This window comes from Anas platyrhynchos, chromosome 5 (genome assembly GCF_047663525.1).
Source record: "Anas platyrhynchos isolate ZD024472 breed Pekin duck chromosome 5, IASCAAS_PekinDuck_T2T, whole genome shotgun sequence".
Lineage (NCBI taxonomy): Eukaryota > Metazoa > Chordata > Aves > Anseriformes > Anatidae > Anas > Anas platyrhynchos.
In genome coordinates, this window is record NC_092591.1 from 27756848 (window position 1) to 28238387 (window position 481540).

General features: G+C 48.7%; 12 protein-coding genes and 4 long non-coding RNA genes across 33 annotated transcripts; 7 read left to right on the forward strand and 9 right to left on the reverse strand.

The window, feature by feature from the left end:
* Positions 1-13581: 13581 nt before the first annotated feature.
* On the reverse strand, positions 13582-125243 carry MOB2 (MOB kinase activator 2). 7 transcript variants are annotated; one of them, XM_027458880.3, is made up of 5 exons: positions 125009-125243; positions 24283-24443; positions 22964-23057; positions 16552-16676; positions 13582-14895 (listed from the first exon to the last, which is right to left on the reverse strand). In XM_027458880.3, exons 1-5 carry the CDS (start codon positions 125023-125025, stop codon positions 14585-14587), a joined length of 708 nt encoding a protein of 235 aa, XP_027314681.1. In that variant the 5' UTR covers positions 125026-125243; the 3' UTR covers positions 13582-14584. The 7 variants fall into 7 exon arrangements, with proteins under 7 accessions (XP_027314681.1, XP_012955180.1, XP_005019791.1 ...); XM_013099726.5 differs by lacking the exon at positions 125009-125243 and adding an exon at positions 114424-114443; XM_005019734.4 differs by lacking the exon at positions 125009-125243 and adding an exon at positions 86280-86329.
* Positions 14840-18191, forward strand: LOC140002613 (uncharacterized). The gene is made up of 3 exons (XR_011809613.1): positions 14840-14978; positions 16276-16739; positions 17987-18191. It is a non-coding gene; the product is annotated as an uncharacterized lncRNA (long non-coding RNA).
* A 3907-nt stretch (positions 125244-129150) lies between the features above and the next one.
* On the reverse strand, positions 129151-136381 carry LOC119717234 (uncharacterized). The gene is made up of 3 exons (XR_005266444.2): positions 136236-136381; positions 134720-135003; positions 129151-133382 (listed from the first exon to the last, which is right to left on the reverse strand). It is a non-coding gene; the product is annotated as an uncharacterized lncRNA (long non-coding RNA).
* Positions 136382-138618: 2237 nt separating this feature from the next.
* Positions 138619-178685, reverse strand: DUSP8 (dual specificity phosphatase 8). Of its 3 annotated transcripts, none has more exons than XM_038179910.2 (7): positions 178529-178685; positions 166589-166991; positions 160926-161064; positions 147438-147604; positions 145414-145573; positions 145091-145214; positions 138619-144685 (listed from the first exon to the last, which is right to left on the reverse strand). In XM_038179910.2, the coding sequence occupies exons 2-7, from the start codon at positions 166817-166819 to the stop codon at positions 143590-143592; spliced, it is 1917 nt and encodes a 638-aa protein (XP_038035838.2). In that variant the 5' UTR covers positions 166820-166991; positions 178529-178685; the 3' UTR covers positions 138619-143589. The 3 variants fall into 3 exon arrangements, with proteins under 3 accessions (XP_038035838.2, XP_038035839.2, XP_038035840.2); XM_038179911.2 differs by lacking the exon at positions 178529-178685 and adding an exon at positions 177876-177979; XM_038179912.2 differs by lacking the exons at positions 160926-161064; positions 166589-166991; positions 178529-178685 and adding an exon at positions 153324-153828.
* A 6100-nt stretch (positions 178686-184785) lies between these two features.
* Positions 184786-190613, reverse strand: IFITM10 (interferon induced transmembrane protein 10). Its single transcript, NM_001310795.1, is given in 3 exon segments — positions 184786-184946; positions 189288-189705; positions 190576-190613. Coding segments are annotated over 3 exon segments (594 nt in total). The 5' UTR covers positions 190602-190613; the 3' UTR covers positions 184786-184796.
* Positions 190614-194031: 3418 nt separating this feature from the next.
* On the reverse strand, positions 194032-208505 carry CTSD (cathepsin D). The gene is made up of 9 exons (XM_027457884.3): positions 208347-208505; positions 207910-208066; positions 205886-206009; positions 204345-204463; positions 200441-200640; positions 199439-199561; positions 198405-198549; positions 197565-197663; positions 194032-197015 (listed from the first exon to the last, which is right to left on the reverse strand). Exons 1-9 carry the CDS (start codon positions 208409-208411, stop codon positions 196854-196856), a joined length of 1194 nt encoding a protein of 397 aa, XP_027313685.1. The 5' UTR covers positions 208412-208505; the 3' UTR covers positions 194032-196853.
* Positions 208506-213331: 4826 nt separating this feature from the next.
* On the reverse strand, positions 213332-220408 carry LOC101792766 (cytosolic 5'-nucleotidase 1A). 2 transcript variants are annotated; one of them, XM_027457885.3, is made up of 7 exons: positions 220063-220219; positions 218319-218372; positions 217572-217739; positions 217089-217218; positions 216779-216901; positions 215535-215713; positions 213332-215006 (listed from the first exon to the last, which is right to left on the reverse strand). In XM_027457885.3, the coding sequence occupies exons 2-7, from the start codon at positions 218361-218363 to the stop codon at positions 214704-214706; spliced, it is 948 nt and encodes a 315-aa protein (XP_027313686.1). In that variant the 5' UTR covers positions 218364-218372; positions 220063-220219; the 3' UTR covers positions 213332-214703. The 2 variants fall into 2 exon arrangements, with proteins under 2 accessions (XP_027313686.1, XP_071894618.1); XM_072038517.1 differs by lacking the exon at positions 216779-216901 and having other exon boundaries at positions 220063-220408.
* Positions 220409-221369: 961 nt separating this feature from the next.
* SYT8 (synaptotagmin 8) lies at positions 221370-225719 on the forward strand. The gene is made up of 9 exons (XM_027459394.3): positions 221370-221617; positions 222950-223078; positions 223443-223600; positions 223923-224018; positions 224214-224381; positions 224513-224680; positions 224820-224937; positions 225050-225183; positions 225269-225719. The coding sequence occupies exons 2-9, from the start codon at positions 222967-222969 to the stop codon at positions 225500-225502; spliced, it is 1188 nt and encodes a 395-aa protein (XP_027315195.1). The 5' UTR covers positions 221370-221617; positions 222950-222966; the 3' UTR covers positions 225503-225719.
* A 938-nt stretch (positions 225720-226657) lies between these two features.
* LOC113843797 (uncharacterized) lies at positions 226658-236363 on the forward strand. Of its 3 annotated transcripts, XM_072038519.1 has the most exons (8): positions 226658-227192; positions 228176-228338; positions 229269-229366; positions 229449-229538; positions 230326-230495; positions 230673-233383; positions 235085-235114; positions 235288-236363. In XM_072038519.1, the coding sequence occupies exons 2-6, from the start codon at positions 228232-228234 to the stop codon at positions 231522-231524; spliced, it is 1317 nt and encodes a 438-aa protein (XP_071894620.1). In that variant the 5' UTR covers positions 226658-227192; positions 228176-228231; the 3' UTR covers positions 231525-233383; positions 235085-235114; positions 235288-236363. The 3 variants fall into 3 exon arrangements, with proteins under 3 accessions (XP_071894620.1, XP_038036263.2, XP_027314508.3); XM_038180335.2 differs by lacking the exon at positions 235288-236363 and having other exon boundaries at positions 235085-235119; XM_027458707.3 differs by lacking the exons at positions 228176-228338; positions 235288-236363 and having other exon boundaries at positions 226659-227192; positions 235085-235119.
* TNNI2 (troponin I2, fast skeletal type) lies at positions 236325-238170 on the forward strand. The gene is made up of 5 exons (XM_005019741.6): positions 236325-236498; positions 236807-236935; positions 237145-237234; positions 237369-237545; positions 237873-238170. Exons 1-5 carry the CDS (start codon positions 236340-236342, stop codon positions 237969-237971), a joined length of 654 nt encoding a protein of 217 aa, XP_005019798.2. The 5' UTR covers positions 236325-236339; the 3' UTR covers positions 237972-238170.
* A 922-nt stretch (positions 238171-239092) lies between these two features.
* Positions 239093-278942, forward strand: LSP1 (lymphocyte specific protein 1). Of its 2 annotated transcripts, none has more exons than XM_005019743.6 (11): positions 239093-239318; positions 257936-258088; positions 260328-260417; positions 262665-262860; positions 263469-263594; positions 266572-266615; positions 266762-266843; positions 267210-267350; positions 268006-268086; positions 268788-268902; positions 277626-278942. In XM_005019743.6, exons 1-10 carry the CDS (start codon positions 239239-239241, stop codon positions 268875-268877), a joined length of 1083 nt encoding a protein of 360 aa, XP_005019800.3. In that variant the 5' UTR covers positions 239093-239238; the 3' UTR covers positions 268878-268902; positions 277626-278942. The 2 variants fall into 2 exon arrangements, with proteins under 2 accessions (XP_005019800.3, XP_071894621.1); XM_072038520.1 differs by lacking the exon at positions 239093-239318 and adding an exon at positions 248343-248662.
* LOC140002615 (uncharacterized) lies at positions 240748-247082 on the reverse strand. Its single transcript, XR_011809614.1, has 3 exons — positions 246648-247082; positions 246320-246476; positions 240748-244146 (listed from the first exon to the last, which is right to left on the reverse strand). It is a non-coding gene; the product is annotated as an uncharacterized lncRNA (long non-coding RNA).
* PRR33 (proline rich 33) lies at positions 272758-287061 on the reverse strand. The gene is made up of 3 exons (XM_072038518.1): positions 286839-287061; positions 281411-281538; positions 272758-274519 (listed from the first exon to the last, which is right to left on the reverse strand). Exons 2-3 carry the CDS (start codon positions 281429-281431, stop codon positions 272906-272908), a joined length of 1635 nt encoding a protein of 544 aa, XP_071894619.1. The 5' UTR covers positions 281432-281538; positions 286839-287061; the 3' UTR covers positions 272758-272905.
* Positions 287062-287952: 891 nt separating this feature from the next.
* Positions 287953-318647, forward strand: TNNT3 (troponin T3, fast skeletal type). 5 transcript variants are annotated; one of them, XM_072038522.1, is made up of 16 exons: positions 287953-288084; positions 292394-292428; positions 293495-293508; positions 294284-294301; positions 296619-296636; positions 300482-300496; positions 304200-304217; positions 309310-309328; positions 310084-310129; positions 310988-311104; positions 311433-311510; positions 311736-311849; positions 312055-312164; positions 313022-313112; positions 313803-313843; positions 318248-318647. In XM_072038522.1, the coding sequence occupies exons 2-16, from the start codon at positions 292409-292411 to the stop codon at positions 318294-318296; spliced, it is 768 nt and encodes a 255-aa protein (XP_071894623.1). In that variant the 5' UTR covers positions 287953-288084; positions 292394-292408; the 3' UTR covers positions 318297-318647. The 5 variants fall into 5 exon arrangements, with proteins under 5 accessions (XP_071894623.1, XP_071894622.1, XP_071894625.1 ...); XM_072038521.1 differs by lacking the exon at positions 313803-313843 and adding an exon at positions 316090-316130 and having other exon boundaries at positions 287956-288084; XM_072038524.1 differs by lacking the exons at positions 304200-304217; positions 313803-313843 and adding an exon at positions 316090-316130 and having other exon boundaries at positions 287956-288084.
* Positions 318648-319648: 1001 nt separating this feature from the next.
* MRPL23 (mitochondrial ribosomal protein L23) lies at positions 319649-330752 on the forward strand. Of its 2 annotated transcripts, XM_027458708.3 has the most exons (6): positions 319649-319804; positions 319889-320011; positions 320329-320439; positions 320704-320786; positions 322605-322678; positions 330366-330752. In XM_027458708.3, exons 1-6 carry the CDS (start codon positions 319746-319748, stop codon positions 330528-330530), a joined length of 615 nt encoding a protein of 204 aa, XP_027314509.1. In that variant the 5' UTR covers positions 319649-319745; the 3' UTR covers positions 330531-330752. The 2 variants fall into 2 exon arrangements, with proteins under 2 accessions (XP_027314509.1, XP_027314510.1); XM_027458709.3 differs by lacking the exon at positions 320329-320439.
* Positions 330753-370617: 39865 nt separating this feature from the next.
* Positions 370618-372317, reverse strand: LOC119717120 (uncharacterized). The gene is made up of 2 exons (XR_005266136.2): positions 371921-372317; positions 370618-371437 (listed from the first exon to the last, which is right to left on the reverse strand). It is a non-coding gene; the product is annotated as an uncharacterized lncRNA (long non-coding RNA).
* Positions 372318-481540: the final 109223 nt, after the last annotated feature.

Below are 481540 nucleotides of genomic sequence, written 5' to 3' on the forward strand. Positions count from 1 at the left end.
GGGACCTTTTTTTGTGTTTCAGTTACTAGGTCTTGGTTATTTATATATACATATATATATATTTAAAAAAATAAGCTGTTAGATATATCTTCTGTTTAATAACTGTGTAGAGGCAACATTGATTCTTATTTATTTTGTGGAGGAGGGGGAAAAAAGGCACAGAAACCCCGTAAGTGTTCATCTTGTGACTTTGAGAAAGAAGAATTGCTGCCTTTTTTCCTCCTCCTCAAGAGTTACGTGACCAAGTGTAACTTATTCTGGCCCAAGCTCAAAGGTTAAACAAACAAAAAAACGTGGTTTTACGCGTGGAAGACAAAACACAGTGAGAAATACTTCTTGACTGAGATTTTAAGAATGTAGGCTTAGCATTAGTGTTCAGCTCTTTTATGACCTTCGATTGCTGCTCGTTGGGTTCCTATGGGTGTATGTTGTATCGCAAGATTATTTTTTTTTAATGATAATGTTGGATGAGTTCTTTTTTGTTGTTGTTGTCGTTGTTGTTTTTTTTTCATCATTTTTCCCCTTCTTGGACCAGTTTTACTTGTACATAGGTTTGAAGATTAAAAAGAATTTTTAAAGACACAAGTGGGGCAAAGACCTTTGACTTTGGCCCCGTTTCCCCATTCCCCCAAATGGGAGGGATTTATTTTATTTTTTGTTTTTATTTATTTATTTATTTTCCCTATTCTGAACCTTTTCTCTCGTATTGCTGTGTGCATGTCAGACACCAGGGGGTGATGGCTGGGGAGGGGGGGAGGCAAGGGTGCAGGAGAGGGGGGCAGTTTTAATTGCATGACATTGCTGTAAATTAGTCTCTTTTGCTTTCGTTGTCTTTCCTGCCTCCACCCTCTCTCTACTTCTCCTCCAAGCTCCCCTCCCATCACCCCCGTCCTTCTTTTCCCTCTTTTCTCTTCCCTTGTGTATAGATTTTGATGCTTCTGTTACATTGTACCTCTACAAAAGGCTGGGATTTCAATACAAAATAATAATAATAATTTAAAAATACCTATATCAGCAAAACCCATGTGGTACAAGCAGGAAGGGGATTACTTACACAAGATATAAGAATAAATGAAAGCAATACCTCTTGTTATCCTTCCTATTTTGTACTTTGAAGACACACACGCGCGCACACACACATATACAGACACAAACTGACATTATTTAATGGTTTAAAATGGACAAAAAAATCTGATGTATCCCTTGTTAAATAACTGTGAGCAACTTTAGTTCAAAAACCAATAAATTCATTCAGTAAAGATACTAGCTGTTGAGTGTCTTGTTTATGTCCATGAAAAAGAACCTCCTCACACCAACGTCGAACCCGGTAAGTACCATGTCCCTGCTTTCTATGCCGAAGCAGAAGCAGATGTCCCATGTGCGAGGCAGCATCCTCCTGACTGTGGAATTAACATCACCCTGTTAGCATTTTGGGGTCTGCACGTGCTGCACCCAGCGTGCCCTAGTGTCCCTGCCCAGCACACTGTGCACGGGCAGAGTTCAGCCCCATTGGTCTGGTTTTCACAGCAGTGTACTGAAAAAGGTGAATCCAAATTAAGGGAAAATGAAAACCCCCAGATCTGGTCCGGAAGAAAACCTCTGCACCAAAAACTGTTGCTGCTGGTGATTGTTCTCATCTCTAACCTGAGCTTCTCACATTGCTTCCAGATTTAGCATAGGAAGGATTTCTCCACCCTCCCTGCCTGAAACACTCTCTCAGTCAGACACATTTGAAAAAGCTTTGCAGGTACGTCCCTGGGTCGCCTTGGGCTGTGTTGCTGGTCGGTTTGGGCATCTGCTGGCTTGTGCCCTCTCACAGCCTCAGGGTATTCTCATTAATGCTGGATTTGTATCTGCTGGGTTCCCCCCAGCCTGGCCACTCGCCTTGCGGGCTCAGAGGTCGGCTGGCACACGCCTGAGAGAACAAAACCTCTTTGGATCTCTGGCCACAGCCAGCCCCAGCACCTCGTGTTCCCCCATCACTGCGCTGGCAGCACTGCTCCAGAACAGCTCCAGGCTCTGAGGGCTCACAGGATGGGGTGCTGGGGAGGGAAGGGGGCACCCACACAGCACGGCTGCTGCTGGGCATCAGCACACGGCCGTGAGGTGAGGTGAGGCGGTGCTGGGCCTGGGCTGCCGCCATGCCTCTGAGGGCTGGGTTCCGGAAGGTTCCGGCTGCTGCGGAAGGCTGAGGAACTGAGGAACCACCGCCACCTCGGCCTGCTCAGCACGGGGTGGACAAGCACCTCCTCCAGGTCGTCCTGTGCACACGTGGCAGCAAGAAGAGGGTGCCTGGGTGAGGTGAGTGTGGTGAGGTGAGGTGAGGGTCTCGGCCCTTTGCAACTCCCGGGGTGCCGTGAGGGGGCTCACAGGAGCGCGGGAGGCCCCTGAGGCATTTGCGCCGGTGGGGAGCGGCAGGGCTGGGAGTGTGCCCGTCAGGGCAGTGTTATTCACAAAAAAAATAAGCTCTTGCCTTGAAAAAAGCCACAGTGTTTATGTAGCGTGTGGGATTTATGGGTCTGCTGAAACCTGAGGGGAGGGGGCCCACTGCAGCAGTGGAGAAGGTGGCCGCAATCCAAAAATGAAGGGAATCACAAATGCTGCAGGGTTTGGGCTGTGTGGTACCAGAAACCCAGAACTGGGCTCTAGCTGTGGCATTCGCAGCTCTGGAGCAGGAAGGAGCTGCTGGCCTAGGGCACCATACAGGCCAGTGGGATTTAACAGCAATGTGGCAGCAGATCCATGCTGCTTTTAAACGTTTCTCTCACTTTTCCCATGTTTTCAGAAATATACACAAATTTGTATAATCTTTTTGTGTCTCCAGAAGTAATTATGGTCCCTTTTATTGCTAATGATGGTCTCTGAAAGCGATAAATAGAGAGCAATGAGTTTGTAAAGCGAAGGGCCTCCTGCTTAGGGCCTACCCACGTTCACTCTGCCTTCTTATTTGGTCACATTTAACCTGCTCTCTAGCTGCCTGATGTTTTATTGTCATCCTTAGTGCACAGGAGAGAGCATGCTTTAGAGTGAAAGGCATTTATATTTAACCTCTTCTTTGCAAAAGACCCTTTTCTGTTGTAGCTTAAGCCAGAAAGCAAGCAGTAAAGGCAGCAGAGGATTTTGGAATGCCTCTGTGGCAGAGGTCTGCTGCCAGGGCTGGCAGTTGTCTTCATCCAGCCCCCCAGGTGCTGCCTGCTAAGATGCGTGCAGCCATGACACATGTCCCTCATTTGCTGTGGTTGTGAGCTCTGCACCTCTCCAGTTCTCTTTGAGAGCTCAGGCCTGGTACCTAAAACACTTGTTACATTTAACCTTCATCTCTCTAATTTTCTATGTAGAACAGCACAACAAACAACCTTCTGAGTGTAAGCTGAAGGCAGGGGAAGTGTGTAAGACAGCAGTTGACAAGTTCTATTTGTCTGCGCACACTTGCATATGAAGTTTGTTTAGGTAACGCATACATGAAAAATGCATTTATGCTCAAGGTGAACTGTTATTAATTGAACCAGTACATGACATGTGCTATATAAGCAATAAATTGTGTATATGCAACGAATGAGCAGCTGAGGCTGTAGTTGTGAGGGTAATTCACATCGCCACATGTCAGTGTACAGTCTGTTTGGGGGCTGAGAAAGAAGTCAGTGGTGTTTGACAGCATTAATGCAAATTGTCCAAGCCGTGCAAGTGATGCATGAAAATTTCCTTACTACTCAGGCTGGCTTTAATGAAAGTGATCTGATACAACTGGCTGAGCTTTAATCTTTCATGCTAGGTAGAGGCCAAGGGCAGTGTTTGTTGAACAGCAACACCTGTGTAAGGCCTCCAGGCATGCTAATCCTGGTGTCTACTGTTAGGAGGTGTGCCTTTCTTCCTGATGGTTCAGACAGCGACTTAACCCAACAGGCTTGGATGTTTTCTTGCGTGCTGCAGCAGAATGACCACATGGATCGTCTGTTGTTTGCAAGTCTGCAGGACTCCGTTGTTCAGCGTCATTTTATGCTAACGATTGTACCTGAGCTCAGGAAAGAAGAGCAGAGTGATTGGTAAGGAATCAGATTTAGTTCTGAGTTTCTTATTGTAGAAAACAACAGGGAGGGGAGGGAGACACTTGTTTCAAACCTGGGAAGTATCTTAGCTCTTTGTTGTACCCCTTAATCTCCTTATTTTGTTTAAAACCACTTCAACAGCTGCAGCTCCTGCTTAATTTGGAGAACAAAACCCTAGCAGTTCAACTGGCTGGGGACACTTGAGGCCACAAGTGGAAGGGAAACCCACATCGAGGGCTAGTCCTTTCTTCTCCTTAATGCACGACTTATTGTGTGGGTTATTTTTAGTGCTGTAATCTTGCTGAGTGCTGCTGAGAGAAACAGTGCCAGGCAGGCTGGCAGGCTTTGAAGGGCTTGAGAAATGGGATTTCCTGTTCCACCGGCTCAGAGCTGACTCTTGCCATTGTTGGGAGCTATTATCGCCTTCTCCCAGCCAAAGCAGATAACACAGCTTCAAGGTCAGGGAAGACACAAGCTCTCATCAACAGCATTAGTGGGAGAAAGAGCTTGCTTGCAGTCGGGGTGCGTGTTTCTCTAGCTGCTGTGCAGCTGGGTCTGCGTGTGGATGGCAGAAGCACATAACAGCTGAGGTTGGAAGGGTTCACTGGGGACCGTGTGGTCTCACCCCTGCTCAAAACCTCTCAGGGCAGCCTGTTCCAGACACACCTGCTGGGGACAGGAGGGAAATCTTGTTTCCCCATGCTTCAGCTTCTCACTGACCTGCTCTTTGCAGTGGCTTTTGCACCCCTGCTGAGTGTCATCTCTTATAGGGACATAGGTGGGACTAGAAGGCAGCCCTGGTCTAGTCCTGCTATGGCTGTGGACTTTGCTCCGTGCTGTCTGGAACAGCAGGAGGGAGGACAATCTAGGGAAGCAGCAAGCCTTGAGTCAGGGAGCACTTTTAGATTAGAAAATAAATAAATAAAGTCAGAAAAAAAATGTATTTACAGTAAAGTCTTATATACGATTGAAAATCTATTCAGATTGAGACAGTGACCTCAAATTGCAGAGTCCATTCTGTCTGGATAATTCCTCTGAGAGCACCTTTACTTCACGCAGCCAGTTTACAGAACAGATGAAACAAGGCTCTCCTGACTCAATACAGGGCATGCTGGAGTTACCTGAAATTAAATTTCAGGGTAACCCTGTTCATGACAATTGGCTCAGTCAGGCCTGTTATTTTTATAAAATGGTATAATGAAATAGTGATTTCTCTGCTGTCTGAAGCAAATTACTTCCATGCTTCTGCTACAGTTTATCGAATGCATCAGGGGATCTGTTGAAGCTACATTAGTTAGGGATGTTCTGAAGCTATGCAAAAAATCATTTTTTAGCAATATTTCAGATGATGTCCTGACTGAGACCGCACATCACCTTATGGGAGCACTCTGCCCCAGTTCGTACAGGGTTCCTGATGCTTTCTTTTGTGCATAAATGCTGGAGTTGTGGGCTCCCAGTGGAGACATCTTGATGGGAGCTGTTTGGATGTTGCTGTGCTCAATGTGGGACTTCGGCACGTCCTTTTGCTTACACTGAAATAACTCAGAAATGCTTCGAGGGGGACTGGGCCCAGCAGAGACACCTGTGGCACATGACATGGCTTGCTGGCATCCTGGTCTTAAACTGCTAAACTTTATTCTTCTGTCAAAACACAGATTCAAAAAAAACAACTGATCTTACTCACTGAGTTTGGAGGTGTTTGTTTGCCAGTACTCCGGTGGCACAGCAGGTATCTCAGAGCAAGACAGCACAACTCTCTTCCCTGCCCCTAGCCTTGTGTTAAATGCATGAGATGATGGTGAGGTGTCAGAGGCTGAACAGTTCATAACTTAACATAAAACTGACCGTGCTGGTGGTTTTCCTGGTGCTAGCAGTGTTATGCCTGGGTATAACCATGGGGGTGGCCCAGCAGCCCCACAGGGCAGAGAAGGGGCTCGGGGAAGGCAGCAGCATGGGCTTTTCCCTTTGCTGCTGCCCAGAGCCACAGGTGTCCTTTGGGCAACCCAGGTGCAAATGGACCTTGAGGGAAGGAGGCGGTAAGGTTGTTGTACTGCTTGGTGCTTAAAAAGGACTGGCAATTTCCATGGTTTATGCATTTAAAAAAACTGAGTAGGCTGATCAAATCAATGTGGCGAAGTTAATGGCAGTAAGACACAGAAAGGGAACTTAATAAGAAATATTTGAAGAGAGACAGACTGATAGTTGCTTCAGCCGATGGGCATCTGCACAAGGCCGTTGGCCTCACGGGGTTAAGCGAGCTTTAGTTCAGGCTCCAGACAAACTAATTCTGGCTCCAGGTCTCACTTCTGTTTCATTCTTCTTTGCTGTTCTGTGTGCTCAGCTCAGAGCGCAGCAGCTGATACAGCTGCTGGAGGATTCCACAGTTTCAGGGAAACCGTCTGGGCTTTGCTGACAAAGCTGTGAGCTATGGGGAACAAAATGGTGCTGCTGAGGGCAAAGCTTGGCGGCAGTGTCAGGGTCCTGTTGGGCTGTTCCTGTGGCTTGTGGTACACGGGAGTTCAAAGACGTGTCTTGAGCGTTCCCTGCTGAGTTTTAAATGAAGGGTCTCATAATGCAAGTGAGCTTGCTTTATTAAGCCGTACCCCACAGCTCAGTTTGTGTGATGGTCCACCCTGTGCATTTTACGATTGAGAAGAATGAAAATCTAAGAAATTTTCTTAGTTTAAGTGGAGCAATTTTGTTTGATACACTAGCTCTAGCTTTTAATCTTGTTGCTGGCATGTAGGGGCTTGCTTTTGCTTATCCACCCAACCAGGGGCCAGCTACAGGCATTTAAGAAACAAACAAACAAAAATTTTTTTATATATGTATTATATCTATCTATCTATCTATCTATCTATATATATATATATATGTAGCAGTTCTAAAAGTAGTTCTGCTAGGTAAGGAGTGTGTGGACTGCTGTGTCTCATGGTTGATTCAGAGCTCTGACTCGTCCCTTTGTGTTTGGAGGTTTCCATGAGTGCATCCTTGAGGGGGCTCAGTGGCATCTAGGAACATGGGAGCCTAGGTTGCAATCATTTCCCTGCGCAGGAAATGTAAAGGTTCATTTGCAGGCTCTTTCTCCCCTTCCAGTGGTTGCTTGTTTCTGTAAAACATGTAGAAACTTTTAAATAGCTTTGAGACACCGGACTTTCAGGGTTGGTTGAAAGGAGCCGACAGTTCAGAAGTTCAGGGTAGGCAAAAAAAATTATAATAATTAAAAAATAGCTGGGCAAATGGAGTGCATGCTTCAGCTTTCTTCGGTTTGAATACCGGACTTTGGAAAAAAAAAATCCTGCTTTTGTTTCATGGGCCAGAAGCCTTTCACCAGCAAAATAAAACAATGCTCTTATAAACCACCTGAGCTATTTATTTGAGGAGCACCTGGATCAGCAATGAATGTTAATCCAATAATAACAGATAATTAAACTGTTATAATAGGTTTTTTAATCTCTCTCCTCCAGCTGTAGTTTCGCTTTTTGCCTTCATCAGGGAGACTATAATGAAGCGCAGAGGGCTCCTAATCCACTCAGGATTCCTTGATGGATTGCAGTACTTGTCCTGCTCTCGCCTTTAAGCAGTGGTTACACCACGAGACTGACTTTACTCAGGGGTTGCCATCTTGTCACCAACCTCAGCCCAGGTCCATGCCGGTGTCCAGCCACCTCCTGGCCAGGCCAGAGCCCACGGGCCCAGTCCTGAAAGCACACAGGGGACCCGCAGCCTGTCATGGTGGGGACTTTGGGGTGGGAGTGCAGGACATAAACCTGCTGCCTGTTGCCATGCCCCACAGCTATGGCAGAATAGCTTGTGATTGCAAGGGGCTGAACTTTGTTGTTCAGGTGGTGCTGTGCAGTCTTCTGGTGCTTCAGGCTCGAACTTTGTGTATCTCAAACTGAAATGGGTGCGAGGTGAAAATGTCATGAGGAAGGAGCCTTATCTGTCCAGCTGGGAGCTGCTGGCCTGGCTCTCCTTTACCCTACACGTGCCATCTGGTTCTTCCCAAGCGTTTGGGCTTCACACAGCCAGTTGTGTTTGGCAGCAGGGTGCCTGCCAGTGTCAGCTTGCAGCGCCTGGCTACCCTGCCTGGTACCTGCTTCCTAGGGTCAGCCTTCGGGGAGTGGAACAAGGGGCCTGCTCAAACCCTTTTGGGTCAGTTTGGTTCTTTGCAGTTCTGCAGACCGTGAGTGTCGCTGGTGTACCAACAAATGAGTTCGCAGTGATGAAGAGCAGCACTCACTGGGGTCTCGATGCACACTGTGCTGAGGCTCACACAGCCCTACCTGTCCGAGCCGCAGCCCTTCTCGCATGCCAGGACCGATCACTGCACAGCACCCGTTCCGTAGATTTAGGCCAGTTTAAAAGTGTTTTTAAAACAGGTTATTTAAAGACATTTGTTATTATTTTTTGGGCTGTCTTGAAAATATCCTTAGATTAGCCAAAGCTTTCCCAGTTCTGCTCCAGCAGGTACAGCTGGTCCTTAAGCACAATTTATCTTCTGCTTCTGATTTAAACTCCTGTCAAAATGTTTTTTTGTAGCCACAACGATTCAAGCCTACTTTTCAGAGTTGTCGAGTGTCATTAAACCTTGTTGAAAAGGACAGAATACGACTTTCTGTTACAGGTTTTCTGTAGATTTTGTGTAACTGTAAGAAACGCGGATTATACGGTATCAGTTTCCCATTCTGTTCTGCATTATCCTTTGCAAGTAGAGTGAAGCACAGGGCTCTCCTTGTTAATAAAAATAAATGTTTTTAGGAAGCAGATGTAAGTACTCTGTCTACCTGTGGTACCAGTGTCCCTGAATTTGTTACAAAAGAGTAGATTTCCTTTACTTCCAGTCATTGAAATCCAGACGTGCTGTAGGCCTCTGTACTCCGTCCTGACACAGACAGTAAAGGATCTAGTACTAGCATGTGATGAGAGCAAAATGAAAATCCCAGGTTGGCCAAGGCAGAGAATGGGGATGAATTTCTGTATTTTGTTTACCCATGTTTACATGAGAGTCAGGCCTTCTACCTGAGGTGCTCCGCAAGCTTTGATGCTTGGGAACAGATGATTCCTTGAGTTGATTTAGGGCATAAATCCCGTGGATATCAGGTTTTTGTGTTTGATGCTTAGTTGAGTGCAATTAGGAGGGGAAAGGAAAGCTCATGTGCTTGGAAATGGAGCTTTCAAGTACAAGAAACAGCACCGGCCTTTCCTTAAGGCCCTGAGAAGGAAGCAGAAGGGGACTCCTCGCTGCTGTGTGGCTTGTTGGGGCTGTTCATATCCGTAGGTGTGTGGTGCAGGAGAGCTGTGCAGCACGTCCAAATCAGCCTGATGCCTGCTGGGTCCCTGGGTCACTTCACTGGGCTGCTGCGGTGGTTAAATATGTGTCTGGTGCCAAACATTGGTCTGTTTTCCCTGCGTAGGTTTCCTTTGGCAGTCCTTGAGGCAGTGCTTGGTTCGAGCAAGTGTCCTTTAGGCCTTAGTGCTGGCAGGTGAAGCAGCGGTTTCACAGAGGCCAAAGTCCCTCATGAGATGGTGTCTGGCCTGCCTGTGCCCAAGCCGCTGCTGGGGAGGGTTGCTCTGCTCTGAGCAGGAAGGCCTCTAGCCCGGGCTCGTTGTGCCTGTGGGTTTCAGTTATGCCGGGGACCAGAAAAAGGAGGAGTTTTATGTTAAGGGGCCTCACGCCACTTTGCGAGGGAAAGGTTACTGTTGGAGCTGGTGTGCAGGGAAATGCTGGGGTGTGCTGATGGCTGCCTTTCGGCTGCAAGGCAAACAATCAGCGGAAGCCAAACCTTTGGTGGAGCAGTGAGGGTGGGATACCGCTGCTGTCAGGTTCCATCCCAAATCCTTTCTAGTGAGCTAGAGAAAGCCCTGGGTACTCTCACCTGAGTGCTCAGCCACGTCAATTCCTGTTTCCTCTCAGCCACGCGCTGACCTCCCTTGGGAAAGCCCGACTGTTCTCCTGGGCTCACAGCCAGGGGGTTCTGCTGCTCCGAAAAGATTGGGGACCCCCAGCAGCACACTGAGGGGGGATGGCCAGCTGGTTGCTGCTGTTCTCATTTCACCAGCTCCACCTGGAGTACCAGCAGCTGTCTGTGCCACATACAGCTACAGCATGAGTAGCTCTGAGCTGGGTGATGGTGCACATGCTGCAGGCAGGAACGTTGGCCTCCTGTAGTAAGTTTGGTCAGGTGAACCAACAACCTAGGTCTCTGGCCTCAGTTCAGGTGGTGGAAGGGTGTCTGTGGCTTCCAGCCCTTCTGTTTCCGGAGGAGACAGAGAGCCAAGGGCTGCCTTAGAGGTTAGAGGATGACGTGAGCTTGTTTGACAAAGCGTGGCTGTGTGAGGTCGGCATGCTGGGTAAGCTCCCATAATGTCCGATCGTTCCTTTGTGGGCGTGCTGGTTTCTTTGGGCATCTCTTGGTCTCCCGTTTGTTACCTGACAGAGTTCCCCCATCAGGCCCAGATCCCTTCCAGCAGCTCCTTGCTCTGGCTGTATCTGGCCGGCACCAGCGGTCCTGCAGAGCCAGTGCCTGGCTCTCACCATTTGGCTGCGCTCTGTACGCACAGAGCAGTCCCTAAGATGTGAGGTCAATTTTTATTTAAGTTCCTGGTTAAAAGGTGCGTGGTCATGCATAAAATGAGAGTGCTCTGTAGGATCTCGGGCTTGATAACTTCCTGCAATTCTCAGGCAAGAGAGCAGGGTGTGGAGAGGCTTTTGCTGGGTTGCGGTGGATGAGGCCTAATTCAATTTCTACTTCTTCACTTCTGGGGCTTTCTTTGGGTTGGGGTGAAGCTGTTTCCACGATACCCATGGCTTACTACCTTGAGGTCAGTGCTGCAGGTGGCTGTTTCTCTCTGTGAGACTTGTGGCTCTGTTCTCATGTCCCGTTGCTGCCAGAGGCCAGAGTTAGCTGATGTTATGGCACTGAGGTGTTGACCTTAGAATCATAGAATCATAGAATATCCTGAGTTGGAAGGGACTTGCTTACCTGCTGCTGGTATTTGTTCCAGGTGTTGTGTGCAAAGCAGCTGTTGTCCTGCTTTTACTTACAGGTACTCATGCTTGGATTTGTTAAGGACACATCAGCCTCAATGAAAGACTGATCACAACACAAAATAGCTGTGTGACTGTCAAAAAGAAAAAAGAAGTTTCAGCTTGCTGGTGTTTTGTGCTTTACTTTATGCAGCCTTAACTCTTCAGCATCTCACTCTTGTGTCTAGCACACCGAACGGGGAATGTAACCCTACATAACATAGATGGAGATATTGTTTTTAAGAAAAAAACTTTATCCTGTGATGGCTTGAGCTCACATCACCATGGTTTTAGGCCTGAAAATGGGTTGGGGACTGCAGAGGCAGGTGTAAAGATCAGTTTGTCTGATGAGGCAAGGCCTGCAAAAGGCATGTGCTGGGGGTAAGGGGATAGCTGGAAAGGTTTCTTCTGGCAGGACGTGTAACGGTTTGGTTTGTGTGCTTGGTTTACGTAGCAGCCGTGCTGCAATGGCACTGTACTTCATTGAGCACTAGGGGAGGGGAAGAAGGGTGGGCTGAACACGGACTAATTAGGTGCCTGTGTTGTAGCAGCTTTGATCAATTTACAAAGCACGTGTAAGCAGACGTGTGCCAATTCTGTTAGGAGACCTACACCCCCTCTTCTAGATGCCAAGGAATTTGGGCTCAGTCTGGCCACAGGGCAAACTGCGACACACACAGACTGTCACCGACAGGCTGCACTTTGCAGGCTTGGTGGCACTTGTGTATCAATGATGTTATATTACACCATAATTCAGTAACCTCTGAAATATGCTTGGACACCTCGAGGCTGATCTTTACAGTAATATTTACTCCTGGCAGGAAGATTGTTAGTGTTGGCGCTTATTTCAGTGTTTTCCTTATTCCCACTGCTAAAATCAACAGGATAGGCCTCACTAAAATAGGATTTGTTATTTGCTTTCTCTTAAGCTGGTTGTAAAATATAAAAAAGATCGCTCTGTTAGATGAAGCTTCTGTACTTTCAGGAGTATCGAATGTCTGCAGATGCAACTCAGGACAGCTGCCATGACCAACCGCTGTCTCTCCTGGAAGAAATGTACTTTGCTGTGCTGGTAGCTGAACCAATGCGCGCTGCTTTGCATCCAAGCAAGGTCCTGTCGGGTCCCCTAGGGGAAGGTAAGGCACAGCCAAGCATCTGATACCTTCCACACTGAAGTCTGAGACCACAACACAAAGCCAAGTCAGTCTTTCCAGAGCGCGGAACTGCCTCTTGTTCAACTCAAACCTTTCTCAGGTATGTCATTTCTATCTGGCCTTTTATTAAGACAGTGAGTGCATTTTTACAAGTAGATAATGAATGACCAGAAATACTCGGATTTGGGTTGATGGCCTTGCTATTACTTTCTTACCTTTATCTCTACTGTATGCTGTCCCTGCAAGTAGCACAGGGGCCTTACAAATGGCATTGTTCTGATAACTTCTGCTCACTTCTGATAAACCAGGTGATGCTAGACTTGTCCCTTGATGTAGGAAATCGTTATGGGAAGGCTCAGGTCAGTGTGAATGGAGAATGCATGGGACTTTTCATCAGGATTTGACAGCATCAGCAGGAGGATGTGGTGAGGAAGCCGTGCCCTCAAACACTTCTGTAATCTGGAAACAAGCAGAATCCGGGCCCACGAAGCTGGGGATGTTTTCTCTCACATGCTCCTCCACTTCCCTTTTTCTGTACTTGTGCTTTTTCTGCTTTTTTTCCCCTCATGTTTATAATGTCTTGCTCTTTTTTCTCACTTGCACCTTTTTCTTCCTTTACCTATGGTTGCTTTTGTGTACTTCTTCACACTTTTTTTCTTAGCTTTTTTTCTTCCCTTCTTGCTTGTGCTTTTTTGTACTTTTTTTGTGTTTTTCCTTGTCTGTTCTCTTTGCAGTTTTTCTCATTGCTCTTGAGCTTGCTCTCCTTTTCCCATTTCTACTGACTCCCGGTGCACTTAGAGCTCATTCAGGAACCCTTGCTAGGATTCATGCCATGTCAGTTATTAATAATGTATATACCTCAGGCTAATGATTTAAAAGCAGTAACAAACAGTTCCCAAAGAGTGTTTGCTGCAGATTGGGTAGAAGCACAACTGCAAGCAAAATTTGGCATTTTCCCAACTGGAAACCTGGAATGCCAGAATTCAGTGGACATGGTAAGAAAAAGAGTAATATTGCTGTCCAGATACAATATTGATCCAGATACTGTGATACACGATTTGCTGCAAGTGTCCAGGAGCCTGCTAGATTTACAGTATTTAACTATGTAAAGACAGGAAATTTGCTCCTTTCCATGTGTCCCTTATCCTTGGGTCTGCAAGTTCACCTGGGGAGAAGGTTCTTAGCAATACCAGAAAGGGCAAGACATTGATTGTAAATGGTAGATTACAGGGTGGAAGACTCAGAGCTGTTCATAAAGGTGGCTGACACCAAGGTTAATTGCACCAGCGGCGAAAGGGAAGCTTTGGGTGGATTCCAGTGACTTTTGACGCTGCAAACACAAAACCAAAACTTATGGCTGATAGATTTGTTTTTATTATTATAGAACAGATGAACTAAAATAAGCCAACAATATAATTTTATGCCAACAGCCATCTTTCTAGCACAGGCAGTGACGGACTCAGTATACCCTTCTCCTCCCTCCCCGGCCTCCATTCAACAGGAAGCAAATGGTGGTGGCTCTGCACGTGGTAAGTTTTAAACTCCAGTGATCTCACGCTTGTTATTCATAGAGATGTGCCTGGGAAAAGAGGAGGTGGGGGGAGCAGAGAAGAGAGCATATATTTTGTAGGAGCGATAAGCAGAAAGGCTTGTGGATCCTCTTGCATGTTCACGCGTTGTGACCAGGTAGACGGGACAACTGGAGAATCATGCCCACTCTCAGCACGTAGCAAGCCCCTAGTTGCTACTCTAGTCAAGCCAGGAGTTTCTTCCCATTCCAAGCTAGCAAAGGGCAAGATGCACTCAACGGGGGAGTTTTTGGCAGGGGGTAAGGGGCAGTCTATGGAAAACCAAACAAAAAATCCACCCCACCCCCCAAAAAAAAACCAAACAAATCTGCATTTTAAGCCACTTCAAAGTAAAAGTCACTTCTCATAATATAATAGATAATTTTAAAATGGCAGGACCACCATCCTAGAAGGACAAAGGGCTTGCACTCAAGACCAAAGAAAGAAAAACCAAAACAACCAAACCAAAACAAAAAAAGCCAGGAGTGGCCCCACTCTCAAGCTTGGCTCTTCTCTAAAAACAGCACTCATCATCCATCTGAATAGGTAAGAGGAGGAGTGGACAGAAAATAAAATAAAATAAAATTGGTGCAACTTCTCGCCAGGTGGCGCATTAAACCAAAGCTCCATACAGTCCCGTATGACTACACGTCCTGTGGTGGCAGCATAATTTCTTTCAGCTTTCGTTGCTGTATATGTCTGTATGTATATCTGAACATATACATACACATACACACATAATATATAATATTGTTTTTAATGTTAGTTTAGATCCTGTAGGAGGGCTCATCTCTCTTTCACGTGGTTCTGTGCTCCTGCGCTGTTGCTGCTCCCGTTGCCGCTCCCGTTACTGCTGCTCCCACTGCTGCTGCAGAGGACCTCTGTGAGGTCGTCCATGATGGTGGTCTCTTTAGGGTCCACCAGGTTGAACTCCCTGATGAATAGGATAAAGTGTGTGTAGAGCGTGTTTAAGTGTCCGTGCAGCTCCAGTGCCAAAGTCTCCTTAAAGTGTGAGGAGTAGATATGGGCCAGCACGTGGAACAGGTACTTGCAGATCTTCTTCACTAAGGACTCAAACGAGTTTGGGAATTCCTTGCCTGAAAGGAAGAGAGAAACACTGTGTCAGTTCCAGCTGCTCACCTTGAGCTCCACATCAGCATTTGTTCTGGCCAGGCCGTGGGTAAGTGCAACCAGCCTACCTTAAAGGCAACTCAGGGGCAATAAAGCCAGTAACTTCACAGGCAACTCACGGGCCCTGTATCATCTTCCCAACATGTTTTTTTTTTTTTACAAGACTTAAGGGGAAGAGTCTAAGGTTTTAAGTGTTTTCATTTAAAGTTAAGCTTTTAAACCCTAAGGTTCAAAAATCAGGAAGAAAATGTAATCATTCTTTAAACCATATGTTTTTTGATACTGGCTGTAAAAATAATGAGAGGTTCTTCTGGGTTCTTATCTAGTTTGTCCAGGAGGAACAGATTTTTCCACTGAAAGTGCGTAATAGTTATGAGACCATTTAACAGATCACAAAATGGAACTTGGCAGACTTCCCTCATTTCATTATTGAAATTCTATCAAATGGGCGAAGAAATAGAAGGAAATACTGGCTGCCTTCTCTCAGGTGCAATCTAAATGATGCTTGCCTACAAATTGCTCTAGGGAACCTGCTCTGGCAGGGAGGTTGGACCCGATGATCTCTTGAGGTCCCTTCTAACCCCTACAATTCTGTGATTCTGTCATTCTTGCTGGAGCATTACTCTGCCCTCATTGTAAAAGACAACTGTTAGACATCCACTGCTGGTGATGCTGACAGTGAAACTGAGGCAAGCAGAAAACAAAAACATGCCATCCTATGCGTGATGCACGACAGGAAGTATGTTAGCGGTCTACAGTACAACCTGGCCACAGTGACTCACATGAAAGACCTTGTTGCCTTTTGAATTAGCATATTTAAAGCAATAACAAAAACAATATCAAAATACTCAAACTGCAACTGGCTTACTGGGCATTGCCTCCTTCCAGATGCTTATAGGTAAGTGCTGTTGGCTGAACATGCATGACACTGTAACATCCTAGTTCCCCAGCTATTTGGTGAAGGGACTCAAGAAGCCAGCTGCTTTTAGTCCGGACTAAGCCCATCTACAGTAACTTCTGCTCAATAAGTCTCTATTTTTTTCCCCCTTAATCAAAGGCATTGCAAATAGCTGTCTTGTTAAGATACAAATTGAGTTAAAATTACTTTTGTTTCTCTTCAGTCCTTAAAAATCATGTTCTTATTTAATTTCTGGAGGAGAAAGGAGATTCAAAACAATCTGTTAGGCAAGGAAGACTAGCCACATTTCTGGCAATACAATTTATTTCCCTCTTAATACATCAGGGCTCTAAAGGGTATAATAAAAAACCAACAAGGCTAATTTTTACTAGCAATGCACTGTGTTAAATACCCACACACTGACAGTTTTTCTCCTCTCTGAATAAAGGCTTTTTCCTAGAAGATCTTGAAACACTTAAAGAAAAAGATGTCCTGATGAAATGTAAGCCAAGGGGACAGGATGGGGAGTCTTTCACCCCAGGTCCTACGCCAGCAGCACAAGTCTTTGTTACTGTACAAATGAACCAAAATTAAAATCTCCCTTCAAAAAAGTGTGAAGTTATCTGGTATGAATAAATATGCTGAATGCATATATGCCAACTTCCACTTTACTTATAGCATCTGCAAAAAGCCACAGGAAGCACCTGCCCCAAGGTAAACATACCGTATTTTGTCGGAAAGACGTCCTCATCTGTCACTAGTTTCTGCACAGAACTCATGACGAAGTCAACATACTGAGGAGCAGTGCACTTGATCTTCTTTCCCCGCTCATCATACCAGTAGTACTGTCTGTGGAGAGAATCGACAGTGTCACCGTGCTGTACCTCGGATCCTCAGCTCAACTCCTAAGAGGTTAGTGTCTAACTAATATAAAACAGCAACTGCAACATTACCAAAATATATCATCACTGCCACAGAAGAGATTCACTTCAGGGTATTTTTCTGTCTACATCAAAAGCCCTGAATTTCTGGGAGCCAGTTTTGTTTCTGCCCATCAATATAGTCCAGAGCACAGGAAGTAATCCCAAGCACAGAAAGGCTGCTGAAGTTTCCAGGAGGGGCAGTGATAGCTACTTATCCACAACAGACTGAGGGTTTACAGTCCATAAAACTGTACAGGAAGGCATTATATAACTATTGTAACATGCTGCCTTTTAAAAAGTGATAAAACTTCTGATGTTTAACATCACCAAAGATCAAGTCTTTTAGTGTAGTATTATTAAATAGACAGAAGGTGGCTCCAAAACACCAGCTTTTTCAAAGGTGGTGCTCTGAAATACTTGCAGTGTTTTTTAACAGTACAAATCCTGTTCCAAATTCCAGTCTGGGATTTCACGGCCTTTTTGAATATCCTTACCTATACATGCCTCAAAAGCCTGCTCCTTTGTTTCCAAACACCCTAAACCAATGGAATTTACATTTTACACTGCCACCAGGGAACAATCCTGTTGGATTTTAAAGGAACAGGAAAAGTTAGCATATTGTGAGGCTTTTCAAAAGCAACTGTAATTATCTTGATCAGCTGCAGCCACTGAAATACAACAGAAACATTCTCTAATAACTCTTGCAGTTGCTTGAGAGAGAAATCTGAAGGCTGCAAAAGAACTCAAAGTTTTGTTCCTTCTTTTTTTGTTTCTTTAAATCATGCGTTAATTAAAGGGTAGTTAATTTGAGGGTGGTGAGGCACTAGAATAGGCTGCCAGAGAAGCTGTGGATGTCCTAAGCCATTCTGTGATTCGCTGAAAGTACACTGCTGTTACCAGGAGCAGCTATCCACTGTAAGAAATGTTTTTCAGATAAGGAAATCAGCAAAAATTTTTTTTTTGTCTATGTCACATTAGTTACCTGAGTTCCAATTCCTGAACTCTTCCTTCAAACAGTGTAAGCTCCAGGTGCTAGCCATTATGAGACTGATAAGAAAGCCGTTGTATTGGACTTCTCAGTTGCTTGATAACGTTTTTCTTTCTTCAGTGGGAAGTTTAGCCACTTTTGGACACTTTTTTTTTTTTTTCCAAGGAGATAAGGATTCAATGTTGTGGGTTTTGTTTGTTTGTTTGTTTGTTTTTTGTTTGTTTGTTTTGTTTTTCTGTACCTAACAGGACTAGACTGTGTTAAACTAGAAGGACCTATAGGTGCCACTTGGGAAGCAGAGTTTTACATATACTGACCAGCAGAATAGTCCTGAAGCAACTGAAGAAAAACGGTATGTAGCAACTGAAAAGTTCTAACTGACAGCGTGTTTTCATTGCCCAGAAAGATTCTTCAGGGGCCTGAGGGTAAGGAACAGTTCATGCCCCAAGCCGTATGAATACAAGAGGAAACAGCACAGAACTCAGCTCAGACTTTACAGAGAGGAAAGACAATTGAAAACTAGTTCTGCAGACACCTAAGGTTTAGAATTTGTCTTTCAGTGCATTTTCAGCATGTGGTGCTCAGTCACTCCCTTGTTTACTGGAGATAGCAGGATGGCCTGCAAAAGGGCACAAAAAGGTAAGTGAATGGGAACAGCAGGGGATAAAAGGTCTTTGCAGAGCTATGCCTGGCATCAACACTAGTATTTGGGGCCTTAGGGGTGGGCTCTGCTCATCACTGCTCACTTCCCTTATACAATCCACATGTAGGGAATTGCACAATGTAGTGTGCAAACCCAAGCCATGTCCCCCTCCTTTGTCTAGCCCTGTGTTCAGCTGGAGGAAGGCAGTTCTAGGCAACTCTTGACTTATTTTGGGTCTTAAGACCAGAGCAGCAGCAGACCGGACTGTCTGCTCCTCAGCAATTCTTCATGCTGCAGAAATCCTCAGCTACAAAACAGAACAGTTTGGAGTTGCCCTTAGGCACAAACCCAAATCTGGATAATTGGATTTTAGTTAAAAGAAACAGTTTGGCAACTGTGCAAGTTCACTTACACAAAAATGTAAGTGAATAAATCTGCTACAACATCCCACTGTACATCCCTCTTGCCTTTCCTTAACAGTTAAGCTGATTATGCAAAATGGGAATTCAGAAAAATCATTAAGAGTAAGGGGATAACTACAGGGGTTGTCCTGTTTGATAAGAATCATTTGTCTTCCCTCTGTTTCAAGCTCTGTGAACAAAGTCTTCACGTGTCTTGCAGAGAGAAAGGAAGGAGCCCCTGGCATGCCATGAACATTTCAGGCAGGGAGCAGCTCCCACCGCGCTGGAGTAATCTCCAGGTTGGGGCCATTGAGGGGCTCAGCTGGGCACAGAAGCCTGTGTGCATTCCACCACTGGCTCTGTGACAGCACAGCCCCATATTAGGCAAGGGTTGGGGAGCAAAAAGGACATGAAGACAGACACTTAAAGGCACTTTTCAAGAAGTGCTTACATGATACAGATTTTGATTTCATTCCACATGTAAAATTTTGGCAACTTAAACTTTCCCAGTATGGAGAGCACAAGGAGTTTGCAGCTCCCTTCTAAATCCCAGGGAACAATTACTGATGGGTTTAACATAGAAAAGCCTGTTATACAAATAACAGAGTAAAACAAATACAGAGTAAGTCACAGTGCCATGTCTTAATACGTGTACATGTTTTATCCCTTTCCCTACAAAACCTCCTGGTTTTGTGCTGGTGAGTTTAAGGAGGGCCATGCAGCTGTTACTGTACACAGGGAAGCCGTGGCAGAACAGAGGCTATGTCAGTATATAGGAAAAGCTGTAAGGAGGGGGAGGCAAATGCTCTAGAGGTACGATGTCTGGAAAGGAGGGTGAGACAGTCCTGCTACAAATGCCAGAAGACAGGTTATGAAGAAAGAGGGATAGCAACTTGTATAAAGTACAAGAGCTGTAATACAGTGCTTGGCAGCAACTTGGACTAGCTTTGATGGTTTGACAGAGGCAAAGCAACGTTTAGATGGGGAAAAAAAAAAAGGAAAAAAGAGCTACTGTGTAGAAGCTCAGGGAACCAAAGAGTAAGACACTACAAAACACTCAAGTTTGAGTTGCGAAGAGCTTCTGTGGTCAGGGACACTAAGGATAACAGACAGGAGATAAATTGCAAGATTAGGGAAAAAAATGAGTAATAAGGAATTTATTCCTTAAGGGATTTTAATGGACCAAAGTAAGACTTTTCACTCTTATCTGTAGGCTGCTTAGAAAGTTGTATAATTTCTTAATTTCTGCCTGGAGAGTTTTGTAATCTCAACCTTGTGAACAGCACTCACAAAGGCTCTTAGTTATCCACGCCATCATTTTTGAGAAGTTTTGCCCCAATGTCAGCTACAGAGAACCAGTTTACAGGCCATGGTGGGGAACCTTAGCTTGCCTAATAACAGCAATAAACTATAACATATATAGTACCTGCTTTACAGCAAGCAATGAATGTATTAATGAGCAAAAATTTCCCAAGTTACATTCAGGCCACCCTCACTAAATTTCAAAGATAACTGGCCATTCCCCTATTTTTCTTGGCATTATCCCACATTGCCAGCGAATGCTTCCATCTGTCCTACAAGGAGCCTAAGCTTTGGTCAGATGTCTCTTTGTGACCCTAAGCAGAAATTCTCTCTCTCTCACTGTGTGCAGATGGCTGCGTTATCTCGTGTATCTGACAGAGCTGAGAGCTGCATCTGTCTGCAGTTTGTCACTTGGCTGGAACTTCTCTGAGATGTTAAAACCTTACCTCAAATGTTTAACTGCAACTTGTGTTTATTTTGCCAGTAAGCCCTCTAGTCTTAGGACTGGGTATTTGCAGTGAGTTTGAATGCAAAGGAACTAGACAAGCAACCTGTTCGCCATAGTTAGTGCAACACCCCGGCCATAAATACAAAAAGCCTTCCTTAGGTATGACCAGAAGGGTGCGAACCAAACCATGCCTCGGGGAAATGGGCAGGGAAAGCACATAGGAGGAACGAATACAGAACTTCACAATGAAATAGAGAAATCAACACTACAAAAAACAGCCAACAGTACCCTTATTCCAAAATACTGGCACGCTGTGGCACCCTAACCCAGGTAGCTGCTTCTGCTGAATGCGCACATCAGTCACAAAAGGTCAGACCAGGGCTGTCTCATCGGGTTAATCACCAACTGACTCTAATGCTTAGGTGATGTTATCCATGTACTACAGACAGGTCAGAGGCAGGACAAATCATATCAACTGGTGTTTCTCCAACACAAGAAGCACCTGCTTAACCTTACTTCATTAGGGCAAGATTTTAAAATAAAAAGTCAGAGGGAGCATATAGCTTTGTATTAGTCACAGCTGGACATGAACAAACTTGTGTCTTTGAGGCAGTTCTCTGTGTTTAGGCATCTCTCTTCCAAAAGAGAAGAATGAGGAATGGCAGAACATAAAGGTAAGGAATATCCAGAATTGTCATTGGAGATATTTGGAGAACACAATTATGAACAGGGCCTTCAAAACTGAACTGCACCGAGGCATAGAGCTAGGTGAACCTGCACACTTCACAGCAAAATGAAATATGCAACATGAATCAGTCATCAGCCCCCAAGTACAGGAAGATGACTGAAGTTGTTCTGATTTAGCTAAACACAAACCATTTCAAGCGTTTCACACAAGTGTAGCCATGCTTCCTGTTATTCCCAAGTAGTGCAATTTTCATTTTTCAAAAACAAAGGATAGGAACATTCAGCTATTGGTCCTCACCACTAAAAATACAGACTGCAGCTGGAGCCACCTACAGACACTTCCTTTCTTTATTCTGCAGCGTAAGCTGCTTACAGAGAACCCTTGTTTAGGAGTCCCTACAGCAGAATGGAGCAACGCTGACTAGCCTCTCACCACCATCTCCTTTTAGTCACCGTTTCCCATCAGACAAGCTGATCAACAGTTAAGCTCAGTCCTTTGGACAGGCAGTGCTACATCAGGAATTAAAACATGAGAAGGCTTGGGAGCAAGAGTCAACAAAACACTCATTTTACTGATCACCATTTCTCATTTAGAGACACACTGTCTACTTTTGATAAAATCTGAGTCCAGCAGAGATTTATTACTTTCTGTTCCAGCCTGCTTTCAAAGCCCCTAGCACAGCCTTTAATTCTCTACTGACAGTTATCTTTCCAACTTTTACATGCAAAAATATCCTCTGTACACTTTGTATTCTTCAGAGCATTCTCAAAGAAGGCCCCTGATATTAATTTCCAGTGTACAAGATAGCCTAGTATATTAAGCAAGGATTCCTTTTAAGCACTAAGCAATTATCGTTAGAGATACAATACAGAGCTCTGGTTCTGTTCCATACATTTCCTAGGATGCCTGTTTGATGCCTGTTTGATGTACTATAACATTAACAGCTCGCTCTTCTGTTTTAAAATCCATCTTAACTAAATTAATCCCAGGAAATGCAAGAGGAGGGAAGAATGGGACTATCAACACATGTGCTGGAGAAAAAAAACACAACAGGCTTATTCATACTCAAGTGGATCTCATTTTCCATCATGTTGGACTGTGCTAATCAAGAGCAGGAGTTTATGGTAACTTTTTCTTATATTCACCATGTAGAGCAGAACTACAAAGCCTTCTTTCATAAGTGACAGTTAGTCAATGTTTAAAAAGTCCACTAAGCCCTACACAGGGAGAGCGCCAAACCAAAACGTTTTCTGTGCTTTTTGCAAAGCTGCCACTTGTGCCCTCTGTGCCCAGGGGCTCAGGCAGAAAGCCAGCGGCTCACGTCAGGCTCGAGGTTATCCATCAGCAGCCTGGTGCTCTGTCAGTACACTGGATATCAAAAGCACCCGCTGAGGTTTTCACCATTCATTTATCCTTCCCTGCCTCCTCTGGAATCCCAGCAGTGGTACCAGGAAGGACAGTTTTGCCTTTTTTCTGCTTCTCCTCCCCTCGAGCTAAACACACAGCAATTTGCCTCTCTGATCTGACCTTATAAAACCAGCTCAGAACAGTCAAAGATCTGCTCCTTCACAAAAACACATTGCCACCACACTTCACTGCTGAGAGGAGGGCAAAGGACACACAGCTTCCACGTCCTCACTGAGTGAAGAGATGTGCTTGCCCAGAGCCAACCAACACCAATACCCTCCCACAGGCCACACTCAAGACTTCATGGAAAGCCCGTAAGAGTAAATACCGACTTACGTATTGCACACTGCCATGGTCTGACACGACTCTCCTGTACAGAATTCTGAGATTGTACTATATTGTAAGTTGATGTGATGAAAGAAAGTTGTTGCTGAAAAATAAACACAAAGGAAAAGAAATTCAGAAGTAAAGTACTTTCAAACACTGCTTGTCCTCCAGACAATTATTTAAATAGATCAAGTGAAGTGACCTCAGTGTCTTGGAGCTTGCGTATATATTTAAACATGATTTAGTTAAACGAGTCTAATGATGAACTGCAAAACAAAGAGGTACAAAGAATGAAAGCTCTTGTTTTGATTTAAGATGAAAGCACCATGATGCATCAGCTCTTATTACTCACTAAGCAGCAAGACTGGAAAGTGTCTCTGTCATCATCAGCCTTACCTTTACGGCAGAATACTCTACTCCAAGCTGAAGGCAAACAATTTGCTACATTATTTTGAAGTCAGACTTAAAATGCACAGTGGCTACAAAATGATATTAACAATCCTAATGATATATCTTAAAAAACAAAACAAAACAAAACATGAAAACTAGTACACTTCTACTTTTTAAAAATCTCCTGAGATATTTAACATTTTACTACTCCTCTGGGGCACTTCAGTTTTCTTAATGAGCCTCTATAAACTTTCTGGTGCAGTTTAAAGAACTTTCTTGCTACTACCACATACTATTGAAAATACAAAGAAGACTGGGTTGAGGCTGCAGGTTAGAACTGGCAGACAAAGCAGCAGCACATAAAAGTATTGTACATCAGAGCTGAGATGCACAGATACAGCATTTAGTCACGGTACTCAGTCAGCTTTGAGTTCCAGCCTGACTACGGTTTAAATTCACAGTAATTCCTCCAAAGCTTGGAAGGAATGGAGAACAGAAATCTAACCAAAAGATGTCAAAACGTAGGGTTTTAAGCATAACTGCCTTGCATACAACTCTTACTAAACTAGCATTTTTATAGTGTTTCTGGAAAACCGATAGCTTGAGTCAGAAACCTGCTGAACCAGCAGGTTTAGCAGAGCAGTCAAATGCGAAGTGATGGTCCTCAAAAGAGCATCAGCAGCCCTACTGCCCTCAGTGCCACTGTGGGTGAGTTAGAAGGAAGAAACGCATCACGCCTCCCCTGCTGCTGAGCACAGCTGGTTTGGATGTTAAGACAGCTTAATTACTATGCAAGGTGTAATGGCATGCATTATGCAGTACGCATAAATAGTCATTGCGTGTTTTTCTAAGCACTGAAATCAGTAAAAAGAACCAGTGAACGAGTGCCTTCTTGGGTGTGGGCAGCAATCTCAGAGCTGTACGATCGCAATACTCACTGTTGCTGGCTAGCCACTCGTTGAGGTCTATTTCTCGTGGTAACATCACTAGCTCCTTAAATTCGAAGTCAGTAATTCTGGATTTTGTGTATTCTGGCTCTAGGTAAAGCTTCTTCTCTTCCGGTGCTGGCTTTTTACCATTTGGCTTTCCCTTGGACTTCCTGCAAGAGATTGAAAAGAAAAGAAGGGTTACCTCTACTGCTGATGAACAGCTATAGAAACCTGGAAGAAGTTGGTTTATACAAACTCCTGTATTTATATTTATAAAATTTATAATACACTTGTATTTATAGTATATTTATTCCTCTTTATAGCACCCCTCCTGCCTTCCCTCCCATCAACCTAACCTTTGTTGTTGTTGTTTATTAAAGTAAAAGATTGATTTTTAGAAAGTGCATTTGATTCAGTCACTTCTTTCACGTTACTGGGAAGGTTTTGAATGGTGTAAGAAATGTGAGACCGAGCCATTCCATCTCCATTGTCCTTTTGTCAGTTTAGACTGCAAATTACTCGGGAGAGTGACAGTCGCTCTGTACACCTGCGAACAGTCGTGACAGCAGTGTGGCACTGTGCCCAAAGAAGCTGCTCTGCTGTGAGCATACCAACAACCTGCTGCATCACAGGTAGCTGTCACCTGCAGAACGGGAGCTTGAGGGACAGTACAAGCAGACCGCTGCAAGAAGATAGCTCTCCTTTGGAAAAACGCTCTTTCCACACGATGTGCTGGCACTGCTTACTCAGAGCCACAGCATTCCTCGGGGCTGTGGCACTACGTTCTCTGGTATTCCACAAGTCTTCTGGATGAGCACATTTGTGACTTCAGCTAGAAGCACTGACAACCACAAAAACACCTCCTTTCTCAACTCCCATTATATCTGATCCTAGTTCAGTGTTTTTTTTTTCCCCCTGAAAATCCTGTAAAATCCAATGCAAAAAGCTATTGGCAGAGCTGCATCATGAAATAACCCTCTGCTTGTACTCATAAAAGCAGACAAAGGGCATTCCAGAATCCCATAAACCTCCATGCCATACTGTGACATTTCTTGTCCATTTTCTAAAGTGTTTCTTGTACTCAACCGATATTCCTAGGGTGGGGGCTCAGTACAGACATTTGAGGAAGGACGGTGGGTCAGCACTTTGGCTTTTTTAGGCTGTGTGGTCAAACAGCTGCAAATCCATGCGTTTCTCATTAAAAATTCCAGCTAACCAGAAACAGAAGATGTGTTTCATGGTGAGGGACACGTGCAGTAAGCAATACTCACTGTGCATTATCACATACACACAGGGAGATGCTGTTTTCTTTAATGCCAGATTTTCTTGGTTAAAGAGCAGGTTTTTAAGAATCTGTGAAATCAAGACACGCCCAACTTTGCAGATGAGTGTGTTAAGTTTGCTGCTGAAACTCATCTGGATCCCATCCAAAGGAAATTGACCTCACATTATGGCTCTTAGCACACTTAAAAAATCCACCTGTGCCCCTAAGATAAGTGCTTGATTTTTGCTATGAGGTTGGGGTGCACATTTTTTCCTGGAATGGTGCTTTACGCGTCAGTGCTTTCCCCAAAAAAAGTATAATTCTTTGTATTGCTCTCTTTATGGGCTCCTTACTGATCTGTACATTAAACCCATCTTCAGAATGACTCACGGTCCACATCTTCAGCACTGCCGTAGCAGGGAGAGACCTTGACTTGCCTTCTACTAGAAAGGAACACCTGCCATCGCTTACTACAGCTGTTATCGGGACCACCACTGGTTACTGCCTAGAACTTGGGTTGAGACTTGTCATACTTCCCTCTAAGCAGTAACCTAAGACTGGAGGGACTTTATGATGAGGAAGGAAAGCTGCCTGCAAGGAGCAATCAAGGAAAGCTTCATGACAGCAGTAGGACACACACTTACACCCACGCAACGTATTCACAAGCCACAGACGCACAGGAACCATCACAAAGAGTTCTCCAGCAGGGAAAAGACAGTCCTGCTGCATTTCCACACGTTCATGAGAACGTCACCATTAGAGAGGGGTGCCTGTGACAGGAATATCCTTTAAAAGGCTACATTTACAGTGGGAGAATAAGCTAAAACCAGTATTTACAAAGACCAGTCACTTTACTGTGTAGCTACTTCTCTTGCACACTTCCCTGCCATCTCCTTTTTCCACTGCAATGCCCTTCAATTCAAAGGAAGCCTGCAAGATACGTCCCTTGGGATGATTTAATGAGGCAACCTGGACTAATTCTCACAGCTGGTGCCCAAAGGGACGTCTTAGATCCCGGTTCTTAGCTAAGTATTCTTGTCTTCAAACCCTTACATCTGCAAGATAGCTTTTGAACCTCACCATGTAAAAATGACCTGTAGATAAGAAAGAAACGTCCATGAAAGAATTGCAGGAAGGCCTTGAAGGTATTTAAAGGTATGATTCTGTGCCCTTCATTTCTGCTTGGGCGTGAGGCTGCAGGTTTTCACAGAACTTGATAATACCCAAAGGAAACAGAATGGCATGAAGGAACAGTCTCGCTGGCTAGCCTGTAACCCGACTTTATAATAGGTGAAGCAATATGTTTGTCCTCTTCCTTCAGCAGGAATGCCATGTTAAGACTTGAAACCACCTTACCCTGACAGCAAACACCATAAATCCAGTTGATACCATGCGCTTGGCTCTGAGCTAGTCAAAAATACCCGAGGGCACTGATTTGCTTAATTCCAAGCACAGGCTGCCTTACTCCTAGGCTGGTACAGCCAGGCCTGGCACGCTCCCTGCCGTGCCTTCGCTGGGCCTTTGACAGGCAATGCTACAGGCAACCCAGGAGATACTCCTAGGCTGTGGGTTTTTTCTGCTGGGTGGTTTCCCATTTTGTTTGTTTATCTAGGGGGAGGAGCAGGATTCTGACACCGAAGGATAGGTTCATCTTTTAAGAAGCTAAGGAGAGTTATAGGTCAGTAACACTGAGGCGGAAAATACCTTCAGTGTGAGAGGCTGGTTTTGACAAACTGCGTTCACCACCCGGGGAGGACAGCCATCGGTGCGAAGCAGCACAGACAGAGCAGAGTTTGTATCGTTGCTTTACTCCAGGACACACCAAGGTCCCCGGGTCAGGGCTGACCCACGTCAGCTTAGAGCAGCTCCTGAGAGGAGGGGGAGAGGGGACGGGGGTCATAGACGGAGGGACGGGGAGGTGACGGAGCCAGGCCACTGAGGGAATGCACGCAGGGCAGGCACGGGAGGCCGAGGCAGACCTTCCAGTGAGAGCACGTGCATTGCCTTTACCCTGTCCTCCCTTCAGCACCTTCTCTCCAAGAAACCCAACAAACATTCAGCGCTAGATGGAGTTCACAAACGTGCTGATTACACGCGGTCCTTTTACAAAACCAACTCATTCCCACACGTTAGTACCTGCAGGCGCTTCTCAACAGGCTGCAAGTCTGTCCACAACGGCCTCAGTCAGAAGCGGATGGCCTCAAACAGAAGCTTCCCAGGGCTCTGCCTGGGTTTAAGAAAGAGCTGGGCTCGTGACTTCCATCACTGAGCCTGCAACGAGGCCCCTAAGCACAGGTGTCACCGATACCCAGGGGGTTCTACTCACACCACTGAAACCCGAATGTCCAAGCACCATCTGCAGCACAAACTTCTGTTTAACCTTTTGCAGCTGCTGAGGACTAACACAAGACCCCAGAAAATCGTTTCTACCAGCAGATCTTCCTGACCTGCTTGGGGTGTTACACGGCTCAAGTGTTTTAAGTACAAACAAAAGAAACTCCAGTCTTAACATCGCCAGGTTTTAAATCAGACCACACATCTTCCCTCAGACACAACTCAGGTTGTAAAATCAGACTTTGTAGTATTAATTTAATCATGCTCAGCCTGGGTTGCAAAACTGTAGGTTTAGGTTAGAAACTGTCAATAGTGGTCAATACTAAAGCATTTTTACAGACTTACAAAGCTGGAGCATACAGCAGTACGGAGAAAACAGTTTAAGAAACACGTTTCTCTGTGACGAAGAGTCAACAAGTAACAGCTCTGTGTTCCAGATAAACCAAGGCTCAGACATTCACAATTACCAGAAGTACCAGAAGAAAAGCCCAGAGGTCTGCTTCCTTGCTTCTGCTCTCCCCCCCCTCCAAACTGCTGTTTCAGAGGCCTCTAAGAAAACACCACCTACCTGGAGCCAACTCCCGGTGTGCAAAGAGAACCACCCGTTATTCCCTTTGTGCTGCCGGGCTTACATGCAAGAGGCCTTCCTCAGTTTTTCACTTTGAAGCACACAAATATCAGAAATTACGTGTTGCCATTTCTGAGGTGTCCCAGAACACCCTTGTAAGTGAAGACTACAGCAGCAAGCATAAAGCAGCACGTTCAGCCTGCTTTCAGAGAAAGGAAAAGTGTCAAGCGCTGTGGAGACTACTGCTCTGCCCAGGGAACACCACAATCCATCACCTACAGAGATTATTTACTGGAAAACATAACTAAATGTCATGCAAGACCACAAAAAGGGCAGTGCCTTTCAAAACATTACTGAAGCCAACAGAAGTCCTGTTTTCTGTTTATCTGTGTTTTTCTTTAAAAAAATAAATAAATAAAAAAGAAAAGAAAAAGAGAGAATTCTGCTCAACGTATCTTAGCACTTACATGTCAGATCAATGCAACCCCAAACAGCCGCAGGAAGAGCTGCCATGCAGCACCATGGTGGAGGTCTGCCAAGGTTAGCCCAAAGCCTGCCTATCTGTGCGTGGCTACTAGTTCAGGAAAGAGACATCTTCCGGGAGCTAAGGAGACAGCACTGAGCAGCTTTCATTGGCAGGTAAACCAGAGAACAAACTAATCCTTCAGCTAAGTCCCAGGCTAGGTTTGTGTGTGGTTGGTGTTAGGCACTTGGTCGGGTACGATGCCACAGGCCGAGTCACACCCAGGAAGAAGATTCAGAGAGGGAGAAGGGCTGGGAGATGGCACAAGAGAGGTCGCTCACGTGAAGCGCCGTAACAGCAGCTTCCACGAACCGGCTCCAGCCAGAGGGAACATTCCTTGCTGCTCCTGCCGGGTCCCATCCTCAGCCTCATGTTCACCTGAGAAAACACAGCGGCTGGAAGCTTGCCTGGTTCTCACTGGAGAAAGAGACGTGTAAGGCAACACCACCGAGTCATGGGCCCGCTGGGCCACGATGATCTTTTTCCTGGACTAACTGCCTCGTTAAGATCGAGCACAAATGCCAATTTCCCAGGTTGCTCTGTTAGCCTGTCTCAGTTAATCAAGATCCTCCTGTAAGCTCTCTCTCATTTCCTTCTTGATCAGATGCCTGGTAGTTTCTTGGTCTAACAAACCTTCTTTGGAGCATCTTCAAAGCACCATCCAGGTATTTAGTTTTAAAACCATAGGAGGAAAGTATTATTCCCCTTTCATACCAGAAACTGGCTGCAAGGTTCAAAGTTTATTCACTGTACAAACACTAAGGACGTGCTTCCATTTCAACTGATACGGCTTGTTTCAAAAGAAGCACAGGGGCAGCAATCTGATTCAGCTGAAGACGTGTCGGGGACACAGTGTCCACAGCAGGGACACGCTCCTTAACCCGATTTGGTTCACACTGCTTGGAATCGTACCAGGCATCCACGGTTTTGGTATGTGAGCCGCATTTAGTACAAGTTTGATCACACAGGGGATGCCCGTGGTTTAGGAAATGCCAAACTTCACTAAACTGATCAGGCATTTTAAGATCATCTTTACCAACTCAGGATTCCTTTTTCCCAGAGGCAACCAGCTGCCCAGCACTGCTCTAACCCCATCCTGCCACCTCCAGCAGGCTGGGCAGTTTCTGACACCAGTTTGAAAACTGCAGCCTGCTCAGGGTCAAACCATGGCTTCAGTCACCATCCCCTACACCTTTCACACCCAGCTCTCTACACCCTGTGGTGAACGGCCATTTAGTTTTTCTTTTTAAAATACAAGTCACCAGTGTCTTTTTTTCTTCTTAATGTGGCAAATCCAAGGTTATTTTGTTTGTTTGTTTCCAGAAACAAACACCATATGGGAGAGTGACTTGAGAAAGACTTTAAAGTCACTTTGAAGTGACTTTAAAAGAGTGAAGTAATATATATATATTCTACCAAAAACATAATGGCAAGGAACCAGAGCTGTAGGCAAAACTTTGTGCCCTCTGGATCCTGCGCCAGTTTCAGGTCCCAGCCAGGTCTCCGGGATGCTGGTTTCTCTTTGAAAATCGACAGAGCAGGTCCAGCAGGCCTCAAGTGGCGAATTTCTCCCTGCTTGCAAACTTCAAAACTCACAAGGCACCTCAGGTCTGCGGGGATGAAAAAATTGCCACAGATGATGAACCTTGCAACACAAAGACGCTTACTTTGCGGTTAATATTTTTTTAATAACTGCTCTTATTTATTACCCAAGGTTAACTGGTATAATTCCAGGAATCACCAGCAAATTCAGAAAAGAACATTTCTCAGGTGTGACGATCTAGCTGATGTATTCAGTGCTGGTGAGAGGAGAGTGAGAGCCCGAGGCTCACAGCACTGCGTACAGAAGCAGCACAAAAGGACAAATCTGTTTTAAGGAAGATCAAAAACAAGAAGCCCACAGAATGTTACAAAATATAAAGAACATATACCTAAGGTTTTAGGGGACTATTTTTAAGTAATTTAGCTTATGCTTTACGATTTATATGGTTCGCAAGCAGGAACATTTTAGGGTTGAAATGCTGCATTCCTGACCAAAACACCACTATGGGAAACAGCCTCCTGAGAGTGAGTCCCAACAGCGACACCGCATCACAGCTCGCCTAGGTGTTCCTCCAGACTGCCACATCACGGCGTGTATCAAACTAGCTCTGCCTTTGATTTTCATCCTGTCATTTTTTCCTTTCCTTCTGAAACACCATGTTTTAAAATATCCTCCACAGATGAAGCATTACCAAGTACTCTTGCCAAAACCCACTTTCTCGGTAATCCGAGGATGGGGGTTAGCTTCTTACAACACCAGCCAACGCAGAGTTAGAGAGGCAGCGAGCCAACACCTCAGCGGCGTCCCTTAGGCCAATCCTTACGACCACTTTCACGTTTTTACATCTCGCAGTGAACAGGGGGCTGTAATTCAAAATGAAAAGCATGCTGGAGGTTTTCGCTGCAGTTTCTCTCCCCTTCCCTTCTTGGGGCAAGGAATCAGAGGCAGTGGGTAGGAGCAGGAGAGCAAACAAAACATCTGAAAGTAAAAACTCTGAACCCTCACACCCTTTCCCTCTAACGCGCTCCCCTGTGCAGAAAGGAAAGCACCAAAGCTCTCAGCCACCCTGAGGGCTGTGGCTTTGCAAGGAAAAGCAGGCTGACTGCTCCCAGCTTGCCTTATCTGCTATTTTTTCCATAGCACTTTACCGGAAAGAAGTTATCAGTAAATTTCTGGTCAGAAACGCTCTGCGCAACTATGGGACTCCAGAACCTATTCATGGCAGGAAGGAAACAGTTTTATGAGCTAAAATGTCATTCCCAGCAGCAGCCTCCCAGCACGAGCAGCGAAGCAGCAGGTCACTCCAGCCACAAACTCTCAGACGCTGTTTTCCCACCCCAGCCACCCCATCTCCCACAGCAGGACACAGTCTTTTGCCCTCTGAGAGGCACAAGGGCTGGCAGCTTAAAGGCTGCAGTCACCTGAAGGTCACCTTCTGGGAACGCAGCTCCTTGATTTCTCTGTATGGCAGGCACGAAAGGTGGAATTAAAAGCCTTGTTTGAACTTCACTGCAGCTGGAAGTGAGGGATGGTGTTTGTATTTCCCTCTTCTTTTAAAACCATGCAGATCTAGTCCCCCTGCGGAGAGCTTTCTGCAGTCACAGCTCCTGTTTTAGCCAAGACCCGCGCTAAGCCTTCAGCTGAAAACGCCATGAGACAGCCCGCCCAGACCACGAACCCTGGACGTCCACGTCCAGGGCTGGGAAAGAAAAGACTGTCAGCGGGGGAAGGGAGACTGCAAGGTATTAGGACGAAAGCCCAAACCCACTGCATCCTGCTAGACAATTGCTCACGGATTGCTGTGGTCAGGCTGTTTCTCCAGGGCCTGGGGATGGGAAGGAGACTGTGCACTTCCAGGCCGTCTCCGCTCCCATTTCCTCTCGCCCCAGGTCCCCGACAGACCCCAGGACCCCAGCTCCGTTCCTCCCAGCTCCCGCCCTAGGTCAGCCCCGGGGCCAGGTTACGGCATGGCTCTAAGGGGGCCGCGCCGAATAAAATGCCTTCGGCAGCATTTCTGGCCCTGCTCCTTCATTTTTGTTCTGTTTTTCAACGTTACTAATAGTTTACTTAAGGGGAGGAGGGAAGAAGAATGTACCCTCCATGCCAGGGAAACTTTTTCCCTGGGATTCTCAGAGTGGCTCTTTGCCTTAAAAGGGAATCTGTGCTCGGCCTCCGGATGCTGCGCGGTGCAGCCGGTGCCAAGGCATGGCAGGCATGTTAAGGACGACAAGTGCCATAACCTCATTTCATAATGCTGCTTTTCAGCACAAAGCCCAAAACGCTTCGGCAGGGCCAAACCCAGCTCCAGCTGGTGCTGCTGGCAAAGCGAGGGGCACACGGGGCACCTGCCCACGCCCTGCCTCCAGCTTCCCTTCCCTTCCCCGGGTCTCTCTCCTCTGCCTGCCCCCTGCCGTGGCAGCTGCGTGTCATTTGCCTCCTGAAGGCCACCAACTCCCCAGGAGGTGGCCGCAGGACCCTCCTTTTTCTCCATAGTGCAGCTCTGGGAAGAGCAGCTCTGGAGGCAAGGCTGGGCTTGCGAAGGGCTCAGTGAGGGCTGCAGGAAGGCGCAGTGTGCATTCCTGTGGTGAGGCACGCTGCGCTGGGGCTCCCTTTCTTCTCTGGTACCTGCCAGAACTCCTCCCCGAGCAGCAGAGTGCGCCTCTGACCTCCCCCTGCCTCCGCGGGGGCCTTGGGGTGGGCACTGCCCCCCAGGCAGCAAGCGAAGGGGCAGAGCCCCAGCGAGCCGTGGCAGCAGAGCACAGCATTTACTGGTGACGCAAGTGAGAGGGAACCATTCGCCAGCAGGAACGCAGAAAATTGTCCTACCCAAGCAACCACCCTGCACAGGCTCAGTTTTTGGTAATCTAAGGCTTAGGAAAGTAAAAGGACACATCTTCCCTCATGTTTATTCTCAGGACCTCCATGTGGAGCCAGATGGGGGCTGTGGTGAGAGATGCAGCAGGTCACAGTTGGCATGTCGCAACAATTCCTTCACCCAGCGCCCAGCACAAGCTGCAGAGCACAACGCTGTGCCAGAGGCCCGAGCGTGTGACAGGCTCGGGGGGTGTTTCTCCTTGTTGTGGCAGTGTTTTTAGCTCTCCAGCTGTGGGCGAGCTCTGAAGGCAAAGCAAAACCTGAGCAGGAGGAAGCAATGGGCTGCTGGAGAAGGCAGCACTCTGGGCGCTCTGCCCCATGCGATGCCTACTGCCCCGAGCAGGGCCCAGCACAGGGCACGAAGGGACAGGAGAGGCTCTGCTGCCGTGGCTCTCTCCAGCAGCATCTCCACCCGGCCCTTTCACAACTTTTTCCACAGGCTTTCCAGCTGAAAACAGGGGCCGGAGTGCTGGGCTCTGGGGTTTGTCTGGTTACCATGCAGCTCATTTGAGTTCCCAGGCACACGCTCCAAAGCTGTCAGCCCCAAGATAAGGATGCTCCTGCGTCCTCGCCTCCCTCAGAGGAAAACACCATTTGTGTTATAGCAACACAAACACTTCCTTGCCCTCCTCGATGGGCGTGCCAAATATACCCCGCATTGCAGCTGGGCAGCAGGACCAGGACTCATCTCACCAAACAGCTCCACATGTAAATGTTTACACGTGAGCCGGTTCTCTCAAACCCTTTTAAAGTCAGCGGAGATTAATAGCTTTTTCTGTATGCTGGAAAACATCTCAATCCAAGGCAGGGATCCATGGCACGGCTTGAAGTTCTTTAATTAAAACACACGGGGGAAGGAGGAGGACCAAGCTCAGAGCAGAGAAGAGCTGAGATGCAGAGCCTACTGCTGCCCAGGGGTTGTGTACTGCAGGGGGAAAGCTCTCACAGCAGGAGCTGTGAGGAGGAACCACAAGGTGACCAGCACCAAGATTTGAACACAAGCAAAGTTTTATACACCTTTTACACTACGGAGAAAGCAAATACAGGCCTACCAGGCTTGTTGTTGTGTTTATTCAACATGACTTGGAATTCTGGAGGCCAGCACAAGCATTTGCGAGAACAAGGAAAAAGTAAAAGCAGCCCAATTACCAACAACAAGGAAAAAACCCATACCTCTCAAGGTTTTACATTTTCTTTCAACTTGCAGAATGTAAGAGGTACTGAAGTAAAACCGTGGAAACATAATTAACATATCTATTACCCGTGTGCTTTCAGACATGTCTATTAACTTAGGCAGGTTTTTTGTTGTTGTTACTTTCTCTCCTGCAATCTTCCACTGGAATACACTTAAGGAAGAGCTGTTTTGACTTCTGCGTTATGGTTAAATTCAAGTTCTGGCAGCAGCCGCTCCTCCCAGCCATTCCGAGGCAGCCCTGCTATCTCTCCAGGGGAGCACACGCAGTACACTCGGGTTCACCTTTGCAGGGAGGGAGTTCACCACCAGCGCACAGGAGCCACTGAAGACGCCGCTTGTTATCTTCCGAGCCAAAGGCAGTTTGTAGAGCTGGCAGATTGCAAAGCTATCTTTTTATTTCCAAACTGAGCAAATTTGATTTGGAAACCTCATGGCCTCGTAAACGTGGGATTTCACAATGAAGCTCGCACAGAGTTGCTTTTCAGGGTAAAACCGTGCTTTAAGAGCAAGGAATTATTTCTCCATGGCAACCTGGCTTTAGCACGCAGACTTCTTGCTATACAGCCCAAGACACACAACTGCAGACAGCCTACTCTGCTCACAGCACCAGGGTGCAGACAGGTTTGGCTTTGTATGGTTTTACTTTCGTCGCTGCCCTTTTCCCACACCAATACTCACCTACCAGTACTAACTAGCTTTAGGTACCACCACCGCCTAAAGAAAACCTACAAAGGAGGTACGTCAGAGGGGCGAGCCTAGCTCACCACCTCACCTGTCCCGCAAAGCATGGTAACGTCTGATGTGCTTGGAATCTGAAATATTTCTCAATTCTTACCAGTACAAAGTGCTTTATGGTATGTTTGGTAACTACAGTACGGAGGGCAGCAATATGGGCTGTGTGACGCAGTCCCCAAACAGTTAATGGGAATACTTGCTCCCAGTCGGTGCTCTCCACAGATAAATCCTTCTCACCGTGCTGCAGCACGGCAGCTGGCAGCTGAGCGCGGTCCCAGAGGCGAGGAACACTGAAGGGCTGTCTTTATTTCCGGCACAACAGGGCAAGTTGCGATTATTTAGGCATAAAACGTGACTTGCATTGGAAGGCTACATTGGCTACTTTGGTTGGGAAGAGCGCAATCAAGTTCTGCCCTTTGTTTTGCTACTTCCTTACAGATACAGTTCCACCTTTGAAAACATCATCTCTGTGTAATCACACAGTAGGCAGGATTTCAGCAGCTGAATCCTTCAGATAAACAGTGTTTCACATCTGAAAGAATGTAGAAGGATTTACTAGGCCGGAAGAGCACTAGTGCACCACAAGTGGGAGCATACATAGAAACACAGCTGGAAACCTATCTATTACTTCTAATATCTTAGTCTTTGTGTAGGATCTTGAGTAAACAATATAAAGTCTATTGATATAGAGCAGGGGGAAAATTATAGGTTGTCCTCAGGATTCACAAGCAATTTTGCATGCCTGCACTCATGAACTTATTTGCAAGGCATTTGTACTGGCACACAGCTGTGAGTTCATTTACCTACAGAGCCATTACTGAACAGGTTGGCACAGAAATACCGATGTGAAGAAGCCCCACGTGAAATTCAGATCCACTGTTTGGCAATCTTGACAAATTCATCTCTTACACTTGAAGTGAACTACAGCATTTTTATTAGAAAGAACATTTGATTGCTAGAAGTTACCACAGGTCATGGTCACTCAATGGTAGCTTTCCAAAAAAAAAAAAAATAAAATAAACAAACAAACCTATTCTTTTTTCCTCACTATTTTTTCTTGGAATGTAAATCAAAGTTAGTTCAGGGAAATCCCACCTGTCCTGATGAGATTTTTGCGATAAGAAACAGTACCTTTCAGTCTTAATATGAATTTTCTTTGATTTTTTTTAGTAAGACGACACAAACTGTCTCCCCTCACAAGGTAAGAGAGAGTTGAAGGTAAAAGGAATTAAAGCATTATCGTAATTGGATAGCTTTCATTAACGAATAATATGTACAAAGCATTCACTAATCTAGCCATTAGTTAATTTTTAAACTGCTTTGCAAAAGAATGATGCAATGCTGTTTGGTTTTGTCATCAATAATACAGCCCTTTCGATAGTTCCTAGAAGATCAAAATTTTGCTTTATGTACAACAGAGGAACACTGATCTATTTAAAATATATTCTACAGAATTATGGGTCAAAGAAAATTATATTTGAATGAATGATTGAAAAAATAGTAGGGTGGATAATAGTTTAATTACTGGTACAGTTAGATCAACCACTGTTAATTAGCTTATGAGACAGTAGTGATTCCTGACTAATTTATTACTTTTCAGGATACTCCAAGGGAGACTGAAAAGCTTCAGCAGAGGCACTTCTATAGACACTTACTGATCCATTAGTGACCAGAAAAAAAACACAAGAATATAGATGCATTCAAACTTGTAGCATTACCTTTAAGAGCTTGCTTGCTTGTTCTTTTAATTAAACACTGAAAGCAGAGGCAAGGAATTGGTTAAGGAAGACTAGTAATTTTCCAAGCCAAATATTAGAATTAGATGAGCGGTTGTGTGCTGAATTAGCTTCGTTCCCTTGGCTGCACGTGCAAATGGCAAGCAATACCTTTAGCTGCTCGCAGGGACTTACAATTAATCACTTCACACAAGCAGGGACTGGTATTTAAGCTTCTTGCTCAAAACACAACGTGAAGTCATGCTTTACAGCAGCTTTTCCAACCCAGCATCACACCTCAAAACAAGGGGTGGTCATGACTAACCCTTTTCAACCAAGGCTGTGTGCTTGCCTGAGAAGCCCCGTTTCAATTCCTGGCAGCAAGGGGCAGATATCACAGTGGTTTCGCAGGGATGTAGCCGTGCCTACTGGTGCACAGCTGCGTTAGCCATCTCACCGTGAAGAAATGAAAGATGATCTCCTACGAAGGAAGTCTCTCTCAAGAGAGCGGCTAAATATCACTGCTGGGTGATCCAGTCTCAACACTTAAATCCCTTCTTCAAAAATCAATATGAATCCCTTTCAGAAAGCTTGTAACTCAAGTCAGTTAACAGATATAGTTAGCTCACCTGTTAAATAAGATGTGGAGAAAAAAAACACTCATTTTGATGCATTTGAATGATGTAACAAGACAGGTTTTGTACGTTGAAAAACAACAGAAAAGAAAGTATTCCAACTGAGACAATGCAATTTCCCCTCTGTCCCATACAGATGGTCAAGACCCTATCTATTCCCTGAGCAGGTCAGTTCTGAAGAAAATAAAAAAGGCAGTCACGTTGTAACCGAGGACTTTGTATAACGAGGAGTCAGGAAGACCTAGTTCAGCACAAATTTCCTTTCTCCAGTCTTGCCAAATGCATCCTGCTGATCGTCAGCATATGTCCCTGTAAACCTCTGCTGTTCTGGATCTGGGATACATGGCCACGTCAGCCTGAACAGCAAATTTGGGTAAGTGGCTAGTGTGAGAGGAGCTACCAAGGACACCTAACATCTTTTCTGGCATTGAACTTACTGTGAAGAAGCCCAAGGTACCTTTCTTCATTAATTCTATCAGCTTTGTATGGCACGATGGGATTTTTTTTTTTTTTTTTGTGGGGGGGGGGGGGGGTATTTTAGCTGTTTTTCAGGTATTTCAGCTGTTTTAAGAGTTATGTTCTGTCACTACCTGTCTTTCTGAGCACAGCCAGCTGCACTCACTGACAATTCTTTTTTTTTCTACTTAAAAAAAAAAAAAAATTAAAAGGAATTAGAGACATCTACAATGTTCTTCTCACCCAGGGAGCATCTGCTATAACCAATCCCCATTGTCTCCTACACTTTTGTTATTGAAAGAAGTGTAGGAGCACTAAACAGAAACAAACTTGGAAAACAAACGTTTTCAGACAAGTTCAAACAGCCTAGCTTCGGTGTTAATGGGCTCCACTAACTTAGACTAGCTCTGGAGACACCTTAGAGGGTTATTTCAACACACAGAGGAATGTCAGCAGTCATCTCCCTCTGGCTATCTGCTCACCGGATGTAGAACACAACCAAAATACAGCTCGATGTTGTAAAATACCTCTGAATGAACACAGGCTGGCTTCTCCATTAAGCCAGTACACCCTACACGGCTCACCAAGCTTCATAAACACAGCGGGATTGTGACACTCCTGCAGTAAACACCAGTGACAACGATTCCAAAGAAATGGAGGAGTGCCTGGCACACCGGCCTAACGAGGCACAGCCTCCTCCCAGAGCACAGCTTCAAGTCCCACACTCCAGAAGGAGCCAAAGCTGTTAGGTGCCTTGTACAGGGGTACCTACAGCTTGTAGCAGGCACATTTTCAAGCAGACCTTGATGAATTTTGCAGCGACTTCGCTCCCTGCACATGGGGCTGAGGGACTCTGAAGGGCCTGGTGAGGCTGCAGGGCCTACCTCCATCAGGACGCGCTCTGTCACCATGGCAGGACACTTGTGTCAAAGAACCATCTCCACAAGCCCCTCTGTGCTTTCCTGTGCACAGCAGAGCTGCCACAAGGCCCCCAGTGCCCAGCCTTGCTTTGCCAGAGCACGAGATGCTCTTTTGCCCTTTCCGAGCCTCTCAGTGCAGCGCAGTGGCTGCTGCTGACAGGAAGCCATCCCCTGCTACAGAAATATTCGGTGAGGCACAGCAGGTCAGTTTCTGATGTCAGTTGCCCTGAACCATAAACATTTTGAACTATTTTGGTACAATGGAAAGTTGTGGGAGGGAGAAAGGACAAGAACAGGATAAAAATAGCTGACGTGGTTCTGAAGTTTTGCCTGCGAGCCCCTTCCCTGCACTCTGCCTTCCCCTCCCTCTCTACCCCCTCCCCTGCTCAGATCCGTGCATTAATCAGAGCAGTAACACGAAACACGGCCCTCACTAATTACTTGTTAATAGCGTAGGCCAGACTAAACTGTTGGAAGACATTTCAACCTTAAAAAGGATAAAACAGGATTTATTTTTAAAATATTTGCCTCAGCCCTGCCGATACACCTAAGTGTCGCTGACAACCAGCTGCAGCTGTCCTGGGCCATGCGAGCCAGTGGGAAAGAGGCAGCCACAGCAAATCCACTCTGCTTCTGTCCACACGTGTCCTGTTTCATGAACATGCTTAACACGTTTGTTTGTTTGTTTTTCGTTTTTTTCGAAGTGTTGGATGTAAAAATGTATAGCACCTTCCAGAGTGCCAACACAAACATGTCCTCTTATCTGTGATGGAAGCAATCTTATCACACTATCACTGAAGACAAATTCTTGAAAAGTGACTGTAAAAATTCCACTTAATTAGTACTGCCCACAGCAGGCACATCTACACAGGCAGGGTGCCTTGATTCTGGTTTGGTTTCCAAATCAATCCCTGCACATTGCTCTAAAAAGGGAAGCTCTCTCATGAGAAGGAGTTGAGGTTACCTATTCCCACACTCGTCCTGGACTATGTACACATGTAAAATGTCCTGTACTTCATCAGAAGTCATTAGACCATGACATCACAACTCTGCAGCCCTCATCATTCCTCTTCCATGACACCGTATCACTGATGGTTAGTCAGCTATCCCACAGAGACTAGGTTCCACTGGAGGCTTAAAGGGATGAGCACTGACAATGAAGCTGCACGATGAGGATTTCCTGAAAATCATCCGTGCAGGACCTGCAGTGCCATGGCACAAATGCTGCAGTTCTGAGCTGCACTTGAGCATCTGAACCAGGACTCAAGCTCAGACATGGGCAGTGAAAACCACGTCCACATGTCACCAGCACGCAGCTCTGAGGAGTTGTGAGTGTACACAGCCAGGGACCAAAAAGGGGAGATTTCCCACATAGCTGAATTTTGAGTTTTCCTTCCACTGCTGCTGTTCAAAGCCAGTAAAAAGCACACCACTGCAAGGAGGCTAACAATAATCAGCCACTTTACAAAAAGCTGGAACAATTATTTTTTTTAAATAGAATATATATATATATTTTTTGCATTGTTCTTTTTCACTTTACCCCTTCCGCCTCTCTAGAACCACCAACTTTCAGAAAACAAAAAACAGAACAATTGCATCCATTTTGTCACGTTTTTTCTTCCTCCCCAACCACAGGGTGAATAATTACATATAATTCATTACAGGAGAAGGAAAAAATGAGATCAACGTATTTCAAAAACATCTGAAGTGAAACGAAAGCCCTAATTAAGCACTGGGCTGAGGAACACACATAACTTCATCTCAGCTATGCTATTAATTTAAAAGGGGAGATGACACTTTTCTAATGGTATTTTAATTTCTTAAAATCATTAGAAGTGTGTAGTCTCAGTCCCATCCCTTAAAAGTTAAATACAGTTTGCTAGCTCGTGTGATGAAAGATACTAACATCTCCAGAGTTCTTCACAGTTGAATCACTAATAATTTAAAAGAGTATTAAACCTAACAGTAGCTTTCATAAAAAATTAATTAGAAAGGCTGAGAGCACATCTGTTGCTTTTGTTACATTTTTTGCCCTTTCTGGTTCAGCTGTCTTGCCCTGCGCTCTTTTCAACACTTCCCAGGTGCTCAAGTCTGCTGCTGCTTCTCGTGAATCCCTTTGTTTCCCTCCTTGCTTCCTCCCAGTGCCAATTTCTCCTTTGGCAACTGTTACTCTCTGCCTGCGACACACACATGATTTGGCATCAGCAGCTAGGAGGGCCTGGACCTACACCACCAGCTAGTGAAAGCAACAGGAATGTCGAAAGTTTCCAGAGAACTTACTTACAGGCACACACAACTCACTTAACTACTGTGCAATGGGTTTGCTATGGAGGAAAGTCATCCTGGCTAAGCATCTCACTGGAACAAGTGAGCTTTGTAAGTCTGTACAACCAGTAAACTCCTAAGAGACAGAAATAAGGGACAAGTTAGAGAAAAAAGACAGGCACTCTATTCCTTGTCCACTGTGAAGTTCTACGAGTTCTTGGTGGCCTGTGGAGGAGCAGCAAGGAGTGGTGAAGATTCACAGTTTCACCCATGAAACAAGACCAAAATGTAGTTGTGCACTACATCAACTGCGAGATTCATCTGACTTCACGGCTACAGCATCCACACCAACAAGTGCACACCAGTCACACTCTTTACCAGGCTAGCAATGCACCTCTGCATTCAGCCACGTCGTCAAGCTCCCTGCTCTTCTCCACTAGAAACAAAGTGCACAAAGCTCAGCTGTGGATGTCTGCCTTCAGAAATCCCTCCACAGCTGTCCTGAGCCAGGCACCACTTGTTTTTTTTTTCACCATTGCTAGGCTCCCCTTTTCTTAAGCACCTGATTTCTGCAATAGGGAAGCTTTGATTAGGCTCACTATTTACCTGGGCTCCTAGCCAATACCTGCGCTCTTATGCTGTCTGAGCTCTTTGCAAAATATGATGAGTTTTTATTTTACAGAACAAAAACCAAAGAAAAGCAAAATTAAGCAACACACACCAGGTCAGATGAGGCAGCTGAAGTATATTCTGGAAGAGAAATAAGAGAACCAGTCTGGCATCTAAAGAAAGTTTTTGTGAGTTCACATTTCTAACTCGAGAACTCCCTAAATGGAGATAATCCAGAATGAAAAGACATGAAAGTAAACAAAACTCCAAAATACCAATCACTACCATCTCGTAACAGCTTCAGCAAGACAAAGGTTCGCTACGGATTCCCGAGGCCAAAATAGGTCACGTCCAACAGCAACTTTTCCTCGCTTTCACAAGTTTTATAGCACGCATGGAAAAGAAACCTTGGGGGAAAAAAAAGCAAATAAATTCTGCACAATTTCTGCACATACTCGAGTTGGAAGAGACGGGAAGAGCTTTTGTGAAGGAATTGAAGGAACGCGCACTGAACAAACCGGGGCGATGCCTGCTGCTGAGCCGCAGGAGGCTCCCTGCACTCAGGCGGCCTGGCAGCACTCCCCAGCGGAGGCACCCCCCTATTCCCCTCTATTCCCCTCCGGGAGCGCTGCCAGCAGGGCAGCCACCAAAAACTTCAGAAGGCTCCCGGCGTGAACAGCAAGCTGCCGGCCCAGGGGGGTTACGAGGCGGCCAGCTGAGCCCCACCGCACCGAATGGTGCCATCCCCCAAAAAAAAACAGAGCGAGGAGGGGCGTTCAACTTGTTAAAAGCCGAGGAGCCAGAAACCCCAGTTCCTTATGGTGAATTCCTTACCGCAGCACCTTGCCCACCGCCTGCAGCACCATCTTGCAGCTCAGCCCGGCCTTGGGGCTCGGGGCTCGGACGGGCCGCTCGCCGGGGAGGCTGCACTGATCCCCGACCATGGTCCGGCGCCGGGGCTGGGCTGGGCTGGGCTCTGCGCGGCTCGGCTCGGCTCGGCCCGGCCTCCCCGCCCCGCTCCCCGGCCCGGCCCTCGCCCGGGAGCCGCCAATGGGAGCCGGGGGCGGGCGGCAGCGGCTGCGGAGGCGGCGGCGAGGGGCAGGGCTCGGGGCCGGCCCCTCGGGGCCAGCCCCTGAGGAAGCGGGGCCCGCGGGTGCCCGGGTCCGGCAGCGCAGCGCGAAGCCGCCTCAGCCGCGGGCACGCGGCCTCGAAGGGCGCCACGCGGCTCCCGGGCAGCGCAGAAATTTCGAGAAGGCGGCCGGCTGTGCCCGCTGCTGGCCAGCGCGGCGTTTAGAGCCAAATGGTGACAAAAACACCAGAGACGTGGCGTGAGGCCGCCTGCAACGCAAAGCCCTGAGGGTGCCGCTCGTTCTGACACGCCAAGACCACGCGTTAAGACAGGGTCCTAATGACTCCACCGACGGCACACAGGATGCCCGCAGCTGAACACAGCTCAGCTTTCCAACTTGGCGGTCCTGTGCCTCACGCAGAAGGTTTCCCAATCCCCCCAAAAATCCAGTGCCCACTCGGGCTTCTCCCCCAGGAACACCGACTTGTCACGGCCCCGCTGGCGGGCAGCAGTCCTGGCAAACCCAGGAAGGACACCTGCCAAGAGGGAAGCTGCCCTCTGTCTGTTTGTTCACCAGTGAGATCTGCACAGAGAGAATTTTGTTTGTTAGAAAACCACCCTAAAAACAACAAGCCTGGGACATAAAGCAGCTAAAGTTCTAATGAAAGTCTGTCTATCCAAAGTAAATTCAAGAAAAATCCAGGGGTCAAACCAAAATAAACACAGCCCTGCGCTGTACGGCTGCTAGGAGAGCTGGCCTCCCCGTGACTCTGAGGGCTGCACATCTCTCCAGACGCGGAGCTTCAATGACCTTGCGTGGGGGCCCAAGTTTAGGGACTGGTGCTGTGCCATCAGGACCAATAGATCAGCTGAAATTAAGTTTTTAAAGCTGTTAATCTTGTCACTTTGACCTAGATAAGTGACCCACTTCTCTGCTCTGTTAGCTCCTGCATCAAGCCAACGCTTACTTTGCTCACCAGTACAGCCCCGCTGCACCCCTTTAGAGCCTTTCCTCCACCTCTCAGGATCCCTCCTTTCTAGCAGCACCCCCTTTTGGGATCAACTGCATGCCGCTTCACCTGTATCACTAGATTTTAAGCAAGTTGTGGGACAATTCAGTATCTCAAAGTCAACTTTAAGTGCTCCAAAACAATAAAGCTGAAACAAGTTTATTATAGGAAGCACAACTTAAGCACGTATGCTTTATTTATAGGGCATCAACACACAGTAATTTAAAACACGTGCAGCGCGGATTCTCACATTTTAAAAGGATTTAGAGCATATGTGCAGACACAGACGGGTTTACTTGAAAGCTGCTGCAGCCAGAAAGAGCAGCACTCTATCTAAAAGCAATGCATTTATTTGAACACAACCACTGGTATGATCTCTATGCATGCATATTCTGACGGGAGCATATCTGCATTTCCTCAAGGGTGTGTCTTACAGCTACCCGATAGTCGGGCTATTTACAGCCATCACTAGCTTCTTTCTCACTTGCTTCCTCAACACCCCTGCACGTAGCGACTGCTGGGTCCAACCTTAGAAACAAGTGGGTTTCAACAGCAGCAAAGTATTTCTTACACATCCTGGCCAGGCTTGAAAGATCACGGGGCCACGTACTGAAGTCATCAAGGAAACCCTACTGCAAGTACCTGTGAGTGGACCTGCAGCTGCTTTAGGTGCAGCAGAACAGCACCATCACCCTGGTGAATCAATGGCACAACGCAATTTGGTGGGAAGAGCAGACCCCATTCCCACCCCATTCCCCACCGCTTACACAATACATACGCTTATTGCACACGCCTGGAAAGTTTTCTACACCAATCCTAACACTATCAGGACAGGAAAGAGAGAAAGAGCTTTGTGGTCAACGCCACTCAAACTTCTTGTTAAAGCTTAATCCAAGCCAAGGAATGGTATTTAGAAATTTTATGAATAATGCTTTGTATATATAACGATTTTATAAGCAGCAGTTGCACAATTATATATTTATTTGCCTCTTTTAGGCTTCCATAAAAATTAAGTGTAAAGCAGCCACCGCAGGGCCGTGTGCTAGCATCCAGAGGTTTGGCAAAGAAAGCAAGTTGTATCAACCCAGACAAGCCAACAATGTCAAGGGCAAAAAAAATCGCAGCCATTATTTTGATTAAAGTGCTCAGCATCTATATGTAAGAAATGAGGCCTTGTAACATCAGACTGTAAAGTTCTGTTTTAAATTAAACCACAATTTATTGCGTGTCCCTGCCTGACATACAACATTTCAGTTTTGCTAGCTCATTAGCCTTCTGTTCAACTTCAGTGCCCCTGCCACTACCTGGCCAAGCACCCTTTCCACTTACTCAAAGTGCATCCCCAGTCCTCTGGAACCACTCAATCAGTATTAGCCATGAAAACGCGTTATCCTCTAGCTAAGCAATATTTAAACCAAGAACACATCTGCTCTCCATTCTGTAACCCTCCCACAGCAGCAAAGATGGCACAAGCAGCTCTGCTCTGTACAGGCGGCAAAGACACAGATTTTTGGACAGAAGACAGACTGAAATCAGTCCACTCAGTTTCAAAAAGTGTTTTGGAGGTGGTCACAGCAGAGGGGAAAATAAAAGATTTCAAGGGTATGCCTTCAGCTCCACTCTTGAGATGATAGCAGGAGAAATTGCTCTTCCGGACCACACAGAGTGCTGTGATAAAAGCCTTATCAGCAGTGGCCACACACGTGTCAGAAAGTTCGTGCATAAAAGAGTGAGCTTAAGAGAAGCACATTTATAAGCGACAAGATGCCTACATCTGGTGCTTTGTTGAAAGCTCTGGTAATGTGACAGGTCAGCGATCATCATCCTGCAAAAAAAAACACCTTCAGCCTCATCAGTGCTGTGTTTTTTTTTTCTCTGCAAGAAAAATGGTATGTGATATTCTCACCTAATTGATAACCTGAGAAACAAGCAGTCAGTCAAAGCAAGAACACCAAATACCTCAAAGCATCAGTAAAACCTCACCAGGAACTCCTACAAGTTTATACAATGGCATTTTGGAAAGGATGCACAAAATGAGAAGAATGGAGGGTTCGGACCAACAGAAGTACGACTCTTAAAAGAGAGAGAAGAAAAAGGAAAGTGAATGCTGCTGTATGCACTAAACAGAGAAATCGTGATCTCAAAGGTATTGTATCTCTGGCATGTGCGTAGGCACATCTATTGTTCTGAAATCCCCTCAAATGTCAAGTTAACCCAGGTTCATCAAGAAGTGTACAAAGATGAGATGTGAAGAACATGAAAGTGTTGAAGGAAGCAGCATTAACAGCAGCTCAGCAGGAGATATTAAACTCTGCCTGCACTGAACACGTACCCAAGAGCTATGAAGTAAGGACGCTTGCACTCAGACTCCCCAGGGAAGAGATGTGAAACAGAGGGCAGAGCGGGTTTTTATCACCTGCAGTCCAGTCAGCCCTCCTGAGTTGGCCTGCCCCGAGTGACAAGTGACAGAGGCCACTCTGCACAACCCGCAGTCAGGACACTTGTTTCCTGAGCAGCTCTTCCAGGCACGTCTGAAGCAAGGGGACTCCGAGTCAGTGAACTGTCATGGAGCTGGGGACACGCAGCAGGTCCAGGCCTTAGCAGGGAGCATCGCTGAACACTTAGCACTGCTATAACAAAAAATTGTTTTAAAAAGGGAATAACCCAAACCCTGGGCAAATCCCAAGATCACTGCATTCTGCTTAAAGTTTCCCTGCTTTCAGCAGAAAGTGTTCTTTGCTTTCTGTGCTGAGCTGAGGTACCCCGCTGCACAGCACCCCATTTCAGGGACAGGTGAGGCAGCTCCTACCTTTGTTAGGCAGTTCCTTCCAAAACAGCAAACACCACAGTGACGGGGCCTCATGAGGCAGAGTTTTCCTCTTGCTAGTTTGCAAAGCAATATGCTTGGCACTACTCAATAGAGGAACAATAAGCTGGAAAATGCTTGCAGATTAGCAGCTCAAACCTTGCAAAACTATCTGCCAGAGATGAAGTTTGCTAGGCAAAAAAGCCTAACAATAGCTCCAGGTGACACTGAGGCTCAAAGAACAGGGCAAAGTCTGTCGCTGAGGATGAAAACCTTTTCTTTTTCTTTCAGAGGGGTAGGAGGAGAGAAGAAAACGCAAACAAGTGGATATGTGCCACTGGAGTTGGGAAGCTAATGCATTTATCATTACAAGTGCCCAAAAGGATGCCTTTTGACACACACAGCTCAGTCAGAGGCAGAAGTCGTGTCAGAGTACCTGCGGGTAGGCTTCATGGGGGGCTCACAGCACACTGTAAAGCGTGAGATGCTCAAGTTATGCCACAGTAGCCACTGTTGCTTCCTTGTTACAGATAAGAAGGGAGAATTTCATCCTGGATTTTACTCTTCCTTCTATTTTCTTTCCCCATATTTGAAGTTTGAATAGGCTGCACTCCAGGGAAGCATTAGTGCAATACGCATTTTATACAGCAAAGCTAAAATGAAAGACTCCTGTTCTTCTCCTTCCCTCCCCCAAATATGCTGGACCTCCAGCTTCACGTAAAGAGGCAAAACTTCTAAAACTTGGCTAACAAATTCTCCCTGGGGATTGTTTAACATATTCAGACCTACTTGCTACCCATACACAGAAGTCTCCCTGTAAGTGTTACAACACAACGACTGTTTTCACGGACTTATGTAAATATGGCATGGAAAACAAAACCCTAATTGCAAATTGGCACGGAACTCTGGGCTAAGGAGTAAAAGTTGCAATCAGCACAGGAAAGGAGGCTATCTGTGTGAGCACGGTTATTGGTCAGGACTATCTGTGCTTGGGTGGGAAAGGCATCGAAGGAAAAAGGGGAGATGCTGGGAGTGAACTTGCAGAGTTTTCCCAGACAGACGGAGAGCCGCAAAGGAAATACAAGTTTCTCTCCATCTTGGTGCTAAGAATGGCCTCTTTTCAATGCAGCAAATGATTTTATCTGGTAATGTCACATTTAGATGACAGCATAGGGGGAAAAACAATTCAGGAAATAAGCGTGAAATTTATTCTAGGAGGTTTTTCTCCAGGCATGCATTATAAAATATGAAGCACACAGCCTACATTATGTAAGATTAAACAGGGGAAACTATTCATTGTAATTCCTGGCACTTACAAAATAATCCCTTAGCTACTACTTCTAAAGAGCAGGGCCACAAAATCCAGAAGTCACCAAACTGACTTGGTTCACACCCACACCAGCGCACGTTTGCATTCCACGTACGATTCAAGACACACACACTGCAATTGGCTTTCCTAACACCCAGCACAGACCAGAGCCTCAGGAGCCCAGCACCAGCTTCTGGCACACAAACCACACCATGAAGCGCCCAACTTACAACCTGAAATAGTTCAGATTTAGAAAACAAATGAAAGCTTTCCAGCAGCAGCCCAGCTGTGCAAGTGCTGCTGGCGTTGCTCAGCCCCAAAGAGAGGCCACTTCCCAGCTTCGAAGCCGGACCTGTTGGGTTGGTGTGTGTGCACCCACGTGCCTCCCAGATGGACACAGGGCTGCTGTAATGACAGACTCACCTCTGCTGAAGTGACAAGGCTGCATTTCAAACAATCCGGAGAGCAAAGGCAGGGACATCCTTCCCTTTGAGGATTCAAACTGAGTGGACTGCTGATTAAGCTTTTTCAGACACTCAAAAACATTATCAGCTCTTTCTCGGCATGCAAAAAGAGAGATTTTTTGGAGAAAAAAAAAATGAAGCTTTGCATACCAGCTCTTGATACTTCATTACAGTCTAGGTGCTGCACACGAGATGTGCTCACACAGTGCTCTGGGATCTTAGCTGTGCCCGAGAGCTCAGCTGTACCTGCAAAGTCCTCCTAGAGAGGCATGGCCACAGCATGCTGCCTAGCAGGGATAACCTGCCTGTCATTTTTGTAAAACTTGCTACAAAAATAGAGTCAGCTTTCATGCTTTTACTTTCTGATCAGTTGGCTTAAGTGCATTCACTTACCCATTTGATCTGAACCTCGCACTCGGCAGGTATAAAACCTCAAGCACTTTGCAAAACCCCATGTGATCTGATGACCTTGTGATCAAGCCCCTTGTAGAAATTCAGGACAGGTCTGGACAAAAAGCAGTGGGATAGCACACTAGGATTAGCTTCAACCCCCAATGCTGAGGCGCTGCACTACCACATGCTGGAAGCTCACCAGTTCAATGCGGAACTGGGGAATTAAACACGGTACGCACAGGTTGTCACTTTTGTATCACGTTTGTTGGTTTTGAACATTTCTCCAAAATCAAGTTAAACTAGCCACTGAGCAAAAGCATGCTGGTAGTAAAAGAAAGAACGTTAAAAAAAAATCTAAGGAAAATAATCACTTTTCCACCCAAAAATAATAAAGCACTCAACTACTTGAATTACTGCAAACTATCAAAAATATCCTTTTCTGGATCAGAATATTTGAAAGTAATCTCAAAAGAAAGAAAATCCTCCTGGAAACTTACAGAGGTCACAAAAAGGTCTACTTATGACAGATTGCCTTCTGAATTATGGCTGAATTATCACACGGGACACGTTATTAGGACACATTTTATTATGGTGGCATGTGCTTGCACTGCTGTAAGCCTTGGTTAAGAGGTAAGCATGGATTATATCAAGAGAGAAACACCACAAAATAAAGGAAGCTCCTATGAACCCAAATTTCACCTGATCAAGGAAAAAGAAGAGAAATGGTAGAACACGCATCAGATGAGCCCTGAATTTCAAAACTATATTAAGCCAAGCATGGAGAGGAAAAAAAATGTGGGCTTAAAAATAACACCATTAAGTACAGATGAATTCTTTAACAGCTGTGCTGTATAAAAAGCTGTGCAGTCTTGCCCAAAAATCTTCAAATTGCCTAAAGTTTGTTCTATACAAAAATTTTTTACACCTTTTTTCCCCTCACAATCCCTTACAGCTCTTGAATGGATGTTTATTTACTAGGAAGCAAAGGAAAGCAATGGCTGACAGAAGAGCTTGGCTGTTCTGGTTAGACGAGATTGTCATTTGTCATGTTTTAGTAATGCAATAAGAAAACGAGCCGTGCCTGCTCTCAGGAGCACGAGGTACATTTAAGGAGCAAGAAGGTACAAGAAGGAGCATTTAAGGTACAGGACCAAAGTTAAGGACAGTAAACTACTGCGTCTGCCAAGACTGTTCTGTATGAACTTCACTAAATCTGTCTCCATCCCAGCTCCACTGCCCCACCCCACAAAAAAGAAATTACTATAAACTACTTGTTGGATGCCTCGTTTTACATACTTTATCTAAAAATTGCTTTCAGGACTTTGTTTGTAAGTACAGAGATTGCAATAAATGAGTGGTAATGTCACATACAATGATTCCTACTTCACTTCAGTGAAATACCATTACCACAAACATGGCAAAGCCACTTTTTTTTTTTTAAGGTTTGTTGAAAAATGCTTTATGACTAGGAAAAGGCCCTCAAATAGAAGCATTACTGCTAGGATACACGGGCAGGCAAGTGACCAAAGAGACAGAAGCACTTTGCAACAAGAGAAGAGGGAAAGGAGAACTCCAGAGGAATTAGTGGATGTTTGAGAAGCCCGAGGTGGGAGTGAAAGCAAGAAAGCCTAAAGCAGAGATAAATGAACACAGATGAAGTTTGACATGCAAGTGATACACATTACCTGAAGTATTTCAGTACTTTTGTAGGTCTCTTATCAGGGAGCTGAAAGCAAATAAACGTATTCATCCTGCACCTTGAGCTACTTCTGCATTCTGAAGGTGCGTTTCATGTACATGCACCTGACAAGCGCGCCAGTGCAGTACGTCAACCTTTCTCCTTTGACATTCTGTTCTAGAAAATATTGGAAACTAGGGAAAATACATTGTGTTCCACTATGCAAATAGCAACTTCCCTGTGTAATTATAGTACATCTTGCTGAGAATTGCATCATGACTAGGATGCAGCTAAGAGGACAAACATTTAACCACTATTCTTAGTTTGGTACAAATTTTTTCCCACGTTACATAAACACGTACACACCCGCACATGGGCAGCACCATCAGTTGCCTCATTGTTTTCACTTCAGAAAAGGAACAGTTATCTTCCATTTCAATAGCTCTATTTTTGCTAGTGCTTTAAAACAGGTAGTAACTTTTCTAATTAGCTTCTTGCACAATTATTCTTCCCTTGTCTTTACCACCATCGCCTTAACTTTCCATAAGGCGAGACTATAGAACAGGAATGAAAAACAGGCATCAATTCCAAAACATCCTTAAAACTTCAGGAAAATAATTCACTTCTAAATGTGTCCTCACAAAAGGGGACTGTCCAGGAATTTCTCCTGTTTTTATAAAATGGATAGCTGCACACCTGACGAAGGAAGAAACAGGATGGATTTCCAGTTTACACAAGTTCCCCAGAAGCACCGGGAACAAAAGGTAACAGATTTTTGAAGATACTATCTACGCTTTGCAAGCTTTTCCATACTTTGGCCAGAAGTATGAAACACACAAAGTTCTTCTGAACACATGCAGCCCTCTATCATTTTCCTTCCACACACCTCTGTCAAGTCAGCCAGCTTGGGGTAACCACACCTGAGCAGCAGCACATTAAAAGATGACACAGAACAGCTAAGAAGAAATTACGCCCTCATAAGCTGACCTTGATATATTGATTTGCACTCCACATTCAAGCTTTTGGTAAAACTTCAAAATCCAGTTTTTCATTTTTCTGGCTGGAAAATGGTAAAATATAAAATGTAGATTCTGCTCACTATTGCTCTCCTACACATTCAGTGTTAGATCTAAAAAAGCGTATGACTGCTGCTAAGGATCCAGTTCCAGTCTTCCCCATCCATCCAGGCTGTTAGATACGCATATAAAACTATCAGCTTCAAAAGAACTTCCCTTTGTGTTCCAGTGGTAGATTAAACTGCAAATTAAAAGTGGGGATCTTAACCTAATTGAAAAATCACAGTCAACAAACATGGTGCAGCTTCTTCAAAGGGCCAGGGAGGAGTGAGGAGAAGGACAAGGCATTTTAACTCTCCAGGGTGGAACAAAACCTTCATTTGCTTCCCAATTCCTGTTCTACGTTTATACAAAGAACACACGGAGACCTAAATTCAAGTTTTGTAAAGAAGCCTCCTTTTACCGTAAAAAAGTACAGTTGTGGCTTTTAATGAGAAAACAGAACATGTTGCTGCTGCTCCTTTGGAAAGCAATAAAGTTGTTTTACTCCACAAATTAAGCTTTGCTTTGTTTGCACATGTAAGCAGTCATGGATGTTAGGGGCCTGGCCATGGCTACGCTGCTCCACTGCCTGCACACCTCTGAGCAGCAGTTCTTGTACACGGTATCTTCCTGCTTGCTTGTCCCCGTGGCCAAGTTTATAAAGAGTGAATAAAAGGCCACCTAACTGAAGCACTATCTGCATCCATCACGCCTTGGGTGCATGGCAAAATACAGTGCAGAACCTGAAATAATGCCACTGGGCAGTGAAGCACTGCCATTTATCTGCTGAACTGTGATGGATGCCCATTGTCCCCTGCTCCCAGAGCTCCCAAATGTGCTCAGTGCTGCAGACCGTGAAATCCTTCTGCTCTGCCCAACACAGGAGGCAAGGCACAGGGGAGGGAGACCACTAAACGAGGATGGTTAACTTCCTACACTGAAAGAAAAGCAACAAGGAGTGGTGCTTTGCTGTTTGAGGATTCAGTAAGTCCTTTCAGAGCCCAACCTCCTCAGATAAAATATTAACCTTTTCAAGAGACAGCTGAAGAAGGAATAAATTGGCACGGATGCAACACACAGACAACAAGCAGCTCCTTTCATCTTTTGCTTCATCTTCACTGGTAATGGTTTGTAAAGTGGCTTTAAAGAGAAGTTGAAATACACAATACTTATCACAGCTTAAAATGTAATAGTGACCAGAGCTGGGAGGTAGGTACAATCAGCTTTGCGCATCCATTCCTGGGGTTGACTTCAACTGTTTTCATCTTGCAGACAAACTAAGTAGTTAAGTCCCCACGATGGTTTTTGTAGCTTACATATTCCAATTGTTTCACACTGAAAATTGTTTCTAATTCTAATTGTTTCACACTGAAAACGTGCTTTTTGGATTCGAGCAGATATTCTGCCTATACAAACAGAGCACGCCAGCAAAGAGTGGCTGTTACTGTAGGCAGCACTTCCTATGAAATCTGTGCTTTGCACATGGCTTTTGAAAGTCACCCTTCACCCATGCCTCTGAGCTGTCCAAGTAAAACAAGCTATACTGGTTAAAAAATACATTTTGCCTGTAACTACGCTTGACTTTCTTCCAGTGCAGGTGTACGCTCAGAAGTCTTCCCGGCCCAGCCAACAGCCGCCAGCAGCCATTTGGAGCACAGACAAGATGCAGGCAGGTAACGCCCAGCTTTTCCCTGGATGACTCACGCATTTCCTCCAGCAGCACACCGGGCACCTGCCGGGCGCTTCCCCGAAAAGCCTGATTTACTGGGGTTGCGCAAGTCGCACGCGCTGCACGTGCAGGGGGTGATGCAGCCACCTACCTCCTGCCTGGGAGCCCGCAGAAGATAGCAGCCGAGACAGGGCGGCTGCCCCAGACAGGACATCTTCTGTCCATAACTCATTTCCAGGGGCCCTTGGAGAAGCAGGGACGATTCAGAGTGGGTCATTGAATGAGCTCCCAGATGCTCGGGTACACCATGGTCACCAGATCAGTAAGCCTCAGGGCCAGGACAAGCCTCCAGTTCTTCTCTGCCTTCCATCTCCTTACCTCTGTAGTAAACCTAAGGCTTAGCTGAAGCACACCTTCCAGAAAGACACCTGGGCTCAACTTCTACTCTGACAACAAGGAAAAATCAGTTTTGTTCCATGATTTGTTTGAATAGCTGTTAGCATCCATTGTTAAAATGCACACCCTTTGAATATTTGAAGCATCCCACCTTTAGCATCCTTTTGTTTCCAATTATAAATGTTATCCTTTCTGCTAGATTATAGCTTTTTTGTTTTTTTTTACTTTATTAGCTAGATATCACATTCACCTCTTAACCTTCTTTTTTTTTTTTTTTTTTAAATCTCCTTCTGCCTCATTATTAGAAATCTTTTTTTTCCAATCTTTAAATACTGCAGCTCCTTTCTGCCTTTCTAACTTAGAAGGGATCCAAGTGCCTACTCAAGGCAACGTAAGCATGACTGATCAAAAGATTTGGAGCTATTCTTTGAATCTTAATAGGGATGAACAAGCACACAGAACTTTATCTGGATCTTCATTCCTCAACAGATTAAAAGAACATTACTTCATTTAATAATGCTGCAAGGTTAAAACGTTTAAGTTCCTAACATTTACAAATTCAGAAAATACTTACATCCTAAGGCACCAGGAAGAATGCTAGTACTCATTATTTGAGCAAGGAAAGAAAAATCAATTTATTTTCATTCTCTAGACAAAAGAGCTCTAAATGTAAGACAGTCCTTGTTTTATAAATATTTAATCAGCTTAGTAACAATTAAGACCATCTCTCCCCACATGGGTTGTGCTACCTTTGATTAAAAAACTTAAGGAGAAAAAAAAATGTTTTTTCTTATAAATCCATTTTCTTCGCTCTCATTCAGAGTCATAGAAGGGGAAAAAAGCTGCAGTGTGATCACTGGAAACCAGGTTGCAAGAAACGCAGAGAGAGCACATTGCAAAAATGTTCTGCCCTCTTCCAGGTAGAAATGGCTCTTTATCAGTGCTTGGTTCCGCTGCAGTCCTTGAATACCCTCGAGCAACGAGCAGTATTGATCCAAGGCAAACTATCTGACCCGAGGGACTCTGCAGAAGGGAGAGGGGAAGATGATCCAGCCTGGAACTTGAATGAGTGCATCTTATCATCTGCTGATACGGCCATTAGCATGGAAAGCTGCTTAGTTCCACTTTCCTGCCTGCTGTCCCAACGCCTTCCTCATCCTCCCCTTGTGCTCAAAGAGGAGATGGGTTCTGCCACCCTTTACAAGGAACACACTCGAGCAGCAGCAAGAGAACCTCCAAAACAAGCTGTGCCCCCAGCTCCCTCGATACCATCCTTGTCACACTTGCCCAAGGCTACTCTGAACCAGCAGAACTTGGGAGAAAAACCCATCCATCCCTGAGCTCGCTGGAAAGCATTACCCACACCAGGCTGCCGTCGTGCGAGTCAGGACGTGCAGAGGTTTCCAGCTTCCACACCTCTAGCCTCTACCATGAGCAAAAGCTGCAGCTTCCCCCCCTTCCTTTATTGCTCATTTCCACTCCAGACAACCACCTGCCAACAGAACTTGACGGCCCACGCTGTCTCACCGTGCAACAAAGGGAACCAGATCATCCTCCTGTCCAGCACACATCTGCTTTTGTACCACAACTCCTGTTAGCAGACTGTTGATTAAGAAAAACATATTGGCAATGAGAAACAGATCAGCAGCTTGGCATTTGTTCTACTTGTGCAACCTTTCAGAAACAGCCCAGCATTGCAATGAAAGCAACAAACATCTGCTCTGTACAAGTGTACATATTAGAGACTCCAAAAGCTGCAATGTTGTTCAAAATTTGGCTGAATGGATACAGAGAAACCTTACCAGACCATCATTCAGACACTTAAATGAAACTTTTTAATTTCTAAAACCACAGTTATGGTAAACTAATATTTCAAAAGGGCTTACGTAGTCAATAAAAGCATCACCGATCCCTCTCTTAAGAGTGTTCTTCAGCAGTCTACCAGCACAAAATGCTCGTTAGGATCTCTGAAACCCAGTGAGGTACCTTTTGGTGCTAGAGCCAAACCTCTTCCCGTTCTTTCCTCCCTGCTCAACCCTCCTGGAAGCCGCATTTTCACAGCAACGGCTTCCTGCGAGCCCAGGAACCAGCTCACCGCGGGGTGACTGCAGTTGCTTGGTCTATAGACAAACAGCAGAAACACACCTCGGGATAGGAAGTCAAGTCGGGAGGTTTGCTGCTGTGCTGTCAAACTGCATGCGTGTGCTAACGGCTCCACACACACGCTTGTGAACAAAACAAAGAACAATTCCCAATGTGTACAACTGCATCAGTTCCTATAAACGAGAGTGGGGAGACTGTAAACAGAGAAAAATCACACGCAGCTCCTTGATCCATTGTTCCATGCTGCAAGGATGTTGTGTTAAATATCACTGTAGGAGGAAGTCAAAGCTGCTCTGGAACACAGGAAAATACTTGGAGAAACAGGAGACTTGGACTTGAGAGGGGCAATCCAGAGGAGCTGCTCAGCAGGCTGTGTCAGAGCAGCTGGAGAAGCACAGCAGGTTCCCAGAAGACACTCATCTCCTCCCAGTCTTGCAGTTTTCTGACAAAAAGTGTCACCACCCTTGATGTAAGCCAGAAACTAAAGGATCGCTCCAAGTGGTAACAATAAGAGAAAAAGAGTCAAGCACGAGCATTCTGTCTGAGCCTAATTCTGAACAGAGCGTTACTCTCCTAAGGACAAGATGAAACATGCTGAAAGAAACAAATAGTTCATAAACTTTTTTCAAGCCTCCCTCAGATACAGATGGATCTATGTTGAAATTACAGTGCTGTATTCTGATGTGCTTACTGGCAAACAGCAACTGCAATTATTTTTCAAGACAATGACAATATTTTACCTGCACTGTAATATAGCTCGAATCCATTTATGTTAGAGACATTACCATACTACAGAGCAGACTTGTGACAAGCTATGCGATGCACACAGGAGACTCTTTTTACCTCCTATCAAGAAAGTCACAGTAACGAGGCTGAAACCTTATTAACCTAATCTAGACTTTCAATGCATGTAAAATATCAAAAGTTCAAATTATTTATCCAGTCTGCTAATTCCTTTGCAACAGTAAGGAACTCTCCCTCAATCCTATTCCCTACAGAACCGCTACAGTCGGGCTGCAAGCTGATGGACAGAGCAGAAACAGCAAATACGCACACAGATCCTTGTAGCAGCACCACAGAGGAAAGGGGACTGCTAAGTCCACAACTGCCCTCTAAAAAAGCCCCAAACCTCGCTTTTAGTCCTCGAGCAATATTGAGGGGAGCTGTTACTAATTCATAGACCTTTCTGATACCCAGTGACGTGCTACTCTATAAATCAACGTGTCTGAGCACCGCAATGCCTCTGTTACTCATGTTTGCTCAGAACTGACTGCAGAATTCTCCCAAAGAGAGCAAATGTTAAGTATGATTTTTTCCTTACATGGAGAACATAAAGACGAGACGCGGCCAGTGCTCTAAGTCAGAAGAAAACTCATTCTGCTCTTCTTATCCTGTCCATTTTATTGCTGTTGATTAGCGCTGCACTTGGAAAGGGCCACGACTGTTTTGTGAGTGGCTTTAGCACGCACTCCTCCCTGCTGCTATCTTCTCTGGGCCTTGCAAAAGTCAAACCTTCAAAGTTCAATAATCTGTGACAAAACCCAGCCCGTAAAACTGCAAACAGCAGGGTTAGGATGACATCTCACAAAAAAAAAAAAAAAAAAAAAAAAAAGGGAAGATTAAGAATTTCTTTTATGCTCTGGAGATTAGGTCAAAGTGCCATAATAAAAAGATGCTTCCAGCTCTTTATCACCTTTCGTAGAGTCTCTATCCCATAAAACTCTCAGGGTGAGCCCCCACGAGCCAGACAGACTGCCTGCCACCTTGCCAAGGGTTGAGCCGAGGACCTGGCCGCAGCCTTCCGCTGTTTGCACGCTCGCTTTCAGGCTGCCACAGCAGCAGCTGATGCAGGCGTGGAGTCACTGCCTGCCTTTTGTTTTTCAGAACAAGGAGAAAACACATTTTTTCCCCTCCCTCGTCTGGGAAACAGGAAATAGATTCTTATAAAGGCTCTCCCACATACAGACAGGGCAGGAAAAAGGTGGAGTTTGGCAACATTGAGATTTGTTCTTCAAATGCAGACCAGTAATTATTCTAAGGTAAGCGACAGGATGGCTGGGCTTACCGCTGTTTACCCACTCTGGTGCTGCTGTTTTCATATGTATTTATATTTCAAGCAGACTTGCTTGTAAGCGTACAAAATCATTTATTTTTACCCAAGTTTTCAGGTGGTTAGACTCTTGCAGAGACTTTATGTACCTATACATAAAGGCAACAAAAGCAAAGAAATACGCCTGCCTAAATAACTGTACAAGTTAATTAGTTCACAAGCTCCTTATAAAGTGGCTAGACATTTTATCCCCATTTTATAAATGAGGCCATGCTGTTTCAAGTGCAGAATATCGCTCCCCAGAGCACGCAGAAAGCTCCACACCTCCACTTCAGCAGCCATAAATGAGCAGCAATATTGTCTTTAGCTCAGGGGGGGAAAAAATCATTAGGACAGAAAAGCATGCAGATTTTCTAGGAATGTCAGTTACTTGATAGCTGTTAACTTCTGGTGGCTGGAAGGTCTCAGAGAGATCTTCCCATGGTCGGATGTATTCCAGGGTCTTACGTTAAACACCAGTAACAGGAGGGGAGCTGGCAGGATCAGACAGAAGGCGCTCCACTGAAAGATCCTGAGATGCTGAGTTGACACCGTGTGTGCATGAGATACCCAAAACATTCCTGCAGGTACCAAGAACACAGCTCAGTTTGCCTTTGGTTCTACATGGGATGTCCTACCCTACTTTTAAACACAGAAGTTTGTATGAGATCGCTTCTCGTAACATACTCTGAATTAGTTGTAGGTTTAGAACCTTTTAAAAGCTTTTCATCTGGGGGAGGGCACAATTTGGATTAAAAAAAAAAAAGTTTTATATAATTGCTACCTCGAACCAGATATCTTGCAAACTGAAGAAAATGAGTTTAAGTGTGCTCAGTCTCCAGCTCTTTCAGTTTACCCTGCCTATATTGAGAACAGCTCCACTGTGCACAGCCTGCAATTAATCAGCAGTTCTCAAAGCGGTTTAAATCACGTTTTTCTTCCCTAGCATATGCCTCCAAGACAAATTTACCTATGTCCAAGTCATAAATTCCTCCATCACAGCATGCCTACCACGAGCTCCAGCTTACACCAGTGTGGTCCATGCGTCCATCCCCTCCATTAGGTTGTCCCCCTTCCCTCACACCCAAATCCCCAGCTCCCCACCTGTTCCAGGCAGCTCTAGGCCCCCAAAGAAGACCCAGCTAGCTCTCCAGCTTCTACATGTAGTCTCCAGCCAACAAGCTCTCCTGCCTTGCCCTTTGCCGTCACTGCCTACCTTTTCTTCTCTATCTCCTGGTCTCTGCAGAGACAGCGGGCAGGAGCATGCCACGCCGTCGGCTCACCCAAGAAAGGGACCGTCAGGAGCTTGGGGCAGACAAGCTCAGCAAGAAACAAACCACTCCCAGCACAGGCAGCCTCCTCCGGCACCACAGCACAGGGTCCTGCGTGGAATGGCTCTGCCTACACTGCTCTTGGCTCCCAGGTCACCTCCGGAAGGCACCAGCATTGGTTTCAGAGTTCAAGGCGTTCCACAGAAGGCATTTCATACCTGAAGCTACTAAGACATAGTTTTCAGATCATGAAGACTTCTCTAAAACAACAGCCAGCTGACAGGTAAATCTGTCCAGTCCCTGCCATGACAGATGACAGGAGGGAAACAAACGAAGCCAGTAAATAGTACTCTTCTGTTAAAGGGATGCTACAGACCCAGAAAAATCACAGTTTTTGAACAGCGCTTTTTAAAACCTTACTCTGCAACGCCAAGAGACAGGTCCCTCATGAAATGAGGGGTCACTACAACCAGCACCAACCAAGGGCAACGCTCCTCTGGAAGCACGGTTAACGTAAAAGTGCAGTACGTGCTCGGGTACCTCCGGAGAGCTCAGTAATTTTGGAGCCCTGTGAGCTGAGGTAGGGCTCACACCTCCAGCTGGCCCCCTCTGAAGCCACGGCTCCCTGCTCCATCGCCCCACGCAGCAGGGTGGCTGCGTTATCTACCTGCACACAAGGCTTCCTGTGTTCAGACTGCTCACAGCGCTAACCCGGAGGGGAGTTGGTCTCAGAAAGCCATACTCCAACCACTGAGAAATCAATTTGCGTTTGACAAAGATGGAATGAGCCTGTAAAAAACATCCAACTTGTTCCAGCTGCTGAATAGCTACCTCATTTTTTGTTTGCTGAGGTCCAAATACCTTTTAGAGCTGAAAAAAGACTTTTTCATAAACTTAAGTATAGTGAGAATATTACTACAGAGCCCATCATTTAACCCCTATAAAAATATTTAAATGTCATCAATATAGTTCCTCTTCAAAGTGTTCTCTGAGCATCAACCACTACAAAAATCCCTCAAAGCAAGCTCTACAAAACCAAATTATAACAAAAAAAATATTAGATTCCCCTCAGAAAACTACAGCATTACTGTGCCAAGAATATACTCGTAACGAGAACAGGGTAGGAAAGCAAAGACTTGTCTGCAGAAAGAACAGGTTCAGCCCTTTGGAGTACTGCAGTAGCTTTATGATGGCCATGAAATAAAGCTGCAAGCCAATAAACCTGACACAGAAAGCCAGCGTGGAGCTGTCAGCCACCTAACATTTAGCATTAGGATCCCTCCTGCCAATGCAGATACTTCGTTATCTTTAGCATCCTTCAGCATCGCTGCTCTTCTCTCCCACACATCGTAAAGCAGCCTCATTTTCTTTTTGCTGAGTTAGCAGCAAAATGAAATGGTGATGTTTCGACTTACATACTTGGCAGGACAGAGCTTTGTTAATGATTTTTATCTTCCATTCGCAAGTTCTGCTTTATTTTTCTTTTTTTGGCTTTAGAGTGGACCATACTCAAGAATCCCCTTCCTACAGCTACGAGGGAAGAAACCTCACCTTACATCATCATTACTGTAGGTACAGGCTGACAGCTGCTAAAGGAAGAAAACAAGTTCCCATTGTATCGTAATGGAAAGCCTGAATTCACTGAAAAAGCAATTAAAATGGCTATATTTAATGCATTTGTCCATTACGATCTCACCTAACTGTATTCCAGTTAAAAGCTCTAGTTCTCAGCATCTCGGACAGCAGCAGAAACAAAGTGCCTGCCGCGGCTCAAGCTGCGGACCCTGCGATTCACAGCAACTGGTGTAAAAGTTTAGAGTTCATTTACAGCCCCTAATTATTATTAAGGGGCTATAAATGGGGGCCTTAATAGTTCTGGTGTAGAAGAGATTAATTACATGGCTACTTTTAGTAGGCACTTCTTGCCCTGCGTGTATACTGCCTTCATTATAAGCCCTGACCACACTGCACGCTCCATGAGGCTGAGTAAGGGAGGGCAGAAAAACACGGAAGGTGCCAAAAACCAAACCAAACAAAGAAGTCAAGTGTCAGTTACGTGTTTTGTTGTTCCTCATCCTGGCCCAAGGCTGTAACAAGCCCTTTGTAGCACTCAGATCCTAATACGAGCGTTTATCACCGCGTGAGATTCTGTGTAAGAGATGACAGCTCCTCTGAATTCGTGCCACAGCATTGTTTCGTATCAAAAGGCGAGATGTTTCCAGTTAGTGAGCGCTCACACCACAGGGGAAAAAAAAAATCAGGAATACACACACGCCACAACACATCCTGGAGAGGTTTCTGCTTCTTCGGAGGTGTTGCTGTTAGCTGCACAGAGATAAGCTATGGGAACGGACACATACTCCTAGAGGCTGATGTCTGATTTAACTGCTTCAAGCTGCAGGAAGCTAACTGAAGAGGCCAGAGTTAAGGGTAAGTATTGAAACGAGCATCTTCATATGTTACAGCCTGAGATTTTTTATTTCTAAATCACTTTTCCACGTAAAAGCAACAAAGATTTTTCCAGCTGTAATACCATCTGGCAAGTGCTTCAGCTTCAGGATTACATTACAATATCAATCTAGGCTCTATGCTCCGCTGATCCGAGTAACTGGTTGATTGAGAGGCTACCTAAAAACTGTTTTATAGTTAAATGTATATTTTCCCCAGTCATCTGCAGCATTCGCCATGAAGAAGGCTCAGTTCCAAACCCTTATTTGGAAATAGCTCTATTAATATAACAACAATGACTCACAGGGCAACTTCTAATGAAATCTCCTATTTAGAAGCATGGAGTTTATAATACTTTCCCCATATAAGGCCTAAAGTCGAAATCTTTACACATACATCGTTAATGAAAATAAAAGCACTTAAACTACTTTTGCCTGCTCAAACACGCAAGAAAAAAATCCCCAAAGAAAACACATGTGAGATCATAAATCTTGTGCTGTAGGACAAATGCTACCGGAGCAGCCAGAGGACAGCTGCCACAAAACTAGTGCCCACAGTCCTTGCAAAAGCTCTCCCGTCGCTGAAGGTGGGGAATACTCCATCGTCTCAGCGTTACGGTTTGAGAAGAACCACTGCCAGCTTCAGAGAGTGGAAGGACAAACCTGGAGCTCCTCGACAAGGGAGCATGAAGAGTTGTGGCTGACCGAGAGAGGACGAGGTCCCCTCGAGTCACCGGTGCTGGCGTGACATCTCGGCTTACGCTTCTTTGACACCAGAAAGCATTTTAAGGAAGACTCTCCAAAAACGGATTGCCAGTGCAACAAAAACCAAAGTGGATAATCCACATTTTTTGGCCTTAGGCTGACAAACGTTTGCTACGCTTTCCAAGGATAACAGCCTGCATTACTGCCCTTACATTTTCCCTTTTTTAAGGGTAGGAACTGTGGTAATTTGGGAGGATTGTAAAACAGTTCAAACAGCTGCTTCTCCTCAGATAAGATATTTGGGTGTTCATATTACTCCTGTCTGCCAGATGAACTATTTTAACAGGCTTTCACGAGCTGCTTGTCACATCCTTTAATACCGTTTTTCCTGCAGTTGCAATGACCCTTAAAAAAAAAGCTGTCTGAAATAGACTTACTTCGCTCTTTCTTGTTTCTACATTTTTGGGCAAAAGAAATGCAAGACGCTACTTTTTCTCCCTGGCTCGTTTTGCGTCAGTACAAGAAGGAAACATACAAAAAAAATAAATTCCTTTTCAATTTCAGTGCTTGGCCCAAAATCAAGAGTCATTAGTTTAAATCAGTGTCTCAGAGCAGAGGAAACAGATCTTGAGGCCAACAATATTTTATCAGAGTTGGTTGAACATCCATTAATCTTCAAGATATTCCTAAATATTTCTTCCCTGTCCAACCAGGAGTTGTTTCAAGACATCGCGTACTTCTGTCTTTGATTATATAAAATCACCTTCAAGTACACACAGTCCTGAGATGAAGGTGGCAAAAAGCATCTCCACTGCTCTCTTGTTCTGTTCCAGGTCTGCTTTTTTTGGAGACCAGGACTCAGCGAGCATTTTCAGAAAGACCCAGGACAGCACAGGGCAGGGAGATGTCAAGCTATTTGACTTCTCAGTTAGATCCTGGTATCACAAGCTGAACACAAACTTCCCAGAAAGCTGAGCAAGTGTTCCTCAGCAGCGGCAGCACTGAAGCTAGCTGCAAACACGGCATTTTGAAGCCTCTCCCTGCAGATTTCTGAACGCACCATCTAGCTACGTTCCCTTTGCACCCAAAGCATCCCAGGTAAACATGCCACACAGGCAACATTCAGCAGCGCAGAATCTGGTAATGGAAAGGAGAGAGGGTCAAATAATTCAATTAACATTTAAACATTTTACTTTTTGCTTTTGTTTGTTTGAGTGAATAACCTCTTTTACATGCTGTTTGGTATCCATTGCCATCTGTTTGGGACGGCCGCTATGCATGAGTTGCAGAGATAATTGCTCACAGTCTTAACAGTCATCTTCAGGCTGTCTTCAAGTCTCTAAATCTTCAGTGATTTAGAAAATATTGCAGACCAAGTGCCCCCAAGTGCCAAAATAACTGGGCCAATCAGCAGAGTGACGAGGCATCGCAGAGCAGTGCCCCCAGAAATCCCAATTTGGGTGCAATTGCACTTAGCAGACCGTTTCTCAGGGTATCCTGGGATGTTTAAAGCAAGGTCAGCAAGCTGCCAGCTGCCCAAAGGAGCTCTGCATTTCTGTAATTGCAGAAAATTGTGAGCAGAGTCAAAGTACACTGGCATGGACACAGCTCTGTCCCCACCTGTGAAGGAAGGCCCATAGGTAATGCTTTTGAAAGGCACACTAAACTTAGGTCTCCCCACCGATGTTCAAGCTGCATACTTGCTTTGGGTGGGTTGAGGTCATGTCTTGTAAGATGCATGTTGGATTTACACCCTTCCTTAAGTCATTAGGGGGGAAGATAGTGGAAGCAGATGGGCAATAACCAGCACTCCCTATCTGACACCTTACCAGTGTGCAAAGACTTTGGCTGCCACCAATTCCAAATGCTAAAGGGACAGGACAGAAGTTTAAAAAAACACCAAAACACAGCATTTGCCAGGAGAAAACATACTGAAATAGTTACAGCACCACCGCGCTTTCCACTGCCAATAAACACAGCACCGAGCAAATTAAGGGATATCATCCAACTTAAGATGACCTTCAAAAGAAATTGTTTAAGAAGAGATTTTGCAACGCTAAGAAATAGAACTAGCACACTGCAGGCTAGCTTGTAACAGCAAAGCTGACTTAACATTGCCAGAAAGAAGGGGGCAGGTAAGGTTCCTACTTCAGCCTCAGCAAGATGGTGTAGGTGGTCTCACCCAACAAAGGTCTGTCTCCTCAAACACACATAACCATCACCTGCTGAAAAAAGCAAAAGCAAACATGTCCATGTCCAGTGACCAACACAAAGAAAACTTACAAATCACTGCCCCTAAGTGAAAGTCTGGACTTTGTATGAGTTTCCAATTCGCACACGTACAGCTCTGTGAGTGAGGCAGGGGGAGCTTTTGGCTGGCATTGGGTCTGAAAACATTTTCAAATATCTTCATCCCTTTTGTGAGTTCACAAAGTGCAATCAGTGCCTGACCGAATTATACCCAAAGAAAAAACTGATTATTGTGATGACTCTTACTCATCTACAAGAAAAATTAAGAGTTGTGTTTTTCTGAAAACTGGACCAAGTGTCTGCAGTTTTGGGGCCTATGACGTCTTATGATGTCCTTATGACATCTAAGACAGTACTAGTAAACAGAAAAGCAAGCCACCTTTACAGAAGTAACAAACCAGTGCAAACCACCTGCCCTCCTCTCTTCTAGCTACCAGAAGCTGGCGGTTCTCATGCTGGGTATTGCCAACAGTCTCCCTGCTGCATCTGTGCCCCTTCGGGTCCCTGGGGCAGCCGCTGTGTGCGGGCCCTGCAGCATTCCTAAACCCTGAGCTCCCCACGCCCGGCATGACCTGCACTGCAGGGTGCCGCTCCACCTGGCAAGAGGAACACGCTGTCCCAAACAAAAACCCTAAAGATCAAAACAAGCCTTTCTGCTGACGTGCCAAAAGTCGAGGCTGAGCAGGAAAACAGATTTGAAGCTCTTTTTTTCCATTACCTTGCATTATTAAACTATCTAGGCAAGAGATAAACATAAAAGGAATTTCTTTAATTAGAGAAATTCACTCCTCAGCATCTGCTGTTTAACAGAGCAAAGTACATCAGCATGTTAGGATCAGATAATATTGCAGTATCCCACAAACTCACGGTTGAAGCTTTTTTTTCATGCAAACATTTGGGTGCCACTGGTTTTCACTCACTGTAATACAACGCTTCCAGTTAAATGATTGCCATAAAATGTAATGCCAGGTATGCACCGGGCCACAAGTGAAATTCCTTAAAACTATTATACAGCATCTTGCAAGTTAGAACAAGGCCCATCTGCAAGACGCACAGGGTGATCTTACACAACATATTTCCCATAAGTTCTATACCATGCATGCATCCATTTTTAATAAACTTCAAATCAATTAAAGACTGTGCTTCCCGTGTGCAACTAAAACCTAAAAAATGCCTTGAACAAACACTACATACCCTAAATTTTGCATTTCAGCAACTTTAATTAAATAACTCTCTAAATTAAGATAATCTCTCTGAGGGTCAAAAACCTACACCAAAACAGAACACAAACAAATACCAGTATATTCTTAACCTTATCTACTGCAAACTCAGCCCCACTGAGTGACAAGCTCAGCTTACAGCTTAAAACCAAAGACTTCAAGACAGTAACTTTCAATTATGTTTGACTTTGTATACAGATGATAGGATTATTACAGTTATAAAAAATGTTACGGATAAGTCAGGAAAATGTTAGTGTCCATCTACTTTGCTATTAAAAAACTATCAGGCTTCTATTTTCTTAAAAATCAAATTTAAGCAGGTATCAGCAAAGGTCCTTTATAAGTGGCCTTCTGCAAGCCAGTGCTGGCAAAAACAGGCCAGACTAGCTGAACAGTGCTACCAAATATTTCTGTCCTGATCTACTTGCACACCTACATCTCCTGTGCAGAGGCTGCCAACCTGCCATGCGAGAGGCGATGAGTTTCCAGCCAGCAGGCACTTGTGTGCTTGGCTCCACGCTGTGCTGGAGGATACCTGGGCTCCTCAGGGATGAAGCACTAAGCTGGTTGCACTGTGAAGCATTTATCACAGTGCTTACTCATTACGGGTGGTTAAAAGCAGCGAAGTGAAACGCCACTCGAGGACTAACACCGTTCTTCATGTGTCAGGTCACCAGGCAGACAGTTAACACAGCGGTGTGGAGTACGAGTCCTCTTCGGTTCAGGTATGCTGTGCTGAGGAATAAAGCCTGCACCATCTGAACACATACCGTGCTTCTGCACCGGTAACTGCCTCGGTAGCATCAAATGCAATTATAAAAAATATTTTCACCTAAAAATTCCAATTTCAATTATTACAAAAATGTTAAGATTCTTCCAATAAGAAATGCCTAATTCGTTGTGTTCTTTACAAGAAAGGTATATTCTCTGTTACTGAAGGGATTTAACAGCAGAGAAAAAGCAGGATTTTTGAAACTACAAAACTGATAAGGTTATCTCAGAGTGTTTTTGAGTACTTGAAGCTACTTAAACTGATTTCTAGACAGACTAAATTTAAAGTCACCTGTGCTCACTATCAAGGGAGCATCACATTTAATGAACGCAGCCCTTGTTTGTATCAAGAGCCTGGGCTGCTTGCTGGCAAGCACTTAAACTAATTACCACGGGCATCTCTTCAGGAATTGCACAGTTCCTACTGCTTTGGTGCTTTTACCGAGCAGGAGCTTCTCCCGCTCTCAGATCAGGTCCCCCTCATGTCATCACCACACAGGCAGCCCCAGCCCCCCTCCCAACACACACTTTAACAGCAAATCTCACCAAAAGCTACAAAAAGCAAGCTAAACAAGCTGCACGTTTCATACACTGCGATCCTCTGTCGTTCCTGAAGCGGAACACTTGGTTGCTATTTCACAGACCCCATCACTAGAAAGAAAAATAAAAGGCTTCCGTTTTCGTGCAGCTTTAATGAGGACGATTCAAAAAGAGGATGCAGGCTTTTTCTTACCCGTTCAGCGTGTATGAACCATTCCTCTTGAGCCTCATACTTGCAGATAAGAATCTTAGGAAAAAATCCAGACTGAGGAGGTTTGTCCTTTGCTGGAGCAGAATACAGGCACCTGTTTGGTGGCTGTGCCTTTTGCTAATCAGGGGATCTCTTTCCTGTTTCTCTGAGTCATCAGCAAGGAACAATGAGAAACTGCCACTGGAGCCAATTAGCAGGAAGCCCAGAGGAAACTGCCCGCAGCCCATCGAGGGTCTGGAGGTGTAAAGCAGCCCCAGCCCACCTCCCACAGCACCTTCGAACCCACCAGGAAAAAGCAGCAGAGACACGGAGAAAGGTGTTTGTTTTTTTTTAAATACAAAGTACATATCCACCCTGCTTTTGCAAGAATAAACCTCGTAAAAACTGTTTTATCGGTGAGCTGCTCCTCCAATTAGCCTGAGAGCAGCTTCAGACAAGCTCCCTCCTCTTCACGAGCCCTGCTGCGACGATAGCTCCAGTATTCATCACTGCCTTCACAGCACAACGCAACCAAGCCAGCCCTAAATAACAAACATGCAGCCTTCTGCTCCCCCCCCAACACCAAGTTGGAAGCTACACGCGTGGAAACAGACACACCACCCGTGGTTAAAAGCTCATTTTTTTTTCCCCCATAGAAAGGTAAAACCAGCACATCTAAAGTCACACTCGAACGCCGCAGAGAAAAATATCCTCTAGCAGCCCAGTGTAGTCCTGGGCAGGCTGCCCTGCATAAATCACCCGCTCACGCTGTCTCCGATCGGGCTGTTTTGCTCCCTTTTCTGTTCCACCTACCGCTCCCTGATAGCTGGGCACAAGGCAGCTCCACGCAGCTCCACGCCTGGGCCAGAGGTATGGACCTACCCCACGGGGCACAACCTCATCCAGGTCATTAGTGATCAGGTGCTGCGAGCAAATCGACACGGTCTCGAGTAATAAATTGCAAGAAAAACATTTTTAAAAATGAATATTGAGATGACTTACTTGTGGCCTGGTTGAAACTACTCTAGGATAGTGGGCAAACGACATGCTAGCCAAATGTAAAGATTGAATATTTTCTACCTACACAGGGGGAAGCAATGCGTAGGGTCCCACAAAACTCCAGCCTGGGTACAACGGTACTTGATTTTGCCCAAATGACTCAAGACACCACGTTTATTGAATTGTGAATTTTCATCCTGATCCTGTCTTTGCGCTGTCCTTTCAGAGCTGTCGTTTGAAAACACAAGTTTGTAAAAAAGGCAGCCTAAAAAGTAGAAGTGCTCCATTTCTTTCGAGACGCCAGATACCATACAGGCAGGTGTGTTGATCCGTAGCAATATAGGGACTGATTAGATCACAAATACTGACAGAAAACAAGGTTACAAGGGATTACGGGCTTGGAGAAGAAATCAACATCATACCTTGCCAACAAGACAATGAGACTGAGCTGTACAAGCATGCTAATTCTGCAAGACAGAAAGCAATTCTTCTCAGCATCTATTTGGCCTCATCTCGAGCACCACGTCCAACCCTTGGCACCCTAGTTGAAGACAGATGTAGAATTAGCTGGAGCCCAGGGGCACCAATATGGAATGTATCTACCCCAAAGACCAGAAAACCAATGGAGGAAAACAATGTAACTCCTCCTCCCGGGAATGCAAAACAATAAGAGAAAGGAAACAAAATGTTCTTCCTGCTCTATCCATCATACAGGGACTTGAATTAAGCAAGAAACAAACCAGGTTAGTGTTACAATTTTGTTTGTCTTTTAAGTACAGGAATAGATCCAGAGTTTCCATTATTGCAGGCCCTTGAGATGATCTCTCTCCAGAGCTGGGGATTAACCAGGTGACCTCTCCGGGTCTCACTCAGCCCCAGCTTTCTATGATTTGCTCCTATTACTGGATGGAAGAAAGAAAATTGTGCTGTGTAACCACGAGGCAAACTGGCTCAAGTCAAAGCAGACTACAGCACGCTTCAGACTTTTTTTTTCCCCGCAAAAAAAAAATTATACTGTCCAGGACTGCCAAGACGTGCAGTGCATTACCACCACAGCAGCAGCAGCTCTCTGCTTTTACCATACATCATGGGAAAGAGTTCCACTTCACATCCTTCCCAACCAGCAGCTTTGCAGAGCTCCTGCCCACGTCTCAGCTGGAGCCAAGACCTGGTTCCTCATGTCGTGGTGGCCAGGCCCTGCTGTCCCTCACCCAGAAGTGAAGATGCAGCGTGGCTGCAGAGGACCGAGAAGTTCAACGCCTGCAGGCAGCTACCTACCTCGCAGTGCTGGATGAAGGGGAGACATGTTCTGGGAAGCATATCAAAGAGAACTAGTATGATTCACTTCATTAGTAATTTGGACAAGACAAAAATAGTTAAAGTTATAAAGTCAAAATAATTATGTTAAAATCTTTTCTAAATTCTAAAAGTCAACCCAAAACTTCAACTTCAGTTTTCTTTTTGGAAGCAAAGATTCCTGGGAAAGCCCTTTGGAGAGGGGCTTTTAAACCCAGGCTCAGATCAGGGTCTTTGGGTTTTGATGGAAAAGATCGTGCCCTGCTCAGAAGGTGCATCTAGCAGTACAATTACAGCTTATATGCCACTGATTTTTGGATGCACGCTAATTTGCATTGGAAGTGCTCTAGCAATACAGAACACAGGAGTTAACAGGAGGGGGTATCCGATGACTATTAAGTAATTGCAATTGAGTACTACTTGTAAACTGGAAGATCACAACTTTTGTAATTAAAAAGGGACCTTTCCCCAGTGTTACTTCTTTTTAAGCCCCTGTCCGGATGCACAATGCAAATGATTTACCCACTGATTTTATGAGCGTTTTTACTGGCTACCCGATTTCTTAAAAATAAATTTCAGCGTACTGTTGCTGCAAGCAGCTGCTGTTTTTTCCAAAGTCTGCTTCTGCCCAAACACATAAATGCTTTTTCCTTTTTCACTCCCCCATGCTCTTTCAAGGATTACAGCAGCACAAGGGTATGTGTTCTTTAACATCTCCATCTGAAAACTATTATAAGAAACCAGCAACTAAATATAAACCCTCCAATCAAAGCCTGAGCCAGCCACGCTGATGCTGGGATCCCAAAACGCTATCATGGACAAAAGCACTTACCACAGAAACACTGCAAAAGTTTACTTGCCAACAGTACAGCTTTAGAAACAATGAATTCCTGCTTCAGAGAGGTCTTCTGAAGAAATGCAGTTGGTTAACAAAGATGAAAAAAACTTATTTTTGGTCACCATAAAAAATCAGGACAATAAACTTGCTGAAGTTGGCCACTCTACGGTGAAGCAATATGCTACACACATTATCTCCTACAGTATTTTCAATTAGCTGCACCTAAAGTAATACTTTTCTCCCCTCTCTCTACACGTACACATTCCAGAGAACACACACGAGGGAAAGTACCTTTACATCTCCTCAAGGTCCCTTCTGACAAATAAAGCATTCTTAACTGTCCACTTCCTTTTTATTCCTTTCCCTGAGCAGCAACTATCAACCTTATCATGCATTATTTGCTCCCATGCTAAACATTCATCCCATTACTGCTCTGCTTCTGCGGGGAATGTCAACAGGACTGTTTGGCCCAGTTGTTCTAGAAGTTAGCTCAAATACAGTTCTTTAGATAAGAGAAATTAGTATGGATGATTTACCGTGTTCAGCCGTCTCCCAGCCACTTGCTACTCTGCAAACAGTGTTGAAAGAGCTCTATTTCAATTACTATGAAAAAATTCTCCATTTAATAAGGAAATGTACATGTCAAATAAAAAGCTGGGTACAGAAGAGAATAGCTAGCCCTCTACTACTTGGAAAGGATTACAGTACATTCAGAGCTTAATTATTCATCTGGGGGACGTTTTGCATATGAATGAAACATCTTTCTACATCTAAAGAAGAAACACTCAGTAGCAACCTCAGTTACCCACATCTGGTCAGGAAAGAGAGGAGACAGTGTGCCCATACGTACCCTGTTTTCCAGGGTCATGGCTTTTTCACGTGTGTTAAAGTTACATGCATAGCATGGAGTGTTATTTTATACACGTATCCTTGACCCACCCCACCCAATGTTTTTGAGGAATTCCATTTGAATTCCGCATACAGCCCGCTATTAAAGAGAATCACTTACCCCAGCTGGAAAAAACCTACCAACCTAATATTTAGCCTTTATCTCCTGCTGTCCTGCATCATAATTTGCACCTAGGGGCTGGCCAAATCAATTCCTGAGAAAAACAGTAAAACGCTGAATTGTTAAAAGAAGCAGGTTTGAGTCTACATTTCTGGTCTGACTGTATACTTGCAACACTTTGTATTAATTCACATATCATACAGGGCACCAAACAGAGGGTCAGTTAGGCTCATTTTACTTGTACCTCACTACTGAGCTGATTAAGGCTTAATTTAAACGCTATTATTGGAGAAGCAAGAAAGCATCAATTGCTGTTAGATAAGGAATGAAGAAGTAAGCAACCTTTACTAGGAGAAGAAGAACAAGAAAGTTGACTCTAAGACATAGCTGGAAACATTTTTCCCAAATTCTGCTAACTCATTCTGCACATGCAGATAGTGCTGCCTCAGCTTCAGAGCTGAAGGTATTCCATTGCCAAAGCTGTTAAGAAATCTGATTTCAGTGAGGGTTTTGGTTTAGTATTGAAGAAGAAGCCCAGTGTGAGGATATTACAATGGTCAATGAACAAATGAAAGCCACATCACGTTCCCTGCATGCAAACAGAAAGCCATAACAGGAGGAATCTTCAATTTACTTTTAAGAGGAGATTTCCATTTTATTTTTGTGAATACATCAGCCAGTCCTGAATTAAGGCAAAGATAGCAGTGGCACTGAAAGGGTTATTGCAAGCCCTTCATAATATGCCAAACAGGACAGTGTTGGAGAAAGTTACAGAACTGAAATAACAGAAAAGCAATCCGCCTGGAAACGGAAAAGGGTGGGTGAGCAGTCTCTACCGGACAAGGGCAAAAGCCAGGGTTTATAAATTTAGAAAAAATACACGCCCACACAAAACCTCTCAAGTAAGAGGATAAAAAAAAAAAAGACATTTTACAAGGCTTTTATATAAATTTTGCCTAATCATTCTTAATGGACATCTGCCCATGGCTTAATACAGGAAAGAACAAGCTTTCAGCGTGTGCCAAACTGTCTGAAACACAAACCTTTGGCACGCCGCCTGCTTTGATCCCCCCTTTGGGCAGTTTCCTGGAGGCAGGTTTGGAGCAAATGAACATGGACAGAGCGCTCTTTGGAGGGGCTGTCCAGAAGAGTTAATGTTATGCAAGTTTGGTATCAGACTGCACAGTGCTTAATTGCAGTTTTTAACCTTTTAAATGATACCTGGTTTTTAAAAACGGATGCAGCTTGATAGAATTTAATAATAAGTTTGTGTTAATGAGAGGTCCTTGCACACAGTTAACAAAAAACACCGTGGCCAAATGAATTTCTGAGTGAAAGTTGCCCTGCTTTGTGCAGATGGGCATGAAGACCAGCCACAGGGACAAGAGCCATTCATACAACTGTGGCAAATGGCTGGAGATCATGAAGACCCCCATTCAGATCAGTCCCCAGACCTCGTCCATCTCAAAGGAAGGCTCATGGAGCAAAATAAATAGCACGAGAAGATTGATGTTCTTGGCAAAAGCCGCGAGCAGGTAATTTAGAGCAGGCACTGCCCCTTCAGCCCAAGAACAGGAAACAACTGTGTGACTTACCAAACGCCCCACCCAAGAAGTCCCAGCCGGTATAAAAGCCTCTGCTGCAAAATTTAGCTAATGATACAATCCAGGAGAAGTCTGGAAGCACCACAGAGGGAGAACAGGAGAGAAATTTCTGAGAAAGAGGCTTTAGCTAAAATTAACTACACCAGATCAGACACGTACGAATCCCTGAAGCCTATAAAACAAGCAGAAAGAAAAATAGTAAGTTTTCTACTCATTCCTCACCTCTTTCCTTTTCTTTTTCTCTTTAATTTAGCTAAGTGGTCTCACACTAAGGTGCTAAAATCTGCAAGCAATTTTTCTACTAGAAGTTTAACACTGGATTGGTTTTGTTAATAATGAAACTACCCAGATTCCAATACAAACGGCTGCCATTTCACAGGTAACACTGTTAGTACATAGAACATTTAACAAAGGAAAGGAGGTAAAATTCTTTATATATTAGGGAAGGGCTACAATTTTGGTCAAAACTAGAACAATTATAAGCAAGAGTTATCAGGAACTACAATCAAGTAACAGGGACAAAATTTATTAGAGAAACTACATGCTATACATGGATTAGTGAATACAACAGGTATGTACACAGTTCTATGCTCAAGTGCTGAAAAGTTTATTTGAAACAAATCAAAAATATCAGGCCCTTTCTCTCTGAATCTCATTTTAAATTTGATTATGAACTTGCTTTGCACATCCTCCCCAGAGTCCTCAAAGACTCATTCATCTCTTTTATTACTGTCCTTGCTGCTTCGTGGACTAATGAGATCTACAATGGCATTAGAGCTGCATCAAATACCAAAGACAATGGCCATAGCTGTTCCACATTGTGTGCTGGAGGTAGGCTCCTGCAGGGAAGGTGCTTCTACCAGCACCAGCAGAGCGTTAATCACATTGTCATCACTGACATCTCATGCTTAGCTATTATTTAAGTGAATCCAACAGTCTAGCTCTGAGTTTGTGCTTACTCACAAACTTGCAGTAAACTCATTTAAACCTGAAAACACTGGAAGCATTATTTTAGAACTCACAGAGATTAGAATTTGTGTCTTTCTCAGGAAAAACAGGTCCTCGAGCACAAACCTAAACAAATGAAAATCTCTGAAACCATGCGATATACTCAGCCTTGACCAAACATGAGTCTGTGCTCCCCCAAAACAGGGAACCAAAGGTAAACCACAAAAAGTGCGAAGCAAACACATAGCACAGGAGACAACTATAACCAGAAGCTTTAAGCTAATCCTTCCATTACTGCCTAGTATGGAAAGAAAAGAGAAGTGGAAAACCAAGCACTGCAGAATATAATTCTGGTCATAAAAAATATCATCCTGCATTACCAGAGTCACTTATCAGACACAGATGACATACTTTCAGAGAGAAGAGAATTAATCAACCACCTCAGAACAAATAAAAGCAGCTTTGTGTTCAGATTCTTCTGTACTTCTAAAATAATGCACGCACTGAAACGGCCTCTCTGAAATTACATGCACAGCGAAAAAATACCCTGCGTGTCAATGGTGAAGTCAGCAACATAAATCACTTAAACACTGGCTTTTTAGGCAATTCTAGCAAAGTCCTGGCCAAAATGGACTTCAGCTGCTATTATTCATACTTTCACAAGATCCTAAATGTTCAACAAAAAGAGTCCTTGTAGACATACGCATAACCTTAGTCATCCATCCGTCAGGGAAAGGAAAGACTATTTCACTCAAGTCAGTCTGTACCTCATAGTGGAGGATATCTGAGCATTAAGTAAGATCTACACAGCACATTGGAAAAAAGTGTTTAATCCCTGTGACCTGGGTCCTCTCAGTGATTGTTACGGCCGTAAGATCAGACAAAAACAGGAGGAAATGGCTAAAAAGTGGAGCAAATAAAAGGGAACAGTTTGGAAAGGGAATGAAAATCTCATTGCTGTTTCTGTCCTGCATTACCAAGGACAAGACACGCAGGGTACCATCTGTACTGTGCATTTTCATCGTATTAGCTAAGGCACAGCACTGAATGTGAAATAAAACTGGTATAAGCAGGACACAATACTGGAGTTTCAGCTTCAGAAGCCTGGGAGCTTTAAATGCTATGCTCCCTAACATACAAGTCAAGACCACGAATGAAGAGTCTGCTTGCATCTAAATCAGGTCAAAGCTGCTTCATCTTCCATGTGAGGTTAGATTCCAGGGGGACAACATTTTACAGAAGATTGCAGTGAAAGACGGTCTTCAGCTTTGGTATTGCAGATTCCCAATGTATAAAACAGCAATAACTGTGCTTTGGGAACCCCTCTGACAGCCAGGAACTGAAAAGACACAAAGTTTTACTAGTGGAAGCGATTCATGGACAGCCAAGCACCAAGTGAAAGAATAACATAATTCAGAAGACCTCAGCTCCTGATTCAAACCTCACTGCTTAGGCCTGGTGCCTTTCAAAACACCTCGTACATGGCAGAAGCTACACGTCAGTTCTGAGCAGCCGCCCTGCTCTCATCTGTGCACATGCACGTACGTTCTTGATAGACTTCATTGACCAAGTTGCTCAGCTGGGGACACAAATTCATAGCCTCATCACTAGATTCTTGCTTTTTATTTTCAGACATGAGAATAGTTTGTCACCACTAAATTCCATCCAAAATTTGCACAGTTGCTGCCTGGTCACATTTCTGGTTTTATAGACTTCCCCTGAGAAGTAACCCTGAGAAGTAACCCACCTATTTTATGCAGCGCAAACACCTGTAACACGAAGCAATCCCTCAGTCTTGAGTGATACAGCATCACATCCCTACACACATCTTATGTCTCAGAATCTAGACCTTACGTGTCTTTGAAGATATGACAGCACGCTACTTCAGTAGCCAACAGCTGATCTGGGAGAACAAAGCAAAGTAATCCTATTTGGCGAATAAAATATCTTCTTCCCAGCAAAAGATAAAGCAACTCTAATGGGAAAACCAGAAATTCTGAACTACCACCAGAATTTTTATCCTTTTACTGCACCATTGCCCAGAAGGACAACAGCCGTCAGCAACTTAAGAGTGGCTGAGCTTCCTGCAAACACCCAGGTTAGATGAGAGAACCGTTTTTTGGAAAAAAAAAAAAAAAGAAAAAAGAACTAAAACACAACTATAACACAGCTTGATTTATGACTGCGGGTGACACACAGACCTGACCAGGCACATACTTTGAAGATGAGGACCAGTACCTGGGTGAGCAGTTCCTGCCATGCACGTGCCCTTTTATAAGGATTTCAGCTTGCACACTGGAGAATTAACCTAGATCTTGGCTTTATAAAGCACACTGTTAGGGTCACAGGAACAGAGCTATTAGTTTGCATTTGTAGTTTAGCAGAAGAATGAATTCAAAAGCCAGTCATTAAACCTATTTTAAACAGAATTTCTTGATATGGTCAAAAAAGGGCAAAATAAAGCCTAGCCAGCAAATTGAGAGAAGGTAAGAGGGCAAAAATTATCCTTATATGCTATTCTGGAATATCTACCACTTATCTGGCATTTTTTGCTATTATTTGTTAAGCTTTTTTTTTTTAATTTAATTTTTTGTAATTAAAGTTACTAAACTACAGTAATAAGCACAGCCTTGCCTATACTGCTGTGAACAGGATACAAGCAAAAGCTACACTAATTAGCAAACGATTTTCAAAGGTCAATTATCTCATCATTAGCAAAGCCATTTACATCTCTGCAATGTGGAATATCCTCCAATTTTAGAAAGTGAAAAGGGATAAAAATGGATTAAATTGCTTGAGGCCACATAGCACAGTGTCTTGTTGAATAAGAGTTTAGTTGGGCAGAAGCCTGAGCAGCTCCTAATGGAGCATTTCCACACTGTGCCCTTGCCCAGCTTGTACTTAACTTCTGTCAGATGTTTAAGGCAACAGAACAAGCTTCTCTACCAAGAAATACCAGCATTTACATATACTGTGATTACATCTCCTCTCTTTACCTTAAAAAAAAAAGTATAAGACCAATTAACAGAATGTATATGGCTGGATCTTGGCATTCACATCATTTAAAAATAAGCAAAAGCATAATCACCAGCTATACCTGTCATGTCTGGAAGCAAAACCAAAAAACACAAACAGAAGCTGTCCTAATACCCTTCTAGTTCAATTCTCAAAACCTTAAACAGTATGTTTACTGTAGCAGTAAGAGCAACTTTTAAGGGGTATCACCAGTGTAATAACCAAGACTTTTCCCTGCATTTTCACCCATGTTATACATCCAAAAAGATGTAAGTTAAAGACATTTTGAGCAAGCACCATCAAGCAGCTCAAGTTCCAAACTGCAACAGACCGCAGCCTTTAAGTCAGCCTTGTTGAACACACAGATTGTGAGCCAGTTTTTCCATGCTACATTATCATACCATTTTCTTCCCTCCAAAAGAGAGATGTGGTATATTTCCTGTGAGTCACAATGAAAAGTAACCTCTGCATAGTGAAATCCTAATGTCCACATATCCTGGGAGCACATACAATTTAGTCATGCATGATGGATCCCTGCCACCTGAGCTGGCACTGCTACTGTGCTGTTTCAGTGTTAAATGCCAGCATCTCTGCCATGGCATTTGCTCTGCTAGCCTCAACAAGCAAGCTAGGCAAAGAGGAGTGCTGGGTTCAGCTCCAGATAATGAAAGGAGGAATGCTCTAAGTGGAAATCTGTCTCCAACAGAGTACGTACAGATCTTCATCTCTTTTTCCAGCTTCTCCAAACATCTTAAGAAAAATCTTGAAAAAGTTCAGCACAGCCCTCTATTTCTGATTCATTTCAGACCCCAAAGAGTCACCATAGCAGTGACCACTGCATTCCCAGCACAACTATTCACATTTGTACTGAGAGCATCTATGAGCATCGTGCTTTAACCCCACACACCATTTACAAATCACTTTGCACACCAACAGCCCCAAACCCCATTTCTTATTTTAAAACTCCATCTAGATTGTCATTCAGATCATTCCTGTTTTATTTCTTTTCCTTCTGATAACTAGTTCAATGGAAAAATTATACTCTGTTGATAAATACCACTGGACTCCCCACATCCTAGTACAGCATTGAATTATCTGCTTGTTTTAGAAACAAAAAACCTCAACACATTGCTATAATATATGATAAAGCTCAGCTCTGAGCAGTGAAAGCTAGAGAAGGGTATTATTGCACATTTGCTATTGACGTTTATAAACACTCATTTCAAATTTAAATGACAAAAAAATTCTGTGTTGCAAAACTGAGGATTTTCAGTTATTTGTAAATCATTACCAGAGCACTAGCCAGTTTTCATCCGATACCAGAGGTAAGGAGTTGGACTTTTTCAACTTGAAGTTGTTGCACTTCACTCTCCTCATGCACGACCCTTATGCAGCACTATATAGCAAAGAATTTGGATAATCATGTGCAAGTTGCCTTATTGCTACCTCTGAAGCTGCAAATGCACAACGAACGATTATGCAAGCACCTACACACAGCACAAAGCCAGGGCCAGAGTCCTTGCCCCATCCCTTCAATCGCTTTCAGCTTCCCCCATCTCCTAAAGGGTGATATTTTATATTCACAGCTGCATTTAGAGAATGTCACTACAACACTTGGACATTTGTTAATATGGGTCACCATTTCTGACTACATTATTGACCAAGATTACTTAAAGTTTACATATCACAAGTTTTCTCCCACAAACACAAGCTTACTTCAAAGGCCATCTTTTCCACTCTCAGTGCACGTCGACCACAATCCCACACAAAAGAATTGCTTCCCTTATCTGTAGTTACTGAGCAGCAACCCTGCTTATCGCAGAGCCTGTGACAAAGATGGTTCATGCTAGGAGTGAACACAAAGCAACCACATGCCACAAGGAGAGCACATGCATGTATTTCTACATGAATCTTTTAATACAAAATTCCATCCTTCACCTGCAGCTATCTTAAAATCCCACGGTTCTGCTCCACAAGAAATTTGTGACAAATTTCACAAACTCCATGAAAAAACAACAGCAAATGTTCAAAGAGGAAAAGAGACCGGCTAAGTGTATTAGAAACAATTGTCATCATCTCTTTAAGCTTTGGTTTGTTCCTCTCTGTAGACAGTGCAAAGACATTCAATTTAAAAGGTCTTTTCCATGTTTTTTGTCATGACAGAAAAGCGAAAACAACTGCCATGAATTCAACAATCTCCTTAAGACAGGCTATTTTCCAAGCCTAGCTCAAAATTATACTAAACTACTTCCATGCTATTTCGTCATATGCAAAGAGAGATTTGCCTGGTCCTTGCTGTCACGCTGCACTGTGCTCCAATTACACACACCACAAGCCAAGAGAGATTACAGAACTTCTGAAGTTACTGCTGCAGAAGTGACAGCAATCTAAAATGCTGGTAATTTACAGCAACAGCAGCCAAAAAAAATGGTCACAATACAAAAAAAAATGAAGACTTGCAGCAAAGAGTCAGTGATGACTCATTTAAACACCAACAAATTAGTGAAATTTCTCTACTGGCAAGCTAATGCTCTAATAAAGGACTAATGAAATTCAGGAAAAAGCTTGGAAGAAAGAAAAACATGAGACACTCCCCTTAACGTTATCGATTAATTCAGCTTACTGCTGTTCAATCCTAAAACATTTAAAGATCCTCATTCCAAACTCATGCCTTCTACTCTTATATATCATGCCCTTATTACCACATTTAGTTACAGTCAAACCATAAACAATCCTTGGTGATTTCACTGAAAAGGCTGCGACTACAATGTATGTGCCTGATAAAATAATTGCTCTGGAAATGTTTTTTCTCACACCAAAACCACCTTCTGTTGCTGCTCAATTCAAGTAGGCAAGTGTTACTGCCTCTTAATGCACACTCCAATTTCAAGGTCAGGAATTAAGAAATGTGCCACCAACTTCACATGGGATATACAGTAACTATTTGAGAACACTTTTTTTTTTTTTTTTTTTTTGTCAGAAGTGTTAAGTGGAGGAAAAGAGCTCTGTTTTTCACAGTCTAACTTTCTCAAGAATCAATGTCTTGGCTTTCTAAGAGCTAGTTACCTCCATTCCCTAGATGACAATGGCCCACAAGTCTTGTGCAGGATTGCTTATGGCAGGCACTGAGAAGCCTACTAGTAGAACAGGAGCTGTTTCATGACCACATTCTTTGAAATAGCTTGAGAAATGAACTTACCTTATTTCCACTTGATATTTACAGGACAGCCCACAGAGCAAAAACATTCATCATTATTCATCTAGTTCTCCTTCAAAATGTACAACAGGTGATGCAAAAAAGAAGCTCAATGTAAGGTTTCTCTGGACATATAAGGAGCTCTTATAGGAAGAAAAGATGGGGGATGTGATAAGCTGACATTTCCACTCCAAGAGGAGTACAAAGACTGTTCCACCTTCATAACCCACAAAGGAAGGCTATTGTTCTCCAGTATTATAACACTTATTAAGGAACATCAAAGGAATAAAATACCCCTGCTCATTAGCTTTTCCAGGTGAGAGAAATTACCAAGAGCAGCATAGTCTGCTCAGAACATCACCCGCCTCAACCCCACCACACAGCCTCGTGACAGGCATGGCAGCACTGCGAGAAAACTGCTCTCCGAGTTGGTACCTTTCTATCTTAAAACACCTGGTATGCCAAGGGCTACCAACATAACCATCCCTTCCTTCAAGGGAAAAGCCCAAATCACTCGGATGAGCTTCTGTAGCAAACAAAACGCCCTCAAGCAGAGCGCTGAGCGGAGGGCAGGTTTAGGCCTCGGAGGGAGGCCTGCGCACAGAGGCTTTACTCACCCCTCTCCTCCTTGCCACCACTGTGACCCACGGAGCAGTCATGCTAAGCAGCTCCCCTCCTCCAACCCCATGTCTCAGACACTTCCTGTCTCCACTGGCATTTATTTTCAGCCCTCAAGATTCCTTTCTATACGTTCCAGGAACCCTCTAGCCATCCCCTGTCCAGATGGCAGACTTCAGATGAAGGGAATGGGGTCTTGGAGAGTCTTTTCTTGGCCTGCTTCTCAGCAGCCTGCTGGAACTTAGAGGCAGGCTGAGTCTTGCACAGACAAGGCTCTGTTGCGCTGCTGAAGCCCTGCAATCTCTCTCTCAAGTTCTCCTCAATGCCCTCTTTGTCCCCAAACAAATTTGCCTTAAACCTTTTAGCGGCCTCTGCTTTCCAGGGGCATGCTTTATACAATCTACTCCCTACAAAGCTGCAGAAAGCCAATAAAAGGGCAATGGAAGGGGGCCTTAAACAACACTATAATGGACAACCAGAGCCTCAGCTTTTACTACACACAAAGCAGGCGCTATTCTGACAAGCAGACGCAGAATACGAAGGTAGGTGAGAGGTTTCTGTCCTCTTCATCCCTGTCATCTGCAGGAGATGTTCTGAAACAGGACAGGAATGCAGCAGTTTGCAGTTGGATTCAGCAAGGCCCGAATCATCATCCCCCTGCCATGGACTGCCCTGGTCCTCGTTACCACTGACAGAGATGCCCCCAGTTACGACTGACACTATACATTCACATACAAGCTTCAGGGAATGACTTCTATATAAATCTTGTTTGAAAGTATCCAAATTCTCACCAAAAAAAAATCCTTTAGGTACAGCAAATCTCCACTGAACAATGGTTGAAAAGAAAAAAAAAAAAAAGGTTTAGTAAGATTTATTCAAGATTCTTTTAACTGTTCAAATCAAAGGCTGTGACTTTATCTGACTTATTATAGATATAAATGAAACAAAGCTTCTAAGATCTAAGAAGGTTTAAACCCCAAATAAACAAAGCTGGATGCTACAGAGTAGAATACATTTAAATAAACTATTCTAAAATCAAATGCAGTAAGCAAAGCCAATTCCCTATTTAAAGACTAGAGTCATCAGAGGACTCTGATGTAGCTCTTGGCTAGAAAAATTAATTTAGGAAAAAAAACTGCAAGGGAAAGAACAAGCTGCAGAACAAAACCCACCTAAGGCTGGAGTAGTAAAGGAGACATCACAGAAGCTGCCCCAGCACTGAAAATTTCCCAGTTTCACATAGAACCTTAAAAACCCAGCATTTCAAATAAATTGACAAAAACAGTGAAGCAACAGGAAAATTAGGCAAAACATGGCCTTCTCCTTTGAAGGTTAAAGAAAACAAAACCAAAAACAGCTGTTTTCCCCTACAGAAAAAATCAATACAACCTAGAGGCAGTATTATGTACTGCAATGCCACTATTACACTTGTTTTTCTTCAGACATTGACTACCTCTTAAAAATCAATGACAAGTCTAAGGAACAAGATTTTGGCTAAAAAACACTACCTCCTTCTATCTCTTACCATTTATATTTATCATAACACAGGGAGGATATCTTCAGACTCATTTTGACTAAAAATCATACAAGGAATAACCTGAAGAAAATGTATCACTTGGGACAGCTTGAAAAACAGATGCTATTAATGCTATTAAAAACTCTGGCCTTTTTTTTTTTTTTTAAATCATGTATACCACTTTATCTTCCTTAAAATTTGTACATTGTTAGAAAGCAATCTTTATCATTCAGTCCTCTCTGACACAGAGATATCAGAGAGACGCATAAAAGACTCGTAACTAATTTCAGATAGTTCAAACTCAAACACTTCTCAGATAACTCCTTCATTTAAGGGGTGTGATCTATTTGCTGATTAGGGTAATATGCTAACTACATGATAGCATCCATAGCTCCTCCCAAAAACATTTGGGATCGTCTAATTGGGATTTATCTGCTCTTATGAAATGTCTACTGTGTGATTTACAGTCATTTACTGTCTAATAGCTGTAGCTGATAAACTGGTTTTAAGTTCCTGTTTTATCTCCTCCCTTTTTAAGTTTCTCAAGCGATTATAAGAGGTGTAGCATCATCAGAAATGATTTCTCAGTCTATACATCCACAACCAATGGCTGACTCCTATTAAAACAATACCTAATATCAAAAACAGAAAATTCAATACAGAAGTTATGATATTTGAAACTGAAATCAGTTACAGACCACTTACAAACCTTAGTTAATAGGAGCTATCTAATAAAAAATAGGTGGAGTGCGCCAGGTACTAAAATAATAGAAAATTAAGTCCATCAGCTACAGAGTACCACAGCATAAACGGAGTAAACCGTCCCTTTGTGATTTGAGACATCATCCCCTTACTACAGGAAAGACGGCTCTCTTAAGTTAACAGTTTGCTACCCAGACACGTAGATGAAAGCTAGAGATTTCCCAGTGCTGTTCATGGAAAGAAAACTGACAAACCCAGCAAGTATGGCATGAGAAGTTTGGTCTCTGATCCAAACCCATGCCATCTGATAATGCCCATGCTGCTGAGCTTTCATAGAGACCTTTCACTTGCTGGCTACCTAGCCAGGAGGTGTTTGAAAAACTTGCTATGATTATAGAAGAGATGAATGGTAAAAGAGAGATAATAATCATTTTAAAACTTCTGCAGTTAGACATGCTTTGAAAAAAATGCTTGAAAAAAAAATAGAGTTAAGTACATAAAGAAGGCCAAGCAAAACGACTGAGGGAAAGTAGGTGCAAAAAGACTGCAAGTAATACCTGAAAAGACGCTTAATCATATATCAGGATACATCAACAGAGAGAAAGAACAAATATGAATGAACACATATTATGATTAATGGAAGTGACAACTGTTTTATCTTTAAATTCTACATGGTGCTGCTTTAAAGTTGGGAGGAAAGTGCACATGCTGGGTCAAGCAATTACAGCTAGGCTGTAATAGCCTTAGCAGTGAGTGAATAGACCAATAATTTTGCAGCAACTATTTTTGGCATGGCAGCAGCAGAGACAAGAGTTTGCTGCATTGGAATTTAAGCATTACTTCCACATACCTGTATTCGGCTCTGGTTTTAAGGCTAAGATCAACCCAGAAATGGGTGTTCCCACTTCATGAGTAAAGGCCACTCTCCTTGCATCACTTCAACAAATTATCTTTGCGTTCAACACATACAGCTTTAACAGCAGCTGTTTCACTGGCCAGGACAAGAACACACAAGAGCAGGAACAGAAGTGTAAAATTTACATAGTCGCTGAGTTTTACGAGCATCTAGGTCTACCAGTGACACGAGAAATAAGGCAACAATCATCCAGACGATGGGGCAGTAATGCTATAGACTGGAATTCTTGAAAAAAAGCAGATGCTGAAGGCACCGGTGGCTTTATTATGGCCAGCATCTATCTTCCCAATCACATCTTCCAGTATTATTCTAAAAACTTACTATGTCACCCTTCTCCCTTTGTAATCTGCAGAGGGATTTTCACACTGATTTGAAGCTAAATACGTGACTACACAGTGTTTCTTTCACCTTCTATTCTGAATATGGGTCTTGCAAAGAAAAGGGACAATAAAGAAATCCAGCTAAATGGTCACCAATTGCCTATTCAAATCCAAAGGCTGGGTATGCTGTGCTTAGCCCCTCTCTACACACAGTCTGTGGAGGCATGTTTTAGGGTTGCTATTTTGATATCTTCATACCAAAGTTTGTTTAAATTAAGCTTGGCTAAGAAGTGCTAAGAACGTTTGCTCCAAGACAACTGTATTCTATTACCAACAGAGGAATGCCTCCAAACTGTCTGCTGAAAGCATTTTTGTCAATAGTGCACTGGCCTGAGTAATAGAAAAAATAAATATTTATCCCTAGAAAATATACCTTCAGTATCCTTAGCTTCAGTATCTCCAGTCACCACAAAGCTTCCTGCCAAAATCACCCAGCTTCTGTAAGTCTGTGTGAAAAATGAGTAATGCTTTATCCAACTCTGTAAACAGCCACTGCAATTTGGAATGGACTGTGATAGAACCACTCACTGTTACAAAACTTCAGAATCATGCAAAAGGTTGGAATATATCTGGAATATTTTTTAGGTACTTGATATTACTATTGCTTTCAAAAAAGAACAGAATTTGCTGTTAGTGCTAGAAATCAAGAGGGGTGGAGTACCCTGAGAGTACGGGACATCCACGTTGGCAGCAGCAGTGGGAGGGAAGGGCAAAAATTCTTGCCCATACACAACCACACTTCCCATAAAAAAAAAAAATATCATAATTTCAAGCTCACTCCACCACTCTGCTTATATTATTTTTTTTTTTCTACACATGCTAAATTTCTATTCTGAGGTTGTGGTTCAGAAATCTAACCTAACATTATATTACAGGGCAGGGCTCTTCATAAAGCTGTCCAAATTGCCTACCACATCTTCCATACCAACAGATACATCTCATCAGCTAGCAATGGACTGGCATTTAAACAAATCTGCATGACAAGGATGTGTCAAAGAAATAAGAGGTGGAATTAAAAGAAAAAAAAATTATAGTTTTAAACATGGTGTCTGAAAGGAACTGAATTTTAAGGAGTTCTTATCTTGGATCTGCAGCAGATCCAGCAGCATTACAAACTGGTCCAGCCATCGGACTCAACAAAGCCTAAATCAGTAGTAGTCCGTCTGTCTGGAGAGCCTCTCAACTCACTGTAATTAGGCATAAGAACCCCTGCTTTTCATTGCATTTGCCATATGCTATTTCCTGTGCTTAAAATTGGAGATGGAAGGGTCATCAAGTAGGGGGTAGCAATTTTCGAAAAGGAGAAAGTGAATTTCTGACATGCAGTTCCTGTTCCAAGTTCTTTGTGGTTCTACTTGTTAACCTAGGCAGTCTCTTTGAAACACCAAATGAAGTCAGAACCAATTTCTTATCTCTTGCTCACTAGCTTGCCACCTGCAAAGGATAAAGAAACAACACAAATAATTTACTTTGAGAAAAAGTTTTTCAACCTTCAACTGCAATGCCTCAGGTCAAGCATGAAGCGACAGCAGAGACCCTGCAGAAAACACTAATCAATTGGTTCAAACATATTGAATAACAGAGGAATTTACTGAATAAAGTTGACAGGGAAAGAGTATTTGTAGAGCACTCCGTAAATTGCTTCAAGTTTGTGTCATATAGAGAGGTATGGCAGAGGTACATTATTAGCCTTTTCTGAGCCTTTTCTCAAGCATTAGCTTGAGGCAGAAAAGCCAAGCAGGAGACACACAGGACTTGGGTTTCTCCCTCCCTGCTGCTACCCATCCAGTGCTTCTTCCCCCTCACCAGTAAGTTCTCTTCCAGCTTTTGCTTGCTCAGAGTACCACCTCATGTCCACACATGCCTGCACTAGCTAATGTACAAAATTGTCTTACCAACAGCAGCACAATGAGCAGATGATGAATTCCATTCCAGCAAAATTAACAGCAGGGGATTTCCAACAAGATGGCAGAGTAAAGCACAGTTAGGATACTCAGAGAAATACGGGATGCACAAGATAGCTGATTACTGAAGTACAGCCTGAAATGCTGGGAGCACTTCTCCAGAATTCAGCAAGATGCAACTTCTAGCAAGTACAGTGGGGAAGAAAAAAGGTTCTCCTCCAGAGAAAGTGTATACACGGCTCATTCTCAAAAAGAGCTGTCTGAAAGAAAGTGTTTTCCGCCTTTCTTTTATCTGTCAGAATAGCTGTTATCTAAAGTTTCCTCCTCTTCTTTTAGGGTAGGACTGTTAAAAAAAAAAAAAAGAAAAACACTCCTCCCAATAAAGGAAGATTTAGCAAGTCTTTTGCGAGTGCTTTTCTCTATCTAGTTCTGCTACTTCTTAAATCAGCTTGGAATAAAAGAGTAATTCCAAAAGAATAAATAAGTAATGAGAGCTATTTTTTCCAGTCCTTCCTATCCTCTTTTACAACATTAATTTCAGAGACTCATGTTACAAGCCCAAAATATCTTTTGAGTCTGTTTTTTTTCTTTTTTTTTTTTTTCCCTCCTAAAACCCACCCACTTTCTTGAAAAGCAATGAAATGGTCACTTTATACCTGCTCTAAAAAAGATTTCATAAACTCCATTCATCCTGTTGTTTATTAGTCAAAAGAGAAAAATACCCAGCTGCAGAGCTTTAAAGCTCCACCTTGTGGAAGATGCTTATAATAGATACACCAGCAAGCTCCAGAGGAAAAACAGGACTTGCAATTAATAACGTGTTTGACACTTACTTTGGCATCAGTCAAGCAATACCATAGTCTCTTAAATGCATTCTACCCCAGCAGGAAAAGAAGCAGTGGAGGATTACTAATAAAATGAAAAGCTCTCTGTGGACATAGAGCAGCCAGGCTGTATGTGACCAGCAGATAGCACACGCAGCAGTCCAGAGCAGGTCTTGCTTTCACCACGTACGCTGGCTCTGGACCTACCTGCCTGTGAGCAGGAAAGCAGGCAGTCACAGACAGATCTGTTGCAGTTACCTGGCTGATGGGTCGATGACCAAAGAACGGAGCAACCCTGCTGTTAAGAACACACAAATGATTAACAGAGCTTAATCTGGTACTGCGTTGGCCCTGGTTTTACATAGCTATTCCGAAAGCTATTTCCAAGCCTTCTCCAGCCAACTACTAGGAACAAACTTAAATTATAACATCCACATCTACCTATTCCTAAAGGCCGGTGTTTGCCCACGACTGCATCTCCTGGACTTGGAAAGAAACTGAACCAGTACTGCCCTCTGCTGAAAAAGGACCCTGCATGTGAAAACTACAGCAACTCTCATACCATTCTAGTTTTATTTCATGTACATAGCTTGTTGTTTTTTTTTTTTTCTTCTCTCTAAGCCTTTACATTACTCAGCATTCTGTTTTATTTCTTTATTTATTTATTTACCCTGCTTTTTCCTCTCCATGAGGGCTGTGAAGGCTACAAATAGGTTTACAAGCTTACATAGTACAATACCATGTCAGCACGTACAGACTCTGGAGATCAAAGAGCTGATGTACTAAAGCACTGCACATGCAGTTCCTGTTTTCAAACAGTGTAAGACCAAATAAAGAAAACCAAATTGGGGTGTAGAAAAATAACCCCAGAAAAACTAATTTAGACTTTTCCTTTATCTTCTGCAATACAACAGTCATGACAGTCTTTTTTTGTGTGTGTGTGTGTGTAGTAAAACCAAGACACTTAAAGAACATATATCCATATTGATTTAATAGTTTGAGTTAATAAGTATGTCATAATTAGTAACTGAATATTAGCAGTAACTACATTGTCCTGCCCAGCGACAGGACAAGAGGCAAGGGGCACAAACTGAAACACAAGATGTTCCAAGCTGAATATGAGAACACGCTTCTTTACTGAGAGGGTGATAAAGTGCTGGAAATTTATGATTAATTAAAAAAAAAAAAAAAAAACACAATTGGAGATTAAATATATCCTAGCACATAAAGTGAAGCAATTTACCTTCCCACACTATAGTTTTTAATATGAAACTACAAAGTCTTTATTCAAAACAAAGCAAAGCAAACCACACACACACAAAACACCCTACCTCAGTCTTTACTGCAAAGTATAAAAGCTTGTCTTAGCTTTTATAGTTCACAGAGCAGGACCAAAATCATCGACAATATAAAAACTGTATGGATGGAGGTCAAAAGCCTCTTTGTGTCTTAACACTGACACAGTAAAGACTTTAAAAAATGGCATGCCAAAGTAAAAGTATCAGTCATCCCTAGAATGTGAAAATCCCTTGTTTAAACCACACTTTGATAATTCCTTGTCATGAAATCAAAGCTTCAGTCCAAAAATGACATCTAATCCATGAGTTTCAAAGCCACTGTTCTCTCTGACCCCCATATGAACCCAATAAAAAGGCCACTCAAACTATTGGTGTTAAAAGGATCAACTCCTTTTGCCCCCTGCTTTACTCCGGCTATGCTCATATGCACACAATTATTATTTTTTTTGCCTTAGTTTACTTGCAGCACAAATCACCTCACTCAAAACTAGATGGACCATGTCATCCATGGAAAGGTTTGTCTCACAACGAAACTGAAGGAACGTACAAAAGCTGAAAAAGAAAGAAGCAACTTTTGTAGTATTTCTTACAAGGGAGGGATGGAGGTATGTAAATTGCACTTCTAAAAACAGATGCAGCCAAATTGTTCCTGCAGCAGTAGGAGCACCAACATACCTAGCTAGTCCTAGCAAGTCCATATTGCTGAGACAGAGCAGAGTAAGGAACGTTTTAGCAATTTTCTCCTCAGAAATTAGAAGTGCTGTAGCTAGATTATGTATCTGAAAGGCCTGAGTGCTGCCACGTGCTTTGTCTGTATAGCACTATCTTTCTGCTTGGCAGCCTCACCATGCTTTATCACTCTTACTTCAGCTGCCAGATGCTTCGTCTCTTCAGCCAGGAGATATTATGCCTGCTGAACCACTTAGTCTGCACACGTAAGGAAAGCACCCATCACGTGAAAGGGCTAGCAGGAACCGATGCGTGATTTTTAAACCTACAGCTTCTCAATGTTGTATTAGATTTACTATCCAAAGGAAAAAGAATTCATTAAATTCCCAAGATCCTTCTGAGGAACCTGCAGGAGAGAGCTGTTTGTGAACAGAGGCAGATTCTAAATCCACTTTAGAGCATGTCCCTTCCATCATGAAAAGTTAAAGAGCAAAACTTTATAAATAGAAGGTTGAACTCGGACTGCTGGGCTGCACAGAGTGCCGCATGCAGACGGTATTATTACAAGAACAGCCAGATAATTCACTCAAACTACAAGAACTGGGCAGAAAGCTGGGAACCACAGAAAACTCATGCTTGTTTCACCCTACAATAACAAAAAGAAACATATATTCGTCTCCAGCTTTTATACAAATTACAACCTATAGCGACTGAGGGCACAGAGCAAAATGCCTCAGTTTGCCATAATGATGCTCTCTGACAGCAATACGTACCGTGACCTTTAATCCATGTAAGCCTCTCCTCTATGTTTAAAACGGAGTCAGGTTAGAAGTGTGGACTGCAATGCCAGATTACATGGCTCACTGACTAGCTCTCCTACATATTCCCCTATGTATTTTTCTTCTATTTAATAACCAAGATGCTTCACTATTCTATTGCCAGCATCCTGAAACTTGCCTGAAACTTCACGCAAAGTGCAGTTATGCTTATTGTGCCTGCAGCCCCCAGCTATAAAAAAAGGATGAAGATGTGAACCAAACACCACTCTGGCAGAAGAGGTTAAGCAGTTAAAAAGAACAGACCCTTGTGTGCAATACTGTGACAACATCTGAGCACTACAGTTTAAAATATCCTACCAGCATAAGGTTCCTCATAAGGGAAAAAAAAAACTGCAGAAAATACTAAATAATTTCAGCCACTTTCTTGGAAAGTTGCATTGGTGCAATAAATAGAAATGACAATAAAAGTGATGGAAATTTTAAAATGCACTGGGGATATATGAATTTATCTGCCTAATTTGCACATTCACTCCACCTGACCATAGAGATACTGTTTTCTGAAGCCTGAAAAGACCAACGTTTTCTGAAACACTGTCTTCTCCCAATGCTACCAAAAATTATAACACTTGCAGTTGAGCTGGCAGACAGGTTTGAATTTCCACACCTTTACAGATAAAATAACTAAAACTCAAAACCCATTCGAAGAAGAACCAATAGCAAACTTAGTTGTCCCATCTGATATAATCTGTGGGGAAGGGTCAACTCCTGAATGAGCCCCTTAAGAGAAAAATCTGTGTTTTGGTTCTCTGCATTAAACTGTTGAGAAGGACATTAACAGGGAAAAAATAAACATGTGCCCTGCAAAGCATGTAGAGAAGTTAAAATGTCCAGCCTTTATATGGACCTGGAAATTTAAGCATCATTTTGAACACACATTTATATTAATTATCTCCTGCACTGGCTACAGAATTGCACATGGGGAAGCAGTTGGACTCCACAAATTCAGCTTCTCCTGCTGGTTTTCAGCTTATGTTTCTTCATAATGGATGAGCATTTCTAGTGCAACTGCCATCCTTGTCTTTAGTCTCCACTTTAATATTTTTTTATTACAATAATCTAAAACACTAGATCATTATCTCATCATAAAATCTTTAATGTCTAGCTAATTGGCAATGTCAGCATTACATCCTTAACAGAGAATGACCAAATCCAGCCAGTCTGCAGTGAAAGCAGAGGACCCCCTCCCAGTTATCTTGGGCCATGTGATGTTAAGCTGCTGTTACTGCAGGGAAACACACAGCCCTTGGGTTTGGGGAAGACAGCAACCTGTCCTATTCTGCTTTGCCCGGTTTAATCTGGGATATCCACAGAACACAATGACAGGAAAATCTAGTCCATTTGTAAAAGGTATGAAAAAAACACCCACAGGAACAAGCCATTTTCCCCCACATTTTTTTCCTACTATGACTACACAATATTTGATTCTGTGAATTATTTCATTTGAGTGACCATTATGAACACTCAACAACAACAACAACAAAATCAATGTCAGACAGCGAGGCTAAGCTAATTATGTCTGGCATGCTTTGCTGTTTCTGCAAAGCTCTCACTGACCAGCAGTGTACTTCTCATCCACATACATAAAAAAGCACTTTCCAAAACCTGCAAGCACTTCCCCTGCTCTGTATGTGCTACAAAAGCACACCCCCACAAAAGCACCGAGGTGTCAAAAGCAGAAGAGAAATAGTCTCAATTTCTCCTTGCACCTTAAATAAACGTCTCGCACGCTGGCCTCAAAATCACCCTTCAGCCCTAGAGTGAAGTTTGTCAAGGTCCTAGGCCTTTTTAAAGGAGAGTCACACAGACAAACTTGTAAGTGCACAAAGAAATTCATAACACTATGTTGCTATGTTGAGTAAATAGAAAGATATCCATGAAAGCCACTGCAAAGATATTGTAAAACCAAATATTGAACAAACACAATTAACACTTTAACAGTTGTCTAATCTTTTTGGTAGTGACATTTACTAACATTTCATCAGCTCAGTTTATAAACCCATAGTGTACAAGTCAAATGCAATCATTATTCAGGAAATCCAACCTAGCACAGCATTGCACAAGTGCAACCTAAAATGTAGAAATCAGATCCATGAAAGGAGCTTGGGTGTTTCAGGGATAGGAAGTAACCGAGATTCTCCCTAGCACACATCACATCACATCCATCCTGAGCTTCTCCCAAAACCCATGAATCCTTTCCTATTTAGTGCTTATCTCTTTCTTATTCAGAGACTTGTAAGGGGAATAGGTCACCATTTTAAAGGTTCCCCATTAATCCCTTCTTTCTCCCACCTTACACAGACCTACTTGCATTCTTGTACTTAGTTTAAACAGGAAGCTTTTCCCAACCGGGCGAGTCATATTTTAAGGACATAGCCTAGCATGAACACATTTGTGGGAAAGTAATGTACATCTCAAAAAAACACAAAAAAGACGACAGACAGCATACTCAGCCAGTATAACTGCTCTTCTGACTTCCATTTTAACCACTTCCAAATTTAACCACGATGCATGCAGCATGACAAGGTATATTAGCTCACATCTCAAGACTTATCTCAGTCCAACAAAACTTTTATCGGTTGTGTAACTCAGCTGCAGTTTACAGAGCCCCTTCGCGCAACCACAAAAACTAATGCAGGAAGTCCTCCACTTCCTCTCCTTCTCGTTACACTTCCAGAATTACACTAGCGATAGAAGCAGCAACATCCTGCGTGTAAACATGCATCTTCTTCGTGTGCTTGAGGCTGCATAATACTCCTTTGGAAATATGCACTAAGGTTACATTTCTGATTTACAAAACCAAAGCTGACACCTACCCACCCACCTACCCACCAGGAGATGAAAGCACACCACTTTCCATCTCTCGGTGCATATCCAGGAACCACCACATTCACCCCCCCCAGGGCTGTTAGGAGGAATACCATTTATAACTCGGTAAGCTTAAGTAGCTGTACAGCTCTGCGTGGCTATTAATTTAGGGCAGCGGCTTAAAGACAGGGCAGCAGCAAAGCAAAAGGCAAGAGAAGAGTTTCCACTCCGTAAAGGTCTCAGGTCTCACAGAAATCTCACTTTCTAATGAGATGCACCTTGTACATCAGGTGCTGCTCTCACACGGCACGCAGAAATGTGGCTCTAAGTTCGAAAAGCAAAGTACAATTAACCTAAAGTAAGGCAGAGACGGATTAATATTTCAGATCCTTCCTGTCAGTAGCAATATTTCATGTAAAGAAAGTTCCCAGTGTGAAACTGTTTTCTTTCTGAAAAACTCTTTACATACTAGAATCTTTCAAAGAAATACCTTCTCAGGGACTGCAAAAAAGCTTTGTGAAGATTCAGCAGTCCACAGCAGAGGGAAATCTGCCTTTTTAAATCATGTGTTATCTAACAGGCTAATGTGCATTGCAGATTTAGAAGTTGATAGAGAAGATGCATCTTTTTTTTTAAAAATGAAAACCAACCTACTAATAATGAAAGTTTTTTGAAGATAACTAAATACAAGCAACTTCAAACTAACTTTTAAAGAAGGTGTTTGCTGTTATGCTCTTGTCAGAGAGCCATCAGCCACACCATGGTGGAAAAATTATTAGTGAAAAATGTGTTCATTGTTATTGTGTTACCAGCAAAGCAGCGATAAGATACTCAAAGCCTGAGTAACAACTTAGATGGAAATCTAAACTGAAGCCACAGAACCTGGGAGTGTCACATTTCCTTCCCTCTGCCTCAGGCCTGGAGATATTGTAGGCAAAAAAAAAAAAGGTAAAGTATACTTCCTTCACAAACCTGCTGCATCACTGCCTTTTCCGAGGCTCCCTTGAAAATGTGGTGCAAAGAGGAGGAGATTTATCCACCCTGAAAAGCAGGGTCCTCAAAACACTGCTTTCAACTGTAAATGCTGCCAGAACTCATTCAGCTTATTGTAATGCCAGATGTATCTTAAATTCCTGGTAGTGTTTCACAGATAACTTAGAAACAAAATACAACAGTACCTCTATTGCCAACTCTTACTTACTTTTTTAGTGAATAAACAAGCCAAGCTGAATTGAAATCATTATGTTTCAAAACATCTTCCTCACTATCAGTTATTCCGTGGGCTACAACAGAACAGTTATTTCTCATTACTCAGTTAATCAAAATAAGCATTTTTGACAGGGTGGCTTACAAGAAAGTCAATTTCATGATTGCAGGGAAAAGATTCCATTTGTACAAGTCCAGTTTTCCAGAAACCCACTCAGAGACATCTGTAGAGCATACAAATTTCAGCTTGTTTCTTCTAATGGTTTGCTGATTTTTTTTTTTCTTAGGTGGAATCAAAGAGTGTTTGGATTCTTCACTGCTACGTACAGTATTGCTTCTGCAAATTAAACTATTACCTTAGCGAAATGATCTGTTAGACTGAAGAGTACAAGACGTAGACAGAGTAGCCACCTTTTCAATACCCCTTTCATTCTACTTGCAAGATCCTAGCAGGTGAGAAGTTCTGGCTGCTGACTTCTGCTCCTTCTTTGGAAGTGCTGCTGGAAAGGTAACTGCAGGTTAATGCCCATCGCTCAGGTGTTCTGCTAGCAGTCACTGGGAGATTTGAGTTCATTGCTCCTCTATTAAACCAGAAGAACGAAAGAACACCTTTCTTCCTCTACAGGCAGTGTTTGCACAAAATAAACTTCAGGCTTTGTTTTCCCTCCCCTGTTTAAATACAGACCGGAATTATCTCAACACATTATGCTGATTAATGTTTTGTTTTTTTTTAACCAAACTCCATCTGTGAGAAATAGGCTCTAAGTATTTCTGTGAAGCCCAGATGCTAGAGAGGGAATGAATACACACGCTGAGTAGGTACCTGTGACCATCCTCAGTAAATAGGTATTTGGTGGATGGTCATCGAACAAGCTTGCTGGAGAAGCATGGGGCCAATTTCAGCATACTTCGGAGCCTTGGTTCTCCTTCCAGGACCATTTTGCCTGAAGTTTCTCTAGATCTACCATTAACCGATGGGTGGAATGGATCAGTAGAACACAGAGCAGGTGGATAGCAAGCTAATTCAGTACAAATGAAAAGCAACACAAATGTTGATATAAACAAAGTGCTGATAGGAAGTAATTTTTGTCTTCTGCTTGTTCTCAAGCATATCTTGCAGATGTAAACAAGTTGTGCCTACTGAACAAATATTTAAAGTGAAGCACTAAGGAACAACTTGCAAATAAATCTTTTCAGGAACTGAGTGAGAGCTTCACAGGCCAATAGAAAGACATCAACCACAAAGCCCATCTAAATTAGATTCATCATCACCATTAAAAAACAGCTTGCACTAAGTAGGAGGAGACAAGGCTAAATACAAAATGACCTCATACATGAAATATCAAAAGCCAAAAGTTACTACTCCTGAACCTGAGTCCAGTTCTAGCTTTGGAAGAAGGCAAATTAGTTTCAGTCTTGTGGTGCACAGGTCTGTATGTCCATACAGGTCAGTGTAGATTGCGTGCTCCTCAATATTAGTAGAATGAAGGTCACAGCCCCACCAGCATGAAAGGGAAGAGGGGAGGGAAAGCTGTCTTTCAGTGATATAGTAAACAAGATTTGAAGAAACCAGGGCCCACAAAGTTCCTTCAAAATCAATAGGTAAGAGCAAAGTTCATATAGATAACTATACCCACACCGACCCTTTGTAAATAAATTGCAACCCAAGTAGCCTGGTCTTGAGCTGGGCAGGGAAGATGCACAGTATGAAATTTAACATGCAGAGGACAGAATTATGCCTGTTCCTTGGTGTCATTTTCAACACAAGACCACTTATTTGCTGTAAGACTGCCATTTGGTAAAGGTCTTCTTGAGCCTGCAAATCACTTTCAGCCTGTTCTGTGTTCATTCCACCACAGGCTGGGCTGACTTGTGCCATCACTTCCCCAACAGGAAAGGAATACTGCATTTATTGGTACCATGGTCCATGTTAATCTAAATGTCATCCTGCGAGGAAAAAAAGCTCATCTGTCCCTCTCCTTATCTAGATTTATCATAGCCACTAGTGCTCCAGCCTTCTTATCAGCTTAATAAAATGCAGACTAAATATTTCAAGGACATAGTCATTTCCAAGTCTTGCATTAGTAATTTTACTGAAGATCTCTAAGGCTTACACGGGAGGTCATCTGGAGCTCAATCTGGCTACTGCTGTTAAAGATAACAAAAAACATTTTTATAAATACATAAACACAAAAAGGACTAAGGAGAATCTCCATCCTTTACTGGATGTGGGGGGAAACTTAGTGATGAGAGATGAGGAAAAGGCTGAGGTGCTTAATGCCTTCTTTGCCTCAGTCTTTAGCAGCAAGACCAGTTGTTCTCTGGATACCCAGTACCCTGAGCCGGTGGAAGGGGATGGGGAGCAGGATGTGGCCCTCGCTATCAATGAAGAAATGGTTGGCGACCTGCTACAGCACTTGGGTGTATGCAAGGTGATGGGGCCGGATGGGATCCACCCGAGGATACTGAGAGAACTGGCAGAGGAGCTGGCCAAGCCGCTTTCCATCAGTTATCAGCAGTCCTTGCTATCAGGGGAGGTCCCAGTCAACTGATGGCTAGCAAACATGACACCCATCTACAAGAAGGGCTGGAGGGTAGACCCTGGAAACTACAGGCCTGTCAGTTTGACCTCAGTGCCAGGGAAGCTCATGGAGCAGATCCTCTTGAGAGTCATCACGCAGCACTTGCAAGGCAAGCAGGCGATCAGGCCCAGTCAGCATGGGTTTATGAAAGGCAGGTCCTGCTTGATGAACCTGATCTCCTTCTATGACAAAGTGATGTGCTTGGGGGATGATGGAAAGGCTGTGGATGTGGTCTACCTTGACTTCAGCAAGGCTTTTGACACCGTTTCCCACAGCATTCTCCTCAAGAAACTGGCTGCTCGTGGCTTGGACTGGTGTACGCTTCGTTGGGTTAGAAACTGGCTGGATAGCCAGGCCCAAAGAGTCGTGGTGAATGGGGTCAAATCCAGCTGGAGGCCAGTCATTAGTGGCATTCCCCAGGGCTCGGTGCTGGGGCCGATCCTCTTTAATATCTTCATCGATGATCTGGATGAGGGCATTGAGTGCACCCTCAGTAAGTTCGCAGATGACACCAAGTTAGGTGTGTGTGCCGATCTGCTCGAGGATAGGAAGGCTCTGCAGGAGGATCTGGATAGGCTGCACTGATGGGCTGAGGTCAACCACATGAAGTTCAACAAGGCCAAGTGCCGGGTCCTGCATCTGGGGCGCAATAACCCCAAGCAGTGCTACAGGCTGGGAGATGAGTGGTTGGAAAGCTGACCCAGCTGACCCCCTTCTCTCTCAACTCTTGCAGACCATGGTTTCGGAAATCTTCTTCGCGTTGACTTTCCTGGGCTTAATTCAGAGTCCACAGAAAGTCGGCGATGAACTCGACGCGCCTACAACCGCGCGTATGCAGCAGCGTGCAGAGGAGCTGCAGGCTCGCATGATGCAGCTGCTGCTGGAAATCGAGCAGAGGGACCAGGAGCACGGCTGGGCGCGTGTGGGAACCCTGCTCCTGTCAGTGCTGCAGCACTGGCAGTTCTGGGTCCTGACCAGAGAGATCGTCCTGTTCTTTGTGCTCTGCCGCATGCTCATGAAATTCTGCCATGAGCGGCGCAGCAGAACCAAGAAAGGCGTCTCTGGAAGGAAGGACGACGACTCCGAGGAAGACCCCAGTGACATTCTGGATGCCCGGAGATTCGTCAGCGAGTACCTGCAGCGGCCGGTGAGGAACCTGGGAGGAACGTGCAAGGTCATGGAGGAACTGGTGAACAACCTGCTCGCCGCCTGCCAGTGTCTTTGTCTGTATCCTGGTAGGCACCAACTTTGCCACCCGTGCCTCAATGACCGCTGTCACCCACCTCCTGACCTGACCACCATCCTCGTGGCAAGCACGCACATTTCACCAGTGATGATTTCGGTGGCTGCAAAGCTGAAGGAGTGACACCCTGCTTGCCACATGCCCCAGAGCTGAGCACGCTGCCCATGGAGAAGATGCTGCTCAGCTGGGAATTGCTCCTCCATGTCATCTCTGCAGCAAAACCACCCCTGGGGGAGGCACACCCCATGCAGCTGAAGACACTGCTGCAGGGAAGCTTGAAGCAGAGACTCCTCTTTCCACCTGGACAGTGACCATCTGGGCTCCTGGGGAGCATCCACTCACTCCAGGAGCTCTGAGCTCTGCAAAAATCAGAAAATATATTGTTTATTTGAACAAACGCTTTGTCTGTGAGTGTCTGTACCACACCGGGTCAGGAAATGCCACAGCCCTGGGGAGCATTTAGCTGAGGAGCTGATTCCATGGGCTCCAATTGCACTCCTTCTGGAGCTGCAGTTCTGCTGCCTGTCCTGGCTCCTCTAGCAGGGCAAGGAGAACAGCTCAGCAGCCTCCTCAGTGCCACGTGTTGCTGGTGTTCTGCGTGGAGTCTGAAGAGGGGACTTGTGCAACACGAGGCGAACCACGCCCTGGGAGCCTGACAGCTCCCATCACATCCAAACGCTTCTTAAACTCCTGTCCCAGTGTGTGACCACCCTCTCAGTGAGGAACCTCTTCCTGATGTCCAGCCAGAACATCCCCTGCCTCAGCTTGACCCCATTCCCTTGGGTCTTGTCACTGGTCACTAAAGAGAAGAGATCTCACTAAAGAGAAGAGATCTGCCCCTCCGCTCCCCATCATGAGGAAGCTGTAGGTCACAATGAGGCCTCCCCTCAGCCTCCTCCAGGATGAACAGGCCCAGTGCCCTCAGCCTCTTCTCGTACATCTTCCCCTCTGGGCCCTTCACCATCCTGTAGCCCTCCTCTAGACACTCTCCGACAGTTTCACGTCCTTTTTGTGCTGTGGTGCCCAGAACCGCACACAGTGCTCGAGGTGAGGCCGCACAGCACATAGCAGGGCGGAATCCCTTGACTTCTCTTGATGGACTGGACGGGTGATCTTATCAAAAAAATGAAACCAAGTTTGTTAAACAGGACCCACCCCTCCTGAACCCATGTTGGTTGGGACCTATGACTGCACTGTCCCCCAGCTGTGCACCATATAACTCCCAGGATAATGTTCTCTATAACTTGACCTGGCACTGGTGAGACTGACAGGCCTGTAGTTGCCAGGGTCTTCGTTCTTGCCCTCCTAGAAAAATGGCACAACATTTGCCAGCTTCCAGTCAACTGGGACCTCTCCAGATTCCCAAGACTGTTGAAAAATAATTGCGGGAGGTCCCGCAAATAGGGAACACAAGGTTATGACAGACTTGCTGGGTGCTCCTGCATGCAGGACACTCAACATTGCAATCGCAAATAAAACAGCTTCACAGAAGATTCTGTCTGAAAAGTCGATGGGGCCAGATGGGATCCACCTGAGAATACTGAGAGAACTGGCAGAGGAGCTGGCCAAGCCGCTTTCCATCAGTTATCAGCAGTCCTGGCTATCGGGGGAGGTCCCAGTCAACTGGCGGCTAGCAAATGTGACACCCAGCTACAAGAAGGGCCGGAGGGCAGACCCGGGGAACTATAGGCCTGTCAGTTTGACCTCAGTGCCAGGGAAACTCATGGAGCAGATTATCTTGAGTATCATCACACGGCACTTACAGGGCAACCAGGTGATCAGGCCCAGAAGCAGTGTGGCCAGCAGGGCTAGGGAAGAGATTTGTCCCCCTGTACTGTGTTCAGTTTTGGGCCCCTCGCTACAAGGACATGGAGGTGCTTGAGTGGGTCCAGAGAAGGGCAACAAAGCTGGTGAGCGGTCTGGAGAACAAGTCCTATGAGGAGGGGCTGAGGGAGCTGGGCTTGTTCAGCCTGTAGGAGTCTCAGGGACGACCTTATTGCATGCTGTATGTACCTTAAAGGAGGCTGTAGTGAGGTGAGGGTTGGTCTATTTTCCCACATACCTGGTGACAGGACGAGGGGGCATAGGCTGAAGTTGCACCAGGAAGGTTTAGGTTGGATATTAGGTAAAACTTCTTTACTGAAAAGGTTGTTAGGCAGTGGAAGGGGCTGCCCAGGGAAGTAGTTGAGTCACCATCCCTGGAAGTCTTTAAAAGACGTTTAGATGTAGAGCTCAGTGATATGGTTCAGTGGAGGACTTATTAGCGTTAGCATGTGTGGCATGTTCGTACATGTGGCATTTTTTGCCACCTACATGGTACCTGCTTTATACCTGATTTAGGCTTTAAGAATTTCCAGGAACAAAGTTTGTTCAGTACAATTAAAATAGCAATAACAAAGTATTTAAATTCTATCCAATATTATACAAAATACTTTATTACCTTCATTACCTTCTCTTATTCAATTGTTCCCCCCAGCAGACATGCCACAGATTACTGGAGTGCTACCTTCACAAATTTGCTACTCTACAAACTCTATGCTTAGCTATTTAAGAAGAGGGCTGAATGAAGAAACCTACACTTCAGAAGTAAAATAGGGAAGATTTGGTTTGGCTTTTTTATGTTACTACTCATTTTACAGATTTTTATAACACAACCCTAATGAAAATAGTCTTTTGGAATACCCTCCACTTTTTTAATTCACAGAGAGGTGCTGCTTCAAGAACTCAGACCCTTCATTTGTCAGGAAAATGAAATGTTAAATTTTGTAAGAGAAGACTATTGAAAACTAAGACATATTTTGAAGCAAGCTATGCCCTTTCAAATACACATGCACACATGCTCTCCACTGGCCAGCCTGAAGCTGGGGGATGGAGCATCCTTCACCCAGCATGTATCAGGTCTGGAAAGGAGGACGCTGGTTTGTACTGGCGGGCCTTGAAGGCGTAGGGGCACAGATGTTCCTCCAAGCCATGCAGGCAGACTCATCATCAAGAAGAATAGCTAAACTCAAGATATTAAATCTCACCGTTAAATAGATTCAGCGCACCGTGACTGCGGATCCTGGGAAGAAGGCTGGCAAACAAAGACACAGTGACTCACGACACAACGTGCAGTGTGCTTTTAGGTTTCCTTCACTGAGCAGGATGCTGAGAGCAGTGGAAAAAGCTACATAGCTTGCTAAACACAACGATTGCTGCCCTTTTCAAGTGATTAATCTTTTTCTTTTAACTGTAGTTAGCAGGAAGGTGATATTAGGATAAGAGGCTCCAGGCAATACATTTCTCTTATAATTATCCAGCATTGATTTCTTTTTGGTAATTGCATCTTGGACACTTTTAAACACCACATTATGAAATATATACAAAAGAAAAATGTGAAAAATACAGCTTTTCATCAGGCAGCCAAATACACGTTTATCTGGCAATGCAAGTTATCCTCCTGTCTGCATCTGAAAGCAATGTTCAACTGATGAAAATACATTTCATCTTAAATTAGAAACCTAGCATAGTCATAGCCAACACCAGCACAAAACTTGTGCAATTAAAAACATGTCTATGCAAAAGCAAAGCAAACAGATCTATGCAACAGTCCCTCTTGTGAAGGTTTGTAAAAGGCCATCAAAACTAACTTCATAACTTCAGGTTGTAGTGAGACTATGGGAAAAGCAACCACATCCATGTCTTACATACTGCTGGTTTTGGAGACTTTTTCTTCATTTTCATCTTCAGCATGACAGTAACGCAGCTGTAATTGCAAGGCACTCATCTGCAACCTGGAAATATCCCAGTACAACGCTGAGATTGCCAAGTAGTCCATGCTGTGATGCTCAAATTTGGATCAAGCTCAGGAAGGGACACTGAAGGGAGAGGTTCAACAGTTGCTGGCTTTTTTTTTTTTAAATCGCGAGGAAATGCTTCCAGCTCATAGGTATATTCTTTCAAATCTGCAGTCCCCACAAACATCAGGCCACTGTGCAGTCTTGCAAGCCAAAGAATACCGGAGAGTTTAACCTTTCCCTCCGCATCCCTGCTTCACAAGGCTTTCTTTGGCTGTCTAGGTAGCATTAGCCTTAAGCTGCCATTGACCTCTAGCAAAACAAACTGATTTGTGCTTTGTTATTCTAACATACAGATTTGCATAGCATTCTTGACATATTTTACAAGAAACAGACTTGAACTTAGTTTTCTAAACAGCCCTGTCTTCCCAGCTGTTAAGCTGTGGGGGGAAGCCCTGCCCCAACTTTATATTTCCGCCAGTTGTGAGGAACAGCTTCTTGTCAGGAAGCACGAAACTACCAGCCAGCAGTTCACAGCGTAAAGAATGCACTGTAGAATTGGGTGATGTCATTTTCCACCTTCTTCCTAAAATTATTTAATTCCACAAACACATGATGTATGCCTTCGCCAGATTCTGAAACAATACGTGACTCTAATCACAGATTTTGCCTATTAAACATCTACACAGCATCATTAGCATATCCCTCAATTAAGGGCAGGGTATTCTACTTCCTTAATGGCATCAGATTTTGGCTGCTAAATAACTACAGAGCGCCATTATTGCATCCTTTAATTAAGGTTACGGTGCTTTAGCTTCCTTCATGGTGACTGACCGAACAATACGTAGGCTACAGGAAGGGAGCCGCTCCTCCCGTGCTACCTGCAGATGTGATTAATGATACGAAGCTGTTGTTGAAGTCAGTGATATTGAGAGCCATGTGCAAGCCACGCTCGGACGAGAAGCTGCTCTTGCACAAATCAGCACCTTCCTTCTGCCGTCCATCTTCACACACAGCACAGAAGTGAAGGCAGCTGGCAGTACTCTTGCAGAAACTTGCAGGCACAAACTCTGAACTGGGATCTGAGTGTTTTATACCAGCAGTGAGTATTGATATCATAGCTATCAACACAAATCCACCTGGAAGTACAATCAGCTGTCCTGAATGCTCCCAAGGAACAGAGCTGGTATCTGCCACAAGGGAAGCATCATTTCATCATCCCTGAAAACAGGTCAACACTCAGCTGAGAGCCAGAAGAGGTGACTGCAGAATTACTCTGTCTGTGCTCCATTCAGATGGCGATACTGAGCCTTTCTTAGAAGGTTCCCCGAAGAGGAAAGGTGTTAAGATAACTAAGGCTTGTCTGGCAGAAAAATTCACCTTCTCCCAACCAAGCACCAGGTTGGAGCCAATCCTCAGGAGACCGAACCCACTGTATAAAGTTTGGAAACACAGTGTGAATTTATGGTGCGCTACCCTTCAAAGTCCACTTGGCTTCCAATTAAATCACGAGTGGCCTAGCTGAGATGAGAGCGTGGTGCTGGCTGCTCCGCTGGGGTGGCCGGGTTCCAGGCCAGCTGTGAGGCATGGCCAGCAGGACATCCCTTCCCTCCCTTCCCTCCGCAGCACGGCCAGCGGTGCCAGCCACGCCGTGCAGCCTGCGAAGGGACTGGGAGGGAGCTGCTGTTGTTGTCCGTATTTTGTTTGCTTTCCTCTGGCAGCAGGCAAAGGGCTCTCCCCTTGCCAAGTTCATTACCATTATAAAATGTTCCCAATTACAGCAGGCAGAGCGCAGTACAGCGAGGAGGAGGAGGAAGAAAGCAAAGTTTGCAATCAAGCTACAGGACTTTGAAAGCCTTGGTTTTAGGAAGCAGGTGAGACAGCTGAATAGAGCACATGGCTCCTAAGAGCTCAAATCCACACAGATCAGTTCAAAATATTTCTTCCAAGTTTTTCAATGACTTCTTTGTTAAATGAAAGAAATCATCAAAATGTCATTGACCTCCTCATTAGCAATGACCTTCAATCCCATTTCGAGCAGCTTCTAAAACTCTACAGTTTGTTTACATCCGGGACTGCTCAGTCATAGCTGATTTATTATTAATTATCAGCATCTACAAATGATGGCTGTTGGTTACCATGAACATTGGAAGGCATGCCGGGATCTCTGTCCCCATCAACTCTTCTCTCCCTCACCCCACAGCACCCTTGTCCCCCAGCCACCTCCTGCAGTCACACAAATGATTGGTGTGGCATCTCTCAGCCTCCTGCAGACGATAATCTGACCGAGCAGCAGCACTCTGCTGGTGGCAGAGCTGATTCAGAAAAACGCTATCCTCCTTTCCCTCGGCGCTGTCACAGCCTAAGTCAACCTTTTTCTGACTGTGCTCTAAGGGGGTGGCAGGTCGTGCTTAAAAACAGTTCCTACAAGCAGTAGGAACAGTAGTTCCTACAAATAGTTCCAAGCAGGCGCCCGTTGTGTTTCAGAGACGAGATGAAGAGCTCCAGTTTTAACACCTGCACAACTCCGGACACAATGCTGACTGGCACAGCCACACAGCGTATTGCAAACAGGTTCTTACTCATTTGCAACGCACACTCTACATCTTCCGAGCAATTCAAGCATTGCATGCTTTCCTCTGCAGAGATCATCTTTGCTGAATTGCCACGTATGTCTAACCTAAAGTCCCGAGGAATATCTATGGTTCCCCCACCTCTCAGAGCAGCCTGTGCTGTATCAGCAGGGTCTAAACTGCAAGAGGCAGGAGACCTCCCTCCCCGGGAAAGAGGCATCCATCCTCTGAACGAAGGATCCTCATCCAGCAGCTGAACAAAGGCCGAGTGCCAGCCCTTAGCACCAGCTTAGGAAAAATGATGAGTGGAGAGGCAGGAGTGGGAACAGCAGCAGAAGGGAGCACTCCCCCACCACAACCGAAGTTAACTAACAGGTGAAGATGTTAGCCAAGCTGTTGGAGGCCCCCTGCCCACCTCACACCTGCCACAGCCTCTGCCCACAAAAAACCCCAACGCCCACCATGACCATTTCATGCTGCCCTCTTGTGAAGGATCCCACCATTTCTCGGCAGAAAAGCCACGATACAAACGGACTGTCGTCTAAATCAGTTCACCTAAAATAAGCCATCCCTTCTACGGCACTCCCTGCCTACCCAAGGGATTTAAGCAGCACGCATGGCCATGATCTGACAAGAGGTAATCCAATAAACCAGACAGCCTCCCTCTCGCCGCCACGAGGGCGCAGCTGCTCCGACTCCTCATCCAGGCCTTCCACATCCAAAGGGCTGTAACAGCTCAGCCAGATCTTTACAGCAGTAGGAAGTGTTAGGCACTCCTCTAATCAAGGCTGCAATTAGACCCACACGCAGATAACCAAATCCTGAAGGCTTCTTCTGACACAAAGATTAGCAGAGCTCCTGTTTTTCGCACCCGTCCCTTTCCCCCTCCTATCTCTGTTGCAGCAGCTCTGCTGCCACTTGGTACACTTCCCAGGCAAAACTGTCACCAGCTAATCTCCGAAAGCCACCCGCTCTCTCCCCCCACCTGAGATGGATCCGTCCAGAGCACAAAAGCAGCTGCTGCTGATAAACCTCCACACTTCGCAGGGACCTTAAAGCGCTGGGGCCGGGCGCTGCATGGCTGCTCCTGCAGCGAGGGTATCGGCACGCCACCTCTCACACCCTGCAAGAGCAAATATTACTGAAAACAGCACGCAAAAACAGTTTTAAGAGTGAATCGAGTCACTGAGTCACAGGAGTGAACATGCTCTGAATAGCAGCTAGGTAACTCCAGGCTGAACGAAGTGATAGTCATCCTCCGTGAGTCACACGCAACCCGAAGTGTAACTGGCAAAGAAAGCAAATTGGGAACTTTCTGGTATAATTGGTTTTAGTCAAGAACTTGGTGTCTTTTTCTATCAGTAAAGGGCATTTTTGGTTTGTAAGTTCCGTGCTGGATTTTCACATCACAAAACACCTGGCTGGGAGCATGTGGTAATAGAAAGTGATGCCCATCCTACTTTACAACTTCTCTTTGGTGACCAGCACAGATTTGCCATCTGTGGCTCAGAGAGGGAGGACATTTAGCATTATTCTTCTACAATCACATATTCAATAAACCAAATTTTGTGCATAACAGCTGCATCCAGCAACAGGCTGTGCGCATTGTTTATCACAGTCCTTTACCAAAAGATAGCATCTGACTGCCCCCAAAGGGAGCCCACTCCTGTCCGCTCCCAGGATACACACATCCCAGTTCGGAAATGTTATGCCAGCAGAAAAATTAACACAAGACTTAACTTGAAGTTGAGCTCTTTGCTGGCTATTACCACACAGGGTGACAGAACACAAAAGATGCGATACAGAATGAGTCTGATTTGCATTCATTTTACTGTAGCAAGGCAACTTGAACATAAAAGAGAGCTAGTCTAATTTTAGCAGAAAGTAAGCTGACATACAAACGACAGCTCCAACAATGACAATCAGGTTAGAAAGGCCAGATCTCAGCTAAAAACTACGTTTATGGAAAATGTGCTATAGCATCTGTTAAAACATATTAACCTAATTAGCAGTTCCGGAAAAAAATTTCACACAACGTACGTACAAATCACCACCACAAACCCTCACGGGACCTGCAGCAATTAACGGGATACCTGGCAAGCTGAAAGGCAGCTTTGCTTCTGGAATTACCCCAGCACTTTTACTCTATTTACCTGAATAAGGTGGCCACATTAACAAAAAAGGAAAATTGTAACCCACCCAACCATCGGGTGAGCCCCCTCTGTGCACCACCCCGGTCACTCGGTCTCCCCGACACCATCCCCTGTGCCAGGCAGAAGGGTTTGTGCAGCACCACCATGAACTGGATGAGGAACACATCCCAGTTAAACCTCAATGCTATTTTCAGTCATGAAGAATAGCAATGGATCAGTTATATTACTTTTTTTTTTTGCCCAGTTGCATGGATACTATGAGAGGAATAGCCATGTAGGAGACAGGTTTTTATTGATGTTGACTCGATGCCATAATTTTATAGCTTTCATAATTCAGCATGCTAATGTTTTGTTCAATATAAATCCAAATGATACAGAATGACGAGCTAAACCTAGCATTTAATTTTCCAAATAAGTACTTGAACATCCTGCATTTTGATACATATGCTAATACCTACTAATTAGAACCATAACAAAGGCTTTAAAGATGGGAATTAGGGAGAGGAACTTTCCAAAGCAGATTTATTCATTATGTGACAAAACAAACATTAGCACCACTTCTCCCGTGTAATGACAGAAAATATTCTCAATAGGATCTTCTAATAGGAAAAAAATAAGGAAGTTAAGCAAAAAAAAATAGGCAACATTATAAATTCGCAATATAATTCAGTACATCCAACCTCAAGCACTGTTGAAGGAAAAAGAATACTATCTAAATAATTTCAGGGTATCTCAGCCAGAAGAGAGACCGCAGCTTCCAGGCGATACAGAACAAGTTTGAGGTACAGTATTAAAAATGTGCAGCACAAACACCATGGAAGGGCCAAATGATGAAATCCATGCTTCACTGCAGTATTGCAGCTAGATTCAGCAAAAAATAACCTTATTGTTTTAGACCACTTTAGGGCCAGGAAAGCTTCTATGCTCACATGCTTTTTCCACAGATGAAAGCATTTTTTACTTTTTATCAGCACTGGAACTACACTAGGCTAACAGGTTGTTTTACAGTAGTCTACAAAAGAAGATGAAGCAATACTGTTTTGCTGAAAAGGAAGATCCTAATCAGTAGCTTGTATTAGCAATTTACTACCAGATACCACTGAGACCGGGCTAGATGTTGATTCCAGTCATCTTCCTAGTAAAACACCTTCAATACAGCCTAAAAGCTCCTTCTTTTGTAATACTTTATTTCCATTCTTTTGTAATACTTCATTTCCATCAATCATTCCACTTTCATATTGAACCCATAAGCAAAACCATGAATATATTTTTAGCGAACAGATGTTGAAATACTTAAAACCTCTTTCAGCATGTCAGCAAAGGGCTGCTACGCTATTACAATCGCAAAGTACGCCCCTGTTTTAGCAGGTGACCAGGCAGAGGCTGCTCAGCAGCACTCCCTCGGTGCTGGAAGGCACCTTGCCTTCGCATGAGGAGCGCTGAGTAGCACAGCCACCCCTTGTCAGCTCGGCCGGCTGCACATTTCAAATACTGAAGCAAAGCAGGAGGAAGGGAGAAATTTAAATTTCTATTCCAGGCTGCTGCTTGCTGTCTGTGTTTGTGCAAATTGATCAGTGGTTGCAGTTTTTCATAATGACAACTTGAATATTCAAGCCACTTTCGGACTGCTTTTCTCTAAATATGCATCCAGGGGGGGAATGACAGGACACAGACTCACAACTGAGATAACTTAGATATAGCACAAAACACTACTGGAGAGCTACACATTCACAGCTGAGATGGAATTATCATGCTGGTTGGTAACCTCTCTTGCCATTTCTGAAGATGCACAGGTCTACCCTTAGCATCCTCCAACTCCATCAGGTGAGCAAAAGCAAAGCAAGCAACACCCGTTGCAACCAGGACATGCACAGGAGGTGTTTGGCATGATCACTCCCAACTTCCATCTTCAAGGAAGATTTGAGAAAGGGGAGAGCAGGCACAAGCCTGGAGCTTCACATAAGCACCAAACCAAACAACCAGCAGCAAGAGGGAGAATGACACCAGTATGCTCCCGATGCTGTTGTCTAACTGGAAGGCAAAGCCAAGAAGCCCCGCAGGAAACACGGGCTAGAAGCAGACTGCCGTGTTTCCTATTGCTTCTCTGTTTAAAAACATCCCCAGTATGCATAAATCAAGATGTCATTGGCAGTGAAAACAGAAGCCCAGCTTAACTCCATAGCTACAAGGCTCTGCTAATCCCTCTCTAGCATTCTCACTAGGGTCCCCTAGCTTTCTTTTGTTCCCCTAATATCAAGCTCTGACAAAGAAGCTATAACAATGACACAAAATAAATTTGTATTCGCTTGTCAGACACGGGGTAAAAATATCTCCCTCACAGGTAGAGTAATGAGAACCGAAGGAACCAGAGCCTACTGTGGCATACGCACAATCATACCAACTTTACCCACAAAAAAAATAATTATTGCAGTGCCTAAAACACTGAGAATACTCAACTATGATTTAAGAGCATCAGCCTTTAGGAAGGCTCACAGCCCATGGAAACATCAGCTATACTTTTTAAATATTGCAAATGTGTAGAGAGAAAAGTGTTGTTCTCAGTAAGCTTACTGGAGGAAGGAACTGGAGCAGTAGAAATCTATAGTTCTCCCCGATGAAAATCACATCCCCTTCTTTGACATAGCTATGCTAAAAATCCAGATAATCTTATTTTTCTTTTAACAGAACGTATCACACTGAAATCTGTCGTGGAGGTTACAACCATGTTGCTGCCACAGTGCATCTGAGGAAGCAGGCACTGTTTCCAACTTGATTTTTTCCTTCCATTCCCATACGTAAACAGTTTTCCAAATTATCCAAAGAATTCATCAGCAACTTCTTCATTGACTTGTTCTGGTAGAAGTTAAACTTGCTAGAAGAAAAAGGATGAAGGCAAGGCAGCACTTATAAAAGCCGTGCAGCTTTTCATAATAAAGGCTCGTACGAGCTGCCACAGCCTCATTTGCTCCCGTGGCATACGATGAGGTCATTCTTTAGAAGAATCTAATTGCAAGATAAAGCGCTTAATCTTCTCCAGGAGATTTTGGAGAATATAATACCTAAACTAGTCAAGGTCTGCTGTATTTTTAAGAAAAAGGGACCCCACCAGACAGAGCTGCAGTGTAAGATGAGTGTTGGTCACTGTCATACTTTGCAGTTACATTTTGAACAGTCAGCTAATCCGATGCAAATTCTCCTAAAACCTATGCATACACTGATGTGTACACAACGGTTTTGCAACATTTTGATTTAAAACTAAAGAATGAAGCCCAGGAAGAGCAGTGGGTTTTCAAAAGCCTAGAGTGAGAACGGTTCCAAGGAACACAAAAAGGTCATTTCCAGCCACTAAACAAACCTGATTTATCCTCCGCGTGGTACCAACAAATCAGAGGTAACATTCGGCTGATCAGCTGTTTGAACTGGCTTTGTTATCAATCACTCCTTGCAGTACCCAGCAGAATCGTATTTTCTTCATCTCTATTTACATCTCCCAAACAAGACTTTTCTCCTGCATTAATGCCACATAAATAAAATAAAGCTGGAATTACTAAACCAGCATGTTACTAGCCATTAAGCTTTTAAAACACAAGGTATACTTAGATCACATGCTTACGTTTCTCTTGCACATACACACAGAAAAAAAAGTAAAACATGCACCTAATAAGACAAAAAAACAGCAATTATGATTCTTTTCTACCATGGATCCTCCTCTTCTGTGGGGAAGAAAATTCACTTTATTGTTTAAAAGTGAATTTTAAGTGGCAATTATATTTAGGAAAAGCACCTTCAATCTGCGACCTTTTTGTTCCATGTTTCCAGATGCTAAAGTAATTCCTCCTGAAGGATTAAAATTAGAAACCCTGCTTAAACATTGATGTTATATTGAAATCTTAAAGAAAAAAATCACAGAAAATTACCATAGACTGAATTCAACCCTTCAAATTCTGACAGAAGTTTATTAAAGCTTGGGAAGCTTCAGCTCAGAATACCCAAGAGGAACATACAGGCTTTAAGTATTTCAACTGTTCAGGAAGCACTACAGATTCAAGTGGGGAAGACGAAGGTCAATGTACCATCTGGCATCTCTGAAAACAACCCCAATCCAAGCAGCCGTGCTTTTCATAAAGAGTTATAATAAAAAAGCATGCAGCTACAGATTAGAAAAAACACAGCAGATCGATAATGTAGCTCATATATATATGTGTGTGTGTATATATATAAAACTAAGTGGTCTTGTTTCTGTGTTTACATTCTATCCTTGCCAATGTTAAAAACAGACTCTGCCTTAATTCTTTCTTCTTTCTCTGGCAGGAGGAAAAAAGCTGGTGTGTTTTCACCTCCAAAAAGCTAGTAATAAAGGGAGAGCACCACAGCGATTCCAATGTTAGCATCCTGGGATGCTTCTCATTCTGTAGAATTTCACATCTTTTCCCAAGAACCAATTTTGTCTTTTTTCCTTCATTATCACTGCATTATCAATATCATTGTAAGTAAGTCAGTACAACAATTAACATATGTCTAATGACAGCCAAGGTCCCAAAGGTGACATTTCAATAATAGGGAACAGTAAATACCAGAAAGAGAGCGACTTCAGCATCCTTAGGAACCAGATGCTGCAAGCCAGGGCCTCTAAATAAACCCAAGGATGAAACAAGCTGAAGAGATGGTTGACTTCATGAAAAATAAATTGGACAACCTTCACTTTAGCCCAAAGAGTATTCACTAAAAAGAGAGATCAATTTCTTCATCTTTCTGCAAGAGGTAGCGTGGAAGTACAAATGCAAACTAAAAAAGACTGAAAAAGGAGGAGCAAAAGCATTCCACTTGTACCTCCTGCAGTTTTTCAAACTTAAAATCAAATCACCAATTAACATATTTAGTATTTCTCTAGAAGAAACAGGTATTAGAAATGAGTGTTAGAGAAGTTATCGTAAAAGCAAGTTGCATTTTTTGTCCCTTTGTAATGATCAGATTTTTATGAAGCATTTCAACCTTCTGTTGAAGCTGAAGGGAGGTGTTTGCAAACAGAAGAACAGATTAATCTTTACCATGCGGTGGTGTCAATATGCTCTGGTTATCCACCTCTGCATCACAGCACCATACATAATGCAAAACAACCGCCTCGCAAGCCCAATATTCCATTTCTGACAACGGCCAACACTGGAGTGATTCAGAAGAGTCTATAAATCTCTCAAAACAAAGCTAATTGCCCAACACCATATCCCAAGAGAAATTTCTTCCCAGCTCTTGACTGCTCAGCTTTGATGCATGGACTAAAAACCAGTATTGTCCTAGCTCGTACAACTCCTGATACCCTTGCTAACGTCGTTAATCTTTACAGAGCTGTACTACTTACCTCAATCTCATAATTTAAATCCCACAGCATAACAAGGCACTGTGCACAACAATTCCTCTTAGCATTAGTATTCCAACCTTCTATTGTTATGCAAGACATCAAAATTGTTCTTTATTGTACAAAGTACGCTGCCAAGTCAATTGCCTTGTAAAGTCACTTCTGCCTTGATGCTCCCCCCATTTTTGAACTTGCTTTTCCACATGATGAAGCAGAACAAGTATTTATTTGGAACCTAGTTAAACTGAAGTTCTTCTGGATTTGATTTTGTAACCAGAGCATATTGGAGAATTCAGTCTTTCTTTGGAGGTCTGAGACAGTGCCTGCTGTGATACTCACACAGTCATTCTTCTCCTAGACTCCAAGATCATGGCACAGAGAAACAAATCCAAAATGAGATTAAAAAGGAAAGTAACAGCTTCGAGTCTGTGGCTGGCTGTCACCTTAGAATAATATTTGTTTTAGCAACCCCCAGTTAATGAGTAGCCTGTGACTCTATGATAACCATTGTCTTCCTTGGAGATTAAGCTTCTTTTTGGACAGGTTTATCTTACAATATTTTTGCTGTGTCCTGTGCACTCCACCCACTTTGCTACTCTCCAGGGATTGTAGAGAAACGAGCCAGGGGATAGTTCCTGTAAGCAGCCACATTATTATTTCAGTGGAAACATGGACACAGCTTGGATTGCTTGTTCCCACCTTTTTTTTTTTTTTTTTTGATATAAGAAGTGTATATACTTGGGCATGTGCTAGCAAAAGAACAAGGGGACAGTCAGCCTCAGACACTCAGAAACTTTATCTTGGCAACGTCCTTTTGCAACAATGCACTAGTTTGCATCCAACACCAAAGCAAAAATGCATTATCCCTTGTATTTTATCTAATACAGAATCCGCTTTGTTTGTTCCGAAACCAAGCAGGCAAAGTTAACTACCCCACCCATCTAGCTAGTAACATTGCATGCACCATTTTTTAAAAGTACAGTATTTAGAATAGTGGATAGAAGAATTAAGGATTAAGAGGATTAGGGAGAAAGAATTGCACCTTCACATTTCCCTCTGCTAGGAGCAGAAAGCTGCAGGTGGTTTGGGTTGCACACGCAGCCTGGTTCCTCCACTACAAGAGCCTCTGACCTCCCTCAAGCCTCACGTACTATTCCATAGCCCGTTTAACAGACACATAGCTTGATTTCTAGAGTACTTGACCTGATTTAGATTGGATATTAGGAGGAAGTTCTTCACTCAGAGGGTGGTGAGGCCCTGGCACAGATTGCCCAGGGCAGCTGTGGGTGTCCCATGCCTGGAGGTGCCCAAGGCCAGGCTGGATGGGGCTGGGGGAAGCCTGGGCTGGAATTAGATGGGCAGTAAGGTACCCTCCAACCCAAACCATTCTACAATTCTACGATTAACATAACAACAAGAGCAAGTGTGGAGCAGAAAATGGAAGAGTACAATTCAGCACAAGGTTGCACACTTCAGCTCAATCACATTTACTTTTCCATCACACTATCAAACCAAGCCCTCCAGGGAAAAAAAAAAAAGTTGTATTCCCCTCTCACATATTATGCAGTCCACAAAGGGCACGTAGACTGACTTGGTGGCTGGGTGTCCTCAGGTTCAAACCTCACATTTACGAGACACCTGTGTTTCTCCATCTTCCTTAGCTCTTGAGACTGATCAGCAATCTCTCTCAGCCTGACTTGTGATACCATCAAATTACATATATTGATTTTTGGCACAGCTAGGACTAGAACCTTTGTCTGTAAAGCGACAGGCTGAAACCATATCCACATGTTAAAATAAAAGCACGCTAAGCCCATGATTAGACAAACGCATTATATACAAACCATGGGATGGGAGCTATTGGCATTGGGATTAAAGGGAAGGTAATAAAGTTCACCGCCACGGGCAACTGAGGAGCCACACCAGACACCAATCCAGACAGCACTCTGTGAAACTCAGGTAGCATGCTGCAAGCATCGATTCTAAAATGGGCACCTGTGACAAATCTGGACACAGACATTTACCTGGAGGAACGATAAATTGCTCCTTAGGTCAGCGATCCAGGCATGTATGAATTCCCAGGATCCAAGTCCTGTGCTACAGCTCAATTACAGGTAATGATTCTGTACAACACTACTAGACACAGCATTTCTACAAAACTATCAAGGTCTTTGTGATAATAAAAAAATCATTACTGTTCCTTTATTATATCCATCTAAGAAGTGATGATGTGCGTGCTAGCAAAGCCTAATACACACAAGCACTTTTCTTCCCGTATTTGCTTCCTCTTTACTCAAATACTACATATTTGCTCTAAAAGCAAGTGCTGTTGTTCTTCACACCGCGAGCCATTACTCTGGTGATATCCCTCATGCACTCTCAGGTTTGTTTCCTTTTTACTGTTTCTGATTGTACAAATGCTCTTCTATGCAGAAAGTCAATTTAAGTTGAAAGAATGAACTTGCATTGTAGCTGTTAAAACACATTAAAACCTTCACGGAAGTTGTAATTCAAAAGTTAAGCAACCTCCATGCTAGCTTAATTTGCTATGCCCAAAGAAATATTTAACATCCTTTTATTTGACTTTTCTGACTTGGCTCAGAAACACACAGGATAGCCACCACACCCTTAACAAGTAGAACCAACGTGTTGCATTGAGGCTGGTTTTGTTATAAAGATGCTTCCTTCCCAAGGCATTTTTGTCAACTGGAAAATAAGAGACTATTTTCCAGAACACAATGTATGAAAATAGGAATTTAACACATCTAAAAAAGAATGTTTCTTATTCCATTTATTTAAAAAAAGACTACTCACATTTCTGCTGAAAAAGCAAACCAGCAAGTGACTTCATCCTGCAAGGCAGTGGTTTTACTGCCTGTGTTTCAAGAACTGCAGAAATAAGCCTCCCTTAACAAGATGATTAATTAATTTCAAGTATTCCTAACCAGCCAACCTAATAAGCTTTCACTCCACCTGAAACCAAGATGAACTTGATTTAAACAAGAGCCTTGATTCTCTTAACAACAAGGAGAAAAAGCAAGTCTGTGCACATGTGAGTAATATTGTGCCCACCTGGAAGGTCATACCTCATACAGCAGCTGTGTTCATTTCAGTGGATGACTAGGCACATCCTGCCTGAAACAAACACTTTAACAACAACAAAAATACCCTTACAGAGCAATGCGAAAACCAGAAGGCCACCCTTCTAAGTAGTAAGCCAACCACACTGCCTGTAAGCTTGAAGCCAAATACCTAGCAGAGCGTTACAGGCTCTAACAGAGCATCTCCCCTTTCAAGGAGGAGTTTCCATCGCAGCTCACAGCACCTGCTCAAGCCTCAACAGGCTCAAGCGACTCGTGCCACACTCAGCAGGGTGGGGCAGGAGAGAAACCCACAGTGCAGCCACTGTGGGGCTATCAGAACGCAAACCCAAAGCAGCATTCTGAATAGCACCCAGGAACCTAAGCAAAAGCCTCTGCTCTGCCAGACTTTGCAGTAAAAGCCCATCTATCGTATACCTACAGAGAAACATTAATGAATATATCAGAAGTAACTGAAGTGTCAGGGAGGCCTTCAAAAATTGCTCAAAATCAACAGCATCATGATAAACAAAGGGGAAAGGAACAGAATAAGAACTACTGCTACATGCCCATCCATGAGAGGAACACTGCAGAAAGAAACAATACTTCATGCCTGAAAAGCCAGCAGCATGGGGGCACCCAACAAACCCTCCGCCTTGCAAGATTAAGCCTACAATTGGGCACAATCCAGCGAGTGTAATTAGGCTTTCCTATCATTTTTGCTGCTTCTTTTCATCTTTTACCCGCCAGACTTCTTTCAAACCTTCAAGATCAGCTCGATGCTGGTTTGAGAAAACGTCACCGCCTTGCCAAACAAAAAGGAGACGCAGCGAGAGCAGTAAGTGTGCCAGGGCTGCAGGTTAGCACACGCACCCCAGCCAGAGATTACAAATAAACCACGAAAGGGTGGCTCACAGAACAAAAACTAAGACATGGGAGGGATAAGGCATATCTGAGGATTCTAGATAACAAACCAGAATGTGCAAATACTCCCATTTCTAATCTTGTTGCTATCCTAGAAGAGATTTACATGACCTTAGCAGTGGCAAGGGCAGAGCCCACCTGCAGCTTTCTGACTGGAGACTGGTCAGCTCCTTAAAAAAAGATACCAGTCCTTGCCACATCAGCAGGCAAGGCTTCCCCAGCCAACACAGAGCTTAGCATTAACCTGGTTTTGCTCAAGACAGTCGATTTACATACAGAAGCAATACAAGCATACCCCGGTGCTACTTCTTCCTTCCCCCAGGACATCTGCTGGTCTAACAGAAGTTCCTAACCCTCGATAGGGGTTGTTCCTCTTATAAACCATGGGAAGCAGTCGCACGCTAGTACTCTGTATGCCACAGCAGTCATGAAGGCTACAGCCCAGGGTCCCAGCAACACCTGCATATCATCAGAGACAAGATTGACTGGAAAGAGAGCTGCTTATTTATCATACCTGACACAAACTTGAAACCGTGGAGTCAACCCTGCAACCTGAGCCCAAGTAGTCTCATCCGGAAAGCAGACACAAAACACCTTGTTGCAAAAAAACCAACTCTCTCCAGTTTTATATAGCCTGCTAAGATACACTCTGTGAAACAAAGTCTCTCCTGAACAACTCCCTGCTGGTTTAGGAAGCACCACACAAAAGGAATTCTATACTGGAGGATTAAAAGGGTGAAATTATGGAGTTCAAAAAAAAAAAAGCACACAAAACCTTAAAATCAATCTCAAGTCTGCCTCCACTCAGCCTGCTTCCCACACAATCTGTGCTTTATGTATAAATAACCAGGAAACTTCCCAGGTGAAAGTGCCAGCTATCTACACATCTCAGCACAGAGAAGGAACAGCAGCGATCCACCGAAGCCAGCAATACTCAGCACACACCTTTCTACCCTGCACAGTGGAAATATGCAGCAGAACTCCTAAAGAGCTTGAGCTCAGGCACCTGGCTCCCTCTGCCCTACCCCCAAAGCCGTAGGACAGTAGTTAAAAACACACTCTTCTGCATGCTTGCCTTTTAGCTTAATGGATGTACTCGGTGTTCAGAGGAAGAATTTGATCTATGAGACTCATCCCTGTCTTGATTCCAGCTGAATGGCTGACATTCTTCAGGTCCTTGACAAATTATAGCCATCAGAATTTATACATTTCATATTTTTCAGTGTGCCCAATGCTTATGTAGTCCCTCTTTTTCCACAGTCACGAACAGTTTTGTGAATTGGATGAAGAACTCACACCCTGACTGGCTTCTCTTGGTTGACAGAATAAAAAAGTGATTTCAGACAGAACTTCCGTTTTTTTCCTGCAAATGCTAAAATAATAGCACTGCTGTTCAGCCATTTACAGTTACACTCATCATTCTAACTCCAAAATTAAATTACTTTAAATTATCGCACGTAGCCTCAGGAGCAGGAAAGCTCCTAGAGTGCAACTTTCTGAAGCAGCCAGCGATGAAACAACAGCTCTTCCTTAAGTAGCCCCATTGATCTAGCAGCCTTCAGTAATGCTATCAACAACGTGGTTGTAAAAACAAATAATTCATTATAAAGTTTCCTACGTTGAAGGAGACAGGTGAAATTTCATTTTTATTGCAGAGTAAGATTGGTGGAAAAACCACAAAGGCAGGCATTTCGCAACTGAACCCAGTAAGCAGATTTTGCAGCCTCATCCCTGTTTTTAGAAGGCAGAACATGGGTTAAAAGCGATGCACGAGATTCCTTCAACAGCATTCCACGAGCAGAGACCCGCATTAAAGCTCTTTAATAGGTCAGCAGTGACTGCAGAATATGTAGATCTGACAAGACCGAGTTCAAACTTGCATACACAGCTATCTAAAAACTGCAGCCCCTTATTATTACTCTTTCAAGTATGCTTGCTGCGGGCCCACATCCAGTAGATGTAACAGATGGAAGCTGCCAGCGAAATATGGCAAAGCTACATGGGCCTGTGTGCGAGAACCAGGCTTCCTGAAACTGCCTTGAAGCAGACTGCTGGATTCAGCCCGGCACCCAAACTTCCACTACCTTCGCCCCATGGGAGAGCCAGCGCCCTTCAAATTGGGGTTCTTCCACCTGAGGAGTAGATAATAAATGCTAAGTTATAAATAACTATCCAGTTCACTGTCTTTATAATTTAGCCATAAAGTGAATGTGCCAAAGTAGGACTGCCACTCCGATGGAGCTCTGTGCCTGCTCCAAGGCACCAGCCTAGGCAGAGCATCTCATTTTCACATGTTCTGCAGTTCCTCCATACAGTTCAAGCAGAAGGATACATCAGAAAATCACTACTTATTTAGAGTAATTACCACTAATAATCACATTGCTTCATGATTACATTCCATTAATTTAAAGCCTTGCTGCCACCAAAAGTGTCCCTCGTCTTCCCAAAGGTTTGTGCTCCCACCAGCTCCCTAGTGCCATTAACGTTACTCACATGGCTACACAAACAGGCTACAGGAACTCATTTAGCTGAAAACTAACCTGGAGAGGAAAAAAACAAAACACAGATTAGTTTTCAGCTAAACGAGCATCTTACCCTACCAGCCTTCATGAATAATGATGCCAGCATAAAATCAGTGAAAGTATCATGCAGATATATTCAAGGAAGAACTACTGCTACCCTTTGTGAACACTCAACTCTTTTTCCAAGGAAATCAATTGTTCATTTTACTTCAGGAACCTTGAGACTGATTTATTCTTCTTCCCCCTAAATAAAACCCTTGCTGGAAAAAGGATGCTCACAAAATCAAACCAGGATTTATGTGCATTGTACTAACCAAAGGCAAGTAACTGCTTAAGTGATGCAAGCTCTGTGGTTTGCTAAAGTAACACAGGTTCCAAAATGCAGGATTTCTTTGGCATTTTCTCCAACAAATGCAAGATTTCAATAATCAATTATGCTAGGACACTTCCACAATTAGGGCTCTGCAGCATAAAACAAATACCAAAAGATAACCATGGCAGGAAAGCAACGCTCTTGGTAATACACCAGTGCCCTTTCAGAACCAGAGACCCATAATGGTGCAACAGATGTGAGCGGTTTTAATGGCTCTTGGCCAGTACTGATGCCTCTTCCACAACTGCAGAATACAAATCTCCAGGGATATCAAACAAACAGCACCTTTCCACTGCTATACATACACTGTATGAATCTGACAGGTTAATATTTAACGGAGGAACTCTTTTACCTGTGGACTATGTTATGCTGGTTGTTGTGACAGGTAACTACTGGCTTAGCAGACGTATGGCTCACGGCTGATAAGAGGGCATGAAATAATATTGAAGTCTCGTTGGCAAACAGCGAGTTGAGCAGGAGCTGCTCACAGACAGACCTGACTTATCTAGGGAAAACAACCTGGAATCCCACAGGTAACGAGGTTACACCTATAAATAGGAGTAAATAAGGAACATGTGAACATTTCCTGCCCAATGGGACTGGATGTGTCTGTTTTACTGGTTCCGAACTACTTTCAGCTCTTTCAAAGCAGGGAAAACAGCCCACAAAGCCAGGAATTTGCAGGGCATGCAAAGCAGGGGAAACACCTGTCGTGAGGTCAGTGGAACAGGAGAATGGCTTTACAGGGTGCAGCTGGGCTAGGTGGGAGGTTGCAGCAGTTCCTAGGGGAAAAGACTGCCTTATAAAGGCAGGAGACTTTCGTACTGGAGAGGACCGAAGCGGGAAGCATTCCTCGTGGTTGCAGCAGCTGAAGAACTTCCAGCATTCTTCCTTTTTATAGCAACATTTGCTATAATTAGGAAGTTTCAAGCAGTACCTAAAATGAAAGTGATCAGCTACCTTCATGTATGAAGGTCTGCCAGGCACAGACAGCAGCACTCTTCTTGCTTCCAGCATTGCTAGCTGGCAGCTAAGCAAACAGCCTAAGAATTCCTCACTGCTCCCACTACAAGATTCATTCCTTACAATTAATACATCCCGTTCAAAACCAACAAAGATTTAGCCTAACAGCTGTAAATTAGCATATGGGATTTTTTTTTTTTCTGTCTCAGAACTACAACACTAGTGTGTATTTTCTCCTCTAGTCCTCAGCTGTTTCAGCTCGGTGCTAGGACATCTCTGCATAACAATATCACTCATATTTCACCAGCATGTGTTTTGAACTGGACAGCATCCTAATGCCTTATGAGGAAGTTTCTTAAAGACCCTGCCATAAAAGCAGTATGGAAGACAGCAAAACAGCAGTGTTGGTGTTGTCTTCTATCCTTCAAAATCGTTGTTGGGATAATGCTACAATACCTGTATCCAAAAAAAGAGTGGAAAATCTGCTAGTTTTATTTTAGGGACCTGACAATTACACCTAAATGAAATAAATGCAATGACACGGGCCTTCTGTAAGAGAAGAATCTGCCAGTGTGCAGACCTATGGAAGTTCTCCTGTGTTGTTAGAAATCTTTAGCACAGCACATACTCTAAAAGATTCGATTTGCATAGCTACGGTGCAGTCTCTGCACAACACACTTCCCAATTACCTGTCCTGGTGAGGCGAAGACTATACTAGGTAGCACATCTGCGGTGTTTGCAATGGATTGACTGACGTGACAACATAAATTTGCAAGTGTCAAGGCTGTTACCATATTGGATTAGACATTTTTCAGTAAACAGCTGCATCCATTCACTGGACAGAGCACCTGAGCAGCGTGGAGATGCCTGTGCTGTCTTCAGGCACAAATATCCCCACCAGGAGTTTGCTTCTATCTTCTTCCATCTTCATTTTTCTGATCTTCCTAGGCCATTGCGTTTCTTACTGTGCTCAAAGCTGAAGATATGGGAGCAGTTTGGCCGGGACATGAGAAAAAGATAGCCCTCAATCATTTTTAAGCCCTCCTTTCCAAGTCACCAGGACAACATATGGAGGAAGAGATAACTGAGCAGTGAATGGTACAACAGTATGGGTAGCTGACAGCATGGGTAGCAAGGGCTACAGCTTAAAAACCAAAGACGGCAAACCCCCATTGCAGACAGCCCCTTCCCTTCGACTCCACTCCCCACTAAGTAAGGGAGAAGGAGCTGTGGGTCTTTGTCAAGTCACCCTAAAGCACAGAAAGGCAGAGAGATAATGCACTGAAATAAAGTTAGCATGCTCACACAATTTATTTTCTTAGTATCTTAAATCTCCTTCCCTCAGAGCTAGACACCCTCCTGTCCAAAACAAGTTTTATTGTTAAAATAGTTGTTATACAATAGAAGTTCAGCTATTTTTAAACAAGCTGCTAGGTGCTGCAGCTACCTCAGAAAGTCCTGAGTACCACAGTGAAACCAAGCCACGCAGATGAGGGTGGCATTTACTGGTACCAGAACCACCTGTGAAAGCGCTGGACACTGCAGCCCGTGAGTACAAGGCATCTAACTCCAATCCCGGAATAACACAGTCCTCTGATGCAGATGCATTGATGATATACCAACAACAAAAAATAACCTTCACTGAAGAGTTGGGAGGCAACATTTTGCTTCCTGAGGACACACAGGTTTCCTTGTGCTCAGAGGCGTTCAGGCAAGGATTGAGAAGGAATGCTGTCAGCTTTTTGAAACAGAAGCTGGCTTCCAAAGCAAAAAATGCAAGGTTGTTCTCCCCTCTACGTTTCCTTCACCAACAGTCCCTTTCCATAGGGCTAGTCTAAATGCTGAAGGCTCTTCCAGTAGCCTAAACTGGAAGAGAACTTCTTCTGCAGTATAAGATGCATCTATTGAAGTCTTTTGCCATCACAACTACATCGACCTCTTACAGTCCGCATGGTTGCAGTTATAGTACAGATATAGCCCCAAAACGTCTCGTGTTTAACAGGCAATTGTTAGTAAAATACTTTGTCTCTCTCCCTTTCTATAGAAGTTCACAAAAAAAAGGCTGCAGTATACAATCCTTTGATTAGGAAAAGCATGTTACAGCGTCAGACATCTCAGTTGAAGATTAACTGAGGCCACATCAGGTTTATTACTACCACTAATATACTTCTCCTTTGTAATTGTTAATTTTAAAGCCATATTATGAGATTTCAGTTTCATAACTGAAGGAACAATGCCTGTCTTTGTTGCTCCAGTGAACTCCAAGAGCAGATCAATGCTATTTGCAACACAGAGTTTGGAATCTCAAAGCCTAAGGCAGACCTGTCAGATGCTGCTGCACAAAACAACTAAGCAACAGTGATTTCCAGGCTAAATTGCATTAGAAAAATATTTCTAATATTTTTATATTAGTAGAAAAACAGTAGAAAAAAAGTAGAAAAAACAAAAGTGAAAAAAAAACAAAAAGGGAATCTTTTTATTTTTCAATTGAGAATGCACTGAAAAGACCGTGGGCTTTCCTCAGTAGCAGTATTAAGGCCATGCTCAGGAGAAGGGTAAAAGACACGAACTACAGAGAAGACTTGAGGTTTATTTTGATGCTAAGCTGAGGACATCCTGTGACTTGCCAACGGCTCGGTTTGTTCAGCTTCCTTCCCTACAACTTGACTGGATTTTGAAGCACTTGGCCGAGCAGAAGACAGCACTCAGAGAAGTTTTGCTGTGTGACCACGTAAGCCTATAGCTGTTTGTTAATCCCCAAGAAATTCACCATTGTTCCTAAGCTCCAGCTTCTGTTTTTGTGTATTAAGCACTCGGAGGCGATCAGAGACACTTGGGCTGCTGCCCTTAGTGGTATGATTAGGACTTACCCTTCCCCCTCCCCAGGAGGGCACAAGCGAAGGGGAGGACCAGCAAGGACTAAAGCAGATCGCACTCTAAATCTTCTATAGGATAAATGCGACAGGAGCTTGAAGAGTAGAGATCTAGAACAGAAGCAACTGTTACTGTCGCCTAATTTAACGCACTTGCACTTGGAGGTTAACCTCTCAGTGATACGAAGTTAAAATACAGAGGGTGTTTCTCATATTGAATGCTAGGAAAGCCCAGCTGATAACATGAGGCATTCAAGGAGGGTTCCTGTGAGCAAGCACCCCTGAAGCTGTAATCACAAAGCAGCACGTTACCAGAGCAGCGCAAAACAATACAGATCAAGGCACTTTGTTAGTGACAAAACTCATCCAGGAAAGAGTGACAAGTCCAAGGAGCAGACCAATGCAATTTGCTCTCCGGAGGAGCAGCAAGAAATGGCCACAGGCTGAGAGGTTCCTGGGAGCAACCTGTTTTCCTGCCGTCCCTGCAGGTTTTTCTGCAGCCCTTCCCTTCCCACAAAGGGGCTGGGAAGCGCTGAAGTTTTCGCTGAAGGAAGGCTGAGCAAGCAACACGACCCAAGCTTCAGCTGGGACAGAGGAATGCCCTCGGTTTTCCTCCACGAACAACAAAAGGATGTTTGCATTTAGACACACGTGCTACCAGCAGCACTAATTCGGGCAGGGTAAGAAAAGGTCTGTCAGGCCTCCCTCCCCTCTCCCCTTCAAAATATCGAGGCTTCGCCTTCCTGCCGTGTCCCTCCCCAAAAAATCCCCACAAACACGTCTCAGATTTAAAGGAGAAAACCTCAAGCACTGCACTTGCTTTGCTCAGGCAAGAAACATACCAGGAAATAGCTGAGAACAAGCGTGTAACGTACAAGTGACTCAGGATCCATTCCCATTACAATGGGGAAAACAGGCGAGCCTTTTTCCACACGTGGATGGATCCACCCACTCCGGGTAAAAAAACAACAGCATGAATGCCAATTTTTTCACAGCAGCTTCAAGAAGCTCACAGTATTTCTCAGAAGGAAACAGATCTTTTATTGACAGTGTGGCTCATCTCAGGTTTGATTCTTTTCTGCTTACCAATGTCATTGACACCGAGCACACAGACGAGGTGGTTTGAGCCACCCAACGTCTTGCACCAGCGCCGCATCCAGCTTCTCCGTAACTGCAGCGGACCTTTAGCACCTCAGCTTTTACTTTTACAAAGTAAATGAAACAGACCACCTGTGCTGTGTGGTAGTTATCAAAAATATAAGACAAGCTGGTTGTTTACACGTGTGTTTTCACTAAGACCATGTAAAAAACATCACAGGGCAGAGGGCCATGACACCAGCACTCTGAGCCTCTCACACGCTGCATTTCTGCCATCAACACCTGTCCTGCTGACACCGAGCACTCACCCCGTTAAACTGGGGGAACGCACTTCCAGTGAAGCCTCGAGAGCCGGCCACATCTCGCTGGGAGGTAATTAGCAAGTGCCGTACTTTCACTGGTGTTCAGCTGCAGGCAAGAGGCAACACACACCATCCTCCTAACACACCAGGCCTAGCGACTGTGACAAAACAGGTTTTTACCTCATATTGCAGGCACATCATACAACCTAGGCGATAAAGATCACTTTTGGGCACAGGATCAAACTGCCATGAAGAACGAAGGGCAGCGAAATCCTAGTTTTGCTGAAGCATAAACTTGCTGCTCACGCGATTTCGAAGCGGAATTATTCACAGTTCACCCGAGCACAGGTCACCAGCACTGCTCATGGAAGCAGCAACCAAGTTTATCCTCCCTCACACACCAACTGCACATCAGGTCACCCATCAGCTGCACCACCCTCTCCCGGACTGAGGCTTTCAATCCCAAAACCGGCAGCAGAGTGCTTTCTACCTCCTGTCTCTAAGCAATTAGCACCATTAATCCCAGGCCATCCGAGCCCCCTGGCGTGGCTCTGAGTTGGCTTTAATCTCTGCTGAGGTCTCCTCTTCCTCCCCACAGAAAGCCACTTAAATCTTGGCAAGCCTCAAGCCTGAAAACATCCTCACGCTGCGGCAGCCGCCGAACCGGGAGGAAGCGGGGAGACCCGCGACGTCTGGCCTTCCTGCTCCCCAAAAAAAGGGATGGAAAGTCACTTTTTCAGCCAGCAACCGCTCGAGACGAGGCGAGGTCTCCTCCACACCTCCTCCTCCCCTCCAGCTCTGCGGGGCTACCCCGGAGAAGCTCCAGGAGGCAGCCCCGGCCGGCACCGCTGCCCGCAGCCCGTTAGGCAGCCGCCCTGCTAGGTGCAGGGTGAGGGTGGCCCCAAAGGGGGACCCCAAATGGGGGAGCCCCAAAAGGGGGTCCCAAAAGGGGGGAGCACCAAAGGAGGGTGCCCCAAAAGAGGGTCCCATATGGAGGGGGGTGCCCCAAAGGGGGCTGTCCCCCAAGGGGTCCCAAATGCAGGGAGCCCCAGAAGGGGGGTCCCCAAAGGGGTTCCCAAATGGGGTGCCCCCAAAAAGCGGTCCCAAGTAGTGGGTGTCCCAAAAGCGGGCTTCCCCAAAGAGGGTCCCAAAAGGGGGTGCCCAAAGGGAGTGCCCCCCCCAAAAAAAAACCACCCATAGGGGTGCACCCCAAAAAGGAGGGGGCGCCCCCGCCGCCCTGGCGCCTCGCCCCCGCGCCACTCACCCCATGAGCCAGTCCATGGCTGGGTCCCGCCGCCCCGGGAGGCTCCCCTGGGCCGCCTCCTCCCTCTCAGCGCCGGCTCATGAGGTCCCCGCGGGGCCTGGCGGCGGCTCGGTGCCGCTGGGGGCCGCCCCGCTGCTGGCTGCCGGCTCCCGGCCGCGCTGCGGCTCCGTCCCCGTCCCGCGGCGGCCGCGTCCCCTCCGCGCCGCCACTCGCGCACCGGGGCGGCCGGAAGTAAACACACGGCGCTGGCACCGCCCCGCAGCCGCCAACCCGGAAGCGGCCCCCTCCTCCATTTGTTGCCCCCGGGGGCACGCTGGGAAATGTAGTCCCGCCCCCCTCCCCCTCCCTCCAAGCCATGTGCCTCCTCTGGGGGAGATCGCGCAATTTGGGCGCCTGTCCCCAAAAATCTGCGCTGTGGGTGGTTGATAGATGCATCCTAGGGCTCCCTGTGAGCTCCTTTTTGCCTGAGGTCGCCAGGTTTCTGAGGGAAGCACCACCTTTTGCAGGCTGCTTGAGGAGCAGCAGCAGTGAAATACGCTGTGGGATCCCTTTTCACAGCGCACAAGTGTTTTATTTTGCTACTCTCCTATAATAAAACTTCACGCTGAGAATTATTTGGGTATCCACTAATGTAATATAAAAAAAAATGGAAGACCAGAACTTAAAAATGCACATTGTGTGTGTTCAAGCTGAATCACAGAATCACAGAATCACAGAATTTCTAGGTTGGAAGAGACCTCAAGATCATCGAGTCCAACCTCTGACCTAACACTAACAAGTCCTCCACTAAACCATATCACTAAGCTCTACACTTTTTAACCCTTTATCCTTTTATCTACCCTTGCACATACAGAACGTACCAGAGAGCAGGAAAGAGGTCTGACCCTAGCAAAACCCCACATATTTCATGGAATTTTGGGGACAAAGATTTTTTACAATGTTTAAAACACCAGATCAAACCATCTGCAGAAAATAATTATCCTTTATGCGGACACTTGATCCAGTCATTATCTGCAAACATTAGAGAACAGATGTCCCTCATTTGAATTATGTTTTCTTGTTGCCCTTTGTTAGGAGCACTTTTGGCAGGGCATTTAAGGATGAGCTCTATCCAATTTTACTGTGGGGTGCATTGTACCCAGAGTAGGGTGTTCAGTCATATGACACACGTTTTAAAGCAGAGATGACTTCTAATACAATGAGTTTGTCATGTCACATTAGCTGTTTTCCTCCTGATTGTATCAAGGAAAACATACAGCAACTGGCACTGGGAGAATTACTGGTGCAAAAGCAACTCAGGAAGCTGACAGCTATTTTATTAATATTTTGTAACACACTTTGCAGTGTCACAAGGCATTTATGTATGTCTCTCTTCAGATGATTATTTTATAATTTCTTTTCAATCATCAAGTTGATACTGCAGACGATATAGCTACTGCTTTTTGCTTTCTCTCCTCAGCCATTGGAAACCTTAGAAATCCCTCTGGCAGAGCCACTATTTCACATTCTTCCCTGCTGAAACATCTCTCCATCAGCATCTCTGAAGAGCAGCGGATATGTCTATCCAATAGCAGTCTCCAGTGGTTGTCCTGTAATTCTCCTTCTGTTTCTAAACCCTCTGAAAAATGCATTGCAGCCATTATTTGTTTGACAATAGCAAGCCTAGCAAGCTGTAGGGCTCTTTTGTGCCAGACCCTATGCACATTTTAGCAAAAGGGTGGTCCTTTTCAGGGCAACAAGCTTGCAAGAGTCTGCATGACTTGAATATAAGATGCTTTACAAGAGACGATGCTTGACATACAGATGTGGTAGGGAGGGAAGTTACCGGACAGCATGGACATAGGGCTATCCCGGTCTACCAGAGAGCTCTTTCAGGTCCCATAACCCCTGAAGAGAGGTACTGCAGTCCCCAGGCTGGCTCAGGGTGGCTGAGAGCTGCCTTGGAATAGCCACCCTGAAGGTTTCCTTCCTCATTTTTCCCTCATGCAGTTCTCATGACCAGATTTGTACAAAACAGGACATCTGATAGCAGCGCAGACAAAGTCTGTCGTATATAGCCCATATTCATACTGGCTTTCCAGTTGGCTTCTTTGCCCAGCCGGTAATAAAGCGGTGCTGAAAGGGACAAGTGGCTATGAGGAAGTAATCAAGGCACCAGGCTCTCTGCAACTGTCTTTACTGCCTGGGATTTTGTTGACATTGCCTCCTGCAGCAGGAACAGCGCAAGGCGCAGGTGGGCAAACATCGACTTAGGCTGTGGAGCGCTAAGGAGTGGAAGTGACCTTTGCTCCCTGGCATATTGCATCAGAAACACCTGTCCCTCCTCCACATCCCACTGTTTGGTGTGGGGCCGAGGGGCCTCAGAGCTGATACCTCGACAGGAGTAACAGAGCAAAGAGGTCAAATGGTTTCAGGAGCTTTGCACAGTCCCTTTTCTATCCCTAAGTGTGGCTGTGGTTATGGTTAAGGAGCAGGAGAAAGCATTGCTGTATGAGTTTTCTCTTCTTGATTTGAGGCAACATCATTCCCAGGGAGCTTAGCAGGCTGGAAATCTGCCGCTCAGATCCAGACCTTCAGCTGCAGAAGGAACTACACATTCAGTGACAGACCGATGGACTTGGGATCAAAATGGTGTGTTTGTGAAGTTCTGAATGCGGCACTGGCTCTTTAAGTCAAAAACATCCACATATTCCTTCCCTGGGACAAAACGTCTTTGTCCCTGTGCATGAAACATGTTATGGTTCAAATTCCTGCAGAGCCACTAGAAAAAGCAAAGTGCATGAGTCTGACAGCGTGGGCCTGCCTGCAATGTGATCGTTAATCATGCTGGATATTAATAACAGCATCTCTTCTTGGTTGGAACATTTGATTTTTTCATAAATAAACACTGTGAGTGGTTATAAATATTGATTGCTGCCAATAATAGTAAGACGTTTTAGATATTGTCTTGCAACTAGGCTATCAACCATGCTGAGGACCAGACTGAAAAAAAAAAAAAAAAAAAAAAAAAAGGTATATTGAACCCAACTAGCTAGGAAATACAGCTTATGTTTAGATGCCTAAGAGAGGGCTGAAGCTTTGGGGAGGCGTGCTGAAAATCTGTGCTTGGGTGTCTGCATTTCCAGAGATGCCGAACAGAGTAAATCTCCAGATAAAAATGTTCTCAATCTCCCTGTCACAGGAGAACAGAAACATTGGATGTTTCCTCTTTTACAGAACAACTTATGAGTGGATGTTAAAGCACGAGACTAGTGGTGACTGAGGATTTTTTTTTTTTCCCTCCCTCCACTGAGTATTATTGAGCAACACCTTCCTCATGCCTCAGTTTCCCCATCTGGAAAATGAAAGCAATACTTCCCTCTACATCAAACGTCTTGTGAGAGATGATGGGAAATGCTCTGAAACCTTCATTGCTTAGGAGTGCTCAGAATTAAGCAGATATCTGTTCTTCCAACTGAGGGATAATGGTTGTTTGTGAGAAAACAAAATGATGTTAAAGCGAATGGTAGCTAAAAGTTTGAGTTACAGCTACGAAGCTTTGGTACATCCCGATGACCACCATGAAGCTGCTCTGGACCACGGTTTGGGGAGAGCTCCGTAAGCCTGATAAGCACAGGTTTCCACTTGACCCTGTGCTGGTGCTACCATTGTGGGCAAACCGTGCCTAAAGCCACGCTCTCATTTAGCCCGACCAGCACTAACCAAATTGAATATTCACTCAGAAAGGAGCAGCAGGACTGGCACATCAGATCCCATACATCTTGCTGTAGGCGATGCTGCTTTTCCTCACTGATAAGCTCTTCCCCAAGTGTATCCTATCGCCCTGCCTGTCTCAGGGCAGAGAAAGGGGCAGGAGGAGGGGAGCAGGGGATCCGTTTTCACACTGGGAGGGGAATATCCACTTGTGGGCTGCCTGCAAGGACAAGGTGGTGCACAGAAGTGGAAGGCAGGGATCACCCATCCCCACTGGTTGTGCAGGAAGATGGAGATGGTGCCAGAAATTGCATTATTTGCCTAATGCTGCATCTCTCTCCCACATGGCAAAATTCCCCCTAGGCCTCTACCTCATAAAAACCAACCAATCAAACAAACAAAAATCCATGAACACAACAAAACAAACCCAGCAGGCAACAGAGGAATGGGCAGAAGGATTTATTTCAGTCTGTTATTTGGATGCTTTTAAGCAAGCAGCCTTAGCTATTATTTATAGAGGCACAGGACAACTTTCTGGCTCCTTGAAGGAGCACGGTGCGAGGGCTGGTGCTGTGTCCCCCCCCCCCCCAGCTGCACCTGCTTGTTCCACAGGGCAGGATTTATCTCTGCAGAACCCCCAAATTTTCAAGCTGTGGGGACAGCAAAGCTCCTGTGCCAGGACCTGGCCTTCGTTCCTGGTGGTCTGGGAGTCAGGACGGGGGCTCAGCATCCTGCCAGTGCCATCCAGCCCGGTGCAGGACTGGTGCCCGCGGTACAAACGAGGCCTCCCATGCCCACATGGAAGGATTCCCAGCCCCCAGCGATTACAAAGGGTGCCTGGCAGAACAGGAGTCTGTTTGTCTGCCTTGCTCTGCACAAACAGTTGCTTCTGTAAATACGTCTCACATGAGCAATTAGCCCCGACAGTGACGAGGTCCCATCTCTGCCGAGTGCTTCGGGGAAGCTGCTCTTTTGCTGGCACTGAAGACGAGCTCAAACAGCCAACTGTCCCCAGCCTGCCACCCTCCTGGGGAGACCACAGGTCTGCAAAATGTCCCCTTTCTGCCCCAGAGCTCGGTGTCTCAGTGTGACGTGTGTGATGTGACCGCTCTCAAAGCAGCCCCCAGGTGATGATAAGGCAGCGCCGAGCGTGGGGCTGCTCAGGGAAGGGGCACACATGGCTCTTCAGCTCCTGTGACACCCTGGGGGCAGGGAGAAGTTATTTTAAGGCCACAGGAAAGATTATGCTGTGAAATTGAAGCTGGCTCCCACCGTGCTTGGAAAGCACCCAGCCCGGCTCAGCAGCCATGCTTATCACTGACTAAATGCAATTGTAATGATTTCTCCTCGCCCTCCTCCCCAGCCTTCCTCATCTCGCTGGCATTTTTTCTCCTCTCTCATCTCACACAATTAAAACCCAAAGCCAACCCAGGAAAAGCAGTAATCAGTTATTATCTCTGCATATTTGCAATACCAGGTAAAGACCTCAGCTGGACGGCAGTGCCAGGCTCTGGCCATTGCAAACCACAGCCTGCCTCTAAGAGAATTATTAATTCAAAACCCTGGGACATGCCGGCCCCATGTCTGGAGGGGAGACATCAGATGTGATGAGAGCACTGCGAGCAGCGTGCCCTGATGCACAACCCTCCTCTCCTTGTATTGTATGCTGTGCTAAAAACAAAAAGGGAAGAAGCAGGGGGAGGTGGCCAGGAGCTCACCCCAAACAGGAGCTCTCTAGGACTGCCTGAGCATGTCCCGCATCCCACATCACTGCGAAACGGAGCTTTTGCTAACGCTGCTGCTCTTTCATTTCTGCTCGGCTTGATCTCAATTCCTCTTTTCTAAATCTTTCCAGTAGTAAACACACCTTGTTTTGGGGAAACTGAGGCCAAAATGCTCCTAAACTGGTATCACTTGCTCCTATCCTGGTATCACTAGAGTCCAGCTACAAGAATACACCCTGTCTTGCAAGACTGGTGCAAAACCCACTAAAAACAGTGACATGGGTGCTTGCTAACATCGTTGGCAACAGCAGAAAAAACACATTTGCTTTACTATGCTAGAAAAATCTCTTCGCTTGGTCTTTTTTTTGGAAGTGGGTGAGATGGAGCGAGAAGCCAACATGGTCCCTGGTGCAAACCCGCGCTCCTCGGGGCTTGGCTTCCACAGAAGACTCAATGGCACCATCTGATGGCCGTCAGAGCAGCAGGAGCCCTTCCTGCAGCCACGGGAGGAAGATTTCTGCCAGGGTCGCTCACGGTTTCTAGCTGGGGGCAGATAGGCCTGACAGAGGGAAGTTCAGGCTTTGGGTTTGGGGTTTGGAAGGTGGCTGTGTGAGGCCCTCTTGATGTGGGAGGTTTTGTCCTGGGCCAAGATCAGTAGGGATTCATTTGGTAAGTCACTTTTCATTGATTTTTCTATGTATAGGAAGTGTTGATTTCTCCAGCAAATGCAGTACACGAAGGTCAGGCTTATTTCATGCCTACTTTGTAGTATCAGCAGTGGAAGGTGACCTGTCCTCTTCCTCCTTTGACTCAGAGCTGTGAGGGCAATAAGTGCCAGGAGTCAGCTAAATTCTGGCCCACGCACACAAAAATGTGCTAATGTGCTTGAAATGCAGGCGGGTAGGATGAGGGCAAGACCTCTTTGTCCAGGGCAAGTTCCTCAGATGTAAGGGGATCCAGTGGTGCCATGAGAGAACCGCCACCTAGAGCAGACACCACGGGTTGTTACTGGAGGGCTATCGCTCGTATGTGTGAGATCAGCTGAAATAAGTCCTTGGAGTATATCTTCATGGGGTACAGAAGTCCACCTGTTGGTCCTTCTAGGAGATCAAGCATCTACTCCTGCATCCCATCTGCAAACCAGAGCCGCGGGAGCAATTTTAAAAGGAAAAACTCTGTTTTTGAGCATGGAGATTTCCTCTGCCCACTCCTCAGGCTGTTGTCTACAAGTCCACCCCAAAAATTAGAGACTTCCCCATGCGAGCCCAAACCTGCCTCCAGGGAGAAACCACAGCTGTGATTCAAGGACCAGTGTGAAAGTGGCTGGTGCTAGGTACAAGGTTTTCTCCTTCATGGACAGTCACCCCTTCCCAGGAGGTTTTCTCCCTCTCCATCTCCCTTCCTGTGATGCAAGCATCACAGCTCTCCTGCTCAGGGCACTGTGGGTTTCTTTGGCTGCCTGCTTCTTATTGTGGTTGTTGTCAAAGGCAAATCTGCTTCCTGGGTGGAGCTGATGGACGCAAGGGAGGGCTTGATCTCAGTCTGCTTCTGGCAGCCGGCAGAGCACTAATGTTTGCAAGGCTCATTAGTCATTTATGAAGCATACCCAGGCACCTGAAAGTCTTCCTGGGAATGCGGGGGGAGTGAGGCAGCCCATTTGGTAAGGGGCTGGGCTGCAAACTGTTTGTGTCATAGCAAGGCAAGGAGCCCTGGTTCCTGGCTGTAGCTCTACCAGCCTCTTTTGACCGCCTTGCGGTTCCTAATGGTGGCACCTGGCTGCATGTGCAAAGTGGACCTGAACAGGTGGGAGAAGCAGCCTTTGGGGTGCGGAGTGGGGTTATTTGCTCTGGCATGGTGCTGGCAGTGTTCACAAAACTCCTGTCTGCAAGGCAAAAGTCCCCGCAAACAGGCTGAGCCCCTGTCTGCCCTCCAAGGGAGAGTGCCCGGGTAGGACGAGAAGTAGCAGCATCCCCTGCCCTGCTGCCTCTCCCTCACCACAGTGGGATTTCCTTCTAGAGGCAGCAGGATGCTGCTGAGCTGATCATTGCCATAAGCGAGTGCTGCCTGGCAGATGAGCCAGCTTATCTGTGAGTGCCGCTGGCTGAGTTTGCACAGGGGCACTGCTGTCACCTGCTTCCTGGCTGGCACAAGTCACACCAGCACCTCTGCAAGCTTGGTAGAGGGAGGACAGAAAAGAGACCTCGGGCACATTGCCTTCACAAAGTCCATGCTGTCGATGACCAGAGACCACACGGGGCTGGGTCCCGTGCAGGGCACCAGGGGTCCTCCACCCGTAACCCCCTGGGAAGGGGGAGATTGCACCTTCTTTTGAGTTTGTGAAATGCCCACTGTGCCTTTTCCCAGCACACGGACAGCCAAAGCACAGAGGCCAGGCTTAGCCCCCGTCCCTCTCACCATGGTCCTGGCCCCCAGCTCCAAGCTCCCCCTGGAAGCGCGTTCCTGGAGGCCGCGAAGGAGAGGCAGAGTGGGGAGAGGCAAAGAGCTTTCCTGAAACTGCAGCCCTGGGGGGGACGTGTAAGAGGCAGGGATCGATACTGTGCTTCCGAGAGCCTCCAGACTCCTGGTTCAGCGATAATAGAGGGGTGAGCTCATTGCTAAGAGCCTCGGTGGGTGCAAGAGCCAAGGGCAGGCAGTCCGGACGGGAGGAAGGCTTGGTGCTGTCTCTGCATCTGTCAGCAGCTCTGCCTGGCGCAGCCCTGGGAGGTGGCAAGGCAGAGTGCAGGGCCAGGAGGATCCTTTTTCATCACTTCTCAGCACACGGAGCAATTTTCTAGTGAGGAGGGGGATCAAGGTTTGGTCTTTGGCCAGGTGCTGCCAGATGCGCAGCTGAGCGGCCGTCAGGGGTGGAGCAGGTGAAAGTACAGAGGTTATGCGAGCCAGATGACTCCTTGCAGTTCCCTGGGTTATCTTGCTGGCTGCCTTCTTTTCAGTCCACTCTGATATAAAATCATAAAATCAGTTAGGTTGGAATAGACCTTTGAGATCACCAAGTCCAACCATCAGGCTGACCTGATGAGTTCCAGGACTAAACCATGTCCCTTAGGGCCACATTCACACCTCTTAAATACCTCTGTCTCTTAAATAGCTCTTAAAACACCCCATTAAATAACCAAAAGGAGGAGATTTCCCATGCCTGAAGAGGTTATTCTGTTACCTAAGAGATCTCAGTGCTGATTCCTGGCTGCCTGGCTTTGGAGGGGTGCAAGGCACTGGGGGAGCAGCTTTTCCCTCCTCTCACAGCACCCAGGGCTGAACCCACTGTTCCCCAGGGTCACACCACAGCAAAAGGCAGTGCTTTGACTTGGTGATGTACTTGAAGCTGAAGCCATGCCTTGAAGCCAGGTCTGTGGGTGCTGAAGGCTGCAGCATTATGGCTCACACCATAAATGATGGGGCTGAGCCTGGGAGGACTGCTGAGCTCCTGGTGCTTGGATCTGGAAGGCAACAGGGCCCCTCCACTCCGTGGGGACAACGAAGGGGCCAGGATGGGACGCCCGCACAGTGAGGCACTGAGCATTGCTCCTGGAGGGCCTGAAATGAGGCTGAACTTCCTTTCCCATAACCTGCTGTTGCAGACAAAATTTTGGTGGTTTAACGAGCCCTGAGAGCTGTCAGGAGCTGCCACTAGAGGCTGCTCGCAGGCTGGTCCCTGGCAGGGCTGCGGGGCTCTGCAAGGTGAGGACGCAGCTCTTGGCACGGCTGGGACCCTGCTCAGAGCCCAGCTTTGAGGCAGGTGCCGGGGAAAGCTGTCCTGGAGGGCCCTGGGGTCCTGCTTCCCTCTGTCCCATGTCCCCAGCTGCTGGGCTTGGTGCTGTAGAGCTGGGGAAACGGGCACAAGCCCCCAGCTCTCCTGTGCAGGGCTTTGTGTGGTGGCTAGCTCATTTTGGATGGATGGATGGATGGATGGATGGATGGATGGATGGATGGATGGATGGATGGATGGATGGATGGATGGATGGATGGATGGATGGATGGAGAAGCTCCTCCCATATTAGCCATGCATAATCAGGCCCTTAGCATCTGTGTAGAGGGCAGGGCGGTGAGGAGAGGCACCCCATCCTAAATCCAGCCAGACTGCTTGCACAGGCCCACCTGGCAGAGGGATGCTGGGGACCACAAACTCCACCCAACAGGGCTGTATGGAGCCATAGAGCTGTAGCTGGGGCAGATCTTAGCACTTCTCTCCCGCCTGTGGATTAAAGCAACCTCTTTCTTCACCACCCTGTGCCAACACCTCCCTGCCATCAGCACGTGGGGGCCACAAAGTCCTCACCTGGTCTGGTTCACCCCTTTATCGCCTGGCCTGTGGTGCACCTTCCTGTGCTGCTGCCTGTTCCCGTGCGGGTGGATCTGTTTGCATGAGATGGGTGTGCACGAGTGTGCATGCCGGTGCCTGTTTTCTCAGTGAGGTAATCCTCCAAAGCGGAGTGACCCGGGGAGATAATGTCAGCCCATTACGCACGCCGAGGAGCCAGTGGGTGCAGCAGGTCCTGCCCCGACGGTGGGAGGGGGGAAGAGCGATGCCATGAAGTAAGAGGGTAGGGAGAGGGCTAGAGCCTGGAAGAGAGAGAAAAAAAAAAAGGGGAGACCAGGGGCTGAGACAGAGGCAGGAGAATAAAACGATGGCCATCACGTCATGACAGGCGCACGCCAGCCGGGCAGGATGCAGCTCTGTTCCCAGCACAGCTGGCTGTGACTCAGAGAGCGCCTCGGGGGAGCAAACCAGATGGGGAAGATGGTGTCTTTTTTGGTTCTGGTCACTGGAGCCACTTTTTGAAGTGGAGGAGGCCTGTTGTAATTCGCCAAGGTGTTCTGCAGACACCACAGGATCCCCTGGGCAGTGAGGTGGAGAGGAGGGAGGGTTGCAATTAGCAGGGGCTGTGGCAGGATGGGAACATCCAAGGGTCTGGGTGGATTTGGGCATGGCCATCTCCACACCAGCATTCAGCATGGATGCCCTCAAATGCGATTTTTGGGAGGCATTTTCTCTTGCCCATGCAGCTTCCCCCTGGCAGGGCACTGAGCAGGAGCAAGACCATGGGGCTGTCAGTGTGGGAGCGTGATAAATGGGGGTTGCAGCATTTGGGATCGGGGCAAACATATTTAGTGGTAAATCCACGGCAGGGTAACGACCTCTCTTTGCAGAAGACAGCTCGATTAAAAAGAAATAAATAAAGCATCTTTAAAGGAGAGGCGAGCGAGAGACACAAACCCCATCCTTGGGGCGATGCAGACGGATGAGTAATGGGGCCCTTTGAGTAAGTGCCTGCCCGGCCAGCTCTGAGTCACTGAGCAAACAGCACCAGCCTGGAGCCAGCAGCAGGGCTATTCTTAGCCGCTCGCCTGTCAGGAGCTGCTGCTGAGGGAGAAGAGGCAGGTTAGGGGGTGTCAGTGGAAGGAGGAGGGGTGAAACCATTTGCTTTCCAGCTAAAAAGCACCCAGGGCCCGCCCGCTTGCTTGTTTACAACAACCCAGCCTGGTGAGAGTAAATGCGGGGATGAGGATGCTGCCACGCTCCAATGGAGTTTCTCAAGGGGAAATAAAGCACCCAGGGCTCTGATAGCTCCTCGGGCACACACATTGCCCAGAGGGACCTGCAGGTTGGCAGGGCATGGCTGAAGAAGGAGAGGAATGCCTGGTGGGCACCCATCACACTTCCCACCCCACTGCAGGTCGGGTCCCGGGGCCGGTGGGCAGCACGGCTGAGCAGTGCCACCCCCTGCTCCCCAGAGCATCCCCCTGCCACCCGCCCAACTCCCTGGTCCCAGGCTGAGCCTCCCCAAAGCGACCTTCTCAGGGCACTCTGCCATCCCCGCCGCAGCCGGGGTTGCATCAGCGGTGGAGACGCGGCGGAGGGCGCAACCCGCTGCCAGGTGCCACTGAGACCCGGGCTCGGCTGCGCTTGGGCTCCTGCTAAATAAAGGCCATCCAGTCATACTGGCTCGAGCTGCTGGCTCAGCCCAGAAGCCTGGAAAACTAAATGACATCATCTGGGTACCGCTGACAGACGGTATTTCCACTCAGACACCGAGCGCGGGGCTCTCAGCCAAACAGAAGAGCGTGGCTGGGGAGCAAAATGGAGGCATTGAAAGCATCTCCAGTTTTGGGGAGCCCCCCATTACTGCAGAGCCACTAGTGAAAGGGGCATCCCCTCCTTTCTCCCATGCCACCTGTGTCCATAACATGGCCCCTCCAAATGGTAGGGCCATCCCTCATGCTGGGGTGCCTTCTGCTTGATTTGTGGTGGGAGGCAGCTTGCATCCCTCTCCCGGTCAAGTGCTGTTCCCCAGGATGCTGTCCCAAGCCGCCTGGCTCTGCTGTCCACCTAAAAGCTGTCCCCAGGCTTGTCTTGCATTCTCTCCCTCTTTCTGCCTGTAAGGCACCCTGATAGGGTGATGCCCATCACCTGGGCGCCCACCTCCTCTCTCACCTGCAGCTTCCCAACTGAACCCAAGCCCTCTGCACCCAGCAGGGACCCCAGCAGCATCTCAGCTCTGCCAGGGTTAAAATCAGGCGGCGTGGTGCATCGTGAGCATTATCTACATCTGCTGCTGCTGAGAGCAGGGTGTCTCACCACCTCGTGCCGTGACACTGTGGAGGAGAGGAAGGAGAGCAGCCATACGAAGCATCCCTCTGGCATCCCCCAGGAGAGGACCTGCAAGGGGACCAGGACCCTTTGACAGGATGGGATTAGGGGCCAGGACTTCCCCCAGGTACTCTGCCTTCTTGTGTGGCCTCTGGCAAATAGCCTGCCGTCTTTGCTCCAGGTTTCCTATTTGCAAAAACTGGGCTGAGTGTGCTCCTCCTCTGATTTGCAGAGCAATCTGGGGCTGGTAGAGCCAATCCTCATCTGCAGGGGTGCATGGGAAAGGAAAAATCAAGCCCAATAACAATAATTACTTTTCTCCTTCCCATGGGTGTTGTAAGGATTAGCTCATGTTTAGCAAAACTTGCTCTAAGTGCTAAGCATTATTAATGTCTTGGATTGCTCCAGGAGCAAATGTGGCTTTCCAGGGAGTGACGTTTTTTTCCCCCTTTGCTGGCATGGGGCTGCAAGGGAACCATCGCAGCCCAATGTAAGTGCCATCCTTCTGCTGCTGGGGCAGTGTCTGGAGCGCAAGAGCAGTCCTCACACCTGAGGTCCTGAGTCCTCCCAGGAGGGGAAAACACCTTGTGGTTCAGCCCCAGCAAACACTCCCTAAACCCCAGCGCTATGGGAAGGGCTGGGGGGTCTGCTGCACCCTCTGCTGCCACACTGGGGACAGCCCGGCTGTGGGGACCTTTGGGACAGGGCTGGCTTTGGGTGATCCCTTCTCCCTGCGCTGACTCAGCCGTGCCCCCGCGGTGGGTGGCCGCGGCCCCGGGTGGGACGCAGAGAAGGTAGAGGCAGCGCTGGCTGGCGAGCTTTCAAAGAGGCCACAAGCTAAATAAATAGACGGCAGCCCTATTTCAGTGGCTGCTATATTTAGTGCAAGGAACATTTATTTATAGGCTTGGCAGCCATTCCGAGTCAATAAAAGCCCGAGAGCTGGAAAAAGGACGTTCCTGGGTTTCTCGTTGCAGTAATGGTTTGCGCCGTGCAAACCGCCAGGAGGGGCAGGGGGAGGAAAGTGCTCGGTGGCTGTAGCGGGGTGAGGGGAGCGGGCTCGTGGGAGGCGAGGGGATCTAGCTGGGTTGCAGCTTCAGCATCTGCTGGGGGCTGGGTATCCCCTCCGTGCTCAGTAACAATAATTGCGTGGCTTGATGAGTGCCGCAGCTTTCTGGAGCCAGCGCTGCGGGGAGCCTGCTCACGGCTTCTCCTCCCTCCAAGGTAAACTCCTGGCAGGGGACACGAGGAAATGTTCCTGAGAGCCTCTGCTGAAACGGTGCCACCAGCACGGTGGGAGCCACAGACCATTATACACCCCCCGCCTGGCCGTTCGCCTGTCTGTGGGTCCACGAATGCCCCAATTAGCTTTTATCCCCCTGCTCGCTCAGCCGTGAAGCTTATTTCTGCTTCGAATTAATCCAGCTCCAGCCATGGGGCCCTATAAATACGTGTGGGTCTGGCTGTGTGTCCAGCTCTCCACCAGGTCTGGTGGATGCAGCCAAAAATCCGTCGCCCTCCCCAAAACAGGACCCTCCAACCCCATCCCAAAAAGCCCCCCCACAAACCAAGGCCGACACCAGCTGTTAAAACACCTATTTGGGTATTTATTACAACACGCCGTTCCAAAATACAAAAAGAAAGGAAAAGAAAGAGAGGGTAGAAAAGCCCTGCTGCTAGCAGCTGCTGGAAATAAATAAAATAAAGAGGGGGCAGGGGCCGGGTGTCTCTCTGGGTCCGAGGGGGCAGGACGGAGCTGCCTTCGGTCACACTGACAGTGACGGAGGGAACATGGTGTGGCCGCTGTCCGGAGCATCTCTTCCCTGCTCAGGACCCCCGTGGCGGATGCAGACCCCATCCCCATGCTGTGGTCTTTGGGGAAGGGCCCGATCCTGCGGGGATGCTGGCGGGAGCTAAGCCTGAGGGGCACCTGCCCACTCCCTCCCCATCTGCCCCGAGCGTGGTGAGGTAGGAAGGGTGATGCCGGAGCAAGACCCCAGGGGTTCCCCATGGGATCTGGAGAGTGGGGCGAGACCTGAGCTCCGGCACGGTCTCGGAGCAGCTCCAGGAATGAGTCCAGCACGAGGCGATGGGAAGGAGCCCAGCCCATGACGAGGCGAAGTCGCGACAGACGGTGTCTGGGCTGCGTTAAGCCCCTGGGATCAGGCTGACCCTCCCGGGGCACATGGTGCAGGGCATTTCACACCGTGGTGCAGACGGGGTTCCTCTTCCCTTCCCCTCATGTCTCCTCCTGGCACAATGTTCCCCTTCCAGTCTCCCCGCAACCTCTGAGCTGTGTTAAGGATGGGGATAAAAAAAACAAAAGGACTGGTCTCTGCCTGCTTGCGGTGCCCTGGTTTATCAGTCCCAGGTGGAGGGAGGCCGCTCAAACCAGAAAAACCCAGGGCACCTCGCTGGGACGGAGCACCAGGGCTGAGCGGGGCGAGCGGGGGCTTGGCAAACCCTCTGACCCACACCCCGCTCCCCTCCAGGTGAAGCTACAGCCTCGAGGTGCAGCCAGAGAAGAAGTTGAGAGGACCACGAGCTGGAGGGAGCTGCCTCGGTGAGCTGGATGCCCCTCGAAGCTAACACTCGAACCGTTTCACCATGCAACTCCCCGGCCTCGGTGCCAGCGGGTTCCTGCCCCTTGCAGACAGGCAGCAGAGGGGGGGAGAGGAGCTGCGGGAGGGAAGGGAAGAGTTAAGAGAATGGGTCTGCCCTGGGTTCGGGTGTCCTTATGCCCTTGGGACACATCCCGCTCCAAACCCTCCGACAGGGGTCTGTCCGAGCAGCATTTGCCTCCTCTGGCTCGGGAGCAGAGAGAAGGTGTGATGGGGCCTTGCGTTTATTCACAACAGAGAAACAAGGAGCAACATACAAAGAGTAAGAAGCAAAAAAGTACAGAATCATAACCGTAATAATCATAATAATAATCATAAATACTCAAATCTATCATTCATAGATTGCAATGACAACACTGATAGCTTATTATCATTAGTATTAAGAGTGGTAGGGGGAACAGGACAGCGGGAGGGGGTTCTGTGGGGGCACAGTCTCCTAAGGGGCAGACATAACAGGGATGAAGGTCCAAAGAAACAAAGAGAAGGGCTGGGAAGGCAGCAGGGGCTGGGGACACTGCTGCCGAGGCTAGGGACGAGCCTGCTCCAACCCAAGCCTCTGGCTCGGTGTTGCCGACCTGGTCTCTGCCCTCCCTCCAGCTGTGCTCAGCCCCCAAGCTGCGGGTGGGAAAGGTCCTGCCATGGGGCTCAGGGAAGGGCACCGTGTCCCCCCTAGCCTAAAGGAAAGCTGAGGGTTGGTCTGGAGGGACCTTTCCTCTCCTCTGCCCTCACTCCTGCCACCACAAGGGCATCCATCCTCATTGGATCGGGGTGGAGACCCCGTAAAAAGGCTTGGCCACGAGATGATGAGGAAGGCCACCAGACCACACGTCCATCCTCACAGTAACTCTCTGGTTCACGGACAAAGTGGTCCACCAGGCAGAGCCTGATTTAAAAAAAACACTGAAGTTAATTGCAAGCCCCTTGGTGACCCTCATGGCTTTGGGTCAGCACTGGCACTAGACAATCAGGCAGAGCTGCCCTGTCAAGGGGTGTTTTCTGGATGCAGCCTTAAAATATTGCACATGAGAGGGCTTCTGGTGCACACACCCAGCATCAAGGGGAAGAATGAATATGAAATACGTCAAAGGAAGGCTGCAGAGGTGGGTGGTGAATGTCTCCTGGCAGCTATGATCTATCTATGAGTCTTAAAAGGTTTCTGTGTGCTCTGGTTTCAGAGGAGAGAGCAGCCCACAGAGCCTCGAGCAGAGCTGAGGAGCATCCAGGGGCACGGCAGGGTGGAGATGACAAAACGCAAACCACATATCTGCTTCTTTGCAGACATTTAGTGTCTCATCTACACCACTCTCCCCTTCCTCCTTGACTTAGTCCAGCTGCTTTTTGGCTCCTGTAGCACATCACGTCTGCTAACAGGATGAGTTATACGAGCCCCTGCTACTGCCTCCTGTCATCCTCCCACATGGCCATGCCAACCTGTTGTCGTCCTTTTCCTATTAAATCACTTGAGAAGTCCCTTACTCCCCCCTTCACCGGCCAGAGCCCACCTAACAGATTCCTGCCAACAATTTGTCTGACCTGAGCTGGTACCAACACTCGAGGACCACGGGATGGGCTCAAGAAGAGGTGTCACCACCCAGAGCAGCAGGAGGCGATGGGCAGAGAATGACTTCGTCTACCTTTTGTGGCCAGGAGGGAGAAATTTTTCAAGTTCCAATGAGAACACAGCACAAATGACGGGCAGAAAGGGTAGATTGTAAATGAGGTTGATGAGGTTGTCGTCAGGATGAGGTTGGCAGAGCAGGCAACAACGAGCAGGGTGTGAGGGGCTGAAAACTGAGCAGGCGAAGGCTGAAAAGCCCTGGCGCTAATTTTCCAGCATCATCACTCTCTCAAACCATCAGGTTAACTTGTGGCCACACGGCCAGGAGGAGGAACGCTCTTTCTACCTACTCCAAGGTTCAGGTCGGCAAGACTCAGCTGGTTTGAGGCGTTTGCTGGAGGCAATGACGGATGATGGTGTGCTCTTAAGGGACCTTGGGGTACCATGTGGGAGCACATGGGAGCTCCCCAGCATGACCTCTTTGAAAAAACAGGAAAAATAAAGCCAAGCCGAGGACAGCAAGGAGCCTCCAGGGAGGCTCACCTCGGCTGTGGACATGCACACAGAGGCAGAGGAGTTCAGGGAGCAGGCAGCTGGAGTGAGCTGCCCCTCCGCACATCATCGCAGCCCCGCGTGCCTCTGGGCTGCGTTCACCTTTAAACCTGAGATTGCTTGTTTTTGTCACGTGTAGCTGGATCTAGAGAGAGAAACGGACAACAAGAGGAGGAACGAGGGGAAGGAAGAAAAAAACTGTGCGGATCCAGAAAAGAAAAATTGCTCAAAGGATGACACAGGACACGGACACGCACGAACGGAGACCCCTGAGGTATTAGCTTTGCAAACTAGCGCGAGACAAGGGAGAAAGCAAAGACAGCCACAGGGAGAGATGTGCTTTGCAGCAGAGGCAGCTCAGTGCCTACAGCTCCAGAAAGCAGCTTCTCAGCAAGCCTGAAGTCGGGCTTTGGAGGGGCAAGGGCTTGGCTCCCCATGAGTATGGGCAGCTGGGAAGGGGGGAAGCACCCGCAAACACATTCCCCCCAAAAAAACTCAGCCCAGGAGTTTCAGGGCTGGGGACAGCAGGCAAAACACCCCCACCATGAAATCCCAACCATCAGCGACCTCCCCTCCTGATGCTGCAGCGGCATCAGATGCCTTCCTCTTCCCCACGCATCCCCAGGGATGCCCAGTGCCCTTCCCTCCATTTCGGGTGACTCCCTCCTCTTCCTCTCCTGCCAGGGAGGGCAGCCCAGGGGAGGGAAGGGGGTAGCAACTGGGATGGGGTCGATGGCTGGGATGGGGATGATGATCGGGATGGGAATGATGTCTGGGATGGGAACAATGGCCAGGGCGGGGATGAGGAGAAGTAAACAGGGACTAAGAAAAGGGGAAGAAGCGGCAGCAGCTTCCAGAAAGGGAAGTTTTCTGGCTCAGTTTGTGTTGCAAGAAGATTTTACATCTTGCTTGTTCACTTGTTCATTTCTAGAAAAAGTGCTCCGAAGAGTTTTCTGTCCCCTTTTCGCTGCACCCGGAGGGAATGGGGGAAAATCTTTGTCGTCGACATGAGCTATAGAAGGAGCCACAGGCCTCAGATATTGCTTAGAAACTCGTATTTCAGATTTAAATACCATACACAGTAAAAATAGAGCTGAAAGTACCGCCCCACATTGTCTGCAAATCATTGCCAGAATGAAACAGCTTCAATAAATTAAAAACAAAACAAAAAATTGAAATATTATTTACGTCTCAATAAAAATCGCAGTAAAACCATTTACCTTTTTTTTCTTTGTGTGTGTGTGTGTGTTTTCTTTATATTATATATAATATATATTTATATATGTATAGGGCTGCTCTAGTGCAGCATCTTTAGGATACTCAGCCAGAGAAACACGGGGGCGCATGCTTAGTGCACCGGGGTGCAGGGAGGGGGTGGCTGGGATGCCCCTTCCCCACTTTGACGGAGTGGTGCTGTGCCCCGTCCCCATGGGACCATGTCCCCCCCCAAGTCAGGAGCAGGCTCTGCTCACCCTCCTGACCCCAAATTGTAATTCCTGCCCCTTCCCTCTTGAATTTTACACCCCAAATTTGAGCACGGGGCTCTGAGGGCTGCTCTCCTGTCACCGCTCCATGTGCAAAAGCCCAGGGTGATGTACCCAAGGGCTGGGGTAGGAGAGAGGGACTAGGATGGGAACGGGGGGGACACTAAGCATTCACCATGATGTTTCCTGACTGTGGATTCATTCCTCTTTGCTTTCGTTTTGGCATGTGCGCTCCCGAAAATGCGCACACGGGTATAAATACTCCCCACCCGCCCTCCCCACGTCTCTCCCCATCTTAAATATCCCCCCCCCCCGTTGCTCTCCAAGCGCCCGCGATGGGTGTCAGGACACCTCGATGATCTCCATGCTGCCCGAAAAGCTCGACTGTTTGCCTATTTTGCCCAGCTCTTCCCGGGACCTGCCCTCGGACATGGTCTCCTCGAACTCCATCTGGCAGCTCCTCCTCTTGAACTGCTTCTCGGCGCCGGCCTCCTCGTGCCAGCTGTGCCTCCCGTCCCGCGCCTCTGCCCGCTGCTTGTCCCTCAGTCTGATCTCACAGCCCCCCGGCACCCCATTGCACCCGAACGGGGGGTACGGGCTGGTGCCGGTGAACAACGTCCCACCGCTGGTGCTACCGCCGCCACCACCGCCGCCACCGCTGGCTGAGTCCGTGCCGAAGTACCAGCCTCCTTCGGAGGACGGGGTGCTGGGGGACTCCAGGTGGACGCCCCCCCAGGAGCCGTTGGAGGATGGTGGTGGGCCAGGAAGGCTGAGCCTCGGCGGCTGCTGGAGGCTCTCCTCTGTCCCAGGGCTCTTGCGGGCTGTGCCGACGTTGAGGCTGAGCCCGTGGGCTGGCGAGCCCGCCGCGTGCCGGTGTTTGCGCCGCTGCCTCACCTTGGCCTCCAGCAGGAGGTCGGGACCGCTGGGTCGGTCGGGGCTGTCGGGCACCGGGGAGAACTGGCCATTTGGCCCCGAGGGGCTGTCCAGCTTGCAGAGCTTGGGGGCTTCCCCGGTGCTGGGGGGACCCGGGGGGTCCTGCCGCAGGCCGGGGGAGTAGGCGGATTTGATGTCCAGGGAGAAGGAGCGTTTCAGGCGGTTGGTGTCCTGGATGCGCTCCGAGGAGAGGTGCAAGCCGTTGAGTCCCTGCTGCAGCGCCGTGGGTGACAAGATCTTGGGAGGCCCACCGTGCCTCTCGGGGTCGCTGGGGGGGGGTGCGGAGGTTGTGCTTCTCGGTGCCTCCTCGACCTTCTCTGAGGTAGACGGTGCGGGGTGCCTGCCGCCCTCGGACACCTCGGCTGGGTCCTGCGGGGCCTCTCCCTCTCCCCGGTCGCCCTGGGCTTTCAGGGCCTTGAGGAGCTTCAGGCTCCTCTCGTACTCCAGGAGCTGGCCCAGGAAGTTGAAGTTGGGTGAGATCGACGGGCGGCGGTCCTTAACGAACCTGCCGAGAAGTGCAGACAACCCTGGTTGGTGTTTGGTCCTTCAGTGGGTCATCCCTACCCTCTCAGTCTCTTTGGGGCATCATCCAGGACCTTCTACCAGACCTCCCAAAGAAAGGAGTTTTGGGGAACCTTTACCCCTTGGGCCGTGGGATGCTCTAGGGTAAAGCTGGCACCGCTCAGACTCTGGGGTTTTTACTCCTCCCCACCTCATTTTACTGCTCCCAACCTTCCTCCATGCATGCACTATGTGAAGGGAAGGTTTGGTTTGGTTTCAACAGGACTCAGCCACGGCAAGACAAAACTTCAGGGAGCTCCCACCCTCTCCTTCTGGGCAGAGATGGCTTCCCTTCCCTGGGCTGAAGCACACCAGCACAACCCCTCCCCATCCTCCAGGGAACTCTTACCTGTAAGCATCGTCTGACGACATACCCATGGTCTTCATGATGTAGGCGATGGCAATGGTGGCTGACCGGGAGATCCCTGCCAAGCAGTGCACAATCACCTGGCAGCTCGACACCTTGGCCTTGTCTGGAGCAAGGTAGAGGAAATGGAGAGAAAAGTGTTGATGAGGTGAGCAAAATGGCTCTAGCTTCTCTTCCCAGCCCTCAACCCCCCGTGTGTGAAAGGACAAGGGTTGCGGGGAATAAGACCGTGGAGGCGGCCAGAAGAAAAGTCTGGGTTTTGAGGGCCAGCTGAAGGGTCTGTAAGCATTATAATGAAAGCTCACCAATGAATTCAATGGATTTGTCCAGCCAGGGAAGCAGCTTCTCACAGTAGTTGTCATTGACAGGAATGCGCATGAAGTGACTATCACAGATGAAGTCTGGCTTGGGACAGGAGTTGCTGGCGTTGAGGACGTAGCTTATCCCGTTCTGCGTCATCAGGTCCTGGTGGGAAAGACGGGATCGAACAATTGGCTGAGTTCAGCTGCCACAGAGTGCTGCAGATCTGTCTTTCCACACGTTCCCTGCTGTTACCCATCCCAATATTTTTTCCCCTGTGTCTCCTGCTGCTTCTTGGCCTAGCTGAAGCTACCATCAGCCCGTTGATGCTACCTGGCTGATGCTCAGCACAGACTGGCTAAGAAGGACGTGCCCATTTAGATGACATGTTTGAAACTCAATAGATCTTTACTTTGGCCCATTGGCATGACCAAAGAGTCCTGGAAGAGGGTCCTGGAAGAGAAAGCCCAAGTACCCCAGTATGAAAAGAAGAATGGGAAAATGTAAGAAAGAAAACCAATGAAAACTCTCACTGAAAGCTCAGAAAGAACCAGTTCAGAGTGGGAGGAGGCACCGCACCAGAGGAGTGGGCTGAGTTATCAGTAGCACCCTATGTTAACCAATATTGGCCCATTTCTTTGCTCTTGATCCATACAGAAACACATCGGGAGTTCTCAGGTTTGCTAGATGTTCACAGTTCTTCACTAACTCGTGCTGAATTCAGCTCAGAAGAGGCTCACATAAACCACTGACTTCAGGCTCTAGCCACCGATACCTCACAACACACACTCTTCTCTGGTTCACAGGAGGAACTGACTCTTCTCGCTTTCTGACTCTGGAGTGAACCTGGACCCGTTTTCTGTTACTTTTCTGCTTCAACCACTCAATGGCCATCATCACTGCCTTTGTTTCTCATTCAGTAAAATGCCATGGCACAGAGGAGGTGTTAGATAATGAGGATCAGATAAAAAATTGCAAGGAGGGGGTGACCCATGGACCACCCCTCAGGGAACTGGCTTGCAGGGTGCTGCATCAACACCAAACTCTGCTCCTTCCCTTCTGGGACAAAGCCAGCTTTGTCCGTACGTGTTGCTGACAGAAAATTCATGGCAGTCCTTCCCCTTCCCGTCAGATCACACATCATCTGTATAACCAAGGGCAGGTTGCACATAAAAATGGGGAACATCTGTGCCAGCTGCCTGGCCTGCACTACTTCAGGGAAGACCTGGAATTAAACAGGAGGAGGAAAGAAATATGGGGATAAAGGAGTCCTTTCACACATCAGAGGAGTGCCTGGAGCAGCCACCTGGGACCTCTGCCTTGAGACATGCTGGAGAGGAGAAGTGTTGCCTGTGTGCAATGTCTGCACTTGACCCTGCTCTGCTGCCTACTGACAGAGCATCTGCTGGCCACCTCACTGCCATGCTGGCAGAAAACACGGCTCCAAAAGATGAACAGAACCCTCTGAGGAGTTGGGGAGGAAAGGAAACCATCAATTTTCTTGCCTGACATTGGCTCCTCAGGATATTTTGGCTCCGGCTCTCTGGTGGCCAGTCCCTGCCCGCCCCAGCTCGCGGCGGGGCCGTCCCCAGCAGGCTCTGAAGAACCCAACCTCAGCTTGATGGAGCCAGCCCAGCTCCCAGGCTCACATTCTTGGCATTTTTCTCTTTCATTTCCTTCTGCTCCCTGTATATGATTTCTCTCTCCCTCCTTTCTCTTTCCACCCCCCTCCATTGCCCCGGTCCCTCTCCCTGCTCCTGCCTGGGGCGAGGACGCCTGCCTGGCTCCCTCCTGCCTGCAGTAGGTGCCCAGTGGCATTTTAACTATGATTTCTCCTTTCTTCTCACTGTTACTATTTTTCCTCTAAACAAAATTCCTTCCCTGCCATGCCATCACGGCGCTGCCCTTCCAGCACTGTTAAAAGGGCAGCATCCCTCTGTTCTCCTCTCTCCCCACGGCCAAACGTTGCCCACTTTTGGGTCGCCAAACAGAGCCCTCTCCCAGATGTGTCCCCTCAGTGAGGCTGTACCTTGTTCAGGACGTCCTTCTGGGAGCCCAGGTAGAGATGTGGCAGGATGCGTGTGGGGCCGACGTTGGCCACGGGTAAGCACGGCTGGGAGATGCTCATCGGCAGGATGGCAGCGGGCTTCCCCTCGCAGAGCCCCGGGAAGCAGGACGAGAAGGTGGCAAAGCCTCCTGCAGAGAAAACAGGGACATTGAGCTCACAGCAGCCAGGCTGGGACCATCAGGACCTGCACCCAGAGGGCTGGGGATGAAATGGTGATAATCCCTGACAATGAGAGCAGAGCTTTGCAGAGCAAAAAGCCAACAACCATCATTACCCTGGGGAATCCACCACTTTGCTAGGCACTCCCTTCCAATGCTTGGCCACCCTCTCCATGAAGAATTTCTTCCTCATGCCCCATCAAAACCTCTCCTGGTGCAACTTGAGGCTGTCTTGCACCACCTCCTGCTCCTCACAACTTCATCTAAATGACAAGGACAGAAAGTCCTTGAAGACAACGAGGATCACTTTTGGATAGCAAAACCCACCGGAGCAGGATGACTTGGCGAGCTCGCACTGAGCAAGCCCAAGCCTGGGACTTCTGAGCAGACCAGCACATGGGAACCTGCAGGCCATTGCACTCAAGCTGGGAACATCACCCTCACGCAATCTGGCAGTGACACCGCTCACAGATTTCCTGCCTTTCTAATGGCCAAATGCTGGCCTGCTCTGCACAGCAGCGCTAATTAGAAAAGGAAGCCTGAAAAAACGGAGAGGGGGACGCGGCGTAGGTTTTGCCAGAAGGGGAGAAATTTAATTTCTCCTGAACAGATTTCCTTGCCGTTTTTCATGGTCTGGCCGTACTGAATGTGACAGCAAGCCTCACCCAATCTACTGCACCAAGCAGTGGGTGGCAGCTTGGTGCAATGGAGAGCACCTGGGTGGTACCAGCCCAGGCAGCCTCCCCAGCGGTTTTCCCTGTCATGCAGGTGAGTAGATGCAGCTTGACAGAAGCCAGAGAAGACTTTGAGGTTTGTCTGACTTCAGTTGTTATAGGGACCTGGACACCTCTGTGAGACCCTTCTGAAAGTCTCAGCCTCAGGATCCAGCACCACAGGAATCCCTGCCCATCTCTGCAGCTGAACAAGACATTTTAACAAGCCTTCACTAACGACCTTTCCATTCAGTCTCTCCCCTTGGAGAGAGGGGAGCCTTGGCACACTCAGTTTACCCTCTCCAGGCCCTTGCAGCATTTCTGCTGACCCTCCTGGAGCACTTCCCTGGCTGCTGCTGTGGCACCCAGGCTTGGACAGGGTATGACTGGCCCTGCAGACAACCCACCCACCACATTTGGGAGGTGAAGGTGATGGAGAAGCCAGAGCAGCGCACAAAATCATGCTCATGCTGTCCTCCATCACCATCTCTTTGCATCTTGGAAGCCACAGTCTCCTCCAGGGGAGCTGCTCCTGCATCAGCCCCAGGAGAAGGTGTCCTCCAACCGACCTTTTCCTCCTTTGCTTAAGTCTTCCTGGTGCCTAACACCAGCCGCAGCATCCAAACCTGGCCCAGCCAGGCGGCGAAGAGTTAAAGCACCTTATCATCTTCTCCAGCACTTCCTTTTCCCTGGCTCCCTCTGAAATGACATCACCTCTCAACTGGGGCATTAAATCAGAGCGAAGGAAGGAGGCCCAGCGCAGGTGCAGCGCAGCTCCGGTTACCACTCGCCCCTGTGCTGCGTCCCCGTGGCCAAGGAGCATAAATCACCACCCCACGCACATTTGGGTGCCACCCCCAGCTCGAGCTGCCACATGTGGGGCTGCTGGGGCAGACCACAGGATGGGGAAGCAGGGGCAGAAAGGTTTGCATGGTGGGGAAGGGGTCTAATGGGATGCATGTTTGACTTGCGTACAACAACGTGGAGGGTTTGGCAAAGAAATCCAATGTGCTCATGGGGAGTGGGGTGCACGTACAGCTTGTGAGCGGTGCCTCCTCTGTTCCCCAGCCTCTCGCCCTCGTTCATACCCATCAAGAGCTGCCTGGGGCTGCCTACGGCTTCAAATCTCCCAAAGCCAGGAGCGGGGTGACCTCATAGCTGCAGCAGGCCAGGACATGCTGCTGCTCGCCGGCGTCGCCGTCTCCCCCTCACCCGCCTCTGCCCGGGGAAGCACCACCAGGAGCACAGGGGGCTCGCTGGCCCCAAGCAAACTTCCCTGGGCTGTGCCCCTGTCCCTCCTGTCCTCATTTCCCCCACGCTCACCACCAGCTGCTTGGGGGAAACCCTAGAGTCGGGCACCCGCCGCTGGTCCGACCTCGCTGCGGCGCTCACCCCACCCGCGCTGGCTGCTCCAGCATGCCTCGCATTTTTAGAAAGCGAAGCAGCTCTCCCAAACAATCCCAAAGGCGGTGAGTGTCCCTGGCAGGGCTCCCACCGATACCTGGGCTTTCCCCTCCGTACCCCGGGCCACAGCTTTGTTCAGAGAGAGCAGCAGTGCCCAGCGGTCTTCCTTTCTCTGGGCACATTGGGAATTAGGCTCGGGAAGGATTTCTAGAGGTGAAGTGGGTGCTTAAGGGTCTCTGGTACCTTCCTGATGCTCCCCTCCAGCCTGGCTTGCTGGTGAGGAGCTGCTCCCGGTGCAGCATGGACACACAGTCTGCTGGTGGATCATCAGGGCTATCAAAATCATTCCCATTGAAAAACAGTGTTTTCATGGCAAAACTTGGCATTTCTGTGTCTCTTACAGTCACCTGTGTCAGGTGGAGGTGAGGGACGGGGACAATAGGACAAGTGGGAGATGTCTGGGTGCAGATGCTCCTGCTGGAGATGAAGGAAGGAGCCAAAAAACAGCATTAGGTGGGTGCTGGGGAAGGCTGGGGGATGAAAACAACCCCCCAGATTTTGGGGGCTCATTCAGCAAAGCCCCTGGAGAAATAGCCCTTAGCAGCATCACCCCCAGCCTTGCTCTGCACAGCCCTGGGGACGAGGTGGTCCCTGGTGGCAAACAGAGGAGGGGAAAAACCCCATCTTCCCACTTCCATCCTCCTCTTCACCAGGCTCCCCCCAGAGCATGTCAGTGATGAAACTGGGTTTGTTGGGGACCTGCCTGGGATATGGAAGGCGACCAGAAGGTGGGAGAGGCACCGGGGACCCCTCCACTGCCTTGGCTGTCACCTTCTGGTGGTCTCTGGGGACATTCAGCTCATGTTATGGGCAATGCAGGTCCCCAGCCCTATGGAGTGTGCCCAGCCCCACGGAGTGTCCCCAGCCCCACGAGTCTCCTCAATACCCCTCAGAGAGCAAACTGCACGTGCAGTGCCCCCCTGAGCCACTGAGCCACATCCTTGCCACCAGCCCCCCGTGCGCATGGCCAGCCTGAAGGCTCCCCATAAGGAAGGGGGGGAGGTGACCCGCCACAAACCCCATTAAAGAGGTGCTTTATAGCCCACCCTCCTTGCTCCCACAACGGGCATTAAGAAGCTGCACGGGGCTTCCCGGGCAGGTGCTGGAGCTTTCTCAGCAGCCTGGCACAGCCCCAAGAGCCTGCCAGATAAAAGCCCAGCAAGCCCGGGGATGCTGCCATCCCTGTGCTGGAGCCTCCCCCCCACCAGCTTGTCCCCCTTAAACCTCCCGAGAGGAGGCTGAGAGAGGCTGGCCTCTGCCCGGCTCTCATTAAGATGCCTGCGGTGGCTGGCAGCCGCTGCCAGGGCGGCACGTGGCGAGGGGCAGCGGGCACGCGAGCCAGCACGCGTCTCGGCTGCTCCAGCGGCGCTGGCTCCCCCCCGGCCGTGCCGGCTCGGCAGCCGGGCTGCTGAGCTGCTGAACAGCCCCAGAGGTGGGCAGGGGGCTTCGGGAGAGCGTTTCCAAGAGCTGAGGGCATTAAGGATTTCTGGAGCAACACGGAGGTGGCTGCCCTCCTCCGTGGTTTTTGTTCAGCTGCTGTGACTGCTCCCGAAGGCGAGGATGTGTGCCTAAAGTGATGCATTAACGCTGGACTGAGGCATGGCAGGGGATGATGAGGGTGGGGGGGGGGTGTGTGCAAAACCTCGGCCCTTGACCGTGTTGTGCCCGGCATCTTGGCGGCAGGTTAAATGGAAGGAAGGGTGGTGGCGGGGCCAGGCACGGCACACGTCATCCCCAGAGCTGCTGGGAAAATCCCTCTCTGCAAAACACCGGCTCCCTGCCTCTCGTGCTGGGTGGGAGCCTGCTCACGCTGGCGGTGTGATGCAACGCTGCTTACTGTCACCCTTACTCACCGCACTCCAGGAAGCTCCTGGGGTTTCTCAGAGCTTCCCGATGCTTAGGAAATGCTGAGTTTTCCCCCTGCCATCCCCTTGCTGTTTCCCCCACTGACAATGCCCGGTGCAGTCCCACCGGGTGAAATCTTGCTGTTCTGCAGCCTGGCCAACTCGCCCTCTCCTGGCTGATGCTCTCCTGGCTGCAGCAAGGGATAAACTGCCTCCCTGTTACACCCTCCATCAGTGCAAAGCAGGCTTTTTGCACTAATCACTGCTAAGCCAAATCCTGCAACGTCCCTCTAGGTCTACCCCAGCTAGCCATGTGCAAGGGCCCTCTCCAGCTTTTTCTGCTCCCACCCATCTCCATGCAATGCTCATTCCATCCCCTGCTCATCCATCTCCCTGCTCACACCGCATCCCCCTGCTTCCCCCTCTCCATCCTGCTCAGCCTTTGTGCCTGGGCTCTGCTTTCACCCTCCCTTCATTTGGCACTGAATTTCATCACCCCCACTGCCAGCTCTTTCTTTCTTTTTCCTTTTTATTTTTTTTTCCCCAAGCGGTCGGGATGAGAGAGCCGATGAATCAGCCCTGCTCCTGATTCACGTGAATTCCCCATTTCCCAAAGCGTCACCCCCAGCAGCTTTGGGGTGACCTCACGGACCGGTCCCAGACCCCCACCCTGCCTGCTCCCACTGCCTGTCCCTCTCCCTGCTCCCAAACGAGCAGAGAACTTCCTTAAAAAAAAGGAAAAATGGCAGAAAGGAAGCCCTCCACCCACACAAACACAGACACGCTCCCAGAGCTGCTGGGCTTGATTTTCCTCTGGTGACTGTGTCTGCTTTGGACCAGCCTTACTCGTTCTAAGTAAAGGAAAATGTGTCATTTCCAGGAGTGACTTATTACTAATGACACCATCACTGGGTTATGTGGTTCGTGCCACAAAAACCTGTCAGGCACTTTTAGCAGGCTCCCATTTTAAGTGGTGATGGAGGGGAAGTTTCTTGATTCAACCATTCGGTAATCTAGGTCATCCCAGGCTCGGCGTGTTTTTAAGCTGCTCCACTTAATATCTCCTTCCTCCGCTCGCCCTTCACCCTGGCACTGCAAAACGCCGCCAAGCCCGTGTCTGAACGCAGTCCCTCTGCAGCCGGGCGTGCAGCAATCGCGCTAGTGAAGCGAAATGGCTCCGCCGGGCAGCTGCAGCGCCGCAGCGCCGTTTTGTTCAATTGCTCCTCGCACACCTCTCTGCCCTCGCCCATCCTCGTCCCCGCGCGCTCCCCTCGCGTCGGTTCCCTCCTCCGGGGATGAGGATGCGGCACCCTCGGTGAGCCCTGCCAAGAAGGTGCCACATGGCAAAGCCTGCCCCGGTGCCCACGGAGCAGCACCGCGCAGTGCCCGGACGCGGCGCCCGCATCCTGCTCGCCTCCAGCTGCCTCCCAAATGGCTCTTGCCCATCGCCCGTGGCTGGACGTGCGTGCTCTCGCCCCCTCCAAACGCTCGCCGATCGCCTCCACGTCCCTGCTCGCCGGCCGCCTGCTCTCTTTGTATGGGCAGCCATCGCGCTCCGCTCCCCATCAGCCGCTCTCCATCCCCCGGGCGAAGCGGGGACAGGCTGCGTGTCCCCCCTCTTCCCCCTCCGTCCCCATCGGAAGGAAAGGAGCCGGCCGGCTGACAAACCTCGCATGTCCCTGCTCTCCTTCATCCTCCGCACCCTTATTTTCAGCTTCATCTGCCCCTCGTGCATGTCTGTCCAGAACTGGTCCTCGGCCGGGGCGAGCATTACGTCCACAGGCATCCAGGCAGCTGGGCTGCGGCTCGCGGGGGCACCTCTCGCCCTAGCAAAACAACAGCTGGCGGGCAAAAAAAACCCCGAAGCCACCTCGCCAAAAAAGCAGCCCCCGCAGCAAAGCACCGAAAGCCTCCCCCCTGCGCCAGCTTTCGGGGAAAAATTGAAAAAAAAAAAAACCACACAAGAAAAAAAAAAAACTAAAAAGATAGGAGCGGGGCTAGGGGGGGGGACGACTTTGCCCCTTCCCCTGCCTGCTCTGCGCTGGCTCCCTGCGCGTGCGGCTCCCGCTCCAGCCTGAATGAGCTCAGCACATGAGCAGCAGCCCTGCTGATCCATCCACCACGGCGGCTCATAGCTAACGGGTCAGGCATGCAACCGCATTCCTTACTCAGCACACAGACACGCAGGATAACTCAGGGGCTGCGCGCCTGACATATGCTTTGCTCGCTGCTTAAAGGCACAACAGCTCTTTTCCCTCCCGCCCTGGCCGGTGGAAAGGCTGATGGAGAGCGGCAGGATGCGGCCACGCTTCCCCCCCCCTCCCACCCCCAGCTGCTGCAGGAGGACCCGTGCGTCCTGCTGGATTCGGTCCCGATGGGTTAATTTGGGGACAGGGGCTTGGAGGGAGGAAGCGCTGGGGCTGGTGACAAAAGGGATGTGCCAGCGGGGTGGCTGTGCTGCCCCTCAGCATCCCTGCGGGACCCCACAGGTGATGGGCACCCCATGGCTGTGCCCTTCCCCACACAATGTGGTCCCATGGGGGTGGTCAGCTCTGAGCCCCAGCACAAAGAAGGGAAATGCTCCCACTTCTGTACCAAGGGGGAAACTGAGGCAGAAAGGTTAAAACTACTTCTCCGGTGTATACCAGGAGATGGTGCAGGACACAGCCTGGGACCTGACCGTCAGCTCATCCCTATCCTCAGACCTTGGTGGTGTCTCCACCAAGAGTGGCACTCATGGTGGACACCAGTCCTGGAGTGGTCCCAAACAGCCGGAGACCCTTGAGCCTCAACAACTGAGGGGAAAGGTTCTTGCGACGGGATGCTCATGGCTCCATCCCACCCAGACTTATCTGCCTGGTCCTGGAGGAGCAAGAGCATGGGTTGGAGGAGATGCATCCTCCCAACCAAAAGTGCAAGAGGAGGCATTTATGAATGGCCTTCCCCAATTGCACTGGGGTCTGTCCCTGCACGGCGACTTCAGAAGCAGGTGAGGGCTGGTGAGTGCTCTGCTCTGCACGTGTACGGGGGGGAGAATTACTTACACCCCCTTTTTCCACCTGTGGGACCCCTTAATATGCCTCCACGCTGCTCCTTGCAAGTTTATGGGTCTGAGCCCAGGCCTCCAGAAAATCATTCAGGATTATAGTAAGCGGAGGAGGCGGGGGGGCACGCATTGTGCCTTTGAAAATCTGCAGCTTTACGGGCTGAAAAAGCCCAGGCTGAGCCATATGTGAGTGACTTCAGTGTTTTTCCTTTGAATGACATCACATGAGATGAGGTCATCGGCATTAACTAAGAGCTCTCCCCTCCCCCCCGCCCGCCTTCCCACCCCGCGCGGAGCCAGCCTCCTAACGAGCCAGCCTCCTAACGAGCCTTGTTGTTGTAACAAATACGGTTTGATGATTATCAGATGTGGGGCAGAGGTTGGGGAAAATTCAAAGCGTGCTCCAGCGAGACTGGGAGAGAGGGGAGCCACGTTCCCCCCAAAGCAACACTGGGTGAGTGGCTCCTGCCACAGCTCCCCTGGGTGCGCAGGGTGCCACCGCTCTCAGTGGTGGCCCCGTGTTTGCCACCCCTGTCCTCGCAGTGGAGGGTGAAGAGGGCAACGTGAGATGCTAGTGGGCAGCGTGGACGGCTGACGGTGCTGGAGATGCCTTTGCTACTGCTGGGCAACAGCAGTGGAGACATTTCTGCCACCACTGCCATCACCATCTCCATAACCAACTCTATCACCATCTCCATCTCCATCATCATCTCCATAGCCAATTCCATAGCCAACTCCATCGCCATCTCCAAAGCCAACTCCATTGCCATCTCCATCACCATTTCCATCATCATCTCCATCACCAACTCCATTGCCATCCCCACCACTATTTACATCACTATCTCCATTGCCAACTCCATTACCATTGCCACTGGCACCTCCATGCTGGTGGGCAGTTTGGCTGTGACCCATTGCTTTTGGAGCTCTTCTGGGGTGGAAACCATCAGACCACATGGGGGGGGGGGGGTGATGCAGGAAGCAGCTGGTGACATTGGGAGTGCCGTCCTCAACCTGACCCCCCAGTAGCCCACAGGCATGTATCTGCCTTCCCTTGCTCCCCTCTGGTTGCCTCTGGTGGGGACTGACTCACTCAGGCTTGCAGAAGCCCAAGGCACAAGTTATTTTGGTACGGGCAGATGCCTTCAGGTTGTGTTTGGACCCAGTTTTCTGCACAGAGCTGCTGGCAGCCCCAGTCAGGAAGCTGGGCATGGCACCTCCAGGAGGAGGTGGTCAACCACGTGGAGATGCTACCTGCAGCCACCTTTCCCCAGACAGCGCGCTCCTCCCCGTTCCCTCCTGCCTATGGTCTCCTGGGCAGTGGCCAGCGTTTCCTCTCCCCACCCCGCACCAGGACCTTGCCAGAATCGCGGTCGCCAGCCTTCACACGTGGGAGGCCAGGGCCTCAGGAAAAGGGGAGGCAGGTTTCTCCAAAGGAAGGAAATCATAACTGGGCATGGGTTCCTGCCCATCGCGATCTCCTCCTGGGGAAGTTTCCTTCCTCCCTCCCTCCTGCTTTCCAGAAATGGGAAATGAAATTACACGATGACTTTTGAAGCCTTGGCAACGGGCAGGCTGCTCTTCCACGGCCCTCATCTCCTCCCTTTGCCCCATCCCCGTGTGCCATTTTGCTCGCCTTTTCTGGGTCCGATTGTTAAAAACGCGGCCGGGGAGGGGGAAGGGAAGCTCCACGGGGTAATTATAGAATCGGGAAAACAAGTTGTCTGACGACAGCGTTGCTAAACAGGGAGGTTTAGAGCATAGGTCTGGAATACAATCAGCTCACACATACGTGACCTAGCTTAACCCCTCCCAGGGATGCAGCTGCTGGTCCCTCTGGGGCCAAAACCCTTGCAGGCATCTCCCAGCCATGGTGGAGGGGTGGGAAGAGGCCACCTCGCCCCTCTGCAGGGATGCAGGGCCACATCTGGGCTGGGTGGCCAGGGCTGGACACCGGTACCCACCGGGATGGGGCTGGAGGGCGAGAGTGCAGTGCAGCAGCATCCCAAAGGCAGCCAGCACCGCAGCATCCCTGTCCTGCCCTGGCCACCACGGTCCCCCACGGACCACACTCTCCATGCATCCCTCTGAATATCTGGGCAGTTACAGACAGCTTCCCACTTCACCTCCATGAGCATCCTCAGGCCTGTGTACCCCGCAGAGGCTCTGCAGGAGCCCAAGGACCAAATTCATCAGCTAGCACGGAACAAAGCACTTCCCGCAGCAGGGAGCTGCTCCTGCCCCATTTTGTCATCTGAGCTAAACTCAAAAGTATGGGTGTTTGGGGTATTTTTTTCGTTGGGTTTTAGACAATGTTTTCTGAGCTCCTTTTAGGACTGTCCCTACGCAGAAAAAAGAAAAAAAAGAAAAAAAAAAAGAAAAAAAAGTGTGTTTTTCTTTTCTTTTTAATCATCTTCCCCCACATCCTTGTTCCTAGAGTAATTCCAGCCAGCGCTGAGCCCAGTCAGTTCTGAACAGCTCAGATCAACTCTTGCAGTGGAAATTCCCTTTTCTTTTTCACTACTTTTTTCATCTGCTCTGAAGTCACCTGGCTTTGGAAGATTCCCTTGAAATTCCCCGATTCTCAAGTCTCCTAAATAACTGCTCCAGGCTTGTGAATGAGATCACCCCCCTCCAGATCAAGCCCACTGAATGGTTACAACTCTGTGGCCACTGTTGCCCTTCAGTCTTGATGATGATGATGATGATGATGATGATGGGAATGAGCCTTCTCTCCTCTCTGCTCCCCAGCTCCCTGGGGAGGGCAGGGCTTACCCCATAGGAAGAGGAGGGACCTCACCAAAAGGCAGATGGAGTTTCCAATATAACTCATCCCATCGTGCTCCCAACTCCACTGTCTCCCTGACACCAAAATTTCCAATTTCCAGCTGCTTCTCCCAGTTGAGCCATCTCCCCAACCTTGGGCAAAAACTGGACACCCATTGACAGCTTTTAGCTCCACTGGAGAGGTTCCTCAAGAGACCTCCTCCAGCAGGGAAGACCAACAGGTTGAAACCAAACGCCATCGCTGTTCCTGGCCACGGCACCGCAGGGCTGGAGAAGACCTGGGCCAGGGCCAGCATGGCCAAGGAGCCTGGCGGGAGGAGGATGGAGAGGGGAGGGCTGGGAGGGATTTCTCACTGATGATATTGTTACATTCTTTCCGAATCCTGGGAGTAAACAGCCGCTCCAAATTTAGAAAGAACAGGGCTGGAAAATTTAAACATTCCTTGAAGAATTGGTACAAACGGCGAGGGGGGCGGGGGGCTGAAGATGATCTCACACGCGCTCCCGAGCCAGATGAAAAGCTCATGACTGGAGCTCGGAAAGCAAGCGAGGGGCCTGTTTCAGGTCGGTGCGCGACACTGCACGGATAAAGCACGGATAAACCTGGACCGAAGAGAGCCTGCGCCGTGCGGTGGGACCAGCACTGCCCCCACCCTCCAGGTGAGCCTCCGAGGGCTCCCCACCGGTTTCCTCCTTGCTCCGTACTGGGACCAGTGGCCACACACAGCTAAGCGGCGCAGCAAAAAGCACCGCCATCCCCAGAGTCCTGCTTGGTCCCAGCATCATCCCGAGGAGCATCCCTCGCCCACCGCTTCGCTCGGCTGCGGAGGAGGCCGGGGAGATTTGGCTCCGCTCGCTGCCATTCAGCGAGGAGCCGGGGATGCTCAGCACCCGGCAGCTCAGCACCGCGCCGTGGCTCTGGCCGGGCTCCAGCACAAGAGCTGGCATCGCTGGAGCCATCAGTGGCCGATGGAGCCAGACTGCTGCCGCTTCATAAACAGATAATGGCTGTTAATAAAAACAAAGCGGGAGCTCGCAAAGGGAAAAAAAAAAAAAAAAAGCAAAGCAAAAAAAAAAAAAGCAAAAAAAAAAAAAAAGCAAGGGTTTGTGCTGAAATAAACAAAGGTTAAAGAACAGTCAGGCTCCTGAAGGAATAGCAAAGCTGGGCTGGAGGGAGGGAGGGGGCATTACGTAATGCAGGAAAAATGTTGGCTCCATTCAGTTTTCCACCACTTCATGTGATGTCAGGAAAACCATATAAATCAACAGGCTTTCTGCTCCCACGGATGGAGGGCAGCAAGCAGCACTATTTATACTTACACAATTAAAAAAAAAAATGTAAGGGGGGGGAGAGATGATGATGATTTGCAAGACTGGGAATAATTGACTCAGATTCCTCCTTCCGAGCCCCGCTGGAATTGCTGCTCTGGGGTTGTTAACCCTTGAGGAGCCCCTGCCCTCGCTCCTGCCACCACCAGCAACCCGGGCTCCAGCCTCCAGCCTCCACCAGCTGCTCTGAGGCAGGTTCATCTGAAAAATGACGTGGCAACGAGCAAGAAGGGCCAAGCATGAAGTTTGGGGACACTGAGGCATGGAAAACAAAAAATGATGCGCTGAAAGCAGGCTTGTTGGGACTCCTAGGTCCTGACCCTGCTGGGGATGATGTGAGATGGGGACCTGAATGGCTCGGTTTTGAGACTGATTGGGGTGGGCACACTGGTCTGGGGATGCTCAGGAGTCAGTTCCCAGCAGCTTTTAGCAGTGGGAACCCCCTCTGTGGGTTAATGAAGGCTCGTAGGTAGCAGATCTAATATCTGTATGCGGAAAAGGAGTGAAACCAAACTTAAGGTTGATTTTTAGCATCAAAATTTGCACCAATGGTCTAAAACCACAGCATGAAGTGAGGGACAGAGATCAGCTCGTTAGCACATAAATACATAGTCCGCTTGCATTGGACCTAAAGCAATGAAGAGGTTTCTGGGTTCTTCCATGTGCACGTACATCACACCTGATGCCATGGAGGGAACGGGGCAGAAAGGGCGGCACTGGGAGCAACCTTGGGCAGGATGAGGTGCGTGGGCCAGGATGGGTCAGGTTGAGTTTGGACCTGATGCCCTGGTGGGGTGCTGGTGTCCTCGCAAACCCTCCCAGGCTGGCGCACCGTGCTCACGAGGCAGGGAGGGTCCTGGCAAGGGGTCGGGATCCAGCCCCGTGTACACATCCTCTCCTCAGACCTCCCAAGCGCCGCAAACCCAGGTCAAAAATAACCCGGCTGCTGCCCACATTACAGGAAGGAGGAAACTGCGTGTGTCAGAAAGCGCGCCCAGCCTCCCTCTGGATGCTTTCAGCAGTGTTTTTGAGTCATGATTTCCATATAAAACTCAGCAGCCATGACCCAGTGTGCTACATTTCAGTTCCTTTTTTTTTTTTTCTCTCCACGCATTAGCAGCCTGCGTTCCCCATTAGCAGGCTCCGGGCCGCGCGGCTCGCGATGCCGCGGCACAAGGAGCAGGGGAGGCTTTGCCAAAACCTCAGCAATTACCAGCCGGGAACGCGGCTCTTTGAGGACTTCTGCAGGGGAAAGGCAGGGTGGAAGGGAAGGGCTGAGAAACCTGTTAACAGGTTTTAATTGGGGGCTTTAAAACATCACCTAGCACCTCGTGTAGGCAGACATGCTCCTGCCTGGGGCTCTTTGGTGCAGCAGCTGGGGAGGATGGAGATGGTAGCCAAAAAATGAGGATGCTTGTTTGCTTGCATGGGCTGGGCGCTGGTGGCAGTGACGGTGACACCATCCTAACAAGACACCAGAGTGTGGGTTCTTTTCAGGTCCGCTGCAATGGCAGCTTTCTGACCCGTCCCAGTGACCCAATCTACCTTCACCTTTTCGGCATCGTGCACCAAGCTGTGCCCTTGGTTATGCCACAAAGACCTTGGGCAAGCTCACAGCATCTTCCCCAAGCAGTGGCCTCAGCAGAGCTCCACGCTAGTTCTCTTTATAATGACTTCACATAGCCCTTGCTTGCTTTTGAAACCCTCACCCTGTCAGACCTGGGTGCTTTATTCCCATTATTTCTCTGCTCTCCCCATTACAACTCCAGTTTGAAGCTGGGAGGTGGACAGTCAGCCAAGCAGCTGGCCCAGCTGCTGGGAATTAAAAGCAGCTTTCACTTTCCCTTCAAGGTGATGTGCTCATCACACATGCTGCATGGCCACAACACCATAAATCCAGAATAATTGCACAAGCACCAAGTGAAACGGTAAATGGTAACCCAGAGACCCAGACAGCTGTGGGAAATACATGTAGTCTGGATGCACCATGGGGCCCACCACCCTACAACGCTGCTGGTGCCAGCAGCACCACCATCACACCATAATCATCACCACCATCACCACCACCATCATCGTCACCATGACCTGCCCTTGAGCCGCTCTGCTCCTACCTGTGAGGATGGAGACGCTGTGGAAACAGCTGTCCAGCTTGCCCAGGAGGATGGAGAGGAAGCTGTCGGCAGCCAAGCCGGTCACGTCCCGCGTGCTCTGGTCATAGACCACCACGTCCTGGTGCTCCTCTGCCTCCACCTGCAGGGAACGGCAAAAAAAACGGGCGCTGGAGAAACTGAGGACTTGCTTCTGCCCATGGAGCATTTCCATTGACCACAGCCAGAGGACAGCCCCAGTGGTTGGGGTACCACATGGCTGAGACTGCCCCGTGGGTACAAATGGGTAGTTCAGCACCAACGCCAGTTGCAGCAGCCATGCCAACAGTGAGCAAATTGGAGTGCCCTACCTAAAATACTGCTGCCCCACAGCACTCACCATTGCTTTTCCATTATTTAACCAGCAGGACCGCATGCCCCCACCCTGGGGAGGCAGAGCTCGGCACACCCGCTGAGCAGCCTGACGGATGGCAAACACGTCCATCACGCTGCGGGAGGGGTGGGCAGCGGCTGGAAAGCCAGGGGGATCCAGCAGCTGGATAATGCCCAGCCCTGCGGGCACGGGGAGTCCTTCTGGTGCAGTGCACTGCCACATGCTGTGCTCCCATTGAAATGTGAGGGCTGGAGATGCTGCCTCCCATCGTGGTGATCAGCGCAACCCTTCCCATGCATACCTGATCAGCAGGGACTGAAACCTCGTTATGGGACTCCTCAAACTCAGCAGTACTCATAAGCACTCTCCTCCTTTTGCTCCATCACTTGCATGCCCTATCTCACCACCCGTGGGTTACTATAGATATTAAAGCAACCACAAACGCAACGCTCGGAATCAATCCCCCCATCCCTTGAGAAGGTTTCCGCAGCACCCAGAGATGTGCAGACATCTTCCCAAGGCAGATCCAGCCCAAGGCACAGCGAGGCAGCAGCTGGGCTGTTTTGACACCCTGCTGCAGGTGCTTCCCTGCCATGAAATGTGAGCTACATCCCAATAAAACCGCAGCATGCACGGATTTAGCTGAGCTCATTGCGGCCACTCACCGCAGGGCTGAGGACAGCCTCGTGCCCTCGGAAGTCACCGCTGCCTTCACGGGGCACTGGGAAGCGAGCTTGGCCATGCAGGTCAGCGGGATGAAGGGAGGGAAGAAAATGAAACGGCAGGAGGAGAGGGAGGAGGAAAGGATGGGGGAATTTTAAAATAAAATTTTAAAATAAATTTTAAATTGCCTAAGGTGCCCTGGGTAAAATCAGCGGCCGTTTCTCTAAGCGTCATCGATATTCTTTACATTATTAATAATAAGCCATGCTGTTTCTATAAGGGTAGCTTAGCGTGGGTGAAACTCCTCATGAGCAGCAGAGGTGACCCAGGGAAGCCACCTGGGGGTGAACCAGACAAGGACATACCCTTAGGAACATCTCATCCGAAGGAAACCTCTGCTCCTGCCATCCAGCACAGCACAATGTCCTGAAAACCCAGCCTGAAGCATCTCCCCAGAAGTGAGGCAAGGAAGGGGCTGAGCAGGGGCTCGCACCCCAGCCAGAGGGGCAAGCAGGGGAGATAACAGCTCTGGCCGAGCAGAATTATCCCACAATAGGATTTAGTGTTCCCTCTACACGGGGAGGCTTTGTTTTGGCCATTACTGCAGGGTTGCTGAGCAACGGCAGATATGTGTGACACGGTTTACATCTTATTAAAGTTATAAGGTTTCACTCGATGTAAATGCCAAACAAGCACTGGCCTTGCGTGGCCCGGCTGCAGAAAATAAATATCCTGCTTGGTGGGGCAAGGGCTGCGGAAACGGGCTGAGGGGAGAGATTGGCTTGAAGAAATACACTTTGCTTGAGAAGGGTTCATTTTTTCTAGTGGCACGTCACACGTGGTGGTGCTGGCATTCCCATGGGTCAGATGGAGCAGGGACAGCAGGGATTTCATCCAACCCTAGAATCACCTCGGTTGGAAAAGACCTTCAAGATCATCCAGTCATCAAGTTCAACCAATGTGAAGTCCAACCATCATAATGAAGTCCAACCAACATCAAGTCCAACCATCATCAAGTCCAAACATCATCATAAAGTCCAACCAACATCATCAAGTCCAACCATCACCAAGTCCAATCATCAAGTCCAATCCCCAAGCATTTTCCTCCTCTGCTGCCCGAGCGCACAAGAAAGGAAGGATGCTGAAAGGCTGCTGGTGGGATGCAGCATCTGGAAAGATCACACAGCTTGCCATGAGGCATAGCTGGCCTTGATGGTGCTACTTTGGACTTGATGATCTTGAAGGTCTTTTCCAACCTAGAGGATTCTGCTTCAGGTGCTATGGTCCCACCAAGTCACCCATGCCTCTGCCCCCAAGCCTTGCAGGAGCATCCTTGGGGAGCCCACAGGACATCGCTGGGGAGCTCATCACCACCCCTGGAGGTATCTCCCTATGGACATTTTGTCTTGGGCACCGGGTGGTTTGATACACCCTGGTGCTGCCTCTGCCTGCTCCATGCTCCCTGGCTGCTAAGCAGGGATGCTGCCACTTGTGCAAAGTGCTCTGAGCCCTCCAGGTGATCTGGGCTAAGATAAGAGTGACGTATTCTTATTATTCCAATTACTCCGGACATCACAGCCCCATTTTGTTTCAAAACACGGTGAATCACCCCACTGAAATAACACGGCTTCCATAAACATACAGAGCAGCCGGGCACATGGCTCAGGACTAAGCCCCGGCTTTCCCTTGAGCAAGGCAGCTGCTTCCAGGGCCAGGCTCCTCCAGTAAATAAATAAATGTCCCCACAGCCCTGGTGGACCGTTGTCATGCCTCTAGCCGCTGCTGTAGCCATTCCCAGAGACAGCTGCATTTCAGGAAGTGAGAACAGGTCAAGATGTGGGAAGACTTTCCAAGGAGATCTTAAAAAAGTGAGCTTCTCAGCATTTCCCTCCAGAAATCAAAATAAACCCCCAAGCAGGAATTTCCCACAACCTCTTCCCCTGAAACGGCACCGAGGAACTGAATTATTCCAGCCGATAGCGGGAGAAAGGTTTAAAAACAAAAATGGAGCAGGTAGCACAGCACATTTTTGTGCTGAGGGTGACTATTGCTGTAATAATTGGAATTCCTGGGAATAAAATAAAAGTAGTCCTTTGGAAAATGCATTACTGCTGCAGTTCCCTAGCCCAGTCCATGGGCAGAGATGGAGTTCAGCATCTCTGTGCCCAGCAGGGAAGCAGTGCACAAGAGGATTCGGGGAGAGGTGGCTTAGCTGTGCCCACATTTCCAGGGCAGATGAAAGGCAGATTGTGACAAAAGAAGAAAGGGTGATATATTTTTTTCCCTATTTCTTCTTTCCCAGCAAATGGTCCTTGCCCAAGACTTGCTGTTATCCCGCAGCACTGCCCCAAAGCAGCACACCCAGGAGGGTTGCCAGTGGTGCCCTCCCTTCACATTGGGACGGAAAACTGCCCTGCATTGCCCTCTGCCCTGCCAGGCAATGGGCAAAACATGACCAGTGCCTGGTGGGGTCTGGGATGTGCAGGTCTGGGGTTTTTTGGGCTGTGCAAACGACAGGGGAGTGCATCGAGGTGGGCTGCCAGCAGTGCCCCTTCCTTCTGGGCAGCTCCGCGGTGCTCCCGGCCGCCTTTGTCTCAGCAGCCCCGGCCGGGAGCAGGAAGCGGGAGGAGGGCGGGAGGCCCGTCAGGAGGAATAATGGGGCCGGACAATCGCGCCACTGATGTCACCCTTCCTGCCATCTGCTCCCAGCACCAGCCGTGCCCCTGTTCCCCCCCGTCCCCACCGCTTTGCTGATCACCCTTCGGCAGGTGCACCGGCGAGCCCTGAAAATAAAGGCTCCCCCTCTCCACATTGCCCAAAGCAGAACGTTTTTCCCCAGATCCTGACCTGCCTTCTTGCCCCAGGGGACATGCCCATGTCTCCATCTTCCCACTGCCACCGCTCAGCCTCCTGCCACCCTCCACATGGGGACAGTGGCACAAAAGGCTTGAACACCCCAAACCACAGCCAGCACCCCACTTTGTGCCAGCTGAGCATACGGCCATGATCCCCCTCCTTCTCCCCCCAGCTGCCCGGGGCAATTGGCTTAACCTCATAAGAACACCCTGAAGCTTAATTAATTGCTGGGCTGAGCATCCCCAAAACACCCTTGCCACGGGGTTCGTGTAGCATCCCCGCGTGGTACCCAGAGAGCTGCGTAATGATGCAGGACTGGGAGGAGGCGGCTGCTCTTTGCACGGGGACACCGGCAGCCCCCAGGTGACCGTGAAGGTTGGGGACAACCCTTAGCAGGGCAGAGCCGGGGTGGGAGCCACCTGTGCCGGCGCAGGAGCATCCTTTGGGAGCTGCTGCCGCCCGCTGCGGCATCTCTGCGGCTGCGAGCTGCAGCGCTGCAGGCGGGCCTGCATCAGCTGACGTTAACTCTTGGTGCTCCCCATCCTCCTCTTTCTCCCCTCACCCCAAAGTCGCATTGCTGCTGCTGCTGCTGCTGCTGCTGCTCCACGTGACGGCGGCCACTGCAGAGGTGACCCTGGCCGGGAGGAGGGCGGCTGCGCCGCACCGGCTCCCGGCTCGCCAAAACTGATTATTCTTTGCTTTATTCGCCCGGGGGATTGACGAAGGGCTCAGGCCGCTGGGGAATCGCTCCCTGCAATCCCCTCCGAAGCGGCCAGCCCCATGGCTGGAGCAGCTTGGAGCGAGGCCGGGCCCCCCCTCCCCGGCTCCTTGATCCCGGCAGGGTGATGTCACCGGCAGCCAATGCGGGCCGCGGTGGCTTCGCGGGGTGGCGGGGGGGGGACACGCCGCAGATGGCTCCAGCTGGGCCCAGCATTTGATTAATCGCCTGAATTACCCTCGTTTTGCCATAAAATTACAGGGACGGGGTGAGGGGGGGGGATGCCGGGGAATGGTAAAAGCAGGAGCACATCGGTAAAGGAGCAGGCTGCCGCAGGGGTGCAGTGCCCCAAAATGCGGGGCAGGGGGAGGCAGGGGGTCCCCTTGCCAAAAGCGTGCTGCGGAGGGGATGTGGCACTTTGGGGACGTGTGGCGGATGGGGTGACGGGTCCCTGGGGAGCCAGGAGGGGAGAGGTGCCAGGCCACCCTCCCCCTGGTCACCCACGGAGGGCAGGACCCTGCCCGAGCCACCGCGGGGGCACCCAGCACTATTTCGGCCAGCCAGCCATGGCTCGGAGCCACCTCTATTATTTAACCAGGAGAGATAGAGAGAGGAGCCCGGGAGAGATAATATGCCATGACACCGGATAAGAGCTCCTGGCGTCACAAGGGAGGAGGATTACATGTCCCTGAATGGAGTTAGAGATGACAGAGGGGAGGGGAAGAGTTTTTAGCAAGGGATTAAGCTTACAGCTCCAGGAAGGCTTTGGGGGGCTGCTTGCCAGCGCAGGGCAAGCCCTGGGGCTGACGTACCTGTTATGCTGGCCTGAGGATGGGGGTGCCGTGTCACTGGGGTGGGGGCAACGAGCAGGTCCCCGAGGACAGCCCTGTGGGGTGGACGGGGTGCCAGAGGGAAGGCAGCAGGTAACAGGGTGCAGGGAGGGAGGAGCGGGTCACACGGGCCAGGCATGGCCGGATGGAAATGCATCCCCCCACCCTGCATCTTTCTCCTGGGGGAGAGGTTTCCACAAGGACAGGCGAGGGCCAGACCCCGTACCTTCATCTTGGAGGCGGGCTGGATGAGCTCCGTGATGGAGACCTTGTCCTGCTGGAGCCGCCTCTTGACCAGCTTGGAGCAGCAGATGTTGACGGAGCTGAGGACGTGCCAGGAGTTGTACTCCACGAAGGAGCGGCTGTCGATGACCAGGGTGCCCTCCGCCCCGTTCCTCAGGAGGCTGGCCAGCTTCTTCGGATCCATCACTTTGCGTGGGAGCCTGTCCCCGGCCATACCGGGCCCGTCCCCTCTGCGGCGAGCGGGGGCAAGGGGCGCGAGGGCAGGGAGGGGCTGGCACCCGTCTCCCCCAGGGGAAGCAGTGATGGGGTGAGGTGCGAGCGGGGCAGCTCCCGTCCCAGGCTCTTCACGCTGCTAGTGCCCAGGGTGCCGACTCATTGTGCTGAACCTGGAGGGAGAGGGAAGGGGGAAAACGGTGGTCAGGTGGCAGCAAAACCAGGTGCTCACCTGGGGCTGAGTCCTTGAGGAGGACCTCAGGAGGGCACAAGGGTGCAGGCACACTTCCCAGGCATAACTTTAGGTTTAATAGCCCTCGGTGGAGCTTTCCTCCAAGAATTTGTCTAATAGCTTCTGGGAGCCATGTCAGATTTAACAGGCAGGGAGCAGCCTTTTCCCTGATTTTCCCTGAGGCTCAGGGCTCTTCAGGGGACCTTGGTGTCTTCTGCTGGGAGAAGCCACCCGTGCCCGCTCCCTGTTCACCCTCCCAGTGCACCTCACAACTTGGGAGCCCCTCGGGTCACAGCACCTGCAGAGCAGCTCCTCGCACAGGCACCTTTTGGCAGTCCTTAGGTTTTAATGGCACACGTCATTGCAGGCCTGTTTTAATGGCATTAGGTTTTAATGCTGCGGCGGCCATTCAGAAAATAAGCAGGGCTATTACCAGGCTCCTCTTGTTCCTGCCAGACGGTGTTTTAGAGCGAACCCACAAGCTGTTGCATGGGAGCTTTAATGCATCTGAATTAGGACTATGACTACCGTGCCTGAAAAGGCCAGCGTAAAGACCTTCATTGACTTCTGCAGGGCCAGGATTTGGTCTATGAACTGCAGAAGGCTTATGAGGCACCCTGATCTAGGTAAGCCAGCAGCTCGTAGAAGCTCCCACACTGTTAGCCCTCATGGTGCAGGCCCCAAAGGAGGCCACAGAGACGCTTGGGGAGGGCACGGTGCTGCAGCAACAAGGCTGCACGGTGCCTGGTGCTGTCCCACGTGTACAGGGAAAGGTGCTGCATGCCTCAGCCTCATGAGAACTTTTACACCAAGGAAACAAAAGGTCCTTACACCAAGCACAATGCTCATTTCTACTGCACCATATCTCTGGGTGAAATGACAGGGACCTCTGCTCCCCATCACCAGACCTGGAGGACTCAGCCAGCTCGCAGGGACAGGACATGGGGCTGCAGAATACGAGGATGGGGGCTTCAGCATCCACAGGTCTCTAGCCCACAGCCCTGGCATTAGCAGCCCCGCCACATCCCTGGGCAGCTCCCCAAAGCAGGGGGTAGATGTCCCCGCATCACACGCATGCTGTTAGCACATCTATTCAACTTAAGGGGGAAAAAAATCCCCTAAATGCTGCGACAGCGCCAGCCCCTCCTGGCACAAAGCCCTTCGCAGCCCCGTTGCACGGCGGTGCCGCTGTCCCCGGCCCCACGGCAGGCGGCTCGCGGTCCCCCCTCGCCTCTCCCCTCCCTGCAGCACTCCTCCAGGGGGGGCTTAAAAATTGAAACAGTTCTAATTAGGGGGTGATAGGGGGAGAGAGGCTGGCTCCTGCTGGGATATGACACACCTCATTACGTTGCTGCCGCCTTGCCAGAAGACCCCCTGCTGTACCTTGGCTATAGAGCCAGGGCACTCAGAAAGGATGCAAATTAGCCAGCTTTTCCCCTCCGTCTTTCTTTCACACCCCACTCCCCAAATCGCTTTCTGCTTCCCATCCCCATCAGGACAGCAGGCTGCGAATTCTTCTCAGCTCTTCCAATTACATCCAAGAAATAAAAGGGAGCGGAGGGAGGCGACAGACAAAAAGCTGGGGATAATGCTGGGGCAGAGGGATCAGAATGAGAGGCTGAAGTGGGAGGAAGGAGTGATCCGATGCATCGGACACATCGCACAGTGTCTGCGAGATAACAGGGTATCTGCTCCACAGATAACGAGCCAGGGTGAACCTTGGGGGGGTCAGACACAATTAGAGGGGCTTGGGAAAGCCAGAAGATCCTGGATCTCCCAACTGCTCTGGGAGAAGCCTGTTTGGAAGAGGCTTTCCACACACCGAGTTCTGACAGGTGACCAGGAGCGCAGGGGGGGGTGAAGTCAGGGAAGGCACAAGAGGTTCCCCACCTCTGCTGACAGCCACCCAAACATCTGGACAGATGTCCGTCTGCTCCAGCATGGCCAGTTAGAGCTGGTGGCAGAGACAGGCGACACAAGTGAGCCTGCTCTGACAGCCAGCTCCAGCAGGGAGATGCGGAGGGAGGCATGGCCAGGCAGGCCCATGCTGCTTCCCCTTCCTGGAGCCTTTGGAGGGAGATGTCCAACAGAGCGTGGTCTTAGGCAGCTGTAACCTTGGTGGTAGACCCAAGATTGAGAAGGAACCGGGTCCTGAGCTCATATGTCGCCCTCTTGTAGGCCAACCCTAATGCAAATGCCAAGGGATTGGAAAGGAGGAGGCACGGACAGGGAGCACCACGAAGTAAGAGGTCTCCTGCCACCCCACCACGGTGACCAGGGACTTGTCTCCAGCACAGGGGAAAAGGTTAACCTGGGACCTAAATTGGGGTTTCAGAAGTGTAGCTGTGTCCCTCGCTTATCAGTTTATTAAAGCCATCTTAATCTTCTTGAGTGTTCCCGAAGAACATTACCATAATCCTTTAATCCCACCTCTCCCTGGAGTGCCTGTAATGAGGGAGATGGGCGCAAGGCTTAGCTGAATGGGGACAGCCAGGCAGGAGGGGCCAAGCTGGATGGAAGGACGGGCAGAGAGCCCAACACCCAGCCTGGGCAACCACCGGCACTCCGTCCCTGCTGCTACCTCCATGGACACACGTGCTTTGTGAAGGGTGCCATCAGGAGCTTGGCACAGATAGGTGCTGTGAGCCGGGCTAAGGGCAAACGCCCTCTCCATCCTCTTCCATCCTCTTCTGGTCAGCCAGAAGGAAGAAAACCCCAAACACACCCTGACCTAGGTCTGTCCCCGTGGCAGGACGGACCATGGGAGCTTGGCCCTGCGCTGGCCCAGCAGTCACAAGGGGGAGGCCACTTCCTCAATTACTTCTCTTGCACAAAGCCCCGGCAGAGGTACGTGGTTACGGGATGGGCATGGATCTGGTTTCTCTTGTACCAGAGATGTTAACAGGAAGGCCAGCACATTTCTGAAGCAACCATAAACCTCACCAACCGGTGCGTCTACTCGTCTCACCAAGCTCGTAGCTGTGTCCTGGAGATCTCTACCCTCCACTCATGGTCCTGTTCAGGAGCTCCTAGCTTCCTCCTACTCCATACTTTCCTCTTCTCCTAGCCCTTTCCCACTTCTTTCTGCTGCTGTTTTCCTGTTTCCATTCAAAATAAATATGGGCAGACTTGACCAAGATGAAGAGGAAAAGGAAAACAAAACAAAACAAAACAGGAGAACAGCCACAGTGGTGTTTCCCAGCCTGCAGGGGACACACAGCAAAGGACCTCAGATGCACTGCTGTTCATCTCCCAAGGTATTTTGGAGACCAAGACCTGCTTCTAGTAATGGAGAACTTGCAAAATGAAGGAGCTGAAGAGCAGAAGTAGGATAGGGCTGGCTGCTGGTGGAGGACCTGGAGGTGCTGCGATTTGCCTCATGAGCCAGGCTGCGCAGAGGTGAAGATGTGGGAAGGGGCAAATCTGGCAGTGGGGGTGCTGGAAGAGGCACCCACACATGCCTGAGCACAGAGCTAAGGCAGCAACCCTGGGGACAGGCAGCTCTGAGCCCATCAACCTCCCGAGGAGCTGTGGGTGCCCCATGCCTGGAGGTGCCCAAGGCCAGGCTGGATGGGGCTGGGGGCAGCCTGGGCTGGTGGGAGGGGTCCTGCCTGTGGCGGGGGCTTGGGACTGGGTGGGATTTAAGCTCAATTCCAACCCAAACCCTTCTCAAACCTGTTTCCAGCGTGAAACATGGCATCTCTGCCAAGCTCTCCACCCCTTCTCCATCCCCATCCCTATTTCTTCCAAGTCCTTCGGCACTTAGCGAGCTCCCCTCGGCAGGCTCGTGCCGTTTGAGGGATTCCTAAATCACGGGCCTACGGCTAATTATTATTATTTCGCAGCAGCAATCAGGGACGCGGGGCTCATTAACAAGTTAGCACCTCTGGTTTCCCTGGAAACCCGCAGCTGCCAGGCAACGGCTGCGGCTCCGGCCCGAGGCGATGCCACCGCGGTGCCTTCGGCTCCATCCCAGCCCCAGAGGGATGCTCGCTCCGCGTGCCTCCAGCTCAGCGGGACGGGGCAGGACCAGCCTTTAGGAAACCCCGGGGTGCCTCCCCTTGCTCCATCCCATCTGCTTCTAAGCCCATCTACTGACCCCCTTCTGCTGCTCACAGCGCATCCCGAACGACTCAGCTGCCTCTCCCTCCTAGCAAGGGGTGCGGGATTTCTCCCACGGAGGGGGATTTGGAGCACAAATGGTCCCCCGGGGTGGCTGCAGGACGAAGCCGTGAGGTGCCTGCAGTAGCCGCATTGGAAGTGATGTAACTGCTGCCAATCCCTTAGCAGCTGATCAAGATCCCTTTAAAAAGCAGCACAAAAGATTTCTCTGCTGGAGATGGGAAAATGGAGTGTTTTTTTCCTCCTCCTCCTCCAAACGAGGTTAAAAAACACCATTAACCACATTCACTAAGCCAGACACAAAGTCTGCTTGCCCACCTCTCCCTGGAGAAGCTAAAGGGTGGGAGGAAGGACATTTTGTGACCCCCAGGAGCACGAAGATGAGAAGGCAGCACCAGGTTGCCCCTCCATGGCTGCTGCCCTGTTCTCACCCTCCGAGACCCACAGGGGCTTTCCCAGAACAGACCAGCACCACACAGCCTCATCGATGCTCATCTCGCTTCCCCATTCTCCACTTCTGACACACCACGGGCACCTTCTCCCCAAGCCAGGAGGCCCTCCCCGGAGGAGAGCCCCCGCACAACCCCTCCGTGCAGAGCAGCGTTGGGAAGGGGCAGCCTCTGCGCGGAGGATGCTGGAGGGAAGGAGCTCCTCCATCGGAGGAGGTGGCTGAAGGTTGCACCAGCAATCCTGGGTGGGCTTGGGTTCTGCTCCCAGAATGATTTCTGGAGATCTGAGTGCCGTTGGGTCAGGAAAAGCCAACGGGGAAGCACAGCAGGCTAAACTGCCCGAGTCTAGGTGACAAAGCCACCATCTCCTCCTCCTGAACTCGTACTTTTAAGATCATTTATATGTTTTTCCCCCATAGCATAAGCACAAGCTTCCATTTTAAAGCCCACAAAAGCCAGGACCGAAGGTTATCCCTGCCCAGCCAGCCATTTGCCCGCGCTGAGGACGGAGTGCCCAGGCATGTTGCTTTCTAATACCAAAGCTATCCCATTTCCACCCTCCTCCTGCCAAGCCGAGAGGCGGCCAGGCTCACGCCTCAGAGCCGAAAGCACCTTCCCCTTTGAGCAGCCTGGCATGTGTCACGGCAGGCTGGAAGGAGGAGGACATGAGGTGTAGGACGAGGGGAACCCAGACACAGTGATGATTTAAGGGCCCTCGATCCCCACCGTCTGATATTCCCACTTCTGCTGCATCTCTGCTGGATAAGGCCAGCAGAGACCACTCTGTGGGCTTATCTTGGGATCTCCAGTAGCTTGTTTGCCTTTTTGCAATAGGAACGGACCGAGGCAGCCCAGAAAGGTATGCAGCTGGATGCTTCAGGAGGGCTGGTCCGGCTGCCTTCTCCCAGGACAGCAGACATCATAAATACCTGCTGGATGCAGGTTGGGTTTCCTGGGGAAAGGCTTCCCACTATTTCCCACGACCCCTACGTGCTGAGGGGAAGAAAGACAAGGTCGGGCTGTGGTTCTTCAAGGCAGCAGGTCAAAACATCAGCAGCTATGCCACTCTGTGCCCACTGAAACTCTGTCTCTTCTTAGGAGACCCAAAATTCAACCGAAACGCTGATTTTCTGTGGGGTGACACATCCACCAGGGCGGTAACACGTGCTTTGCAAGGCTTTCCTGACCTGGCCCAAGGCTTGCTGAATTTCCTACATGCACACAATAGCTGAATTGTTTGGGATGAATTAGCACTTGTCAGCTGGGGCTCTACCTCTTGTCAAGACACAATGAGAAAGCACCCGCTTGGGGTTGCAAAGGATTACCTTTATTGAGAAAAGACACCCCGGACAGGCAAGGACCAAGCTGGCATCCCTACCCCACTCCCTCCTCCTGCCCTGGGGGCTGTGGTTTGTCACCAGCTGGTTTCGTTTGGTTAATCTGAGGTGACACAGGGGTCAGACAAAGGGTTTGGCAGCTCTCCCTCCATCCTCACCACACCAGACAAGCACGAGCCTATTGACCACGCTGCCCCGCAGCCCCTACAGCTCCTTGTGCAAGAAGTCCCACAGGCCAGCCTGTTAGCTGGGCACTGTGGCATCACATACCATGGGATTTTCTCAGTTTCAGAATGAATAAATAAATAAAGTGATGCATCAGGACATAAACCCAGAGCTTCCCCATCCTCCTGCCAGCTTCCACACCAGAAGGCCCAACTGGTCACTGGTGGGGGCCCCATGACTGTAAGCGTGTGTGAGCACACCCAGCCTTGTCCCCGGAGGGCTGACCCCAGCGAGGTGCCACCAGCTCAGCCCTCCTCACCTTCCCACCCGCCCGGCACGACTCCAGCGGAGCTCGCACTTATCTCTGTATCAGTTACTGCTGAATGAACCCTGCTCAGGTGCCAGACAAAGAGGCAGCCAAGCTCAAAGCAGGAGGGATTGCGAGGATGACACAGAATTACAGGCATCAGCATTCAGCAAGCAAGCGGAGAATGCACCGATCTATTTTTAATGGTACAATGCAAATGCTCGACAAAAGGATGTGTCTAGGGAGATTCTGCCCGGTCAGAGATTTGCATTCTTTTTTTCCCCCCTCTTTTTTTTTTTTTTTTTTTTTCTCCCATCAGTCAACTTCACTGGGTGTGCTGGAGGTGCTCTGACCTTCTAGCACCCCACAGAATAATTCGGAGCGCCACCTGGGACATCCCTACAGGGTCCACTGAGCATTAGATGGGGTGTTAGATGGGGATGGCCATTCACTGCTCGGCTTTCCTGCCCCACGTACATGCAGTGAACATATTTTCCACAGGCCAGCTTGCCCATCAGCAGTGCTGGCACCCTCTCCTCACCAGCTCTCCGCTCAGCAGCCGCCGGTGCCAAGCGAGGCTGGGGATGCGCCTGCCTGCTCCCCATGCAGGGCTCGCGGCCAAGCTGAGGGAGATGGCATGAATAACTCCACTCGAGATACGGCTTGAGCAGGACCAGGCTGCCATCACAAGCTCGGGGGTTGTCGGTGGCGAGGTGAGAACAGTTGGGGATGCTGCATGTCAATGGAAGGCTCTGGAGAGTGAGGGACCCTTGGTGTTTGGAGCAAAGATGGCTTGGATTTACCCAGCAGAGGCTGGGTTTCAAGGGGAGGTGTGTAATTGAAGCAGGGACAGGTTTAATGCGTGGGGATGGCTTGACTTGCTTGGAGAAAAAAACCTGCAAGCACCTAATAAGCAGGCTGAAATTCCCACCAGGGCTTCTGCTGCATCAGCTGAATTACCGCTTGCTCGCTTAATACAGCAGTGCTCCTCAAAGAACCAAATCCCCTGCTATAACAAAAAAAAACAAACAACACACACAACAGGCTGACGAAAAGCTGTGGATGTAGGCACACCATGCACCTATGTGCCAGCAGAGTAAGGCCGGGAGGCAGGGACAGAGCAGGAGGATGTAGCACGGCGTTAGCAGCGCGGGAGGACGGGCTATGGGGGCTGGATGCCAGGGCTGTGCCGTCACTGCAGTCTCCATACGGGTTCAAAGCAGTGGTCTGCCTCTTTTCAGGTCCCCTCGCCATCGCCACCTAACCACAGGCATTTTACAACAGCCTGGGAGCAGCAGGAAGGAAGGCAGCTACAGAACAGTCATAGCATCATTTAGGTTGGAAAAGGCCTCAGGAGCAAACCCAGCCCGACCTCTGTCCCTCAAAGCAGGCCTGGCTTCAACACCAGAATGGGTCATCTTGTCCTGGTCACCAAATGACCCATTCCCAGTCATCAGCAGGCTCAGAAAGGAGGCTCCCATAACTCACCCTACAGAAATGCCACCTGGGGAACCTCCTCTGCAAATTGCAAGGGCACCCTGAAGTGCTCCGGAGAAATTCCTGAACGACACGAGGTCTCTGCCCCGAGAAACCCGAAGGCTTGGTTTAAAAGGAGAGTCACAACAAAGGCAGACGAGTCGTGCACATGCACACCAGGGTGGGTGAACGGGGATCACGGGGGCTTTCCATGCACAGCAAATAGCATAGAATAAAGACATGAGAGGAATTGGAATAAAAGAGAGAGTCGAGGAAGGGTTTCTAGCCCCAGATACCTTGCTGGTATGCTCTTAAATGGGGTCAGTGCAAAGCACATTGCTTATTTCATACAGCACAGCCCCTGCACCACTGCTCCCTGCTTGCACTACCAGGCTCTGCATGCAGGGAACCAGTTCCCCGTGAGCACCTCCAGGTTCTCCCTCAGTCCCTGAGCTCCCACTGCACCTATCTGCTGGAATGCCAGTCCTACAAACAAGCACCGCTTGGCACCACAGCAAACCGGAGGTCCTGAGCAGCAGCACCCCCCCGGGAGCGTTCCTTGCAGCCCCCACAGGCGCCCTCCATGCAGGGGATTCTCCTCTCCCTGCTCCGCCTGGCTCTGCGGGCAGCCTTGGCCTCCATTTCCCATTGGCACGGTGGGTTTTACAGCCCCCCCGTTCCCTCGGCTGTGCTGTAACCCTGCTCGCCACGCATGCGCAGGGCTCCCCGAGCAAGCTTGAGAAAAATCTTGAGCAGAGAGCTTGTTTGGCTCCTTATCTGATGGACGATCCCAGGCCACTCGCCTGCCTTCCCCAAGCCTGTCAGGTGCCTCCTTCCCACTCGGCATCAGGCGGGACAGGTGTATCTTCAGAGACAAAATTTTAAGGCTTGAAAAACAGGTTTTAAAACCCAGAGGGCAGCAGGATGCCGAGGAGCACTCGCCAGCTTTCCCCGCCGGGTGAGGACGGCGCTGAAGGTCTGGCTGCAGGAGCTCCCTCTGCATAGCAGCAAGGAGAGGAGCAGGGTGAGAGGAGGTCCCTGCAGCCAGCTCTCCTAAACACTGCTGTTCATCCCACAGTGGAGGGGAAAAGGTCCCACGCCTCCTAGGCTGGTCTTCCAGCTGCCCTACCGGGCAGAGGAGCTGGCATTTGCAAGCTGCTTTTCTTTTATCACCCCAGCAGATTGAGTTTGCTGTAGCTGTTTGAGGATGATGGCGGTGTCCTACAAGCCCGGGCCATAAATCAAGGCTGCCAAGCACTGGAGCACCTCCTTTTCCTGCTCCCATCCCCGATACTGTGAACGTGCTCTGCACCTGCGCGCAGCCAGGGCTTTGGGATCCCAGCCTGAACAGAGCTGCGCTGCAGAGAAACTAACCTCTGATCCCTACCAGCAGCCTCCCTTACGGGCAATGGAACAAATCAGAAGAGGAAAGCACCTTTAGCACACCCCGTGTTTGTTACGTGGATTAACGCAGCTGGTGCAGGGGGAAAGGGTAGGGATAGATGGAGTGGGACCTTGCTCAATCCATCCCCACACTGAGAGAGGTCATTTGGAGAAATCCTGCTGAGCCGCAGCCCCCTTTTGGGAGGGTTTTGTTTTGGGGGGGCAGGAGGTTGCAGGGTGAACCCTGGTTTTCTGTGGGCCACACGCTATGAGAAGCCTTACCCGGCCCTCTCAGGCATTTGGGCAATCATAATTGCGTTGTGCTGAATTTTAGGGGGCAAACTCTCCGAATGCAGGCACCTCAGTGGCTTTCTCGGCAAGGTGCCTGGCACCCAGCAAAAACATGCAGGGCATACAAACCCCATGCTATATTTGCCATAATCTCCATGCGGAGAATCTCCTGCTGTGAATGCTCCTGAGGAGCTCAGCCACCTTGCTCGGGTCTCCCAAGCCCAGCTGAGGCTGGATTCCAAAAAGCAGTGCAGGATCCAGGGCTTCCTCCCCTGTTCCCTTACCTTGCATCAAGGCAGGGACAGCCGCAAACCAGGGTGGGCTGAAGAGCCGTGTGAAAACCCCTTTGGTGTGCACCGCTGCCATCGCAGCAGCAGCGCTCGCAGACCACCCGCAGCCAGGTTTGTGCTGCCTGAACCGATTCCGAGTGATTCAAGCAGCACAATTCAAGAGCGATTCCAAGGCTCTGCCACTGCAGAGAGGCATCCCGGCATCCAGCTGCTGCTCAGCAGCCCCAAATGTCCCCTCTGGTCCCATCCGCTCGGGCAGCCCTCCCCAAACACACCCTGCCAGCATGGCTGTGCCCGTCGCAGCCGGGGAGAAGACATCCGCATAGCCCTCGTGGCTATTCCAGCCAGAAATCCCCCATCCATCCAGCTCTAGGTAGGTGGGTTTTCTTACTGCAGCAGCAGCTCATTTTGCTTTGGGAGCCATCGCAAGGAAAAACAAAGCAAGCCAAAGCCAACAAAACCTCTTCTGCAGCGCTGAGCATCCTCCCGGCACAGCCGCCCTCCGCCAGCTGACAGAGGCCGAACCCGTACGCAGCAACCCCCGAGCATCCAGCCCCGAGCATCCAGCCCCGAGCATCCAGCCCTTTGGAAAACAAAGCTCCCTGCGGCCGTGCCCCGAGCCTTTCGCCCTCGCCGGACCAGACAATGCGAGCCAGCCCCAAACACTGCTCCACGGGCAGGCTGCTTTCAAGGTTAACATGGCCCCTGGGCTGCCAGGCACGAGCCTCAGCATCGCCTGCTGCTCCCTGGGCTTCCCGACCGTTCCCTGGGGGGTCCCTGTCTTTGCACCCCAAATTAGAGGGGGTCACTCGTCCCCGCTAGCTGCTTGGGACAGGGACGGGCTCTTTGACACATGCTCATGCGGAGCTGCGCTGCCCGCCAGGGAGCTGCTGACACCGCCGCAGTGCAAACGACAAACGCATCCGTGCCCCGAAAATCCAAATATCCTTAACAAAACAGCACCGCACCGCGTCCTTCCCTCCACCAAAACCACAAATTACTGACCTGTGCACAGAGCTCCCCCAATGTGAGCTGAAGCACTGACATCAGCTTTTGCTGTTGCTCAGGAATTTAATTCTGGGGGAGGAGAAAGGGGTGGGGGGCAGAGCAGGAAGGAGAAGGAACTTATTTATCAATAAGGGAAATAATCACGGATCTTGTAAAAACAACCAGTGCTGCACACAGAAACCAACGTTTATCACTAGGTGATAACTTGGGGGGGAGGTCAACAGCTCCCTGCACCTCAGGGGAGGTCAAGGGGATGATTTCCAAGGGGCAGCTCAACTCGTCAGTCGCTCGGAGCCACGGCAGCGAAGCGGTGCCGAACCCACGCCGGCCGCGTTTCAACGCCAAGGACACGGGGTGCCCCTCCGAGCTCCTTCATCCTCCCCAAACCCAAACGCTCCCCGCAGCACCGAGCTGAAACACCTTCCCACCCCACCCCATGCCACCCTACACCTCCCCACCCTCCCCATCCCTTCGGGGACACCCACCTCCCCACCTCCAAAGCTACCCCCAAACTCCCCATTTCGACGCTTTCCGACCTCATTCTTTTTTCTTTCCTTGCGCGCAAACACCCCTCCCCAGTTTTTCCCACCTCCGGGCAGCCAGAGGGGATGGGGAACCCCCCCGGCCGCCCTTCCCCGGCCCGCACTGACCCTGGCGGGGCCAGCCGCGCCGCTCCGCGGGTTTTCCGCTGGCGCGGCCGCTGGCGGTGCCGCGGGGCCCGCATCCCGCACCGGGGCGCGCACCGGGTGCGCACAGCTCCGCGCTGCTCCGCGCCGCTCCGCGCCGCCGGGAATGCGCCGGCGATGAGGTCATGCCTCGGGAGGGAGGGAGGAGGAGGAGGAGGGAGGGAGGGAGGGGGGGGGAAGGAAAAAAAAAAAAAAAAAAAAAAAAAGGAAAAAAAAAAAAAAGCGTTGACGTCACCCGCAGCCAATCAGCGCGGCAGGAGCTGGGCAGGGTGACGGCAGCCCCGCGGGCGCGGGGAGGCGCGGAGAGGATGCTAAGGGGGGTGCGCAGAGGTGGGGTGTCCCCCACCCCGAAGTGGAGGGCAGGTGGAGGTGCTTTGAGGGAGGCCGGCCTTCCCGCTGTCGAGATCTGGGTGTTAACAGCCACCCCAGAGGCTTTTTTGGGGTCCAGCCTCTGGTCCCCGCTGCCAGCCTCACCCAGCACTCTGCTGGTGGTCACCAAAGATGGGCTCGATGGAGACCAACACAACACGAGGCTGATGGAGGCACGAGGATGGAGGTCGATACGGTGTGAAAGCTTGGCCTCAGCCCGGCCTCCATCACCCCACAGCTCAGAAGGACGTGGAGGCCACGCGACCCCATGTGCAGGTGGAGGACGGAGCTGGGGGTTTGTCCTTGGATGTGGCCTGGCAGCTCCAGCTTAGCGAGGGATTAGGGTTTAGAAGCTTTGCTGGTGCTTAGGAAATGAAGGGAACCTTCCTCCCCGCTGCCGATAGGGATGCCGGGCGTTTTGGAATTAACTCTCTTCTCTCCGAACACGCGGCGTCGTTTTTTTGTAGAGCACCAAGGGGGTAGAGCCCCGGCTGCTGGGACACACCGTGGTGCTAAAAATCTCGCTGTCTCCTCTTCTGCTGGCACAAAAATCAGTCCAACATGTGTTGGTGGGGAAAATTCTGCAAAACCAGGGTTACTCCACCACGTGCCTCTAAATTGTGTGGGTTTAGGTCCTGGTAGCACATCTGGTGGGAAGGTGCTGTGCTAGCACAGGGCCTCGCTTCTCTACCTGCTCTGGAGCACTCGTGGGTTAAGGAAATTAAGAAAGATGCCTTTGCAGGGGCAAAAGAAGGAAAAAAAAGGGACAGGCTGAGCTGCTAATTCCTGCTGAGATCTGACCTGCAGAGCAAGCAGCAAACAGGAGGAAAGGGGGAGATGCTCCTCTGGCCAGGGGACGCGGGGGACATGGCTCTTATGGGATGCTCAGGCCCACGGCTGGGCAGCTCTCCCACACCCACTGTTGCTGTGCTGGGCTGAGGGGAGAAAGCAAAACAAATGATTCATGGGCGCTAAACCACTGCCAGGATTGCAGGGGCCGGGAGCAGGTGGCGAGGGAGGCTTGCAAAACTTCACCTGACTCCCAAAGCCTCGAGCGAACCCAATTTAGATCCCAACCCAGTCCGACCTGAAAGTCGTGGTTATGGCTACGCCGACAAGGGCTTCCCGCTCTGCGATTCCATCAGCACGGAGTTCAGCCGAGGGCAGGGCTTGTGGGGGCTCATCCATGCTCACCAGACCCTCATCATCCCTATGTCACACAGGGGAAATGAAGCAGGGAGAGCTGTGACGGTGCTGTGATGGTCACACACGGGCAGAACAAAGCAGCGTCGTGCTCCCGGCTCCCATGTACCAGATGTGAAGCCATTGTCACCGCCAGGGGCCAGGTCCCCCCTCCCCAGCATGCTCAGAATGAGCAAAAACACTGGGGCCAGTTGCTCGTTGCTGACGGGGAGCGCTTTATTTCGGATAAAAAGCACTTCAAAAAGAATTCGCCCTCTTTGCCTCACTCTGCTTTTTCTTCTTCCCCAGATTTCAGGCGCATCTGAAGATTGATTGCATCCCAGCTACGTGGTTTGAATGCAAGTTGCGCTCGCACACGTAATAGTTTTTGCTAAAACGTTTTCCAAGACCCGTAATTGCCATCGCAGGCCAAGTGCGAAACTAAAAACCGAGAGAAAGAAACTGCTGCCAAACCGACGAGTCCGTCAAAAAAGGAGAGACTTGTTCACCAACCTGCACTTGCTTTAAACACACAAATATGTGCATTTTTTACTCTCGGCTGGTGCTGTGTGCCGGGCTATTGGCGCAGCCTGCGTGGAGGAGCGATGCCCGGGGGAGCCCCGCTTGCTGCCTGCCTCCTGCAAAGCCCCAAACGGTGTCACCACGCTCTGCAGAGTGTGTGAGCAGGCCAAAGCCCCAAGCAGCATCACGAGGCAGCCTCGTTTCTCGCAGGGAGAGCTGCACAGCGTATCTATCTGTCTTGGTTTCCCCAAGAAGAAAAATATCTGCACGTGCCTGGCGTGGCTCAGCACTTCCAGGGCACTGGCTGCGGCGCGTGCATGGAGCAGAAGCAGCGAGCGCGCAGTGGGTCGACTGCAGCAGTGTGAGGCTGGGGGTCTGCACACCGTGCTGCTCCTCTCCGTGCTGCAGCAGTGCTCCTTCTGCAGCCCTGGCTCTGTGCTGCCAGGCATTGCTGCCAAAGGGAGAAGGGGAAGGCAGCACAAAGTCGTGCGTTGAGTAAATTCCCTTGGCACAGAGCAGGGGTCAAAGGCAGGGGATGGGAGGAGCGGGACCTTTGTACTGGGCATGGAGCAAGCACGCTGCAGGATGCAAAGCTGGTGGTGGCAGCTAGCTCTCCTAGAGGCTTTGCGGTGACAACCCTTAGCACGGCTGGCCCTTCTCCCTGCGGGCTGAACTGCTGTGGTCACTCACGTGGCTTTGCCCTGGAAAGTGAGGCCGAGTGAGGAATTCACTTTTTGGCGTGCCAGAAGCTGCCCGGGGTCACGCTCACACCTCCGAGGGCAGCAGGAGGCAGAGGACGGGGCCAGGGGAAGGAGAGAGGTGCTAAATGGTTTGGTTTCTGTACAGCCAGGCCTTAATAAAGGATCCTTGCCCCATGCTCCTTGGGGGCAAGGCATGGTCTTCCCTCTTTCTTCTCCCACTGCTCCTTGCTGCGTATGAACCAGCCCGGCTGAGCGCAGGGGTGAGGGCTCTGTCAGCTCCAGACCCTTTTTCCCTGCCCCTCTGCAGGTTTTTGTTCAGCTGCTCACCAGTTGCTAGGATTTTGTTGTTGTTGTTTCCTACGTCGCTTAAATCGTTTTCACTGATGAGAGCATCTGCTGCCATCTGTGCCTCCCCCTCCTTCCCCGCACCGGTCCGGGCGGCGAGCTGGGTGCCGCAGGATCTGTGCAGCACGATCCTGCCCCGAATACCGGCATGGGGAGGGGAGCAGAGGCAGCTCCATCAGCACCCCACTTCTCCCCCTGCATCGGCAGGTCTGCAGTTCCAGCGGTGCCTCGGTGCCCAGCTCCCAAGCCCGACCAGGACCCAGTGGCACTTGGCGTGGCTGCAGCTCCGCGAAGCCCAACGAGACAGCTTTGAAAACGCAGTGGTGAGGGGACTTTGGGAAGGTCCCCCCTTTGTGCTGTAATTTGGGTGTCGATGCAAAATTGGGGGCTGGCAGCTCTGCCCCCGTGGGAACGCAGAGCTGCTGGGCCGGGCTGGGAGGTCGCTCCCCGAATGAGCCGCCAGCGCCACGCTGCAGCTTGCCCTATTTATCACAGCCAGCCCGTGTAGATGTAGGAGAGCCACGGGGTCACGTTTGCTGCCGGGAGGAAATCCAAACCAGTTTAACCCAGCTGGGATTTGCCTGCGAACTGGCTCGGCAGCCTTTGCACGGAGGTGGCATCACCCAGCCCGGGGCTTGCGTAAGCGTGGCCGTGTTTGCTCACACACCAGGGCACCCACACCCCTCTGCCCCGTGCGGTCTCGCAGGGTGATTTCAAGAGGTTCCTGGTGCCCAAAGCCACCTTCTCGTCCTCCTTGGTTTGCTGACGGGGCTGGGCTGCAGGGATCACGGCAGAGCGGTGTGCGGGAGCCCTCTGCCTGCATCCCGCAGCACGGCTGCAGGCAGGCAGGAGCTGCAGCTCCTCGGTCTGCAGAGACCACAAGGAGCAGATGTTGGTCTGGGAAGGACCTCGTGGTGTGTAAGAAGTCAGCTCCGTGTCTCCATCAGCTCCTGCTGGGTGGTGGGGATGCTCCGAGGTCCTCCCTGAAGCCGTTTCTTCTCCAGGCTCAGCCTCTCCTTCCCTCACCAGCCTCGGCAGCCTTTCCTGAGCCCCCACCAAAAGCCTGTCATGTATGGGGGCCCCAAACTAGGAGCAATATTTTAGGCACCACCTAACAATACTGACTAGTGGCAAATAATCTCCTCCCCCCCCTCCTTCCCATTTCCCCCCTCTTGAGCTAAAGAAATAGAAAAAAAAAAAAAGAAATCCTCATCAACCTGCCAAGCTAAATTTCCTGGAGGAATACAATTAAATCTCCATGTGGCAATGCGACCATCGCTCCTTCCCGATACCAAACGGCTTCCCAAGCATCTGACGGCTCCTCTCTTCCTCCCCCTCCACTTGGTTTTCACTCCTGCTGCTGAATGCAACAGAGGCTGCGGCTTCGCAGCCAAAAAAAGGTGCGAGCTGGAGAGCGCCCAGCGAAGTTGTGAGTGGCAGAAGTGAAAAGGCAGAGAAGCAGCCCTTGAAATCCTCCCTTCTGTTATGTTGGGTGGCAGCCTTGGCAAACCCTGAAATTCCAGAATTTTCCTGTACAATTGGGAAAAAAGAAAAAAAAAAACACACGATGAGAGTACCTGTCATATTTGGCTGCTGCTTTTCTTTCCTTTGTTCCCTCAAAGATAAAAATAAAAGATAAAATCAGAAATAAAATAAAACAAAACAAAACAAAACAAAACAAAACAAAACAAAACAAAATAAAATAAAATAAAATAAAATAAAATAAAATAAAATAAAATAAAATAAAATAAAATAAAATAAAGACAGACCCAACCAATTTTCAGGGTTGCAGCGCACCTCAGCCCCGCCGCAGCACACTTCAGCCTTGGCACAGAGATGCCTCGTACAAGGTGGGTGTTGCCAGCAACAAATAATAAACGTGAGGGCTGCTGATAATAGTCCACCCTGTCCATCCCTGACAGTTTGTGCATGCAAAAATGCTGCGGAGTCAGTGCTGTGCTCCCCCTGGTTCATTAAAGAGGCAGTCCGTCGGGGGAAGATGCTGGCAGCCCATTTGTCACGCCGGTTAAAGGCAGGAGAGGCTGCCTTTGGGTTGCTTCCCATTTTGCCAGCCCTGATTTTACCTGATTTTCTATATTACTTTTTTTTTGCATGTGCCGAGCAGGGTGAGCGGTTGGGGCTGGCTCCCTGCAAAACCACCGCAGGGCTCGCAGCGGGCGATGCGCTTCCCCAGTTTTTGCTAGTTCAGGAGGTGCCTCCTGCTTTAGTCCTGCAGTGACACCTAAATCTGCCCCACACGTTTTGGGTTTCAGGCCAGGCCTTGCCATTCATTTGAGGCATTTTTCTCTTTCTCTTCATGCGCAGAGCAGGAGAAGGGAGGACAACCCGAGCAGCCAGCGCAGCAGACCAGACATCGGAGGTATCTTTATTGACCGTCTTACAGAAGTACAGCAGCACTCGGTTTAGGGGGTGTGCGACTTCCCCAGAAGGTGCCTTCCTTCTCAGCACTGTGGGGCTGTCCCAAGAAGAAATCTGCCCTTAACACACTGGGCTTCATCCGGAGGCTTTGGGGCTCTCCGGGGACAGTAAGTTATTTCAACCGACGGGTGAAATTCAACAAAGCTGCATCAGAAAAGGAAAATAAAAGGTATGTGGAGGGGTGGTGGGCAGCCTGAGCATGCCTGACATGCTCTGAGCCTTGCCATCCCTTGGGGTCTTGGGCACGTTGCCTTCCTCCCACCACCTTGCACCCCGGCCGTGCCCCCAGCCCCGGCTGCAGCCCACAGAGCCCCAGGGCCATACTGGCAGCTGCGAGCCACACTCAGCTCTCAGCTCCGAGTGCCCTCGTCACACAGCTTTATTTGCCATAAAATAAGCTTTTCTCAGTCTGCCTTCCTCCCTGCACCACTGTACCAGCGAAACCCTTTCCTACAGCAGCCCAAATGCTGTCTATGGCCAGGAAGAGTAGGCTCAGCTGGGCTGATAAACTCATTTAACTTTTATTTATGTGTTTACTTTTTTGTTTGTTTGTTTGTTTGTTTTTAATCAAGGTGGAGTTGTTTTTATTTTTTTGTGTCCTTGCTACAGGAAACAACTGCAGACACTTCTGGCATAGAGGCATCCTGGCGGCGGCCGCTGCTGCTGGCCTGGCGCTAGTAGTCGGTGAGGGGGTACCGCAGGAAGATGAAGATGAGGATGATGCAGAAGGTGGCGAGGGCTGAGCTGGTGATGTTAAAAAGCCGGGCAGTCTTGGCATCTTCCACAGCCCCGTTTAAGTCATTGAGGAGCTTCTTATCCCGGACCTGAGACAGAAAAAAAGAAAAGAGAAGTAATTGGGAGATGTATTGTGCTACTATGCGATACAGGAATAAAGTACTAAAAAATAACAGTGCATCCCCAGGGAGAGCTGGGTGCTGCGGCATCCTCCCCACTGTGCTATACCATTCTGGCAGCCCTGGGGCTTGCATCACCTGGGCCATAAGCTGGTGTTTTGGGGCGTTTGGGTGCCCCCTGCTGCACCGAGGCGCCCAGCGCGCAAAACTGGTGCAGGATCCGACCACAGCTTGAGGGTGGGCTGGCAGCCCTGGGGTACTGAGCCCCTTCTGCAGCTCTCCTGCAGCTGGGGGCATCTCCACCGATGACTTCCAGCCCTAAAGCACGGGTGCTGTCTGGTTATCCTGCAGGCTGGGACACCCGCGGGCTCATCTTGGTCTCCGGCTGGGTGTGTGGCCACACTCCTCCGGGCTGCCAGGCAGGGGACAGGGTCACCAGGCAGGGGATGGGGTCACCATGCAGGGGATAGGGTCACCAGGCAGGGGACGGGGTCACCAGGCAGGGGATGGGGATGCCAGCAGCAGACCCCAGCCCAGGGGTGCTGCCCACCCCTTCCTCGCAGGGCTCCGTGCCCCTCTCCAAACCCGCAGCCAGCCCTTGGCAACTGGAGCGCAGAGGCCATGGGGTGGAAGGAGCAGGGCCTTTTGCTCCTTTTTGCCTTTCCCGCAGCAGGGTGGGAGCATCCTTGGGACTGTGCCTCTCCCCGAGCCCCCAGGGCCGTGCCGCCCTCACAGCCTGCTCTTGCTGGGGAGCAGGAGCGAGCTGAACGCTAGGTGTCGGTGGCAGGCTGTGAAATCCCACAGCCAGCCCCAGAGTCCTCCTAGAAACATTGAAAGCCTTTTATCGACCGGGAGCTTTCTGAAAACATCCTGCGACGCATTCAGACCACGTCTCAGCCACTTTTTTTTCTTTTTTTTTCTCTTTTTTTTTTTTTTTTTCTCCATCCCTCCCGCAGTGCTGTCCTGAAAGCCTGGTGCCGCTTGCCCAGCACGGGGGCGGGCAGCAGAGCCCCTCGGTCCCGCTGGGCCGTGCTGCTTCGAGGGACCGAGTCCTAAAGACGGTGCTTCCAGCTTTGGAGATGGCCCCAGGGATGGCAGCAAGCCTTCAGCGGCCCCTTTTTGGCAACCGTGTGTCTGGGATGACTCGCCTTGGGAACATTTCTGGGGATTTCGCATCCTCCTGAAGGCCTGAGGAGATGCCAGAGCCCCTGCAGCACACGAGCATGAAGAAAAGGTGTTTCTTGCTCCAAACTGGTTGTGGTTGAAGCCTGGAAGCTGTCTCCTTCCTTCCCAAGGTGGGGACAGGTCTGCAGGGTCACACCCCCCCCCTCTGAGCCCAGATGTGGTGTTTCCTTAGTCACAGTCACTTTTCTCATCGTCATTTTGACCTTACCATCTTGCTGGAAATTCTTTGGGGGTTATGGCCCTGCTTCCTAGGGAGATGACTGATGGCTCGGGATGCTTACCCTGCACCTGCTGACCACAGGGCTCCCCCAGAGCACTGCACGGTGGCTCTCTGGAGACCCTGCCAAGGCAGAGCTTAGCTCTGACCCAGTTTGGCAATTTCTGCTTCCCTTCTCCGTGCCACCAGCACAAGGTGGTGGTGGCCTTTCCTCCACCCCTGCTCACCTACCGCCTCCCTGCTGCTCACCTTCTGCTCCTCCATCCCCAGCGGGCTGGTCCCCAAGGGCTCTTTCTCTCTGCTCTCCCACCTGCATCCCCTGCCCTTCATCCCCTTGGGGTTTTGCCTTCACCTTCCTCTCCAAGCGCTCTCCTTGGCTCCCACGGCCCCGCTCCTCCCCTCAGCTCCTTCAGCCCCACTCCACGCCTGCACCCACCCAGGCGCCTCTCTTCCACCGCACGCTATGTGCAAGCCCCCTTTTTGCATCCATCCCTGCTGCTTCCCGCTCCCTTTCCCACCTCCTTTCCCTGCTCCCAGGCTCAGCCCCTCTCATTTTTAGGAGCTGAGAGCTTGCCGGGTGGGTGCAAAGTGCTGCGTCAGCTTCCCGAAGGAGACAAATGGTTTGTTGATAACGAGTCTAAAGAGGCCGTATTTAAGGCAGCCTGACGCTTCGCATTCAGCCAGCAGCTGGTTGGATGGGTGCTTTGGGAAGAGGCTGGTTTGCCTGTAAACCCGTTCCCAAGCAGGGCTCTTCTTCCCTCTGCATAAGGAGCTTTTTGCTCCGGAGGGCATCCTTGGGTTTATTTGCTCCGTGGATCGCCTGGGACCTTTCCAGCCCACGTTTTGCCCTCACGCCATCACCTGACTCCTGCCCTCAGTTTCTCTCCCCCAAAAAAACTTTGCTCCTCCTGAAGAGCAGGCTGAGAGCCCACCTGGGAGGCACTCCCTGCTCCTCAGGGATAATAAATACCTGGGATTTCTGCCAGTCCGCTTCCACTCGAGAAGGTCAGCGGGCAGCAAGAGGGGACAGCAAACAGCAGCACCCCCGGCAGGGTGCTGAGGGGCAGGCAAGGAGAGCTCGGGTGGCTGTGCCGGGCCACCCTGCATCTCCAGGTGGCAGGAAAACTCTGAGAGCAACCCCACGGGCTGAAGGAGCCACGAGAGCTTCTTGCTTCCTCGATCTCCTCACAGCCCAAGCGAAACTCCCTGATCTGCTTCCAGCGTGTGCTGAAATGGGTGGGAAGGCGGCCGCGTGCTGAGGCGCTGGCTGGAGCAGCTCCGGGGCACGGAGGAGCCCCTGATTTATTAGCAGCATCAGCAAGGTGAGAGCAGGTGACGTTCATGGCTGCGTGCCGTTTGTGATAACAAAAGCAGCCCTTCCTGAGGTCTCCAGATGCGTGAGTTATTTAAGGGAAATGGAAAAGCCCTCACCGGGGAGCTGTGCCATGCCACCAGCGCACAGACTGCAGCTCGACCAGGAAACCTGGGCTTTGCCGGCCAGGGGCTCTGCCTTCAGAGATCCCAGGGAGGGCTCGGGGAGGGGAAGCCCTGCCAGCACCCTGCTCGGGCCCTACAAAGCACAGAAATCCCCCAGGAGCTGGGCTGCAGCTTGCTGCTGCCCACTGCCCTTGTGCCTGGCTGCAGAGGGAGCCGCGAAGCCTGGCTGGCTGCAGAAGAGATGAAAACAACAGGATTCAGGGTAAGTGTCCCTAACATCCCGCCTGGTGGGGACAGCGTTACGGGAAGGTCCCTGCTGCCTTCCCCAGCACCCCAGGGGCTTCCCAGCCCAAACCTTTTGCTGCCACCTCCGTGTCCCCATTTCTTCCCAGCCCCGCAGCAGGCTGAGGCACCAAGCTCTCGCCAGCCCTCCTGCCATGTGCCAGCTCTGACCCGTGTCCCTGAGAGACATTTTCCTGGTGTTTTCCCCTCTGGCAAGGAGTCCCAGATGCTGGAGAGCTCCCAAAGCAGAGCAGGACAGCTTCTATGTGCTCAGCACTGTCTGTGCACGGACCACCATGGCCACCCCGCAGTTACTGCTTCCCAAAACAGCCTGCCCCAGCCATCTTTTATTTTCCTCTCCCTGATTCAGGGCAAATTTGCCTGTTTCTGTTCCCTGTCACCAGTTATTTGCTTTCACACCGGATTTTATGCCCTTTAGACTTTTTGCAGACGCTCTGTCCCGGTGTGGTGCTCCAGCCCCGGGTTACTTCTGGGCTCACTTTGGGGGGAATCGATCTGTTTCCGTGGCGAGGCCGCCCCGCACGCCGGCCTCCCGCTAAGTGCTGCCGGCAGCAGGCAGCAGCCAGCCCGCTGTCCCCGAGCTGTCACCAGCGGGACTGCCCTGCAGCCCCCGGGCTCTCTGTGTGCACATTCGGGTGGTTTTGGGGCAGGACAGAGCAGCCCCATGCCCTTTCCCATAGCCACCAGGTGCTCTGGTGCCCCAATCCCACATCCAGGCTGGGCTGCTCCCCCTGCAGCTTTCCTCTTTTGGGGTTTTTAATGGGAGAAAGGGCAGGAAGCAACGAGGCAGGGTCCCCCTGGTGCTTGCTGGCAGCTGGGTGATGCTGGCCGGTGGTGTCCCCTTGCTCCTGCCCCACGACACGGTGTGGGGCCCATCCTGATGAGCTCTCTGACCACCCCCAGGAGGGGACCGAGCACCGGAGCGCATCCAGCACGAGCTGAGCCCCCCTGCAGGGACCCCCCTATTGCTCTAGGTGCCCCTGGGGACAGCAGGGACAGCCCAGACACCCCTTCCCCACCCAAACCAACACCCCCAGCTCCAACACACGTCCCCATCCCAGCACCCAGCGGGTGCATCCCCTCCCGCTGGTGGCAGGGATGTGAGGGACATCCCAAAGCTCTCCCCCTCCCCGGCCCTGTCCCCCCTCCCCGGGGCGCTCGGCACTCACTTTGAGCGAATAGGCCAGGGCGATGAAGCCGAGGCAGCAGAAGTTGAGGTACACGAAGTTGAAGATGGACCAGAGATAGTAGTCGTTGACCTCGGTGGTGTCGGGGTAGATCTCGATGACGGTGGTGGGGTTGGTCATGGTCTTCTTCTCCACCGAGTGCTTGCACGGGACCGCCGGCCGCAGGCTGTCCCCTTTGCAGCCCTTGCTCTCCATCAGCCGCGCGGCGGACGAAGGGGACAGGACGGGGGACGCCTGCCGGAGGGCCGGGGGCTTGGCGATGCAGGCGAAGCAGCCCTGGGGGGGACCCTGGGGGGGCCGGGGGGGCCAGGCCGCCCCCTCGAAGGGGCACGGGGGGCCCAGGGGGGGGTCCTGCGTCCTCTCCGTGGTGGCGGCCGCCGCGGTGTCACCGCGCTCTGCCCTGGCGGAGGGAAAAAGGGGGGTGAGGGGAAGGGGAGACGGGGCGAGGGGGTGCGGGGGGCAGAGCGGAGGGGGGGACAGAGAGGGGAGATGCGGGGGGGAGGTGGGAGGCAGAGAGAGGGAGCGGGTGGTGGAGGAGAGAGCGGGCAGAGGAGCGAGGGAGCGGGCAGAGGAGAGGATGGGGAGGGCAGGAGGAAGGGGAGGGGAGAGCAGGGGACCACAGAGCCGTGGCTGCATCTCGGCGAGGGAGAAATCGGCGGGGGGGAGAGGGGGGAATTACGGGGCAGCAGAGAAAGAAGGGAACAAACCGAGGCGCGGGGAAACGCTCAGGAAGAGTGGGGGGGTGGCGGTGCTGCAGCGAGAGTTGCCAGAGAGCCGCGCAGCCCCCAGCTCCTGCCCGCAGCCCTCCGGCTGTCCGGCTGTCTGTCCGTCCATCCGTCCAGGCCTTCTGCTCCCCGTCCCATGCCGGGATGGGAGTGGGTTGCTGGAGGCCTCCGCGGGGCTTTGCCGGGCTGTGCGGCGGAGCTGGCTTGGTGCGGCACAGCAGCCGCGTCCTCCCCGCTCCCCCTCGCTCTCTCCTGCTTTGGTTTTATTGTTACTATTATTATTAATTATTATTATTAATTTGCTGAGCCCTCATCTCTGCGGGATTCCTGACGGGGTTGCGTTTCCCAATCCCTTTCACCTGCCAGCAGTTCTCCCCCCCCCCCTCCCCTTTTGGAGAATATCGTGGCCGGAGAGGAGGAGGAAGAGGAGAAGAAGGAAGGGGAAGAGGGGACGAGGACACAGGATGGGGAAGGGGGGGTTGGGAAGAGGTTACCCTCCCCTCTAAGCCCCCCCAGAGCCGTGCAATTAGCAGAGAGCAGTCCACCTCTCGCCGCCCGTCTGTCCGTCCATCCGTCTCCTCGGAAGGCATGGGGAGGAGAGGCAGGGATACTCACGGGGAGGGATGCGGGGAGCCGCAGCATATCCGGCTCAGCACTGCCTCTTCCTCACTGCTGGAGCCGGGGGAGGAGGGGACGGCAGCGCCGGGGGGGGTCCCCAGCAAGGGGGGGCATGCAGGAGTGGGGTGGTCAATGGGCAGCACCCCCAAATGTGCTCCATGCAGGAGGGCGATGAGGACACAGCGTGGCAGGAGCAAAGTGGGGCAAAAAGTGCCATCCGTGCCCCTGGGTGGATGGAGAAGGGATAAATCCTGCGGGCATCGAGCACCTCATGGGGTTGGCTGTGGGATGCAGGGCGCGCGGCCACATTAGGGGAGGGCAGTGGGGGTGTCACGAAGGCTGGAGTCACCCAGGAGGACCTGGCCATGCCCAGGCTTGGCACGGGATCAGCAAAAGGCTTTTGCCTCCGGTTGCCAACCATCCTGGGAGCCAAAACTTGGGGTGCTGAGGCTGCTTCCCCTGGGGATGTGGTGTTGGAGAGCTGCGGGTGCGGCTCAGGGACGGCGTGCAGGACATTGGGAGGACGTGGCGGTGGCACGGGGACACAACATGCCACCCCGCTGCCCAGCCCCGTGCAGGTGGCTTTGCAGTGGCAGCTGGGGCGCCAGGGAAGGACAGCAGAGAAATCCCAGAGAAATCCTACAAATGGATTTTTTCTTTTTTTTTCCAGGACTTTGCAAGGCTTGTAAAGAAGCCGGGTAAAATAAAAGTCTACGTGAGCATTACCTGCAGGCAAAGGGAAATCCTCTGTAAGTGCTTTAAGCCTACCCTCAAAGTGCTGAGCTAAGAAATAGTGACTGATTCACTTGGCTTTTTGCTACCCGCAGCTGTGCAGAGCATCCTTCCTCCAGGAGGAATGGTGAAACCCCAGGTAGGTGGATTGCTGACTGCCCGAGGAGATGCTGCTGCCCCATGCAAGCAAGGAAAAGGTCCCAAACACCACACTGCTGGGTGTGTGTGTGCCAGAGGAGAAACCAGCTGGAAAGCCAACATCCTGAGAAGCAGTCCTGGCTGTGAACTTGGGGATAAACCCTTTAAATGAGCAGGATTGCAATGAATTTTGGATTGTACCCTTAATTCCCCTCCTAATGGTAATGAATTGCAAGGTCCTGGGTATTGGCTAACCATTCAGGGCCCCAGAGTGAAAAGTCAATCTTCAGCACGGTAAAAAATGATCATCAGGGAGCCACGTGGTCCCCCAGAAAATTAGCGTCTTTAACAGTCACTAATGAACTGGAAAATAAGGTAAACGACGAAGGGAAAACATCAGCAGATGCCATTCATTTGGTGTAGCCAAGCCTGGAGAAGGCTGTGGGGACATCAGCGAGGTCAAAGCCAGGCGGCTAAGGGATCGGACCTCAGCACGGCTGACTCCCAGCATTGATCAGAAGGAGGGAACAAAGCTTCCTCTTGCTCCGTGATCCCCCAAACCTCAAATCCCATTCATGCCTTTCCCCTGAAGCGTGCAGCACTGCTGGCCCAGATGGGGCACAGCCCCATCTGTGTCTCCGGTCCTCCTCCTTCATCGGCTCCTCCACCTGCAGACAACAGGTTTGCACCAGCTGAAGATGAGCCTGGTGTTTATTTGCCTTGCCAGCATTGGGTACTGCTCCTCTTTTTAGCGTCAGGCAGGGATGGAGGGCAAGGAGAGGAGGAGACGTCAAAGAGGGGACCTGGAAGAGGTGGGAGGAGGTGGCAGGCTGGTGCTGGGGAATGTGGCACGGCCTGCCGTGAATGGGATGCTTTAAAAAATGATGTGGAGAATAAAAAAAAATTAAAAAAATCTGTTATTTGAACACTGCTCCTATTTTCTATGGGTCTTTAAAGTTCACATTTACAAGCCCTCCACCTTGAGCGCTCTGCAACAGAAAGATGTTTCCTGCCCCAAAATAATTCTCCTGTAATGGAGCCGCTCAGGGCTCACTCCTACTCTCCCTAGGAAAATCCCCAGTGGGTTGCTGAGCCTCATCAGCAGCAAGGTGGTCTGCAGCCTGGGAGGGTGAATCCCATCTCCCTGCTCTCCCTTGGTTTCTCTCTCCTGTCCTCTGGTTTCAGTCTGTGCTGCACTCCTTTTCCCCTCCCAAAGGAACCTAAAAATAAACAGATCAAAAAAAAGAGCATAAAAAGGAAAAGTCACCAGCCCCAAACAACGTGCTTAGTCATTCGCAGTTATTAAAATAGTTTCTAAAAGCAACAAATTGCTGCGCCAGCCAGAGGAGCACGTTACCTCCATCAACGAGGGGCCTGATCCTTCCTTTCCTGATGGCCTGCGGTGAGGGCAGGTCCCTCGGGAGCAAGCTATAAAGTTGTCAGAGGTGGGGTTCGGCAGGGATGTTGCAGTAACCCAGGGGGCTGATGAAAACCTGAGCGTTGGCTGGGCAAGATAACACAGGGCTGAGGCTGGGCTGCCTGTGGGGGTGTGTGCCCTGCTGGAAAAGCATGGGAGGACAGTCCTGGCTCTCCAGCTCTTGGCCAAGATCGAGCCTGCGATTGTTCCTGCTGAGGTGCAACGTTCAACACTCACAGCGTGATTAAAGGCTCAGGCACGATCCCCACCCTTCTATCAGTGACATCTCCTCCCCTTGGGCTACTGAGGAATGGCAGGCAGCAGGATTGGTTTTTGGGACCCAGCTAGCCCCTTTGGGGTTAGATCCATCCCTTTAACAGAGGACAATGACTGATTGGGGTATTGAGGCATCCTGGGGGAATAGAGGCTCGGGACTGCCAGCAAGGAAATCAGTTAAGCTCTCCGCATGCTTAGATCTGTGCTCAGAAAATAGGATGGTACTTGGCTGCATCTGCCTTGCTTATGTAGATGATGCTTTTTTTTCAGAGTAGGGATTAGCTCTTATCTTGCACCTGGCACATGGGGCCTGCGTTCTGCATTAGAGACTCCAGTTCCCATACGGCGGCACTAGGACTCAAAAAGCACTCAGTCAGACAAGAGGAAGGGATTTTTGCTGTGTTTTGAAAAAAAACAAACACGAAACAACCCTGTTTGTCATCACCAGACTCTGGGAGTGTGAACTCCATGCCCGAGTGGGTTTCAGGCTGGAATCAGAAACTCAGAAACTAGACTCCTGCTTTTGCCACTATAGGGCCACGTTTTGTCCCAAGCCCAGCAGGAGTTTGTCCTAGGCAGCCTGGATGACCAGGGAACCAGCCCGTGGAGTTCACTTCACCCTACAGCTGCTTTCATTACATTGGAACATAAAACTACAACAGCCTCCCAGCATGTTTCCTGGTCAAAGAGAAGGAAAGGACATGTACGAGTCCACCCAAGAGAGGCACCAGACATACTGACCCAACAGACAGGGAGGCAGGTGCTTGACATCAAGAAAGGATTTAGCCCCTCAAACTGCTCAAGGAAAGACGAGACTCAGTTAAGGGGGAAAACACTGTATTTCCTTTTCAATTTCCTAGGATGAGACAGTAATTCTGACAGCAAATTAGATTAAAAAAAGTCACGCAGTTAGAGTTTGGTTTAAAAATGCAGATAAAAGAACAAGGGGAGGAGACCCAGCTCAGTGCAGGCTATGATTTGTACAGCAAATGCAGTCACATCAGATGAACTGCTCCTCCAGCCTGCCCTACAAACGATATGTCACCCGGGGCATGGTTTTGGGCCATGCTCCATCCTCAGGCAGTCACCCTGGCTGAGGACAGGCACCAGCCCAGTGCCAGGTTCCCCTGGAGGCCACCCCGAGAGCATCATGAGGCATTGCAGCCCCCCAGGACCGCTGGCTGATGGCACATTCTGCACTTCCCGCTGGGATCTGATGCAGAACACATCCCAAACCCACCGCCCACGCCACACCAGCTCTGATTAACAGGTACCCAGATGCCATCTCGCTGTGCTGGATAAATCCTGCAGCTCAGGGATTATTCAGCAGGACCTCGAGGTGCTCAGGGCACTTAATGCGGAGAGTGTGCTCTCTGGAGAGGTGCTGGAATAGCCGTTGATTTTACAGCATCTATTTTTTTTTTTCAGTAGCATGCTGTTCTGTCTGTAACAGATGTCCTCAGGCATCCAGATCCAAGGTACAGGTCTAAGAGCAGGCAAAAGCAAGCTTTGGAAGCAGCAGACATCACACCCAGGGTTACACGGGACAACGGATGCATTAGGAGTGTGCTCAGGTCTGTCCCTACTGCCCATGCCAGACCCCTCCATGGCATGAGTTTTGGTTACAAAGCTGCAGTAGGTGGGGACACGGGACATCTGCAGGGTAGGTGCTCCTACAAAACCCCTAGCTGGGATTTCACCAGCTGTTCTGTCCAGTCTGGGGCCATCTCTTGTGGTGATCTGGCTCTCTTGCAACCCTCAGCTCTCCCACCTCCCTAACCTCAGGACCTGATCCAAAGCACTGGGAAACCAACATGACTGCCTTCTCTCCCTCAGCATGGACTGGGAGCCTCGTGAAGCTCTGTTCTGCTCTCTATGACTTCAGGACACCTGATCATCTTCACAGCACTTGTCTCCTTGTTCACCCAGTGTATGCCTACTGATGCCAACCCCGTGAAGCAAGCTGCTCTGTACGTGCAGATCCTGGATCTCCAGGAAGAAGGCATGAATGTGAGCACAGCTTCAGCTCCCACCTCCCCAAAGCAGGCATGCACCTCACTTGGTCTGCAGCACAGAAGGTAAATGAACAGAGCTCTCACTATTAATTACATGGGAATGACATACCAGGTACAGGGGTGTTAAAACCTGGGTTTTGGGACTGGGCAGTGGAAGAAGGAGCAAATGCAAGCCCACAGCCTCCATGGCACCCTCCTGCCTGGAAGCCTCGCTGCCTTTGCCAACTGTCTCTCAAGTCTGGGGCAGTTAAACACCGAGGATAACGTTTCCAAAAGTCTCATGTGATTTAAGCTTGTAGATCACTTAACTGCTTTGGGAAACATTACCTTCAACTCACTGCCTCCAGCTGAAGTTAAGGAGGAAAAACATGGAAGAAATTCACCAAACCCAAGAGAACTTGTGCCAAGTGGCTTTGCTCAGCCTCCAGAAGACAGCTGGACTTTTAGGGACATGAAATTAAGTGACTTTTATTAAATATTGTGACCCCCCCCTTGTATTCTTACTCCCTGAAGAGTCCCATTGGTTGGAGCCCCCCCTACAAACCCCTGCCCTGTTACATCTAAAAGGCTGGAGCCAGGCACGCTCGCATCACACCCCCAGCTCTCACTAGTGTCATCACAACACAAAAGACACACTAACAGAGCCTTTGGACTCCAAAATTCAACCCCTGTGCATGCTCCATGTTCCCCCACTGCTCCAGCCCGGGATATGCTCTCTCAGGACCAAGTCAGCGCCAGCTCTGGGCCTGTTCAGCCTGGAGAAGAGGAGGCTGGGGGGGGACCTCATCATGGTCTACAGCTTCCTCACAAGGGGGAGTGGAAGGCAGGTGACCTATCCTCTGTAAACACCAGTGATAGGACCCACGGGAATGGTGTTAAGCTGAGGCAGGGGAAGTTCAGGCTGGACATCAGGAAGAGGTTCTTCACCGAGAGGATGGCTGCACACTGGAACAGGCTCCCCAGGGACGTAGTCACTGCACCGAGCCTGTCTGAATTTAAGTGTTTGGACTGTGCATACAGTCACATGGTCTAAACTTTTGGGCAGACCTGTGCAGTGCCAAGAGTTGGACTTGATGTTCCTTATGGGTCCCTTCCAACTCGGGATATTCTATGATTCTATGAACTCATTGAGAAGAGGTCTAGCAATTGCTTCCTCACCCAGAGGGGTGAAGGACTCCTCCTTCCACTCCCCCACTTCAGTGACAAACCAGAAGTACAACCTAACACATGGGATAGCTGTCTCCATCCTTCTCCCCCAGTGAAGAAGCCCCATGCTCCTCTGCAGGAGCAGGGCCAGCCAGCTGCCTCCCCAGGAGTGAGACCAGTGCAGGGGGACATTGATTCTTAAAGCTGAACAATTTTTCTCAATCTTAAATACTGGGAGATACAACAGTAAGGAGAGGGGCTACTCCAGTGGCATTATCAGCTCAAGATGTCCCAGCACCACTTACTCAGAGGGGAAGAAGTAGCCAGCAGGGCACTAACAATGACTATTTTCCTGATTAACTTATAACCTAGTTCAATTTTTTCTCGTCCACTGACTGGGTTTCTAATCCTGGTAACCTTTCTCTACAGCTCCTGTGTGTGCAAGTGTGTGTATGGCGGAGGCAGTGGGGGGGTCAGGCGCTTAGACACATTTGGCGAAGCCCACAGAGTCGTTATCACGGTCAAAGACAGTGTAGTAGGGACCGATGAAGACATCCCCCAGGATCCAGAGTGGGCCACCAGGAGGTGGGACGTCCAGGCCTGAAAACCCACTCAGGCAGATGGTCTCTCCTTGTGCAGAAACCTAGGAAGAACGAGAACTTCAGCCACAGCTCCCCACCTCTCCCCAACCTCAGGGGCTTGGGAGTAACACCTGCCAACCCCAGCTGCTTCTCAGCTTCACAGCCCAGGATATACAGCTTGGGAAAGCTATGAAATCTAAGAGCCACTGCTGAAATACTGTGCTAGAAGTTGATCCCATATTACCTGATGGCTGTCATACCACACCAGTAGCCCTGTGAGGAGGCTGGCCTAATGCTACCAGAACTCAACAGAAAAGGGCAGAAGGTTTGTAGAAAGTAGAAAGTTCCATAACTGCCTGCCCTTCTTTCCTCCCAGCAACAAAGACAGCATCACATAGGGGATCTTGTTCCTGCAGGATCTTATGTAAGTTTCCTGGACCCAGCAGCCACTGCCATCACCACAACCATTCATGCTTTCCCCTCCCTGCCACCAGGTGCCTGCTCTGTCTTTGCTCTTGGGTTTTAGATTTCTTGGTTTAGCTCTAAGCAAAGACATCAAGAGTTAGGCCTTGGGGAGAAGAACAGGCTGGCAGAATTTGCCCTGGACGCACCTTGAAGACATACTGCTCTCCAGTGAGCTGGTAGGGCTTCCCTCCCAGCGTGAGCGTGACAACGGGCAGAGATGACACCTTCTCACAGGGGATCACATACTGAAATGAAAACAGCAAAGGCTTCAGATGGCAGCTCCCAAACCCTCAGGAAACAGAACAATCTCTCCCAGGCAGAACCACATCTTTCCCATCCTCCCCAAATACTCATCTCAGGGTGCAGAAAAAGCTTGAGGCAGGGTAAGCAAGCTGCTCCTACCCCAGGCTCTAAGCAGGGGTGGGTCAGAGGATTTTAAGGATATTAAGGATAGTTTAGGGCTGTGGGGATGGAGCCAGAGGATGCCAGGTTCAGCTCCCAGCTCTGTTGAGTCCCCAGGATCCTTCCTAGGGGCTCCCTGTCCCTCCAGGATTTCAGGGAGGAAAGACGACCTTGGGAGATTAAGTATGACAGTTAAAAACTTGGCAGGGAAGGGCTGTCATTTGCATTAAATGCATTTGTATTAAAGTGCCTCTGGACTCTCATTAACATCAATCTTTGAATCCTTGGCCTCAGCCACAACTTGCACCCCTCTGCTCTGCCTCCCAGAGGGGTGGCAGGGGTGACCCAAAACCTCCCAAGGATCACAAGACCCAGGCCCTCCTGTTTGTCTCATCTCCACCCTGAAGGACAGAGGGGTCCCTGCTATGCAGGGAACTTTTAGAGGAGCACAGGGTGGGATCAGGGAACAGGGGAAGCAGCAGACCAGCGTCTCTAGAAGCATCTGGGTGCAACACACACAAAGCAGGGAGTCTGCAGGTGCCACAACAGCCACAGACTCTTGCTGTGCCCTTCCCCAGCCTCACCTGGCCCTTGATGAGCGGTTTCGCACCGATGGCTGTCTGCAGCTCCTTCACCTCCTTGGTGGGGCCGGTGATGAGCGAGGTGCCCGTGTCCACGATGGCCTCGCAGCCCCCCTTACACAGAGTCAGCCCGTTGGCAACGTCCACCCTAGGGAGAGATGCCCAGAGAGGAGACAACATCTTACAGATGTCCCAGCATGAGCTGCAGCAAAAGAAGAGCTGAAAAGGGGAAAACTGAGCCCAGGCAGAAGGGACATGCATGGAAGGCTGCACCAGGTACCTACGGAAGGTCTAAGGGAAGGATGAGTGCTCAGAATTTTGATGCAGCACAGGTTTGTTTCTCTACCGTGCCTCCAATTAAATGAGGGCCTTGCTGCATGTTTGTGTTTCTGCAGACGCCCTGGACTGCTATCTGCATGCTGGTGCAAGCACCACAGCTGACGGGCACAGGGACAAGCTAAGGGTGATAAACGAGGGGCTCTCACATCCTGGTGCTTCTCCTGAGTTTGTGCTACTGCTAAAAGCAAAGGGTTAACCAGGTGCTGAGACAGCTTTGGGGGTTGTGGGCAAGGGAAGGATTCACATACATTAAAAAGGCAGGAGAGGAGCTGCTTGGCTTCCTTGCCTGCATCACATTTCACAGCAGTGCAGACAGATAAAGCCCTCCAGCCTTGATCTCTGCAGGCTCTGCCAACGCAGCGTGGCTTGGGGAAGATGAGAACTAAGACCCTGCGCCAGGAAGGGCAGCGGTCCTTGGGAAAGAGGCACGCACTGCTCACAGCCTGCTTCTCAGCTCCCATCACGTGGGAGAGCTCAGAATAGACAGCGGGGCTCGCCCGGCCGGCAGCCTGCTCCCCTTCCCCCTGCCTCCAACAATGCATGCTGATTGCTGCCGTGCCCTTCAGGCAAGGGCTGCCTTCCTGGGGCCTCATCCTGCTCCTCCGCAGCTGCTGGCAAGCAGCTCAGCAAAGTTTAACACATGGGAAGCCTTCAGGCGTGAGGAACACGGGGCTCTCTGCACACACAACAGGACTTACGCATCCATGTGGACCTGCCAGTAGGCTTTGCGTGTGACGTTCACCCAGCTGAAGTCGCCGCTGTAGTATTTGGGGTCAGTGCCCCCAAGCAGCAGCTCGCCGCCTGGCTGAGCTGTGGGGTCTCTGCAAGAAAGGCCAAAAGTCACCAACATCAGAGGCAAGGTGAGGAAAACCCCTCCAGGTGTCCCCAAAACACACACCAGGGCATTTGGGGGGTTTATAGCAGTGTTAGTAGCACTGGAGACAGACAACTGGTACTGAACTATAATATGTCAGTATAAGGACAGGTACTCTGAGATAGGCTGAGGTGAGGAAGGGGAAACTGGAATATTTTCCTAAGCACGCTGCAGAGGTTAACTCTGCCCAACTCTGCTGCAGCCGGCGGCCTCAGAGCCGGATCCTCAAGGTTACTGCCAGATAAAAGATTGCTGCTGAGCAGATGGGAAGAAATATGGCAATGGGGGAGGGATGGCGCTGGAACTGCCAAAAGCAGCCCTCTCTGTCCTCCCCTCTCCAGACCTGCTACTTTTTTTTGGCCAAAGTGGGTGCTCAGAGTGCCCTGGGGTGGGCAGCACTGGGGGGAAGGCACTACAAAGCTTTCCCAGTGCAGGAAGAAGGATCAGCCCCATCGACAGTGCTTGTATGAGAAGGCAAGGCCACACTGCTTGTGGAGATTTTGGCTGCAAGCTAGGACTGCATTCACCCCTCTAACTCGTGCTGCTTTAGCTGCATGCAATCTCGTGATCACAACCCTCTACATTTGTTTCCTCTGGAAAGATCCTCCCTCTCTTCATCAGAAGCAGCAATCAGGTAGCAGATCTACCCAGCTTTTTAATCAGTAGAATGGCTGCTTTCCTGCTTCTTTTCCTTAGTTTTCCTTACACTGACAGGGAAAAGGGTTTGCCCCCCTGCTCCAGCGAGGAGACCTGAGACTTCCCCAACAGTGCTGGCACAGGTAGGGCTTGTCTTGGCAATGGAATGTGTGACCAAACCCAACAGTACCTGTTCAGGTAGAAGGAGAAGATGTTTTTCTCAATCAGCTTCTGCTGCATGACATTATCGAAAAAAGGAGTGACCTTGTCCACAGAGATCCTGGGGAATGCCATGCCCAGGATGCCATCGAACTTGGCAGCAATGAAGGTGATGCCTGGCTGCTTCACGGCCTCCCCAAAGATCTGGTTCTTGATTTTCAAGTTCCCGAGCTGCAGGGAGGTGGGGACAGAAGAAAAATACACATGAAGAAAATTTATCCACAGGATCAGGGTGGAGAGGCCTTGAACACAGGCTCAATACACCACCATGCTTTTGCCCTTGTATCAAAAGGCAGACATCCTGGTGCCACTCTGCTTGGGGGGGGACAGTCCACTCTGATCACCCAGTGGCACCTTGAGTCCCTGCAAAGCCCAGCATGTCCCCAGGGGCAGGAACTCTGCTCACTGCCCACCTCACTCGGCCCTTTCTGCCTCCTGCTGAATGGCCATGCCATTTTGCAGCTCTTCCTCATTGCACAGAGGGCACTATCACCTCACATTCCCCCTACAGCCCTTCTCTTATTGCCTACTGCATCCTTTCCTCCCAATTTGAGCATCTCTTTGCTGCATCATTCCTCAATCTGGGCTTTTGCTAACTCATCTGTGTCCCACCTCCTTGGATGCCACGTCCATACTCAGCTGGGACCCCAAATTCTCCTCACCTCTGCCAGATCCACAATCATCCCAGTATAAGGGATATTCTCAGAGTATCACTTAGCTTCCAGGAAGATGACCAGCTTGCAGAGACCTCCCCTGGCAGGGGAACACCCAGCCCAGAAAACAAGGTTGGCACAAAAGCAGTAATCAGAGCAAGGTGAACGCAAAGGTCGTGTCTATCACCAGCCATGAGGAGGACTGATGTTCTCTGCTGGAAAAGCTGAAACACCTCTCCCCCCTCGCTGGGGGCAGATCCCCAGGAAGAAGGAAATTGCAGAAAGCTGTCCTGTTGGCAAAGCAAGCCCAGCTTCTGGCTCACCACAAGCAATTTTAGCGTCTGTGCTAGGATTCCAGCAATTGTCCCTGTAGTAAACAAGGCTGGACTGAAATGCTTGGTCTCTCCCACCTGATGGCAGATAACGATCCCTGTAAATGACAAACATCCCCTCAGGGTCTGACAGCCTGTGACCAGGCAGGCAGCGCTGGCTTTAATGGTATCTGCAGCTTCGAAAGGGCAATTCAGCCTTGCAATAGCTAAAGCCACACGGCAGGATGTGGTCCAGAGCAGCTCACAGTAATACATCCGCTCACAAGTCCTAGAGATCGCAAAAAGCTGTTTTAAAAGGTTTTGCCTCCTGAAGCTGAAATGCAGAGGCCACTCTCTACCTTGGGCAGCCACCCAAAGCTGGTCCTGCTGCAGCTCAGAAAGCTCAATAAGGCTTCCACTGAGGGAAAACAGACTGATAAGCCCGGGTTTGTTTGAAGTCCTCCTCAAGAATGCAGAGGAATTGAAGAGGGAGGCAAATAGCAGCCTGGCAGAGGGGTCTCAGCAGGCTTGTTCAAACTCTGCTCCTGCTCAGTCCTGAGCAGGACTGAAATCCAAGTGCATAATAAGTGGAGCGCTGGTGCCAGATGACAGATCTGTTGTCTCCATCACTCAGCTGGCTCTCAGCCAGACACAGAGTGGCCACAAGCTTTGATCAGTTGAAGCGTGAGGTGAGCAGTGAAGGCAGATGAAGGTGAAGGCACCCAGAGTCACTAAGACAAGGCACTAAGAGAGCACCTCCTGCACCCATGGCTGTCCTTGAAGGACATCCTAAGGTTGGGCTTCAATCTCAGCCAGGGTTCCTCATCAGCAGAGGTCTGACTGGACCTGCTCTTTGGGAGGGCAAGCAGCGCAGTGCCATGGAGCACCACAGCCATGGAGGCTGGAGCTCAGCACCAGCTTTGAACAAAAGTCAGGGCTGAGGGGCAGAAGGACTCAGGGCCACCCACCAAGCAGTGCCTTTCGGTAGGATATCAGTACTACCACATGCTTCTGGGGCTCTTTCCACCCATTTGGACAGCTGGAGCTGAGGCAGCAACCCCAAAGGCTGTTTCAAAGTGTCTGCACTTTGGAACCACACCAGACTGTGAGCTCGCCTACGGAAAGGAAGCAAGGAGCCAGCAGTGGGAGCATCTTGGCATCCAAGCTGCAGGTCCCTGAGCCCGCCTTGCTCCCCTGCACCAGAAGGGTGATGCTGCCCATGACCCATCAAGAGATGTCTTTTGCTCCTGCCCAGACAGAAACCAAATGCTACCAGCCGTGCTGTTTGCCGACAGCCGTCCCCACTCCCCCAAACAAGCTCAGGCACAAAATCCTTCCTCTGTGCTGCTGGGAAGCAGAGAGCTAATTAGCAGGCAGGCATTAGGGTGATAATTACAGAAAAAAAGCTGCAATTTTCCTTCTGACTCACTTCAGCCCCTGCATTAAGCCGGAAAGCGCCTAAACCAGCCCACACTTTCACAGGACAATGAAGCTTGCTGTTTGCCTCGCTGCCCCGCTCCATGACCGCAGGAGCAACTTCCCAGAGCTTGTCCCAGAGCACCCAGCCACTCTGCCACCAACCCTGCTGGCAACAGCAGCATGGGGCCCAAGGCAATGTCTCTGCCTGTGTTTTATAAGGCTGGCGTAAGAAACCATTACTGCTACTTGCAAAATGTCTTTGTGCATCAAGAGGCATGGAAAAGCTTGGGTGGGAGGCCATTGTCTTGTTTTTTCCCCTAAGCCAACCGAAGAATGCAAGAAACAAATTGCACAAAGTGAAACTGAAAGGGGCCCCAAACTGGGAGGGCTGCAGGAGGTGGAGAGCAGGCATGAAAAGCTGCTGGTGGCCCCCACGGCTCTCCCTCACAGTCCCCACTGATCTTCAAGATTCAATGAGCCCTTGAGAATTCCTCTTCCCCAGAGATGGAGCTGCACCAAAAGTGGTAACTTTTGAGCTGCTGACATCTTCATATGCAACACACGAGCCACATCCGATGTTTCAAGGCTAGCTTGATGTTTTCCTGCTCTAAGGACAAGCTACAGAGTGCTTGCTCCTTGCTTGCCCCCACCTCCAGACTCTTCTTTGGCTTGGATGCTTCTCCTCTGATCCTTATAAAATCGGTAAGCCAACACTTTCCAGCTGAAACTAACAAAACCAGAAATACCTAGATTTGTGTGCCTACTCAAAATGCTTGGTCTCCCCACCCTAAACAAACACATACTTTTATTATCCCAGCAAGTAGAGCCAAGTAACCTTGGAGCTTGCACTTGCAGCAGCTGACACACTTGAGTTCACTTGTCCCTAGGACTACCCAGAGTCCCAAGAGCAGGGTACCCACCCTTAATGGGGTGGGAAGTTCAGCCTTTGCTCACTGAAAAGGAAATTGAGACAATAAACTACTAGCAGCCTACCAGCCAGGCTAGCAAAGAGAACGCCCAAGACATCTGAACATGTAAGCACCACTCCACGTGGAACGAGGATGGGGCTGGCTGTATGGTGGCAGAGCCTACTCCTGCTTGGTGTGGCCATCAGCTGCTCACAGAGATGTCTGCTGCCACGGCAGCAGCAAGGTGGGCATCCCCAGCAACCCACAGGCTGGTGCTGACGTGCACGGATGCTGGGAACTTCCCAGGGTCAGGAAGAGGAGAAGAGCCAGAGCACATCTGCAGTACACCATATGTATGGCTCAAGCTCAGTTCTGCTTTTTCTGACCCTTTGGTTAGTCCCTTCCCTGCCTGCCCTTTCTGTAGTCACCTCCTCACATCATCAAAGCACTTAGAAACACGAGGCTGAAGCACACTTGATAGGAGTGGGGCACTCCAGAAGTGAGACCCATTGAAATCAAACTGCTTTGAGTGCTGTTACCGAAAGCTGGCCGGCGTGGCTGGGAGAAATGCAGCCACTACTCACCGTGACTGTGTCCTGGCTCAGGTATCCCGAGAGGCTCCCTGTCCCATAGTGGATGGCAAAATCGGTGCCGTTCTCCACGTAGGTGCTGGATTTGGAGGCATCGTACTTGTGGTGGAGCACTGCAGCCAGGGAGTGGGAAAGATGAGCATTAATTCTCCTTTATGCACCAAACAATCATCAGTCACAAGTGAAAGCCAACCCCATAAGTAACACTGGAAACACCTGCATTGCTATTTGCCTTCCTCACATCAGCCACAAAGCCTCTGCTCCTCTGTACCCAGCCCCACAACCCCCCGGGGCACCAGGACAAGCAGAGGCTTAGCGATATGAAAGCAGGTTTGTCTGCAATGAGAAGGTCTGGGGATCAGGTGGGGAGATCCAATTTGGCACTTCAATAGGATTTGGCCACAGCACGTTAAGAGCTTGGAGTGTATGTGGCTAGTGCATCAGGGCACATTAGGCAGCAGAGGCAGATGTCCCCATGGCTGCCCACAAGACCATGGAGAGCTGGGGGGGCTTCAAACAGTCTGCTCCAGACACAAACATCTTCAGTTTATAGATTTGTTTTTTTTTTTTGCCTAAGGCTAGCTGGAATTTTTATACAGCTATCACTTTTCTGCGCATAACACAGGATTTTCTCAGAGAACTGGGGCTTCTCCCTGCCCAGGCTGCCTGTCCCTGTGAAGGGGTGGAAACTGTAACATATCCCTGTTTTGTGGCCAGGCAAGGCATGAGAGGGCTGTACGAGGAGGGCACAGGTCCAGGTTTCCTCCCTGCCCTTGACAGCCACCGGAGGTCAGCTCTCCTGCTTGCATTTGTTGGCTCCGCAGGGTTCTCAGCTCTGCTTAAGCTGCACAGCTGGGAACTTTTAGGTGGCACTTCGCCATAGCCAGGTTTGACACCTGCATCTGTGAGGTTTATCGCATAGTAACACCACAGAAGAGGAAAAAAGAGAAGGCATGTGATTCCTTAGATGTTCTTACCCCAGGAAAGAGCACCTACCTGGTTCTCATTAACTATAAAATCCATGAACATGTAGGCACATGCTCCATGCAACAATAAAACAGAAACTAGGACAGTTTCTATCAGATCTGGCAAGAAGCTGATTTTTTTTCCCCCAGCATTGCGCAATGGGACAACAGTCTATAATTTGGGGAGAAACCCTGCGACCTGTGGAAGTGCTCATTGGCTCCTGGCTGTGGGACTGAGGCTGCTCAGGAAGGCTGGAGCTTGTGCGTGGGTGATGATGAGAGGAGAAGAGAAGCTTTTGGAGACAGGGTGTGAACCGGAGAGACAGGGAAGGCTTGGCACCATCTCAAGCCTCTCCTCCCAGCACAGATCCTCCCTCCAGGTGGATCAGCAGGGTCTACCATCAGCACAAACTACTCTGCATTAGCAATCTGCATCTGTCCCCTCAACAGGCAGGCACGATAATGATGCAAGCCAGGGGCTTTCAGCTAATCACTGGGGTGTGGGATCTGCATTTTGGTCCTGATGTTGATGCCTACGTCATGCAGGGAAGGAGAAGCCATCCCACTTACAGCAGGCGATGTCCAGCAGGTGACAGTGCACAGACGGCACCCACAGGTTGGAGGAGCCGGTGTCGAAGACCACAGTGAACTTCTGCGGAGGGGTCCCGATGCCAATCTCACCATAATACTGGGCCTGCAAAGAGAGAAAGGGGCCTGTGAGCAGAGGTGCCCGCTGATAACAGGGCGTGCCCTGCAGAGCTGCTCTGAGCTGGGGAGATAAGCTGGTGGCAAGGGACAGGCACCAGGAGCCCTGGCCAGTACCCACACACAAGGCTGGTGGGTGTCCTGGTGGTTTGGAGGCTCCCAGGGAACACAAGAGCATGTAATAGCAAGGGGAAAATCATGGATGTCTTTCCCAGAGCTTTTTGGAACAAAAATGGGGATGGCTTCTTACATAAACATTGTCCTCCTCTCACCCATGGCAGTGACATGCTCCATAAGGGAGGCTCCCTCAGATGTTCAAACCTAATTACAGCAGGTGGGAAAAGGATAATCAGGGAGAAGCAGGACAGGTATTTGCAGGGAGCATTTTTAGGGCATGGAGACAGCAGAAATAGGAAGGTGGGCAGGCAGAAGCATGGTTCACAGCAGGGGAGAACAAGACAGGAGGAGGCCAGGGCAAAGCACCTGCATTGTTGAAAAGCCAGAAGAGCATGAGCTTGCTGAGAAGCTGCTGTGCTGGCAAGTCTGGGGGAGGAACTGCAAGTCACAAGCAGCTGGGCCTGCCGCAGCCACAGGGCTTTTCAGCGCTGGCTGGTGAGCCCCTGGGGTGTGTGGGAACTGAGTGTTTTGTCTGGGTGCACTCAGTTAAAGGGGAAAAATCCCAAGAGAGGATTATCAGACCTGCCTGCTCTGAGCTCACCTCCTGAACACTTCACCCTTTGGGGCTGCTCCCTGAGTAATTAATAACCCCTTGCCATTAACCGCAACAGCCAGCGCTTTCTTCCACTACCTCTGGAGTCACCCCACCTAAAAATAACCCGCTACAAGTTTCCACTCCGCCACCAACAGCTAACATCAAGGTCAAATCCCTTCCAAGCAACAGGATGTTTAAACTCACAGGCCGCTGCCAAACAAAAATGGCCAAACCATTGCACGTCCGGGCTGCAGCAGACCCATAAATCCCATATGTAGAGCTGCTGGGGAACATACAGGGTGGGCAAGGTGCAGCTGTGCCTTTCCTCTAGTTAGGAGAGCTCCTCAGGCTCTGCTGGCTGTGCAAGGTCCCAGCAGCCCCTTATCTCATGTCACAGGCTCACTTTGTTGCCAGCAATGTTTCAGGATGCCCCACTTTGGTGTGGAAGCTTTCCCATCCCTCCTACACTCAAGACAGCATTTTTGCTGGGCACGCTCTGGGACAGCACCTTTGGTAAGGCTCCCCAGCAGCCCTCACCTGGAGCATCTCTTGTGCACCAGAGTGCAAGGCAAACATCCCAGCTCTGCCAGCCCCATGCCATGGTGCAACAGGCTTTCGACATCGCTGGTTAAACACTCGCAGCCCTTCCCAGCAAGGTGCCCCGTGGGGACAGGGCTGGCCACATGACAAGCACAGGGAGCAGGGCCAGCACCTTCCCTTTCCCCATGCAAGGGCTGTGCGTGGGACACCTGCCCGAGCAGCAGCACCTGCGCCGTGGGGAAAATCTCAGCTTTATTACCTGGGTATTATGGGATGGATGATTTTCCATGCAGAAGTGGATGGGGGGGACAAGTTTTTCACCTCCACATGACAAAGCACAGCGTGGCATTGCCAAAAACAGCCAGAAGAGGCTAGGAACACCAGCAAGCACACAGGCCCCTGCTTACAACCACCAAACACAGCAATTAGGGAGAAAAGAAAATAGGTCACAGGAGCTGCAAACACGGCAGCTCCATGGCACCAAGCTTATTATTTTTAACTTCTTAATGATGTTAAGCAACTGCAAAGGGCTTGAAGTGGCCCTGCAAGCCAAAGCAAGAGGATAAAGCTCCGTGCATGAAGTTTCTCTCCCTCCTTCAGCTTTCGGCGAGGCCGGGCGCCCCGCTGGGGTACTCACGTCCATGTAGTTCTTCAGGATCTCTGGCGTGGGCTCGGCCAGGTCGGCGAAGCCCAGCTTGAACTTGAGGAACTGGGTGACAGCGTTCATGTCGGGGATCTCGCTGCCCACCTCGGTCAGGACACGGCGCATGGAAGGGAACTTGGTCAGGGGGATCCTGCGGGATGAGACAGCTGGTTAACAGGGGCTGCTGTGGGCTCATTATGGGATTTACACGCTCCCACTGCCTCCCTCCCTATAACCCCCTTGGGAGCACCACCCAAGCGCAGGGTGCACACGCACCAGTGGCACCCCAAACCCCTACAGTGCTCACCCACCCCAAAACCAGAGGGAACGTGTAGACCCCAAACCCCCCCCAAACACCCCCTCACACCCAGATACACGTGTGGGATGGGGATAGAACCCGCACCCCCCAGGGCCCCCCCACACCCCCTCACCGTATGAGGGCGGCGCATGGCCCCAGCAGTGCGGCGAGGAGCAGCAGCAGGACGCGGGGCCCCATGGCGGCCGCAGCTCGGAGCCGTCCCCGCTCGCAGCCGCCCGCCCCACCCCGCCCGCGCCCCCCCCTTTGTAGCCGCGGCCCCGGGCCCGGTCAGCTGACGGCGAGGGGAGGGGCGCGCGCCTCACGTGACGGTGGGCGGGGGGGGGGGGGGCACTGCTCCGGCCCCCCCCCCGTGACTCAGCCCGCACGGGAATGGGGAATCAACAGGGGGGGGCTGGCACGAGATTGGTGTTAGTGCTTTTTTTTTTTTTTTTTTCCCCATTTTGTTCTTTGCTTTTTTCTTTTTTTAACCCCCATTTTTCTATGTTTTCCCCCCAGTTTTTATTTTCCTTCGGTGTTTTTGCTCCTGACCCTCCCCATCGACACCTCGCACTGGGGGGGTGGCATCCCTCCAGGCTGGTTTCAGTTTATTTAAAAAAAATAATTATTAATTTTACATTATATTCTGATTTATTTTCATTCGTTTGTTTTTATTGTGCTTGTATTTTCTTTTTCTTTTCTTTTTATTTTTGTTTTATTTTGTTTTGCTTTCCTTCATTTTTGTTTTATTCTGCTTCATTTTGCTTTGTTTTACTTCGTTTTGTAGTCTTTCACTTTACTTCATTCCATTTTGTTTTACTTTGTTTGACCTCATCTTATCTTGTTTCATTTAATTTCATTTAATTTTGTTTTAGTTCAGCTGGGGGGGGGGGGGGTTCGCAGGGTCCTTCCACACCCTGGATTGCTCACCCAGAAGGAACACCCCCAAATTTGTGTGTTCCTCCCCAAAATGCCACCTGCCCCCTGGGCTTTGTGCTGGGGGCCCCATCCCCAGCTTGCCCCCATCGCTCGGTGCCCCTTTTGGTAAGCACCTTTGGGAAGTGCCCCGTGGGCCTCCTCCTGCTCTCTCTCCCTGCCACCACCGTCCCCAGTTTGGGGCTGTGCCACAAGTGCCACCAAAAGCTTCTTGTCCAGGAGCACCCACCACAGCCTCACACCCAGCAGGCTTAACTTTTTGGGGCACTAAATCACACCATTGCCTCCCCCCCCCCAAAAAAAAAAAAAAAACAACACCCAAAACCCCTTAAGCTCCTTTTGGAGAAAACAAAAGGGGCCAGGACGGCATCTTGGGGACAAAAATAAAACAAAGCTGCTCCCAGCAAATCCTTCCGCGAGCCTGGCCACGAGGTCCCGTTAGTCCGGCCTGGGCGCTGGCCAGGGCCCGCTTCCCTCCTGCCCTGCAGGCACGTGGCCGGGACGAGCGGCTGACCATGACTCAGCAGAGCCGGCACCCGTGACTCAGCAAACCCTGCTCGGCTAGGATTTGGGGACCTGGGGCCGAGGGTCCCGGTGGCCTCGGTCCCCATTGTGTGGGTCCTGAGGCAGCAGGAGGTGTCGCGCCTGCCCCCCCGCAGCCTGCTGCCTGCCATGGGGTGGGTGGGCAAAGGGCATGATCCTGATCCTTCCCAACACCGACACGGGGTGGCACCGGGCTGCAGCCCCTTGGGGTGCTCCCAGCGTCTTGTGACGAGAGGGAGAGGCACAAACCCTCCCTCAGAGCTGGAGGGGAAAGGTGCTGGCGCCACGCATGCTCCTTTGCATGCATTTCCCATCCAACTGGCCTGGCCCTGCATCGCATGGCTGTGGGCTGTGTGTACAACAATGCTAGGGCAAAAACAAAAAAAAATGTGGGGTGTCCCCACAGTGTTTAATCTAGCTCCAGGCCTCGGCACCCATGGGTTCAGAGCTGCCAGCACTGCACCCACATGCACCCGTCCCCAGTGTCACTTTGGTGCCACTCAGCACCTCCACCAGGGATGCCAATGCAAAAGGTTTTGCTCCCCCCGCAACATTTTCCTTCTCTGTGCCATCCGAAAGCGAGTGGTGTGCAGGCACCGCCGTGGGACGTGGGCGGTGGGTGACGCACCCCTGGCAGCGGGCCACCATTTTGCAACCTCTTGCGATTCCCAAGTAGGATGACGCAGCCCCGGCGCGGGATGGAGGAGCGCCTGCTCCTGTGCACCGGGGTCCCCTCCGCAGATGACACCGGCAAGACCGGGTGGGTCCTGTGCTTCGGGCAGGCGTGGGGCGAAACGGTTAAAAACACTGTGACTCCACATCAGCGGGTGCCGATGTTAATGGATGCAGCTAATTAGCAGCACCTGATTCACCAGCCCCAAGCACAGCGAGGAGCCGTGGTAACTTTTTCCCGGCTCAGTGCCAGGACCTCGCCCGTCCCCAGCGCCATTTCCTAAACTGGTGGGATACTCACAAAAATTCACTTTTTGACACCAAAGGAAGGGTTGAGGAAGAGCCACCCAGGATGGAGCTGGGTATCAGTCCTGTGCCATCGGTGCCGACTGGCAGGGCACACACATTAACACCCTTCTGCTGCCAGCAGGGACTGTGGTCACCCAGGGGAGATGCTAAGTAGGGGTGCCACAGAGCTAGCCTGGGTGGCAGTTGTTCCTTTGGTGTCTTGCTGCAAACCCTAATCCCAGTGGTAGGTGAGGATATTTCACTGGTGGCCACAGCTGGGAGACTTGAGCTTTTGCATGCCTTCCCTGAGTTATTTTCCCTGAAAAAAAAATGGTTTTATGCAGCAAAATGCTTAGGGACATGCCTGTCTTCAAGCCCATGAGCGACCCTGGCGTCTTCACCTGTGCTGGGCTGCAGCCAACCCTTGTATCTCCTGTCCCTGTTTCTTCCGTGCCCATGGCCCTGCCCAAAGCCCCTCCACCCCCACGGGGGCTCGAGCATCCTTCCCCACCCCTGTCCCACCGCCCCCGCAGTCACCAGCTCCGGGGCCACGCCTGGCACCCACCGTGGGGATGCATCCTCTCCTTGGGGCAGGGAGCTCGCTGTGTTTGCGTCACCCCGATTTTATTTATATATTTATTTTGGCAGAAGCTGCGTGTGTGTACGGGTGACAAGAAGCCCGGCAGGCAGCTGACGGGATGGGTGGCAGGGGCAATGATGGAGTCGATTCATCGCCTCCCACGCCAGGAAGCGATGGGCACCCCATGCGCCCGCATCGCATACCTTGAGCAATGCCCCTGCGGGCACCCAGGGAGAAAAGCTGGGCAGGGGTGCAATCAGCATGGGCACCCATTGACCCCAGACAAGAAGCCCCAACCCAAAGGAGATGTGCCTCCAAGCAGCCATAACAAGGGTTATCCCTCTGAGTTTTCTCACCAGCATTATTTTTAATGATTTCCTTTAATATCTAACCCAGTCAGCCCCCCAAAAGCCCATAGGTTATGCAATTAGAGCACCTCTGTGTGACAAAACATGAAATCCCTTTGGTTTGGGGGAAGAGGGTCGCCTTGGGAAGGTGAGGGTCACTAGGGAGGCATATGGGTGGAAGTAAAAGAAAAAGTGGAAGACGCTGTTGATAGTTTTCTCCTTTTCTGGGGGTTTGCATGGCTGATTGGAGCTATGTCAGCCTGGAGGGAACTGAGTTGTTGGCTTAGGATTAGGGTCCCAAGGGTGTCCCAAGCAGCGTTGGGTCAATGACTGGGGGGACACAAGCATGAAGCAGCTTTGGCTGGGGCAATGTGGGGTGCCAAAACACTTGTTGGAAAGTAATGGCCAAAATTAAGTGCAAGAACCTCCTTCTGCACCCCTCTGCCCCCCTTTCACCCTTGGAAATGCCTTGGAAAGCCAAGACCCAAGGAATGTCCCTAGCAATGATGATGGTGTTATTGTCCCAACCTTTAATGAATTTATTGCAGGTGTCTGCAAGATGGAAGCAAGAAGTTTCCCCACATGACAGGTGGCTAAGCTGCAGCAGTGCTTGCTGGAGGCTGTTTCTGACGCTCCACCTTCGGAGCAGGGCAGGGAAAGCCACAGGGTGACAAGCCTGAAGCAGCAGCACTTGGTTCTGCATGAAGCAATCCCCTGAACCCTGTGCTTCCTTCCTTTTTTCCCCATTTTGGGCACATGTTGCCTTGTCATCCCCCCCTCCCGCCGTGCTGACAGTGCTGGAGGAAGGCACGCGGCCCATTCCCCTTGCCTCAGCACCTTGCGGCCTGCCACCGCTCACATGCTCCTGTCCCCAGCTGCCTTGACTCAGCTAATCCCCCTCACCCAAGGCATTGACCGAGCCGGCCTTAAATTTAGTTTCATCTCGGGGTGAGGGATTGCCTCATGGCCACTGGCAAAGGTCAGAGCAGCTCAGGGTGGCCGGGACATCTGCGACCACCAGCAGGTCCCCACCGTGAGGTGCCACCGGGCCGGATGTAGGCATTCGGCTGCCAAGCCCCAAAATATCTGACCTTCATACAAGTGGGACGAACATCTGCCCCCGCTTGTTTGGAGCATCCCGTAATTAATGTTTGCTTGGTGATTGAGGCTGACAGGTACTTAGTGTTATTAGCAAATCATTAGGAGCTGATGTTGATGTCACTACTTTTAGACATCTCATTTCAGCATCTGGACTTGGCAGAAAGGTCTTTTTTTTTTGGAGGTGGTTCCCTCCAGAAGATCCTCTTGCCGGGACGAGACCTGTCCCAAAACCGGGACAGCAGGGACATGAGTGGGAACACAGCAGCCACCCCATGTCCCGTGATAGAGACATCTGCCTCGCCCACGGTCCCATGCGCTGGGTGGAGAAAATCCCCTGGGTGGGAGCGTGTGGGAGCTTGCATGGAGGTACATGTACGTGGGATGGGGGGAGAACTGCTTTAAATTAAATATTTTGGCATTTTCTGAGGTTTGTGTGTGGATTTTGATGGCCTTTGCTCTGCAAGGAGCTAATCCAAAACCCACTGAAGGTTTCCTGTGCTCACAGCAGGATCAAGCCCAGCCTGATGTGCTCCATGTGCACATGGCTGGGTAAGGCCTGGATAAAAATCCTCCATGCCTGCAAAGCAGCTCCACAATATTGCACCCCTCTTTCCAAGCACACTCAACCAGAGGCACCAGTAAATTCACACCAAGTGTCGTTTACTTATTTATTGGGGGAAAAAGCATTGGTGAGAGTGATGAAACCTTAAAAAAATCTGATGATTTCTCTCTGTTCTGCCATAAAATATGCTTTTTTTTTTTTTTTTAATTAAGAAAAAGGAAAATTAATGCAACAAAGGGAACTTGTAGTTTCAAGATGGGCTGGGGGTCAAAGTGGTTTTCATGGCTGCTTTTAGGTGTTAGTTTTGGGGGAATGGTCCTGTTCCCCCACAGCATGGGTGGCAGCAGGGCAGCACAGTGGCCTCTAGTGGCAATCACTGACATCCTGCCCTGGGGAGAAAAACCTCACAAACGAAGTTTTGGGGCTGTTTTCTGCCTGGTAAAATTAGGCGCAGAATCAAAAGGGACAGAGGAGAGACATCCCTGCATAGGGGTGGCTTTGCACCGGGTAGGTGCCATGGTCCTGGGCTTGCTTGGGACCACACCTACCCTGAGCAGCTTCACCTGGGACCCCATCCATGCCCCCCACCTGCAGCCCTATTTAAGCTCAGGCTTTAGCACCCAGGGCTGTTTGGAGGTTTGGGTGATGGTCTATACCCTAAGCCCTGTCCCCCTGCATGGCTTGTGCTGCAGGTGGCCGCCTCTAGTGCCCTCACCTGGAGGAACCCCAGAGCTACATCAGTCTCCTGGATGAACCCATCTCACATCTGTCCTCATCCCTGGTCCATCTCCTGCTGGTCCAGGAGCTGTGTCCTGCAGGTCTGGGCCTCCTGAGGGCACTCCCTATGAGCAATGCCTAAAAAAAAAAGTTATTGTTCTCTAATACATGTGGGACTACAGTTTGGGCTTTTTTTTCCTCAACCTACTAATTGGTTTCTAAAAGCTTATAGGTGCTTTACAGCTTTGGGGTCTATCCTTGTGCTGAATTTGTTGGAGTTGGTCAGAGCTGCATGAGGGGCTTGGTGACACATCATTCTTAGGAAGCTGAGCATGTCCAACAAGGCAAGGTCCTGGGGACTTGCTTTGAGCAGAGCTCCTGAGATTAAATCTTGGAGGCTAAGTACCACTGAACTTTGCATTTTTAGTGCTTACTTTCATGCTTTCTTCCCCACATGTGTGGGGCAGTAGCTTTGTTTATCCTTGTTGAAGAAGGAAGTCCCCAGGCCCCACAAGACAGGTAGGTAGCAGTCCCTGGGGTCAGAGCAGAGGTGTCTGTCCTTCCTGGAGCAGCTGCTAAAGGACCTTGTCTCAGGAGCATTCAGTCCTGCTTGGTTGTCAGTGCTCTCAGGCAATGCTCTCACCCCCTTTCCCTGAGATTTGCTTGCTGCAGGTTAATAAATCTTTCCTATTCCATCAAGCTGGCCTTCAGCTGGACCGGTCCTGAGAACTGCTGGTTATTGGTCCATCAGCAACATGAGGGAACCCAGGCAGAGGGTACCCCCATATCTTGAGCCCCCTGGATGTTATGAAGGCCATCATCAAAGAAAATATGGGGCTGGATCTGGGCAAGGATGGGGCCTTTGGGAGCCCCATCCATGAAGAAGGCCTCGTCGATGGCCAGACCCCATTCCCGGAGCGTCTTGATGGCTCGGATGCCCATGTCTCGGCCACTGCGGGCGGTCACCAGGTAGGTGCGGATGGGGCACTCCTCACGGTTGAACTTCTTGTGTATCTTCCCTAGGTGCATGGCAAAGGCTTTCATGGGACCCTGAAAGCACAGCAAGACACTTGAGAGTGGGTAGGAAGGAAAGAAGCATCTGTTCAATCTACTTTTTCCCCTTTTGAGGTCCCTTAGGCCTCTGCAGGGCACAGAAGTGCCTGTCGGGTATAGGTTTGGGCAGTGCTGGGACTGGTGCTGTGTACTGGCCACACTCATGCCCTGGGGTGCTCAGCAGGAAGGTGAGCCTTGTGGTGCTCATGCAAATCCTGAGGGAACCAAGAAGGTGCAGCACCCCTGGGTGAGGGGATCGGCACAGCATGGCATCCCAGCCTACAAAAGGCCCCAGGAACACTCTGGGTAGCCATAGCCCCAAATTTTGGGAGCAGATGCTTGCTTACAGAAGACAGAGTGCCAGATCCATCTCCAGAGGGACTCCAGATCAGCCCCTGCTGGGACCGAGCAGTGCTGAATGCAAAGGGAACCCATAGAAATTTGTGCTTTATTGGCCACCCACAGCAAAGCCCTAGCAGGGGCGATGCTGATGGTGGGCATGGGGCCTGCAGCCACCTCGCTCACCTCTCCCATGGGCACGGCCTCCATCGCCCGCTCGTACTGCACCGCTCCCTCCAGGCCCTGCTCCCGAAAGACCTGGTCGGTCTCGTCGGAGAAGAGCACGGCGTCCCCATCGAAGGCCACGCGCAGCGGGGTGCTGGGGGCCTGCACCTCCTGCTGGAAGACCAGCGCTGCTGAGACCCCTGTGGGATTGAGCAAAGTGGGTTTGGTGGGGGAACGAGGGAACCACCATGTCCTGGGGGCAGCTTGTGCATGGGCAGCTCCTCTCCATGCCTCCACGGCCCATCCAACACTGCAAATGTCTCCAGAAAAGGCAGTGTGGTTGGGCTCTCCAAGCAAAGAGGGTTTCCGTGGGGGTCATCCCAGCCTTTCCAAGGCTGGCTTATTTGGGGAGCACAAGGCAGTGCTGCTGATCAGGGACTGTATGGACACTGAAGCCTGCTAGGAGAACTGCTAGGTTGTTAATGCATGGGCAGCACTCCTCCTGGTGCCCGGTCCCTCTGCCAAGCCTTCTGTTAATGCCCAGACTTAGCACTCCGTGCTGTGAGTAATAGGGCCTGGCACCTCCGCTTGATTGGGGTAATTGGCTTAATTACAGGTCTTTTCCTACAAGCTGCTCCCTGCCTGCTCTCATCCGTGGGTTGGGGCTCCTGGATGAGACACTTGTTAGAGCAGTGATGATCTTCAGGGAGACCTCAGGATTGGGCTTTGTAGCTGAGGGAGGTCTGGGCTGTGGCTGGCTTGCTCCTGACCTGAAGGACCTTGGCCAGCTGATGTGCTCATACCTGAGCAAATTAATAAGGAGGAGATTAACCCCATTAGAGCTGTCAGGGGCTGTATGCACTCAAATCCAGGTCAAGCATGTGCTTACATTTATCATTAAGGACTCTGCGTGTACCAAGAAAGCAAATTTCCACAGCATCCTCACAAGGCCCTGGGAGGTGATGATGCTCCCTCACTGATCTAGGGAGCAGCATTTTGGGTTAGAAAGGTTTAAATGTTCTGCAGAGAAGGACCGGTGCATGGCAGAGCTGCAGCCAGAATCACACATAAAACACTCTGTTGTGAAGCCATCTGCAAACCCTGTTGTTTGAGGGCTGCTGGTGGGGACAGAAGAAACATTCAGGACTACAGGGGCGGCCAGGGTGCCACTCATCCCCTCTCATCCATGACAGAATGAGCTCTGGCACTGCTGCTTGGGAAAAGCGTGGTGTGTTTGGGGATGTGGGATGGAGGGGGAGACGCACCTCTCCGGAGGGCATTGCAGACATCTGTCCTGTCAGCCGAGAGGAAGAGCTTGACCCCGTGGGACTTGAGGTACTGCGTGGAGTCCTCATCACTGACGAAGCAGAACTTGGAAATCTCCAGGCCTTTGGGTCAGGGAATGTAAGCAAAGTCTCTTACAGGGATCACTTGTCTTTATGAACCCCTTTCACCTCCTCAAGTTTTTGTGTGCTTTCCCCTGGCTCTGTCTTTGCCCCTGATACACCACTACCTTATCTGCTCCTCAGCCCCCCTGGGGAGAGGATACCCACCCCCAGGGGTGTGCCTCCTTACCATAGTGCTTGGCACTGTTAATGATGCGCACACCGCTCTCTGGGCTGTTGTTGGAGAGCAGCAGGATGTCAAAGAGGTCCTCCTCTGCTGGGTTGCTCTCCAGGATCTTCTTGTTGACATACTGCACTGCCTAGGAGGAACAGATGAGACTCTTCTGCAAGGGGCATGACCATGAGGGTTGTTCCGCAATCCTGTGGTTAGCGGCTGGTGAGGAGGATGTGGGCAGTGGGGACATTGTGCTGCAGCTGCCACCTGTGGCAGGACAAGCATGGGGTGGAGAGCAGCCATCCTGTGCAAAGCACGGCTGGGAGGGCAGGGAGCAGGGCACCAGCAAGGAGGTGGAGATGTGGTGAGGGGCACAGGTCTCAGGAGTGGTGCACCTGCACCCTGGGGTGGGGTTTGAGACCTAAAGCCAGGAAGGCTGAGCCTTCAGCCCGCCCTCTTGAGTGCTGACATGTGCCCCCAGCCCGGCGTGGGGCTCACCTGGATGAAGGCGAAGGCTGTGCCTGGTGGCAGGGGCCTGTCCTGGTTGGCCTGCTGATGCCTCACGTACTCCTCCTTGCCCTTCTCCAGGTAGAGCTGATGCTCCTCCTCCAGGTTGAAGATGGCTCTGGTGGTCACTGCAATGACCAGTGCCTTGCTGGGGTCTTTCTGCAGGAGAAAGGGGAAAAGAGGGGTTGGGGGAACACAACGGAGGAGCTTGGGGTGGTTGGGGCAAGCGTGGGGTAGTGGGGCTGGGCATTGGAGGCATCACCCATGCGTCATGCTTCTGGGCTCTGCTGATGCCAGAGAGCCTTTGAAGGAGGGGTATCAAGCTTGATCTTCATCTTCAGGTCACCAAGGATGGAAGCAGGCAGTTGTGAAACCCTAACCTGTTTGGTAAGCACAATATGCTCCGAGGACAGCCCACACAGGAGGGGATTGCTTCATCATTTGTGCATCTGTGGGCACAGCACAGCTGTAGTCAACTGCTTGGGCTGAGCTGGGCATGTCCTGGTGTTTTTATTCTTGCTTTATCTCTTTTTTTCTGGAGAGACTGATGAAGTAGAAACTGCTGCGTTCTCCTTTGCCATGCCAAAATTGTGAGCAAATGCATCAGTCCTGTCCATGCAACTGAGGCACCAACAATTTGGGCCACTACAGTTTCAGGCTGTGGTGTCATCTCCTACGGTGGCATTTCAAAATGTACTTGAGACTGAGGAACTGCATTTTGTAACGAACAACTCTTACCTGTTTCACACTGGGGTTTACAACCGTGCTTTCAGGCTCTGCCATCTTCCCGTTCTAGCATCAAACAAGAAAAAATGTACAATTAAACCAATGCGTTATAATACATCCAATCTAAATGGGGGAGAGCAGAGAAGAAAAATGGCAAAGAGGCTTGAATATCCTGCCCAAACAAAACGAGCTGGCTTCTGCTGACGACAGCTTTGCTGTGGGAAAACTTGGCCTGAGATCTCTAATTAGTTATGATGGAAGAGTGGCTTTTCAAGCAGTGATCACCTTTTCTCCCCTCCCAAAGAACACTTTTCCCTTGGGAATTTCTGAAGGAGTTTGTGGAGCTCTTTTCTCAGCAAACTAAATCTTTATGTACCCTAAATGAGGCTTGGGGATTGAGTGAATCAAGAAGCATGTGAAAGATCCTACAGATAGGCTTCTAGCTTGCATCCTTACTTGCTGCTTTTTTCCAAACGGAGAATTTCTGTCCCCAGATAAGTAAATTCGCTGCATGAGAGATCATTTGTGGGTGTAAAAGGCCCAAGTAAGTTGAGATGTGTGGTGGATGCTGGGGTGCAGGATGCCCTATACCACAGGCATCTGTGCAGGCAGACCAAAGTCCTGGGGAGTTGCGTGGTCTGCTTGTGCCTAGTAGCCAAGGAAGAAATTCCACTTTTGCATGCCCAGGTCCTGTGGTTTCCACAACCGCCTTGCTGTACACTTTGTTTCTCTGTGCTAGTTAGTGCTATAAGTGGACACTGGGATTCAGCCTGTGGGATGAGATTGGCTCCTGTTCCCACAGGGGTTATTTCCATCCCACAGCTCCTAAAAATATACTGTGGGGTTTCTCTGGACAGCAGAGGAGGTGAGGATGGCTCTGCCTGGAAGTGCTGGGAATGGCAAGGGAATTACAACCTTGTTCCCCCTTTAATGTGCTGCCTGATTAATGGGGTGAGGGGCTGTGCTATCATAGACCAGAAAGAGCATACAGGGTGAAGAGTCAGGGTCTGCACAGGGAAAATCTCACTGACAAATGTCTTATTGCTGGGAACTTCACCCTCCTTGCTCTCCTGCCATGCTTGCTGCTGGAGGACTTCAGATCCTCATCCAGTGGTCCCTCTGGAGGTACGGATGAAAGGACTTCATATATAATCTATATAGGGGCATGCTCCTGCACGTGTGCTCCCTAATTTCCCCCTGGGCTGCAAAGCCCCATCAGCAGGGCTGCTCCCCTAGGAGATGCTGAGTATCTCTGTGCTTCTTCCACTTGCACCCTGCATGGGGAAGATCTCATCCTGCCGAGCAGAGCGCTCGCTCGGGGTGACAGCTGCCAGCCTGTCTGAGCAGGGAGAATTCCCCTGAAGGGATTTCACCCAGGCTTAAAATATGCAGTGTTTTGGGGCCTCTTTTCTTAAAGTGAAAGTGAAAGAGGTAACAGGAGCCGAGGTGCGCTTCGCAGAGGGAGAGCAGCCCCTTTAATTTCTGCTCTGTCCCTTGAAACCTGGCACACCAAGCCTGATTCTCCCCTCTCTCTCTTCCTATAATAATTGAAGCGTTGTTTACATACAGCCCTTACACAGATATGTATAACACACACCTACATGTGCACACATCTGCAAGCACCACACACGCAATGCCATACACACAAATACTTAAGGCAGATGCTTGCTGGATGGACCCCACAGCTTAGCATCGCCTACCTCCAGCTGGGAAAGAAAGTGCTGAGGCTTTGCTAGAGATAAAAGCCCAAACTCACCTCCAGCGCCGCTTCCCTTCCCTGGCGTGGTGTCCAAACCTCTGCCCAGCTTCGCCCAAGATGCTGCTGTTGATATCTGCCTGGAGCTGGCAGGAAGCAGGCAGGAGCTGTGCTGGGGCTCAGCCCCGCTGCTGGCGTGCTGGGATTTGTAGGCAGCCCCGCGGGCTGGCTTCGTGCCCAGCCTGGGTGGCATTTCCCGATTCAGCCCCGGCCAGCCTCCTGGGGAGCTTTTTTTCCTCAATTTCTGCTTGCAAGCACTGTCTTTTGGTTTATTTTTGTAGGTGGGTTATTTGAAATGTGCCTCTGGACCTCTCATTTCCTAGCCCTTGCCTGCATAGCTGTCGTGCTTTTGACCAAAAATACAGGATTGCCTCTTCAGGACCATGTACAGGGCAGCCTCTTCACATGTGTAATTTTACTGCTTCAATTCTGGGTCCTTGTTCATTTCTCTTCTGAAAGCTGGGGTTGTTGCCATGCGTTACCAGATCTCCTCCCACATCACAGGCTGCAAGCAGGGTCCTGCTGCCATGCAGCTGTTTCTCTGAGATGCTTGACTTCAGCAGACAGCCAGCTGAAGGTGCTGGCAATGAGCTCAGCATTCAGCATGTGTGTGTGAACCCCCTTTCCCTGAGTAATTTTATTGGATGTGTTCCCTTCCCCCCTGCCCAGTTTCCCCTATGTGTTTCTCCTGTGCATCCTCCAGGTCTGCCAATTCAGGAAAAAAAAAAAAATGTATTTTGGCATCTGTGTGTCCCCTCTCCAAAATCTTGCTGCAGCATCACTCCTGCAGCATCTCTTGCACCTGGAGATGATGTTTCTCCATGCAGCAGGATCTCAGGGTGCTTGTGAGCAGGGCTGTGTTGTGGGGGCTAAGGACATCTCTGGCACCTCTCTAGGGCATGGCAATGCCTTGGTGGCTACAGGAAAATCCAGAGGTGGTTTCTGGGACCTCTCCTTACTTTTTGGATGTGCTGCTGCTTTTGGGCATCAGGCACTCATGGTATTGCTCCCCACTTCCAACAGCAGCCCTAAATGTCTGCAGGGACAATGTAGTTTTTAGGCTGAATTGACAGCAAGGGAAGAAATGAGGATCAATTTGAGATGGGGGTGCTGCTGAAATCACCCCTGACCCATCCCCTGGCACTAAGCACATGGAGCCTCGTGCTGTGCCCTGTCCTGGCACTGCTGCCAGGCTGGCCTGGAGGTTTGGGTTTGTCCCCAGCAGTGATGCTGGCCGGCTCGCTGCAGCCAGGAGCACAGGTTGTGCTTCCTGCTCAGGCAGGGAGTTCCCCACTGGCTTTTCGCCTGCGTGAGCACCGCTTGGGTCAGCAGTGAGGTGGGGCTGGCCGAGGAGCTCGGTTCCTGGGCTGGCAAAGCAGACTTTCCAGTTTCAGTTGTGCTGTGCACGGGGAAGTCACTGTCCCTGCTGTGCCCCCAGCCCCGTGCCTGGTGGGGACCTGTTTTATCCCACAGCATGTCCCTGCCACGTGCCGTGGCTGGAGCAGGAGCGCAAGCAGAGGGGAAGGGAGACTGAGGCTGGAAAGGAGACACCACGGTAAGTTTGGTTTTGGGATCCCGGTCAGCATGGGGTGGGGGAGAAGGACAGGGCTCCCCAAGTCCTTTTGCAGAAGCAAGGATGCTCGGTGCTCCCAGGTGGTGGCTGGGTTGTCCCCATTGCCCCCAAAACAGCAGTTTGAGTCACCTCACAGGGCTGGGCTGAGCTTTTTCCTTGTAACTGGGGCTGAAACCAGACAGCCATGGGGCTCTGGTGGGAAAAAACATGATAAAACATCTGAGCCTGTGTGGGGTGGGCATCTGCTTGCCCACGCTGCCACTGCCCGAAGCTGGAGCCTCCTGAATAATGAAGGTACATCACCAGGCTGCCGCTGCTTTCTGCACATGGGGACAGGGGAAACAGATCACTAAAACTCAATGGCGAGGCTGTGAGCTGAGCGTGAGTTTCCGATGACACCAATAGCCCAGAAGGCCCTGTGCAAGTCATTTAACCTGCATCCCGCTGCCCCAGCAGGGATAAAGAGCTCTCCTTCATCCCTGTGCCAGCCAGCAACAGAGCCCTGTTGTCTTAAAAAAATAATAAAAAAATAAAATTAAAGAGCATCCCTGTGCAAGGAGCCCTGCGGTGCTGGTGTGGCCAAGGTAAACATGTGCATACCTGCCGGCCCTCGTCACCATGCTGGGAAGAACACGCCCCGGGCCACGGTTCCTTAGAAGGTGGCCTCCAGGAGGCTGTGGAGAGTGTTTTCTTGTCCCTTTGGAGGCTTTTAGCATGAGATGTGCTCTCCTGCTGGCTCCTTCAACCCTAAGTCGTAGCAGCCCTGCTGCTGCTCATCATCCGAAGCAGGGAGAGAAGAAAGCTTAGGTTACAACAAAACGTTCATGCGAGGAGAGCCCATCAATTAAAATAATAATTATAAAAAACCAACACCAATTCTGGTTTAAATATGAAGCCTGCCCTTAATGCACGTCAGCGTTGCCATGTGCACCAGCCAGGCTGACGCAGTTTCCGAGCTGGCGTGGTGGCACTGCTGGCACCCATCATGTGGCCACCAGCCCTGCTGCGAGCGATGGTGCAAGCCCTGAGCCCTGCGAGAGGGCAGGGAAGGGCTGCAATGAAGTAAAGGAATTGGTCACGGAGGGGAGATGAGGATTAAATGAAAAACCAGCTCGAGCAGAGACCGTCCTGCCTGTGGGAACAGCTCTGCTCCATTTCACACCTCATTTCCAAAGCAGCCGAGCCCTAAATGCTTACTCTGGGCTTTATCTTAGGATTTTAATTGTGTTTACTCATTAAATCTCTGCGCCACCAGCAGCACATGTGCTCCTGGAAAGGAAATCCCCACCCTGTTCATTTTGTTTGCCTCCCCAGATCACCTGCACTTCTCCATGGCCAAGGCATTGAGGATCAGTGGGGCTACAGCCTCCCCGCTCCCCGGTAGCCCCGTGGCTACCACGGCTCCGCCGGGCTTCCTCAGTGGCTTCGTTGGCCGCATCCCGTGTGAGTACAGCTGGGGCTGCTCTTGTCCTGCTCCCTTGGGAAGCGTTATCCTAGGGGCCCTGCCTCTGTTTCAGGTTGCATCCTTTCCTCTCCCCCCTTACAAATCCTATTTTCCAAAGGGGTGTGAGGCCCACCATGGCCAGGGATGTTGCAGAGCAGCCCCACACCTCCCCAGGAGAGATCTTTGTCACCCATGTCAGGCACAGTCTCTGCCTGCAGCCTGCCAGTATTGGGTCTTTTCAGGATTTTAGGGTCAAGCCCCCCAAATGCAACTTTGTAATGCTGTAATGCTAGGAGGGGAATATAAATGCACTCTGCATGTTTTTGTTTGCTTTTAACTCTTCTGTCCACCTTGTTGCACCAGTACCCAGATGGGCACTCATCGCCGTGGCGCTGGCAGTGGCTATACTGCTCCTCCTCTTCCTCATCTGCATCATCAGGTGCTGCTGTGCCAAGAAGAAGCCCAAGAAGAAGGAGAAAGTCACCTTGCATGCCATCAGCAGCTCCACCACAGCCAGCCTTGTGCGTTCTGCTTTCCCCTCTTCCCCACCACCCTCCTAGCAGGAGGTTTGCCCTGTGCTGCCCATCGTCCCCCCAGGTCCCCAGAGTGGTGGGACTGGTTGTAGATGTGCAACCTGGGATTTCTGGAGGGGGGCTCTTTTAAACCTCACCTTTAGAGCATCTTGGTCTGCACGGTGCATTGTGCCTGGACAGACAGTGGGGACGTGAGCGCTCAGCTTGGTCCCCATGAGCTGGGAACAGAGCTGGGGGTCCCACCCATGCATGGGAACACACCTGAGCATTCGGGAGCCCACCATGAGGGATGTGCTAATCTCTGCTGCAGGTCCAGCCCGAGATGGAGGACCTGGAGCAGGGCCCGGAGCAGACGGGGCGAGGAAAGCTGCAGTACTCGCTGGAGTACAACTTCCACGCGCAGGAGGTGGGGCTGCTGTGAGGCTGGGCTCTTGCATGGTCCCTCCATGGCCCATCAGGACCCAGACATCCATCCCTGCTGTCCCTACCCTGCTGGCTTTCATGCTTACATGGTGTGGTGACATCTTCTCTGAGAGCTCGCTTGCTTTTCACCTCTCCCCATCGTCCTCCATGCGGTGACCTTGTGCATTGTTCTTTCAAGCTGAAGGTCGGCGTGAAGCAAGCAGCTGATCTGAAGGCCATGGACAACGGGGGCACGTCTGACCCTTATGTTATTGTCTACCTGACGTCTGACATGAGGAAGAAGTATGAGACCAAGGTTTACCGCAAGACCCTGAGCCCTGTCTTCAACGAGAGCTTCACTTTCCAGGTAGGACGCCCTGGCTGCTGATGGTTCCTTCATCCCATCGGGAGCAGTGCATGGGTGCTGCTCTCCAGGCAGGGAGATACTTTGCTGTCATTGTGTGTGTCACCCCATCCTTCATGGGTCCTCCCCTGCAGCTGCCCCAGGCAGAGGTGTCCGAGTCCACACTGGTGATGCAGATCCACGACTTCAACCGCTTCGCCAAGCACGACACCATTGGCGAGGTCCGCCTGCCGCTGGCCAGCGTCGACCTGCAGCACGTCATCGAGCAGTGGAGTGACCTGGCCATGGCCAGCAAAGTCGAGGTTGGTGGGAAAAGCCCCCGAGAGGGACATGTTGTTGTCCCTCTTGCCAACCTCTAAGGAGGTAAAGCTTTGGGTCTTGTCTGCCTCGAGAGCACCTCCTGTGCTGGGTACCCCTGCTCATTGCTCATGTCTCCATCAGCAAGAGCGGCTGGGAGACATCTGCTTCTCACTGCGCTATGTCCCCAGCACCGGCAAGCTGACGGTGCTCATCCTGGAAGCCAAGAAGCTGAAACGGATGGACTCCCATGGGCTGGCAGGTTGGCAGGGGCTGCTCATGCTCACGGCTCCCTACCTGGTGCTAATGATAGCACCAAGAGCTCTCAGGGCTTTGCAGATCTTGGTGTGGAACTGTCCCCTCTCTCTCCTCAGATCCCTTTGTCAAGGTGCATCTCATCCTGAACAGGAAGAAATGGAAGAAGAAGACAACAAGTGTGAAGAAAAACACCTTGAGCCCTTACTTCAATGAGGTGTTTGTGTTTGAGGTGCCTTTCAATCAGATTCAGGTGGGTTTCCCTGCAGTGCCCAGCTCTGAGCAGGTCCCTGGGCAGGTGCAGGTCCGACTGATGCTCTTTCTCCTGTCTCCACCAGAACGTGGATGTTGTCATCTCTGTCTGGGACTACGACAGAGTGACCAAGAACGAGCCCATCGGCAAACTCTTCCTGGGCTGCCGGGCCACGGGCAACCAGCTGCGGCACTGGTCCGACATGCTGGCCAACCCGCGCCGGCCCCTGGCCCAGTGGCACAGCCTGCAGCCCGCCGACGTGGTGGACAAAGCCCTGGGGCTGAAGTCCCACCTCAAGCTGCCCCTGGCCACCAGATAGAGGGGGTGAGAGCCCCAAATGGGTTGAGGGCTCTTCTTGACCAAGAGAGGAGCTGGCTGCTGGTGCAGCTCGTGCCCTGGGCAATGCCAGAGCAGGGCTGCTCTGCACCGGGGGGATGCTGGAGGGGAAGGTGTGGATATGGGTCCGGCTTGTCCCAGCCCCTCGCAGGCTGGGGGGACAAATACAGAAAGGTTCATTGGAAAACACCGAGTCCCTGGGTATTTTTTAAAGTTTTTAACTTAATTTTTGAGGGTTTTTAACTGAGACCAAGATCTTGAACCACCCTAAGAGGCTTGGGGGGAGAGGAAGAGGATGGGCTGATAAGGAAGGCATTGGAGACACAGGACTAACTCTTTACTGACTCTGTGATCAGCACACTTTGTGTCCTGGCAAGAGGCTAAAAGAAACAGCGAAATCAGCCCCTGGTTGTCCATGCAGCTTCACTCTTAGCCTGTTCCTGGCCTGACTTTGGCCCGTGCTGGGCTGTGCACCCTGAGATGTGTCCTGGGGGTTGCGACTCACCAGCAACCATCCCTAAGGACCCTGCAGTGCTGGCTCCATCCACCCCCATGTGGTCCTACAGAGCTGAGTCCATAGGGTTTTAACCCCAAACCTGGAGGTGCTGCTGGGGTGGGGTGGTGCTGAGCGTGCACCTTGTCCTCTTGCTTTTATGCTTTGGCCACCCTGTGCTGATGAAGGCTGGGCTGCAGCCCTCATCTCAGTTCAGGGTGGGTTTTGCATAGTCTGCTTGTGCTCCCCTGTCCTGCCTCGAGGGGCCTTGAGATAAATGTGGGATATGGAAGGAAAGATGCCTCCTGGGACAGGGTGGCTCCTCTGAGCCCTCTGCAGGTGGAAGCTCCCTGTGTTGGGCTAACTCCAAAGCCCAGGAGCCTCCTAGCTCCCCGAATTAGTATTTCAAGGAGCTAATAAGGGAGAGCCTCTTTGCTTCAGCTGAGAAGAGTTAAGCCAGATTGGCTCAGATAGTGCCTGACCCCTTCCCATTCCCACCTGAGGGGATTGCTCCTGCTCTGAAATGTTCTGGGAGAAAACCTCCCTTCTCCTGGCCTTCTGCATCAAAGCAGCCACAGCACGGCAGAGATTTGGGCTTGTATCACTGCATGTGGCCTCAAAAAACAAAAGGAAAGTAATTTGCACTGGGCAGCCTGTGGGAAGCCGTGGGCTCTGGAGGGGGAGAGCCCCAAGCATTAATGAAGAGCCATTAATATTGAAAAGCGGTTAATCTGCAATTATCCCCGGCTCCGCAGAGTGACTACGAGAGAGTTAAACAAATACGGTGAAGCTGGAGAAGATTATGGAAGCTCTCGATAGAGATTAATGACCTGAGCTTAACTATAAAAAGCCACCATGTCTGCTGTTTAATAAATGTTACCCGGGCTTCGCTGCGGCCGTGGTGAGGGGAGGAATGACAGGGTTGTTTTGGGATGGCTGTGACAAGGAGAGTGGGGCTTCTGCTGGGAAAACAGCATCATCTGGCTGCCCTTAAGGAAATGGAGGAGGAAATCAGTCACCTGAGAAATGCTTGCAAAAGGACACTGGGTGAATTAAACCCTCAGCCTTAAACCGAGCTGGGAGGGGCTCTGCAGAAGGGAGCAGCTCTGGGGGAGATTTTTGGGGCAGCTGGGGACCCCGGGAGCGAGCACCCAGCTGGGCAGGCTCCGTGCTGCCCCAGGTGAGCCTCGGGGAGGTACAGAGCCACCGGCAGAGGTGTTTGCTCAAGAGGGAAAGGTGCCTGGGTGGGGATAGTATCCACTCAGCTCTGGCTTTTAATGCCCTGCCAGGGCTGCTTTCTAGCTCTGGTGTTGCTTTTCCCTCTCCTTACATCCCCACCAACACGTCCCCATGGCCCGTTGTCCCCCTGCCCACCCCATGCCTCCTGCCCAAGCGATGTTCCTGGGAGGGCTGAGCGTGGAAATGAGCCTCAGGAGGAGGGTGCCCTGGTGGAAGGCGCAATGGGGAGCACTGCTGGGTGAGAGGGAAACCAACCTCAGCCTGTGCCTGTGCTGGATTCCCGTGTCTGCATCTAGAGGGCAGGGCAGGTACGTGCTGGGATCTGGGGCTTGGCCATCTGTGCTCCCAGCCAGAGCTTGGCCTCCTCATGAGGTCTCCTTCTACAAATGAACACTGGCTCTGAGCAGGACCTCGCTCCGGATCTAACCCCGCTGGTGGCCATGCCCTGGGCTGGGGCTGCAGCAGGCGACCTCCAGGAGTCCCTCCCCAGTGAATTATTCCCTCACTCAGTGATTTTATGATTATTGGTCCCTGTGCTTTAGGAAACCAGCCTGGAGAGCTGTACCAGGCGAATGCTGAGCATTATACATGCTTGTCACCATTCGTCTGCCGTGAGACAAAAATGATTATGGGCTGTCATCGTTCAGCCTGGCTATGTGCTGGCTGTCCTCCAGCCTCAAAATTTTTTTTTTTTGGCTGGTCTCACAGTTTTTGAGCACTGGAGACTATCTAAGCTTCTCTCACAAGGAGTAAGTGTGCCCATTTTATAATGATGCTAGTTAATGAATATTTATCTCAAAAACCTATGGTGAAACTTTGCCACGCAAAGAGTTCCTCCTCTAAAACTCCCGAGCTCCTGGGTTTACAGGGCGTTATGCAGGCTGTAGGTTTTTTTCTTTTACAGTACATTTTTTGTGGTTTCAGAGAGAAAGAAAGTTGATTTTAAAAATAAATAAATAAATAAAAATGCCAAGAGCGGGATGCTTCCCGAAACTACATCTCCCAGGCTGCCCCGCTGCTGCTGCTCCCTGGGGTGCGAGACGGGGGTCCCGGCCCCACAGGCGCTGGCATCGTGCCCCTGCCCACGGTAAAGCCCCAGGGCTGGGCGTGGGGGGTGTTTTGGGGCAGGGTCCCGAGCTGTGTGGGGCTGCTGCTGTGGGGAAGGGGGATTGGGAAGAGCTGGGGGGCACGGGAAGGAGGGAGGAGCGGGGGTCTTTGTGCTGGACTGCGAGCGGGGGGAGCGGGCCTGCCCTGGGTGAGGCTGCTGGTTTCTTGGAGGGGCAGGGAGCCCTTTCCCGACCCCCTTCACTTTTTCCCATCCTCTGCCCTTTCCCCATCCCCTTCCCCTCCGGGTGCTTCCGATAGCTGGGTGCTGTGCTGCCGGCACCCTGTGGCTCGTAGTTTGTGGCTCATAGTTTGTGCCTTGAGGCACGCAGGTATCTGAAGAAAGGGGTGCATGGGTCTGTGAGCTGTAAAGGTTTTACGCCCGGATTCTGGGGGCAGCTAGCTTGACCCATGTGCAGAGGTTTCTCTAGGGTTGTACATTCAAGGGAATTAAAAGACTGAGTGCTGGGACATCAAATATTTGCATTGATAAAACTGACCTCTTTGGAGGTGCTGAACAATCACTGTTCTGCTGGCTTCTGGAAGCCGTCACCTTTTCATCCCACTTTCAGAAATACTTGCCTTTAAATTGCAGATAATGAAGGTTTTTAAAGTGTCCTATCCCTTGCCCCTTTTCCTATCTCTACTCCCACTCGTTTTCCCACTGTGACTGCCTGCTCCTGAGGCTCTGGTATCTGGGGCTGTTCCTGCCCCAGCCTGGGCTCACGTTGCTCCTGGATCACTCATGCCATGGAGGTGTCCCCAGGAGCACCTCCACCATGGGATGCCTCCATCCTGAACACCCCAGGGCTGATAATGGGGGTGCAGAGATCACCCTGCTCCCTCACAGCTCCTTCTATCTCAGCTTTGTAGGCAGAAAGAAACCCAAACCTCCTGCTTCTCCATATTTCAGGCTTGGCAGCATGGAGCCCCCGGAGAAGCAGCACAAGGACCTTGTGGCCGTCATGCTGGAGGGCAGAAAGTGCCCCCTGAAGAAGAAGGGCGTCACAGGTGAGTGGGTGCCTGCCTCCAGTGACTTCTCAGCTGGGTGCGGAGTTTTTCAGCACTCTGTGCTCATCCCTTCCCTCCCCAGGCCGAATCATGGAGCACCTCCAGAGGACCTTGCAGAGGCCCATCTCCTGGCGGCTGTCTTCTCCCGTGGCTCTCCCGCGGTGTTGCACAGGTGGGTGAGGCTGCCAAGGGGCTTCATCACTGCTGTTTTTTCTAAAAATGTGTTTTCTTGGCTCACGTGGTACTTGGGGAAAAAATAAAAAGCACCAAACAATAACAAAACCACGTGTGAAAAAACAACAGTGGGGTCGAAGTGGATAATTTCTAAAGGATCATAACTGATGTGGCCACTGGTTTGCAGGGCAGTTGCTAACCTTGGGGAGGGAAGTGCTTTATGCTCTATTGCCTTTGTTTTTGATCTCAGTTGCCACTTCACATTATGTTATTACTTTTACTCTAACAAAGTATTCTTGCTGCAGCCTCATTTTGGCGTGGAGAGCCTGAAAGCCATTTTGGGTGTGGAGGCATGCTGAAACCTTACTCATTTAATCACACGGAGGTCTCAATCTGCTCTCCAGACATGTCCTGGCTCCTGCTCTGGTCTCTAGCAGGCTCTGAGGTCGTGCAGACACAGGGACACCGTGCCCAGGTGTCAGGTCGCTGCAGTAATTCTACCCTGGGGCAGGCTCGGTGGGAATGCCAGATGGATCACCTCCTGGGTACATCAGTGCTGGTCCGAGGGGTTAGCTGTTGGCTTTTCCAAGGGCAGGAGCTAAGGCACCTTCTGCCTAAGTGCACGTGATGGCAGTGGGAAAAGCTCCAGCGAGGAGTGAGCCCTGAGCTCAGGGCCCCTCACCTTGGCTCTCAATGTGTCCTCTCCATCGCTGGAGGCAGGTTCAGAGGGCAGATGTTGCTGCTGCTCATGAAAGCCCTTGTGTTGACTTGTTCTGTTCCTCCAGGCTCTTGCCCAAACCTGATGACGAGTAACAGTGAGGCACGAGGAGAGAAGCCCGGGGAGGTGGTGTCTGCAGCCCCGCAGCCTGGCAGGACACCCCGGTCACCCCGCTGGTCACCGTCAGCAGGAAGGGATGGCCCCAACCAGGGCTGGCGGAGTGGTCTGGGGGTCCAGGTGGGCACCTGCTGCATGCCCGTATCTCTGCTGGGTGTTCGAGTACTGGGGATGTGCAAGGCCCTCAGGGCTCTATTGTCTGTGGGTGGGTTGGGGTCCCAATGCCTGCTCGCGTCTCCTTGCCCGAGCAGCTGAGTTGTGTTTCTGCGCTCTCACCGGTCCTTCCCTGTCTTGCAGGTGGAGGAGGCTGATAGCAGACCAGCCGGCAGTGTGGGCTCCCCAGTTCTGGCATCCCTTCCTTGTGCCCTCAGACCCAGCCCCTCCCCTCCTTCTCTCCTGCCTCATCCATCGCCCTCCCCTCCCGAGGCCAAGCTTGCCAGCCGCTTCCCCCTCTTCTCACCGCTGTCACAGGGCTCTGGGCCTGGCTCCATCCCTCTGCCCTGTGCTGGCCCCAAGAAACCTCACAGAGGGAGCTGGAAGAAGAAGAACCCGCATCCCAAAGAACACCCTGGCCCCAGCCCAGAGGAGCCTGCACATTTCCCCTTCGCAGGACCCATCATTGCCCGGATAACCGACTGCATCTACCTGGGGAACCTCAACGCTGCCTACAGCGGGCGGGTGCTGTGCACGAATGGCATCGACAGCATCATCGACGTGAGCTCCCTGCCCAGGGACCGCAGCCTGAGCATCATCCCCTGCACCTGCGGCCGGGCAGGCCTCAGGCACAGCTGGCCGCGGCTCAGGGTTGACATCAGGGCTTCCCTGCATGGGGGTCATCACGAAATAGGGCAGCCCTGCTTCCTGGACATCAACGAGTGCATCGAAGCCTCGGTGGAGAAAGGGAAGCGTGTCCTCATCCACTGCAGGGATGGTTACTCTTTAGGTCCTACTTGTGTCATCCAGTACCTGATGGTCAAGCACAGCATGGGACTGCTGGCAGCCTACGGGTTTGTGAGGGCACGGTACCCGCTGAACATCCAGGAGTGCCATCAGGACTTGCTGGTGGCTTTGGAGATGTCCCTGCAGCCTGGCACTGCCAGCTTGGCGTGCCTGAAGCACTCCCTGTCGAGGAAGATGGCGTGGAGCTAAATGGGATATGGTGGCTGTGCTGTTTGCCAGCAGCCCCACAGGAGAAGAGCCAAAAGGAAAATAAAATGAACCCCATCTCATGGGGAAAGAGAAAACCGTAGCTGTCGGGTGTGTAGGACAGTGATGGCACAAGATGCAAAGGTGATGGCTTTGCTTTGCAGCAGCTCCTAGGGGCTGGTGTTGACAGACATAAAGCTTGGGGAGCTCCTGGGGACATGCCAGAGAGAGAGGGGATGTCCTGGGCAGGGTGGGAGCTACATGAGGAAGCTTCCTCAGTCACGCTGCAGAGCTTTTACAATCAACACTACTGCTGTTGGGCTGCTATTTTTTTTTATTTTTTTTTTTTAATTTTTTCCCCTGATAATATCATCCTTGGAAACAAGGCCTAAGGTCTCCTGGTGTCGTGCTGGACAAGTCACCGCATGGCCCCTGCCCACTTGATGCTACCAGGGTGCTGAAGAGGAGAAAACCCAGCTCCTTGGGCATGGGGACCTCTTGAACCCACCACCCTCTGGCTTTGATCTCTCATCCAAGAGCTGCTGTCTGGCAGGCCAGCAGGGGCCAGGATGGGTGTAGTTCTGTGGGGGGCTGAAGAAAATGGCTGCAGACACTTTGGAAAGAATAATAAAATGTTGGTTTAACTTTAGGGTCAAGTGTGGCTCTCCTGGGGTATGAAGGAAAAGTGAAGTGGCTAAGCTGGGCCTCGCTGGGTGATCTCTGCTGCTGACTGCTTGGGGTGGCTGCTGTCTGTTCCCAAATGCACTCACTGCACTCTCTGTTCTTTATTTTTCTGAGAAGCTGGCTTTAGCTGGGCCAAGCAGATACCCCAGGAGGGCTTGTGGGTATTTCCCAGCTAGAGGCCAGCACCAAGTGACACCGACACTCCTGCCATGGCAGGATTGTGATGATTTCACTACCCGAGCCATCTAGCTCTCAATGTGTGAGGGACTAATCCTGAGCAAACGCAGCCTCGCCCACACAGGACCCCAAAGCAAGACCCCATCCCCATCTGGGGCTTCTTTGGCAGTGCTGCTCGTGTGATGCTACAGGCAGGCTGCAGCAGCGGATTTGCTGCTATTTGTGTGATGTCTGAGAGGAAAATTAGTCCTGACCGTGTCTGAATCTGCTCAAAATCCCTTGGCTGACAGCGGAGGGAGCGCCTGGTCTGTGGGAGGAGGGCAGGAGCTGTTTGGGCTCTTGTCTCCATGGGATCCCCTGCACACACACACACACACACTGCATGTGCTCTGGATGGGGCTGGTGAATATTTCCAGAGCCATTTCCATCTGCCTTTTGCTTGGGCTGTGGGGATGTGGGTGTGAGGCACCCCTCAGCAGCCTTGGGGTTGCCTTTCTTGCTGGTAGCGCGAGGCTGCTCCCCATGTGCTGCAGGGAGCCAGCAGCAGGCTTTGGGTTTGGTTTTTAAATAAATATATAGTTGTGATGAAATATTTCACACGAGGAGGAGCTGCGAATGTTTCCCTGTGTGGTAACTGAGGCTAAAAGAAGATGCCAGTGCCGGATGGCTCCCTCAGGGATGGCTCTTCCACATGCTGCCGGTGGTTGGTTTTTGGGGGGGCGATGCAGGATCCGCAGCCTCCTTCCAGCAGCGTTCCCCAAGGGCAGGCAGAGCTGCTCCTCTCCCGAGGGGCTGCCTCGCCTGCCCCAGCCAAGGGAGGTGCACCGGGGACTCTTGCACATCATTGGTCTGAGAAGGTCTCCATGCCCTTAAAGAGAAGGTGGATTTTCTGCTGAGCCACCCGAGAAGCCCTTTTATACCTCCTTACTCAGCCAGCTGCTTCGGCTCGCCAGTCAGTCCTGGCCGGCCAGCGGGGCTCTCTCTTTCTCCTGTGGATTTGGGTGAGCTGCTTTGCATGTCTCTTACTGACTGGCTTGCTCTGCAGGGGGTGACGGGGAAGCAGGTTCGCTCACATGAGTTTTGGGGAGGTGAAGGCCGGGTGGGGTGACCTGCTGGGGGAATTGGGGGTGCTGACAAAGCCACCTCCGTCCTCTGCCTGTTGGAGAGGGTCTGGCATCGGGGAGCCTCCCTCTGTCTTTCCCAGCTGCCTTTTCTTTTTGCTTTCATCCTCACTTGGTTTTGCTCTCTGCCCTAAGCCCCCTAACGCTGACTTCTCTGGGACCACAGGAAAAAGCATCCTCAGCTGTGGCACCCCGCACCAATCCCCACTCACACCCCTCCGCTCCATGCTGCCCTTTTCTCCCCCCAAATCACCCTTGCCACCGGGAGACCCCCAAAACAAGGACCGTCATCCAGACTGGCAGCACCATAGGGATGATTTTCAGCCCAGCCTGGCGTTGCCTCCTCCCGTCCTTGGTGCTCGCAGTGCAGGGTGCAGGGACGCTGGCAAAAATAGCTCCTGCTCCTCATCCACCTGCGGTGGTGGCTGTCGCCCTGCGTCGCCCCGACCTCCCCGAGTCACGGGGCCTGGCACCGGGGCCAGGCTGCCGTCTGAGGAGACAGCTGCAGCTCCTTGTGCAGCTCCCCGGCCATTTTTAGAAGCACTTTTCTCCCCCCCCCCCCGCCCCTTCCCAGTAATGTGATGGGCCCGCACATTTTCCAGGATAAAGTTTCCTGGGGGAGCTTGGCCCTGCAGCCTGTACCTCCTCCCTCGGGCACCGACCCCGTTAACGCTTCACCTCCCAGGCGTGCGGGTTGCAGTGTTTTGGGGGATTGTCTCCTCTGCAAGGGAGCAGCTTCCTTTGGGCTTGGCCAATGTTCCTGCGTCCTTCCATCAGCAGACACAAGCAGGAAATATTGCTCTGATAGAAAAACGCAATTACATTTATGGGGAAAAAATTGCAGCATGATGTTCAAAGGTACTTTTCCCTCTCTTCCCGAAGACGCTGTGTTGTGCCTGTAAAATTCCCACTTCCAGCAAATGCAAAAAATCCTCTGATGAAGCTGTTCATACCTTCACCAGCTCAGCAAGAGCTCTCAGCCCTGTGTCCCATTATCTGTGCATGCTCCATTACCTGATGCAGACATGTGCTGGCAGCAGCATCCTCCAATGTCCTTGTCACTTGTGGCTGCTGCCTGGCTCCATTCCCAGTGCCCAAAGCCTTCGTGGTCTTTGGGGTATGTCTCCTCCACGAAGCGTGGCAGTGCTGTTTTCCCCATTAGTAGACAGGGAGGTTGAAGCTCGAAATAGCCATTTAGTTTGCTACAGCCCTATGTGATAAGAGCTGTATGACAGAGTCAAGTGGCAGACATAAACTAGTCTTCCCCCCTCTTCCTTCATTGCATAAAGTGGCATCTTGGGGGCCAAGGAAGAATCACCCCTGCAGGGCTCGCCGTCACAATCCCTTTTTCTGGCCTGGCACCGCTTGTCCCAGTGCAAATGTAGCCGTGAGCTGGCACGTGCTTGCCTCTCATCTACAAACCTCAGCCTAGTTCCCCTTGAGACGGGAATTTGGAGAAGTTGGGACAAACCCCTTCCTCTTTTTCTTTCTTTGTCTCGGCTAATCTTGCTTTGTTTCTCAACGCAAGAAAGCCAACACCAGCATGAATAATTGTAAATTATTTTTTGGTTTTCATTGCAGGCTCACAACCATCTAAAGCAAGATGTCTGAGTAAGTTCCCATTTTCTCTCTCTGCTGTGTCGCTGGCCTTTAAACACTTTCATCCAGCTGCCAGCTTTTTACACTTGTTAAGATGCATCTGCTTGTTTCTGACTGGGATGCTAACTGCCTTTTCTCCCCTTTCTCTTCCTCCCCGTCCTTGTCTGCCTGCCCTACCTGACCAGTGAAGAGGTAAGTGCGTCCTGCTGGGGCTTTGCCTTCAGCCATGCTCAGCCCTGCAGCCCTCGCCTCGCAGCTCCTCCGTCATGAAGGCGGCTGCACCTCCTCCGCCAGCCGGAGGGTGCTGAGGGGACACTGGGGCAGGGATGGCCTTGAGGTCCAGGGATGGCTGTGGAAATGCAGGGCAAGGGTTTTGCCATGGCAGAAGGAGGGGTTCCTGCACCAGGCTGCCTCCAAGTCAGCACTAGACCCCAAACTCCCCTCAGGTCGCTGCAGGAGCCATGGCAATGAGGACCAGGTGCAGGGTCAGCCCCATAGCACCTCTGAGCAAGCTGCTCCATCCTCCATCTCCCCACACACCCAACACAGCACGAGGCAGAGCTTGTTCTCACTTAGAGAAGAGGATTTCAGGGCAGTGCACAAACCCTGTACCACAGTGCTGATGTCCAGCAGGTGCTCTGACTGCCCACTAAGCCCAGTGGGAAGGCCAGGAGGGCACTCTTTGCTAAGGCAGCACTTCTCAGATGGAATTTAAGCCCTGTGCTTGGAGTCCTCAAGGACTCTGAGCCCATGCCCAGAACCTTATGAGCAAGATCCCACTGGTCAGTGATGCATTGCATCTCTGCGCTGGATGCCTTTTATCTGCAGAGCCCTTGGCTTCTGTCAGGAGGGCCTTAGCACCATCTGTACATGCAAAACCTGCCAGATTTGGTTGCAGTTCACTCCGCAGATCCTTATCCACTTCCTCCTGTACGTAGCAGACCAACACCCAAGCGCTGCTTCCTACTCGCCCACATCTGCATGTCGGATGCAGGGTGCATTTCCCCTGCCCCAGCCGCGCTCAGGCTCGCTCTCCTCTGGCTGAAGGGCTGAGGACACAGCTGCAGTGCCGTGGTGGACCGAGGCTGTGGTTTCTCCTCTGAACAGGAGACCTGCTGATGCTGATCTAGTGCACTGTGGGTACAAAAGGCAGGAGAGCTCTCCCAGGCTCGCCAAATCGTGAGGGTTTCATGCAGCTGAGAGTGCATTGCATTTCTTACCTGGCATCGCAGGGAGGATGAAGCTGGTTTGGGGACCAAATGTGGGTAAAGCCACGGGGTTGTATGGGGAAAGGAAATGCATGGGGGAATGTACACACTGTAACCTTCTTTTCTATCATTTTTCCTTCCTACAGAAAAAGAGGAGGGCAGCCACTGCCCGGCGGCAGCACCTGAAGGTAGGTGACACTGCTGGGCGAGCTGTGTCCCGACTGTACCGTCTCCCACTGCGAGCAGCTCCTAGGCACTTTCCTGCCTGGGAAAGGCCACGATGCATGATGTGAGGTTCCCTGTGCACTTTTTTGCCCCTTACCAGGGAGCCTTCTGCACAGCAGGACTCTGGTGCTGGGGGAGGCTGGAGCCAGCATCCCCCTGAGCTTCTCAGAAGTTCCCCTGAATCCCCACTGTGTGGGATGTGGGTGGTTTGGCCATGGGGAGCTTCCTTTTGCTCCAACCCCACACTGAACTCCCTCCTGTTGCTTTGCAGAGTGCTATGCTCCAGCTTGCTGCCACTGAAATAGAAAAAGAAGCAGCTGCTAAGGAAGTGGAAAAGCAAAACTACCTGGCAGAGCACTGCCCTCCTCTGTCCCTCCCAGGATCCATGCAGGAACTCCAGGTAAACACCTCTTTCACCCTTACACCCTGCAGGCCACCCTTCACCATCTGGGATCAGATGGTCTTGAATGATGGCCTGGTCCTCCTCCAGCCTTCGGGATTTTCGGAGGCAGAGGGGTCTTTCAGAGACAGAGGAGAAGGAAAAGGTCTGGCGGGAGGAACCACGTGCATGTCCTGGTACTCAACATCCCTCTCCATTTTTCCTCCCAGGAGCTGTGCAAAAAGCTGCATGCCAAGATCGAGTCAGTGGATGAGGAAAGGTACGACACAGAGGTGAAGCTACAGAAGACTACCAAGGAGGTGAGCATCCCCCGGGGCCATCCAGCAGCTGCCTCAGCAGAGCCTCTGGCTCATCCTTCCTCCCTCCCCATGCCTCTTGCTGGTGCATGAAGCTCACGCTGGGCTGTCTCTGCCCCTTCTTCTCCTCTCCGCAGCTGGAGGACTTGAGCCAGAAGCTGTTCGACCTGAGGGGCAAGTTCAAGAGGCCACCCCTGCGCCGGGTGCGCATGTCGGCAGATGCCATGCTGCGCGCCCTGCTGGGCTCCAAGCACAAGGTCTGCATGGACCTGCGGGCCAACCTCAAGCAAGTCAAGAAGGAGGACACGGAGAAGGTACCCATTCCCTCTCCCACACGGGCATCAGCCCCTGATTTTGGGAGCTGATGCCTCCCTGCGTGATAGACAAGGTGGGGGGTGAGGGTCCTTCCTGCTCCATAATTCTTCTCCTAGCTCCCAGTGTCAAAAATGTGGCATGCGGCCCCAAAAGACGTACAGGAGGAGTGGAATTGGGCTCCTCCATCTGACATGGGGTTGTCCAGGGGAGATGAAATGTTAGGGAACCTGTGGTGAGGTTTCCATGGCCAGAGGGGTGAAGGGGCTGTGCTCGGGGGGTATTTCACCCTGCGGAGCCATCTCACCATGTGCCCATCCCTCCTGCAGGAGAAAGACCTCCGCGATGTGGGCGACTGGAGGAAGAACATCGAGGAGAAGTCCGGCATGGAGGGCAGGAAGAAGATGTTCGAGGCCGGCGAGTCCTAAGCACTGCTGTCTCCACGCCTGCCATTCCCACCCTCCTCCATCCCCTCCTGACATGGCCGTGGCCATGGCCACCTTCCCCTACCCCCGGCCCCAACACATCCTCGCCATGCATCGAGCCCACCGGCCGGGTGCTGTTTCCCTGGTTTTGTGCAGAGCTGCAGTCTGGAAGCAGCGGTGTAAATAAAGCTTTGGTGGGAGAGGGGGATGTCGCCTGCCGTGCTAGGGACGGGGAGGCCCCGTGCTGTGGGACCACCCTGGGGATGCACATCTCCAGCAGGAGGCTGCCTTGGCCTGGTGTGCTCGGTGGGCAGCAGCACGGGATGCTCCCCTGCTGCCCTCCTCGTGGTCTCCATCTCGTGGTGACGGAGTAGGAAGGGACATTTCCTCTCTCCTAAGATCTGTCCTCTGACCCCATCGCAGGAGCTGCCATGCCTGGGCACTGCTTGGGCAAGCAGAGGAGAGGGCTGGGGGTTTTGGGGTGGTGAGGAACTTATCTGCCAGAGGAAGGAAGTGGGTGAGGCCACGGCACGATGCCATCGCCTGCTCTACCTCCTCCTGCTTCTGCTTGTTCCCCAGCGGGGGCCAAGTGGGGGCCAGGAGGTGATGGCCCCATGCTGGGCGCTTCTTGGTGGCCTCTTGGTGGCTCTGGTCACTCCTTGCACTGGTGGTCATGCCCATGGTGCTGTGCTGTGGCTCCTCTCCATGTGGGGTGATGGCTGGGGGGCAGGAGCTCTCAGCCCAGGCACGGGGGGCGCGCAGCCTGTGTTGGTGGTGCAAAGCAGCCACCCCCAGGGCTGCAGGGGATGCTCAGCACCCGGAGAGGAGCAGGCTATTGCTGTGAGAGGTGTGAAATCCAGACCACCTCTGTGCCATGGTGATGGTGCCCCACGCACCACAGGGTGCTGCGGTTCAGGGCTGCAGGATGTCCCCATATGAGCTGTGCCAGCACCAGGGGTGGCCCTGGGGAGCGGTGGGTTGCCCTTCTCCCTGCTGGGGGGGATGTCCACGCTCCTCCCTTCCCCTTCAGTCTTTCTTAGCGCTTCCCTCTTTCGAGGCTGCCGACAGAGGCGAAACCTTAAAATAATCTGAACCTTTTTTTAAAAAAATATATAATTTGCCTTCTCCCATCCCCCCTAAACCCACAAAGTTTCCGGCACAGCTCACTTCTGCCCAGCGCAGGAAGAGCGAAGCGGCGGCAGCAGCACCCTTGTGCACCGTCCCCCCAGCCCTGAGCCGTCCCCAGGGCACTGTGCCGGACAGGAGGGAGATGTCGGACTCAGAGGAGTGCCACCAGGGTGCAGAAGGAGAGGACCAAGTGGGAGATGAATCCCACCAGGAGAGCGAGAGGTGAAGCCTGGGGACTGGGGAGCCCAGCGGAGATGAATCTGGGAGGATGGGGAGCTGGGAGGGGAGGTGTTGGGGGGAAGGAATGTCATGGGGCCAGTATGAGAATGATCCATGGGACGTGAAGGTGATCAGATGCCCTGGCAGGGTTTTGGTGAAGCCCTTCAGCTATGGATAGACTTAGATTTCCTAAAGGTCCCATCTCCTTTGAACTTCAAAGCCGCTGGGGGGGTTGGTCCAGTGGGGAACCTGGACTCCCATGCAAGCTCAGCGAGGGGTCTGGCTCCAAGACTGGGGCCTGCCATGGTGCCCCACAGTTGAAATCAGCCCCATCTTTAAGGCAAATTGGGGCAGAGCCTGCTGCAGGATGTGTCCTCTCTCTGTGCGCATGGGTGGATGACTTTGGTGGGAAGGAGATGGGAGGCTGGAGGGATGCCCAGACCCCTCACAAGAGGGATCCCCCTTGCAGGAGGGATGCTCAGACCCCTTTTGCTCTCACCTGATGCCTTTGCCATGGCTTGTAGGACCATGCTCAGGATTTGTGACACCAGCAGCTAACGTGGCTGTGGGATGGGGCTGGGAGGTGGCGCTGCCTTGGTGGTCTGATTTCTGTTTGTGTCCGCTACGCCTCTAAACTGAATTAACCTGGACATTTTTCAGGCTGGCTGCTGTCTTTTGTCAGCTTACACATCTCCCCGTTCCTCTGGTCTGCTTTGTTGCTTTATCAACAGATTGTGATTTTACAGTCTGTTGTACTCTGTACTTGTGCTCTGGTCACTCCACAGCAGGCAGCTTTCCATAGGGGTTAAGGGGAAAGAGACCAGCAGCAGCGACCAAACTGCATCTGACTGCAATAGGGGGAGGCAGAGGTAAGCTTGGCCGAGGAATCTCACAGAAGTATTCAGATTTGGATGCAGCCAGGTTGAGGCTGAGCATCCCTGGAGCCTGGGGGTTGCCTGATTTTCTCCTCCAGCTTCAAAGCTCACATTAGCATTTCTCCGCAAGGCTGCTGAAAGGCAGCACACTTCATGTCGAGAGAAAAAAACACCCCTGAGTGACAAGGAGAGGGGAAAGGTGTGTCATCTCCTACCGCTGACGGCTGCACTGAGTGTTTGGGCTGACACCTGACAGCAATTAGCCCTGGCTGAAGGCTTGACTGGAGGCTTCAAAAAGGTGCTGGAGCCGCAGTGCGTGGCTGCCTGCAGGAACAAAGGGGAAAGCTTTGCTGCTGGGGGGTGCTGAGGTGTAATTCCAAGGCAGTGCTCATTTGCCTTGCAGGGGAAGGAGCCTTTTTGGGGTGGCTGAGCCCTTTTTGGGGTGGCTGAGCCCCTTCACCTCTTGCTGCAGTGGGTGGAGGTATATTGGCTTAGCCAGGGCCATGCAGCAGGAGTCTGTTGTGGGGCAGGGCAGGGCAGGGCTAGGTGTTTCCTTTCTCTGTTTTCTCCTGGAGCTTCAGATAAATAAGATACGAAGGCACCCGTTTTATAGCATTAAAACTCTTTTTGAAACTTACTGATAAATTGTGTGCATGGATGCTAATTAAAGCCGGTGCAGCCCTTTCTTTCAGATGAATTTTAATGAAGTATTAAATGGATGGAAAAAAAGAGAACAAAAGTAATTTTTTTTTTGTTTGTTAAAAAAAAAAAAAAAAGGAGAATCACTTTCCCTCCTGATTTGTGTAATGGTTTCATGTGCAGCTCTGAACTCCTCCTTTTGCTTGCACTATTTACATGTTTGCCAAGCTCTCACCATTTCCACCCCCCAAATGGAGGAAGGAAGTGTGTGTTTGCTGCCTGGGGCTGCCTCTCTTCTGCCTGTGGTTAGCTCAGCTCTCTGCTCTCCTCACCTCAGGCAGAAGTTCTTCTCAAGGCCATCAGTGTGTGGATGGAGGGGTGGATGGATGGATGGATGGAGTCAGGGCAGTGCTCTGAAGGCAGTGTGAGGAGTGCTGGGGATGCGAGCAGTGGGTTGGAGCTGCCAGGGAAGCCAATCCCGAGGCTTTCTGGCGGCAATGTACGCATACCTTGGAGATATGGGAGAGGGAAAAAAGAAGTTGGGTTTGCTTGATGAGCTTTGAAATCTGCCCAGCATATATAGAGGAGGAATTCATGGTAGGGAAGGCTTACACTTGTATAACTGTTGAGGCAATCCCAGCCTGGACGCAGCTTACCCCTTGTCCCTGTGTGACCAGAAGCATGCTGGCAGAACCTTGCTCGTGCTGGTGTACCACCACCAAAAACCAGCTGGAGTTGCACTTTTCCATGAGCTGCCCTCACTCTCAGGGTGTCTCGGGGCTGTGAGCCCAACACGAAGCCTGCCCTGCAGGACACGGCCACCTCAGTGTGGCTCACGAAGCAGGCCCAGCTGCAGAGCGAGGGGCTCAGAGCCGAGAAGCCAGCTTCTCCCCAGTCCCCTGCCACCTCCCCTGTGGGGCTGCCCTCCCGGGAGCTGCAGGAAGCCCTCAGCAGCCCTTGTATGGTCAGCACCACGGGAAGGGCTCCACCGCGCCAGCAGGCCCCGGGCTTTGCTCAGCCACGTCTGTCCCCAGCTGTCTCGAATTCTCCAGATCCTTTGAGGAGTCTCGAGGGTCCCTGCGAAGATGAGTCTTGTTGCTAAGTATACCCGTGGCTGGAAGGAGGCTGGCCGGGAAAGCTGATATGGGGAGAGCCCTCGGCACATGGGATTCCTTGGGGGAGGGATGGCTGAGCCCCGCACGGGGTGACCGCTCCGAGTTTGCCCCAGCTGGGAGCAGCGGAGCGAAGAGGAGTAGGGGAACACACAGGGGAGAGCCAGCAGACCCCAGCTGGAAGACCTAAGGAAGCTGGGCAATACTGCAGCATTTCCATATTAGATGTAGGTGCTCTGGCAGGGGCATTAGGGATGAAGAGCTGTCTCTAAATATAGGGACGTATCAGGTGCCTTCACTGCCCCTTTCTCCTTGCAGGAAACCCTGGCTTGTCTTGCCTATTTTGCAATGTAAAGCTGGGGGTTTGGGGGTGTGGGTGTTAATAGGGGATAGCCCAGGAGCTTTTATTTGATTTTTTTTTTTTTTTAACCATTGAAGGATGTGCTAGCCAGAGGGTTAGCTGAGCATGGGCTGCCAAAAAAAAAAAAAAAGTGTGTATTTTAAAACAGTTTAGAAACACTTGGGGTGAAATCTGGCTCTGAAGCCTGTGGGATTCCCTTCTCTGTGGGTTCTGGAGACAGCTTGCTGTGGGGCTGAGTGTCCTCGCACCAGTCCAGGAGGTTTTGCCAACCCCCCCCCACTGCTGGCTGCTGCTGGAGCCCATGCCTTATCCATAGGATTTGCCCTCTGTTGGGTGCCAGCTACAGGTAGTTTCTTATCGGACCCGTGTGACACCTGCCAGGCCTTGAGCAGGTGTTTTACACAGCCCGAGGCATCTCCGATGGTGCTGCACGTCTGTTCAGGCACCTGAATTGCCAAGTTCCCAAATCACCTAGTGAGCACGGACCACTGCTGAGATCTGGGCTGAGGCTGAGCAGGTATCCCTGCCCTCGGGCTGCCTGGGTGCTCTGAGGAGGCTCAGCTACCAAGGGGTTAACCGGCCCTGCTTGGCGCCCGTGTGTGCTTTCCTTGCCATGGATCCCTCCTAACACACACCAGATGTGTGAGGCAGCTGCCGGAGTGCCTTAATCCCAGGTTTCGGCACTCGGGGCTGCCTTTCTCACGGGCAGGTCCGCAGCAGGGTCTCTGGGGGCTCGCAGGGCAGCTGGCAGCACCCATCCTCATCCTCTGTCGAGCTGGGCATCTTCTGCTGTCGGCTGCCTGCAGTCACCTGCGGGGTGTGCTGCTGGTGTGATATTGGGTCGTACGGGATGAGCAGTGGTGTCTGGAGACAGAGCGATGTGGATTTGCCCTGCCACAGAGGAGCTTCACACCAGCCCGGTGTCTGAGAGCTGTCCAGGGACTCCGTGGGCAGAGAAACACATGGGCTGAATTTATTAACGAACCCAAAGGGAACCCCATTCAGGGGCTGGTGACCCGCTGGCACCGGGGGGCTGAATGCTTGCAGCCACCTGGGAGCACCTGGTCTGAGATGTGCAAGGTTTGGTTCACTTGGAGCTGGATTTATTTGGATTTCTCTTGTTATTGCACGGAAATACAGGCCTGATGTTTTGGGTAGCGTGCATCAGCACCACCACACTGTCTGCGGTGAAGCTGTGCCAGTTTGCATCAGCTGGAAGTCTTCGGTTCTTTCCCTTACAAGCTCATTTTGCAAACGAACCCCTTGCTAGGGATTTTTTCTGCATTACCAAGCAGCCCCTCTCCCAGCCCTAGGTATCTGTTGCTTGCTGCTGCTAAATAGACACTATGTGCAATTTGTTTTATCAAGCTCCTGCCAGACGGGCTGGAAAATATGATCACTCCTTCGGTGCATGCGCATGCATGTGCTTTTTTCTGCTGCAAAAGCAGTTTCCTTTCCAGGGAAAGGTTGCTCTGGAGCCATTAACATTGACAAACCCTGAGCTATTGACACATCCCAAGCAACCACAACTGCCATCCATTTGTGAAGGGCAAAGTTCCCCCCCCAATAAAATCAGAAGCGATAATTGAACCGGCTGCTGGAATGGTTTCAAAGCAGGCGCCTCCTCGCAGTTGCCCCTTACCTTCTGTAAGGAAGCTGACAGCAGCGGGTCCGAGCTCAGCTGTGCCCGAGGAAAGGCTCGTGTGTTATCCACTGTGTGCTCCCCTGCCCTGAGGGGCTTCTCCTTCCCCGGGCTGGCATTTCTCGCTCCTCTTTTCCTCTCTGGTTGACACGGTCCTGCATACAGCTTCAACTTGTGCTTGCCCCGATCCATCTTCCTGGAGCTAATGGCAGAAAGGCCCCTTTCAGCTCTGTATGAGGTCTAGCTCTGCAGAATTAATTAATTTTTGGATGCACCCCAGCACTTTTCCCTGCCCCTCCATGGTGGCTCCCATCTTTTTGCCTGGCTCCATCAGGGGAGGCGTGGATGGATGCTGGCTTTCTGCGAGCTGGGATTAGCTGTCTTCCCATGAGGCTTGGAAGTGGGAATTGCCAGATGATGCCTGGGGCTTCCTTCCTATCCCTTAGCCCACCCTAGCCCTAGCAGGAGAACCAGCCTGGCAGCGTGAGGCAGGGGTTAGTGGCTGCTAGAAGTGCCTGTGTTGCACAGGGCAGTGCCACACCACGGGAAAATTGTGTGGCCACCTCTGTTCTTCATGGTGCTGCCCTGGCTCATGCTTGCACCCCCTCTGCTTCATGCCCTCCTCCTCCCTTTTTAAACCCATCTTTCATTTTCCTTTTGCTCCCTTCTCCCTTGGTCCTCTCATTTCTTTTCCTCATTCGTATCCCTTATGGAGCACCACACCACCTCTCACCATGCTTACAGGCTCCCATCTCCCCTCTCACTGGGAGATGAAGCAAATCCGTGGGGGTTTAGGCTTATGATCTGTCCATAAAATGCTCCAAGGGGACAGAACAGGATGGGTCCCTCTTCTGTCCTGCATGGGGGTGAGAGGGCAGCAGTGGGATGAGGAATGAGGGCTGCTCCTTCCAGCCCCAGCTCTCTCTCCTTTTTGTTTCTGCCTCTCTGGATGTCATAGGAAGAAAGTCATCGTTGTTCCCGAGCCAAGCGCCTCAGACTTCTGACATGGTGTTTGTTGACTCTTTGGACTCGGCCCACAATCATACGTGCTCCTCCTTGGGAGCCAGGCCCCCTGCAGCCCCAACATCTCTCGCCTGCGGTGCTGCCCCGCGTGGCTGCGGGGTGAGCCCAGGGCCAGGCGCTCTCCTGCAGAGCCCTTCCTGAGCGCCTCCCACCTCCTCTGCCCCACTGCCCCTGGGGGTATGTGGGCTGGCAGAAAGCCCCTTGCTCGGGAAGCCCCTGCCTGCTGCATCCCCTCCCTGTCTGCCCCTGGGGTCACGTCTTGTCTGGGGAGCATCCTTGTGCCGCTGCCAGGGGCAGCTGCAGGTGCAGGCAGGGCAGGTTGATCCAACCTCCAAGAGCTTGCTCTGCCTTCTGGTGGCACCTTCGGCATGGCTGTACATCCCCTGCTTCACCCTGGGGTGTTTTCTAGTGCTCGCCAGACCTGGCAGGTCCTCAGCACTCCCACCCTGCTCTTCCCTCCCCAGAAATCACAGCACCCCAGCTAACCGTGCCGATGGGACACGCGGCCCTCTTGACAGCACGCTTCTGGAGCTTGCAACTGGCTGCTCCTGCTGAGAAGGAGATAATGTGCTGCTCTTGGCTGCTAGACGCCCAATTTCCTTGGGATTATCTCTGCCTGCCTGTTCTGGCCTCTGCACTTGGCTGCCCGAAAATGAGTGCTGATGGAGTGTGCCGAGTGGGAACTAGGGATGGAGGGGACGCAGGCAAACCCTCTCCACCAGGCTGTTGTGCTGCTTGTGCCAGCTGGGGCCCCCTTCTTGCTGAACTGGGGCTCCTGGGAGGCTGGGCAGGTGCTGGTTTCGAAGTGGGGTTTGCCCATGGTGAAGAGGTCCGGGAGGTGTCAGGATGGGCAGAGAGGGTTGGGTGGCAAGGGGAAGACTGTGGGGTTTCTGGCCCTAAAGCCACCCTTGCTGGGGCAGGGCTTAGCCCACGCTGGAGCAACAGAAGCTGTTCCTACAAGGGGGTCTGCTCTGGGTGGGTTCCCCCCTCTGACATGGGGGCACGGCTGCTGGAAACCACACTGGCCCTACAAAGGGCCAATCCTCAGCACGACCGCCTGTTGGAGCCCATGCTGGTGCTCAGCCGGGCTGGTACCGCTTTGCATCGCCGCGTGTTTGGGGAAAACTGCTTCGGATGCATTTCTTTGTTAGCAATGGAGTCTTTTTTCCTAGTTTTTCCTCCCCCCCCCCCCCTCACTAGACCATGTGTTAGGCTCCGACTGATTTTGCAACCAGCCCTACATAGCAGAGCGGTTGTGTAATTAACGGGAACTGGTGCGGCCCTATCTCCCGGGGACTCCCGCCTCCTCCCCGCAGCAGCCCAGCCCGCCTCGCTCCCTCCTGGCCTCTCACCTCTCTGCTGCCCCTGCTGCAGGAGCAGCCCTGGGAAGCTCCCCAGTGGCCGGCAGCAGCTGTCCGGGTGCTCAGGGCATCCCTGCTCCCGTACTGGGGTGAGGTTTTGCTGCGGGGATTTGTGGTGGTTCTCCTAAGCATGCGCCACACACCCCCACTGAAAAATAATAAAAAAGGAGATGAATTAATTCTTTGTTTCTCTTCCTGTGTCCGCTGTGCTCCTGCCCGCTTCCTGGTGGGACCAGGAGGTTTGCTGCTGCGAAAGGAGGTGTGCAGCTGCGGGGCCGGGGCTGTTCTTGGCGGCGTGGTGGGATGCAGGCTGCTGCACCTGGGCTGGGCTGGAGGAGAGGGGACAGAAGTGCCTCTGTTCTGCAGGATGGTGCTGTGGGACCGCTCTTCCTCCAGCTGTGGTGTGGGGAGCTCTTCCTCTTGGTGTTTCCCAGCAGACGGGTCCTGTCCCAAAAAGCAGAGCCCTGTAGGTGCGTGCACCATTCGGAGCATGGGGGCAGTGGTGGTGAAGTCCAGAGGAACGTCCTCTGGCTTGATCCTAATTACCCTGTAAGTACTCGCAGGGCTGGGATGTGCTCCTTTTGAGCAACAGAGGCCTTTTGTGGTGAATCTCTTGCATCGTCTCCCCAGCCCCGAGCTCGGAAATAGCAAACAGCGTGACAGCATCGGAGGGGCTGCAGAGCGAGGCCAGGATCAGTGTCTGTGCTCGCTGGGTTTGTGATCGCTTAGGGGAAGTTTGGTAAATACCTGAAAAAAACAAAACTGTTTCGAAATGAAGCCAAGGAGAGGCACATCCTTCTGATCTGGGCTCAATGCACTTCCTTTTTATTGAGATTTCTGGGTGTATTTCGTGGGCAGCTTCCCCATTTCACGAAGCACTTCTGAAGAAGTGATTGAAATGTGTAAGTAAGGTGAGAGGGGGCTGAGGGCAGAAGGAAGGTGAGAGCAGGGGGGTCCCCCCTGTGGGACACGATGAGGAGGAGGTGGGCAGGCTGTGCCATGTGCACTACTGCCTGCCGGGCTATAGAAGGGCTGGGACTTGGTAGGTGCGAGTCCAGGCACCCGCTGCTCTGGGATAGAAGAAACTTCCCCTCAAAGTCACACGTGGACCTGGGGATACAGGTGAGGGAGGAAAGGCTGATTTTGTTATTTTTTTCCAACACTGCTCCGATGATGAGGCAACGTAAAGGCGAGAGCAGTCACCTGTACCTGACAGCATGGCAGGCGGTGTTGGCAGGCGACATCGCTCCCAGTCATTCACCGGCCACTCACGTGCTTTTTATCCTTCTGAAGCGCTGATGCTTCGTGAAGGCAAGCCAGATCATTTTTTGCTCTCTCTGGCTGATGCTTGGGGAAACTGATGCACGGCAGAGTCGGTCACTTGAGCAGGCAAAGAGGAGAGGTGAGTGCAGAAGCAGGGTGCGTGCCCCCTGCTGCCCGATGGCAGCCCCCAAAATCCAGCTGCTGGCCTCATCTCCTGAGAAGAGCTTCCCCTGGAGCAGTTCCCCAGTGCTGAAGCCCCTCTGGCATTAACCTGGCTCTGGGTTTGTCTTTAGGCACACGGGGACAGCGGGGAGGTGAGACTTCTCCTGATGTGAACGGAGCAGGGCTGCCCGAGTGCAAGCTGCAACCCGAGGGCACAAACCCAGGCTGGCTTTGTTCCCAACTGTAATAGGGAGAGCAGTGCTGGAGGTAAGGGGGGAGTAAAAAAAGGGAAAAGGAAAAGGAAAAAAAGGAAAAGGAAAAAAAAGGAAAAGGAAAAAAAAAAAAAGAAAAGGAAAAAGAAAAACAGAAAAGGAAAAAAAGGAAAAGAAAAAAATGAAAAGGAAAAAAGGAAAAAAGGAGAAGGGTAAAAAAAGGGAAAAAAAAGGAAATGAAACGGGAAAAAAAATAAGAAAAAAGGGAAAAAAAGAAAAAAGAAAAAGAAAAAGGGGTGAATGGGGAGGGAGAAGAGCTGGAGAAGAGGAACGAGGGAGGGATAGAAGTGAGAGGGAAGCAGCCCGGGGGGGGAGCGCTGGGCTTTGTGCTGCGCTCGCAGGCAGCATCCAGCCTCGCATCCAGCGCTGCTCTCGGCAAGCTTTCTCCCTGACATTTCCAGCAGGCAGAGGAGGAGGAGGTGGAGGTGGAGGAGACAAGAGGGGGTGGGCCGGGGGGGCTCGCAGAAACAAAAGGAAACCAGCTGCAGAACTTCCTGAAGACGGGGCCGGGGGGAGAAGCGAGGGCGTGCGGCGCCGGGCGGGAGCTGCGGGAAGGGGAGCCGCCAGCCTTGGCCACCATGACCAGCGCGATCCTGAGGAGGAACTCCAGCAAGCAGGGCCTGCAGAACCTCATCAGGTGAGCGCCCACCTGCCGGGGGGCCGGGGGGGCCCGGAGGGGCCGCCTGTGCCGGGAGCCGTCCCCGCGCCCCCTGCGATCAGCGGGGTCCGGTCCCCACCGGTCCCCAGCCCCGACCGCTCGCGGTGCGCTGCAGGGAAGGCAGATGGATCCCCCCCTTCCCCAGCAATATGAGAAAAGCAGATCTGAACTTACTGATGGCTTTTCCAGGAGCACACAACTGGAATAACTCAGCGCGGCCGGGCTGTGACACTCACCTGAGCCGGCTGCCTTTTTTTTTTTTTCCTTTTTTTTTTTTTTTTTCCTTTTTTTTTCCCCGAAATGTGCATTGTGCCGTGCCTGCTGTGATGTGCATGCTTAATTCTGCGAGGGGCCGGGTCCTCCCGGGGCTGCGAGCTGGCGCTGTGCCCTTGATTCAATCAATCGCGATAGTGCTTGGAACCTCTCTTCCTTACCGGGGCAGGGAGGAGGATGGCAGGGTTGGTTTTTTTTTTTTTCCTTTTCTCAGCCCAGGCTGAACCGAGGAGCATGGCCACATTGTCTGCTGGTGCTGGGATTCCCTGCCATGCGCTCACTCTGGTTTTGAGCCGGGGCTGGAAATACCCCCCCGGGACCAGCAGCAGCTGGTGCTGGGGCAGCTCGCACGGTCCCTTGCGTCCCTCCCTGCCAGGAGAGACGAGCTGCTCCCCTCTTTATAATTAACCGAGCCCCTGAGCGAGGGGAGGGTGGAATTAGGGAGCGCCGGGCTCACACCCCACGTGCTGGGCACCTCCGGGCTCCCTCGTGCTGCTGGCAGTGAAAGATGGGGCTGGTGGGACAGATGTTCCCAGGCGGTTTGGGATTTCCCTGGTAACGCAGGCTGCGAACCTCACCCTCCGAGTGAATTCCTTGCTGTGTGGGGGAGGTTGGGACCAAAAGTCACCCCGTCCCTGCCACCTCCTGGTCTGGGCACAGGGGTGGTGACAGGGAGCTGCTGTCCTCTGGGGTGGGAAAGGGGCATGAGGGGGGAGGCATGCATGCTTTGTACACGCACAAGGGGCATCTGAAGTTGGCACAGCCCAACCAGAGGTGTTTTCTTCTCTGTAACCATGTCTCCGAGTTCCTCCTGCTTCAAGTAGGGACTTTTTTTGTGTCCCGGAGACGTGCAGGGGCTTTTACCAGAGGAAATTTGGGATGGCTTTTGTCCTGAGCGGGGTTTCTCTGCTTCATCTGGCTGACGTTGACTCTGGGGCTGTGAATTCCAGCCCTGTTTATAGAGGAGGAGGAAGGAGCTAGGGCGTGAAGATGTGCGAGGGATTTAGCCCGCTGTTTACGCCCAAATAACTCCACTAACACTTGCAGAAATCAACAGGAGAACAGGCAGGCTCTGCTCCACTCACAGCCTGTCTTGCAGCTGTATTTTCTCCCTCTTAAGCCTGCCAGGGAGGTGCAAACCCTTGAGCAGGCTCCTTCAGTCTGTGATTGCCTCGAGGCTCCTGGCTTCAAGACACATCCCCGTGAAGACTGTGCTCCTGCTCTGCTTTCATCTGTCCCAAGGTGACCGCAGGCTGCATGGTTATGCTTCATAGGTCTGAAGCTCTTCTGACGTGCAGGAGTGTGTAGCTGACCTGGAGACGAGTCAAATAGGCTGGTTGGAGTCTGATGTGTGCGCATCGGGGATTTCCCTGAGTGCCAGATGTGCCCTTCGCTCCTCCACGCCAAGCATCGTGCTCCCTTCGGAGCCTGGTGCGAGGCTCTCAGCATCTTTGCTGGGGTGACCTGTTGGCTCGCATGGTGCTCACCGAAATTTGGGAGGATCTACCTTTTGTGTTGCTCACAGGGAGCCGTGGGTCTGTCGGGGCTAACCAGGGACTTGCCTTCCTTTGGGGCTTGCTTTAGGGGTGGGTCAGTGTGCTGGAGAGCCAAGCGGGACGAAGTGCTGTGACAGCACCCTGGGAGCATCCTTCACCTCTCGGCAGGCTGGAAAAAAAAAAAAAAGAGCCCATCCTGTGCCTTGCTTCCTCCCAGGCACAGGGCACGGGTGACTTTGCAGGGGGTGCTCGGCAGGGATGGGCCATGCAGCGCTATCTGCCTCCCTCCTTCCCCTGCACATACCCCCTCGGGCATAATCTCTCTGTTGGGACCTCCCTGGGGAAATATTTGTCCCTTTGTAGCAAGGTAATGGCACCAACCCCTCACGCTTGCCAGAGACTTTGTATTTTTGAAGTCTTCTACAAACACAAGCCTCCCTATCTCGTTATCGCGGTCTGTTCTCCCCTTATCCTCCTAATGAATTCCTATAAATAAGATAGGGATCCAGCGCCTGTCATGTCGATCCATTCAGTTCATTATCAGTTCCTGCCGGAATTTCTCTCCCTCTATTTATCGAGTCTCAAGTGTTTCACAAAAGAAGATGGCTGTTTAATTAACCCACAAATCAGCCTCTTTGTAAATCCGCAGCAGCGGCCACGCCACTCCCCGAAACTGGGTGATGGGGGCTCCGTGTGTGCAGCGCGCTGGATGCAGTCATGATCCCATAGCCACACTGGGTCGGGGGCAGCTTTAAAATACCCTCAGCTCCTTGAATTTCCATGTATGCCGTGAGTGTAATGCTTGGTGCAATGGGAATCCGGGCGTTTGCTTTCCCTTCTGTCCGTGCGTGACGTCTCCTGGAGGTGGCCAGGATGTGTCTCAGCAGGGAAGATGCTGCTCTGGTGTCTATTTCTGCTTGACCTCCAGAGCAGGGAGCTGCCTGGGGCCAAGCTGGGAATGAGGAGCTCGAAGGGCTTGGGAAAGGGCGAGGGCTGGATGGCGCTTTGAAGGCGAAGGAGATTTTTTTGAGGGGTGGATGCCAGGCCACGGTTCATTGCAAGGGCAGTGGTGGTATCATGGGGGCTATTGCAGCTTCTCTGGGCTCATGTTCACCTCCATGTTCCCTGGGTAGGTGCAGGGAGCAGATTCTTCTCCTCCATGGCATCCTCCTGCATACCATGGGGATGCTTTCACAGCTTTTCCTGGCCCTGGGGCTTGCTTTGCCAGGAGCACCACATCTGCCATGCAGTGTAATGTTCCTTTTCTGGAAGGAAAGAGGAGCTCGGCAGCCCAGCCGATGCTTTTTGCTTCTTTTTAGACCAATTGTGCCTCACTTGTCTCTGGCTCCTACTCACCTGAAAGCAAGTGGATGTTTAGGGCCTGACCTTGGGGTGATGGAAATTTTGGGGAGCTGCAGGGGGTGATGATGGGGTGAAGCCCCACCATGCATATCTGCAGGTGGTTCGGCCAGCAAGGGCTGCGGGTGGGATGCTGGGGTGCTGTGTGACAACAGGCTTCCCACTTCCTGAGGCTTTTTTTTCCCCTTTCTCCCACCTTTGGTGACTTGGCTAAGAACAAGAGTTGCAATCAGTGTTTTGGGGCAAAACCTGTTGTTTTTTCTCGAAGGCACAGCAGAGGCTGAGGGCTTGTTGGGGGCCCTGGTTCCCGTTGCAGCTCAACTCATCAGCACTGGCCATAAATGAATTGAGCCTCAGCTCTCCCAGGGAAATGCACAGCGCGTTCCCACGGCCTCCCTGCTGCCTCCTGTCACTGCTCCGGCAGGAAACTCCCTCCTGCTGCTCTGGGCGGTGGGGCTTCGGGGGAATCACATCGCCCTGAGGACCCTACAACAAATGCCTTGTGGCCGAGCCGGTGGGTCCTCGAGGCTCAGCCCTGCTGTAAGCAGCAGCACGCCTGATACGAATCTTGCTCGAAATCCCAGCTTCAAGCAGGGGCAAAGCATTGTTCTCCTCCATCCTTTGCAGCATGAGTGCATCGAGGAGGTAGCCAAGGCAGCGAGGCTGGGGAGGCTTGCTTTCCTCATCGAGAGACAAAAAAAAATAATACTCAGGCTTAGTAAGCCAATCCGACCCTCCCTGACAAGCCTGCTTTCTCCTCTGGCGTGCCTCTCCCTTCCAAAAACAGAGCCCAGACTTCCTCCTCTTTAGGCAGACGCCGATTTCTCGAACCTTGCAGCTGAGATAGAGGGAGCGTGAGAAAAGGCCACGGTTCGGGGTCGTACACGGCACCGATTTCTCACACCTCCTGAGCGCTGCAGCCTGCGCAGGGTGCTGGGAGGGCTCCAGCCCCAGCCCTTTCTCTCCCCCCTCCGCCTCCAAATTCCAGACCGGTGATGTTAATGCATTACCGCACCAGCATATCTGTGTGCTAAGGACCCACGGTCCTGGGGGTGCAATCCATCATCTTGTAAAGGAGTTGTTGGGAGTCTGTCTGCTGTGGTTAAAAATGATTAAAAAATACATAAAAATGGGTTATTAAAGGTGCTGGCCTCAGGCTTGCTCCATCAGGCTGGGAGCGCTGCTGGTGGGATGCTTCCCAGCCTTTGGCATAGGTAGGGGAGGGACCTGCTGCTTCTCCGTGGCGTGGGTTTGTGTCCAGGTTTGGGGTGTTGGTGATGAGATGTTGTAATTCCAACAGCAGCATCTATTTCTGCTCCTGTCTTCTGTTTGGTTCATCTTTGTGCAGGCTTTTCCCCTCCCAGGGACCTCGCACACAGGGGCTGCTCCCTGCTGCACCTTCTGGGTGGCGCCACGAATACCTGGCACGTGTGGCTGTGTAGCTGCATATTTTGTACTTTGGGCAGAAACGGGATATGCTGCTGAGAGGAAAGATCCGGATTCACTTAAAAAAATAAAAATAAAAAAAAAATGAAAAAGAAGAGTTGCTTTAATTTTTAAGGGGAAGCTAGGTCTGTGCCACGCCGCCTAGGGTTTTCTTCCATTTCTGCTCGATGAAAGCGCCGGCTGTATCTCACTCGGCTCAGATGCCTTGGCGTGTCCTTATCAGCCCCTGCGTGACGCCTTTCCGCACCCCAGCTCCCGCGGGTCAGCGGGGACGGGAGCCGAGCTGCCTGCCGTGATTTACAGGAGAGGGAAGTGCTGAGGCTGCGGGGCTGCGGATGGGGCGGGGAGCTTTGGTATGAGAAAAAGGCTTAGGGTGAAGCATCTATATGCATTTTTTGCCTCCCTTCTCCCCTTGCTACACCCCTTTTCTTGCTCAAACCCTGCAGCCTGCGCTCTGGCCAGAGCGATGCGGCTGAGGAATTACATGAATGTTTGGGAGGGAGAGGCTCGTGCGGCGTCGCGGGCTGCCTTCGGATGACACGGCGATCCTTCAGAGCTGGAATCGCCATATCCCCCGGGACGGGGCTGAAATAAACTCCGGGCTGTGACATCATAGCTTCTGGTTTTATTTCTTTCCCAGTCCCCTCGTATCGTGCCAATATCCACACCCCCTTCCTTACCCAGGTGGATAGATGATTATCCCCTTTTTGCTATCAAGCCACGTTACCTCTAAGCTCCAGAAACACATCCATCAAGAAACTGAACTGCTGTTTGCCATCTGATTCAGGGATTTCCACATCACAGACTTTTGGCCAGCCTGAAAGTGAGCCTTGTGTCACAGAGGTCACTTGTGCTTGTTGGTGATCAGCAGCAGCCCCTTGGAGGGGAGGTCAGGATGCTGCTTGGACCTCTGCTGAGCTCCCAGCATCTTCATGGTGACCTTGGACGAGCCCTTAGGTTTGGGGACAGATTTCTGAGGGTGTCGCGGTACGTAGATAAACCTGGGTCCTAGGTCTTTGGGAAGGGCAGAGATGCTGAACTCTGTGGTGCTCCTCTGTAGCCTCTTGAGGGTGTCCTCTTCCATTTCAGGTGACAAGGGTGAGCTGTACACTTTGGGATCCCTGCAGTCACACCTGGACGCTTTACAAACCACAGATAAATGTGGTATGAAATAAAGCCCAGCAGCTCTACCTGGCAGCAGGATGAACCTGGGGACAGTCCTAGACAATATTCAGTTTTATAAGGCTGGGCAGCTTCTGTAGGTGTTTGTCGGATGGTAGTGAAGTAGTTTTGCTTTGAGCATGCCATCCTCTCTCCATGATGGGCCACAGGGCACCGAGGTTGTGGGTGGCCCGTGACAAGACAACAGGGGCTGACATGGATGATGTGGGAAGGGGAAGGTCCCTTGCATAGGTTTCTGCATCTTCCTCTCCCTTTCCTTGAAATTCATGTGATGTGATGGCTGCTGGGGGTCGCAGGGCACCTTCTCCCCTTAATGCAGCCCTGGTTCTCACGCGGAACGTTTCCAGAGGTGAAAGCACAGCAGCTTTTGCAGGTGGTGGTGGCGTTACCCTTGGCAGCAGTAGGGCTCGCACTGGCTTGCCCTTTGAGAAATGCCAGGTGTTGGACACAACTCCTCCTAAATCGGGTTCCCAAAGCCTCTTTCTCCATGAACCCTGGGTATGCGGGGGCAGCCGGCGCGACAGGGGCACCCACCAAAGTCAACACTGGTCCAGCCTGGGACCCGACGAGCTCAGGAGACAGGAATGTCGAGTGTGCTGGTGGAGGGTTGCTGGGTTCTGGCACAGGTCCGCAAAGCCTAAAGCCTCCGGGAGGCATTTTGCTTTCCTTTCTGGAATTAGCTTTAGTGCTGAAGGTTGGTTTGGGGCCAGCAAAACTTCCTCTGAGCTGTGAGCCTTGCAAAAGACTCCTCGAGTCTGCAGCGTTTCCCTTAAGCACAGCTCGGCTGGTGCCAGAAATTTCCCTCGCCTGTGCATTATCAGCTCCTCGAGTGCCCATGAGGAATGGCCCAGAGGAAACGTGACCTTCCTAGAGATGCTGGCTTGTCTGGAGCAGGCATTAGTGGCCACGTGGAGCATGGATGCCTGTATCTCTGTTCTGCAGGAGGTGTTTGGTAGGGCGAATGGAAACAAAACTCCTCCCTGGGCTGGGGGTCCTGCGGGAGGTGAGGTCAAGAGCTGGAACTGAACCGGGCTGCCGGCCCCAGGCAGAGGAGTCTGAGCATCCCAGAGGTTTGGCCAGCTCTGGCTGCGTGGCCAAATCCAGACCTGGGTGCTTTGAGCTCAGCCCTAGGTCTGCAGGCTTTCCTCCCCTCCCCAGTAAGAGAAATCCCCCTCTGTTTAGGCAGTTGGCTTGGGGTGGAGCACACCGTGAATTCCCCGAGGGAGCCCAGCGCTGTCGGTTTCCTTATCCCATGTCAGGTGAAATGACAAGGGCAGCTCGTGGTCCCACCAGCAGCTATGAGCCTGGTTCTTCCCATAGCGCCCCAGTTTTGGGGAAATGCCGTCTGGAGCAGTGCTAAGCACCACCAGCCTGCCCAGGCCTCCTGAAGCTCCGGATGATGGCTTCTGGAAATGGCAAAGATGGTTGTGCAACAAGGAGAAAAAAAAACAGGAGACCGTGCCTCCTTGTGAAGAAAACCGAACCGTTTTGAGATGAGATCTTTCCACCTCCTTGCCTTGAGAGGAAATTTTACAGCTGACCCCCTCTGCACAGAGGGGGCTGATGAAGGCTTGGGCTTGTCCAAGCCGAGATGGCACGGTCAGTTTGCAGCTCAGCAAACTGCTGTAGCTGACCCGAATGTGAGCGCTGCACCAAGGTTTTGTTTGTGAACTTGTTTGCTTGTTTTTCATTGAAAACAAATATTTGTGCTGCTAGGTCAGTTGGAAAGGAGTAATCACTTTCCCTCTCCTTTTTGGCTTGAGCACTGGGCCCCAAAGCATCACTTTCTAAACCTTGCTCTAGTGCCAGCCTGTTTGAGCACAAAAGAGAGCTCTGAATCTGCTGATAAAGTGGTTTTAGGTGTTTGCTGGCATTTCTGAACCCAGGGCAAGCAGGGGCTCGGTGGGGACTTGTTCGTGCCCAAAGTGTATGAAAAGCACCCAGCATCCTCGTGTCCGAGCCGCGTGCCCTGTGGCCACGGGCACTCGGATGCCAGCTTGCTCTTTGGTGATGGGAGCCAGGACATTCCCCCACCCTGCAGAAAACTGCATCTCCCTGAAACAGTCGCCCCGGCGTTGTCCTTGGCCCGTTCAGAAGATGCAGCGACAGAATAGCGAGCCGGTGAGGTCATGGGGAGAGAATTAGTCACATCCAAGTGGGAAGCGCAGAGGGCCGCAGACCAACGCTGGAGTGGGAAGCTGGTGTGATGCAGATGGGACCCCCCCAGGTCACCACAATCCCCTACAACAGCTTTCTGGGGAGCTGGAATTGCATGAAAATCTGGTTTGCTCGGGGAGAAATGTGGGCGTTGCTTCTCGTAAGCGGGGAGATCCAGGCGAGAGGGGGTTAAGGGCCGTTCGGAATCGGAGACTCTCTGGAGCTGTCACACAGGGGAGGGAGATCGTGGCAGAGTTTAATGAATGACTTCATTTAGATATTAAAAAAAAAAAAAAAGGAAAAAAGCGTGCACACAAAAAAATAAAACAACAACACGGTGGCTTCCTGCCAGGCCCACAGACAAGGGTTTCTATGGGAACAGGGGGGGAAAAACAATAAATATGAGTGGGGGACGAGGAGGGGTGGAGGGGACCTCGCTGCCTCTCGGGTGGCTTCGGGCTCTTTGTTCCCATCGAGGGCAAGGGGCAATGTGGGGGGGAGAGGAAAGTGTGGCCAAAGGCACCTGATGGCATTTAGGAGAAGACCCCGCCCAAGATGAGTGAGGCGAGGGCAAGTTTTCTGCTCTCGAGGGGCAGCCAGAGCATCCTCACTGTGCTTCCCCCATCATGCAACCCTGCTAGGGCTGGGGGAGCTGGGCTCAGCTGGAAAATGCCCTACACTCACTCAAACCGGGCCTTTTTTTTTTTTTTAAAAAAAAAGAAGTTTCCTTTCCATTAGATTTTTGCCCCAGTCCGAACTGACATCACATCTTGTGTCCTACCAAATGGGTTTGTCCTACAGGGAGAGCAGCCCCCAGGTGTGCCCACGCCAGGCAGGAGGCTGCAGATCTCCGTCCTTGCTGCCATATGCACGCCCTGCACAGGAGCATCTTGGCGAGCAGGCTTGCAGACACAGGGAAATAGCCCTCCCAGTCTGCTGCGGACCTGGGCGAGTGGGATGGGGTGAGCAGCATCATCAGCAGGTGCCCTGGCACAGAGCTGCCCCTCTCAGGCAGCGTTTTGCAGTGCCCCACACCAAGGCTGCTGCCCATAGGGACGATGCTGTCTCTTCCTGTGCATCCCATAACCTTGCGCACCAGTCTGTCCCAGGCACCAGTCCTTTCCTACAAAGAGTCTGGCGTGCTCCTGGAATTGCTCTCCTTGGAAAAGGAGCACAAAGGCTGCAGTGGGATGGACACCGTCACAGCCGTGCCGGGAGCACTCACCCAGCGGAGCACCCGGCCCGCAGGGAGGGGTGTCCGAGCAGCTCGGGGGGTTATCACCAGTATGTTCAAGCCCTCGCAGTGGCACTGAGATGGGTTTCCCTCTGTTTTGGCAAGGCTGACGGCACAGTGGAGCGTGGAAGACGAGGAGGAAGCAGCCAGAGAGCGGCGGCGGCGGGAGCGGGAGAAGCAGCTGAGGTCCCAGGCAGAGGAAGGCTTCAATGGCACCGGCTCCTGCTCGGAGAGTGCAGGCTCAGCGCAGGAAAACCAGTAAGAAATACCCCCGTACATACATCCCGGCAGCAAAACCTTCCAGCCACGGATCAGGCATCTGTTGTTTGAGGCGGTTTGTGGGGTGGAGGGGCTCCTGAGCAGGTCTGGGGGGATTTAGCCCAGGTTAAACAAGGATTGTTTAGCTCATGGGCTGAGGGCGAGGGCCTCCCCTGGCCGGGCTCCCTGCTCTTCCATTGAGGATGCTGCACCGGCAGTGGGAGAGCATCTGCAAGAGGGCAGGGTTTGTGATCACGGAGCACCCGCCAGAGAGAATCAACAGCTTCATTTTACCAGGAAACCAGCAAAAAGGCACTTTTTTCCCATGAAAAGATTTGTTGTTTCCTTTTTTTCCTCAGGTAGTTTGCGAATTATTCAGGACTTTTGTTGTTGTTGTTGTTATTGTAAAGAAGCTTCAAAATCTTTTTATGGCAATGCACCCAGTGATGTTCTGCAGAGAAAACCACTGTGATCTGCCCTAAAAGCAAGCATCATATCTGGAAAGTAATAATTCAATCTCCCCCCCTTCTTGCCCTTTTCACACAGGGGCTGGAAAACAGTTTGTGGAGGTCTTTGAAGCAGCTGATAAGATGCTCTGATGTACTGGGGGGTGCTGCGAGCAGCCCCAGACACAAAGCACTGGCAGTGCCTGAATTTGAGTGCCCGGGTGCCTGCCTTAGCCGCATGTGTACCTTTGGTGTCAGTGGGAATGGTGCTGCTGCTTCTCTGGCCATCCCCTGGTTCCTTCTGCAGCTGCTGACAGCCACCTGGGCTCGCTCAGGCAGCCGGGGTCAGCCTGCTGGCAATCTGCGCTCTCTCCCATGTAAACACCGTCCCCTCCTTCCCCTGGAGCTTCCCGCACCGGCACTCACCCTATCTGCATTGCTGCTCTCTTCCCTTCCCCCATTAAAAAATAAAATAAAAGGAAATAACCAGCAAACTGCTGGGGCTGAGCAGCAGTTTTGGGTGCCCCTCCCGGGTGAGCCTGGTGAGGGTACATGATTTTTTTTTGGAGACCTTCAAGCCACTGATGTTATGGAGAAGGCTGAGCATCTCCTGACACCTCTTAAGAGCCCAGAAGGGCAAAGGAAAATTGAAAAGGCTCATTCGTGTTTAGTTTGTGTTTTGAATCTGTGAATTTTAGATTAATCCGTGGGCTCCACACCCTATTTGCCATTCCTAGGGGATGTGACCACCCTGTGTCCCATGAAGCCACCTCCTCCAGCTGATGCTTGCTATGTGGGCACCCACCCTGCAGCCCCACCTGGCTGGCAGTTCTTGTTGTGAATGCAAGGAAAGAAATAGGAAAACCCCATCAATGCCCACGACCCCAGAGGGCTGCTGCTCCATCTGTCTGTCTGTCCATGGGCCAGGGCAGTGTGCTAGCAGAGGGCTGTCATCACAGCCTGGGAACTCGCTCCCTGGGCCAGAGGGCAGCGGGCTGCAGGATGGACGTGTTTCCTCCTCTCTCCTTTCCTATTTAGGAAGGATGGGGGCGGTTTTCCCCTCCAGCACACAGAGCCATTCCCTCTGAGCAAAGCGGCTTTTGGTGCAGTTGGACTTCAGCCTGGCCCATTGGGGGCTGCTGAACATGCTGATGGCTTGAACTGCAGCCAGCAGAGAAGGGCTGGGGAGGATGTGAGATGGAGCGAGGCTGGGCTGTGGTCCCCTGCCCATCCCCGAAACATCAGCATGAGGAATTCCCGTGTAGATATTTGGGTGTGCAGCAAGGCAGGGCCCCAGCTTCAAAGCCACGCCTGCAGCATTCATCCTCACCCTTTATTTCCAGTTTTTTTTTTTTTCCATATGCCACTTTCAGATGGGGCAGGACCAGCACTGGTATTTCACAGATGGGGAGCCAGCATCTCGGAAGCACATTTGACTGCTTCAAAGCTCTATAGAAACGTGAGGATCAGCCCAGGACTTGAGCCTGTGCCCAAACACAGTTTTCCTGCCCTCCTAATGCCATGCTCTGCTCGGGCTGGCTCCTGCTGGTTCCTTTTGCTGGGGGCTACATGCAGGTGCAGGGCAAGCGGGAGCCACACCTGAAACACCTCTGGTCCAAATGAGCTCCGGTGCAGAAGAAAACCATGGGATTTTTTCATTTTACTGTGCCTTTTACTTCTGCTCACCTGTCCCAGAAACTGGGCAGGCAGCAGGGTGCTTCTGCTGGACACGCTGAGCTGGCCGGGTCTTTTGTGTCACTTTCGTCCTAATTTTCCTCCTTGCTATGTTTCAGCTATGACTTTAAGCCCTCCGGGCCCTCAGAGCTGGAGGAGGACGAGGGGTTCAGTGACTGGTCCCAGAAGCTCGAGCAGCGCAAACAGAGGTGAGTAGGGCAGAGCTGGAGCCACCAGCGTCCCCAGGACGAGGTGACCAAGGCCAGGTCCTGCCCTGCATGCCACGACGGGAGGCTGGAGCATTGGTGGGATGGGGACGGACGCTCTCTGCCTGCAATTTGGGCTACCTGGGAGGAAGGGACACGGGGCTGCCCGAGGCTTTGGGGATGTTTGGCTTCAGCTTTGCGCTCCGAGCAATGGCAGCCGGCCAGGACGCCTGGGCTTGGAGGAGTGACAACAGCGGATCTAAGCCACCTGAGCTGCTGCAGGGGCTGAAACAGCCCCTAACATAATGCAGGCAGCCTAAAAAAGCTGCTCTATGTTATCGCTGCTTCCTGTCTCATGTCAGCCTAGTGGGTGTTGTGGCCTCAGCCCACCTCATGCTTGACTCCTCTCTCAGTGGTGGAAAACAGAGCCCAGATGGACGCTTGTGTCCCTGCCCAAGAGCCAAGGGCCAGATCCATCTTTCATCCCTCTCCCCTGGCTGAGCTGAGCAGTGCTCCTGATTAACTCCTGCCCTGGACACCATGTACCTGCATGTGAACTCTGTGACTCAGCTGTCCAAGCAGCGTGGTTTTATGGGGAACTTTGTCCCACGATGACACAGCCCCTTCTTTGCCCATGGGATTGAAAAAAAAAAAAAGCATAATATTAATATTTACTGCTGCACAAATACGTGGCCTCTTCCTTTACCCAAACACTGCAAGCTGCACCTTCCCCTTTGCAGCCCCAGGAGCACCTCCCAGCAGAGCTGATGATCACAGCTGGGGGAGCAATCAGAAATCAGCCCCAGCTGCTTTTCTGCACTCTCCCCTCCCTATTAATCCCCCCCCTTGTAAAGAGCTTGTCCCTAGGGAGAGGCTGCTGCTGTTGGCTGGAGGGGGTCTCTGTGAAAGGTGGGCTTCCCAGCTGGTGGCTGTGCCCTATAAAGTCTGGTCAGCTGCTTTGTCCTTCCTCCTGGCCCGTCTGCCTTGCCTGAGGACAGGCTTGGAGTGCAAGTGAAGGTAGGAGGTGTGCCTGGCCAGAATTCCCTACGCTGAGTCAAGTGGTGCTGTGGGGTTTCCTAAATTTTTTTTTTTTTTTTTTTTTTTTTTTACTTAACTGGACATGGAGCAAGTCCTGTTTCTTCCATCTGAAGAAGAGCTATGCTTTGGTCTTCAGACAAGGGAGGGGAGATGGTTTCTCTCTGATGAATGGAGCTAAACAGCTTGTGTGTCCCCTGAGGGCTTATGCAACCCCATAGTTTCTTTTGGGGTCAGGTTTCCCACTTTGTAGGGGAGATCTGTGCCCCAGCCAGCCATACAGGAAGGTGGGAGCTGGATGCCCCTCTGCTGTGATGCAGTGGGGTCGGGCTTACTGCCTCCCGTACAAAACTGCTCTGTGTAAGAAGCATCCAGTATGCAGTGTTGTATCTAGTGGCATAAAATTCTTAAAATGAGCTTGCACTTCAGCTGGAGCTGTTGTTGGCTGAGGCATCTTGGTTAAAAGAAACTTGTTGCCTGGGCTGCAAAACCTTCAGAGCCTGTTTGTTGGTGGTGACCGCACAGTCGTGGGAGGATGATCAGTAGCGAGCCAGCGTATGCATCAGCCTTTTTTCCAGAGGGGTCAGCGAGGAGAGCTGGAAGGTGGCTGTCCTGTGAGCTGCCTTCCCAGCTGCAGGGAGGTGGGTGGAAAAGCCGAGCTGGAGCTGCTGGCCAGCCAGGCAGGAGCAGTGAATCACCCCGGGCTCTGGCAGCAGCATGCTAGCCAGCTCTCTAGCCTGCAACCAAGGCAATTTTCTAAGGAAGAGGTGGGAGGAGAAAGCTGGCCTCCAGCCCGGGGCCATAAGATGGCAATAGCACCTTGGCATGTGTCTGTGAGGGCTCAGGGGTTAAGTGCTCCTGCTGGCTCTGTGCACTCAGCGTGGGCTGCTCTGCTTTGGCAAAATGGGTTGCTCAAACACTGCTGGGTCTCTTTTCTGCAGCCACTGAGAGCTGTAGGAATCCTCACGTGAAACTGCTGTGATTTATTGTTTTATTTATTATTTTTATTTATTTCTTTAAAACCCCTGGTTGCTTTGGGACTGCTTTGGTATGCTGGGCTCTCCTTATGGACATGAGTAGAGATGTCAGTTATTTGGGTGGGTAAATCTGAGGTTTGGGACTGACACAGACTTACTGCTGCCTGTGAAGGCGCCTGATGTTGTCTGTAGGCTTGTAACAACTCTTTGCTTCTTTGACCTCTCCCCCTGCCCCTAGGTCCCCACGGCAGTCGTATGAGGAAGAGGACAGCGGTGTGAGGGAAGCAGAGGCCAAACTGGAGCAGATTCAGCTGGACCGGGAAAGCCCGGAGGAGACCCAGGAGGAGAATGTGGCTATTGGGGAGGAAGAGAGGCTGTGCCAGGAGGAAGAACATGTCCAAGAGCAGCATGAGGAGGAGAGAGTCGAGCAAGAGGTGAGATCAGGAGGAGCTGGGCTCTGATGGGATGGTTGAGGTGGGAAGGGACACGTGGGTCTGTCTGGTCCCAGCCCTGCTCCAGCAGGATGCCCAGGGCCACGTCCAGGTGGCTTTGAAGATCCACAAGGAGGGAAACTGGGCAGCCTGTGCCAGGCCTTGCTCCTGTGCCAGCCCGTGTAGGTGGTGCTGGCCTGGCACAATGTGGGGATGGTGCTGCCTTTGCCTATTAGTTTTCCTGGGGTCTGAGAATTGCCATTTAGAATAAAGGCAGATGCTTTCCCTCCTGATAGCCTGAAATGAGAAACTCCTGTTTTCTTATCTCAGTAGTAAGAAACCCGTAACTGATGCAAGGGCCCCTTTTCGCGTCATCCTGGAACCTTGAACCTGCAAAAGTCCTCTGAATTTATTTATTCTTTTCAAATGCACACAAGCTTCTTCCTGGATGTTCCAGAATGAGATAATGTTAACACGGTTTCTGTGTCAGAGTATTCATTTAGTGTAAGGCAGGAAGCCTGGGAGACAGGGGGGTGGGAAAAAATCATATTTTCTGTATTCTAAGCATTTTGACCAGCTCGCTTCCTGGCTTGCTTATTTTCTGCACTCAGGAAAAGAAGAGAAGGAGAAATGAAGAGGAAGAAGCACCAGAAAAACGCCAGAAGGCCCCAAGCCCCACCAGCCTGGAGGAGGAGGAGGAGCTGTGCTCTGACCACACTGCAGTGTGCTCCACCAAGGTCTGTGTTTGGGGACCCCTCTTGCACCTAGTGACAAGAAAAAATGTCCCAGGGCTTATGGCAAAACAGAGTGTGAATTCTGCTATGGGTTGGGGCAATTCACTGAATGTGTTTCCCTCATCTTTGGTTGTTGACCTCCTGCTTTGTCTGCTTGTGCTGTTGGAGGCTGTAACTGTGCCTGCCTGTGTATGCTTTGCCGATTGGTGTGAATCTAAGTCTTCATTGAGGATGCCAGGGAATGGAATAAAACAAACAAAGAGGTCTGCTTTAAGCTTTGGTTACAGATGATACATGAACTTAATCAGAAAATAAAATTTCCCTGAAAAAAGAAACTTGAAACATTGAAGCACTGGAATTTCCCTATCTTACAATAAAATAGAAGATATTGCTTAACCTTTCTGAAGTTAACTCTTTTTTTTAAAGCTATCTGGGATTCCTGATCTCTGAAACACCTTGCCTTGCCCCACTCACATCTGTATGAATTGATGCTCTTGTGAAACTTCCATTTCTAATGCCACTCAAATTGATCTCCTGGCTTGTGTTGCTTTTAGCAGAAATCCTCAGTTTGGTGCATGTGCTTTTACATACAATAGACACAGATAAGTGGTTTCTGTAGCAATTGGCTTTTTGTCTCTCTAAGCCCTGGGCTTACTGATTATTGCTCTTAGGAAAGTGGTGAGGAGCCTGGGTAGCCTATTAACCTGCTGTTGGTGTTATCCTTGCTTTTCTGTTTGGCATTCAGACCTGTGCTGTTTGCTTCTTAGTCAATGTTTCCTGGGCAGGGAGGATTGTACGAGCACTTCCTCTTGCAACAGTAAATAGCAGCAAGAGGAAGATTTCATCATCTACAATCATCAGATTCTCACTGTTTACAGAGAAGCCTTTTAAAATCAAATAAAAATAACAAAAAAGAGGAAAGGTGGGTTTTGGTGCAGGCCATGTGATAATCTCAGGTTTGAGAAGTGGGCTGGGGGTGGCCTAAGAGGATACCAGGAGTGGGACCAGTGGGGGAATGTGAGAAACACATCAGTGCCTGTTACGTGCTGAAAGTCCTCTTGTTGCAACCCACAAACACACGCAGCTTCCTGACCTGAGCTTAACTGCTGTTGCTAGGATTAGCCCAGGGAAAGGTTTAGAAATCTAGTTGCTGTTTTTTATATTGGTGATGTCAGAGCTCACCAATCCACAAAGCTGAAAGTGAAGCTGTTTGGGGGGAAAAATAAGAGCTTGGGATCTTTCCAAAGGAAGGAGGATCTTTACACCCCAGCTAGCAGGGTTTTATGTGAATTCTAAGAATTGCATAGATTGACCACCAAGAAGGTGTTTTGTCATAGGGTTGCTCAGCAGAGATGCTGGTTATAGGATGAGAACCACCCCAGTGGGGTGGGAGCTCCCCTGCCAGCAGTGGCTGGTGGTGGCTGGGGACAAATCTGGGACAGCTGGATGTTGGAGTGCAGTATAATGGGGTATTTGGGGCTCAGAGAGAGAAAGTGGGTGTGTGGGAGCAAGGTAGAAGCCTTGTACCAGCACCATTTAGCCACAGGCTGCTAGTGAGCTGAATTTTGAGGTTGGCAAGTGAGGTTTCTTCTGGCCTTCAGAAAGTGCTTGGAACTAGAAAAATGCACGGCTCTTGCTGCAAGAAATTGCCCTAATGGGCAGAGGGAGATAGTCTGCAAATAGTCTAGATGGAAACAAGGCTCCCCTCATCTGTCATGCTGAGATCTCCTGTCACCTGCAGCCTGTTCCTAGATCCCTCTGTGTTTAAGTTGGTGCTTGGCTTTGACCTATGGATAACTTGCACCTGTACAGCTCTTCTCCTGCAGGATTGGCCAGGTTTTTCCTGTTGATAAATACTTGTGGTCAAGAAGATGAGACATGGGCAGGGAATCTGGGTGTCCATCTAGGTGCTGTTGTGCCCCATGATGTGTCACCTTGCCTACCAGTGTCCCAGAGGGATGGACAGGACAATCTTTGAAGCCATGGCTTGGAGGCAAGCTTCAATTCCTCCAGCACTGAGCCAAAAAGCAAGCTGGTGGCAGGCAGACAGCCTGCCCAGAAGGAGCTGCTGGGATATTTGTCATGCTTCTGTGCTGGGACCCTGCAGGGTGACTCTGGTACATCTCTATTAGCAAGGGTTGTGCTATTTGTTGGTGGCTGTGCTCTTCTCTAATGGGCCTTGAGCTCTTCAGCATGGGTGTTAAGCGTGTCCTTCCTGTGATAATGTCTTCTGGTTAGTTAAAATTTAGCACTAGTATCTTTGAAGCAATCACTTAATGCTGCTTTTTACTAGCTGCCTTGGTAGGTGATGTTTCCTGCAGCCCAGGCAGCAGTGTACAGGGGGAGGCTTCTTGTTATTTGCTTGCTGCTCCTTGCTGTAAGATCTACCCTTTGACTTGAAAGTGATTGTCTCCATTCTTGTTTTCTGGCACGGAAGAGCTGGGGGGTTTAGCAACACTTTAGTCTTTTCCTTTATTCCATGTCTGAAGTGTTTTGCTTGCCTTCCTGTCTTGGCCAAAGTGTTCTTGCACAGGAGGCTCTTGTGCGAAGCTCTCTCCCCTAATGGTCTGACCTGAAGGGTTTCCTTGCAGGTGGCTCCACGTGCTGAACTGCCCTGTCTGTGTGCTTCTCTGGTATGGATGAGCCAGTGCCACTCGTGGCTGTGCTGCTCTGGTGCTTGGCTCCTCTTCTGCAGCAGTGGCTGGCGATAACTGCAGTTTTCCTCCCTCTTTCTGTACTTGCCACTCTTTCCTGGCAAGGAAACCAAGTGCCTGAGAAAGATAACCCTCCTTGAGAAGAGGGAGTAAGGAGAAGGGGTGCTTGCTGTTTCTGAGCATCTGAGAATGTGGGATTGAGTGCCCCAAATCTGGGGGAGGGAGCAGGGAAGAGGAATGGCTGAAATGCGGTCAGCCAAGGTGACCTACATCCACCTGAGGCCCATAGAGAAATGTTAACACCTGTCTCTTCTCTCCCACTTCAGATCACGGACAGAACTGAGTCCCTGAACCGCTCGATAAAGAAAAGGTACTTCCAGGGTTGTGAGAGGCTCGGGGTGAAGCAGGTTCCTGCCCCACTTGGGGGGTGCTGGAGGGCCCTGCTGCAGGGGTGGGCAGGAGCAGGCTGACCTGAGGCACCAGGGCATCACCTCATTCCTCTTCTCCTCTCCCCAGCAACAGCATCAAGAAGAGCCAGCCTCCCCTGCCCGTGTCGAAGATCGATGACAGGCTGGAGCAGTACACGCAAGCCATTGAGGTGAGGTGCTGTGCTCTCTCTGTCCCTGGCCTACAAGGAGCCCCTGTGCAGGGTGTAGCGCTCCCACTGTGTCTCCACCTCACCTTCTGGGAGGTGGCACCTGAGACATCTCCCCTTGGATGGGAGCAGCTGTTTCTCCTGTCTGTCTCATGCCAGAGCATGAAGGTTTCTTTAGTGAGCTGCCCTATCCTTGTTTCCTTGTGAACCCTGATTGTGGAGTGAGAGCCTGCAGCAGGAACCACCAACACCTCCTTTTAAAGCCTCTCATCCCTGAGCACCTCCAATTACAGGAACTAAAAAAACCCACATGCTCATTGGGGAGCTGTTAAGTTCCCCAATGGTGATCTCTTTCCATATCTCTTCTAGACATCCACAAAGGCTCCAAAGCCCGTCCGACAGCCCTCTCTCGACCTTCCCACCACCAGCATGATGGTGGCCAGCACAAAAAGCCTCTGGGAGACTGGGGAGGTTGCAGCTCAGTCTGCCGTGAAGACCCCAGCCTGTAAGGTAAGGCAACTATGAGATGTGTCCTGCTTTGTGCAGGAGAGAAACTCTGCTAGAGTGCCAAATTGTTCCTCAGTGGTGCAGCTAGGAAAGCCTCTGTGATGCTGGTTGAGCCTGTGCTTTGAAATAGGGGTAAATTCACTGGTGGGGAAACCATACATCTACCCTGCAGGAGATAGGGCTCAGCTCCAGTTAAGAGCAATATTGGGTCTATCACCTTGATGATAAATCTTGTGAATTTGGAAAATGCAATGGGTATTATGGATTGCTCTTAACCTTACTTCTTGATTGTTGTGAGCAAGGGTGATTCTGTAACACATGGGTTGCAAGCCTGTGTTTATATGAGTAAAATTCCTTCCGCCCAAAGAAGCCTTGATGTTAACATGTCTTAAATAGTTAACAAACCTAAGAAAATAAACATCTGGGATCTCTGGTCCAGGCTCTTGTTGGAGACAGTGAGAGAGAGGAAAACACAGGATGTACAGGGAATAGGAAGAAGTTTTCATAGTCTTGGGTTTTAGCTGCAGCTGCTGTAGGTCAGACAATGTGATATTGTAGCTGTAAAAGGAGGTCAGATGCGTGGGGCTGGAGGAGATGTGAATGGAGGCACGTCCAGCACCACTGGTGGTGGAGGGTAATGAGAACCTCATCTTCTCAGGATATCGTGGCTGGGGACATCGTGAGCAAAAGAAGCCTTTGGGAACAGAAGGGCAGTACCAAACCTGAGACCAATATCAAGGTAAGTTGGAGCCTGTGTGAGGGCAGGAGTACTTCCCTTTTCACAACAGGGAAAGGGCTCTTAGCTGGGTTGGAAGCACTGAGAAGACAGCGACATATAGAGACAAGGGCTGCCTGTAACCATCAGTGCAATTGCATGCATGAGGTCCCTGTTAGGAAGAGCTATAAGAGCTCCAGTCCTAGCAAAAATGTGGGCAAAAATCCACAATAACGAGCAAATCCACATAACCAGCAATACTGAAGGGTCTTCTGAATGGTTTGTTCTTCTCAGACAATGGGCTGGTAGCCTAAGCCTTCTGAGCTAAAATTGAACTGCAAACACGAATTACTTAGCCCTTGTTATTTTTTTTAGTCCTGAGAGTAAATAAAAACATCTGAAGTTAGGCCTAAAGTAGTGTCAATGCTTGTAGAGGATCCCACCTCTGTAGGAATGGCTATTAAATCCAGCAAGCAGCTGCTGTTCAAACAGAGACCATCCAATCCAGCCTGAGAGAAGATGGAAGTACATTGTCTGTTCCTGGATCTGTACTGCTGCCAGTGTGCAGGGAATGGAAATGGCTCTTGCCATGGGTGAAACAAACCCTGCAGAGCACCAGGATCCGTAAGCCCTCTGGGTTTACAGACAGCTGTCACGTTCCTCTAGCTTTGGTTATTTGAGGGAGAAAGCTGCTGACTCTGGCTACTTCTTTCTGTCCTGTCCAGTCCACTCCTTCTGGCAAGAAGTACAAATTTGTTGCAACAGGCCATGGCCAGTACAAGAAGGTGTTGATAGATGATGCCACAGAGCAATAACACGCCTGGAGAACTCCTTAACCAGGTAGGTGGGGTGTGACCTTGCTCTGCACAACCAACTCCTGGCGCTGCTTTGGAGGGACACTAGGGTTATTTCTGCCAGCTAAACTTTGGGCAAGTTGGAAGATAAAATGCAATAACAGCTGGAGCCTTGCTTCTTGGGCAAATGCCTGGCTTTGGGCTGGAAGGAGCACAGCAGGAGCGTGTGCTTGTTTTCTGATTTTTCCTGATGCTTCTAGGGAGCTGGGTACCTGTGTTTAACCTGGAAAACTATTCTCTTAGCTATTTGTTGTTCTGCTGAAGTTGTTTGCCTTTGCAAGCTCAAATTGAGTATCTCTGCTGGATTTATTAACGCTCTTCTGTTGCAAGGAGAAATACATAGCTGGAGGTCACTCTGGCTAAGCATGGGGACTGATATAGTCCTGAGATTCAAATAATTCAAACAACTCCGGGCTTTAATTCCCCCACCCCACCCCAGTAAATAACTGGAACTTCCAATGATTTCAGTAACCTCTTGGAACCAGCCTATGGTAGGGTTGTGGTGGGGTGGACGTGAACAACTGCTGTGCTGGGTAGACCAACAGAGCAGACTGTCCTTGGGTGCGCAGCAAGCAGGGGAGGCAAAGCTGGGATGTGTGACCTCTTGAAATGGTGTTTGGAGCTCAAGAGCTCATGCTCATGTTGTGTCTGGTAATAGATCTCTGGGTGTTATCTTCAGTGGGTGATGGTAGAGGGATGTGGCAATAAGAAGAGATGGCATGGAGGGAGGTGGTAACTGGCTGGATCCAGCCAGGCAGCATCTGGCACTGAATGGAGTGGATGTTGCTGGGGGTGAAACAAGCTCATTTTTTCCTTCTACTATGAAAAAGAAGCTTTATTTCATAGCCAAGCTTATAAATAGCACTGTTTGCTACAAAACACCTTTGTTTGAGTTCTCCTGGGGGGTTTGCTATTTTTTTTCCTTCTTAAAGGAGTTGACTTCTGAATGTTGCTTTTCTTCCTCTACTTTTGTGGTGCCTATTTAGAAGAGAACCTCTCTCGAATGCCAATTTGAGGTGGGCAGTAGTACAAACCCAAGCTTGCCCATAGCTACCTTTTCAATTATAAGGGAGAAGGACCCCACAGGGCTTGTCCTCTACTTGCTTCTCTGCTTGTGGTTCCCAGAAACCCACTAAGGTCTCCTCCTTGATCTGTTGTCTTCTTTCTCCCAAAGTCTCTTCTGATGCACCAGGTAGATCCTACTGGGCTTCAGTTTTTAACAGCAATGTCTTGGCAGGTGTGTTTTGTTTTTTTTTTTTGTCCCACCTGAGTTTCTGCAAGCAGCTCAAAGGAAGGTGCCCTCAGGTTCACTTTCTTCCAGCAGCCTTTCTTTAAAAAGTCAGTGACTGTCTTTAAGTCCTCTAGGATCCATTTGAACAGTCTCTGAGCAGCACTACTGTCCTATGGGCTTACTTACATAAATGTGTATTTTTTTCTTCTCTATGAATAGCAAAAGGACTGCAGCAGCTGAAGGATCTTAGCTAGTTGATGTTTTTGAGCTTTTAGCTCATTATTTTCTGTGCTGAGAGGTCCCTGCTCCTTAGATTCTCTTCCCCATTACTATGTTCATCTTCTTTTCCTACTGCATTATCCCCTCATGTCTTTCTGCTCCCAAACCTTTCTGTCTCACCCTAACATCCCTCACTCAACACTATCTCATCAGCTTCCTAGTCACTTGAGCACAGGTAGTTTTTTCTCTCGTCTCCTGAGCTGCAGGACCTCTGAGCAGGCTGCCGAGTAAGAGGTTTTCTCTAAGTGACAGTTTGGGCTCTCACTAACTGCCTTAGGCTGTTTGACATTGATGCTGAACTTCACGCCCAGTGGTGCTCCCTTTCCCTCACTCATCACGGCAGCTCAGGCTGTGATATGCTGCAAAGGCTCCGAAATAGGAGGTGGTGGAGATCTCCTGTTGCCTCTGGGCATCTGTTCTCCTGTCTGCAATGCTCTTGTGCCAGGGTCTGTCTCTGCAGAGCCCTTTTCTCTCAGGGAGGAAGGGCCAAATGTTCAGAAATGAGACCTGCCTTCCTCTAATTCCCTGTGGAAGCAGAGGTTCTCCATCACTGTGCACCAGGGTTGGGCTGCAGATGCAGCCAGGTGGGAAGCCCAGCAGATGTAGGACATAAGCCTCTCCTCTTTGCCTTGTGTGAGAGCTGCTCATTGTTCTGGGCTGCTGTGGGATAAAGTGGGTTAAAGCACAGCTGCTTCTGAAGCGGTGTTCTCTGGTCAAATGCAGTTAATCTCCCAACTCTAATCAGTATTGTTTGTCTTGCCTCTGTATGCAGACTTGTTCATAGGTGTCCATCTATTTGTGCTACAGCAAGGTGCCACTTCATCACTCTGATAAGGTCATCTTTATCTGCCTTTAACGTTAAGCACTTTACATGTTTTAAGCTGCAGTCTATTTGATTTCTTTTCCTATGTGAATGTTTCTCCATAATCCTGTCTTGCAGCATGTTGAATTATCCTGCAAAGCTGATCTAGGATCCACGTGTGATTACTGAGGTGTTTCCAAATTACCTCTTTTCAGCTTTTTCTTGCGAAACTGGAGGTCAGAGGGAGGAGAAATCTAAGCTTTAGATACCTGGGATTTTGCTTTCTTCTATTTTGCCTCTTGAAGTAAGGAAGAGGATACAAAACAGAGGATAAGACTAGCAGAGTGGAAACTTCACTGAGCCCTTCTGATAGCATCATCACAAAATTGGAAGTCTGCAAAGCAGTAAAAAGGGCTTTTATTCCCCCTCCCCTTCCCCCAAGTCTATTTCCAGTTAGGCTTTGGGAAATTGTGCTCAGCTCCATATCCTCTGTATGTGAAGAGAATGTAAAGAGCCCTGTATCCAATTTCCTATAGGGCTAAACATAGCAATCCTATATCAGCTGTGTAGGAACATCCCAGCATATGACAAAGTCCCTTGAGAGACAGAAATAGCTGGTCACCAGCTTTCTTGCTTATAAGCCTGGTGGTGATGGAGATGCAAAGGGGTGGCTGTAACACTGGATAGGACAGTTGTCTCTGTGGATGGCTGGTGTTGGGAATTTGTTTTAATTAGCTCTCTTTCAGGACATCAGGCACCAGAAAGTTTACAACTGTTGTAATGTGGCCCCTGAAAATGAGACTACATAGGCTTAGCAGGATCCCCCAGAAAACAGCACCTTGTTAAATGCACCAACTTGGATACTCACATGCTGAAGCAGGCTCTTGCTGATTATCATGAAAACACTAAACCCAGCTGTGCTTAAAAAAAAAAAGTAAAATGCATAGCAGAACTTGATTATTGCAAAGAAGCTGGTCTTCTGTGTGTTGCAACTTACTAGACTGACCTAGAAGGGTCTGAAATGATAATGCCCAATTATTTTTGCAGTGGATCTGCTGTGTGAGAGCAGGATGGATTAGACTTCATGCTGTCCCTTTCCTGTGCCTCAGGTGAAGGGTTGTGTTTCCACCTAACTTTAGTGCACTGCTGCAGGGTGCAGTGCTTGTAGTAGAGAGGCTAAGGAGGTGTTTGCTCTTAGAGTTCAGTTTCTAAGACACCCTAGACAAGATGTGGAGCAATGCAAATCCCTTAATGTCATCTCATCTACCACAACTTCTGTTTCTAGGACTTCTCTTGCTCTTAAGCAGAGTAAAATAAATTCAGGTTCCATCCTCCTCTAAACTGGACTTCTTCTACGGGAAATTCCTCCTCTTTGCTGTGTCACCTCTCCCTGCCACATTACTGCACAGTGTTTGTCGTTGTCTCTTTCTAAACCAAGTGTTTATTTTCCTGACTCATGACCTGTGGATGTGGTATGTTAGGCATTTAAGCTTATGTACATATACAGAATAACCCTTAAACCCTCAGCATGAGGCTGCTGGCTTGGAGGGGTTTTATTTTTATTTTATTTTTTCCTGACACTAGGCTCTGTCAGGCAGAAAACCTAGTGGTAGGTGCTCTCGTGCTTGGCTCCCCACAGGAACCTCTGGAGGATGGCTGTGGTTGAGCAGCTCGCCTTCAGTTGACTGACCACCCCGATGCCGTTCGGTTAAAGCTCCTGGTGTGCTCCTTGGCTCCTCGGGGTCCGTACCGGCCCACCTCGAACACGGTGCTGATCCTCGCCATGGGTTTGGCAGCCAGCTCTCTGAGTTTCCGGGCGTCAAAGCGTGGCTTGTGTAGAAGGATGGGCAGGCGGCGGGGAAGGAAGAAGCTTGCTTCTTTCTGCGCTTTCTTCTCTTCTGCTTGCTGCTTCCTCTCCTTGTTGACTGTCATCTGGTATAAAATAGCATCCCACATCCTCATGGCTCTCGATTTAAATGGTCTGATGTCTCGACTGATGACTTCTTGAGAGCTGTCCTTCTTGTTCCCTTCCTCCTGCCCCGGCTTTTCTGTCTCAGGCTCGGGGAAGCTGGGTGTTTCTGGCTGCACCATCAAGTGCTTCCTGAGGCGATGCCAGCCATCAGCCCCAGGTCTTGCTGCTTCCCCTGATGCTGCTGCTGGCTCTGCTTTGAGGGGAGGGCTGGTGTTGGGTAAGCTGGGGGCTGGCTGGGGGTGCATGGCATGTTCTGCCTTTGTGTCTGCAGGTGTGGCCCCTGTGCTGTCAGCTCGGGCAGGGCTTTCTGTTTCTGGGTGTGCTGGCCTCCAGGGAGTGCTGGGTGTTGATGGTTTTAAGCTCTCACTGTCTGCCTCAGGCAATTCAGGAGCTCTCTCTGATCCAGGTATTTCTGTGTCACTTCCATGGGCTGTAACTTCATGGGAGTGGGCATCAGAGGTGCTGGGTTTGGGCAAGGGGGCTGTAGTGGGCTCTTGAGGAGAGGCAGGTCTGGGAGTGTGGTGAGGGGGCTCTGCCTCTGCAGCAGCAGGAAGGGGGGGCTCCAGTGTGGGAGCCGGGGCCTTGCTGTCATCAAGCGGTGCAGGTATCTGCCCTGGAGATGGTTCAGATGCTGGAGGAGAAGACCTTTGTTCTTCACTGCTGGTGGTTGCTTGGGTCTGGCTTGTTGGTGTCTTGGCCCTGGGTGCCTTGACGCTGCGGAAATAAGTGTGCACCTTGGTGACGTAGGTAACCTCCGGTGCCCTTTCTTCGTGGGGCGTGCTGGAAGGAGGAGGCTGGGGGACAATGAGTATGGAAGGGTTGTCTGGGGCAGGAAGGTGGGCATCCGGGCCTCCGGGCTGCTGCGGGGTCTGGGGAGCACCTGGCCTGTGTGGAGGGGGCTCGGCTGGTGGGGTTGTGAACCTGAGGTGCTCAGCGATGCGCCTCTGCTCCGTGACCTTCAGGGCGAAAGGCTTGCCCCTCCGGATCGGGGAGGGGACGCGGTGATGGGTGACGGGCCTGACGGAGAGGTGGCTTGTGAGGCTGGTGCAGGCAGGAGCTGAAGCTTCGGGGGTCTCTGTGGGGGGAAGGCTGTCGTGCTCCAGGTCAGAGCTGGCCTCGTTCACGGGGGAGAGGCTGGACCGAAAGGACTTGGATTGCTCTGCAGCTAGCAGGGCGTTCTTCTTGGCTGCCTTCTTCAGCAGCTGCTGGAGCCGCAGGTTGTCCTTGCGGGGCTTTGGGAGCGTGGGAGGGGGGGAGAGGTGGTGGCGAGTGGGAGCAGGCTGGACGGAGGATGAGACTGTGATCAACATTGTCATCTCCTGGAAGGAAGCACAAAGCTTAGGGTAGACGTGGGCTCACCCCTGGGCTAATGCTTCCTGGGGTGCAAGTTGGGAATGTCTCATAGTTTTCCAAATCCCAGCTATTAATACCCTGACACGGTGCTGTGTGCAGCAGGGCAGCCATAAACTGCGTGTGTCACTTGAGGCCAAGTCAATACCGGCTTTGATTTCAGCTGGCAGAAGGGCATCTCTGCGAAAGGCAGGATTAAAAAAGCTGAGCTTATCTGGTGGGAAAGTGCCTTGTCATAATGCTAGCTCTAGCATTTCCTTGCTGTGGCAGCCTCCTTTATTTGCACTCATTAGTCTTTAAGACAAAACCTAGTTTTTCCTTTCTGTTAAGGAGCACTGCTTCTGTCCTCCCAGTACAACATTTTCCAGCAAAACAGAAATAGGCTGTGGTCTGGACAGGGTCTCCTTTCTAGTGGCAATCACACCTGGAACCCCTTCAACTGAAACTGCTGCTCGTGGCAGAATGCAGAGCTGCTCTCCCAGCTCTCTGCCACCAGCTCACTGGAGCAGCACTTTGCTGCTGCTGCTGTTCCCTTTCTGCTGAGCCCTGTGCGGACTCGCTGTGCTGGGGGCAGCAAGGTAAACCTAGTCCCAGTTCTCCTCTTTCTCCTTCTCAGCAAGGCTGGGGAACACCAACCACCCAGCCTCAACTATTTGGCAGCTCCCAGAAAGAAATGTGACTCTGCCCTGGCTCTCTCTCAGTGCAGAGTTGCTGAGTTTTGCTATGAAATGAAGCATAAATCACCGAGCCCTTTAATCCCCAGTGCTGGATACAGCTGAGCATCCTGAAACAAGGAAGAGACAGGGTGATGTCAGGGCTGCCCAGAGGGGCTATTGCATGTGCTCTGCTTAGTGGGATTGCAGCCTGAGCATCAGTCCTAAGGCACAGGGTGTAGCGTGATACCACGGTGCAGAACTGCCCCTAAATAAAGCTCTCAGAGTGGAATGGATATTTGTGCTTGCGCACCTGGTGTTGCCTTTGGGCTCATGGAAGCTCATCCACACTGAGCAGATGATGCATTTGCCAAAACAGTTCCTGGAGGAGGGGAAAGGAGGATGACTCTTCCAAAAAAAAAAAAAAAAAAAAGAGGGAGGGGGTGAAAGGTAAGAGAAGCACCAAAGAGGTGTCATGTGGACGAGCTGCCCTCCAAAGCAGAAGCTGTGCTGGGCATGGGCTGGGCAGCACCTAGCAAGCAGTGCTCTGCTCCCAGCTGGTGCGTTTATTTCAGCTGCAGCTATGAGAAACCTCCCAGCATTTTGGCGAGGGGGCTTGAGGGGATTTGGGCAAGCTGGGGTGACAACTGTTGAGCATTCCCAGCAGCTTATCAACTTCATGCCTTAGGCACAAGGCTGGGATTAGGATCTGCACTGTTTCCAAGAGCTGCTCCTGGAAACAAGTGTGTGATGGCCCCAAAAAAGGCTGAGAGCCCACTCCATCATATACCTTCTCTTTTCCCCAGCACTGTAGGTATTATGTGTGTGTTTTTCTGGGTCAGAAAGCCAAAAAGCCTCAGTTGGAGGGGTTGTACTTGCTGTTCAATGCTGTTCTGGTTCTGTTTGCACAGGAATTGGAAACTGCTTGGGTCATTATTATCTGCTGCAGTATGAACTAGTACACTTGTCTGATGTTAGGATGGATTGTGGAATGATTTCATCCATCCCAGGTTAATGTGGTCCCATGAACAGCATACCTTACAAGATGATCTGTGGTCTAGCAGCATTGCTAAGCCAGAATTTTAAGGTTGAACTGCTCAGGCTTGCTGTGTTGTGAATACTAAAGAGGCAGGGCAATGAACTTCCCAATGACTGATCAGCTCTGAGTGCTCTTGTCCTATGGACTGCTGCATCCCAGAAAAATGTGGCTTCTCACATGGGTAAAAGGGCAAGATCTGGGTCTTGCTGCAAACTGTGCCAGATCCTAGAGAGGAAGGCATGGGGGGTGGGGTGTGTGTGTATAAATTTAGGTATAGTGCACATGCACCAAGAAAACTCTTCTAACAGAAGTTAGGCTGGCTTGTGCCCTGTGACCTCAGGATCTCTAGTCTCTGCTCTTAAGATCACTCTTGCTTCTGTCTCAGCATCCCTCTAGCTTGGCACCTGCTGTGCTGTGGGTATTAGAGAGCCCTAATGGTTGATGAGGTCTATGGCATGTCTGTGTGTTTGGATAGAGACGCAGCGAGATGTGATGAGGCAGCAGAAGGAAGCCAGCTCTTAATTTGTTTGCCTCCCCTGTCATGCTTGGCTTTGTCTGAGTCTCCTTCAGAGCTTTGTGCGCTAGGGAGAAATCCTGCAACCAGCAAGGCTTGTGAGCGGCTTCCCCCTGGCTGCACAACGAAGCAAATGCGAAAGGAAAGACAGCTTTGCTTGCTTGCCAGCAGGAAGGCCAGAGCTTAAAACCTGGGGACGGAGGGGAAACATACTGCTTGGGTGGGCTTGTGATGAGCTGGAAAGAAACATAGCTGGAAACTGAGTCGAGAAGCTTTTAAGGGGTTAATCTGGTCTGCTCTTGGTCGACCACCCCTGGACCCCAACCTGGGACCAGAAGGGAGTGTCTCGGTGTGGAGGAGCCATCCATCACTGGCAGACAAGGCATTAGTGTGCCGGGTCCCTCGGCAGCGCCAGCTGTCCCACATGGAGCAGACTGGGAGCTGCAGGAACCCGATACGGCCACAGATGGTCCTGGGCAGAGCTGCGGCTGCCGGGGGCTGCAGGAACGTGCTCTGTGCTCCAGTGGCTTTGGGCTTGGAAGGGAACCTGCTAATGGCCTCCTGGGGTGGAGGAGGCTGGTGGGAGTGTGCCCTTCCCTCTGCCTGGGCAGTCGTGACCTCTGCTGGGCGTCAGCTGGGGCAGCCAAGCCCTGGATGCAGGGATGCTCAGGGCTGCAGCTCCACCACCCTGCTCAGCTCCTGCCCTGCCACGTAGTACAGCTGGCTGCCCTGCAGTGCAAAAGCTTTTATGGGTAGCAAAGTGGTTTGCAGGGCTCTGAAAACAAGTGGGAGAAAGCCACCTTTAATTGCTAGACAAAACACAGCCCTGCCACAAGCATGCTTAAACTTTTTGTTCTCTTGTTTTACAGCTGAGCTTGGTCCTGGCTCGATGCAATCCTCAATGCCACTATTTCCTCTGCTCCACAGAAGATAATGAAAGGATGTTTCTCTTCTCCTCCTGCCTGATGTCGGTCTGCCTCAGTACAGCCTGACTCTCCTTTTGGGGTGTGAGCAATGCCCTGTGCTGCCTCCGTCTGGATGCAAGGAACGAGATCAGCTGGCAAAACCAATCCCTGTTTTAACCTCCTATGTGACTCTTTGGCTTTTTTTATTATTATTGTTAAATCTGTCTCCCCTATGGAGAAGGGAGGCTGTGGCTCTGCTCCCTCCTTTCTCAAGTGATGGAAGAGGAGGAGCTGCTGTCCTGCCCAGCCAGCAAGGCTTCTGCTGCATGGTGAACCACTTCTGACTCTTGGTGGCTGGCTGGGTGCTGGGAGAGAGGGGGGAACTCACGAGAAATCCAGTGAGAACTGGTGCGTGAAAGGCTTGTGATGGGCAGGAACCCCATGTCACCCCATGGGTGAAACTTTCCCCTGTTTACAGCATAGCCTCTGCAACATCTGCTTCAAGCATCTTCCATCTCTGTGTGTATGTCAAATTATATTTGACTTAATCCTGGTTTTTTGATAATCCCATTTTTTGATCGTCCTTTAATCACAGTCAAGTAGCCGTGCTGCAGTGTTCCTGCCACTTCTCCACCTTGACAGTGGCAGCACCAGCTTTGTCTCAAAAAGCTGAGCCTTCTCTCCATGTCTGTCATGGATGTGAGGTCTCCTTGTCCAGGTGAGGAATGCTGGTTGCTGGCATCATCTCCCTTCTCTCAGGAAGGGATTTGCTTGAGCCCCCAAGCTAGCGAACAAACAATTGAAATCTCTTCTGAATGTAAAAGGTGTTGGGCACACTGACAACTTGCATGCTGTGCTCCTGTGGAAGGGCAGGAGATATGGGAAATGGCAGCTTCTCTTATGCTGGGGGCCACCAAGGTGAAATGGCATCCTCGTGAGTTGTTGGCAGAGGTCAGGGCTTGCTGTAGACATGGGGAAAATGAGCCCCTGAAGTGTGGCACTCTGATTTCCAGGCCTCAGCTCTGTAAGCCAGCTCCTGAGCTCTCCCATGTCTTCATACATGGTGTTAGCACACCCCTGCCCCTTTCTTTAAAGTCTTATTCCTGTCCTCTTCTCACAAAGGCTCTCAACATAATTTTGCAATTTGCTTCTGCCCTCCTGGAGGAAGGGCAGCCTCTCTCTCCTCCTGCATCAGTTTGCTTTCTGCTTAAATTTATGGCATGTCCTGGATTACTTTTTTTTGTAAGCATTTAATAAAATTTGAGGAAGATGTTGTAACAATGCGAACTCTGAGGATTTTGTTGATGTAGGAATTCCTGCAGCAAAGCTGGTCTCAAAACCCCTGCAACTCCCTTCCTGAGCAGAAATTGGAGGAAAAGAGACATCAGGCTGAGTGACAAGATGAAATGAGCTTGCTACATGCTGGAAAAACATGCTTTTCCTGGGCCTGCTCTGTTTAAGAGATTATTGCCTTGCTGTTTTCCCTGTTACTGGGGGGGATGACTTAGGATGGGATGAGTGGTGTTTGGGTGAGAGGTGGAGTGGCATGCTTTCCAGAGCCATCAGCAAGGAGAAGCAGAAAGCTCAGCTGCCCAGCTAATAGACCTGAGAAATCAGGCTTCAGCCAAAGTCACTGGAGAAGTCAGCTATAAAAATCCCCTGCAGCCTGCTCACACAGCTGAGATGAGGCCGATGTAGCTGTCTGCGTGGGCGCCCAGCCCTTCAGTGAGCTGCCTGCCCTATCTGCAACCGTCTAATGAAAAACCTCTTATGGAGGTGACCTTGTAGGTAATAGCACTTCTGTCATGTATGGACAGCGCCTAGCCTGCACTACCCTTTTTTTGCTTTTTTTGCTACTACCTATTTTGCTTTCTAAAAATGTTCAGAGTAGGAATCCTCTGATTTCACTTTATTTTTTTTTCTGTACAAGAAAGCCTTCCTGTTGTCACCTTGTTGCCTACTGATATCCCTCAGCCCCCTCTGTCCTCTGCTTCAGCTCCTCAGGGAGGCCGAAATTTGAGGAGCCATGGCCAGCGTCTGGCCACATCTTTGTTCCTTCCACACATCCTCTGCTGAGCTGTGACTTCCAAGTGAGGCCAGAGCAGTAGCAGTGCGGTGTATGAAGATGTCCCTGCCTGAGGTGAAAGCCACCCTGTGGGGGTGTAGAGGGCTCACAGCACTTTGTTTTGACTCCATCCTGCAGCTGGCAGGAGGGAAGAACAGCCACAAACTGAGATTCTCCTGCCAGCACGGCGAGTGTGGAAAAGCCCTGGAGTGTGCTTGTATGAGATAGCTCTGAAATGAAGCTGCAGCAGCGTGCTACTTGTCTTGTTCTGTAGCAGGCTTTAGGGCTGCTTTTTTTTTCAGTTTGCTTTACCAGATAATTCTATGTGAGAGATGGGATTGAAAAGCACTGCCCATAACCATCGCAATGCCTATTTCCTGCAGCGTTTGAACTTGGGGAAAGCTTAGCTGATGGAAAACTGGAGTCTCTTCTGGATGTAATGTCTTCTGGATGTAATGTCTTCATTGTGCTTGTCCTGCCTCAAAACCAGGGGCTTGACTACTTCTGCTTCTCTTTCCAGGTACAGGATAAGTATAGGCCTGTTTTATGACTGTCCTTATGAGTATATGCTGGCTAATTAACAGATCTCTGCTCACTGCTTGCTTGCGGCTCCCAGTGAGGTGTTGGACACCAGGGTCTAAAGTTTCCTTGAAATGTGCCTGCTCTCTGAAGGAAAGGTCAGGGTCTGAGGCACCTGGGCCTGAATGTCAGAGCTTCGCCTCCCACTACCACCTCAGGGAAGGGAAATAAACAAGCCTGAAGAGCAGGGCATCTATAAATAATGAGATGGCAGCTGATCGGCTGCAGAATAAGACTCTGAGGTGGCTTATTCCTATCTCTTGCCAGCTCAACACACTTTCCCTAATGCCTTTATTTAAAAAAAAAAAAAAAAAGTAAATAAAGAATGGATCTGACAGTGACAAAAAATAAGTTAGATTTAGCACTTGCTTAAAAATGATGGACCTCTTACAAGGATCCTGATGATGGTAACAAGACAGACCATGGGTGATTTCCTTGGGGTTTTTGCATTGGGTCTCCAGAGGGTTGTGGTGGTGGTGGAGTAGTTTGTTTTAGATCATAAATTTCAGGAAGGTGCTTAATCTCTTCATTACTTGAAGTGACAGTGGTTTAGTGATGCTAATGACATGCACTTTTTGTCCTTCAAAGAAGGACTTGGGGCTTTCAGGAGTGAGGGGAAGAACAGAGGGAGGCTGGAAATACCTCAGGGGAAAACTTAATTGGGATTTCTGTGAGTAAGCACTTTAAAGCATGAAAGCAGCAGAGTGTGAGTGTAATTACTGAACTAAAGGTGCTTGGCTGGGCTAGGAGCCTCACTCGCCTCCTCCAGGGATGGCCCAAAACAGCAGATACTGGTCCTGGCCCTCGCCCTGCTACTTGGGCCTCATCCTTGCTATCAGGCTGCCTCCTCCACTGAGGGGTAAATAGCCTGAAACCAAGAGCCTAGATATGTCTCAAATTGCCCAGCCTCTTTCTTTACCTTTAGAAAGACATCTAGCCTGGCTTTAGGGCATGCATGGACGATCTACTGAATCCCACGGGTGTCCAAGGCAGACAGAGCGAGCACACCTCTCAGAGCAAACAGCTGAGTGAGTGATGGAGCAACAAACTACTGCAAAAATTGGGAATCAACATCAAGTGAGGAGAGATGAAACTCGGTACTTACTGATGTGTAACTTTTTTCCATCTGCAATCACTTGCATGTTGGGTGCCTCATGTTTGGTGTACAGGACTAGCAGGTCATCGTTCTTTCAAGATCATTTCAGGTGCTGTTGTCTTGTGATTTTCAGAGCCCTGCAAGTTCAAAACATCATATGGAAAAGAGTATTTACAGTAGCCAATAAATACAGGAGGTTTCTCAAAAATAAAATGAGTCCTTTTTGAAAGCATGAAAGATTCCATTGCCTAAAATAAGAGTGAAGATGGGCTATCGAGTAACACCATTGCATGCTTCCAGCTTTGGATCTGCAAAGTTTGGCATCTGAGGCACCAGAGAAGTGAAGGGCAGATGATGGTGAGGGTGCCAGGATAGATATTCTAGCAGGATAGCTCCAGGCAGTGAAACCAGTTGGAGGTTTTTCAAGTTTGCTGGTCAGATTTACAGTTTTGAAAAAGTCAGGGTTGCAAAATGCAAATTTTGAAGCTGTGCTTTGATTGTTACTGTCCCTAGAGAGGGAGAGCATGAATCGTGGCTACGTAAGCCCTTGATCCTGGCATGATTTGTGCTGTATTCAGGGGTATAAACATGGAAAGTGCAGTGCTGGGAGCAGAGGAGAAGTGGCTTGGAGTTGCTGGATTGGGCAGGTAGCAATGAATTTTGGTTGGAGGAGCAGGGGAGCTTTTCTGTCACTTGTATCAGCTGTATCCACGCAGATTTGGGGTTAAACCAGTCCTTAGGAGTCACCTTCAACCCTGACTCTTCTGCAGGTGTTGAAGGTGCTTGTTGGTCAATAGGATCAAACATCACGCGGACTGGGAAATCTGTGGCCCAGGTGGGCTCCTCTCCTGTTGGAGGTGAGCTCTCCATTTGCTTTTTCCATCTCTACCTCTCTGACGAATAGTGAAATTGTGCCTGTCTCTGCACTGACCCGTGGAAAGATTTGGGGTGGATGCTCAGTCCTGCATGCAAGTACCTTAATGCACTTAATTCCTTCTTGGCTGATGACTTTAACATCTCAAAAATGCCACTGTCTTTTAGGAATGCTAATGACTTTGTGCATCTCTAATGCTGAAAACATTGCTGGGAAAAACAAACAAATGAGAAAACCAATAACAGCCAGAGGCAATCCAACTGGAAACTTAGGAAAACAAACAAACAAAACAACAAAAAATCAACGAAAACCACTTTATGAATAAGAAAACTTAAATAGAATTTAAAAACGCCTAAGGACACATTGTACTGTGCTCTGCTACTGTCACCACTGAAACCAGACGACCCTAATAAGTGCATTCACAGCAGGCGCTGTATGAACGATGCACAAGGTTGGTTTGCATTTGCATCTGATGCTGAAGTAAGAGGTCTTTGGATCCATCCCTGTTTATTTTGCAAGCATGCAGAGTTTTCCCCTCTGGCAGGCTTAGAGGGGGATGAGATGGAGCAGATTCTCCTACCGATGGGGTTTGGCAGAGGGGATGGCGTGCTAGTGTCCTCCATGGAAGTGTTGGTTGAATTCCTCCCTCCTGATGCAGCAGGGAAAACTGTGGTATCAGGAAGATGGATGCAGACATACATAGGTAGTTTGCTCATTAATATGAGCTTGTTTTTTGCCCTTTATTCTCCTTTTTATACCCCAGAAATATAGAAATGTCATGGAGCTACCATCTGAAGAAGGTGTTGGCAGCCTGCAGTTCTCCAGCCACCCTCCAGGATTCAGGTAGGTGAAACAATGCTGCTGCAAATACTTGTTCCATCTTCTCTTAAGGAAGGCCCTTGTTTTGTGTGAATGCTCATGAGTTCCTGTAGCCTGGAACCTCCCTCACACCACATAAAGATGCTGCCCTCATCTTTGTGCTGTCCTGACTGCTACAGCTGCTCTTCATAGATGAAAGTATCAGGTGGGATCTGGGAGCTGGCCTCTGGATCTCTGCTCTCGGCTCTGTTATCTTCCCTTTCGTTTTTACTGCAGAAACAGAACTGAAAGACTCCTCCCTGAAACACTTGGGATGGGGTTTGGGCATGGCTGTGGAAAAGGCTGGGTATTGGAGTGGATTCCTCAAGAGTCACAAGCACTGCCCCAAGGCCTTTCTGGCTAGGATAAGGGAGAGACAAGTAACCAAACAGTACTGAGGTCCCCATCCCAAACACTAAGCATGGGTGTTAGAGGAGCCCGGGGGAGCCTGGTCTTTGCTTATTCCCTCTGAGTTGTGTTTCACATTCCCCAGGATCCCGTCATCACCGGTAAAATGGCAGTGGCCTGCTGAGACTTAAATAGAGGAGGTGATTTTAAAGTTTAAGGCTATTCTGATCTCTGCTTGACCTGCTGCATGAAACAGGTTATTGGATTTTACCCAGGAACAGAAAATAATTAATTATATATATATATATATTCTGTCCTTTCTCTGAGGCTGCTTGCTTAGTCTCTATATGATCTGTCTTTTTATTGGCAGCTACTTCAATTAAATCAGAAAGAGTGTTTCATGCACACAGGGCACCTGCTGTAACCTTGAGCTGCTGATCAAAGCCCCCTGCAGAAATGCTTTCTCTAGGCTGTGAGAAAGAAGAAAGGGAGGAAACCTGGATAAGAATTTACTTTTCCTTCTCACTTCTCTGACTCCTGCTTCTCACCTGCCTTAAACCATGGTAAAAAGGTTGATAATTGCAAGTGTCACCAACTAGAAAAACAAACTTCTCACCCCTTCCCCAGTCAGCTCTACAGGTTTTCCTGGATAACTTCAAGTGCTGCAGTGTCTGTATAAGTGGGCAAGTGTGCCAGAAATGGAAAAAAAGAAAATCTTAATATTTTGGTTTGGAAATATTCAGATAGGACTTCGGGGGGGGGGGGGGGGGGGGGGGGGCAGGGAACTAAACCCACCAAAGGAACGTTCTGACTGTGAATGACAGAAGCACACAAGCAAAACTCTTTTTCCTTGCAAGCAGTTTCACTTTGGGTAACAACCCATTTCAGATACACGAACGTGTCCCTGCAGGCTCCTCTGCAGCCGCAGCATGAGGGTGCAAGTGCAGAACCAGGGGTGAGCTTGGCTTGGGAAGGACCTCAGGAGATCCTCTGGCCAAGCGGGCTCAGCTTTGATACTGGATCGCCTTGCTCAGGGTCAGCAGCCGGTGAATAAGAGATTAATTTCAGGAGTTATGTCTCTCCTGTGTAACTGCCTGTTTCATAGGAAGGATGTGGCTGACTTTATTTGCAGACTCTGCAGCCCCTAATGAACGTGCAGCTGCCCATTGACCGATGCACAAGGAGCATGGGGGCCGGCAGGATTAAGGAAAGATGCACGCGTTTGGCTGAGACTTGAGCCTGTCTGAGAGCTGTAAAATTATCGGGGCTAATGTGCATGCACGAGCGTGTTGAAGAGTATGAGGGGCCCTGGGGCCTCTCCCCCCTCCGAGTGCCTGGGGCTGCTGCAATAGGTCAGCCAACAGCCACAAAAGATGAGAAGGGCTGATTTCAGCTCCCGTGCAAGCGGCCCTGCTATGCTGCGTATTCCTGTGGCCTGTCTCAAGTAACCAGCCTGGGTGCTCCTACCTACCCAAAAGAAATGTGATATTTGGGTAGGTTTCTTCATGGAAATTTCTCCAGGTCTCTGTCCCAGCCTCTGGTCCCTATCCAAGGAGGAACACAGGTTTTTTGTTTTGTCGTCCAGGTGGAGATGCTGTCACCATAAAAGCACATTGGGCTGTGGCTTGTGGTCAGCAGGTGGACGGATTTAGTGCATTTTGAGCCCTTGGTTTGTGCCTGTGACCTGCTCTGCATGGCCTCAGTGCTGTCTCCTAGCCTGGGTGCTGTGTGGTGGGTGAGAGGAGGCTCTCCAAAGAGAGGTGCTCACTGCACCCTCACCTAGCAACATCAGTAGGTTTTGGCAGAAATGAGGCCACAGCTGGACTTGAGCAGTCATCACTCCCTTGGTGCATTGATGCTGAGAGTAGGGAACACGAGACAGGTGGTGCTGGTTCCTTTGCTGGTGTGGCTGCGTGGCAGCAGCTCAAAGGTGCATGTGTTTTTTGCTGCTGGTGCAGGGAGAAGATGCTCAGAGATGATGTGCAAAGTGCATATCCCGGGGCAGGAGGATCTGCAGTAAACAGAGGCAAAGCTGGCAATGGAAATGTTGGAAATGTTGTGGGCTGAGTGGAATTGGTGTATGGCATCAAGATGAGTGAAGGATGAGGCATATGTAGTTGGTGTGTATGGCTAAGGCATGAAACAAATGCTGGAGAGGGTGATGGTTACACGCTAAAGCTGATGGAGAAACCCACAAAGGGAAGAAAAGACAAAGTATTGGAGTGGGCTGTGGGGAACAAGCCTTGCTTGTGAGGCAGATTATGGCAGAGCAAAGGAAGGATGCATGCATCAGACCAGCCACCTTTCGGAGGGATGACACAGGTCCCCTGCTCCAGTGGGAAGAGAGAGCCAGACCAGCTGGGACTGGAAACACAACGCCCAGCTCAGGACAGCATGGATGAGACGTGGGACATGGAGATGAGTGCTCCTGATGGAGGCAACTTTAGGACAGTACTGAGTAGCCAGGTAGGAGGGAGACACAGCATGGAGGTGCTGCATTACACCATGACAGGAATTAACCTGGAGCAACTTGTCCAGATCAAGATTGGAGCTCAGCACAGATGTGTGCATGTGGGAGCTAAGGGGATGCTGCAGGGAACAATGCTTGCATCTGATTTATTTTCTATCAGAGGTAGCAGACTGTCTCCTGCATCTCCATCCTCAGGATGCTGTGCCCCATAAAACAGGGCACCGAGACCAGATGCCTGCACCTGAGCAGTACCATGGAAAGCAAAGAGCTGCAGGAGCTCAAAAGAGCTGGCTACCTGTCTGCCCATCCTGTATCAACACCTATTTTGCTCTTTGCATGGCTCTGCCAACACATGTTGGTGTGGGGCATCTGAGCTGCTGCAAGGACAACCTATGAAGGACAGGCAGGTGAAGGAGGCTGGGGAAGACCTTTGCCAAACAGACTTCACAGCAAACATAAAAGGAGAAATAGGCAGGGGGCTCCCCTCTGGTACATCCTTGCTCTGCTGCCCATTTGGGCAAATACATGTACAGTATTTCTTGGAGACATGCCCAGCCGCTGGAGCACTGATGAAACCGAGCCAGTGGAAGATGGCAAAAATGCTGAATGATGCCCAAAACGCAGCCTGAAAGTTGCTCTGCTGGTACTTTCAGGGATCTGGGGCTGAGGAGAGAAAATGCTGTGGAGCCTGGTCTGGCCGCATGTCCCCGGGCACCCACTCATCCAGCTCCAGGATGGTGCAAACCTGGCTGCACCATCCTCTTCCCACCCAGTGAGTAACGAGAGCATCGCCTCAAGCTGAGTTTCAGGAGGCAGGCAAGGGGGTAAGCTGCCAGCCAGCTGGGAAGCACAAGCTGCAGAAGGGGATTTTTGCTCATGCACGTTACCTGGTGCATGGGAGGCTGCAGCGCCGTGCTCCACGTCTTTACAAGCTCTTCTCTACATCCTCGCTGGGGGACCCTTTCCTGCAAGTGGCAGGGAAAGAGTGGACAGGAATCGATCTGCGACCCGGGCCAAAAATACCACCAGCCCTGCAGCTCCTAAAGGTTTCCTCCGCTCCTACAGGCTGGGAGAAAGGGGGTGCCCGAGCTGCCAGGCACACCGACGGGCATGCTCTGCAGCGCGGGACGCCTGCCAAAGGGGGACGGAGGGAGGGGACGGGGAGATGCAGCCTGCGAGGTCTGGTGAAATGGGAACTGTGGTGAAATGGGAACTGTGATCTGCTGCGATCCTCTGCCGGCACAGCCCTGCAACTGCTGAGGGAGCCTAGGGGGGTGAAAGCCTTAGGGGCTGCTTGGCTGGAGGAGCACCGAAAGGCTACTGACCAGGTGCTGGGGTGATTGGGGGTTCAGGTGCCTGGGGCTTGCCCTCTCTGGGATGTCTTTTCTTAAACAGGACTTTCTTATCACACTGGGAAAGGCTCTGAGTGTGGCTTGAGGTTGGGCACGCTGTCTCGCTGTGCTCCTGCTCTGCTCTTGCATCTTAGCGAGAGGTGGCCCCACACTGCACACAAACCCCGTGCGTTACATGCTGCTGACTTCTCACACACCATTTGGCTGCCCGCTTTAAAGAGCGTTGGGCAGCAGCAGGTCCCCAAGCTCCAGCACAACATGCAAACACAGCCGATTGCATTTTGAGAGCAGCAGGGGAGATGCCTGCCCAGCCAGGAGAGCGGAGGCAGCTGCTGCGCGTTCAGACCAGGAGAAGCAGCATGCCAGGACCATGTTTTAAGCAACACCACAGAGCTCCAGAGGCCCCACGTTTCATTTCCAAGCTGCCTTTGCCTCAGATACCCCTCTTCAAGCTTCGCTTGCCTGGTGGCAGTGTAAATATAGAAACACAAGCCCTGCAGTTTTTTTCTCCAAACATGTCCCTCCCATCTAAGCATCATCTGTGCGAGTCCTCCAGCTGCTCCTATACATGGTATGACCTTTTTTTCCCCCCTTCCCCTTGCTCCTCTCCCCTCTCAAGCCCCGCTCCCTTCCCTCCCCTGCCCATCGTGGGGTCCCAGGGCCAATCGGCTCCTCCAGCCGATCAAATGTCACTATAACTTGAGGGCTGCATCACCTTGGGACGCTCGCAGAGCCCAGCCCGTGCTGAAGGGAGCTCGGTGCTTCTCTCCTCTCCTCCCAGGTAAGCAGCAGGTTTGAATGGAGGAGGATCAAGGGGAGGGCTGGGGATTTGTGGGATCTGGGTTCCTGCACTGCTCTAAGCGTCCCCCCTGAGGACAAAGCACTTCTCCTTCTTCTATTTGGTTGGGCACCGCACAAGGTTACTGTTACCTGTGGAGATTTGGATGCTGTGGACTTGCAAAGATCAGTGGTGGGGGGAAAAGATCCTTCCAAAGCCCAGGGCTGGGGATGAAGTGGTGTCTCTTGGGGTCAAGAAGGCAAACGTCGTGCTCAGGAAAACCTCTGATGGGAAAAGGGATGGCCACGGTGGGAGGGATGAGGGGCAGGGCAACCAGGCAAGGAGGTGTGGGGCTGAGAAACACCAACGCAGTCGTGGAAAATTGCCCCCCTCCCATGGGCGAAGAAGAAAACTAGGGAAGGAACCCCTCCAGGAGGAAGGGGGTGGGGGATTCATTGGGGCTATGGGATGCTCCCCACATGCGTGGCTTCAAACCCCTGTGCATTGCTGGCCTGACCCCCAGTGCGGTGACATTGAGGAGCTGTGGCGTGCTGGGGAGGCTGCAAGCGATGGCCAGGGCTGGTGGCCTGCTGGCACGGGCTAGGGAGAGGCAGGGGGTATACACCAAGCAGGCTGCTACCTCTTAGTCCACTTCTTTCTCTCAGCCAACCCCACACACGGATCCGACAAGACCCAAAGACAGGGTTAAAGGGCACATTTTGGGGCAAAGAACTGACATTTTGCTTCGTGTTGGTGGAGCGTGCGGTAGCAATTGAGTCCCACTGCTCCACTGCAAGAAACACTTTCTGCTGGAGAACACCTAGCAGTTCAGAAACAGAGGGAGGAGGCAGAGGGATGGAAGAAATATGCCTTTATATAAATTATATATATATATGTGTTGGGCTTGCAGCAGCTCCTGCTAGGAAACCATGGCTGTCTGGTGCTTTGGTGCGTGGAACACGTGCCCCTCGCCTGATGATCTCCACCCCTGCTGGCTCCCACTGCCTTCTTCCTCCCCACTTTCCATAGGGCTCTTGGCAGCTCCCCTCCCTTGTATGGCCGCAGAGCCCAGAGCAGGAGGGGCTGGCCGGTGGGTGGGTAATTTCCAGGGCTGGTCCCGGGGCATGAGGCAGCCCGTTCCCCCTCCGGGCGGGCGCATTCTCAGCTGCTAAGATGCTTCTTGGGGCGTGAGGGCTCTGCGCCTCCAGCCAAGGACAGAAGCCTTTGAGGTCGAAGGGGACGAGCTGACACTGTGCCCAACATGATGGTGGCCCCTGGCTATTTGGGGTTGATGAAGAAGAGGGTATTTGCTCCCCCAGCCAAGAGGGCAAGCAATATAAGTGCCACATCCCTGCCCTTGGTGGAAAGGGAAGTGAGCATCCATGGCTTTATTTCATTTCTGGATGGAACCAGCACCAGGGCTTGAGGATCTTCAGCAAATAAAATCAGAAATTAAAGAGTTTGGGGTTTTTAGCTTGAATTAAATGCAGAAAATGACCTTTGCCTTCACCTGAAGGGTGGGAGAAGGCAGGAAGCTTGGGCTGGCAATACCGTGTTTTGATTTCCTCCTGAATGGTGGGTGTTATTAACTAATTGATTTTGTTACATCCTTAAACCTCAGTCAAGACCAGACGCCCTTCTTTTTTCTGGCACTGTACAAACAAAAGCCAGTTATTGCCTCAAGGTGCTAACAGCCTTAATCTCAGGCTGCGTTTGCTGCGTGTAATGCAATTTCCACCGAAAGGCAATCCTGAGCCAGCTGGAGACTTTCCATTGCCTTCAGTGAACAAAAATAAATAAATAAATAAATTGCTCTTAGTAGATTGCTTTCTTCAGCACCTCTTGGAGGCAAAAAACGGCTTTGTTTTATTTGCTGCTTTGATGACAGGATTAGCTATGTGGCCAGTGCAGGAATCGAGGAGCCGTTTTTGCTCTCGGGTGGCTTGAGGTCTTTCTGTCGCTATCTGGTTTTGCCCTTGGCTTCGAGGGACCAGCTGGCTTGTTATTGACTCACTTTATCCAGGGCTCAGAAAGCTCCTCGGGGCTGGGGTTGCTGGGTGTCAGAGATTTTGGCATTCTTGCCCAGCTCCTCCAGCAGGCGGGCAGATGCCTCGCAAAACCCCCCTCGCTTTCACCGTGCTCGGATTAACAAATATGGAAGGGCGCAGGGGAGCAGCCAATGTGACAACCCTCGGCAAGATGTCCTTAGAGCTAAATTGGAGGCTGGATGAGCTCATTCCAATAGCTGTTAATGGCAAGCCTGATTGCCAAGGCTCCCGTTGGCTTCAGCTGCCCTGCAAAGAGCAGCACGCCCTGTGTTACGTGCCCTGCAGCGGGCAGGCGCTGGGCTCTGTGTGCTCATGGGGGGCTCTCAGGCTATTTTCTTCTCCAGCACGGAGGAGCATTACTCTTCCTGTCAGTGGGGTGAAATTGAGAGTTTAGCCCTAAGCCCTTTAAAAGTGCTCTTGTTTTGGCTTCGCCTTGGGAAGGATGAAATCTGGCTTTACAAATTGAGGGCAGAAACCACAGGAGGGTTTGGCCACTGCCCCCAGTCTCACAGATCGCGGGTTTTGGAAGGAGCCAGTAGCTGGGCATCTGGAATCTTCCCTCTGTGGGCTTCTGCCAGGACAAGCTCTGCCGTCCTGCTGCATAAAACAACGGGCTGTCAAGCTTTAGTGCTATTAGCTTGAACAGTTCCTGGAGGGGGATGAGGTGACAAAGCTCTTGTACTGTTAGCCATGAGCAGACAGGGAGTGGAAGCCTTCATACTGAGGATTTGATCATCTGGATAAAGATGAGGGGAGGGAAATGAGAGGTGTTACATCCAGACAAGCAGCAGAAAAGCTTTTTGCAAAGCCTTTTGCTGCTCCCAAACAGGAATCCTGCATTTCCTCCTGCATAGGGAGGTGTGGGCGATCACAGGTACCCAGTTAAAGGCAGCCCTGGACCAAGTGTCCACGGGATCCAGACCTCGTGTGTCCTAGCAAGTGATCAACCTCCTGTTTGTAACAGGGTCATGGCTGGCAGAACTCCCTGGGCAATGCCGAGTTACAAAAAAAGGATAAATGAGTAGCCTAAAAGCACAGCCTGTTTAGAACGTGGGTTTTCAAAACCTTGCTGGCGCTAACGCGTGGTGTCCAGGGTCACTGCTGGGGAATGGAGAGGAGCCCTTATAGGGCAGAGCTGGAGCCTCTGGGATTACTGCCTTCCTCTGAAATAGAAAGCCTCTGAGCTGCAGTTGTTCCTTTTGAACCTAAATCGGTCCACCTGCTCCTTCAAGACATCTCTCATATATCAGCTGAGTAATGAAGTCCTGAAAGTCACGCTTTGGGTTTCCCGGCCAGGAGGAGCCTGGCTTTCTAATTTAAGACCTGCTGCTGGTTCGGAGGAAGTTTGGGGGGCCCTTCCCCACCTCTGCCCCCCTCTCTCGGGGCAGACAAGGCTTTTAGGAGAACCGTAGCCCAGTGCTGCTGCCATCTCTGAACCCATTCGAGCTCAGAAACACAAGCCAAAAAAGTGCCGCGGAGGCATTTGTCTCTGCCACGCGCTGCGAGGATGTGTTGTAATAAATACAACTGGTTGTATTGATGTGAATTGCCTCACTATGCATTTGGCCAGTTTTCATCCTGAATTAATCAGCAGACCATTGTTCATTTATTAATCAGCTGTGTAAGCCAGACGCTATTACTTAAGGTACTCAGTGACAGTTTCTGCGTGCTGACAAGTAAATAGTTATCTCTGGGTATATCTGCAGGGATTTTATTTTATTTTATTTAGCTCTGACTAATGCTTTGGAGCTGGCATCTTCCCACTTGTAGCAGCATAAAGGAAGGAAACATTTCTCTAGGGAACTTGCTTTGGCAGGGGTTTTGTCCTGATGATCTTCTGAGATCCCTTCCAGCCCCTACGATTCTGTGATTTCCCTGGTCTCGCTGGAGGGATGGAAATGTCAGCAGGGTGGGAGAGGACACCCTGGCCTCTGCCCGTCTCCCTGAGCTTTGGGGCCTTGGTAACCCAAAGCCAGGTCCAGGTTTCACCCCCGGGGGCCATCTGTGGCTGAGTTGATGGGGCACGCCTTGCCAGCTGATCTTTTCCTTTTTCCACCTCTCCTTCTCATCTGACCTGGCTGGCAGGGGGCTGCGCTGCTCCGAAAATGGCAGTGTTGGTGGGGGATTGGCTGCTGTGCGGGGAAGCAGGCGCCTGCCTTTTTTCGTCTTCAAATGTCAACCCATCTGCTCCTGCCTTGGCATTTTTTAGGAGGCTCTCTTGCTAATAACACTTTTTTTTTTTTTTCTTTTTATCTTTTGACTAGAAACTCGCTGCCAACATGTCTGATACCGAGGAAGTGTAAGTAGAAGGAGCTGCCTGCACGTTCATCTGTTTGCTTGGCTCCACGCGGTGCCCGAGGGCATCCCCGAGGGGCTGGGGGCCACCTCCTGCACAGCCCCAAGCCCCCTGGGCACTGCAGAGGGGCCTTTGGGTGCCACAGGGCCCAAAGTTCATCTGACAGGGGAAATCCTCCTGACACCTCACCCAGCTCAGCTTGTCCTCGGTGGTCACGGTGCCACCCGTGGTGGGGGCTGAAGAAAACACGGTGGAGTGGAGGAGCCACTTTCTGCCCTTTTTAACAAATCCAGAGAAATGTGGCCAAACTCTTTTGGCACTTACACACCAGGAGGTAAAGATAGGTGGTTTAGGGCAGTCACAGGATCAGAAGCCTCAAGGACAGACCTGCAGAGGTCATTTACCCTCCTCTCCTGCTATGAGGAGGAGGCTAAATGACATTTTGTCCAGTCAACCCTTCCACAACACAAAACAAAAAATCCAAAGTTGAGATTCAGCACATTTTTGGCCAGTCTCCAAATAACACGTCCCTTGCTCAGTCTCTTTCAGCTGTGCCTTGCCCCGCTCTGCAGCCCGTGGCTGCTCCAGGGCTTGGGTTTTGTGCAAGGTGGTGGCAGAGCAGGAGAGGTTGGTGAGGGGAGGTGAGGAATGGGAACCGAGCATAAAGTTAATGGTGTTACGGCCATAGGGTAAAAACCTCTAGGGGTCAGGGAGCCTACAGCATGGCTGGACATCATCACAGGCTTGCCCAGTGTACCAGGACTGGGGTCTGGCTTCACCAGCCCTGCACAGCACTGGCTTCTAGGTATCACGGGCTGGTAGGATTATTCCTGGCTGAGGTTCCATGTGCAGCCAGCTACATCGTTAAAAATAAAAGTTTAACACCCAAAGCAGCTACTTTACTAATCTAAAAACCAAATGACTCTTCCAAGAGCAGGGGGGAAAGAAGAAGCAACACAGATTTTAAACAAAATTGCATTGGGTTACTTCAGTATAGTCTGGCCATAATTTCTTCCAGAGTGGAAGAAATATTTATTTAGTCTCAATAACCTTTTTTCCTCTCCCACAGGGAGCAAGGAGAGGGTAAGTCTGAAATCTGTCTCTAATCGCTTCCACGCCAGTCTGCAGCACTCACTGGCCATGTGCAGCTTCTCCTGTCTGCCTGTTGTTGGTCTGCTAACAAAATGTGCTGGCACAGTTAGCCCTGTCTGATGGATAAACAGGTGTCAGTGCACCTACCTCGTTGTGTGTCTGTCTGTCTGCCTACCTGTCACCAGCTTCTGGTATCTGTACGCTATTCGTAGCACCCGGGCTGTCTTCGTGCTGTGGGCAGCCTTTGGGATTTCAGCCCAAAACTGATGTCCTGTTTGCAGGGGGCGCTGCCGGTTTTTGTAGGGGCACTGCCATCTGCTGGCAATTTATATTGAAGGTTTCGTATACATGATTTCTGTTTTTAAACATGAAGACACAATGCATACAAGCAATGTATGAAGAAACAAACATATTTTTTCTTTGCTGTTATTCCTTATGCTCATTTGCCACCTTTCTTTCTAATGTGCTTGTATGCCTGAGCCCTTGTTGCCCAAGAAAATATCCAATATAATATAGTCTTCCCCCCCTTTTATAACTTTTTTTTTTTTTTTTTTTTTCCCCTCAAAGTCATGTTGTTTGCTATTTTTCTTGCTGATTTGGAAATGGCTGCTCTGAGGGCTTCTCGCCCCATGTCCATGTGAGTGTAAAGGGCTCTGTTGTGGGTGATGTCCTACTGATGTGCCACCCATCGCAGGCTGCGTGCTGGGCGCTGAGGCTGGTGGTTGATTTGTCTGCCTTTTTTTTCCCCCCCTCTATATCAATGCAGAGGAATACGAAGAAGAAGGTAACAAAACACTTGGAACGTAGTTTATCTTTCCTGGATTCTTGGTCCTGCCTTTCCCTTGTCTGTATTTGACCCTTCTCTTTGGGGCTTGCCGCTAAAGGTGATCTGAAACACTTGATCGGTCACCAGTCGAAACTAGAAAACCAGCCAAGCTGGGACCATGACATGCAGAGGTTTCATGTTATAGTGAAGCATGGGATTTGTAGGAGCCACAGGGGCTGGTTATAAAGCTGGTAGCTGAAATTTGGAATTGGAGAGTGGGTTGTTTAGCACCAGGGAGGGTGCTGAGAGGGATGCAGAAGGTGAGGCAGGGGACTGGCTGGCAAAGATGAAGTTTTTTAGCATACCTTTAGCTGGCAAGCAGTGATTTGACAAGCTGATAGAGACACAGAGGAGATTTTTGGAAAGATGGAGGATGAAAAGCCCTTCACACCCCTCAGTTTTTTCACCTGAGTCATTTCAGAGCAGGGAGGGGAAGGATTTGGGGCTGTACTGGTGTCTTTGCTGGGCACCTTTGACATGTTCAGGCAAGCGTAGCTCTCAGTTGTCATCCTTCATTTTCCCAAGGTATCTGGAACTGAAGTGAGGTGCCCTGGGCTACATCCACGGGAGCTTTGCTTTCTCCCAGGAGCTGACCTTAGTGTCTGAGAGACCTTCTAAAGGGCCAGGAAATGAAGCCTTGCCTGGGAGGAGGGATGTTTGCCCACAGGAGGTTTCCCCTGTGCAGAAATGTCCCACCTGGGCATTTCATATGCAGCAGCAGTTTTTATTTGCCATGGATTCCCCCAAATTGCTGCAACCAATTCCCATCAGTGGTAGTGGGAACAGAGGTGAGAATGTGGGCTTGCTCAGAGTAGTTTCAGCCCTAAGACACACCAGTGTCTTGTGTCTCTGATTCCCCCAGTATTGCTGCCAGGGGCATCAAGGACTCAAAAAAAGCCAAACGCATTGCAGAGGTGCCTCCAGGTCTGTAGCGGTCACCTGCCTGGAGGGGCAGAGCCGGGGAGGTGAAGGTGCTGCTCATGCTCCATCCTTCTTCACATCTTGTCAAACACCCAAAGAGTGAGCAAAGGGTGTCATTCCTACAGACAAGCCTTCCTAAAAGGAGAAGTGTTTCTTCTTGCCCCTCTCCTTCCTTCCCTGACTGTCTCCTTTTGGGTTTCAAGGGTGATATGAAATTAAAAGGCAGGTGGCTATTTTTCTTTTTTTTTTTTCTTTTTTTTTTTAATCTGCATGCCCATCTCCTCTGAGTTGTATCTTCTCATTGCTCTCCACTTTTGTGTGACCTCTGTGTTATCTTCCAAAGCCACCCATCTCCTTTCACATAACTTCTCTCCATCACTTTCTAACAACTTCTCCAGACCTTAGCTAACTCAAATACCACTTTCTAACAGTTTTCTGTTTTCATTTTCCTGTTTGCTGCTGCTTCTTGTTCCATGACACTTGCCCCCTGAAGCTCATGAAGAAGGTATGTGACATGGCTTCTGCTTTCTTTCTCTCGGTGCAGAGGAAGAATGTGGGTGAAGAAATCCAGAGCAAACAGTTCACACCTGGTGGCCAGGACTCGGTCCTGAGCCATAGACATCAATGCAATGACAGCCATTGATGTCACTTATTGAGCTGGTAGGAAACTGGGCCCATTTTTGGGTAGAAAATCCATATATGACTACACATCTATAGCATTCATATATGTGTGTGTTTATATATCTGTATGGAAACAAATGTATATTTATTTTGGCTTAGCTTTTCTACTGAACTGTGACTTCCTTGTCACAAAGGTGTTAAATCTTCTCCTTTCACTCCCAAAGCTTAGATTTTAAAAATGGGATGTGGGGGGAGAGCCTGTAAAGTTGATGTCCATCTCTTGGTGTTCAGGAATTAATTTCTGTGACATTGCAACATTTGATGACTGTTGGCCAAAATTTTTACCCGTTCAAGAAACACAGATTAAAAAAAAAAAAAGAAAAAAAAAAAAAAAAAGAAGGAATGGAGCAATTTTATTTTTGATTAAAATTTCATCAAAAGACAGCTTTAGGAAATTTCAACCAGCTCTAATAAAGAATGAAGTAGTGGATGACTTTTTAATGTGGTTTTCATTTGTGGTCATATTCCCATATTTCAGTAACATTTATAACCCCATAATATGCCCATAAAAATGTTATTTTTATTTCTCTCTCATCCTGTAATTCCATCATTGTGTATTTCTACCCATAACGGCCTGGGAGCTTGGGAAACCTCAAGAATGTTTAAATAAGATATTTCTTGTTTTAATTTTCTTCTCCCCTTCCCTTCGCCGCCTGCCGTTTCCCACCCACAGAAGAGGTCCAAGAGGAAGGTAGGTGAAAGCACTTCTCAGCCCCACTCTTCCCTGCAGCAGGGCTCAGCTGATGCTCGCCTCGTTTTGCAAGGTGGTAGAAGAAAACAAGAGGCAAGAGAAGGATGCTGTGGCAAAGGATTCCTCACCTGACAACATTTGCTTCCTTAAACTGCTGGTTTAGCAGGGTGTCTGCAGAAGTTTGGGGATTCCACAGTGGGTATCCCATACCTACCTGTATCCATGCGGTTTTGGGGAGGCAGCAGCATGGGAAATGAGGGCACCATCCCCTCCTGCAGGCCACAGTGGGCTCCCAGGCTGATTTTGAGCCCTGGGTGCTTGTAATACCTGTGGTGGGGGTCTGGCTATAAAGGTTTATATCCCACGTCCACTGGTTTCTCCTGTGTAGCTTGGCAGATAATGATCGGATGGATTTTAAAACCAAAATCCATCTGGGGTAAGGTACGCTTGTAGCCACATTACACAGTACATATGTGATAATATGTAATATTATATATAATATGCTGTATATATTACGAGTTATAGACTATAATATATAATATTATATATAATATAAATAATAACACCACAGAATGTAGGTGTTACTAATCCTATTTATGCAGAGGCTGGCAAGAAATCCCAGCTAGCTCCCCGCGTTGCGCACGGTATTTGCAGGGGCAGAAGAGGGGCTGGAACAGAAACCCACCCTTTGCACGTGAGAGGTTTGGGCCATGGTGCTCCGGGTATGAGGAGCCAAAGGGTGTGTCGGTTCCCTTTGCATTTGCAAAGTTTTCTGCTATGGGCATATTCAAAACCCAGGTAATCCTCTTTATAATGGGGGTAGCAGATGGCAGGATTTTTGCAGAACGCAGGTCCAGAAGGATTTACATTTCTTCTGTCTGTGCGTGCTTCGGTTGCCTGTCTCCATTTCATCTCTGTTTCTCTATTTCATCCCCCCCCCCCATGTTTTTTTAGACTCCCCCGTTGTGTTCACACACCCTTTAGTCTAACACTTCTCATTTTCCATCTCATTGCTCTTGCTCCCTGCCGCATCCCAGCTGCTGAAGTTCACGAAGAAGGTATGTGCTGTGACCTTCCCAATTCCTCCCCATCCTCCCCTTAGCACTGGGAGGAATTCAAGGGTGGTGCAAGAGGAGCAAGACGTGGTTACGTGGCATTGTCTTTGCTTTCCATATTTCCTCCATAACCTCCTCCTTTGTAGGCTAACCCACTCCTGCCTGACCAAACCTAACTGCCTGAATGCCCACTTTAAGTGGCAAATCTGCTCTGGTCCATGTCTCTGGAAGCCAGATGCTGGACCTTCACTTTTTCCCCCATCTGTGCATCAGAGGAGCTGCCTGCTGCCGTAGAAAGCTCCCTTTCCAACCAGAGCAGGCAAAGCTCCAGGCACAAGGTCCTGGGCATTGGCATGGGTGCTGCACTGCTGGCACCCCAGGCTCTGCCCTCCCGCCCAGTGCACAGCCTGCCATAAAGCCAATCTGCATGATGGCAGAAGGCTTTTCCTAAGAACCCGGACTCAGAGGAAAAGTCCAGCCTGTACCTGAGCACCCAAGCAATATGTTTTTGTCCATTCCTTTCACATGGTGCAGTTATTTTCCGCTCACCTACATCTCAAATTCCTGCTCCTCCTGGCCATAAGTGCATCCCTTACTGGGATTAAACTTTTCTCTCCAGCCTGATAGAGTTTTCAGCCTGTGTAATATCAGCCTATGTATTAATGTGTCTCTCCTAATGTTCCTTTCCATCCTGTCCTGTGGCACCTCCCACCTAATGAAGCTCATGAGGAAGGTATGTGAGATGACCCCTGAATCCCCATTGTTCAGAGTAAGCTCTGCTGTGGCCAGGAGGTCATAAGGTGGTAAAAAGTAGCAGGAGTTGAAGCCAGGCACCTCGGTGTGGAATTGCACTTGCCACTGTGTTGGTTTTTGTACTCTTCCTTCATGTTCTGTCCTGACGTTTGGTGTCCTGGTGATGCTACGTGGCAATTGTTGCACGAAAAATTAAAAAGAAACTTCTGTAAAGTAGTTTACAGAAGGGAAATGTAAACCTCTTGCAAGGATTGAAAAGTCTCTGTGCTTTGAGATGGGTTGGGTCTGGCTGGGAGGCTTGTCCTGGTCCTCTATGTGGGGAGGGTCGGGCCTCTGGGCAACCCGCAGGTGTGCCCCACTGGGTGTGCTGCTCCTACAGCAGCCTCCCCGCGTGCCCACAGCTAAGGTTAAAGCCTGCTGTGTGAAGCAACAGGCAACTATTCTGTGTTTTAGCTTTGCAAATGGTTAAAGACGGCTTTCTTCATGTTCATGCAATGGTGTTTCTAGGCCGCTGTCTTGTGGTGGCAAGCACGGCCCTGTGCCACCAGGAGGGTGCTGGCCTCAGGCTGTGAATCTGCTGAGCCTGGGCCGGCAGCAGCCCTGTGAGGGTGCATGCTTCATCCAGAACAGCAGCAGTGTGAGTTTAAGACAAATGCCACTGATATGGCTGCGTAAATCAGTTTTATGTTCTTAATACCTCAGACTATCTGCATCCTCCCCCCCAGTAGTGCTTTCTGTATCTGTGTTCATTTTATTTCCCTGCAATATATCCTCAGACTCTCCCTCCCCTCTTCTTGGTACGAGTACAAGGTTGTTCTGATGTCTCTAACGCTCTTGTCTTCCTTTGCATTTTGCTCTGTGACTCTTCCCACCTGCCAAAGCTCATGCGGAAGGTATGTGCCATCATTTGCAAATCCCTCTAGCTCTGTCCAGAGTGGTAACATGTGCAGGAGTCCTGGCGGTGGCTGAAGAGGAGAGGATGTGAAAGCATCCTCTGGGCGCTTGCTGAGAGCTGCTTCGCTTGGTGATGGGCTGCAACAGTTCTCACTGCTGCCCTTGATGCGGCACCAGTTGGCCTTCCCTGCTGCATGCAGAGCTTTGATTTCCCCCATGCTCTGATTTCCCTGGCCAGGCTGTCCATAGGGGTACCAGTTGGTATGGGGATAGTGCTCCCCAAAGCATCTCCTCCCAGCTGGCCCTAGTGCCACATCCCTCGGCCTCCCACCCCATCACTGCATGGAGACAACACTCAGTTTTGCAGAAGCGTGTGCTGACCTGGAGGTTTTATTTATTTATTTTCTCCTAGGTTAATGTGCATCATGCAAACAAAGGGATAGCAGGGTTGCAGTTCTGCTTGATTTTTACAATGCGCATTAAATCTCAGATCTGGCAAGGTGGTCTGTGCAATTAGCAAAATAGTACAACGTGTTTACCTGAGCATCCTCCCACCACCCAAAACCCCTTTACCTTTAAACTGCCCTCTCAGCCCTTCCTTGCATGCCCAGCTAGCTGTGACCCCATGCTCAGTCCCATGGGTCGGGGAGCAGAAAGGTGCTCATGCTCTCCTTCACATCCCTGTGCCTGCTCCATGCACTAGGGGGGAAATCCTGGCTGCTGGGGAAATCAACACCTGCTCCCCCGAGCTCGCTGGTTTCTGCAGCGGTTGGGATTTCTATGCACATGAATAAGGACGGGTTGTCTAGGCCCTTTTTACACATTCAAACCTGTGGACCTGATTTAATCACAAGTTATTCTTTATGTCTGCTGATGGTAGTGGTATATAACATGAGTATACGTCATTCTCCTGCATTTCTCATCTCCCAGTACCCTCTCTCCTTCCTCTCCACAATTTTGATTGACATCCATTTTCCCCTCGACTTCTCTTTTAATCTTATTAATGTTTTTTACCCTTTTAACCCCTCCACCCTAGCTAAAAAAGTATATTTTTTTGTTTGTTTTTTTTAATGATCCTCTCTTTCTTGCTCTAATTCTCTTATCTTTCTTTGCATCTCCTTCCCTGCTACTTCCCTCTTAAAGAAGTCCATGAACCAGGTATGTGACTTCTGAATTCCTCTGCGTCAATCTGAAGGGTTATTGTGTGCTGGAAATTCAGCTGTTTGGCAATTTCACAATTGGGTTGTATTCTCAATTGGGACTAAGTGGAAAATTTGCAAACAAAAACCAAAACATTAAAAAATAAAAAGAAGAATGAAAGCTTTTTTTGGCAGATATTGAAATTTATTTTTATTTGGGTGAAACCAAACATTTTGATCCAACATTTTAGATTTTTTTTTCTTTCCTCTTGGGAAGAGGTCCAACTTTTGAGATGAAAATTCATTTGGAAATAGTTCTGAAGCATTGGCTTTATGGATAACGTGGAGTATATATAGTGCAATGCAAGAACATGAATTTGGAATGAGAGATTGTCACAAGGCACAAAAAAAAAAAAAAAAAAAAAAAAAAGATGGTTTTGCTTCAGAATGTTAATATCCATGCAAGCTTTGGTTGTGAAACTGTTTCATTTTTATTTTTTTAACCAAAATCTTAGCTGAATTTACATGAGTTTTGAAATACTGAGATGTATTTGGAGCTGTGATTTCGGACACAAAACAATAGCAGTAACTCTAATATTATACTCAGGAATTCAAAGATGGTGGAAGGAACCCGATAAAAATACAAAACATTAATGATAAACTGTAACTTGCAGCTTCCTTACACCTTCCATCAATAATACTTTCCTCCGCCCTGTGGTGCATAATAATGAGGATGAGCTAACTGTTGCATGAAAGATGTAATAACGTTTTTGTGAACAAGTATTTCCGTGCGTGCACTCTAATGACAGCTGCTGAGTGGCCTCAGAGCTGTCCTCATGCTGAGAGTGGGAACGTTAGGATGTTTATTGTGTGGAAAAGCAGAAATCGAACTCGCAGCACCCTCTGAGCTGTGAAAAAGGTTTTGTACTGTTTTGGGCAGCTTTCTAAATCCAGCCATCTCTCAGAGCCGTCCACCCTGGCTGTTCCTCTCCGCGGTCCGCAGAGGGAGACCAGCCTCTTGGTTTTGAGCAGAGCAGCAGTGCTCCTGCGACAGGCAGGGATTGATTTGGTGTGACTTAATGCTTCAACATCCCTCTGTGTGCTGCTTCTCACCTCCCTACTGCTCCCACAGCTTCTTGCTTCCTATCCTGCCCTTCCCACGTTAATGATATTAATTCCTCATTACCTGTGGCTATGTCATTCCTGAGCTGTGTTTGCACGAGCTGGAGCTCCTTGCTGCCATCCCAGCCACCCCATATGTCTCTGCCCCCTGCATGCCTTCCAAAGTCCTGGGCGTTGGTCTCAAGCTCAGGCACACATATCGGCTTGAAATTTGTGCAAATTAATAATGAAATCCGATTAACAGTCAAGCCATACCTACAGCCTTCTGTGCTTTTTTTTCCTGTAACTGTCTGTCTCTAACATGAGCAAAAAGGAAGGTTTATAAAGATGTAAGCAGAATGAGAGCCTCTTGCAGCTCTTCGTGCTGCCTTGTTATTATTTAGTTTCTGTGCTGTTAATGCTGTCTTTGTCTAATGCATCTCATGAGTCCCAGCCTGGTCCTGCACAAGGTCAGAGCTGTTGCTGTTGTGTTTCTTCTTCTAATTCCTTTACTTTTCTTTGCTGACACTTTCCACCTAACCAAGTGCATGTGTGTGACATCTAAATTCCTATGTATTAATCCGAAGTGTTCCTGTGCATAGGAATTTGAAGATGCTGAAGAAAACCAGAGTCACAAAGAATCAATCCATTCTTACGATTCCCTAAAATGTATTCTCCCTGTAGAAAACACAGATTAAATATTTGTAACTGGGGTGACACCTTGTAGGAAGCTTAGAAGAAATGTTTTAGCGCCCGTGCAAGCTTTTAGGGCTGTGACTACACAGCAGCTTGGGCAGAGAGTATTCAAATTCCTTTAATCTTCCTCTCTCTGGCATCCCTTCCCTGTTTACTTCACACCCCACTATCACTGTTCCCCTCTCCCCCTCTTATTAACGTCCTCTCCCCATAATCTAGTATGCAAATGACACCCCCCTTCAGCCTGGTCTTACCAAAGTTTGAGGTGATCCCCTCCTGAATAACTTCTAATTCTTCTATCTTCCTTTTGGATGCTTTTCCCCTGACACTTCCTACTAAATGAAGCCCCCCCTCCAGGTATGTGATTTAACTTCTAAACTCCCCAGTGTCTGTCTGCTGGGACAGCCTGCATGGAGCCAAATACATGCTGACAGGAGATCATGACCAAGCTGTTAATCAGAGCTTGTGCCTCGCATGCATTTGGGGTTGTGGATTTCTCTCCTTGTTCTGCATTGTTTCAGTTTCTTCTTTGAAAATGTTACTAAAAGCCACGGAACACGTATACTATTGTGAAAGAGCAGATCGGCAAAATGCATCCTTGTGGAATGGGTTAAATCCTGTGCCATAGTATGTGAAGGAGTATTTTGTCCTATAGCAAAAGCTTCATTTCAAATCTTGGGGCAGAATTTGTCCCATTGACTATACACAGTGAATAAAAATACAGTGCAATTTTGCATTATTTTTATGCCTGCTTTGCAAAATATTCAGCAGCGTGTGTACGGCTGAAAAGCAAAATCTGTCCCTCAAATCTGCACTGCTAATCGATTCCTGCTTTGCCAAAACCAGAAGAATGAAATGCAGGCCTGCACAGACTTTTAATCAACATTTTCTTCCTCTGAAGTAATCCATTTGTAAATCTACATTGCAAATGGATGTGAAGACGAGTGATAGATTTATACAGACATCCAGATTGTCTTCAAGGAAGAAAATGGCACGAGCCAGAGATCCAGAAAAGAGAACTGAGCTTCTCTAGAGGTTAGCTGCTGCTGCTGCTGAGTTACAGCAGGTATTTCAGGAGGTTTCCAGACCACATCACGTTTATCTCAAATGGCTGGAATGCTGCTGTAGAAAAGGATGGATCCAATGCTTTAAGAGTGCTGACTATGTTCATGTGCATATTTCAAATCGAGGTAGACCTTGGCACATTGTGTTGCCAGGTTATGCTTTATGCATATAATGCTCCTAAGCTGTTTTATGTATGTATTTATTTTTTTTGACCATCACACATCATGAAGCTGCCTGTTCCACCTGACCGAATTCCTCTCCCACCCTGTGACTTCTGTCTATATGCTGTTTCAAATGTAATCGATTTATTTCATCTCAGGTTTACTTCTCAACCTCGTTCCCCTCTCCCCTTTTCCTCTCTACCTCTCCTCCCCTTTGGCTCGAAAGCTCTCTTGCTGTGTGAAATAACAGGTTTCTCGTTCTCATTCTCTTATTTTCCATCGCACCTTGTTCCATGACACTTCACACCTGAAGTTCATGAGCCAGGTATGTGACATGACTTCTGATTTACTGTGTGTAGTTGCAACTTGAGTGTGCGTGTGTTGAACAAGAGTCCTGGGTTGGTAGAAGAGAACAAAGCAAGAGAAACAAATATTAACCACAATGATCACTTGCAGCCCTCTTCTCCTTTAATCTCAATGCTTACTACTACTTTAACCTTACAGCACCTTTAACTCCCAACAGCCTCTCCAGATACCTCTTCTCCTTGCCTTAATTCACTAATTCCTTTATTTTTCCCCCCCTTCATGCATTCCCTGGTCTCTTCCTCAGGCTTCCAAGAGCTTTAAATATCTGTTCTTTTTTTCTTCTTCTTCCTATCTCCTGTCTTTGCATCGCTGCTCACACCTTGACACCTGCAGAGGAAGCCCCTGAAGAAGGTACGTGATGCCTCTAAAGACCCTCACCCTTCTTCTCTTTCAGCGCTGGGGAAACTGTTAAAAACACCAACCTTTTTCAAGAGCACAGATAGCACGGGAGGGAAATGGCCTCTCTGGATGGCTTTGGGTGAACATGGAGAAAAGGGTTGTCTGCTAGCCAAACCCAACCTCCAAAAGGCACAGGAGCTTCATGAAACAGGCAGGGCACTGCAGATGCTGCAGGTCTTAGCCTCGCTGCAGTGACCTCAGGCTATTTGTTGTTTGAAGCTTGTGGGTCAGCATGTCCCTTATAGTGGCCCTGACTAGATAACAGCCCACAACGTGTGATTGAGAAGGGCTCAGATCTCCTTCTGTGGTGTGTTCTAGGCTGTTTTCAGAAAGGTCTGATGTAGTTTGTTGTTGTGGACAGACAGAAGTGAGCAACAAAGGCAGAGAAGTGAAAGGAGGAGTCCCTAGCTGATGGCTTAGGGACCTGAATGCTTTGTTCCCACACACATGAAAGTTTTGCTCTCTGGATACACAAGTCCAGACAGTTTGGGGTTTGGTTATGAGGCTGAATCTGCGTCTATTGCTTTGTCCTTAGTTCCACATAACTAAAGCTGCAGCTTTCATAGCAGACACTCAGGAAAGTCTTTGGAAGGATGGTTAATTTTTATCAGATTCTCATAAAACCTGCTATTGAGCTCCTTACAGGATGACTTTAGTGATCAGAAGTGCAGAACTTCAGAATGAGCTAGAAAGTCAAAACTTCTGTCAGGTACAAAGCTGAGTTTGGCTTATAACTTGATATGCCCAAGTACGCTGGGCAATGTGGGATGGTGTACATTATAGGACACACCTTTACCTGCTGCAAACTGGTAGACCTGTAATTCAGCTCTGTACCTACCCAGATTTCCACCAGTTCATGATCTGGCATTTTCATATCAGGATGTGACACTGTTTTAAGTCCACTTGTTTCCAAAACTTCACAGCTGGCAAATGTACCACCTCTTATCACTCCTTCATATTGTTGTGTTGCTGTTGTAAGGAGCTAGACACCCTCTTCTTTATGTTACTCCCCATTATCCCATCTCCAGAGAGCCCCAGGTTCCCAGCGTAGTGGGGAGGGAGTGAGGATAGTTTCTCTCAGGACAACAGCACTGGTTGTGGATTGACTACTGTGCTTCTTTTCTTTTGCTTTTGTCCTTCAACCTACAGCTGATGAAGAAGGCGGATACTACGATGGTAGCTCGGTGTTGTCATAGGACAACAGAGTCATCTTCCTAACATCTCGCTCTTTTTCTTTGTTTGTTTGTTTTTGCTCCTCGCCTCATTTTAAACTCAGGAACTGGGCCAAAACATCTCTGCCGCAAAGAATCGCTCACTGTGTATATCCAGTCACTCCCAGGGGGATCCCTGTTGTGTTGAGAAGCCTGCACACCCCCACTGGGATGGCAGGTGGTGAAACCCCAGCTCTAGAAGCTTGTTCTTCTTTTTTTGTATCTAGATCCTGTTGTATCATACCTCTCAGTAGCGAAACGTCCCTATCCAAACCACCAGGAAAGTCTCTCAAATGCCAGAGGCATGATTAAAAAGAGAAGCTGGGCACTGTGTGGACATGCCTTTCCCACCCAGCCTGGAAAGTCATGCTCTTCAGGCTTGAATTTGCAGATATTTAAACTTCTGCTCCAGCCATGCACCTAAAATTGTGCTTAATATGGAGCATCTGAATAAATTTATTCAGACTGATGTGTCATAATTTCTAAATTTTGCTTAAAAGACTGTGCTCTTCAACACTGGGTCGAATAGGCCCTGGAGCACATGGATGGGAACAAGACTTGTGGAAGGACCGAATCCAAATGTACACGGGGTCAATTTTGCTCTGGTGTGTGGGCAGGTAACTTACTGTCCCTGGGCCAAATCCAAAATCATTTTCAAGGTATAGAAAGCTCTCATGGACTTGAAGGTTTTGAGGTAGCTCAGTTGTGTCCACATGACCCCAACCTGGCCAGCTGTTTCCAAAGACGAAGCTCAACACTCCTTGAAACTACATTTCTTTTTCTATATTTTCAGGCTTTTCTTATTTCCTTTTTTTTTTCTTTGTCTTTCCCCCCTCCCCCCCCCCCCCCCCCCCCCCCTTTTTTTTTTTCTTTTTCAGTTTTAGAGAAATCCCCTGAGGACCTTTCAGAGACCCTGATGCCAATTTTCACTTCAGAATGGGATCTTTCCCTCTCTTTCTTTCTCTCGTTTTTCTCTTTCTTTCCTTTTATTTTTTTCAATAGCATATTGATTTTCAAGGACAGACTGTGAGTTAGAGAAGCTGCTTCTCAGAAGTGGGATGCAGGAGGAGGGTGTTTAGGGATTTCTGAATGAAACAAAGGCAGGTCAGATGGATTCAGAGAAAGGGGAGCATTTGTGGGAATGTCTCGCTGACTGGGCAGGAGAACTGGGTGTATTTTTGGTGGTGTGTGTTCTCCAGGAGCCAACCCTTTCGGAAACCAGAAACTAAGAGACTCTAATTGCCATGTCAGTGAAACTGGATTTCCAGTGGTTCTTGCCTTCTTTTGGCAGGGTTGTATGTGGGGATTTTGTCACAGCCCCATGCTTCATGGGCAGATTGAGCAGAACATCAGTCAAAATCCACCAACAGGAGCAGGAATTTGCTACGACAATTCCTGTGTGTCAACAAACTTTGGCCCAGTTCCTTAACTCAGTGTCTTGAAAGATGGGGCATCTCAAAATCACTTCCCTGGGCTCCTTTTGGTGCATACAGTATGGACCATGCTGGATCATGCACTGCAAAGGACGGGTTTATTGCTCTTCCTTTTAAATGCTCCTGTTTCTTTGTTATCCCCTTTTCTGGTTTTCTGGAGGTACCTTTAAATATCATAACTACAATTTCTTTTTCTCAGGAAAACTAACTCACCTTAATTTTATTTTGGCAATTGTTTGTTGGTGTAATTATGTGTAAAATGCTGATTTGCTAGCGGCTGAAGCCAAATTCACCCAGTCATTGACAGACAGGTGTCAATCCTGGCAGCCAAGGTCAACAAACAAAATCCGTCATTTCCTCTGTTCTTTTTCTCTCTGTGAAGTGTTACTAATTGACAGCTTTAAGTTAAACAGGAGTGTTTCTGAAAATTATCTGGGTATGGCATGAGGGAAGGGAATCCTGTGTAAATAACATCCCTAGCAGACTGGTTAATCGTGACTACTTTTTCTCTTTCCAGATCTAAAACAAAACAATTCAGCTTATATTTTAAGAAGCTCACTGGTTATTTGAAAAGCAAAACAATTAAAAAAAATAACCAGAGAAATATAGAAGTGCATTTTTGCCTAATAGTATTTTTCTTCAGGAGCGATTTGTGGTTTCCTTTATATGAGTGCTCTAAAACACTTTTCTAATTACTTGCTGTTTATTTTATTAGCATTGCTTTGGCATTTAGAGGCCTCAGCTGAGATATGTTTTGGTAGGCAGTGTTCTTGCAGTAAATGAGGAAAGTGTCTACTTCCAAAATTTCATTACTGAAATTGATACGGGAAAGTGTGAGAGAAAAGAAAGCTTGGTTTCTGATCTCTTTTATTCATCTCTCATGTCTTTTCTCTTAATTATTCCAGTTACCTATTTCCAGTAATCTCCTCCAGTTTTGATTATCCAACATCCTTGCAAGCATCTCCGCTAAATATTTTTCAGTTCCAGTTTTTCTATAAAACTGAATATATATATATATATATATAACTGAATAAATAGTTTTTCTATTTATTCCCTTAAAATGTTTGATTTTATTTTATTCTATTCTGTTCCACTTGCTATCCCCAATTTCCTCCATCAGTCCCAAAATAGATGGATGCAAATAAGCACTTGAAAAAATATAGTATAATAGCTTTCTGTATCACGATACGGATAACCAGGCTCACGCAGCTGCTCCTGAGGGAGGCTAGTTTTAATTTTCCTTTACTAAGCTGCCTGTTTTTACCAGATTCAATAGGCTGTGAGCTTTTTATTTCAGTTCCTCCCACTGAACCAACACAGAGAGAGTCTTGTACAGCAAAATCCAGCATCTCTGAAAGTTCAAACGTAGCGTGTGGTTATGAAAGTCGACCTGGGTCCCTGTGAGACGGGGCCAGAATAAACACGTAGGTTTAATTCACTCCTATTTGTGAGACCGACAGTGCTGAACTGAGCAGCGTTACACTGGGGCTAACAGCTGAAGTTCAAAAAGCAGAGCAGGGAGGGGGACTGATCGCAAGCACAAATGTTAAGCAAGTAGCTCCTAGGGCAGCACATTTCTGAGAGCCAGGGAAAGGTCACCTGTGGCAGGGGGACACCTCTGACTGCCACCGGGCCCAGAGCTGGCAGTCTGTGATGGTTTAGCCTTCCCACTAGGCCATTATACCTTTCCTGGGGATGCAGAGATCATCATGAACAACATTTATAGGAATTTGGCATGTACCTCAGCAGGAGAGGATGCTCACTAAGAGAGGACGGTCTTGGCAGGCTGGGATTGAGGGCCACCACGCTGTACACAAGAAACATCTTCCCCATGGCACCAAGATATCTCAGGGATACCTGCACTAAGCTATCTTAGGAGCCAGTGGGCAGAGAGAAAATGCGTGGCATCAGGCTTTTTCCCTCCTGGCCCCCAAGTGAGGCATTTAAGCCAACCCTATTTATCGTTGTCGCCACTCAGAATTCAGGTTAACTCCAGCGAGGGAAGTGCTGATTGAAAAAGGCAATGTTTTCTTCCACCCTCCAGCCCAGCTGTCCACCTCGGAGCTTTGGTCCCAACAGTTTGAGAAAAATAATTTAGCATTTACATGAAACCATTGCCTTCCAGATGCTACGTTTGGGATTTTTATACAATCTCTTGATTCTTTTCTGCCAAATTCTGTTTTAAGGGTAAAAAACACATTCTCTCCTAGCAGAAAGGGGTGTATGAGTGTGTGTGTTTCTTTTGGAAGTATGTGCGATTTAACCAGTTTCTTTGGGATGTTTCCCCTAAGATTGAATTTCCCTTCCCTCCTTTTACTTTAGCAGCTGGCATGATCTCTGTTGTTCTAACTGTTCTCCCTCTTTTTCCCTTCCTGTTTTGCTCCATGCTTCCAAATACAGAGGAGAAGCCCAGAATAAAGTAAGTATGAAGGGCAGGGGGTTTCAAAACCCTGGGATCATTTTTTTCTGATCTAGCAGAAGCCCATACAGTGTCTGTTGGGCAAATGGCCATTAACCTTTGTGCAACCCTCCCTCGTGCAACATCCAGCCATTCCTACGTGCCTTTCCAGGCTGCCTGCTCCTGCCAGAGGACGCCTTAGCAGTAGTTACTGGCCAGGGTCTTAAGACCAATTCCTGGTGGAGTTGGTGAAATTGTCCAAGTCTCACAGCTTTCCATGGAAATGAGGTGGCTCTGCAGTAAATTCTTTGTGAGAGCCCATGGCTGGGAAGCTGCCCATCCATCCAGGGCTGAGGACAATAGGAAGGATGGCAAATGTTGGGCAGGGCTGGCTAGAGCTTAACAGAGGTTTCATAAGGACCTTCCTTTCCCACTGCACTGAATGCCCAGAACTAAGTGTACAGCACTGCACCGACAGCTTTGGAAGCCACAATGTTCCTGTCTGGTAGGGAATGACCACAGATTTTGGGAATGGAAAGAGTTTTTAGGGGCATGTCCCTGTCCTGCACAACCTTCCATGAAGTTCACAGGTCCCTAATGCTTTCTGGAGTAGTTTTCAATCGACTTGCTGTTTCACACCTCTGCAACTCCATTAAGATTTCTCCTTGTCAGCATCATTCCCAAGAGCAGATCAGTTCAGAACCTGCTCTTTAAAAAGCTGACTATTTTTTAACAAGAAAATTCTCTCTCTTTTTTTTTTCCTTGTCTCTCTGCAGACTAACTGCTCCTAAAATACCCGAGGGTGAGAAAGTAGATTTTGATGTAAGTATTCCTGAGGCTGTGTGTATTTGTCTGCTCGTACCTGTCACACACATGTGGAAACCCACATAACTCTTCCTGTATTCGATATAGCTGAGGATAAAGCCAAGGACAGAAAGATGGATGCTTTGCTGCCTGTTTTCAGTGAAACACTATCCTCCGCTTCCTGAAACCCTCTGGATATATTTGTTATTAGGACCAACCTAAAATATTTATTTATTTATTTATTTATTTATTTATTTATTTATTTATTTATTTATTTTTCCCTCCTCAAATCTTTGAAGCTAATACATGAAAAACAGAGAAAGAGTTTTAGGAGCTCTCATGTCCCCTGTCCCACTGCTGTAAATGGTTTCAGACTTACAGGGCAGATTGAAATAAAGCAGGTCTATGCTTTGCTGTTGCTGAGAAAATCTACCTGAAATAATAACAAAATTAACAATACAGATCCAAATGGCTTTATAAAAAGCTGATAGGAAAATGAAGAACCTCTGATGTCAAAAGTCTCTGCAGACATGTCTGTTGTACCCAAAATGCAGGGATGTTTTCTAGGTAAGACTCATATCCCAACCCTCAAGGTGAGCTCTGTACCTGCAAAGAGGAGGCAGCTAAGCAAAGCCAAAGATAAAATTCAGTGTAGGGAAATAGAAGATGGGAGTCCTGCTCCCTGCTGGTCTCCTGACTGTCACTTGGATGAGTTTCTGTCTCTGACCTGCACCAACAGCCACTTAAGCTAATCCGTGGATAACCACAGACACTTTCTGCCTTTGTTTCTGTGCATGAAGGTGGGGTGCTGGGAGTCTTCAGGGCACAATCCTGGAGCAATATGGGCTTGCCTAAAGCCTTCTTCTGCTCTTCTAGGACATCCAAAAGAAAAGGCAGAACAAAGACCTGATTGAACTGCAGGCCTTGATCGACAGCCACTTTGAAGCCAGGAGAAAGGAAGAGGAAGAGCTGGTTGCCCTCAAGGAGAGAATTGTGAGTCCTTGTACTGCTTGTTCATTGTGGTAGACTGAGAGATCTGGATGTTGAATCCATTAATTCAGCCATTTCAGTAGAAAGCTGCGTTGTCATGCATAGAAACGATAGTTCATGCCATCCCTAAATGGTTTCTTCCCACCTCTGCCTCCTCTCTGTGCTCAGTTTTACACCTGGGAATTTCAGGTTAGACCCCATCCTGCACGTCCTGGCAGGGGAGCAAGTGGCTCACCCCCTGCACACCGAAACTCTCGGTGCTGGTGGGGTAATATGGGAGGTGGATGAAGCCACAGTGATGGCTCCATGCCTCTGTCACCACTTCTTGCAGGAGAAGCGCAGAGCTGAAAGAGCAGAGCAACAGAGAATCCGGGCTGAGAAGGAGAAGGAGCGTCAGGCGAGGCTCGCGGTAAGTGTCTTTGTGTCTGTCTCAGCATTACACTGGAAGAGATTTGATGCCGAGATCTGCATCTCAGAGAAGAAATGACCACCCTCTTAAAGCAAGGGTGGGACATGGGAGTTGCCAGTTCCCCTCAACACCTTATCTGATCACGTTCCCTGCAGTGACTCTGGTTGCTGGAGGAGCTGTAGGTCTCCCCTCGAGTAACGTGCTTCTGTGTGCTGCACTCCACAGGAGGAAAAGGCACGCAGAGAGGAGGAAGATGCCAAGAGAAAGGCTGAGGATGATCTCAAGAAGAAGAAGGCTCTGTCCTCCATGGGTGCCACATACAGCAGCTATCTGGCAAAGGTAAAAAGCATGGATCAGTGGAAAAAAATATGGAAGCATTAAGCCACTGGGTTGACAGGGAACAGTCTTTATTACAAGTCAAGAAAAAAAGCTTGACTTTCCTTCTTCTGGATCCCTAGTGGTTTGTCTTACATTCTCCATCACTGAACTAATTTCATTCAGCCTGAATGTCTGCAGTCTGACATTAATTATGTTCTGAAAACAGGCTGACCAGAAGAGAGGGAAGAAGCAAACAGCTAGAGAGACGAAGAAGAAGGTCCTGGCTGAGAGGCGCAAGCCCTTGAACATCGACCACCTGAATGAAGACAAGCTGAGGTAACATGCCTACACTCCCTCACTGTAATATAATCCACTGAAATTCGGTCTCACTGTCCTGGGGTCTTCTCTAGTGAAAGAATGAGGGAGAGGAGGGGGTCTTCCTTGCAATTCATCAAGGGACGAGGTTAAGTTCTGCCTTTCCTTGATCTGGAGAACAGAGGGAAATGGGATGGGGTATTATTGAAAAGGCTTGGTAGCCATCTAGCCATGCTCTTGGTATAGTTTCAGTTGCCTCTCCTGTTAATTAAGATAAGCCATCTACTGGACTAGGTACAAACTCTAAACTCAGCTCTGAGATAGCTGAACAAACCCGCAGACTGGGATCTGTGTTACAACAGCATTCCCAGGGTGAGTTAGAGCTGCTAAGGTATGGGTACGGATGTCCACTGAGGCTGAAGACCTGGGGGCCAAGTGCTCTGGTGCAGAGAAGTCTTCAGATGATGGCCTGGACTCCACACACTGGAGTTTACATGTGACTGAAGGACCGGGCTGGCTCACCTCATCCCTGGAATGGATGAGGTTGCACAATGGCAGCTGCTCTGCTCATCTCTGGGGCATTCAGCCTTCATTCCTTCTCATCTAATCCCCCTGGACTCTTTCTCTCATTAAGATTTCGGGGGAAAATCAAATCTGTCAGAAAGACGTTAGTGCATGGTACATGAAAGAGCACAAGGCTAAAAGGTTCTCAGGTAAGAAGGTGAGAAACGTGTGCCCTTGACCAGCTTTCAGAGGTCAGTAGTTTTCAGAGGATAATGTGTGAACTGCACTGAAGAAAATGTGAAAAGTGAAATGAAAACTAGAAAATACAGGATGTGATGTGTTTCTCCTATTGCCTTCTCCCCACAAACACACAGGGACAAGGCTAAGGAACTGTGGGACTGGTTATACCAGCTGGAGACTGAAAAGTATGACTTTACAGAGCAGATCAAGAGGAAAAAATATGAGGTGAGTTAAAAAGCCATTTTTCTAGTGGCACTAGATGCAAAATATAAAAATCTTTGACATTGTTCTGGCAAAAGCCATACAGTGGCAATACGATTTGGTTCTCCAGTGCCCTTTTGGAATATTTAAGCAGAAGGCACCTGGAACTACAGTTCCCCTAATGTACTCGGTCTGGATTTCATATATTAGGCTGAAATTGTATAGACCACTCTCAAGGCTTTCAGTCCTCCATGGAAAGCTAATCCTGATGGAAAACAGACCCACTTCTTGCTCATTCTTGTTTATCTATAGGTAACTGTGTTTACAAAAAAATAAATAATAAAAAAAAATAATCAATCACACTCTCAATTTGCTCATCTCCATTGCAAAGAAATATTTTTAAACCCATCTTTGGCTTCACACTTGAGCATTTTAAGTTTTATTCCCATCCCAGACAGATTCCCTGTGGACTGAGCTCTCTGGAGTTACTGAAACCTGTCTCCAGACAGGAGCACCTGACTGCAGTGCCATAGGGTAACACAAAGCCGATGGCTTTCCTTCACAGTCACAGTCTGCAATCCCCTACACAAGGTTCCAGTGGCTGAGAAATCCTACTGGATCTCTCTCCATCTTACTCTCCTTTCAATTCCCAGTCCCACAGACACACTGACAGGGAATGAGCAACACCAACGTAACTATCTCAATCTCTCTTAGATTTTAACAATGCGTTGCAGGCTGCAGGAGCTTTCCAAGTTGTAAGTACAATGAATTTGCCTGTGTAACAGCAGCAGCAAAGGCTACCAAATGCATGAGCCTGCCGCATGGTCGGAGGCCAGGTGCCAGACAGAAACTGGCACTTGGCTCCAAGTGCAGAGGGAAAAGAGAAAATGAATCTTGTACGTCTCCCTTCACTTCCTTTTTCTCTCCCTTTCTGTTCTTTGAAAAGAGATGAAGTGATTTAGGAGAAGAGTCAGGGTCCAATAGGGATGCAGGTAAAGAAATGCAACCCACGCAGGCCACCACTGAAAATAATTCTCTATCCAAATGCCCAGTTGTATTTGCATAGGTGAGCCACCCTGATGCACCTGAGGTACGTGCAGAAGCTTAGGGATGCACAAGTAGCATCTTGGGCTCCGCAGAAACGAATAGTATGGGGTGTGGAAGATTCTCCACCTTGTGGCCACATGCTAACTCCGACCCAAAATACTGGAGAGGGCTAGTTAAGGATAACATGAGGCACAACAGGAATTAAGGCAGTGGCAGGGGAGATATATGTGCTGTGGCATGAGGCCTCTATACAGGTAAAGAGATGGGTGGCTGATGAGAAGAATCAAGGACACAAAGTGCAAAGAATTGCAGAGTAGAAGGAAAATGCACAGCTGAGATGTGAGAAGAAAAATTGGAGAACAAAGGGAAGGTGATAGCAGGAAAGGACAGTGAGGGGAAAGGTAAGTGCAAACAGTAAAGGGAATGAAGGAGATAAATAAGGACACAAGGGAGAGACAAAGGAAGGAACTGGGACACGCAGGAATGGAGCTGTTCTTCAGCTCTAGTGTCTGCTGCTCTTTGGTGCTTCCTTGGAGAGTGTGCTATGGTCACTATGGCAAGGTTGTCCGTGAAGGTAAGTCTTAAGTCTCTGGGTCAAGCTGAAGACACAGCTGGTTCTCCTCCACACCTGGGAAAAATACTGAGTTGCAATAAACAATTTAAAACTGCTGCAGCAGATAAAACTTCCACGAGTAAGTACAAAAGCAACTGATCTGCTGATCTTTCCTTCCTTGTGTTGTCTTGTTCCTGCTAATGTTTCAGTCTCTCGTTTCTGTTTGCCATGGAAAGACAGAGATAGGAAACACCGGTTGTTGGGCCAGCCTGGGTGTATGATTTTTTTTTTTTTTCTCATTTCGCATGTGGGGAATGTCAAATGCCACTTAAAATATTGAAATATTGGGTCATCAGTTCTTGGACATGCAGAGGCAGTGGAGAATTTTGAATTACACCAAAAGCAGAAGCAAAGCATATGTTTTGGAAAGTGCATTTTCTCACCCAAGGAAAACCAGGTAGAACCTAGGTAGATCCTTCACTTGGTTACAAACAAGAAGGTGAAGGGGAAAAAGAACGTGAGTTCTTTGGGGCTTGTCTGCTATCTGCACTGAAGTCCTGGGATTTCAGGAGGAAGTCCAGGGCTATGGGCCAGGATTGAGATGCTGAGTCAGGCCACAATATGCAGTGAAAGGTAGGTGTTTGCTTTGCAATGCTTCAGGTTGGAAGCTACAGTTTACCCGTGGCAAAACACATCTTTACTCCATCTTGTCAGGAGCATAGTGGCTGGAAGCAACCAGCAGAACTTGAGAAGATGTTCAGAGTCTCCACTCCAACCTTTTCCTCTGTGGTTACTGAAGCTCTCCTTGAATAGTGCCATCTTCAGCACTTTAAAAGTCTTCCTCTCATATTAGATGAGTGGCTAGGAAGATGGTGACTGCTGCAAGCTCCTCACCTCCTCCTCTGACAGCCAACAAAGGCACTCTGGCAGAATGTGTGACCTGCATTATTGAGGTCCCCATACAAAGTCCACCGAAGCTCTTTGAGCTTACACTTTTCCTAATGTGTAGTAGGGGAAAAGGAAGATGAGGTCAATGCATATGGGGGGATGAGGCCATCCAACAGCTTTCCAGCTGGCCAAGGTGAGAGTCATTTGAGTTCACTTGTCTGCAGTTTGACATGTGAGTTCACAGTAAATTAATTCATATGGATTGGGATTCTACTAATAAGGACTATAAAATTCTAGCTCATCTTTCCCTTGAAATGTGAAATTAGTTTGAAGATTTATTGCCAAGGAACAACATTTTTCTCCTTCAAGCAAGGGTGAGCTTTTATTTCAAAGAAGTATTGATTCCTATCACAGGCACCTGTTTCCAGCTCTTCAGCAGGTAAAACTCTTCTCTCCATGAGGGAACAAGGTTTCTTTATCTCTAAAACCCCTGGTCATGTATGTTGTTTTCAGATTGTCACCCTCAGGAACCGGATTGATCAGGCTCAGAAACAGTAAGTACCCGTATCCCCTCCTAGCTCCTGGCTGGGGATATCTTCTCAGTGTTCAAAGTATTCACTTCAGCCTCAACACCAACATTTTCTTGCTGCAATGAAATGAGGCTAAAGATAGAAGGGTAACTCCCATCCTGCCTCATGTTGAGAAAATGAAGGGGAAAATGAAGTGAACATAACAGCTAGTAAAGAAAAATTGTGTTTCTTCACACCATGTCTGCAAAATCTCCATCTTCTAATTGCTGGGGTTTTCAAACACCTGACTGAGGTGCTTTGAAAACACAAGGGGAGACAACCCTTGCTTATGAAGGGTAAACAAGTGGTTGCTGCGAATGGTGTGTAACAAGACTAACATCATGTTGTGAGTTCTTTTCACTCATCTCTCTTCTCTCACTTTCCCTCTCCATATGACTTCTATTTAATTAGATTTTTTCTGAGTCTTATATCTTTAACTATTCTACATCTTTGCAGTGAACTTGGGTGGTGTCATGGTTTGTCTGGGTGTTGCTGCTCTTTTGAGGGGCACTGCCACACCACCCACAACAAGCTGTACCGTTAATGCATATTTGTTCCCTCAAAAGACACGGCACAGTCTTAGTGCAATAGGAGAACATTTGAAAAGGTTGCACTGGAAAGCCCGCAGCTCATGAGATTTCTGCATATTTGCATTTCTATCCAAAACAGACTGTAGCATTCCAAAGCAATGTCTGCTGACGTGTTATAGAAGGATCAAGTGATCCTTTTGCTTCACACTGTTATTAAGTCTCCTTAAGCACATTCTAAAGGTTAGGCATAACATCAAACATCACAGGCGTTTGTGGAGATAAAAGGACTCTGCCTTCGTTTGAGGAGCTATACAGTTCCTCTACTGGATTTTGAACCTGTGGAAAGTCTGCCAAAAAGGGACACTGAGATGAATTTTAGATAAGCAGAAAACATTCGACCATCTCTAATGCAAAGGGTCAATTTTTCAAATAGATCAAGTCTAACTTGGTCAAAAGGTAAAGTATCCACTATGTGTACGTCTGTGTCACTGTGTTACATCCTCACATAAACATGGCTAGAGCTCTTGAACAAATGGAGCAGCACTACAAAAACCTCCCCAGATGTGTCTTCCCCATCTTTCTCTGCTCTCTGGAGGAATCAGTGGTTCCAAAGCAGGCCTCCTTGTCGATGGCAAGGCCCCAACATGTCGTGCCTGTCCCCGCAACCCCATGCACTTCCGTGTCAAAGATGTGCCCCCAGTTTGCATGTGCTTTTGTTCAAGAAGCAGCCTCTTCATCCTACATGTGAGATGCAAGGGTTTGGTGGTGTGCTGTGCCAAGGTTTTACCTATGGGAGCCAGTTCAGAATCTAACCCGACTAACTTCACGCCTGGCCCCTCTCTGGCTCCAGGCGTGCCAGTTTCTCAGACAGAAGGTAAGTGGCTTGCATGCAGGATTGCCCTTCTGTGTGCAAGAAGATACTGTTTGGAGAGAGTTTGCTTTGCGTGGGAACTGTAGCTGGTCTGCTCCCACACACACTATAAGCAAGATAGGAATATTGATGTGAGGTGTGACCTAAAGTCCGCATAGTTTTGGAGACTCTTGCTCTCATGACACAAGGAAGTAGTCACTCTGGCTGTGTTAGAGCAAAGCAATTCTTAGTTGTGTATAAATTACTGTTCAGTGTTTTGTCTCCACTTCCATTTTTTTTAACTAGGGCATCTGGGGGATTTGACTAAAGCTCTCTGATGAGGAGGAAGTTTTCTCCAGAAACAGAACTAAATCCTAAAATCCAGATGAGAGCAAATTTGAATTCAGGAAATATTAAATCTGTGCTTGGATAGGCTTGTCACTTAGGTTTGGGATCACACAGATTTGTGTCCTGTTAATGCAGGAATCTGGAAGGGTCCACCTTTCAGGAATGCACATCCTAGTCTTTCGCTGAGAGCCTGAGGTGGAACTTCTTTCCACAACATCTGCAATGTTTTTCTCAGGATGTGCTCTATAATGGATATGCCCAACATGTGAAAGAAGGAAGAAGCTTGACGCTAAGATGAGAGTCAGAAATTAGTAGTGGTCACCATGGACCAATTCTTTCACACTGACATGTTTTTCTTTCATTTTGTATTGTAGCAGCAAGAAGGCAGGAGCCAAGGGGAAGGTCGGTGGGCGCTGGAAGTAAAGAACCAGGCAGGATGGCCCTTAGTGACATGCTGAAACGCTGCTGGTCTCCTCTTTCTTCCTTCACAAACCACTTGTGTTCCCATGCCTCAGCGATAACAAAAATTGCAACATCAGCCTGGGTTGGCTATTGCTGCTGCTTTTCTTCCTTTTCTTCCTGGAGGGGTCTGGTGGCTTCCTCAGCCAAAAGGAAGCAAGTTCCCTGTGGAACTGAGGTGACTCCTTGCTGGCATCTTCAATTCCTGCTGAGCATGTCCTTTACCCTCCTGATACCAGCCCTATGCTGTCCTGTAGATTGCTGTGTACAAATCTCTGGATTTTGTAAATAAAGCGCAACCAGTACCTACTTCAATGACAGCTTTCTGGAATGGTGTTTTCATTTTATTTATTTTTTAAATGGCATTTGGGAGTTGGACCTTAGCTATCCTTATTTAATATTTAATCCAGCCCTGCAAGTGGAAATGGGGTTTGGCATCATTAACAAAAAACAGGACTGGAGGCCAGTTTTACGGGTCCCATACAGGCAAATAAGGAAAGCCAACTCTGTTCTGGAGGAGCTCTTATCTGTGGGACAGTCTGGATGCCAAAAGTGCTTGAAACAAACTTAAAAGTCTGAGTGTAAGCTTGAAACAAACTTAAAAGTTCTGAGGGAATCAAAGAACTGGGTGTAAAGGAATGAATCCACAGGCGCCACAGTTTTCAGTATGCAACATTTCTTAAAAGCAGATGTCACAGCACAACACAGATCACTGTTAATTCAAATATTACACTAAAATGTTTATTGAAACACTTAACCTACATATAGTATTAAAATCCAATAGTGAAGCCTGAATTACTCGGTTATTTTGATGTAGATGTCAAATGGGTCCATGGACACGAAATGGCTGCCACCAAACTCAGGCCGTGGGCTCTTGGTTGCATGGGGCCTGCTGTTCACTTTGCTGACCTTAGAAGCTCCTGGTTGGAAAGAAGCCTACTGCAGGCTTCCCATCAGGCTTCCTACCAAACTTCTGGCCTTTCCTGGTGCCAGTTTACACACTCTGGTTCACCAGTCAATGAGGAAAAGACAATCCTGGTGGCGTCCCACCCCACGGCGTGAAGTCAAGGTGGCAGGACGGCAGTCAGGCACTCAGAGATGGCTTCCACAGCTCTTCCAGAGCTGCCACCCTGTGCCCCCGATACGTCCTGTCCCTTGCACCCCTGGCTTGTCTTTGGGGCTGCGCTTCACGAACTCCCTCAGCGACGCCATTTCGCAGCCACGTTTCCCCACCCCTGCCCCATGCCTAGCGCACCCCAAGCACCGCATCCCCTCTGTGGCGAGGGCGAGACCCCGCTGCCTCCTCCAAGGGCGAATGAGGTGGTGACCACCACCCAAAAAAAATCAAAAACACACAAAAAACACCCTCGTCACCCCTCCGCTCCAGCAGAGGGCGAGAGCGGGAGCCCCTCCATGGCGGCGGCGCTTCCGGGCCGTGCCGCGGCCATGGCGGCGGGCGGCAGGCGGGCTGTGTGAGCGGGGCAGGGCGGTCGGGGAGGGCCGGGGCTGGGCTCGGTGCCGCCGGCCGGTGTTTTACGGGCGTCCTCTCCTCGCAGGTACCCGCTGTTCCAGCTGGGCGGCCCCCAGCTGCGGATCTTCCGCCCCAACTTCTTCATGCTGGCGGTGCGGCCCGGCGTGCCGCAGCCCGAGGACACGGTGCAGTTCCGCGTCTCCATGGAGTGAGTGCACGGGGAGGGCGGCCGCGGGGTGCCCAGGGGTCCCCGCCGCTTCTGGAGCATCCCCCTGCGCCCAAAGCACCCCCCCCCCCCCGAGGCTGAAGGAAGGGTTTTGTGCACCAGGGAGGGCTTTCAGGGCGCTGGGCTAAGCAGGAGCTGTGCTTGGTTCCTCTCGGGGTGCTGGGAGGCTCTGGCTGCCCCGAGGTGGGGTGAGGAGGAAGGGAGAGGTGGTGGAGGTGTCCATGAGGAGAAGAGGTGGTGTCCAGGTGCTAGTTTTGCAGGACTCCTTCGTCCTGGCTGTTCTGCTTCTACACGTAAAGGCCCACATGGCTGCAGCAGGCCCCAAGAACATTGGAAGTCACGTTCAGAAGCTTAGAAAGGACTCTCAGCGCGGGCAGTCAGAAAGCCCACCCTGGCTCCCAGTACAGCAGGTATCTCGTGTTTTGACTGCTGAGGTGCCAGAGAATAAAATATTCAGCATTATTTCAATTTATGGGCTATGAATTGCTGTAACAGTGAATGTTCCATGTTGGGTTTATACATCAGTGCAGTGAAGCTACCTTGGTTGAAAGGGGAAGACATATTTATTCCAGACTACTAACCTGCCTTTAAATACTGTGGCTCTGTTCCGAATTTAGTTAAATATTTCTACTTTTCCTTCTTTCTTTCTCCATAATTTTTTTTTTGTTGCCTAGAATGACAAAAGTGGATATCAAGAATTACCTTGAAAAAATATATAATGTGCCAGTAGCTGCTGTGAGGACCAGAATACAGTATGGTAAGTGCAGTTGAGTAATTCAGAGGGATAAATGCAGTTTACCTTTTCAGCCAGAAGAGGCTTTTCATGTCAAAAGTTCTAGTAGCCTTCTACAAACTATGTTGCTGGTGGCAACTTCCAGCTCAGTTCTTTTTATTATTGTTACTTAAAACAAATATGTACCACTTCATATGTAGTGCTTCATATTTGAATACTTTTATTAGGTTACAACATAAGTTTATTTTTAAAAATAAAAAAATGAATTTAAAAAGTCTTAAAATCTTGACCTGTATCTAACCCATGCCAAATACCTTTGTAGTTGCTACCATTTCTCCTTGAAGACCAGTGGATGTCACACTTCAAAAGGAACTACTTCATGTATTTTAATAAAATTAGCAATTAAACTTATTTTTTAAGTCTAGGAAATAAGTTAAGATTACCTAGCATGCACAGAGAGGAGGTGTTACGGTCTAACTAAAGTCGAAATATGTAGAGAGAAAAAAGTATTCAATTAGACAAGTACAAAATATCAGAAACGCATCTTTACAAACTTTTGGTTTTTCATAACCTGTAGGTACCACATTTCTACTACAGACTCATATGCTTCCACTTAACTGTATTTCTTCCTTGTACTACCATTGCTCAAAAAACCTCATCACCACCACAAAGAACCATTAAAAAGTCATTCTTAATTGAAATTATGTTGAACTCAGACTTGGAACAGAGGGACCCATCTCTGATTGAACTAGGCTAGAATTCTACAAAGTCACATTTATGTGTGAATGCTTCCCTTCCCAGAGTTTCTCTGACTGTATTTTGGATGTAGTGCAAAGTCAGGAATGTATTTTTACGTCATGTATGTTTTTGATCACCAGGCAGTGCATTAATCAAATGGAGAGTGACTTGTTTGTTGGGACATCTTTGGTTGGATTCCTCTTTTTCATGCATTAATTCTAGCAAAGGAATTGATCGATGTGTTTATAATGGTGAGAGTAGGGACAAATTCAAAAGGGCATAAGAAAAAAGCTGTCATAGTGAAAAATGGAGAATGAAAGAAAAAGCTTCAAGAGAAGGTTGTAAAAGTCAGAGCATCTAAAATAAGGAAAACATCATCTGCAATGTGTCTATGTAAAAATAAAATTAAATGAAATCCTAAGAGCAAACATGTTATTTCAAACAGCACTGAAAAATGACTGCTTTTGTCCATAAAACTGTCCAGTCCCTCAGTACTTAATGGAAGTGGTGGTAGAATGTCAGGAATAAAAGAGGAAAGGGGCTTAGAACGTCTCATAATTCAACAGCTTTAATGTTTGCCTAACATGCAAGGAGTAAATTGAACTTCCCACTCAGCTGTGCTCAGCATACTTTCAGGAAGTGAAGGTGCTTTGATTTTTTGGGGTATAGAGTGTAATTTTCTGATGTGTAACGTGTAGAGCCTGCTCATTAGCCGGGTAGTAAAAATTGACAAGTTTGAAGCTGCTTCATGGTCATTCCCTGCTTGTCTTTCTGAAGCAGTTAATGTTAGCAGGACAGTTTATTTCTCCCGCCCCCCTACTCAGAAGACTTGCCTCCTTGCTTCTTGCAAAATTTGTGACTGGGAAGGCACAACAGCTGTCAGCAACCCACGTCTGGTGATGCCTCCTCTCCTTACATGTCAGCAGTTTACCAACTTCAGTACGTTTTAGTAATTTTGATACTGCTGTGTGGTATCTATGTTGGTACTGAAGAAGTAACCATCTTAATAAATCAAAACTGGTGCCCCCCCCCCCCCACCTTGGCCTTGCTTTGGGGTACTTGGAATTCCTGTAAAGTTAAAAACGGGACTGTTCATTTCTGCAGGTGCGAACAACAAGAGGAACCACAAGAATCAGAGAGTGAAGACGCCAGATTACAAGGTTGCCTATGTACAACTGGTGAGTTAATATGGATGCTTGCAGGAAAAGAAGGGGCTCTTTTGTCAGCCAAGCTACAAGTAATGCTTGGTGAATTGTCCAATTAGCTGACTGTTTCTTCCACTCCTCTAATGAAGGCATTTTCTTTAATATGTTCCAGAACATATAAAGGCATTCACTAATTTAAATGACTTAGTTTGAAAAACAAATTTAAACAAACTGTTTATTTTCTAGTACCATTTGTGTCCAAGGCCTGTATGTAAGTTAGGGCCTGGTGTCATATGCCGCTGCTTTGTCAGCGACTTTCATGCTGACCCTGTACTCTCTGTGCTGGAAGGTTCATGGCTTGTGTGGTTGATTGCTGGAATGTCCAGTAAGTGAAAGAATATATTGTAAAGATGGGGAACTTTTTATTAAAGCTCTTTGGATCTCCAAGAAGACTTAAGGCGTATTCCCTGGAGAGCTTTTAGTCATGTCTAACAAGTGTGCTTTGTGGCTAAACTGGGTTCTGAAATGTATATTGGTTGCCCAGTGGAAAAGGTGCTTCATGTTCTTACAAGTTTTTCATAACAGGGGCACATTATAGTTCTGTCTTCTCTTGGGCTTACCTGTCTACAAGTAAGAAAGAAATGCCACCAGTGATAGAAAAGCCCTTCACGTACCAAAATTACTTTAAAGGAATGCTATTTATGGTTGTAAAACCAAAAGTTCAAAGTTGCTGTTGGCAACACAAACTCAATATTACTCTGTCCTGGGACAAGGAGTCAGTGTGGGGGAACATTGCGTGATCTTATAGCATAAAGATTGTGTAAGAATTTGTAAGGACTTGGGGTCAAATTAAAGATGCGTAGATTGGGAGATCTGATTTTTTTTTTTTTTTTTTAATTTTTGATTTTAAATGAGCTTAGAAAAATTTTCTCTAAGCCCTTTCTAGGGAAGGGAGTGGAAAGAAAAATGAGGACTCTGTTTTTGTAGACAACCCTTATCTTTAAAAGAACAGTATAAAATACAGTGTTAATAGGAAGTAACGGTTTTATATTTAGATGAGGACTAAGCTTGATTCACTGTGCTGAAGTTAAAGCTGGTGTCATCTTCACCAGGATTTACGCTATGATAGTAAAATTCACATGCCTTTTTCAAGGAACAGGCCCTGTTTCGGTAGACAAATTCTCCCTATAGCCTAAAGGCTATTACCTGTGCAGGGATTTTGTCTGTGAAAGTTCAGGTATGACTGATTTATTAAGAACACAGCTGAAGAATTGAATGTCAGGAGTGATTTTGTATTGTACAAGTTGCTTTCTCTGTGTATTATTCCTTAGTAGGTAATTGCAGGCACTTTACATTGCCATAGCCTCTTGCTGGTGATGGCATTGCTTTTGGAGGCTTGTTCCCCAAGATTGAAGCAGACATGCATCTCTACTGAACCTTGGTCAGTTCTCAACTTCTATTTTCCTACATTTAATGCAGTCTTGTTTCTGTGTCTGCTGAGTTGTGAAGGGAAGCAGTCCGCAACCCACGGTTAAATTCAGTGGAAAGCCAAATGCTGCTACTCTATGGAGGAAGCCACTCATTTAAGGCAGTGCCTTTGAATGTTTATTTCAGATCAAGCTTCTGAACCTAGAATAGTTGCCATCACCTTGTGGGTAACTGCAGTGGAATGGAGAATGCACAAAGCCCTGTGGTACTGTGGCTGAAAAGTGTTTCTGGTACCTGAGAGAGCAGGTGTCTTTTACTGTGTTGTCCTATCCAATGACATCATCCTCAGTTTTTAAAGAATGCCACGTTTTCATCTCTCCCATGAATTAGGTTAGGGGACTGCATTTTAGTTTTTGTTGTACAGCATCCGAAGTGAGGGAATTCTGACCATTTATCTAGATTTCATCAGTGCAACTTGGTCTGCCTGTTTTCTTTTCACATTGTCCTGTCCTCTTTGCTCTCTTTTCTCTTACTGTTGCTGTCTGTGAGCTCTAACATTTAGGTTTGTCTTTTTTTTTTTCCCCTCTTTTGTTCTTTGCTTTTCTTTGGTAGTTCTGGTGTCTCAGACAATGAGCTCCCAGTTCTGTGTTCACACCAGCTTTGAACAGTGAGTGAGGCCAGAAACCCAGTGTCATTTCTGAAACTGAAGGTTTTCCCTTCATTCATGGTGTGATTCAGGCCAAAACAGGCCCCATGCAGTCCATTGTTAATATCTGCCTAATTTAGGAAAGTTTGGTAACCACTGTAAAACCCATTTTTTCATTAGAATTATTTTGCATCTGCCGTGAGTCAGAGTAGCAGGGCTTTCCCACCATTTTTACCAGCTGTGTTTTCCCTCATTAATCCAGTTTCAAGTTAAAACTGCTTATGACTGGAAAAATAAGTATGTGTTTTTGGAAGGTTTTGGGTTGATCTTCCTGTTGCCCACTAGGTGGAAGTATTGCTCTTCCCAGTGTGACTTGGAAGCAGTCCTGGTGTGGTTTACCTGAATGAAATTGAGTATATTTCTTATGACTAGTTATGCTTGCCTGCTTCATAAAACATCATCATATGTGTCCCAGCACAACATACATATCTATTAACTAACCACAAGTGTCTCAAAGGTGGAGGGTACATGAAGTCATAGCCGATACACCCTTAGGTGTCAGATTAGTGCCTCAGCTGCTCCATATGTAAGAATTGTTGTCCTTTCCTTTCCAAATACTATTTCTTGGAGATTCAGAGCTGTTTACTTTATTCTCAGGCTGTAACTGGACAAATACATGACCGGTCCAAGCATAATATTTTCACACTAAAAAAATACCTCAAATCATGGAAGGCTGTGGATCAACAATATCTTGCCATTCCAGAGCCTGCCTGACTTTTTTCCCCTTCTGGAATGTGGTGAGAAAGGTTTAAGTTTAAGGCTTATCAAATGCTACTTTTTAATGCTATTTGATTTTTTAATTAAAAGTATGTATCTTTTCCAAGTAGCTAAAATGAAAGTAAGTAAGCAGCCTTTCTCTTTACTCGAATAGAATTGTAATTATCCTAATATTACTAAAAGGAAAAAAAAAAAAGCCAGTGGGAAACTTTACAGTTGCATCAACATCAGGAAAATTAAAAAAAACAACATCCCCTCCTCCTCCTTCACTGTTCTCACTCTGTAGCTCAACAGGTGTTAGCACCCGTGGGAGCTCAACTGTAGACAAGCCTCTGGAATCCAGACCTATTTTTAATTAAACCTGTTTTGAGAAATCTAATGGAGATGGCTGTAAAAAGGAGTCTGACCTTGTCAACATTAGGACTAACACCTATTTAGCTGCATGAATGATGGCACCGGTGGGAACATTTTTGCAAATGTTTTCTCCTCAAACCCTGCCTAGTGTGTCCTGTATGTTCATATTAATTAACCCATTTGCACATCAGATGTGACAGCAGTTTTCATTTGACATGTAATGAATTCAGAGGAAACTTGGATGCCCTGTGTGCTGTGTCATTCCTGCGTGGGTTCTGCAGTTGCTTTCAGTGTTGTTCTGCCATACGTTTTAACATCAGATGTTACCAAGTGCAATAGGAGGAGAATTGTTGAAATGCACTGGATTATTAAACTGAGCTGCATTTGCTGCTACTGCTGGACTGAATCCCGTGCTGTTGGGAGTCCAACATTTTTTTAGTTAACGATACTATAAACATCACTTTTCTCCTAATTCTGAAGGACAGTAGTAAGTGCTTCAATTATCTAAATAATCAGAAGACCTCACAGTTGTTTACATGATCAGTGTTTGCTGCGTCATTCCTACACAATAATATCTGTGCTGACCTTCCATTCCTAAACTTTTCAGAGGACGCAAAGGTCAGAAAGTACAAGTGAGTTTGTGCTGGATAATCCTCCTAGCAATTTTCTGACATGAGGCTCAGCAGTGGAAAGGCTAACACTTGACTTCATAGGCCTAATTGTGGTCACTTAACCTCCCATTAAAATGAATGGAGGCAATTTGTACCACTTCATGTTGTAACTCCTTCTGCAAACTCAGAGAAACAAGGTGTGTTTTCAACCTTTATAACCAAAAAGACTTGACATCTAAGATGAAAATATGTTTGGTGCTTAGGTCTCTTGTTATCTTGAAGGATTTTAGTATTTAATAAAGGAATCCTCTTAAGACCATGTATATAAATCAGTTTTACATTTGGGTACGGCTGAAAAGAGGATTAGATTTGTGCAGGAGTAGAAGTTTAATGGCTCCCATTTCTGCAATCTAAACACTGGACCACACATCTCACTTATACATAACCTTAGAATTTGTAGAAAGAAGGGAGGTCTCTGGGAAAGCCCTAAATTTAGAATACCAACATGTAAAATCATCACAATGACTTTATTTTTAGGTGCTTTAATAATGCTTCTATGACTTCATTGCTCCATTTATTTATTTATCTTTCTTTGTCTAACATTATAAGAGCTCATTTAGATATTAGAGGATGTGGAGGGAGAGCTTATCCTGACAGACTCCAGAGGTATCACCTCATGTTGCTGTACTGCTGGTAAAACAATTTTTTCACCATTCAATTCCAAGACAGACTAAATTATCTGAGTAAAATAGCTTTTTTTTTTTTTTTTTTTTTCTCCCAGTGTTTGTCTTTTTTACGGTGCTTTCTTTTAGCACAACTGTCAGAAAGGAGGCTGCTCTCATCTCCACTTTTCTCTGTGCTTCTGACTAAGGTAACTGTGCTGGCAGAAGTTCTAAACAAAGACCTAATCCTAGCTTTTTCAGAGGCCATTTCAGTTTATGAATTTCAATAAATCAGTGATGAAAGGGGAGACTGGTTAAACAGCTTGCAAAAGGTAAAACATTGAATAAATGTAAGGGTTAGGAATAAGAATGCAAAATTTTGCTTCCTAGTTAAATATGCCAGTAGTTCATGCTCTAGCAGTTTGGAAACCAAGTAAAACACCCACACTGATGAACGAAGTAGAAATTCAGTTGTTTGCTTTATTTTGGTTAGGATTTCATTTGAAGGAGGCATTTAACTTAGCTGGCAGATGGTTGCTGTCGGGAAGGGAAAACTTACAAAGAAAAAAGTCTACTTTAAGCAGGACTGCATAAGGGAGTGATATCCCCCTATTCCTTTGGTAGGCATTGTTTTGAGAAGGTGGCATATGAGCTAAACAACTGGTAGCCTCTGGCATCATGCTGAAGATGCACCGAATGTAAATATGCCTGGATAGACTCTCAGCCTTTTATGTAAGTCGATGCCTTTTGGTATTTTTGAAATTTTGAAATACCCAAGATGAAAACTAGCTACTGAGCATGCACAACAGCTATTTTTCATACAGCTTTCATCACTCCAGAGTCTTACAGTGCAGTGTTACTGCATAGTATTGTTACTTAAGATTTATCAACCTTCAGTTCTCAGGGTGTAATGTCTTGGCTGTTTTGAATCGTGTCTGGCTGCCAGCCAAAATCAGAATTTCTTCACAAAACAAGAGCTGGAAAGAGCCAACTTGTCTGTACTGATTTTGATTTATTAAAAGACTCCAGATACAGATTGACATTTTCAGCTCAATATTTGACTTTCACCAGCCTTGAAATGGGAACTGTGAGCACTTTGATAAACAGCTGAAAGGTTTGTCTGGTTTCACTATAGTTTCTGTGCATATCCTTTTTATTTTTTTTCCTCTTTTAAAAATAATAACTGTTTTGCAATGCTTAGTGAATTAACCATGAACGTTGTTAGTATGCTTTAGGGACAGCTTTCCTTCACTCTCCAATAAGAGCAGTGCTTTGGTGCTGGAAGCATACCAGAATGGAAGTGCTGCATAACAAGAACAGCCCCTTACTACACTGTTACCAACATAAATAGTTCTCAGATTTTCAGTGTAGGTGGTATGCCTACCATGTTAGCCTGAATTGTTTTCCAACGTGTTTCACTAAAATGGCTTCCTCTCCAGGATGGATGAGTCCTTAGAATCGGCCTCCTCTGTCCTATGGGTGCCACAGGGCTGAGCATCCTGCCTGCAGTGCAATTAAAATGCAGTAATTTTTTGTAACGTAAACAAATTCTTTTCCAAATGCTTGAGTGTGCCAAACTCTTGGGCAGCCCTTTGCCTCAAGGGTGCTTGCTGCTGATCCTACTACAGGAAGAGCATCAGTAGGCTACGGCTTTGGGATTGTTCAAGGCCATTGATAAGGCCTATTGCTGTGCCTCAAAATGGAGCTATGCTTCACTTGTCATAGGACAGCTATTATAAGCGTACCTGGTGGTAGTTTACAGGTACAAAAGAGTTGAAACCCCCAAGTGTACGGTGTGGAAAGGAAAACCATGATTTGTTCCACTTGATCTTATCCAGGCTAGAATCTAGGAAAGCGCAATGTACACAGCAGCTCCCTTGTTGTTTTTGTAGTATGGTCAGGCTCTTAGGAAACCCCCAAGAAGTATGCACTACAAAAACAACCGGAGCATTGCTGGGTATGAGTTGATATTTCCTAGATTCTAGTCTGGATAAGCTCAACTGGGATAAGTCATGGTTTTTCTTTCCAAAGTGTATGCTTGAGGTTTAAATTCTTTCACACCTGTAAATGACCCTGTTGAGTGTATATGGCTAAATGGAACATAGCACACATTCAGCTGGGTTAGGGACATGGTGGCAGGGTTTTTTTTTTAATTTAATTATGTCAGATTTCTTATCTCAAAATGCAGTATAGGTAGCCGTGTTGTGGAAGGCTTATTTTATCTCTTTTGCGGAACCATTTTGTAACTGGGCCTCTGGTTCAGTTATTTTTATTGCACGAATAGAAAGAGTGGCTGACCTGAAAAAACTGTGTTCATCTGAAGCAATTGCATGCTTTTGTTGAGATTTCTATATGTAGTATTCTGCCAGAGAAGTTAATGTATGATAAGATTTGTAACTATTCCGGAGAATAATTTTAAGAGTTATGAGCTATCAGTTATGAGTTTTATTATGTGGAGTCCCATATGGAATGCAAAGGAATGGAAGGGTGATACTGTTGAGTTTAATGAAGTTGTGCTTAGTGCAAACACCACTAAAAAGTAAGTAGATAATGTTAATGGGATAGAACATTTCCACAGAATAATGGTTTCCTGCTGTTAGATAAAAACCAGAGACCAAGCAAATGTTTATTTTCCAAGTGGGAGACATAGATCTGATGATGATGTTACACTAAAATGACTTGTCTGTTAGGCAGAATGACTGATGCAGATGTAATCACTTTAATCTCATCAGTGATGTATTAGACAGATTGTTCCCACTGTAATTATTTTACACTGCAGACTTTATTCCTGTTGATAAGAGACCTCTGATATCTGTTACTTTGTATTCCCACATTACACCCCATAGTAACAGCTGCTAGGTCTGTTCTTTCTGATCCTTAGACAAGATTTAAACAGCTATAGCTGCGACTCATACCCAAAGTATTAATATAATGAATGCTTGCCCTGCCTGTATTTCCTCCGTTGGTATGACTTTAACAAAATTACTTACTTTGCTCGTCTTGCTTTTACGGTGTGGCTCCTACAACATCTCTGAGGTGGTTTAGTATCTTGAAGATGTGTCCATCTCCCGACCATTCATTCTGTAAAGAAAGATGCAAGTGTCTTAATTTGCACACAGAAGAGAAGAGGCTGAAAGTTAGCTTGTGGAGGAGGGATATATGTGTATCTTGGGGAGAGCAGTGGAAAGAGATCTTGGGAGTGCCTCTTAAGGCACCATTTTGACCATTTGTTTTCTTTTTAGGGCAAAGGACAAACCTTTCAGTTTCCCAACCTGTTTCCAGAGAAAGAACAAGACGAAGAAGCTCAATCTTTTGATGACTTCAGGAAGAAATACCTAGAGAAAGAGCAGAAGATCCAGAAGGGTGACCCCAGACGAGGTGGAGTTCCTGATTGGTTTGGACTTTGATGCCAACCAGTTTGATGAAAAAGCCAGCTGCCTTTTTGTAGGCTCAGAGGAATTTTGGTCAGCAGAACTTGAACTCTCTTCTTCTTGTAATGACCAAGGGTTTATTCTTGAGCAGCCCTTGCTAGAGTGTCTTTTTTCCTGGCTATTTATGCACGACTACAACAAAATGGCCCTAAAGAAATAAAAAGGTAAAATAAATCTGCATCAGATCTTCTCTGTGAACTTGTGGACCATTTCTGAAATGTGGAATTGCTTCTTGTTTCTGAATGAGAGTGTCACTGTGCTTACCTTGTTCCTGCTGCTACAGGTCATTTGAGTGGAAGTAGGAGGCGTTTCATTTCTCAAGTTAAGTGTGGTTGGCAGGATAAGACAGCTGGAGGTGGAGAAGAAAACTTGTAGGTTATTAGACTGTAGGCTCTGGATGTAGGGCTCCCTTATTATCAGTTATGGTGTCTTTTACTATCCTGTGCATTGCCTTTCTTCCAAAGTGACCCCCTTTCCTGGGGATGCGTATGTAGCCTGATTTTACTCCTGTGTTAATGGCCGTGTGGCATTTTGGGGCAGGTTTTATTGGATAGGCTTGTGGCTGGGCATGTGTGTGATCCCCAGAAGCTTCAGGGAATGGACAGACGCAGTGCAGTCTCTGCTGGCTGTTGTGCAATGCAGGTAGTTGCCTTCTGTGACCGCTCTGCCCCAGGAACGTTTCAGGGCACAGTTGTGCTAGTATTCCTTCCCCTGCCCACAGCTACCTTGCAGTGCTGGCAAGAGTCCTGTGTAGACACAGTTGTATTGGCATAAAAACGCTTCTGCAAGTGTAGACTGCTTTGTGCTCCGGACTAGTAAAAAGACTCTTTTTACTTCTTCTGGTGCAACTCCCTTTACTTCCAAGTTGCTGATGCCAGGGCAGTGGTAGAACTTTTCTAGGCCTTCAGGGCTGCCACGTTTAGGTTTTTTGTTTCTTGGCTCTGCAGCTGTTTTTCCTTGCTCTGATGAGGATATTTCCTCTTTGCCTTTGTCAAGGAACGTGCTCTGCCAGTGTGTCAGAAACAGTCGGGGGGGAAGGAGGGCTAGGAAGGACTTTGCTGTGGATAGAAGGAAGGATGCGTTTCTGCGGGCCATTGGCCGCAGTGCCAGCATGTGCAGGGTTAAACACCCAGCTAAAGTTTCCCTTGCTTCTGAATGCTGCCACTCAGAGCAATTGGCAGGGCAGTGAATGAGCCCTCGCCTTGCCTTGAATACTTCTACCGGGTGCTCTCCATTATTGTTCTGTGTCTGAACTTCTTGTTTGGACAGCTAGCAAGATGTTTACAAGGAAACAGCTGTTCCCCAGAGAGGCAATCCAAGTAGGATTTTACGCACCCCCTTCTGTTCATTAGTCGCCTCTTTCCCCCTGCTACTTCCCCTCTGCGCGACAGTCCATCTCCTTCTGCGGTTTGTTGCTTACAGATTCAGTGATTCTCCCACCCTCCTCTTTGTCCAGCTTCCAGGGGGGATCTGCACGATGGTCTGTGTAAGTTAGCTGGTGCTTAGAGAGATGCTCTCAGAGAGGAGGGAGATAAGGGAGGATTTGCTACTCCTAGCCTGCCAGCAGTTACAATAGTAGATGTGGAAAAATACTGAGTTCTCTGAAAACAGCCCGGGTGTTTGGCATATCTGCAAAGCCAACACTTCCAGAGTTTTGTAGCGACATGTAAAACTCCAGGTTAAATCAGGAGCTGACCTGCAGTTTTAAAGCAGGAGGACTGAACTTGTCTAGATAAAAGGGTTTCTCTCCTGCGGTACACAGTTCTCCCCGCAGCCCTCCTTCCTTTATTTGTGTTTTGGTTTTGTTTTTTAATGGGGTTGTTTTTCGAACTCTCACCTCCGTTTAGAATAATGGGGCTGGGGCTTTGCCTCTATGGTATAATATAGAGTTTGCTATTTTTTCATCACTTTCCTTTGTGGTCGCTTCCAATATAGGTAACTCCATCTTCACCATGGTGATGATAAAATGAAAAGAGTTCATCTAATGCTGCCATGTATCTTCCTAGCTGGCTGGTCAGCCTTAAGCAAGCAAACAGTCAGGTATGTGATAGTTCTGGATGAGTGAGGCTGTGCTCCATGTGGTAGGTGTAACAGCAAATAATATATTAACCATCAGCCTCTCTGCCTTCCCTGTTGTGGTCCTCAGGAGAGGTTGGAGTCTCCAGCTCCTGTACTAGCATTGAGAATCCAAGCTGAGAGGAGTTTATTTGCAGTACCAAATATGTGCTAGGCTGAGTGAATATCAAAAGTCACAGGGCAGGTCTACATGCTTTGCTGCTCTGAGTTCTTCATGGGTGATTAATTTTTAGCTCACGTTCAAAACAGGTTTCTGACTGGAGTGACAGAAAAGGACAGAAACAGAGAGATGAGTATACCCGTAACTATATGAAGTTGCTGCAACCCAATTCTGGCAGATATTCAAGCTACTTGAGAGAGAACTTTTGTTACCAGCTACCTCTAAGCTAGTATACCTGTGAAATTAAGGTAAGGTTTAAAAAAAGAAAATTCAAAGCCCTATTTGCTTTGATGCTCCATATTTCCATGGAAGCAGGATTATGAAGATGCCAACTCCTTCCAGTCCCTTGTTGGCCAGTATTTTAGAGGAAGTGCCAGTTCTTAATATAACATGGTGCTTCACTGGTCCTATCCCCCAGTTATACACTACCAGTTGTACAGGTAGGTTAGAAGATAATGCAAGCGGTGCTTGAATATGAAGTCAAGGTTTGTGCCACGTATCAGAGAAGCGCAGCAGATGAGTGATGAAGCGAGGAGAACAAGGGATCACGTTCTGTAGCTGCGTTGACTGAATCATGCTCGTTCCAGCACATCCCGATGTTTTGAGTGATGCAAGGGTTCGGCAGATCCTGTGAGTAGCCCTGTTTTCAGAGGTGTCGAGCTGTCCTTGGCAATGTCCACAGCCATACCTGCGGGCTGGGGGTTCACATAGACGTATGAGTAACTTCTCCAAGGACCAAAGTAATGACTTGGTTGAAGAGGCTGATGCTCGCTGTGATGCAGGAGAAGCCACGTCCTGCACTTGGCGTGCACGGCCCCGCAGCTGCTGGCTGTGGTGACGTGCAGGGGAGGTGCTGAGCGCAGTTTTGTTCCCCTCTGTACGTGTGCAACCCCCTAAGAGAGCAGTGTACTGGAACAGTCAGCGGATGCGCACTTGTCTGCGTAGGCCACTCCAGTGGAGAAAGGCACCCAGCTACGATCAGGGTTGTCTCAGCAATGCCAGTATGCTTCAGAGGGAACGTGCAGTTACTTTTTTGTTTGCTTGTATTTATTATTTTTTAAAATCAAACTGAAATGAGTTGCAAAGACAGTGACTTCATAGACTGGTTTTATTGATATTACAGTTTTGAAATGAGTTTTCCTTTGTAGCTCCTGCTCAGGTCCTGCTGATAGGTTCCTTGTGGATCATGTTAAGAATATGTGGGTGTGTACAGGTGACAAAATTCCTGTGTCTTCTAACCTCTTGTCACCTGAGCCTTACCACATGACCTCAGAGAGCACAAATTGTTTATTTTCACAGCTAACTTGAAGTAGGAAGACACATAGTGCAGCTCAGCCGGTAAGTCGCAAAGTTCCATTTTTTGTGTGTAAGCCACCCCATGTCAGATATGAAATATATCCTGCAGTTCAGTCTTATGCATCGTTCCCCCTTTGGTAGGCTACTGGGTGGCTAAGAGAAGAGAAAAGGCTAAATAAAATAAATGATGGAGAAAAAGTAAGTGCAACCTTGTGGTGTATTCCAGGGAAGGTGTATTGTAATCTACTTAGCAAATATTCCTGCTCTGTATAATGGAAAGCCACATCCCTGAGAGGGTAAATGGCTCTCTTTTGAGGGTGAATATGGCTAAGAATGGATAATTCAGAGCTTCAGATACCTGCTTCCATGCTGGGACTCCCTAAGTATGGCTCTGCTGACAGAAAGGTATTCAACAGTCTAATCTGTTTGGGCCCACTGTTGGTAGCACTTCTGAATGAATGAAGCAGTGGGAAAACTATGCTTACTTTATCCAAAGTGGTCTTGCTGTGGAAACTGTTCATGGCTGGAAAATTCCTGGTCCATCCAGGTTATCCCAATTATATGGGAAAAAAATGAAAAAATTATTTTACTTGTTTTAGTTCTCAGGTTGTAAGAGACTTGCTTCTTCAGCGCTGGCCTGTTTGTGGAATGGCTCACAGAGAGCGGGAAGGGCTGGGTAGAGGACGTCTGCTCACTGTGTGAAACAGGGCAAGGTACACAAAGCGAGCACTATTTTTGCTAGAAGGACTGAAAGCCATAAAACCGTTATCTTGACAATGCTGCTTTCTACTAAAGTGGAGTTCAAGGACTGCTTGGAGTCCAATTTAAAACAGTTGTCTGAAAATGGCTTTCCAGACATGAACCTTTGCTTATATGCCAAGGCTCACAGGCACCATGGCTAAAAAGGAACATTGTGATAATCCTTTTTGACCTCCTGAATAACACAGATCATAAAATTTCATGCCGTAGTTTCTGTGCGTAGGCCAGAAGCTTGCGGTTGAATGTTACCTGGAATGGATTTCAGTGCTTGAACTTGACAAGTGTTGCAGGACCGAGTGAATTTCCTTGAATAAGCTGGGCCCAAGCAGCCTGAAAGTCAGCAACGTGTTGTCATCTGACCTGTGAATTTCTTAAAGTAGTTGTAATGGGGAAAAATGAGCATTGCTGTTTAGGATTCGTGTGTTTGTGGAGAAGAGAGGTAATTTTTATAAATATTATTTCCTTTAAATGTGAAAGGCTTTAGAGTAGCTAAGATGACATCCTTGCCGAGCCATTTCTTTTAGAGTGACTTATGGCTGTTTAGACAGATTTTAGCTCTTTGTATACACTATGGCTTATCAAAGTGTGCGCTGCTGTTATGGGCACGCCCAGCTTGCAGAATGCAGGAGATACCTCATCTTCATTTATTTTGGGGCCTGAGAACACTGGAACCGGGGCCTGATGCGAAACTGGTTGCTGTAATTACAAAACATAAGTAATTACCAGTCTCTTAACCTTTCCTGCCTTCAGCTGTGCTAAGGGCAATGAATGGAAAGTAATTACCATTTGGAGTATTCACGCAGTCCCCAGTTAGGCATTTAATTTTCTTCTCTGGTGACTGGGACTTCAGAAAGCATCTTTAGGCCACTCGTGGTATTCTAGGTAGGCAGGTCTTGCTTGGGGTCTGGCCCTTACTTAATGCTGTCTGTGCTTCATTTTTTGCAAAGTTTTGGGGTTAGGAGTCAGACCAGTGTCAGTGATTCAGGGCTTGGAAAAGTTCCTTTCCTAAAAAAAGGCTGGGGAAACTCCCTCTGTTGCATCGGCATGGTTTAGAAGCACTTGGACTGCTGTCCATGTGTACGTACCTGGAAATAAAAAATTCCAGAGAGGCAAAACGTAATTCAGCATAGCAAGCGAAGGTGCAGCAAAGGAAGCGAAACGAGTCATGTAGGAGGGAGATGGCAGTGGGGTTGGCAAGCAGAGGGAGAGGGCAGGGAATTGCTCTGGGTCGGGTGGTGCGTTTGCAATGAGCCAGTGCTGGAAATGGAGAGCTGGTGAAGGCCTCGTAGGTCATGCAGTCCATCTCCTCAGATGGGCTGCTGCGGACGGGGCCGTGCCAATGCTCACACACATGGCAAACCCAGTGTGTGGTGTGTCACAACAGCTGTCAGAGACCGGTCGTCATACCCAGAGTCTCTAAACATCCTGTTTATCCCTGCAAGGAGGAACACTTGATTGAAAGATAAATACCAAAAAAAAAAAAACAAAAAAAAAAACAACAACCCAACAACCAAAACTGGTGCTAGGAACAACATTTGCCCTTGGGCTAACAAACCTGAAAACAAAAGAAAATAAACAGAGGATGGAGGCAAACAGATTTCCACACAAGGCCAGATTCTAAAAGGGATTTAGGAGCTTAGCTTGTTTTGGCATGCCTGAAAAAGAAAAAGCCGTCTGGGTGCCAGGACTCTTCGGGCTCCGTGTGCGTGCGCCTGCATCCAGGGAAGGACGGGGTGGCTGCAGCGGTGCGAGGGGGACTGGAGGAAGCTCTGTGCAGGGTCACCCCCAGGGCATAGTTTGCACATTTAATTTTTTTTTGAAAAATTAAACATGCCGAAAAAAAAATCTCCAAGTTGGCAGTGAGATTTTTTTTTTCTTTCTTTCTTCCCCTTCTGTTTGTTTGTTGTTCATTTGTCGCTGCACGGGAGGTCTGTTTACTTTGCTCAAGAGAATGAGGGACCCAAGAGACGCAGCTCTGCATGCAAAGCTTTTATGGAGGGGCTAGGGGAAGAGAAGGGGAGGAACTTTCCAGGCCCTTATGAAACAGAGCTGCAAGAGCTTGTGGACCATTTTGTTTGCTGCTTTGCCTCATGTTGGGCCTGATGCTACTGCTTGTACAGGCGTAGTTGTGCCATGGACATCCAAGGTGGGCCTCACTGTTGGGGGCTGCTCAGGCAAACCTCGACAGGGGGAGCATGAGGAGGCCTGAGTAGCCCTTGGGCCTGGCCTTGGGGCTCGGAGCAGTCACCTAACACTACTAATCCCCTTCTGCCTGCAGGATCCTCTGGTGGGTTGCTTTCAAGCCAGACGTGCAGCTCTCTCCCACCCCTTCGCCATTAACCCTTCTGAATCAATTGGGCCTGGAGCTTGAGGTGGCTTCCCCTGTGCCATGATTGCTAGAGATTGTGTCCCAACTGCACGAGGAGAGGGGGGATCTGTGGTACTGCCCCCTTCCTTCCAGCTGGCATCTCACGGGGCGAGGCGGTTTTGTCTAGCTGCCCTTCCTCATGTCTTACAAGGCTAGAAACTCAAACAGCAGGGAGAAAACTAAGGGTGCTGAGTGAGGGAGGTGAATGTCTTTAGGTTAACAACCAGGCACATCCCTTGGGGTGCTTCTTTCACATGTGTTCTCGTTTCTGAGCGCTGAGAGTGACGGCATGCAGCGGGCAGCTTACTGCAGTGTGCGGTAAAAAGAAATGTGCCTGATGAAAGTGATGGATAATTCAGCTGGAACAGACTTGAGAGCAACGCGGTGTTCTGCCATTTGTAGTTTTCTTACCCTTCTTTACCCTTTTGGCTTGTAAGATGCCAGAAACTGATGGGTCTGCCTGTAACCTCAGTCATGTTCTCAAAGCAGCTCTTTTGTAGCACTTCTTTGTTCTTTTGTAGAGCCTTGGTGCAGAGCAGAAAGGAGAAACTTTGACTGGTAGGAGCTGAGTGCTTTTATCCGTTTCCTGTTGTAACCAATAAGAAAATTGCTCAACAGTCCCGGGACTTCTTTCTGTGTTGTAAAGGATCCCTTTCATACTGGGACACACCATGTTATCTTGCCAACTCTGTCTCCAAATGGAGGGAGAGCTGAGGAACCAGCTGTGGCTGTAGTTGAGGAAAGAAAACGAGACCTCTTGTGCAAAGTGATTGAAGACCCCATAAGTGCTCATTCTAGAAGTAGAGGGAATGTGATTAGAGATGAGCCATCCAGAAGTACCTCCCTTTGAAATGTATGTGAGTGGGGACTGTAAGAGAAACAAAAAAGAGGGCAAGATAGAAACTGTCACAGAAATATTTTCACTCGACACTGGGTTAGGTTGGTGTTGTGCAATTCCTTGCCACAGAACTTCAGGGCCAAGAACTTTGCTGGATGCCGACACACTCTGGCTGTTTCTGTGGATAACCAAGATATCAAAGAGCTAATGGTAATATTAAAAGAACAAGAGCTTTGGGAAGTCGTCAGTGCCACATGCGTCAAGGCATAAGCTGACTCCAGCAGATGGAGGTGGGGATAGGAAGAGACTTATTTCCTCGGGAAGCAAAATAGCCTGTGAGCTGTTTCTTGCAGGGTTTCTTTTTTCTGACCTTTGGGTCAGCCTGTCATGTTGCAGAATCCCAGCCAAAATGGAGATGGGGAAGGTTGGCAAGTTTGGCAGCTGGCTCACCTATGGTACATCAAAGTCTTGTGTTGGACCCTGTGGGAAGGTGTAGTGCCTTCTGTTGTGAATACCTAGGTTTTCCTCAAAGGAGAGGTCACTTCTGTGGCTTGTGAATCAAAAGAGTCAACTTCACATCCAGACTACTCAGCTGAGCTTAGATCAGTTCCTTAACCTCCCTTGCCGCCTAGGTTTACTATTTGTTGTAGAAATTATTTAAGGGGGGTCACTTCCCCAGCACCCCTACTCTGTCTGTCTGGGAACCACTTAGGGGTCTGCAGTGAAAAGTGCCCCCTCCGTTCCCTGCATGTTTCAGCATGAGGCAGTACACAAAATATCAATAAACCGAGTCTGAGGTCTGGTTTTCTAGTTTGCTTTTTCTATCACTCTTTGAACTGTCTGGAACAAGTAGTGTCGGGGCTTTGAACACCTTAGCTGTGGAGCCGTGCGGTTCAGTAACAGCTCCTCAATAGCCGAGCTGTTTATTTTTATTGCATTTTCTTTGCGCTGCTTTTAATAGCTATAAACAACCTCTGCGCAGGGTGTATCTTGAAACTCGCAACCAGCTGGGTGAGGGGCCTTCGTATCGATTTCAGGCCTGCGGAGAGGAGAGCATAACAGGTCCCTGACTGCTCCAGCCACTTCCTGCCTGCCAAGGAATGCTGGAAGCAGAGGTCGTTATTGCACAAGTAATTAAAGGTTCATCAGCCCTACCTCTCTGATTGCTTAAGGCCATTGTAGTAAGGGACAAATACTCCTGCTTGCCCACTGTTATTTGTTTTCTGCTTGCTCTGTTTTTCTTGGCTTGAGAAGAGGAATTATGAAGACTCTTGAGTAGGATCTGGGAGTGCTGCGGTCTAATGCGTTTGGCTGTGGCCCTGGGCACGTTGTGGAATACGCTAGTACTGAGAAGTGTCATGTCTTCAGGGTCCTCACTCTTCCTGCTTCTTCCCCAAATGCACACGTGAGAGAAGAGCTTTGATGGTGCTCAAAAAGCAGGTACAGGTTGCCCAGGTCCTGGCCCCCAGGGTGGGTGAAGAAGCCAGGCTTGGGAATGTCTTTAGAGCGGGGCATTTGGGGGGCCAAAATGTCTTCTGCCCTCACGTTAGCAGGATTGTAGTGTAACTGAGTTGGTCTCAAAAAAGTGAGATTGGCTTGTAAAGGGAGAGTTTCCTATGGATTTTTGTAGAGCTTCTTTTCTTTTTCTGTGGCTTGAACTCTGAGGTTCAGATTTTTGTATATTTTCTCTTCACTACAGACAAAAAATTACTTTGTCTTTTAAATAGATGCTGAGATTCGCATATGGGCATGGGCCTCTTAAAAAAAAAAAAAAAAGTACCAAATATTGTGAGTCTTTGACAGAATCACAAGAGTAGGGCAGACTGAGCCACCCTTCAACCATCTGTCCCTTGAGATCTGGAGAGTCTTTTTTTCTCTGGGGAGGACAGCCCACAGGCACAAGAAGTCATGTTGCTGCCCTCCAGCTTTTCTTCCTGTGGATTGATGATCACCAGCACCACCAAAGAAGTGAGCAGCCCCCATTGCTCTGACTGTCCTTGTGCCTGGGGATCAGCAGAAGAAAGAGCTGAGGAACGAGAAGGAGAAGAGAGCAGGCTTTCAGGCACCTTGGTCTGATAACGTTGTGAGTCTGGGATTATGGCTGGCACAGGATGGGCATTTCACTCCCTCCTGGGAGCATAAAAGGGGGCTGAGCTTGGGCTGCGCTTGCTGCCTGCACCCCTAAAGCCTCCTTGTTGCTGCAGGCTGCCCCAGAGAGCCTGCAGGGGCTTGGCTGTAGCTCAAGAACAGCTTGAAGGGCACATGTTGGGTAGGCAGATGGAGCGGGTGATGGAGATGATCTGCTGAAGAAGGGGAAGTGCGGAGTGAGAAGGGGAATGACAAAAGGGCAGCCGTGTGGGCAACCCAGTGGGAGCGGAGGAGGGCAATAACTCATCTCAAGAGGAGCGAGAGGCCAGCAGCGAAACTGCCTGGAATAGCTGGCTGAGGCAGAAGAGGGCTGGTGGAATGATGAGGTCTGGCAGACCTGAGGTTATTCTCCATGAGTGTCTGCGGGGGAGTCAAACAGCTTCTCGGTCAGCCTGCGAGGGCTGCTAATCCGCAGCCCCCGTGCCGCTCGCAGCCCGGGATGCTCCAAGGTATCGCTCTCCCCACCGCAGAGCAGAGGGGCATCTCCGGAGGTCCCAGGGGCACCGCGTCCCGACACGTGAACGCGGCCCCCGACGCAGCAGCCTTACAACAGACACTGCGTAATGGCCTGTTTTGCATTTGTATTTCATTTGCCTCCCATATGGGATCAGTTTTTCCCTTTTCTTTATTTTTTTTTAATAGCGTTTTTCCTAGTCATAATAATCAGCGTTTCCCTGCCCCCCCCTTCGTTTTACACAGCTGGCTTTGATTGGTTTCAGTCCTGCAGATGCTCCTTCGGACTGAGAAGAAGGGGCAAAGGTTCCCTTCCTTTTCAGCGCGAGGCAGACGGCCTTGCCGGAGGGATGGGGGAGGCCCCCATGCTCCTGGACCGGTCAGCTCTTCGCTGTGGCCCCAGCCGGCCTCTTGTGCATCTGGTGAGGTTTGCCAAATTGCGAGATAATTTCTCTGCCGAAGGCCTGGAGAAGATCACAAGTCGCTGATGGCGTGCATGCCCCTGTGCTGCTCGAAAACAACCCTTCTGGTAAGCGAGAGGGGCAGGATCCCCAAACGCCTCGTGCTCGCAGGCTGTGGGTACAAAGGGCCAGAGTGCATCTGTGAGCTGGTCTGGCGAAGAGACCTCGGAGCGCGCTGGGACTGACTCAGATTTCTGTGTCTGTGTGCCATCAGGCTTACGGCAACTGCAGCCCCACGTGGCTGACTGTGCAAGGTACATGGTAATCCACGCAGGGTACGCTTAACCTGTGCAACCCCGTGCAGCACACCACCAGGCTTTTTCCCTCTTGGCAAGTGCGCAAGCAGAAAGCGCCCTGAGTGCACGAATCGGCATGGGAAAAGAATTGGAGGATGGACAGGCAGCCTTTGCTGATTTTTAGGGTGTGAGTCAAGCACAAATTGCGTGGAAGAAAGAAGAAACTTCCCTCAGAGGCCACCTAACGCACAATTGCCCAGTGTGGGGTTTCTAGCAACTTCCTTCAAAGCAGCTTGTGCTGGTCACTGTCGGAGACGGACAGCTCAGGCGCTGGTTGCTCGGCCGCTGTGTTATGGCTATTCCTGCATTCCAGGCACCATCCAAGAGAATGAGACATAGCATTGCACAAGACTGAAAGAAAGTAAATGTTTACAGGCACAACGCACATTTCAGCTTGTTACATGTTCCTGAGCAGTGAAAGAAATGAAACAATAATTAAAACAGGTCCCAAGTCTCAGTGTGTATCTTGGCTCACGGCGTAGTCCTCTTGGAGCGCTGCCTCTGCCTCTCTCTGATCCCAGCCTGAGCAGTACCACTGGGCCCTAGCATCCAGGTCAAGGTCTTTCCAGTTACTCCAAGTATTACTCCAAGTACGTTGGCTTTCTGAGAACTGCAAAAGGTTTTAGGTGAGGTGGCTTTATGGCTTGCAGGAGATTGGGGTGCTTTCACCTTTGACAGGAGCAGGAAACTCCTGCCTTGGGTACCCGAGGTGTCAGTGCGAGGAAAACTACGGATGGATTTATTACCGTGGGAGGGGGGTAGAGAAACTAGAAGAGCAGAACGGGAGAGAAGTAGGCCCTTTTAAATAGTTTATTTCCTGAATTATCACTTTTTAATGGCCTAGTTTGGCTCTTTGTGCCTTCAGCGGAGCTCTGAGTGCAATGGAGCAGATGTGGTGAAGGGCTGTATCGGCACACCTGACAGCTGTGCTGGGAGGCAAGCATGAGCAGCGGCCTCTGCTCTCCTGCTCTGAGCACGACATCGATCCTGGCACGGCTCAGAGGCTGGGATATCTCCCCGTGGTGAGTCAGCAGGGTGGAGGAGAGAAGAAGGCCTCTGCTCTGCCCCCTGTTTTTCCAAGGAGAGCAGCAAAGGGCTGTGGAGGTTTAGTTGTGCATGGTGTGCTCCTTTCTTCATCCTTTCTGCTTGGCACGAGGAAATCGGGAGAGAGCAGAGAGGTGACTGAAGCACCCCAGCAAATGCTGTATGGGTGATGGTCCCCGTGTATCCCTACCTCCTCCCAGGCTGTGAAGCTTGCAGCTTTGCCTCGGCCTTCACACGGAGAGGTGAACTTGGGTCATCCTGAAGGTTAGTTCTTGGCGAGGAAAAAGGCCTCTTTAGTAATGATCAGCCCACTGTGCACGTGGCACAGGAAGACAGACCTCCGTGCATGCATTACTCTGGTCTGAGATGTAAGCTTGGTATCCGCTTATGAGCAATAACCCGAGCTGCTGACTCACCCCCATCACTTTGCTTGGTTCTCTCGGCTGAGCAGTGAGCTGGCCAGATATTATTCATTCTACTTGAAATAATAACCGAGAAAGCGTCTATTGAAGGTACAAATGGCTAGGCTTCCTGTAAGGAGCGGAGCGAAGTCCAAAAAGCACACAGTAAGTCATGCGGCAGACCGTCTCCAGGAGCACGCCTACACCACTAGCGAGTGCCCATATATCAGGCAGGGCAAGTGGCCACGGTCATTGCTGAGTCTGCAAATGGGCTGGATTTGTTCTTCAGCTTGTAAAATAAAGGGTAATTTTAAGAGGCAACAGCTACATGGCCTCTTGTCTTATGTGACCAAGTTATTTGAAGTTCTTGTTGTTATGGAGAAATGCTGACTTGTCTATAAGGCAAGTTGCAACCTGCTTTATGCAGTGTTCCCTTACAACTTTCCGCTAACCTTGAATAAGCGCAGATTGTTGTAGGGTGTGTAGGGAGCCTAGCACGGGAATTAAGGTCCCAAGCCTCAGTCCTCTTACTGGTGTTGGGATGTTGTGCCATCTTCCTTCTTCCACTGGAGTTTCTGTGGATATAGTGCAGAGCAAAACAGAGGGGTGTGATGACATTTTTCTAAGAGCTATCAAAAATCTTCCTGTAAAGATTATCTGCTTTGGTCATACTGGGGTAGTAAAGGCTTGTGTTTGTAGAGAGGAAGAGCCAGTTTTTCAGAAGTTTGGTATTTTACAGATTGCTTGACACAAAAGCCATAATTCTGGGATTTGGGTTCCCTTGTTAAGTCCTCATGCTTTCAAATTCTTGGAGCTAATTTTCATTGACAATAGGAACATTCCTTGAAAAATGCTGATGTAATGAAGTACGTGCTACTTGAGATTAAAAGATTTATTCAGTGACTCCTTTTTCAAACTTTTGCGAAGTGTCTTAGCATTTTTATGTTTCTCCAACTGCCAACAAAATCACATTGCACCACACGGTTTGCAACATTAGTCAGATTTTGACACCGGCTCACGCAAGAGGCAGTTTTCACAGTCAGGAATCATAAAATGTTAAAGAAATTGCCATTATTTGAAAACTAGACACAGTTCAGTGAAGCAGATGGACTTGCTAACAGTGACTTAGGAGGTCTGTAGCACAGCTGTGTTGACACGGATTATAGACAATCAAAATTGTATATAAAGTGCATGCCATAGTTTTAGTCTTAAGCATATTGCTAACATTTAATGAAGTATGTAACCTTATATGGTTTATGTATTTTTGTACTGTAGCTGCAAGTTATGCTAAGGCCTTGGCTAAACCTTCCCAGAAATCTCGATTGCTATTTGTAATGCAGGAGCACAGACCTAGAGTGCCAATAAGCCTTTGATTGAATCTTGATTAATGTAAATACGTTAAGCCTGTAGGTGCCATTCCAGTCTAGGAAGCTTCTTACAGCTTTTAACCATGTCCGCATCAGAGTTCAAGTCCCTTTGCTTCAGATAATTTCCAAAGAGCAACTGAAGAATGTTTGGGCTTGTTTGTGAGGGATCGGGGTTAGAGACATTTCCTGAAGCCCCTAGCTGGCTTGTTTGCAACACCATCCCAATAAAAATTAAGCCCTCAGACAGAAGGAAAGAAGAAAACAGAATTCTGATATGTTTCACAACTGTCCCCTCTGATCCCAGGAGAAAGGTTGGGTAAGAAACGCTGTGATCTTTCTTACATCTCTGTCTGTCTTCAAAGTTTTCAGCTCATTCCGTTGTACTGGTCGGGGCTCTTGGGTTAGGTGAACAAGTTGCCTAATTGTTTCAGCTCATTGCTTTAACTAATTGGTTCCTTGTCTAGCCAAGCAAGAGAGGGCATGCAGCAGCAGAGCGTGCGGCCAAGCAGAAAATGGGATGTTCTGCGGGATGGAAGGCATCACAAAGTGTGGTACGTGTCGTTGGGATCTGGAGGGGTGGGACAGGTCAAAGCACCGTTCTTGTCCTGACTCTTCTGGTGCCTGGGAGTGTCTGGTGCCTTTGTACCTGTTCTGCTGTAGACAAGCGAATGTGCTCAACATCCATAGTGACATCCATGTGGAATGGGACGAGGCTCTCCAGCACAGCAGCTGCCTTCTTTCAGAGTAAATCTGTCTGGCTATAACCACCCTGCTCTACGTCACTGCCAGCTCAGGCCAGGAATTCTGCCACAGGGAAAATTGTAACTGCAGTGGCACGTGGTGAGAAAGGATGAGTAATGAAAGGAAACAGCTCACGGCTTTTGTCCTTCTTGCTACGGGAATGTCCTGCAGTGTCTTCTCCTTGGAGAAGGCTTCTTCAGAGTTTGCCTGCAAGATGGGTTGCTTATATCCCCTCCCATTGCTTTTCTGTCTAGACTACAAATAACCGTAGGCTGGTGTTGTGACTGCTAACAAAGAGTCTGCAATAACTGACCATGAAGGGAAAGGATTAAATTTGTCATTTCCTGAATTTTCCTGAGGACATCTCCATCTAGTATCTTGGAGGGCATTAGCAGCAAAGAGCTTCTTTCCAACCCACACAAGCTTGCCCTTCTCCAATGCAATTCATGTCCTTCCTTGGTGAGCATCACCAGAACTTTGCATTTCCCCCTTGTGCCTGGGGCAGCTGTATGCGAATACCATGGTTGGTATGTCCTTGGTTTGGGTGTCTTTACACAGCCACAACACAGGAAAGGGGCTGATGTTCTGCTGCGTGTTTCAGGCTGGCAGGCACTTGGCTTCTGCTGTAGGTCTGCTTTCAGTGGACCTCTTGGCCTCCTTGCCCAAACCCTACACATGCAGGTGCTTTCCAAAGGTTCATGTTGTTGGGCAGATGTCTGATCTTTCCCACCTCCTGCGTGCTTCAGGTAGTGTTTCTGTGGCCCCTGGCTTAGTGTTTTCTTTGCTTTTCTGCCTCCACACCTTTCTGTATGGCCTATTTTTTATTTTCTACTGCATCTGCAGTGTCTGAGCCCTGTCCACGTGCCACAAAGCTTGTTCTGGGCTGGCTAAGTGCTTTACCAGGGTGCTTTTCTCTGGCTGCTCCAGCTGCCCCTTGTACTCAGGACCCTTTTCGGAAGCTCAAGCCCTACAGGCTGGGTGTCTTAGCCGTGACTCAGTCTCAAAGGATGCTGTGCTTTCACGTCAAGTACTAGCAGCTTTGTATTTTGGGGGGGAAATGCAATTTCTAGAGGGCAGATATTTTTGTGCAGAATATGTTACTTGCCAGGTAGCTGTACTGAGTAGCCTGAGGTTACTAGAGGCTTTAAAAGCACTTCAGAAATAGCTGTGGAGAGGTTACCTTTCTTCTTCCTTGGCAAGGCTCTGAAGAGAGACATTTTTTTTTTATTATTAGACAAGTTGATATAACTGGATTAAAGAAGCCATAGAACAGACCCTGACATCCTCTTGATTTGCATGAATGGCCAGATAGTTTGGAAAGCCCTGTGCAGACCTCTGTTTTTCCAGAAGCATTTAAAAATTTATTTGCTCCAATCTTCATTTCATTTATCCTGATTTTTTTTTTTTCAACCCTCCTATCACATGTTGTTCGGTGTCACTTGGAGCCCAGGAGCCTGGGAGAGTCTGTTTTTGTTGCTTGTCTTGTCAAGAATTCCAGACCAGTCCTGTGCAACACAAACCTCTCTATTTATAATGGGACCTCTCCAAGGTACGGTTTCCTATCGTCATTTGGCCTAAGTGGGTCACTGTTACACCTACTGCTATAACATTGCTGCAAAACATTTGTAGGCTGATGCCATTACTGCGTGATGACATTTCTCTGGCTGTCCAAATATTTCCTCTGACTTGTATTTTCTGTAACATCATTTTTCTCCTGTTTTCTATGGCTTACTGTACATTTCTTTGGTTTCTTTTTTTCCGTTTTCTCCAACTATTCTTGCAACAGATGCAAAAAAAAAAAAGTGCACAACTGTCAAGTATTATTGTAGGGACTCGCTGTGACTACGTAACCATTTTGCTGCAGACATGATGGTTCTCTTAACTTTTCTTTGCAAAAGAAGACTATTTAATCAAAGAAGAAATCTTATTAGAAAAAAAAATAATCCTGTCAGCCTTTAAAACATGCAGAGCCTTGATTTGTGGTTCCCATAAAATTGCACGTCTTCAGCCAGAGTTAAGAGGTGAATTATTGCCTTAAGTGGCAGATGAAGTGAAACGAGGAACCTTGTCTCCCTGTAACGTGCGTGCTCAGGGGGTTACCAGTGATGTCATATACACGGCCCTGTCCTCGTGGACCGGCTCTTTATTTTTAATTAGAATATTATATCCTAATCTCACTAAAACAATCCAGGCAGTGTGTTATGATGTAATTACCGTATCTTTCCCTTGGCTGCAGTTGCTGGAGCTCTGGCGCTGTGCATTGCAGGACCACCTGGATTGTTTTACCCTTGCTGGGTTATGCCTTGCTGGTTGATCTGCTGACTTCTTGTGGAGATCCAGCTTGTCGTGGCGCCTGCGGAGGTTGATGTGTGCATTTTTGCATATTGATGCTGCTGCAGGCATATCTTTTTTTTTTTTTGAGGAAAAAAAGCGCATGTACTAACAGCCTTAGACTATAGGAAAGCTGGGCTGCTGCAGCTGGCAAGGTGGCTTATCATAGGTGGGCTAAAAACACAAAAATTAGCAGTGTTGGTCAAGTGAATTGTCCTGCACGTGATCTGTTCTTTGCCTTTTCTTCCCCATTCAATGTAACTTGAGAATTTGATCCGGTCTCCTCTGTGGCCTATAAAATCATAATAAGAGCTTTAGTGACGCCTCTATAATTAAAGTCGAATTGAATTTTGCTCTTCAAGCATGACTTAAACATTTATTACTTGTGAAAAATTATACCATGTCCTCCCCAACTTACGCCAAGCATTCTTTGAGTACCAAATGATATTTCTATGAGATTTCTGCTGTTGTATTTGCAAGTAGGAAATAAAAAAGGCTCCACTAGACAATCTATGCATGAAGGGACAAATTTTAAAAAAACATTTGCCTTAAGCTGCTATGAAAATGCATCTCTAGACCTCTTACTGTGGCATCTGTCCACTGTTTACTTGCTGAAAATAATGAAAAGTACTGGCATGGGAAGAAGAGAGAAGGTCCTTCTCCCTGAAAATTTCTCTTCCTGGCGAGTCCTTGGTCTGTGGTTTGACTATAGGGACAGACATTGGAGATGAAGGAGTAGAAGAGATTACATTAGCTGGAAACATAAAACTTGTGAAAACTGCTCAGGGCTGTAGGTGAGACTTGTAGGTGAGACACGTGTGTGTTTTTTAATTTATCTTATTGGTGAGATTCATCCATATTTCTCTTCAGGTGTTGCTTTAGTAGTAGGGAAGTGTGAGAACACTTCCTGGACAGGAACGGGTGGTCTTGGAGGCAGCAGAGAAGCAGGTTATGGAAGCATCCATGAATTTAGTGTGGCTGAGAAAATGCAGGGTTAATCTGCAGACCTTACGATGAGTTTCTGTTATTATTCTGATACTATTTCTGTTATTTCACTTTGTTCTCACTGAGTGTTCTTCTTGCATTTAGTTTCTCTTTTTCAAACACTTGTAAATTTTTTTTTGTGATCTGGAAGGTTCTTTTTTTTTTTTTTTTTTTAAGAAAATGGTCTGCAGAATTATCTTCTCTCCTAGGCAAACAAATGTCGTCTTCAGAATAAAACACGCATACACAAGAAAATTCCATTGAAGGGGGGGGGGAAAGAAAAGCATACTTGGCTCGGCCCCCTCTCGGCATTATCTGATATACAGTATTATGTTATCCTTAGATGGTCTGTTATTGTCTTCCTCCTCCTGAGCAACGTGCCAGCAACCATATGTGTGCGAGTGGCTTAAGCTGTGTATTGAGCTCCCTGCTGGCAGGCTGACAGTGTGGTCAAGTGGACAGTGCGCTCGAGTCGGGCGCAGTACCTGGCTCTGCAGCGGACCAGCTGTGTAACCTCAGGCGAGTTACTTCATGTCTCTCTTCCCTTTCCTGTCCTTTCTCTGTTTAGACTGTGCTCCCTTGGAGCGCGCCTGCCCAGCATGATGCAGCGCCCCACGGAGATGCCCAAGGTGGATCCAGCGCTCAGGGGGACGTGGTTATGTCAGTGTGAGTCTGCAGCCGAGCCAAGTAGCTCAGGCAGCTGGCCGGGCTTGGCTGTGGGCCATGCTGATGTGGCTATCCTGTTCTTCAGACTAATCTAGCCTCTCTGTTCGGGCCTCCAAAGCGCCGGCTGGATGTCCCAGCTTGCGTGGAGTCATCTCAGGGAACCTCTGGGAGGAACTGGTGCTCCTGTAAGCTGAGCATGGGAATCCGTGGTGGCCAGGAGGTGGTAAATGCTCTTCCCGGGCTGTCTGTTTCTCGGTTCAGGCTTCTAGACACAGGTCCATACTAGGTGTCACACACCTGGGCCCATCTTTGCTGCATCTTCATGATAGAGAGCAGCATCAGAAGAGATGCTCATTCTCTTTACCCTCATGGTAATCGTAAATCATATCTGAGCTTTTTCATCTTATTTTGAAAGCTTTGGCCCAATCTTGGGCAGCTACTTGTACAGAATACAGACAGCCTCTGACCATAGAATTATAGAATATCCCAGTTAAAAGGGACCTACAAGGATCAAGCCCAACTCCTGGGATCTCCTGTTGATGGAGATTGGCACCAGTGATGACAGAACAGCACCAATTACCTCTAGTCAGACATTGGGTAAAATGCATGTTAAGTCACGAAGTGTAGCTAGTGGGTAAGCATTCAAGTCATCTAGAATCTCTTAAAATTATGTTGCCTCTATTGCCATGGTATCCGTGCAAGGTGATTAAAAGACAAGCAAGTGTGCTTAGTGTTTTGAGATGAGCCCGGACTGAGTGTCTATCCCTCACAAGTTATTCCTTTTACTAGTACCAAATCATAATGCTGGGACTTTGCAAACACAAAGTTGACCATAATGGGCCCTATGTTGGGGAACAATCTCTTTGAAGTAGACTCTCTGCTGTGCAAAGACCACAGCAAAGCTTCCCCACTTTCAGCTAGCTAAGGACTTGTATGAAGTTACATTTATGAGTGCATTTGGTTCTTTGTAGACTCCTATAAAGCCACGCTTCTCAGGCTACTGAAGTCTTTCCATGGTGGCTGCAGATCTGAATCTGCAAAGGCCTTGCTGGCCTTCCCCAGACGTTTTTGTTAGTTGCCTGCTTCAGAGCAGACCTACAGAACAGGCCCAGTAAAATCTCTGCTAATTAGTCAGCAATGAAAATGTGCTGTTTTTTTTTATGTCAGTAAATTAACTGGAAAGACAATTTGGCATTTTTAACAAATGGTAAAAATGCCCTAGGTACTGGATTGCCTTTACAGGCCTAGCTTGAATACAGCAGCATTTTCCAGAAAGCAAAGTGAAATCATCCAGTGCTGCTGGTGTATGCTTGTCTTAGTTGAAATGTAACCGCTGTCCCCTGCCTTCTGAGAGTTTGTGGGGAAAAAAAAATAAAATTATAGCACTGTATTTGGGCTACTGCTCTCAAAGCCATGCAGCTCTTCATCGTGATGAAGTAACACGGGTATCTCAGTGAGGGTGAGGATGTGATCTGTGCTTGGGATGTCATCATTACCTATCTAGTCCAGACCAAGCACGAATTAGGATTGACCTATATACAAAGATGCATTTGTTAAACGGAAGCTATTGTTTTTTTAAAAAAATAAAAATGTAGTTAAGTCACCATGTGATATGATGTGAGCGAATGGTGAGATAGCTCAGGCCAAACTGACCCTGTTCAGATAGGTTTTTGCCTCGATTTAACTGAATTCACATGAAATTCTGCATTAAGTAATATTTAAATTGAAGGCTACACCAGTGTGTGCGTGACCAGGTTTGAATGTGGTTGGAAAAGTGATGAAGAAAACATGGTGCGATGTGAATTTCCAGAGGGTTTTTGACTCCTTTGTTGGTTTGCCTGCTGTGCCTTCACCACGCTGGGCCTTCAGCAGCGGTGGCTTTGCTTCGGAGCAGGGGTGGCGGTCGAATTGGGGCTGCGATGTGTGTGTGGGGCTGCGAAGCTCAGCGTTCCCCACGGCCCAGGGCTGCCAGACGGAGCCGGGAGCGGCGCGGCCCAGTTCAGCGAGGACAGAGCCGTTGTGGGCAGGGGAGGTGACCGCTCCTGGTATGCTGGGAATGCGAGGGAAGAGCCCTCTGTGACACAACTCCATCTGCTTCTACTTATTTCTCCCTTTCATATTCCACGGGGTTTTGGTTGCTGCTTGTTGTTCTCGTCGCCTGGGCCTTCCTCTAGGCTTTGCGAGCACCGGCGACGCCCCTCTCTCTGTGTTTGGAGACGCTTCGCTCCCTCCAGCTGGGAGCGTGGCATGCCCCATCTGCTGCTGCTGCGGAGAGGAACCCACTGCTCCACCGGGGCCCCACGTTTCGTCCCGTCCCTAGGAGGGCAGACAGCTCTTTCAGGGTGTCTGGGGAGGGAGGTGGCTCCCAAACCTGCAGAGCACCGTGGTGTGCCTTCTGCGTGGCTCCCAGCGTAACGTCCCTCCACTCGTGTTTCAGGGTTTTCCCCCTGCTCCGAAACCCAGTGAGTCACTTGTGGAAGCCGTGGGCTCCTCATGTGTCGTTCCCGTTGCGTTGTCTGAGGTCCTGTTCGGGTCCCATTGCAAGCAGCTCTCCGTCAATGGCAGCCTCTTGCGCTGACGGCGATGGGCGTTGAGTCAGGCGGCTGTGGAGCCGTGCCAGAGCCAGGGACGGTCGGTGGGTGCTTCTCACAGACGGGATTGTCCGCGTGCCTTGGTGAAACGAGGAGAGACCAATGAGGGGATGGAAACATTTTTGTAATGAATACTAAAGGTCTTCCCCAGACACCAGCTCCCTCATCTGGGATGAGGAGACCATCCAGGAATGAGGAAGCTCTCACACGTTGCCAGAAGCAGAGCTGAAATGCGAAGAGCGGCCTGTTTCCAATCAAGGTCTCACACGCACTTGGGCCTGGCTTCTCTTGCAGGATGCAGAGCCTGCCTTCCACTGGGACTTCTGGATGGGCTGGGGAAGGCAAAGGCTATCAGTAGCTCATGCTCTTTGCCAGCAGCAGCCAAAAGTTCTTGCTCGTGCTGTGGTCTCTACTGAACCACCCTCCCGAAGCTCACGCTGATGACCTTCTGCATGTTTCCTAGGACGAGGTTGTCCAGTACCCAGGAAAGGCAGGTGGGACTTTCACAAATCCAAGGACTGTTGCTGTGTCCTGCCTCCTGAGGAGTTTCTCTTTTAAGATGAACAGCCACAGTTTGTCCAAAGCTCTTGCAGGTTGGGTTTTCTTTGATTGTTCCTGTAGCTTTCATCCTGACTATTTCCAGGTGGCCCACATCTTTTCTGCAGTTCACTGCCCCAAGACTAGATGGGATGCTCTAGATAAGGCCTTTCCACGCTGACCAGAGCAGAAGGGTTGCTCCATATGGTTTACAAATTGGTCTCATGTTTGTACAACCTAGCACAATATCCACCCTTCCTTTGTAGTAATAAGCTGTAGTTGACTCATGTCCATCTCAACTCCCTCCATATTTTTCTGAAGGATTGTGGACAGTCCTTATCTCTACTGAATGGGATCCAATTTTTTTCAGACAATTTCCCGACTTTGCCAAGATAAGAATTTAAACCTGTCTTCAGGCAGTCCTTCCCAGCTCCATAGCAGCTGCATATTTTACAAGCATGTGATCTATCCCATGGCCCATGTTGTTAGAGAAAACTTTGAAGAAAGCTGGACTCACAACAAACACAGTACAACTCCACTGGGTTAATCCCTCCGTTTTGACACTGACCCATTGATATTTAGCGTCCAAGTATTACATTTCCAGTCAGTTTTGCATTTACTCTGTGAGGGTTTGTTTGAGCCCATTTATTTGATGTCTTATGAGGATGTTTTGCATTTGAAGCTTTACAAGTCAAGGCATGTAACATCAATGGCCTCTCTGCTATCCACGAGGCCTGTCGCAGAGGGAAATTAGCTTGGTTGGATGCAATTTGTTTCTGATTAAGTCCATATTAGCCTAAGTCTTTGCTTTGTTATCTTCTGTGCTTACGAATGTTTGTGGTATTTATTCATTTTTTATTTATGTTGCAGACTTTTTTTCTGGGAATTGGAGCTAACCTGACTTCTCCTCCTCCTGCAATCCAAAAGCTTACTTAATTTAGGCATGAAGTTTGTTTTGTTCTCTCTGTTGTACACCTCAGCCATGCTGACAGGTAATTCCTCATAGTTTCAGCCAATTCTATAAATCTTGTAAGCTAAAGTTCATCAGGTCATGCTCCTTCCCCATTTTAAGTTGAGATACCCCTCAAGTATTTTGGTTTTAGCTGTGCTTCTTGTGATAACTGCTGCTAGAAGGTCACGCATGTTTCAGTGGCTCATGGATGAGAAGAGAGTAACGCCTTTGTGTCCCCACTGGCTATATGTCACCCATGCTCAGTTGCACTCCCATTTTCAGCCCTGGGCAGCTGAAGAACCAAGTGGGTTTTCACGCGTAGAAAAGCTGAGTCAAAGTCAGTGTTAGTGCTTCATGCGTGAGCAGCAGCTGAGCATTTAAAGACACAAGCCTTGGACTTGTGGAGGAGATCAGCTGCATGAAAAATAGTGTTGAGACAGTGCAGAGCAGCTCCTTGTCACAGCACGGAAGTCAGACAGCAATAATGGACTGAAAAACCTCTCGTGGAGAAAGTGTATATAAACAGTGAGTAGCGGCCTCTTCTTCCAGGCTGGAATGGAGTAAGTAAACAAAGGAAAGGCAGGTTAAACAGGCAACCTGCAGCAGTCTTTTAGCTGAAAGCACTTGGACATGTTAATGACCCAAGAGGCTGTCTAGGGCTCTTACTGCAATCCAGGGGAGGAAGGTGAGTCCAGACAGGGGGGGTGGACCAACAGAGGTGACATTGATGTTTCTTGTAGTAAAGCTGTAATGGCTTTTCTGAAACTTTGCCCAGGGAAAAGATTGTCCTTGAGAACTTTTTTGAGAGCTGCAGTGGTCAGAGGTCCTGTCCAGCCTGGAGATGTTGGTTCATGCAAACGAAGGGGTTGTTAACCACTGGGGCAGCAAAGAGCACCTCTTTTGAATTGTTTTGCCATCCCAATTTGCCTGCAGTTTCCCCCTGCCTTTGTTACCCAGGTCATGTTAACTGGAACCAGAACTTTTATTCAACAAGGGATACTTGCAGGGCCAAAAACTGGATCTAAAAGAGACAAGGAGACGTCTACAGAGTTCCAGCTCAAAAGGTTGTCTGGGAGTTTGCACCGCACCCACTCTTTTAGAAGCTGCAATAATATATAGCCTGGCAGGCTGCAAATCAAAGTCCAGCACGGAGAGAAACCTGCCACACGCTGTCTATTTCTCTTTGTTGATGTAAGGACTTCTGGCTTCCTCCTTGCCTTCTCACACTTTCTTACTCTTCAGGCCAGTTGGTGATTCCTGGCCACGCTCTTTCTGTCCACCGCCACGTCCCAAAGCCATCAGTACCTGTGCTGCGGCCAAGAGGAGAGTGGCTCCAGCTGTAAGGTGTAGGGCGGCCTTTCTCGGGCTGCCATCTCACAGAGCCGTTCTTGGGAACTGGAGATCCATCCCCAGTCTCACTTCCAGTTTTTGGCCCAGCTTCAGGCCCCATGGTGAGGGACCAGAAGTGTAGCTGTTGCAAAGCCCCGGGCCAGATAAGCCAATAAAAAGAGATAACAATTTAGGAAAAAAAAATAAACAGAAAACAACTCAGTCCCCTGATTCATTTTGCTCTGGGAATCCCCATAGTCTTAGATTTCTAGGCCTGGCCTTGTTTCCACTTCATCCTCCCTCTCTGAAGAGCCTTTTTGTCCCTAATTGCAACTATAAATAAATCATCATAGCCAGAAGTAGTATTTTTCCAAGTCTACAACTCTACTGTCCAAGCCCTTCAGTTTCCAGGAATTCACTTCATCTTACCCAGAACTTGGGACAAAGAAGTGAAAACTGCATTCAGCCTTTATAGCACTAGCTCCAGGCTTGAGAACTTTCCCTCCATCTATTTCTGTCCTAGATCCAGACCCGACCTGCAAAATAGGATGAAAAATAGTGCATTTAACACCAGCTTGCCTCCCTGGACCAGCGGGGTTTGTTGGAGCCCTCACTGTGTTCTTCAGTGCCTGAGGGTCAGTAAAGAGAGCCGAGATGTGTCCTTGTGCTGCTGGCCGAGCTCTGCTTGGACGTTAGCCTTCCCCAGCCCAAGGGAGAGTGGTGGGCAGCTGTTGTGGGCCAGACACAGCCCAGTACCCTCAAATGTGCTGGGAGCTGGGGAGGGGACCAAAACTGCTGTGTGTGTGGTGGGCGAGTGGATTTGTATCTCCAGGACATGGAATGAGCTGGTCTGGTAGCTTAAAATGACTGTTTTCGTATTTATTTTTTTTCCTGCTAGTGAAATACTTCATTGATAGAAGGAGTTTTCCTGCTTGTGTAAGTCTTTAAGTAAAGGGAGGAGCAAACCGGGAGTGAAAACTGCCTTGTAAGGACAGAGTATTAGTCTTTGTTTCGGTCCAATTCCTTCATTGTCACAGGAACATGTGTGATGGTGGTAGTCATCCTTGTGGATTGTCCTCTCGTTCTTCAGAGATCATTAAACACAATTACAGGAAAAGAGATCTTTGTTTGTGAGCTACAGTCAGCTTTTATATGTATTCCACATTTTCTTCAAAACACTTTACTGATGGTGGCTAATTTTAACCATTTGGTTGGCATGAATATAAGCCAGCTCGCTTCTGCCTACTGCTTCCCATTTGTTTTCATGAGATTCGGGTGTCTGCATCCAGAAGTCACCTTTAACTACGCCAACCTCAGACCGCATTCGCTTCGTATGACTTTCTCTCTGCTTAGTGTCTCGGGGTGAAAACCTCCCATTTTGGATAGTGATGGGAAATTCCTAGGGGCCTCTGCGAGGGCTGAATTGCGCACGTCTAAGTGGAGAGAGGCTCTGTGTCAAGGAGATGCAGAGCTCGCAGCACAATGCTGCTGCCAGCATCTCGGTTGATCGTGGACACGCAGTTGCTCCTCCATGGACCACAGCTGGGGAGTGGGACAACGGGGCTTCCAGAGCCGAAAGAGAAATGTGTTTCGGGAAGGATGGGGCATGGTGGCACAATAAATAGAACAAAACGGGAATGACAGAGCCAGCAGCAGGCAGAGGCATGGTCTGGGCAGGGGCTAGATGAGCAGAACCTGGAGCAGCTGAATCTAACTTGAGTTTGGGCCTGCAACTCACATGTGTTGAGGCAGGGACTTGTTGCCTGTAATCATTTGTAAGGTACCTGGCCTTTTGGTGATGGTGGTGTTGTCCATCAAAGGCCTCTGTTTAGAAGATACAGGATTTCTAAGCCAACAGAGGCTACGAAAAATAATAATAATAATGTCTTTGCCAGCCAGAACTGGTTGGAAAGTGGAAAGTATTGCTCACGATGAATTATGAATGAAAAGAAACATTCCTGTGCTTTGAAATTTCTGCAGTTTTTTTCCCCTATCAGAACACTAAAACCTGAAAGAAGTTAAGTGAAAAAGAAATAAATAAGATCTTAAGCGTCTCCTCCCTCCAGGAAATGAGCTCCTCCATCTCCCTTTTCTATGAAAATGTATATTTAGAAAATAAACTGTTTTTCTGTTTGAAAATAAAACAAACTATCAAATATAAAAGGTTGACCAGCTCTATGAAAGTCTGGTCTTGCGCTTAAGGCACTGATCTTGGACCGAGAGACCTGGGTTTAATTTCCACTTCTGCTACAAACTTTTCCTGCGTGACCTTGGGCTAATCCTTTAATCTCGCTTTGCCTCTGTTCCTCATCTGTCAGATGGGGCTCTGACTTCCCCACCTCACAGGGGTGTTATGAGAGTAAACACATCCTCCGTGCCCTGCGCCTCACCTTGCAGGCAGCTCCTCTCCTGGGGAAGCGGGGCGGGAGGGACATGCCCTCAGCTCCCTCCTCGGCCATCGCAGCCCTGGCAGCTCCTAAGCATCCTTAGGGAGCAAGGAACGAGGGAGAAGAACCGCTAAACATGTGCGAACCATGTGAAGCAGCGATTTGTTGTTTTTCTCTCACTTTTTTTTTTCTCTGTGCCTTTTTTCTGCCCTGCCACCCAGCCTTCACCAAGCGTCCACAGCCTTCTGACAGCGAACCAGCCCCACGTAGAGCTGCCTGCTTCCTGGCTTAGCCTCCATTTGCAGCAATTACCCTCTTTCCTTTCTCGCCAAATGTTTCTCTGAGCCTGAGGCCCAGCTACTTTTTTTCGTCAGCTCTGGTTGCGCCGGGCGGCCCTCCCTTCCATACGGGAAATATAGAGATGCCATTCAGGCACCTCTAATCCCGCTTTCACTGCTGCCCTCGTTAAAACATTCCTTTATTTATTTTAATTTCATTCTCTCCTCCCCGCCACCTTTTCTAAACAACCGCTCGCATTATGCTTTTAATTGCTTTTAGATTTCCCTTGTGTGACTTCTCCGGCGGCCGCAGAGCCGTAGGCAGCGCAGGCAGCGCCGGCAGCCTCGCACGTGCTCTGTGGGCTCGCTGTTGACTCAGTGGCGTGCTGCGAGTGACTCAAGGATCCGCGGGGATGGAAAGCAGGGGTGGAAGGGCGGCATGAGGGGGAAGGTGAGGGCGCTCCGCCGTCCCCGCATGTCGGCGGCGTGCCTGCCTTCTCGAAGGAGTTGAGCCCGAGGCCACCAAGGGGAGCGGGAGGCCGGGCATCTCTGCCAGCGCTGTCTGCATCATGGCTCCGCGAGCCCTAACGTGGCATTGTACAGGCATGACTTCATCTGTTTCCATAAGATTGCTTTCTCCCTCTCCCTTTCTCTGGCTGGTAATTGAGAAACGCATGAGCTCACCTCCTAGGAGCGGGAAATGAGAACCGCAAGAGGAAACGAGCTGGAAAGTATACATGGGGCCGGAAAAAAAACAGAGATTAGGTGGGGGGGTTGGAGATGGTATGGAGAAGGAAAGGGATTCCTCGGGTGCGGGATCGTGGCCGCGCAGGGCCCAAGGCCTGAGGGCCTGGCGGTGAGGAGGGTGCTCGCAGGCGGGAGTGAGAGCAAGGGATGAGCACAGCCGAGTGCCTAGGGAGGAGGAATGGTGTTTTATGGGGAGCTGGTCCTCAGGTGAGGCTGCCCTGGGCTGGTGGATGTCATGGTGAGAGCTGCTTGGTCAGGCTGTGCTCTGCCCCCCAAGCTTGCTCACGGGTAGGTAAGCAGAGTCTGTTGTCCCCTCTATCTCTTTACTTCTTGCCTCTGTTTTTACCTAGAACAATCCCTAGCATGAGGAGAAAGGAAATCCCCTTAGAGGCCGAGGTTCCACCTGATTTCTTGTGGCTCTCTTGGCTTTTTTAGTGGACGTCACCAAAATGAGTGATTTACCCCGCTTGAGGAAGGGGCTCCCAATTCATTAGTTTTCAGCCAAACACAAATTATTGTGCCCGAGACACAAAAGAAGGAAAAGAGGGATGTAAAACGAAAGATCCTAATTATCTCCAGAAAGCTGGGTGGTCGGGAGTCCTGTGTGCAGCTGGGGATGGATGAAGCTAACAAACCACCGGCGAGACCCGTGGGGATTTAGCGATGTGTCCTGCTGCCGCGCTGCACCCGAGGTGGTCTGGGGGGCTCAGAGCTTTGCAAGGTAGCTCTGTTCTTCAGCTACACAGCCCCGATTTAAGAGCGTAAATGGACGCAGGGCAGGTGTCACTGGCATGTGGCATCTCTTCTGACCTGTTCCACCTCTCTGGGGTGATTCATATTTTTTATTTTTTTTCTTTAAAGTATTTTAAAGGAACTTGTAGCTGAAGGGAAGTCTGTGCAATGTGTTAGGGCTTAGAAGGTCTGTGCTGGCACAAGTGGGTGCCCCATATACGTTATACTCTATTTATGTTTCCGTTGGATTTTTTTCCTTCTCTTCACCTTTTTTTTTTTTTTTCACAGTTTTTCCTAAGTGAAACACTAATGCAGTAATGTTCAAACCCACAATGTTTGAATGGCCTCTAAATTAGGCAAAACAAGCTTGCCCAACCCTAGTTGAACAGACTGGACTCACTTTCTAATTCATACACACTCTGTTCATTTTGCCCTAATAAATACATTTCTGTCCTGGACTAGGAACACTGGGGGACCTTGGAAAGTTTGACGTTAGCAGAAGAGGGGCAGGTGACTAGGGGAGAAGAGGAGAGACTGGATTGATGTCCGTGAGGCATCCAGATGCCGGGTAGGAAAGGCTGTATGTCCCAGGCAGGTGTTGCACTTGGAGAAGCCTGTGCTGGAGATTCAGTAACAGTGAAGTTCCTTGGATATCACTCTTGTTTTTCTTGTTTTGCCTTTTCCTGGAGAAATAAATCCAGGAGGTATCTGAGCTGTAGGGAATGAGCAGCAGAGTGGTCAGGTGGGCTGGGTTTTGACATGGTTTTAGATGGCGGAGCACAGATCCAGTTTGCATTGGGCCTGGGTGCTTTTATTCTTAATGCAGAGCATTTGAGCACCAGCAAACATCCCTTGCAGTGCACGTCATTCTTTGATTCTTACACAGGGTTTCTTGGGACGCTGAAAATGATGGAAGTATATGGACTGCTATTACTTGCTGCTGATCCTAAACACGGGTACCGTTGTAATAAGGCTTGTAGCTGTGGCTTGCAGCCACGGCTGAGCTTAAGAAGCTTGCATCCCTGACAAGGTTTGGCATTCCTGTCCCGGTGTGCACACCTAAACTGACCTCCAGGTGCTATTAGAGCCTTTCACATTTGCCGTTCTTTGTGCAGATTGCTTGGAGTTCGGGAAGGCCTGTGGCCCAGACCCCGCAGTCTTCTCTCCTGCTGTTAGCTTGGGAACGGGCCATGAACAAGACAAATGATTCTGGCAGTGGGAGATCCCTCCTGACTGACATCTAGGCCGGGGAGAGAGCGGACTGTGCATCTGGTGCGCTGGGGAAGCTCCCCGAGTTCACGCACGCACCGAATGACCCGGCCGCCAGCACATTCAGTCCCGGCACGGAGCGTCCATGAGGTCCACGCCAGTTCTCTGCCACAGGGAGATCTTACAGGGTTCACCTCACCAAAAGGTTCGTCCCTCATCATAAGGTAGGGGTTTTAATTTTTTTTAGGGCTCAGCTGCATTGATTGCAGATATCCAGGCCTCCAAGAAGGGAATGGAAGGGCTCTGTCCCCCTGGACTTGGAAAGTTAATGCTGGTGGGCTGATGCTGAGCAGCTTTGTATCCTCTGATGGCTTTTTTGGGGGGACTGTTGATGGAGATAGCAGGTTGGCACGGCCTCAGTGCTGGGCAGGAACAGTAGGTTCACTCTGGTGCTGTTTTCCCCAGTGGCCTCCCAAGGAAGCAAACAAAGGTTCAGCGTAGGGTACAGGTCTGTGGTGGAGTCACTGCTCACTTTTACCAGGTCTAGACTAATGGTGAACCTGTTTGCCTTCGTCTGGGCTCGTAGTGAACACCCAACCTTTTCCATGAAACGCACCAAATGATAGCGTGGCCTAAAATAAATATTTTTTTCTGACTTCCCTGCCTGTTCACCCTGCCTTTTTACCTTCAGGCCGTAGAGTATGAATCAGAACCTGTTTGCCTGGCATTTAAGTCTTTGCTTTTCTGACCAATGTCTCATTACCTTTGCTTTTACCCTGCTTTCCTCTTCTTCCCAGCCCTGCACGTCTCTCTTTTTTTTTTTTTTTTTTTTTGTCAGGCTCTCTGCCTGGAAAAAGCAGACTGTGCCTTCTCCCTTACACACCTGCCCTCATCTGCATTGGCCACTTTGGTATTTTAGGTTTTTTTTTTCATTGGCCCATCGCACGCATGTTGATCAGCTTCACAGCTGAGGTCAAGGAATTTCCATGTCGTACTTGGAGAGAGGGTTTCCCCTTCACAGCCTCTGCCTCAAGCAGGCACCAGTTCATGTAGAAATAGCTTGGCCACTCTTGGAAATAGCTCTGTGTGAAATAATATTGTCTTTTTGAGGTCAGGAAAAAAAAATGTTCTTTTATACAGTCATACATATGCTCTTAAAAAGAATTCCACAAAGCTTGGTCTGTTCCCCCCTCTCACACTTTCCCCCCACCCTACCTTTTTCCTAAAACACTGGAGAATTCAACCCCGGAGCCTGACGGCACCGAGCATACAGCATGTACTGTGCCTTTGGAAATGCTGGCCGCACATGAAAGCCCTACTTAACGCCAGCCCCTGTGGCTTTATGATGCTGCCTGCGTGTATGGAGGTGGCGGGGTTCCCCGCTGGCAGGAGTTTTGGGGGAAGGAAGGCAGGTGGGACTTGGGGGTGTGGAGAGGAGCGGCTTGGGTGGCGGGCAAGGAGAGGGTTGCTGTGCTTCCCGGGCTGGGGATCGGCCATGAGCAGGCGGCCTGATGGTGGAGGTTGTCCACATGCTGGTGGCTGTGGGGTCATTTGAGGGGTTTGTATTGCTGTTGGGGTTTTTTACTCATTATTTTTGGTGGTTGCGGCACTCTGTGTTTCTTGAGAGTTGGGTAAGTGGAGGGAAGAAAGAAAAAATCCTATAGTCTGCTGTCCCTGACCTGTGCAGCAAGTTCCCTTGAAGGGGAGGGATGGATGAGGGGCACCACTCTGGAGGCATTGATCTCACCCGAGGACCAGGACCATTGCTTAATGTGCACATCCTTGTAAATCCACTGCCACATGTCACTGTATTGGCATTCCTGGTGGCACATCTTGAGTTCAGGTGTGCCTGTGTGGACATCCACATCACCAGCGAAGCAGAAAGCCCGGTGCCAGCCCCGCATGAGCTCAGGGAAGCCCTGCCATGAACATCCTGCAGGCACGTTGATGGGCAGAGGAGCAGACAGCCTCGTGCTCTGTTATATGTGTGGGCAGGGCTGCTGGGGCTAAGTGCTGTGTGGTGTCACACTTTAATGCTTCCCATGTGTTCATAGGATCACTGAGACTGCTCTCTATTGCAGCTGGGGAGAACTTGGGGACAATCCCTGAATGCTAAGGGAAAAATTCTCAATTTTGGTGGCCATAAGGGTGTTTATGCCATCCTTGCCGATACGGTTGGTCTTGCAAAGCACATTTTCCTGAAAAGCACGTTTTCTTCCTTTAACCTCTCCCTGCAGCCTTGCTGGTCCTCCTGCCTTTCTTCATTGCCTTTGGTTGCCCATCATCACCTCATCCTGGCCCCAGGCGTTCAGTGACCGCCCAGGCACGTATATATCACACGCCTTTTGTTTGGTTTCCTGGCATGGCAGCAGGGCGAGAGATGGCAGATCCCTCCCTGGGTGCCAGCTGAAGTCAGCCTGGCATCTTGTGGCAGCAGGGTCCACGTGGTGGCTGGGCAAACTGCAAAACATTGGCCACCTTTTTTTCCTGTTTTAATAATATTTTGGGGGATGTCTTAAGTGGACGCCGTTTCTTCAATATCCAAAAGGGCAAATGGATAAACCTTTGCTGTGTTGTTTTTTTTTGTGCACTTCTAGCATAACCCACTTTGAACCAACGGTACTTTCATCTCTCCTCCTGATGACCTTGGAAACCTTTCTGTGCCTCTAACGATTTTTGGCAACCCTCTCTGGACTCCGTTTCTGCTCTCCTCACACTGAAATAGGGTGAGCAGCCTTCAGCTCACTTCTCAAAGTGTGAACACGTCCCTGATTTATGTGGTGGCATTTATAACGTTGTTGGTATTGTTCTTTATCCTATTCAACCTAACGTTTTGGGTCTGGGTTTTTTTGATGGCCTCTGTGCGTGGAGCAGATGTTTTCATTGAGCTGTCCGCAGTGACGCCTAGATCTTTTTCCTGAGTGGTTACAGTTAATTTAAAACCCATCAGTGTATTACCTCAGCAATCCCTTGATGTCACTGGTTAGAAGATCCCAGCTGGCTGCTGCTCTTAATTCTATTGCCTGTCTGTTTCCTATTATTTTTTATTATGCTTACATTTACTTGCATGCTGGGCCAGCTTTTAAAGCGAGGTGGGCACAGTCATTTACAAGTGGCTAACGCAGGCTCTCAAATTCTTCTGCTCGTGTACACAAATGTAATGTTTGTGCTTAGGTGTTTTCACAGCATATAAATGCTTTTCCTGCAGCAGATACTACTGAGTAATGCCTGTGGAAGAAAACAAACAAACGTGGCATGTGTTTGCACATGCCCGTCTTTGACAGCAAGCTGCAGAGAGACACGGGTCCCTGCATGAAAGAGCAGCTTGTGTAGCGTGCCCTTCTTCTCTGTGCCAGCGGGCAGCCCGTCCTCGGGATTTATTTGGCCCTGGGCTCTTCTGCGTAAAATCGCCTGGCTTCAATGAACTACCGGCGAAGGGGAGGGATCCCAGGTGCACAGCAGGTGGAAAATGCTCAGCGCAGGCTCGGGCCACATAACGGTGCCCTTTGAGGTTCCTGTCCGTGCGGTTTTGTTGTTTATCCTTCACGTGGGTTTGAAGATCTTTAAAATATTGCACGATACTTTCCAAGCTGTGAAGTAACCGAAGTGATGCGTGGAGTCCTGCGGAGCTAAAAGCAGCACTCCCAAGGGGTGCTGAGGTCTCCGGGGATGTCACACAGCAGGGAATGGGGCATGCAGGGACGTTGCACAGGGTTTGCATTAGGAAGCTCCATCCTCCGTCCTGGAAGCTGGTGGAAATTTCGCTCTCGACTCCCAGAAGAGCGGTAGTAAACCGGTGTTAATGAGAGATACTGGGAGCCTGCAGGAAGGAGCCAAATGCTGTAACTCTGCTTAATGACTGGAAACTTTGCGAAGTCCCATCTTGCTTTGAACAGCTTCGCACACAACCTTTGGCAACAGCCATTTTATCTCCTGTTTTGGAAGCCATGTGCCTCAGCTACGCTGCCACTGAGGGCAGAGCTGCAGGAAGATGGGACTGTTTAAACAGGAAAACAGAAAGACAGCTGCAGCATGTCCAGTTTCCTACTGCGAGGAAGATGAAACCAGTCGAATTTTGCTGAACTATGACTCAGTTCAGTCCAGAGATTCCAATACCATGCAGTAAATGTTACAAGCTCCTTTGAGGGAGAAGAAAAACTCCAATTCAAAGGCACGGGGAGGAAGTGCCCAGCAAGAGACAGATGAAATTGCCAGGAATGATGGATGAGGAAAGCCCGGGAGGGTACCGCTGAGCAGGACCTGAGAGCAAAAGAGATGAATGGCCCTCGCTGACCAGGGCCCGCCGAAAGCCTTGTGATGTGGGTAAGAACAAAAGCGAGCCCCACTCGGTTCTGCGTGGCGGGGAGGGGACGATGATGTGCTGTTGCCTCACTCAGCGGAGCTCCTGGGTGGGTGATGGATGGTGTTCTCGAAGGATGAAGCCACAGTAGATTCTTCAGTTCCTGAAAGGAAAACTCAGCTGGTTCCTCCCTGCTAAGGACAGGCAGCTTGGCTGGCTGCATCAGCGCAGCTCGTGCCAAAAATGATTGGGAGCAGCGTGCTACGCCCATTAAGCTCGGTGGAGAACCTCGCCCATTAATCTTCAGTTAGAGCAAGAGCAGCACGTCTGATAGGGCAGCGTGTGAAGGAGGTGAGCTGGCCTTGTGGGTACACATAAGCAAAGCAGTGCCATGGCAGGGCTGTGCGATGCAGCCCAGTGTTGGAATGGAGCTAAGCAAACGAGGAGCAGAAGCAGATGCAAGGGTTTCTGCAAGCATTTCAGTCCTCAGGGTGCTCCGGCACATTGCTGGGGATTGCAGCAAGTTCTGCTGATTCATAACAGCAACCAAGAAGAGTGGGAAATGCTTTCCCTGCGCACTTACTGCTGGTAAACCTGACAGGAGGGTCTGTGGTGGGTGCCATGAGGATGAACAGAAGCCTATTGCCTGCGCCAAGTCTTGGACGTCAAAAAGCAGGAAATGGGAGCAGGGGAATGCCTCCTGCTACAAAGGGTATAGGATTACAAGGAGGGGGTAGAGAAGGTCAAGGTATCCTGAAGTGTTAGTGATGTGGCAAGAAAGTTGCTGAAGAGCCATAGTAGAGAGGTTGAGATACCCCAGCCTTCTGCAAGGAAGGAAGAAGAGTGACTGGGCCTGGCAGGTAAAAGGAGGAGGGAGCCTGGCTTTGGCAACAAGCAGGAGGACCAAAGAGCACAGGAACATGCAGCAGAACTCCTCTTGCACTATTTTTACCGTTACATTTCCCACTTTTTCACTGCCCAAGGAAAACTGGGCTAAGGTTCCAGTGCCCCACGCCAGCCAGGCAGTCCGTCAGCAGGGATAGGGGAGGAACAGATATGCAGTAAGGCCAACTGTATGTGGGAAGATAAAAGGCAGTGCAGAAACTTGGAGTCGGTGCTGGCTTGTAACTGCACTGGAGGGAATAAATTGGCTTCCTTGCTGCAAAAAAAGGCCTCTAGCAGACCAAGCAAACCTTTGCAGGAGATGTCAGACCAGCCCTGGCAGTGTTGAGGCTGAACTATGTGGGGTCACGCAGCTGAAACTCTTATTCAGGCCTGCAGTGTGTGGTGGGAAGCACTCCTCTTGCTTCCAGTCTGAAGTCTGTGGTTACTGGAATAAATCAATAGTCCTTTATCAGCCTTCCCTTTCCCATAAGACGTAACTGATTCTGCTGGGGCAGTTGTTTCACAGATATTACTCTACTTGCTGTTTTTCTAGACGAAAACAGCAAGGTTTCGTCTTCCCCCTGTTAAAACACGGCCTTGTTTCTCAGTGAATCAGCTCTTTCCCAACTTCTTTGTAAACTGCAATTGAGCAAAATATTCCTAGTGCAGAGCTAGGCTCCTCATGCATTTTTTTGGTAGATAACCAAATTCAGAGGCTATTCTTTTCTGCAGCAATCAACACTGTGATATTTATGGCTGTTTTCTTGCTGGACACTGCCCACTTGTCCACAGTGGGGTAGCAGCAGCCATTTCCCATCTGCATCAAAAAGGTGACGTAGTGAAGGATTTCGTGAGCTCATTGTTGATGTAATTTGCCTTTTTAGGATTTCTTCCTGAACCCAAATCCTCAGGAGCCTCTCTTCCTTATGCACCTTTGCCTGCCTACTTTGGTGGGAGCCCTCGGCCTCGGAGCCGTGTGTGTGTGCTTAGCAAACGAGGGCTCACAGATGCAATACCACAGGGAACAATGTGAACCAGGAATGTACTAAAGCCAGAGGCATTGTAACCTAGAGCCTAGCTGAACAATGTGGAAGAAATGCTGTCAAATCTGTGTCTGTGGGAGCTATTATATCCCCAGCTAGCCCCCTCCAAAAGTTTGCTCAGCATGCTGACTTTCCAGGAGCTTTCTTAGTGCTTGGAACAAGTTACCTATCTCCTGCCAGAATCGAGAGAGGAACACGACTGGCTGACGAATACCATATGTTCCAGGCTGGCCAAAGGAAACCTAATTGTATTTTGTTTAGCTTGCCTATTTAGCTGGGTTGCTGTAACAAGGCTGCGTAGGTTTTGTGTGTTGTCTGTGTGTCTTTCCAGAGAAATGGGACTGATCTCTTCTACATGGGAACTGTCGTGGGACAGGTCTGTGTTTCACCCTGGAAGTGCAGGGCACAACCTTCTGCCTCTTGCCCTGCCGTAGAAGAGATCCGGGGGGGAGCCAAGTGAAAGGGAGGCAGTTGCCAACAGGAGTGATCAGAAATTGCAGCGCTGAAATCTCATTCTAGGCGGGGAACATCCAGTTCTGAGAATGCAACAGAAACGCTTACGCTAACCAAAAGAATCCCCTCACCCCCCTTATTTTTATTTTACCGATTGCTAGTGCATCAGAAAAGTGTGCGTTTGGGAATGGGAGCACAAAACTGGATGCTGAATATCTAGATGTAGATTTGCTGCGTTTAAAATGGCTTGAAATTAGAGCTGCAGCAGGCTGCAGAAGTTAGAAACTGATCCGTGTCCTGAGGTCACCAGGGCAGAACAATGCACCCAGGGGACATAGATCTGAGTTTGCAGAAGTCGAGGTCAGACTGATCAGCTCCAGAGTTCAGTTCCTAGAGGCACTGGATCCTGGATGGAGCTGGAAGAGGGCCTGTTTCCTCTCGTCCCCTCTGTTCCACTGTGCAACATCACATAGGGCTGGTCACCTCTCCCTGATGTGCTTTGTTGTCCCTAAAGAGCCAAAATACTTAGGTATTTGTATCGCCTACTTCTGCAGCATCTAGCCCAACAGTCCTCCACTTATGGGGACTGGGCATCGTGATGTTGCACACAACAGCTTTGGCTCACCTAAGGCACGAGCTCATCTTCTCTTTCAGGTTGTTGGAGCACGTAGACCCATTCTCCCCAGTTTCCTGGGCAGCCTCAGCAGTGGGGTTAACAGTGGCCTGCTGTAAGTTTTGCATCGGCTAGGAAAGAGTTGTAAGTAGTAAGCGTATGCTGTCTTGGCAGGCGAGCAGAAAAGGGTGGGGGCCTTCATTTCTAGCTGAGCAGAAGAGGGGAACCAGAGCTAAAACGCAGCTGCCACTTTAAATGGCTCTCTTTCCTCACCGTCTCTTATTTATCTCATGCCTTCCTGTTTACAGCGTCATTTCCAGCAGCTCCCATTCTGCTCATGTGGAGGTCAGGTCAACAGGAGGCCTACCCCGTTTCTGAACACCAGGTCAGTGCAAGTGTCTCCACCAGATGCCACCCAGGAGAAACAGGCTGTGGGCCGCTGCTCCCTCCGGTCCCTTGGTGCTGTTGTGCCCAAGCAATGGGTGTGCTAGCTTTGATGGAAGCCAGAATTTGGCACGACCCTTGACTCGCTTCTCTAAGCAAGCCCCCTGCCCTGCCACGTCCTTTCACTCCTGCCATGCTTGTTTACCCGCGGGCTGCCTGCGCCCCGTTCTGCCATGTGCTGTGCTGCCCACACAAGCACACTCAGCTGCGTGCTCAGCGACCCACCTATCGAGATACTCATGCAGCTGAATCACCCTTCGGTGTACACTCATAGCCACGCTCACAGATGGACTCTGATCCTCGTGAGCCAGCCTGAAGTTCTCTTCCAATCTGCCATCCCCGTGTCCTCAAGGCAGGGGGAGGCTCTTCCCTCCTGGATGAAACATAGGCCCTCGCAGCGCGTTTGATCAACCACAACCTAGCCTTGTGTTAGTTCAGGGCTATGGGGAGAAGAGGATGATGCCTGCAGCCCTGTGGTGAGAACTGGTGAATGTTGCCACCTCGTATCTCCAGCCCACATGTGCTCCAAGGTCTGCTATGGAAGGATGCTGGCATGCTGAATGCAGTTGCCTCCTTTTGGTGGGGTAAAAGACTTTCTCAACGTCATTTTATGGATGTGCCCAGTGCCCTTCCATGGCCCGTCCTTGCCTGACTCTCATCCTAATGTTTGGGACGGCCACCCTAAGAAATTTTGAGGCTGAGCCCTTGTTGGAGGCCATCTGTCCCACAAATGCGTGTAGGCCTACGCACAGTCCTGCTGATGCTATGATGTGCGCATGTTGGATAAAACGATCCCTGAAATCAAAAACATCTTCAAAACAAAAAAGCCCGAGCATCTCCCGTGACTGCCCCATTCAGTCCGCAGCACTTCAGCTCCCCTCCCTCCGTCACTCCGATTCCTCTACCCACGTTGGACCATTTAAGCATTAATGAAGGCCAGATGCATGTTCTGCAAATGCAGGATCGCTGCATTTTGTAGTAGGCTCTGGCTTGGTGCCTCCTTGTCCTTCGAATCCTCAGTACAGCTAATAACAACCAGAGGCAGCCCTCCTCGGTCTGAGGTAGAGCCCACCTCAGCGGTGACGTCTCTGCGACCGCAAAGGATTTCTCGGGGACCTGGAGGGCGACCAGCTTTCGGCTGTCGAGCCCCAGGATCTGGTTTCGTCTCTCACCAGCATTGGCGGGGATGAGCTCGGCATGACTGAGCTGTCCAACAGAGAGGTGGTGAGCTAGGCCAGCGCTAGATTTCTAAGGGAGAAGGAAGGAATTCGGTGTATTTTGGTGCCTGGAAAAATAAGGGATGGATCGTACTAGCAGGAGCTGTCCATGCGGAGAGATAAGAGGAGTGCTGGATAACTACTGTAGCTCGAGGTCTCATCAGCAGCTAACCTGCAGGGCAAGGATGGCTGGAGGTGAGATTGTGCCTTGCTTTTGTGCCATCGTCACAGCATCTTGTGCTTCCTTGCACAGAGCTGTGCTTCTTGGCCATCCCTGCTGCAGCCAGCAGGTCATTGCAGGGCTCTTTGGCTGTCTTCTTGCAGACAAGCGACGTGTGCCGGGGCTTCTCAAGCTCCACGTGGATGTGTGTGTGTAGGGATAGAAAGGGACCACAGCAACCTGCCAAACCAATTGCTGCTGTTTCTTGGAGTGAGAGAGCCCACAAATCAAGTTTTTAGGCCGAAAACTCAATTTGATTCCTCTGGGGAGCAGCGTGGGGTTTTGCACATGGTGACTGTCTGCCACAGAGCGTTGTCCCTTTACGGAAAGCTGGGACTGGTCTGGGAGCTGGTGGGCATACATAACCTGCAGCAAGGTGTCGTGTGTTGCTCCTCACCACTCTGCCACGGGCACGTAGGAAGGGCTGGGCTGTGACTGTCATGTTCCTGACCCTAATTTGAGTTTGCAGTCATTTCTGGGGAGGCCCTGTAGTTCCCTGTGGGGGTTCATGGTGGATATTTCCATCACCCGTCGGTCTCTGGCATTCTGGGTCTCACGCAGCTCCCTAGCAGTGGGTGGGATTTCTGCAAAAAAAGACCCCCTCACCCCCAAACAGGCCCAGACTGCTCAGATGTTCAGCACAGAACCTTCTCTCTTCTCCCCTTCTCTCCCCATCTCCTTCAAGCATACCTGTGGGCAGAGGTGGTGTTATTGGAGCAGCCTATTTGACTGCTATAATATTTTCCACTCGGATCCATTGACTTCTATTTCATGTTTTTGTTGGATCGACACCTTTTGAGAGCAGTTAAAGCTGCTTGTATTTGAATACTTGGCGACAGTGTGTCACTCTGCTATCTTTTCTTGGTTTCACCTCTAGAAGGCAGCGATGATATGTCTATATGCAGTCACCCAAACCAAGTGTGTGTCTCTGTGCCCCCCTCGGTGGCTTTCCTTTACCAGTAAGTCTCTGTATACTGCCAGATGCACCCTAAAGCAACATAGCATGATTTTATAATGTGTTTAGGGCACATGCATAAAGGAGGTAGGGATTGCGATTTGTTAAGCCCTGCTCTCTTCTAAGGGAGAAGAGGTTTTGCTGCTATGATTACAGAAGCAAAGTAAGGTCTTTGTTCTAAATGTGTTTCTTTTTTCCTTATCTGTGATGGCCTGGCATAAAATAAAATGAAAAAAAAAAAAAAAAAAAAAAGAAGTCAAAAGAGCTCCTGTGCATGGCTGAGAGCTAATCTTCCTGACACTTCCTGCTCAACCCACTCACTGTCTTGTTTTGAACCCCCAAAAGTGGCACCAAGCCTGTGGTCCTTCCCTGCCAGGGTCTCTGGTTTGGTCAGGGGGACATTCAGCTCCTGTGGGTCTGCCCCCCAGACCTCTTGCCCCATATCCATCACCCTCTAGCTGAGGAAAAAGCAACCTGGGGGCAAACTAGAACTGCCTGACCAGTAGCAAACTAACAGAAAGGATAAATGTAGGACTTGTGATGCAGCTTTTCTCATTAAGATCATTACTTATGTTTTGTTTTTTTTATTTCCCTTTTTTCCCCCTCTCTGTTGAACCATTGGTTTTCATGAAACTTCCAGGACTGAAGAATGTTAAAAGCAATTGACAGATACATAGGGTTACACCCTCTGCTGTATGGTAGGAAATCATTTCATTTGCCCAGAAATGGAGTCCCTATAGGAAGAGAAAAATAGCTACATGAGCTGAGGTGAGAAAAAGAAAATAAAACCAGATCCAGCGAGGTGGGAATTATCATTTCATGCTCACTGAACGTTGCCATCTCTTGTTGAATGTCATCGTGAAGCTTGTGATGTTTGTGGATTTTATTTGAAACTTGTGGTCTTTATTTGAGCTCCTGGAATCAAGAGGCTGAATGAGATTCTCAGCTTTCTATTTATTTTTATTTTTTTTAGACTAGCATTTCCAGCTCTCTTGATCCTGGAAGAAAACAACTTCACTTGAAAATATGAAGCCTCGAGGGTCCAAATGAGAAAACAGATGAAAAATACTCCAAATACTTTTGGGTTGGTTAAGTCTTATTATTTTGAAGGCTATATCATTCTGTTCTAAGGCCACACACAACATTTTTGAAAGATTAAAACTGGCAACACTCATGCTTTTTATCCAAGGGGTTTTACAGAGTGCGTGAATTTTAGTGGCTATTGTGAATGTGGGCATGGGGGGGTGATATTGCAAGCAGCCCCTTGCAGGCCTGTGGACTTCTTGGGCAAGGCTCAACACAGCCCCTGCCTCGCAGAGTTCATGAACCAGGCATGATAGGAGTCTGCAGCGCTGCTTTCCCCTCTTCTGTTTTCTGTTATCCATCTATAAGGAAGGGAAGGAGTGAATTGCCTGTGAAGTGCGGGAGAGAGGCAGGAATTTAAATCCAATTTGCTGCAGCTCTTCCCGTCACCCACCTACAGAGCAGCACCGTGGCGGTGGGAGAAGCAGCGAGGCGTTTCACGACATGAAGGTGCCCTGCCCGTGGGACAGCGAGCCCAGATGGGTGTCCTGTGGGGTAGGGCAAGGGTGAGAGGAGCTCCTGCAAACAGAAAAACAGGGGCTAGGCAACGCCAGTCACAGACACTCCCCCTGACCATGGTGGTTGCTGTTGTTGTTGTTGCTGCATTTAAAACAATATGCAAGGAACCATCCAATATCCTAGGGCTTTTGTTTATCTAGATTTTTACGAGGAAAAAAAAAAAAGAGAGAGAGAGAAAAAGAAATGAGAGGGGAAACACAAGCATTCCTTCCAACCAGAAAGTCATGAGTTTTGATTCAGTCTAATTACACAAGTGATATTTTTATAACCTCTGTGAAGTCTCCTCGCCTTCTTGGTGTGTCTCCATTGTTTATGTGAGAGTGGCCAGGTAGCCAAGGCAAAGCAACGTTGCGAGAAAATATCCCTTTGGCCTTGGAATACGCCGCATTCTCTTTTTGGCTTCATAAACAAGCCTGTTTTCCTGCTTTCATACCTCTCAGGTTCTTTTTTTTTGTTGCTCCTGCCTATAAAGCAGTTACTCACACTGTGCCCAGCTCTGGGCCCTGCTGGCAGCTCGGTGGCATCCCTTAGGCATGCATGAAATAATGGCTCCAGGTCTCCAGTGTATGAAATCACCACTGCTCCTCCCTTTTGGTTTGCAACGAAGAAGTGTGACCTGTGGGGTAAGGGGTGCCCAGCCTTGGTTGTGGCCAGAGCACGCACAGCTGTGTGTAATGGGGTAACTAACGGGCAGGGGTGTCTCTAGGAAGGGAACACCCAATTTCCTCGTTGGTTTTACAGTATTAGGAAGGATCCCTCTGTAGCTTCAGCTGGCAAAGTGTTCTGCAATTGCTGGGCCCTGCTTGGCCTTGGATGAACACAGGCAGTGCTCAGCATGCTTGCAGACTGGCCTCCTTGCAGTTGTCACAGGTGACAGCTGGCCTTCACCTCCCTCTCCTTGTACTGCTATCCTCTCTCTGCCTCTCCATCTACCTTTGCAGAGTGCAAGGTATTTGAGAGAGGCTTCAAGAACTGGCCTTGACTTTGCTTGCTCACTTACTAATACAATGCCAATAGCTATCGCAGATGCTTGTTGCCTCATGCTTGTTGCTCTTGAGCTATCTCCTGTTGCATTGTTAAAACAAGAACTCACTCAGAGATGCATTGCCCTTTGGTTAGTCCCTTCCTCAAGTATTTTGAGCACCACAGTCACTTCAAAAAAGGGATGCTCCTCGGACCTCCCTGTCCAAGTAACCACCAGGACCTCCCTGTCCAGGTAACCACTGCACTGATGAGAAATTTGGAGAGCACCAGGGATAAATTGGAATCCTGTGAATGGGTCTGACTGGTTGCTTGGGGTAGCAGCAGCTCGTCAGCAAGCCTCTCTGCCCCTTCCAGCCTTGGGAAAAATGAGCCGAGCTCCCAGCTGGTGAGCGATTAGCGCCGGGCTCTTGCACGGCGGCCGTCAGCTCCAGTCTGACACTTGTGTGCTCTTCCCACATCGACTGATGTCACTCCGTGTTTATGGTGAGCTGTCATCCATACATCGCATGTTTGGAACAAGCAGTCCTAACTCTCCTCCTGGGTGGTGGTTTGGATGATGTGGAAATAAGTGGATGTTCTCCAAGTGTGATTTTGTCAGGGGACTGCCTGGGGAATGACCCAAAGCTTTTAGCAGAGCCACGGGGAGCGGTGAAGGGTAGGCTCAGGAAAGAGAAAAACACAGAGAAGAGAGGAGAAAATAGATTGGTAAAGCTTCAAAGATGGCACGTGGGTTCCTGGGCTTGGACGTGGAACTGAGGGCGCATATGAAGGTAGGCAAAGACTCACTCAGGAATGCGGGAGACGCAGGCCGTTCACCTGGGATAAGTGCACACCTTGAGGAGTCCACCAACAGGAAGATTCAAGAGAGGCCATGGTGGGAAGAGGTGGAAAGCTGGTATGAGTCAGGGGTGAGGAGAGCCAAATTCGGCACTGCTTTTAAGCAGAGGAAACTCCGCTGACATCTTATAGCTTCAGGCAAGTACCAGCAAAAACATCTGGGCTGGATCTTGATCAGTATAAATCTGCTCGGGGGCCACTGGCTTCAGCAGTGCCACACCGATTTACGCATGTGAAAGGTTCAGCCCTCTGCTCGCTTCCCTGCTTTCAGCCCTGCCTGCTTTTGGGGTCCCGTGGAGCACTCTGGCTGAATTTGTGGGGGTCAAGGCAGAGGGTTTCCTGGTAAATGAGAAAAACACTGTCCTTCCATCCCGCTTCATCTGCCTGGGATTTCCGACTGAAAGGCACTGACTAATTCCATCTGGCAGGCTGACCACGCTTCAAAGGCTGCAAATCCTGAGACTTTTAACTTACAAACAAAACCATGCATTAGAAAAAAAAAAAAAAGAGAGAGAGAGAGAAAGAAAAAAAAAAAAAAAAAAAGAAAGACAGCTCTCCCGAGGGACAGTCTCTGTGAAATCCAAAACAAGGTCTCAGCGCCTGCCCTGGTGCTCCGGCTGACGCCAGTGTTTTTTCTGCCCCTTTTAAAAGCGAGCTGGAGCGTTCCCGACTCCTCCGTTCAACACCTCCGGCTCCCTTATTCCCCTCGGTGAGTGGGGCGGGGGGAGGAGGCTGGAAGGGAACGGCCAGAGCAGAGGAGGAAAGAAATGCCTGGTATTGATCCACCAGGGCTGGCCAGACTGCAAGAAATTCCGGTTCGTGAAAAATGTTGCGGTTGAGAACATTTGTTTTCGTTCCACGGTGGGATGAAACCAAGGCTTTCTGGAAGGGAGGGAGAGGAGGGGAGAAGGAGAAGAAAAATGACCCTTTTTTTTTGTTGTTGTTGTAGGGATGGGATGGCCTCGACAGCCTCCCTGTGGTACGGGTGCCCACAGCATGGGGCCGGGGTGCCAGCCCTCGGCCGTCAGCCTCCCGCGTGGAGGCCGTGCTCCTCCAGGTGGGCAGGGCAGAGGCTGGGGTGAAACCCCATAAGGATAAGGAGAGAGCCCTCCTTCCATCTTCATCTCGTCATACACTCCTGGCAGGGCAGAACCTGCAGGGGAGGTGGCGAGGGTCCCCTGCCTTCAGCACTGCAAAGGAGGGAGGCCTTGACCCTGGGTTTGCACAAAGGAGAGTCTAGAGTGATTACAAAAAAATAATGGACTTAGATGTTGCTCTTCCCTTTAAAAATGAGCTCGCTGTCTTTTTGCACAGCCCCTCCGGTCATGGGTAATGGGAATTCCTTGCAGGAAAGAGTAGGAGGAGGTGAAAACCAGAGCAGGACCGGGCCTGGAAGGCTTGAAGGCGTCAAAGAGTAGGACACAGATGTAGCAGACAGCTCTTATGCCTTCCAGGCAACTCCTGCAGCAGGGTGAAGGAAGATGTGGGTGATTAAACACCATCTTTGAGCACGGTAGTGTGATCTAGCCCTTGTGCATCTCTCCCAAAGTCAGGGAGCGAATCCCATGGGGAAAGGGATGGGGCAGTCCTGCCTCCCACCTCCTGCCTGGCCCCTTGGCAGCTCTACCCCCCTCTGCCCTCAGGAGCTGCCTCGTTTGTTTTCCAGGAGGTAAAAATCCCTTCTGGACGTCAGCAAGCGAACTATGCAGGGGAAAATAGAGGGGGGAAAATAAAAAAAAAAAAAAAGTGTGTGCCGTGAGTCAGAGGGCTCCTCCGGGGGGCTGTGGGATTGCGGGGAGAGGTGGAGGAGCGTGGCTGCCATAGGCAGGCCTATGTACCGCTAAGCCACAGGCATGAGGTTTTGGAGCTCGCAGGCCTAGGAGCACAATGGGACCTTCATCAGCTCTTTCCAGGGCAGGAGGGCTTGCAATAAAACCTGAAGTGTCTGGTATTTTGATTGTCAAAGGCCACATCTTCCAAAAGGGGAACGCCTTGGAGCAGCTGAGGAAGGTAGAGCCGAGGCTGCCGCGTGGAGGCTGCTAACAAAACAGGCCTCTTTCTCCAAAGGGGATTTCCTGGCAACAGCTGCAGCCTATATCCAAAGCTTTTTCATAAAAGAAGAGGCCAGGGTTGCCTGGTCTCTTCAGCTTCCCCTGGTATGGCACTGGGGGGTGTCCCTTCTTACCGAGGATTTCCTACCAAATGGGGCCAACCATGGCTGCTGCATGGGGTAAGCAGGCTGGAGCAGCTCTTGGGCAGCTCCTTCTGAAGATCTGGGCTGTCTCAGCCTGGTGAGGTGTCCATAATGCCAGCTGGTGTGGTTTGGGAGCATCTGGAAGCGTACAGCATGTTGGGGGCTTCCCAGGTTATGCACAGCTTCTTGTGCTCCGTATCCTGCTGGTAGCAGGCGGACACTGGTTGAGGACCCAGATGGGACTCACCACCACGGCTAGGTGTTTTCTGTGATGTCCCTGGCGCCACCTCCACGTGTAAAATGGCACCAAATCAGGCTTCCTTGCTCTTCTTTTTTCACATTGCCTTCAGTAGTAGGTTCCCCCTGTCTCGTCCCTGTGGTGCAGATGATCCAAAGTGTTGGGGGATGTTGTTTCCCTGGTCTTATTGTTTTCCTACACAGTTCAAAGCTCACTCTTCTCCCCACACCCAACTCTGCAGATGCGCATCTCCGCAGGCTGCCCTGGAAGGAGTCGCTGTGATCTGTTTTAACCACTTGACAGCCCCCTCATTATTTATGGGAAAGCCAGGCCTGGAGCCTGCTGAATGTTACAGTGAGGGATACGTATCTGTGTGTCCTATACTGCTGGAAGGCTTGGTGGAGTTCCTGCGAAGCTCTTGGCTTCAGAAAGCCGCTTTTCAGGCACATTTTTCTTGTAACCCAATTCCAAGTTAGCTAGCGACTCCCTTCCTCCCTCACTCTTTCTCCTCAAGAGGGACGGTCATCTTGACAAAGAAACACGCTTGTCTTCTTGCCACATTCCCCTCTTAAAGGGAAAGGGAGGTGGCATACTGCGCCTTGAAGAGCAAAAGCAGGTCAAGGCAAGGTGGAGTTGCCTCTTCGCATCCTGGCTGAGATGTAAATAGGATGGGTAACACTCAGGAAGTTGTTCAGCATTTCCTAAAACCCCCGTGTTCAGTTTCTTATGACTTTACCAGCCTCTAACCCTTCTTGGTGCTACGCATGTGAATTTTGGGGAGAATGGTGTTAGCTGAAACGGCTCAGCCATTCACAAGAAGGAAATAGGAGAAAATAGGTTTGTTTGGTTGTTTGTTTGTCTGAGATGAGCTTCCTCCATCCTCTATGGAGAAAGATGGGAATGTTCAATCAGTTCATTCAAAATGTAGGTACCCAATGGAGGTGAAATGAATTGCACCCATGACAGAGTTTAGACAAGTTGGTTGAAGAGGACTCCTTATTTGTAGGGCTAAGGAAGATCCTGCTGCTGTTCCTGTGAAGACACGGCTGTGTTCAGCCATGTTACATGTTTTAAAGGAAAAAAAAAAAAAGATATCTTGGTTTGTTTGTGGTGCTGAGAGTTTGGTATATTCTCTGATGGGTCCATTCAAATTGTGATCATTGCAGTGCTTGTCCCAAAAGCAGGAGGGTGCATTTCATCCACGAACCTTCTTAACGATGCTCATGATCCTGCGAAGCCAGAGAGGAGGTTAAATGGCTGTCTGACCCTCCGCTGATCTTGGTGGCTCCAGTTTGGCTGGTGTCTAGGACGCAGAGAGGAGATACACAACCAGGTGGCTGGTGGGGCAAGAGACATCGGGCATCTCGGTTCAAAATTCAGGAAAGACCAAGCATGAGAGGACTGGAAGTCACTTATGGAGACAGCAGCACAGAAGGAAGCAGAACAAGGACAGGCTGTGGGAGACAGGCAGAAACCTTCAGGCTTGGATGGGGACCAGGGAAGAATGATCTGGGATGTCCTGTGGAAAAAACTGGCTGTGTCACAATGACCATGTTCAGGGGAAGCAGTTACTGCTGCGTGAATGACCTGGATTTTGGCACTGGCAGGGCTTCCAGCTCCTGGCATATAACATCCTTTGTGGGTATAACACTGTATGGAGTGAATGTATTTTTTCATCTGGATTTTTCTCTCTGCTCTATTTCTTGTGCTAACCTTTCCTTGGTGTTTTTTTCTCTGCTGCTTTTTCCAGCCTTTCATGTGCAGATTTGCGCCCAAGAAGGTTTCTGCTGAACTCCCAAACATATGCTGTTCGAGTGGTTTGAAATACCGAGTGAAATGTGCTCATCTTTCACTAGCTGGAGTAAAGATACAGAAGGAGGAGGTTTCCAGGAAAAATACCCTTACGTCTGAGGAATAGCCTATCATCTGTTTACCAGGACATAGTCGTTCCCTCCTGGCTGCTAGCCACTGAATTGCGTATCCACATCTTGCCTGGATCTTTGTCTCCAAGATAATCCAGCAAACAGTTAAAATATAGGGGGCTTCATCAGCAGAAGGTCCGTCCCTGATCTTCTAGCTCAGTGAGACCAAGAACAGTCTGTTTTAAGGTCCAAGTGACAGCTTGACTTCCAACACCTGCCTAAGTGCTGTTGTGCTTTCAGTTGCAGAGGAAGTCTTCCCTCCACAAGAGGTCCTTCTGGGTGGGATTCTCTAATTCCACAACTATGGGGTTCTCTAATTCCTGTGTCCTCCGCAAGAGCTGGGCAGAAAGTGGCCTTGTGCTTCTGCTGGCCTCCAAGTCTATAACTTGATCTTTGTCTCTGTCCGGCACCGCCTTCCAAAGCCGGGCTGATACCACATGTAGCTCTTGGACAACCTCGCCTTTTTACGCACTTGCTGTTCCGTGACCCTCTGGCAGAACCGCCTGCCCCCATTATTCATCCTGACACGGTTTGTAACAGACAGAGCTAACCTGCGGGAGCCAGCTTGCAAATTTCCCTGAGGCTGTCAAAGAAAAAGCTGTGTGCAAGCATAAGCACATGCGTGCAGACACCTTTTCCATGTGTTTTCACATGCTGTGTGTGCACGGCTATATTTATGCACACTCATCTGCAAGCACACACATTTTTTCAATACTTGTTTTGTGTCCTACCGGGTGAAAAGCTGAGAATGGAAAATGCATCGATAAGCATAAGGGAGCTTTTCAAAACATTTTATTTGACGTTTCAGCTTGCAGATGCTTTCCAGTCTTAGGACAGGATAGGGAATGGAAGAGGGAAGGGAAACGGGAAATCAAGGGGAATGGGGAAGAAAAATGGAAGGGAAGGGAAAAGAGAAAGGGAGAGGGAAAAAAGTGGAGTGGAGAGGGAGAGGAGAGGAAAGTAAAAAGGGAAGGAAGGGAAAAGAAACCAGAAGAAAAAGAAAAAGAAAAAGAAAAAGAAAAAGAAAAAGAAAAAGAAAAAGAAAAAGAAAAAGAAAAAGAAAAAGAAAAAGAAAAAGAAAAAAGAAAAAAGCCTGGATAGCAATGATCCAGAGCTTGTATACCTTAAAATCTGAGAGGTCCAAGAGTTCTTGACCTGCATTCCCTGTTTCAGAAGCAGAGTGCAACAACACACCATGGTTTGTTTAAAACATGGCAACTCAAATCTTATGTTTCAGAGAAATGTTTCGCAATGGTGCTGAGGAGAGAAAGCTAAAAGATTTAAGCTGTTCCCCGTTACTATCTCCCTCCCTCTGCCTTTTGGCATGCTTGGAATCAAACCCACTCGCTTCTGAAACAGCCAGTAACGTCGCTGTTTTGATGGAGTAAGGCTTGAATTAAAACATCAGTAAAAAAAAAAATCCTCAAATCCACTGAGACAGGATGCTGGGATTTATAATACAGCGGGGTTTGCAGGCTGCCTGGCTTGACATCTCCCGTGCAGAGTGATGGGAGCGCGTGCTGCAGAGTGGCTGCAGGGGGACGGTCGTCACGCGGGGCTCCGGCTCCTTCCAAGGGGTTTGATTTCTGTTCGACTTTTCTTTTCTTTCATTTCGAAGGAGCAGAGTCAAGTGCTCCAGTGCAGGGTCTGGTGCATTAATGGAATAAACAGGATTGTGGACGTGCTGGCAGCCTCTCAGTTTGACTTGGCTTCGCTGGTCTCCAAAGAGTGATATTATTGGTTATTTATGAGTATTCGGATGACCTTTGAGCAGTGGGGAAAATGTTTATGAATCTAAAAGCTTCACAAACTTTAGCACAAAAGCTTGTTTTGTCCAAAAAAATGTGAACTGTAAGCGACTTCTTCATTATTCAGCCTTGCTTATCCTCCTCCTTTAAAAGCCTTTGGTCATCAGTCGAGATGTAGGATCAAACCGTGTAGTGCAGATGAGCAGTGACGTGCCGTGAACAACTAAAAGTGAAAATCCAAGTGGGAAGCATGCGAGGAGCTCCAAGAGAGCAGCTGGTTTTGTTCAATGGGCTGGTGAAGGCTGAGTTATTCAAAGAAGTCAAAGGGAGTTAGGTACTGCTGACCCATTATGCTTGTGGACTTCCTCGCCCGCAGGGGTGTACTTTTGAAAGTTGTAGATTCACTTGGGAAAAATTAGGATCTGTTTGTGAACAATTTGTAAGTGGAAGGAAAAAAAAAAAAAGCAACACAACCAAGCCGGCGGCTGAATTTCCAATCGGTCCTACTGATAATGAATAACTTCTGCAGTTCTGCTTTTTGAAACAAACTTGGTGTTGTCCATTTCGTGGCATGTCATTTCAGGAAATTGAAAATACATGGGGGAAAAAAACCCTCATTCACTTCAGTTTGGAAGTAAAAAATTAATTCTTTTCTGTCTTTTTTTTTATGTACTTTTTTATATTTCTGTTATTGAAGTCTCGGCATGATTTGAGTGACATTCCAGGGTCGGTGTTTGCAGCTAGATAAAGGATTCAGCCCTAGTGATAGGTGCATCCTACCTGCAAAAAAGCTGGTCTCTTTTTACGTGCTGTCTTAATGTTAAGTTGTGCTCCCTTTGCCCATTGCAGACAAAGCCTAAAGAATGCCACAGGGGGGATTTGTGATGTTTAGTGTGTCACTCCCTCAGAGAAAGCCAAGAAATGCAGGCTATTGAGCTTCCTTGCACCTGGCTTCAGCTCCTGGAATAAATCAGAGCAGTCTAAAGCCTATTATAAATTACTCCTGCTTCTCAGTGACTCCTGGGGAGTCAGGCAAGGATCAAAGGAGAATACAAACAGCCCAGCCCCAGCTCCTTTCCCTGTTTTTTTCAGCTGATGCTAAGGTTAGGTGTCACTGTGGTGGCTCTGTGCCATTATGGTTGCTTTTCCCAGGGAAGATCCTTCACCTGTGGTGTAAGACAGCCTCACCTGGCTGCTTCATGCTGTCAGAGGCTTGTTCCAACACTCTGCCTCCACGTTTCTGAAGATGGACTGCAAAGTTCAAGCAGCGCTAATCCTGTTTAAGGCACTCTGGGGTCCTGTTTGTGGCCCACAGCGTTTAGCAGAATTTCCTAGGGCAGGATGGGTTTGATGGTTGTTACGCCAGTGTATGGCAGGACAATTCTGCTCCCCTGGTGGAGCTGGCTGGTAGGACAGTACCCGGAGGAAAAGCAGACCCTGGCCTGATGCTCCTCTTATCAGTGGTGCAATTGCAGTGCAGTGGAAATGAGGCACAGCCAGGTACCGCAAGGTTGGATGCAGTGTCCGTGCTCTTAATCATGCCTTATGTAGCTACAAGAAGGGAAAGGAGACACAGTCTTGGGTGAACGTGTCCACTTTGTTATTCTGATGTATGTGCTTGAGTATTCCTCTTCAAAGCCCTGTCCCAAATACTTGTCCCTTTCAGGTGCCTGTGGCCATAGGGTTTGAGTGACCTGTGACCTGCCATCAGAAAGATGCAAAATAATTTCTTGGGAAATTCAGGGTTGTTAGTTCCAGGGTAATTTTCCCATGTTTGGTGTTTCTTTTCTCCAAAGACTGAGCTCCTGGAGTCATGGGATTTATATAAGACCTGTAAGCCTGAGCTGAAGAAAACACTCCAAGCCCCACCCTTATACATGCAGTTTGATGGCATAAACCTGAAAACCTCAGAAAAACAGAGGGCAAAGAAAGGAAGGTCTGTCTGTTGGGTTTTTTAATAATAAAAGGCTTGTGATTATTTAAAGCTGGTCTCTCGATATTTTGAGCATGCCTCATGATCTTTGGGTGCGTGGAGCTGGCAACGCCAACCAGGCACCTATAAAATGCCTGGAACACCCCCTAGCACAGCCCTTGCTATAGGCAATTTAATAAAACCTGGGGTATGACTCTCAGCTACCTTTCATAGCAAGGTTCAAAAACCTCTCCAACAGGACCCCTTTCTGTTACATTCAAGTCGTGCTTTCCATGAGGGGCTCTTGCCATGGAGTTATTCGTGCACTGCTGTGGTTTGATCTCCTCTCTGTCAGTGCCCCATCCATTGACTTCTGCATGGGCGTCCAAACAAGCTCTAAGACCTGGAGTGAGGAAAACAAACTGGGAGCTGGTAAAAAGAGGGAAGACCCTGTGTTTCTGGGTGTCTGCAGAAAAAGGGGGACTAGAAGGGAGGAAATGCCCTTTCCAGTGTGTCTCAAGGCTCGTCCCGCAGGATGAGAAGCTGGTTGGAGGATTTAGTTTGGTTCACAGCTGCTGGGATTTGCTTGTTGGTGCAGAGGGGGAAGAGATGGGGGAAGAGAAGCAGAAAAGGATGGGAAGGAAGGGAGTGAAGGCTGTGCTGGGTTTCTGGTGGTGCCTGCACTCCCCACAGCCTCTGTGGTCAGGCTGCCCCAACTGTCCTCTCTCAGCCTCTGCCAGCCATGGCTGGACTGTGCCCACAGCATCAGAGCAAATTGCCTGGTACATATTTAAGAAGATAAGTTTTGGTAGATGGAGGTGGTTTAGTTTCATTTCCAGAGATTCCGGACTCTCTGTGTGTCAGGAAGAACTGTTCCATGGTGAGGGTGGTGCTGGAACAGGCTGCCTAGAGGAGCTGTGGATGCTCCATCATGGAAATGTTCAAAGTCAGGCCGGATGGGGCTTCGGGCAACCTGCTCTGATGAAAGACATCCCTGCCCATGGCAGGGGGCTGGACTAGATGATCTTTAAGGGTCCCTTCCAGCCCAAACCATCCTATAATTCTATGACTTCAGGCTAGATTCGGTGCTGTCTGGCACTGCCATTATCGTGCTGTGCAGCTGGCATTTGCCTCGGGAGCATCTCTCTTGCGTTGCTCCACCCGTTAGTGACAGGAGAGAACAAACAGCCTTGCGCTGCCAGCGGTGCCTGGGAGCACTCCTGCTGCTGCCAAGTGTCCCTGCTACTTGCCGCTGTCTGCGAGGGAGGTCTCGTGCCACTTGGCTCTCTTGCTCCTCGGTGGTGTGCCGTGGTGTTACCAAGAATTCAGAGGCTGTTCTCTGCCTCGCTGGTTCCTTGCCGTGCCTTGCAGTGGCAAAGAGTCTGCATTTGCTGGGCTTTGTTCCTCTCCTCTTCCCCAGCAGATGCTGCTGCACAGCTTTCAGAAGTGGCACCCTTGCTACAGCCTTGTAGCGTGGTGGAAATGGCTGTTGTCAAGGCTTTCAGTCTCTCTGACTCTCAAAGCTCTTCTGCCAGTAGTTACTCAGGAGAGCTGTGGAGGAAACCATCCCTCACTTTCCCTTCGGGCCCTTTGTATTTGTGTATAACAAACACGTTGGCTAACTGGGGCCTGAGAAGCATGACGTGGTGAGTGCTGAACCCAAATAAGCCCGCTTAAAGCACTGCCAAGGCCTGGCTGCACCTTTTGGGGTGACTTCCAGGCGCCACGTGGATGCCAATGAAGCTGCCTGAGCTTGATGCTGCCATAGCTGCGTGGGCGCTTGGACAAAGTCCATTCAAGGGTCAGGGGCTGGAACTGAAATCGTGGCATCCATGGAGAGCTTTCACAGGCCAAGAGGCATCAGGACTTGGGATCTGCAAAGGCCTGTAGCTCTGCAAGTATGCCCTTCCAGGTCACCTTGCATACGGTGCTAGGACACGGGAAGGGAGAGTTTTCTTCCCCAGCAGCTTGGGATTCACATGCGGCAGCTGAGAAAGCGATCTGCCTTGTTTACAGGCAGGGGGTTTGTGCATGCGTGCGTCTGACTGCATGCTGGCATCCGTGTGGCTGCTCGCTGGGTCCGTCTTTGTGCAAGGTGCTTTTCAGGTGTCGTTTTGTTTTTTATTAGAACACACTGGCAGTGAAGGAGATGGGGATGGTGCGTGATGTGTAACTGGGGCAAGGGAACTGGTGGTAATTCCTTCTTTAATCGAAACCAGCTTCAGGAGAGGCAGAAAAGACCTTGATAAACCTCTCTTGCCCGCAGAGTACTCTGCACTGCCCCCTTCTTGGATCAAACCCCAGGTTTTGTCGCAGTCAAAAATGCTTGAAGACTGTTTTCCCTTGCATCTGCCAGGTATCTAGCCTTGTTCTCCACCACTGGGAGCCACGCTGAAGGAAATTGTATCTAGCCCTACCTTTGTTGTTTGACCTGCAGAGCAAGGGATTTGTTATCTGAGGATTTCTCAGGGCAGTTTTCTGCCTGTGAAGTTTCAGGGAATCGCAAGTCAGTTATCTTCAGCCTTTGCAAGCTTCCTGCACGAGCTCCCATCATTAACCTTGGTGCTGCCCAGACCTTTAGACGCTTGTGGCCAGAAGCAACCAGGAAAGTCACTTGGTCTGATGCCGTGCGGCACCAAGCACAGAGCCGGGCACAGCTCCGCACGGGGCACGAAGTCTCTTCCTCTCTTCCTCGGCATCTGCACAGGGGGCCAGGCAGAAAAGCATCACTGTCTGGGGTGCTGGGGGAAGGATGCTGTGCTGTGGTAAGGTGAAGGGAGCTGGGGGACACGGCTGGATAGGGTGCTGCAGGGGGGCTGAGATGACTCCAGGGCCAGCAGCTCCCTGCTCCGGCATCAGCACAGTGAGGGCTTTTCCCAAGGCTGCCTTCTCCTAGGGGTGCGTCTCCCTGCTTCGCCAGCTCGTTTCTTAACCTGCTCCCAAAGCCTCTCCCTTTTCCTTTCTCTTCCCCCCACGGCATTGTTTCTCCTCCCCTCCCTGGGAGCCCGTTACAGCTTTAGGAGCCGGTGCAGCAGCCGTGCCTCCGCTCTGCGCTCAGGCGGGCAGGGGCCAGCGCAGGCAGGTGAGCTGGGGAAGGGGGGTAATAGGGTTGTTTAGTCTGGGTTAGTTAGGATTTGTTTTCCCCTGGGAGGCAGCTGAAAGCAAAAGGGTCTCAGTGGAGAGGGGAAAAGGGGGAGCGATGTGTCTCTTGTTGAGAAGAGCCCCCATGGGGCTGCCATGGAGCTCTCTGCCTTGTTCAGTCCGTAGCCGCTTTGGTGGGAAATGAGGGTTAACAGCACAGCCGGGGACAGCACAGGGGGGAACAGCCCATTCCATGGAGTGGAAACACTCATCCAGACCTGCCAGCTGCCTCAAAGGCAGGGCAGGCAGCCTGCTCAGTAAGGACGGCTGGGTGGAGAGAAGCAGAATCAAGCAGGGCAGAGGCAGCGGGGCCGGAGCCTGGGAGGGGAGAAGCAGGCAAGCTGTGAGCTAACCCCAGCTCCACCACTGGCTGTCTGGGGGATATTGGGTAAGTCACCCGTGTGCCTTCCTAGCCTCTGCCTTGCCTACCAGCAGAGCAAATGGTGCTCCGAGTGCTGCTGGGTGCTTTGGGCTTCCCTGTGTGCTGCTCCCTTAGCGCTGGCTTTGGGCTGTGCTGCCAACACCAGGCTGCACCGAGGCTTTTGGCAGCACCACGATGCCGAGAGGTAGCAGCACCTGCCTGCCCTCGGTCGTGGCCATGCAGCGGGGGGGGCTTCAGGAGGTGCCTGGCCAGGGACGCAGCTCGTGGTGTGCTGGGGGAGAGGAGGAGGCAGTTGGTGCAGATCTTATAGCAGACCCTGTGCCCTGAGGTTCGGGGTCACACAGGGACTAATTAGTTCTAATTGGCCACGGAGTCGCGGTCATTTTCATGCAGTTTCACCTGCTCCGTGCACCCGAGCTCTGCTTTCGTTAAGAGATAAGTACACGTCCTGGCTCCCTGTCCACATCTGAGTGCTCTGTGCCCGAGCTGCAGCTGGGCGAGGGGATAATATGGGAGCAGGTACCAGCAGGCTGGCTGCAGGCAGGGCAGCGGCCCGCAGAGGAGAAACGTCTCCAGTGCTCTGTCCTTACTCTCCTTCCTCCATTTCTCTTGCTGGCCATGGCAGGAGCTGGGCGTGAAGGCAGATGGACCTTTGCTGTGAGCTGGTCCTTGTGTTGCCACTGTAGCGATGCAGCTGTGAAAGTCCCGAGCATCTTCGACCCCATTCACCCCAAATCTCTCCGAGGGAGTCCACAGCCATTGAAGAGTTCTGTCAGCCTGACATGGAAGTGTGGGTTTTAATGCCCAAAGCCACCCCCCGAAGTGTGTTGCACAACTCCCCTTGCTTTCCCAGTGCCCTGCTAGCCCTACTGGTGGTCGCACACACACGATGCCCCCCCTGGCCAAGCAGCTGAGGCGAACGGGCCACCCATGGCTGGTTGGAAGAGGCTGTGCAGGTTTGTCTTCCCTCCCCTGAGCTTGCAGCATCCATGCTGACCTTCCCAAGGGTGCTGTGTACGTGTGGGGCTCTGGCTGCCGGGGGACAGAGGTTGGAAGAGGATCATTTGGGGAAGGAAATCCCAGGACTGCAAAGGGTTTGCTGCCCCCCTATGGATTTGACCGGCGCGGCTTGGGCCAGGGCACCAGGGTGGAGGAGGTGGTGGCTGGTGGAGCTCCACCAGGCCCTCGTGTCCTCCTCGTTCAGGCTCTCCCTGTGCTCTGGATGGCTTGGGGTCTGGGCTCCCATTCAACCGATTGCATAAACCCAGCAGAACAACAAGGGTTCCCCAAAGCGGCTCCGTCCGTGTAGGGCGCTCGTTCCTCAGGACTCCCTTGGCCGTGCTGTGCTTTGCCAGAGCTTGTGCCAAACCCAGCCCCGTGGTTTATAAATAACATTTGGGTGGGACAGCTCCATTATTTACCTAGGAGGCACCATTGTCTGGTAAGCAGAGACAAATGGCTGGAAGTCTGGGGCGAGGTGTTCTCTTCTCCTCTACCGCTGCACTGTGTAGTACCACCTGGTGCCTCAGTTTCCCTGCTGGTGAATCAGGAGTGATGAAAACCAGCTCATGGTAACTTCTGCAAGGCTTCGTTACCTTAAGGATCTCGGTAAGGACTTTCCTCCAGAGTCCTTGAGCAATATAATTCTAAAGCAGACCAAATATTTGCACCTCTTGGTTGGTGACCAGACCTTGAGAAGCTATTGACACAGAGATCTGTAGTAAAGGGCATTCTGGAAGACATATGGTGGTGGCACTGATATGTTGCTGTCTCACTCGTTACTCCTTGATAAAAAAATATTGCACACTCCATTCCCCTTCATTTTCAACCCTGCTGGCTCAGTCTGTGCTTTTCGTTTCAATGACAGCTCAGTGCCGGGTGTCTTTGCTTCTTGGCTCTGTACATTAATGATTTCTGAACCTACACAAACAACTGTAACACTAAGAAGAGTCACCTTGCATAGTTCTGCTTTTTAAAAAGAAGTCAAACCTTAGAGATTTTCTTCATTTTTGGGGAATCCCCATTCAAATAATCCTGCACATCATGGATTAATGTGGGCTGGGAGACATGGAAGCTGTGACAGTCTCATCTGCGACAGCACAAACTTCAGGGGATGTGAAAAAAAAAAAAAAAAGCGTTATCAAAAGGCTTCAACCTCTGACTGCAACTGGAAGCAACGTGGTGTGATGGAGCACTGTCCTGGCATGACAGCAGCCTCCAAACCTTCCTTTTCTTTCCACATTCCCCTAAAGGGAATGGTTTAATACCTTGGGCAAAGACTGTGTGATAGGCTCTCAAGTACCACAGCTGTGTTTTTCTTTGCTCCTTTAGGGTGAACAAGAAAATGCCCAGAAAACTGGGGTTCAGAAAACTGGGAACTCTCTGCAGGAGAAGCTCACCTTCCTGCCATCTACCTGAGCCATCCCAGGCCCAACATGGGCTGTGTTCCCAGATGATGTGCTGCACCCAGCAGTGCAGGTGTCAGGAACCTCCGCTTGCTGGGGGACTCCTCGGACTTCTCTGATGGGTACTGGAAATGTCCTCCCACCCTGAGCTGAAGGCCTAGAGCCAGTGCATTTCAATGACAAGTTTTCCATCAGCTGCCCATTAAAACTTGGAGTTCCATGTGTTTTTTTTGTTTGTTTTGTAAAGGCCAGATCCTTGGTTGGTGTGAATCCCTGCGGTTGCACTGACTGTCTCGCAGCTAAGCTAGGTTTCTTCCATTAGGGAAACCAGCCTGAAGAACTTAAAGGAGCTTGCCTAGAACTCACCCTCTTCTTCCCCATGTTTTGATGACAGGTTTCAACTCCTATTTCCATGCTGCAGATAGCCAACAAGTCCTGGGCCAGGCAAAACTGGAATTTCTAGGATAGCTCAGATCACAGCTTGACTTGGAGCCAAACTCTCCAGATGTTTGGGACTTTGGTTTGGGCCATCCAATAGCAGAAATACTTATTGAATCTGGAGTGAGCAGCAGTATTTAAGGTGGTTTCCCATCGGACACCTGATGGGCATCTAGCAGGAGACAAGACCAGCCTGCCTCATTCGTTGAATCATGCATTTGGGGAGCCGGACAGGCCCCTCACACAGAACAAAACATTCTCTATGGTGTAATTTTCTTCCCTTTCTCTTTCTCTCTCTTTTTTTTTTTTTTTTTTCCTGACACTTTGTTCTTCTTGTTACTGAGGCGGGAAAAAAAAAAAAAAGGAAGAAGCAAAAAGAAATTCCAGAGTGAGCAGAAGACAGGGAGTAAAATTAGCGGAGGAACTTCCAAACAAACGTGTGGGTTACACTTAGGAGAACTTGCTTTTGTTTACTATTTGTTTTGAATTTCCACTCTTTGCCCTCAGATCAAGCTCCAGAAGAAGGGGGAGTCTGGAATGAGGCCTCAGATGTCTGTGCAGCTCTTAAATGCTGTGAAAGGAACCCTGATGAAAGGCTGTAGCAGCAGGATGGATGGCACCCAAAGAGAGGCGTGTACAACACTTTCGATAGCTTTTTGCTGTAGAATCCTTGTTTCCAGAGAGTTTAACCCCCATTGTGATGGCTGGGAAAGGCAGTCACCAGGGGAAGGCCAGTGTTAACCTCTTCAGTGCTGTGTTTCCAAATGATGGTTGTCACCTGCATCACAGGAGAGCCTGCAGGCTGAGACCCAGCACTCCGTACATCGTAGGAGAGGATTCCTTCTCATCTAACAGGCATGACAGAAGCAAAGCAAAGTGCAAAAGCTCTCTCACTTGTATTAAGTAAAATCCAGCCTGGGTGATTCCTTAGCAATGAATCGATAAATGTTTCAGCATGCTAATGCTGCAGTTGGAGCTGGCTGTATATGTCAAATTAACCATAATCTTGGTAAGAGCTTTGCTAGGCTAAATGGGAACTGATGTCTTAAGGCACAAGACGACTCTGAGAAGACTTAGAAATAAACAGCCTGCATCGGTAAAATTTTTTCTTAACTACCACAACCAGAGAATATTTGCATCCTTTTTGTTTGCAGACTGCTTTTTTTTCTGGTCCTGGTGGCTGCTGAAACCAGGTTCCTTGTGGAGATCGCTCCCTGGTTTGAAGCCATGTGGTTGTTCCAATGTTCTCTGTCCTGTAAACATCTCCTAGAACATGGCACACCACTTCATCTGTCTCTCGTTAAGCAGAGAATGTGATTATTATTATGCACGGAGTTGTCAAACCAATCTGGTGTCTCCAGACTTCACCAAGGATCAGGCAGTTTCACCAAGATGCCGTCCTCCTCTTGACAGCTTCCATGGAGAAATCTAAGAAACGTTTTAAAAAATAAAGTCAAATATACTGTACACAAGCGAAAGTGCCAAAATGCAGGCGGAGCGCATGTCAGGGAATTATTTACAGTGGCTGAAGTTTGAAATCTATTGAGGCTGAAGTTAAAATATCAGCTGGGATCCCAGCCCAAGTTTGGTCACAAACGGAACGCGTCAAAAAGTGCTCAGGAAATGAGCAGAGGCCCTGCTAAGCAAAGCCAGCTCTTCTGTGGCTGTTTCTTCCCGCCTGGAGCTCCAGCAGAGAAAGAAAATCCCTGCTAAGAGAATTAGAGCAGCTGAAGGGAACAAGTGTCATCTCGGTGCGGTGTCTTCTGGAGAGCCAGGGAGCTGCTGTGCTTGGGGCAGCGATGCCCCTGGAAGCTGAGGGTGCTCACAGCAGAGGTGAGGAGGAAATTTGCAGCAGAGCCAATGTCTATCTCACAGCTACTGAGGGTGGCAATAGGATCAGAGGGTGTTAAAGCACCAGGGTTGTTTTGCAGCTGGTGTGAATTGGTGGTTCTCTGCTGGTTTTGGTAGTTCTGTGGTGGGAGAGGCTTGATGAGGACCTGGCTTGTTGGCAGAGTGCTGCAGAGCCCCTCAGGCCTGGTGGGAGGCCCTGAGAACAGACGATGGAGGAACAGGGCTGAGAAGGGCCTGCCATCCCAGTGGCCATGCCTTTGGCACGGTGGATGGCGAGTGATGTGGTTTTATGAGGACCATAGGACCCCAGAACAGTCTGGGCTGGAAGGGACCCTTGAAACCCATCCAGTTCCAACCCCTGCTGTGGGCAGGGACATCTTTCTCTGGATCAGGATGCTCGAAGCCCCATCCAACTGGAGTTTGAACGCTCCCAGTGGGGCATCCACAACCTCGCTGGGCAACCTGTCCCAGCGTCTTATCGCCCTCAATGTGAAAAGTGTCCTCTTTATACCCAACCTAAATCCACATTAAGATGGGGAATGGCCGTACACCAGCGGAGCAGCTTACATCGATGTCAACACTAAACCCGGGTGGGAGGATTCTGTAATTACTGCTTGTGCGAGACCATGAAGCGAAGGGAGAAGAGGGTTAGCTCTGTGGAAGCCCATCCTCTGTTAAAATCCTCCCCTTGTTGGTCTGGAATGCCTCCCCTGCCATCTCTCAGCTCTTTGGTGTCTCTCCTGAGACAGGCAACAGCAGCACCGTGTGTTCGTCTCCTGCCGCTGCCCGGGCCTCTCTGCGGTCGCCCTGCCCACACGCTCACCTTTCCTTCAGGGGAAGGTGGGGAGTGCTGTGGGGCTCAGCCCTGCTCTAGCTCCTTGGGGTGAAGCAGATCAGCTCATCTCACAGACCCCGGTAAATGTTGATGCCTTTCAGCCTGCTGCTGTCCTACCACGGAGCTGGATACAGACAGCAAAATCTCAGCCCTACCACAGCTCCTCTGATCCGACCAGCAGCTTTTCTTCTGCCGTCCTCACCTGGAGCTGGAGAATACGTGGGAGAACCCCCCTGGAGCCTCCTCCCCACCCATGGGCAAGGCACCCCCCGGGCGGCGGTAGGAGGGAGGCGGCGCAGAGCGACGCTGTGTGATCTGGCGTGGAGCACGGCGAGCTGAACGAAGCCTTTCTCCTCCCCGGGGAGCACTCACATGCTCTGGGCAGCGGCAGCAGCAGTGTGAGGATAACCCCAGCGTGGGCAGGGGGCTGACTCATCTCTCCAGAAGAGGCAACACTGTTTATTAATTACTGCTCCTTTGAAGTGGGAAAATGGAGAAAACCTCTCATGGCCAACGTTGTGATTAACCATCTAATTGTTCTGCTGGTATGTTTGCTTAAGGGGTTTCCTTTGCTCTGTGTACATTAAGAAATAGTTTCTCATCCTACCGTTGTTGCACCCAGATGATAATCATTAGCAGTGTACCAGACAGGGCCATTGTATATGCCTTGTCCTGATGCTTTTTTTATTATTATTTTTTTTATATCCCTGGGTCCATCTCTGCTGAAGTGACTTCAGTGTTGGAGGGAGAATGACAGCTTTTTGGAGCAAAGGCTTTTGTTCCCAGAACACACAGAGGGGCTCTTCATGGACATACCAATTCTTTGACCCTGCCAACAGATTTCCCAGTTGTCTTTCTATTGCAGGAGATGGTGCCACAGGTGTTGGAGGTGCTCCACATCCTGCCAGGGGCCTGGGACCCCTCTTGCTGGGCTCCTGGCACGGGATGTGTGCCCAGAACCACCGCCTGTCCCACCAGCTCTGAGCGTGCACATCCCAAATGATGCTGCTGTGGAGCACGGGGTTTTGGAGGGAGACGGCACACCCAGCCCGAGCTGTGGGGTTGTCTCCTCTTTACTGTGTGGATGTAAATGGGTTTACACAAGGGCTTAAACTCTGCTGCTGCTCTGTGCCTCCTCCTAGACTTTGCCTGTCTTTGCTTGAACATCGGAGTGGGTTTAAATCTTGGGGTTGGCAGGTGATGCACAGGTGAGCTTCATCGGCAGGATGGGGAAGAAGGGAGAGAAGATTGCTTTGTCTTTGCCTGAATTATCATCTCAGAGTCTGATTATGGGAAACCAGGAGTGCACCTCAGCAAGCTAAACATGAAGGAAAATGGCACGAGTGGAAGACAGCTGGAGCTGGAAATCTTCTGATCCTCCATTCAGGCCAGGTCCCACTGAATGTTACATTTCAGGTACAGTTCCTGCAGAAATGTGTCTCAGAACCATATCAAACCAGTTTTTACTACGTCCAACAAACCAAACAAGAACTTTTAAAGGGACAAGTAGCTTAAAGCCAGGGGAGACTTGGTTGCACTCGCTCAGCCTCGCTGCCATTGCTGTTCCTTCCCGTGCCACAGCACACGTGGCGAGCCTTGCAAAAGCACGCGTTCCCTTAACGCCGCTCACGTGGAAGCCCAGGCAAGTTTTACTGTTTGTCCCCAGACTCTGGAAAGCCTCAGCTGTCCCCATGCATCGCGCACAATGGCAGAAGGGGACTTCTCCTGCCCGGGCAGCTGCCTTGTAGCCGAAGCGAGGTGACCGGCTCCTGCGCTGCAAGGCGGCGGGCTGCAGCTAGAGGGGGTGAGCAGGCAGAAGATGGTTGCAGCAAAAAGTCCACATCTGAAACTTTTCATTTTGCCCCCGTCTCTTCTTCCCCTGATCCCAGGGCCACCTGCCTTGCTTACAGGTATATGTCCATCCCCAGGAGACTCGTATGTGCCCGTGCATTTCTGATACAGGTACGGGTACAGGTGCTGCACCCATACACACCTGTGCGTCTGCAGCCCTGTGTGCACGGTGAGTCTGCCCGTTATCCTTAGGTGCTGCTCGTTATTTCTGGGGACACGGAGTGTGAGGTCTCGACTGGTGGCTGAGGCTGGAGTGCCTGAAGTACACGTCACAGCGAAGGGCCCTCTCTCCCGAGATCTCGCAGTCCAAGTATATGATTAGGAACAACAGATGGATACCGCAAACAGACAGGCGGCGTGGGTGGGGGAGGAGCACAAAATACCACCGAGATAATTAGGATGAATGATTAATGACTCGAATGGGGAAGAAGGGGCCAAAATACATTCGCTGAATATTCGCTGGTGATGCTTCACAGGAACCTCAGCAGAGGTGGACATCGACTGTATCCTATTTTGTACTCACTCGTTATCCAGGCTGCTAAATTCGCCCCCAGCCCGTGTTTGGAGACGTTGGGCTCTAGCATTGCACTGTAGCTACACTGTAAGGATGGTGTAACTACAGTGTATTCTGGCTGGAATGCAGCCCCGACCACACTGAAACACTAGTCCTTACAGGAATTTTGATCTCGTAGGATCAGATCCAACACCCACTGGAGTCAGCGAGCTCTTGACCCGCATGGGATTTGGGACAGTCCCAGAATGTTCAAGTGGGCTCCAAACTGGGCTGAACAATCGGGATATGTATTTAAAATGATAAGAAGAAACGCTTTGTATGAAACGCATTTAATGTATTTCTGTTTGCATGTACACATTTTTCCTGTGTGAAATCAGACTGATTTTTTATCTGCCGCGTCTATCTTAACATGTGGTGTATGTTACAGTGGACCGATCAGTTACATGATTAAAATACATGGTAAACAAATTCACAGCATGCTTAGCACTAGCAGTTTCATGTTTTTGTGACGATTTTAACCCCAGCCTTTTCTCTCTTGATCTGTGATTCTGTTGTTGCTTCTTTGTTTTCCCTTGAGAGACTGCCCAATGGTGCCCTAAACCAGCTGAATTTGCCTCCTGCAGCTCCTTCCATTGGTTTTAGGGTAGCCAAATGGCTACCACAGAGGCTAGTCCTTGAGGTTGCTGAGGTTTCTCCCCACTCAAGCAGGTCGGAGTGATGCTGGTAGAAGAGGATGACGTGCAGCAGCTCCCCATGGCAAGGATCAGCACAAGATCTCAGTGCTGCTGGGCTGGCAGCATCCACCAGCACAGCACTCCCTGCGAAGTAACTGCGGGGAGGCAGGGGGAAGGAGGTGGAAGGTGCCAAGTCAAGGTTTCTTTATGTTGGGATCACACAGGGCTTGGTTCTGGCTCTGATCTGTGAAAAAGCTTGCACAGATAGGTGGCCAGGTGGAATTTCAGATCGTCCGACTCCGCACTGAAGAGGGCTGTGTGTGCGCAACTTCGGGCCGCTCCCCAGGGTGAGCTCAAATAATTACCAAGTCATTTCCAGTAAGTCCCTGCCTCGAAGGCCAAGGTTGCTCTGACAACCACTCTGGGTGGATCATCTGTGGGAGCTGAACCTGGAGCCGAAAGGACAAGCCTCCATTGTCAGAGCTAGGAGCTGCAGTCCCTTCCTGTGACAGCAGCAGCAGCTCGGTCACGCACCCCTGCGCTGCTCGGAAGGATGCGCGCCCCACCTGGGCGCTGCATGTCATGCTGCAACACAGCTCACCCGGCTGACATGCAGCCTGGCGTCCACAAACACTGCGTGTGAGCACAGCTCGTCGACTGCCAGCTGGATGCAGGGTGAAAGCTGTGTGTGTCCATGGGTGCATGTCTTCGCAGGGAGGTGCTGTGGACCTGCCCACCTCGGTGTCCAGGTGCTTGTTGCAGCTCTTACCATGGCTTCTATTTCCACGTTGATGGGGGTTCACCCAAGCTTGGATTTGTGTGCATGTGATAGACCAAAGGGAAATATTTACAGCTGTTGTCATAGGCATGTGGAGAAATCTTACGCTACTTTTCAAGCCGAGCTTTTCAGACAGCCAGACTCGGCGTGAGGATTCAGAGAAGGATGCTGGCTCTGGTGCCAAACTTGTGGTTTTCTCTAACTCATTTTGCAGGGCCTCCTTTTGCTGGCTAGAAAGCCTTTGCTTGAAATGCAATTACCCTAATGTAGAGAAGAGAACAGGCATAACCATACCAGAAGAGAGGAAATTTCCTCACATCTTCCCTTCCCCATAAGCAGTGGCACATTTTCTGGACTTTCCAGATAAAGAGGGAAAGACTTGAGCTGGATCCTTGTGTAAATGTATAGCTGCACAGCCCTACTGCTTTTGGCAGAGCTTAGCTAGTAAATCTTAGATCATAAGAAGAGGTAGGTAGGTATAGGGCCAGGTGTAATCTCAGCAGGAGTGCAAATTTGTACAGTTTTGTGGAGTCAGTGAAGCAGTATCAGTGGAGAGTCTAACCTTTGGGTGCATCCCTTTGATGGCAGCATGGCAGTGAACTTCCTCTTAAAAACTGCCTTGCTTTTGTTAACTCCTACATTGTTTCTGAACTGCCATCCTTTTTAAAATGTATTTTTTGTGATGCGTCTTGGCTGGTCTCTTTCTCTGATATTGTCAGCATTTCTGGTTCTCTCTTGTATCTTTTCCGTTCATTCAGTTCTTCACTTGTATTGCCACTTTTATTTTTCCCTGCTTGTCTACTTCATCATCCTTTCTCTACATCAAGCAGTGCAAGATGCTGGGATTAACTGAACTGAGATATTTGTATAGAGTGGATTGACACATGTACCGTGGGGCTTGTTTTCACCATGCCATCCTTCCCCTCTGATTTCTTCCTGGGTCTTTGTGCAGCAGTGGTGGTTGTGCCTCACTGGGGCTGTCTAAGGTCCCATCCCTCTGACACCCTTCATCAAGTCTCAGCTTGGAAGAGGCCTGCTGACCATGGTGGGCCATTCCAGGAGTCTGGAGCCAGGATATCTGCTTTCTCCTTTTCCAGCTGGAGGTACTAAGAAGAAGTACTGACTGTGATCATGGTATTGAATTCTGAATGTGAGTCAAGAAGACCATGGATCTTGGAGAAGTCATTTCCCTTCATCCCTATAAAGAAGGTCCAGCTAGGTGGAGGGGATCTGAGCTGGTGACTGTGCTGGATAAAGGTGCTATATTCTCTGGTCCACATAGAGCAGCTGCTAGCAGAGGTAAAGCTGCTGTCACTTGCCCTTGTTCATTCAGAGAACCAGCTCTGAAACCCATGTAGAGACCTGGCATGCATCAGAGCTTTGTCTGTTTGCTCAAAACCCAGAGAGGTTGTAGAAGAGGTGTCCATATCACATGCCATGTAGGCCTGGAACAAGTCGTGTGTCTGGAAGAGAAGATTTGAAGCCTGGAGCTGCAGCTGAGGCCACTTCAGCAGGTGTGCTTGAGCAGAGGGAGGTCACAGGTGTGGTGGAGTTCTCCTAACAAGCAGGAGACTACAAAGGGCAGATGTCCAGCTGGGGCAAAGGCTTTGAGTTTGTGTGCCAGTGAGGGCAGGATGGAGGAAGAGAGCTCCTAGTGGATGGGATCTAAAAGTAAAGGTTAGTTTTGGTGCAGTAAAGAAATAAACAAAAGAGATTTCATAAAAGAAAAGAGTAATTAGTCCCTGCAGGAAGAGGGGTGTAGCTCGTGGTGAGAGCTGAGAAGTGGACCTTAAGAAGGAGCAATGACAGACAGAAACTTGGACAGTGTATACAGAAGAATGTCTACACTGAGAAGATATGGAAAGCCAGGTAAATCATGTAATGATGAATAAACATCAGTGGGTAGATGGATGAAAATGTTGATGCTGTGAAAGTGTGTTTGAGTTATGATATGTTAGCTGTAAGGTAGCACCTAGTCTGGGGTATGAAGCTGGGTTGGTGTATTTGAAAAATACCTATGTAAAATATCGTGAGCCTGGTTAACAAGATGTAGGAGCTTCAGTTAATCATGCTGGGTGTGGAAGTGAGCATCTTGGGGGAACTGAAAGAGCAGCAAAACAAATATTGTTGAATGTAATCAGCTACTCAGGAAGGGGCTGGAACATAACTTTGTCCATACATGTAGAAATCTTATTGTATTTCTCTAAAGAAATTGGTAAAGATAGTATGGGTCAAAATGGAATTCGTGCTATCCCAAATAATCTTGGTTATGAGTTTCTAGCGGTGAGGCTCTCCCATAGGCCATGGAGTCATTAAATGTGTTGTATTGGCTTTGATTTCTCATGTATAGATCAAAAAAGTCAAGAAAACATTAGTAACAGTGGCTGATGGATTGCTGTTTCAGATGGTGCTTCCTACTTCAGTCACTTTTAGTATTACTTCTTCAGAATAAGAAACCAGCAAGCTGTAGAAGGGTTGGTGATCCTAGTTGGTAAATTTTTAAATGAAGCAGTGGGATAAATAAATATATACCTGTAGCTCAGATGTACCTGTGCTGGGTAGGTGTGAAGAGTCTTAGGGCCCAAGACTGAAGGATATGCATGGATTTCCTAAACAGTCAAGCAATCAGCTTCTAGAGCTCTTAGTTACTGGCAAAAATCAGTTATTTGTGTGTATGTTTTGGTTTGGTTTTGGTCTGGTGGGGAGTCATGGTGTTAGGCTCATACAACAAGATGGAATTGAATGACCCAGGAGCAAGCTCCTGGTCTCATGGCCCTAAGATGAGATGTTTGCAGCTGTGCAAGTTGTATGGTGAGGATGGAGGCAGTGTTCACACTGCTGTGTATGATGGGGGAGATGAAAGCTGAGATGCATAACTAAAATCTGCTGGGGGGCTTGGCTAAATGTTGCATGCTGCAGTCATTCCCTAGCCTCAGGCAGTGGGGCAGGCTCAGAAGCATCTCTGCCTAGCAGCTGTTTTGTAAATACTTGGGGCCTGTAGCTGTACTGTAGCTCTCCTCAAGCCCCTGTTTGTCTTGGTTTGCTGTGTGACTTGGTACCCCACATCTGAGATGGCTGTGTGTGCCCTCAACATGCGGCAGTTCTTTGAAGTTGGTCTCATCAGGTCATATGAAGATGAAGGCACTTCTTACAGAGAGCGCTTTGTTCCCCCTTGGCTCACTGCAGTGGGACTTTCCCTCGGGGAGGGGGGTCTAGGAAAGCAGTCCCCACTGGGGGAATTGGGGGGAAGGTGTCTGGCACTTGTGGTATCTTCTGGGTTTCGTTGAGGAAGGTCTTTGCTGCAGCACGATGCATAATGCCAGCAGGCGGAATGCTAGAGGGAGCCATTAGCGAGTCACTTTTTGGTCTTGTGGTCCGTGTTGTTGTCATCATTTATTCACATATCAACTCATTTGGGGTGAAGAAAGATCTCACTCATGCGAGTGCAGCATGCTCTGACCAAGGAGCGGTCTGCTATGCGTTTGTGCTGTGTTTGCATTTTAACTTCTTACACTAATTTTTCTTAAGAGGTTTCTATTCTTCTCTGCTCCATTTTCTGGTTCCTCGAGGAACGGCTTTAATAAAATGCGTGACCCAGAGTCAGTCCTAGATAGAGTGACTCTGGCTGCTCTCCATGGAGGCCTTCATTCCTCATGGACTGTTAGCATGGAGCGTGACAAAGATGTCTGTCACAGTGGACTGGTATGCTCCTGGCAGCTGCTGCTGGTGGCTGCCATGGCTTGGATCAAGTGCTTGTTCTGCTGTCTTTGTGCATCTGTGTCTATTGTGAATGTGTCTTCTGCATACTTGAGTGACAGTCAAACCGCTCATTAACATGTCCTAAAGAGTTATGGCAAGGGGAAGACATTTCGTGGGAGCATCCATCTTTTTGGGGTTTTCCTGAGCTCAGCTCATAGCATTGCATCACTTGTGATTGTCTTGTAGTATTATTATATCCTCACGCCAATGCATCAGGATCGATCTTGGTGTGAGTGCTTGGTTTATGGTCAGCCTTCTCTTCTGCTGGAAACCACTTTGAAGGTGGACAGAAAGCATGTGCCAAATACCCAACTCTTATCAGTTACTGCTGATGGGCTTAGTCGGGGCTGCTGTGTAATTCCCCTACTGTACATAAAGCTGTTGTGGATTTCTGGCATAGCCTCGATTGAGAAGGGTGTTCTCAAGCACATGCACTGAGCTAGGGCAAGACCTACTGCCTTGAAATATGCACCAAGTTCCTCAGTACCAAAGAATGGAACAGATGCAGCAGAAGACATGGGGTGTTCTACAGGCTTGTTCAGCTAACAGCTGGGACTGCGTTGCCTACAAGTAGGTCCTGAACATGTCCAATGGCTTGAGGTTTCAAGGGAACTTAGCTTTTATGGTGTTGGTCTCCAAAGAGATATGATCATATGCCCTATCTTTTTTTTTTTTTGGACAGTCTATCACAGTGATGAAATCCCGGCATGCTGGTGGGAATTCCAATACCTGCTGCTCCTCACCAGGCCAGTAGCAAGCCACAGGAGCACACTTCTTGTCCCCCCTCTTAAACACACAACGGTGTTTGCCAAACCAGATTATTTTGGGCATTTTCCTTCCAGGTCACTACAGGCTGCTTTTGATGCAGCTCTCTTCTTGCTGTTCAGCTTTGGCTTTGAATGACATCAAGCTTGCAGTTTTTGTGGTCTTCGTCGCATGTCACATTACTGCTTGGCCCTTTTACGCTAATAAATAAATAATTGCCTCAGTGTTTCTTTTTTCCAAGCTGAATTTTACCTGAAAGTTAGCAGTTAAAAAAAAAAAGTGGGTATGTATACTTATACAAAGGACAGCAAAAGATACTGTTGATAGACTTGCTAACTGTCCTCCTCGTGCTGAGGCTATGTGAGCAATACTCTGCTTTCAACAATGAGGGCTTAAGTATAAAGTCCCAGAACAGACTGTGTTCTTCTGCCAAAACACTGAAATGTGGAATCTGCTCCTGCCAGTTACTTAAAACATACAATATTTCTTTCTCTGTCTTTGAGCTTTATACTATCACTCATTGTCATGATGTGGGATCGGATTCAATCCCAAATAGCTTGGCAGGTCTGGAATCCCTGGCTTTTCTTCACTCTCAGGTTATAGTGATGCTGCTTGGAGAATGTGCTACATGGAGTAAAAGTCACCTACTGCCTCCTGTAAATCTGTCTTCAGTTGTGATGAAAGAGATACTTTCATTTAAAGTTCCTGCTTAATCTAGCTCCTCTGTTGGGGTACTATGTGGGACACCACTGAAAGAGTTAAGCAGCCTTGAGAACTCACCGAGATCTGAATTCTAGGTTGTTCTAAGTCACTAATTCTAGGCCACTAAAAATGGCAATTGTTCTGAATAATCTGATAATGTTCTCTCCATTTGTGTTTCTTTGTTTCAGGGTGTTGTCACTCCATATCTGTCTGGAAGTGAGGTAGTGGAAGGACTTCTGGAATAATTCAAAACTTTTCCTTTGTTCTTTATCCTACATCTTTGGCCCATATGGGTATATGCTTGAATGCCCAACCCTCTCAAAATGCAATGGGAATTATTCTCCTCTTCCCTCCTCCCACTTACAGAACTTGGGCATTTCAGGCTGGGAATTGGAATTTTACTGAACTTTCTTTATAGCAGCATACATCTGGGCTCTCAAAATAGGCTGAGCAGAACAGGCTGATGTTCTCGGTGCCAGGGAAACATTGTCTCTGGGAAGGAACATAAAGCATGTGGTAAGTGCCACAAGCAGCTAGTAGATCAGATGGTTCCTATGGCATTCTCTTAGGAAATACTTCTCATAACAAGATTCAAAGGAATATGTCTGTTACTTGGAGCCATCTGATATCTCTTCTAATCTGTTTGGATCTTTAAAAGCTCTGATATTCCACCTGTGTGCGAGGGATGGGAGGTTGTTAACCACTTTTGGTTTGTGCAGCATTCAAGCACAGTCAACCCTTTTTCTCTTTAGTTTCTCTCTGAAACCACTGCCTCCACCAGATGCGCCTCAAGTCCTCTGTTTTTATTCCATGTGCCCTTGGGCTTCATGTTGGTCAAAGGTTTTGGAGTTCAAAAGGCAGACCTGTGTCTAGGAAACAAACTTGTTAGCTGGAACCAGGATTTTCCCCTGCCTTAGATCAGTTTTGCACAGTAGTCTCTTGCAAATACCCTTGGTTTATGCTGGAGGGCTGGGTCTGGGGAACCCTTTGGCCTTTGCATCCGCATCGCTAAGGATTTCCTTGTGGAGTGTTTTCAGGAGACATAACTGCTGTTTGGTGTTCTTACCTGATTGTGTGACTGGAACACAGGGTTTGTGTAGAAGGGAGGGAAATACAAGAGGAGCACTCTGACTTACAAGTGCTCAAGGCTCTTCTGGACATGCATTTGGAGTGCGCTGGAGTTACTGCATCCAAACACTTCACTGCTTGTTGGTGGAGCCAAGGTAGCTGAACCCCAGCTGTGAGGATGTGTGCATTAGCTTAGCTCCTGCCTAAGCCCCTGTCCTCGTAGTCCTCTGCAGCTCTGCACTAGGCAGGGAAGATGTTAGAGCTCCTCTCTGGTTCTCTTGCTTTATGGGACTGAGAAACTCTGCCACTGATGCTACATGTCAGCTCACTGCAAACCTGAGTCCCTTTTAAGCTTTGCTAGATGAAGGAAAAGGCAGTCTACAACCTGCCAAGAGACAGTGTGAGCTGTCTTCAGAGTTTTGACTGTTTCTCCTCACTCAGGAAAACATACAGTATGGACAGACAAGGGGGAGACATGGATCTCATAAAATATATCTCCCCTTTGGCTTGGATTATAATAACAAAATGTCTGAGTCACCACATGGTACATTGATATGAAGCAACTGCCTGCAGAAAAACCAAAGCCATGCATTTTTCTGAAAAACAAGGGGGAAAGAAGAAGGAAAAAAAAACATTTATTTTCATTCTTTTGGCTAGCCTAATTTTCTTCTATTTCTCATTAACCTTTAGAAAATAAAGCTAGCTTTCCTGAGGGAAAATAACACTTCTTTGCCTCACCCCACTAGAGCTGCCCTTCAGCAGCCAAATTTAGCTAAAGGCATGCAGTGGTTTCTTGGCCTACTGAGTTGAGTCTTACTTCTGGTCTGCAGGGGACCTGCCTCTAGGTCCCACAAAAGCTATTGCTGAGACTATGGAAAATTGTCCATCGCTTGGGCCGGATGCGAAGCCCCCTGGAGGCCACTGTAGCCACTAGAAATGCTGATGAACTGTGGCATAACCCTCTTGTTCATGCTGATTGCTGTTCAGATCCCAAGACCATGAAGAGATACCGGATCCCTTCCAAAACACAAAGTGTGGAGTTCCTCTCTAACCTCAGCCTTTGAAGCTGTTTATATAAGCTCTCTGCCCCCTAAGGAGAAGGGGATGGGTATCCCCAGAGGTTCATTTGCCCCAGCTTACACAAAGTGTCCAAGATAACTTCCTTCCACAGGACTGTAATTTCTCCAGAGGATATAAAGGAGACTAGCTGACTAGCATCGATGCGTACTTCTGTCAGCTAGAGATAGATATCAGGAATGCCTTACAAATGTGGTGGCTTCTGTAAGTGGTTTCTCTTGTATTTTACAGATCGCAGGTCTCCTTATCTTGCATGTTGACAAAGGAATATGGATTTTGAAACTCTGGCTCCTTTATCTCCAGCTAACCACAGATTTGTGTAATGTGTGGCTGGATTTTCATCTTGGGCCATACAAAGCCAGTGGATCGATGCCAGCTGCTCACGCTGAGGCTTCAAGCAGGCTTAGAGCTTTAAAGGAAGCCATTAGAGATGTGAAGTATAACAAACTGTATAAAGTGTGTATAAGTCTATAGCTCGTGCTCCAGATTGTCTGTTTAGAGAATTTCTATTCTCACCGGAGCAAAGCAGCATGGTTTTTGTGTAACCTGGAAATTTGGGAGCACAGTAAGAAGGTGTGCCAAAATGGCACTTCAGTTATATCTCTTGACACTAGTACTAAGCAACCGTATTGGCATAGCAAGAACATAGTGGGCCACTTTTGGGGAGGCCCTGAAGGATGCAGTCTAAAACCAAGCTGTGACCTCTGTTAGCTTCAAATCTGCCCTTGTCTGGTGGCAGTCAGCGCTACTAGAACAAATGATCTGTGCATGTGTAGTACTTAATCCTTCAGATGTATTCCTGAAGTAAACGTATGTGTGGCCAACTGAAGATGTGAAGAAACATTTGGGCTAGCTCATGTACTAGGACCATCAGTCATGTTAATGTAAAACCCTCCCTGAGCCCAGTAGGGCTTTAGAGAGGCACCTATAATGATGGTTGTCCCCATCTTTTCTCAAAGAACAAGGAGCAGAGCTCATCATTGCTCTTTCAGTGAAACAAGTTTTGTCAGAAGTCGCAGATCTTCCTGCGAGGGAATATTTTGATCTGAAGGATTTCATGGAGAGGCAAATGGAAAAGGGCTGGCATAAGCTATTCCATCCCATGGGCAGCTCACCAGCCAAGCCTTCTGTGCTTGCTAGGTAACTTTTTCCAGGCTGTGGAATTTCATAAACAGGATTCATCCTATCTGTCTTTCCCCCTCAGGTGTTTGGCATCTAGCCTAAACTAATTGTCTGAAGCCCATCTGTAGTCAGTGGCCATCATAGGTTGTCTGTGTGCTTTGTCCCACACAAAAGGATGGGGTGTGTCAACCTCTGGTTGTATCTGACTCCTTGTATTAAATATTGTAGGAATTTGACTAGTTTACACTAGATACCTAACTTCTGTGCCTTCAAGTAAGATGCATCCCCCTTGCTGTGTGTCCAGGTCCTATTTAGGAGGAAGTTGAGGAAAAGGGTGATGGGGGAAGGGGTCAGGGTTTGTTCTCGGGGGACAGATGAATGTCAGCTTTCTGTGGGCCAGAAACTTGTCCATGTTTGTGTCTACACACATACCTAGCTTGCTGAAGAGATGAATGCAGGAGTAATTAGCAATATGTTGTTACAACAACTTTATTGGTCATCAGAGTTGTGGACATATAACAGATGGTATCGTGCCTATAAGCCACTAGATGGTGATCTTTATATATATATTAGCCACGTGCCCAGGTAGGTGAAGACACCACTTTTTTTCTATAAAACTTCCCCTTGTCCCCCTCCCTCCCAAAGAGACCTTCCAGCAAAGAAGGTGAGCATGGGCCCACTTGGTTGGGACTGAAGCAATTTGCTCTTGCTGTAGGAAAGGAGTTGTCATTGAGAAAGTGAGTTTGCCTTTGGTCAATGCTTGGGTGGAGAGGAGACTGGTCATCTTGTCCTTCATCTGCACACCTGCACCTGTTTGGGGTGGCAGGGCCACCTGAAGTGTGCCAGTGCCTGTCTGTGGGCCTCAGCCATCGGGGCTCTCCTCTGCAGGTTTGGGGTGGGGATAAGGATGGGGCTGTGGGTTCACAGGTTCAACACCTGGAGGCTTAGTGCACCCAGATTCCTCATTTCAGCTTGGCTGCGTGTTTACCTTTGGGAAGCAGACAAGTAGCACTGGGTTTGTTTTAATCAAAAGGTAACCACGGCAATATTTGTATTGGAAACCCCACAACAGAGGGGCCTCTGTGCTGATGCTTGTACTTGGATGTGAGGTCCTGGGCAGGTTCTGACGTGGCCTTGGGGTCAGGCTAACGTCAGGTGGGAAGGACCTCAGGCTGTCTGGTCCAAGCCCCTTCAGAGCAGGGCCAAACAAGTTCAGGTTGTTCAGGGCCTTGTCCGGTCCTCCAGTCCAATTTTGACTCCCTCTGGGGATGGAGACATCAGCCTCCCTGAACTGACGGTTCTGGTGGTTGGCTAACCAAAATGTGATTTTTTTTCCTAGTATCTAGCCAGATTTTTCCCCTTTTGTAGCTTGCATCGTTCAAGCACAAAACTACCTGTGAGTAACCCGTGTGTGACCAGTGGAGGGGTGTGTGGCAGCAAACTGGTATCTCAGTATCATCCGATTATTTCTAGAGGGAATGTTAAGCTGGTGACCATTCCAACTAGGATGCTGAGGATCTGATTTATCATCAGCCTGTACTTAGAGAGGTTGTTTATAGCTCCTTAAACTTGCAGATTTGGTGTCCGTTTTCCTGTACCTTGTGTCAAGGTACTTCTACCCTGAAGAAGCTGCCAGAGCAGTGGTATCCATACCAAATCTTCATGAGGACTTAGGGCAAAGGGGAATGAGAAAAGCTTTGCAGGCAAGATACACATTGCCTAACTTCAGAGGAGCAGCACACGAAGCAGTAAGCAACCCAGGTTTATGGCACTTAACTGACCTGTCCCACCAAGCACCACCAAGCGTGCTGAAGCTCAGCCAGAGCCAGCTGTGGGGCTGTTCACCCCTGTGAAGGGCCTGCAGCTGCTGCTTTACAATTTGGGTTGTTTCTGGGAGAGGAAGGTATCTCTGGAGCACTTTGGAGGACATGTCAACCTGCAGGATGCCTGACTCGTGGTGGGCAAGGTAGCAGAAAGCTGGATGGGCAACCCAAAGAACAGGCTGGCCTGCTCCTTTTAACGTATACTGCCCCTCTCCAGAGGCTTTCCAAACACATGTCTGCCAAGGTACACATATAGACATCTATAAAGGAGGGCTTGTTAGCCTTTCCCAGGAGGAGGCCTGTTCCAAAAAGCTTGCCTCTCCCTTCCCCAGTCAAAGATGACTAACCTCATTCCAGTGAGATCACGGTCAACGTGACCAGAGAAGATCGAACATAGCCAGACCTATTCTGGAAGGTGAGGACAGGGCCTTAGCCAGCATCCAGGGCCCATCTGTGCGAGGAGGACTTCCACACGCTTGTGCAGCCTGGGCCCAAACCACATCTAGCTTGTGCCCTGTGCTGTAAACACCAAGCACTTGGAGCTGTGGAGCACCACCCAGCCATGACTCTGCATTTTCTCCCATACTGTCAAAGCAAAATGCTCGAGAAAGGCACCAGCTTAGCATGAAACTGCCTCGAGCTGAGTAGGAGCGTGATTCCCAGAGCCAGCCAAAAGCCAGGCGTAGCCCAAATCAGAGTTGTGCCAACCCAGAGAGCATCGGCCACTAGATCTGTCCGGACCTCCCTGCTCCTTGCTTGTTCCTCTTGGTTTCAAGGATGCCAGGAGGTGACAAGGCTGGGACTGTTTCTGGACCCTGTGGGTTTATTTTCCCTCTCACCATTCCTGAGAGAGGTAAACAGCTGTGCTTTGCCAGCTTGATGAGAAATGCCTGTAGCTGCATTTACACTGGGGACAACGACTATGCCTGCTGCAGGCTGTTCTGCTCCCTGGTGGACCCCCAGAGATGGCTCCCGAAACCTCTGCCTGCGACCCCAGCCCTTCCTTCGCGCGCTCTCTGCCACTGCCTGACACACGCGCACGCACACAGCGTGTCTCCACACACACCCCTCTGTTTTTCTTTCCTTTTTGGCTTCCTCTCGCTGTATTGTTTTAAGTTGGTGGCTGGGCTGGGCGCCAGTTTAAATTTCATCTGCCTCTCCTCCTCCTCCTCCTCTGCCCCCCTGCTCGTCTCCCCCTCCATCCCCAGAAGTGATACTGTTTACTTTCTCTGCTGCTTTCCCAATGTCTTTGTAGGCACTGTGAGGGATATAATCACCAGCTGTTGAGAGCTTTCTGAAACTCAAACTTCTTCCTCGGTGCCCCCAGGCTAGCGACCTCACCGTTAAAAATAAATAAAGAAATGCAGCAATGCTTGTCTTAAAAAACATGAAAATGCATTTTTTAACACCCTGGGCTGGGGCTCGAACAATTGTGCCTGTTTGCTTCCCTCCCTCGTGTGAAGTAACAGGGCTTATATATAGACGGATGGATATCTACCTGGAAATAATGTATCAAAATAATAAAAAAAAAAAAATAGATAAATGCTTTTCCCTTTCTTTTATTTGGTGGTGCTGCTGGTTTTGTTTTATTTCCTCGGAGAGGAGGAAGAGCCCGCCGTGGAAGTGTCAGCCTCTGAAGGGCACTTTGTCTGCTGGACAAAGCCTCTGAAGCTCCAAGGCGAAGAAAGATTAGAGGATGAAAGTGTTTGCCAGGATCTCGTCTTCCTTTTCTTCTCCTTCCTCTGTGTGTGTGCGTCTCTCCCTTTTGGGGAGGAGGTGAAAGGGAGGTCAAACAGTGCCTACTGACCTCTGCCCCTTGCCCCCTGTGAACCAGGGGGAAGCCTTTGAAGTTGTAAAGTGCCCACAAAAACAGCAAAACCAAACACACTGCTGGCTTTTCCCTCCCCTTGTCCCTGCCGCCAGCTGCCTAATGGAAGGTGACAGTACGGAGGCAGCAAGACGGGGGCTTGGTGCACCACCCCTCTGCCCTGGCCTGCACTTAATTGGCACTGGGAAAAGCCCACACACCCGGCCTGAGCTGGGGGGGCACCAGGGAAGGGCAAAAATGAGCCCTTGTCCCCCTCTTTAGGTGGCACTGGGTCTCCACAGGGGATGCCCAGCAGCCTTCCTGGTGGCTCCAAGGCGGTGACCCCCCTTCCTGGCCAGTATGGGGTTGAGATGGCTGCAGCAGGCTGAAGGTCACCAGGGTGGCTGGCAAGAGGTGGCAGAGGTTCTCTGAGTTGCTGGTGGCCCCAGTGTGGCTCCTGCTGGCAGCTTGTGGGCCAACACCTGCAGCACCCTTGTGGGGTCCTTCCCTCCCTCCTGTAACGTCACAGCTGCAATGGGAGTATCAGAAGTGCTTGTGCCTCCTTCCCTTGAGGTGTGGGCTGTTCTTAAAAGCAGCCCCGAAACCTCCTGCAGGTTAAATTTTACTTATTGTCTTATCTGGCAGTGGCTAGCACCACCCCCCCCTCCCCCCCCCCAGCAGGGTAGGATGTTAGCACTGAAAAGAGGTGGATTTTTAACTTCAGTACTGACAGCATGATACCTATAAAATTTCTCCTCCTGTCTCTGGGGTTGGCATCTTACCACTGTCGAGCATAGCTTGTGATGTTTTGGGCACCCTCAAAGGACAAGGAGGTTGTCCTCATTCCTGTGGGAACTCCTTTTGCTGCGGGGCAGAAAGTTGGCCCTGGCTGTCCCCGTCCCTGGTGGCAGAGCCTCCACCTGCAGGGTGCAGGGCTATGGTCTGATCCTGTTCGCTGCAAGCTGGTGCCTTGTGGAAGATGGCAGGCTTTGTCTTTTCTTCTTTTTGTTCGTGATTTAATAGCTCTTTCCTCTTGGTGTATCTCTGGGGTTGGACACTGCTTTCATTTACACCCTGAGGATTCCTGCCCCCAGGGTTGGAGAGCCCCTCCAACAGCAGATGAGCTGTGACTTGGGGTCTAGCTTCATCACTTCATGCACAGGGGAACATCCTGGCTTACCAAAACTTGCCTTCAGCGCCCCAAAAGCCTGACCCTAAACCTCAGAAGAGCAGCCTGTGCCGAGCACAAGCAGCCATCCTTCTCAGCTAGCAGGTAGGCTCGTGCTGGCCTTGAAAGCAGCGCAGTTGGGAGCCGTGGGGGGGGGTTGAGACTTTCTGCTGTCTGTTTCCTGTGTTTAGCACGGTTTTTACACTTGGATGCTGAGCAGGAAATCCCAGCCCAAATGAAGTCAAACTGAGATTTGTCATTGACTTAGAGGAACCTGGGACTTCGCTCCTTATCTACAATGGCAGCATTCATGGATTCATATAGAATAAAACTCCTCTGGCTCTCGTTCTTCCTACACTTCTGAGTGCCCAGATAAGCCCTGTGGGTTCCAGCTGGCATTTCTGATCTCATGTGTCTGGGGCCTGATAAGATGTTACAATGTCCCACGTACAAAATCCCGCTCGGCAGTTTTACCTCTGCTGTTCCTGTGTGGGTTTTTTATGCTTGCAGAAAATGAGGCTTGCCTGGCTGATAACCTGTCAGGAGCACAATAGTTAACTATGGCTAAATAACTAATGAGCTGCATGGTGGTGGCAAGCGATGCTCATTGCATCCAAACTGCTTTTTTTTTTTTGTAAGTTCAGTTTTGACCAGGACTACCTCAACTGTTTGTATGGCTTTAGTCAACTTTTAGTCTTTCAGTGATCAGTGAATTGTTTTGTTCCTCATTTCCAGTTACTGATGCTCTCTGTAGCACCTCTATAGAAGATCTGATTTTATTCTGTCCTAGTTGGCTCTTACTGTCTCTCCCACTGAGAGCAGCACTGTTTTGTGTGCATGCCTAGTGATGGTTATCATTCTTCTATTTTTCACATGCCAGACTTCACCAACGTCCTAATAAATAAAATGTAGAGCTTGCCCCAGCTCTGCCATTCCAGCATGCGAGGCAGCCTCAGGTTCCCCGTCTCAGGTGGCTTCCCTGGGCTCATACCATGCTTGCTACGTAGAGGAGATGTCAGGGATTTCTGTCGTTGTGTAACATTTGCCATTTAGCACAGCGGCCTGCCTAAGCACTGGGTGGACTAAGAAGAGGGGAAGGCACCTCAGGGCAGTGGTTTGGACCACATAAGTAGAACAGGAGCTAGGTTCCTACCCTCTGGGCTCTGAATCATGTTCAAAAAATGTCTGCCCGTCTCTAGAGCTTGCAGGGAGTCTCAGTTTCTGATGTGGACATCTTAGTGAGGTCCACATGGTGAAATAGTGTGAGCCCCCCCTCCCCCCCCCCCCGAGCGTTTGCTTGAACATCCATTAGAGTAAGACTGTGCTCCCAGTGTCCTCAGGCTCTTCTTCAAGGAGAGCTTCTCAAGGAATGGCTGCTGCTTACTGCAGTTCTGGCAGTCCAACCCAAGGTAGGACTGACCTTGGTTTTTAGGGAAACCTCTTTTCTGTCTTGTCTTCAAGCTTGGTGTCCTTGTGCGTGTTGAAGACAATTTACTGTGTGCACGTCACTGCTGTAGTTCCTGTGAGTGCCTGCCCGCTGCAGCACTGCTGGGAGCCCGACCTCCAAGCTGCTCTGGTCTCTGCCCTGGGTTTGTAACTGGACTTGGTGCCTCGGAGAACATCCATTGTGCTTTAGATTCCTCCCTGCTTGCTGGCCCCTTGAGGAGGGCAGTCAGTGCTGGCTTCCAGGTGGTTCTGCCCATCATGAAGCCAGCTCCATCTCCTGCCTTTAACTTGGTTTAAGTCCAGCTGAGTAGCAGAGCGTGTTCCTGGGTTTCTAAAGAGCCTGTGTTGAGGGTTCACCCTCCTGTGACCCAGAATTTGTGGGCTAGGATGGAAAGCATGAAATAGGACTGAATAGCCACATCTTGCTGCATGACCAAAATATCAAAGCTCTTCAGTACTTGGCTCCGTCACTGATTTGGCTGGGTGCTCTTAAGTAAAACATACTCACCTCTCCTGTCTCTGTGTGCATGTCTGCAGTGCAAAACAATGAACGTTTCTTTGCAAAATTCTCTCTGTGGACTGCAGCAATGTAAGGATTTTCCCTTTAAAGAGTTTTCTTTAATATTATTTCTTAGCTTTTCCTGCTGTGTCCGTATTAGAAGGTGAGCACTCCTGTGAGTGGGCTAATTCCATGTAAAGAAAATGGACCTGCTCCAGCATGGCCAGAAGCTTTTTCAAGTGTCTTTATTTATATTATTTTTTTTAGCAGCTTGCAGTCCCCTCAATACTGCCACTGCGTGGGGCCCCTGGAGCCCAGCACCTTGAGGTTTAACACCCATCTCTGTTGCAGTCCACATGGCTTCACACCGTGCATCCTCCAGTTTGCTGCCCTTTTTCCACCCAGCCATTTAGGCAGCTTTTTGTCAAGCACTGATTTCTTCTTGGTAGCCCCCATAATAAACAGAATTGCCATAAAAGCTCTGCCTTTTGTTTTTTTCTTTTATTTTTTTCTTTTTCCCCTTTTTCATACCTGTGAAGCTTTTGGGAAATGAAAGACAAGCCCCCAAACCCTTTCTGTTCTTCTTAGCTCCTTCAGGTACATCTAGTGTCCTACAGGTGGTGAGATGCACAGCAATGCATTCTGAGATCATCCTAAAATATGATGGCCACGTGTTTGGACAAGCACTATGCTGAACCATGGTGCAGAGGCGTTTTGTTATGGTATTATTCCAGCAGGTGCTTTTCAGCTGCTTCTTGCTTCCTACTTTAGTGCATGCGGTGTCCTGAGAACATAACCGGTGAGATGTTGGCTATGCATAATACAAACACAAGAATTTGTGAACACCAGAGGCTTCATCTTGGTGGGCTAACGTGACCCCTGGTAAACATTTATCTGGTTGTCTGTTTGCTCTGCCAGATACTTCTGCTTTGGGGTAGAGTCTCAGTGCTGTCATAGGACTGTGTAATTTGTTTTCCTCTAAGCTTGCAGCTGGAACCTAAACAAAAAAAAAAATAAAAAAAAAAAATCAGATTTCTCTCTGCCTTGGATTTTCTCCTGTGAATGAGATTGAAATCACCATTGCCAACTTAGAGAAACAGATTTATTAAGCACCAGATCTGTCTTCCTTTTCGTTATCTCTATCACTGTCACGGGGTTGGGTCGTAGCCCTGGCAGAGCAAGAGCTTATATTTAGGTATAAAGCAGAGGAATTTGTGTGCTGGACAAACAGTGCAAGCCCCAGGACCAGGAGGAGCAAGCGCAGTTCAGGGAGGCACCGACGGCACCATTTCCAAAGTCCTTGCTTTTAAAGGGCAAGTTGGCTTCTGCTGCTTGGCGTCTATCAACACGTAACACGGTCAGCCCCTTCTTTTCTGAAAAGTAGGTTTCCATTTCAGGGGGGCTGTTCAAACTGCATCAGGCCCTGGGCTCTGCCTCCCTCTCCAGGAGGGCCCTTGGCTGGCCAGAGCCCTGTTGTCGCACAGCCATCCACACACGGCCTGAAACAAGCCATCAAGGATTATTCCTGGAGTGATTAGGGACAAGTTCTAACAAGCCTTCATAATAATGCAGACTATTTAAAGCTGCTGAGGGCTGGGATCAGATGGCAAAGGGCAGGGTAAATGAAAACAGGGTAATTTCTGGGGCCATGGACGTGCTAAAATGGGAGGTGGGGAATGCGTCTGTGGGTCTGTGGGGGGAGTTGATTGGAAGGAGGGGAACATTATAATAATAGTTAGCATTTATATAATGCTTCATGTATTTAAAACACTGCACAAACAGTGACCAGAGAGAAGTTGGAATGCACTGCACGATGCCCAAGGGAGATCTTTTATTTTTTTTTTTGGTATTGATGTAGGGTAGAAAGTAGCGCCAGTCAGGGGAGCAGCAGCATGACGTGCCTGCCATGGGAATGGGTGTCACTTACTGCAGCAGGCCCAGAGGGATGCGGGAAGAAATGGGCATGGCTGTGGTGAGTGGAGTTCCCTGGGGGCCAGTGGGGAGGTCTGGCTCTGTCACGCCTTCTCCTCTGCCCTTGTGAAGGTGTGAGAGTGTTAAAGTGCTATCCGGGGCTTCCTCAAGCGACAGCGCGTTGCCCTTGGTGCATTGTTAGCTTGGCAAGATGTGAACAATTAGGTGCTGCGCCCAGCAGCTGTGACTTCTCTCCCCACGGGGTCAAGACCAGCTTGGAAGAGTTCAAAGTCAGATGGGAAAACACATTTCCCCAGAGCCTTGACACGACGAGGTGAGAACAACTGCAAGTTCAGCTGCTGCCCATCGCAGGCCTACAGGAGAACAGCGGGGTCCTTACCTGCTCCTCGGAAACCCTTGGTTTGGGGATGCACATCTTCCAGCAGCTTGTTCCCTCTGAGCTGATGGAGAGCATCTGTGGATTGATACAACCAGAGCAGCAGCAGTTCGTGGTAGCTACGAGAGACCTTGCTTTTTCTTGTCTTCGTAGCATTAACTCTGGTTTCTGAGAGGTCCTGGAGCTGCCTGCAGCCCCTTAGGCTTTTGTTAGAGGGTTTTTGTCTTGTGGTCGGCAGACTGCTGGGGGTGCCTTAGTTCCAGGATGTGTGGGAAGCAGGCACAACCTCTTCAGAAATAAATGGTAGTTGTGTTTGGTGCGTTACTGAAATGACAAGGAAGGTGGGATGAATCCTGGCTTCCTTGCTGAATTGAAAACAGAGGGAGGATTTTTTTTCTTGCATTGAATGAAGCACTTGAGGTCAATACTTTAACCAACAGGTCTCTATCAGGATAGAATCTAATTTCGAACCAAAAATTCATGTTTTCTTTGGCAAAACAAAATGGCTTGAGTTTTGCCCACTCTACTTTATATTCTGTCAGAAAGAACCAAAGCACCAAACCCAGCAGAAGTATGATGATTGTTTTCATTCCCTCTAAAAAAAACATTGCTTGATGAAAGTGTTTCCTTGACACCTCTCCTTTAGCATCCATTCTGGGCATCTGAGCACACAACTCCTCATGCAGGATATATGACTGGGTTCATGGTACACCCTACTTCCAAGCTGCTGCTTTTATTTTTGATTTTTTTAAAACAAAGTATTAGCCAAAGACTGCAGAAGGAGTTGGGAAATCTGAGCACCCTCTCAGCCTCACTTCCCCCAAAAGGGAGGGGAAAACATCTATTTAACCTTTTGGTTAGAGCTTCCATTTCTAAGTTGCTTACAGACTGGAGGTGGCTTGGCTGTGAGGGTGCTACTCTAGTGCCTGCCCCTGAAGGTTCCCATATCCCATGCGCATGGGTTTATAGCATATTTTGCGTGCTCTTCCTGAGTAACATCAGTGCTATTTTGTAAGACGTTTCCTCTTCTAATTCAGGCTGTTCTGCAGCATTTTGCCAATTCCTGCTGACTCTTGATGCAGAAATACATCCCTCTCCCTGAATGGGAACGCCTTGGTGGTTCCTGAGAACTTCCTGGGACAGTCCCCCTCGTGGGCGTCAAGAGCTGCACAGAGCACTTCTGCTTTCTCTGGGGTGCTTCTTGCATCCCAGAGGACTACATGCCTTGTGACCTGCACTGCCGTTGCTGGCTGTTGGCAGAGATGAGAAGAGCCAACCTGTGCCTTGAGTAAGTTCTTGTGCCAGCACCCTCAGCTGTTACCTGCATGCACTAAGTACTGGAGGGCAACCTTTTCCTGCCTTCTCCTGCGTGCTCCGGTGTTTGGTGCCTACCTGTAGGTTGGAAGCCACACAAGAAGGGCCTTTGTCTAGCTGGCAGACTTGGGGCAGGTTGCTAAATGCCAACCCTAGGAGTCAGTGAGTCACTGCGAGCACACACATGCAGCTCCGGAGCATTTTCCGTGCAATGTGGTGAAGTCACTGACAGAAATTGTCATGAATCACTGGGGCTGCTGGCCGGGGAAGGCCCAGGCTGTGAAATCAACTCATGTTATCATCTTATAATGATGTGGATATAAAACAAATTAATAATGGGAACTTGGCATATGCTTTGCACTCACTTTGCCCCAGCTGGCCCACGAGCGTTTTGCTTGTGCTGATGGCACTGTTAGGAAGCCACTGCTTTTGAGGAGTAAGTGCATGAGCCTGTGCCCCGTAAGGGAGATGCCCATGTCTCTGGCTCCAAGCAGGTAAATAGTGAGCAGCAAGACCTAGTGTTAACTCTGCTCTGTCCCCCTCTCATTCTTCCCCATTTCTTCCCTTTTTTGCATCAATTTCTTAATCTGTACTCTGTTTTTGTGTCCCTTCTCTTTCACCATTCCCTTACTCCCCCACTTTTCCTCCTCTGTTTCCTCCCCGCTTTGTTCTGCACAGAAAATAATTGTGATGGATAGTTTTCTCCTTCGCCAGCCAAAATTCTGCGCTCTCTTCCTGTAAATAGTTCAATATCATCATGAGACAGCATTAATTTGTTAGCATTTTTTTATTGAATGGGCAGCATATTCTTATGTTTGTTTCTTCTGGGAGGTTTTTCTTGGTGTTTTTTAGTGTCTTAGTCTTTTATTAGTGTTTCCTCTTGCCAATATTTTGCTGCGGAGTGCTGCCTGGTCTTACTATGAATGTTTTGGTATGAGGCAGAGAGAATTCATATTTCTGGAAGATTCATTCCCTTGGTATGTGCTTTGGGCAAGACCCTGTCTCCATGAATATGCCAAAGGCAGAAATTCTCATTAATTCCTGTGAAGAGGAGGACTGGACCTTGCTTCTGCACCCACAGAGGATTGCCCTATGCCGTGTGTGTCCTCGAGGGAGAGGTCTGGCTTGGGCAAGAGCGGGTGAGACGAGACTTGTGCGTGCTGTCTCCGTGGGACAGGATGCAGCCGAGATGCACAACAGACTTGACTCGCAGTGCTGAAAAGCGTCAGCATCACGAGCTCAAGTCCCCAGTTCCCTTTCAGTAAACTGGCAAAACCTCTCCAAGTTCACTGTCAGGATTGCCAGCCTCAGCAGCATTCAAAAATCATGAGTCAATTGTCGACAAACCATGACTCTGGATTAAAAGCCACGAGGCTGGAATACGTACCTGTTTTTCTTTTACCACTTTGTGGGCCTGTAACTACTTTCAGGTGTTGCCTTCAAGTTTTCCTGTGCAAGCATAGAGGCTAGGAAACATTTTTATTAATAGTAATAGTACATTTCACTTTGATTGGGTTATAAATAGTGCAGGGAAGTGATGGGGAATGCAATGCTTTGTCTTCAGCTGGTGAAGTCGAGGTCCACAGGTTGTATTTCTGCTGCTCATAAGTGAAAGCAATGATGACTGTGGAGCTGAGGAGGTGCTGGGCTGGAGGCCTGAGGCTATGGACATGCTCTGCTGAAGATGTTTTACCCTGGATAGCTACGGCAGAGGCAGGTCTGGTAATGAGAAGTTGTGGCCACGTGTTACTTGCAGCTCCTCTGTCATCTGCTTTCCCAGAAAAGCAGCTGGCCTCTGGTGGCCAGTGTGCTGAGCTGTGGTGCTTCACCTGGCTGCATCTGAGAGCTGTGCATGCCTGCAGACAGCAAGAACGCCTCTTGCCTGGATAGGATGCGTGAAGGAAGGCAGGAGCAGTACAGATCACATCCTAAGAGCATCTCCTGCAAGTGTTTGGAAGGTGCTTTTAAGCAGCACTCCCAAAAAGTTCACTTTTCTGATTTGACAGTAAAAATGCAAGCAGGGAAAAAACGGGAATTGGTCTCAAGGAAATAGAAAAGTCTCAAAACTTCAATTTCCAAAATATAAATGAACATGTGGAATTCTTTATTATCCTCCTCACCTTCTCATCTGTTTTTATTCTGTTTTGCCATGAAAAGGAGGCAACAGAGGAGGAATGAAGAAAAACAAAGCTAAAACCAAAGCTGAAAAAGTTTCTTGTTTTCTGTTTTTTCTACTGAAAAATTAGAAAAATTTGAGGGAGGGGAGAAGAAAATGCTCATAAATTAATTTTCTTTTGAAGAAAAACCACTTTTTGTTTAAAGAAAAATATTGCTTTGACCAATTCTGTTCTTGTTTGAGCAATTCCATGCATGAAGAAAGAAGTCTGGTTTCAGAATTCAAGTTCTGGATCCATGGTTTGGCTGGGTGCCTTCTTTTTTAAATGTGAGTGTAGGTAAACATATGTGAGCTAGAACAGTTCCTGCAGAATAATGAGGCTATTTATTTGGAGTAGCCCTTTCCCTCCACCTCCTTATGACGTGTTTAATTTTCAATGACTAACTGGAATGATGATTAAGACCTCTGGGCAGCAGCCGCTTGTCTTCAAGAGTAGTCTAACTTCCATCTCCACCATAAATAGCTATATACAGTTTGCCACATTTCTTCGAAGGTTTTTGGACCGTCTTAACCAGATTTTCCAGGAATCTCCTCTCCCTCACACTTGGAAGGCGTTATTAAGTGGTGCCTTTCTCTTTCCATCCTTGTAATGCATCCCAAGGGCTCAGATGAAAGGCTAGGTCCAATGATTCACATAAGCACAGCAAAATAACATCAAAGAGGAAAAAAAAAAAAAGGGTTGTGACCAGGAGAGTGTTGGACAATGTGGCCTCATTTATGTGCATCTAGTTGTGGTGTCTCTTCCTAGATCGCTTTGGCTTGGAGGTGAAGGATGAACACCTCTGTCTGTGAACCAACCTGGGCTTTCCACGTGGTGCCAGCATGGTGGGCTGCTCTTCAGGGCACCCAAATTTCAGGGTCAGGGGAAAGAGAAGCTGAAGTACAAGCAGCTCTTGGGCATATCTGTATGTGATCAAGCCGCTCAGAGGAGCATCTTCTTTTGAGGCCCTCAAATAATTGTCTTCTCCTCAACAATTCTCGACTAATAACGCTTTTCTTTCTGTCCCAGTGGGGTGCACTGTGCCATTTCTCAACAATGCACGAATTTTTTTTCTATTGAAATAGTATGGGGTTTCAGTTTTTTAAATTAAAAACTGAATGTTTTTGAAAATATTTTTTCCCACATGAACATTTCTGGTGACTTGCAAAATCCTTTTCTGTTAAGTGTCAGTAGTAGATTTTTAACCCGTTCTAAGAAACTTCCTCCTGGTAAAAAGGACTGGTGTCCTACACCCTTTTAGGAACTGCATCTCTCCCCTTCCCTTGCTGAAGAATGATGATCTCAAAATTCTGTTTCTCCCCTTTTCTCCCCCTGGCATTCTCTGTATCTCCATATTTTTTCCCCATCCATGCACAGTACTAAACATTGGTAAGAATGATATTTCTGAACGTGGGAAGTAACAGAAATGGCACAAATATTTTAGATGGGATTAAAGAAGTGATTGAAGCCATGCCTGATCTATAAGGGTGGGTTTTCTGGAACCGAAAGCTGTCATACTCCTGCAGCATTTCCAAGGCATGGTGTATGATTTAATAGCTTTGTATGCCCAATGTACAGTTCTACAAGAACTTCCAAACGGATCTCATTTGCTAATAAATTCCAAATTATTCTTGCCGACTCTTGGGTTTCTTCTCTATTAGATTTTATTATAGGACTTTTTACATAATGGGAGAACACAAACAGGAGACTTGGAGCCACAGTTTCAGAGCTCTTTGTTCTGGGGTTGGGAAATCAGTTTCCAGATGTTGACCATGTTGGCAGTTTTTCATTCTTTTTTTCCTTCTCTTTTTCTTTTGTGTGTGTATATGTGTTTGTATGTCTTTCTCTTTTGACCAGGAGTGAGAGAGGGAAATTAAAATGATGAATGAAATAATGAAAATAATAAAATAACAATGGTCAAAATCCTCTTTGTTCGTGAGTCATGACTCAGCTGAGGGCAGCAGCAGGAGTGCTGCTGTGAGTCTGCTCCGATGTCAACAGCAGCCATCACTACAGGGACACGTTTAGGTACTTTTGGTGGAAGAGGTGGAGTCTGGGGGATGCACGGAGAAGTTTGCTGGGGACTTAGGAGGATTCTTGGGTCCATGCTCTCTCCTACGCTCCCATTTCTTTGCGCTGCTCTGGAAGGACTGCACATCTCCCCAGCTGAGGCTTTTCCCAGCATGGGGTAGTCCACAGATGGCAAGGCTGGCTTCTAAATTAGCTTCCCACAGCACAGGGTGTGGAGGGGGTGGCCCTTCACCAGCTGATGGGGGAGAGAGCCACTCTGAGAATTACTCCCTAAACCAGGGGTGAACCCTTTTTGTGTTGGAGGTGCTCAGGCGATGGAGCAAGTCCTCCAGGTACTCGTGTGAGCCAGATTGGCTCCTTTCTCCCTCCTCTTTGTGTCTTCAAGAGAAAATCCAAAGCTTGCAGTACCACACAGAAGTGACATTGTGCTCCTGCTGATCCCGATCCCCTTGATCAGCCACTGAAAGGGACCCCTGCTCTGGCTACTGAAGGGTTGGAGATGTCTGCAGGACAGAGCTCGAGTCTTTTGCCAGGGTTGCATGAGTGAGAACAGTAGGATTAAGATATATTAATGTTGTACGTGCTGTTGCATCCATCCAGGCAATCTAGCCCTAGTCAGTGCCATCATTTCCATTGTTTTGCAGACATCCTTTTCATTCCAGCACGGGGAAGGACACCAAGCGAGTTTCTTGTTAGATATCTGTTGGTGGGGCTTTAGCCAGAGATCTCTAGGAGTGAATTCTGAGACAGTGAGGTGAAGGAGAGGGTTTAAGTCTGATGGGGAGAGGAAAAGTCACTTTATGTCTCTAATCCTTCCACGTGTGGCGAATATGGAGTCCCCTTGAATGGTTTGGTGTTGACTGTGTAGACAGCCCAGGCAGATGCTGAAGGAAAAGGAGGGAGGGGAAGGGGGATTCAGCTCCTCCAGCTCTAAATGTTGTTTTTTTTTTTTTTCTTTTTCTTTTTTTTTTTCTTTTCTCTTAAATCACCGCTTTCAAGTTGTGGACACATCTGGAAGTAACAGCAAACACGTGTAGACTGTGGTTTTGGAGGAGGGGAGATGGGATTCATATGCAAGGGAGGGTGCCGTCCCTGTCCTGACAGCATGACCTTGGAGGCAATTGGAGACAAACTGGAGGTAGAGGAAGAACTCCCCAGATCAAAGGGGGATCTCCATCCATCTCTGCCATCCCCACTGGAGGAGCTGGGAGGTTATTCTTGAATGTAATGGACATGCACAGAAGTTGTAACACATGACTCGCTCTGGTGGTTATAATGAGATTTGCACCCCCTACTTAGATGACAGATGAGACACAAGGCTCAAGTCGGGTGGGTGATGGATGCTCAAAATAATCCTGACTGTGTCTTTACAGCTGTGGTTGCAGCAAGGATATCCATCATAGCTTGGGAATCATAAACTCTTTTACCTAAACTGGACATTTAAGAGTATGGTCACAAATAAAGTACAGCTCTGAGCCCCTTCACTGGCTGTAAAGACTTGAGTCAGAGAGCTCAGGAGGTATCAGGTAGCTTTGACATATCATTAGAGTTTTACTTCAGTCCTTTGCGGTTTTGGGTTTCCAGGGGTGGAATGATATTTTGGCCATGGACCAGACTGCTGATCTATCTACCTTTACACTAGTTTTATGCTACTATCCATCTTGGTGGTGTACAAGATGCTTTCAAACTCAACAGTGAGGTAAACCCCATGTTAGAGGCCATGGAATCCTTTCTCCTGCTTTTGTGGATTTCAAACTCTCTGTTTTGGGAATAGTTTTGTTATTAGGCTGATTTATTTATTTATTTATTTGAAGATTTATCTTATGTTCTCTATAGACTGATTTATTTCAGGGGGCCTTTTGAAGATTGTTTAGCATCTTTTTGGATAGGGGGGAGCATGAGGAGGGCATCCTACTCTTACAGCAGAAAGGTTCATTGAACAAGGAAGTTTTTCCTGGTGTTTTCTACTGATTGCCAAATTAGGCTGACAGGATGAGGTGATAAGTGAAACAGAAGACAGCACTTGGCCTTTCTGTCACAATCTTTTCTCCTGTGCAGGTATGCACTGCCTTGTGGTACAACGGACATAGAACAAAGGAAAAATTCCCAGTGAATGTTTGCCTTGAAACAGCAAGAGTGTGCTTTAGGGTTTGGTATCTTAGTGCCTAGGGGAACAAGGAAGAACCCAATTCTTGCTGTGTCAATGTCTGTGTTTTTTTTGAGCGTTCTTTCCTTTTACGTGGCTTCCTCCTGACTTGACAATGCTGTGAGAGAAGTCAAAATAGCAAGAGAAGCAGAAGTGGCAGTTCACGAGACCACTGCTGATTTCCAGCTAAGATCTCTGTGCCCAGTATTTCTTACTGCATAGGCACTTCTGAAGAGCCAGTGCCAGCAAACGGGAAACAGTGCGCGTGGAGTTTGGCAATAGGTAGGCAGGGCTGAGTCTGCATTTCCATTTGTAAGCACGAGCTGACTCCTGGAACTGGGCTACTTTGACTTTCAAAAGTTTTTGACAAAATTAAGACTTTGAAAACCGTCGAGGTAAGAGATGGTTTCCTTCTCTTGGTGTTCTTGCTGGTGTGGTAGTCAGAGGAAACAGGGGTGATGCCTGCAGATGTGAGCAGGTAGGAACAACACTTTTGTTGGCAGAAACCAGGAGATAGCTGACCAAAGATATACATGCTGCGTAGGCCTCCTCGGAGTGCAGCTAAAAAGGGATCATCTGCATTTCATTTTTCTCATTTGTATCCAATCAGGACACATTTGCTGAGGATCTGAATGGAGAATAATTTCTCAGAGGAACTACTATTCCCTAAGTCATATAAAACAGGACACACAGTCCGTGTCAGTGAGCAACCCAGCTTGGTCTTTGAGCGTTTTCATGAATCCTTTTTATCTTTGAGTTGAATAGCTCCAATTGCATGGCAAGATGGAATGCCAGAATGAATGAAGAGGAAAAAGGAGAAACAATAACCTAAACCAAGCACTTATATTGAAAACAGGACCCAGGGAAGAACAAGTAACTGCTGACTGCGTTAGCTGTCTCTCTCTCCTGGCATTTTCTTTCATCGCCCATACAATGTAGGAATAAAACGGGAGCACGTTTCGGATTGCAGACAGCATGTTGGCAGATGAGTGGATGTAGGTATCACAGATGACGTGGCCAATCTCAGCCCACAAATGTTACTCCAGGCTCACTTTCACGAGTAGACTTCTGGCAGTTTGGTACAGCAAGGAAAGTGAGTACAACTGTCACTCCAGCAGCAGTGCAGCTGTGCACAGCTTGCGTGGGGTAATTGTCCAAGCCTGCAAATCCTAGATGCTATCAAAGCCCTGCTTTACCCAGCGGAAAAATTAGTGTGTGGTAGCTCTGCTTTAAAAAGAGAAAGAATAGAAAGAGGGGGAAAAAAGCCCCAAACCCAAAGAACAACCATCTAATTGTATTTAAAGAGAATCAGATTTGACTTCTGCACGACCAGCTGTGACATCCATCTGCTTTTCTCCTTCACAGCATGTCCAGTGCTGCTGAAGGTATGGGCGAGAAATCCATGTGGTGGTTTAAAATTCAGCATTTGAAATGTGCTTTGAAATGAGAATTCAGCTGGGCAACATCAGTGTGGTTGTAGAAGCATCGTTTCTTTAGCCTCAATAATGGGAAGACCAAAACCTCAGTACATGTGTTTCAGTAACCAATTGTTATTTAACAACTGCTCACAGTCTTATTTAATCCTCGAGTGCTAATAGAGGAGTGGCGACATGGTTGTTTAAAAATACAGTCTTTAATTAAAAATATTTTCTGAGGTTTATTAGTTAACAAACAAATGTATCTAATGGGTCATAAATAATATATCTGGGCAGACATAAGAAATAAAAGCAATGCATAGGCCAAATACCACCTCTGGTTATATTGTGTAAGCCAATGGTGAAGATAAGTGTAAATGAGAACAAGACTTAGTCCTATAATTGTAAATATATAGATTCATAGAGAGCTTTGACCACAAAAAAGTGACTGAAGCTGTCAAGCTGCTCGCTCTGTGCCAGATACCTTGGGGCTGAGCTTCACAGCCACTGTGATGTGTTGTTCAGGGAGCGGGCTCAAAGGAAGAAACATACCTCTGTCCTGAAAACCCCTGCCTTGAACTGGGCCAGCTGCCCAAAAGTGCTGTGCTGTATCGCAGCATCTGGCTGCCCCACCACATTTGTCCCCCCGCAGTTCTTCTTGATCCTTCGCCCCTTTTCTTCCTCCCCTCGACGCCTCAGTTCTCACCCAGGCTTGAACCTACTGGGCTGGGGCTGGGGCTGCCTTTGAACTTGAAAGGCATTTTCCCTGCTCTCGGTGCTGGCGTTTGGAGCACAAGGCACCCCCGGCCTTCATGCCAGTGCAGAGCTGCCCGTGGAACATGTTAGCAAACCGTGCATCCTCTGCTTGTTAGCCACTTGAAGTTTGCATCCCCGAAGCCACAACCTTTGCTCGTTTGGCTCAGCACAGTGGTAGGAAAAAATCTGTGGTGCTACTCCCTTGAAGGCTAATGCTGGCAATGAAGGGAAATTCCTGGATTTGAATGCTTGTCTGTTTACTTATTTATTTACTTTTGCATTCAACAGTGGGAAAATATTTTCATCTTCCTCCTTGTCTTGTCAAACCACTTTCTTCATCGCAGCGGGTGCTGGCTTGCAAAACTGGCCTGTGATGATTTCTGCTCTGTCCTGGGTGCCTCTCAGTCCTCTGGGATTCGCCAGGAGAAGACCCACAAGGGTTTTGCTGGCAAGAAGCGCACACCCTCATCCTTTGAGGCCTCCCTTTGCAACCAGCTCCTTCCTCCCATCACCTTGGGACACAGGAGTGGTGTTCTGGTCTACTGCACGCCTGCTGCGGCACTGCCAAGGCTCGTGGTGCCTCCCCAAATGGAAAGGGCATGCCCTGCCACCCCGTCTCCTCGGCCTGCCTTGGCTTTATCCTGTCTGTGAACTCCTGACCTTGATTGCTCCCTCTCCTTCCCCAGCTCCCCTCCCTCTTCCAGCTCCAGGACTGTCTCGTGTTTCTTGGAATCCGGCAGCGCGAGGGCTTCTTGTTGATTGGTATAAACAATCCTAAAGGTCACATTTTTCCCCCCCTGCGGAGGGAAAGGGGGTGGGGAGAGGGGTGTCTAAAATAAAAGGCTTCTCTCAAATTAACAACCACAACGATGTAAACATGGAAGCCGAAGGGAGCTGTTCACCAGCAACGTGAGCTGTGCCAAAGAAGCCCCTCGGGGCTTTCTTGGGAAAGAAAATGTGGGCACAAGATGCGGCATGCTCTTGTGGCTCGCTGGGAGGGAGAGGTCGGGGTGCCAGGGGACGATGACAATCACGCCTTGCTTGAATGGTGACATCTGATTTGTGCGGCTGTGTTTGTGCCAGGGCTGGCGCTGGTCGTCCCGCTAAGCTGGAGGGGAATGCAGAAGTCCTGGCGGCTGGGAGCTGGGCAGGCCTGGGGCCGTGGGACAGCTGCTGGTGGTCCCCTCAGCCACCCCAGGCACCACCCGGCTCCTACGGCAGGTTGGCCGCCCTCGTGGACGTTGGTGGGAGTTGGGGCAGGGCCCAACTGGGGAGAGATTGTGGAAAACCAGCAGAAAGCTAATGCAGGTGTTTGGTGGCTGGCTCAGAGCTGACATCGGCCTGGAGACTGAATCACAGCCAGAGCTCCATGTGCCAGGTTTGTTGGCACCGTTAGGCGAGTGCCAGAACCGCGGGGAATCATGCTCTTGGCTGCCTTGGTTGTGCCAGGAAACCCTCCATAGATGGGGCCTGTGCTGTGATGGGAGTCCTTTAACCGGCTTAGTTTTGTCTTGGAGGCAGTTAAAGCACCAAGCCTTCTAGTTGTCTTCATAAATCCAGAGTCTTCAGGGCTTTGTGTTTAGTTCTTCCTAGCCCAGTCTGGCTCTAGGGTTGTTCACCCTCAGTCGTTCTCCTCCAGTACGCCTCCAGCGAGCAGGAGCAAGGTGGGACACAGTGTGGCGGCTGTTATCTCCTCGCTGAGGCTTCAGAAGACCTTCCATGTCTTCAGCAAACCCAAGCAAAACCTTGGATCCCAACAAATTTGCGACTTCCCAGTATACACAAGCTCAAGGGGAAAAGTTTATTGTAGAGAAAGCCATAGAGATTAAGTGCATAGTGTTTGCATTCTGCTTCAGAATTTTTTGAATAAAATTTTTTGGACACTGGAGGAAAATATCAAATACGTTCACTGAATTTTATTCCTTCTAAATACCATCTATTGTGGCTGCTGTTGGAGACAAGATGCTGGGTTATGAACTTTCAGCCTGACTTGGTAAGGCCACTCTTCATTTTCTACATGTCCCTCAGCTTCTGGTGGCCTGATCTCATCTCTGAAGGAGAAAAAAAGGCACAACTTCTCCTTGTGTGTGTGTTAGTGGGCATGCTCACAACCCTGCTGCCTTGGCTGGTGGATGTAGGCACTTGAGGCCATATGTAACTCCAGCATCCAAGAGCGGAGAAAGGATTTCTGCATATTTTCTTATCTGGTTTTATAAAGAAATGAGCTTTATGCAAATGCGCTCTGTATATGAATTTGTGCTCCTGCTTTGTGTATCTGTCCCTCCATCTCCTCGGGACTTTTTAGCTGTTTTCAACCTAATATGGGAAATGGGTACAGATCTCAAAGATAATCCAGTTCTTACACATACCATGCAAAATTTAGAGCTGATAAGGAGACACTTGCCATTATTGGGCATCAATCTGAGTACTTAGTAACCAAAAGTCACATAGGAATATCATCTTAGGAATATCCCCAGCCATGGGGGAAGCTTCTTGGACCCAGCACATATGTCAGATACCAAGTTCTGTTACTTTTTTTTCTGCTTGTTTTCTTTTTACTACGTTTCTTTATTTGTTCTATTTCCAGGGACCCCTGCTCATCCAGGTTCAAGCCTGGAATGGAAGCAGAGTCTAAGTGACAGCAAGAGAACATTAATTTTTGATTTGTATTGCAATAGGTTTAGATGCCCAAACAGAGATCAGGATTCTGCTGTCTTGGGTGCTTTCCATTTGACGGACCGTAATAGACAATCCCTGATATGAAGTGCTTGAAGCATCAAATGCAGGCTGAGAAGGGAAACTGGGTCACCAGTTCATGCACCAGGTTAGCAGCCAGGCTCAAGGGCTTGCAGCTTGTTCTCTCCTGAGCAAGCATCTTTGGGGCCACGTGGTTCCACCTGCCTGGTAAGAACTCCCCAAAGGCTGGCCCAGGTTGTAACTGAGCCGGTGGTGATGCTGGTGATAGCCTCCGATGCTGCAGTTACTGCTTGCAAAATTAGGTGTTGACTGTTTGCCTCCATGGCTAACCAGGAAATGACTGCTTATGTCCCTCCTCTTGCTTGCCAGAAGTATTAGAAATAATAGTGGTGTTATTAGAAATAATGGCAAATGGTCTATTTCTGTGGGACAGGAGAGAAAGGGAGGTAGCAGTTTTGGGAAGATTTGTTAGTGTTTCAAATGGTATGGGTATTTTAACTGTTGTCTGCTTTGTTGGGCTGTTGCTAAAGGGCAATAAACTTCATTCCTCTTGCCAAATGTTGAGCGACTGAGAGATGAGATCACACTGTCTGAGGGTCATTTGCTGATACATCACCTTTGTTTAAATTCCTAGCATATTATGTTTTCTAACCAGAAAAGTGCCTGAAAGAACTACTGGTGGTCCAGAGTGACTGTGAGCATTGAGCTTGTTTCAACGCAGGCCTGAAATCTAGGCAAAATTCCCCAAGTTTTGTTATAGTTTAAAGCCTGATAAGAACTTCAAGGAGGTTCATTGAATACTTAGTGAATGGCTGGGGTGGAAGAGCTCCAAAACAACTAAGAAAGAAATGACTTATTTAATAGCCTGGCCTTCAGTACAGATTATTCCAAACTGTTATTGCTGAAAATGGCAGTTTTATTTAAATAGAACACTTGAAGGAGAATGATATTTTTCATACGCAATAAACTCGTAGGAACTGAAATACTACCCCAAGTCGTATAAGCCACTTCTCAAACTTCAGCTTAGTTCCAGCCAAGACTTCTGAAACATGTTTAATGCTTATCTCTTGTTAGATGCTCCAAAGTGAGACACATAAAATCAGATTTTTCCAAGAAAAAAATGGAGGAAAAAAGACCAAAGAACGCTTTTGTGAAGCACCAGTGTCTTTTGACAGATATACACCACGGAGGGCTGGTCTAGGATTTTTCTCCTGATGAAATGTTAACTCTGTAGAAGAAGGAAGGAAAAACTTCATGCCTATCTGATATGACCCACTGACTTTTGGGCCATTATTTCAACCTTGAGTTTGTAGCAGTCAGGAGAGCTGGTCATTTCTGTGATCCATCTTATCTCATTGAATACTTTTTCTTCTTCTTCCTGTCAAACCATAATACTGTGTGATTCTTCCCTAACTTCCACTGCACTAATACTGACTGAGCAGCAGGGTAGACCTATTTTTGCCACGACTCAAATTGTCAAGGATGGGTTTTTCTGCCAGAGCAGAGCGGGAAGCATGTCGGAGAAGTCTGCATGCATACTTTCATTAGAGATGTCATGCTCAGGGGGAAGTTTGGATCCACAAGATATGGAGGCAAGGCAGCCCACTTCCCCCATGGCAAAGCTTTCTCTTTTTTGGAAAGCGTCCCTCCCCTGTGTCCTGGCAGGACTTGGGTCATGCTCCAAATTCCATCCTGTCCCTCTGCTTCCTGCCCTTTCACCCATCATTAGACCGGTAAAACACCCATCTGAAGGCGTTGCGGAACTAATTGTGCTGCTATTATTTTGAAAAATAAAAAGTAATGTTACAAAAGCTGGTTTTGCTCGCTGCTACTGTGGAATGGGAATTTCAAAGGGGCCATATTGATGTAAGCTGCCCAGCATCTCAAGGGTTTCAGTTTCTGAAATCTTTTGTGCTCGGTTGAAAGTCTCAGCTTCAGTCCTTAGATTTTGTTTTTGCATAGGCTGCTGTTTAGCAACATGAGAAATGTCATGTTTTTCCCAACAAAAATGCTCTTCAAGGAACGGGTCCCTCAGATTTGGGGTTTTGCATTGATAGCCTCAAGCTGAGAGGTTGGACCGCTGACTTCACGGGAGAAGAGGAAACTGCCCCAGGAAGAGATTACCCCCCAGATACAAATGAAAATCTACCCAGCTGTGGATTTTCTGGCATTTTTGAAGCATCTGATGTTGATCACTGTTGGAGGCAGGGTATTGGGTGAGAGTGATACAAGTCTGGTTGTTTTTATGCTCCTGGATTCCTCTTTTTTGGATCCAGTAGGAACAGTTTTGTGTGATATTTCTGCTTACAGCCAAACTAGGGAGTGCTTTGATAAGCCAAATTGTCCTGGAATTGTCACTGTGGCTGTGATTGACTACGTGGAGAGGTTTGTATTGAGGTCAGCAGTATCAACTGGTCTAAAAAAAGATGCTACCTTTGCCTTCAAACCTTGCCTCACTTAATAAACCAAGATACTCCTAGGGCAAGCTAAACAACAAGTAATGCTGAGCCTGGAAAAAAAAGCTTGGTGTACATGTTTCAGTTCACATAAGGAGAAATGTAGTCTTCAAGCTGCTGAACACAGGGTAGGGAGAGAAAGAGGCTGTTTTGATGGTGATATCTGATAATTTTGAGTGTAAGAGTGCTGATTTGGGGGGGGGGGGGGGGAAGGGGGTTGTTAATTAGCAAGGTGTGAATGTAGTAAAGGGCAAAGACATTTGCTGGTTGCTTTCCCTGCATTGGTACCTTTCCCCACCTAGGGGAAATTCTTAGATATTCTTAGGATAATGTGTTGGGGGCTGGATAGCTAAAGGTTTGAAGAGGCAACAAATGGGGAATCTCGAGAAATGATGAAGGGGTTTGAAGTGTCAAGTTGGAGTGTAGAAATGTGCTCGTGTTCTACTTCTGGGACCATTGAGAGGAGGTTAGGGACAGCCTTTTTTCCCTTTTGACTTCTTCCAAGCTCTTCAAACACATGGCAGTGCCCCTGTTGCCCTCTTAACCCAGAAAGTGTTTCTGAGCCTGCAGTGGGTTAATCCAGAGCCTGGAAGTGATGTATCTTCAGTGGGACCGCAGAAGTGGCTTGTATTAATCTTTAGATGTTCTACCTAGCCCATTTGTACGTAATTTCAATGTTCTCTCACACTGTGCTTCAGTCTGGACCAACCTGTGGGTAGCGAAGCAGGTCTAGGAGGTGATGTACCTGGTGCCCACCCCTTACAGGTTGTCTCTGGAGCAGCTCCTGCCCATCCCTCATTGCCTGCCTGCCCCTTGCCACCCTGTCTGTGGCCCTGGCCAGGCTCAGCATGCCAAAGGAGACAAAGCCTCCTCCCGCATAGCATTGGGCATAGCTCAGCCACATTCTTCAATGACTGTTTTTCCCCAGTGACCTTACTCTACGGCTCTGGTGGTCAGTTGGCTGTTATGCTGCGAGCTTGTCCGCATTCCTCCACCCACTCAGGCAAGCGCTGCCCGCCGGGAAGGGGCGGTGAGGCAGGGAGGAATCCGCCTGTCTGGGGACTTATTCAAGGGAACCAGAAATGCCAGGCCTTTGGGACTGTTTTGTCCATCACTTCTCCAGCGACGGGGAGGTTGGAGCAGCTGCATGAAGAGGGTCTGACCACTGCGGTTGCCACACACCCTGCTCTGACAGGCATTCCCAGAGCAAGCCAGCAGGCTCCCCTTGTTGCCACACTGCTGGCTCTTTCTTCACGTCAAGAGGAAACCCCAAGGAAAACAGCCTGGAGAAACCTTCTTCAGAGTGGTTGCCACTTGTCATGTTTGTGGGTGCCTTGCAATAACAGGTTTAGTTCTTCATCTCCTCTTTGAAGGCTGCTAAGCTAAGGTTCTTTAAACACTGTAAATCATGCAGGCTGTCGGTTTTGAGTCTTTTAATTTGGGCTGCTTAATGTGCAACTTCTAAAATAACATTTATGAATATATGCATGTGTGTGTTTGATAGAGACTGGACATGAGCTAGGTAGGGAGTTGCAATGCAGCTGATTTTTCGGCTCCAGAGCCAACTCAGATTACAGTTTGTACAGTAAGAGGAGAAGGTTCGAATCCTGCTATTTTATTATTACCATGGTTAGATTAGAAATGTTAAGGATTTGTGAAGAAATGACTAAGTCAGGAAAATTTATGATTCTCATAGCTCGCTCAGCCACTCTGCACATCCTGTATATTTTCTGACATACTTCCAACGGCATAAATATTAATAGAGTAATACTGACATTTAGGGCCTGATCCAAGTCTCATTAAATTCAGTGGAAACACTCCCATTGTCTTCAGTGGAAGATGGATCGTGATCTTGAAAAGGAACAAAGGAGGAGAAAATACCAAGTGGGGCTTCGTGGGGCTAAATAATGTTGTTATCAAATCAGAGCTCCTCCGCTTCCTGACTCTGAGCATTTCACTCTGTGACCTTTAACGTTAAATTATTGCCAAAACAGGAAGAAGAAATTAAGGCTTGATAAGGGTTGAGATGGTCACAGATTTTACCAGCCTCACTGATGGAATGTGACAATTTCTTCAATGGGAATGAGTTGGGCGTGAATTGTTCATCAGTCGTTTTGATTTATTCAACCTTTCAGCCCTGTAGTTTGCAGTGGCAGGGATTACTAGAATCTCTGCAGAAGAAATTCCTTCTCCCATTTAGTTTATAACCTCTGCAGGCACATAAAGAGTTACAGAGAGAGGATTAGCTGTTGTAAAATGGCTCCATTTACTTCATTGAAGAGGTAGCCCAGAATCAGCTCTGTGGATACCATGTGAGGATCTATTGCAAAAGCTTTTTTGGCATTGAAATCTCTCTCCTTTTCTAGATCAGAATCTTTTCCCCAAACCTTTCTGTGCAGCAATTAGTTACAGCTGTGTTTTGCAAAGCCACCTAGGGAATTTGGATGTCCAGTTCCCATAAAGTTTAATGTGAATTAGGTTTCCAAATCATTTAGGCAGCTTTGAAAGTTCAGCTGACTTAGAGCTGGAACCTCCTGGTTTTGATGCAGTTCTGCACGTGGAACCCCTGCATCTCTGGATGACAAAAAAAGGAAATTCAAGTTTTTGTCATCACCTTGCAGTACACAGGATTCAATGGAAGAGAAACTGGAGCTCGTAGCACCTGCAGAAGTCACACTTAGTGAATATCTGAATTGTCCCAGCCATGGCCACTCGCAGAACTTCCAGGTCTCCTCTTGTCTCCTTAGGAAGTTCTTGCCTGATCCATGAAGAACAAGTATATGTAGGCAGCCTGTCATCTCTGTCGTTTGAGGGAAAACACAGGGAGAGCAACAACTGGAAGAGCCAAGTGAAATAACTCCAGAACTGCAAGAGTGAATGTTGGCCTTGCTCTTTGGCTCCACCAGATGATGGATTGAGACAGCTCCTAGCTACCAGCCTCCTACAGAGGTGATACTCTTGCTACCTCCAAAATATGCCTCTGGGGAGGACGGAGGTGGGGAGGAGGGAAAAGACAGGGAAAGCACTTCTGGTGCAATGAGCTGTTGCAGAAGCCTCTTGGAAAGAGATGGTTATTATGCTGCAGACTTCTCAGAAGAGGAACACTTTAGAAATATTTCCTGTAGCCACACCAGGGGTCTACAAATCTTAGCCAACAATCTGGAGCCATGTTGGTAAACAAACACGTAGTGAAAAAAAGGCTCTGAGGGAGAGGTCCAAGGCAACTTAGACAACTAGCTTTCCAGTGCTAATATCCAGTAGCCACAACAGCAATGAACCAAAAAGTCTTCCCTCTTTAAAAGAAACAAGCAAGAAACAGAAGTAGCTGTTTATGATCGGATCTGTTGGGAGCCTCCAGCATTGTAAAACTAAAGCTGCAGTGACCTGAGTGAATGTAAAGGTTTTACAGGGCTGCAAGGTATATGTGCGTTTGCAATGCTGTAATATAGAGAAGCCAACTAGAGGACTTGAATCATCCTCCCAATGTTTTCTGTTTGAAAGCTAAGTTATCTTTTTTTTTTTTTTTTTTCCCCTACTGTTTGCAAGATTTGTCTGCCAGGGGAGAGGGTCTTTTTACTTGGTTGCATCTCCACCACTTTAGTCCAGGAGAGTTCCTGGGATTCCTCAACCATCATGAAATGAGCAGGTACTGGAGGAAAGAGTGTTAGTACTCAGGGGTGGCTTTCTATCCAGGCATGACCTGAGTAAAGGGCTTTTATGCTGCTGGTCAGTCAAATGCAGTGCAACAGAGAACACAAAAGTCCTGGTTGCCCATGGTCATTGCAAATCTGATGAACTTCATGTAATGATAATGGTTGGATGCTCTAGACCAAATCCTGCTTGCATCACTCATGTTATTAAACACTGTCTTGCCCTTTAACTCCAAACGAATGCCTTTTTTGTTCCCTAAAAAAAAATAAAATTCAAAAATCTATTTTTTTTCCAAGCCTTTTTCAAAAATGATTTTTTTTTCCAAAGTGTTGCAAAATGATACGGTCCAGATGTCGTCAGGTGCGCGCAAGTACTTGTAAGCCTTAACCTGCTCTGGGAAGAGGAGCGGCATCGCACTTAGGTAAACACGCTTGCCTTGTCTGAGAGACTTGGGTTTTGGTGGCTCTTTGTTCAGCTTTACTTGAAAGGCAAACTCCTTTAGTCCTTCAAAAGCTGGGAGAGAAGAAAGAAGAGGACTGGTCTGACCCAAAGGTTCTCAGTGAAGGCAAGGGCTGCTCTGCCCCATGCAGAAGTGACCCTCATTTCGTGTGCTGTGCAGCCGTTTTCCTCCTGCCCGTGCAGTGCTCACATGAAACAAAAGTTCCCTTTCCCCACCCCCCCTTTGCATTGTTTCCTGCCCTCTCGTTTTTTTCTCTTCCTGTCAAATATTTAAGCAGAGATTTCCTTTCTGGTGGTGTGCCAAGCAGCATTCCAGCTCCTTTACTCTGCCCCCTTTGAAAATAAAAAGGCTGACCCCCATTTCCATAACCAAGGAAAGGACAGGTAGCCTTTGTTTGTGTTCCAGAGCATGACTGTTTTTCTTAGATTCACACCAAAAGAAGAGAAACGATGCTGTTATTCAGAGAGGAATTAGCCAATGACCCCGGCAAATGCAACAGCAACAGCAGCGAAATGGGTGGTACGAACTGACCGCTTTTGGGAGATGAACCTTTGGCTTTGGCCAATTTCTTCCCTCGCCCTCTTCCTCTCCCCTCTCTCCCCACAAGATTTCCCTTTTTTCTTGTGTTTGAGGCACGTCAAACCCTGGAATAGCCCTCACAGGCATTAGTCACCAGTGATTAAAATAGCCACTAAGCAGGCAAGAGTCTGCAATGATTTGTGCTAAATTGGGTGTATCTTTGCTTGTAGCAAGGGTTGCTAATTTGCAAACCTCCCTTGTTATTAGCGTTGTTTTTATTAATAGCACCAAGGGGCTCCAGCTGACATTAAAGTTGTTGGTTTTGTTTTGTTTTGTTTTGTTTTGTTTTTTCATCCTTTTCTGTACAAAAGATGGGAAGAGAAGTGAAGGACTGTCTGGTCCACACAGCTGGAGCACGGCGGTGCCATTGGTGGCCACCCAGGAGAGGGAAATGACAGCCATGAGAAATGGGCTCAGGTCCTCCTGGGTGGGTGCTGTACTGGGAATGAAGGTGTCGCTTTTGGGAGTGACAGCGTGCTAAGACAGAAATCAGCAGAACAAGACAAAAAGGCCACCTTGCAGGGGGTTTCGTGGCAATGAGCTGTACTGGCAAGGTGTGAATTTCACCTTGGACCAAAGGAGAATCTGAAACAATTTGCAAGTGTGTGCCTGCATTTCCTCACCTGTAAAATGGGCACAATCGCCTGACCTCCCAGGGACCATGTATGTTTTAAGGGGCCAATTCCATACATACACATGAGACCTCTCCCAATGACCTAAGCAAAAGGTCCATTTGTTGATGACCAATGTAATGTGACCAAATCCGCTAGTCAAATATGTTGGGTTGCCCTATAATGATTAGTCTCTGTGGTGGTTAAGAGTCTCATTTCTAGCACTTAAAGGAAGCTGAAAGGATTTACCCCATTTTTTAGCCCTTTAATTCCAAAAGGAAAAAAAAAAAAAAAACAAAAAAACACGACCCTGTGGTTTTCATTGCTCGAAGTCTTGGTTTCTGTCCCTGCTGATGGCTCATGGATAATACACGTCTTTGATCCAGAACAGAAATTGGAAATCTTGTAAGAACAGCTTAGGTCAGGCTGTGAGAACATCAGAAGGGTTTTTCCCTTTGCGTATCTGCTTCCAGCTGAGAGGAAGCAACAAAGAATGTGTTTAAAATCAATGGAATTAGTCAAACTTCTTTGACTCATAATAAAGATTTGGATTTTTGGAGATTTTAAGTGAAGTTTTGGCTCCGATTTTGTTTTGTCTGAAGTAGTGCGCATATCTCTAGCTGTATAATAAACGACAAGACCTAAGCAGCATTGCTGGAGGTCTGCATTGCTCTGCAGCACGCATCGGTCCCACTGCGCATGCTGGCAGTGACAGGAATGGCTTTGCTGAGCAGCTAAAGTGGCTGCAAGGAGAGGGCAAGGCTCCGAGTACTGGCTGCTAATTTGCATGTTAATGTGCGGTAAATTGAGCTAAGCAGAGCAATCAACCTGCCGTGGCTTTAATGCAGAGGTATGTAATTTGAGGCAGCTGCCACCAGATTAAAACTGGAAGTGCTTTGCTTGTGGTCAAGGGGATCCCTGGGTCAGGAAAGCAGCTAGTAATGTGTTGAGCACTGAGATGCAACTAGCCATCTTGCCACTGACAAGCCTTGAGTGTGGACTTCAAGCAAAGCATGTTTGGGAGTACACAGTGTGCAGGAAACGTTGTACCAACACTTGAATGTGGAAAGCAGAGAAAGCTGAGTTATGAGGCTCAGGAAGACTTTGGAGTGGCTGTGAATGGATATGCAGGGGAAGAACTAAGTGAGGGTGAGCTGGGAAAATTAGTCAAAACATCTCTCGTCTTCAGGCAGTTTGTTTTGGTTTGTCTGTGAAAAAGTCCTGGAGTAGAGAGAGGACATTTGGCTGCTGGCTCCCCCTGCAAGGAAAGTGGAGTTTTGTTTGGGGGTCTGGTGATGCCTGGAGAGGGAGGTGAATAGGGGGTGGCTGAAGGACTCAGGGAGGGTTTTCCTTGCCAGGGAGCTAGGCTACTTTGCTGACACTGAATATCTCGCCTGTTTGTGCTATTGCAGCTTGGCCCATCTCTTTGGGGTTTTATCCTGCCTGGTGGTTTAGTTCTCACTTGATTACTGACAAGCAAGGATGCGAAGAATCTGTGAAGCAGCAAAAATACCTTTTTATTATATATTTCCCAAAAGACAACCTCAAAATATTCTGAGAATCTACCCCAGGGGAAGGAACTCCAAATCTCCTATTAAGATACCACCACGGCACCTCCTTTTCGCAAGCTGAGAGCTCTTCTTAGATCCTTCCCATGCCACGTCCCAGCTCTAGACTTTCTTCCTTGAATACCCTAGATGGGGGGAAAAAGGAAAGAAAAGAAAAAAAGCCCAGCCCACCTTCCAAATGCTGCTCAGTCTGCGACGATTATATAACATGATTGATAAAGTCGAGGAGTGAGCTGAGGTCAGAGCCTCGGGATGCCGGCTCCCCGTGCGATGAAGGAGCTTTTTGTGTCTGTGTAGAAGTGCATGGGGGAAGAGGCTTGTGTTTGTTTCTTGAAAATCCTCAGATGCTCTCCAAAGAATTCCAAATTTAAAGCAGTGTAAAATGCTCCATCAAACATGTTTTACAGTCCCTACCTCGCAGCCTGTTAAGTCTCCCCCAGTGGCTGTTTCTGGGAACTTTTGAACAACCTCCTGATAGCGCTTTTCTTGCTGCTGGGCAAAGGCTTCATGGAAACTGCGGACACTTGTTTTATTGGCCTGTCTGGATGGGGAGCCTTGGAGGAGGCTGCTTCACCCAAGGTCATGCAAAACGTGTAAAATACATTCTGCTTCCACAAATAAACAAGATAAATAAATATGGCTGGGCCGTGGCGCGAGGCAGGAATCAATGAAGCGCCTGGGGCGAGGATTTGCTCTCAAATTGAGCAGAGTTGGCAGCATAGCCTGCTTCTAGCACAGAGATGTTTTCTTCAACTCTTTCGTATTTCTCCGTAGTGCCCGGGAGCAGGACCAGGCATGGTGGAAACCAGAAGAGGGACTTCTGTACCAATCGGATGGGAAATCGCTCTTGTGGATGGATTCCCTCAGAACCGGTGAGCTCCTAGAGGTAGAGATCATGCTGCTAGCTTGCAATGAGGCACCACCTCTGGCTCCCTTGCCAATGGTCTGCTCCTTCATGTAGTAAAAAGGAAAGCAGAGCTGGACTCTCTGCTGGTCTGTTTAGGGCAGCTCCATTGAGTATCAACCACTTATTCACTGCACCTACATTACATCTTATATGAAATACCTAAGTCTAGTTCTTTCAGACCTGGGGAGCTGGATTTCCACTGGTTGATTGGGTCTAGATGTGGTACTGGTGTAGGAGAGTTAAAATGCAGCATGCTAGGACATGCACTCAACATCACTGCACCCTGACAGGAAAATAAATGTCTCAGCATTGTCTCAGTATTTGCTTTCCAGCAACATCTTGACTCTGCCTTGGCCTTTACATGCAGCACAAACCCATTATCCTGTGGCATTTCTTCCTTTCTACAAATAAACAGAATGAAGGGGAGAGGAAGTATGGCCAACTGCTATAACACTGGGAGCAATAGCACAAAATTAACCATGGCAAAACTGCACTTCAGTCTGAAGGAAGAAGAGTTATGATGTGTAACATTTCAGCCATGGCTAGGAATTGACTGTGGTGGGGCTGTTGTAGTCAGAGAGAGACAGTTCCTACCTCAAATCCATTTACAATCCGGACAGATGACAAGTGAGATATGACAAGTATTATAATCCTTTTTCTTCTGGGGGAGAATTTGGATACAGCCAGGTCCCTGTGCCAGTGAGCAGGGTCTGAACGGTGCAGCTGTTATCCAGGTTGTTTGGGACATTTTCTTGGAGATGTATCCAGTGGGGATATGGAAACTCAGATCTGGCCTTCCAGCACTAAGGCTCACTCCCGGGTTAGCTGGCTGGAGGTTAGAGCCAGGCAGCAATCACCCGAGTTATTTCTGCAATGAGGAATATGTGCAGAGTCAAGCAAAAACCCTCTCAGAAGAAACGAATTACCAGCCAAATATAGATTATTTCGTTTTGAGGGACATCATCCAATCTACTTAAGTTCTAAGTCATTCAGCAACTTTTAATGTATATTAATGCCTATATTTAAAATAACCATGCAAACTGAAAAAACAGCTGCTATGAAGTCCTTGTTGCTGACACACAGTGTTAGACAGAGCATGTCTTTTCTGTTTTCTGAACCACTGAGTGCACAAATATGTTGTGTGTAAATATTCCCCTGTGGATTTTTTTTTTTTTGAGTAATATGCATGGTAGAGACATAGAAGGGTAATTTTCATAGAGGGACAGTTCCCTTTAAACATGTCTTCTGGCACTGATTCAGTAAAATGTACAAATGCTTATTTGGGGTAGCTTTGGTGTGATTTAAGCATCCACTTAAACTTAAAGGTAAGCATAAGTACTTTGCAAAATAATTTTCATAATGCCTTGTTTGAGGGCGCAACTGTGAAACTGTGCAATTGTGAAATGTGTGTGTGCCAAAGAAGTACAGCAGTTAATGGCAGCTAAATACAATTAATTACAAGCCCCAGGTAAGTACAGCAAAACTCAGAGACGTGCTGCTAATGGGCATCTTAGAAACCTCATTGAAAAATCATAGTGAACAGGTGATAAAATATGGAAAGTTTTTCCTCTGATGAAGCTAAAAAGTGGTGATCTTTATTCTGAAATACTGCAGCAGAAGCACTAATGAGATAAATGTATTTATGCCATGAATAAAACGCCTGATGAAAACTAATACGAGAGACAGAATAACTGATTGAAGTGGGCCAGGATTGTCAGTACGCTCCATCTGCTTTGCATCATTGGGCCGGGCAAAACATCAGAGCATATTGGTGAATCTGGCACACGTCATGTTATTTTTATGTCATCCTTATTCTTCCACGGCCTGATCCAAGTCCAACTGAAGCCCATAGAAATGAGTGGACTTTCCTTTACATCAGCGAGCTTTGAATTGGTTCCTTCCTCACTTGCTGGTTATGTCAGTAGTCCACAGCGTGTCTCAGCGGCTTTTTCACGGAGCAGTCGATCACAACTGTGCTTTGGATTTTAACACCATGTTTCGCCTATCTTGTTGTTGATATATTGTGATGGCTGGCGTCCTGATATAAAATGAAATGGGGAACATTACATACGGAAAAAAACGCGTACTGATTTAGAAGCTAATGAGAACATTCCCAGAAGTGCTGAAATTCAATGGGATTTAGAATCCCAGGGACCCTATTATTTTGGAAAATGGGCCATATGCTTTCAAGGCGTTCGGGCAGCTCTGAAAACTTCATCCATCATTTCTATGAAGAGCAGCGTAGACCTTATGTAATATTACAGAAGGCAGCCAGAACTGTTGAGAGTAAAACCCGCAAAATGGCCTGATCTTCTATTGTTTCTGAAGGTGTGAATTCCCTTTTTCCTGATGTTAAGTAACTTTTGGGTGTTGTCGTCTTCTGCTAAAAAAAGGAGTCTGCTGTATGCTTCAAAGAGATGTTTATAAATTCCCTGACACGCCTGTCAATCCAGGCATGCCTCCTTACTCCTGTTATGTTTATTTATATATACACATATAAAAACAATAATCTTACACTTGATTGATCAAGGTGATTCAGCCCATGCCTCCCACTGTCTTACTTGGACTCCAGTCTTATTCCAAAAAACAGCCCTAAATATCACCGGGGTTACTCATGAAACATGGTACTGCTCTGCATGAGTAAGACTCTTTGAATCTGGCCTGGAGTAAAGTTACTAATTCTCAGTGAGAAGCAGAGCTAGACAAAGATTGCAAAATATTGTCCATTAATCTGTTCTTGAATTTTTAAACACATTTTTTGGTCTCTGTTCACTCGTGGATCTCTGAGCTAATGAACTTGTTGACAGGAATGTTCACCATAACAACCCATTTACAGCAAATATTGCAAGATCTTTGCACTCTTTCCTTCATTCAAAATAACACCAGTCTCCCTCCCCGAGAAATGACCTTCCTGTTTTAGAGTTTTGTCATTAATGGTGAATATTCACATTGGTAATATGTTTTGTTTGTTTTTCTAAACCATTCTCCAGTGAGAAAACAGAATTAAAGCACTTGAAGTAGAATTTAACAAAGCTCTAGGACCAAGGATAGACCTTGGAGGTCCAGTACCAAGAGACAGGATGGCCCAGAGGCTGGAGCTGCAGGGAGAGGGGGAGGCCGGGCCTCAGCCCCACCAAAAGATTCTTTGGGTGGGAAGTCAGTGGTGCTGTACCTCATGGAGGAGTGCTCTACAATGCAAGGCACTGAAAGGTTAATGGCTTTGAGGACCTCCGATACACCAGGATACGTATAAGAGATGCATAATACTGATAAGTCATCTGCTTGTGACCCAGCTATTAAAAAAAAGTGTAGAAATGATTTCGTTACAAATTCTTTACCTAAAGATGTCCTTTCGTCTGCTCGTGGATATTTTCTTTGAGGAGATTATTCATGGAGCAAGGTTCTAAAATAAAAATTGAGGAGGATGGAGCAAAGCTGGGCTTTGGTGAATACATCCAAACCCTAGATACATTGCAAACAATCTGAGCCTGTTCCCAAGCAACTCCCAAGTAGAAAATAGGCACAACTGTTCCGAACAGTTCTTTCCTACAAATTGTTTGCCTACCTGTAGGGTGTTCGCCAGAGCCAGGCAGAATTAAGGGGGGTCAACAATGAGTTGTTGACCTCAGCTTGCTTTGGGTCTGGCCTGTAATGAGAGCTATAGTCACACCATGCTTCAAATTTCAAGCAGTTTGATGTGGCCTTTTACAGGGAAAAAGAAATGGTTAGAATTTTTATTACAATAAGAAAATGCAATTTTTCATTCTCTCCTCATTTCAGAAGGTCTGAAGGGATTTTACTCAACTTCCTCTTCTACCTTCAGGCAGAGACCAAATGTGAGAAATTGCAGCCCAATTTTGGAAAGTTCTCAGCATGTGCAAATAGGGGCTCATGATGGGAAGCTGCTGGTCAACACACTTTGTTGTCAGGAGCGCTTCTGGGAAGCCACTGCAGACCAGGTGCCCCCCTCAGCCCTGATTCTTCCTGGTTCCTATCCATCGATCAGAAAATGTTTCTGACCAAAATGATGGGAGGTTTTTCCCTTTTGGGACCGAGATGGATAGAGGTAGGTAGGCAAGATCCAGCCTTGTGTAGATGGGAGTTACTTACCAGCTGCTAGAGTGCAATGTTCAGTGAAAAAAATGTAATTTTTGTGTTGCCCAAAGCATGGCAAGGGGAGACACAGACTTCCCATTTATTTGGAGGGCTTTGTGGCTGAACTTATCAGACCCAGACAAAGCTGCAGGGGAGGCTCAGGAATGACATCTGAATTCAGGGGTCCTGTCTTTGGCAAAGTCTTGTGACCTAGGACAGGACGTAGCCTGGACCTTTGATACAAGACTTGACAGAGTTGGCATTGATTTGTTTTTGAAGTATTCAGTGTTTGGTGGAGTGCGGTGTCCTTACCAAGAGCAAGTGTCAGCTTTATGAGCATCTGAATGCAGTTGGTATTCTTTTCAAGCCTGATTTAGACAACCATGTTAGATGTCTTGGCAAAATACGCAAGCAGTATGGAAAAAAATTCCGTAGAACTGGAAAAAAACTGCTGTAAATTTGCTGTTGTTACATCCACTGATTTGGAAAACCCAGCGCAAAGGCGCGATCGAAAAAAATGGCAGAAAATGTCTCGTAGCCGTCGGCAGGCACTGGAGCTCCTCAGCGGAGGCTGCGTTGGGAGCGCAGCGGCGACCGTGCACGACTCCCTCAGCCAGGGAAAACAGCAGCACGGCGGCGCTCGGGGAGAGGTGAGCTCTTTGCCATTGGTGTCGGGTGCTGGTGCTTCAGTCTCTCGCTTGGCTATAGATACCTAGCCCTAATTCGGGATCCTGCTCTGCTCCAGGCAGAGCTGGAGGAGACAGAAGGCGTGAATGGACAGCCAAGACAGAGCGCAGCCAAGGGACTGGCTTGGCTCTGGAAGGCAAAACGCAAGCTGAGCCATTGGAGCCGGCTGTACACAGATGAGAAGGAAAATGCACAAAGTGATAAATAACTTTGCTCAGGCCGCCAGAAAGGGCTGCCAGAACATTCTCGCTTGGCTATGCTCTGACTTGGCTCGCCCTCCGCCGGCCCCCCTCCTGCGCAGACAAAGAGCCGGGCCAGAGCCACGCATGCATCTTGGGGACGGGGACGGCTCACCCCAGCCCCAGGCTGCCCAGCCACCTCTGCCTGCCCCGCATCCCTCTGTCCCGAGCCTGGCCGGCACCCAGCGGGAAGGCACGGTGATGGGAGCTGGAGGCCTCCTGCTAGGCTCACTCCTTGCTGGGGGAGGCCCAGCCTGACTCCCAGCCTCCAGCGTTGGAGAGCCGGACTGCCTCTGCTGCCCTACGGCAACTGGAGCAGCGTGTCCTCCCATGGGGCCCACCAATCTTGGTACTGAACCGGAGGGGAAGGAGAGGTGGATCTTTGCGAGGGTTTATCAGGGGAGACGACAGACACTCGTCTGCCCTTCTCAGTTTCGGCTGGCAGCTCCAGCTTGAGGGAAGCTATTGTTGCAGTATTTCCAGTGTCTCATTGCCTTTTTGATCTGTGATGCACGTTGAACATATGTCTTTGTTTAGTTGCCCATTATTTAACCTAGATATCCTCGCCCCCCCCGCCCCCCAAGAGATTACTGTGAATTCACGGCATACAAATGGTTTAGTTTATCATTTTCCAATATAGATTGTCTTGCACTCGTGTATAGTGAAAATAATTTGTTGTCAAGTTATCCAGTTACCACTTCATTTTATATGCTCCATAATGAGCTATTTGTAATGATCCATATTCGCAAGAAGTCTAAATAACCCAAATATTGCCATCTCACTACAGATAACTACTAAAGATTTCCAACAGCACTGAATCATACTGATCCCTGGGAGAGCTATGTACACATTTTTATAGACACAGTTTGCTACCAGAAAATCCCTTCTCAAGAGTACCCGCTTTGCTATTGAAACCCTATAGACTTTGGGAAAACTTCCCATTAAAAAATATAGAAATATATTTCAGTTTGAGTGAAAAATATAATTTTATTGGATTTTTTTTGTTGTTGTTGTTCCAAGTTACGTTTCTTTTCCTTTTTTCCTTCTTACTGTCACGTATTCTTTTTCCAATGGGTACATCTTTCCATGGGATGCTCCTCATGGCAGTATCATCTGAAGCTTATGTGGCATATCGTTATGCTAGCCTCAGGTGGTTTCTCCTGTCCATTAAAATGCCTACTGCTCTAATTAGTACACATTCACCCCAGACTTGTTCCCCTTGCCCCCAAATGCCCAGAGGTCCCTATAGTCACCCAAAGGAGATGGGTGCTCAAGGAGGTGGTTCATCCCACCTGAGTTCCAAGTGGACCTCACCTGTAGCTGCCTCACCTCATGGCAGCTGAGGCAAGATATTATTCTCCTACTTAAATGAGGCCCTAAATTAGGTAGATCCCTTAGGTACCCGGGATGACTGAGACTGAACCTGGCTCAGGCACTTCTTTTGTTTGTTTGTTTGGTGGCAAACCATTTCGCTGCAGTGCAAACAGGAGCCCCAAGCCCTGTTCCTGATGCTTTAGCATCTATTTTCTAATCAGTCAGTCTGATGTGGTAGCTGCCCTTGGGGATTTAAAATGTAAGTTATTTCTACTGTTATTTTATGGCATGACTTGGCATGAGGTGGCATACCCATTTGGCTTGGACGAGGCACCAGTGACTTGGCTGGGCTGACAGACTATAGTCGGAGACTAATGACTGGCTGCATACTGCTAGGAGGAACCCCCTGGGGTGGCAGGGGGACTGCTGCCAGCTCTGCTCTGAATTAACATCTTCACTGAAGAGCAGGCGGCTGAGGAAAGAAGGGCAAGGAACGGCGAAAAGCCGTGCCTTCGAGCTGCCGAGAAATCAGTCTCTCAGAAACAGCTGGGATGGGTTGTTTGGGTTGATCGAATGGGCAAATAACCAGGACCCTGTGCTGTTCCCTGGTGAGCTTTATCATTGGAGATAGACACAAACGTGAGAAGTTGTGAGCAGCATTGAAACTGAGCTGAAATTGTTTGCACGCAGAAATGGTCTTAAGGCACAGAATATTTATCATGTGAGCTGCTAGCTGCAAGTTCTGCGCCTTCCTAAGAAGAAATGATGAGCTTAGGTAAAGATATCACTGCTCTGCAGGGTCTCCAACTGCTAAAGTGAAGCTGCAGAATAAATGGGGTCTCCTACAGTAGTAAAGAGACAATGTGTTTTTGTTTTTTTTTCGGGAGCTGTTTGGAAGCACCTCTGTGGTGGATGAACTCTTGAGAAAAAATCCCAAGTGAAAGAAGAGCAAGATGTTAACACAAGATAAATTCTGAGCATGAGACTTCTAGTTTTCTAGCTCTTTTACAACTACTGCATGTCTAACCTTGTAGTAAAAAAAAAAAAAAAAAAAAGTAATGCTTTGTACAATTAGAATAACATTGTTTTTCTTCTTTAACCTTGAGTGGGTTTTTGAAGGAATTCAGATAACTCTGGAAAGCACCAGGAACGCTGCATTTTTTTTTTCTTTTGAATATTTCTGAAACCAGAAATGCTTTAAAGGGTTTGACTTTGCAGAATACATCATTATTCAATTCTCTGAAACATGGGTCTGGTTCCTCGTCTTTTGAAATTGCTGTTGTCTATTGTGTGGGGTTTTTTGTTTATTTTTTTTTCTTCTATTTCTTCGTCAGAGCAGGCGCAGATATTACAATCAAATTATGTAATTTGGTGCTGGAGGGGGACCTGGTCCTCCAAGGGTTGGCTCTGGGAAACCTGGTCAACATTTTTAAAGAGTAGTAAATGGCAATAAAAATGGGCATAGGAGACAAAGCAGAAATCTCCTGTTCTCTTATAAGCTGTGCAGTGCTGGCATGCAGCACAAGTTCAGGGGTGTTATAGGTTTTTTGGGCATCAGTGTGGTCAGACAGGAAAGCAAACACTGGTTGGAAGCATACCCATGAAGAGCTATGAAGAGGACTCTTGGATTGATGCAGGAGGCATGCTGACCTATTGCAATGTGGTAGCCTGGAAATTTGGGCTCTTTTTGTAATTTTGCTCCTTGTTTCTTCTCTGCCTGTGGTCAAGTTGCTCCAGTCCTCCAGAACCATGGTTATCTCTGCCCTTTATATGCACTTTCTCACCAGGGAGGGTTCCTAAACTATGTGTTTGTTTAGGGTTGATAGCGTCATTGTGATTTCTCTGTGAGAGATGTGGGGTTACGGATGCTGTAACCCCCACTTGTTTTCCAATACTTCCTTAGGAGGACAGGTTCTGCAGGTGGGATAAAGGAGAGAGCAGTTCTAGGCTATCATCTATCCCCCTGCTTGTATTTTAAAAGTGTGACCTTGCTTTATCTTGACTACATTTACAGGCAGATGTGCAGTTGACACCATCCCTGTTAAAACAAATGTGGGTGTAATTGATATATCAAATTGCACTTGTTTAGTAAAATCACTACAAAATAATGCCCTGAGCAATAGATAGCAGTATGAACTGGGGTAGCCTTGAAGTGATGTGAAATAACCATGGCAATGGTTAGGGATTCGGGGCTGTTGCCGTGGCTACTAGCCGTCTGACTTGCCGTCGCAGTGCAAGAGCATTCGCCAGGAGAAGACTCATTGCGGAGACTCCCACATGACAGCAGTGCTCTCTGCCAAACCTCCCTCCTCCCCACGGCACCGAAACGAGGCAGACGTCAAACTGTTACTATCGTCAATTCTTGCAGCATGGCCCAACTGGTAAATTAGATTCTCAGATGTCATTAGAAGGGGTATCTGAAGACATGGTTGTAAGTTTTCACATAGGCTGCTTTTTCTCTCCACCAAAAAAAGTTTTTTAATGAAAGGATTGGGTGTCTATAAGAGAAAAAAAAAATCTGCTTTATCTAAAAAATCCTTTATGTTTTCCAAAAGATAAACTATCCCAAACTGAAGTGTTTTAACTGAAAGCCTTGGTATGTGTTCTGCAAAACAGCACTGTGGTGCCTTTTTGGAGTTCGGGTTGAGCATTCGCCTGTTTCATGTGGATCAGAGTGGGTGATGCAAGGAGCAATACCAGCGCACCCCAAGACCCAGCAGTGCTGTATTTCCACCATCAAAGGGCTCCTCTTGATGTAATCCCCAGAAAAAAAAGTCCAGTATGCCGTGGTCATTCAGCAATACTGATGCTTCTGGTCTTTCTCCACTCTTTGTTCAAGACACCTACCTGGAAGGCTGTTAACAGAAAGGCTCTCATAGCATAACCTGCAAATAAAGTCCTTTGGATGTCGTTGCCTTGGAAGTGTCACAGTGAACCCACCTGTATCGCTAGCTACTCTTGAAAATCCAGACCAGGGTATTTCACAGCATATTTGAAAGGACTTTCCTTCCAAGAAGAAGACAGCAATGCTTTGGACAACTGCTTCAAAGATATCCTAGTGTGATCCTTGTAGAGATGAAGTTGAAATAATTTTACATGTGCATCATTGCAGAGATTGAGTTGAATGTGGTTAATTTACATGTGCATCATTGCAGCTATAAAGCCTCACAAAACCACAGGGTTGCGGTTCTCAACTGACATTTTAGGGATCCAAAAGGAAGGATAGAACAACAAAGTGTCTTAGCATCCAAAACTTTGCACCATGGATGCCAGTGTTGTGCTTTTGCTGTTCTGCTAGTTTGTGAACTGTGTGTATACCACCATAGAGCCGTGTCCCAGCACTGGGATGGACAGAATTTGGAAAGAAATGCCACCGGCTCGTGGGCATCTGCAGGGCGGTTGTAGGAAGGAGCAATGGTTTTCAGCCTTCCCCTCTGACTGCTCCTGCTGTGGAGGCTTCTGACGGAGGTGCTCCCTGGCCTGAGCGAGGCTGAAGGGGCTGTCTGGCACGGCGACAGCAACAGCTGGAGGGGGCTGCGAGAAAGCCCCTAGACTAGCAGGTCGTCGGCATCCCTGCACATCTACGTGCAGCTCCGCAGCATGCCCCAAATGGGAGACAAAGGACGGTGAGTAAATTCAGATGACTCACCGAGGTGGGACAGGATGGAGAGGCTAATCCCTGTCAGCTCCTACAGAGCACAAAAAGGCACATCCAAAACAAGCACATCATCACCAACCTCCGAGGAGTCCAGGAGACGTGAAGAGACCTCGATAGCTGGCGTCTCATTCTCAGCATCCTCAGAAGGGATCCCGGGCCGGCCACCTGGAGACAAGCATCTTGGTGCCTGTGAGTATTCGGGGTATGTGAGCACAAGGGAAATCGCTCTGATTCTAAAATAAGATCTTCTCTCCTGCCTATAAGGCCCCGTGTTGAACTTCGCCGCATCGTTGCAACATTATTTCCAACACCAGTTTAACAAGGAAAAAATAGTTCAGGACCCCGCTTCCATCCCGACGTGAGTCAGTGCTGTGTGTACACAACAGCGTGCAGCCTTGGTCACATCCAGCGGGGCATCTGCACCAGCACAGGGGGAACCAAGAAGATGTGGTAGCAGGACAGAGCAGCCCCCAGCCCTTCAGGCAGCCACGAGGAGGTGTGAAGGTGGGAGATGCTGAGCCTGAGCTCAGTGCTTGGTCCCAGCACTGGCCCTGCCAGAGAGAGCCAGGATGCGAGGGGTGGTCTCTGCTGCAGCAAAGTGCATGTTATTTGGAGCTGGAGAAGGGGAAAAGGCAGCCTGGGTGTAGATTTGTGGTGTTTTACAGTTGAATCAAAGCATAGCGCAGCTCTCCCCTTGCCCTGCCTCCCCTCCTCCTTTAATGTCCCTTAATACATAAAAATAAAGATCCTTTATGTGAATAAAAGCAGAAGGCGCCTCCCCTAAGCGTGTTTTAAAAAAGCCAAAAATAGTCCCAAAGTCTCAACCAAAAACGAGCATAGCCAGGATTTCTGTGGAAAATGTCTGTAGCTGGAGGGGGCGGGGGGCAGGGACTCAAACAGGGGCTGCCTGGGTGTTTTGCCGTGCCCCCAGCCCCGCTGCCCCCCGTGCCCCACCACCTCGCCACGGCGTGGGGCTGGCCCTGCAGGGACTCAGTTGCGGGTCCCCCCCGGGAGGCAGCAGAGCCTCTGCCGTGGGCTTCCCTGTCCTTCGTCTGACAGTTCTTGGCAGCTCTGGCGCAACGTGTTGTTAACAGCAGTCCTCCTAATTAATGGGGAACATGTGTGTGTTGCAGAAACCTTTTTTTTTTTTTTCTTTTTTTTCTCTTATTCTTCTGTTTGGTGGAAATACCGTAAAACTGTTTATATCCACTATAAAAGGGGGGGGGTTGAGGGTTACTATCTTCCTAACCCAAAGGTTTCCTTTACCTCAGATCAACCCATTTTGGGAACAGGCACTTCTCTAATCCCTGGGTGTCTTTTCCTAAATGCTTTCACACATCTGCACCCCTCTGTCCTGCATTCCTGCCATACCATCATCTTGTCCTAATGAGAAGTAGCAGCCTTCAGCCCTGCCAAGTTCCTCCTTTTTTTTTTTTTTTTTTTTTTTAAGACAAAATCCTGTTTATCAAGAAGAATTTCAGAAGTTTGTTGATTTTTTTTCCATTCATTAACTTAAATTTTTGAAAAAAAAAAATTAAGAAACTTTTGCTTTCCCAACTGTTTTCCCTTCTTGAGTAATAAGAAAACACATGTTTATATACCATCTGCCACCAGCATGTTGTACAGATGAGCTGGCAGGCTCATATCTTCAGTTCACCTCTAGCTCAAAAATAAGGGTCCCCTGTCATAGGTGATCTGCTAAATCCTCTGCCACAGACGCAGGTACAAAGACTGGGGGTTGGCACAGGAGCAAGCACCAGGAGGGGAGAGCAAAGCTATGCCTACATCTGTCCTCAGCTGGGGCTGAGCACCGAGAGCGTTAACTGAGCCCTGTGCAATGCCGAAGGCTCCAGCTCCTTGTGAACGTGCTAGTGCCCAGAAGATGTACTAAGATAATCTGCTCCTAATGAGTCGGACCTGGCAGCCCTGCATGCTGTGCTCTTATGCAGAGAATACATAGCCGTAGGCACACCTCAACGAGGACCACTTTCAGACCTCCCTGGGTAAGTAATGATGATACGGAGCACACCTAATGTGCAAGGCTCTTCTTTGAGACCCGAGCTAAACTGGCACCTGCAGGAATTCTTTCACACAGATAAATAAGCCTGAATCTAGCCCCCTTGAAGGGGGAACTCCTGTTCCCATTTTACCAACATTAAAATAGAAGGAGAGAGAGTAATAAAAGTATTGCTGGTAGAGAAAGCCATAATGCACACCAGCCCTTTGAAGTCTCCCACCACTGGGACGAGGGGAAGCTGCTCACCTTCTGGATTTCCCCAAGACCTGTAGAGGCTTTCACAGTCTTGCGTGCATGGTTGGCATCTTATCTCCATCCTGTCTCATCTCCTGCCTGCCTGCCTTCCTCTGATACCCTCCAATACTGGACCATCATCCTGTGGTGGGCTCTTCTGCAGCTGTTATGGTGTGGAAGGCCGAGGGCTCAACAGACAGCACAAGGGCTGCAGAGTTGTGCTTTGGACTTCTCCAAAGGTTGTGTGCATGCATTGGTAACTAGGAAAAAAAATACTGGTGTATCCTGACAAGTCTGGCTGGAAATGTTATCCTAGCCCAAATCCAGGTTCCCGAATGTGTTTGCTGAAAGTCCTGGGAGACTGGGTATCAACAAAGAGCAGCTGTCCAGTCTCTTCTAGGGAAGGATGATTGTGGACATGTACCTGGGGAATTACCTGCTCCAAGTAAGTGGAAGTGACTTCTTCCAGCTAGTCTTTGAACCTTGACTGCCGTGGGAAGGCTTTTGGAGATGTATAGAATGCATAGGAGGAGGGCAGAATGATGAATAGTGATCAGTATGTCATTTTGGCTTAGGGCAATGTTAAATCTTAATTTTTCCAGGAGAATGTTATTTCTGGTGGTTTTGGTGTTTTGCGTTAAAGAACAAGCTCTGAAATTCCACAGATAACGCATTTTCCTATATTTGCCCCAAAAGGGGGAAAAAGAGAAGGCCATTCGTGAAACATTGTCTTTTGTTTCTTGTGGAAGACAGCACAAAATTTGAGACCAAAGCATCAAATGTTTCACTTCTCATCAAACGCATGGAAATGTCATTTTTTCCAGGTCTACCAGAGCCGCAAATATGTTCACATAAGCTGATACTACCAGTACAGTTAATGGACCAGATCCACAGCCAGCATTAGTTGGCATTGCCCTGTGGTATACTTGTTACCTTAGCAGCTTGCCAACCCTAGTATCATTTTCCAGATGATTTGTATGGAACTATGACAATTTATATCCGCTGAGGATCTAGCCAACCCGACTGACACCCACCCGGGAGGACTTGGTTTTGCAGAGCTTTCCCCATATTGTATAAACCAACCTGGAGGAATGGCTGAAATGTCTCACCTTTATGTCACCCTCAGCATCCTCATGCCATTTCTCTCTGTGGCAATGCATTGCCACCTGGTGACTTGATGACACAGAATCAGTAAGGTCGGAAAGACCTCCAAGATCATCTGGTCCAACTGACCCTTACTACTAATGTCACCCACTAAACCATGTCCCTAAGCACCACGTCCAACCTTTCCTTGAACACCCCCAGCGTGGCAAAGCTCCACTGCAAGGGAGCAGGCTGGAGAAGCTGCACTGGAGGAGCATGGCAGCAGTGTTTCGTTTTGCAGGACAAACACGGAAAGGAAGACAAGGGAGCAAATGGATGAAATGAGAAGAATCCCTGAGATGAAAGAAGAGATGGGGTCATTTCTGAATGACTATAACAGACCTTGACTGAGGTTACTGATCTGTGACAACCTTGAAATTCTATAGACACTGTTTTTTCCCCACAGCCTGCCAAGACCTTGCTGACACATCCAGCATAAAAAAAGAAGCAGTGTACGCTATATCCTGAGAGGTTTCTGGATAATCCTCTTCTAGCATGTTTAATGCTTCAGCATGCGCATGCAGGGGGTTCCATCTTTTTCTGTTCCTTGAGGAACAAGTTAGTCCTTCTGCCTGCCATTTGGTTTTGTCTTGTCCCTCATTCAGCACTCCCTTCCCCAGAGCAGCCAGCTTGTATTTGCGTATGTCTGTGTACATCTCTAAAAGATATCCCCTCATTAGGATAACCCACTCTTTTCGGGACACCAGTGTCTAAGCTAACCATGTTGCCAGCTTCAGGTAACACAAACTCCATCTGCTTTTAGACGAACAAGCCCATGCTCTGTTGTAGAGCTGGAAATTAGAGTAATATGACTAAGGATAACGCCCAGAGCCAAGCTGAGGTTCACCTCAAAGGTGGTAAGCCACCCAAAATCCACACATTTGGGACTTTCCCAAGTTTGAGGGGGTATCAGGCTGTGTATATCGGCTACGTACATGGCTGACTTCTCATCCCCATCCCACCTGGGCGTGCCTGGCTCCTCTGCAGCCCCGCAGGGCTCTGCTGTCTGCCCCAAGCAAGCACTGCCCGGGCTGTGCTCTAGTGTTTGTCCCTCCAGGTCTTTTTTCTGGCTTGTTTTGGCCATGTTTGCAGCTGCACACACTATGATTTTTTATTATTATTATTATTATTTTTTTTTTTTTTTGGCTGGATGCTGGCTTTGAACTCCACATTGCCTTTCGACTTCGATTCTCTTGACAAATGGCTCTCTTAGATCCGTGCCTCCCCGTAGCCCCTCTCTGTTTCTTTCTCTCTTGGATCTTAACCACATTTTGGGCTGCAAACAGGAGCTTTGACAGACATCTTCAAAGCAACCTGTTTTGGTCTTCAGCTTGAGATGGGTTGTAAGTTATTCTGTGACTAGCCTTCGTCGTGCAATCTCTGCTGTAGAGCACATCACTTACACGTTTCTTCTTTGTGGGTAGAGAAAAAGGCATTCCTCTGATTTCTGGCCTGCAGTATCGGTGCTAGCTTTTCTCCCTGCCAAGTAGCACCTCAGGACTAGCAGCTGTCAGACATAAGGCTGTCTGTCTGACTCGTCCTACAGATAGCCTATAGCTTTCTAGGTAGAGCGTAGAGTACTATAAAAGCTTTTCATATTTTTAGTACTTCAGTGCTGGTGAAATATCCAACTGCTTTGTTCAGCCACCAACTATAACTTCTTTCTCTCCTTTTTTCTTTTTTTTTTTTCTTTTTTTTTCTTGTGTTCAGCAATCACCCAACACTTGCACAAGCTTTAGAGAAACCGGCCTCAGATACACCTGCTTCCAAGAGGAACAACAGCTCTTCTTTTGAAAATGTAGGTGCAGGGACACATCTCATCTGGACCTGATTAGGGTGCTGTGGAGAGGGTTACACCTGGCATTAATAAAAGGAGAAAGGAGCAGGGAGAAGGGTCTTTGAATACCTGCATGACCTCTAATAAAGGAGGGAGGTAGGGATAGAGGCAGATGTTTTCCAGGAAAAGGCTGAGGGATGGTGCTATGACATAGGAGCTTTTCTGAAAGCATCCACGACTCAGTGCTGAAGGAGGCTGCAGTTAGTAGCAGAATGTTGTCTTCCTAAACTATATGAGTAAAGCGTGGGGATGAGGTCTTCAGAAAGACATCTGCTTTTTTCAGTTAGATGAGAGAAGATACAGGGGGAGGCTGGAAGATGTAGAGAATCGGAAGCAAGGGCTCTTCTGTGGTGTCTGATCAGTGCAAGTCTAGGCTTCAGGCTGAGCCTCACTGGGAGATCCGTGGGCAAAACACATTGGGAGGCTTTTGTAGGGGAGACCTAAGTGACTGTTGGCACAAGAGCCTGCAGGAGAAATTGGGGAATAACAGGAGACGTGAGAAAACTAGGGTGTGTATCTTAATACATTACAGCCAGGAGCTAAGTGCTAGGAGGATACTATGGAGGCACCTGACTGTATCTGCCTGAGGAAGTGATGCTGGAGCTGGGCTCATCAGCCCCAGGGTAAATTGAGCTGTCTCATTCCCCACGCTTAGAGGCAAACTTGGCAGCCAGGCAGGAAGGGTGAGAATTGCAGCAGCTCTACAAGTTCTGGAAAACAAGTGACCTGGGAGAAGGGAAACTTCTAAGCATCTGAAAGCGTGACTGCTGATTCTCTTCCATGAGACCAATCCAAAATCTTCTTGGTTTGTAAGCTCTACTTGACCTGCCCCAAAAAAGGGGTGGGGAGGCAACCGACCCAAATCCACAGTGCTTCAAGTGGCCATGTAATAACACATCCCAAGTGAGTTCACCATGGGATTGCAGAGGACTTAATAATGTAGAATTGCTCACAGTGCTCGGGTGACTCACTGCCTTTGCTATACCTGTATGTCAAATATACCTATGTCGAGTAGGAGAGATGTACCACCAAAAAACTCCAATAAATTCTGTTTCTTTGAAATATCCCTGCTACTAGTGAGAGAAGCACGACCTAGCTTGTGCTCTGCAGTGTTCTCAGCCTGCTCCACAGGGCTGCAGTAGGACATGCAGGCAGATGAGCCTCCTTCAAGCCAGCTGTAAGCCTTACTGAGCCATGGGTGGCTTGAGATAGCTCTTCTCATCAGGAGCTAGGCAGATGATTTGGGGTAGGAGCAAGCCAGGTAAGGTGGATTTCTCACTTTTTCCCACTAGCCAGAGTACAGGAGATGCTGCATTTATTGATCCTGGGCATTGAGGAGGACACCACCGAGCTGTCCCATGCCTCACCCATATCACCACCGTCCAGCCTCTTCCCTCGAGGGGCTGCCATGCCGCTGCATTGTCTGTGCTTGTTGGACCTTGACTTTAGTAGGGACGTATTCGTACAGCCCAGTGCAAACTAACATCCTAAATTCCCTACCTTCCCCTCTGCCTCCTAAGTCCCTTTACCTGTATTTTTTTGGTACATAGCAGCAGCTAATTCATTAGTGTTGTTATCCGAAGCATTGCACCGGTGACATTAGTGCAAGGAGTGCAAGTCTTGTTGAAGGCTCAGGGCATTACATACACACACACACCGAGGCAGAGCTGCTCTGATCTACAAGCTCTTGGCTGGGGAAGCAAATCACTCTCATATGGAGTACTTTATTTTTACAGCTCAGCTCAGACTCAGCCCTGTCAGCTTGCCTTTTTCCAGTGAACTCTTTGGATGCTCAGCTGAATTAAATTGTCACAGCCGACTCCAGGTTCTTCATTTTCACTAATTACCCAAATTAGCAATTTCCCTCTGACGTCAACATGGGTGTTGCCTGAGGAGTGACTAAATGAGACCCTCAGGAGTTGGCCTCTCATGTGTTTTAGGAGGTGTTTTTTTTGTTGCTGTTTGTTTGTTGTTTTTTCTTTTTTTTTCCCTCTTGCTTTGATGAGGGTGTGAGAGAGGGTTTGATAGAAAACTTTCTAGCCTGGCTCTCTTTGGTTACTTTTTCCATGAAAGGTAACAGATGCTCATTGTGACGTGAATGTAATTTCAATATCTGCAGAGGAGAAACGATGACCGGAGCCATCCGAGCTTAAAGGTTAGTTTATTTCAAATGATTTTGACGTCAATAGGCGACGATATATATAGCAAAATATTTTTCCTCCTTACCGCAGGGCCTTTAAAAGGATATCTTTGTTGTGTTAGTTGCCATAGCAGTGACTAGCGTGGATATATATACATATGTGGATGTATATATACAAGGAGGGATTCCCCAACCCCGGGGTTGATTGTGTTGGCTTCTCAGTGCTTCTGTGGTTGTATTTCCTCTTCCTTCCCTGGCTCCACGCGCTCCAAGGTGCTCCGAGGCACTAAGATGGCTTGTGAAGAATTCCCCAGTGGGGAAAATGAATATTTTCGGTCAACCATCTCGAAGCGTGGGCCTTATGGCGTTTGGCAGGGCTGGGTTATTTGGCAGTTATCTATGAAAGCAGGTAGTGAAGCCAGGGCAGGGCTCCCCAATGCTCCCCAGTGCCTGGGTCATTTGTGTGCAGAGCAGATGACAGAGACTGGCGAGGCGACGTGGCTCCATAAATAAATTAAAGGCCATTAGTAAATGTGCTGTTTACTATTTAGATCGCTTCACATGTGCCCGGCTTGTGCTGAAAGGCCTCTGACATATTTAGCTCATCCTCACCTTAGAATAGATTTTATCTCTGTGCTCGTGTTTCAAAACTGCTCCTCCCTTTCAGCAACCTACTAACATACTCCAGAGATCTTCCTGTCGGAGCTCTCTCTCATCTTCCTTCCTTGCCTTTTCCCTCACTGTCTGCCCTGGGCTCTGTTAACAGGGGGGCTTTGATCTACACCTGAAATGGCCCCTGAGCACGGCCCTTCAGGAGTCAAATGATCGCAGAGGGCTTCTTGGTCTCCTAGCCAAGCTGTCATCTCAAGCCGAGCCCTCTTCTATCCTCACACTGTACCGTAGGTGCTATTCTTGCTCTGGCCCCGAAATACTTAATAACACACCAAGCGGTATGATTACATCCATGCTGTGCTCTGTCTCTCTGCTGTCTGTAGCACTCCGTTTGGCTGCCCTTCTGCATGCTGGTTCCAGGTAAAGCACCTGGCAAAGCACAGCCTGCACGAGGGATGCGGAGATGTTCTGCGTGTGCTTTGTTCCCACCTTGTTTTGTAGTGCTGTGCACACAGGAGACCCATCCTGTCCAGAGACACGGTATAGAAAAGTTTCTTGTCTCAGGGAGTCATTCCTCCTGGCTATCATCTGCTGCCTGGGTGCAGAGCTCCTTGGTCCACCAAGTACCACCCACGCATGGGCTGATGGTGCCTGCTCTGTTCCACAATTGCAAGCAGGAGCCTGGCTGGCTGTACGAACAGGACCTGGGGAAAGCAGGGCAAGGGGAATAGAGCAGTCTGCACACAACTGCCCTTTCCTTCTTATGCTTCCCCAGCTTCACCCAGGTCTCTCTGCCTTCGCTCGGCTTGCTGAGGGAGAAAGCTGTGGTGCTCTGGACAGCTCAGTGGGTGGTTTTGGTGTAGAGGTGAAGCTGTCTGGTCCTTTGCTATCTGAATACCATTTGCTTCATAAATATTAACAAACCACAGGGCAGTCCTGGATGTGATGTGGGTGTAGGCTCCCACCTTGCTGCTCCTCATTAAGAGGGAAGGGTTGCTGCTATTTGAGAATATACTGGAGCACATCTTCAGCACTGCTTGCACATCTCATGTCAAACTGGACCTAACTGGGTGCTGGTGAAGGAAGAGCATGTTTACACCATGCTGCCCCGGAGAGCAATGGCTGGGAACCTGGACAAGCCAACTACGTTGTGTTTAAACTCTTGCTTCCCTACAGTAGTGTGTTTTTTGTTTGTTTGTTTTTGTTTTCCTGATATTGGGCCCTTTTCACTTTACCTATGCTTTTGTATTAATGCAGCCAGCTGAAATTCAGCTTTTTCTCTTTTTCACCCATGTTTGTTACCAAGTAAGATGCTGGAATGAGAACTTGGCTGGCCATTGTGTTGATGACAAATGAAAGAGAAGCAAACACAGCTTGCTTGTCTGCAGCTACAGTGGTTCGGCGGGGCTGGCAGTAGTAAAGACATGTTATTTGTTGATAAAACACACAACGCCAAACTCTGAGAAGGAGCTGAGATAGCATCTCAGTGTGATCGTCTGCCTGTCCCGCCTGCACCTTCAGAAATCCCAGCTTGTTGTGCTGGCTTAACCTGCAGGAGCTGAAACTGGGCACAGATTCTGGTGCTTAGACTGGGATGGGTGCTCTGCAAGTGGCTGTGAGCACTTGGAAGGGAGTGAGGAGCAAATAATGGCATGCCACTTACAGAGGTGATGTGCATGTGCTTGGTCTGCCTAGTATGCGTGTGCCCTGGTGTTAGATAATCTTTATTTATGTAATGTATGCATGTATATCTATGTAAATGCATGGAAGTGCCTTTTAAAAGAGTGAAGGCAGAGTGTCCCGGTGCAGTTGGTGCTCCCTGAGTTTGTCCCAACTCCCTGCAGGCTCATCTCTCCAGCATTATACCACTTTGTCTGACTCCTCTGCTGAGGCTGCAGACTCTGTGCTTCACGTGTCTACCTTTGCATTGCCTGTCCCCATTAAACCATGCTTCCCCAGACTGTAGTCCCTTCGGGGCAGGATGTTGGGGTGTTTCTGCTGGGTGATAGGGCCAGCTTGTACTCTGCAGCACATGTGTGTCCCAGGAAAGGATGACAGAGAGCTGGTCCCAGCTGGGCACGCACGTGAACGAGGAGGAAGCAGTGTGAGCCTGCTCAATGGTGAAGCTATGAGACTGTGAATGACCCCGAGGGGTGTTGGATGGGGAATGAGAGTAACAGTGACAAAACGAGGATGTCCCCAGGTGTGGGGTGAATGCAGGGACCTGCTGAGAAGGGGGTGAGGATCCTCCATGGAGAAAATGTCTGAGTTCGTGTCTCTGCCCTGCTGCTCGTGAAAACAAAGGGAGCTGCTCTAACAAAGCTGCGTGGGAAGGGGTGCTGGAAAGCAGCGTGTATCAAATTCTCATAATTACGGTGGTAGCTAGCATAGTAAGAGACAGACCTTGGACCATAAAGCTGGCAGCCTCAATAGCCGCGAGGCGCGGGACGGCGAGGAACGTGGAGCTGCGGCGGGGAGACGTGACTTTCCGAGGTTACACGGTGGGGCAGCAGGGTAGCCAAGAACAGTGGCCCGACTCCCAGGCCACTATCTTAGCAACATGACCACACTCAGCTCGGTAACAGGAGCCACGCTGAGCCTTTGCCAAGAGCCAGCTTGGCTCTGCTCTGAATGGTCACCATTTTTGAGGTTTTGGGGGGGAAAAAATACCAGTTGAACAGTAAATAAACCCATTCTTTTCTAGCTTTACACAGAAGCAGAGGTACTAAAAGCACTAATGTTGGGAAACCAAAAGTATTGTTGGCTTTCTTCATTGCCCCAAACCTAGCAGGAGGCAGAAAATCCTCGTCTTGGCTGGTATCTTCCAAGAGAAATGTTCCTTCTGAAGCTGCTGCCTCTGTTTTTGAAGGATCCCAGGTGCTGGGTGCTCCTCCAAGATTTCTTGAGGTTTACTCACTACAGACACCATGGTGGGGAAGCAGAACTGTAACAAACCCGGCTTCTCACCTGTGTAGAAGGTTGCTTTGGTAAGTCAAAGCCCTGCACTAAGTAGTCTTCATCTCATCCACTCATGCTTTTGAATTTAGTCTCTTTATTTACTGATCATACACAGCAATGACCTCTACCTTGACAATAAAGCAACTGACCCTCAGTTACTTTCTACATGGCAATAAATAGATTGATGCAGAGTTTATGGATATTAGGGACACTGGTCCAGGCTCAGAACAGCAGAGCCCGTTTAATTTCAAGAGCTGGATCTCCACAAAATGTTCACAGCAAAGCCCCAAACTAGGTGCAATAAACCTAACACCAGCCAAGTTTGCAAACCTGGGCTGAATTGCAGGAAAGCCCTGGGCCAGGTTTTGAAGAAGCCCAGGGCCAGGTTTCCAGTTAGCTTGAAGTCACTTTTTTTTTTTTTTTTTTTTTAAAAAAAAAAAAAAAAAAAGAAGGGGGGGGGGTGGCTCCTGATCAGATTTTGATCTTCCTACAGGCTATGCTTCAAGTGATTCCCACCAGCCAGGATTTGGGTTTGCCACTGCCAGATCTCAAACCTGCTGTGGGCTGCATGGTGGCAATGTCCGGAGGCAAGTTTCAACCATGCCTGCGCCCTGGTCCACACAGGGCTGGTGCCCCAGGAACGTGCTTGCAGCCCAAGCAGACAGCTTCCCCTATAGCTTGCAGCGGTTTCATTTTCATTGGGTTTCAGCACTTGGCCTTTTGGGCTGAATTTCACGCCAAGTTTTCCAATCCAAGAGGCCCGCAGGCCTTGTGGACATGCAAAACCACCAATGTAACGAAAATTGGTTTAAAATTGATTTAGTTTGAAGAAAAAAAAAATCCAAGCCACCATGTGGAAACATTTAGAAGAGTCAGTTACCAAGTTTAGCTAAATGGAAGTAAATGCATTTAAATGTGTCCGTATAGAGCACTGGCGCTGGAGAAAGTAAATCTATTTACCATGAGTTTTAATTAAACCAGTTGAGCTCTTGTTTTAATAACCAGTGGTGAGTAAAAATCGCCAAAACACTGACATCTCTGCTTAGACTCCCAGCAATGCACACTCTCCCAGTCATCTTTGTAAACTTTCCTGGACACATAATTTTTCTTTAGGGCATTGGTGTTTAGGTCCAGAGCCTTGAGACACTTATTAAAATGTCTAAATACTGCTGATTTCTAAGAGGATCTAATACCTTTGAGGATCTTGGCTTGCAGGTCTCATTCCTATTAACCTGAGGGGAGGTTTCTACCCTTCTTGGTCAGCTGAACAATTTTGACAGAGCTGTGGAATCCTAAATGACTGAAGCCTGGTAGCAATTTATGGTATTTTTGGGGAATCAAAGCTACAGAGTAGCTGGAATCCCAAACTTTTCAGTTTCCCCACAGTGAAGAGGATTTTGTGCCATGCTGTCACTGGCATCGTGGGCTCTTGGAAACTATGTCCATGTGCACCCGCTTGGGGCTGAGTCACATTTAGTGATGCGAGACCTGTTCAAGTCAAAGCACCCCATTGGGTTGAGCGAAGGCCCTGAATTTGGCCTGTTTCAATGTAGTCTGGGTGATTTCCAGCTGAATAAACAGCACTTGCAGTCCCACAAGGGTCCAGGTAGCTCCATCCTTACAGCAGCACGGAGAAGACTTGTAGCTGATGTTGCTGAGCCCTCATTGCAGAAATTAGCAGTATCAGGTCTTTGTCCTGCAGTTGTCTTGTTCTGGTTTTGTTGTTGTTTATTTCTGTGTTTTGTGTTTTTTTTGTTTTTTTTTTTTCTTCCCCTTTGGCACAGTGCTAGTATCCCCTTGTAAGCCTGCTGCGTGTGCCTGGAGCCTCTGCTCCCCGTCTTCCCCTTTCCCATCTGCTGCTCTGTGCAGCCACACGCACAGACACGGCAGCCTCAGAAGTGACGTGATCAAAAGGTTTCAGATGGGCTCTGTGTGTTATGAAATGATTCGAGGCTAAAAGCCCAAAGGGGGAACTCCATCATGAATTCCCCATGTATAACTAATTTGGGAAAAGGGATTAAAGCGGGACAGAGCCTCTCTCTTTTTCTCCCCCTCCTCCATGGCCCCTTTCAGAAAATTAGGGGGCCCCTCTCCAAGGAGAAACTGTTGAAAATTGCACACTGCTTTCCCTTCCCCTTCCTCCTGAACATAGCCAGAACAGCAATATACATTTCTGAGGTTTGGCAGCAGCATCTGAAAGCGTGGTTTTTTGCCAGAGAAGGACTGGCTGATGGGGGCCGAAGTGCATGTGGGCTTGGGGGACGCTCAGGGCAGGGAAGGCATGGCACCTGTACCCACTCCTCCAGCCCCTGCTAGTAGGGATGGTATTCGCACTGTTTCCCCAAGGGTGCCCAATTATTGAGTTCATCTTCATTCCCTGGGCTGTATCGTCGGCTGCTGGAACGAGACCCGTCGGCTGTGATTTGTGCCTGAACTTCGGTTTCATAACAAATGCAGAGACGGTTGTTCTTGCGACAGACCTCTCTTGGATTGAACAAAGCCATGTACGGCCCATGTGCGGTCCATACAGCCGAGAAATACGATGTTAGCTCAGCGAGTCTGGAGCTAGCAACAATCCTGGTTTATGTTAAACTTTTCCCTGCTAGCATGTCGGGGCTTTTCTCCTCCCCGTTTCTGTCCGCCCCGTCTGCCGTGGCACCAACCCCATTTGCTTGCGAAGAGAAGGACTGCTGTGGTTCTTGTTGCTGCGATGTCGAGGCTCGTATGTTGTGCTCTAGTAGTAATACGTGTTTGTTACTTGAAGTCTAGTGATGTAAGTCTCCTCTTACAACACAGAGAAAGAATTTTCCATTTCATTTCAGAATTTTCATGGAAAAATTGAAAAGGTTTTTGGGGAAAAAGTGTTTTGCCCAATGAACTTGAAACCCAGAGTATTTTCACGGCTCTGAAGCTGAAAAGTTTTTCCTGCATATTGTCCTCTGCTCCTTTTTTTCCTTTAAAAGATAAAGGGAGAGTGAAAATGAAAATGAAAAAAAAAAAAAGAGGTATTCCTTCTTTTACAAAGATTGCAAAATGTCAACCCATTAATGAAGTTTCGTTTTGAGCATTTTGCTGAAGTTAAAAACAAAAGGGATGTTTTATTAGAAACTTCTATTAAACAAAAATCCAGACTAGCTTCTGTTACTGAAAGTGTGTTTATGGGCCCAAACCTGTCTTTTTGGTCCGTTTTTGAACAGCATCTAGGACGTGGAGGCTCCAGGGCATGCCTCAAGCCTCTGGGTGCTGCAGCAATGTGGATAACATGCTTCAATGTTTGCTTACAGATATTTCCTTGTTGCCTCTCACCATAATGAAGGGCATAAATACAGGCATTTAGCTTGCCACCTTCCTGGCCTGGGATGCAAGGAGGCATTCATGTTGCCCTGTGGCTAAACTGCTCAACTTCTTCCGCAAGCCCGTGGCAGCAGGGTAGATGGAGCTATTCCCACTGCTCCTGAAGTTCGAGCCCCCATCAGAGGAGCTGCAGCCATCAGCGTGGGAGAGGAGAGAGGGGCTGCTGTTGTTCGTGTTTGTGCATGGCTGGGTTCCACTTTGGCAGACGGGAGAGACTGCAGTCTGAAAGCCGTGGGCTGATAAGTGGCTTTTGAGAGATAAGATATGAAAGACTCTGTAATTCTGGACGAGAGTGTTGAGTAGTTTATATGTGTAAGTCCAGATGTTCAGTAAAAGGAGCTGTTCCAGCCCTTCAGCTGCATACGTCTGCCTGCACGTGTATGGTCTGGTGTGCTCGTGACCCTGGGCGAGTGATGGTCCCCAGGAGCAGCGGGCAGGGCACTGGGACTCAGGGGAGCCACGGGGCTAATATTCAGCTGTAGTCTCTTCTATTCTTCACTGACTCCCTCCTCAGTAATGAGCAAGGCAGAAAGTACCTCTCTGCTTGCATCTGATGGAGCTAAGGTGAAAGTAGTCACTGCAAGGCAAAGAGAAGGATTGTCCCTGCCTCTAGTGTCAGGCTCCGGGAACACAGTTCGTCCTGGGATTTGGGGATGTAACTTGCTTATCGGTGAAGCTGCTCAAGTATACCTATTCCAGAAAGTGCTTTTCTTGCAAAAAGCAGGCTTCTGTCCAGAACAGCTGCACCAGTTAACTGTTCTTAAATGTGAATCATAGCTGAACGAGGGCAGCGTTTAACTAGAAGTGTATCTTATCAGCAGCCTGTGGCTCAAGCATGCAGTCACAGGGTAAGTGCTGTTTTAGGAAGAGGCAGACTCAGGGCCAGGTTCCAGGCATCTGTCAATTGGGGGTAGCTTCCCTAAAATGGATGTAGCTATATTGATTTAAATAGGGTTTAGCCCTGGATGCTCTGCAAGTATGTGAACTATCGATGTCCAGAATTTTTCCAAGCAGGCACATCGTTTTTTATTGTGAGCAAGATCACTGAAGACAGGCAAAGAGATACACAGTTGGATTTTATTTTTTTTTCTCTGGTCTCCATGAGTTTTGGGTGGATGAGTTGATTCATCAAACATGAGCTTGCTTAGTTGATTTTTGAATAGAAACAGGTGAGCATCTGTACTTAGTGGGGGTGTTTCAGTACTAACTTTTCATGATCTGTCTGTTTGTGTCCCTAGAGATGAAATGTGTGTGGGACCCTTTGTTTTGGTCATTAAGCATCACTGAGTTTCTCAGGTGTGCCCAGGGGAAGTTATTTTGGGCCTGAGGAGCCCAAGTGAGGTGGTGGGGACCCACCTGCGGGGTGGGATGTGTTCCTGGAATGCCCTTCAGAGCCTCACGTGCCATGTGCTTGTGCCCTCCTCATTGGGAGGATGGTGACCCTGGCAGAGGGGCACAGCTTGTGGTGGTCTTGTCTTCAAACTGGGGCAGTTTGTGTGCTGGAGATGTGTGTGTTGTGCAGTGGCAAATATTTGCCAGTGGGAAAGGCCCATGAGAGACAAAAAAAAAAAAAGCATGGTGGGCTTGTGCTGTCACAGTGTAGGAAAGAGATTTTGCTGGGAAGATCTCATAGGCTAAGGAGGAGCAATAAACACAGGGCAGAAGAAAGACTTGCATAACTGAAGGGCTCTGTGTTGCTGGCCACCACTGTGTGTGTCTACGCACATGGGTTCAGTGAGGAGCGAGCTCAGCAGCTTAGAAAGCCAAGGAAAGCTGGAAAAGGGGCATGTGGCAGGTGTGAAGAAGGCCAAAACTGGACAGAAACTGAGGTGGAGAGATGGAGGGAGTTGAGCCAGCCAGTGCTTAGTCCAGCTGGAGCTGCAGAAGCCCTCTGTCCCTCCAAGCTGGTGTCTCTGGCAGGTTCTTTGCTAGGGCCTTCACCAGGCCCACGTGGCCAGGAGGCCTAGATGTGGGAAAAGGGCACTGGGAGCTCTGGGCTCCACACAGCCCTGACCATCTAACATTGTTCCAATCCAACCTCCAAGTGCAACGAGGAAAAGTGCTTAGGCACAGAAACGGCCTGGCTGTTGGTGGCATGACAAGTGCAAGGTGCTGCTTCGGTACGTCCTAGGTGTGCCTATCTTCCCAAATCCTCCTGCCCCACTGGGGCTTTCAGACATCACCAGCTGCTCCTGCTGGACACAGTTGCAGAGGAACACGAGCACAGTGCTCTTCTGTTCCACATTACAGCCCAGGATCCGCCTCTGTTGCCATTAACACGCATTCCTAGCTCTGATTCACAGTGGCATCTCTCTCTGCTTCTTATTCATTACCCAAACATCTTGGCTAGCAGGGGCCTGTTAGTGGCTTTGGCCATTTGGAACAAACGGCGGAATCTTATGGTAAACCCAGAGACACTTTATGGAGGTGTAATATCTTGGTTTTGGTTTCCATCACATTTTTATAGTGCAGAGGCCAAAAACACATCAAAGAAGCAAGTCTGGCAGTGAGCACCAACCCCAAATTCATTACACTCCAATTAGGCTGTTAAGAGGAGATAAAAGAAGCAGCAAAACTGTATGTCCTCCCCAACTACTGTTTGCTGAGGTTCCTTCTCTCTTTTGTGGTGTGGGTCCCCAGGCATCTCAGTCCACCAGCACCAGCGGTGTTGTGTGCCTGGGGACAGCTGAGGCATCCTTCTCATTAAAGCTATGATTGGATCAAAGAGCTCTGGCCAGCCCAAGTGCAAGAACAAAGGGGTTTTTTTGTGCATCTCCCTTTGTTACTGGCCACTTTTTCACCATTTCACTTCATTGTCCTCCTGTGTGTGGTTCGTAAGGGATTGAGCCGCAAACGTGTTTCTCAGATGTAGGTTTCTTGCTGTGAAGAGTGAAGGCCCATACCTTAGGGAGATGATGGGCTTAGGGGCAGTGGGTCGAGCCTCTGCAGCACCCTTTGCTCGGGGGTCTCTGTGGCCCTCCCTTGGTCAGGTTCACTCCTGTGGAAACAGGAACAAAGCTACAATTGCTAGGCAATAGGTATCAAGAAAGGAATTCAGCAGCTTGGTTGTGACTTGAATATTTGAGGGATACAACACTGCATTTCCCTGACCCCTCTCAGTGGCTTGTTAAAATGGCAAATGTTGAATTTTGTGCCATTACATCCCATGCTGCTGAGTGCAGAGGCTAGCAGGAGCAATGAGGCACCCACGTAGCAAAAGCATCCATAGTGGAAACTGATGTTGCAGTTAGCTACTAGTACCAGTAGTTCTAAATAAGTTAATCTTTTCTATATTTACCAACATTTTGTTTGTGGTCTAGATGCCTAAATAATTGTTTAGTCTTGTAGAGAGAACCAAAACAATTTTCCAAACCAACAAACAAGAATCGTATCTTTTAAATGACATTGGATTTGGTTGTTTTTTTAAAGTGGAGGCATATCGAAACATGTAAACTCCCTATAGTCAGTCAGAAAAATGGGGATTTCCTTCCCTGATTCATTCCCAAACAGCTTCAGGAGTGATTCCTTCTGCTTAGAATACCTGATAAAACCTGCAGAAAATCCTTGACAGCTTTATGGATAACACAGGGTCTATCCTCAAGTGGATCTAGCTTTGACGGATAAAGAACACTTCTGCTAGTTGATATGTGCTAGGAGTGCCCTTTCATGGAAAGCTGACAATTTTAGGACAGGGTGCTATGTGGTGCCATCTGGGAAGCCCAGAACTTGGGTAGGATGGGCAGGGAGTTCATGAGTGGCCCTCAAGAAGGTGCTGCATGTAGATGGTACATCCAGATAAGCTCTGTCCTAGCTGGTGGATGGGGTCTGTGCCTGAGCCCCCTGTCCAGGCATGCACCATCTCTTCTCCTCCACACGACCTCGTGGTCATGGGATGGAAACCTGGGCACATGGGCTGGATCTCCTCCAGCCGTGTTCTGTCCCCCATGTCTGTGGTCACCGTGACTTCAGGATGCATCACAGCACGAGCCTGCCATGGCATTCAGCTGCAGCCTCGAAACAGCCAGCTCTGAGTCAAGGGACAGCCTGTTCTTTCTGAGCACTGCATGACAAAAGAGGCAAAGACTCAGCGCATGAATGAAACGTGTTGGGTAACAGTTTCTGTAAGGGCTGGGACCACTCACAGTTTGTCACATCTTATTAAACAAAGAAAATAAGTGATCTGTCTCTCTTTCTCATCCCCTAGCTGTAACCATGATGGCTAGAGCTGCCTTTGCCTAATTTTTCTCCATCAAGATAGCGCTGCCTTTGGGTTGGCATGTGAGCATATCTGAAAGTGTATAGACTGTCCTGTCCTCCCAAGGCATTTACTTGGTCTCACCCATGCTAACGTGTTTTCATCAATCTTAGGGAATTCTCTTTCTTTCCTAGTAAATACCGATGTCTTCTGTCATCATGGCTGGAAGTGACAGCCAGAGAGACTGCGCTCCTGCCTGCGGACCTGCACGGTTCTTTCTTCTGTGTGGCTGTAGGTTTGTAGAGGAACCTGGGTCAGCTCCTGGTCACCAAGGAGATGGAAAACCCCGACCCTGCCACCCCACCCCTCCCTGACCCCAGATAGCAGAGAGCAATCAATGTCTCGGGGGGTGAGCCAGCATCAAGAGGCCCCTCTCAGCTTTTTGCCGGGGAGGAAACGGCTGCGGGCGGGAAGCCTCAAAGGGATCCTTCAGCACAGCCCGAAAAGAGTTTCCCAAGCTGTTATGTTTACGCTCGCCGCAAAGCCACGGGGGAGGACAACCTTTCAGATGCTTTTGATTCAGCACGCTCTGGCACAAACCACGCTCCCTTCATCTGTTTTTTTGCAGGGGAGTGTTGGGCTTGGATGCTTCTCCCCAGCATGTAGAGCCTGCCACAGCACTGCACATGCGGGACTGACCTCTGCGGCAGTGCCAAGGCTGGGGAAGGGCACACCAGAGCCCCTGTCCCACTCCCTGAGGAAGGAACAGGGTACAAAATGGACTGAATGCTTGCTTGGCAAAGGACAGCACTAATTTCCTTGAGATAATACAAATATCTCAGGTAGGACAGGAGCAGGCGCCAACTCATTTGTTCCTGATTCCAGGTTCAGTTATGTGAACTAGGAGGAAAGGGAGAAAACTTACCACTCCTCCTTGTTTGTGTCTAGCTGCTGGGATGCAGTCCTGGGTCCTGTATTGGATTGGGATCCAAACGCACAGCACTCCTCCCTCATGTCCTCATCATCGTTGTTGTGCAGGGGAAGGAAAGCTGGTGTAAAAGGACACCACAACATGCACCCTCACATGGTGTGGGGCATGTCCCCATCACACAGTTGCTGTCTGGATCTCCAAATGCCTGCAGGATAGCCCCATCCATGATACAGTTTTCCCTCCTCCCCCCTTTACAGTTCTTAACTTTGAAGGTTTTAACTTCTTTTTCTGTTTTTTAAAAGCTTGTCTCCCTCAAGGGTCCCCCCCTGCTGCACACACGCAAATGATCAATAAAAAGACTTCCAGAAGAAATTTGGTTTTGGCTGGAAATTGCATTCAAAAGCTTTCCCCGTGGAGGAAGACAAAAAGATTCCTACGGAAGGTTTTTAACTCTTCTGCCAGTAACTGTGGTTCTTTGGACCCGCTTGAGTGACCCAGCAGCTGGCAGTGCAGCTTCCCGTACTCCCTGCTTAATCTGTGTCACCATTTTCCAGCTAACAGGCATCCAGCGCTCCAAGAAAGTGTTGTCAGCTGGGTTAAAGCAATGTCAGGAACTAAGAACAACCCCTTATTGGTAAAGCATTTCGAAATCAGTGCCTCATATGGTGATAGTCAGAAATGTCTTGATGGTCCCTGGATGCGGCACCTCTTCCACCGCACGTTTCTTGAAGTAGCCATAGCCGTAGCTGGGGTGAGAGCTACTGGGTCATCTCCTGCTGTGCCAACAACAGCCAGAGTTCTAGCCTCAGCAATGCACTTATCAAGCAGGTGGAAGCCTTGTTTCTTCCCATTTGTAATGTCTATGCTAGAATATTTTATTAATGAAGTCACTGATGTTTATTACCTACTAAATTATCTCCCTCTCCAACAATCTCTGAGGGTTATTACCACAAAGACTTGCACAACAGATGTTAAAAGCCATCAGTTTAAATCAACATATACTTTTATTAAAAACAAAACCGAATGTTTTTTTTCTAATCCCTGCATTCCAGTTGCTAAAGCTGAGATAATCTTCTGGAGAAGCTAATGGATATTGTTAATAGCTGGATTGAATTTATAAAGAGCTAGGAGAGAACAAACAGGAGAGCGGAGACAACCTTCAGCAGCAGCAACGATGGCAATCTATGGTGTTTCACAAGCAGGACTTTCTTTGTGCCAGCTGTTTCATCCAGTCACAATGATGCACAAGATGAAGGTGGATATTTGGAGTCATTCCTCACGTTTCCTTTCCCAGATTTAAAGGGTTTAGCGACTGTAATGTTGTGACTGTATGTTTGTTGTCTCAGCTATTTCTCATTCCTTGTCATTCACTACAGAATCCTGGACAGGCTATTGTTTGTGGTCAATCTATTGCAATGCGATACTTCTGTGAAGGTGACTAAAGATCTGACATCTCCAGCCTAAGCTTCCTTTTTTTCCTCACGTGCTTACAAATGGAGCTAAGTCTAAGAATGCGTAGTCTAGGCTCCAGTCTCCCTTAAGGGAGACTCATGGCTGAGGACGAAGGATTTGGTTAACTACATGAGTGACATGGGGAGCAAATGAAAAGGTTTGGATCATGATTGCATTGAGTATGCCTTGTGGTCATTAATGAGCCCTAAGAAAGTAGCAATACCTTACCAAATTGAAACGATCTTACTAACCACCAGTCATATATAATCCGTGCTGATGTGCATATTGTTGGACTTGTTATCAATTTCCACAAAACCTCAGCTTTCAGCTCAGAGTTACTTGTATATCAGACTTTGCTAGAACATGCCCTGTGAGTTGACAGGTCTCCAGCTGATCTAAACTCAGAAACCAATTCTAGCATGAGAACTTCAGTGGAAAAATGTGTAATAAAACACCTCTTGCAACATTTCATCAGGTACTAGAGAAGGACTTTCTCCAAGAGACTATTTTCCTGATTTTTTTTTCCTTACTTCACTTTGGGTAATTTTGTTTTAAGACCTGCCGTGAGTCATGTCCATCGTAGTGGATTAGGAATGGTGCCTTTGGCGTGTTTCAGAGTACTTGGTTTGGAAATAACAACGTTATGGTTTCTGCAAACAGTGTAAACTGAAGATGTGCAGAGCGCTCGTTCCTAGAGCTTCAGAGCGCCTCAAGGGATGGAAGGGCCAGCAGACGTGTCTCCCAGATTTCAACACAGGGAGGAGGCCATCTGCAACAAAGGTGCTCATCCCACTGCTGCCCCAGCATCCATCCGTAACTTTCTCCCTCTCTGGCTGCCCACTGTTTGCACTAGGCCTCCAGCCCACCTCTAAAGGACCTCCTTGTGTGCCTTCACCTTCCTTAGATGAAGTAATAGCCAGGCGCCCCTGGCTTCCTCTCCTTTTTTTCCACTCCTTAGCAGCGCAGAGCCTGATGTCACTCTCTCACAGATATGCAGGAGGTTCTCGCTGGGATTTTCCTCCCCGGGATAAATGCATAGTGTTTACTGTCTGTAGCTTTTCCGGTGGTCTCCCAGCCTCCAGCGAGGGGAGTCACGAGGTCTTTCCCCCCCGCCTCACGGTCTGTGGTATCTGTTGTTTTCCGAGTGCTGGAATCTCTGTCCCCGTTACGTAGCCCCAAACCTGACCTTGTCGGAGACCACACACGGGTGTCTCTGGATGAGAGGGGAATGTATGGAATGTTTTTCAATGAGCAGTTTATGAAATTCCTTTGCTATATGTTTCGGAAATTCTTTAAGTTAAAGAGCACAAACATTTCTCCAAGGAAACTGGAGTTTGTAGCAGCTCGAATGCAGGCACTTGTTTTGAAAAACATTCTTTACTAAGAGCGGGGAAAGAGCAGGGGGGTGGAAAAGATAAAAAGAGGAGGAGATGTAAACAAGGAAGCCTAATTCCTAGCTCCATATACTCACAGGCAGGGATAGTGGCACAGTGGGGCTGGGTGCCTCCATGGCCTAGCAGTAGCCTGCATCCTCTCCCAAGGCTTACTAGCCAGCAAACACGATGGAGAGCTGAACTGCCCCTGTGTGTGCCGTGGGGTGCAAGGGCTGAGCCCCACAGGGCCTCATCCTGACCCACTGAAACAGGGACACAGGGAAAGATAGGAAAAAGAGCGGCCAACGCTGGTTGTGGAGCTGCCCAAGATGGGCAAAAGGGGACACTGAGGGCACAAGGATGTCTTAAATCCAAAGACCTCTCCTGAAGAGAAAACAGGGCTCCAGGGTTTCTGAGAATACTTTGTGTTTCCATGTTGAAAATAACAAGATCAGGTGTTGAAACAAAGCTTGGCAAGGGGCACCGAAGGACATCTCCCGGTTCTCTCTTGCATGCCAGTGCAGTGTGGTGAGGAGGAGAGGGAGGGCTTCGGCTGGGCCCTTTGGAGAGGGGAAATCAGCCCAGCTCTGCCTGGGTGTGTGCTCCAAGCGCTGAGCTATTGTACGATAAAGTGGCACCACCTCTTCCTCTGTTTGTGTTTTTGGAAGAAAACGGACATGTTGCATATCTGAAGGGCCCTGGTTTTGGTGGGCATGCACCAAGGGAGCCTGGGAAGGGCCAGCGTGGGGTGAAGACAGAGGTGGGCATGGAGCTGCCTGTCAGGGCTGAGGTGCTCTGGGGCGTGCTCTAAAGCAGAATTATTAATTTTGAAAACTTGGTGGTTTCCAGGGACTGAGGACCTTTGTCTGGGACTTGCATACCTCAGTCCCACTTTAAGTGCCTAGGTCCCTTTTTGGATCTGGGCCTAATCTGTTAATTCAAACCCAGCTTGCATGCGTCAGAACTGTAAGCCAATATAGAGTTGGCAGGAAACGGCTTTCCTATCCTGTGAACATTTTCGACAATTTTTTTTTTTTTAACCGAACCTGGGTTTTAAACTTGGGCCAACAGCCAAAATTTCAAAAATTTCTGCAAAATGAAAACCCAGGTTTTGATTTTTTTTTTTTTTTCCTCTAGCATCAGCTAAAACATTTGATTTTGATATTGACTTCTTCTTTGTATTTTACTCTTTTACTGCCAGTGGTTTAATTTTAAAAACAAAAGTGGAATTTAAAACTGGGGGGAGTTGGTTGAAATATGTCCCCCATCAAAAGTCTTGGGTTTGATGGATTGGCATATTCTGATCTGAAAAGCATTTCATCAGAAACAACCGTGTACCGATTAGCTGCAGCTGTTGGCATCTGATGGCAGTGGTCTACATTAAATAAGTATGTCAGTGTAATGGGACAGATGAAAAACACAACAGCTGGCACACACAGGCTATCTCACCAGAGTCACCACCTCATAGGCACAGGAGATGATTTTTCTTATTAGGCATGGTTCCTTATCTCCCACTAGAGGAACATGTGCAGTGACTTGTAGTATCAGTGTATGAATCATGGCGACGGAGAAGGTTTGGATCTAGGACCTTTCACCACTGCAGACCATTTGAACAATAGATCCATAACAGTATCTTTTAACAAATTGCTTGAAGAAGTCCTTGTTCTTTGAAGTTAATGGAAAAAATGGTCTTTGACTTCAGTATGGCCAGGACTTCTTCCATCATAGTTAATCTTGAATTTGAATTTTATTTTTTGCGCCTTCTTTTATGTTGCCCTTTATGCTTGGCGCTAGTTCTTCCCTCCTTGGTTCTGCTCCAAAGACCATTGGAATCAATTGAAGTCATTCCATCAGCCTCAGTGGGCTTTGGAGCAAATCCCTTGCACACTAAACAATCTCTATCTCATCTTTCAAGTACTTCCTGCAAAATATACTTCTTTCACAAAGCTTTTAAGCACGGCAGATCCCGTGTAACGTTTGTAGTGCTTTGTGATAGACTTTTGGATAGTAAATTGTACGTGGGTCGATTAAAGGATAAACAAGATTCACTGATCAGGTTGGCTCCACGTTTGCTCTGTAAGAACATGCAAGAAAATACATTGTTTATTAATACTGAGGACATGTAGAAAAATGTGATGAATTCTATTTAGAAACAGGTCTTGTGTCATAACTCTTTTACTGTCATGTAATATTCTCAAAGTGCTTTGTAGTATCTTTCCACATAGTTATGAGACAGTTCTGGAAATAAGATATGGAATTATAACAAAAATAAGCGTGTGTGATGGTGATGTGTCTCTTGAATATTTTCTTGATTCCAGATGCTAATAAATAAAGCATATCACGCAATTTAAAAAATGCTGTGGGCAGAGAAAACCCAAGAGAAGTCAGATCCATATTCCAACATCATACCAGGTGTCATCTTTCCTTGGCGGATAGCGATCGCCGTTGGCTGGCCATATGGCAGCTCTCACCTGCCCCTGTATGACACTCACACAAGCTGTACAAACAGACCCGTTTGGGCTGTCCCGAGAGAGTTTTCCATTGCCCCTTTTCTGTTCTGCTTGTTTTCTCTCTTCTTGGCCTCTGTCCGTGCTTCATTTCAGATGTGTTATCTGTGCCCTCTTTGTTCCCTCTCTTGCTTTCTGTCCTTCCTCTCTCCATGATGAACACCAGTACTACAGTAACAATTCCAGACTCAGAAATTCCTTTTTGGTAGCACAGATGATATACAAGTGCAAAATAATAGACAACACTTGCCCTGAAAAGATCAGAAACAGGGAGAAGACACATCAGATACACAAAGGTACTTGTTTGTGGATGAATAGCCAAACCCACTAAAACTTTTTTTCTTATCACAAGAGCTAAATTGCATCATCCTGCTTTCTTCTCGGTCCCCCTGTTTTACTGTTACCTAACTGGTAGCTCACTTTACTGTGCTGGGTAGAAATAGGAATTTAATGGATCCTTACCTCCAGGGTCAGCACCTTGCACCTTCATAGTGTGTTGGGCACATCTGACAGTCCTGCTGATAGCTGGTGGTCTGATCAGGTGAACCATAGCTGCTTGGATGGGCAGCAGGACAGCCTTCAGGAGCTTGAAAGAGCAGATAGTTTTGGGCTAATTTTTCTTTCATACAAGATTATGGGGATCTGTTGAAGAGAAGGAGGCCATGGGAAAGCACGGAGAGAGGTATTTTTTAGACTAAGAAGTAAAACCATTAGGAGGACGTGTAGGAACGGGTGGATGCTGCAAAGATGGTGGTGAGCCTGACCAAATGTACAGAAGTAATGGAAGGGGCAGAGAACATGCTGACAGTGTCTGGAACCATGGTGAGATTAAGTTCCAAGAACAAAGCAGAACATCCTGGAGTTATTGAAATGAAATATTGCAACTGATCTAACTAGAATTTGCTGGCTTGCAAAATGTTTGGAGATTTAGCACATCTCTCTTCTCCACTGAAAAAAACATCAGAGACTGAAAAAGAAAAACTCCACTGCTATCAGAGCATAACATTGTGTTTAAGGTGACAGAAATCTTTGCTGTCACCCAGTTCCTACCATGTCAAGCCTGTGGACATTTCAAGAACATGAAGTGAATCGAAAGGCTCTGTTCAGACTTGCCTCTCCTCCCCAGCCTAATCTGCTTTCAGATCCAGACTGCTGTATCCTGAGTATGACTTAAGTCACTGCAGTTGGTTTTGTTGTTTTTCTTTTTTTTCTTTTTCTCTGTACAGTGAAGTTGTGAAGCTGGTGAGCAGTGACTCCGATCTTTTCCAAACAAACCAAAAAAAAAAAGAGTGAGCAAAACAGGACCCTCAGACTATCTAAGAGTAGTGAACACAACTTCACTTTGAAGCCATCTGTCAAACAGCTGGCTTCAGAAGAAAAATTTACCAGGCAAGAGTGTGGAGGAACTCAGGGTGTTTTTGTTTTTTCGATTTTTTTTCTTTTTTTTTCTCTTTCATCTGGCTAGGATTAAGTATTTTGTTTTTCTCTTCCACATGCATCAACATGCCACCATGGGACTTTATTACTTCATACACAGATGATCAAAAATATGAATAATAATAATACCAGTGCACAAGTGGAGCCTTAGCTGGGTTGATGTAGAAACTGCTCAGGGCTGAAGCAGAGGTGCGAGGAGCACAGCACTGACTCCCAGGCGGGGGGGGGAAGTCAGATGCTTTCCGTTCAATGGGTAAATGTAAAATTATGGATCGTTCCAGAGGTGTGAGGGTAAATTTAGAGAAGACTTAAAGAATAGGGAAGGGAAATTTCACTAGCTAATTCAAGGTTGACTTATTAAAAAATCATGGGAATCGGGGCTGGAAAAGAAAACATGTTGTATTAAGTCATCTTATCCGGTCCCTGCAACCCTGCAACCAACCAGTGTAGGCTTCCTCCCATGGGCTTTCCAAGCAGGTTTAACCCTTAGAGAATAATGACTGACCATTGTTGAAGTACTAAATCAAGTTGGCTTGTGGTTGTTTTACTCCACCCCCACACCCTTCTTTTTCCCACCAGAAAAGGCATCTTTTCCTCTTTCTAAGCCACATCTTCTCTGTCCTTCACACCCTACTAAGAGCCCCTAGACAAATATTCTCTTCTGACTTGAAAAGCAGGTCAAAAATGGCAGTATCGGGAAGGGCAGAGATTTAGGAGGAAACTTCAAAGATGGGTGGTCAGAGAAGTTGTTAATCCCTTGGAAGAAAGGTTTCTTTCTTTTCCTGCTCTAAAAAAAAAATCCTCCTTCCTGCTCCCCTACCTGCTTTTGCAAACGCTTAGCAAAGATGATGATTTACCAGTTGTTATCTAACTTGGAGCTGTCGGTTTCCTGAGGACAAAGGCCCAGTGCACAATATGACAACAAGGTCTTACATTTAACCGCAAAATCCCTTGACGCTGCAGCGTTCCAGCACAGCAGGCTGGAAAATGTGTTGCAGCTCCATATAAATTGGGGGGGGGGGGGGGGGGAAATAAAAAAAAAAGGAGGAGAAATGTAATGAATTAAATATGGAAATGAATAATACACTCAAGTACAATCTCCTCTGTGTCGTCTTGGTATTCAATTCCATTTATTTCATGTTGTCCCCGCATGATCGACTTGCAGGGTCACACAGATTTATGTGTAGTGAATGTGGAACTGTTTTGTAGAGATTATCTGGAAGAAAGCTGGAGGCTCAGCCATGGCAGAAGAGAATAGGAAGGGCTTGGGAAGCTTAAGAAACAGCAGAAAAGCAAAGGAAAGGATACAAAACTGCCATTTTTTGGCTGGGGCAATCATAAGAGCACCCCAATTGCCATCAAAATCAGTGCCCTTAGATTTTGCCAGACTTAGTTCAGACAAAGGACAGTTGTCATCTGAGCTGCTTCTTCAGACAAACGGTATTTAACTGTTTATGAGGTATCTTATATCCCGAATCGAAGTTTGGCAACTCCAGGAAGGTTTTTCAGGACAGCGTGGAGCTTTTGTGGTGCAGAAGCCTTTAAGTCTAGTAACGGAGCTGTCCATCCTTACCCTGTGTGAGTGGCTCTTACTGCTTTGATATAAAGATGTGCAGGTTCTTGTTTGTTTGTTTGTTTGTTTTTTCTCTTTTCCTGATACTCCTCTATTTCTGATTTAGACTTCTTTTTCTTTGATCCCTTGGTAAGAATGAACTATGGTGAGCCTCTCTGTTTTTCTCCTCTGGTATACAGATAGATTGCAGAATTTTTCTTAGGAGCTGCTACAAAGTGAATGTTTCATGATGTATATTGATTCAAGAGCAGGTTACCTTAAGATGATGACTTGCCGTGCATCAGCTGCTCTGGAGTGACTGTCCAGGCATGTGCTCTTAAACCTTAGCAGTCCTGCATTATCGTATCTGTCAAAGTGCTAAAATGTCCATTTGCACCTGACAAACTCGAAATGGCTTGTGATTTTGTTATATTTCTGATGTTAAACTATAGACACAGCTAGGAAATCTTATTCTCCTTCAAAGTAGTTCATTCATCTGACATCTGCTTAAAGTCTCTGACATCAGCTTAAAGAATCTTTTTATGTCTCTGGCTAAAAGACTGGAAAGTTTGTTAAGACATCTTTTCCATACAAAACTGCCTATATTTAAAAGTATCAAGTCATGTTTTGACTAAACTCAGTTAAAAGCTTTCACTCATTGCATAGCAAGACTTATTATTTCTCACAAGATCATTTTTGTGGCTTGTCTTTGAACTCTAAGACATCCATAAGCTGCCTGAATTGGAGATGCCAAGGCTGAAGATACAATTCTTCTAATGATTTTAATAGTGGCTGACCCAGAGACAAGACCAATTTCCTGTTTCTACTCAATAATTCAATTTTTTATACACCTGAGGATAGTATTAGTCATCAAAACACTGCTCCGAGATCTCATGATGAGTTGGGCTGTTTTGATGTTCTTTATGCCCTTTGCAAGATATGCTTTCCAAGCAAGATGTTTACACCTGGAATGTAGGTCCTTGCCTACAACCCTTCAAACTCCAGCCAGATTTTCCCCCAGTGGTGCTACCTTTTCTTCCCTGAGGAAGCCTAAGCCAGCCAGGCTCTTAGTTTAGATGCCTCTTTTAGGGGAAAGAGATGGGTAGGGTGGGATCTCAGCCTTTATTGCCAGGTACAATACATTTCACTTACCTTCAGTACAATGCACATGTTGGATTGTGATAATTCAAGTGGGTAATTCATGTATCTCCCTAATGCAGCCTGTCCTTTTTGTCCCTTACTGTTTTAATAATCTATACATCATCTGCAAATCCCACTATCACAGATTTTGTATTCTCTAAATGTTGCTGAAATTCTAAGCTTTATTAGACTATCAAGTATTTTACCAAAGCATCTTGTGAATAATGAGTCCCATTTATTATAATGCCTCCTCATTAATAGCTACATTATTTGTAGCTGAGATCTGTCACTGAAATAAATTTTGTTTAGTCTAATACACGCCTTACTATTTCCACACAGTGCAAAGTATTTGTTTCTTAACTAAGATCTCATGGGATATCAAATTATATGCCTTGGAGAAAAACAAATATACTCTGCTGGTGCCGTCACCTTTATCAGATAGACCTTTGTCCAAACAAAGGTAGCAATCTGCGCTTCTCCTGAGTACCAGAGTGGTTTCACATCTCTATAGGTCTATTTCTGAGAGACATTAAGTTTACTGGCAACCAGGATTTAGGAAAAGTCCCATCACAAATCTGTGGAGCTCAGACTTACTGCCTTTACTCCCATCAAGAGATGTTGGCATTCATTTCCCGTTGTTATTGGCGAACAACTCTGTAGTTGTCCATATCTTGCATTTCAAAGAATGCGACCCTTTCTTTGAGGAGGTATTAGATTTCTTTGAAATCAAAGACTATTCCTCTCTCATGGTCTTGAAAACTTCAGTCCACACTTTAGATGCTTGTAAGTACAATCTGCCACATTCCCCAATTCTGGGGGATTAGGCTTATTTATTTTCAGATAGCCAATAGAGAATTGGGTTGGCAGTGGATGACCTGGAAGGGCAGCTTCCTCCCTCTAATCAGTGCTGGATGTATTTTCCCTCCTCCAGAGACATTACCGTTCTCCAAGACGATGCACAGGCAATAAGGAGTTATCCATGTCTCACACCATGTGTTGTTGCTTCTGGAACCCACCTGCCCATTTTCTCTGGGTTTGCTTTCCTTGCTGTGTCACGTTTAGCTTCTCTTGCTAAGGGCCTTGGAGCAGAGACCTGTGATTTCTCTTTTTGCCTTTTTTTCTTCCTCTTTGTAATTGTAAAGGCCTGTAAAGTCACAGACCTCCGTAGCACTGAATAAATAACAAACAATGCTAATACTCTTCATTCCAAAAACACAGCCTGCAGATTCTTAAGAGTGAGCTTAGTGTCAATGCAATCGCAAAAGTGCACATCATCACCAGATGGGAATCAATGCATGGCATCACTGCTAGAGTCCACATGGTAGCACTTGTCAGTAATTCTCCTCCAGTCTGTCAGCACAGCACTCCATCACACAAATAGGAGGAGCATGCTGTTTGTATATTTGAACCTCTCTGGGGACACCACTAATATAAAAAGCATTGCCATCAGAGGCTTCTTCTGCGCTTAATGAAAGGAAATACATTTTCCTTCATTCTCTCCTTGAGCGTGTGGAGGCCTGGTTTCACAGAGTTGAGCCATGCTCATCTCCTGTGGATAGCAGCACTGTAAGGACTAGAGGCGACTGCGATAGCACAGCCTCCTACCCCCTGAAGGCTGGACTAGGACCAGCCTCTTGCTTCACATTGGCTGCATCTGTACCCAACTGTAATACGGAGTCTGCAAATCCAGGCGCTAAAGCAATGGGATGACGTTGCCCACTCATTGGCCTTTCATGGAGCTCCCAAACTCCACCACTTGGAGGAGAAACAACAGCAATGTGTAGCAGCCCATTCAGTCTCAGCAAGGGTACAAGCCCTTAGCCGATGATGGGCTCGCAGCAATGGGGAGGTGTCTGTGCAGCCCGCGATGGTGGCAGGAGAGCCACTACTTGCTAGTCAGCCATCTTTCTTTGTTCTTTTCCAGTGGGAGCTCTCCACAAGGTGGCAATGTAACACCACGCATTCTGTCATCACTTCTGGACGATGTCCTCTGGTTGGAGTTTCGCTCATCCCAAGAGCGGTGTCCTTGGGTACACGCACTCATCGTAGGTGGGAACGCAAGCCCAGCTCAGACTGAGGTGAATGTGGATGATCTGCCTGATGGCTCTAGTCCAAGGGGACGTCAAGTCTCCAGAGAGAGAGCAAAGTCCCATTATGTGGCTTTGCCACTCCTGGTTGGCCATGGGATAAGGCCTGCCATGGCCATATGGAGTCACCAGGCCTGGAAAAGGGTGGTGGTGCTCTTTAGGGCAAATGGTAGCCTTTTAAGAGACAGAATCTGTAATCTTCGTAATGCGAAGTTGTACTTTATTGAACAAATTATCCTGCTGCAGTATATAGGACATCTGTGAAGCACAAGACCACCTTGACATGAATAAACATGCCAAAAAATGTCTGCTTTAGCTTATACCTGTTTCTTATTAATTTAAAAGCAGACAGGAAAGATGTTAGCTGAAAATGGGATGTGATCATCAATAGGTTGCTTTTATCTGTTTAAATCTAGTAGTAATAACAAAAAGTACAAATGAAAGATACATAACACTAGTTTCCTTCTGTACCACAGGCCAGGATTTTGTGAATTATCCCCAGATTTCAGTACCTCCCCTACAGCTTCTGTTCTGTCTCTTACAATAAAGATTTGCTTGCCAACTTCTTTTGAGCAGGGGAAGGAAGCCAAGCCAGTCCTGGAAGGGGCTGAGCTGTGTTTGTTGTGCTATGTTTTGGGAAGCCCTCTTCTGATATGTGTCGATGTACTTTGCCCCCTTAAGTCTCTTTATCCTTGTGGGGGGTCTCTGCTTGCCCTTTAGTTGATTCCTTGAGGAACCCTCCCAGAAAATCTAGGGCAGACGAGGGTGGGAGGATGCTTTAGCAGCTCCTCGTCTATTCAGAGAAGGGACTGTGTGTAAAACTGAAGTGTCCTGTTGCCTTTGTGAAGTTATGTTGTCTTCTGAAGCACCAGGTATTGGTCGTGGCTGGAAAGATGAGAGCAGATTAGATGGATCCAATGGACTGATCTGGTATGGCAGGCTTTAAGCTCTTTGAAGGCTATGAGGGCATTTCCATTTCCAAACCACAAATTATTTCCAGAAACTGGGAAACAAGAGGAGGGAAACAAGAGGAAGGAAAGCTTGCACATGGCAAGCTCAACAGAGAGAAAAAAAAAAAAATCCTTTGCAATGAAGTCATTGGACAGAAAGTAAACTGCCCACAAGCCCTTTTACCAGAAGAGTTTGGATCGAGAGTCCGGTGAATAGGAGAATTATATGTAACACGTACTATATGAACTGTCAGGGCAATAAAGAGGTATTGTCCATGGGTTGGTCTCAAAACTTCCACTGAACCCTCTAGTGCATGAGTCAGTAACAGAGAAGATTGGCATATGTGGTCCCTGGTCCAGAGCCAGGTTAAAGGAAAGGTGGAACTTTTCACAGAAAATAGTTAAAGCTTTGCTTTATCAGGCTTGCTGTTCACTAAACTTTGCTTAACTTGCGCAATGGTTCCTGGCTCCTCCATATGGCCTTCACCTTTGAATACTATTGATTAACTAGTACCTAGCTTGCCATATGATCTGAGTTCCTCCTACAGCTTTCTCTTCTTTATCTAACGGACTTGGCTATTTTAACCCTTTGACTGGGAACTTGGTCACTTACTTGATGACCAGTGCTTCTTCTGTACAACTTTATGTCGAGGAAGCAAGCAAGAGGGACCAAAGATCCTAGGAGTGAAAGCCAAACTGCTGAGGCTCTGAATTCTTTGTGCTGCAGTAGCATCCAGTAAACGCTCTCCAGCTAGGAGGGGGGCCTGCTGTGCAAGGCACAGGACCAGCACGTAACAAGAGGGCTGCTCCTGCCCTGAAGAACTTGCAGCCTGAATAGAAAACACAAAGAATGGGAGCAAAACTAGAGGCAGAAAGAAAAGAGATGACTTGGCCAAGATGATTGAGCAGTAAATCAGTGGCAGAACTTCGAAGAGTTCCCTTGAGTCCTAATCTGGTGACCTTTCTAGTGGGGCAAGCTGCCTCTGGCTTTTCACTGAAGTGTGCAAAGCATTGGCTTTTGATTTGCAAATAGATTAGAGCATACAGCATTGTATGCCAAAACCTTCAGCACAAAGTTAATGTTGCCTAATGGTGTCTCGTATTGTTCCAGAATGCATAAAGGATTTATCCCGAGCAGGAAATGAGAAATTAATGCAAATTTAAACTTCTGAAAAGTGGGAAATATAGAGGTTCATGCTACACTCTGAAAATAACCTGAACTCTGCTCTCTTCCAACATTGTCACTATATATGTTCAGACACACAGAACCTCATGGAAAAATCAAGAAAAGAGGCACATGAAAACAAGAAGTAAAGACTAATATTTTTTCTGTCTGAGCATATCCTATCAAGAGCAAGGGAACAGACAGCAGTATGTTCTTTTCAGTTTCTTCATACCCACTTCATATAATTTCATACTTTTTAAAAACAGAAGACCTCACTAGCCAGTCTGACTGCTTCTATGCCAACCTGCAAACTTCTGATGCAGCTCTACTGAGCCAAATGCAGCGAGATTGTCCACAGCATCTTCAACCGAGGCTCAAGTTCAAATCTTGAGTGCAGTAGTTTCAGACAGTGAAGCTATTGTCTTGTTGTTTTCAGGGGGTCTTGGCTCCACTCCTCCCCTGTGCAGCCACTACAAAGTTGGCTTGCTAACCTTGGCATGCTCAGGAGAGAGGATGCATTTTGGGATGCTGAGGCATGCTGCTTTAGGAGTGCTTAGAATAGTCCACCTATAAACAGAAAGTGATGTTCAGTTTTATCTATAGCAGAACTGATATTCCTCTGATACCTGGACAGATTTAATCTAGAGCCTCTTTTACTTTAGGGAAAAGGGGTCTAGCAGTGATGCTCAAATCACTGAATCCCTGGTTTTACCTCAGTTCCTCTCTCAAAAACACTGCTCCCTTGGCCTCTTACTTATTCAGTGTGTAATCAATTTGGGCAGGGGCTGGTTCTCACTCCTTGGGTATTGCACTTTTGTCTAAGATGCTTGAGATCAATAAGGTAGACTAAGAAAAGCCCTATGCCCTGGTCTTAGTGAGCCTGGGCTGGGAAGGTGAAAAATCCACCTTTCCCATCTGCAGCACACCTAACTCGTTACCCAACGAACAAAGAGGCAAACTCAGGCTCTTGTACTGCTTAATAACATTTGATATTAGAGCTGGGTGAAACATTTACAGGGAGCCATTTATTAGATGTCTTTTCCCTTTAGGCCTTCATATGCTTTGAGGAACTTCCTAAATTTGCCCACTGTGCAACAGCTTGGTCGAATCATCCTTTCGGATGAGTTTCAGCCCCAGATTATTAGCAACTTGGGTGCCAACATGATTCACTCGTTTTGACTGGATGCTGAAAGTCTTGCGTCCTTCTATTGCCTGGATGAGGGCAGCTGTTTTTATCTTTCTTAAAAAGAAGAAATGATGACTAGGGGAGAGGAAATAATGTACAATGGATGGCAGTCACGAGTTATTTGTGTAATGAACAATGTCTTTGCAATGCTTCCACGTCACTGGGGCTAAAATCCAGATGCCGAAGGGAAAGTGACTGAAAGGGGACACTCGTGCAGCCTGCCCATCCAGAGCTGGCCCATCTGGTCCTCATCCCTCGCACCTCAGGACTTTTCAGTCATGACATGGTTTTATTGCCTCTGTCCCATGGTGATGCAATGTCTTATCTCGTGGTGGGAACTGAGGCACAGGCTAGATGAAGCGCCTTGCTCCGTGGTTAGCTGGAGTCAGGCTCCAAGTTTTTTGTAACTTTTTCTTCACTGCCACTGGGCACATTTCCCTGGGTGACTTGTTTTGTGTGGAAAGAGGAGGTTGCTGAATAGATCCTGATTACTCTGAAGGACTCTACAACCACTTCTTCTTTGTCTCTGTACTGCTGTTTCCTAGAAGCTGAAAATCTGTCCATTCCCTGCTCTTTATGTTTTTCCTTACATACCCGCTACTGGCTACTGTCAGACCCAAAACACTGCTCTACTTGGACATTTGGTCTTATGTAATATGGCATTTATGGTCTTATGAGGTTTTGGAACTTTCCTGTTTTTCATTGTGGTCTCCACTGAGCAGTCAACATGCAAAATGACCCCAGCAAATTTGGCATTTCTGCCAAATGTGTCTCTTAAACACTTTCTCTTCCATGAAATCCTGCCTCCAGCGGGGTTGGCAGTTGACTGAGCACTCTACCACCCACCCAAAACGTGTCTGCTAGGTACATGTTGTGAATTCAGCAGAGAGTTGCAAGGTTTGCTAGTGTAATTACGAGTTGTGCAAGTGAAACATGGCACTCTGAAATCATCCCAATCACTTTTGGTGGCCAAAAGGAGCTGCTACAATCACAGAATCGGATCTTCCATGTTAAAATAGGCCTCCAAATTTCTTCTGCTAATTGTTGCTTTGATCCCAGCTACTTGTGCTTGTGATGGAGGGGATATGTGGATACCTTCTCCGCAAGGGTCAGGAGGTAAGCACAGGTGTCTTGCGAAGAAGAGGGCAGTGAAGAGGGGAGCAGCAGGCTTTAGAGCTGGGGTGGTACAGCAATGGCCCGGCGACAGGGATGTGGTTTCCAGAACGTCTCCCTCTATTTCTGGCAGAAGATGTCAGGGCCAACAAATCCTGGAAGCCTTCGTATGCAAGTCTGGATATGTTCTGTCTCTGTTTGCCAGCTCAGCTGAAGGAGAAATGACTGCCACACCGCTGTCCCATCCCTCGGCAGCTATTTGGCAACCTCCCCTTTACATCAACACTGCAGCTGGCTTGCACGCTATCTGCTGACCATTTTCTTTCTCTCAGCCCTTCTGCCCCAAACGGATCAATTTGTAGAATTTACGAAGTGTCAGATGTCCCGTCGAGAACTGAACACAGATGAAAACCGCTGGAAAGCTGGTGGAAATTGCTCGAAAGCAGCATTATTTATCCGCTGGAAAAGCATGCCATGGCCAGTGGCAGGGCTCCCCTGCTGGCCTCCGAGCCCCTGCTGAATCTGGTGCTTGCCCAACGTCCTTCAGGTGCTTGCCCAACGTCAGCTTGGCCACTCTCGGCTCCCCTCTCTGTGCCACATCCCCTCGCTGTTGGACTAGCCAGGATAAGAAAAGAAAGGGTGAATCTCCCTCACTGACACGTGCATTTTTGCTCAGGTTCAGATCAGAGCACCAATTTTTCCCCAGTCTACCCCCTTGGGACCACCAGGTCCTTGGGGCCAGCCGATACCCCCAGATCCCACTGGTTTCAGGGGCTGGGTGAGGTCAGAAGTTTATTTTGGTGCACCTCTCACCTTGAAAAGTGTTGCAAAACATGAAGTCGTTGCTAGAACTGGTTGGAAAAATTATTTTACATGCTTTTTTTCTGCCACAAAAGGCAAATACATTCAAACTGAAATCGTTTGTGGGAAAGGGGATGGTTTTAACAGATTTTCCAGCTTAAGAAAAGGTTACAAGTCTTCTAAAAATTTTTTCTTTTTCTTTTTTTTTTTTTTTTAATGATTAGAGGTTTGTTGTGTGTGTTGTTTTTTTTTTTTTTTAACATTGAAATAACATCTCATTTTTAAATTTAAGTTAATTTTTACTAGAAAATAAATTAAACAGAGAAAAAGAAAAAGGTCCAAGTCAAATATTTGGAAATTATTTTTATCTGTACCAATTTTTTTTTGCTTTGTTTTTGTTTTTGCCTAGTGGTCTGTGAGCATTTTCAGCATTTCCTTCCAATTTCTTTCTGATGTGGAGAGGAGTGTTGCTTGAAATTTCAAAATCTTTTATGAGAAAGGGAAAGTCTTTCCTGCCAAGCTCTAGCTATGGCTAGAGTATGTCTTAAAACACTAACTGTCAAAAGCTGCGATCTGATTTACCAGGGTGGGTTTTCTTATGTTGTCACACCCCTGCATAGCCTCTGAAGAGGGAGTAACAGGGAGCTATTCCTGATGCCTGCCACCTGCGTGAGCTCTTAAACCTCTCTAAAATAAAGCCCATCGTATTTTGGAGAGGGAGACGTGCGAGGAGCTCTGAGTCAGCCAGGAGGATTTGTAAACAGAATTATGTGAGATGGGAGTCAGCAAAGAAGAAGAAGAAGAACGCTGTGGAGGAAAAGATTGGGAAATTAAGAGCTAGGGATGACTCAGTGGGAAGGTCCACGCCGAGCACTCGGCTGTGGCCAGCAGCAAGTGCCCAGGGCATTTTGAAGCAGAGGGTGAGCGGTGC

Excerpts from the sequence above, each read along its gene's own strand:
- MOB2 (XM_027458877.3), bottom strand. The coding sequence starts at position 42,853 with ATGGTCGGGGATCAGTGCAGCCTCCCCGGCGAGCGGCCCGTCCGAGCC. Across the intron at positions 24,444-42,743 it reads GCGGTGGGCAAGGTGCTGCG|GAAGTCCAAGGGAAAGCCAA; the intron begins GTAAGGAATTCA and ends AATCTCTTGCAG. Across the intron at positions 16,677-22,963 it reads ACCATGGCAGTGTGCAATAC|ACAGTACTACTGGTATGATG; the intron begins GTAAGTCGGTAT and ends TTCTCTCCACAG.
- DUSP8 (XM_038179912.2), bottom strand. The coding sequence starts at position 153,771 with ATGGATCAGCAGGGCTGCTGCTCATGTGCTGAGCTCATTCAGGCTGGA. Across the intron at positions 145,574-147,437 it reads AGAAGGACGTCCTGAACAAG|GACCTGATGACGCAGAACGG; the intron begins GTACAGCCTCAC and ends CTTTCCCACCAG. Across the intron at positions 145,215-145,413 it reads CAAATCCATTGAATTCATTG|ACAAGGCCAAGGTGTCGAGC; the intron begins GTGAGCTTTCAT and ends ACCTTGCTCCAG.
- CTSD (XM_027457884.3), bottom strand. The coding sequence starts at position 208,411 with ATGGGGCCCCGCGTCCTGCTGCTGCTCCTCGCCGCACTGCTGGGGCCA. Across the intron at positions 198,550-199,438 it reads TGGCAGGTCCACATGGATGC|GGTGGACGTTGCCAACGGGC; the intron begins GTAAGTCCTGTT and ends ATCTCTCCCTAG. Across the intron at positions 197,664-198,404 it reads AACCGCTCATCAAGGGCCAG|TATGTGATCCCCTGTGAGAA; the intron begins GTGAGGCTGGGG and ends TTTTCATTTCAG.
- LOC101792766 (XM_027457885.3), bottom strand. The coding sequence starts at position 218,363 with ATGGCAGAGCCTGAAAGCACGGTTGTAAACCCCAGTGTGAAACAG. Across the intron at positions 217,740-218,318 it reads TAAACCCCAGTGTGAAACAG|AAAGACCCCAGCAAGGCACT; the intron begins GTAAGAGTTGTT and ends TTTCTCCTGCAG. Across the intron at positions 217,219-217,571 it reads CAGCCTTCGCCTTCATCCAG|GCAGTGCAGTATGTCAACAA; the intron begins GTGAGCCCCACG and ends TGTTCCTCCTAG.
- SYT8 (XM_027459394.3), top strand. The coding sequence starts at position 222,967 with ATGGCCAAGGCATTGAGGATCAGTGGGGCTACAGCCTCCCCGCTCCCC. Across the intron at positions 224,681-224,819 it reads CCATGGCCAGCAAAGTCGAG|CAAGAGCGGCTGGGAGACAT; the intron begins GTTGGTGGGAAA and ends TGTCTCCATCAG. Across the intron at positions 224,938-225,049 it reads GGACTCCCATGGGCTGGCAG|ATCCCTTTGTCAAGGTGCAT; the intron begins GTTGGCAGGGGC and ends CTCTCTCCTCAG.
- LOC113843797 (XM_072038519.1), top strand. The coding sequence starts at position 228,232 with ATGCTTCCCGAAACTACATCTCCCAGGCTGCCCCGCTGCTGCTGCTCC. Across the intron at positions 229,367-229,448 it reads GAAGAAGAAGGGCGTCACAG|GCCGAATCATGGAGCACCTC; the intron begins GTGAGTGGGTGC and ends TTCCCTCCCCAG. Across the intron at positions 229,539-230,325 it reads TCTCCCGCGGTGTTGCACAG|GCTCTTGCCCAAACCTGATG; the intron begins GTGGGTGAGGCT and ends CTGTTCCTCCAG.
- TNNI2 (XM_005019741.6), top strand. The coding sequence starts at position 236,340 with ATGAAGCTGGTTTGGGGACCAAATGTGGGTAAAGCCACGGGGTTGTAT. Across the intron at positions 236,499-236,806 it reads CCCGGCGGCAGCACCTGAAG|AGTGCTATGCTCCAGCTTGC; the intron begins GTAGGTGACACT and ends GTTGCTTTGCAG. Across the intron at positions 237,546-237,872 it reads AGAAGGAGGACACGGAGAAG|GAGAAAGACCTCCGCGATGT; the intron begins GTACCCATTCCC and ends TCCCTCCTGCAG.
- LSP1 (XM_005019743.6), top strand. The coding sequence starts at position 239,239 with ATGTCGGACTCAGAGGAGTGCCACCAGGGTGCAGAAGGAGAGGACCAA. Across the intron at positions 239,319-257,935 it reads TCCCACCAGGAGAGCGAGAG|GCTGACGGCACAGTGGAGCG; the intron begins GTGAAGCCTGGG and ends TGTTTTGGCAAG. Across the intron at positions 266,616-266,761 it reads AACCGCTCGATAAAGAAAAG|CAACAGCATCAAGAAGAGCC; the intron begins GTACTTCCAGGG and ends TCCTCTCCCCAG.
- PRR33 (XM_072038518.1), bottom strand. The coding sequence starts at position 281,431 with ATGGAAAAAAGTTACACATCA. Across the intron at positions 274,520-281,410 it reads TGGAAAAAAGTTACACATCA|GAGATGACAATGTTGATCAC; the intron begins GTAAGTACCGAG and ends GCTTCCTTCCAG.
- TNNT3 (XM_072038522.1), top strand. The coding sequence starts at position 292,409 with ATGTCTGATACCGAGGAAGT. Across the intron at positions 311,105-311,432 it reads TTGCCCTCAAGGAGAGAATT|GAGAAGCGCAGAGCTGAAAG; the intron begins GTGAGTCCTTGT and ends CACTTCTTGCAG. Across the intron at positions 313,113-313,802 it reads TCAAGAGGAAAAAATATGAG|ATTTTAACAATGCGTTGCAG; the intron begins GTGAGTTAAAAA and ends AATCTCTCTTAG.
- MRPL23 (XM_027458708.3), top strand. The coding sequence starts at position 319,746 with ATGGCGGCGGCGCTTCCGGGCCGTGCCGCGGCCATGGCGGCGGGCGGC. Across the intron at positions 320,440-320,703 it reads CCTGGCTCCCAGTACAGCAG|AATGACAAAAGTGGATATCA; the intron begins GTATCTCGTGTT and ends TTTGTTGCCTAG. Across the intron at positions 320,787-322,604 it reads GAGGACCAGAATACAGTATG|GTGCGAACAACAAGAGGAAC; the intron begins GTAAGTGCAGTT and ends TCATTTCTGCAG.